Consider the following 576,716-nt stretch of genomic DNA (forward strand, 5'->3'; position numbering starts at 1 on the left):
TGAAAATCATTAAATACTGGGTGAAAACGATTAAATTCACAAGTGCCACACAGCATTCCGTTGAATGGGCATGGACAGCTCATTTATTATAAAATATTTCTATTTGTCAAGCCTGTCATGAGAGCATGAGCCCTCGGGGAACAACGGCTTTTCCCTTTGCTACATCATCTCAGACAGAATTTGTCACTTGATAGGCAGGTATTATTACCTTGGCCTTTTACACTGGCTAGGGACCTGTAGAGTGACACATCAGCCCGGCGAGGCTCCCATCTCATTGAAATGGACAGGAATTTCAACTTACAAAGAAAACTTTTCTAACGGTGACAGTCATCAAACCCCACCACAGGCTGCCCATAGAAGTTGTAGAGTCTCCATCATCTGAGACACTCAAAACCTGACTGGCTGTGGCTCTGAGTGCCCTGCTCTGGTTGACCCTGGTTCAAGCTGGGGTGTTGGATGAGGTGGTTTCCAGAGGTCTGTGCCACCCTCAGCCATTCTGCGAGTCTATGACCAGCTTCATGGCTGGCATGGTGCGGAGAAGGCCCTTTTCTCCCTGCCCCACACAAGTACTCAACAAAGTGCACAAGAGACCCTAAAAAGAACACTCAGCAGCACGCAATGCCTGTGGTACCTCCATAGCCAGACAGTACAGCAGCCCATCTACCAGCTGTGACTATTGACAGGAGGAAACCTCCCCCTCCAGGGTACCCCTCAGAATCTACAGGCTGAGCCTTAGGACCTTCTTTAACCTAAAACTCACAAGATTTTAACCCTTTTTCCTACAGGGCAATAAAACCAAAACCAAAATCAACCAAGCAAAACCAAACTATACACCAAAAACCAACCCAGCCTCCAAAACCACAGGAGAATCCAGGGAGATTTCTGCCTTGGCTTCCAGCTTTCCGACCTCATATTAACCAGCTATGCCTTACTGCCTTTGCACATTGCTGAGATGCTTTCTACCACATCTTTTGTTTTCTCCATGTTTCCCTTCCTGTAGATTTTCTCACCCTACATCTTTGTTGCCTTTTTCCATGTGAGGACACAGTCCCATTCCTCCCTAGGTCTTCTGCTTGGACTGCATTGTCTCACTGGAGCCGTTTGTGGTTTGTAGGCAACTGCAGCTTGGGAATGCAGATCATGCATATGAGTATCTGTAGTAAACGTATGTCCCATCATAATGGAGTTCTCTTCTGGAGCACTAGTTTGATCTTATTTAAATTAGCTTTTCAGGAATTAGCATCAAGTTGCTAATTTGACCATTTTTAATCTCTTGGGTTAGGTTCAAGCTTTTCAAGGTTCCAACCTCTGCTCTTAGAATCATAGAACCATAGAATCAAACCAGGTATTGGAAAGGACCTTTCACCTCACCCAGTCCAACCGTTGCCAGCACTGCCAAGGCCACCCCTAACCCATGGCACTGAGGCCTCGTCTCCACGCTGTGTGAGCACTTGCAGGGCCGGTGCCTGCAGCCCTGCCCTGGGCAGCCTGTTCCAATGCCTGAGCACCCTCTGGGGCAGGAATTGTTCCTCAGCTCCATCTAAACCTGCCCTGGGGCAGCTTGAGGCCGGTTCCTCTTGTCCTGTCCCTTGTTCCTTGGGAGCAGAGCCCAGCCCCTTCTGGCTCCATCCTCCTGTCAGGCAGCTGTAGGGAGCGATCAGGTCCCCCTGAGCCTTCTCTTCTCCAGACTGAACCCCCCAGGTCCCTCAGCCGTTCCCCATCACACTTGTGCTCCAGGCCCTGCACCAGCTCCGTTGCCCTTCTCTGGCCCCACTCCAGCCCCTCAATGTCTCTCTTGCAGTGAGGGGCCCAGAGCTGAACACAGGATTTTGCACACACTCTATTTGCATCAATGGGACTGCTCGTATCATCAACCTTGTGGGATCAGGCCCACTTCAGTCTCTGTCCAGAAAAGCGAACACGACTTAGGAATTCTAACCATTTCTACTATGGGTTGCTCATTAGCAGCCTCTTGACAGGAAACAGGCACTTTGAAACACTGCAAGTTTCCTAACTGCCACCAAAAGAACCAGCTCGAGAAAAGAAAAAGTATTTTCAGGTGGCAGATCCCGTGCGGGCCCTGCAGAGAGAAAAAGAGAACGCCTTTCTTTTTCATTTATACCCATTTCTTTGGAATCCAGACTGTTTAAATATAACACACACCCCCCAGCAGGCATTTGGCAGGTGCATCACTCTCCCTAGCTGCTGCTAAACCACTGCTGAACAGATTGCTCTGGCTTTAGGGAAAACTGCAAACGTGATTCTTATTTGGCTTACCCAGCAGAAATACCTACAGTGTTCCTGCCCTTATTTCTTCCTGCACCGTTTTGATTTTACTTTAGGATGAACAAACCAAGCAGTTAGGGACATATAATAAAAAAGAATGGGTTGGGAATATGATTTCAACAGAAGCAATTTCCTAACAAACTGCAATGAGATTTCTGCAAGGCCTTCGTATTTTTACTAAAACCCATTTATTTTGCTACTGATTTTGATTGTTCATTCTGATCTGTAAGCACCCTGAAAGCACGGCTGTGTACAGCTAGATATATCTCATCTACAGAGAACAACAGATGAGTAACTCCGTAGGCACTCCATAGTCAGTGGTAAGACAGTCCCCTCAGGAAGTGATCAAGCCCACCAGAAACCTGAATGACCAAGTGTAGGTGTTCATCTCCTGTGTTCTTCTAGGCAGGAGCTCATGTTCTTGACAAATACCTCACAGCATGGTAGGTAAAAGTGAGGGATGAAATGATCCCATTCTGCTTGCAGACTCCCTGCTGATTCCCTGCTGGCACTCTCTCCTCATTCCCTGCTCCAGGCTGCAGGGAGGTTTGGTCAGCTGGAGAAAGACAATGTGTTTTCCTCAGCACCTTAACAAACATCAATCTCCAGTGCACGTTTAGTGGCTTATAGCTCAGTCCAGCTCTCATTGACTCTGCTGAGAACTACATAAGGGCTCTTGTAGAAGAAAACACAACTTCCTCATGGATGTAGGTTCTAGTTCACACATTCCATGTAAAATAAGCCTCCAGACTGCAGAAAGTCTTGGCCTTGAGAAGGATCTTCTTGTAAGTTATGCAGACTTTAAAAGTAAAGAGCTGCGTAATGGCTGTGGAGTTGCTGTACGGACTCTGTTCGTTGTATGGCCTGCATTGTATGTTACCTCTTTCTCCACTGTCTGCACTACTTGCCCTTGACAAACTGGATTACAGCACAGACTGGCAGGACTTGCTGACAATATCCCCTGGTGCTTCTTTCAGAACTCTCTTGCTATTTTGACTTGACCTCCAGATTTCACACGTGGGTTTCGACTGAAAGGAAATGAAATGGAAAATGCATTTCACCATTTGCACCTTGCTCTCCTACATCACCTCCACTAACACCCCCTGCTGACACAAAGATAACCCTTAATTCCAGGAAATCTGGACGGCAGAAATAGAAGAGATCTTACTCAGGAGAACATAAGGAGTCAAAGGTGTTGTGTCTTTGGGGGAATTTCCCTTTGGGGCGAAATTTCATTCTAACATTTAACAATAACCCAATCAAAGCGGTAAAAATCACCCTGGTTTAAACTTTGAAGAAAGAAGTTCTTTGTCCTAGTCTGAACTCTTCTCTCCTCGAGGCTATTTTACGCCACAATTGCTGTGCTTCCATTTGGATTCCCACCAAAGACAATTGCTATAATTTACAGGTAAAGTAAGCCCACAGATGGTAGGGCCTGCTGAAAGAAACTGATGTACTGACTGTGTCCTCAGTTACCTTAGGCACATTGTGGGCAACACCATCAATAATTCAGTCCTTCCCTCCCTCATGAATTGAAGAAAAGGACACGGTGCCAACTCGTTCTCTTTTGGGAGCCTCCTGCAGCCTTCTACCTGTAAGCAAATACAGGTTCAATTCTTTAGTTGTAAACACTATCCAAACCAATGGATCAAAAGTTTAGGTCTTGACTTTCAATTACCTTTTAATTCATTTTAATAAGCTACTATGGTATTTATTCAAATTGTTTAACACATCCCTAGGGGTTTATACTACGTTGCATGGGTAAGCACATTGTCTCCCCATTTCCATTGCCTTGAACTGTTTGGTTTTATTCTCTCAAGTTCCCAGCTACAGAAAAACCCACAAGACAACCAACAGCAACAAATCTGAACCCTTGAAAACTGACTAATGTGCTGTCTGCAAGAAGAGGTACACTAGACTGAGCCACACACCTGGTGAGCTCTATATTCTTTCTCTGCCCGTGGCTGGTAGCAGCTGCTTAAGAGTAAGTACAAGCCCTTTGCCTGAAATACTCTCCCAGTTTCCAGCAATCAGAAGTTCAGGAACTTTCTGAGACAAATCTGCACTCTATATTCTTCAATAATCACCACAGTTTTGTGCTCCGTGAGGAACCTGTTTGTATTTACAGCTTGGAACGCCGAGTTGGACAGTGTAACTACTTGCTATATCAGAAACTTCTTCCCCTGAGTTGTTTTAAATTTGCTGCTTTTATAATTCCACTGGATGAGTCCTAGCCCTTCTGAAGGAATGGTTAAGAGCTCTAGCTCTTCTAAAGGAATGGTTAAGAGCTCTAGCTCTTCTGAAGGAATGGTGAAAAGCACTAATCTTCTTAAAAACTCCCTTTGGTGTTCAAAAAGCAAGTAGAATATGAGGAGTCATTAGAAAGGAAACAAGAAGAAAACAGAAAACAGCATTACAGATCATAGTGTAAAGTTGTGTTGTCCCCATATTTTAATGCAATATTTCATTTGATTACATAGAATCATAGAATCATAGAATAGTTAGGGTTGGAAAGGACCTCAAGATCATTCAGTTCCAACCCCCCTGCCATGGGCAGGGACACCTCACACTAAACCATCCCACCCAAGGCTTCATCCAACCTGGCCTTGAACACCGCCAGGGATGGAGCACTCACAACCTCCCTGGGCAACCCATTCCAGTGCCTCACCACCCTAACAGGAAAGAATTTCCTCCTTATCTCCAATCTAAACTTCCCCTGTTTAAGTTTGAACCCGTTACCCCTTGTCCTGTCACTACAGTCCCTGATGAAGAGTCCCTCCCCAGCATCCCTATAGGCCCCCTTCAGGTACTGGAAGGCTTCAGGTACTGGAATACGCCAAAAAAAACTCAGCAGAAAAATAGAGAATTACAGATATGGCAGACAAAGATGACCAAAGGTAAGCCATGAGAAGAACAACAAACTTCCAGGTTTCTGAAGTTACATAGGCAATGTCAAGAAACCAAAGCACTTCTACAAGGCGTTTAGAGGACCATGAGTTACAAAGATTAAAAAGAACTGCTACAGAATTTGTTAAGAAAATGTATTCCTTGGGGATAGATTGCTACTGTGTATGCTTTAGATTGCTCCAATGCTTTTCTCTACTGAAAAAACTACTTGTAGTAATTTTAGTAACTAACCTCTTTTACTGTTTTCCATTTGAAATATAATACTACTAGCCCATAGTAAGTACAAGTAAGGACTTCTGTCCTTACTCGTGCCTACACGTGCTTATTCATTGAGTACAAATGTATGACGTATGAGACAGGAGACCTTGGACCTTAGGCTTCAATTTTACATTAAGCTCTGTATAACAATGCCATCTGTGCACACTTGCACACACACAGACACACTCTAGCAAGGTCAGTGCCCCAATTTCTAGTAAGCCCTTGTCATTATGACAATACGTGTAAAGAGCTGTGCTGCAGCCAAGTCTTTTGCTTTATTTCTGGCTTATCTCTAAACAGCTTCATCTGAGATATACAAGACCAAACAGAAGACTAGAAAATCCATAGAAAATCATTTTACGTAGGTGGATTTGAAGATATGAAAGCTAATGCCAAAATGAAATTATTTAATATGTAGAACTTAGCATCTGAAAAGAAAAGACAATACAGGCCAGCATTTACTGCTTACTGGCTTGGATCAGTCTGGCTCAACACTCTTCAACTCCCCCAAATGACACTTTTTAAGGAGGTGTTTTAAGTTAAGTTTTCAGGTTGTGAAGGGTTCACTGACATCAAGAGCCGTTGCTTGTGTATCACTGTGTTCTTTGGAAACATGGGGGTTGGCTTTGTTTTTAAAGATGCCTTGCTGAGATGTTTGTAAACTCTATGCATGTCCTCGCCCTAATCTTCATTGCTATTTGACCATTTGCTTTGTGGCCCTGCACAAGATGCATGTTGACATTAGGCTGCCATAAACAGTTGATGATAGTTTGTGAAATTAATGGGCCAGGAGGAGAAGGGCATGTAGGAAACTCCTTCCTCATTCTGGATTACAGGTTGATCAATGGTACTGCATTGTAGCTGTCCTATTGATACGGGAAGTTGAGGATTAAATACTCTTTCCAATATTGTCACTGGTGCATTTTCTACAAATAAGATGGCACAGCTTTGTTTTCCCTGTAATTTCTGATCCATTACATCCACTGCAGGATTAAGACTTGCTTAGTGATTGAACTGAAATGTTTCTATCGAAAAGCATCTCTTTTTCAAAAGGGAAATAAAGTGATAATGCATCTTACAACAAACTGTGCTGCATGGAGTAATGCCTTATAATCTTCTCGCAGCTCTTTATAACATTAGAGAGAACTAAGGACCCTTTATAGATTCCATTTAGTTTGCCACTGGTAACAGAGCTCAGGGTATTAAAGTGACTCTGGCATCTGTTCCCCAAATCTAGAGGAGAGTCCTGCTTAGCTGCTACAGAATAAAGCCTCATTCTCCTTGAGGCAGAAGGAACAGAATGTGAGTGCCCACACTGAAGCAGGGTTCAGTCTCTCAAACAAGGGGCAATGATATCTGTACTAAACTGATCGCGAGCTATACTACATACTTCCGTTTTCTTTGAAGATACAAGAAGAGACGAGACTAAAAATCAGAGCTCCTAAGGCCTCCGCTCTGTCGTGCACCTCCAGTTGTTTCCCAAGAATATGCATATCAGGAAAGAGCTTTTAATTGCGTCCAATTCCCTGTCCATGGATGCACTTGTACGGGTGCAGGACAGACTTGAGGTGAAGCTCACTGGAGCACAGTAGGCAGAATCATCATTTCTAAGAGGTCTAGAAGCTTTTAGGTGCTTCTGGCAAAAGGCTGTCCAGTGACTCATGATGTCCTGTGTGCATTTGAGCAATCTTGATGGGAAAGAACTCTGCAGATTCCTCTGTTGTTCTGAAGCCCATATGTTTTCAGAAGCAATACATGATTTTCAAAGTGCTGGTCTGTTCTAAATAGTTTACTGTGCCCTGCCTTCTGGCAGCAGGATGTTACTTGAAATGCATCAATTCTTCAGGAATGTAGGCTCTACAGTGGCCCAGCCTGCAGCCTATTTTCACCTCAAGATCATCTTTCCCTACAGACCAGAAGAAAATGTTCTGCTTCTCACAAAGATTTATTCTCTCTCAAAGAAGGATCCTCTGGTGTGTTTTATGATCTGCTTCCCCATTAGTGTTTGTGGAAGGAATGATCCAGCAGTACTGACTTGCAAATATCAATTGTGTCCCATGGAAAAGTAATTAGTTCTGATTGTATCACATCAGGAGGAGAGTTTATTGCATGGAATAGGCAAACTGCTGTCATGAAAGCTGTATTGTTACATACATAAAATAGCTCTAATACATAGGGAAAAATGAGGTTTTACACCTGTGCATGCTGTCTTTAAAGCAACATAAAAACTTCAGGCTTTACAATGGCATTTATTTTTCTTGTTAATACCCTATACAGGTATTTGCTGCTTACTGCTTTTGCTGTTGTTGGACTGAAAAAGGCTAGGGAGGATTTGCTCTCAGCAGCTAGCTGCTGTGTACAGCACATGCTTTGTCAGGGCCTGGCTTTGAAATGGCTGCCCTGGTTTAGCACTGGCTTTAGTGAAAGCTCTGCCAGTTCACACTGATGCAAGTGAGAGCAGAGAGTATCTATATTGAGTATAGAGCTGGACAAGTCCTTGATCAAGGTGATGCCATCAGTGCCTTTAGCAGGTGCTCAGCCTCACTGAGCATTCCCAGCTGAGTGTTTTTGCTCCCATGGCTCAGCTGGTGGGATGGAACATGCAAAGCTTCCTTCCTCAGGTAGCAGGGAACCTGGGGGGAAAGCAATGACACATGCTAGCTACCTGGAAGGGCATAGAAACACACTGCACCTCACTTTGAGCCTGCAGGTATAAACCCTAAACATGAAAATCTCTACCTTAACTTCTTCGTATCTGTATGAGATTTAGACTGCAGCTATATTTTGGCCCAATGACAAATCAGCTTTGAAGTTCTAGCCTGAATTTGTGCTTTGGGTCCATTTTTGTAGTCAGGTGTGTGTCTCAGAGACTGGTAGTAACTCTCAAATGTATTCGTTTTCAAGCTTGGTCTAAACAAACAAGAGCAGATAAGACAGGAAAGAGGATACTTAAGTTCTCAGGTATCACCTACAGTTTTCCATCTCTGGGAATAAAGACACAGAAACACACGATCCATTGAAACAGTGAAGGAGCTGAGGGATCAATAAGGAGGAGGAGGAAAAGAGCAGATACTTGTGAAAGTTTGCATAGAAGATTCCTAAACAGGCAGCTGAGAATAGCATGTTCTCTCTGCCAAAATAATGAAAAACAGATTGCAAAGCAAATTAATGACAAAGGGCAGCATCTGGGCAAAAGTGGCTGCATACACTTCTGATTTATTCCAAGGGGAAATACGACAAGACCATAGAACAGAACCAGAATATATTATCATTTTAAGTTCCTCCTCTAATGCTAATCAGCCTGCTGAGCTTTAGTTTCCTTGGACGCTGCTCAACAATGGACAAGATAAACTGATGCGTGGATAAGATTAACCACACTTCGTTAACCCTGAACCAGTTTAATTAACTGAAAGGGAAGGAGTCATTCACAGATGCAGGTGCCATACCCATAGAAAAGAGCTTGGCGTGTGATCTGGGAAATCTGTCCGTCCAGGGGTCTGACTTCCACAGTAGGCGAGTTGATGGGGATGACAATAATGAATCAGTTCAGTGCACATAAGGGTGATACAGAGGGAAGTTCAGGTTAGATCTAAGGCAGAAGCTCTTCCCTGTGAGGGTGCTGAGGCACTGGCACAGGGTGCCCAGAGAAGCTGTGGCTGCCCCATCCCTGGCAGTGCTCAAGGCCAGGTTGGATGGGACTTGGAGCAAGCTGCTCTAGTGTGAGATGTCCCTGCCCATGGCAGCAGGTTGGAGCTGAATGAGCTTTAAGGTCCTTTCCAACCCAAACCAGCCTGATGTTCCATGATTCTATACAATGGGAAAAAGCAAAATCCTTCATGGCGTGTAGCTTTATATCAGAAATAACTGGAGTTCTATGAAGAAGTCAGCATGCGTCTAAATAAAGATCGTTTGGTTAGCATGCTTTATAAACACTTCTATAATGCCTTGAGAAGGTCCCTGCCTGAGTGCTCTTAAAGACACTATATTCTCATGGGATAAGCAAGATTAAGAGTTCATTAAATGAAAATCACAATCTTTGAGAAAGGATAGAAATACATGATATTTTAAAGATGGAGGAGATTGTCAATGGCACCCATGCCTGATCTGTGATATTTAACATAGTATTAAGCAGTCCTGGAGTAAATAGTGAGATAGGATCATTTAGAACTGAGACAAAATTATCCAGGATAGCGAAACCGGCTGCAGAAGAGTAGAGCAGGGTACTGAGTGACTCATGACCCCTCCACAAATCAAAACAATTGAAAATGAAAGCTCAGTGATATGTATACAATGATGGACTCCAAACTGGCTATATGGTGTCAGCAAATGGTCTTGAAGTCGGTGTGGATTAGTCCACAATTTAAAGGAATAATAATCACAATATAGAAGCTGTCCAGAAGCCTCCAGAGGCCACAGATCCCAAATAGTAGCCGTTCCTCTAGCAGTAGGTACTGAAAAATGGCATTAGCAGACTTCATGACTATACATAAGCTATTCAATTTACAGAAGAAAATAAATACAGTCAGGAGAGTTCAGAGTGAATTCAGACTCTCCAAAGCATGCCCCAGACTTACAGCTGATGAAAACCACCTTATACTGGTTAATAACATCCCTCACCTGCAGATAACAGGAAATTCCCCACCACAGATAATGTACTGATTTAGAAATCAGCCACTGCCGGTACTGAAGCCATTACACAACTCACAAAGCTAGCAATGCAATATCTGTAAGCAAATATTAGGTATCAGCTGAATATAGTAGAGAACATAACACTGATTTGGAGCAGATGGACATTACATGGAATGTTTAATACTGTCTGTATGTCATCCTCAAAAATAAGAGCTTTGTTTTGGAAGAAATATGTATTGGAGAAAGATGATTAACACACTCTCAACTTGACAGAATCCTTCCATTTACTTTTAAAGTAAAAGAATCGAAGTTCTCAGGTGGAAAAAATATCAAAACGAAACCTACTCAAAACCTGCTTCTGCCCAACTTCCTTCTTTTTTCCTCCTTTCCCTGCAGGGGATTGAGCTTTTCCATTTCCTTCTCAGGGAAGTTCCACAGAAAGCTTGCTGTACAAATAGCACAGCAAGACCATGCTTTGACAGGACAGCTTTGGGTTAGAGTTCTAATAGGGATCTGGATTAGATGAGATTGCATGGCTTAACATTGGAGAGAACAGAACTAAAATTCAGCAAGAATAAAGCAGCGCTGAACTCTGAGAGGCGGTGCCCATTTAAAGTGATTCAATCCATTCCCTGTCATCAGAACAAATGGATGCTAACTCATAACTAACATAACTAAATACAAACACATATGTCAAAAACTGGAAGTGAAATAAATAACCTTCCATATGTTACACAGCTATTACAGTGCTCACTCCCAAGAAGTTCTGCCAAAGATTAATTGCACAAAGAATAAACAGAACATTAGGGAGGCAGAGATTTAGAATCCTACTGGTAAGTAACTGGAGTTTTAAGGGAGTTAGACAGTTGTAGAAAACACCAGGCTTGATGGTTCTACTCAAAATATAACTTCAGTTCACAGCCATACAGACTGGCTTTTTGCAGCATGAGCACTATTCACATGTTATGTGGCTTTAAAGATGGAATGAGCCTCTATGAAGCTCTGCAGATGCATGTGAATTTTTTACTCAGACTATAATGTCTAGGTCTACTTTTGTGGAAAGGTCTGTGGTTTCCTTCAGCTGATATGATGGCAATCCTCATGTTTTCCAGGCTATTCTACAGAACAGCCTTCCACTAATACATTTAACTCAATAGCTTAACCTACCTTTGAACTCAAAGGATGCCATAACACATCTTATATTCATAACTGTTTCCAGCTGGAACACTAATTCGTTATGAATTCATTATGGCATACTTCACAATGCCCCAGGGTCATAAGAAGCTACCTTGACTCAAGTGCTGAGCAAAAATGTCTCTTAATCCTGCTGCCCTCATATAAAAGTCAATCCTGAGTGCCAAACTAAAGCACTCTTCCACTCAATTCCTCATGCACACAGAGACATATACCTGCCTTGACAGTCTTATAAATGATCCAGACTTCCTACTGGGCTCCTAGAGGCTCTTTTTGACCTGCCAATCTCTAGCTTCACATCTGTTCATAACTACTTTCTCCCTATTTACTATTCAAACAGGAGCAAGAGATGAAAAGGTTGTCTGCTTTCAGAGCTGTTTCTCCATGGAAGATCCAAAATAACTCTGTCAATGAACAGTAGAGTGCTGGTCCTTCTTGTTACACTGGCATGTGAATTCCCTGAGGAGGACTCAAGAAACAAGAGCTGCTCCCCTCGTAAGTGTTCCAGTGTTCCCATCCTCTCTAAAGAACACAGTGGAAAAATAAAAATAACTGGCTGTGTGTAACTAGTAAATAGGAAGAGAGGGTGTACTATACGGTAAATTAATCAAAAAGAAAATACTGGAAGTGGTTTAGGAATATTGATGAAATCGCATAGCCGGTTTTTGCTTCTTCTTTGAAGAAATATGGTAGTTTTTAGGGCTTAACCTGACACTGAGCTCCTCAGTTTCCTACTAAGTTTCTAATGGCACTGGAAAACCACTTACTTACCCTTTGGCAGATAAGGTGGGCAATAGAGGCAGTGTGCTTAAACACACTGAAAGTGTTTGGGAAAATTGTACAGTGGCTTGTTCTTGATTGCTTTCTCCTGAGTGGAACAGGTACAGGGATGTGGCCTTTAAGGTAGTGGACCAAATCCAAAATGCTAGCAGCATACACACATGATAACAGAGAGTGTTGGTCAGGTTTTGATGTCCCTCTAGCCTGGGTAGAAAGAGTGAACTGACGGGTACAGATCTCATTTTGCTGATGTCTTCTGCAGGTATTGGAAGAAGAAAAGATTTTTGTTGTGGGCTAGAGGGATAAATACCTCTGTTGTAATCCAAGGCTGAACCTGAGAGATTTTAAGACTTGGGTATGTCTTCTGGCAAGTACAAAAAGGGGACTTTCATATCTTCAGTGTTGATGTTGCAACCTGTAAACTGACTACTTGGCAAACAGGTTAGTCCTGAGGGAAAGCAAGTGTGATAGTAATCTTGTCTGCTACTTCCCCTGTCTCTGTAGAGCTGAAGACTTCTTATTAAGAGGTCTTGATATAAGGGGAGCTCTATGGTAAACCAAAATACGCCATCACTGCACAGAAAAGGTCCCCTGGAACACAGGATGTCCTTGGACCTGTGGGAACTGAGTCCTACCATGAGTCTGGAAAGAGAGGAAGAATACTAGTTACACAGCTATTGCCTCTTTTAAACTAAAACTGTGGTTTGCATGATAGAGGAGAAGGAAAATGGCTTCTCACTGTATAGGGAAAATGCTGTCCAAATAAAAGGGCTCTTAACTCAGGCTACTCTTTTAATGCAGAAAACCTGGTGATTGAAGTCACAAAGTTTATTTATATTGTTAAAGATGAAGATACTCAAGCGAGTTCTACAGGAGACCGGGTGATAAATGTTTTCTGACTTACGGGCTTGTTGAGAAACTCCATGCTATCTTTCATATTTCTACCAAACCCCACATGAATGTGGATTTCTGTACTCGGTCACCCTCTGCAGGAAGCTGAATTAAACCATAGAATCATAGAATCCCAGACTGGTTTGGGTTGGAAGGGACCTTAAAGCTCATCCAGTTCCAACTCCCTGACATAGGCAGGGACACCTTCCACTAGAGCAGGTTGCTCCAAGCCCTGTCCAGACTGGCCTTGAACGCTGCCAGGGATGGGGCAACTACAGCTTCCAATCATGCATTCCTTTTCCTCATGTGGCCTTGGAAACATCTCTCTGCTCCATTTTCCCTCTGATCCATTTTCCCATATTTAGTTCAGGAATACCAACACTAAGCCAGCTTACAGAGGAGGGAAAACCGTGTCCATGACGGGTCAGATACTATATTAAAGAGGTAAATGTATAATCAGTCTGGATTTTAGATGATTAAAGAGTACACTTCATCTTGGAAGCAACAGTGATGCTGAAATTTACAAGGGAGCCTCTGCAGTGAAATCACCGTTCCTCCTTTCTCTGCCTTGCCCTAGTTGATGTCAGCAGTGAGTTGTCATTGCTGTGATTTCATCTCACATTTTGCTCGGAGTATCATTAATAGTGCAATAGCAGCAGCGCAGAGCTCACAGACTCAGAAGTCACCAGAGAAGATGAGTAAGTACTCATGTGGTTAAGGCTGTGCAGAAGCTCAAGCTGTCACTACTCCACAGCTGCTTTTAAGCCATGCTGGATGTATGCACACTAGCTATGGCCTGTGACAGAAAACATTGGTAAAAGCCAAATTCCATATTGATTTACATCCTATGCACTGCCACCAAGAAGAAATTGCCTTGTATTGTTTAATGTAAGTCTCTGAAGCGAAATGGACACACTTGGGAATGTGTTTTGTTCCCCTACAACTCTTCTAACTGGCAATTTGTGATATAAGCCACAAGAATAACGATGGATGTGATTCCTTCCGCACACTCAATTTTCTGAGCCAACAACTAGGGAAATAATAAACCAAATTCTACTTCAAGTTACACTTGGTGCAATCTCATTAGGCTGAATTATATTAAAGAACGAGTTTCTGTAAAGCAGCCGCTCTGCAAAATGAGAATTAAGACCCAAGATTCTAAAGGCTCTACAGTGTTCATTTCACACACACACACAACCCCCAAGTGTGGTATGTTGGAAGTAATCACTGCAGCTCAGAGGTTTCTACAACAAACTAACTATTCAATTCTGGTATTATTTTTTCCCCTTTTTTACTATTTTCTTACATGTAACACAAAATCACCTTCTGTTTCCACTTGTTTTCTTTCTCCTCGTGCTCCCATTACGGCTTTTCATTTCTTTCCCCCAGTCTGCCTCTTCCTCATCATTCCTGCCTTCACTTTCTTTCTTCACATTCTGTTCCCCAACCTGCTGTGCGATTGTATCTTATGCGCTTTAGGATTCAGCTCCTCAAAGGTGAGAAGAGAGAAATTCCCAAGTGTGGGGTTCAGTTCACCCAGCTTCAGGGTTTTAAGAGCTGAGCTTGTAGCTGATGATATTTTTAGAAATCCATTTGTCATCCATAGAAGAGAATTGAGCACCTCTAATGAATGATTTCTCCTACCTTTAAAAAGACAGCTAATGAATTGCCTTCTGCACAATGCTACTACGACTTCCCAATCTGTGAGTAAATATAACTGAGATGAATTCTCAAGCCACCCAAGTCTGACATGGAGAAGCTCTTGTTGCTTTACAGAGCTCTCAGGATGAAGAAAGACTGAAGCGGTTCTCCTGCTGACAGCTGACTGACTGCTGAGCACACACAGTAATAGCACTGAAATGGAAGATGACGGATGGGTCAGTTTAAAATTCCCCAAGTTAAATACGAAGTGTAAACTGCATTTCATTCCTATCTGCAGTCAAGGAGAAAACACCTACAAGGAAGAAAATTGGAATTCAGCCACATTTCTAGCAACAGCTACATCTGGGAAATCCAATTAACTCACCAGAGAGCAATAACTAGGAAAGATATTAAAAAGGTTCTGAGTTTTAACCCTTCAGACAGAGCTGAAACTGGAGAAGAATTCGGAAGAAGAAGAGTCAAAACTCAGAGACTTCCTTAAAAGAGACTGGACTGTTCATTACTGCAACAGAGTGTTTTCTTGTTGACAACTGGGCCCTAAAAGAAGACCATTTGGCAAACCAGTTCAGACTGGTGAAACAAGGGCATCAATCCCATTACAGAATGACACTTTAGAAAGGTATATATATATTAAAAGCATAATAGAACATCCAAACTGCTAAAAGAGCTAGAAGACACAAAGTGCTTACCACCTGTCCCTGATACTATTGGGTAGCTGGTATCAGCTAGACAGTATATGGTTGGGTGAAGACTTTCTGAAGGGCATTTTAAAGTATTTACAAGGGCAAAACCTTCAGGAGGTTCTTTTTCTCCACCTTCCTTCTAAAGCTGAACAGATGGTGAATGTTTCTTAGCTAAATATTCTGCCAAACACTCTGGCAAAGTAGCCTGATCCATTACAACTGATCTTTCCTTTCTCCCTATGCAGTCTTCCACCAGATCCTGAAGAATGAAATGCCAAAAGCACCCTCTCTAGCTAACAGCTGGCTTGAGGATAGAGCTGCCTACACTACCCAAAGTTGGATGCATGTTTTTTCTACCACAAATAAACTCTGTCTTTGGGACAATGGAACAGATGCACATTAGAAGTTTAGACTGCAAAAACAGGACATAGAATCATAGAATAGTTTGGGTTGGAAAGGACCTTAAGATCATCCAGTTCCAGCCCCCTTGCCATGGCAGGGACACCTCACACTAAACCATCCCACCTAAAACAAGGATTATCAGTATGCTCTACATGTAAGATTTTTTTTGGTTTCAGAACTCTGTTGCCTTGGCTAAGATGGTGCACAAATTAGAATAAGCCAGGGCCCAAAGCTATAAACAGAACTCCATGTTGTTTACTGCTATGAGAAGTCCAAGTGATGTTAAAGTGGCTTTTGCACCATGAACCTGCTCTCACAGTGAGGCCTGACAACTATCTCTGCAGGCACTGGAGTCTGAGGCCCTGTTGATTTGTTTGGTTTTGGCTGTGCATTAGGTGTAGGTGGCCAAGTGATGGGGGTGGGATGTGGGGGGGTATAGGGTTAGCTTGTTTGAGAAAAGACATGGGGCTTCCCTATGCCAGCCACAGCCATTTCCAGCCAGCTCCAACAGACCCATCACAGGACACAGCTGAGCCCACCAGTGAAGCTGGTAGCTCCTCTGTGAAAACACGTTCAAGGACAGGAAGAGGAGGAGGGGGAAAAGAGTAAGAAACAGCAGAGGGAACACCAAGGTCTGAGGAGGAGAAGGTGCTTTGTGGAGGAGCCATGAAACCCATGGGGGACTGAGCACTGGAATAGCCTGTCCAGGGAAGTTGTGGAGTCTCCTCCCCTGGAGATGCTCAAAAGCCATCTGGACACAATCCTAAGTAGCGTGCTCTAGGTGCCCTTGCTTGAGCAGGGAGGTTGGACTAGACAATGTCTGGTGGTCCCCTCTAAACTCAACCACTCTATGGCCCTGTGACCTGTACCAGAGCAAGTGGATATTCCTGAAGGAACTGAAGAGCCCATGCTGGAGTAGAAGAAAAGTCTGAGAAGACAGAAACAGTAGAGAGAAACTGCTACCAACACCCCAGTTTTCATGACCCATGGCCTGGCTGAAGGAACTGAGCATAATCTGCAGCAGTAACAAGAAGGGAAGAGAGGAGCATGAGAAAGGGCAGAGGAAAAGCGCTTTCCCAGTTTCTTTTAATGTTTGTCTTTTTGTTTCCTGCTTCCTAAATTAGTAATTAAATATTTCTTTTAATCATCAGTAAATTAAGCTAAATTCCCCAAGCTGAGTCTGTTTTTCCTGCAACAGCAATGGGTAAGTGATCTCCCTTTCTTTGCCTTCAGTGCATCTTGGTACTTGAATGCTGGAAGGCATCTCCTATGACGAGTGTCTGTCAGAAGACTCAGGGTTTGTCTCGTTTGGAATAAAGGAGGCTGAGGTGACCACATTGCTCTCTACAGCTTCTTGAGGAGGCGAAGTGGAGAGGGAGGCACTGAGCTCTTCTTCCTGTTATCCAGTGACAGGACATGTGGAAGTGGTTCAAAGCTGCATCAGGGAAGGTTTAGACTAGACATCAGGAAGCATTCCTTTACAGAGGATGGTCAAACACTGCAACAGGCTTCCTAGAGAGGTGGTCATTGCCCCAGTCCTGTCAGTGTTTAAAAAGCATTTGGACAATACCCTTCTAATACGCTTCAACCTTTGGTCAGCCCTGAAAGGGTCAGACAGTGGGACTAGATGATCACTATGGGTCCCATCCAGCTGAACTCCTACTCTACTCTACTGTACACTCCACGGCACTCTATTCCATTCTAATTTTCTTCCCCTTGTCCTGCAGGCTGCTAGCCAGGACCAACCTACCACAGCCTTCAAGCCTCTGAGATTACAAGAGGTTTGTTGGTTTGGGGATGGTGACTTGGTTGGGCTTTTTTCACAGCTGCTTATTCAGAGCTTTTCCGGAGCTGTTCCTCTTTGTTTTCTCATCTTTACTATCTTGGAATCATCCAGTTCAGATGGTCAGAGCAAAGCAATGCCACTAGGAAGTACATTAAGGGCTGTCAGATGGTCCTTTTCTGTTGGCAATGTCGTAGGAAGGAGCTTCCACCAGGGGAGGATTGTCCTGTGATAAACCATCACAAAAATCCTCCTCAGATCAGCATTCATGGCCAAAATACTGGTAACACATGCTGTCCCTCACCTCCACAAGGGTAGCAACAGCAGGAATGTAAGAGGACTCTCAACTTCCCCCAATAACTGGGGCTGACATCTCCAGGCAGTTGAACAGTGCATTTATCGACCCTGAGCCTGTGTACTGTGTGTGGTGCCCCCTCCTGTACTGAGAATCACCCTGTAAGATCACACAAAAAAACACCATCTACCAGCAAAAATGTCAGCTCCAGGACAACAGAACAGTAAATAATGTGGGTGTGAGACACTATGCATTAAATGTGGCACTCAGTTTTGCCCTTCCTTTAACATGCATCATTGAAGAGAATATGTATTCACTGAACAGGAATACAATATTGCCTTTTCCAGAAAGTCATATCTGACACACAGCTATAGCCAGAGGACTTCTGATAAGCTGTAATAAAAGAGCACCCTTTAGACAGGTTGTCTGAACCTTGCTGTAAAAGAGCCACATCCAGCAGGACATTGCCTGTACGTCCCTCTGGATATTAGGCTGTTGGCAAGAGAGTCTCAGGTGGGTTCTACCTCTTTCCCTCCTACAAATCATTACTTATACTGTTTTCCTCTTGGTCACTGTGCCTCTTGATTTCTAAGACCAGATGATGGGTATTTCTGTGACGTTCTTGTCAAGAGAAGGAGCCTTCTCATTTCACTATGAGCAGACAGCTCCAAAAGCATTTCTTTTTAAACTAATTTTCTGTAGATCTTACACAGTGATAAATCAGACACATTACCTGGGTGCTTCTACTGATAACTGAAGCCTCTTGAGCCAGGTCTTCATGGTGGTACGAATACACAGCGCTGGCTGATCAGCCAGCCCCCCTCCCTGTCCGAGTGTAACACAGTTCTACATGGCTTACATCTATAAGCAGCTAATGCTCATCTTTGAACTGGTATTTTCTTGTTGTGATCAATTCCCTATTATGACACATTTTAGCCCTGACTTCATGGAAAAATCAATCCTCTCGAATTGTTAAGCTGAGATCTGACTCAAAGAGAGAAATTACATCCTTGAACTTAACTAGAGCTAAGATAAAACAGTCATGTGAATCACAGCCATACAGCTTATCTTCACTCAACCAATATTTTCTGACATGTCAGAGCACCATCTTTGCCTGTTGGGTTTTTTAGTGTATTCTGCACAACCCATCTGGGACCAGACTGGTGTTAAATGAGAGTGGTAAAACCCTGGCACAGGTTGCCCAGAGAGGTGGTGGATGCCCCATCCCTGGAGACACCCCAGGCCAGGCTGGATGTGGTTCTGAGCAACCTGATCTGGTTGAAGATGTCCCTGCTCATCGCAGGGGGTTGGACTGGATGAGCTTTGAGGGTCCCTTCCAACCCAAACCATTCTTAAACAGGGGAGAGAAAAGAAGCTCTTCCCTGTGAGGGTGCTGAGGCGCTGGCACAGGGTGCCCAGAGAAGCTGTGGCTGCCCCGTCCCTGGCAGTGCTCAAGGCCAGGTTGGACACAGGGGTTTGGAGCAACCTGCTCCAGTGGAAGGGGTCCCTGTCTGTGGTAGGGGCTGGAACTGGATGAGCTTTAAGGTCCTTTCCAACCCAAACTATTCTATGACTATGAATACAGCTTTGCAGAGGGCTGAGGTTTCACTAAACAAACAGGTCAAAATAGCAGACACCTAGGAGAAACTGACTGGACGGGTACATCAACACTACCAGTAGAATAAAACCTTAGATCAGATAGTTTGGATCACAGAAATACTATTTTCATGCATCTGTTCAACATATACAACACATCTATATAGGATGTGTTTAAGTGCTTCAATGATGCCGAATTTAATGGTAAATCAATAAAGGCTGGTTGTAGGGGGTTTTGGTTGGTTTTTAAATTGTATGTGGCTTTAAAATTACGTGACAGAACTGACTACAAAAGGCCATGGAGGCCAGATTTTGCCTGTTGTGGAGGGAGAATTTCCTTCCCCTTAAAGCACACATAGAGAGCCTTGAGAACTGCTGCTCTGCGGAGCTGAGGGTTTTCCAAATACAGTAAATGAAGTTGAAATCCCAATCCCATTTGATAACAAAATAGTCAAAGGTTACCTTTCAAAGAGACTTAAGCACAGGTAGGTGGCCAAGTTCACAACACAAGCACCACTGGCATTACAAGTCTAAGAAATGCTGTCATTCTGTAGCTAACAAATGACTCCAAATCCTCTAGCTGAAGTCCCCAAAACCCTGAGGCAAAGTGAACCTTCAGAGGCCTCAAATCAAGGCTCTGAACTAGTTGAAGGTGGCAGGAAACAATGGCCAACTTGCCAAGCGGACCCAATCCCACCAGCCAAAAAAGCGACTGCGCCAAAAGGGGGGGAGAGGTCTGACTGCTGGAAAACAGGGTTTTTCCACAGCTCACTAGTAAAAGCCTGATCATTGCATGAGCCAAGGGAGAAGTATCATCACTAAGCCCACAAAACACATTTAGAATGTCTGCCCCTCACCTTGCATTGTCAGCTCTAATCATGTCCTGACTCCAAGTTGCCCTTTCTCCACAGGTTACTTCCTAAGGGCACTGCGAAGAAAAGACCTGCCAGTTCCAGGTCTGAAAACCCCAGGAGCTAGCCGGCTGCTTTCCAAAGTCGGCGCCTGAGTTTCCAAAGCCCATGTAAAAACATCTGTAAAAGCATCTATTGCTTCCTACTGCTGAAAGGCAAAGGCGAATTCCTCAGGCAGAATCACAACTGAGGCACAGTTCAGAGGCAGGAGGAGGAGCAGCGCTCACTGGGGTGCTAAGAGGCTGTAGACCTGAGCCAGCAAGTCGTGGAGCCGTGGAGCAGCCAGCTAGATGAAAATGTTGTTAAAGGGTGACTCCAACTTGAGGAAAGAACATTTGTGCCTCGGGGTGAGAGAAGCCAGGCAAGCCTCAGTTCTGCAATGTCTGTAGTCACACTTTTCAGTGTACTTTCCTAAGAGGTGGTCTTAATTCAGTTCTGGTGAGCAGAGGGATAGACAAACTCCTGTGGTCACCCATCTGAAAAACAGTAAGCCCAGTTATTGTGCTGCAATTGAGCGGTGCAGGGAGAGTTAGCAAAGTGTCAGCTGGACACCACAGGCCTGAACTCTGCCAAGGTCTCATGTTGCCCTCATGGATGATGGATGGAGGACAGAAGCTTAGACCATTCTGCTGGTTTGAAAGCAGAGGGAGAAAAGCCTGTAAATTGTCAGACATTAGTGTCTGAGTCCAGAAGCCTTAAAGAATCACCACCTTTTTACCTCCAGATTATGTGCCTCATTTCTCTCTCATTACTATCTTTCCAACCTAACTTCCTCACTGTACAACCTCTTGGATTATTTCTAGATCTCTTAAAAAACTCTCCTACAAAAGTTTCTTCACAGTCACAGACCCCTATTTTATACTTTAAAAGAGACATAAAATAGATCTGCAAGATCCTTTCATCTTTTCTGTCTTTTGTAATTCATGGAACAATTTCTACTTAAAGCAGTTCAGTCTTCGTATGTTCATATCTCTTGATCATCATGTCTGTGCCTGATATTGTATAGCAGCTTACCATCTTCTGCTGCGATAGGCACAAATTCTACCTAAGTTGTGGGCATTTGCCTTCAGCCTCCTTTACGAATGCTTCGTGAGGTAAAAAACCTCATTTACATTTGGATTATTAATTGACATTTTGATCTGTCTCCCGTTGCAAACTTGTCATTTCCTGTGGAATGTCTCTCTGACATCTTACTCAATGAGCTTCAGCTCTTCTTCACCTTCTGTATCCAAGTTCTGATTCATAAACATCCAAACAGTAACATGACAGTTGATGGAATTGCTCTCTTCACCAGAGATGACATGTGCGTCAGCACTGTAGGACTGAGAGACTTAAAAGGCCAAAGGGAACTTTATAAGGAGCCTGGATGATTGACCACACAGAAAAATGATTGTCCAGAAGAAAAGAGTGGAAGAACGACCACTTCAGATATGTCCAAAGCCTAAATATACTGTTTCCAGCACTGACCAACTCTAGACATGCAGGGAGAAATACAAGAACCAGGCAAGTATACAAGATCATACACAGCAGTTTCTCCAGCAGTCTACCATTTCTTATCCCGACTTTAAAATCAGGTAACTTTGTGCTGTTCTTTCTTCTGAAGAGGTTTTGGCAGCCTTTGAATTCTCCGGTCTCTGAAACAATGCTGGCAACACTGAAATCAAACACTATGTGTAGTACATTGGATACCAATACTTCCTTTTAAAAAGCACAGGCTGCTTTTTAATAATATTCCCTTTGCACAAAGCAATGTAGAGAATGTGAAATAATACATTCCCACTACTAAACAACAGCCTTTTATCTCAAATGGCAGAAATAAGTGCTTTTCAGCTTCTGGTGTGCCTGATTCGACCCCAAGCCTGAGAACTAATTGGAGCCCATCGTGCTACACATCACTTTTCTTTTTTTAAGAGTTTCAGAACGGTCTGCAATCAATATACAGAGGCTTAAACATAGTTCTTGGCAGTTCTTTAGGCCATTAAAGTGTTTGCTTTGGAGAACACTTCCCTCTTTCCCACTAGGCTCATCCAAAGATTATGATCCAAAAGAGAAACATCACTGACTGTTGAATGATCAATTAAGCTGAGGGAGAACCCTACGAGAGACTATACAGTTAATAATCCCTTTAGTAATGGAGATGTAAAAAACTTCCTTTTACTACTGATGAATGTCCCTAAAGAACAAGCCAAAAAGTGCAGCACGACATCACAAATGAAACAATAAACTGAGGTAGAGCCGCTACTGCAGTTACACCACCTCACTCCTAAGAATGCTCTTATTCCAATAGTGGGGATAAAAAGCAATCATGCAGTGATACTTGAGTTGATGAGAGGGAAAGCTTTGGTGGTAATGGCACCCAACAATCAACCACAATCCTGATAGTTCCTTGGCATTCTGTGGGCTTCATAAATAGTGAGTTAATGCGAGAAGCAAAGTCCCAGCACCCGTGTGAGATGAGATTTGCTTTGTGCCAACCTAAACCTCTGTGCCAGGTGCCACATCAACCTGTAAGAGGCACCTAGGAGAGACACAGGCTCCCAGCTGGCAAGCTGTGTCTTGCCTCTCTGGTAAGCAACATCTTTTGATGATACTCTAATGGCATCCACACTTCTAATATGGGAAAGAAATACCTGAAATCATTGTCACTGCTGATGTGATCTATTCTGATGGTGGTGCAGCTCTATTGCTTGTAGCGTTTTCCTCTATGATGATTTCCTCATACTCTTGTGGCAGGCATTCCCTTCTTTTTATGGGCAAACAGTTCCACAACTTCAGAGATGCTACTATCACTGCTATTTCCCTTATTCTTTCCACCCTGGATTTCACCCTGAACCATTTGACCAATCTGCCAGAGACTGCAAGGACAAAGGAAAGGTTGGAGTGAGTTGGAACTACAAGGAGCAAAGAAAATGGCACAGAGGGAGTGGAACCAAAGTAAGAGAGAAGCAGCAGTTACCAATGGACAATACTGTTCTGGAAGGATGGAGGTATCAGTAATGCTTAGCCATGAACCACGAGCTTCTGACTGGGATTGGATTTGCACTGAGAACCCAAAAGCAAGGGGAATTTCCAGGCCTCTGCCTCTCTTCTTTCCCCTAACGTCTGTCACAACCTGCACATACTCCCAGTTTGTTCCCAGCAGCTACGGACTGTCCCAAGCCACTATGCCCTTGCTGTTCAGCTCTCCATCCCCCAAGCATTATAGCTGGAGTTCCTTCAAAACAACACAGGATCTACAAACACAAAGACTTTGACACAGCAGTCATCTCCCTTTTCCCCAGAAGAGCTGCAGAATGGATCTCCCACCTAAACCAACACACACTGCCATAACATCTGCCTGGCTTATCCTGAGCTCCAACAGTGATTCACCCTGTAAGAACCTCCAAATTCCAGAAGTAGAGACTTTTCTTGCAAAACAGCAAGAGTCTTCCTTTGCCTTCTTTATATTTGATCTCAATTTATACTAAGTGGGGGTATTCACCCTAAATCCAACAACTGATTTTAACACAGCTGTTCAACCGGGAAGCTGGTTTAGAGGCATGCTGCATCTAAAGAGTGTAGGGACTTTCTTTAGCAGTTTTTCTTTGTCTCTTCCCTGTTCAGATTGCCAGGTAAGGGAATTGTAACATTATCAAAACTTCTGACCTGCTTTAATCCTCAACAGAAGGGCTGGAAAGGGAGTGTGGCACTTTCTTCTCTCTTTGTACTAAACATACCATCAGGATGTTTTAACACTCAAATGTGTTTCTACCAAAGCCTTTTCCAGACCGAGATGAAAATTTATCAGTTCTCCTGTGTCATCAACAGGCAAATTAGGTCAAAATAGACAAATAAGTCAAAAGTACTCCCATTTTATGTCAAAGCAAAGGCTCGTCGTTTTTAAACTGCAAAGACAAATCCATATATGAGGATGTGCCAATTCTCCATAATGTGCCTGCTCCATCTGAGTATCTTCCAGTCAGTATTGATCAGCTGCCAAAGGTATTTACTGTTTTCTTCTTAGCTCATCACTACATCATTACAAACAGCCTTTAATCCTCTCATGACACAAAGCCCACTGACACTGTACCAGAAGCTGGGAGCATTCAGCTGTATTTCTTCACTGTTGTTTTGCTTTGACAACTCACTTGTACCAGAAGAACTGAGACAGATCTTTACTGATACAGCTGTGACAGGACTTTGCCTCTGTCTTTGTCTTCAAACTAACTGAGACAAAGCTGCCTTTGGCCAGGGAGCGAATTTGTGTTTATGTGTGAGTTTCAAAGTCATATTCCAAGCAAATGGAAAATGAACAATGTTACATTAATAACAAACCTGGCAATTAGAGTTGGTATTGTGCTTGGATAAATCCATCTTACAATCAGAGAGGACAAATGAGTCACAGTACCTCCGCCTCATACAGGTTTAAGAAACCCTCAATGTTTCTTTATTATATATGATGGGCTGTTACTAGAAAAGCATCATATCAGGCCAGGGAAAGCCCTGCAGGGTGGGACTTTCCAGAAGCAAATAGGTTCCATAGGGGATGAACCATTTGCTTGCTCAATTGGTATTCACACCAAGAATAGTATTCACAGGGGGGTTAGATTTTATAGCTGAAGAGAAATGGAAAGCAGACGAAATACAGCAGGGCATCCTGAAACATCTCTTGATCAGAGTTTGAAACTCAGGGAAAATCAGAACTGAAAGAACCCAGTGTGCTGCCTGTCCTCTGACTGTCCAAATTAACTGCTAGCTCCTGCTGATTTCAATAGGATCAGGTTGTCTGATGGCACCAGTAGAGCAAACCAGCGAAGATAATAGCCTGCCTTATAGATACAAATGACTAAAACTTTAGATTAGTATCTATTCTCAAATAGTTTATGTCAAATACGAAGTCCCACAGACCCTGTTAGTGCCAGGAACCCTTCACATCCATTACAGCTTGAATCATAATATTGCAGGTGCCCCTTTTGTCATTATGCCAGATTGGGATTTGTACTGCTCATTCATAGAACTGTTATTTTACATCAAGCTTAACAGTACACACAAAACCATGGTACGGCTTTAGCACAGTATTCTCTTTGAGGTAGCATATCATTCCTGAGGTGAGTATTTCTCAACAAAGAGTACAAACATGAGCAGCAGGAGAGTAGCCAGGACATTTCCTGGGGCTACAAGCTGGGCTGAATTAACATTACTGCCCACAGGATGTCTCATCTTGTGATGTCTGCTATTTCTATTACTACAAACAACTACTCTGTGATACAGTTGCCTATTGCTGTAGGCAATAATTCAAGAGGACTTTAGCAAGGATTCTCGTCGTGATGTGTAGTGCTAGGAGCCTGAAGTTTGTACAGATGCTCCCATGCACCTCCCAGAAAGATTCCGTTTTCTTTACAGCTGTCCTAGTCTGATTCTTATGGAATTTCATAGAAAGTTAATAAAGTCTTTCTGGTAATACATTGGGACAGCATAACACTATGTCATATTCCTTCAAGGTGTGAGGTGTCCCTGCCTACTGTGAGGTGTCCCTGCCCACTGTGAGGTGTCCCTGCCCATGGCAGGGGGCTTGGAACTAGATGATCTTGAGGTCCTTTCCAACCCTAACTATTCTATGATTCTGCATGTTATGCACTGAGGCAGGATTTAAGCAACTAAGCTGACTGTTTGATTCTAATGGGCAAGGCTCCAATTCTGAGAACAGCTAAGGTCACTGCAAGTTGCATTGACCTTAACAGACTATAAGCCTTGAGTCTGTAAATAGTAGTGTCTTCATACTTCATAATGCAAGCAGCTGGTTCTCTAAATGCTTCACTGGCATAAATGAAGCAATTACCTTTGACACAAATAACCTCAACCAACTGGATTAAAATAGACCCTTTCACATGCAGCACCATACAGGACTACGTCAAGTTATGAGCAGCACTTCTCGGTTTATTGTCACTCAGAACTGAGCATTTTTCTCTGTAATTGATTTCTCAAGCCCCACTGAGAATACATCACCTTTCTGCATGTCAAGCTCTTCTGAACTCCTGCACATATTATAGCTGAACATGCACAGAAATCCCTGTAGCCTCAAATTAGTGCCTTATCTATGACCTTAACCTCAGAGGTCTTAATTTCCTCCATTTCCTCTGTCTTCTAAATCCATCCCATATGCATTTCCCTGTCACCAGCTCATCAGATGTCTATGATAGTCACTTTTTTCACTGTGTAACCAAAACCAGTTTCTACTAATTTTCCTATTTCTACCTAGTGACTATATAGTCCTGGAGCACTTGCACTAAAACTGAACCAAATTCACACATTTCCTCAGCATTCCATAAGCATTATTTACAGCTTTCTTCCCAAAGTTGAAAGAGAGAAATTTGTCATTCCCCACATCTTAATTCTTTCCTTCCTGTCTGAGATTGCACCTTTGGACTGAGGTGATTCCATGAACTATGGTGCTTCTATTTCCAGAGCCACCTGAGCAGTAGGAGACAGAGAAGACAACATTTTTGCCAATAGCAAAAGAATTACTAAGAGAAACCAGGTGAGGGCTGATGATATCAAAAGGGGCTGCAGCAGCTCTGCTTCTGCTCAACATTTTGGTTTTGTTCTTCTTAAAGAGGCCCTTGGGCTAGCAAATGACATAAGGATTTCTCAACATCTATTCATGTAGTCCAAGAGGAGGCCAGGAGGATGATCGGGGCTGGAGCACCTCCCATGAAGACAGGTTGAGAACACTGGGGCTGTTCAGCCTGGAGAAGAGAAGCTGCGTGGAGACCTCAGAGCAGCTTCCAGTGTCTGAAGGGGGCTGCAAGGATGCTGGAGAGGGACTCTGCATCAGGGACTGTAGTGATAGGACAAGGGGTGATGGGTTCAGACTGAACCAGGGGAAGTTCAGGTTAGATCTAAGGCAGAAGCTCTTCCCTGTGAGGGTGCTGAGGCGCTGGCACAGGGTGCTCAGAGAAGCTGTGGCTGCCGCATCCCTGGCAGTGCTCAAGGCCAGGTTGGACACAGGGGCTTGAAGCAACCTGGTCTAGTGTGAGGTCTCCCATGGCAGAGGGTTGGAACTGGATGATCTTAAGGTCCTTTCCAACACAAACCATTCTCTCATTCTATGATTCTAGAGTGTCCCTGCCCTGGTTAAGACCTGTTGAAGCATTTCAACATATGAGATAGCTACTTTGAAGAAGGGCATTTTGACTTAAACATTTTGGTTTATAGTGCTTTATAGGTCTTTCACCATCCTGACTCAATAGGAATGCAAATGCTAATGAACCACACACCATGACACAGAAAAACCAAGTTGTACAAATGCTCTCCTTGAGCTTTCATTTTCAATTTTAGGGCAGGTTATGTATTTTAATCTAGAAGACAACCTGAACCATTTCTGAAACTAACTGTGATAAAGAATTTTTTAACGTTTCAATATCTATAGTATGTTACCAAGACAAAGTGCTGCCATTAACCTTGTGCCTTATTCCAGCAGGACTGTTGGTATGCAGACCGACGGCTACAGAGAGGTCTTTTTGCCTTTAAGGTCACCATTGAAAGAGAGGCCAAGACTAGGGCCACGTCTTTGATCGTTGAAAAAGTACATGCTCTAATCACAGGATACCCAATGAACATGCACATAGAAACCAAAAAGCCTAACTTTATCCACTCAATAAATCTCATGCCACTTCCTTCCATAGAATGGTTTTAGTGCTCGCCTTTCAAATAGGCTTTTTCTTCCTCGGTAGCTCATGTAATGAGTAAGAGACAGAAAAGGAATCTAATTTCTTTACTAATCAAAACTGGGCCCCAGGAATTATACCTGGCAGCCTCACATCAAAGTAATGGAAGAGAACAAGAGCAAAATTCAATTCAAATACAGATGGTCTTTTTCTTTTTTCAGATGCAGCTCCGATGAAAAGGAATCTGGGGATCCTAGTGGGTACCAGCTGGAGCACAAACCAACCATGTGCACTTGCTGCAAAGCTGGCAAATAGTATCCTGGGCTACATTAGTCCAAGTATTGCCCACAGGTCAAGGGAGGTTGATCCTTCCTCTCTACTCAGCACTGGTGAGGTCACAAGTGGAGTGCTGGGTCCAGTTCTGGGCTCTCCGGTGTAAGAGAGACACAGACATGCTGGAGAGAGTTCAGCAAAGGGTCCTTACTATTAAGGGAGATTAAGGATTAAGGAAGACCAGAGCATCCATCTTACGAAGAAAGCCTGAGAGAATTGGGACTCTTCAGCCTGGAAAGACTCAAGGGGATCTTAGTGTGTATAAATACATGAAGGGAAGGTACAAAAAAGACAGAGCCAGGCTCTGTCACTGGCGTGTTCCGTTGGGCACAGTGACAGGACAAGAGGCAATGGGCACAAACTTAAACAGAGGAGGTTTCCCCTGAACACCAGGAAATACTTTTCACTGTGAGGGTGACGGAGCACTGGCACAGGCTGCATAGAGAGATGGCGGAATCTCCCTCCTTAGAGACATTTATAACCCAGTCTGGACATGGCCCTTAGCAACCAGCTTTCAGTGTCCCTGCCTGAGAGGTGGGGTTGGGCCAGATGACCTCTAGGAATCCCTTTCATCCTCAACCATCCTGTGATTCAGTGATAGTCTGACATTTCTGCTAAGCATTTCCTAAACGGTATCAGTTCAGGATTTAGGTCAATTACAGGATAGTGAAGGTTATGCCACTTCTCAGTATCACACCTTCTACTCTTGGGTTTTACTGTCACCAGCAGTTTGATCATCATAAGAAATGGATTAACCACTCATAACTCATTTTACCATGTTTCCACTGACAACTCGAAACCACTCCTACACCACTACATCCAGACCATTAAAACCAGGTGATTTACAATGGTTGTCAAGGGAGTATGAAGCAGGCATGGTAAAGAAAATGAAAGCAGTTCAACCCAATTTGTTGTAACACTGAAAACACGGGTATTTCATGCACAAGATGACACATCACAAGTTGCAGATGAAATCTTACACAGACACAGCCAGACTGACCCATACTTAAAGAGCTGGCAGAACCATCATCTCTTGAAACCTGTGTCTAATGTGGTTCCACACAGTGGTTGTTATTCTACAGGCTTGTATTTTGCCTTTAGTAGTTTTGTCTGCCTTATACAAGCTCCTCCTTGGTGAAATAAAGTTGCATCCAGTAACACAAACAGTTGCATTACACTTTGCTTTTGAAGCTGGCAATGCCTATGACTAATGAGGACTATGTTACAGCTCTAGAAGAAATGAAGTACTTAACACAGGTGATGACCAGTCTCACCCTGGTTTCCTGCCCAGTTTACCTTATGTAAAGACACTTTAATGGTACATCTGCACTTAGCCAAATTTGCTTTCTGTAGCTGCACAGATCATCCTCTAAGGTTTCTCTTTTTAAACACAGGATCAGAAGTGATAGTGACTTCTTCACCATATGGGAGGCATGGGCATGTACAGCGTGATACTTCTCCTTTCCTTTTCTTATCATTCAGGACTACTAAGACACATAAGTGAGAAAAAATTAAGCTACAGCATAATTCTCCATCAAGTCAAAACCACTAAATGTCCCTGACACATTTGCCTTCCGAAACAGAAATGCTTCAAAGAGATGTGCTGGTGTCACTGACAGTGTTGTTAGGATGTTTCCTCTCGTCCACACTAGGATTTCTGTTCAACAGCCTTCCTCCCACAGTGCGGGACCTCTGGCCACTGTGCCCCATATGGCTTGCTCCAGGCTTCAGGAATGTGTCTGAGTGATGGCTAAGCAGCCTCAACTTTCCCTCCACCTTGCCAAGAAAGGAGGATAACATATGTAGCTATGTTTGCAGAACACTTACTGAACCTGGGAGGATGTGAATTGGCCACACAGACATATCTGCCCAAATCACTGAACTACTGCATGTGTGGAGGCTCAGAAAAACACAGAAGGAGAGAGAAATACTCGTTTAATTCCCATTTCATGCTATAATAGGATGAAACAAAGTATTTGGATTTCTCTGTTTCCATGGAACTGAACTTCTTTTTCTATCTATATATATTTTCCAAAGATTAGAAGTCATATGACTCTATGGAATGGGATTCATCCAAGGGTACTGAGGGAGCTCGCAGAAAGCAGCCACTTTCAGTCAGTTACCAGCAGTCCTGGCTAGCCAGGGAGGTCCCAGTTTGACAGTAGCAAATGGGACACCCTTATACAAGAAGGGCTGGAAGGAGGATCTGGGAAACTACAGGCCTGTCAGTCTGACCTGAACGCCAGGGAAGGTTATGGAGCAGATCAACTTGAATGCCATCATGCGGCTCACACAGGACAACCAGGAGATCAGGCCCAATCAGCATGGCTTTATGAAAGGCAGGTCCTGCTTGACCAGCCTTATCTGCTATTACAAGGTGATCTGCACAGTGAATGAGGGAAAGGCTGTGGACTTTACTAAAGCCTTTGGTATCACATCCCATAGCATTCTCCTGGAGTAACTGGCTGCTCATGGCTTGGATGAGCAAGCCATGTAAAAAAACAGCTGGGTAAAAAAAAGCCTGGATGGCCAGGCCCAAAGATTGGTGGTGAATGGCATCTCTTCTAGTTGGCGAACGATCACTAGCGGTGTCTCTCAGGGCTTGGTGTTAGGGCCAGCGTTGTTTAATATCTTCACTGATGATGATCTGAATGAGGGGACTGAAGGCACCCTCTATAAATTTGCAGATCACACCACGTTGGGTGGGACTGCTGCTCTGCTGGAGGCTCTGTAGAGGGGTCTGGACAGGCTGGATCCATGGGCTGTGCCAATGGGATGAGGTTCAACAAGGCAAAGCGCTGGGTCCTGCATTTGGGCCACAACCGCCCCATGCACTGCTCCAGGCTTGGGGAAGAGCAGCTGGAAACTGCTCATGGGAAAGGCCCTGGGGGTGCTGACTGATGGAGCTGAACACGAGCAGCTTGTGCCCAGGCAGCCAAGAAGCCCCCAGCATCCTGGCCTGGATCAGCACCAGTGCAGCAGCAGGGCCAGGGCAGTGACTGTCCACTCAAATCATGTGCCCCTCACTACAAGACAGCCTAAACACTTTTCTATAAGCTCTTAATTTAGAGAGGTTTTCATTCCAATGTACTAATAATCATCATCATCTTCATCATGTACAGAAACTTGCTTAGAGATAGGAAAAACTATTTTCAATGGCATGTAATTATTCTTTCCCACTTATAGTGCTTGCATCACCAAATGTTTCCAAACTTCCTCAAACAGCCTCTTTATATCATAAAGAGACTATGCAGAATAAAATTACTCCATTCCTCTTGTCAGTCTGTTTCCTACATGACATTTTGCTCTCACCCAAACTACACTGAACAAAGCAAACTTTCAGCATTCTGGAAGGGAATGCTATATGTAAGGAACAGAAGAAAGAGACTTCAAGCTGAAGATTCCTATAGGATACATACATCTTCAGGATGGTTTGAGGGCTAACTTTGTTATTTAAACCCAGAGTACCTTAGAGGAGTTTGTGACTGGCAAAACTCATCTTCTTAAGCAGCACTCAGTTTAGATGCAGCAGATATTTGATCAGCAAATGGCTGCAGCAACTGAAGCCACACAAGTATCACAACTTAAATCACCTCTCCCAACAGCCTAAATGAAGCTGGTGAAATTTGCACTGAATCACATAAGGAAGACTTCGAAATTCCTTTCTGCTGATAGGCCAAAAGAGGTGACAGATTCCAGCAAAGGGACAACTGCAAACAAATTCTGATGAGGATTACGCCTTTAGCCACCAGAAACATCTGCTGAATGAATGGATGTCTGCGCCTTGGTAAGTTGGTAAGTTGTTTCTCTGTTGGAATAGGGCATCGTAGTACTGGGATCATACTTTCAGTGGGTGCTTTTCCTTGCTTCTAGCACAGACTTTAATATTAAAGCTGTTCAGGGACCACAGGGAAAAAGGAATCTGATTAGAAGGCAGTGCAAATGGGAGCTTCTGTAGACAGGAGTGGGAATGGCAATGATAAATCCCAGGGAAAAATTGGCCCTCAACATTTTGAGCAAGATGCTGGCCTTCATCGATGAAAAGCAATGCCAATTGCAAGTCACATTATCGCAATGAGACAGTCTGTCAGACACTCACACTGTGCATTCCTCAAACACCTACACACAGTTCCAGATTTGCTCAGCTCTCTGGGTACTCAAAACAAAGACTCTTTCATGACACAATTCTATTCAGTGGAACTTTTGCTATATTCATCAGCACAGATGAAGGTAGAGAAAGATTTATCTGATGTCTCATGGTGGTTAGCTAATGAGGTTGTCCTGTTCTATCCTCTTTTGGAACAGGTATTCTTGCAACAAGCAACGTGACAAAAAGCATAGGGAGAATTAATCCTAGTTGAAAGATGGACTGGTGTGCTACACAGTCTTTCAAGGAGAAGCCAGTTCATCAGGTGTGTCCCATACCAAAACTTTGCCTTTGAAGCCAACAGACGCAGATATGAACTCCCAGCTCTTTGTGCATTTGAAATGAAATAGGCAGAAAGACAGTGAATACATGTGTATTTTTAGAACATTTCTTCAGAAAGTTAGAAAAGTATCTCTATGTCCTTTTTAGTTATAGAATTGCTAACAGGATCCTTCAGTTAAACTGGGACAAGAAGAGGCTCTGCCAGCCAGCCTATCCTTCTGCTCAAACTTTAATTAAAGGGGAAAGACACCTCCATTGCATACTGTAGCTTGAATGTAGAAGTCAGTTACGGTGCTAGTTATGAGACAGGTCCTTGCTCTTTTGAGAGCACCTACAATGTTGTCTTCATACTAGTTTAAAGACCTGCTTATTGCAGCCTAATAACAGTAAATCCCCTTTCATCCTGAAGAGTCTGTAGTACATTCAGCTATAGGATGTGTTTCACAATGCCTTTGAGTCCAGGCAGATACCAAGTTAAATGCAAGCTTGTTTAATTTCATTGTAACTATTTCATTTACTGGAGACCAAATGAAACTGAATGCAGTACTCCAAATGTGGTTTCAGCAGTGCTCATTAAAGGCGAATGATAACCTGCTGGCAACTCTCTTCCTAATGCAACCCAGGACACTGTTGGCTCTCTTTGCTGTGAGTGCACATTGCTGGCTTATCTCTAATTTGTGGTCCACTGAAACCTGTGGGTCCTTCTCTGTAAAGCTCATTTCCAGACAGCTGGTCCCCAGCCTCTAGTGGCACATGGAATTATTCCTCTCCAGCTGCAGAACTTTGCTTTTCCCTCTGTTGAACTTCATGAAGCTCGTGTCAACCAATTGCTCCAGCTTGTCAAGGTCCCTCTGAATGGCAGTGTGACCATTTGCTATATTGGCCACTACTCCCAGTTCTGTATCATCAGAAAACTGAGGGTTTACTCCATCTATGAAATGGCTTAACACTATTGGACCCAGTATTGACCCTTGGGATACTCCATTAGTTACCAGCCTTCAGCTAGACTTGGTGCCTCTGATCACAACTGTCTATGCCTGGCAGCTCACCCTTTTCCCAATCTACCTTGCTCTGTCCATATTTCATCAGCTTGTGCATGAGGATGTTACGGGTGACAGTGTTGAAAGCCTTACTAAAATTGATTTCATCTTTGTCATAAGGATGGCTGATTTTCGTTACCTGCAGCACATTTTAGTTCCTTAGGAAGACTCAAAAACAGAAATACATGTTCACAAGAACATTTTTTAAAGCCAGACCTCACAGAAGCGGTGAATGCTCCATCCCTGGAGGTGTTCAAGGCCATGCTGGACAGAGCCTTGGGTGACATGGTCAAATGTGAGGTGTCCCTGCCCATGGCAGGGAGGTTGGAACTGGATGATCCAGTCCTTTCAAATAGACTTTCAAACCAAAACCATTCTATGATTCTAGAAGCTCTCCCACTATGTTTAGGTTTGCACAGGAATGGTTTATGACATTGCCCATGCAGAGGTGCTCTATTAGAGGTAAGCTCTATTAAAGATAGAGTGAAAGCTTCATAAGCCAGAATGACACCAAGGCATTTCTAGTAAATATAAACGTATCCCCAGAATTTTCCTTCTATTCTAATAGGCAAATATACCTAATAAAATCAGAAAGAGGAAATACTTGATGATAAGTAGAGAAACTTTCTCTCCATTACAACAACTCCTGTAGAAAATTCCCCTACCAATAATTGCAGATCAAAAGAGAGAATTAGAAAGAGCTGCAACTGCTTGGGTATTTTATTGTAAGTTAGGACTCACTGACCTACACCTGAGTGCAAAAGGCAACCATAAACTCTGTGCAAATGCTGGATAGAAAAAGGTCTGAGTCTTTGGATTTCAGTTTTACTTCACTATTACTACGAGTCATCTCTCAACAAGTACTTCTGTGGATGACAGTCACAGCATTCGGCGCAGCTGAACAAGCTGTTTATACTGCAATGGCTACGGGCTAGTAACTGCTTGGCACTTTACAAATACACAGCTAACTTTAGAATTAGCTATCCCAGAAGTTAATGGACGTTCAGCCACAACAGAAGCAAGCTCTGCAAGACCAGCTTCTTGCATGGTTTCTGTCATGTGGCTATGCCTTTTACACAAGTCCTAAATGAAGCCAGGAAGGAGAACACCATAGAAACAAGTGTCAGAACAGCTCCGACAGTTCTGCTGCATATGTACTACGTTTCAGAGTGTTCTTGTTAACACAGTTGGGTTTAAATACAGCTTAGAGGGAGCCATGTGAGATGCATTCATTTCAGTGTTGCTAGGTGGCATGATCAGCTATCCAGGAAGCAGAAGAGTTCATCTAACTGGCACCCATCTACGTATGTCTGCAACTACATATATGCTTCTGTGAGAGGGATGAGGCTGAACAGGACCGTCCATAGTTGGCAGAGACAAGCAGGGCAGTACAGGAGAGCTGACATGGCTGTGTGTGGCTCTGCTGTGGATAACTGGAGTATGTTTTGCCTGAAATTGCATTCTGATTCACTTCCACCAGCACCCAAGAAAGATGTTAGCCCTCATATGATGGCAAAAAGCCCTGCTGAAAGGCGGCTCAAGGTGAAGGCCAGAACAATGGACTGCTGGAAAACTAAGACCAAAAATACCTATAGAGAAGGCAGGAACCCTATAACAAGCCAAAACAGACACAGATTTATGAGTAGAAAAACAAGCCCACACTAAAGTAAAATCACAGAACCACAGAATCAGCCAGGTTGGAAAAGCCCTTCAAGCTCACCCAGTCCAACCATTCCCCAGCACTGCCAAGGCCACCACTGCCCCATGGCACTGAGGCCTCGTCTCCACGCTGCGTGAACACTTGCAGGGCCGGTGCCTGCAGCCCTGCCCTGGGCAGCCTGTTCCAATGCCTGAGCACCCTCTGGGGCAGGAATTGTTCCTCAGCTCCATCCAAACCTGCCCTGGTGCAGCTTGAGGCCGGTTCCTCTTGTCCCGTCCCTTGTTCCTTGGGAGCAGAGACCGACCCCCCCTCACTACAACCTCCTGTCAGGCAGCTGTAGGGAGCGATCAGGTCCCCCTGAGCCTTTTCTTCTCCATCTGAACCCCCCAGGTCCCTCAGCCGTTCCCCATCACACTTGTGCTCCAGACTCAGAACACAACTTATGTGATAGAATGAATACATTTCTGCTGAGCGGCAATGGAGTATCACAGCCCTTTTTTCTTGAGTTGTCAGCTAGAAACTACTAAAGCCACCCCCAGAGCACCCAGATTATGGATCTCCTGACTTACAATGATGAGGTAGACATAAAAAAGTGAAAATCAAACACATTATAAGCAACAGCAATGTCATCTTGCATCTTTAAGAATGAACACAGAAGGCAAACCCAGCAAAAACTCTCCTACCATCAATTAGAACCAGGAAGAGCTTCTCCTTCCGTCTTATCCTCTATAGGTTTTTGGCATAAGCTCAGTGTTTTAAACGTGCTAGGGAAATCAGGTAAGCGCATGCTGAGCCTGTTTGCTCATTCACTCACTGTATGAAGCTGAAAGAATTACAGAATCATAGAACGGTTTGGGGAAGGGACCTTAAAGCTGATGTAGTTTCAACCCCCTGCCATGGGCAGGGACACCTTCCACTAGATTAGAAGGAGCTGAAGATGTGTTTGTAAACCATGAGTTCTGGGCTTAGGAATTTGCTGGGCTTCAGTATTATGCAAGTGGCATAGTCTGGTACATTTACATCTTTCAGCATTTCAAACCAAATAAGATCAGGCAGGGTTTCTAAGGGGATGACAGGCCCACTTGCTGAAGAAACGTTTGGGTCAGGGTTTCACTAGCTGGCAGTCTGCCCTTTGCAGTAGAGTTACAGAAAATGAATCAGCTCTACCAGTATTTAAACCTCAGCCATTTACTTAATTTTATAAGCATAGTTTGGTCTGTTTTTCTTAAGCTTCTGAAAAGCTCAAGAAAGCTACCAGGATGCCTGCATTGCAGCATGGCTTTGGGGTCTCATTCGTTTTCAACTCTTGGACCCTCTCTCTCTCGTTGTAAGGTCACCCTAGCCAGCAGCAGCTCATCTTCAGTATTTCCTAGCTTGATCGGTGGTGTTGTCCACCTGGAAGTTCCTAGAACACCTAAAATCAGTATAGTCAAAACTGAGTTTTCGTTCGTCTCCCTGCCAAACATCCACTGTATTTTTTCAGCCACAGGGAACTTGTGTATTCTCTGTTGCTCTACTGGGTAGGTTTAGCTCGACTGATTCATTTCTGAGCCGTCCTGGCCCAGCCAGATCTAATCCTTGCAATTTTGAGTGATGCAGTTATCTTGGGATTGGGCTTGTCTGCAGGGGAAATCTCTTGTTCAGGTTATTCTCATAGAATCCCACACTGGTTTGGGTTCGAAAAGACCTTAAAACTCATCTAGTTCCAACCCCCTGCCATGCTCAGGGATACATGCGTAGCTAAACAGACTTCATGCACACTATGAATGCCACTGTCACACATACAACAGTAGAATCAAAGAATGAACAAGTGTATCCCATATAAAACAGGAGTGGTTCATGTCAACGTAGATTAAAAAGGACTTAGAATCAAATGTGTGTGTTTCTCAGAAAGAGATAGAGAATGGTACATGAGGCATGTCAGGCAACAGAAACAGGAGAGGTTCCTTCCAAAATTCCAGCTTCACTAAAGAGCTGCAGTGCTTTGGTTTGTTTAGTTGAACATATAATATCCAATAGGTTTTGCCTCTGAAAGGCTGGATCCCCAACCAGTGACCTGCCTTCTCTCGTGGCATTATAACTGGTTTAGCTTTATGAGACAGATTCTCTTACAGCTAACTGAATTTACAAGAAACTAATACTTACACTGCTTATTTCTACGAAAACATACCTGTGCGTGTTCATTTCTCCCCTTGCCCCTGTAGACCAGCTCTGATCAAAACTGACAGGACAGTGCAAACCTCAGTGTTCATCACCTCCTGAGGAGGGGCAGCCAAAGAAAATAATCATTAGCATCCTCATTGTGAGAAAGGAGGTAAAGTAGGTTTCCCGGTTATTATGCAGCACAGAATCTAACCTCAGGTACATAGCCTGTAACCCCACATAGATAACACATCCACAAGAAAAAAGGCTTCCTTCATTCCTCTGCTCACAAAACCGCTTGTCTGATTTGGTGGTTAATTATAGCCAATATTGCTGCAACGGAGGTTCCAGTAAGAGGGCTCTTTTGTTAACATTTTCCAGGTGAAGTACAGAAGAACCTGGCGTTAATTGCCATTACTTACAGAGCATGGTCTCACCTCCTGAGTTTCCAACATCAAATGAATGCCCTTTCCAGACCTACAGGAAGAGCTCAGTGGGAACTAGTGCAAACTCCTGTGAACTCACATAGCAGTAAAAGGATCCACACAAATAGGTGAAGTCCTTTATAAATAGGCTTGATTGCTCACGATGCCTTTGTCACCTATATGTTGGTCTATTAAGTACAGCAGTATTGTTGCTGGGCCGCTACAAAGATATTAAAGAAACCTCCTTGGGGCCATAAGGTGGCCTGAACTGGATAAGCAGTAAAGCACTTACTAGGACAAATAACTCAGCACCTTCTAACTAACAATATGAAAAGTGCTTATTTCTATTCCCAACAGGGTAAATTTGAAGCAGCAGTGAAGACTTTCTTGCTGAATATCAATACTTGATGCAGTATGTCGCTAATATGCTTCAGAGCTACACACAGCAGGCCTGTCCTACCAGCAAAATAGCTTTGTTCTTAGTTCACAAAGTCATGTTAATAATGAATGTTTATTACAGCAGCAGCAAATGGCTTCCTGGAGGTTTATTGTTATCTTTTAACAGGAGAGATTTTAGTCTCTTTTTGTTCAAATTCCCACAGAAAAGCTAGGCGCATTAAACATGTTCAATAGTGCTCATTCATGTGAAGCTTTATAAAGAGATTCTGCAAAATCTCACACTGGGAAGTCGTCTCTTTTGACTAAGAAAAGGCTGTGCAGCATGTCCTGCATTTCCCTTTAGGTAATATCACTGTCAACCTAGTCTGGACACAGTCAGATCTAGAATAGAAGGTTGGCCCTAGTAACCTGGCAGAGCAAAGGTGCCTCCTAACCCCTGCTGCTCCTTCCAGTGCAATGAAAGATGTTTCAGACAACTTTCACATTCCTGGGGCCAGAAGGGAACATTTTATGATAGCCATAGCACAAAAACTCCTTAGTTGGATTCTTCTGACAAGCTCCATTTCATAGACAAGCTGGCTCATAGGACAGTCTACTCTACAAAAAGTCAGGGCATCAGGACTTTATCACTACAGAGACCAAGAGTTATAAAAACATCTCTTAGACATCTCTTTAATCTGTGGTCAAGAAGCCTGCCTGCTGTAGCTGCTTCTCCCACTCTGTTTATTAGGGAAGACAAGTCTTAGAAACATATAGCATCCTCTTTCCATTATCAAAGTGACTAAAAGGGACAGAAACTAGTGAAAACAGCAGGGAAGCATAGACTGTGGTATCTCCAGAATACCCACAGACAGCTGAGACAAAGAGGAAGAGATGATACAGCAAACAGTCATGTAATTGCACTGCACCACATTAATTGGTTTGGTGCTGACTGGCCGTTACTTGTGCTATTTTCTATCTAGAAAACTACCACAGTCTGATGAGACAGCCTATCTCTCCATTACAGAGAGCATGTGAATGTACAAAGCATCTGCCCTTCCATTCAATTAGCTAAGGTCTAAGGCTTTTGGTTGAACCCTCTTTCTGCTTTGGTAAAGCTATTCAAACAAGAATCCCTGCACTACAAAACATGGCAAGTCCTCTGCTTTTTAGGATTTCTCTTGTATTTGAACCCTTACTAGTAAGCAGCATTTATACTTGACATTTCTAATGAGGCGTTTGGGACTTTAATGATGAGAGGGGTTATTGTATTTTAATGATAGTGATTATGTTCATTTGACAGAAATGTACTGTAATGGGGATACACTGAAGCCTTGTCATCACCAAGTACTACTGCTGCTGCATATGTTTCCTCTTCCATCTATGCTGAGTCAGTATCTGCCTATGGATCAAGAACTTTCCTTCTGGGACAAACAGAGTCTCTCTAAATGAACCTGAAAAGTCGTTTAGAGCTCCAGGAAGATGTACACAGAACAATTTTCTTCTCAACTTCAGTGTGGGAAAGAGCTGGGCTTGACTGCCAGCACGGCTAGCATGGCAGAACCCAGTTTACTTCCACCTGTGCTTGCCAAAGGCTTATCTGTGCCTGACTCTAGGCTTAAACATCCCGCATATAAAGAAGCTTTAGATCAGCGCTTTGTATCAAGATCATATACTTGCTGTCACTTCAGAAAGTCCATTGTATCGGGTTCATTGAATGTATTTATTCATTAAATCAATATGCCTTCTGCCACAGCCACACAGTGCTGCAGTATACTAAAGAGGAAACTGGTTTCCTAATGTCCTGATTCTAAATACTCTGCAAGTATTAATAAATGTTTAATACACAATTTAATGATTAATCATTCTTAGATTTTTAAAGTTTAGAAAGTCTATAGCTTTGTTACAGATTTGTTCTGTGATGCCGACAACTGCTACCTGATGCAATGGACAGTGCTAAGGTTTTAACATCTATTATTTGTGTATTTGTCATTAGTAAACCATTTAGAAATGAAACATTGATATAATATTAAAACTGAAAACCTGTTCTCCTCTACAGAGGTTTGTTCACCACATCTTTATTATACTGTTACCAAAGTCCTACCATTCCATGCCTCATATTGCCTTCTCTCTCCCCTCATTCTCCTTAGGGAAGAGTGTTTGTCAGTGCAGCATTTTAGCTTTCAGTGAGAATTTATTCACTCTCTTTCCTGCAAATCTTAAAGACCATTAAGAGACAGACTTCTATTGCTTCCTGCTCAATCTGTCCCTTAGCACGTTTATGCATGTGGAAATCCATAACAAAGTAAAAGCCCTGTCCTTATAACACCATTATCTGCTGACATACAATGGTATTCTTAAACATGCGATGCGTTCTGACAGTGCATGTACGGACACAGCTCCCACTGGGAAACTAACACTCATGTACAAGTTAAAACAGTTGGCAATTCCGAATCTTTTACCAGAGCCATGATAAGTTTACTCCCATTAACTTCCTCATTACAGAAAGAATGTAACACTGACACTTCCACCCGGGATTTTGGTCAAGCTTCACCTCTACCTTTTACACAGTCATAAATCATAAGGCCAGGTTATAAATGTTGCTACACAGATAACGGCCATTGTGAAGCATTTGTAGTATTGTACGAGAGCACCATTTTTTTTTTTTTAGAAGGACTCTTCTTTTTTTGGACATAGAAGAGAATAAAATCATAGAATATTTCAGAAATTCATTCATAAGTTGATGGAAATACCTTGCAGTGAAAGACCAATAGTATACATCTTTACTATACTGTGGTTAGCTCTGATAGAAACTAATGACTCTGCAACAAAGCTTAGGGCCCAAATTCATATATGTAAAGAGTATTAACACCTGGAATAAATTAAAGAAGGAGTCATATTTCAGGAGTCACTCTGATAAAAACTAGATACTGTTTGAAGGGAGCAGTATCGCTAAGCTCTTCAACTCAGTTCAATTGCTGCTGATTTATGAACTAATATACCCGAGAGGTTGGAATAAATAACTTAAGGGTCCTGTCTCACCTTGAATTCTTCACAGCAAGAAGAATGGTTTCAAAGATTAAAATACCAGTGGGTAAGATTGTCACAGCCCCCATTTGCTTGTACAAGAATATATAGCCCCATCTCTAACTCCTCATAGCTGCAGCAAATCTTTATCTGGCAGAGGAATAAGCTGCCTGTCTTCTTGCTATGAGCAAGAGAACAGAAAAGAAGAAAAATATTCCAGCTTTCTGCACCTCTTGTGCAAGACTGGATGAGAAGAGTCACAGGAAGCTGTAAGCTCATTAATGGAAGAGGATATTTGGGCTTGAGGCAGGAAAAGACCCTTCTAAAAGGCAGTCACGCAAAAGGCTGCAGCAGACTGTGACTGCTGAATTTTCCCTTCTGAGATTTGCGCTTCTACAGTCTCCCACTTCAGGTGCTCTAGAGCTCCATGCTGTGAGGTGCTGAGTGTCCCTCGCATCTCTGAAAGATGCACAGTGAGGAGCACCGAAACCTAAGGACTCAGCTTAGGAGACTTTTCCTGACAGTCCTAATCACAGAAAACAAACGATCACTCCCTGTTGTCAATACACAAGGCAGGATATCAACGACATTTCTTTTTACCTGGCTAAGACAAGCACTTCTCCTCCTGAGCCACAGCTTCATTTGCAAAGATGTCAGGTTTCTCTCTTGGGATGATCATTAGGCTGCAACGACAAGCCAGAGGCACTGACAGTTCAGCAAGTGTGTAACTGCTTACTTACCTTCCTCATTGAGGTGTTTAGATCATTGATCTTATCCTTCACTTGCCATAAGTAAAACTGTTTACCTTATAAAAGCAATACTTACAGGTTAGTTTGAGGTTTCCTTTTCCATTGTCAGAATGCTACCTGCTAAGACACTCAGAAGCATTACATAGGAATACACAGAAGTAGAGCAAAGAAGGCATTGCTTCATAAGGCTATGATTGTATACACACACAAGGAAAACACACGCAGATCCCTGAAGGAGCAGAGAGCTGCCAAATACAGTCTGTATCTGTTTACCACATCTACCTCTTTGCAGGTGTTTCAAAACATCCATGACTAAATGCGTTCACACACCGTGTAGATGAGGCCCTCAGTGACACGGTTTAGTGGTGGCCTTGGCAGTCCTCAGGTAAAGGTTGGACTTGATGATCTTAAAGGTCTTTTCCAGCCTGGCTGCTTCTATGATTCTGTGACGAGGGCTACCAGATTTGCCATTTAACCATAGCATAGTGTAGCAAACAAGAATCTAGAACCTAGAAGCTGTTCTTGAAATACTATGGATAATCAAAGTTCTTTTTTTTTTCCCTTTTCTGCTTTTATTTCCCTCAATTCCTCACCTCCTATGTAAAAGAGTTCAGACAACAAAAGCACAACAATATTTCTTCTATTATTTTAATAATAATTAATAACAATTTCTATCTATCCTTTCCCTGCTGTAAAAAACCACCACCAACAAAACAAACAACAACAAAAAAATCAGATATTTCTATTGGAATTCAAATGAAACACGTATCTGTTCTTGTTTAGTTGCTTTAAATGTCTGGGGATTACTGTCTCTGATCATTCTCATGGAACTCTACAATTCGGGTTAAGCAACTACCGCTTTCCAGCCTTCACGGTAGTTCTTCAGCTCACGGCTTTGAGGGTTTCTTGATCTTTGAGAGAAACTGAGTAGTTGCAGGTTGGAAGGCAGGTGGATAACTCATGCTTATATTAATCTTTAGGTGGAACAAATGTAATTGGGACAATAAGTCAAGCACAGAAAACAGGTTAAGCCAATATAGTAATGGGGCCTAATTTACAAAATATTACTTCAATCTTCTTGCAGCACATTTTTGCATCTCTCATTCGCACAGCAGCAAAATCAGACTGACATTAAAGTAATATTAAAATGCTTAAAGACTGAGGAACTATAGGAGCTGATATATTCACTCTTACAAAACTTATAGCTTAATATTAGGCCACTGTGACTAAAGCTTGCATGACAGTAACGCTTTGAATCCCCTACAGAGACTGCCCTGCTTGTAACCTTGTTGTGAAAGCATCACATCTCAAGGTCAGGCGGATAGGCCTTTTCTCCTTCAAAGTCTCTTCAGTGAAATAGTCCTGGAGTGTTATGAAAGCAAATGGCCATTACTGAAGTGTCTTCATCCAGATGCTTGGAATGGCATCAATTCCCCTTGTTTCAGACCTCTGCACTATTTGCTCAGTGTTGTGCTCACCATCCCCACTGCCAAATCCGCCTGCCACATATGGTGGGGATCAGAGAATCCTGAAAATTCAGCAACTCTTCCATCACGCCACAAGCTGCTGCTGATACAGAGCCTTGCTGAAAAGCTGCACATCGGAAAAGAACAGAGTCATTGCTTCATAAATTAGCATATCAAAGGTAGGTGGGGTTTAATGGGAAAACACTGGAGCTTTAACAGAGACCCGTCTCCAGAAATACTGGCTGGACTTTGTATCTGCCATTCTTACCTTTGGGAACCTTATGGGAAAGTGTTCTATACCGGGTATGTTACTGGCAGTGGGGTTTTTTTTGAGCAAGGTAGGTGTAACATACACCTTTGCTATGGAGGGACTCTTGGATCTGTTGCCCGACATTTTACTCACAGTCATAAGAACCACTCCAGGAGAAAACCCAAACTAGTTCATCATGTTCGTAGCATCCTGACAGCAGACAAAACTTGATGCCTTAAGGACGTAAGAACAGGGCAAGTACGTTGCTATACTTCTCTTTAGAATAATTCTCCCAGCTCTCACAGTCTGTATCTTGAATACTTCCTAAGCCAGAGGTGTTCTTCAGCTGCTATCATGTTTATTCTGCTCAATGGACTTCTCCAGTCTCCTGCGTCCACAACATAAACGGTCACCTTCATGCAGAGGAAGTTCAGGTTGGATATAAAGCAGTTCTTGCCTATGAGGGTGCTGAGGGGCTGGCACAGTTTGCCCAGAGAAGCGTTAAATGCTCCATCCCTGGCAGCGTTCAAAGCCAGGCTGGACAGAACCTTGGGCAATACTGTCTAGGGTGAGGTGTCCCTGCCCATGGCAGGGGGTTGGAACTGGATGATCTTATGGTCCTTTCCAACCCAAACCATACTATGATTCTGTGATTCCAGATTGTTTCCTGTGCAACTTCTTGTTGTCAGTAGCAACAGTACAAAACTATTTAGGCAAGCACTTCTCTATTACATGCTTTTAGTTTCTAGCAATCTCTACTTCCGAGTTGGTGTGGTGGTAATTGTGATGGTATCAATACATTCCATTATTCTAGCTCCAGAAGCACTTCACACACTGTGGGTTGCCACAGTCAGTTTATGGCACAAAGAACAGGCATGTGTAGGTGGCAGATGTGAGCAGACCCAGTGCCGAATGCAGAGCTGTTTGCTTTTCCTCCACTGTGCAATTAGCTCTGCACAGCTTAATGGGGAAAAAGAAGAAACTACTTTGTGCTCATGAATCAAACTTTTTGCTTTTATAAAAGGCCAGTGAAACCTGAGGCACCTGGAAATGTGCAGAATTGGTTGCTTCAAACTCAGCATTAACCTACAGGATTGCAGGAACCAAGTATTTTTTAAGATGTCCAACTAGTTCATGCCACCACTTTGTGCACAGGCATAAAAGTACTGGGTTTGAATTCTCATCATCAGCTCCAAAAGAGGAGCAATCCACACAAACTGACAGTACGGCAGAAGGGTCTGCCAGCACATTCACACTGAATGAGATACTGGGAAGAAGCTTGGTACACAACTTTTCCAGGAGACCATACTTCCACAGGAATGCTATTTACAGTGAACCTCATTAAAAGTTGTTCACATTCAAAGGGTAAGTCTTACTTCTCAATTCTAAGCTGCCACATTTACCATCTGGGGTGCACAGCTCTCTGACAATCTATTGGCACTAAATATCACCAAGCAGTATTTTACAAGCATTTGCATTCTCAGCATAGCTGCACCCAGCGATGTGCTCCATACCTTCTCCTGCAGAAACGAGCTTCAGTGTTCCTCGCAGCTCTATTTAACCAAAATGTCACTTGAAACCAGAAGTCCTTTTTTGTTAGTGGACAGAAAAAAGACAATGCTGAGAAATTTGACTTCTTTTCTTTTTTTTCCAACTTTCTGCCAGGATTTTTCAAGAGTTTTAATAATCATTACAGAAAGCTTCAAATTACATCCAGGAAAGATGCCCCTCGGGTTAATCAAAACCAACTCCACTGAAATACCTGCCTGTCAAAGAACCTTAACATTGATATTTTCATACAAAGAAACAAACTTAAAGATCCTGCTGGAGGGGAATCTTCTTAATCTGGCCACTAATTTTGTGAAGAATTTTATCTGTCTTGCTAGTTAGTTCTTTTTCACTCCAACTGCCGTCCGTCTACTGCTCAGCAGGATTCGTTAGCCACAACAGACATACAGCTTTTGTAAATCAGAACTCCTTTTATTCATTCTCTGTGTGCTTCTAACTATAAAGTATTGAAGCAGGGCCTACAGAGAGGTGAACAGTTAAACTAGAACCTGCTCAAATCAATCACACAAACTTTAGGCCTCACAGTATCCTGGACTCATCTAAGATGTGTGTGAGTCCTCCCTTTTGCCAGTGATGCTCTCACTGAAAGACCTCTCCTATGGGCTAATTCACTGTGGCATCACTCTTAATGCCTGTATTTTCATCCGGTTCCATGACGGTCATAGATGTGGTGCAGATCAGCTCCTTAACAGCAAATGCTCATCTTTCTCCCCCCAAAAGACAATCCTCCTTGAGTCCAGCTTTGATTCCTTACTGAACATAAAATTCAACCGAACAAATCAACTGCCACCACTAGAAAACTGCCAGTGAGGGTGGAAAAGGTTGATCAAAACCAGCTGAATTCTGTAGCAACCTGCCCTCCACATAGGGACCCTTCTAAAGAAGGCAACAGAGATTGGCTCCATGTTAGATATCTTTCACACCCAGAATCAAGTGCTCCACCATGGCAGTGGTATGTCAAAGCAGCATAAAGAAGGGAAGTCTTTGGAGTTTGCTGTGTTACAGCAGGCTGAGGAAGGGCTTTAGGTGTCATGTGAAGCCAAATGACATGTAGAGCTTCAGAAGCTAGCTTCAGAATACCTCAAATATTCAGCATTTGGCAATAAGAACCTCTCTACAGAACACCTTCCCATTTAAGAAAGTGGGGTATCCTTTTTCTTTTGGGGGTGCGGGCAACAGCAGACACAGGACTGGGAGGGACAATTACCCAAGCAATACTGTTCGAAGCATAAGAGGAGGATCAAGAGGAACATCAGGTACAGAAAGTTTCTGTGACACCTGTGTTGACAGGGCTAAGTGGCACCTATACAGAGAAGGAGACTGCTCAAGGGGCTCGACCAGAAGAGACTAATCTATTAGTGAAAACAGAAGAGGCTTCCAGGAGAGGCTGCCAAGGTGGGGTACCAGAAGCAGAGTAACCTGCCCACAGTGCAAGGTACTAAGATACTGGAGAGTGTTCAGTGCCAGGGCTGCAATAATTGGGCTATATTTGAGTACCAAGAGCAGATTCAGACTTGCTGAGCTGATGCCTTTAAACCAACAGGAAAGGTGTCTGATTACTGGCAGTGGCATCCTGTTCCAGCTGAGATGCACGACCAGAGCAGTAAAAGGTGAACAAAATGAAAGTGCTAAAAGAGAACAGTCATCAGGAATTCTAAGAGAAATATGAAGCATAGTGTGAGTGTACTTTGCTGTGTATAGAATCATAGAATGGTTTGGGTTGGAAGGGACCTTCCAAGCTCATCCAGTCCAACCCCCTGCAATGAGCAGGGACATCTTCAACCAGATCAGGTTGCCCAGAACCACATCCAGCCCAGCCTGGAATGTCTCCAGGGATGGTTCATCCACCACCTCTCTGGGCAACCTGTGCCAGGGTTTTACCACCCTCACTATAAAGAATTTCTTCCTCACATCCAGCCTGAATCTGCCTCTTCTAAATTAAAGTACCCCTTATCCTGACACTATAAGCCCTACTAAGAAGTTTATCCCCATCTTTTTTATGAATCTTCTTCTTGTCCTTCTTAGCCTGAAAATTCAGGAACCTGGAAAGCTCTCCCCTTATATTAATTTAGGCACCTCTTCTTTTGAAAGGAAATTGAAATAAAAAATGTTTCTTGGTTTCTTGAAATCATTAAAAGCCAAGCTTGAATTTCTAAGTCAGAGGTTATATTTTGTGTGCAGTTATAGCTACTTCTCAACAAACAACTGAATATCTCTCCTCCTTTGGATGACTTCTGGATGATGGCATCAGTTTGTTCTGTGTATCCCTTAAACTCTATTATATTAGACTCTATAGCAGCGTTCCAGTATCTGAAGGGAACTACAAGGATGTTGGAGAGGGACTCTTCATCAGGGACCACAGAGCTAGGACAAGGGGTGATGGGTTCAAACTGAAACAGGGAAAGTTCAGGTTAGATCTAAGGCAGAAGCTCTGCCCTGTGAGGGTGCTGAGGCGCTGGCACAGGGTGCCCAGAGAAGCTGTGGCTGCCCCATCCCTGGCAGTGCTCAAGGCCAGGCTGGACACAGGGGCTTGGAGCAACCTGGTCTAGTGTGAGGTGTCCCTGCCCAAGGCAGGGGGTTGGAACTGGATAACCTTAAGGTCCTTTCCAACCAAAACCATTCTGTGATTCTATTAGTCAGAAAAACATGACTGAAATGCCTCCTCTGTTAAGCCCAAGGCACTTTGATGAACAAGTCAAAGACAGGAATGTGTCTACCAGGGCCCACATTCTGCAGACATTGACTTAAGCGTATCAGATTTGCCCATAAGCAATTTAGTGTGACTAACACTCACAAGGTCACCTAGGTGAATAAAGGATTCATAAGATCAGAGCAATATCCATTTCCTGAACCATTTCCCACTCCCTAGCAGGGCTGGATGTTATCACTTGTTTATCTGTAATTAAAGTATTATTTTATTAACGTAGGAAATAAAAGTATTAATTCAGCAGGAAAGCTCCCATTCATGCGGATAACCTCTGAGTTTGACTTCTTGTTCATTGTATTTTAACTAGGTACTTCCCAAAAGGCTTTAAAATATTCAGATGCAAAGAACAGATTTGGAGAGCAGACTTGCAGTCTGAGCATGGCTGAGGTTGGAAGATCACAAGAGCCAGCCACCCTACTCAAAGCAGGGTGGACTACAGCAGGTTGCTCAGGTTTTGAGGATCTCTAAGGGGATCCACAACCTCCAAGTAACCTGCTTCAGTGCTTGATCACAATTTAAAAGCAAAACAGACTGTTGTTATGTTTAAATGGAATATCCTGGATTTCAGTTTGCAGCCATTTCCTCTTGTTCTCTTGTCAAGGGCATCACTAGAAAGAGTCTGGCTCTATCTTTTCTTCTCTCATCAGATGTGTGTGCACCTTCTTAAGTCACTCTGGAGCCTTCTCTTCTCCAGGCCAAACATTCCCAGCTCTCAGCCTCACTTGTATGACAGACGCTACATGCCCCTATTCATCTTCGTGGTCCCTCACTGGTCTTGCTCCACTAACACCATTTGTCTCTTGGACATGGAACCCAGGACTGGGCCATAGCACTCCAGATGTGGCTTCACCATCACTGAGCAGAAGAGAAGGACCATGTCCCTCAGCCCAGCAACTGGTTCTACTGCATGTTGTTGGCATTCTAGCTGCAAGGGTGCATTTCTGCCTCGTTGCCCACCAGGACCCCTCAGGTCTTTTTTACCATCCAGTTTTCTTTCAATTTCATATTCTAAACTTCTGTCTTAAGATGTAAGCACCAATAAATGTCATCTGCTCATGACTGGCATAACCTGCAGCACTCCTTAGCTTCAGAGTAGCTAACTTTCAACATGAACTGACAGTCAAAGTGCTTTTTAAAAGGCCTACTATAGGTACAGTGATACAAGAGTTATTCTTATTGCACAGTTAATTTTGATTTGAAGTAGTCAGACCATCTCTATGGTTGCAAGTGTATTTGCATAGCAAATTGATGCACTAGGCTGAGCTGTTGGTGCTAATAAATCAGACACCTTCTTCTGTCAGCTAAAGATCCCCTGACATATGAAAATATTTCCCTGGACCAACAATTCCTAGGATTTCCCTCTCCACTTCCCTAACTTGGTTTCACAAATAACAGTCCTTAGTCAGAAAGCCAGAAGGACAGATGAATGCTCATCTTTATCTACTTCTGTTTTAAAGGAAACCGAGTTCCTAAATGCTTCAATGGAATTCGTGGATGATCCATTTCGGTGTACTTTAATACTCAAGTTGCCAAAGAATGTGAATGAACTGTCTTAGTACCATCAGCAGGACTCTTTGGTTATCCAGGCTTACTCTGAATTCATTGGGAACATCTGGAACTAGGAACCAGTGCAAACAGAAATAAGAAGGCATGAACTTTTCTCCAACAGATGTCTGTGTTTTTTAATTCCGTTCTCTGTTTAGACATCTAACAATGAGAATGTTTAATTTAGACAGCAAATATTGTGGCAGATTGCTTGTGTCCCTCTATTTTCAGCTGCTCCCTACACAAAGTTTAACATTGACGGATCCAGCCACGGCTCCCATTGCTGCATTTTGGAGCAAGTATAGCTATGAATCCAGAGCCCTAGAATTACTCAGTCCACATACTTTCCAGCCACAACCATTGCTAACTGCTCACCTTTTCCCATGACAGCCTGCTTAGCCCCCCAACTATCACAGTGATGCCAGAAAGCTGACTTCATAAAGCAGTTTCAGCGTTACTGAATATTTCAAAACCACAGTGCTTCGGTTCCTAAGTGCTCCTGAACATTCTGCTCACCCCGGTTTCTTTGCTCCCCTCACAGTGAAGAGATTTGTCTCTAATTGCCCTAAAATAACAGCTTCTTGTGTGTACAAACAACAGAGCTGAAATAAGAAATGGATTGCAAGGCTCGTAGATCTCCAACTGCCAGTTCGGCGTGTCTGAAACACAGGATTATAATTACATTATATACTACAACAGGAAACAGCGTGAAGACTGATGCTGATAGTTTGAAACAAATACTTTCTTCCCCAAGTCCTCTTTTTACTATTACTGTAAGCACACCACTGACAATCCTTTCTGCCTCAACAGATCTAGGAGCACATCATTTACAACTGATCTCCACAATTGCCAGGGACTTGTGGAAGTCACATTTGCTACACAGAGCAGAGGAGCAACTCTGCTATTGAAGCAGTATAGATGTCTGCAAGTCCAGAAAAAGTCCTGGAAAACCTCCCAGTCACACAGTGTTAATAGAAGTGATACAGCCCACCACAGGGAAAACATGCATACACCCCTGAACACAACTACCTAACAAGGGTTCACCCCCTGCCTTGTGCTGGTACATGCACGCAGGGGCTGTTTTCCTCTTTTTCCACACCTCCTCTACCACACCGTCCTGTTCACTATCCCATGTCTCAGACTCACTGCTGTGTTTGTCCCTACACCAGTGCTCTATCATTTTCATTTACCCAGACTCCAGGTTCAAAACCCACTTTCCCAAATCAGTGCCCCTGATCTCATGCACTTCACATCACTGTCATTTTTTGTCCCTCACCCTAGAAACAGGATTTGTTCACTAACCTTCCCAGAAAAGTCCTGTTTGTGCTCCAGTCCTCTCCTAGAACAAGCCTTTTTATACCTCTCCCCACAAAGGTTCCCTTACCTCCTTACTTTACTGCTTACCTACTTACTTTACTGCTCCATTACTGGAGCAATGCCAGTGTGGGGTCCTATCTGTTACATACCAGCCTCTCCCCTTCACCCAGTTATGCACCTAAGTCTCTTTCAACAGCCCTCTAGATCTCCCCCACAATTTTATAAGCTTCCCACATGAAAGCCACCCAGTATTCCTCAAATCCAGCTTTGTTCTACTCTTTATGTCCTCTCTGTAACTGCCCTTTCCCCTTGCACTGCATATGTCTCCTTCTGCCCATCAGGAGGCCCTATGAGGACTCCATAGCCAGCCTCACAAGGGACTTCCTGGTATATATTTTAAGCTATAGATCTGTTTTCTGCAACTTCCCAAGCTCTTGTTCTCTCTTTGGAGAGTTAAAATGCACAGAATACACCTCAGTCCTTTGCTGTTTCTTAAATGCCCCCCTTTTCCATAAAGCCAACCTGTTGGATACCAGTCACTCACTCCATGAGGATTTGCAGCAGCTAATATAGGCAATATAGCAGAAGCTACTGTAGACATTAGCCCGGCGACATGATGAGCTGCAGAACTGCCTCACACAATGTCAGGTTTACTGCCAAAAATCACAGTGACTGGGTTGGGAGCTTTTGCTATATTGATAGATAGTACAGTCATTGGCAGAAGCTCAGAGCCCAGTAAATGCCTCCTGCCAGTAGGAAATAGCAGCATTCCTGTACCATTACAAATTCTTATCTGCTATAAACAGGACACAGCCAAACTCTGCCTTGGCTTCAATGGAGGCCATTAGGCTAATGCCAATTATCTTTGCAAACCTCTCAGGGCAGTTTTTGGTTCAAAGCACCTGCCCTTCTGGGCATATTCTTGTAAAGTATGTGACCATTTTCCTCTTTCAGTTAATGGTGCTTGAGCTTCGTGTCGTGAAAACAGCAGTCAAGCATCTTTGCTGTATCCACACTTCTCTTCTAGCACTTAAAGACTTGAGATTACTTCAGAAATAAGCTTTTGCTACCACCATTATTCTGTCCATCACAGGTTATGGTCAAAAAGGCAAAAGCAAAAGCACAAACTGGGGCTGCTGCATGCAGCTGAGCAGCCTGTGGGATTGAAAGCCTGAGAAATAGGCAAGTTTTGCACTGTGAGAAACCACCTGAGAAAATCATAGCAAATCACTGGGACATGAAAAAGAAACCAAGCAAAAACTACGAGAGAAAGGTGCTGCAGTCAAGCCCTCCCTGTGATCATACACCACAGACTCATCCTCCTTACCTCGCAAGAATCACCAGCTTCAGCCTCTGCTTTTTCAGCTTCCTTCTATCCTAAATGTCTTTACCTTTCACAGAAGGAGGCCGAAGTACCTCATCACTTCTTTATTCTTGCAGGGCTCCTTTTTCCCTCTGGACTCCTCACCACAGCTACAGACCTTCTCAGAAGTGCTGCCTGTGGGACATGTTCACAGCTGAGGAGAGCAACAACAAAAAGCAGCATTTGAAAGGGGTCGTTGGCGCACACAGGGCTGTAAAAAACTTACTGCCAAAGAGTTTGCACAGGCACATAAAAGCTAGGTCGGATTCAGAGTGGCAAGTATCTAACAACTGGAGCAGCTTATTCCTCTCCTTTAATATCATCCTTTGTTCTGCATTTAGATTTGCTTTAGGTTCTCTTGTCTTTTTTGTATAAAAGAACGTACTAATTTGTTTGAACTTGTTACTCATGAATAGAGGAGAGAGTTAAGACTGGCAGCCCTCCAGTTTCATTTTACCTTTAGGAGAGCAGCAAGAGCACAGCAGCTCTGCCAGGAATATCAAGCCAGGAACCAAAGGTGACCACAGCACTGGAAGAGCCCTCCCTCACCAGAGCACACCCCCAGATGGTCTGAACATAGGCAGCATAGGGTCATTGGACAGTCCCAGACAAGGCAAGGTAATGAACCAGGTTCAGGGACCCATACAGGATACGAGACCAAATCAGGGCTGGAGATAATGCTGCAATATAGGTCCAATATCCACCCAAGAAAAAAGGACCAGGGACAGGTTACCTAAACTACTGGCCCAGGATCCCTCAAGGAAGCAAGGCCAGAGACAGGACTGGAAACAGCCCTATGTATTACATAGCTTAGGCCAGGACTGAAAGTCCAAGTCTCAGCTTAAATGGAGCTCCTGGGATTCAAGGGCTGCAGGTGGAGGCCTCAGGTGAAGCTGGTCAGGGACATTAAGGGCTGATAGCCCCCATGTCCCAGCCATAGTCAGTGGTTCAATATCAGGTGCTAATACTCAGTATGGGTCCCTGAGGGACACCACTCATCACTGATCTCCATCCAGACACTGAGCCATTGACCACTACCCTGTAGATGTGGTCATCCGGCCACTTCCTTATTCACCAAACAGTCCACCCATCAAATCCATCTCTCTCCAGTTTAGAGAGCAGGATGCTGTGGGGGACCATGCCAAAGGCCTTACAGAAGTCCAGATAGATGGCATCCATAGCTCTTCCCTTGTCCACTGATGGAGTCACTCCATGTGTGCAGGACAATGTGGAGCTTTCCCATGCTGCACAGGGTAGTACTAATTGGGAAAGAGAATACAGCTCTTGCTCTTCCGGAGTATTTGCCTCAGAGAGTAAGATGGGAGGCCAGTGGCTGCATGATACTCAGGATTTAATAAACTCAAACAGCTTCCACTATAAACACGAGCCTCATGTAATATAAAAGGTCACTGAGCACTGCCTTGTACAATGCCAACAAAGGGCACTACAGCTTATCTCTTTTCACTGATTCTCTTAGAAAAGTAATGTATTTGTGACTTTCTCTACTTGTTTTATTTGAAGCACCTCCAGCTTTGTTCTCAAAGATCAACCTTCGCAAAACTTCAATTTATTCTTGGGATTAAGCACAGTCTTTCAATTTAATTAGGTAGCATATAAATGCTGGTGGAATCTGAATGCCCTGAAGGACTTGAAAGGAATGTAAAATGGGTTTGGACAGGCTATTAAAATCAAGCCATTTGGGAAGGAACTGAAATTTAAGTGTCTCCACTATGATTTCTGGAGCATATTAGTGCTTTCATGCAAGAAGGCTCGCTTTACCTTCCCCTCATTCCTTCCCTTGCTGTCAAACTGTTCAGTTTCAAAAGATTGAAGCTGTTATCTCATGCAAACATCGCAAGTGGAAGTTATCTGATGATTTTAGAGGCTAGGATTTAAGGCCTCATTCTTGCTTGTAGTTGTGGAAGTTAAAACAGGCAGAACCCTGAAACAAACTGCTTCCCCCCTCGTATGCTCACACTCCATTCAGCAGCAGCTTTCTGGCCAGAGGCAGAGGTACTTGCTGGTAAACAAGGATGTACATGCCCAAAAGGAAAAGGAGCCTCTGTATTCAGCATGTGACAATAGGCAATGGTCAGCTAGGGTGAATCACAGCACAGCAAGGAGCGGTCCCATCTAAGGTACTTCATTCTACCCTGATAGTGTTCAAGTTTAAAGACCATGGACATACCATTAAGGAACAGGCTTCCATTGAGAGGGATAGGATCTAAGTGCCAGCTGCAGACCTCCTCTGCAGATTCATTTGAGCTCTTCCTATACAAATCATTGCTCTGCTCAGCCTTTACTGAGCACTTGAGAATTCCCACCAAAAGAGGGACAGATGCACCCAGGTTTCTTTGCCCCTTGCAGCTCAGCCTGCCCACTGGATGGAATCCCTTGCTCTAATTTGGGTGGCAGATGGAAAGACATTTAGCTTTTACAGACCATCAGTCTAGTTTGAGCTGAGGGGAAACGGAGAAAGGCAGTGGATATTCTCCATTCTGTTCCAAGACTTGGAAGGGAAGAAAGCAGACTTTGCAGATTTCATTAGTTACATACATCTGTCAAGCTTATTTTTCAGCAGGAAAAGCCTGTGATTCAGATGCTCAACATAAGCAATTTGTTTGCCTGGACAAACAAATGTCCTCTTCCCCCACCAACCAACACCAGCATATTTTTGTTTCAGACAGCATTTTGCACACCACCTTTGCTGCTCACTGGGAACAGGGAGCCTATCTAAGAGATGGTTTTCATCTCATCTAAGAAATTACACAGCTGCCTCAGCTAAAAGTAAACTGATGTTAATATTAGCAGTCAATGTGTCAGCAAGCATTGGAAAACTACTGCTCAGTGCCTTGCAAGAGAGTGTCAAAGAAAGTGAAAAGGACAACATTCACTGAGTGCCTGAGATGGAGGACTTAAGAGAAGCAGAAGAGAACAGGTAAAGATTTCAACCCCAATCATTAGTTCCAGTGTTGCAAAGGTGGACTCCTGGATGAAATAGATTATCAGTGCTCCAGAAATCAGGTATTACACAGCCAGCTTTTCTGCTTGTTGCTCAGAGGCAGGTAGAACAAGAAAACAGCTCAATATTAGGAGGGTATAACCAGATTTTACACAAGCTCAGATCCACTAGTTTCTGTTCATCTTTTCTGTGCAGAGTACAAACAAGGGAGTGAGAAAGCATTCATCTTCCCTCATCACATTTCTTGGTAATAGTCAATAAAGGAAATCCATAAATATGGTCTGCCTAAAGGACCACGAGGGATTAACTCAGGTCACAGCGGTGGGCTAACCCTGGTTGGCTGCCAGGTCCCACCATGCCACTCTTCTACTCCCCTCCTCAGCACGACAGAGGAAGAACGTAAGATGAAAGAGCCCACGGGTTGAGATAAGGATAGGGAGATCACTCACCAGTTACTGCCACAGGCAAAACAGACTTGGCTTGAGGAAGATTAATTCAATTCATTGCCAATGAAACCAAGAGCAGGATAGTGAGAACCATCCTCTCCAAAAACCCTGAAAGTCACCTTCTCCCCCTCCCCACCTTCCCAGGCCCAACTTCACTTCTGACTCTTCTACCTCCTCCCTCTCCCCTGAGTGGGGCTGGGAATGTGGGTTGTGGTCAGTTTGTAATGTTTTATCTTGGCCACCCTTTCCTCCCCACACTGTTCCCCTGCTCCAGTGTGGGATCCCTCCCGCAGGATGCAGTCCTTCACTAACTGCTCCAACGTGGGTCTGTCTCATGGGTTGCAGTTCTTCAGGAACAGACTGCTCCAGCATGGGTCCTTCCATAGGGTGCATCCTTCAGCAACAGACTGCTCCAGCGTGGGTGCATCCTTCAGCAACAGACTGCTCCAGCGTGGGTGCATCCTTCAGCAACAGACTGCTCCAGCATGGGTCCTTCCATAGGGTGCATCCTTCAGCAACAGACTGCTCCAGCGTGGGTCCTTCCATAGGGTGCATCCTTCAGCAACAGACTGCTCCAGCGTGGGTCCTTCCATAGGGTGCATCCTTCAGCAACAGACTGCTCCAGCGTGGGTCCTTCCATAGGGTGCATCCTTCAGCAACAGACTGCTCCAGCGTGGGTCCTTCCATAGGGTGCATCCTTCAGCAACAGACTGCTCCAGCGTGGGTCCTTCCATAGGGTGCATCCTTCAGCAACAGACTGCTCCAGCGTGGGTTCTTCCATAGGGTGCATCCTTCAGCAACAGGCTGCTCCAGTGTGGGTCCTTCCATAGGGTGCATCCTTCAGCAACAGACTGCTCCAGCGTGGGTCCTTCCATAGGGTGCATCCTTCAGCAACAGACTGCTCCAGCGTGGGTTCTTCCATAGGGTGCATCCTTCAGCAACAGACTGCTCCAGCGTGGGTCCTTCCATAGGGTGCATCCTTCAGCAATAGACTGCTCCAGCGTGGGGCCCCATGGCCACAGGTCCTACCAGAAAACCTCCTTCTGAATGGGCTCTTCATGGGCTGCAGCTTCCTCCAGGGCATACCCTCCTGCTCTGCAGGCTGCACGGGGACAACCTGCTTCACCATGGTCTTCTCCACAGGCTGCAGGGAAATTTCTCTCATTGCCTGTTGTCACCTCCTCCTTCCCCTCCTTCTCTGACCTTAGTGTTGCAGGGCTGTTTCTCTTCCATTTTTCTCACTCCTCTCACAGCTTCTGCACAATGGTTTTTACCCTTTCTCAAACATGTTACCACAAAGGTGCTACCAGTATTGCTGCTGATGGGCTCAGCTTTGGCCGCCAGTAGGTCCATTTTAGGGTCATCTAGAACTGGCTCTATTCAATATCAGGGCAGACCCTGGTTTCTTCCCACAGAAGTCACCCCTTTAGCCACTGTGCTACGAAACCTTGCTACATAGACCCAATACAGTAAGGTAGAATCATATAATCGCAGAATCAATTAGTCGGGAAAAGACCTTTAAGATCGCCGAGTAGATGACAATGCAGGTAAGAAGATATAGCTGAAATAGGGTACATAGATCACATATATATGGTTTATCTGCAGCAGCAAAATACATGCAAATTGATTAGTGTTTCTCTTTAAGAAGGGGAGAGCTGGCTGAGGGTCAGAGTGGTGCAGTCAAAAAGGAAAGGGTGGTCACTAACACAAGCCTTTGGAGCAGGTTGCAGAGCATGAAATATTCATATCAATTGACAGAGCCAAAGAAGAGAAAGTTTTTATCAGTCTATAGGTAGGGCAACAATTTTATATGACTGAGACAGCTATGAAAGAAAACCACATTAGCCCAGTGCTGGGACACTGTAAATCAACCATTGTAAGCGGAGACTGGAATCACTGTCTAGGCAAACCATTAGGAAAGCTTTTGGTTGCCCGGGAGAATGCCGCAGCAAAACACACATGAATTATTCAGTCAGGTCCTTATATCGTTACGGCTGTGAAAGTAAAACCATAATATTCCTGTTACTTACTTCAAGTCATTTGCAATGCACTAGCAATGCGAATTACCTCTCATTTGAAAACCAGGTGATGCAGGTACTCCAAGACTGTAGCACCAAGTTTACCCACTGCATTAGAGTGTATCCTTGGCTGGTCACATCACTACATTTCCAATTACCTTCAACCTTTGTCCAGCACATCTATGTACTGTAAGCCTTCAGAAAAGGTACCATTTCTATAAAATGTTACTTGGAAAGGAATACAACCCAAGGACCATGTACATGCCTCATTAGAGCTGCTTTTTCTGGGAAGGACACCATTCACAGACAGTTTTTCATAGCAACATACCTACTTGATAGAAACAAACCAGTCCAAATAACAGGAGTAACAGGCACCACAATCTGCTACGTGCCTAACAAAGGCCTGGTATAATTGCTACTGAGATCAGTGGAAAGACTCAAGGGAAATTACTGACAGTAGTGTCTGCATTCAGTACAAATTCTCATTCACATTCCCCCATATCTAAACACAGCAGGAACAGACACTTTGTCAGGTTTTAAGGAGGATAGTAAAAAAAGGCAGAAATTAGGGGTCGGATTTTAACTCCAAGGGAATGCGGTTACAATGCTCATGTGCTTTTGCAAACCCTGGAAACATGTATTTTTCCATTGTGCAAGTATTTATGCAATAAAATCAATATACATTATTTTCTCCAAAGACAAATAAACCCCAGACACTGAAATTTACTCTGCGGAAGCGGCATTTGCGACACTCTGACTACATCTCAGCATCTCTTGCGGCTGATTGTTCTTTGACCAAGCGAGCAGTGAACAAGAGAGGAAGAAGAGGATGCCACAAAACCAGACTGAAAAGCAAGCTCCAGTAGCAGCCTGGATCAGCACTGAGAAAAGAGCTTTTGGACAACGCAAGCTGAGTGAGGGGTTTGAACTGTAAGCAAGTACATAACCTCCTTGTTTTCTCCCTTCTTCAAAGCAACAGAACTTTGCACTCTCTTCAAAAATGAAGAAAAGGGTACAGAGCCCGCGTGGAAATGCTGCAGAAAGCGTACTCTCAATAAATACAGCTCTCATTTTCTCAGTGCCTTGTTGGTGCCTGGCAAAATACTTGCGCAGAAGCTCCTGTTCTATCTGCATGTAACACAGGGAAAAACAATCTATAGGTAAGGCAAAGAAGGAGGCAAAACCATCCAGCAGTGTGGGTGAGCTTTAACACACAGCAAACCAGCAGAAGGTAAGAGCTATAGCAATGCTCTTTCCCACACAGCCTGGCTACACAGGGAAAGGAAACAGAAATGAGAGGGGAAAACTAATGGAATATTACCCCAAACTTTTCAGGGAAGGGGCCATGTGCAAAGCATATGCAGTTTACCAGGAATCACTGCCAAAATGCATTGGCACTCAATCTAGTGGGTGAGTGGTGCCAAATAACCCTTCTGCCTACTGTCAGCAGAACAGAGGAAATGTTGAGAGGGCACTGCGGGACAGAAAGGAAGAAAAATGCTACAAGCTCCTTCTGCTTCGGCTAGAATGCTGCTGAAAGCTATAAATTGTGTAGTAGAACTACTGCAAAATACAAAGCTAGGGATGCAGCTCATTACACAGTGCTTAGAGCACGCATTAGCGGGAAAAAGAATGTAAAGAAAGAGTGTAAGGAGTATGTTTTCCTTTTTCCCTTTCTCTCCTGTTTTCTACAGTTATTCCACCACATTCTTCTATTCCCTTTCTCTGCTCTTCTAGCCCCAGGTTTCTTTCTAGCACTATTTGCTTTCTAGAATATTTCCTTCTTTTTATTCTCTCTTGGGCCCCTTCTGGGTTTGAGTTTATCTTGGTTTTAACATGGTTTCTTTTAATTCCCTTTCTCTTCCTGAATTTCTCCCCTCCCCTCTCTTTAGCAGGGAAGTTGTGCCAGCATTAACCTTCCCTTTCTCTTGTACTGGAGAGCCCAGAACTGGACCCACCAGCCCAGGAGTGGCCTCGTCAGTGCTGAGTAGAGGGGAAGGATCAAGCTCCCTCAACCTGCTGGCAATACTTGGTCTAATACAGCCCAGCACCTTCTTTGGGGCAAGGACACATTGCTGGCTTGTGTTCAACCTGGTGCCCATCAGGACCCCCAGGTCCTTTTCTGCCAAGCTGCTTTCCAGCTGGGAAGGCACCAAATGTACTGGTGCATGGATATATACAGCATGTAAAGGCCTTCACTCAATCTCCCCAGTGGGCACCAGGGACAAGGCTGGCTTTGTGACCTATCCAGTCCTCCAAAACTCTCACACTATTCACTCTCCTCAGCCTCTGTGCTGCCTTGAAGGGCACATTAAACACACTCTGTTTCATGCTTAGAAGCACCACTGTGAGGGCTGCAGCCCAGACCTCCCGTATCCACGCACTCTGAAGGAAACAAGGAACAGCACGGCCACAGAAGTGTCCCATCAGGCCCAGAGAGGAGTCAAGTGCTTTCAGACATGCTTACAGCCACAAATAACTGAGGGGTGAGTTTGAAGAAGCCAAAGGAAGGCAGGAGACCCCTCACCAGGTAGCAGCCCCTCTGCACTGATACGCAGTTCTGGGCTCGTTTATTTGGAGTCCTCAGGCTCTTTATTCCTCTGAATCTCAGAATGACACTGATGGCTTGAGGAACTGTATTTTTCCCTAAGCAGCTATCAAGCACCAGAAAGCAAACCTGATTTTTTCCAGAGCCCATAGACAAGTTATTTTGTATGTTTCCTTGCTGGGAATAGAGCCAAGACCCAGTAATAAAAGTTCAACTTCAAAATGCTCTCAACTGTTTGCTACTTTAAAAGCTGATTTAAGGCAGTTAGTATTAGAAGCTGTTGACTAATGGAAAACTGTAGCGCTATGTAATTCTGTCAAGGCAGACATTTCTTTCATTGTTCTTTTATGCTTTTATCATATGAGCCTTTACAAACTATTAGAGGTTATTTTGTCTTCCTGTTTATTCCTCACTGAGAATTATTCATGAAGAATTTTTCTCCTCCCAGCTCCTACACAGAAACAAAAGGGAAGCAGGGTGGTCATGGGAGAGATCATGTAGAACACCTTCGTTTGTGAAGTATCAGCAATGGCACCCCCAAAAAAGGAGCCTTCCACATCCTTGTTCTGGACTCAGACAAGGTACAAAAGAAAGGACCTGTGTCAAGGAGAGGCAAACCTCTGTAATGTTACCCCTAACCAAACTCTTCAACCAGCAAAGATCCTCAATGTCAAAGCTCAGGCAAATTCATGTGAGGAGAACTCTAGGAGCAGCTTTTCATCAGCATACAACCCCGGTGTCCTTAGAAATCACTTTGCAGTCAGCTGGGCAGGCAGAGTGTGCAGTGAGGACCCAAGGCAATGTGGTGACATTGGCTCCTGCAGCCACCCCAACCCACTACCTCCCTAACGGGGCACTCAGTCCTCACACCAACACAGTGCTGCCACCACTCAGCAGATACAGCTGCACTTCAGCTGCCCGCAGTGTCCCAGCCTTAGGATGTGACATTGTACTGATGTGCTAAGACTGGAAAACACTGAAGAACCTTTAACTTGGAAATTCCAGAACACCAAAGAGAAAAAGAACCATTCAGAATCAGCACAGAAGTCAGAATTTCCTGGGGAACAGAAGCAGCTAGGCCAAAACATGCTGTTAAGACCACAACTTTGAAAGCAGTTCATTCTGAGTGAGTGGAGTAAAGATAACTGATGACTACCTATCGGGAGAAAGAACTACTCCATGATCATGAAAAGCACTGCATTATCAGCAGTGCTGATATGGGAAGATTATGGGAAGGATGAAATCCCTCCACAGAGGTAGAAATACATAGGATTTTTGTCATTTTCATTTTAATAAATCATTGATTCCCTCCAGAAAGGTTAACTCTGTGTTCTCAAACAATAATCTCTTCATGATCAGACTGCATGAGTGTTTGGGCAAACTGCTGAAACCTGCGGATACTGCCAATGTATAAAACATGGCCATATATTTATATAAATGTAATTATGACATAATTGTAACTATTATATAAATAAGATTTTATATAAATTCACATGAATACATGTTATGTACATATATGCATAAAAAGCCAACGACTGGAAAACTCAAACTCCTACCCTTCCAATCTCATCTTTCAGTTGAGGTTAGAGGAGGTAGAAACCACTCCCAAGCCATCTTGAAAAGCTGCAGATTACTGAATTGCTCAAGCAATAACTTCCAGCTACTCCAGGGAATTCTGATGCCTGATGCAAAAGCTAAAAATAACGTATTGTTTTAAGTGTATAAATGCGCACATGAAAAAGCGGAAATCGTTTTAATCAGAATTAAACCTCTATCCATGTTTTTTCTTTATGTGTAAAGTCAGCCCTTCCTGGCTATCGCTTCAAATTCAGACTTGGAGAGAACCCTGTCTCTCCCCCCACAGAATGCACATGAATAATGAAGTACCAATTTCACATGAATTAATATAGAAAAAACACTGTAACATAGCCCCAGGTTTGTGTGTGACATTGGTTCCCTCTTCTGTATCCCCCATATTCCTGTATCCAACTTGACAAACGTCTTCTCGTATTAAGATGGTAGCTCTCCAACCTGAAAGACTGCTACACGTCCCTGTGACTCTGTTGAGATGAGGAGCATCATTGCACTGCAGCACAGAACACTCGTTCTGATTCTCAGCAGCAAAGACCAGATTTGCCTTAAAACTCTGCTTGCACAGACTCTGCTATAGACATCCATCTGAATGCAAATCACAGCACTCGGCTTTAGCTGAAATATCCAGCATGCTTAGGAATCAGAGGTCACAAACATACATTTATGCAAAAATGCATAAATGATAAAAGAATCAGGAATGGGACAAAGTAAGCTCACAGCTAGGTAATTCAGTGAGGAAGGATGGAAAGTAGGTTCCAGTCCCTGCTGTACTTGATTTGAAGCACAGGCTGAAGCACAGGTCTCTCAAATCTAGGTAGAATGATGGCATCATTTGCTATTCTTGTCATTTGGAATACTTGCTCTCCTAGGATAATCAGCTCCTCTCCACTCATATGTCTTGGCTTCATTTCATGCTAAACGTGTTTTTTTACATTCTCTATGAAACAGAATTACTGTGGGTTTCTGGTCTGTGTTGGATACATGCATTTTTTCACTTGGCTTCTAAATAGTTACTGACATGGGCCACTTGTGAAGAATTAGAGCCAATATTCAGCTGATGTAAATCAATGTTCCTGCAACAGTTTCACTGGAGGTCCATTGATTCATAGCTGTTGATCTTCTGACAAATGTATCTCAGTCAGAGAATAGACAAGACAATGTATAACCTTAACACAGCAAGAAGCAATGAAGTCACATCATGACAAAGCCTACTTAAAAAATGTATCTTGGGAAATGGCTGGGCAAACACCATAAACCTCCCCTGCTTATTAAATAGAATGAGACAGCTGTATCTAGGACGGGAAGGTCATGCAAGATTTATTCCTTCCTTTAGTAAACATTGATTATCCCTGCTTTAGTGTGGACTGATCATGGCCATAGATGCTTAGTGATATGGGTTAGTGGTGGCCTTGGCAGTGCTGGGCAACAGTTGGACTTGATGCTCTTAAAGGTCTTTTCCAAACCGGCTGATTCTATTCTATGATTATAAGCTTGGTGGCCTGTCCATATTGCACTATGAGACTTGTCACCAGCTGCATGATCTGCACTCCAGCTTCTGTATTCTTGTGTTCAAGCTCAACAAAGGACTTACAGTTTAGCCAAGTTAGTTTCTTTCTACACTTGTCTTTCCACTGTACCCTTAGCTCACAACTCTGATGAAATGATACCATCTTCATCTCTTTCTTAGTTCAGACGGGACTCTCACAAAACATATTAGGAACTATCAAAGGTCACTGAAATCTCTCTTCTCAAACACCACAGTTTTGACGTTCCTGTTTCTCCCTTGCCCCTTCCTACATGAGAAACACTGTTATGCCATGATCAAAGCCATGCACTTGATATATGTGTAAAATTCCAGTTACCCAAAAAGCAACTGCTGAAAAAAAAAAATCTCTACTCATTTTAGTTTTGAAACATACCGAGTACTAATGAGCTCCTTATCTCTCACCCTCTGGGCACACCTACACTGAGGAATACCCTGCATGTTGCTTGCCAGCTAGCATTCGAGTTTAGCCTCTGTGGCCTCTTTGAAACATACACTGACTGGCGCAGCCAGCCTCTGTATCGACACTTACAAGAGGAAAGCAGGCTTCTAAAGAGAAAGACAAGATCGATTTAATTTGCTTCCTTCAACTTCCACTGTTCCACTCTGCAGCAAAAGATTCACAGTCTGCTCCCTGGTTTTCCATGCACGTGTAGGCACGCTGAACTGTTGAAACACCAGATGATCTTAAGCACCCACGGACTTGTGTCATCACTATGAAAGGGATGGAGCAAAAGCAAACAATTAAACCATGTCAGATACTTCGGAGTATCCTCAGACACAGGATGAATTTACAGCTCGAAGAATATGAAATATTCATGTGGATACAATTACAAGAAATTCCATTATTTATCATGTCCAGTCATTCATATCCTATTACAGAAAAAAACCCCAAACATTATTTTTTCATCTAGTCCAGGCACCACCACAGATTCAACAAAGCAAAATGTCTGTGTGGATGAGAGAGCAACAAATCTTGTATTAGCTGAACCTCAGACTTGCCCAGGCACCTTTTCTGGCTCAAGGCTAGTACAGTGTGCTCGACCCAGTAACAACTGACTTGGGTAACTACAAATTATGCTTCAGAATATAGTTTGACTAAAGAGTTACCGGTCCCTGAAGCACAACCTCAAATGATCAGTGAGGCAACTATCTTCCACATAGAGCTTGCAAAGAAAGCGGTCTGAAGCAACCAGAAACTGGAGAAAGAAATCTGAAGTCAGCACTGTGTGGTTTTGCACATACAAGCAAAGCAATACAAAATGACAAGGATGCCTTTCACATTAGTCCCTTCACAGAGGCGCCGGGCAGATGTCTTCTGGAGCTTGGCATCTAGATTCCTTACCCCCTTCCTAGGTACGAAGCCATGAAGCAAAGTTCATGCCTTGAAGCGCAGTAAGAGGGGGAAATGTCAATGCAGAGACTGTACAAATTTCTATGCGCAGAGGTTGTGCGAAGTCTGGATGTGGCAGTAATACCCGTTCTCCTTCAACTCCTGCTAGCAAATAACTCCAGATGTATTAAGCTAAGGACAGAGAGCACAGCCAAGTGTTATGTTTTGTAGCCTGTACCAGGGACAAAGCAGGATACTACTCATTGACAGAAAATAATTATGCAAGATGAAAAGAAAATAATCTACTGCTTTTCTGGGAGAAAAAGATGAGCCTTCATCATCCTGGGAACTCGCAAGCAAAATCAAACCTACCTATGAAGGTACTCCTCTCATTTCTTTCCCACTTAGCACATTTCATTGTGCCAGGTGATGATGTCAAACTATTTGTCATTTCCCCCCTAATGAGCCTGTTTTAATAAAGCTAACTGCCAAGTCAAAGAACCAAGAAGAAGGTGAAGCAACCACGACATTCGACTTCAGGAAAGTCTGAGGGATAACACCAGGTCTGTTACAAAAGCAAGGGGAAGATGAAAGCTGTACAGCAAAGACCTATGTGAAAATGCACCAAAGCCATTGTTGGCATGCGTAATTTAGAGGCAGAGATTTTCTCCTGTGGCTCATGACCCCCCTATTCAGAAGTGCTCAAATCCTTCCAAGGATGCCTGCAACATCTACAGCTTTTAGTGACCTTATGGAGAACGCATACGAGTGGATATGCCTTCCAGCGTAAGGTCTTACAGATAACTAGTTGACTAGGATGTATGCTTAAGTTTGTTCCTATAATGGCATAATAAAAACGCACCATGGACTCCCTACCTTGTTATTGAGCAGTATATTAGACAAATGCATAATGCATGATACTATTTACACAGTATCTATCTTCCCAAGGAATTGTTAGTGTTAGGAGAATGTTTTTTTCAGTTTCTTGCATCTATAGAGCTGTCTTTTGAATAGCGAATGCTTGTTTTTCGTGTACAGCTTTGTACTTGGAAGAAAACATCCTAAATCCATCTTAACAGTAAGTGTCCTCAGGGGTATGGAAAACCAGATGCAGCTAAAAACCCAGCAAAACTTTTACAATAGCAAACAATGATGAACTCCAGTATTATCTCTAAGATCATATACAATGAGGTTATTAATGTCCTACACTTCTGATACTGTGGGTTTCTGGCTAAGGCATAAAGCAGAGCCAACGCTATTTTAAACATTAAAACTATTATTCCAATGTGTAAACCGCTTCAGAGACAATGCAGTCATGCTGCAAGAAATTTATGCCCGTTTGCAGTGTGTGTTATTTACGCTCCAGGTTTGTGCACAGCCACATGAAGTACATTGGAGCCTTGTCAGCATTTAAAACACTTTCAAAGTTAAGAATGCCTGCAGAGGTAGGAGGCTAGCTTAGATCTATCTGTAATTTTTAACAGTATGATAAACCAATCGGGCAAACATCCTCAACAATCTGAAGACTCAGAAGCCTCAGATCCATTTTCACTTAACCATCAGCATCAAATGAACATCCTATATCAATCCTACATCACTGAAGTAAATGGCTTGCAGGTCCCTAATTCTCTGGGGCATTCTTAAGAGTACCGTACTCTAGCCATGTAGTAGCAGGCCTCAACAGGGCAAAATATAAAGAGCAATAAAGATCTGTGGAGGATTTTTCCTTTTGTTTTGAACAAAATATTTAATACCAAACACTGCAAGGTCTGTAAAACAGCAACCTGCTTGCAAAGCTCTCATTTCTATAAACCTTTCTAGTGCATTTTAATGTGAAATATCTTGTACTCTCTGTATAAATGAAAATCCATTTTGGCATGGGAAAAAAATATGCACACAAGCCTTCTTCTTAAGATGAAAAAAAGAACAGGATGAGGAGAGAATCAACCCCATGAGTACTCTCATGGACTGGAAAGTAAACATGGTGCCAAGGAAACCTCAATTCCCACCTTCCTGCTCACCCACACGTATATGCACATCATTGCTTAGTCTTAATGAACATTTCTATCTGCCAGTATTCTACTGGAGAGGCATTTGGCCTTTAATCAAAGTATGGTCACATCTTACGTTGTGTGGTGCCAACCAGCACCTCTCCCTGATTGCTGGGAGCATCAACAGCCAGAGTACTCCTTTCCTCTTCATAAAGGTAATTTAGTAGGCCCTCTCAAACTTCGTGTTCATATACAGAAAACATGAAGCTGCCTAGATGTCCATCTCCTTGCCCACTGCTGATCCTCTCCAGTTTGGTGATGTCTGCTTTATATCACTTATGGTATCATCTAAATAATGTTGTCGAGCAGTGTAAGATTCCTGATTTCCTAACTAGGAAAACAGAATTAGTCTTTTTGGCATATATATTTTCTTCCTAAATGTGGTTTCAGGAATGGAATATGGCAACCTATTTAACAGCTTTCATCTTACGTGAAACAAGGCATTGATTGAAGGGGACCTACAAGGATGCTGGAGAGGGAGTCTAAATCAGGGACTGCAGCGACAGGACAAGGGGTGATGGGTTCAGACTGAACCAGGGGAAGTTCAGGTTAGATCTAAGGCAGAAGCTCTTCCCTGTGAGGGTGCTGAGGCGCTGGCACAGGGTGCCCAGAGAAGCTGTGGCTGCCCCATCCCTGGCAGTGCTCAAGGCCAGGTTGGACACAGGGGCTTGGAGCACCCTGCTCTAGTAGAAGGTGTCCCTGGCCATGGCAGGGGGTTGGAACTGGATAAGCTTTGAGGTCCTTTCCAACCCAAACCATTCTATGATTCTATGATTAAAACTACATTAGCAGTGCTCTCATTAAATCTGTAGTTCAGTTGTTTCATACCTACACATTCCCTGTGAGCTTCAGGAGTCCTCATCGAGGACAGAACACAGCTGGGATACATGTGATGAACCAGTTTTTCTTTCCAAGAAGAGAGGCTGTCAGAGGAGTTCAAACGATTGCGTATTCCATGGAAGAAAGCAGTAGTTGAACTCATCTAAACTAGAACATCACTGAAGTATCGTAATATGTTTGATCCATGCCTGGGGCTTGGGCTGAAACACTCTTCACTGTTGAATAACAGTAACAAATCAGGCATACCGTAATAGAGGAAAGCAACAGGAAAAATAATGAAAATCAAGGTAAAACGTAAATAATTAATTTGCATCAAAAAAATCTTATTTTTGTATTTCTAGCGAGTTAACACAGTTCTAACGAAACACGCTTGTTTGAATTTCTTTAGTCTTAAGGGTTCTTTTGGTTTGGTTGGTTATGAAAATATAAAGACCTGAATATTCATCAGGTCCATGAATATTCAAGAGCTGTTCTCTCTTACAAAAATTAAATCCATTAAGATCTACATTTCAATTTAATTGTAAACTTCTAGTAACTATCTTAGTTATTAAAAAATGATGGAATTGGCTAAATTTAAGATAGTGATTCAGTCTCATAAGAGGGAAGAGGTTTTTAGACACAGCCAACAAACTAACCTGAGCTCATTTCTCTGTCATGCCTGAAGTACTAGGTATTGATTACTCTGAAGGGTGGACCTTCTTTTCAGTACTGTCCTAGGATTTGTGGCTTATTCTACTTGAAAATGTTTGCTCAAACAGTTTATCATCATATTATACATGGCAGGAGACGATACTGTGCTTTCTGCTATATCTGTAACCAGCTCAAAATCTTTGCCCCTCACCAAGCCTGAAGAGATTTAACACAGTTTTAGTGGATACAAATAGGGATTTGAGAGTATGTTGTTCGTAACCTGAACTTTTCCATGAGAATGTCACAGAATGCCAACCCATCTGCTGCATTCACTGGTATGTCCAACAAGAGCATCATCAACTCCAGCACTACACAGACACCAATGAGTATTTCAGGTATGGATTCTCCTGATCAAGTGGCCAACAACCACTTGTCAGAGCTTATGTACATTTCAAACAGTGTATGCTCCATTGTATTGCCAGAACAAGAGGACAATGTGAAGAGCTCTTACAAAGTTGACAGCTATAATGTCTCTGTTTTGTTGTCCTCCCACTGGCATTATCTCCCAAAGAACGTGCTTGTCTGAGTGTCCACACACACAGGTTACACTGGGAACCACAGCATCCTTGTGAACAGCTATGCATGAGGCACATCACTGAATCCCGAAAAATGGAGCCTGGACGGCTTATTTCAGACTATGGCAAAGTAAAGGGAGCAGGGAAATCATAAGAAAACAAAAAGAAGCAACATGCATCTCCATAACACTTTGAGTAGAAATACACAGAGGAAAAGAAAACGCAGTCACTTTAGTTACACACTTACACGCTTCACAGCACCTTTTCGCTATTGCACTATGGCCACACTAGAGTGTAAATAAAGAAGCCACCCTGTCGTACCACCGCAGTCACCATAATCCTGCTCTTTCTTTCCCAGAGAAAATTTGAGCCAGAAAACTCAGAGCCATCCCATTCCAACAGTTTTATCCCTGTTTCCACGAGTAGATGCTGATTAGGCAGTCCTGCAAGGAGCAGGGAGTTAGACTTGATGAACCTTATGGGTCCCTTCCAACTTGAGATATTCTATGATTGCCGGGAACTACAGCCAGGTCCTCAAGCTAGCTCCTACCCTGATGAATCTTTTGATAGAGCTATTTATTTAGCCCAAGGGCATGCTAAATAAAGTGTAACGCTGGCAAGGTGCAAAATAAGTAGTAAATCTGTTATTAGCATATAGAGCAGCCCCACTAATTAGTCTTCATTAACTTGAGGAAGTGAACCTGAAAGCATACTTATCTAAACGCCTCACAAGGCTGTGTCTTTCATGCCACACAGCGCTGTGCAGAACAGCTGATTTTAAGTCATTCCAGGCCCTACTCTGAATAAATATTTCTATTTAGAAAAACGGAATTTAGAGACAGCCAGCCAGAAACAATAGAGAGTGAACAGCGGAGCAAGGTTTGTCTGCTTCCAAAGAGTTATTCCCCTTAGATTTAGTTATTCTTGCCTGGGCGATGATTCTTTTCTCTAATGTGTGTTCTTAGTTCCCAGTGGTTTCAAAAGACATTTATACCTCGTAATTCAGTCAAGTATCTTCATTTAGCAGTCTTCCTTCTGCTTTTTTAAGGGAAGGCTCACTCCCTAAGGGGCAGCTGAGAGGTATTTTGTGCAGAGCTCAGATTTAACTGTCTGTTTTGCCTCAGCCTTTCACTAAGTTGAACAGGTTGAATCAAGTTGACCTCCCGGAGGCTGTAATGGTTACGGTGGCCACAGCGGTAGGTGTTTCTGAGCATGGAAATACCAGGCCACAGAAAGTTCAGTGTTAGATTACAGAGCCTCGTAGCTAATGTTTTTTTCCTACTACGCGGCAGGTAACAATCCTCCGGCACATCCAAGAGACACTGGTGAGCAATCAGCAAAGGAGCAGCCTGTCAAAAGTGGGGAACGTTGACTCAATCCAGTGGGAAATCCTTAGGACCTCCAAGAAATCTTCTTTACAACATGCTCACAACAAAGACATTCCATCAGCCCGCTGCAATGCAGCCAGAGCTGCCCAAAGATCACCATTATTTTTTCAGTCCATGCCTGGAGAAGGTAATTCCTGAAACCGAGATGCAGCATCTGCCCCTTCTGTGAATGTTTCTGGCATTTCCATTTAGATAGGAATTGTCATAATAACAACTCATATTTTGCACTCAGGTTAATTCAATTTCCTTCCGTATTACGGAGTATCATTTAAAGTAGAAGTGAAGTAACAAGACTCCAGCTGCCCTATCCACTTATGTATCAAACAGAAAGCCCCTATCTCTTCTGAAGGACATTATAAAGCCTTTATTTGCTGCCCAGTCTATCCAGTGTCAAATTACTTTGCTATTCTTAAACTCTGATTCTAGTTTTAGCATAGATGACAACATGCAAAGGTTTGGAAGACGAGGCCAATACATCGCACTTGTCATTTATAGAACTTCCTTTTGGGGGTTTCAGGTTGCTTGACTCGCGTTGATTAGACAGACATTCCCCTTTCAGAGGAGAGGACCGTGGAGCAAACAGTACCTCCTACAGGGTTCTGTTATTGCCACACAGTGGAAAAGGCTTCTTTTGTCTGGGTCCAGGCCAGGGGAACAGCGCATCTGAATAGTACAAAGTATTTTGAAAGGTACAATGTGTTTTCTTTCTCTACTACGCTATTTTCATACAAGATGAACTAATATATACAGTGAAGTGTGCTGGACTGGTTTCCCCTACATAAAATGAAATCTTTATTATGGAATGCAATTATTTAAAACCATAAATAATCCCATCAATGTAAAACAGGTTCCAGCACTGCGAACATGTATTTCAGTTTCACATACACGAGTGCTATCATCACAGCTGCCTTCTCAATGAAGTATCTGATGAAGCAGGTACTTCAAGTCTGAACGACAGACACCAGTCTGCTCAGGTCTGTTAGAAACTTCGTTTGTTAAAATCTATGAACAGACATGTGCTGAAAAAACACCTTTAAAAAGCCTGCAGCCTCTAGACTATGGTGGCATCCAGCTTCTACCTTGGGGATGCATTGCTATCAGCACTCACTGCATTGCAGGGTTCACTCTAGGCTTAAATTTCTTTTGCATCTATTATTGGGTTCTTGCCATGTCACTCAAGCTCCAGTGCAGTGAAAGCACTTCCTTCCCTGGTGAACTAAGGCGCTGCATTAGAGCAGCACTCACCATGCTGGTACAAGCATGGTACAAGTACCATGCTCAGCCCACTCACCATGGTGGTACAAGGCCCTCCTGTGGTTGACACTACACATCCACGGTGCACGTCTAGGCCCAGCAACCCACGAAAACACTGCTCCTGGAACCTAACAGGTCACTGTGAAGCAAACCCTTATTCTTTCCTCTTTGTGCCACGTCAGTCACTAAAACACAGCCCCAGAGTCCTGCTATCTATTACAGCTACTCAAGCTGAACAGGCTTTCTGGTCTTTTATCTCTGCCCAAGACAATTCTAAAATGCCATTGATTAACATATGTTTTACCAAGGACTGGAACTTGCATGTTACTTCAAACTTCCACCAAAGAAAACATCAGTAAGCCAGAAAGTTATCTCCAAGGACTGAAAATACTGGTATTAAGGGATTTAATGAAGAAAATCCAATGTTCAGAAGTCTATAACCACAGTCACAGATGGTGCAGAGCTGCTGCCTTTAGTAACTTGACATCAGGCTATAGCCTCACTTAATTTTCTTCATACACTATGATGTCTAAATAGGAAACTCATCCAGGCATTTGCAGTCAGTGTAGAGACCATATAGGCAGAATGAAGCAGAAAAGCCCATGCTGTGCTTGGGCTGTTGAGTTCCTGACCCTCTTGCTGCAAACAGCAATTTGGTTAACCCAGAGGTACACTGGGAAAGCCAGTGTATGATCTTATAGAAGCACAGAGATCCCACAGAAACATACCCATGTAACTATCCAGCAAACATCCCAGTCTCCTCTATCGGATTTTGTACGCTGTTGCCTTCCTGTACGTTCACAAACACCAACAGTAAATTGGCTGCTACACACACGTGCACGAGCCCATGCACATACACACTTTCTCGCTCCATTCGTGCAGTCCTGGATGGAAGTGAACTGATATTCCACATCAGCTCGACAAAAATGAGCTCCCGTACTGTGCTTTTGTTCAACCAGGCACATAGGTAAGCCTTAAATGCCCGTGCTTATATTTATACTACTGTGATATGAATTATGAATTATGCATATGCACACATTAGTAAGCTCTTTGTCTTTTGCTTCTATTAAGCTTTCGGCAGGTCTCTTGGGAGCTCATTATCTACAGTGAGTTTCAGGAGGGCTTGGTGTGACTCCACCAGAATGGCTGTTGTATTGTACGTTCCCAGAAAGACTGCGGTGCTTTCCCCAGACACCTGCAGTTCAGACCAGTGCCGACTGTTCAATTGCCCAAGAGCAATGAGCATTCTCCCCACCAAGCCAAACTATCAGGAATATTGGACCTGTTGGAGAGAGGCCAGAGGAGGGCATGGAGATGCTGTGAGGGCTGGAGCAGCTCTGCTCTGGAGCCAGGCTGAGAGAGCTGGGCTGGGGCAGCCTGGACAAGAGAAGGCTCCTGAAGGGGAGACCTGAGAGCAGCTCCAGTGCCTGAAGGGGCTGCAGGGAACCTGGAGAGGGGCTTGGGACAAGGGCCTGTAGGGCCAGGCCAAGGGGAATGGCTTGAACCTGCCCGAGGGGAGACTGAGCTGAGCTCTTAGGCAGAAGCTCTTCCCTGTGAGGGTGCTGAGGCGCTGGCACAGGGTGCCCAGAGAAGCTGTGGCTGCCCCATCCCTGGCAGTGCTCAAGGCCAGGTTGGACACAGGAGCTTGGAGCAAGCTGCTCCAGTGGAAGGGGTCCCTGCCCACGGCAGGGGTTGGAGCTGGATGAGCTTTAAGGTCCCTTCCAACCCAAACCAGCCTGTGAGTCTATGGTTTGATTGCAGAGACACACAGAGCCATTAAACCAGCACTTGGCCGGGTGCTGCTGGAACAATCGCAGTGTTCGTTCCCCTGGCAATCCACTTACAACTTCCTCTTCTGTTTCCAAAGCAGGTTTTGATGTTGCTTTTGTGTAACTTTGCCGGGTGTCGGTGCAGATGCAGGAGGCGAAAAGCCCACGGGTCAGCAACCACCACCCTGCCCAGCGCCTGACAGACACCTGACAGACACCTGACAGGCACCCTGTCAGGCAGACAGACACTTGCCAGACACCCTGACAGACACCCTGACAGACACCCTGACAGACAGACACCTGGTCCAGGACGGCGCAGTCTATGCGCTGAGGCGGCTCATTGTCTCCCCCTGCCAGCCCTCGCAGGAACTGCAGCGGCACTTGCCGGCTGCGTGCCGGGGCAGGGGAAGGCGCAGCAGGCTGAGCAGCTCGCTGGCCGGGTGGTGAACTCAAACAAGAGCTAGGATGAAAACCCACCAGTGCGTTCGGGCAAAACCCGGGGGGTCGGTGAGGAAGAACCGGCTCAAAAGCATCCCCATCTCCATTTCCGGCTTCTTGGGCGGGGGGGGGGGATCGTCCTTTGCTTTAGTTTGTTTTTAATGAAGTGCTCACCCCACCTTCCCGAGCACGGGGTGGGTCGGAGAGGGCTCAGCTCGAGAGGAGCCCAGACCCCCAGCTCCCAACCCTTCCACTGCCGTCGGGGTGAGCCCGCCCCGCCTGCCGCAGCCTCCGGGGGAGCAGCTCGGGCCGGGCGCCCCGCCAGCAGCCTCTCGCCGTGGTGTCTGGGCGGGCGCTGTATTCCCCCCCCCCCCCCCCAGTCAGAGCCACGTTTTTAACGCCCAGCTTCAAGCGCTTCCCCCCCCGTAGGAGCCCAGAGTGCCCGTCGGGGGGCACAGACACACACACACGGACCGAGGCGGGGGGGCGGCGGCCCCGGCTGCGTCAGAGCTGTGCAAACACCGTCGCGGCTCCCGGCGCTATTTAAGGGGCCGGGGCTGAGCCACCCCCAACTTCCCCGCCTGGGCACAAACGGGTCTCGTTGTCTCCATCCCTCCCTGCTCAGGTCCGGCCTCGGGAGAGCGCAGCGGAAAGGTAGGGAGCACCGCGCGTCCCTGCTGGGCTGTGGGGGGGAGCGGTGAAACGGGGTGGGGGGGGTCCTGCGCTTACCGGCTCTGCTGGAGGAGCTGCGGCCGCTGCCCAGCGGCGAGGGTCCCGGCCGGTCGCTGGAGCGGGGCGAGGTCTGCGGGAGCGCCCGAGCCGTGCCCGGCGCAGGGGACGGCGGACGGGGGAGATGCTGTGTTTGGACTCCGTACGGTTTGTATGTGTGTGTGTGTATACACATATATATACACATATATACACTTCTATGTATGTAATATCTATGTAATATATAGAAATATTACATATATATAAAAATACAGGAATCGGGTCGGTTAAAAAGATATCCCTGTGAAAAAGATGCAACGCACCTTAGGTTTATAAGCGCCTATAAGGGTACATCACTGTTAACCCTGCTGGCGTGACCTGCTGACAGATTTCATTCATCTCCTGACAATACTAAACCCCCCAAAATGTTTTCAATCCAGTCTAAGTGGTGGGCAACTCAATTTAGTTTTCTCCTCTTTTAAACTTCAAAGGTTATGTTCAGTAGGCTGTTCAGAAACTTAAGCGATTCAGAGGTTCTAATGTAGCTAATTCCTGTGTATTTCTAAATGGGAATTACCCCTATAGCATTTAGTATGAGGTAGCTTGTTTCTCCTAATAAATGAGAGTGATTTCTCCGTTTCCTGGAAAATACTGTTTTCAGCTTATAGGATCAAATGATCCAGCAAAGCAACATCATTTTCTCTAGTACTTGTTCAGAAAGCAATAAGAAAATGGTTGCATATAAATTCTTTTTTTTTAGATGGAGATTCTTAAGAATCTTTCATACATTATTTCATACAGCTTTTATATATATATTATATGTATTTTATATATATATATTTATATATTTTCATTATTGCATACAGCTTTTAACTCAACAGTTTTTACCACCTCAGCTATTAGATCAAATACCTGGGGGAGCATTAGATTTTGGGGTTTCTTTCCTTGGGACAAGGTTTTGGTTTTCCTTTCTGTGTGTGATGGATGGGAAGAAACCTCTTGACCACTGAAGTTCAAACCAGTGAAGGTTGATAGAATAAAGGCTCTTCACAGCACTCATCAAAACTGAGCATTGTTACAACAGCGATTTTTAGTACAACAGCAAGATACTGAAATATCTGAATACTGAGATTTTCTTTATTTTCACAGAGCTGGGTTCATCTCCCTTAGTTTTTAAGGAAATACGGCCTCAAAAAAGAAGAGATAAGAATTGAGTAGATGAGGGAGCATAAGCTACAGTGGAGTATTTTTGTTCCTTCGATATATCAAGGGATATTTAACTATTATCTTGATATTGTCTTGATATTTAACTAGTATCTTGATATTATAAATATCAAGGGATATTTAACTATGTAACTATTCCCATGTTTTCCAGCTTAAGACAGATCCCACCGTTACCTGCATTCACAAAACCCCAATACAGCCCTAGTTTGCTCAGAAAGCACTACACCCAGTGGAACTTGGGGGTAAGGACAGCATACAACATAGCCTATCTGGTCGTTCTAAGAGCCTATCATTCCTTTTCCCTCCAGCAATGTACAGTGGTATATGCATCTGCGTGTTCCTTGCTGTGCTCTCCGCGAGCTCTTTTGGACAGCAGACTCTGGGCTCACACAATGGGAATCCCCTGGCTGCTGAGCTGGAGCAGAGCTTGACAGAACATCACCGGCACGTCCGCGCTCCTTCGTCTGCTGCTGGCCCACAGAAACCTGTGCCCAGGCTGGATGGGAGCATTGACCAAAGAGCCAACATCGGTGCTTTGTTGGCCAAGTATCTCCAGCAAGCCAGAAAAGGTACTGGTTATCTCCTCCTTACTGTGCTCCTTCTGTGTCAGTGGAACTCCCTGCAGGGATACCCACATGCTAGGATAACGCTGTCACCATCTAGCACTGATTCATAGAGAAGAGAGGATGTAGAGTTTTGCCCAGTTGTTCCTGATGTAAAGAACATTCTCTTATTTACTGCAAAGCTACTCCCAAAGAATGGTGTACGTGACAGGCACTGCCTTTAGAGCTGTGTACAGGTAACTGTAGTAATGTAACCTACCTGTCGGGTCAGCTTTTATTTTTACCTTACCATTTTCATAGCCTTAGAACTATGGTGGCATTTTGAGCATGTGGTATCTCAGATAAAACACAGTACTTGCCTTTTCTTTGAGCTTCTTCATTTGGTTAACCTCCCCCTTCCCTTTTTGTTTTAAGCCAGAAGAGCAGGAACACTTTTCTGAGGATAAATACGTACCAAATGGCCAACCTCACCTCAGTCAAAAATACCCGTTCCAGGGAAATCTGAGTAGCGGGGGTTTCCGTGTATTCGTTCCCAAAGGAAGTTACAAAAGTGTTAAAGCTTTTGAGAGATCAGAATTCACATTTATCGACACAGTAACTAAAAGCAGTGATAAGAAACACCACATTTGCTTCAAAACGTGTCAGTTCCTGCCAGGTTTTTGGTCTTGGGCAGCCTGGGAGCACAATCTTGACTCAAAAACCTCCATGGCGCTGTATTTGTAGGATTACCTCGGCATTGAGACACTGAGAAATGAATTCACTCTCAGCCCCAGACTGTGCTTAGGATGAAATTTGCTTTATAAAAGTAAGAGGTGTCTCCTCTCCTGTCTCAGCACACAACCTTAGGCACATCATTTCATCCTCCCCTCTTGATAGCCTCACTGCTGACCTCTGTTCCAGGCAAAATCCTGGTCTGATTTTTGGCGGAGGTCTGCAATTGAGAGGTGCAGTATGCATCTTTATCCATTACATATGCAGCCATACACGTTCATCTGTGTACACAGAATGGGGCCAAATCAGAAACCATAGAAAAAGAAGACCTTTAATACAGTCTGGGAGACTTTATCTCACAATGCCAATATTTGCACAATATCCATTAAGGAACTTCTTGTAGCAGTCCATAATCTAATGGAAAGAGAACTCAGATACAGAATTCCATGATTCAGTAACAACTGTTACTGAATAAGGATGCTATTGCAGGAGTCTGCAAAGCAGAATCCTCATTACCTTTCCCTGCTGTAATCATTGTCACCCACCTACACAGAAACAAAACGCCTTATTCTAATATATGTAGCCATTCTATCCTCTTGGATATCTGCCTGACATTTCCAAATAGCTTAACACGAAGTGAAAAAAACGCACTTTGCATTTAAGACTTCTTATTGTTAAGTATTAATACAAAGGAGAGCTCCTGCATAGATGTTAATTGACAAATCTAACTAACTCTACAAAGTGACTGTTAGCTGATAAGGGGATTCTTGTGCCGTGACTAGGCTAGTCGGACTCTGGGTTGTAGATGTAGCTGCTAGTTGCAGAAGAGAAGATTCGCAGGAATAAACCAGTATTTACTTAGTTTATAAATGAACAATACATAGAGTGTTCCCGTCAAACCCTTGTGTTCTCATGTAGCACAAAGGTTCTGGGAAGTACTTCTTCCTAGAAAATCTCTGTAGAACACTCCCACCTACTCTATTTGTCACTTTGAACCTGTCTAAACTGCAATACTCACTCGGAAATTTCACCTAGGAGGAAAGAGCCTGGGCATTTCCTAGCGTTAGCAGTCCCCACTGATGGCTTTTGCCCTTGTGATGACTAGAAAAGCTGATTTTGGACAATATTTCCAATTTAAACAGTGAGGGAGTTAAATGCTCTCAAGAGGTTCGGGCTAGATGGCAACCTCAGAACCAAACTGCTGCGGTTTGGACTGCATTTGCTGCGCATTGATTCTGCAGTATCCACAGGACAGCTCTGGTGGTTTGAGGAAAGGGAGTTAAGGTGCTGTTAATTGTACTGCTTGTGACCCCTAGCTTTCAATTCCTTTCATCTTCAGGCTTTCAGTGTGGGTCTGGCACAGAAAGTCTCCTGTCCCTCTGCAGCCGCTAACAAAACAATGCAGCTGGGTTTGGTTTGAATGGATCGTGTTCATTAGATATCATTACGCGAGGGAATCCTTCAAATATAGAAGCCCGGAGTCACCAAGGGCTCCTTCAAAGCACAAGAAACCATAAGCAAGGCAATCGTGTAGATTCGGATTTATGGGGGTTGGTTTGGGCTTCTTTTCCTTTTTGATCCGTTCAGGTATTCCTGAAGCCTCAGCCTGAACTTAGTACTAATACATTGGATCTGTTCCTTCCTCACTCAAGGCCTGACCTCGATCTATTTATTGGCATATGTCAATTTTGGCTGGTTTCAGGGAGTGCACAGAGAAGTAATGATGTGTCTTTCCCTGCATTTTCAGTTACAGACCGTGACGATGTCAAAACAGAGGATTATAGCCCTTGACAGATTATTCTGCAAACAGTTTGTGTCTCTTTGATGCCTTAAGCAAGGAAAAGGGTAAGGCAAGATCAGGGATCAGCATCCAGCCCTGGTGGAAGCTTTGGAGGAGCAGTAAGAATATCACTGACACAGCGACAAGCCCTGTATCATTCCAGAAGCAGATATCCCTAGCTATAGATTCCAGACACAGCTTTCTCCCTTTCAGGACTGTTCCTCCTTCTCCACAAACCCTGGGATTCATAACTCTACCCCACTTGCTACTGAATTTGCACTGAGAGCTCCTGTACTTACACTTGCGCCTCTTTAAGCAACAAGGGGCTGTGGTGGGATCCTGCCACAGGCCCGAGTCTGCCCTCAAGCGGAGTTGTTTTGCACGTAGAGCAGCTCTCCCAGTACCAGCAAGCGAGGGGCTTACAGGAAGAGTGAGGAATGGTTTGGACTTTATTGAAGTAGGAAGGGAAAAGGAGATCTTGTCCCCAAGAATCTCTCTTCTGTGACAGACAATACACTGACAGAATTCTCTGTGGTGTTCTATTAGATACTCTCTGTTTTCAATCTTAACTTGCAGAGGATCGAAGTGAAGCCAGAAAGAAAAGGATTAGGAGGGTGACTCTTTACGCATCCATTATAAAGACAATCTCTGCTACGACAGGAGTTTCTTACTCTGCCTCTAACTCACATCTCACATGTTTCGCTTGCACATACTCCCTCCGGGCAGCCAGGAGCAGAATGTTCCTGCAGCAGGAGGGAGAAAACGATCTCTTTGGTTTACAGTAAAGAGAACCTCAAGCCATTTTCAGGACATTTCCCATAATGTGGTGCTTTGCCCTATGACACAACCGCGGTGTTACATGGCCGGTGTTGAGTCGAACAGTTTCAACTACTGCAGACGTCAGCTCACGAGTACAAACCAGATCTGAACACGGATGAACGCATGAAACGTGTCCACTTACTCTCTGCTCTCCCAATGCTTTTCCTTTAGGTCCCACTGGAAGGCTCTCAGTTATGGGAAACAGGGTACAGACCATTGACCCGACACACAGGATAAATGACAGAGACTACATGGGCTGGATGGATTTTGGACGCCGCAGTGCTGAGGAATACGAGTACTCTTCCTAGAGACCAGCAAACTGTGGCAAGAGGAAGAGTTAAAATCACACCCCCATGTCCGTGCAGAAAGAGCAAAATTCATCTCCTGTCCTCTCCACAAGCCGTGTTTTAAACCGTGCCATGCGTTCGCTGTGAGCCTGTCGGTGCGACTCCACAGCGCAATACACACAGATGCAGAATTTTCCAGAAAATGGTTTCTTTCTTCTGTGGTTTCTCATACATTGATATTGTATTAAAATGATTTCAACTTACCCCCCCTTGTCCTGTCACTGCACGTTGCTGGGCGTCTTCCTATAAGGAAAGGCAGGAAAATGCCTTCATTCAGGCAAATGAGCCGCTTTCCGGAGAAGTCTTGTGTCAGCCCCAATAGCTGTGAACTGAGGGGAGCTTGTCCAAATAGAAACACGATGGTGCCAGATAGGGCCAGTGACCCCACTAGTAAAGGGCTGAGTCACACAGCAACCCCACGGCTTTGTAGTGAGTGGCCATCAGTGCCCATACGAAAAGGGGGGTTGGACAGAGCCTTGGGTGCCATGGTTTAGTGTGAGGTGTCCCTGCCCATGGCAGGGGGTTGGAACTGGATGAGCTTAAGGTCCTTTCCAGCCCAAACCAGTCTGGGATTCTATGAATGACACCAACAGCTTCCATCTTGCTGGCTTAGCTATTGCATGTTGGGAACTAAGGGTGGAAGTCCTGCGGACAGCGTGTATCATGGAATAGCGTGTCCCCAGCCTTCACTGGGGACAGGGTGAGGACAGGTCCCTGAACAGAGCAGAAGGTGATCCTGAGGGGGAGAAGGTATCAAAGCATCTAGTCACAGTGTCCGAGATGGAAACGGGTCGCTCCTGAGCACCACGGGGAAAGCCCGAGTTAGCTGTGGCCCACCGGTGGGGGAACAAGGAACCACAGAATCCACCAGGCTGGAAAAGCCCTTCAAGCTCACCCAGTCCAACCGTTCCCCAGCGCTGCCAAGGCCACCACTGCCCCATGGCACTGAGGCCTCGTCTCCACGGGGTGTGAGCACTTGCAGGGCCGGTGCCTGCAGCCCTGCCCTGGGCAGAGGGAGCAGCTTACTGCAAACCCCACTGAGCTAGCGGGGAAGAGCCCATGGGTGCCCTTGTGGGACCAGGATCCTCATGGGGGTGAGGGGACACCCCCAAGAGCGAGGGCCATCCATGCCCCAGGAATGGGCAGCATTCCCTGGTTGCTGGGGCAGCATGTAAAGGAAAACTCAGCTACAGCAGCGCACCTGGGCTCGGAACGGTCTCACCTGCCCTGGAATGCTCTGCTCCATCCACTTGATTGCATCATGAGCCCCTCCATCCTTGGCACGTGGGGCATCATCCTGACCGGGCCTGGGACACAGAACCACAGTCACAGAACCGTCCGGGCTGGAAGGGCCCTCTGTAGATGACCCAGTCCAACCCCTGCCAAGGCAGGGCCACCCAGAGCAGGTCACACAGGAACGTGCCCAGGCGGGTTTGAATGTCTCCAGAAAGGGAGACTCCATAACCCCCCTGTGCAGCCTGTTCAGTGCTCTGACACCCTCAGTGTAAAGAAGTTCTTCCTCATGCTGAGGTGAGACTTGGTGTGTGTTAGTTTATGGCCATTGCTCCTCATCCTGTCGCTGGGCACCACTGGAAAGAGCCTGGCACCATCCTCCTGGCACCCACCTTTGAGATACTGATCTGCATTGATGGGATCCCCTCTCAGTCTGCTCTTCTCTGGACTAAACCAGGCCCAGCTCCCGCAATCCCTCCTCGTAAGAGCCAGATGTTCCCAGCTGCATCCCACCCCGTGCGTTCCAGCAAGCCCCAGTGCAAACCAGGAGGTCCCTGTCCGCGGCCTGAGCGGAGGAATTTGCAGACAGAACGTGAGCGTTGCAATGTCTTGGAGCAGTGAGAGGCTTTCCAGTGCCTTTGATTTATATCCCCCGAGCTCACGGAAATTCTCTCAAAGAAAATAAAAGTGTCCGTGGGCTTGTTCAAGCTTTAATCATTGCTAAGTGCCTGTACCAATTGAACAGCAATGGGATCCAGCACAGCTTGAAGCCTGTTTCAGCAGGACAAGAACCTCTATAATCTTTTAGACACGAACTCAGCTTCTTGAGTTTATGCCATTCTCCCATGAAAGCCCACTGCCCACATTACAGCCGAGGGCATCACTGAACACCCGTAACTCCCCGGCCTTTAATGCTTTTGGTTGCTATTCTGTGGCCTCAACTGGCTTTTTAACTGAATGCAAGCAGTCTGCGCAGCACCCAGCGAGATGCCATTGCACAGCGGAACAATGCTGATTCTTCGACGCGGATACGAGCTGCAGGCAGCAGGTCCTGCCGGTACCGAAGGAAGGCAGGGCACGTCTCGCTGACTTTTCAATCTGATGTGGAGAGCGGCCAACAGATGTGCTCAGGAAGCTGGGAGCAACTGTTAAACCTCAGCGCGCTGGTGCAGGGCTTCGGGTGCAAAAGGAAGGGGGATGACTCTCAAAGGGTTGAAATACCAGTTTTGGCTCTCCAAAGAACATCCTGTGTGTCCACGAGCTTGGACACACAGTCCTCAGCAACTTACCCTTCCCTCCAACCCATCCTTCAGAGCGGATGACCGTGTTCCTCGCTGTAGGATGGTGAAGATGCATCCAGTGCGGTTTCTGAGATACTGGGACATTGCAAGGGTGGAGGAGCATTTCAGAGCAGAGGCACCAATTCACCAGCCATTTGGCCTTCCAAGGTTTGTATATGCAGTAGTTCTGGTCTGCTTTGAAGTCATCCAAGTGCATTAAACACATCAGCTCTTTCCAGACACTCACTCATGCAGTCTTGGTTACCCTGTGGCAGCATTTGCTGTCCTGAAAGAGGAAAAAGACACTCTCCAAATACCAGCATATGGGGTGTTTCCTATAAAATGCACTGAAGTCTCTAGGGAGAAGCATCCCATAGAGAACATCCTGCACCTCAGTAGACCTCCTACCTCTGCACGATCTCCAGTTGCTCCTTTCGTACCTTGAGGCATTCAGCCTCACTCAGCTTTGCTTTCCCTTGATCCCAGTGAGCTGTACTTACTCCCTCTTCGGTTTCCCCTTGTCTTTCTTTGTCAACATCAGTAATTTCATAGAATCATGGAATGGTTTGGGTTGGAAAGGACCTTAAGATCACCCAGTTCCAACCCCCTGCCATGGGCAGGGACACCTCACACTCGAGTGATCTTGAAGGTGTTTCTTTTCCAGCCTGGTCGATTCTATTGAAGGCATTTCTACACCAAGCACCCTCTAGAAGCTGCTGCAGGGGGTGGGTTTGTGCAGGGCTCCCCAGCACACGGCATCCAGGCTGGCACAAAGCCCCGCAGGGAGCCGCATTACACCGCTTGATTTCCATCGCTCCTACAACCGCCTTACAAACCTTCCCTGCTGGGAGCAAGTCATTTTACCTTCCCGTTTCCTGCTGCGCATTCATTCCTGTGGCCTTTCCTGGCTCACAGACCACTGTCACCTGTCCCCTGATTGTGCCATCTATAAGCTTCTGACCAAGGTGACAGCTGAAGGGACTCAGGAGCTGGACTTGGGGGCTGCGTTCTCACCCCCAAAGGCCCAGGAAGGGACTATATGAGGCCACAAGCAGCTTTGTGCGCTGTAATATCCAGGTGGAACACATAAGCCTGTTAAAAAAGGCCTTATCTGGTGTGAATTACTACTTTTTTATAATTTTTAGCCGTAACAGGAGAAAATATCTTCCTTAAAATGCTTCGGTCTTAATACTTCAGGGTATGAGGTTTTATTGCAATAGGATACACACAAGGTAGACCCCATGATGGCAAAACTCTCCAGTTTATGTAGGAATCCTCTAGGCTCCCCCTCTTCCTGGGAGTGGCAGCAGAGAGCTGGATGCACTGTACTGGTCTTAACCCGGACCCTGCCTGTTCAGCATCAACTTCCTGACCTCGAGCCTCCCCCAGGCTCGGAGGTCACTGGGTCTCTGTCCTCACTGGTATCAGCCTTCCTGTGCTTTGTTGTGGCTTGGCATTGCACTGCGCTAACGCAAACCCTCCAGAACTGTATTTGGCATCACTGCTCTCCAGTTGCCCCTCAGTAGCCAACATAGAAGTGGATGCTGGAGAGGGGCTCTTCAGCAGAGACTGTAGTGACAGGACAAGGGGTGATGGGTTCAAACTGAAACAGGGCAAGTTCAGGTTAGATCTAAGGCAGAAGCTCTGCCCTGTGAGGGTGCTGAGGCGCTGGCACAGGGTGCCCAGAGAAGCTGTGGCTGCCCCATCCCTGGCAGTGCTCAAGGCCAGGTTGGACACAGGGGCTTGGAGCAACCCGGTCTGGTGTGAGGTGTCCCTGCCCATGGCAGGGGGTTGGAACTGGGTGAGCTTTAAGGTCCTTTCCAACCTAAACCACTCTATGATTCTGTTATACTATTTCCCTCGCAAGCTCACACACATCCATCTCTAACCTATGAGGCTGTCTAATCTTCCCCTGAGTTACTGCCTGACTACCCCCTCCTTCAGGGAGCTCTTTTTCTCATTCCTTTGCTCTCACCATCTGCAGGGGTTTTGGAGTTTCTCATTACCTTTATTGCATCTCAGCAGTGGGCTTTTTCCTCCCTCAGGAAGATGCTGGCTCGCAGCACACCTCACATCTGGCTCTGCTGGAAAGATGTAACCAGATCCATCCCTGGCAGCGTTCAAGGCCAGGTTGGATGAAGCCTTGTGTGGGATGGTTTAGTGTGAGGTGTCCCTGCCCATGGCAGGGGGTTGGAACTGGATGATCTTGAGGTCCTTTCCAACCCTAACTGTTCTGTGATTCTAAACAGGATCTTTCCTCCTTACTCCATCCTTTCACATTCATTACACATTTTGCATTGTATTAGGCAGGAGAATTCAAACCCCTCTCCTGCTCCAAATACCCAAACCACCCAACATTCAAATCTGCTTTCTTAGAACTCCAATAAAAATTAGCACACTGAGGTCTGTATTTTTCATTTTGAGCAAAGTTTCACCAGTTCCAGCAACCTTAAAACCTCCAAACTTTCCAACCACTTCTGTGTCTAAGCATTTAAAACCCAAACCTGCCGATGGCCTCTTATCTTGCTTTGACACCGAGATGAAAACAAGGGATCAAGGTTGAAGATTTATCGCCGTAAAAGAACAGGACAAGAGATGAATAATACACAACGATGCAGCTTTTTCTGTTATTTTATTGATTATTAGTGAAGAAAACTTTAGATTTCATCTTTCGGATGTGTTACAATTGCTTTCTGTGGCGGGTGGACAGCCCCGACTCCTTATTTAAAGGCTAAATAATACTTCCCGATTGCATGATTAACTTCGACACGTTAAGTTCTCATATGGTATTGCTTTCTCCCTCTGGGTATAGAAAATGGTCCATGAAGTCCACGTTTTGTTTTTTTCCAGAATCAACTGTTATTCTATCTACTGGTTTAGGATACATTCAAATAAAAAAGATACTTCAATTCACTTGCAATAAGTGCACACATACAACAGCAGAGAGAGCTGATGACATTTTACTGAAACATTGTTAAGTTCATAGAATAAATAGAAGTCTTCAAACACATGCAGAAACTGCCCCATGTGTTTTTCCTTTCTCAAGCATACCCTTAGTGTCCATAGCACTACTGCAGTAACTACTTCATTCAGAGAAGAGACCAAACCCACCCACCTACCTCTCATCACAGAGACTAAAAGACAGCTTCATTTACACATGAAGTGATCAGTGCTAATGATTTAGTAACAGTCTGGTACAAACAGTAATTCACGGCAAGTACGTGTAGTGGGATAACAGGAACAAACAGGGAGCTTGGCTTAGATGCCACAAGAAATGCAGGAAAAGAAAGTGGATGTTAAACCCTCTCCCTTCACTTCTCCATCTCCCTTCTGAACAAATGCTCTAGAAACAAGCTCTTTCCAGTCCATTCAGTTTCAGGATATTCCAATTCTCTCTAGAAGCACCCAGCGGAACTTCAGGAGAAACAGGGAGGAAACAATAGAAACAAGGATTGCTTGGGCTGTAACTAAAGGCTGTTATGAGGCCTTTTGCTTCCCTTCTGATAAAGCAGGGGGTTATAGGTTTGGTATTGGGAGGTATTTTTTCAGTTTAAAAGACTGTAAATAAAGTGCTTCCCACCTTTACACCTCTGCTAAGGTCCACCTGGGCATGAAGGAGGTGAAAACAGGTAATAGGTGGGGAATATTCTCACCCTAGAGACCAGTGGGCAACTGCGAGCTGCTCTTTCCAGCCTGTACCATTCCCTAACTAAATGGGTTTTGTGGTTCTCTGCCAAGGTTTCAAGGACACACCTTGTTCTAACACTGGTTCTGCTACCTGTTCTTCTGCAACGTGCCTCTGTCAATCTGTTCCATAGCTTTGACTTGTAGGAAGTCATTGCCACATTTACCTCCCTAGTGGTGAAAGCTGTTCTCTTTGGGGGCACTGACAGAGCGTGTTTCAGAGGCAGCACCACACAGTAAAGCATTTTCCCCCCTCCACAATCCAGTGCAGCATTGAAAAACAGAACAAAAACCGAACAAGAAGTCACACAGAGTGTATGTGTGTGCCACAAGAAACAGGAATATGTTGATACTCCAGGTACCCAGCAGGCCTGTGGACCTCGACACAGGATTGCTTCAAGTTTCTCATCTTGGGGAGAAGACAGAACAGAAAAATGCAGTTCCATCCATTCAGGCATAATAGGCAGGCACTCCAGTAACTCATCTACAGAAGCAAAATTAAAACTACCACGTTAAACTGCGTGCTTTTCGCTTTAACGAAGCACAAATGCTCCCATGCTTCAAGTGATGTACCGCGAGGTCTCGCGTAACACATTCAACAGCTTCCCATGCACCTCTGATTCAAGTTAGGCTAGCTGCAGGATTCACGTTGTCCTAGTCAAGTTATTTAGTGTTGGTTTTATTCTTTTGTGGTTTCTTTCAGTGCATCTTAGAAAAAAAAAAACCTTTTCAAAAGGTTAGTGAGTTACCTTTAATAACAGCAATCATAACACAGAGCCTCCGCACTCAACTGAGCAGTAAAATAATCCCATTAGTTACAACCGGTCTGGTACATATTTACACGTTTTATACAAAGTTTACACATTTCTCCCATTAGGCACGAGGTTGATTTGTCAAACTCAAGAGGCAATGAAGGGGCGGCGGGGAGAGGAAAAGGAGATCGGAGACAGAATCGAGAGTACTTGTGTTTAAAAAGACAAGCTGTAAAAATGAAGTCCTTCACCGTAAGCTAGTTTGCTTCGGGAGCTTGGTTCCCATGAGGATCCCCGAAGTGAGAGATGTTGGGCCTTTCATCTGCATGCTGGAACCCACCATGGTGGGGAAGCTCCGATTCCTTCGGATGCCAGTGTTGAGCTGGATGCCCCCGATGGCACTGGTTACGGCAGGGCAGCCCAATGGGAGACTGTCTGGTGCCAGGCCCCCAGGAACAAAGGCCCTCACTGGTCCTTGTGCCCCACAGAGAAGAGGTCCCTGGTCATCAGTTAAAGGAGGAGCTGATGTTTGCCCTGAACTCACAACTTTGGCAATACCAAACCTCTTGACTTTGTCCACGAGATTAAGGTTGGAAACAGACACGTCAGTCTGACTCTCACTGTTCCTGATGTTCTTTTTATTCCTCACCTCCTTCAAGATTGAGCTAGCAGGCTTCGAAGCCAAGAAGTTGTCATAAGGTGGGCTGGTGCACTTGAACTCAAAAGATGGAGGGGAAGAAGAAGGTGTCTGCATAGGTGAGTTTGGAGGAGTGGAAGGAATGATGGCCATCTTAGGGATGTATGTGTTCAGGAGGGTGCCCTTGCTGGCTCTGTCCCAGCTCTGTGGATTGTACACTGCTGCCGAGATGCCCCTTTCCTTCAGGAGCCACACCAGCCCCAGGGACGTGCTCATCGTCGTCGTGGATTCCCGGAGGTTAGTGAAGGATTCGGCCAAGCTCAGGCGCCGCGGGGTGCAGGGGGTGGCCACCGGGGTGCCCTTCAAATTGCCAATGCTGCCACCAGCTGGAGTAGGTGCTGGGTTAAGGCTGAAAGCAAAGGAGCAGGCAAATTATTCTCTCCGCTATGGAATTAAAGCTTACTTTGCAAGCAAGACTGTTAACTCCCAGCAGGGTCTTTTATCCATTTTGAGGGTGCGCACAAAACTGCCAGTTCCCAGCTCCTCAGAAATGTGATGACAAGTGCAAAAGCATCCTCTCTCACAAAACACATCTCTGCACTTTGCGTGCTTCACCACCCTGTCTCATGAGAGCGATGCGTTCCCCAGCACCCACCATCACATTTCTTCCGATAAACAAAGTGACAGGTTCCTGATCAACACCTTCAGTTTTTCTTCCTGATCTATTGGCTGTCACAACTCCCAGTTGCTTCCCCGAGACAGGGATACAGGGGGAACTTGACTAATGGTACAAGCAAGACAGATTTACTTTCTGGTGTCACTTTGAGCACAGAGCTGCTAGTCTTTAGTGGTGCTGGGTCATAGCAGAGACAGCAGCAAGGGAGGATGGGAACATACTTGCTACAGAAGCATCCGTAGACAAAACTGTTGAAGTTGGCACTGTCACCAACACATGCTTCTGTGAAGTCAAACCCTTCTTATGTTGAATTCATTTTCACTTAAGGGTAAGGGGATGGAGGATCTGAGTTTGGATGGAGATGCACAATGGTGTGAATTACCTTCCAAGGTGATGAGAAAAACAGCTTCGAGCTCTTTGTCAGTTGGCCAGTGGGTAACTGACAGCAGCAAACCAAGCATGCAAAGAGCCACCCTCCTGTTCATCTGGTAAAACATTCATTTCTGTAGTTTGAAACATTGCTAACTTGTTCCCCAATTCCAGTTCTTTCTTCTAAAAATAAACTACATACAGGCAGTGGACAAGAAAGTATTGAATGGGCAACACTCCTCACATTCAGAACAAGTGACAGACATGAACTAGATGGTCTTAAGGTCCTTTCCAACCCTAACTATTCTATGATTCTATGACATACTGATGTTTAGTGCTCTCTTAGGGCATTTTGTTCTCTTAAGCACACTACTGATAGTTACGAAGGGCTGGAAATTCTTGTATAATATCAAATTGCATTCATTCTGGCGATCACCCTCTCCCCAGAAGCTGCCCATCTGACTGAACACAGACTCAATGCAATTCCAAAGACATCCCAAGTTCTTTGTGCCAAGTTTGAGATCTCATGGACACTGAGGGTTGAGTGTTTCTGACACTACAGTGTCATCCTTAAAAACCTTGTTCCTAATAGCTCAGGTTAGCCACAGCATGGTTACCTATGGATAATCCCCACTCAATTTATGGAAGCCCAAGGTACATCTTTCATTGAATAAGGTGCGGTGCACTTGGTTATTCCAGAAACAAGGCATATGGGACATCCCCAACACTCTAAATTCATGTCTCTTTGGGAGAATCCCAGGGGTTCCATTCACCTTTAACAAAACCTTTCCAACCGTGCTCAAATGATGGCTTTTGCCACATACACACACATGAAAAATGTAATTCCACAGTACTATTTCCTAGGCATGGATTCGTCCTCTTTAACGTCACTTAAAGGCTCTTGAACAATGCAATACTTGATGCTAACAGACAATTCACTGACCTGAGAGCTCACCACTGCTCAAAGAAGGAAATCTTCCCCTTCATCTCGCTAGCTTAGCAAGTAGAAGACACTCAGCAAAGAGGCAGACAAAAGCCAAAGCCAGTGCAAGGGAGCAGCAAAACCAAGCAGCCGCGAGGGGAAGGAAGAAGGGAAAGAATGGGATCTCCCCTTTTCAGCAGAGCCATGCTGTTGGATTGGCTCAGCCATAACATGCTACTTAAAGTTGGGTTTTCTGTACCGAGAAATGCATCAAATAGCTACACTGAGACAATCTGGCTGGATTTCCATGTATAAAGGAGATACAGGCCAATGAATGACTTGCCTCGTTTTTGTCTATATGGCCAAATGAGACTGGAATTTGCAGTCTCATTTCACCTTACATTAGTGAACTCTGTGAGGTTAGACACCCTGCTTTGAGCTGAGCTTTCTGATGAGCTTAGATCATCACCTAATGGTATATAAGGCACTCCTTAATTAAGGAAATATCAGGCTGATGCTATGAAGCCCCAAGTCAGGTCTCTCTCCATGGACCGAGATGTGACCAACACGATCTCAACAATGATCTGGAACTTCTACTAGAAGCAAGTGAAACTGCCAAAGGATTTCTACTCTGCAGCTGTGATTCAACAAGAGGCATCCCATCTATTCCTCCCTGTAAGCCGTAATGTAAAAAAGTCTGAGAAAACACAGAAGTCTTCAAAAGCATGAGGGAGGGAAAAGGAAGAGAATGAAAACTTTCTGCATGAACTGCCTTTCTACACAGTAGGACCAAATACATTTTGGAAACCCACATACAGGGTGTTCATTATCAGGCTTCTAAGATGTTCATTATCAGGCTTCAAAGATGTCCTAGCCGTAAGATTAAAACTACAGCTCTCCAATGGCTTATTACCTCCAACAACTTCATTCTCTTCAGCTCCAGACTTCAGTTGCACAGATATTCAGATTAGCAGTTCTACTGCTTTGTCAGCACAGAATACACTACAGAGCAATTAGAAACCCCAGACATCCCTGCTAGAAAGCAGTTGTTATGCAAGTGCTGCTTTTTTGTTTGTTTGATCATTCTGGCATTACTTTAACTGGGAAATATTCTCCCCATTAAACTGACCAACGCTGCAGAGCAGCCTGGACACAGACACAGAAAGACTCAAACTGGCCTTAACAACTCAGCCCAGTGACAGTTTCAGAGTTAGACTGGGAAGAGAAACGCATAAATGAGCACCTCATTTGCCATGAGGAAATTTAGTCAGGTTAGAGCATCGCCTGCGTTAGAGGCTAGGTTAAAATGCAACCAGGTAGGCAAATACCAAACCTCTTCGGGTTAGCTGGTGCCACACACACTGGCATTCCTTGGACACGACCCTACCAACACAGATGCTGCTGGCAGCGTTGCTCACCCCCTGCCACGCTGGATCATAGTGTGTGCCCTATCCCTCCTCTCAGCATAAGGAGACATAATGCAGTTTCCTCGTCCTCCTCACATGACCTGTGAAGAATCGTTTACAGTTGGTAAGGAGGAGCTCCTTAAACATGTCTGCTGAAAACATCACGCTGTTTATTTCCCTCTTCTTCCTCCTGAATGAATGAACTTTGGTTTAACTTAGGCAGCTGAAAATATACTGCATTTAGCTGTCACTATGGCTCCTCCGTTAGATTTAGTAACCAACATAATCAAGGAGTTTATTATGACCATAATCAACAGCAGTTCCACAGTAATAAAATTAGAACTACAGCCATTTAAAAGGATCTCTTGAGTAACAGTGTTGAGAAGACAGAAAAGAATAAATTCAAACCAGACAGGCCATGATTAATTATGTTCAAAAAAGGAAGCAGAGAAGTTACATGGACTCATTCAGTTCCTTTCCACCTCACAGGTTTTCATATTCAGTAATACCCTTACTTTTCATGCACTCCTTAGGCAGTCAGTGCCCATCTCATGTCTAAACAAGTCTACACACATCAGCTCTGAATGGGGACTCGCACAATGGTACGCTCCTACACAGGAGCTGCAAGGGGCAGAGAAAGCAATGAGGCATTGTCCTTCTGAAGAGATAAAACATCCTTTCAATACTGATTTGCTAAGAAAGGAAAGTTCCCTCTTTAGGTATGAAATTCACTCACCCCCTCTGGTTCTCAGACTTTCAACTATAAAGCTATCCAATTGCCTTCTCTGGACATGTCCTGCCTATACATGCCAACTGCTGTTATTAAGCCAGTTCATTAGTTCAGTCTGGCTACTATGAACTCATTTCCAACAATTAACACCAAGGAACAAAGCAGACAACTCCCTAGTTTTGACAGAGGCATGTTTCCTTTTCCTCTCCTCAGGTACTCCCTGCCTTTCTTTACCCGAGCACCCCTTTTTCTTCTGCACCAAAGATTCAGATTTGCCTCCTTGGAAAAAAAATCACTCCTATTTTTGGTGAGACACCCCGTTCTGAGCATTCACACATGACGACTACAACTAGTTTGGTATCAAGGGTCTGGTTTGGATATTGGAATCCAATTTAATTATTGATCCCGCAATATTTTAACTAGAGACAACAAAAGCTAAGCTATTTTTCTTGGCTTTCTCAACCATTACACATGCCTCTGAGTAAATCAGGTTTTGAGATAACACAAAATAGGAGAAATAAGCTGGGGAGCGTTGTAATTCACCTACTGCTTCTGCTTATCCTGTTGCTTTGCATTTGGTTAGAGGGAAAACTGATGGAGCTGAACGCTTTGCCATCATAGGAAACCCTTACCTTGGTGTGACTCGTGTGAGCTCATCGGAGGGGTGCAGAATGCGGCAGGTGGTGAAGGTGAAGGTGGAGTTGGTTTGTGACATGCACTTCCCAGGATGAGGTACTACATTAAAAAAAAGCAAATTCTTTGCATTTTACACAGAAAAGGGGAAAAACCAAAGTTCCATGTGCTGGTAAGCCAGATGCAAGAAGTGATGAGTTACCTCGGATGGATCAATGCAAGCAAAGGGAAATACACAAGTGCTACAGTATTCCAACAAACACTTGTGCTCCAGAACAAACACATCCAGGACTCCAAGGCCAGTGCTAAAAGGGTCTGCTGAAACTTGTCCATGACCACTAACACTGCAGGTAAGCCTTGCTCAAACCAGATTCAGGCAATGCTTGAAGTGCTAGGCCTCATCTAAACTAGCAACTTGCATCAGTGGGAAGTTATAAGCATCAGTTTCTAGTACCAACTCCGGAGCACTAAGATCTTCTGAATGCTTTTGCATTTCAGCTTTTAGATTGATCCACAACAAGGTATCCCCATTACTTCTCAGTAGTGGATCCAGCTCGCTAATGGGAATATAGATTGCTGGGGGTGGGGGGGGAGGATGGACACATATTACTGTTTCTGTCTCTGCCTTTTCACATCCACAGGAAGGAAAGTGGTCGTTTTTTGGATCCACTACTGCCCATCTGTGACATTTCTCTTGTGCATGTGTTTAGGTTCTTTTAGGCCTATCCTCAGCTGCATGACATAGCAGGGTTTGAACATTTATAAACAGTGTAGGAAATAATTTTCCCAACAAATGCGGCTGTAAAGATGCCACATACATCAGTAATTTGGGGAAGAAGCAATACAGCTCAATTTAAAAAATGAAGGACTTGGGCCAATTTCCTTCTCCTTAGTAGAGATCCTTCTGTGGATATACTAACCTGCTATAGAAGGCAGCTGTGGCTATTGCAAGAATAGCTACAAAATTTAAGAGCCATGCATCTGAAAAGCTGGTTGAAAACCACCCAGAGTTAAATATTCCATCAAAGACATCATGATTGCATAGGTTCTCTTACTTAGTAACCAAACTCTGTAGTGGTCAAAAGACATGCACAATTAAAACCCGTGTGCAGCTCCCTCCCCCTCCGTCCTACCCAACCCTCTGAGCCATTCCCTGATTAAGCCCCATTTTAATATCACAGTACACAACTATTCAACACATTGCAAAGGACAGACAGACCGACCAACTAGACCAGACACCACCCTGAACTTCCAGAGATGCTTAAGCAGAAGCAGAGCAAGTCTTAATTGTGGCTGTGTTCCCTTTTTCATATAGAAAGTATCACAGCTCCAAAACAGCGTGTACAACTAGGTACTCCTGTAAGACAACATCTAAGCAGTGTGTGAAGGGAGAGCATGGGGAGTGTGAACAGTGGAAGCAGAGGTGGCTAAGCATAAAATGTGAGGCTATTTAGCACTGGAGTGTACTGCTGTACATTAAAGAAGGGTATTTCTAAAAGCCTACTGGAGTGTTAGGTTAACACACTCAAATGTTAGCACAGCATGACATAATAACAAGCTCTACTTCACCTCCAGAGATGGTAATTGTGCTGCTTCAGGAATCCAGTTGCTTTAGAGGTTAGTGTGAGCACTATAAAAGCTATTACAAGGGAGCACAGCCTAGCAATCATGATTCTCTCCATATTGTAGAGAGTTAAAATCTAGAGAAAGAGCTCAAATAGCTGGACATGAAAAAATTGGTTAATTGGAGAAAACAAAGGACTTCAACATAAATCAGGTAGAAACAAAGCAATTATCCCTGGATGATGAATAGAGAACAGAATAAAGCAATGCTGGTTTAGGATTGCAAGCTCAACCCAAAGCACACAGCTGGAATACAGTAAGTGCATTTTCCCCACTTGTGATATCCATTGGGAATCCCCCCAGACTGGAAACAGGCACATTGAAAATACACAGCTGCGTTAGCAAAACCAAGACTCATTGCTCTTAATGAGTCAGCGATAGGAGAAGGCTGCTAAAAGTAAAGAAATCACTGATTGTAATAAGAGGAAATAAATCAAAGCTATTTAAAAAAATCATCCATTTCCAATGATGTATTCCACCCTCAAATACCACTAAAAAGTCCTGTACCAGCTTCATCCTCCATCAGTCAACAATGGGGTGTATCACATTGCTGTAGCTTTTTCCATCCTTTGGACACAATACAAAGAGAGTGAATGAGAATCTGTGGCTGTAAATGAACAAACTTTATAAAATAGAAACAAAATGATTCATTCCTAACCTAGTAATTCACATAAGCATGGCCATCTCCTGAGTTGGTATAAGGTTGTGAGGAAGTGATACATGAGGTTAGAGTAAGAGACTATCATCACATGTACATACAGCAAAGTATTATTTTAAACATAAACATCTGCTCCAAGTGACTGTCTGAAACCAAATGTTTGATATGTTTTATTCTTTTTCCAAGCAGTAGTAGATTAACAACAAGGCTTTGTATCTGTATGAAAAAATCTGTACATAATTCAGTGTTTAACAAACTTTACAGAAACATCGTTTAATTTCATCCATCAAGAAATCATAAATTAAACCACTGGTGCCTTTTTCTCCTAAATACAATTCAAGCTAAACCTTCGATTGCTGCTGGACCATGTTTTGTCTCTCAGTAATTAATGATTTTTTACCTTATTTTCTCAAACAATTTATAGGCATTTGGGGGAAAAAATGTAAAGCATTATAGCTGGAAGAGACTCTGCCCTGTAAGCACACACACTGTTGTAAGAACATGGTTTAGAATACTACAAAACCAAACAGGTACCAGCCAAACTGAAGGCAGAGAGCTCCATCTTCTGGGAAAACAGATCTTTCCCCGCTCAAACACAAAGCCACAGAGCTCCATAAAACTCAGATCCAGCTGCAGTACTCACGAGCTTATGGGCCATTCTGCTTGGTGCGAACAGCAGAACAGAGGTGGTTAGGACATGATCACAGGCTCAGGGAACCCTCAAAAGGTCATTTTATCTGGGTTTTCAACCAACTGGTGCAGAGGAAGGTATAAAGTTACAGGAAGCAAAATAGTGGCCACAAAAAGGCATCAAGACAGAGTTTGAGGAGGATTTGGAAGAGGTAGCTATGCCAAAACACTATTAACTTTCACACCATTGGGTCCAAACTCAAATTTGCTGTGATGCCAGATGGATAGTGAGGAAGCAGAGAGCACAAAGCGGTCAGTACATCTTTATGTTTTATATAAACACCTATTGTGGCAAATACAAATTCATTCAAAAATGAGCTTTAGAACAAAAAATCAGAAATATTCAGAGTCGGACTCGATCCAGACTGACACAAAGGTAACGTTTCAGTCCAGCTCTGAAACAAGCCACTCGGCGCATCATTTCTTTGGCATGTTTTAAGAAAAGGAGAAAACCTGGCTCCCAGTGGCATTTGGGCATCTCTTCAGCACTGGCTGGCAAGGCAGGGAGAGAATGACAATAAGGCTGGGAGAGTCCTTAGAGCAATAGATGGTATATAAAGCATTAGAAGTTTATTTTATTGCTGAACAGAAACAAGACCACCTCTGCCTGCTTTGGCAGAGGATAACCATTAAGAGGCACTTTCTTTCTCCACTGTGATCATCTGGAATGCAAGCTATGGAATCGCCTTTTGCCAGTCTATGTCACTAACTCCATTCTTGGGCAAGGTGAAGTTCCTGAAAACTAGGTTACGGAACCCCATTAGGTTCCACAGGACAAGACAGCTGGTTCAGGTACTCTACATTTAGCAGAGTTCATCCCCTCTGGGTGACCAGAGGTGAGAGTTCTGATACCCAGTGCTACAGAGAGCATACATGGAATGCTGAAGCAGGATTTTCTTAGCTTTACTCTGGCGATTGTCTCCCTCTCATATGTCTAAAACCATGGAGCACAGATGTAAAAAGACTTCAAAGTATTCAATGTGGCTTCAACATGAGCTGATGCAGCCCAGGGTCCCCCGATTAAAATTGCAGCATTCTAAAAGCCCATACAGAAACTGCTGACAGACTTTTCTTAAAGAATTAATGTGAAATAGTCATGCTATTTGAAAATAAAATATATTTAAATATGCATCAAAACCTTGGCTCTAAGAGTTACAAGAGTCATCGCTTTTCTGTACAATGGTAACCTCTTAAAAGCACGCATAGCAATCCTGCTAAAAGCAACTCGAACAGAAGACATTCATTACGTGGTTTTCTGAGCTTAGGCACCTATTTGCAAAGATCTCCATGTCATGGTTAAGGTCTAAACACGAAGTACAAGAGGGCTGACCTGGTAATGCTGTGCACATGTCTGTTCAAAGCAATCCATGAGTGGCACCAATAACCACAATTACTGACAGACCAGTTTCATGCACCCAAGGCCAGCATGCAATTAAGCACATGCTGAATCAAGTGTAGCCCTTCCAGCTTCAGAGTGAGCACATTCACAATGTTATTAAGTGCTCTGAACAGATCGGTTTTGGCTAGGTGCTTTCTTTTTGGTTAAGGGAAACCTAAAAGACAATGAATTAAAAAAAGAACAAGAAAAAACCCCCCAACCAAACACCCCCCAAACAACCCCTCCCCCAAACAGACTGTATTTTATAATATACTACAGTTTCTTTCAAATAATAATAATAAAAAATACTGAGGTTACAAAAACCTTGTTCTGCCAAAATGACTTGTCCTACATGGTATTAACATGACTGGCGTCCTACAACTTCTTTACCATTTCAGTTGTGTTGACAGTCTACACAAGTGATACACAAATTTCAAGCTAATTCCTGGGTATTAGGCTAAAACTGTGATTCCAGAATTTACATTCTTCCATAAAGTTACTCCAGCTCACACACAGTATGTAGCAGTGAGAGACTAAGTGCAGGTCATAAAGTACACGTGTTAAACTTCTGAAATGCTCAGTGCCATAATTGGGATATAATCTGCATCTATGGTGAGGAAGTTATTTTATATACCAGTGGATACTATAGGTTTCAACATAGAGACAAGAAAATTCAAGGATCATTTAGAATGGCTTCTGACTCCACCTATCACTCAACAAGAAGCAACTGATAATGTGTTCTGAATGCATTTATTTTGGCAACAAGACACTTTGGGCACTACCGGCAATCTTTGCGCTCCTGGATGTTCAGATGTTGACTTCCCTTGGCCTCATGTACTCTGCATGCCCACAAAATGACATTAAGAACATTAATGACATTAGTACTCTGCCAGAGAACATCTCATCTCAAGAGCAGAAATGGTAAGATACAAACCTCAAAGAATACATATGGAATGAAGCAGACACCTGCCCAAAAGACTAAGTTAACTTATGCCTCCTGGAAATGGTCCTCATAGGCACTGTATTTCCAAAGACATTTTGTTTTCAGGTTAGGAGACCTGCAGCTCCAGACTGGCATATTCTATGGTCTTCCAATAGCAACTGTAGGGAACTACTTGCTGGCTTTTACAAACTTCTTGAACTAGATTTTTCCACAATGGAGCCCTCCTGGATCACAAGCATAAGCACTAAAGATTGCTTCCAAGATATTTCTCTCCTTCCCTTTATTTACTTCCACATTCACAGAGCTTATTCTGTATGTTGCCAACTGGCTTTCCCTCTGGAATCAGGGAAGCAATCAGGTCATAACCTTGTGCTTGTGACAGTGCTCTAAGGAACCACAAGGCCACACACACCCCTACCTGCATGGCATTTCTTACAGAGAAATCAAGGAGAGGCAGACAGAATGCTTTTTCAACAGGAGCAATGGCTGCACAACAGTTAAACACAAAAGAAATTCATAAGCTAAACACACATCTCTGCTCCCGAAGGGTGTTCTTTAGTGGACCCTAAAAAGCTCTACCACATTAGTGCCTAGTTTGAAAACATCCTCAATTATCTTTTCTTTATATACCGCCTGACAAATGGCTTCAACAAGCAGATACAGCTGTGCCGTGGCTTCACTGGAGCAATGCAACCACCAGGGATGTGGTGGCTCATGGATAGTCTTAAATCCTAAGCAGCTGGGCAATTTGAAGGAAGGATGAAGAATGAGAAGTTTTCAGTGCATTTTGTTCATTCTACACAAAGTTGCTAATTTCAACCAGTTTATCTATTTCTGTAATATATTAAAATTCCTCAGCAAACAATAAGAAATTTCATAAGTTTACCTACAATGCCAATTTATTATGTAGGGAATATGTTGAAAACCTTGTCTGAGATAGCTAGAGTTATCCCAGGCAAAATCACCAGTAACCAGAGAACATCCTGTTAATAAATGACCTGTATTCAAACTGTAATGGGAGAAAGAAAATGGGGGGAAATACTAGTCTTTCTTGCCAGTCTAATACTAGTCCTTCTAATCACAGCACAGGACTACATTTCTTCTTCTACGCCAAAGAAAGAACTCTTCCAAATCATTACCCACAGATGTTTTGCTAATACATTCTTAAAAGACTCCAAAGAACCGAGCTGTATCTATAGCCTTGTCTATGTATAGTCCATGCCTATAAGTTTCCAAATTTTCTATATGTTCCTGTATTGAGTATTTGTACAATTAGAGAATTCTTCACCTGAATTGTAATCCAAACAGCTGCTTTTGCACAATTATTGTAACCTGAGTGCATGAAGAACTGCTTGTTCCCCTCCTCTCTGCAGCAACGCAGTTTAAAATGAACCACATCTTTTGTTGAACCTTTTATTCTGTAGTCTTTGATTATTTGTCCATGTTTCCTAAATCTTCAGCTTTCCTAGCTGTTGTTATTCAGACTCTTCAAGATCATAAAAACATGGATAATACCCAAAACTGTACACAGCTCCTGCAGAGGCATGATTTATTTCCATACTAATATATAAAAAATAATATAATCGTTATTCCTGGGCAACAGATCTCATAGAATAAATAAACCTTTTCCAATGTAAGGGTAAGTTGGAGTGTTTGAATGTTCAAGCATTGGAACAGGCTGCCCAGGGAAGCAGCTGAGTCATCATCCCTGGAGGTGTGATGCTTACAGACATGGTTTAGTGGTGGACTTGCAGTGTTAAATAAATATTGGACTCAGTGCTCTTAAGATTCTTTTAAGCTTAATGTTAACACAACTGACAGAAACAAGTAGTTTATACTCAGTAGTTGAAAGCACTGATCTGCCATTTCAGAGAGAGTTGAAGACATTTTACATTTCATGAAAGCGAGTTATTATTGTCTAGCCCTGAGACAATCTAATCTTCTAAAGACCAGCTAAATGCTAAGTTATCATTTATTCCAGAAAGGAGGGGGAAGGAAGTGTCTTCACTGAAAGCAGTTACACAGAAACAAGAAGTCTGAAGAAAAAGGAGTTCTGGTAGGTTTTTTATTCTGGACTAAATATAATCCTTTATAAGTAGCAAATCTTAATGAGGACTAACACCCCTATAGAGGTCATTAGAACAGAACAAAAAACCCCAAAACAGTGACAAAAAAAAGAAACCACAAACTCTAGCTACACCTATAGTCTGAGAACCTATAACCTTGTGCAATTGTAGACTGCAAATGTCAGTTCAGAGAATCAAATAACTCGTGTGTCACTTAAAAATGTTTAAGTTTTCATATGGTATAAATACAAAGAATTTAATAGTGTGGTGGAGAGGGAATGAAGGAAATGACATTTGTCAAATGTCTGCATAAAAATATCCTTCTAATTATTTATCTCAAAGCGAATTTGAGAACAGGTCACTGTTATCAGAGGTAATTGAATTGAACTTGCACTTGGGTTTAAACTTAAAGAGGGGACATTGAAATGAGCTCTTAGGCAGAAGTTCTTCCCTGTGAGGGTGCTGAGGCGCTGGCACAGGGTGCCCAGAGAAGCTGTGGCTGCCCCATCCCTGGCAGTGCTCAAGGCCAGGTTGGATGGGGCTTGCAGCAATCTGCTCTAGTGTGAGGTGTCCCTGCCCGTGGCAGGAGGTTTGAACTGGATGAGCTTTAAGGTCCTTGCCAATCCAAACCATTCCGCAATTCTTTCTTTGCTTGATTTTCAAGGCACTTCCATTTGTTTCAGCACAGGCAACATAGATGAACCTTTTGTCATCATTTAGTCTTTGGTTTTTCCCAAAGTACAAAAATCTAAAGCATAGCATCATGTCTTATGAACACTCAGAAGAATCTCTGCACTATTAGCCTACAAAATATATATCATCTATGCATTATATACACTGAAAAGAGTGCACTAAATACACATAAAAGTTACATAAGTGCCAAACAAAGCATTGTGAACAAACCACTTCCTTTTAGCAGCCTTCTCTTATCAAAATAGATTAAAACATCAACCACAGATGCTGTTAACTGAAAAAAAAAAAAAAAAACCCAACAAAACAAACCAAACCAAAACCTAAAAAGTCAAATTAAAAGATTATTAAAGAAAGGATTTTTGAGCCAATGTTAGAATGGTTATGTTCTGCACACATTAACGTGCAGATGCTACACACAAAGCAACACTATGGATGCTGTTCTGGACAGATGTGAGAATGGCCCAGAAATCCATATCCTGTAAAGATGTCAGTTTTACTGGACTTAATGAGTTTCCCTCACCAGACCCCTCATCATCGTCAGCCGTGGACTCCTGCATCTCCTCTGTGAAAGCCTGAGATTGGCGGGGGTTATTCTTGTTGTCTGAAACAGTCACTTGTGCTTGTGACCTCTCACCTGAGGTCTCTGTGTGCTGAACTGGCGTCGAGGTAGTTAGGCCCTTGTAAGAAATGTCACCTGTCTCATCTTCCTCATAGTCATTAAGGCAGTACACTTCATCCAGGTCCAGGTCCAAGGTCCTGAAGCCCTTAGTGACAACCCCAGGCCTCGGGTCCAGGATGCCGCCCAGATGAGGCTGAGCCAGCTGCTGCCAGTGGTGCAAAGTGGCAGAACCTTGAAATGGAACAAGACAGACAACCAAAATAAATTAGCCATCAATCCAGGACCTGCAAGGCAGAAGAGCCCAGTTTGTTCATCCAGAAGACCAAAGGATTGGGAGCTCCAAACCTTTAATGTTTCTGGCTTTAATACTTCTAGGAAGACATGCTGAAAGGCAAAACTGTTTCACTTGCTCTTCAGCACTTCCACATTAACAGCAAATAAACTGATTGCATCAGCACTTAGATAGGCAAAGACTAGTGGTAAAATGTGGCATACTTATGTACATCTTCTCCCCATCAATATTCTCATCTCCGTAAATTCATGGGAGTAAGCACGAGCAGAAAGACTTTAACAGTTGATCTGAACACCATCACAGAAAGGAACATATACCACATATTCCCACACTAAGCTCACACTAAGAAAGATGCTGAAAACACACCCAAATTTACTGCTGGTGTCTTAGAGGACAGCAGTTACATAGATCGCACAGCAATTTCAGCTTCCTATGTTAGAAAGACACAGAAACTTCAGGCACATGTAAGCAGATACATCTGACCTACACATCAAGCCTATCTCTAGCCAAGCCCCTGTGGTACAAGAACTCAACTACCATATAACTAAATACTACCATACCTGTAGCTTCATCCTTGGCAGAAAAATGTTTGGAGGAAAGAGGTGAATTTCACAGGGAAAAGCATTCAATATTCAGCATCCAATAGGAGACAATGAGTCAGAAACAGCAATATATCAGATTATATTTCCCTTATTAAAGATGGGCCCACTGAAATTAGGGGAGGGTTTATCTGATTCCTCAAGAATGACAGAACACTGCTCACAAGGGCCTACATTATCCTATGTGCCCAATCACTACTGTGTGACTTAAAACTACACATCTCTGGTCCTGTGACACAAAGAAAACACCTTTATTTCACTTCTACCAGTTCAAATCTGAGCAGTTCTTGTTATGTTGTTCTTGTCCCCTCTCCCCAAAGCAGAACACTGACTCACTCACCAAGGTGGCACACAAAGGTCTCACCAATATACAAAGACCAAGAAAGTCGAACTTGTTGCATGGTGTATGTAAAAATCTAAACCACTGTAATAACCAGGGAACCCCATGGAACGAGAAACATTGTCATTTCATAATAAATATATAGCAGATCAGGGAAAAAAAAGTCTTTTGAATGATTTGGATCAGTGAGTAGCATTTTAATTAATAGCACTTTTTAAAATCTGCAATTTTTAGCTCAGAATAAATGATCTGCTCTATCAGCTTGAACACTGACCCTATCTTACCCCTCTCCCTTTACATAAAGTAAGTTTTGAGAGACTAAAGAAGACTGGCACAATTGAGGCTCAGGAAGTCGAAACCATTACAACCCCAAAATAAATAACTGTAGGGAAGAGACATCCCCATAACTTGTATTTATTTCTGAACTGTCACAAAGGTCGAGGTTTTTGATTCTGTATTTGTAAAACATTCCAAAACGTGGAGGAGTGCCAGATATTGTCAAGCCTTAAGCAAGAAGTTGTGTTTTGCTGTATGACAATACTCTCAACAATTAAAGAACAACAGAGATCAAAATCTCTTTCTGTGATGCGTGCATGTATAAATCCTGTTGCTGATTAAGTTCTACGTGCAAGCTTCTGCAGATGTAATCTTTTTCACCTTAAAGCTCACCAAAACTTATACTCAGAAAAATCTCTGCAGAGTACAAGCATTTAATTGATAATATATTAAATCCTTCCCATGGAAAGATATTCACCAGAATACCTGCATTTACAATTCTACAGACATTACATGTTATTAGTTTCTTCTGGAAACTGCAAATCAAAATGGCCTGAGTGTCATCACAAAAAGGAGGGTACCCGAGTTTAATCTTGATCGCATAAAAATGAGTGGAAGGAAGATTTAAGTTTGCCATAAAGAAAATTAACATTGCGGAAAGCAATGCAACACCTGTCAGCTCCCTCAAAAAACCCAGACCCAAACAAAAATTCAAAGCAAGCAAAAGTCAAATGAAGAGGGGAATGCAACACCTTGGCCTATATTCTCTCCCAGGCTCCTACTAGACAGTTTTATACATTATGTTCTCCTGAGTGTGCAACAGTGGGCTTGCCAAGCCGAAGCAGGAAGAAATACAAAAGCAAAATAAGCATCTGAACAAAGTAAATGAAATTTGGGGTTCTACTCCTGACACCTGCATAATCACATGTACACTACAGGGGTCAGAGGAAGCCTAGAAATTTGTGATGTGTTGCTGCCACAACTGCAATGAAGTTGGTAAAGACAATCAGTTCAAGGTTCTAGCTCTACAGGACACAGGGAATGCTATTTTGTGCTTATGGCTGCAGCTGCACAGTTTAAAACCAAGCCAAATAAAAGAATCCAATAGACTGTAACTAAAATCACATCCAGCAGTCACTATTTGACTAAAAGAAAGTACGCTATCTGAGGTATTTTTAAAGGTGCAAAAGAAGATTCGTTTCTTATTGCTGCTGTCACCCTATTTATTTTACTGTGGGATTTCAAAGATTGCTTTAAAGGAGTAGAAGCCATTAACTGGAAATTTATTATAGAAGTGATTTTTATTTCTTCCACTTTACGGCATAAGCACCCTTAGGAAAACGGTAATAAAAAAGGCACAGGTACTGATTACAGTCTGCAGCGACAGCAGAGGATTTTGCCCCAGGAGGCTGAAAGTATTCATGAAGTTGAAAAAAACCTCATGAAAAATACTCAGGAATAAAACTAAGCTGAAATGAGGAACAGAATCGTAAACATGTATTTGATAAAGGGTAACAAACACTAAACTTACGAAACAGGCAGACACAAATACACTACAAATGAGATCTAAGGCTAACAAGAAGTACTTTAAAGGGTGTGATAATTTGAAGGACAAAAATGACCCAATGAGAATGAACAAAACCAGGAAAAAAAAATAGCCCCAGACAGAGAGAAGGATGATAATGACTTTAAGAGTTTATTGGAAGAAAAAAGCAGATATAATGGGATGGTGACAAATCTATTACAGTGGTAGCAACCAGTAACTGAAACAAAGCTGGGTTATTCCTCCTCTCAAGTGGTACAAGAACTTTTACGACCATTTAAAAAGCAGTCATGAAAACAAACTACTAAAATCTGCTAAACAGTATGGACTTGTGCACTGTTCCTAAGGTTTCATTTGAATATGGAGATACAGCACATCACTTGAGGACACAAGAAGGGTTATTTTTGCTTCTGAGTATGTGCCATGCTAAATGCTCCTTATAAATGAAATAAGTTTGTTCTCAAAAGATGAACAAAAGGAACTTTTGCAGTTAAAACAAGCAGACAGTCTCATGTAACACGAGAGTTCTGTTAAAGGAAAAGAGAGGGAGAAACCAAAGCTAAATCATGTAAATACCAAATCTGTAAAGTACTATAGGAAAAACAGCTGCATTTAGTTTAAAACCTGAAGGACTTCACTCAGCTAACATCCAGCAACAACCTGAAACGACTGAAGAAAGCCAGGCAGACTATATTAAATGTGCTGGGTCAATTTTGTAAGATGGACTACAGAAATGCACTTTGAAATAAAGCTCTCGCCCTACCATCTACCTAAATCTTGCCTTTTTCTGAGACAATATATGGGGGAAATTTGACTTTAAAAACCCCAAACTTATTTCATACATGAAACCCAAAGCCATAGAGACTCAGGTATGGCCACTCGAATTGCCAATTAAAGTCCAGAGGTAAATTAGTTTTATTGTACAAATTGGACTATTTGAAGTAGGTAAAGGTATTTCCAGACACTTATTTGCAGAACTGAGATTTGATGAGCAAATATTTCTACTGCTGATTTCAGATACTCAACAACTTCCTTTCCTAAGTATGAAACAGCAACATTAAGATTTAGGTCAGGTGTAAAAGCTGCATTGCGTGTGTGGCCTGCAACATTTATTCTACTGTCTTGGCTGGAATTGTTTCCTAATTTTAAGGCTTGTGGAAAAACACAGTAGTTAAAAGATTTCAAACCAACAGCGTGGAGTACTGTCTCTAAAGTAAAAAGAATACGTATTGCAAAGATGTCCTGCTTTCTGGTGATGGATAAGAGACCACAAAGAGTCACTAAGAACAACAGATAAAGGCCGAGGCCCTTTGTTATCACCTTCTAGTGGTTTCACAATCTGAAGCTTTTCTGGCAGGTAGGAGCGAGTGCTGATAGACATTCCTGAATATCCAGTGAATTCGGAAAACCTCGAGTGAGTTCCCAGCGACATGATGCTCTCTGTGGGGGTAATGGAACCACTATGGAGTTCACCCTTTTCTGCCAGTTCCCGCAGCTTCCTTTCCTGCTCTTCTTCAAAGAACTTCCTCTCCGAGAGGTAATTCTCCCTCCTGAGGGACAGCCTACGAAGGGCAGTCTCTAGGTCGCTGGAGCCTGGAGTCCCCGGAGTTCCAGGTTTCTTCATCCTGTCTTCATTTCTAAAAGGTAACAGGGGACACAAACACACACACACACACCCCAAAAAAAGAGGAGGGGAGGGAGATAAAGAAATACTTAGAGACACTTAGAACTTCCGTATGACAATTCTGAGACATTCATCAGTACCTTTAAATTACTATGCCTGGGAACTTGCTACTTGTCCGGAGAGCTGAAAGGCAAACACCAATAAATTCTCTCTTTCATATTAAACCCAGTTTGAATCCTAGCTCCTGCCTGGAAACTCCTGGCTGGAAAAGCTGCAGTTTCACCTCTGTTGAGGAAGCTCTGAAGTAGAGATGTCTGCTTGTTGTGTGTATTATGGTTACACAAACTCAAGTAAGCAGGCCATATCTTACAGGGCAAACACTGCAAGAATACCAGTACAAATCACATGAGTATATTATGCTGACATATATAAATGAACATATATGTTCATTATGTTCACATATATGAACAATATTCATTGTTTTGAGCTATTAGGTAGTTTTTACTGGAAAATACATGCAGCATTGTTTGGAGCTGTATGGAAAGAAGAAACAAGTAGCTAAAGTGCAAAGTTCTGATTGATTTCATTCACAAGTTGTCATATTTGGTAACCTACACATGCACACTATTTAATTAAATTTTAGGACCAAAGAGTTAGCAGCAGCTGCAACTTAGATCAGAACCCGCTGGTATTAATGTAAAATGGTGCAAATCTAATTTGGTTTAAGTGTTGACCCACAGTTCCGAACACAAAGGGTAGTTTTACATCATCTGGGGATGCTGCAGCTCAGAACAGGCATGAGCTGCAGACACTGATAGTACTGATACACAGTACTTTCAAAAAGCTTTCCTTTCTAAATAAACTCGAGTGCTCAAGAACTATAAGCACAAACTAAATAACTTCTGAAGATGTATGTCATGGTGTCAGCCGCACAATGTAAGACAAAAAGAGGAAAATAGAAACACTTTGCCTTTATGTTAGAAACAAAGCAAAAACAAAGTCCACTGCTACAGTACTGACCCGTTGTCAGAGGATTCTGTCTCTAAGATGATGCTATTGGTCTTGTTGTCTATTGTAATGTTAGAGATGTCTCCCCCATAGAAACTGGAACGTGGAGTGCTGACACAGCTAGACATGACTGAGTTCATAGCAGAGGATTGGTTAGAGCCTGGGATATTCATTGGTGATGGAGTCATGGATCTCTGCTTGACAACTTGGTTGACATTTCTCACCGTCTCGAAGACGCGCTTCTGATGACTGTAAGACACAGACACAGTTAATGTTCACACAGTGCCTTCTTACCTTAAGAAGGAACAGAGGAACAGGTAACAGCTTGTTAATGACCCTTCCGATTCACACCTCCAACCCTGTCTCTATAGCTTCTGTAAAGTAGCATGCACAAGGCCTCATACTCGCTACCGTCTGGTCATCACATTCAATCCATCAACAAAATACTTCCATTATTCTAGATTATTTTAGACAAAATATTTGAGAATTATGTGCATAATTCTCAATTATGCTCAAATATTAACAAAAATTAGTGAAAGAGCATTTCCGTACACCAGCTACAAACACCTTCAAGCCATTGCATGAAAGTAAGTTTTTAAACAACAAAATTGTTCTCCATTCAATTCTTAACTATGAACTGGCTAATCTATTTTAAAAGAGAACCTGAATTTACTCTACTGAGTACCTCTATGCTAGCAAGTCTTGCAGCCTTCCTTTTTGAAACCAGTTTCCAACCCCCTTATAATAGACCAGGAATCTTATAATAGACTGGAGGCTGCCAAGGCTGGAAAACTAATTTCTGACCTACTTCTGCTGTTCATTCTTTATAACCGTTGTCCTGATATCATGACAAAGTGCTCATCTGCTTCAAGATTAGGATCATATGACACTTCAGCAGAAATTGCTTGACAAAACAATCTTGCCCTACATCATGCTACAGAAGTGCCACTGCTGCTTTGTTTTACAATTCAATCACTGCTGAACACAAGAACAGCACACCCCTTCCAGCTTAAAGGTAATATGGCCAGGGTACCAACCAAGTACCAACCACTCTGAATCCCTTTGTGCACTGGTGTTCTATGTAGAAAAACTGGATTAGATCAATAATTACCTGGTAACGTCTATTATAAAACCTGAAGAGAGAACCTGAGGAATTGAACTCATCCCCTAATCATTAACTGAAGAAACTACACAAGAAAACAAACCTTTTCTCATTCTCAGCACTCAAAAATGAGGAGAAATGCATGATAAGACAAAGCAAACCCCTCTCTATATATAATATATAGGCATTTTCTTTTGGTAGCTTTAGCAGAAAATATAACCACCCCAATAACCAGACAATTTATTTTGCTTTCTATCAATCAATCAAGCTCTGCCAGAAGTATTTCATTCTAAATCCCTAGCTCAACTATTTCCTGTCTTTTCCTCTCTCATCAAATAATAATTATCTTCAGATATAATCAGTCAATAAGGAACCAATTCTTTCCAGTCGTACGCAAAGTCAGGAGAGTCGGGTTCATCTAAATGCAGTTCTTTCCTCATTGACCCTTCTATCTCCGCTGCCAAAGAATCCTGTTAAAATCAAGCACAAAAGAGAAACAAATATCATAGTATTCATAGGTTGTCATTGCAGAAAATAATAAATTACTTATAAAAATAATTAGCAGCTAATAAGGTAGCATTGCTGAAAAGAAGAAACATTTAAAAATGAAAAGTGACTGGAAACTATTGGGTGCATCTAAATCAGTGACAAATTGCAGCTTAGCTTCATACTCCTACAGCAGTTACTGTCCAAAACCATATAACGTTGTCAGAAACCCTAAAATCACATCACAGCAACAACAGAATTCAGGTGCCCCAACTTCCCAGACTGAATTCCCTACTCAGTAACATCCATCTTGCATGTATAGTTTTGCTTAATTACTTTTCATTTAATTTAAACAGAAAATAGTTTTCCCTTTCACAATGTTGTCCATCCAACTCACAAAAAAGACAATGTTCTTAGCATAAAGCACTCTATACTTCCCCCCAAAAGGGTTAGAGATGACAGGCTATTTTCCACTACTGGTCAGTATGTTTTACTGCCTAAATGTAGTCAAGTGCAAGATTTAAGTGTCAAACATTCACAAATTTAAACAGTCTTTGATCCCATGATTCAGTATTTGAAAAGTATTTTTATACAAAACACACAAACCTATCTCAGAACAAGCAAACCTTTTACCGCTTTCAACTGTATTTGTGCAAGTGCTACTTGCATTATTAAATGTCTGTACTTCCACCTGGCCTGTGCTCAGTCTCAGAAGGGAACACAAAAAGGCAAGCTAACCCTTCACTGACAATTCGGTTCTTGTGAGCACAAATCTAATCTGTGCTGTTCCTCAGCAGTAAGATGAGACATGGCTAAAGACCATGAGTGCCAGCTTCTACTGCTTGATTACATTAATGTAACTCAAAAGAAGCTTCACTGATGTCAGTACTCTCAGAAGTAAAGAAATTATTGTAGAGATACACAGGCAAGCAGAGCCAGGCACTGAGCTTACCTACACATTCTTATTCACTCTTTTTTGTTCCTTTGGTTGAGGGCACTGCATATTCCCCATGCCTTTAATGTCATGGGGATGTCATAATCAAATGAAATCAGGTGAACCAAGTTGGTAACACCAGTCACACTGCTGTACCTGATGTTGCTATAATACATATCAGCAACTAATAGTCTTTTAATGAACCACTGAATTTAGAGTGACCCTAAACCAAGAATATATGTGCAACCTATTCAAGTATTGAAGAACTAGAATGTATATTGTAAGTGACTAGAAGAATGCCAGGTTTTTTTTCTTAGGTCTGCTTACCATAGGGAAGAGACCGAGAGAGTGGTACCGACGTGATACAGCGTTTGGCATAGTCTTGTTCCTAAGGTTTTTCAGCTCTTCTTGAGCCTCGTGAAGCATTTCCATGCACTCTGCATACTTGTCTTCCAGCTCTCGCAACTGTAATGCATAGAAATCAGTCCAAGACCTTATGAGCTGCACTGTCATCAGAAAAAGCCTGCAAATTCTTTTGACACTGGTAAAAGATAATAATGGTGGAGGAAACAATATGCCACTTTAAAAGAAGAGAACTCCAACAAGTGAATACCACTGAAAATCATTAATAACATGGAACAGTAATGGGAAGGGTGGGGTAGGGAGGGATGCACACACACAGTGACACATGACCATGCTGCAGGAAGGAACTGTTTGCTCCATTTCCTACCCTAAGTATCTACATGAAGCCACTGCCAAGAAGGCACAGAGCTGAAAGTATCCTTAGTCTGATCAGGTATAGTGCCTAATTGCTGCCATGACCACCACAGTGGCAAACAGCACAGGAAAGGACAAGACATTACATATTGTTCCAAAGGACTTGGGAATTTTAAAACCAAGACAAACTTACATATATACATAGATATGTATGCATATAAAATTCCAACCTAAGACTATGCCTTAATTTTAGCTTAACTTTCTCAGGAAACACATCTTGAGTAATCACTCTGTCTTCAGATGTCTGTGTCCCCTAATAGGTTTTGAGTTCATCAGCCATTTCAACCAAGTCTGGCAAAGGGGCAGAAGTCTGAAATACCACATTTCCACGAGTTTCTTAAAAATAAGCTACTTGGCTTAGAAACAGAGATCCTGTTAATGTCCCTCCTAAGAAGGGGATGGAGAAGCATGAGCTCAGCCTTTGTAGAGCACCACAGATACAAAAGGCCCATCAGCAGGAAAAGCTTCTACAGGCATTTCCACCTTCAACACCAAGTAGTCCAAGTAGAAGACACTTCCTAAAGGGATCAAGCTTTATTCATTCTATTTTTGTCCATTTTGTTCATGTGAATGTAGCACCCAGAAAACAGCCAGCAATTCTGGACCACCTTTGGCTTATTAACTGAACAAATAAAGTATGAATGAGCTCTTTCATGTTATTGCACTTCAACATAGGCTTAAATTCCAGGCGTAGAGAAGTCAGCCTCTAAAAGGGCTCCTATATAGCCCATAAGCCCCAGTTTATCAAACATCAACTGAAGGAGAGAATAGGAAGGAAAAAGTTTTGAACTCTACCAGGAACATAAATGTTCCTTCATTCATATACATAGGCAAAATAATTTCATACTTCTGATCCAGCTTAGACTAAAACTCTTGTGGTAAAGTGAACAGCCATTGCCCTACTATTAAATCATTGTAATACTAAGTAATGTACTCACCTCTGCTGTGAGCTGTCTCTGGGCATCTTTAGCTGCTCCCAAATGCTGGACAAGTTCCTCATTTTCAACTGCACACTATGCCAAAAGATGTTAGAAACACTGTGATGTTTTGTCCTGTGATCATGTTTGTATTCTATACTACAGGTTAAGTAGGAAAAGTAAAGTAGCTTAGGTAGGAAAAATCTAACTTTTCTCAAGACCACCCCTGAAGCAATATTAGTCCACTCGTTAGTTTAAAAACATTTAAAATGTTAACAGGAGAACATGCAGCATCAGTCTGTGCCCTGCTAAATGAATCTCCAATGAACCCAAAACAAACAAGGATGTGCCCACTGAAATACTTGCACTAACATTCTTATCTTACCAAAGTCATTAAGTTCAGTGCAGAATTTCACATCTAACATTTAAAATACATTTAACAATTCATTTGATATATCGCATATGAATCTTTTAATGAACTGATGCTTTTCTAGTCAAGTATGCTAGATATTAAACACCAGACAAGGTCACCCAGTTAAGGAGGGTGGAAAATTTCCTTTAGGCTCTAGTATATAGAGGATAGCAAACTGTCTTTCAGCTACAATAGCAGCAAATCACAACAGTAGTCTTCAAACTGGATTCCTTACAGCTTTTGCCTTTTTCTGCAGATCGACTATCTGAGAGAGAAGGTGGGTGATTTCTTCCTGCTGCCGGGCAGCATCTTCAGTTTTCTTTGCTAACTCTTCAGAGATATTGGCAATCTGGATGTTTGCATCTCCTTTAAGACAAGTGATTACAGTTAACATCACAAAAGCAGAAAAGTAAGCAGAAAAGATGTTCTTTGGAATGTCCCATCATTCAGCAGAATCCTGCCCCAATACACAGCAAGGTATACTTGAAAGACAACAAGAAGGACATGAAAACATAAAGACACAAAGTGCTCATGCTGCAAAGGAGATCATAATGCCGCAAAGGAGATCATAATGCTGCAAAGGAGATCATACTTTCCCTTAACACTATCAGTGCAAAACTATTTTGCAACTGCAAAAGATAAAGCTTACAATCAGGATTTTCTGCTGTGAAATTTCAGCCAAAAACTTCCTCCTTGCCTTTTATATAAGGAAAATAAGTACCACAGCAAAACCATGACTGACCTGACTCGTTGGTTTGCTTTTTTGTTGTTGTCCCCCCCTCCTCCCTTTTTCCCCCTGAACTATCTCAAATGAGAAGTGAAAAGAAACAAGGACATACTTAGCTCTTTCACACAGTCATTGACAAGCTGTTGTTCCTTCTCTTCATAAGTGATTGTTTCAGTCTTCAGCTGACAAGCCTATTCAAGAAAGCCACATCAAATATGTGACATTAGCATGTTTGTTCTTTGCCAGTCTGCTGCTGCATTTCCATCTACTTCAGAAATACAAACTTGTCTGATCGCTCCTCCAGGAAGACAGCAAGAAACTGCAGGTTTTGCCTGACTGCCCTCCCTCATGTTCTGGAACAAGGGGCCAGGTGAACATTCAAGTAGAGACATTACTGTATGGAAAATCTTGCCTCATTACCATCATACCCCACTAGGTGTCACTTGTGTATTTTGTACTAAAAATGAAACACCTGAACATACCAAAAAGTTGCATGCAGGGCTTGATCTGGTCACCTGAACACAACCAGGTGGCATCACAAACTATTTAAATGCTTAGTTTAAATAAATTAAACACATAGCTATTTAAAAATAACTCTGATAGTATTTGAGAAGTTCTGGCACTGTGACCATCTATCCCACATAAAACCTTAGTGCTACCTCCTTCCCTGGGTTGTCTTTTCTGCTCCAGCTCTAGGAGTGCCAAAAGGAGCGTGGCTAAACCCAGCTGGTTCTGTCTGGCACCACCTCAGTAGGCCTATAATCTATTCCCATTGCTAAGGGCATGCACAGACACCCACAGGCTGCATCTCTGGAGGACTGTGTAGCTCAGAGGGTTCAGATTTGGCTTCATCCTGTGCTTTACTGGCATAGACTGCATCTCCCTGGAATAGAAGCGAGAGCTATGCGGGCTTCTCCTATCGGCTCCTGATGCAGTGGTTCTCTCAGTTCTAACTCTACCTTCATTATTCTTCTGATACCTTCATATTTCTTTTGCTACAGTCTCCTACATGTTTGCAAAATGGTAACGTGCTCCCAAAGCTTAAAAGTTGCATTGAAAATATAAGATTATTCGTAAAATGTTCAACTATGAAATGTTACTTCTGACAGACGGGACAGTAAATTAGCTTTTAAAAACTGTGTTGTCTGTGAAGCAGAGTATCATCAGAAATAAAAGCCAAGAAAACCACATTCAACTTCAAATATTAACAACAGCCTTGAAACACAAATTGAAGCTATTTAATGCAAATTTCAGCTAGCAGTTTTTACTTTGCCAAACACTGGATTTGTACCAGAGAGACCATGCCAGCCTGCCAACTTCAGATCCACAGCTAAAGTCACCCATATGTATCAGGTCAGCTCTTTAAGGCCTGTTTCAAAGTGCAGTGCTGGACTCCAGAACCTGACATGCTCCTGCACGTTCCTTTTGGCAAGGAAAGTGCTTTGCACGTAGCTTCATGTAGCTTCCATGCTTCAACCCTTCCTTCATTTAGACAGATAAAGGAAGGTGATTAAACAACTACAAAGAGATCTGTCACATGTGGAATTATACATTCTTAGACTCTCAACTTTTAATCCACACTTCTCAATACCTGTGTTCAGGCATTTAAACTAACAACTGTATTAAGCAAAACACAAAGGGAGCAATTTCACCTCAGATCTAAGCACAACATTCTCCTCTTCAAGGTCCTTGAGTTTCTTTTGAAGAGAATCCAAATGAAAGTAGTTCTGGACGGAGGAGGAAGATTCATTCCTCTTCAGCCTTGTAACAAGAAGAACAGTTTTAACTCCTTTTTACCTGCATTAAGGCCAATCCCACAGAAGAACACACTTAACTCAAAACCAGCCAGAGCCACGTGAAATACAGCTTATTCGTGCCAAGGATGTTTAGGCATCCATGTATTTGCAGTGATTTTCAAAAGGGAATGTTTTTAAGATTTATTTACTATTCCACATATTTCCTATGGAAAAGTTACTCAGCCAGGGCTACGGGAAAGGAAACCACCCTACCACAGGGAGCAACCCAATAGCTTCCTGATTAATGCTGCACATGCTTCACCGGATTGCAGCAATAACTCTGCAAGCGAGGGCAGAGAGTCTTTCAGAGCCTGTGATGCTATTCAGCCAGCTAATTGCCTGGAACCCAAGCTTTAAGCTATGCTTTATATTCCCTTCCCTCTGCTAGCAATATTTCCATAGTGCCTTCAGGCCCTTCAAGCACAAAGGTCACACACGTAGAACGTTCTAGCACAGTGTGCAAAGGTATGTGGCATAACAGGGTGCTGTAAGTGGGACTTGTCTGTCTCACCACCACAGTGACCTAGTTCCTGTGAAAGTTACAGTGCTGTGTCAGCAGCCTCCCTGTGTACTCTCCCCTTCCAACTTGTTGTTGGCACCTGGAGAGCCAGCTGGTCCCATGCAAATTCCTCCAGCTGGTGCCATACACCAAGTCCACAGTCCCATGTATCGTTCCAGCTGATACAGGGATCATTTTACTACTTTTCAAAGCTATTAAGTTATCCAAACGGCCCATGCTCAGTACCAGAGAAAGGTTCAACACTGTAGATTGGTTAACTTACGGGGTGGAACAGACGGACTCTGGCTCACTTTCTTCAGCAGCACTGGTGTAGAACTGGAGCAGTTCATCTTTCATGCAGAGCTCATGCCGCAACTGAGAAACCTGCAAAAAGAAAGAGCTTGCAGATCAGTAAGTTGATTTTCTAGGCACATTCTTAACTAAACCCACTACAAACTAGCTAGCTATTCGTCCTCCAAGCATCATAATCAAGAGGCCAAGCCTGGAACAGACTCCTTGATTTCTTCGAAAGAAGGAAAAATGCACCTTTGAAATTAGCCATTGAATGTCCTTTTTCGGAAGCTCAAAAAACTGTAATTATCCTTTGCAGTTAGGCATGTTTCTCTTTAACCTTCTTTACAATGAGCAAACCTGATTCACTACTGCATTAGTCTAGGTTCATATACACAGAAACAGATATATTGCAATGATGCTGCACGAAACTAATGTGGCACAATCAAGCTGGACATCACTATTACCCATTTTATGTGATGACTGCCACCTTCTGGCTTGGTTACAGACCTTGCAGACCTCAGATACAGACATTTCTTCCTCTCCAAGAGACTTCAGACAAAATTACTCAAATGCTTTTTTAGTAATGCTGCATTTGGTATTCAATTGCCTGCTGAGCTGCAGAACATCACTACACACTGGCAGGTTGGCATTCTGAGGTTGCTGCAAGGGTTGAGGCTGAAGTCAGTTTCCAGGTGTAGTTATGGCTGTAAACAACATGAGTCTAGCAAAGTAAAATCACAGAATGGTTTGTGTTGGAAGGGACCTTAAAGGTCATGCAGTTCCAGCCCCCTGCCACGGGCAGGGACACCTCACACCAGACCAGGTTGCTCCAAGCCCCTGTGTCCAACCTGGCCTTGAGCACTGCCAGGGATGGGGCAGCCACAGCTTCTCTGGGCACCCTGTGCCAGCGCCTCAGCACCCTCACAGGGAAGAGCTTCTGCCTAAGAGCTCATCTCAGGCTCCCCTCGGGCAGGTTAAAGCCATTCCCCTTGGCCTGTCCCTACAGGCTCTTGCCCAAAGCCCCTCTCCAAGTTTCTTGTAGCCTCTTTAGGCACTGGAAGCTGCTCTAAGGTCTACCAGGAGCCTTCTCCAGGCTGAACAAGCCCAGCTCCCTCAGCCTGTCTTCCAAGTAGCATGTGTGAGTCCCGTATTTACTACAGGCATGTATCAAAAAGGCACAAAACACCAAAACTGGGCAGTTAAGATACCCTGTAACTGCAAGCTCTACAAACATAAATCTTGGCTCATTTATATTGTGGTTCTCCAAGGGTTAACAGCCAAATTACACGGTAGCACTTACCACCACTTCACAACTGCAATTTAAGGCTTCAGTGGCAAGAGATTAATTTTTATTTGCCTTGCCTAGCTATAAATAGCAGAACTGATCAGATATATTCCCTTCCACTTGCACTGCGAGACTTGGCCCTCAGTTCAGAGCACATTTGGCTCTATTAGACTTCTGGGTTTTCTGCACTGGAGGCATATTTATACTTGTAGTTATTACTGGAAAAAAACCACAACCCAACAAACAAAATATCAATAAAATAGATTCAAGCTGCATTTCCATCAGACAAAAAGCAGGCTCAATGCAATAAAGCACTTCAACTGTGCAGAAATTTAAGCAAACAAGGTCATTTACTTTCCTAAGGGTATTCTGTGCAATCAGACGTGCTAAAGCACCAAGTCCCTCTGACACATGGGTTCTAAAATGTAAGGGGAAAAAAAAAATCCCAATCCACCACATTCTAGAAAACTATGAAACAAAATCCAGGCATTAATTCTGGGAAGTTCACTTTCCCCATTTCAGGAAGAGCTAAAATGCTGAGCTAAAAATAACAACTTACTTCTCTCCAGCACATTATGGCTCAGCCTATGTAAGTAGCAAGGATTCAGATACTGTCAGCGGGTGGGCACTAGATACCTCCAGCTTCTGCTACACTTTTTCTGTATGAATTAAAAAGACGGAGGATACTATTTTTACTGCCATTTCCAAGCATCCTGAAGGAGGATGAACAGCCAGAAAGGATAACCTTTTAATGCAAAAGGACCAAAAGCAATGGTGTCCTGGGTTCAGCAGTAGCAGTCATTTTTCTCCTTCCTAGCACCTGGTGCAGTGCTGTGTTTTCAACTTTAGTCTGAGAACAGTGCTAATAACACCTATGTTTTTAGCTGTTGCTCAGCAATGCTCACCCTGATCAAGGACTTCTCAGTCTCATGCTCTGCCAGTGAGGAATGGCACAAGAAGATGGGAGGGAGCAGAGACAGCACCCGAGACCCAAAGTAGCCAAAGGGGTACTCCATACCAGAGCATGTCATGCCCAGTGTAGCAACCAGGGGGGAGTTACCCAGAAGGCCCACATCACTGCTCCAGTTGGGCTGGGTATTGGCTGGTGGGTGGTGAGTGGTTGTATTCTCTCCCCTTGTTATTTCCCTTATCATTATTATCATTGGTGGCAGCAGCAGTGGTTTGCGTTATACCTTAGTTACTGGACTGCTCTTATCTCAACCTGTGGGAGTCACATTCTTTCCATTCTCCTCCCCATCCCTCTGGGAGCAGGGTGGGGAAAAGGTGGGGAGTGAGCAAGTGGCTGAGCAGTTCCAAGTTATCGGCTGGGCCTAAACCACAGCAAATGGGCACAAACTGAAACACAGGAGGTTCCTCCTGAGTATCAGGTAAACCTTTCTTATTTTGAGGGTGACCAAGCACTGGCACAGGTGTCACAGGTTGTGGAGTCTTCATCCCTGGAGATACTCAAACTCTGCCTTTATATGGTCCTGGGCAACCAGCCGTAGGTGGCCTGCTTGAGCAGGGGCATCAGACCAGATGACCTCCAGGAGTCACTTCCAACATCAACCATGCTGTGAAATTTCCCCAGCCAACAAAACCTTGCAGTAACCTCTAGCAACACATCCCTTTAACATAGCACTTTGTGGTGTTTGACCAGCAACTAAACACCCCACAGCTGAGCAGGTATTCTGCTCCACAATCCCCATAGGATGGAGGAGAGAATCAGAAGCACAAAAGCAAGAAAAAACCTCATGGGCTGAGATAAAGGCAGTTTAATATGCAAAGCAAAGTAAGGAATTGATTCACTGTTTTCTATCAGCAGGCAGATTTTCAGACACCTCCTGGAAAGCTGGGCCTTGGCACAATGCATTGTTACTTGTTAGTGCCATAATTGTGAATGTCCCAGCTTTTTCCTTCTTTGCCTGAGCTGTTCTACTTGAGCATAATAACACATGGTATAGAATATCCCTTTGCTCAGCTGTGATCAGCTGAGCTGTGCCCCCTGACAGCATCTTGCACAGAAATAGTTATACCTATCTTAGAGAGACTTTAAGGAAGAAAAGCATCCTCACACAGAGCACAGTAGTTTAGAGACACGGGATCTAGCTCACAAGAACAATCCTCACCAAATCACCAACAACCCATTTCAAGAGTCCAGGTGACTGTTTTCCTGACTGACAGCAGGTAAATGCTTGACAGGTTGAAAGTGTTCACGTAAAATGAAGACACCCAGTTACACAGTATGTAAATAACACACATACAAGTATCACGCCAAAGAGCATTTCTCTTTCCAACATTACCTTCTACTCTAATAGACCAAGCACAATGTTCTCTGTTTTAAGCCACCATTCCAGACTGTAACTCAGCTTTTCCTCATCTCCCACTTTATAGAGAACAAAACCAAACCTAGGCTTTAAAATCAGCTATCACCAAAACTATCACAAACTCTGATATGTGACTTAGAACTGGAATGACAGGCACAGAGGGCTGTATTACTCAGATGTTACCACAGGTTTGAGGTGGTATTATTTGGGGATTGATGCTGTGTTTGAAGTGCTGACTTTTTAGCTTCAGAAACACATGACAGTCTGGAGAAGAAAAAGAAGCATAACCTGGGAAATTTAGAAAGATGAGAAACTAAAACCTTACTGACCTACTTCATTCCAGACACAGTTCACACTCTGACAGTTTACACTGCTTTGATACTGAGCTCTAATCCCAAAGGAGACAACATTAAACTTTACGTAGCACCATCCCAGAAAAGAGGACCACAGCTTGAGACTGGAGCTGCAGCATTCTTACTGACCATTAGGGTAGCAAGTAGATACACTGTACCTGGCAACTACACTTGTGCTGCTGAAAAGGCAGACAATCATCTCTGTAACCAAAATTTACTATTAGGAAAGTTTTCTCAATACAGTGTTTATGCTTTTAATGTATAGTTCTGAAACAGTAAGCAGAGACTAAAGCATGCACAGAGTGCCTGTTCTCTAGCGCACTGCAGGAAAAGTCTCAGTTCCATCAGTTTTTACTGAAAACAATCACAGCTAGTTCCTAAACTTAAGCTGCACCCAAGAATAAAACTCAACAGATAAAGCCAAGAATCTAATGCATTTTGTCCAGGTTTACATTATTCTGACACAGCTATGGTTGGGTGGAGAAGTGATTCAGAGCAGTCCTGCGGAGAAGGACTTTGGGGTTTGGTTGATGAGAAACCAAACATAAGCCTTGAAGGGGAACAAGGACAAAACAAGTAGAAGAAAACAGTGGGTATAGCGACTCAAGAAAAAGAGCAGCTGGTTTCAGAGGAAAATGAAGTCTGAGGCAGACCAAAATTCAATGGCTTGAGTTTTGTTTGCTGTTTTTTTTCCCCTCAGATCACCTGACTTGAGCCAACAGGTCAAGTAACTTTTTTGATCGCATTTCTAGAAGCGTACACGCTGTAAAAGTGGCTGGCTAAACTGCTGTAACACAGCTTGACTTGCTATGGACAGGATGCTCATGAAAATTAAGTATGGATAAAGTGAAGCTAAAAGGAAAATTCCCTCTGAAGACAGAGCCCCCAGACATAAAAATCTTACCTCTTCCCTGATGTGTTCTACTTGCTCCTCCAGGAATTCATTTCTTTCTGTCAGTGATTTATTCTTCTTTAACAGTGACTGGCCAATCCGAGCAGCTAATTCTAAGTCCCGTTCTTTCTGTGAAGTATTAAGAAAAGAAAGGCCATTTCAATTTTTTATTCACCAAAGGATCATAGGGAGGGTAAAAACTGTCATAAAAGGCAAGGAACAAGTTCATGAACAATAAAAAGACTTCTTGCTTCTGTGAGGGTTTATTCGTTTGGTTTCCTGACAATTTTTTCCCCTATTTCTGCCTGTGCTACACCCACATTATCCAGAAAAGACTGACTGGTACAGAGTTACTGAACCATACGCAGCCCCAAGATGTACAGTGAAACAATGTCAGTGAAACTAGATCTGGTTCTCTATTACAGTTTTGTTTGAGAAACTACTGACGGAAACACTTCCATCACCTTGCTACACCATTTGCATAATGACTCAGAGCTTCACAGGTTACATTTTAAAGAATTCAGCAGCACAGTAAGAACACCAAAGAACTTAAGCATTTCAAAGCATTCCTCAGTTTCCACTTGCTCCACCTTAAAATAGAAGGCAGAAAGGTGTGCAGGAGCAGAAGCCAATTCCACCACAAGGAAGGTTCAGCTTCCAGCTTCCTTGCGTACATCCATCCATCAGTGCTTCCATATAAAATCAAATTCCTTTTGCAGATGCCCAAATGTACATGAGGTGTTCACTCTCATGCCATGCTTGGCTTCCTTCTTCCCCTTCCTCCATGAGCACAGAACTGGAACTAACCCATCAACACAGCTCACCACGTATACCAATGAAAACTAGAAACTTATCCTGTTGACACCATGTACCTACACGTGTCTCAGCTTCTGCAAAGCTGACACATAGACTTGTAATCTGGCTGGGAGAGGATGAGAAACTGCACAAAACTGTGCCATTTATTAAGCATTTCTATTTGTAATTGCCACATTCCACTACTAGATGCTTAAAATAGCACTATTTAAGGAAGTGATCTCCCTGTCATTGAAAATACTGTTTGGAGCTAATTTATTTCCCCAACATCCATAAAGATTGTATGACTAAAAGCTACCTTATACATTAATGACAAAGCCTACAAAGCCCACAGCTACAGATCACATGGATTTGAAGTCAATGAACTGGAATAGAGAGGCTTTCATAGTGGAAAAAAAAAAGGAAAATACATAATAATCAGTAAATAAAATGACAGGCTATCGATCACTGCTGTATCTATAAATAGCATTTTCCAAATGGTTTCTGAAGTCAGACTTACCTTTGCATTGAAAGCTACTGGTATTATCCAGCTGTAAAATCTCATATGCAATCTTTCAGAACAGTAGGTTCCACACAGATCAAAAAAAGAAAGCTTGGTTTACGTATCAGCCAACTTATTGTGCAATAATTTGGCTCTTTGTAAATATGAAGTGGAAAAAATACATTGTTGAGTCTACAGAGAAAGAGCTATCTAGCAGCAAGGTTTCCAAACTCAAATTTAAGAACATTAAGTGATTTCCAGGCTCTTTAATTAACCTCCCTAGACTTCCTACACAGTTTTCTTAGCAATTCAGCTCTAAATCTCAGTTCGGGGTGAGGCCTCTTACAGTGATAACAAACTGGTTTATTACAGCAATGTGTAAAAAGCAATAGTGAAGCCAGACACATTAACACTGTTATTAGGAAAGGATGAAATGGAGGTTCATGGAGGAATCTGCTGCTATTCTTACCACGTAAGCACCAGCTGTCCCCTCCCTGGCTTAGTTTCAGGGCAAGAGGCACAGATTTCCAAAGTATCTGCACACCTCTTGTTTTGAGATCTTCTCTTTCTCATCTTCCCCCCCAAAATGCTGCACCTTTCACCCTGCCAACGTTGTGATACAGTCATTTGAACTTGCCAACAAGGAAGACAGACAAGATGTAGCTTTGGGGTTTTTTTTCCTCACTTATGAAGGGAGCAGATGGAGGTACATCTTAAATTCTGCTAATGGATGTAATGTAATCTCTTGTGATAGCCAGCATTTGGAGAACAAAGAAAGCAGCTGTAAGCGCATGTCTGGCTAGGAACAGAGTGATTCAGTCAGAAATTAATAATAAAACAAAAAAGAAGTATTTGTTTTCTTAAAGGTTCACCTATTACATACTCGCCCTGTTTTCCTTTGCTATCATCCAGATAGGGAGGCACACCAGTTGTCAAACACTGGCCTAGAAAGTCCTTCTAGCATTGCTCCCACAAGTGTGACTGCTGGATCTATAGATATTTGGCTACACGGACTCAGTGGAGGAAGCAGTTTGGCAGAATGCTGCTTCATTACTAGAAGGAGCCATGGAAACAAATGCAAGTAAATCTCAGCCAAACACAAAGGGAACAGGACACAAACAGGTAACAGACTGCTACTGCAAGTTTATGGATTATTCCAGGATAAGCCTTTTGGGCAAAGCAATCAGTTTTAACTGATATTTCATAGAGCTGTTTAAACTAGTTTAGCTCAAAGCACAAAATGCAGGACTCTGTACTGCAATCAGATGTATGAAGCAGAGGTAGGAGACGTGAGCATTCCCATACTTGTTTCCTTGCAGAATTAAAGAACAGACCATCCAATGTATCTTGACAAGACAAACGCCCTTTTTGATAATGCTATTGCAGTGAGCAAGCAAATAAATATCATGGATTAAATTAAATTTAGCCATAAATTACATTTCATCCCTGGCAATGTTCAAGGCCAGGCCGGATGTGGCTTGGAGCAACCTGGCCTAGTGGAAGGTGTCCCTGCCTGTGGCAGGGGGTTGGAACGGGATGTGCTTTAAGGTCCCTTCCAACACAAACCAGTCTGGGATTCTATGAACCAATAAAACTGTAACAGTTTTCACTTACAAAAAATTCTTCGTAAGCATTATTTGGAAAAATTATTGCTCAGGTCTACTGCAGAAAAGCAGTTATCAGTCAAACAATTTATCGTTATATTTACAGCACATAAGCATCATAGCTTGACACTTGCTTTCTGACACTGCCTGAGTCCCAATGATTAAAGAATAACAATTTACCCAATAATGATATTAAAAAAACCCCATCCCAAATCTACCAAACACAAGGCAAAGAAGAAAAGGCTTCGAGAGCAATGGAGTATGAGGTATTTTCTGATTTTGTGTCTAGGCACTTCTCTGGAAAGACATTATCTAAGATAATAATTATAAACACAAGACTATCTGTGAAGCAATCACAGAATGAACCAGGCTACAAAAGACCTTTAAGATCATCAAGTCCAGTCATTCCCCAGCATTGCCAAGGTCACAGTTTGTGAACACTTCCGGGTATGGTGATTCCATCAGTGCCTGTAATACTATTAGCTTTATGTGCACCATACAAGTATGCGACGTGTTAAGATGATCCCCTCGCTCCTCTTCCTTTATGGCAAGCATTTGGCCAAGAGCAAGTTAAATGGCCTCAACAGGGAAAAAAAAGCACAAGTAACGAGTCCATATGACTGAGGTGAAAAATGACCTTAGAAAGAGCCTTTCCTTTACTGATGAGATCCTATACGTACACTCAGAGCACTTATTCCTCCTGACTGGAGGACAGTCTACCAACAGTGTTTAGTAGTGGTACCATGCCACTTCTGTCCTACTTTCTCATAATGTGAATGGGTCTTTCAAGAGATGCAATACTTACCTCTTCAAGAAGACGTGTGACAGCATCTATATCATTGTATGTTTTAGTCATCTGGCCCACTCTTTCAGCGCATAAAACTGTGAGGAGAGAAAACAAAACATTCATCATATTGACAACACTTTTAGGGGGAAAATATCCCTGTAACATCTCTTTGGGTTTGTGTAAGTTTTCATCTTAAAACTAGTCTTGTGTGGGATGGTTTAGTGTGAGGTGTCCCTGTCCATGACAGGGGGGTTGGAACTAGATGATCTTGAGGTCCTTTTCCAACCTTAACTATTCTATGATTCTATACTTAGGTCAACTTTTGGCTAAGTATATCAAAAGCTAAAGAAAAAAAACCCAACCTACCCTCAAAAAATAATCAAAGCCTCAAGTTAAACAGAGTTTAACTCTTCTCTTTTGCAATGAGCATTTGCTTTTGTCAGTGATGGAGCAAGCTTAAAATCATAAAACTTTCTTTTCTGAAGAGGAAAGCCTTGAGTTTATAACAAGTGAAACCAGGTATTAAGGCACAACTGGATTCTATCATGTCACCTACTCATTGTATTACGTGCAGCAGAATTACTTGATAAATAAGCAACTCCAATAAAGATACCGTGTTGTTAAGATAAGAAATGGGTTCTATGATATGAGATTGCAAAGTAAACACAAAATGCATGCAGAATAATAAATGGTTCTTATAATACCCAGACCACACCACAGTGACTGTAGTGCCCCTAATAAAAATATTTAGACTGGATGAGATGATTAATCACTAAGAGTGAGCCAGTTCTGTTAGACTGCAGAAAGTATGCAGAAGTTTAGTCTACCACCATCGGTGATCCCTTAAGAAGCTACACTGTCGTATCTAGAAGTCTGCAAGGTGTCTAAAAACCCACCAATAACCAGAGGAAACAACAGCACTTTCTGCTCTGCCCTCATATTCACTTTATTTTCAGCTATACCTGTTCCCCAAACCCTGTAATTCTGGGGAAATGGGATTGTTAATGAAGTTCACTTGATCATATGGACAAGGGGTAATCAGCCTGCTGTAGCACTAATTGCTCTTTAGGAGATTTACCTTGACGATGTCAGTTAAAGCTCACTTAGACAAATGAGCTAATGCTGCTCTAATGTGCATTAAGGCCGGGAGAGACAGATAAGGCCTAATAAGATTCAGCTGGGGGTTGAAGGGGGAATGTATTGAGTACAGTCACATTATGAGGAGACTGTCACACCAAGGAAACAACACTGCCCAATTTGTAAATATACAATTTATACCCAATATATAAATATACAATAAGTACTTATAAATAGTTGATCATAACCTAAAGCACATCAATAATCACTCAAACACAACAGTACTTAGCTGGTGAAATGTTGGAGGATTCTTTCCCATACATAAATATCAGAGAGTTGCTTAAACTACAGCAAGAAGTACAGTTTGCTTCTATTTCTTTTCCCCTTTCTGAAACTGCATTTTTGAGGATCAGACCCGAAGAACATTTACAGTATTTAGTGCCATAAATAGTGCCAGTGAACTCTAAAGCATGCCATTCAAATGTATGCAAGAGATAATTCCACTTATCCAAATAATAAAGTCAGAAAGTGGCAAGGGTAAAGGGTTTACACTTCAGAGCAGCAACCTGCGGTATATCAGGTTACACAGCCATATAAAGAACAACTATACCACTGCACAAACAAAACCACACTGCATCTGTACTACAAGCTGTATTAGTCTAAAGCAGATTAATCAGGATCCACAGAAAACTGAACTCGCAGAGAACACAAACTGTAATAAACAAAGGGGTTAAACAGAAGTTTTCCATAAGCACATCAAGATGGATGGTGTCACATCCAGCAGACTATTGACAATAAGAAAATGAACATCACCATAAACCCTTTTTTTGTTAAACATAGCAAGTTCATAAGTCATGCCATAAAATACTTATCAGAAGCCCTGACAACAAACAGCAGGTTATTTTCCAAAACAACTGTACACTAAATAGTTCCCTTAGTTACTACATTCCACCACTACTATAAAATAATGCTTGAGATTGTCATTAGCAATCTCATTTTAACTCTGTATCTAGCACTAACAGTCGCTACTAATTCTGACTGTGGCAATCTCACACCACCCCAATTCAGGTGAATGTATAACCTCCATAACATGCGAGCTGATAAAAGGACAGTGCTTCCACAGACAGAAGAAAGTCACTGGGAGAGTGATGATAAAGGTTGATTTGTATGGCCCCTTACTTGGCTATTCCTTCAGAACTTGCCCTTTCATCTTTAACTCTGCAGGGTAATACCACAGCTTTATCGCAGCAGATGTATTAGTATAGCAAGGCAATAGCAACCTGGTCACCAACAGCTTTTATATCTCAAAAGTTCCATCAAATTTCTGTTGATCATTGCGAAAATGGAGTTGTTTATGTACTACCCTGCCACGGTGTAAGGGTTTCAAAGCAGAAATCCCAGAATCATCCAGGTTGGAAGGGCCCTCTGTATATCATCCACTCCAACCGCCTGCCAAGGCAGGCCCACCCAGAGCAGGTCACACAGGAACGTGTCCAGGAGGGTTTGGGATGGCTCCAGAGTGGGAGACTCCATAACCCCCCTGTGCAGCCTGTTCAGCGCTCTGACACCCTCAGTGCGAAGAAGTTCTTCCTCATGCTGAGGTGAGACTTGGTGTGTGTCAGTTTATGGCCATTGCTCCTCATCCTGTCACTGGGCACCACTGGAAAGAGTCTGGTGCCATCCTCCTGGTACCTGCCTTTGAGATACTGATCTGCATTGATGGCATCCCCTCTCAGTCTGCTCTTCTCTGGACTAACCAAGCCCAGCTCCCACAATCTCTCCTCAAAAGAGAGATGCTCCAGACCCTTGATCATCCTTGTGGCCTCTGCTGGAGTCCCTCCAGTAGCTCCTTGTCTGTCTTGTGCTGAGAAGCCCAGAACTGCACACAGTGCTTTGATGGGGCCTCATCAGGGCAGGGTAGAGGGGGAGGATCACCTGCCTCGACCTGCTGCCACGCTCCTCCCGATGCACCCCACGGTACTCCTGTCCCTCCTGACTCAAGGGCACAAACTGCCAGCTCATGGTCAACTCATCATCCACCAACACTTCCAGGTCCTTCTCAGCTGAACTGCTCTCTAATGGGTCAGCCCTCAACCTGTGCTGGTACCTGGGGCTCTTCCTCCCCAGGGGCAGGACCCTACAATGGTATCTTACGCGTCTTCTTCAACATCCAAGTGGAAACAAACCTTCATTGACCACATCTAATAAAATACCTCCTCCAGTCAACTACCTGCTATCAATATACAATAGAGCAGAAGCACAGAGCTACTGAAAGGAAGGTTTTCCTCTTGGAAGTAGGACAAACTTGCAAAGAGGTGTTGCTCTCCATCTGTCAGAACCAAGGCTTGTGGGGAAGAGAAGGTGACAAGCGAGGGGAAAGAAAGCAATTGAAAAGCATTAAAAAACCTCAAATCTGCTAAGTATGTAGTCATTCAGCCTCCACAGATTACAAGGTAACATATGGCCGATTGCGAGTGCAGGGATTTTTATTTCCTTAGTGTTCAAAAAATACACAGGTGAAAAGAAGACAAACTACTTTAATAATTTTGAACTCTGATCAGTGCAGTGTGGAGGGGAAAAATCCCTACAAACTTCCCATCTCTAATGGATTCTGCATAGTAGGTTTCCAGCCTGCTGGAGTCTCTGATGAGTACAACTGACCCCATTGTAAAGACAAAACAAGAGCAAATGAAGGACAGTGCTCAGTGACACAAACCCTACAGTGCCAATTTACTGACCTCCTTTTCTCGCTTGCAAATCAGTACTATTTTTGCTTGAGGCTGATAGGAAGCATAGTGTCTAAAGGCATGGATGTGTGCAAACATCAAATATATTTCGCATCTCTCAGTTTATTGAGAAGGGTGTTAGACAAGAAAGAAAGAATACAGAAAAGTCTACATTGAGTGGAGGAACCAGGTAATTCCGGAAACAGACTTAGAAAACGTGTTTTGCTAACTGCTTTGAAACTGATGCTACAGAATCAAAACAGGAAACAAAGAACAGAGAAAGCTCCTGACACCTTATTTTCTTAGCATCATTAAATACATGCTACCAGTGACATATGTGCAGTTCCACGTATTTATGGGTTTTGTGTTGGTTTGGTTTTAACAGCCAAAGACAAAAATGACTAAATGCTACTCAGATCAAGTATTTCCTCTGTTTTAAAGTATCCAGCACCATCCTAAAACTCTCTAACAGCTTGCAAATGTACCCACATCCCTGTGTTTCCCAATGGAAGTACAGCTGAAAGGATGTACTCTGAGTTTATTTCTCATCATCTATTTATTGCAGCATCTGACTGGAAGCTTCTTTCAGGCTGAGAGCTCGGAACTGACTGATTCCTAAGCTGAAGATGCTCAAGGACCTTCCTGAATTGCTCCATGAAAGAGCCACCTAGCATGCTGCTTAGAGGAAAAGTATGTTTTCAGGAACAGGAAACACCAAGGGAAGGAAAGGGCAGCAAGAATCCCACTACTGGGAGCTGCTGCAATCAGCCACCACCCACCAAACAGTGGATTCGGGTAGAGGAGAAAAAGAAAGCAGGAAAAATAACTCACAGGGGGCAGCAGTCAAACCTCAGCCCCTGCTCCCTGCATCCCTCCTCTTCATTTTTGAGACCTACCAATGAGGGACCAACTAAAGAACTACAAGAGAGCAGCCATGGCTGAAGAGGAAGGCCCAGCTCCCACTGCTCCTCTTCCCATCTATTTCCAACTACTGGGAAACAGAAGAGGGAAACGATGTTATAGTAAAGTTCCACTTTTGGGGCAGATAATACTGATGTGTATGATAGTGTCCAATGGGAAGGCCCTAGTGCATGGTCCCTACTACCAAAATTTATTTCCTCAGAAAGTACATCAGGGTAAGGGAACACTGTTCACGGACCAGAGATCTCTGGCAACTCTAATACTGCTGCTTCTTATTGGCAAGGTGGCAGCAGGGGTCATTGCTTTGTTTCCTAACAGCTCCCAACCCCAAGCCTTTAACTATGGCAAGGCTATTATATTCTTGATCAGTCATGAAGCCCTTCCTCAGAAATAGCTTCTGTTTCCCTTCTGCTCTGCTTAGAGCTCTGCCCAAACACTGAAGATACAATGGCAAGTACATCACATCCTAAATGTTGTGCACTGGGATGCACGGAACACAGGAACACTGACTGACCAGCTGTGCTCCTTACTGCCAGCAAACCTTAGAGGCCCTGGCAGACTCAGACTCCTCAGCTTACATTGGTTTCATTTCTGACAGGCTATTCCTGCAGGCTGAGGATAAAGCACTTGCTAAAAATCACAGCTTCAGTTCTAGAGCCACTAATAGTTATTGCTCTGGCACTGGTTACGGTGAGCACTACACTGACTCGAACCAAGCACACAGGGGATTCTTGAACTGTGCCATATTACGTATATTCCCTTTCAAATTATACCAAAAATGTCTGCTGGCTCTGGTTCTGGCCCAGATTATAAAGATTTTACATGTTTAAAGACAACCATGGTACCACCTTCTCCTCTAAAGAGGAGGTTTTGACAGCCCTAGCTAAACTGGGGCAGAGTCTTCAGGTCTGCTGCTGCCTGTCACAGCCCTGCCTGAAACAGCCCTAAGAGAACCTGAAGAGCTTCAAAATGTTAAGAGATTCCTGTCACTGGAGCTTGAACAATGTGGTCCTGAGACGTGCTAGAAAGGCCAAATGTGAGCAGGACCAGCACTTCCTCCAGCCTCCCCCCTGCTCCCCAAGCACAGAAGCAGGCCAGTGCCTCCAGAAGGCAGCCCAGGAGCTCAGCGGGTGGCTTCTGACCCTGCTTAGAGGACAAAGAGCGGTCACAGCACGCCAACTGTTTCACAGCTGTCATGTCACACTGTGGGTGAGCTCCATGGAGGAGGCAGGAAGAACAGAATGTTGTGAGCAACACATAGTCAGCAAGCACTGAGTTCAGCCTGGAGAAGAGAAGCTGCGTGGAGACCTCGGAGCAGCTTCCAGCGTCTGAAGGGGGCTACAAGGATGCTGGGGAGGGACTCTTCATCAGGGACTGTAGCGGTAGGACAAGGGGTGATGGGTTCAGACTGAAACAGGGGAAGTTCAGGTTAGATCTAAGGCAGAAGCTCTTCCCTGTGAGGGTGCTGAGGCGCTGGCACAGGGTGCCCAGAGAAGCTGTGGCTGCCCCATCCCTGGCAGTGTTCAAGGCCAGGTTGGACACAGGGGCTTGGAGCAAGCTGCTCCAGTGGAAGGGGTCCCTGGCCATGGCAGGGGGTTGGAACTGCATGAGCTTTAAGCTCCATTCCAACCCAAACCATTCTGTGACTCCATGATTCTGCAGAAAAGAGCCACCAGAAGTTCACTGGCAGACAATGCCAATAAATTTTTTTTCCTCTTCTTAATGTTACAGCCAGGGCCACTGTGATTACAATGGCACAGTTTGCAAATTAACCTTCTAATATTAAAGCACAGTTACTGATTCTTCTAGAAGAAGATTTTATCTTGCCATTTAAGCCATGGCTTGAAGAGTATCGTTTTGCTGCCCTTTTTCTGATACAGTATTCAAAGAGCTTAGTAAATCCAAGACTAAGGCCTCACATACAAACTTACGTTATCTCCTAATCACAGGTTTGGGAAAAAAACTTGGCTTATTTCTTTTCTAAGGCTTATTCCTGAACACTCATCCATTTCAAAGTACTTTCTCTAAGCAGGCCATGAACTGCATTGGATTTTCTTGCGATGAATGAAGAATCAAGTTAAAGGAAACATCAACAAGAACAGAAACACAGATCAAACATGGTAACTTTGAAAATACAGTCACAAAGGGAAACTAAGGAGACAAGGAAAAGCGCCTGGAAAGAACTCGCCATCACCTTAATGCAAACACCATTTACTGATACAGCTCAGCATAGCTCTGCTGTTAGAAGTGCAGAAAAATCCTTTCTTTGATCACTAGCCATTGAATTACTGCCTTGACATTCTCCTCCATCCTTTTCTTGTCAACAAATAGCCGGACTGCATCCCTGCAACTGATGAATGGGTGTAAAGCTTAAAGCAGGATCTGGACTGTAAGTCTTTCCAAAAATCCTAAAATGAAGTTACGACTAACTGTCTCCCTCTCTTAAATACACCATCTTTCCCTACTGCAGCTCCTTGGGGGGGGGACTGGCTGTGCCAAAGCTTTCAAGAACTACCGGGCTCCATTTGCTCTGCTTTAGTAATTACAGATTCCAGAGACCTGTAAGGCCTCTACTCAATGTCTTAGTACGATAAACCAGGTATATTTCTCAGAGTCAGACCCCTGGAGTGTCTGAACTTGAGATTTTAAGAGGGATCACAAGAGGGTTGCTCTTAATTAAACTGAAGCTATATTCTTAGCTTGCATTCACCTGTTACTTTAGATAAGGAAGACTCAAGCTAATACATTAGTAAGTTGAAATAGTAATGCCTGGTTGCCACTGCAGGTCCTAGACAGGTAATAGTCTTTTCCTGTCCCTGCAAAAACAAGAATCAGAACACAGCCCAGTTTCAGAATTAGCTGACCCAACAAATCACTTACCGAAGAAAACTTCAGGCTGCCCTTTCCCAGCTCAGGTGTTTTATCAACAATGACCACGTACACACTATCCACAGATACCCCTGCGCAAAGTTTTATTGCAGTCAGCTCAAAGACCAGCTTATCAAGAGTGGACAAGCGGCTGTTAGGCACATTTACAACTCCAAAGCAATGCACTGACCCTAGGACTGTCCTGCCTAGATCCTTATGAAGGTGTTTCCCATTCTTATCAAGAGAACCCATTCTGTCACACTGCCAAGAGTAAAACTAGTTCTGTGATAGAGGCTCTAGAATCATAGACTCATAGAATGGTTTGGGTTGGAAGAGACCTTGAAAGCTCATCCAGTCCAACCTCCTGCACTGAGCAGGGACATCTTGAACTAGACCAAGCTGCCCAGAACCACATCCAGCCTGGCCTTGAATGTCTCCAGGGATGGTTCATCCACCACCTCTCTGGGCAGCCTGTGCCAGGGTTTTACCACCCTCATAGTACAGAATTTCTTCCTCACATCCAGCCTCAATCTCCCTCTTTTAATTTAAATCCATCACCCCTCATCCTGTTGCAACAGGGCTTACTAAAAAGTCTCTTCCTCTTTCTTATAGGCCCTTTTTAAGTATTGAAAAGCTGCAATAAGGTCTCCCTGGAGCCTTCTCCAGGCTGAAAAACCCCAACTCTCTCAGCCTTTCCTCACAGCAGAGGTGCTCCAGCCTCTGATCACTTCTGTCACTCCCCTTGACCCTCTCCAACAGGTCCATATCTTTCTGTACTGAGGACTCCAGAGCTGGACACAGGAGTGCAGGAAGGCCTCACCAGAGTGGAGTAGATGAAGACAATCACCTCCCTTGACCTGCTGACCACTGCTTTTGATGCGGCCATGGACATAGCTGGCGTTCTGCCCGTTCACATCTAGCCTTTCATCCACCAGTACCTTCAAGTCCTTCTCCTCAGGGCTGCTCTCAACCGCTCCATCCCCCAGCCTGTATTGATACCAGGGTTGCCCTGGCCCACATGCAGGACCCTGCACTTGGCCATGTTGACCCTCAAGAAGTTCACATGTGCCCACTTCTCAATCTTGTCCAGATCCCTCTGGGTGGCATCATGCCCCTTGGTGCGTCAACTGCACCACTCTGCTTGGTGTCACCTGCAAACCTGCCAAGGGTGCCCTTGATCGCACTAGGTCACTGCTGAAGATATTAATCAGTACTGGTTCCAGTATGGACCCCTGAGGGCCACCTCTCATCACTGATCTCCATCCAGACATTGAGCCATTGACCACTACTCTCTGGATGTAACCATCCAGCCACTTCCTTATTCACCAAACAGTCCACCCATCAAATCCATGTCACTCCAGTTTAGAGAGCAGGATGTTAGAATCACAGAACCATAGACTAGATTGGCTTGCAAAGGACCTTAAGATCACCCAGTCCCAACCCCCTGCCATGGACAGGGACACCTCTCACTAAACCACGTCACCCAAGGCTCTGCCCAGCCTGGCCTTGAACACCTCCAGGGATGGAGCATTTACCACTTCTTTGGGCAGCCTGCGCCAGAGCCTCACCACCCTCACAGTATGTTGTAGGGGACCGCATCAAAGGCTTTACAAAATTCCAGTCAGATAACATCCATAGCCCTTCCCTTGTCCACTGATGTAGTCACTCCATCACAGAAGGCCACTAGGTTGGTCAGGCAGGACTTGCCCTTGGTGAAGCCACAGTAGCTGTTCGACACCACCTCCCTGACCTCCATGTGCCTCGGCATGGCTCCTAGAAGGATCCGATCCATGATCTTCCCAGGCACAGAGGTGAGGCTGATGGGTCAGTACTTCCCAGGATGCTCCTTTCTATCCTTATAAAGAATGGGTGTGATACTGCACTTTAGTCCTGTTATAGAAACTAGTCTGAGCACAGTCACAGGACCTAAATGACCATGGAAATAACAGACTAGTAGTGAGTACATATTCCACATATGGAATGGGCTAACCAGTTGAAGAATTTTAATCACACAGTCTTTATTCCCTTATTTTCAATAACTACAGAAGGCTAAAAGGAAGCATATTCTCACAGACTTTCTATTTCTGATATCAGATTTACAGCCAGATATGGCTACAGTGTTCCTTTTGCTCAGCATGAAGAAGCTACATAATGGTGTTTCCAACTGCTTTACTTACAGAATGGACTGACTCATCCCCGAGAGGAATACTATCATTTATAAGTGCACCCACGTGCACAGATACAGAGAAATTCCACATATAATTTTAGTGCATGTGTCACTACTAGACTGTGTGTGTAGGTGACCTGAATGTATAAGTGGAGGAGAGAAGGCATCTTTAGAAGACATTTCAGATACATGCTGAGCTTCCGAGGGGAAGATACTGTAGAAAGACACGGCTAAATTTATCCCAGGTGGAACTAAGCAATTTTTTCCTCCCTCTAAATCAACAACAGCTTCAGACTGTACATAGATCTGGATGAAAGGTAAAGTCAGCAGGAGGAGTAAGAACCACATGATCTGTGTTTCAAAATCAATGTGGGTTCAACTATATTTCCTCCCTGCTCCAATCCCTAAAGCTTCCTTTCACCAGTATTTTCTCCAACACCTTTCTATTTTGCATAGACACACAAGTTATCCGAGTCCTCCAGAGACCCATAACAGAAGAGATGGATAGTTTACTATGACTGACATCCAGATGGAATACTTGATTCCATTTATAGGAAAACCCTATGCAACCGGATTCAAAGAGCATGTTTCATCCACTGAGGCTTCAGACCCAGCTTTCCCAGGAGGTGTAAATTCACAGCAGGTCACATTCCAGGCTTTATGAGAGTGTATTTGGATGCACCAGTTCTCTACCACAAAATTTTATATTTATATTTTATAGCTAAATGTACAGCCTATGAAAGAGCATCAATGGTGCAGTTAGCTTTCAGCACCTGAACCCCTGAAAAAGCTTGCTGGGAGCAGCCCCTGAATGGGTGCACTCTGTAGGCAGCAGTTGTGCAGCAGGATTGTCAATCCACGCACATTCACATCCGCACCCTAACGGGCCAGTTGTCTCCAGTACTGCAAATGTCCACTATTTCCACAAGTATGACAAGATTTGGGGGTTGTTTTGTTGAAAGGGTAAGTCGCAAGACCCCAGATTTAGGTTATTTCTATGTGACAAAATTGTTGCTCTGTTGTCCTATTCGTTTTTAGAAGTACCGGTTGAGAATGACAACCTAATACAGACAGTTTCACAACACACACACGAGATGTAGATATAAAAACTGCACTACAATGCCAAATGCAGTTTCATCATAAAACAAGGTATTGCATAGCTTACATTGGTTGATCACGTATTTCTCATTTAAAGTACGTAAAGATTCATCCTATTCATGTATTTTCTCAGTATTTCATCTGCACGTACTGGCTCCACATTAAAATAAATGGTAAAATTTAGCATATTTAAATCAGCAACATCACTCGAGTCAGTTGCCATGTGCTACTAACATAGAAGCATAAAACCCAAAGGTGAAAAGTACCTTCTTCCAAGATGTCAAGGCTCTGCCTGTTACACGTGCGTTCTCTCTCATTCTCCTTTTCATAGTCATATTCAAAGCTTTCTTCTTCGTTTACTGACATTGCTGAAATTATCCCCGACACGATGCCTCAGTCTCACAGGAGATGGGAAATCATTCCCTTGGAGGCTGTATTTCTGGGGAGAGCAAAGCCAGGTCTCCACAAAGCAGGATACCATCTTTCCTCACTCACATGCTCAGCCCGGGAGCTCCTGAGCGACTGAGCGTCCTTAGCACAACAGCTTTGTATCGTACAGATGGGGTGGAGGAGGGAAGAGACCATCTGCCTAATAATTACTGGAAGATGTATGCTGCTCCTCATACCAGCTCTGAGGGTAGCCGGTTTGTGCTCAACAGCTCCACTAGCCTATTTCAAACAAATAGGTGGGCTGAAAGCCCTGTCCTTGGAACTCCTCACATCACCAAGGTCCTCTCTCCTCTGCCCCTGCTCTTCCAAGCACGGTGGTAGCTTCCCATGAGTGCCTCAGCCACACGGAAGTTGGACCAGCCTCCAACTGTCACACCTACGAAGGGTGTGCACCTTCACGGAGCTAAATCAGCTCTCAGGCTGCCTAATGCTGCAAGAAACCAGATTTCACAGGAGCAGTGAACAGTCTGTACATGCCCATCCCGCCCAGCGCAGAGATCCTGAGAGCTGAGGCTGATCTGCAGCAGGGGCTGACTGCAGCATCCACCAACACACAGAAACCAGGGGTGAAGAATCAGCCTGGGGAAAGGGAGCTTTTTTTATTGCTCTGACGAAAGATTGTGCTTTACAAAGCATTTAAGTGATATATCAGCTGTCAAATACCATGTTTTCCACAGTCATCTTTGCTCTTCCGTTTGCTGGGGGAAACCAAGTACCTCAAGTTCCCATGTGCACACCAGTGCATTTTCAAGAGTGTATGTAACTCTTCTATGCTCAACAACAAACAAAACTCCTTGTGCTCTTGGTTTCCAACCAGTTGTGTTTGGTCAACTTGGTTACACACCCAGAGAAGGTTAACTTATTTAACCTTCTGCAGCTATAGAAATCTAATGCTTGCCAAGTTGCCTCCTTCACTTCCAATGGCAAAGAGATGCCCTTTGCTGCTTGCAGAAAGCATTCCTATCTGCGTCACAAGGCAAAGTGGAAGCACTGCAAGGCAAAGGGAGCTCATCGCCCTCTGAGGGGACAGAACTGCTAAGGAGGCAGGCAGACAAACATGATAAGCCAGTAGAACAGTTAGGTCATGTACAGTTTCTCTGCTACCAAGGAGCTGACAAAGTACCTGGAGAAGGGCTTTGGATGAGGGCCTGTAGGGATCAGGCAAAGAGGAATGGCTTCAACCTGCCAAAGGGGAGACTGAGCTGAGCTCTTAGGCAGAAGCTCTTCCCTGTGAGGGTGCTGAGGCGCTGGCACAGGGTGCCCAGAGAAGCTGTGGCTGCCCCATCCCTGGCAGTGCTCAAGGCCAGGTTGGACACAGGGGCTTGGAGCAAGCTGCTCCAGTGGAAGGTAGCAAGGCGTTGGATACTGGGTGAGCTTTAAGGTCCTTTTCAACCCAAACCAGGCTGTGATTCTACCACTCTCTAGTGGTGTGGAAGTATGAGGCAGTAAGAGAGAGGAAGGAACCAGTTTTATACAATCACAATGGTTTAAGTTTTAAACTCTTGATATTTATATGCAAAGAGTATAACATGTTTATATGTTTATAGCCAAAGAATATGAAATGCACTTAAGTGCTTGCTGAGGAAAGGAACACTCATTTCTGAATAAAGATCTTACTACTCAAACTTAACAACTAGACCTTTGACTGCCAAAATTTACTGCAATTTTCAGCAGCAGCAATAGCCTCAAGAACTCAGCGAGGGAAAAAATGGGTTTGTCCCTTTCTTCCCGTATCATGACAATAAAAGATGTCATTTTAGTCATAATGTAATGGGGATTACTTCCAGTTTCTGATAGCTCAGGGCTTTCCTGTGTCTTCATTTCTGCCATTTAGCAGTGAATCCAACTCCTAAAAAAATAACGCAAAAACCAGACAGTGAGAGTTTTAAGTACCTACTTGCCATCCAAGGTCAATTCACCACATTTCAGCAATAGCTAGAGAATGGAAATTCAGAGAGTAACTACAATAAGTCATTTTAAAAGAAGGCAAAAAGCACCTTGTAAAGATTAGGGACAGAAAAGTCAACACCTGCCAACCCTGTTGACATACTATGGTTTTAATAACATACACAACAATATAAGGAGAGTAGGTGCATCTTCTCACAAGCTGACTTCTGACCTGTGACTCATGTCAACTCATGCCACACAGAAGGACTCTGACATTCAAAAGCTGAAAGATAAGCATTATAATCTCTATTTTGATATCAGCACAAGATAAATGCTGATACAAATTCATAATGGGTGGAGAAGGAATGTTACACCACCCTCACGCTATCAACTCAGTTTCAGTGCCATTCTGCATTAAGTCCCTTTAGTGGTGCTGGAATATTTGCTTGCTAAAGATTAAGAGCCAGGTTTCAAACAGATACCAAACAATAAGCAGCTATGAAGGAGGGGGAGCTAAATGGTATATGGTTCTGAAAACATACATTCTCATCAGGAAAGATTCAAAAGAGATTTTTATTACTTGCGGTAAATACATACTCAGGGACTTGAAGAATATACCAGAATGAACATTCACTTCGATGGGTTGCCACTGCAAAGTGAATTTGGCACATTTGCTGCTATCACCACTCTGACTTAGTGGCTGAAGACATTGAACTCCTTTCAGGAATCTTGCTAAGTGAGTTGCAATGCTGAAAACACACATCCTCATACAATGCCAGTACTAAGGTACAGCCTGCCTTCAGTAGCTTGGCAATCAAACAGGAAACACATAAATTGGGAGCTAGTTTGAAGAAGGGTGAGGCTAGACACAATACAAACAAACCCTCAGATCCTGACTCAGTGTTTCCACGGAACTCCAAGGTATTCACATCATTTTGACCTTCCCTTATCAATAAAAACATCTAGACTTTTGCACAATTAGCCACATTCATTTGGACCATAACTGACCAGTAACACAATACTGCATTTAGAACAAAGAGATTCTCTGTAAGCAAACAAGTCCTAAAAACAGCGGCTGAAACAGCAGCGCTTGGATTCAAAATGTGCTGAAGGAGAAATGTGGGTGGTTTGGGTTGAGCTTTTCAGGGAGGGGTATAAACAGACCATTGAACACATGCTTCCTATTCTGATTTACAGTCAAGCAAAGTTGCATGTTCAAATCTGTACAGGTTCTGCACGTTTCCCACTCCTTCAAATAAGTCTTATCCAAATTATTCCCTTTGCCACTTACCCAAAAGGACAGCACATTACTGTTGCAGAAAGGCACCGAATGGGATGAAGTGGGAAAATGCTCATCTGGAAATTTAGCAGCTGAGCAGAATAAAGAGGAAAAATACCTCTATACTGAAATGTAAGCCATATAAAGCAGCATGCAAGTAGCTTAGGTTTGACTGCATAAAGAACAGAGTCAGCGGAGGGATAAAGAAGTGACATGGCAAAAAGCAGAAAACTAGGAAAATGGTATCAATGACTACATGAACATAAGCAAGGTGCAACCATATTTATTGAATATAAAGGCCATAGGAGCAAAACAAGAACAACCCGAATGAGAATTTCAGCTGCATACCTACAGAGCAAGGGCTGTTCCAGAGACTGCACCCTACAGGCATTTGTATGGTATCTACAGGTTTAGATGGCATACCCACAGTCATAACCCCAGAGTTACCCTGTCCACAGGGATGGAGACAAAAGGAGCTAATCAGCACAGCTCACGGAAAACAGTCCTCCATCAGCCAAGCTCTCCACACTGTGAAGGCTTGCAAGGTTACTTGTAAATAAGGTGCACAGAGAAGAAACATGGAGAACCAAGAACTCCTGAAGAGCTGCAGCAAGGACTATGAAATATTCTGCTGATGCTATCTTAATGGAAAGAGTCTCACATCTGTAAAGGCATGCTAATATGTGCAAGCATAAGGGATCATTCTTGAAGTGGAGGAGAGGTCAAGGAGAACAAGCATTAACATTGTTAATTATTGTTCAGCTAAAAGAAAGTCCAAGACCTTGCTGATAATCAGTATGGTGAGAAACAGAATAAAGGTGCAAACAGGAACTGCAAACAGAACACGATATGAAAACATTTCAGTGTGAGCAGGAAGAAAATACAGGGAGGGGTTAAAAGTGATAGAGAAGAGCAAAAGCAGGGTTAGGGGTGCCGGAAGGACCAAGAGTGAGACAAGGTGGTTCAGGCCAACATAAAAGGGGTTAAAAGCTTTGGCACGTGTGACAAATAGGGCACACAATGTGACTGGCAGGGGGGAAAAAAGGAAAAGACACTGTTTGCTCCATAAGAAATGGCTGAAACTCATGGCCAGCAAAAAGAGAAGAGAGCCAGTTGCAGACATGCAGGCACCTGAACTGCAGGCAATGAGCTCTCAGCCATTAGCGTGCTGTTGTTCAGCTAGAAATAAATGAATAACGGAAGAAACCGCAAGAAACGTAATTTGATCCAAAGTCAACCTGGATTTCTCTAGAAAGCACTGATCATTAAGAGAATGAAAAATACTGGCCAAAGAAAGAGGGACAACTGGAACCAGGCTATTCATAAAGATCTCTATGGGTTTCTACCTATCTGCTTAGTTGTTTGGTAGTTTGGGGGGGGGGGGTATGTCATGCAAGTTGCATTATGTGAGATTTCTTCTTTTAAGAATCTATTTGGTTTTGTCTATAAAAATCCCACCTACATGAACCTAGACTTTTATACTGTTATCTTTCAGGTAAGAGTCTACAAAAGCATCACCCTTTGCTCTTTTATCACTGGTTCTATCAGAGTCTGCTATGAAAGTAGCTACTTCCCTACTCAAGTACACAGCCAGCTCTTTCCCCCTCCCCATTCCACCTACACAATATATTTCATTAATGCCAAGTAAGGTGACAACTGTCACCCATATTATACAATGATAGTTGAAAATGGATCTAAAAAGAACAGCGTACTGCTATTTATAGACGCTTCAATTTGTTGTCATGTTAGTTAACAGCAGTGATTCAAATAGAGTGTGACATTTTGTTGTCTACTTCCATTTAATCTTACCAAAAATAAACTCTGTAGAGGACCTTACATAAAAGGGATTAATTCCTCATTCCAACTCCAGAAACTCTTGGTAAATAATTATAAATGGTAAATTTTGTGCATTTGTTCATTTGCTTCTGGAAGGTATTAAAAAAGAATTACTGCCACCGAATGCAAGTTGAAGACATCATGACTACATCAGCCCATACAGAATTTATTACAGCTGAGGTAACAGTGAGAGTCATTGAAACCTTCTATCTGGTGTAATCTTAGGGTGTTCTTTCTTTGTTTTCTTGCTTTGAAGAGCAAGAAACTATGCGCTACTGAAAGAATCATTAAATAAAGGATAACAAATGGAATCACATCTTTTAAATGGAAATCTGAGTGCCAGCGACTCTGACAAAAGAATATATAAGTAATCAGAAAAATAATTCAATGGGATAACATCTTGTGAGGTTTCCTATTGCTATCAAAGCACTGCCAACCCTCCTCCAGTGTTACAGTTACCAAAGAGGTTGAGCTGGGTGGGATTCACAGTTGAACACAGACATACAGGAGCTCCGGAAGGTCCATGGGCATAGCAGTGAAATAAGCTAATGAGGCATCATCTTGTCTTAAAATAGATATTCAAAACAGGTCAGCTGAGCTGCAAGCACCAATCACTCTCTACTGAGTATAAAAAGCATCACTGGCAAATGACACTGATATTGACAAATAATGGTAGAGAAACCAAACATCAAAAGACAAGCATCTCTTACAACATGCCATTTGCTCCAGGTTTTTGGAAAAGCTCTGTTTTCTGCTACTGCCTTTTGTCTCCTACTACAATTAGAATACGTTTCTCCATCAATAGTAAATACCAATACTGCTTTAAACCCAAATTAACAAGCCAGTACCAAAGTCCAAAGACTGCCTTCCACCATACCTCCTGTCTTCCTCACACACTTGGACTGGGAGAAGCCAAAGAAAGCTAAAGCACATAACGTTCCATGAAACTCTGTAAGAGTACCATTCACCCCAGGGCTGACAGCACTATCCTTCCATCATGTGAAAAACAGCATTTTAATTAAAACTTAAAAGTAATCTTAAAAGAAGCATTATGCCTTACCTACTGGAGCATATCAACATTAAACCCTGCTTTCTCTTAGGGGAGAACTTCCTAAGCAGCCAGCCAGAGCATGCCCTATGTGACTCTCAGTAGATCTCTGCTCAGGGAAGGAGTACCCTGGGCACTCCTCAGGAGTATGCATTTATAAAATATATAATTTCTATATATATTTATATAATTAAAGATAATCAGGGGCTCAGCGCAAAAAAACCTGGCAGCCCAGAATCACACCAGCCACCACAGTGCTCCTGAGGCCCTGATCCCACAAGGTGCTTGCCTAACACCTGCTGATTATTCCATTACTATGGAACTCCCATAGTTTCTCCAGTGCAGCATACACCTTAAAGGCAAAACTGAGAAGCAGTTCTCAGCTCATTCAGGCATATCATGCTTCTGCACAATGACACTTTGAGCACACAGAGGACCATGATAAGAACACTAAAAAGAAACCTATCTGTACTTAACCTAGGGAAAACACAGAAATCAGCTACTGCTCTTAATGACAGTACAACTGTCTGATCTGAAGCATCTAAAACCAGGCCAACTAAGCCTGTTACATCATACGGATTAATGGGTACACAGATTAAATCAGTATTTACTAGGGTTAAACCTAGAGGATAAAGGTTACGTAAGGGGTTCAATCCAACTTTAAGTGGTCAGATCTTTCCTCTTTGAACACGTGGACAGGAATACCTAAACAAATGCAAGAGAAATTCAAGTTTAACAGGCTTCTGAGATTGGATTCAGATCCTAAAAGATCATAAACCCCCAATTTTGTCACACATATTTACTCTGCACATCCTCTCTGATACTGTTATCAAAGCACTATGAAATATCTTTGTGTACAACATAATACATCCCGTGGGCCTACACTCCTTACTCCTTTCTGTTCTTTGCTTCACCGTGATCTCAGACCCGTCTTATTTAAGCCGCGCTCCTCTCCAACCAGGATAAAATCCGTATACAACCACTGCTTTCCCAAAGGCTGTATTTTAGTTTAGAGGTTACCACAGAGTGACATCAATAAGGAGTCTTGCTTTTTCCACTCTGCAGAGAGTACTTTTAGCATTCCTTACCCTTCCCCATGTGCCTTCTATCAGAAAATCTTCCATGCTGTCAAAGAAATAAATGCCCAAGCAAACACTAGAAAAATTGCAAGAGGCCCACAAGATAACACTCACCAGAGCCTGAAATGTTTCCAATTCAAAAGTTAACCTGCTCACTTTTAAGAAGATACAGTTTTAAATGTCTTTCACAAATAGACAGAGACAAAACATGTCCTGCTGCTTAACACATTAAATACATATGTATTACAGCGTATTGGGAATACATAAAAAAAAAATAGACATAAACCAACACAGAATCTTACAGTAAGAGTATTTAAATTCAGCTCAATTATTAGACATGCAGTTAACATTCCAAATATTACTGCCCCTGCCCTAAGATTGCTCATGTAGCACATATGCTCCTCTGCCACTCCCTCAGAAAGAGAGAAAGCTGTCCAGCCATCTCCTGTAGCATGGTCACAAGAGATGCTGAGGTGCAACAGAGATATGGGCATCTCCACTACACCATCTCCACCACACCGGGTTGCTGCCTTTTTCAAGGTATTCCATTTTTCAAACCTCTGAATAACAATGCTCCAGTCTTACAGCTCCAAATTCTGCAACAAGAGACTAGAAAGAAATATTTACCATCCGTGCATTCTTCATAATACCAGTCCAGTTCATAATAATCTGCTTCAATAAATTTCTGCATAGTCAGTATCCGTCAGCAACATAGACGAGATTTCACTCTGCTGCTAAGGTCAAGTGAAATGCAGCCATGCCTTCCTGCCTTTGCAACACACCACAGCGCAAGGAAGCTCCCAGCAAGATGAAAATGAGCCGCACATCCTCAGCGAGGCTGCAACTGAAATAGAAGGGGGGTGTGGAGGGTGTATTTGGCAAGAAAAATAAAAAAGGCTGCAGAAGGGAAAAGCAGATGCCCCGATGGCTCCTCTAATAAAGCCGCTCGGCACAGGAGCCGGGGATGGGTGTTAAAAAAACCATCCTATCAAAAGGCTGATGCGCTGACGTGTGGACACACACCACTGCCTGGCTGCTTCCAACTCCTTCCTTTCCTCCCTGCTCTCCACATCTTTTTCAGTCTAACGTGTTGCCATGGAAACGTGCTGGCTCCAAAAAGCGATGCAGAGATGAAGGAAACACATTTTGCTGTTCCTGGTTTTACAGAGCAGAAGTATTCCTCCATACTGGAAACTGAAATCCTTGCTTTGGAAGCTGATACAATGCTGCTGCCTCACGGAACAGCAGCATCGCGCCATTGCGGTTCACTGGGTACATGCAGTACATTAATGATGAAAAGCTAGTCCATTACTACTCTCCTCCACAGAGTCTGATAAAAGCTTGCCTTCCCCATGGAAAACTGAACTATGCTACTGCCTTGTTACACTGTTTGGGCTGATATAATAGAATCCTTTATGCAGCCTGTTATTGGCAAAGTGGCAAACAGAAACTGAAAGACTCAAAAATCAGGGCAGCAACACATTTCCCCCTGCAACAAAGCTCATCTGCTCCTGCTTTTTGCCCTCTCCATGAACCACTGACCCTTTTTTAAACAAGCATCTAAGCTTCACAGCCAAAACCAAGGGGCCAGGACTAACTTTCACTCATCTGCTCCTAAAAATGCTGAAGGCTGTCAACAGAACAGGTTAATGTTTGTGTCCAGTGTTTTGGAAAGGAAAGAAAAGACTTCTGCAGCACCCAGTAAAATGGTGTTTAAGCTGTTAGAAGACAATCTGGGGAACACATGGCATTAAATCATCACCAAACACTGCAATTCAGAAAGCATTTCTGAATCTGTGCAGGTTCAGGTACCAACGGCATTGATATCCATTTGATTCATAACCACCACATTCTTCACCACTTTCTCCCCCTTTCTTAGTAAACTGTATGCAACACATGTTAATAGCAGCTATAGGGGGGCTGACCAAGGAGGTGCCTGTCTAGCTGAAGACTCCATCTTTTAAGAGCAGCCGTGAGCAGGTAGGGCAGAACTAGCCAATACCTCCCTCAACTCCCCTCCCAACTTCCAATTATTTCCAGCTCCAGAGACAGCCTGGGAGAGATACAGCTTGTCCTGAAGTTCCTGAAGGACTTATCCTGTCTGTTCCTGAGCCCATGTACATTTTCAGCACCTCCAACATTCTCCTGCAAGGAGTTCCCTGCATCTGCTATTCATGATATAAGAAACCCTCACCTTTTGCTTTGCAACTCACTTTTACGAACCTGATCTGGGGCTTTCAGCTGTGGAAATCTGAATGCTCAATTCATCTCTCCTTTCCAATCACTCGTGATCTTGCAGATTTCTGTTAAGCTCATCCTCACTCATGTCTTTTCTAGGTTGTTACCACTTACTCCACTCCCTGACTGGTACCACTTTGCTTTACTGTAATAAAGCAAACACCTATTTTACTGTAAAACAGGTAAGGAATAGTCGAGCTATGCAGAGAAAAACACATTGGCTTTGTTACCACTTTAGTATTTCAGCTTTACTGGTATAAAGCCTTATCACTGCAATAACTTTGAGATTGGGAATTGCCACATCCCTTGCATATATTAATAGCTAAAGCCCACTTTAGCAGATCTGTTCACGCATTTGCCACACATCTGTCAGTGGCAAGTGCCTATGTTATTCACTCAGCTCCAATGTTCCAGACCAGGGCCAAATTCAAATATACCTTTGTTTGCAAGTACACGACCTCACTGGAAAATAAAATGTTTCCAATTCTGCAAATAAAATAATTAGATCAAAAAAACATCACTGGGTTCATCCTAGAATATAGTAACAAATACACACAAGATTCCCCTCTACTTGGCACTGGTGAGGCCACATCTGTAGTGCTGGGTCCAGTTCTGGGCTCCCTACTGTAAGAGACATGGACATACTGGAGAGAGGCCAGCAAGGATGTAATACGGAAACAGGTAGGTTAACCTGCTGTAGGCTGCAAATGCTGCCATTCTTGGGAGGCAAACTCAAAGCAAAGAAGCACAGCCTTAATCAAGGCACCACCACATTCAACCTGCACTTCCCCCCTGTTTATAGGATACCAAAATGCAAAGTCAACAAGAATTGAGCAGCCTGCACCTGAGCTTTGGCTGCCACAACGAAGGCTGCTGTCTTCAGCTTCTGCCCCTCCATACCCACCAGAGACCAGGAAATCTCCATGCCCTGTCAGCTTCTAGCCTTACACATGAAAAGCACAAGCCATTCTTATTTCCAGGAGGACAGAGGCTACCCTATGCCACCGTCTTCACATCAAGCTAACCTTAGCCCTCTTGAAATCAAGAGATATAATGAGATAAACAAAGGTCTGAAAAACAAAACCTCCTCTCATTTTGACAGAGATAGTGTTATTTTTGGCTTCATTTTGCTGACTAGATTCTTGTTGCGCCCAATACTGATGTGAAAGCAATACAGTGAGCGTATATGAACCTCAGGTTAGTAAATCACACAGGATTAAAAGCCACTAAAAGCCTATGGACATGCAAAGTTCATACAACTACCTTTAAACACCCCCTGTATGTTGAAGAGAGCAAGCATTTTTGCCAAACGTGAGCATTCTGCGCTCACACTGTGCCATCTTGGAACAGAGGAATGTGTCAAGACACTCCCTCCTGCCCTAGCTCAGTCTGCATACTCACAAAGCAAGAGCTGTTCATGCCATTAAATGCAATTAAGGCTACACTGTTAAAGTACTGGCAGAGAAAAAAAAAGGTTCCTATAGCAACATTAACTCAATTGCTGTGCATATAAGCTATTTGTTCCACTTGTATTATTTTTGTCCCAAAGGTAATTTTGGTCTGGTGATGTTATGAAACAAGCATTTAAAATATAAAGAATGAACTCTGGCTACCAGTTTGAATTGCTGCAGGGACTCTCTCCTTTTTACCTCCTGACATTTTAAACAAAGGAGTTCTCCAACATGCTAGAAGTTTCTTCCTCACCCCCATTTCAATGAGACAGGGTAAAAACGGAGGTGGGGGGTTAGGGCTTTTTGGTTTCTTGCTGTTTCCCTACAGATCTGATTGGGAACATACTGCTATAAACCAGAAAGACATCATTTTCCTGTGGAGAAAATCACTTGTGCGGTCAAATGATTTCAGTACTCCCCAAGAGACCTGGAAATACGGGATGAAGGTATGATCTTCCCAGCATGAATACAGAAACCCCAGACAGACAGAATACTGTACATTCAGGTACCCAGAAGCAAGCATCCCTTCAGTTGTATGAGAAATAGTAGCTCCATAAAGCAGGAGCTGGAAGGATTTTCAAGTTGAATACAGGAGCCTGACCAGGCTACCAAAGCAGCTGGGTGCTTCCAGAACCTGCTTTCAACCTCTGCAGCCCTACTTTTCCTTCCTACAGCTGTATATTGCATTCATCTTAAGTAAAATGTACCAGGATGGCGTAATTTTTCTGGTGGACAGCTTCTACAAACCTCTATGGATTCAAAACTCCACACGACAACATTACCCTCACAGAGGAAAACATACAGACTGATAAAGAACTCTGGCATCCAACTGTGACTATCTAGACTGAAGACTCCTTAAGCTTACATTTATACAAAGAGGTTTTATTACACAGAAAAGTTGGCTTGAAAAGCTCATCGGTCCTTTCCTCCTTCCTTTTTGGATGGAACAAATTCATGCCACAGGTCAATGCTAAATCTGCCTAAATTAGCCAGGTTACTAAAATAAACCAAAGCAAAGCAAAGCAAACCCTAACCACAAACCCCTTTCCTTGTTTAAAGAGAGAAATTGACAGAAAAAATCTACCCCATTCATTTCACCCCTCTGCTCTGCTCTTGCGAGACCCCATTTGCAGCACTGCATGCAGCTCTGGTGTCCTCAAGATAAGAGGGACATGGAGCCGTTGGAGCAAGACCAGGCAGGGGTTGGAACTGGATGATCTTAAGGTCCTTTCCAACACAAACCTTTCTGTGATTCTATGATTTAGAAACATGGCTTCCCAAGGAAGTTGTAGCACCATATTCAAGGATGCATTGAACCACATTGGTAGGGCACAAAGGAGCAGCAAGTCATCCCTGCTGGCCAATAAAGTATTCAAAGAATGCCATTACACACTATGGCACTATAAATCATGCGTTCCCATGCTTAGTCATTCTCAGCATTCTTCTCCAAACCTTTTCCAATTCTGGGAAGATCCTTTGAAACAAGCAGCAGTGATGGATGGAGTATTTCCATGGCAGCTGCAACAGTGTATTATTTCCCAACCCATTTACTATGGGTCACATTCCTCCTCTTGGCTACAGCAGCACATCAGGATGTTCAGATAACTAAACACCATATCCTTCCATTATTTCCTACAGAAGCTACTACTCAGGATAAAGTTGCCCACTCCATTAACATTGTCAAGAGTCCTTTCCATCAGAGCAGCTGTACAATCTGCCTATACACTGCATATTAAATCAGGCATTGCCACAATTACTTTGCAATTTCCCTTGTTTAAATAACTCTGAAGAAACAAAGTCGGTTAAAGAGCATGAAAAAGCAAACAGGCCTATTTAAAAGCCCGACTCATTTTCATGTGCAGGCTGGCAGACTGGTATTTGGAAATTGGGATTTCATTTACTGAAGTGAAGAGGTTTTGGCGTTTCACAGTCCAAAAAGAACATGGAACAGGAGTCATCCTGTGACCTCACATTTAGTAAGAGCAAAATGCTCTGCAACTTAGGTCAGAGACCTCTTCCAGTGTAGTATTTTGCTTAGCAAAACAGGTTGTCAAAACAGGTACAGGTACTTCCTACAGATGGGACAGAGCTGGTCCCTTCTGCACACTGTCAGGGCACACTGACCTCACCTGGTATATACAAAGATCCTTCTGATGCAGAGAACAGTCAAACTGTTCTCCCACTGCAACGAAATCATTTCACCAGAGACAGGGGTAGACAGATGAAATTACTGCAGGAAAAAAACCTCTTTTCCACATGAAAGGATTATTTCTCCCTTCCCCCACATGATTACTGGAGTGTGCTACATTTGCATTTGTATAAGAGCCAAACTGATGTGGTCTTCAGCACCACAGCTGCAGTGTTTAATTAAGCTATCACTGGGCATACATACACTGTAAATGAGACTATGACAGCAAGAATTGAAGAGTAAAGAGAATACACCCCATCCAGCACAAGGGAATGAAGAAGTAAAGCTTTAAACAGATTCTGTAAACTCTTCACCACCTGAAAATAATTTAAACTATAATACCTGTATTTTTGTTTTGTGGTTGTATTTCTCCTGAGACAGCAAAACCAGCTGTAATATGAAGTTGAGCTTCACATCATGCTTGATTAGACAGACAAAACCATTACAGTAGCATGCTTATGACCTAATTTTCTAACACGGAAAAACCCACTGACAGTCATCTCTGCAGCTTCCCAAGAAAGAAATGCAGGTTGCACTACACAGAATGGAATACAGAATCAGGGAGACCAGAACTGGACCCAGCACTCCAGGTGTGGCCCAACTGGTGTCGAGTACAGAGGAAAGATCAACCTCCCTCGACCTGCTGGCAATGCTCCTCCTAACCCAGCCCAGGATACCATTAGCCTTTTTTGCAGCAGGGGCACATTTCTGGTTCATGTTCAGCTTGCTTTCGCCCAGGAACCCCCCCCAGGTCCTTTTTTGCAAGGCTGCCTTCCAGCTGGTCAGACCCCAGCATATACTGGTACATGGGCTTGTTCCTCCCCAGATGCAGGACTTTGCACTTCCCCCTGTTGAACTGCACAAGGCTCTTCTTTCTCATGTCTCCAGCCTGTCAAGGTCCCACTGAATGGGAGCACAATCCTCTGATGTTCCAGCCACTCCTCCCGGATCCTGCCTGTGCATCTCATACTCCCTGATGCTGTGCAGCCTGCTGACTTCCTCTTTTCACTTCTGCACTCGGTGACAGCTCTTCAACAGCAGCACAGCTCCAGCACAAAGGCTCAGTGAGAGGCCCTAGGCACTCCCCAGCAGCCTGGCACTTACCACAGAATCCCAGACTGCTTTGGGTTGAAACGGACCTTGAAGCTCCGGCACTTCCAAGCCCCTGCCATGGGCAAGAACACCTTCCACTAGAAGGTGCATCCACCATCTGAAGCTCTGCCTGGGTTAAGGTGTCTGCCCTGTCAGGGACAGGTGACCCAAAACCTGGGGATTGGACCCTGTAGCACATCACCACCATATCTGGAGATCTAGGCTGTTCTGAACTCAGATGAGGACCCCTTCTTTGCACCTTCCACACAAACTGCTGCATCTGTTGATTGTCTCTGGGAGCTGTGCTCCACACCTGGCTGTTACATAGAGCTCTCCCAACACCAGCTACAAAGGTGTTTGACCATCCCTAACCAGCAGCAGCTACATCAAAGACTCTAAGCACCCTTGGATGAGGAGCAGCTCACAGCTCCTCAGAAGCCACTAGAGCTTCTTCTAGCCCCCATCCCAGTTGCTGCTTACCTACTTTTTTAATAGAATGAAAATGCATCTGTACCCTTCTACAGCTTCAAAACACACCACTCCAAACACCTACCAGCTCTTCAGAAAACTCATTTTAGTGCTGCCGCTTTCGAGGACAGCAATACACCTGCCAGTTGCTTAGATGTTGGCTCACTCCTGGAAGTAACATTTCTCATGGATTCTCTCCTGGGAGCAAATGCAAATGCAAATGCAGATGAACTCAAAGTACAGAACACTGTCACTACAAGTGATGTGGATTCTTTCACAGATAACTGTCTTTGGAGACACCTGGATCTACCCAAACAAACACAGGAACTCTCATTAAATATAATGATATAATTGCAGGTTGAAGGAGGTGATCCTGCCCCTCTACTCTGCTCTTGTGAGATCTCACTTGGATTATTGTGTGCAGTTCTGGTGTCCTCAACATAAAAAGGACATGGAACTGCTGGAACAAGTCCAGAGGAGGCCACGAGGATGATCAGGGACTGGAGCACCTCCCGTATGAAGACAGGCTGAGGAAGTTGGGGCTGTTCAGCCTGGAGAAGAGAAGCTGCGTGGAGACCTCAGAGCAGCCTTCCAGTACCTGAAGGGGGCCTATAGGGATGCTGGGGAGGGACTCTTCATCAGGGACTGTAGCGACAGGACAAGGGGTAATGGGTTAAAACTTAAACAGGGGAAGTTCAGGTTAGATATAAGGAAGAAGCTTTTTACTGTAAGGGTGGTGAGGCACTGGAATGGGTTGCCCAGAGAAGCTGTGAATGCCCCATCCCTGGCAGTGTCCAAGGCCAGGTTGGACAGAGCCTTGGGTGACACAGTTTAGTGTGAGGTGTCCCTGCCCATGGCAGGGGGTTGGAACTGGATGATCTTGAGGTCCTTTCCAACCCTAACTGTTCTATGATAAATGTATTATTCAGAGACTAAAAAGCACAAATAGGTATGCCCAAGTTCCCTATTGACAAGCCAGTCTGATAGACTTAACTATTCATGTTACATCCTGGCTTCAAAGCTGATGGAGACTAGAACACCAGGTACCATTCACAACCAGACTTCATTCTACACCTAAAAATATCCTGCACTACCTCAAGTTCAAGTACCAATTCCAATTATCTTTGAGTATCTCTAAAAGCTTGAAGAAGATACAACAACAATGTGTATGTGTAGTGCACTTTAATTCTGACAAAAGGATTCCTTTTGTATTGCAGCAAAATTGATGAATTCTTCCTTTGGCTAAAGAAAATTTTGATTCTGAAATTTCACTGTTATTACTTATAAAGCTTCACTACATCCACAGAATTCTTAAACCACAGATACTGACTTGAACATAGCATAAATGTGTGAATCCTAGAGCTTTCCAAGAGACAAGTTACAGTATTTGCTTACCCTGGTGTCAAGGCACAAACTAAACAGGTACAGGAGTAGCTTAACTGCAGCACCCAACATGAATCATTGTGCAAGCAGCCACACCATGAAAATCACTTTGCCAAGTGGCAATGGCACAAGTCACAAGTCTGACAACTTACTTAAAATAGTACTCTTACTTTGATAATTCATTTTTCTATAAACCAAAGTTTACAATCAATGCCATCATTTCCAACCGTGACAAAGTTTTATGACCTTACACCTCACAGAATTGTAGGGTGATTTGGTTGGAAGGAACCTTTCAAAGCTCATTCAGTCCAACCCCCTGCAATGAGCAGGGACATTTTCAACTAGGTCAGGTTGCCCAGAATCACATCCAGCCTGGCCTGGAATGTCTAGATTGCATGTATATATGCATTATATGACTTGTTCACAGTAACTGAACAAGGGTAAAGTCAGAGATCTCAGTTTCCCATATATCAGTCTAAGGCTCAATCCAAATTTGCTTAAACTTCTAAAACTATCTATACACAAGTGTCTGCATGTATGTAGTAAGGAATTAACTTTTCCTTATAGAAGCTCTCCTCAGTTCCTCTTCTTCAAGCAGTTATTTCCCAATAAAAGCAGAAAACATATGCTGTGGCAGAAATTACACACAAAATTTTTCCATTCAAGCCAGCTGACTAGATGAAACCTTCAATCAAGCAATATGGCAAGGTTGCAGTCACTATGTCTGTAAGGTAAAAGCTGGATAAAATCGTTAAAGTACTCATAGTTCCAGGCAGCTACTGCTATCTCACTCTGTTGTACGTAACTTCATTCTGTATCCATCCCAACAGGCATGCACCATTGCATGTGACATGCCTCACCAGCATCTCGTGGGAGAGTCAGGATGCTCCCACATGGATTTTGAACCCCTTGTTCCACTAGCATAACATGTTCCTGTTGTTATTGAAACAGTTCACCTGCATAGACAATCTTATTTACAAGACAGGACTAATCCTGTTACTAATGACTTTGGAAACCTGACATTTGGAAGCATTTCTTTAAGCCAACTTCTGCCACCATTGTAACAGCACTAATGGACTGACACAAGGAGTTGTAGTACAACTGATTCCATAAATCAACTTGCCTCTCTCCCCCACACACACTAGTTTAGTTTATATATGCACTCTGCACTATCTACTAAAATACTTCAGGCCTTCTGTTGAAACACTAAAGTCAGAAACTCAGTTCTTCATATTCTTAACGCTTTTCTTTACTAGCCTTGCTCCTTACAAAATGAATTGTTCAGGTGCTCCAAAATACAATGAAGCAATCTTTGCAAAGATTTGTGATGAGTCTTGAAACTCATCCCTTTGGAGCTCCACAGTGCCTCAACTAAGTCTACTTAAATCTATCTACTACTATAATCTATGTATAGTCTGCCTACTGTAGCTTTAGCATATAACCTACTGGTTTGATGCTCTGCAGACTATTTTAACATGCAATGCATCCAGAGGAGCAACAAAACTGCACCTTCACATGAAACCATTTGGGGTGGTTGGGGGGAGAGGGGACAAAGACTAATTTAATCACAAACTACTTGCTAAATCAGCAACCAGATGATCAATCATCTCTAATTGCACAGCTAAGTCAATATCCACAGTGGAAGAATCCAAAGAGAGATGTGAATCCGTTCACTATTCACCTACAAGCTCAAACAAAAGAATGAAAAACCAAGGTGGTCACAACTCTACAAACTTTCCCTCCAGGCACAAAAAGGTACTTTTTTTGTCCAATAGTGTGAATATGAACAAAAGAAAGGGACAAACCAAATCAACCCAAATGTTCAGTTTGTTTCTTCACAAGTCTTCTCTAGAAGCCTAAGCTGCAGAAAATTGTTTGATGTCATGCTGTGATGCTGGCACACGGCGCCATCAGACAACAGTGCAATGTGGCAGAGAACATGTTCAAAGAAAGCAAACATGGAAACAGGTCTAAGCTTTCTGTGTTGAATAGATACAGAAATCTCTCTTTCTTGCCAGAGAGATCACAAGCAAAATGTATTTCAGTTTCACCAGTATTTGATAACATGAAGTGCATGCACAAATTACAAGTGCAACTGCTGCCCTTCATTAAATGTTTCCTTTGTTTTCTATCTACCACAAAGACCACCAAATTGCTTGAAGACCAAAGCAGCAAATCACAAACAGATCTCTTGCTTCCCACAGTTGTCACAGAATCGCACAAAGGCTTCAGAGAAGCTGACAGAAATAGCACTTTTATTCAGTACCATTTGCGAATTTTTGACTTACGGAAGTATTTCAAGGTCTCTTCTATTTGCTCAGTTGTTAAGTCAATATTCACATCAGGGGAAATGAGAGGTGTATGAAGCCAGTCGTCGTGGTCATAACCATAGATTGTATCTGCTCTTAGCTTGTAATGAGGCAGCTGCTCTTCCAGTAGACTGATGATCTCAACTTCAGGAAGATTGGTACTATTGCACACATCTGGTAAGAAAAAGAGGACAGTCTCTGTTAGTTGCTTTCAAGTGAGTACTATACAAGCTAGCAAAGATGCCAGTTTGATTGATATCATTTTTTTCCGCATGTAAAGAACAGCTAGACCTTAATCACTTTAGAAGATACGACTAGCAGAATTTATCCCCAAATAGCGTATTTACTAGCAGAAAACACAAGGGCATGCTCTTAGGGGCAAAAAAAAGAGTAAAATACAACCTCTGGAAGCAAGGACTCATTTATTGAAGAACGAAGTGGGAGTTGGGTGAAACAGAGAACAAGTGAACATCGACCAAGACAAGGGCATGGAAAAAGTACTAGAGCATATACGAGTTTATCTTTTTGATGTTCTACTTGACAGATTCTTTTCAGCTTCCAAGCATTACGTATTTCCTTAACGTGGCCTTTGACCACAGCTGAGCTTTTGCTTTGCTGCTGGCACAGTTTTCTCAAGAAATCCAGGACTGCAAGCGGAACAGCATCACAGTTCACACCTGAAATGCACTGGCAAAGCTGGCTGCAAGAATTTTAAGGCACCTTTTGATGCTATCTCAACCTGCGCACTGTGCTGTCAGTCCTTCAGGGTCACATGTGTACTGAGTTTACACCCAGTTTTAAAAATGGATTCTGACAGTCATCATGGCACAATTAAAATGGAAGATTTAAATGTAGGATAAGAAGCAGCTGCCAAATTTTAACTGAAAATTCCAATGCAGAAAAAACCCAAATCCACCCCTTTTCTTTACCGTGAAGATGGTTAAACATGGTAACAAGTGCACAGAGAGAGCAGGAAATCTGCCATCTCTAGAAGGATTGACAACTCCACTAAACAAGGCCATGAGCACTCACTTTAAGAAGATCTGCTCTGAGCAGAAATCCAAACAGATGAGCTCCAGAGGTACCTTCCAACCTATATTATTTTACAATTAAGATTTTTGTGTGTGAATACCCAAACCAGGCATGAGAATTTAAATACATACATTTAATTATAATAAAAAATTAACTACAATGTCTTGCTAAATCATTATTAAGAGACAGCAACCCATGGTATGTTTTCCATAAATACTTAGTGCATCGGTCTGCTCATTTCCATGGTAGCACAATAAGAAAAGAACACCAAAAGTGCCCCCCCATACCACCTATCCACAAACAGGAAATAGCTGTCTAAGCTTCCTTTGCAACAGCAAGCACTAAGGAAGGCTGCTCACATGCTGTGAAATGCAACTCCATCTTCAACCAGTTCCGTAACTGGACCCCAGCCAGCACCCAGCAGGGCCACTTCAACCCAAACCCCCTGGTCCCGCCCTGTGCAGTGATGTAGGATAGGTCTGTCCACTGATGATAATGACTCATTGTCTGGGCTTCCTGGATTGACTGCAAACCCATTCAGTTCCTGGAATCCGCCTCATGACCACTGGAGAGTATTTTTTACCCCTACCCTTGCCTTGTTCAGGAATAAAGCGCCTGGGCTCTGGCAACAAGGATCCTGCCCTTCCCATCCTGTGGTCACACTCGGCTGTTGGCAGGGTGTAATGCAGCCCTGCTCTTGTGCTCCCTGACAAAAGACACTTACTTTCGTAAGAAAGAAACTCATTATTGCAGGACTGATGCAGACCTGCAATTCCACTGCAAGCTGGTAGAACTTACCTCTGTCAGGGGACAGAAAGGAGGGAAATGGGGAAGTAACACATTTCTATAGACCATCCATTACCTGATGTTTTTATCTTTCTAATCCAGAAACTGCACTGTCACGAAAACCATCCTGAGCACTAGACATCCAGAATGTTACTATTCTATCAGACAATAGGGCAGAGGGTACAAAGATGAACTCATACTGTTAATCTCCTGCCTATATCCTTTGAAGATGCTCTTGATGAAAACCAAAATCCACTTAGGGAAGTTGCATTATACTTTATGGTTCAAGGAGTCTGCCATTAGCTATCAGCAGGTATTCTCTGCTTTCACCCAGGCTGCTCTGCTAACTGTTGTACATAGTCTGGAGAAGAGCAGACTGAGAGGGGATCTCATCAATGCAGATCAGTATCTCAAAGGCAGGTACACCAGGAGGATGGTGCCAGACCCTTTCCAGTGGTGCCCAGAGACAGGATGAGGAGCAATGGCCATAAACTGACACACACCAAGTCTCACCTCAGCATGAGGAAGAACTTCTTTACACTGAGGGTGTCAGAGCACTGAACAGGCTGCACAGGGGTGTGTGGAGTCTCCCTCTCTGGAAACCCGCCTGGACACATTCCTGTGTGACCTGCTCTGGGTGGTCCTGCCTTGGCAGGAGGGTTGGACCTGATGATCTCCAGAGGGCCCTTTCAAGCCCAACCGTTCTGTGATATGAAAACGTTCCCTGAACCTCACTGCAGAAGTGGATGTGCAAAAGTTGGTAGGATTAGGTACCCAGATGTGCAGCAAGGCTATTTTTATGGAGCTTCATGCACTGTGAAAGTCAGCCTGCACGCATCACTTGAAGAAGTCCTTGCAGCCCTCTCAGAGGACTACTGACTTACACAGAGAATCAGGACCCGTCTCCTACATTCCGAAAGCTGACAGCTAACCTGTAAAGACAACCGTTTCCTCCTCCCTGGCTACCTCTTTAACTGCTTGCAACATCCACCCTAGTTCAGGAAAGCCAGCTCATCATGTAACAGCCAGTGTGACATCAACTAAACACACAAAGACATTTGTGTGTACAAGCATAGACATAAAGGGGGTTTATCTATCTTTGGAATACCCAACTGCTTTCACTGTCAAGAATATTGGGTGGGAGATTTTGTTGGGGTTGGTTTGTGGTTGGGGATTCTCTGGCTGAAATGTTAGTTCCCCTCTTGTGAAAAGTCTACACAGTCTGGCTGAGGTGGTCTTCTTGGGAACAAGGAATAAAAATGGCTGGAAAATTCAAAACTTTAGTGTCTTTCTGCTTTTAATTAGTATTTTAAACGAAATGGACTGACTTTATAGATGAAAAGAGAACATTTCAGGCAAATAATTCTATAAAGAGAAGTAATCTGGTTTGCTGGATCATAAAAAGTAGCAAAAAAATGGAATGCAAAAGAAGTTACCAACAAAATTTGAGGAGGACAAAAACCCCACACATGCACACACACAAAAGAAAGCCCTACAGTTTATTGTGGAAAAGAAATCCACTCAAACATGAAGGACAGCCAGTAAAGAAATAAGATTTATTGTGGAATACAAGTCAACTTAGCCAATTCTTCTACTCTACCATATAACAAATCCTGAGTTTCTAAGCAATTCAGAAGGTCTAAACAACTGGAAAAGATATTAATGAGTAGCTGGAAAGGCAACTTCTCATGATGCTATTGTCATTAACTACTATTGCAATTTAAGCCCCTGTATACAGCAGGAAATGGGAGCAGGCTCTGATGTAATTGCCTACTGAGAAAAACAGGCCTCTGTAATTACACTTCTGTATGACTAAACGTTGGTTCACCCTTTAAATCACAGCAATGTTCTCAGTGCTACAATTACATTGCCTTCCCCTTCACTTTTCTGATGCAGGCACTTGTTATGAAAAGGTACTCAGACTAAAGCCATCCCACATCCTGAAACACCAGTTATACTGTAGAGAAGACCCTGACTGTGCTTCCCAACACTTTTTATTTCTAATAAAAATAAATAATAGCTATAATAAATAATAAATAGGTAATTCTGTACATTCCAAACACTATTTCTGATTAAAATTGTAAAGATACTCAAGTCGATTAAATTCTCTACTAAGAATTCCTAGGACATCATCTGTGTTTTATGATTAAGTTAACTGATGTCCAACAGACGAAACTATTGCACTTACTTTTGTCCTTCATGAGGCGATACCTCCATCTTATTAACCTTAAAAGCTTAAGACAATCACTCATCATTAATAAAAATAACACAACGGCATACTGTTGAACCATGTCCTTGTAAGGTGCTCCATTACAGATTTTGAGGTTTGTAGTCTAAACCATTTTAAACTTGCAGTTTTCTGGGCATCCTCGGACACAGAAACTTCTACAAGCAAACGGCAACCAAATTAAACAGCGAAAGGAATGACGAACTCATGATTCTTCCTAAAATGTTGGTCATTCCAGGTCCTGCTTTTGAAAGGAAGGAGAAGAAAGATTTGCTAAAGCTCTTGCAAATTGCAGAGCTCTGCACTCTGCAGCTTTCAGCACTACACAGAAATGATTACATATAAACTAAGAAAATCTGTTCATTCTTTTCTGCCTTATTTTTTGCAAGTAACACGTGCCACTGCTTTGCTCTCCTCTTAGCTTAAATGCGGCACATGCATGAACATCCCATCTCACCTATTTTGGGGCAAAATAGGTCTCCATGCCCTGTTCCTCAGGAAATAAGGCAGTTGCTCTGCAGGAGTGTTTGACGTTAGTCCTCCTCAGCCTCTCTCTCTGTTTTGTAAATGAGATTAAACCAAGTTCTTTGAAAGACATCTGTGCTGATGATTTTGTTGCTTCAGTTTCTAATCCCTTCTTTAACACAGAAGATGCAAACCTGGGCAGAACACTCCAGCTGAGCTGTCTTTGCATTTTTGATTCTCCTGGATCACTTATTAGCTTGTCCGTGTCTTTTGATACATTGGCATTTGACTGCTGTATTTGCCTTTCTCTGAGCACCTTAAACCACTCTACCACCTCTCTCCCAACTTAAGACAGCCACTAAAGTCGCACTGGTTGTTTGAGCTTGCTTGCATTTCCTAGGAGGAATTTTTATTCTTGCTGCTCTGGATACCCTTGAGTATTTCATCAGTTCCCCTGTCCTCTAGCCAACATCTCTGTTCATACAAAATGCCCTAAATACGGTAAGATGACAGGGGAAGGTTAGATTGGATATAAGGCGGAAATTCTTTCTTGTTAGGGTGGTGAGGCACTGGAATGGGTTGCCCAGGGAGGCTGTGAGTGCTCCATCCCTGGCAGTGTTCAAGGCCAGGTTGGATGAAGCCTTGTGTGGGATGGTTTAGTGTGAGGTGTCCCTGCCCATGGCAGGGGAGTTGGAACTGGATGATCTTGAGGTCCTTTCCAACCCTAACTGTTCTATGATTCTATGACTTCTCAGTGTAGTGACTGAAGTGAGGGTGGGTATTTTACTCTACTTTTATTTTTTGGGCAGGGAGGAAGAGGCATAATTTTAGGACAACCACATGAGGCCAAGGGAACATTTGGGTATTTCCACATGCACGCTTACAGCCCTTCTCTGCTGACAAGTGAGCAAGGAGCTGATCAAACAAAGTGTAGTGAGAAGTCTAAAACAATAGGAGCTGACTCTGTGGAAGGTTTACAGCACTTCAAGGACTGCTACTGCCCCTGTGTGTACATAACATCACACATCGTAAGGTGCTGAGCAGGGTGTTATCACCCACTGCCATTCTCATCCTGCACTCACACAGCCACGCAATACATTAGGTCACTTCTCATACAGTGTTAGATATATATTTAGGTGTCAATGTTGTCTGGATGGGTGGAATTATGCCAGCACGTCATGACAAAGCAGTTCAACCTCAGCTGAATGAACTTCAGCTCAAGCTTAGTTCAACATGAACCACAGGCAAACAGATCTGAAGATCTCATTCCAAACAACAGGGTCACCCAGAGCAGCTTACCTGTCAAACTCCATTCCCTACCAGGCTTTGGGGTTTCATCTTTTTAGGGCTATGACTAAATCTTACTGTAGAAATGAAACCTAGCTTGACAGATGGAGAAGCAGCACTTCCTCAATTACCGCATCAACTTCACATAAAACACAGTGATAAATTCAAAGAGAAGAGCCTAAAACAAAGAGAAGGAACAAGGGGGAGCATGGGACACATTACACACATGGACAGACACAGACATGACAACATGACAAACCAAGGAAACCAAACCATACACAAAACACAGACAAAGCAAACGTTACGAATCTCCAAGCCTGCTATCTGCAGGAGTTCTTAGAAACACAGTACAACAGAGCTTATCAGTACAGACATTGCACAGAACATAAAACAGTTTTGTCCTGTCTGAATTCTAGTCCAAACCATGCTCAATCTTTATGGGTTTACTGGTTTGTTTTTAAGCAGAGCTCCCTTTTCAAGGTGAAAAGGACTTCAGGTCCCTATGGGACCTGTGGGCAGTAGACACTGCCACCTCGTGTAAGAAGTGCCTTATTACCCCAACCCCTAAGCCATAAATGACATAAATTCTCTGCAGCTCACTGCTGTAAAAGGAGCAAACCAGTTTCCCATGAACCCAACCCTGCCCTGAACCATGTGGAAACAGAGCATCCAGCAGCACAATGACAGTCTAGGTGTGACCACGGGGAAGTGCTGGGCTGCTTGGCAATGTTCAAACACAAGCTTTGGGCATCAGGTTGTATCATGCCCCCTCCCTGACCGTCTTCCAGGAGACTCCACTGCTGATGCTCACAAAGGGCAGTCCAAACGTCCCCTCCTTCCTGAGCAACAAACCGAACCAACAAAGCCTCAGTAGTCACTCTCGGGCAGATCCTTTCATTTCCCACAGCAGAATTAAAACATCTTAATTTACCACAACCCTTTGAGGAAAAGGAAGTGGGGAAGAGCACAGTGACTAAAACAGATGAGAGAAACAAGGAAACTCTCTGGAGAAAGCAGGAAGAATGAAGCAGCCTACTACTTTGCTTCATGGAGCCACCTATTCCTCTCCCTGGTTTTCAAGTCTTGTCCCATTTCCCACACACATATTGAACTTCCCCTTGACACTTTGCTGTCTAAGGTTTAAACCAGAGAAACCTAAAAAATAAAACAAAAAGAAAATGTTTGAAAATGGCCAAAAATAAATGGTAAATGACTTTAAGAAAAGCTCACAGTACCTGAAAACGGTCAATTCCAGTGCTGGCTCCCTAATAAGTTACATAAAGCAAGGTTCTCTGCACAACGCAGTTACAGCTGGAGACTAAAGTCCAGCCACATGTAACGCAAGAAATTAAAGTTCATCAACTCAAGGCTATTCCACGTTAAATATCAGTGAATCTGGAGCGCTGATTTTGCTTCGTGTGATGCATATATGCACAGGGAACACTGTCTGAAAGTCTGCATCCCTTCTCAGAAAGCAGTATCAGGTAAGTATGTGTCAAGTTCTGTATCCCTGTATGTACAAAGGCATAAAATTCTATAGTACATGTACTGCCACACGAAAGAGCATTCATTCCATTTTCTACTATTTGAGTAGGAAGCGTCCTGTTTAAAATTCTCAGTGCATTCAGGATCTCCTCCATTTTTTAAAATTATAAGAAATAGGCAATTCCATAATGTGAGAAATCATCCCATTCCATCGGGCTGAGAAAATTCTGGAAACTCCTCCCAAGAAAAGTCACCTAATCGAGTTCAACAACCAGCCAAGAGGCAGTGACTCCATTAGGATTCTCCTTTCTCAGCAGACCACAATCATATTCCAGGAATGGAAGCAAGAGAAATGGTCTTCCCCTAAATGCGTTTACAGTAGATCATGGAATCACAGAATCAACTGGGTTGGAAAAGCCCTTTAAGCTCATCCAGTCCAACCGTTCCCCAGCACTGCCAAGTCCACCACTAACCATGGCACTGAGGACCTCATCTATGTTTGACCTCTGTAGGCCCGCACAGAACAGGCATTAAGTACTAACTGGAGCCCAGAACTACAAGAATTTCTTGAACATTATTGAACAATAACTCAGCACACATAGCTGTAACAGGCAAAACCCCACAACTCAACACATTCCTATTTGATTTCAGATCTAGGGTGCCCAGAATGTGGCTAATTACACTGAAGTATTACAAATACTACTGCTACTTAGCACTGCACACGCACAGAACATGTGTTCTTAATGTGTAATGTGTGATTAGCTTCTAGGGCAAAGAAAATCACTTCTAAGAAAGAAAATTCAGTCCTCCCAACTCACTGACTTGCCCAAAGGGAAAGATGTGCATTAGCACCCTACACACCGGAAGTCTCGCTGCTGGCTGTAAAGCTGAACTGCTGGAAGGAAAGCTCTTCAACAAGAAAGCTGTATCATACCTTTAAAACTGAGATTCCTCAAACAGCCACGGCAGCTTCTGCAACTGGATTGGCACACTGTGATTTTGGAATTGCAAGTCCTGACACACCTTTAACCAAAGTAGGTTCGGCAGTGGTTCTTCTGCCTTCAAACATGGGAAATACTGCATAAATATCCAGTCTTCCATGGAAAAATGAAAGACCCCATGCTAACCTTGGGTATGTCCATTTTGGGCTGCCTTCAGCTGACCTGTAATTCAATCTTGCCACCGCACTTTCCCACTTACACACATAAATCTCAACTGGATTTCCCACCTTCTGTAGGTGGGATACCATGGAAAGGCAGGTTGTATTTATGGTGGCCAAGTGGGCACACTGAATCATGGAAAAGGAATTCTGGATGAGAAGTCCATCCCATGGAGAAGAAAAAAAAGCACCTGAACAGGGATTTTCACTGTATTCTCTATGCAATACCAGGTGTCATGTCAGTTGTCTGCCTCTTGATATATTGACTGATTCAAACATGCACTTTTAAGAGCAGGAATAGGAATAGGAAGGAAGAAGATTAAGAGTTTGCTTTTCTTCTCACTCCCATTTCCTTTCCCCTGAACAAATTCAGCTTCATTGCTGGGAAAGAAAAAGTCTCTTCTCCCCCGAAGTTTCAAAGGATTTGGGCAAGGGTGGGGAAGCTGCACAGAACATAATCACAGTTCTTCCTTTGTTACAAAGGAGAACCGGTGTGAAGGATCAGATCATTCAATACTACCCAAAAGAACCCTGTTATGCAGGAAAAATCATTACATCGACCAGACTGAAGTGGAAACAAAACTGTTGTTCCTTCAGTTCTGCCACCATGGAGTTGGCTTCCCAGATAGATTACATCATGAGGCTCAGCCTCCACCTGCACTTTTGGGTGCACAGAGCACCAGTATCTTCAGCATGTTACCCTCCCTGGTAGGAAATTCTACTTAAATCTGGCAATTGAAAAATACACGGGATAAGTAAGCTGGGAGAAACTTGACTTACCCATAAAGAGCAAGTAAAGACTGGGATAAAGTTGGGAATGTCAAAGCTAACAAAGATAAAACTGCTGGAAAGTGCAGTTCCATTGGAATGTCATTGTTTATTAGGCTAAGGTCTCCTGCTTTGATTTCAGCCTACACACACCTTCCTGTGGGATATAAAAGGTAACACAGATAAGAGGCACTCAATTACCTACTGTACACAATGCTATAAATTTAAGTAAGCTTAGCTTCAATATGGAAATATGTCTCCCTATATGTAAATGCAGCAATACTCGTGCTTTTATTTTTACATGTAACAGAAACTAAAAGGAAACTCCACCACTATGACTATTGTTTTAAAGCAAGAACAAAAGCTATTCATTTCTCAGAGGCATGCTGGCAACACACTGCTCAGCAGCAGTAAGAATAAACACATCCATTAACCATTAGGATCTTCCAGCTGCCAAGACAGACTGAGAATGTCTCAAAACCCCAGTGATAAAACACTGAGCACGGCAAACCCTGAAAAGCAATTGTCCTGCTTCTGCTTGTTGTTCAGCCCAGCTACAGAGTGTGCCAGCCCCTAAACAATGGCTGTCAATGCAGCTTTAGAATCAAAGCAAACCATATTCATTCTTGTGGAGCTTGTCCTTTACAGATGTTGACTTGAAATGCAAAATGTGTTGCTCCATGATGGGCAAATACATGGACCTTGAGGAAGAAAAGTAAAGCTGCACTCAGCATGTTATGAAGACAAATTATGGAATAAAAGTGTTTTCACACATTTAAATACAGCAATAATCAAACGAATGCCACAAAACAAAAAACAACAAAACCCTCAAAAATTCCACCAACCACTTGCCTTGAGGAGTTTTTCCTCCAAAGGACAAACTCAGAAATGATGAACACTTAGTGCCCATCATACATAGCATACCAGAAGAGGAGTATAAGTAAGAGGGCTGAATAAGGAGCACATCAGTAGCAGCAGGATTCTGCTTGAGAGGGAAAGAAACAAACCAACCAACCCCACCAAAACACAAAAAAAGAACCCTTGAAAGAAAAAAAAACTGTGCCTGGGATACAGACTAAGAGAGAGCACAACAACCTGTCATGGGAGAGCAATAAGGAAAACCACTATGTTATTGGCAAAGGTTAAGAGCTGGAAAACAACTGATGGGAAGCTGGGGCCGGGGCGGGGAGGTTGGGGAAGCTGTGTGAAGTTGACTGAGAATTCACCAAAGGCCAGCCAGAGAATCCAAACAGAGGCAATGATGCAGCAGGCATAGAGAATAAGATGACTCTGTTAGAGTATGCTAGACAGAACTGAAGTCCATAGAATAGCTGCAGTCATGCTGAGGGAGCCATCTATCACATGTTAACAGGACAAGCATTTTTTTGCATGCTTTAGAGAAAGAAAGAGTGCTCAGAATTGAGCAATAGGCACTTCTAGAAGTGGCAGGAAAGAGGAAGGAGAAGAGACCAAAACTAGAGCAAGCTTGCAGGATGAAACTGGTGACAGCAATATCCAAGTAAATGGACTGAAGTAAGAGCCCACATTCTCAAGGTTTTATTTAAAGGACAGACTAAAAAAGGTGGAAGAAGAGCAGGCTGGGGTATGAAAACTATGGAGGTTCTTCAGAGTCAGGAAGAAGAAATCAAAAGGGAATGAAGAACCGTTATCCACCAAGACAAACACTACCAGAAACCAGTGGAAGATTGGACTAAGTACCACTGCACACAACCAGTCAAAGCCATGAATTTCCATGGTAACACACTCAGCAGATTTAGAAAGGTGACAAAGTCACAGACAGGGTGCAGAGCTAAACAGATACTAAAAGATATCCCTAGTACAACAGTCCTGCTTGATGGGGGTACTTATGTAGAGAAAAGACTATTGAGAGTGGCTGAGCAGGTGCTCAGGTGCATGCCTTTTAAAACAAAGTGACTACAAAAAAGATGTTCAGAATTACACTGTTTATCCACAGGATCAGTCAGTCATCCACACCGGCTGACTGTGCCATGAAGAATGGAAATACCTGGTGGAAGAGAACAGAAGCTCTGTTTCATATTTTTCTGTTTCTCTTTTTAAGGGCCTGTAGTAACAGGACAATGAAGAACAGCTTTAAACTGTAGAGGGGAGACTGAGATGAGCTCTTAGGCAGAAGCTCTTCCCTGTGAGGGTGCTGAGGCGCTGGCACAGGGTGCCCAGAGAAGCTGTGGCTGCCCCATCCCTGGCAGTGCTCAAGGCCAGGTTGGACACAGGGGCTTGGAGTAACCTGCTCCAGTGGAAGGGGTCCCTGCCCGTGGCAGGGGTTGAAACTGGATGAGCTTTAAGGTCCTTTCCAACACAAACCAGATTCAATCCCAGATTCTGGGATTCTATGATTCTATTTGAGAACATAATTAATGCCTGAATAAGGACAGAGGCAGGATGAAAATCCAGAGGAAACTTTCTGCTCCCACATGGCTTTGTTGCCAGGAGATTGTGTGAGACTTGAGATGTTATGACTATCCATCATTGCAGTCAGTGCAGTAAGGTAGAAGTTACACTACTTACGAGTTCAAACAATACCAACTCTTCTCAGAGATGCCTCCCAGATGAGAGCAAAATAGAACAATAGAATCAACTTGATTGGAAAAGCCCTTCAAGCTCACCCAGTCCAACCATTCCCCAGCACTGCCAAGGCCACCACTGCCCCATGGCACTGAGGCCTCGTCTCCACGCTGTGTGAACACTTGCAGGGCCGGTGCCTGCAGCCCTGCCCTGGGCAGCCTGTTCCAATGCCTGAGCACCCTCTGGGGCAGGAATTGTTCCTCAGCTCCATCTAAACCTGCCCTGGTGCAGCTTGAGGCCGGTTCTTCTTGTCCTGTCCCTTGTTCCTTGGGAGCAGAGACCGACCCCCCTCACTACAACCTCCTTTTTAGCCTTCTCCAGACTAAAAAAATTGACTGGTGCTATTAACACCAGGACCCAGAACAGGTTATCACCACAAAGAATTTCCCAAGAACCCTCAGGAAATTGCCCAGAACAGCCAGAGAGCACACCCCTACAGCCAGAGAGCACACCCCTACAGCCAGAGAGCACACCCCTACAGCCAGAGAGCACACCCCTACATGCATTCCAAAAGAGTAATTAGGATAAGGAACAAACAAATCACACAAACCAATGAAGAGGCTGGGCAATTTAAATCACAGCCCATTCATCTCCTGCTTTTTCAGAGAAGGATGAAGGAAGCCTGCATGGCATACTAAGCAGTTAGCTCTTGAACTACAAAGTATATCATGCCAAAATCACTGCAAATAGCCAGTCTTCTGACATGAGAAAGAAGACTGGAAGTTAATGAAGATGGCTAATGATACTGTTATGCATATTAAAGAGGAACAAAAAAGGAAAAGAGAAAAACCCCAAGCACAAAACCACTCTGGCAGCCAGACATCTATCACAAGAGTAAAACTATACTCCAGTGGTATTTCAGACTTCCATCCCACTGTACACTCAATTCCTAGGAGGACAGGATTTGTCTGACTGCAGCTGATGGACAAGAAAGGCAATCGGACTAAGAGGCTTTTGTAACTCACTAAACTAGGACTTGAGCAACTTAGTGATACTCTGCTTTTTCATGTCAAGACTGCAGCCCTTCCTGCTTTACCAAAAGTGGGGTGGGGGTGTTAGACAAGGAAGCCCCCAACTTCAGTTGCCACTTCCATCAACACCTGACTGGAATCATCCAGGTCTGCACTGTAACCACAGGACAGACACACACTCCTTGATTCTCTTCCTAGCAAAAGGAACACTAGATGGTGCCACATCCGTATCCGTGCCTTTATGCTCCAGGGAATGGTAGCAGCAAGAAAAAGGAAAGCTCATAGGAAAAAACAACGAGGAGAAGATAGATGCTGCACACATGTAGTAGAAGAGTGTCACTTCCATGGCATACAGTGCTGCCCCACTGCCTATCAGCCTTGGGCCTCGAGTGTCCTTCTGCCCACTTCCCTGTAGGAGCGCCACAAGTGATAGCTCCTGAGAGCAGAAACTCTTAAGTCAGACTACACTGAACTTTTCTCTTAAATCTTCCTAACAAAAACCAAAATGAAGAAATAACAACAACAAAAAAACCTACTACAGCAGCTACTGAATCCTTTTTCAGGTGTAGTTCTACTCCTACTGTTCAGAAAATACATGATCCACTGGTAGCACTTATTTTCCATATAATAACTCTCAAAATGTTCACAACTTTTAAAATGGATCAGTTGCGCTATTCGTTTGCCCTTGTATGCTCAGTTTAGCAGAGATTCAGAGCTTGTCCTCATGGAACACTTCAGTTTAGCAACTATGTGTTTCAAACCACTTTACCATCAGACTGACTGGGAAAGAAGTTGTCTTTTAGGTTGCTGTATCAGCACTCAGAGATAACACTGGCTTAAGGAAACTCTCCACTGTTTTTTGTCACATAGGTGCACCCCTGCGGTGCTCATTCCCTGGGTTATGCCAATGTAACTGCTTTTAGACCACACAGTACAAGAGATCTGAGGTGTGACCTAGCTTAGAAAGTTACCCTCATCTCCCCTTTGCCACCAAAACGGAACAGGGATTCTATCCAGACCAGTTGCCTAAAATACCTCCAAGTTGCACTCCCACAGAAATCTGCACAAGCACATTCTGAGGTGGTTTGGGGACAGGAAATGTTTAAGCCAACCCTGTATCCACGAAAACATGCTTAGCACAATCAGAATGCACAATGCACCTTCAGCTACGTTACTGCTGCTCTTAGATTCCAGACAGAAAAGATCGTGGTGCTGACAGTGCCAAAGTGCCTCTCTACTGCCAGCAATGGCAGCGGGCCAGGGATGGAGGGGAGGGAGGGGGGAAACAAGCATCAAGAACTGAAAATTCCTTGAGCATTGGTGGCCTTCTTGGAAAGTTCAATAGCGAAATGTGCCACATGGAATCCCAGACTGGTTTGGGTTGGAAGAGACCTTAAAGCTCATCCAGTTCTAACCCCCTGCCACGGGCAGGGGCACCTTCCACTGGAGCAGGTTGCTCCAAGCCCCTGTGTCCAACCCTGGCCTTGAGCACTGCCAGGGATGGGGCAGCCCCAGCTTCTCTGGGCACCCTCACAGGGAAGAACTTCTTTCTTTATATATACAACTTCCTGTTTCAGTTTAAACCCATCACCCCCTTGTGGTACCACTGCAGTCCCTGATGAAGAGTCCCTTCATAAATCCTAGTTTGTTCTTAGGCTTCAGTCAACTCCCATTACCACCAGCTCGTTGTGTGTCAGAAAGCATCCCCACAAAACAGCACCGTTGGCTCAGTTTCCTAGGTTTTTCTTCACCGCGTTTAAGCCTTTATTTGCAGGAGTTTTTGCAGATGACCTGTACAAGAGGCTTTAGTTGTTAGCCTTCAAAGAAACTAGATTATCCCTATTGCTGAATTCGAACATGCCTGCTCTAGGATGAGTCAAGTCTTGGCATCAGAAGAATTCCAGTACATGCAGACCTGGTATGAGCATTTATTTCCCTCTAAACAGTTTAAAAGTGTAAATACTACTAACCTGTAGGTCAGACCTACAGAAAATCTTCGTGTTAAAGCCTCTAAAAATCCTTATCCCTCCAGAAGTATTTCTTTCTGCTTGTTTCATGGGTATAGGCTGCATACTAGCATGTACTACTGACAAAGCAGAGATTATACAGATTACGTACAAGACCAAATCCTAACTCCCATTCTATGCCCTTTGACACCTTTAGAAAGCACAGCAAAAGATCTGAAACTCATAAAAATCAATTCATAACATAAAAAAAAACCCCAAAATCCCAGAACTAACCAACCAAAACACCCACCGCTATTTCTAGTGCAAGTCTTATCCAGTCTCCAGGTCACGAACAGTAGAAATCTGCTACTGCAGAACAGCTGATCCATCAAAATGCATTACAGGCTCAATCAGTAAACCACACTTGGCTGACAACCAAAAAGAAGAACATGCAGAAGCTACATCAGGCTTGAAAAAGTGTGAGGTAGGAAGACATGCACTGACCTCCATTTAACAGAAGCTACTTTTAAAAATTCAGAAAGGAAGAGCTTATCTTGCCTTTCAAGGAACCGGCATCAAGAAAGCATCTTGATTCCTGAAAGAAGCTGGATGTCTGGCCTTCTATTTAGAAACAGGAAAACATGAAGTTAATGTTTTCCTATTAACAGAGGAGGGGAGACAGGGCAGAACCCATAGAACAACTTGCAAGAAAGGTCCTTCTCCAAGGGGCCTGGAAAACAGACTTATGCTGCCAGGAATGCATCTATGTAATATGTAGAGTTTCTAGTCTCCCCACCAAGCAAATACCTACATGACAATCAAGAGAGTGACCTGTTTACAAACTAACCAGTTAAAGAGCTCTAAACCCCTGAATACAAGGGAGAAGGAGTAAGTTTCTGGTCATAAAACAATTATTTTATGTAGAAGCACACCTAACTGAAAGGGACTTCAGTGTTAATCCTGCTGCTTGTTGCCTCAAGGGAATCACAATGGACTTGCAGAGCATCTCTCCCCTTCTTTCTGTTTGTTTTTCAGGATCTCAACCCTCAGCAACTACGCAGCAGCTGGGCTGAGCTAAGTTAAGGCGTACTGCAAAAATATCTGTTGACTGTCACCATGAACTGGTTCTCTGACCTACAGACAATTCTGGAAATGACTGCAAGTAACTCAGGGTAAGTGGATCTGGCAGCCAGTTAGAACAGCCCCAGTCTTACCTCTGTTTTTCTCAGCTCTCTCATTTCTCCCCTCCTGAAAACTCAGTTGACTCCTCAAACATTCCCAAAAGACGTCAGACTGACCAGGTCACTTTGAGCTAAAAGAAACCTTACAGCTCAGCCAACAAACCATGCATTTGGGAAGGAAACTGCCTGTCATTTCATGGACATACCCATGACCAAACTGAGTTACAGTCATTATTCAAACACAAAAAAACTGGGTCAGCTGACCACACCACTAAGAACCTAATTCTATTTAAAATGCCATTTAAAATATCATAAACCACATTCTATTTATGTGCATGAATCCATGATAAAAGGGCATTTGACTTTTCATCATTTAACCTTTCATACAAACATGCAGAAGAAGCTGTTCCTCATACATTAACTTTTATCGTTCCAAAATTCATGCGAAAATATGGAATGGTTATGTACAGTCAAAATATGATGTTAGACATTATTTCTCCCATCTCCTTCTCCCACAGAGCAATTCTCTCATCAAGGTAAAAATCTAAATTATGTTGAATATTAGGACGATCATTCCATAATTTTAAGCTGTGGTATTCCCTTCCCATCATCCCTGACTTTCAGTTGGTTTATTTTCCAAATAAACTTCAAATGGTTCAGCTTCCTAAGCACATCAGTCTAGCATCCTCATTTCACAGTTGTCATTGGTCTAGCCTATTTACAAGAGCCTTAACCCTCACAAAGTGCTTCCACTGAAAACCCAGGTGCTTGTGAAATCACTTCTTAAAGAAGAAGAACACATGCAGACCAGAAGCAGCATGTCCATGAACCAGACATCTCACCAACAGCTTAAGAACAGGTAAGACTCAAGATAAAAGGCTTGACTGCTTACCAGTAATGGTGCAGGCATCTCTGTACTCTCTGCAGTCTGGCAGATCATCTTCCACTGCTTCACTTACATAGTGCTCTTCGTGAATGCCTGTGTCACAGGCTGGGACCGCATCACTTGACAGCTCCGAAGGAGGCACAGTGGCGGCCAAAGTGCAGTCGTGCAAAGCTGTGGCGTCCAGCTTGGCAGGTTTCACAGGCTTGGACAAAGTGCCATCAGGGGGACCAGCACTGGAGACTGGGTCTGGCTGGCAGGAACACAGCTCTTGCTCTTCACTACAGCTGGCTTCGAGAAGTCTGTGAAACACAAAAGAAACAAATGGTCAGTTCAAGTCATTTCAAAGAGCATAAATCAGAATACCTCATTTTCTCCTCCTTAAACATTAGTTTAACCTAACAAATTCAGCAAATGCTAAATCCCAAACCCTCTTCACAGAGTAGCTGCCTATCTTTGCACTTGCACAGTCATATCAAGTCGGAACTATTCCTTGTACCATATCATATACCAGTGGCTGATTAAACATTCATATTGTTGCCCGACCCAACTTACCAACCCCTCAAGTCCATCCACTTTGGCTCATTCACCAACTAACTTTCATGTCAGCCAAGCAAAAGGCTTTATGCATGTAGTAGTTACAAGGCATAAGCAGCAGCTGAAGAACAGACCACACAAGAACACCCAGATTGCATGGGAAAAGCAGAAAGCAAGCAGTAAGAAGACACAAACGCACTGGTCTGCAAGCAGAAGGTGTGGATGCAATTCAATATGCATGTGCAGCAACAGAACATATACCATGTTCAGTGCTTCACCGAGAACCAGAAAGGCAAGTTTTCTGGAAAATCCTATTTAAAAGGTCCTCTTTAGTCTCTAGAAACATGTCCAGATAATCTTATTGTGCTGCTAAAGTTACACTCAGAATTTTGCCATCTTATTTTCTGCCATTTCTAGTAAATAACATTATTGTTTCACCAAAGCACAACAGTATTTCTAGAAACTCGTGGCAGGACTCAAGCACCTGTCTCTAAACTGTCAAAACACAGATTATGCATTCGAGACCTTCTGGGAATAAGCTTAAGAGAAACATTGCAACAAAGCTGTAACACCAACCCTTTGCTTAACCTGGATTTCCCTTTCACCACAGGCATAAGAACAAAAAAGCAACATTCCCTCCGCCTCCCAAAGGGTCTCAACAAGGATGTGTTCACACTGAAAGCACACCACCACGACTGGAAGACAAATGGGCGATATTAACACCTTCATACACAAAACGACACTTAATGAAGTTTTTCTCAATTATATCCATCTGTATTCGGGCATGGTATCACTTAACCTGGTCAGAGGCTCAAAATCTGTATTTAGTAATGCTCATAACAGCTACAGGAACAGATTAAATCAGATGATAAATTTATGACACCATGCTCTCATACAAATGGTCCCCTCCCGTGGCAGCTGCAGGAAGAGGTTTCATTTCAGTGCTTTAACAGGAAATCTTCCGGTTCCCCTGCAGAGCATCCATTATTCCTGCGCTGTCACAGCACATTCTGTAAAGAACAATGGGGTCACTCGGACTGATTATTTTTTAAAAGGGCCCCTTTCAAGTGGCTCTTTAGGAATAACAAGAGGGAGATTACTGATGTGAGAAATTAGTTGCTCCAATGAAGCTGAAATCAAAACTCAAACCTTTGCTTTCCCCTCTGCATTGAGGAGAGAAACAGCTTAAGCTATAAAAAAGAAAACATACTGGAAATGCACAGACTGACTGATTCAAAGAGTTCTATTTTGTCCTAGTTCCTACCACACATCTGTGAATCACATTTGTTTTGGGAAATCGTTAGTTAAGTCCGTTGTTATGAATGAGAGCATATCTGGGAGTCAGTGGCTGGAAGCATTAAGGGAACTCTTCAGCTTTTCTTGCCCCTCCTCTCTTCTCTTCCCCATGCCCTGCCTTAGCAACTACAGGGAGCCAGCAACATAACATTACCAAATGAAGTAACACTGATAACCACAGCGTGAGCTGCCTGTAAAAGTATTCAAGCGAGTTTAGGGAATCTGAGATCTTGTAGCTTTTCTGGACACGCTGACATTCACCATCTGATGTACCTGATCACCTTTACTCATTCATGACTTGATCTCCCACACAGTTCTCACCAAAAATAGTTTTGGCCAGAATAAAGCATTCCAAGTTGTGTTAGAAGTTTGTGATGAATGAGTTTCACCTCTCTGCCTTCACCCAGTTTAATATTCACCTCACACACATCCAGAAGCAAAGTTATCAGTACTCTTCCTTCACACAAGCGAGTTCATCGTTGGCATTTGTTCTGGAAACAGAGCAAACACGGACTGAAAATACAAACAGGCTCCAATCCCCTTCCTCCCAGTCTGCCTGCTCTGCTGCAGAATCGCATGTAACATCTCCATGAGAAAGACAAGTTCTGGATTAAGGAAGAGAATGTGCTTTTATCTTCAAACCTTCTATCATGCAGGGAAGAAAGCAGGCATGAACGTGTATGCCTGCTTCCTTTCAGACTTACTTAACATCTTCAATTTCCAGGCACACAGTGTGAAAATGTTGTTCAGCCTTCACCAAATCTGTAGCAGCACTGTCTGCACGGCCTCTTGCAAAGCAAATATCTGCACATAATCCAGGGATGCACACTTTGCCTTTAAAATTTCAGCTGAATTTCTGCTGCCAACAAGCAAAACAAACTAAAGCTGAGCATTATTTACCAGACTCTCAAAACAGCCTCACCTACATATATAGTATTAATAAGGAGATGATACCAATTGTTATTACAGTGTTTTGTATTTACCCCTTCTGACATCCAAACACACACACACAACTGAAGCCAGACTGCCTTTTCAAGATGAAAATTTAACATATTTCATTCTTTCTACTGTATATGTCAAGAGCAGCCCACATACAGGACTTAAATAACTCAACTCTTGTACCTAATATGACACAATTCAGCTTCTGCCTTGGTGACTGTATTGCACCATTTCTATCGGTTTAAATACAATGACAGTTTGGGGCCAATAAAGAGACCCGAGTTTAAAGAAACATTTAATTTGGAATGTTTGAATGTAAATCTTTTGGTTGTAGCAAGAGAACAATTCCCTTAAGTTTAACCTGTAAATATTCTTAACCAGCTCATTTTACTCCGGAAAAACCCTTATTTGCCGGCTATTTTGTTAAAGGCACTCCTTCAATCCTTGCACTTTATAAAAGTGACGACATAAGCACAAAGACTTGCTCCTGCACACCTCCTCTGTAAAATACCTAGATTTTGGTCTAACCCAATACAACGCTTAAAATAGTGTTTGCGTGGTTACTATATGAAGATCTAGTTCTATACAAACCAAAGACCATTGTCATCTAATAGTACATCTACACAACAGTCGGAACTATGCAGTGTAACTAAGACTTAATGAAGAAATACACTGGGTACCGACTGCAGTGTACCTGTGGCTGCCTGGATTACGAAAGTCAAGCAAAATATTAGTTGTAGTTAGACAGCACTACATTCCACTTAAAGTTATCCAGCTCTAAGTACCTTGGCAAAGCAGTTCAAAGCTGACAGGCACATTTGCATCAGACAAGATTCAAGGTTCTGAGGTAAAGCAAAGAAATCTCCATGTCAGTCAGTCATTTCTGGGTTCTCTGAACCTAAATACACAAATGAGTTAAAGCAAAGCAATAAATGACACAGAGCTGTTCAGCAATGTACCTACCAAGAGCTCAGCAATGTCAACATATACATTACTTGTAACCTTGAAATGTAATTCTCATCGCCACCTCGGATTGCAGCAACAGCAACTTACTGTAGTCACTAAACATGTGGAACTCCTAAAAATGATGTGCCACCCACTGCATCCTATGGTGTTAATATTATTAAGCTTTGAACAATTTTTAGTTATCTGGCTCAGATTTTGTGCTTCAAATAATACTTTAATTCATTAGTCTAAAATGGCAGCTTCACCACTGCAAACATCAGGGAATTCAAAGCTCTATTTCCTTAAAAGAGAGCAGAAATATCTTTCCAGGGCTTCAGACTCAGATCTTCCCCTTCCAGTCATCCTCTTGCTATGCATACTCTCATTATTTAACTATGCTCTTTGGTTTAGAGCAGTAGCACATTTTTGAAGCAAAACCAGTTACTGTGAGCTAGCTGGGTTTTCAGAACAACTTTGAAACGACCTGAAAACACTGCTCCAAGATGCACTTCAAACGCAACCTGCTGCCAGTCAGCCACATGAGGCTTCAAATAACCCAGTGGGCAGCATCACAGCAGGGTTATCTGGCATGTATTATTACATTTTCCTCCTTCAGGAAGCTTCAAACTGCAAGTGAAGACATTCACCCCAATGTGTCAAGCTAAATGTAATCTAAAGTAACCCACACAAATCACTAACGAAGTTTTATGAAGTTTCAGTGCTAGCAACTTGGATCTGTTCATCCATCCCTATTGACCAAAGAACCTCAGGGTATCAAGGGATTGAGAGAACTTCTTACTTTTCCCATCTGCCTGCAGCTACAGAGCTCTGACCCTGTATCCTCATTTGCTAACTACTAAATGATGGTTAAACACTTCAGAGGGGTTTAGGGTTTGCAAATTCCTCCCTTTTATGTACTTGCAAGTGTCCCACCAGAAGTGTTCCCCGGTTCCTATATTACTTTTGTAAATCCACTAAACACCCCTGTTTTACCAAGTCTGTTAAGTTTCACTAAGTTCTTTAAAAAAAAAAACCCTCAAGCATCTTATTTATACACACATACAAAGGAAAAAAAAGCAACCCATCCCTCTTTTTTCAGATGCAAAATGCCCCACGGAGACACTGGAGCAAATCAAAGCCAGTTTATATGTCTGTGTAATCTGAAATAGCTTGACTTGCAGGCCTGGCCTCAGTAATTCAGAGTACAGTCTATGTTCAGAAAATACTCACTGAATTGACCAAAGCAGTAAGACTTGCTTCAAGCATTCAACTTAGTTCTTTACAATTTCTCCTATTCCATCTATAAAAGTTTGCTGCTTTTTCTTTTATTTTTAATTTAAAACTAATTTCTTCACTGAGTGGTGGGCTCAAAGCCAGACAAAATGCTTACTTCCATTTAAACAAACCTGTTCAGACCAGAAAGAAACAACCATGTGCAACATGTCTGGGTTTTATACACACACACATATGTAAAAACACTAGAAGGATAAAATGCAGTACTAAAAGTACTGCATTTCTTATGTTAGAAGAGATCCAAACTAAAGAGACAAACACCTTGGCCAACTCTAGGCCACATCCTCATCCAAAGTTTTAAAGCCATTCAAGAACCTTTTCATCTTTCCTAGATTATCCTGGAAGAAATACTGCTGTGCTTTCTGAACAGTGGTTTTGTGCCCAGTGACCCAGGCAGTAACACCAAAGCCGTCTGCTACCCCAGCACTGCACAGACCCTTTTACTCAAGCCTTATACCACATTTAAACTATATTCCATGCTTCCCCTTCCCCCAACTCCTTGCCCTAGCCAAGTGCAATGTTTTTGAAGTATCAACACTCAGTGGTCATTAGATGCTATGAAGAATCTTTCAGGTATATGCTTCCCAAAAGAGCTTCCCAAAAGAGGAGCTCTTCTGCCTATGAAACCATGAAAGAGTGCTTTCAAGCTGAACATTTGAAGGGCTTCTAAAAATCACTTTTTATAACACCTCATAACCAATAAGTAGTAAGCAGATGAAGACATCCAATAACCAGACATTCAAGAAAGCAGAACAATACCTGGTTAACTGCCAGTGGCATGGCAATGTCATTAGTACAATAAAAAGTCACCACTAGAGAACAAAAGCCAGAATAGCAGCAGCAACAACCCCAAAGATACTTAAATGATAGTATAAACATGAAAAGCATGAAGTCTTACTCTCAAGCTCTCCAAAGGTGTTGCTGTGACCTTGTTTGGCCTTTTCTGACTATGAAATCTTCAATCAAGACAAACGCGTTTTCTCAAAAAGTCAAAACATCGCTAATAAACACCCCCCTAAGGGAAAAAGATTAATGAAAGAGGAAAGAAAACCACCCCACTGTTCTCCACAAACCACAGCTTCTCACCACTAGGATTTGGTCTTCCAAATGAGCCCATCAGTCTCTTGTCCGCTCCAGTCACGGGAGAGAGACAATGTTCAAGACCAGGTTAGATAGAACCTTGGGTGACACGGGTTAGAACTGGGTGATCTCAAGGTCCTTTCCAACCCGAACCATTCTATGATTTTATGCTGTAAGACAAGCCCCAGGTTCGACCTTGGCTGCTGCAAGCACCAGCATGCTCTCACCGGCTGGATGTAATACTGCCCTCTCTGCGGTCAGGTTCCTTCAGGCAAATACTGCAGGGCTCTATAAATAGTTCTTCCTTGTGTAAGGCTCACATTACACTAAGAGCTTTTTACAGATCCTTATCCTTTTATTTAATGTAGGCCAAATGACCTGCTTCCCCCAACTCCATGAACAAATAAAACTGAAAACGGGTACTGTTTTACTCCCAGCTACCGGCTGGGAGACCTTAGCTAAACATGCCACTTTATCGTATGGGAAAGGGAAAGCTGTTCCACCGCCTCCAGGACAGAATGTGAGAACTCCATGTGCAGCCAAAGGAGGAATTCACCAGGTACCAAAACAAAGGTCAGAGGTACAGCAATGCAAACTACGGACACCTCAAACATGTACCTTCTACTCACACCCATGTGCGTGCAAGGTGCTCATTGAGGTAGATCAATAGAGGATGGGTCCAAGAACCATGGTCCGACAGTTGCTGAACAGAAGGAAAGTATCTGATGACTTAAAAAACAAGCCACCAGACGATTTGGGATTAGGCTGCTGTTGTGTTCAGCATGTATGGACTCCTGCCTCGTACACAGCCAATACACAGGCTACACTACATGAATGTCACCCTCACTACACTTCTGACAACATACATACCACAAAAAACGGGCAAACAGTTCAGCGATGGGGGAAACTACCTCACCACCAGCAAACCAGGCCCTCAAGTAGCATGGATGGGATACATCACACGAACATGGAACATCCCATTACGTTACTCCTCCATAAGCCTCAAAGACTTCCAAAAGACAGCTAAGCATGAGTACTGCTTTTTGCCTAGTTGGGAAGAGCTATGGAATGACTCAATTTCTCTCAATTGCAGCACAGGCGATAACACCACTGTGTCTGTTCTTGAATCCTGAGCTCACTTCCTATCCACGGGAAGAACCAGCAAGACCACTTGACCAGAAGCAGAACAGGGATGAGACGCACTAGAACCCATGAACTAGCAACAAGCGAAGGGGAAAACAAAACTAACCCCCGCCAGCAACCCTACAGAACAGTGCCAGGGCCTAAAGATAGCGTTCATTTGGTAAAAGACATTCAAATTAAGATGTTACTATTCCAAGTTAAACCCCTCACTAGCCAGCCAAGCCATACCTTCTTCCCCAGGACAACACTAAAGACCAAGGGCAAGCAGTGAAAACAGCTTTAAACCCATGCTAGAATGGTGGTTCCCCAAACTGCTACTACTTTTTAAACAAAGCTACAATTAACATAACTGCCCACAAATCAGGGCCAAGAGCTTTAGTCAAGCAACCCTAAACAAAGAACGGACTGACTCAAACCAGTAGTTACCAGGACTTAAAACATGGCGGGGGGGGGAGAGAGATGGAGGAATTTTGATCTTGGTTTGCATTCGTATTGTTTTTCTCCCATTATATGAGGGGTTTCTACATTTCTCACCCTCCACAATGACTCTTAAGAGTCTACACAGAGTTGGTATAATTCAAATTTCAAACAGTGCTGGTTTATGGGATTGGAGAAGTGTCATTAGTTCAAATTTTAATACCAGCTGTCCTTCTGAAAACATTTACACAAACTATCACAGAGCAAAGACTGCTGCTTTTCTTTACTAGTTCAAAGAACCACAAACTGGTTTGGGTTGGAAAGGACCTTAAGATCATCACCTAATTCCAACCCCTTTCCACAGGCAAGGACTCCATGGGCATGGACTTCTTACTGCATAGAGACAGTGAGAACAGGGCTGAGAGGAACCAGCTGGTAAAGGAACAAAATTCCTTGCGAACTGCCCTAAAATTCAAGCCAGAGGGGAAAAATCACGCCACAAACAACAAAAACCCCAGACACCATAACTGCTGTGTCCTGACCCCTTTACTTTCAGACTGAGTTTACTGCTTTGGATGAAGTTAAATAATCTTATAAAAAGAGAATAAAGAAAAAAGGAAGCCTAACTGATCAAACCCCAACCCATTCAGTAAGAACATCCTTTTCTTTCTATTTTTTTTCTCCAGAAAGTAAGAACTTAAAGTTTCCTTTGCTGCTAGAAGCAATTTTAAAGATGACTATGAGAGGAAGCTTACCTCCAAGGACAGTCAGACCACCAACTCCTTCTCTGAGTAAGATGCTAAGAGGATCTGCTTTGGCTCAGGAGCATCCCTGGCAGCAAGCCTCCCCATGTGCTCCAGCAACTGGCACGATCCAGTGAGAACCTCCCTTACTCTTCAAGGTTGTCTTACAACCTAAACACGCACAGAGTTGCTCAGAACCTAGCCTGGGATTTCTTAACTGGCTCTTAATATCCCTGGGCCTCACATCCATCTTCTTTTGCTGTCCTTAAGTACCTATGTACGGCAGCACACTTCCAACCATGTACAGCTATGTTTGGGAGGACATGAGTGAACTGAACCCAGCTCTATCACAACCTCTATAATTATAACCCCTCTCTAAATCTTCAGTCTGAGTGATCACAGATCACAGCCCTTTTCAGTGAGGACAAACCCAGACCTCCAACACTATTATACCTGGGCCTACAAGTCACTTCAGGTACCAGTGTGTCCTGGGTTCAGCAGTAGCAGTGATTTTTCTCCTTCTTAGTAGCCGGGGCAGCGCTGTGTTTTGACTTTCAGCCTGGGAACAGAGCTGACAACACCAATGTTTACTCTGACCAAGGACTTTGTAAGTCTCATGCTCTGCCAGAGAGGAGGGGAGGCTGGGAGGAAGGAGAGACAGGACACCTGACCCAAACTGACCAAAGAGGTATTCCATACCACAGCACGTCATGCCTGGGGAGGTAACTGGGAGTTATCCAGAAGGGCACTCTCTTCTCGATCGGGCTTGTTTCAGCGGGTGGCATCATATTCTCTTCCCTTGTTATTTCCCTTAATATTATCATCATTGGTGGCGGCAGCAGTGATTTGTGTTATACCTTAGTTACTGGGCTGCTCTTATCTCAACCTGTGGGAGTCACATTCTTTCAATTCTCCTCCCCATCCCTCCGGGAGCTGGGGGTGGAAGGGAAGGAAAGAAAGATGAGGGGGGAGTAGAAACTGTGTGGCTGACTGGGTTTAAACCACGACACAGTGCTCACAAATGCCATGACAAGACTACAGATTGCTGAACAACCAGCAATCCTGGGCCTTATACCAAAGCTTCGGTCACACGGACCTCCCAGCAACTGAGATATGAGCTGCTGACCAATGAGGGTGCATCTCAACACACACTATTCCAATGCAGGACTAATTCTTTTCTGCTTCTATAGAAGCTAATGACTAAAAGAGAGAAATATCAAAGCCCTTCTCAAAATGCTCTAATGTGGTCCAAAACCTGGCCCAATTATTGTGTAAAACCACTTTTCTGCTTCTGGAGTTTGTATGTATACATGAAGAATAAAACAGGCAACGAAGCATTTGGTGTTTCAAGGTTGCTCCGTACACCCAGTGTATTACCATATACACGCGTCTGTGTTCTTGGGAACCTAGAAATGTTTATCTTAACAACAAGCTGTGGAATTTTAGGAAACTGAGCCAATTATCCAGGGCTTGGTGCCATTAAAGTCAAAGTCATCCTAGCAAAGATTTTGGAATAGAGGTTTTTTCCTTTAGAAAAATCCAGGGGCATTAAAATGAACATGGCAAGAACATCACTGTTCATTAAACAAGGGAGAACTACACAAGAGCACAAGCTCAGGGGTAGAAATGCAAATGAAAGGTATACGGGCTCTGGTTTTGCTTCTTTTGCAGACTAAGCTATCTTAATTACACAGCAAAGTTGCAATCCAGCATTGTGGCTTTCCCCAAAGGACCACGAAAACAAAACCCACTCAATAGAGATGCATCAAATAGTTCCAAACAATTTGGAAACTGATGAAAAATAATGACAATAACCCTTAAACATGACACTTCTTGAAATCGTCCTCGGACAAATTCCTGTATGCATGCATGTATTCTCCACAATGCACAACAGATAGTACTGGACATTGAACTTCACCCACACACCAGTCATGGAATCACAGAATCATGGAATGGTTTGGGTTGGAAAGGACCTTACGCTCATCCAGTTCCAAACCCCTGCCATGGGCAGAGACACCTCACACCAGACCAGCTTGCTCCAAGTCCTGTCCAACCTGGCCTTGAGCACTGCCAGGGATGGGGCAGCCACAGCTTCTCTGGGCACCCTGTGCCAGCGCCTCAGCACCCTCACAGGGCAGAGCTTCTGCCTTAGATCTAACCTGAACTTCCCCCGTTTCAGTTTGAACCCATCACCCCTTGTCCTATCGCTACAGTCCCTGATGAAGAGTCACGGCAGAGCAAGTAAGCTCATGACCAAACTGCCCCCGACAGCTCCTGCTCTATTGTAAATCTCTGCTGATGGAGACCTAAAGCTACTCTAAGTGGACCAGGCAAGCTGACCTGCCTACCACTTAGCCAGTTCAGTTTCCCACTTCTCAGCATGCCTTATGACTTATTCCTATCTTTGCACCCAGTCAGAAAGCATTCTGAGTATACCAACAGCCTCAGGCAAGCAACCTTGGCAGCTTTCAGGAAGAGGAAACAGTTCTGTGATGAACCCTATTGCTCTCTGGCAAGGACTCTTTTTGTGTGTACTCTAATGAAATTTCAATGGAAACTTTCTCTGAAAGCGATTTTTTTACTACAGTATCAAGCACAAGCCTTCATCAGGTAATAAGGGGAACTGGACAAATTCCATAGACTATGACAGGCGCATGGTAAAGTTGGATGTTGGAAAAGAGCATTTGAAGCACTTCATTCAACTGAAAAATAAATAGATATCACTAGAGTTCCCCATCACCAGTATAAAAGAAAGCCTTTCAGTACAAGCATAGAGATTCCTTCCTTCAAAAATGTGTTTTCATGATCTATATTTAGCAAAGGTCCTGTCAGCCTCAGAACAACAACTGGGATTGACTTTCCTCGACTCATGTACTTAGTCTATCACAAGCAAAGTTCTCATTCCCAATACCCAGTGTCCTCAAGATAACAACAATATTTATTCAGATTTACGATCAGAACATCTTCTGGGCTTTCAGTACCTACAGTTACATTTGAAGAGGATGATAAACTTTGACGCCATGATAAAGTACCACTAAAGCCAAAGTAATTGGCCCACTGTTTTAAAGAGTTTCACCCTTTTTGCTTGTGCACAAAGCAACGAACTTCTGTCAAGGGGGTTGTGGGAGACTCAGACTTCTAGATCAACAAGCAAAATGGAAAGCAAGGCCTGCAAGTCCAACCCTGGATATAAACACAGGATTTCCTGAAAGGAACAGACCTCCCTACCTGCTCTGTGAAATTCCCTATGTAGATTGCTCATTCCACATACAAACTCTTATTTGAGCTAAAAAAGGTAAAAAGAAGCCCAGATTTGACAGCTTAAGCCAGCAACATTACAAAGTGCTTTGAGACTGCACACCCTGAATTTCATTATGTAGACTTCATTAATTTTAGGTTACCTGTCCAGTATGTTCTAGCATGAAACTTTAAAGCTTTATCGCATCTCTCTTACTGTCAAAAGAGAATATGAAACTCTCCTTACTACCAAAGGTTTGGAGAGCGCTTCCTTGCAGCTTAGTGTGCGCACAGGTTAAAATGAACTTCCCAAACAAGAGAGGGCAGCACATCATGTCATTTAAAAAGAGAATTTTCTGAAAAGGCCTTCTAAATTCTACAGAGACACTGACTTCCCTTAAACAAAGTCAGCCTGTGTAACTCCTCCTACGGTTCACGGAGAAAAGCTTTTGCTTTGAATTTAGCCATGCTTTATAAATATAAGCAAGGTGATGTATTCCAGTTTCTGTCTGAGGGTTTGGGGTCCAACAGAATTAACAACAAGAAATGCTGAAATAACCTTAAAAAGCATACCCAATAACAACAGAGATCTCCAGGCCACCATTTGCCCCATACAAATAACAGTTTCGGCTTTGTTTAACAAGTTCTTGGTCATCATTTTGGTCAGAAGGACATAGCAGTTGAAACAAGTCATGTAGCAGTTGAAGCAAAAGACAAGACCGTATCCCAAAGACAGTATTTTCTCTACCAGGATGCAGGGCATTAAACATTGTAGTTAATCCCACTGCAGAGTACAGATGCGGGTACACTAGACCACCCTTGCTTCCATTGCTGTTCTGGATCCAATCTCAGTTTTCAGAAACATGCTGTTATTCACCTGCACCAACTACAGGGTTCAACAAAGACATGACCACCAGTTTCTACTGAGAACCATTTTCTGTTCTCCCCAGTAAAACATTCTGCCACCGCTCTGAAACTGCCACTTTATAATATCCCATTCTTGTACTGTGTGCTCTTCTGCTGCTGTAAGGCCCTATGGCTCACAGCATTGAAGTTCAGTTTTCCTGCTTGTCCCTCACCATGGAAACAGGAAAGAAAGAAAAAAAGTGTGCATATACCTCACTTATATCAAGTAAAAATGGATTATCAAAACAGCTTGATTATCACTATTAGGCTGGAATCTCCATGGCCAAAACAGGAAGCACAGGAAATTTCCTGTGACTCAGGCCTAGCAATTATTCCCTGGTAAACCTCCATCATCATCATCACCACCAGCAACTGACATGTCAAGGCAAAATAAGCGACTGTCTTATAGTTTAAAAAGGCAGCCAGGTTTTAAGCAGCAGTAAATCTAGCACAGCCAGCATGTTGGGGTGAATGTCTTGGAAATGACAACCTGCACCTGAACCTTCCTAGAGCTCTCTATCAGACACAGGTTTTCTATACACTTTAGGGCTGCAGTTCCACTGCTCATGCCCTTGCTCCAAAGCTGCTGTTCAGTTCAGATTCCAGAGCCACCAGAATCCACAGCCCCTGATCTCTGTGCAATTCCAGCAAGGCATGCTGCCACCTTCTCAGCAGGATGAGCCAGGACTGAAATGCTTTCTGCTTCAGTCTCACTCTACCTACACTGACAGCAGTCGAAACATGAAGGTTTATTAATAAGCAGGAAGGAAAGGTCAGCAACTTGACATGGATCCATGACTTTCTAGGTTAAGATCAGTTGGACAGTATGCCAAAGGGCCAGATAGGAGACCAGTTTTCCCAGAACATACCATGAAAATGTGTGGAAACAACACAGCATACATCTGTACTGTCTCACATGGAATCCTTGCTGCCAAACGAGAGCTCACAGAGCTACACTGATGTGGAAAAGAAGGGTGTTTTCCAACTCACACTGATTTCAGGTAGCAGAATCAGAGGATCATAGCATGGTTTGGGTTGGAAATGACCTTAAGATCATAGAATCATAGACTAGTTAGGGTTGAAAAGGACCTTAAAGCTCATCCAGATACAACCCACCTGCCACAGGCAGGGACACCTTACACTAGAGCAGGTTGCTCCAAGCCCCATCCAACCTGGCCTTGAACACTGCGAGGGATGGGGCAGCCACAGCTTCTCTGGGTAACCTGTTAAATCCACAGTGAGGTAGAAAAATAGCAATGTAAAGCAAATCCAACAACAGACAACTATCATTTAAAAACTGGCACTACATTTTGGGGGGATTTTTGCAAGTTTGTTCATTTGAACTTTGTGTAACAGCATTGTTTCACAGATTTCCATTTTTGCTCAATCTTTAGGTTGTGTTCAGACCTGACAATACAAAATCCAAACACAGAGCCAGAACAAAGAATACTACTAGAGAGCATATATGATTTACTGGTGTGGTGTTTAGCTGCAGGTTTCTGAAGTCAGACAGTTTTTTCCTCTTTGCACAAGTATATCCCTATTAGATAAGAAGTTTGTTTTTGCAGTCAGGCATCACAACTGCATCCCCAAAGATATATGAACCTGTTACACTTCTGGTTAAAATAATGCAGATGCACATTAGTGTACAGTGGCAGAGTATACTTCCACAGACAAATGCAGGAAGAGGACTTGAGCATGCTCCATCCTTGCTCCAAACATACCTGCAGGCAGTACAACCGCACAGTGCTGCCAGGTCATTCACACTGCAAAGTAAAAGGTAACTGGAGAGGACACTGGCTCTGTCATTCTCATGTTCCTCAGCACAGTTACCAAGCTTAGCAACAGAGATATATATGCCATTAAGTCTTTAAAACCAAATGTTTAATGGTTAACTAGTTAGTCCAGTTTGCACTCATTGTCAGTCCCCTTTCCTGCAAGACAAGGGGCAGCATGAGAGCCACCAGGTTCTAACCATTATGGTCTGTGTTCTTCAGGCAAACTACAAAAAGCTGTAAAAATAAAACTGAACTTCAGCTTTATAAGTTTGCAACTTACCCAGAGTACATCACATATGCTACATGACAGTGGGCAGAAAGTACCTGCCCCAACAAAGCTGAAGTGCCATATGCAGAGGTTTCCTACAAACACCCTACCCAGGAAAATCTCCACCATCGTGTTAAACCCAAAAGTATCTGCAAGACCACACACGGACTCATAGAATGGTTTGGGTTGGAAGGGACCTAAAAGCTCATTTAGTCCAACCCCCTACAATGAGCAGGGACATCTTCAACCAGATCAGGTTGCCCAGAGCCATGTCCAGCCTGGCCTTGAAAGTCACTGGGGATGTAGCACAAAAATCATCCACCAGGTCTCAGCAGGACCAACCTTCACAAGTCCAAATGAAGAAAGACAACACTAGGCATGAACCATCCTGAATGGCCAAAGGAAAACAGACAACATTTTGAAAGCTAATTTCAACTAACAGAAAAGGAAAAATGAAAGCATTTCCCTTTCAAGTAGATGACTCTACCCCAGTATGGAGAGACAGGAGGGTGGGACATACAGAACCTAACAATAAATAGTAAGAAGAGATATGGTTGATCTCTCACTTCAGCATGCCTGCAAACCTCCTATTGCATGGAATATTACTCTATGGAACACCACAGCAACTGACCCAGCCTACCTGACTTTATCTTTGGTGTCCCCACAGCAAAGGAATACACAACACTGAAATGTTTCTGCTATGTGGCAGCGTTCCCAGGTATGTGATTTACAGAAGCCTCCAACAGCTCCGAGTTCCATTTTAAATTCTCTACCTTTTATTTGCAAAGATAAACATGAAAGTGAAGAAAACCACATTCACTCAGGAGACTGAAACACTGGGGGTGACCTTTGACTTTAGCACTGAAACAAAACACACATTATAGACAGAGTTGGAAGAGAGAAAGGTGAAAAGCACAGCCATGTATTTAAGCGAATCTCACTAACTATTCTGCCACCAGGAAAAGCAGCACCTCTCCTGCCCCGAGCCCATAATGCAGCACATAAGCACTTTGAACTGGCCCTCCTGTGCTATTTTGCTGCCTCCGCCGTCTTTTTGTGTAATAGCTTTGTGAATAAAATAGATCAAATTGAATCTCACAAGAGGTTCTTTTAAATATTGAATTTTAAATATTAAAAAGCTGCCTGTAGCTGAGTATCGTGGTCAAATTAAAGGCTTCCCCATGCATAACAATTTCCTGTTTCAGCAGCTTTGTGGTCTGCATCACCCTTCCCTGGTTACTGTGCAATCAGGACAAAGTCTAGCATGTAAGCAAAGGCAGTGTTAACGTAACTCCCACCTCACCCCGACTATCTGAGGTCAGTGTTTCTACTTCACTCCAGGTAAAAGGTGTCAGTTTGGAGAGCCAGGCAGCCTCTGAACATCATCACAGTGAAAAAGGAAGTTTCCACTAGTGCAATTCTATTGGTTTTCCCTCAGTTACACAGAGGTTATTCTCAGCTAAATGCAAGCTAACAATCCCGAGAAATGTGCCTTTTCCTTGCAAGCTACCAGGAAATAACAGTATAGTCAAGAGCAGACAAATCAGTTGCGAATGAAAGGTACCTTTTTCCAGCCCTCTTCCCATTCCATACTATTTGCAACCTCCCTTTTCCAGCTCTCTGCCAGGACCGTGTCCCTCAGTGACTCTGAGTCTAACCAGAACACTAAAAATAGCTCCTCAACCACAAGACATGTACATTACCAGTGGAAAACATTTCTGCAGACCTAGGACCAGCCCCACAGCTCAGCCTGACAACATGAGAGGCCGCGGAGGCAGACCGAAGTACAGTCTGTTGAGTTAGGGAAGCCTTCACTGCGTGCCCATCCCAGAACGTGGATTTTTCAGCCTAGGTGATAGATACTTCATGGGCAATCCCAAAAAACTTGTACTGAAAAGTGTCATTTTTTGCATTATACTCAATATTGAACGTAGGATCTGAGTATTGTACACATTGGTAATCTGAAGTACACTTATAGTTGGCAATTCAGCAGTCTTCCACAACTGTTTCTCTGGAGATGTGATGTAACAATGCATGCAACATTTTGTAGGCAAATACAACACTTGCAACACTCACAGTTATTTTTCCCCGCTATAAACCAGTAATAGAAAGATTTAAAGGCTTGCTCAGGTAACTTATGAATAACTGTCTTGTGAGTTCTGTTGCTCCACTGCATGCTATGCTCACTAGAGGAGTAGTACACATGAGATTCTCCATTACCCAAAGTTCAGAGCTACAGAATTAAAGGCCAGCTAGTATGAAAAAGGTATGTGAGGCATGTTTCCACCGAGCCTTGATAAGGAGAATAATTCTGATAGCACTTCATGAAGTGCAGAGTGCTTTAACACCAAGCACCCAATTGTTTGTTCTCCTTTCTGCCTCTAGAACAAGTCCTCTAGTTTAACAGCAAGAACTTAATGGAGTAATGGATTGCTCTGGTGTTCAAACAAGTTGTACATAAAAACATTTGGTTTGCATTTTGGGAGGTACCTGTGACAAAACCTCTTTCTAATACATATAACCATAGAGACTGAGGCTGTCCTTCACACGGATGTTCACTCAAAAACTTGAGATGGTCGCTTCCTGTCAGAGACAAAGCAATACAATATTGTTCAGTAAAGACAAAATAGAAATATTTCTCATACCCCCTTCAAAAAGTTAGTTTTATGTTAATTGATAGATTCTAATTACTTTTATATTAGGGTAAAGGCAAATGTAACAGAGATCTGACAAGAAGTAGGTCGTCTTCCGACAGTGCAGAAAATGGCATTCTTCAGGGTATCACCACTTGATTGGAATAACCATTATGTAACAACAACTAAAAACATCGGTGTGTTACCAGCACTGTTCTCAGGCTAAAGGAGAAAACACAGCACTGCACCAGCTACTAAGAAAGAGAAAAATACCTGCTACAGCTGAACCCAGGATAGCTTTGTTCATAGAGAATTTAAGCAATGAAACATTCACCATCAACTTAGAAGTTTTTAAACATGGAATCCCAGATTGGTTTGAGTTGGAAAGGACCTTAAGATTAGCCAGTTCCAACCCCATGCCACGGGCAGGGACACCTCACACTAGACCATGTCATCCAAGGCTCTGTCCAACCTGGCCTTGAATGCGACCAGCGCCAGCGCCTCAGCACCCTCACAGGGCAGAGCTTCTGCCTTAGATCTAACCCGAACTTCCCCTGTTTCAGTCTGAACCCATCACCCCTTGTCCTGTAACTACAGTCCCTGATTCAAAGTCCCATGAAAGTGTCCCATTTACTCCATCTCTGGTTTCGTAACGATGTTGAGGTATTTTAAATCTTCACATGGAAGTCAACAGTAGCTGCCATAAAGATACCTCTCAAACTGAATCTCCAATCATGGGTCCAGAAGTACAGTTACAGGTCATAAACTGTGACTGCATTAAGGGCTGTCATTTTAAGACGTCTGGGAGTGGTATCAACACCATGTGCTCCAAATGTTGAACACATGCTTCAGAGGCACTTTTGCTTGTACAGTTAATATCCCCAGCTTCTTCCAGACCAACAGTATGATTTCACCCCAAATAAAGTCCTGTGCAGAGTTGAAATGACACTTGAAAACACCGAATTTTTCAAGTGAAGATTTAGAGTTTGGGTGGGAGTTTTTCCTAAGCCTAATGTAAGTTTAGCAAAGCAGAACTTTCCATGGACACTGCAAACACACAGGGAATACATTTGTTTTTCCCATGACACTTTCATCAGAGGGCAAGTCACATCGGTTATGCTATGACCTTCCTCCTGATGTGATGTTAATGGCTATGCCAGAAACAAGTAGATTTGTGAATCGAGTTAAAAATTACTGTGCTGTTGATGTAATAGTTGCAATTTGGAGTTACAGTATTGGAAAACATACAAGTAAACTGGTGCTCAGGCACAACTTAGGAAAATGGAAAAAGAATAGCAATGCCAGTGCACTTGCATCTTTCCTTAAGAGGCAGAGAAGAGCGAAGATTTAAAGCCTCAATTGAAGAGTCTGCCATTTCAAGATAAACACTGTTTTCTCACTGATGCAGTTATATGTAGTTGCTCAGTAACAGTTGCTCATGTCCTACATTTCCTGAGAATTAAGAGTGGGCTTAAAGGAGGGAAGCAAAAACAATCTGGCCAGGAACAAACAAAAATAAGCTCAAGGTCTCTTATATCAATACATGTCTAAATTAGAGTTTCCACATGATACCCGAGCTATCTATATCAGGCCAGACTTCCACTAAATTAAGCTCTTGAGTGGCTTAAAGTTCACATGAGTTTTAGAGCCTAACTAGCCAGCTATTCTTTCTGCATCTCCTGTATTAAAACTTGCTTTGTCAGCTACATTTTTCAACCTCAGTTCCAGCTCTCTGATGCAACATTATATGTGTGAAGTCAACTGATACCAGGAAGCACATTTCATCTCTTTTAGAGAAAAAGGATTTCAGAATAAGGTGGGATCAAAGAGAACAGTATCATCCTTAAAGAGGAAATAGTTTCAGTATTTAAAAATCTAACAGCCTGGAAACAACAAGGTGAAATCCACTCCCATCACTTTTAACCCTTTTTGCTGTAATTCCTGTGGAGCCCATGAAGACTTGAAGGCAGGCTGTACAGCTCTAACAGGCCACATATCTACCTCAGTCTTTCATACTTGAAACGAGTTGTCTGAGAATAATTCCAGCTAAAATCCTAATCAGGAAAACAAGTAAATGTATTACAAATCACAACTTTCACTTTTATTTAAAGACTGAATCAAGTCATCCTATTTTCTTGCTAGTCTGCAAAGACTGCAGGTTTTAGTACACACCTACCCTTTGCTTTTATCCATTCCTTCACACATTTCCAACCACACTGCTCACTGAATGAGACCTCCCAAAGACAGGAGAGCACATTCCACATAAGCTTCCTCTGCCTCCAACTTTCTTTCTTAGCATCTGTGTGAATGCTGTGGTTTGGGACACAGGTCACCAGAAAGAAACAGAACTGATTTCCACTGCAGTCCAGGTCATAGCAGTTGAGATGAAACAGAAGGGGGCTGAAAACATTTCCAATTTTAACATGTTTCTTCAAAAATGCTTTCTTCACAAGAACAGAATATTACTCAACACCTGCATGAGACTTCTCTGGTATAGAGAGAGACAAAAACAAAAGGGGGGCCAAATTCTGAGCCACTCTGATGAATATAAGCATCTCACTGGAATTAGACTTAACAGAAAGAAAAGCTGAGCTTTTCAAGGCCAGGTTGGATGGGGCCTGGAGTGACACAGTCTAGTATGAAGTGTCCCTGCCTATGGCAGGGGTTGGAACTAGATGATCTTAAGGTCCTTTCCAACCCAAACCGGTCTGGGATTCCATGATTCTATGAAAGAAACAAGAAGTTTGGGTAAGCTAAGTGAACAAGGATAATGCACTCTTTGTATTCACTGTGTCTTTATGTTTTTAATGGGGTAAACTAGGAATTCACAAGAGGAAAAAGTGAGCCATATGAAGATGAACAAGAAAAATCCATTAGCTCTGTTTCACCCAAGAATACTTTTTTAGTCTAATCCCTAAGGACTAGGACTTCTACTATAATTTAAATGCCCTGTGGTGGCAACATAATCCCTGGGTGGATTACAGTGGGACAAGAGCAGTAGAGTAAAAAGAGCTAAGAAGAGTATTCTTTCTACCTGATATGAACTCCATCTCTGTTCAAGTAATTACACTCCCATAATTTGCACGCTACAGTTATTTACAGATGCTAACAGCTCTGCAAAAACATCTCATTTCCTTCCCTTTGCTTTCCTAAAATAGTCCAAAACCAACTGCAGCCTCTGTATATGTGCTTTAAGGATTTTAGGTATTGCAGGTTATGCCAGTTCAAAGCATTTTTTATAAAGTATTAAAATGTAAAGCTTTTTATTATGAAACATCAGCTTCCTCCAAGTCAGTCAATCACAGAGCAAGGAATGGCTATAATAGGCATTGGTCCAAAGCTAAAAAGCTCCAATGACGGAAAGGCACTTGAAACTGTTTTGGCTCTGGGATGAAATGGGTTTTGTGACAAAGAGCATGTAAAAAATAAAGTTAAACTTGATTTCTTGTTGCAACTTGAGCAGAAACAGTTGCAAATTTTTTTAAAGATTCACTAAATGTGCTCATTCTTTTACAGTGTTCAGATGCACCCAAGTTGTGGAGGAGCGCAAAGAATTAGTAAAATATAAAGAGATGCTCCTTGTTTAATTATAGCAATGAGGATTATTCCATTAGAATGCATTGGTAAGAAAGCAAATCCACTGTAACAATATTGAAGGGGATTTAAACAGCTTTCCTGCCTTTCAGCCACCAGACCAAAAGAATGTACATCTCCCACAGCAATCTAATATTTCAAAGCCATTAAGGTTTAAAAGATTACTCTGAAAAACCGAAGTTCTATGCAGAAAATAGTCCATACCATCCCAAATTCATGCATTATTTTTTAATCATTTGGCTTTTTTCTGTTTTAAAGTTCTGGGTTTAGATTTAAATACAGGTAAGAAAAGCAAACTTAAGCCACATCCAGCAAATGAGCTTAATAAAATGACGACACCCCCAGCACAACTTATCTTGTGTTTCAAACGAAACACTCATGCCTAAGCTCTTCCACTGTAGGAATGAATTCCCATTTTAACAAGAGAATGAAGTCCAGGATACCAGTTAGGCATCACTAATAGCATACTTCAGTAAACAGGGTTAAAATTACCAAAGTATCTGCCAGCATATACAACGACTGATACACACAGCACATAAATATTGACACATATCCTGCCTCTGATACTCCAGGATCGGCAATAGAAATGAGTGACAAATGAACTGTCCTATAGGACAAGTATCCCAATAACTGCGACTTCTTTGCAGTCAAAAGGCCGCAAAACTGTGCAAGTAATTCTTCTGCACTGGTTTACCTGCTCCTACACCACTTGTTTAACAATAACATCATGACTTAAGATGCCCAAAGCCGTTTCACCTGTAACCTTAAAAATATTAGCTCAGGTTCCTTACGGTTTATTCTGAAACAAATCTTATGGTGGCAGCGTTTTAACTAACACAACAGTTTACTGGGACTAACTTTAGATCTGGAGGCAAGGCAGGAGAAAACAGCCACAGTGAAGCCACTCAAGCACAGTATGCTGTCGGTGCCCTGCTATGCAGATCCAAGTTCTTCCTCCTGATGCACCAGAACAAAACCTGCCTCAGACAACACTACAGCAGCTCAGCATTATGTGAGAAAGAGGCCAGGCAGCGTTCTGCAGTGCAAGAGCTGAAAACCAGCATTCAACTGAACTGCAAAGTAAGGGAAACCAAAAAAAGTACTAAAGCAGCATTTGCCATGTTCCCTTCCTTTGTCTGAGCTAATTTACAACACGGCTAGCAATGCCTCTGCACACACTCTACATATATACTACATCCAAAGCTAAGCTGTATGAGGGACAAACAGTATCTGGGATTACAGCTCTGTAACAGCCACGGCTGTACCTGGCGTTTAATTCTTTTTGCTCTTTATCATCTGCATAGAAGTCTTTCTTTCCCGAGTCTCCTACTCCCCTCCACAATATCACCATTTGGCTTGCAGGCTCGCTGTAAGTGTCGCTTCTATTTGTGTTTCCCCCACATGACCAGTTCTCGATGCCGAGAATCAACTGCATTTGAATGCAATTCTAACTTTGGCTCATGCACAAGTTTCCTCGCTCTCTCCTGGCAAAGAAGTTACACAAACTACCAAACTGAATCAAAAAGGGTTAGACTACTTCGTTCCTCAGTCTGCCGCATTAAAACCCTGGTCTTCTGAGCGCATTTTACATCCACATTCTTAATCACGTCCAAAATTTTAGTTGGGAGCACAGAGCAGAATAGACAACTAGTCACAAACACCCTCTGAACAGAAGAGATGCTTACAATTAAAAGATGCGCTAACATGACATAGAAAGCATAAGCATAGAAGTGTAAACCATCATGAAAACACCACAGAATGTTTCCAGAGTCTTCGCAAAAGCAGTAAGATTTTTCCACGGAGCAAACTAAAGCAGTATTTTAAAGCTGCACACAGTCCAACAGACTACGGCTTTCTGCTGCAAGTCTTGAAACACTGATGAGGGAACAGAGCTGTGAGCTCAGCTGGCAACCGCATGTGTACTCCCCCAAACTGAACTCCATTCTGGGGAAATTAGCTTCCAAAGGAAAGCCGGTGAGAACCTTTGCCCTCCTCAAAATGTCATTTTTACATAGTGCATGGCTGTAACCTCAAACAAACTTGAAAATTGTAAGAATTTGGAAATAGTTTATCATTCCTCAAGAAACTATTAAGCAATCAGTTTCTTGATTTCTCCTCCAAGACAGACCACAACAGTTCATTGATAGGACAAGGAGTGATGGTTTTAAACTAGAAGAGGAAGAATTCAGGCTGGATGTGAAGAAGAAATTCTGTACAGTGAGGGTGGCAAAATACTGTCACAGGTTACCCAGAGAGGTGGTGGATGCCCCATCCCTGGAGACACTCAAGGCCAGGTTGGACACGGTCCTGGGCAGCCTGGTCTAGCTGAAGATGTCCCTGCTCATTGCAGGGGGTTGGACTGGATGAGCTTTGACGGTCCCTTCCAACCCAAACCATTCTATGGTTCTGTGAGTCTCAAACAGCCTCCTGTTGCCTCCATCCAGGGCAAGTTTGCAACTGCAGCCACCTCTTCTCTCAGCACCAGTTCTCTTTGCAGACTGACCCAACTCTTAGTGCCAAAGCAAAGGATGTATAAACATTGTCTTCCAAGGATAAGTCTGCACCAATGACCAACTTTTGAATCTTTGTAGATGTGAAATACAACTCTTTCCCTGCAAAACCTCTTCAGAAAACGGATGCTCCTTCAGACAAAATAAAGAATGCTTATTTAAGCACTTCTCACCTGATCTTGCTTATTGGAAGTTTCCATGTCTAACTACCTAGATTTTTTTTAAGCTCAGTTGTAATTATTCAAAAGGCTCACATTTACACCAGCAGTTATTCACAGTGCTTTCTACCACATCAAGCTTCTGGATGCTGACAACCCAACCCTAATCAAAAGAAGATTCCTCATTTTGGACTGTCTTCTTACTTATATGAATCCTCTGCACATGACTGATTTGCATTCAATCAAATACTCTTCACTTCCAGACTGGACACAACTGTAAGCCTGGATAACATCCAGCCTTTAAGATACATAAACCACCATTTACTTTATCAGTGCAGCTGCAGATACTCCCAGTGCCTTTTCACACCACTGTTTTCCTGTTTCACAACAGTCCTGACTCACGCAGGTTTAACATATTAAAGTGCAAGAGCTGTTGTGAGTATCAGGCTGTGACTACAGGAGACTGTAATTCACCATATGGTGAACGGTGGATTTGAGGAGGTAATTTGCATTTGCAAGTGTAATTCTATTCCCATGGGCACTTCCGTACTTCATTTTAAGATTGAACACAAACACCTGCAACAGCAGAAATTAAATCTGAGCCTGACAGTGAAGTAACAAGATTTAAAGTAATAATGAATGAAAATATTTCACTTAGATCTTTTCACTAAAGAAGGTTTCACACCTGCCCTATTTCAAAGAAGGCCTTCTCCTACCCTCAAGTTATTTATACCTCTTAGTTCCACTATTAGGGAGATATTTTATTTCCAGTCCCATGGAACTTTCGAAGGCAGATACTCAATAATAATTAAAAAACCCAAAGAAACCCCTCATTTCACCTTTCTTCCCCAGAGTGAATAAAAGAAAAAGATAGAGCAAGAAACACGGCAGTGAGCTTTGGCTTCAGCAATGAGAAACAATCCAGGACTAACACTCACAGCAATATACAAACATAGCACTTTAGTGGTCAGACAAGGGAACTGAATATTCTTTTAAAGGCTGAAATCGCAGAGAAAAATGGCTCTTTTCACCGACATGCAGAACTAAGAGAAAGATTTCCTGTTCATACTCTTTGAGTACAGGTTGGGATTTCTGCAGATGTTTCCCTGAAACCACAGCAGATACCTTGTCACAATCTGGCATTTGTTCTCATTCATTTTTCTGTTACAGGATTTACTTTTCTGAGAACTAAGAATTATTTCAACCAACATTTTTCTTCTTGGTTTCCCAAGGAGCCCATGTAATTGCCATCTTCCATCTGTCTTGCCCACACATCTTCAGCAGCAGGAGGATTTGCTGACACCATAACCAAGAATAACTGACAGCTAGATCATTTATTCTTTGCCATACTGTGCCAGTGTTAAATATCCAGTGAGATAAATTCAGATTTAACTCTATAGCTGATTGGCTACTAAACCATGTACGGATTTGCTTGGGTTTATTATTTGGCAAAGTCTATTCTGACACTTGAGCCATTGCTTTGCATGCAACTATGGATGTGAATTGCCAGACAAGAACACCTCAGACTTTCAAGGCATTCAACTCCATTCCAATTTCAATAATGGATTTGTTGTTAAATAAAGGAAACATCAACTCTTCATCCGAGTTTAACAGGGAAAAGGTAGCTTCCATCAAGACCCTCTGTGGAGCAGTACCTGGGTAAATCATTCCTGAATGATCACACACACACGTTTCTAAAACCAGAAGGCACACAGAAATCCCTAATTTTACTCAAGATACTTGTAGTACATGCAAGGAGACTAAATGCTTGCAGAAGTGTGATGAACTGCTGGAGGATGGGAAGACAAAAAAGAAGAACAACAACTGACAGGTCTAGATATCCAGGTGTAAAATAGATCTTGTAAAATAGATGCAGGACCTTATAAGCAACAAGCAAACAATTAGTTGGTGCTATTTGCACACAGGTCATAGAATAGTTTGGGTTGGAAGGGACCTTCAAAGCTCATCTAGTCCAACCCCTCCGAGCAAGGAGCAGGGACATCTGCAGCTAGATCAGGTTGCTTAGATATTCACGAAAAGTCACCTTACTGATACTGTACAATCTCCAAAACTTCAAGGGATTAGCTAGATGTCTCCTACCTACCTACCAACAATACATCACGGTACTACAGAAGGATCAGTCCAGTGCTGTATGAGCTACACCATCCACTCTCCATTGTCTGCTTCATGGTAGTACCGCAGAGGTATTTGAAGTAACTGAAGTCTGCTCTCTGGCACTTCTATTCTTTGACAGTCCATTTGCTATGGGAAAAAACTAACACCAAACCCAACCAACCCCCCCAAAAACCTGACCCTCACAATAAGCCTACATGCAAAGCACAAAATATCTTGATTTCCTTGACCTGCAATGCATTTCAACGCAATGTTTCTAAACCATTTTATCTGACGAGTTTGTAACCTAACTTTCACTACCATCTTAGCTTGGTAGTGAGGAAGGAAAAGGTCACCGTCTTTAAAAATAAGATAAAGAGAGACTGAAGGAAGGGAGTAGCTTGTCTGTGCTAGTAACTAATGTTGCTTTACTAATACAAGGTAACTTTATCCTTTGTAGTAACTGCTATTAGGCACAGTGGGTGTAAAGACCCAAACTGATGGCCCAAGAAAGTTTACAGAGAAACTGTGGAGCATTTTTCCAGGGAAGAATATCCCCTACACCCGCCTTTCACACCCGCGCAAGCAAATATGTGTTCAATCCAAAATCCTTCCCCTGCAGCTTCTCTGAAAACACTGCACGTAGGCAGGAGAAATTATTCTTCAGAGCTAGAGCATTTGAAATGTGTCTCAGCTTTGCAGATACTCAGGCAGAGTTACTAAACTGCAGAACATCTGCTGAGCAAATAGGCAGAGTAGTTGACTGCCTTAATATTAGAAGTATAAAATAAGTTATTTGGCTACTATAAGAAAGCTATAAGCCACAATACAAATTTCAGAATTCATTTAGAAATATTTAAAATCTTGCAAAACCAGGATTGAGCGTTGTACACAGGAACTGTGCCCACTTCCCTCCTTATCTATCTAATGCACATTTGTGGTCTTGTATTAAAAAAAGTTAAAAGCAATTCAATCTCAGAAATAAAACAAAAGCAGCTTATTCCCCAAACAGTCCCCACACTACCCAAGACACTAGTAACTGTGAGTGTGTCTCCACAAGTCCCCAAGTAAACAAGTGGTTTCCAGTTTGAATCAACAACTGTGGGTCAATCTTCTTATTCAGTGCTGGAAAGAACAAGTTTTTCCTTACTCTGGAGTGTGCAAGGGGTTTTTTTGCTTTGAACTACAGGAAACAATTCATGCTTAGGTTTTACAAGATACACCAGCACGAACAAATCAGTAAGCTTACACTTAAAAGGAACCTTACCATCCAGTATTAATGTGAAAGGACAGAAGTAGAAGACAAGCAATGATGCTCACTCAGTGTATCTGACTGAAAATGGTGGTGAAGGAAAAGAGGAAAGAAGGAAATTTTAATGATTATTTATTAGAGAATTCAGCACACATTTGATAGCCTAACCCAGGGGCTGGGACCAGAGGCAGGCACAGGCAGCAAACTGCAGCAGACACACGGTACATGTGCCTCTCTCCATGTGGGAGCCGGCTGTTCCAGATGGCTAACAGGTACAAGGACTGTATGGCTTTTATCTGAAATCACTTTAAAGACAGACAGACAGCACAAACTGAATAGACTGTCAGCTGGTTTTAAACACTTGGTGTCATCCTGATTATGCTAAAAGCCCCCCAGAACAGTGTCAGGAGGTTGGCAGAAGAAAAGCAGGAAGCATACACGTGCTATCCCTCCCTCAGGCCCGAATTCCCTCTGCCTCTAAATCTCGTTATCAAATAATGCTTGCAACTATTAAATCCAAGACATTTCAGAACAGACATCAGGTTAAAAGCAAATAGAGTATTCAATATTTATGCTTTCACCCATGACTCCACAAAAAAAATGAAGCATCCTTTTGGGGTAGATAACTTACATGAACACTCAGTTGGCCACTTGTATTTTAACACCAAAGACAATTCCAACAAGCTCCTGTATGCCTCTAGGCAGCACAGCCCTTTCTTCAGCTTGCATCTGCCAGTCCAACACACTAAGCTGATCCCTTCATTTCTAAAAATGGCACCACCAAACCATCAGGACTGTGAGCTGAATTTATGTAGCAGTCAAGACAACCAAGGGGCCAACTCTGCCCTCAGTTACAGTCTAGGAGTTGCAGTTAGTACAGCTGTGCTACTTTGGATTTATACAACAGTAACAGTAGAATGCAGTAGTATATGACACTGAAAGCTGCAAACTCTAAATTAACATTTTGGCTAACTGCTTCAGTTTAAACTTTTTGGTTGGTTTGGACTCAAAGATGTAAGCCCCCACCCAGACAAGTACCCCTATCAGTGAGCCAAGCTAAGCTAAATGCCTCATACTCCAACAATCCTAACCACACAAAGCATCAAACCTCTCCATCTGACAGCCCGGTGCTGTATTCAGCTATGGCATCATTTAATTATGAACTTGCTTGCAAGAAGAGAATAGGACAGTTAACTTACTGCTGTTTAATGAGCATGCTCTTGTTAGTTGTGAATACATTCACTGTACTCGTTTAATCAGGAGGCACTGGAGTTCTGAATACATCATTAAAAGGATCCAGGAATGCTGCTGCTTTGTTCAGCATGACTACATGCTCTGATGGGCAGTTGGAAAACGAGCATGAAATGTAAGTCCCTTCCTGTCGGGCTAGCAGATCTAATTTTAAATTAGGAGGAGGAAGAGAGAGTAGATCTGCTTCTCCAGAGCTTCACTTAGTTAGAACACAAGTAAGTTTCTCTTTTTGCTACTGACCCAAAGTAGTAACACGCTCAGTTCTGTAAGATGGCAACTAAATGAAATGCCAAACCTGTGGGGGGGGATAATAAAAATAATATTAATAATTTAAACAAAATCTCAGCCCATGTTTGATGCACCCAAGGAATAGGAGTGTGCATTAACCTGTCAACCTAGCAATTAGCAAAAAGAACCCTCACAAACAAATACACACATACCCCTAACATGGTATTTCCCACACTGTGTACAATATATTGATTAAGGGAGTGAAATTGGCTCATGTACATTCTCACAGGAGAGATTTAGAATGTATGTTCAGTGCAAGGAGGAGATTTTCATCAGTCAAGGGCTGATCCATCTACCCATAAAGATATGCACCCATGTGAGAAACAATATGTCTAAAGCATTCTAGAGTTACAGAGAAATTAAAAAGGAACCAGCAACTGCTTAGCTTGAACCCACTGCATGAAAGCGTTTTCTGCCAAAAGAAGTATGTGAACCAGCATCACCGATGGCATTACTGCAGCTGCAGAGAATGCTGAAGTTCAGATTTAACAAGTACAACTGCTTCCTCTAACACATCCTCAGGAGAGGAAAATGCATCTCTGAAACATGTTGATAACCAATCTTCTCTTCTTCTCCCACCTCAGGCATACAAAATTGGACATGTGCTGCTTAACTTCATAGGGGGCTGACCAGGGCTTAAGACTGAGCCACTTTAATCCAAGCAATTATTTTCCAGTTAGAAAGCTGCTGGTATTTTAAGAAGCTATATAAATACTGCATTCTAGTCAAACAACGACTGCCACCTATGAAGCCAAGCATAATAACACAAACACATTTACCGCAGCCTCCTGCAATCACACAGACAGCACAGTTCATACCTTGCCTGGGAAAACCATGTTCTGATCAATTATGTTAATGCATTAGAACTTTACATGCTCCAGGCCTTCACAGCAATCTCTTGAAGATCACCAAGATCCTGATTTTCTCAGATTTGCCAACAAAATAAGCTTCAGGAAAAAAATCCTTTTGATTAAGCAGTCAGGCTTAATGCAAACACGCTATGACTAATCCTCTTATATTTACAGTCCTGCACTGTAACCTCAGTAACACAGGAAACAATGTTCTTTTCATAGGAGCTATGTGACTGTGTGGAGTGTCACAATCTTACTCAAACAGCAATTGACTTCTCACTGCTATCAACCTGAGTAACCAGCACCCAGGTTTCAGTGCACATGCCAGCTTACTCTCAGCGCAGCATACAGCAGTACTCTCAGGTGTAAGTTGTAGAACAGCACTCATCTTCATGAGCCACCAAAGACTTCTGGGGTCGCATCCAACAGCCCTCTGCACTGCAGTAAATGGAGGTACTTAGTCATTCTACACCATATTGTGGGAACAGCCGGAGGAACTATCTGGGTCTCCAGTGGTTTAAAACAACACTGTTACTATAAAGCTGAAAGGTTAACAGTCTGGGGACAGGTATATCAAAAGAGAATCACATTCATACTAGATTTAGAGATGCAGCTCTTGTCAGAAATACTCACCAACAAGAGGGTCCTAGCACCCAAATAGAATGCCAGTTCACTGACTTAAACAGAAGAAAAATACTCCTTGAGGTCACCAATATTGCTTTTTCAATCTCAGAAACAATGCAGAGAATGAGCATTCAGATTTTCTGATCAATTGTATGGTCTGTACCTGTAACATCCAGGAAAGAACATACACAGAGAAAATGGACGGGAAAAGCATGACAGCGCCAACAAGAACTCTATGTTAGACTATTTATCTTGGGTACTGTTCTCTTTAACCACTAGAAAGCTCTGTATGAGAGATCTGTCCAATGAGAGCTGGGAGGTTGAGAGATGGACATACAAAAATAAAACCTTATCAAGTGTTGCCTTTTCTTCGCTTTGTGCTTAACACAGGGCAACTCATGCAGCATCTCAGCTGGTTTAGCTCAGAAAAAACACCACACATTTTAATGACAGAAAGGAAAAGACGATGTATAGGGAACTGCTGAACTTTTGCTGTTCTGCTTCGTCACAACAGGCTTACATGGTAAAAAAAACCCGTAACACAAGAAATACATAGACGTATGTTACCTATTATAAATAGTTCCCATTCTTCAGCTCCTCGTGTACCTTTGATTTGCCATTTAGTCAGTCCTACATCCTCCCAGTAGATAACTCCCTTCTGCATTTTGTACAACACAAGGTACATCAGAAGTCCATAGAATACCAAGCAGCTTGTGATTTGTATTTTGAGGATATTTAAACTGGCTAACTGACTTCCAGAGGGGATACAAAAGACATTCAAAACAAGACACACATTATTCCTGTTGTAGTAGGAAAAGAGTAAGAAAAAGCCATGCTTTTCTCTGTGCTACACACTATACTACCATAATTAGAATCTGTGAACAGAAGTACTTTTTATCACTGTTATTAATACCTCTTCGCTCTGTGTGCATCACATCTCGTGTAATACATTCAAAATCTTTGCAGGAGCAGCTTTACATTATATACATACACAAAAAGTAATACAAGGGCCCTGTCTAAATAACAGTGTCAAAGAAAACAGAAAACAAATACAGGAATGGCAGAACATATGCACCTATGCACTTGAGTCCTGGCTAGAGCCCCAGGTCCTACTTTCCAAGCACAGTGCTTGTATTTATTATCGTACGATCACTTTTCTCATTCTTCTGTTTCAAATAGTTCCAATTGGTTTTTGATAAATCCAGGTTAACAAAAGCTATCTTGTCCAGTTGCATGGGAGAAAAGAAACCCAATAAAAAAGCAAAATCTGTTTGATGCATGGAAAAACAATTAGTCAGACGTTTCTTTTTCCATGTACTCTACTGCACCATATGTGGGGGCTGGAAGAGAGCCTAAGAACATCTGCCACAGACTTTAAAACCCCTAATAATAGCACAGCTGGTGTCCCCAGTCTAATGATCTCAGCACAGGCTCATGTGACCGCTCCTGACTCTGTCCCCCAACCCAGGCAATGTGCAGGAACACTCCAAGCTTGTACACCCTCCATTCATTCTCAACTCGATTTGCATTTCACTAAGGAACCAATGCAGAAGGCAAGCTGAAATGCTTACATTTCAACAGTCGCTGGTTCCATAGGATTTCCCAGTGCTCCTTTCATCAAATTCCAGATTAGCAAAGCACTGCCTAGTCCATAAAATGAAGCTACTCAAAAAAATAACTGCAAGTCTCAGTGATCCAGGGTTAGAAACAGAAAACACTTTAACTGCACTTAACTGTACTACAGAGGCGTTGGTTTGGTTTCCTCCCCCCACTAAATTCATGGACTATCTTCCATTCCTAACCATTTAGTTTACATATGGACATTTTTACCTGCTTGCTTTTAAAGATGCTCAAAAGCTGGTTTATAAAGGAGAAAACCTTTACTTCAAAGAGAGGGGGGGAAAAAAAGGCAGATAAGCAAGGAACTCTGGAAATGGAACCATGTTTTAGCTCACACAGAGTCAGCGCTGGGCATTAACATGAATTTATCACACATGTTTTAGAGAAACACCTGTTATCTTCCATGCTCCAAGGACGTGGCTAGCAAAACAGTATGATGGACTCTGTGAAGGTGGGAACAAAGAAAGCAATGTTTGGGGGGAGGGAGGGGAAAGAGGAGGGGGAGGTGGGGTGCCCAAGACTTTCAATCCACCCTCTGTTCTCTTTTTCATCTACACAAAACCACAGGTAGCTTCCAGCAGCCCACAGGCATGAGCTCAGTTTAATATTTAACATAACACACACAGGTGCACCCTGGAAGTGCCAGACCTGATGCAGGAACTGACCCTCTCTAGCACACAGGAAAGGCAAGCATTCCAACAGCCCAGTTCAAGCACAGAAGGGTGGCTACTTCAGCAACTTGCAGTAGCTACAGTAACAAGAGACTGAATACTGAGCTTCAAATTCCAAGAACAGCCCATTTAGTCTGTCCTCTAAAACGCCAATATGTGACACTAGCATCCTCATCAAAGACTGTTTTCATCCTTGTTTCCCATGAGGGAGAGAAGGGACAAACCCCCAAAAGCAGTTGAAGGAAACACTCTGTGAATTCCCACACTGTCCAACAATGTTGGCTCACTTTAAAATAGAGCCATTTGGAGGATAATCTTTCTTAATTTGCACCACATCACTGAACAACAAAGGGAAGAAAGAAGAGAAAATACAGAGCAAGTTACTTTTTAGTTTTATATAAAGGCACTGAAGTCTGAGAAGGGCCAATACACGAGATCAACCCAGTTACAGTAATCTGGCTGTGACAGAGTTAGGCATCAGAGTTATCATATCTGACATGTGACAGTTATGCATCTGCTAATCCTCTATCTGACCTGTAACTTCTCCTCAGAGCTATAGTATCATCATACATCACAATTAGGCTATTGAACTACACCCATGCTCTTATTTCTGCCTTCACTCTGAAAAAGGTGTATTTTAAGAAATGAAGCAAACTGTCCCACCTTTTCAACCAAAATCTAAACATCAGCAAAAACTTGGTCAAAGGAGAAACAAAAACCTGCAGCAAAACAGCATCTATAGAAAGAACAGATACAGCCTCAAACAACATCAGTTTGATCATTACTTCTTAATACCAGAAACTGTACAACACAGTTGCCTGCAGAAGGCTATTGATTTCTGACTGTAAGTAAGGCAAACCCACTTCTTTCCGGCTTTAAACTGCAACTGGGGAGCTCATGTGCATTGGCAGCAACAGCTGTGTCACAAGTGTGGACTATGGCAAAGATCTGGGCTGGCATCAACCATGAATTACACCACTTCTTAAAAATAAATTTGACATCAGACACATTAAAGAAGTCTTCTGTTGCTGTGCTGCTGCTGCTTGTGTAACACAGACAGTAACTACAAATCTGATGCCCTTCAACTCTCACTGTGCACAGAACAAGGATAATCTTAGAGGCAAAACAATCTGCAGAACTAACAAATTTCTCCTCCGTAACTCAGCTCACAACTGCTGGCTCAGAGTGGGCACATAACTACTGCTGTCTACAGATTTTGTACCCTCACTTGCTACAGGCCCGAATTCCTTTGCCCCTTTCCTTCTGGTGCCATGTGCTGTATGTTGCTCCAAGTGCCACGGTACAGAAAACACAGAGACAAGGGGTGCTTCTAGGTGGGTTAGTACTTCCACACTTCAGAGAGACAGACCCTAGCCATCTGCACTGCAGCTGCACTATTCCATTCAGTACAACAGTACTTGCATACATTTTACAAGTGTCAGCATTATTTTACTTACAAGATCAAGCTATCAATGGGAAAAGGCCAGGAATCTTACCCTGCATGCTTTCTAGACCATCTGCATAACCATGTCCTTCCTCTCAGCGCTTTATAATTTATCCAGAAAAGAGTTTTCACTTCCTGACTGTTTCAACATATGCCTTATTAAGCAGCTGTCCTGACAGAACTTGTACTTTGCTATTCAGGAAACTACAGGCTGGGGTGCAAGACAAATGAGTACATCAGACAACAAAGACAGACACAATGCAAACATTGTATAACAGTCATTGATAGACGCAGTTACCATAACCTGCAATAATTCCTGCTTGGCCTGATTCCCATCTTTCTGGAAATATGCCTCTGACAGTACTGCTGCAACACAGTCTGCAGAAGACTGGGGAAGCTGTTTTAACACTCTAAACTGATCACAAAGCTCATAAACAACATCAGATCATGGACATATGCAGTTATAGAGTAGCCTAGAGGCCTTCCAAACCACAATTAAGCTTGGGTAATGAGACAGTTTCTTACCTTAGTATTCAGAGTTACAGTTTGATTCACACCAGCTGAGCACTTTATATAAAGAGGTGACAGGCTCCAGTGAAAGTCACTTGGCTAAACTTAGCTCAAAGGGTAGCAAACCCTAGAAGCACATACCATGGAACAATCAGCTATTTCGCTATGTCTGAATCTTTTGCCAGTTGCTATCCCCATCTTGAATAACTACCAAAGCAAGAGTTAACAGAAGTTGACAGTGCATCTGTATTATTGCAAGCTCGTACTGATTTTTGAGTTGGGCACGTTCTATAGTCAAGAGGCAAAACTGGGACAAAACACCCAAGAGAGCACGGCTATGCTCAGCTGCATTTGCCAGCACTGAGCTGAAGCAGGTTAACAGACTAACTTTGCTCTCCTGTTTACACCATCTCCTAAGCAAACTCCCCTATTTGCAAACCCACCCTTCTACATGTAGATGGGAACTGGGCCAAAGACAGTGTCAGTGTGGCCAGGATATACATTTGCTTCCTTCATGCCTTCTTATTTAAGCTGCACACACACTTTATCACAGAGTATGATACCCCAGGGCACAATGAGAAAGTGGAAAGTGCCCAAGTATTAAAAGAGCCCTTTGCAAGCGCAGAAGACCGAGTTGTTTCATGCTTTAATTTGCTTTGTGGTCATTTATAAGTACGCAACTTAAAAGAGCTTCCTAAATAGTAAAACAAACATACATTGGGCAAAGATCAGGTCAGCAGAGACCTCTTAACCTTAAGGTCATATTGTCAGCACTGCAAATGTGGAAGCAGCTGCTGACATTTTGACAGGGTCCATATATTGCAGCACACTCTGTAATTCAGAGGCGCATTTGAGGTGTCAGGGATTCCACACTCTTCTATCTCCACAGCTGAGGTACTGTATATACTAACTATATTCTGTATATAACCATATACTGTATATACTAACTATATTCAGTCAGATGCACCACTGTACCCAACAGAACTAATCTGGGCCCAGAAGTCAATATAGGCTCCCAAGACAAAATACTAGCCTTTCTGGACCAAACATGTCTTGGAATGGATGGATCCTTCCAAATTCTACTCCCGCTGCCCCAAAACACACCCACCCAATCTATCACTATATTAATTTCTCCTTCTCCATCTTCAGTTCAGGCATGCTAACTAAAGGTGACCTTCACACAAAAGGATCAAGTTAACAGCCTGCTCAACCACTGTGATTCAAGCCTGGTTTTGCTGCTCTAGAGTGTAAAAGGTAAACTGTGCTGAATCTAGACTCATTTTGCTGGCTTCTGCAATTATTTCCCAAAAGACCAAAGATAACCCTCCAGATAAAAAAGCAACTAACCCTTTAAAATCAGCAAGCCGCAACCTCGCGATCTGCACTTGACTCAAGGAACCATTCCTAAGTTACAGGGCCACATTCTGCTTCTCATAACTGACATACATTTATATCTAGAACTATCAGGTTCCAACTCCTATTAAAATCCAGTCTCCAAGAGGTTGGCGAGTTCACTTGTTCAGAAATACCTTTTCTTTTTTTTTGCACTTCACATCAGTTTTAACAGGCACTTTATGAAGTTTTTGTTAGACATGGAATACAGAACTTCTTTTGGGCACCATAGCCATCTCTGGAGTTTATGTTATATGTATTTGGCATATATTTATATATATATATACTTATATATATATGGCATATTTTTTATATACATATATATATACACGCACACTATAAAAGCCATCAGCCATTACCACAGCCATCTCTGAGGTTTATTATATAAATATATTAAAAATACATATTTATTTTTTATATATAAAAATAAACCCTATATATATAAATATTTATATATGTATGTATGTTTGTGGCATATATATGGAGTATACTATATATACCATAAAAGCCATCAGCCATCACCACAGCCATCTCTGAGGTTTCTTTTATATATATATATATATGGCATATATATGTGATATATTTCATATATATATACATATATATATATATGCACCTATGTATCTGGCATACTGCATAATTTTTTTCTAGACAGCAACTTCTTGGTATTTTTTCTGAAAAGATATTTAGAAAAAAATATGAAATAATGATTTCATTTTTTTTATAAGCTGAATCTTAAATAAGACCTTCATTTACTGAGCAGATAAAGGAACATCTGGACCACTTGAAACACAAACCAAACGCAGAGAAGCAAGGAGAAAAAAGTAGAGAAGATTGGCCAAAATGTCACAATGCATGAATGCTTGCAAATGCCTTCAGTGGCCTTTAAGAACATCCAATGCCTTAATATTCTGAGATCCCAAGAGTTCAAAATCGTTCTACTTCTCCAGGGCTATAACTGACAATACCATTCAGCAATGCAGTGTCCAAAACAGTCCCTCCCAAAGCCTATTCTTTAGCTTCACATACACTCAGTTCCAAGTTGCCACACAGCTGTGTTTTAAGTTTTGTATCACAAAACAAACAACAGTTTCCAGTTGGAAATCAGGGCACTCAGGAACCACCAATTTCCATTCAGAAGACAAATTAATTACCAGTTGTATGATTCACATCAGAGCCAGAGCAGGCTGAAGCGCTGGAATTGTATGCCTTCCCAACTTCTGGAGTTTGAAGTAAGTATTCTATAGCTCGTCTGAGTTCACTAAATAAATAATTGAATAGATCTTTAATGCCTACACTGTAACAACTGCTTATCTAATCTTTTCCAGAGTAAGGTCTGAGGAACAAAGAAAAGAGAACACGGTGCTACGTCTGCTCTAACAAGTCATGTTATAACCTGATTATTTTCCTGACTATGCAGCCCCTCCTATTTCCTCTTAGTCATTTCTCCTACCTCAGTATTATATTATTATATCATGTCTTTATCATCAAGTTATCCCCACTGGTCACAGGATCAAAACAATAGGCTTGCTGCTAGGTGCATTTAGGGATTTCCTCTCAGCTTTCTTGACAAGGTAATCAGTGCTAATTTACCGTTATCTTGGATAACAGGACAGGGTATTCCATCTTCCCCATACAATTCTGTTAACCAAGGTTACTAAAATTATGTTTGCTGCTTTACTAACACACAAATAAACAAACCACCACGTAACTAGCAAATGGCAAGTCTGATAGCTCTCATTTTTAAAGCGAGCTGTATCACTTAATGCACACATGTTAAATACAGGAAGCAGTGTTACACACCTAAAGCAAACTAAACACTAACTGACCTTGCAGGCACACTCCTGCCTTTGTGCCGTCCCCAGCAGTCAGCTAACTCCTGGAGAAACACAAACCGGCAAAAAATCCAAACCCAATGAAATAAATCTAACTTTCCAAAACACGTTTTTCCAATTTGCCTCCCTGGCTTATTTCCACATTGGGCAAGAGTCAGCATGAGAGATCTGTAGACAAAGCAGTACAACACAGAGCTGGTGACAAGGTAGGACCCTTCCCACCAGAGATTTCAAACTGTGAGACCAGGCTAATGTGGCTGCACAAGCACAGCTTTCAGGCACATTCTTTCCCAGACAGCTATAGATAATACTAACTACTGTAGGCTGTCCTGAAAGCACACCCTCATCCCACATCACACTTACCCTGAAGCAATATATTCCCATCACTCTTTTTTCCTCACGGAGACACTGGTGCTTGTACCACTCCATGTCAGTGTGATGAGGAATACAACCTGGTTGAAATGCTAAGCCAAGAGGATGGGGGAAGCAGGACAACAGAGAACAGAGAGGTGGCGTTAAGTACTTTTCAGGTAGATCAGCTCTTGGAGCTGGGCCACTGCATCCCATATCAGAAGCAGCGCATGAGCACTCGAACTAAATCTCTTTCTTTTCTTTTTTCCCCATGAACAGAACAAAAAAAGATTCCTATCCAGACACTTAGAGCGAAAATTTATTTCCCCCTCTCTTACCCCCTACACAGCTTAACAGTAGAAGGGGACATGAATAACGAATCCTTCCATCTTCTTCCTTTATACCAACATACAGCAGGTATCCCCTCAGAGCTGATAAATACTACAAAATTGGTGCAGTGCTTACTCTTCGAGCAGGGAGGTCAGTAAGTCAGGCTCAAGAAGCTCTGAGACTCTGACTTATCTAGAACAGTCATTCAGTGAGTAAAGTGAGATGGTGCTGTGTCTTGGATGTGCTTGGAAAAGGCTGCAGTGGTGGAGCCACCATTCCTGGAAGTGTTCACACACTGTGTAGAAGAGGCCCTCAGTGCCATGGGTTAGTGGTGGTCTTGGCAGTGATGGGGAACAGTTGGACTTGAGGATCTTAAAGGTCTTTTCAAACCTGGCTGATTCTGTGATTCTATGAAATGTACCTTGACTGGTTTGTAGATTTTTCAATGCAAAAAGGCAAAGTATTTAAGGCAGTTGCATGTGCCTGAGGTACAACAGTTCCTAAATTACATCTTATGTAGTAAATAAAAGCAGTGCAAGTGAATGTCATGGAAAAAAAAAATCAGTGCTTTCCTCAGAAAAAATAATATCATAACATACTTCCAACAACATGACAGCTGAGAGCACTTTGGGCTTTGGGACCAGACTGTATTCTGCCAGGTAAATGCAGTATCTAACCTTTCTCAGTCTTTTCATTCTAAGGCATTGGATGCCTTGCAAACAAGATTTTTTGAGAAAGCCATTATGGAGTAAAATTCTAGGGAACAAATACAAGTATAATCCAAAGTTCTAAGCATTTCAGACCATCAGAAGCAGCACTTTCAGTTCAAGATTGCTTTGTATTGGAAATTTGTGGTGCTCAGGTCACGCACAAACCAGTGTGTTAAACCACAACATGCTTATCTACCCTGGACAAGATGACATAACCCTGAGAAAACACAGCCATAAAGCACTGATCTTGCAATGACCTTCACATCCACAGGTCTGCAGAATTCCAAAGCCTCTAAGAAGGTGATGTTTTTGGTAAACACCGATATTCCCTTTTCCCCCCCATAAATTCCCAGAAGTGATCATCACAGTAGTATTACCACAACAAAAGAGAAGCCTACCGTTCCTTTCTGAAGGCGCTGCAATTTGCAACTGCAGGTGAAAGTTTATAAGAAGAAACCATATTGCCAGAAAGATTGATTTCCTCCTCATCACTTTACATCAACAGCACATACCTCCTCAGAAATACAGTGAGGATGATCAGTCACAGCTGCAGAGAAAGAAATTCCACCCAAGACAGGTTGAAAGGACAGTCTAAGGGCTTTGACACTGCTCCAGGGTCAAAGTTCTGCTCGTTTTACAGGTACAATAGACTTCCACGGATCTGAACTGCCAGGTTTCTGCTTACTGCAGAGGAGTGGACGGAGCCTCTTGCAAAGCATGCAAGTGTGCACTGGTGAAACCAGGCTTTAGGGACAGGCAATGCTCTTAGCTACACAAGCTTCGCTTATGCACATTTTAAAGAGGACAGTAAGTGTAACAGTCTCCATTTCCCACAAGCAGCAGACATCGATGTTGTTTAAGTACCCCTCTCCTTAAACAAAACGACACTCCGGTATCCTCTAGGACACCAAATTTTGGATGCTCTCAGACTGTAATTCATGCAGAGTCCTGACTTGCATGAAATTGAAGTCTAACATGACATTACCAGCATATGCCTTTAAAAAGGAGAATTCATGTGAACATACAATACAGAAGTGCACTGACTGGTTCCAGTTTTCAGCGACCAACTAACCTCCTCAAAGAGGTGCACATAACTCTTTCAATATATCCACAGTTTTCATTCTTCCCCTCTAGGCTATAAATGTTTCCATAGTATGAACATTTTCCTAACCTCTGGTTTCTATTAAAAGACAGGACAAGCCAACTCAGTATTATTTTAAACTTCACTGAAAACTAATGACAAGCAGTTTTCCCATGTTTTGTTTCAAGTATTGGAATTACTACATAGCAGAGTAGGGGGGGGAGTTCTTAGGTTTTTCCTTTGACAGCTGTAAGACAGGTGGTACACTATATGAGAGGTGATCCTTCCCCTTTGCTCAGCACTGGTGAGGCCACATGTGGGGTACCAGGTCCATTTATGGGCCCTCCAGTATAAGAGAGACATGGACATACTGGAGAGAGCACAGCAATGGACCACTAACACAGTGAAGTGAGACCAGAGCATTTCTCCTATGAGGAGAGCCTGAGAGAGCTGGGACTGTTCAGCTAGGAGAAAAAATGGCTCAGAGGATCTCATCAGTGTGCACAGGCACCTGAAGGAACGCTGCGCAGAGGATGGAGCCAGACTCTTCCCAGCGGTGCCAAGATCAGAGGTGATGGGCACCAACTGAAACACAGGAGGCTCCTTCTGAACATCAGAAAACTTTTCCACTGCGAGGGTGACCAAGCACTGGCACAGGTTGCCCATGGAGGTGGTGGAGTCTCCATCCTTGGAGATACTCAAAAACCATCTGGACATGGAACTGGGCAACCAGTTCTGTGTGGCCCTCTCTGAGCAAGGGGGCTGGACCAGATAACAACCAGAAATTCCTTCCAACCTCAATCATGCTGCGTTCCACTAAACATAACATGACACATTTTCCGCAGATATCCTATCTACACAGGACCATGAAGTCAACTTTGTTCTTTTACAACACACTGCTTTCAAAATCCCAGAAATACAAACTCTTATTCACTTTGTATTTCTCTTCCTTGCTCTTCCCCTCTACGCCAGTCATTTTCATCCTCGTGTTCACCAATTTCCTTTCAGGGTCTGCAAAAACAAGCTGAGGAAATAACTCTTACATGCTTTACTACACATTAAGACTTAAAAAGTATTCGCAGACCTCCTGCAAAGTTACAAGAGATTCATGAATTAAAACCAGTAGGGGGAAAAAAAAGAAGTGACTGTCTTAATAAAACCTCTCACTTCTACTTTCCAAACCCTTCAGAACACATCATCTAAGGAAATCAACATTTAATGAAAAATACCTGGATCATTTTTGTCCAAACTGATTAAAAACACATACAGAAGTCTAAACTCAGATCAAAGCACTCCTTGACAGAGCCATAAGCTCACCACATAACTAGATCACCTAGTTGTTCTTTCTGGTCTTACAGTCTGTGAAGAAAAACATCTACCTGCTGATGTTACAAAACCTAAGGGAAAGAAAGCCCTGCTGATTTTGTAAGAGTTTTAAAAAGGAAAACTTTTCCAAAGGAGTCTTCTACAAAAAACAACCAAATGAAGAAAGCAGAAGGAAAACAAATTGAGTTTGGGGTTTTAACCTCCCCTAAGGTTAATTCGTATTACATTATAGATCTAAAATCATACTGGTTTACACACTGAGGACTGCCTTATTCACAAATTATAATTTGTGGGTATCTATCTTGCTCAGGAAAGAACACTCGGAAATGCAGACTGAACCAATGGTTAGCGAAAATATTGTAATTTATTCTTAAGTATATTCCCATTCTGTATCATAAAGGATAACATCTGTGCATGGCCTAAGAACATCAACTACTCGGGATTTCTCTCTTCTGTTCATACAGGTGCTGGGAGTCAAGAATATTCCATAAGCATTCAAATATGTAGCAGGTTACTGTCAGCCTCGGCATTAGCATCTCACCTACAAACACACAACTGGTGTTGGTTATGTCAGAGCTTAAGAGGGCAGCAGTTTCAAAATCAGCTTATGCTCAGTGAAGACTTTCCCTCTTGACACAAAGCCTCAGCCACTTTTGCTTCCTTTGCCTCACTGCTCAGCTGCCCAGAGGACAGACAATCTGATTGAAAATTCACCTTAAAACCAGTTCTCAGCTAAGTCATGGAGTTGTTTCCCAGCATCGTAATACGGAAGGGGATAGAAGAGAGAATCCACAGTCAGGGGAAAATTTGCTTTGCTGGGCAACATCCTGGTCTGATGTCAAAACAAGTCAACAATGAAGCTCTGCAAGACCTTTTAAACCAAGCTCGTATTTCCTTCCTTTTTTTCTGTTACTCTGACTGCTACACTGTTCTGAACTTCTGCTATAGACACAGCAAAACCAACAGGGCTGTAATATGTATCAATCCATCAGCACACTAAAAAAAGACAGCCAAAACATGCACAGAAGGAAATAGGACAGTTAAAAAGCAGCATCACCATTTGGGTTTACAGCATCTAATGGACTGCAAGGTGAGAATCCTGTGCAGAGAAGCTGTAACGTAACACAAAGAATTGACACCAGTGCAGTCACTAACCAATTTAACTAAACAAATCTGCCAACATAATTGAATCTAAGAATTATCTCGGAGCTAATCTGTGTGTGCCATCAATAAGCCCCTTAGCTGGACAACCATAAGCAGGATGACTTTACAGCGTAACTTTTTGCACTGTAATCAATAGGCTCCAATAAAAAGAGAAATATTGATGGATCAAAGTTCAAATAAAGGACAGTTTTAAACAAAGAGTATTACAAGTGAACTCCTGAAATTTATTTAGGACACATCACATTATTCACTACAAAGTAAAATAAGAGCGCTTATAAATTCACACAGCTATCTCAGTCAAACCACAGACCAAGCAGGAAGGCTTTGAATCAGACCCCAACTGGTATCATGGAAAGCTCATGTTAACAGGAAGTTAATTCTCCAGAATCTTCTCTCTTCCATAGCACTGATACCACAAGCAAATCCACAGAATTGAACCCCCCATACAAGTGCAGCATTCCAACCAGGCAATGGCATTGCCCACAAAGTTTTAATGACTCAAACATACCTTCACGGAAAAGGCATTGTAAATCACAAACCAATTGTACAGTGCGAGCATTACAAAGCTTTGTACATTAAGTGAGCTACCTACAACTGGCATGCAATAGCTGTCATTTAGTGAGCAGAAAGCGTTTCTCTTACTTACTATGTTTTTCTGATGACCCCAAAAGCTACTTTGTGTGCATCCACTACTGGAATCTATTCCTTTTAACAGCCTTTATGCAACACATGAGTGGCAATCTCATTCACAGCAGAAACAAGGAACAATGTGACCATCACACAGAAAGATGCCAGTATGCCTTTGGTCATTTTACACACAATTTAAGTGCATTTTTTCTTTAATCTTGATCTTGGTGGCATCACTAAGCTTCCTACAGAGACAGGACTGCCATGCAGATCTGGAAAAAAGGATTAGCTCAAAAAGAAAACAAAACCCTTTCTAATAGGCTACCTATCAACAATAGTTCTTTGACCAATAGGCTAAACCACAGTTCCTAATTCCGTATTCCACAGCTGTCAGGATTTCCCATATCATACTGGTCTGTCTGCTCTTGCATTAATATGGAAGTATTGGCAATAAGCAGTATGTTAAATCAAGTGAGTTTTGTGAGAGTTAAAATAGTGTTATTCAAAAAGTTACACTGATAAAGTACCCAGCCTAATACTGGAGGCTACCGGAGGAGGCACCCGTTTCTCCAAACAGCAGTCATTACTGGGCAGAGGGAAAGGGATCTGTTTCAGAGTTTCAAACAGAAACCACATCACTTTCTGCAAACTCCACCAACCTTGACCTTGAGCACCACTCACAACATACAACATCAGGACAACACAAAGCAAACTATGTCCCACAAATGCTACTACTTGCAGGAGCACTAAACCACCCCAATTCTAGAAATCACAGAAAATTATCTGAAAAACTTTGGAAAGAAGCAGATTTCAAACAAATGGAACCCATACACTGCCTTCTCCCTTACTATCTCCCCCCTCCCAAGGACATTTTTAAGTAGCATAGGAAATCGTTAAGAAGAGAAACACATACAGCTTTCAGAAAGGGTGAAAGGTTTGGTGTTAACTTCTTGCCTTTCGATATTGTAGATGCTGCCTCAATAGCACCGACTGTGAGGATTCCTTCTACTGAGCTATTAGGGAAAGTAGTATCCTGCATTCAGCTTACTGTCTGTCATAGCAGACACAGTGGGAAGTTTCAGCATCTTTCCTTTTTGGTATTACACAGTGTCAACAGTAACAAAGCAGTGATCAAGGGCACATTTAAAACAAAAATATTTAACCTGCACTGATGTCTATAATATTAATCTTGTTCTTTTATCCTGAAATACACTGACTAGAATATTTCAAAACTCCAAAGAAAATCCTCAGAGGACATGGAAAGATTAAATTAATTCTACAAAAGCAGCTCGTAATGTTACAGGAGACAGAACACATGAAGCATGCTGCAAGTTGCTCAGGTGTGAGCTGCAGCAGAGAGGAACAACAGAAGATCCAAACAGTTCCAGGCATATCTTTTCAATCTGATCTTGCTCTCTGCTACATGCAAGTCGACTTATTCCTGCAAACTTCCAACTGCATTCCAGACTGACAAGAGTGCGAAGTTAACATCCATTAATATACATGGCAAAACTTGCAGGTCACATGCTGGTACTGCTCCATTAGTCAGGACTCTGGATTAAACCAGTCAGACGCTCAGAGGTTGCAGCAATAACTTCGTATTTCACCAAGATTTTACACACACACGTATCAAACATGGAACACCATGTATGTAAACTTATGTGCCTGATGACATTGATGCTTCCTCAGCATCTGGTGTGGAGGGAGTACACAGTGTTCTCTACAACAGGCACTAAGTTCAGTTATGAACTAAATATGTTTGTTTGGTTAGAGGGTTTTTCTGCACTACATGCAGAGATGGTAGTTATTTCTACCACTATCATCCACCATGCAGTTAAATGCACTAGCAAGTGGGAGCTCATTCATGAAACTGACAGAAACTTTTGTTTAACTTCAATAGACATTTAAATTCTCTGCACACATACAACCAGCTGATCTGCACTTCACTCACCAGCTCATATTAAACGCTGAAGACTTCTGCCTTCCATTCAGATTTTTACCCTTCTGGTTTTCCTCCCTTCTAATGATGCTCAATGAAAAACAGGCAAGTAACAGCTAGCATCATGTCTTAATACAATTTTCTTACGTGTTTCTAAAATGATTTCCTTATCTGTTTTCATCACAGCTTGTTCTGGCTCAATTCAAGCCTCAGAGAAGGCACAGCTCTGCGAATATGGTTCCTGGGCTGGAACAGTAACAGTGCAGGAGCAGTTTTACAGCAGTAAAACATACACAAATAGCAAACTGGCCATTGTAAGGGTTGTTTGCTTTGGTTTTGGTTTTGCTCATTTTTTAGTTGTTGCTATTCTGATTGCAAAAACCATTCCACCCACAATTTAATCTCCGTGGACTAAAAGGTTCAAATAAGGTTAGAGACTGCAAGAGAGAGAGAGGCATCCACACAGGAGATGCTCTCCCTTGCTCAGGCTGGGGAAGACAAGAAGCTTGGGCTCCCAGCCTTTAAGAGATGTCCCACTTTTTGGACATTTCCTCCTCCTCCCTAATTTTACCTGAAAATAAGCTCATCTAAACATGAAGTCCAAAACTGGCAGCTGCAAACCAAAGCAGATGCCAAGATCTCAAACTTGCTAAAAAGCATAATGAAGTATTTTAGTCATTTTAGAGGTATACGACCAAAAGCTATCCACAATCCCTGACACTGAAGCCCCTTCTCAATGGCTATATAAACTACCTCTAACTGAAAACAGCAGCAATTTACCTGTAAATAATTCACAGGCCAGATTTTATACGCGGTTCTTGACCTTCGGCGAACAGTTACACCGAACCGCTTCTCTCCTTAAAGGGGGCGGAAGGGACAAAGGACCGCGGACAGCAGAGACGCGGGGCGGGCCGCGGCTGTGAAGGTCGCTCCGCTGCCATAGGACCGCGGGGGCCCGAGAAGGAGTCGCTGCACCTTGCTCAGCGCTCCGTTTCGCAGGCCCCGCCACCGCAACGCCGCGGCTCCCAGCGGCCAGACCCCCGTCGTTCTCGCCCTCTCCCTCACCTGAGGGAAAGTGGCCAGAGGGAGCGGACGCAGACCCGCCGGGGCCCGGTGCCGGCGCCCGTCTCCCGTTCTCCACTCTCCCCCCTCCCGGGCCGCTGCCGAACCCGGAGCCCGCCACCCGGGCATACTCACCCCGCTCCGGGCTCCCCAGTGACGCCCGCCGCCAACGGGGCACGGGCGGTGGCGGCGCCCCGGCGGGCCGGGGGAGCTTCGCTGCCGGCGGCGGCCACCTCCGGGCTGGTGGCTCCCTCACGGCTGTCCCTCGGCCCGCGCCGAGCGCGCAGAGGGCAGGGGCTGCTGTGGCCGGCTGGCTGCTGCTTGCCTCTCCTCCTGCCAGCGCCTCATGTGCCCTCCTCCACGGCCTCCCCGCCGCTCCAGCTCCCCGCTCCCAAACGGCGCCCGGGGCACGCTGCCAACCCCTCCTGCCGGGCGGCAAAACACGTGGGACGGCCGGCGGCTGCTCTCCTCGGCCGGGCCGGGCCGGTCCGCGGGGCCTGCTCCGGAGGCGGGGCGGGGCGGCAGGACACACAGGGGGCCGCGACACGGCCCGCCGCCGGCGGGGCAGCAGGAAGGGGAGCGCCACTGGCGAGCACCCCGGCGTTCGCAGCGCTCCCCCCGCCCCCGGCGGCCATTACCTCATGGCCCAGCCCTGCTGCGGGGAGGGGCCGCGCGTCGCCCAGCAACCGGCCCCCTGCCGCGGCCGAGGGGCTCCGGCTCCGGCTCTGGCTCTGGCTCTGGCAAGCGTTCGGGGTGCTTGTGACCACCTCGGCTCGGTAGCGAGTGCCGGGCTGGTACGGACGGCACACTGCCACGGCGACCTACCCGTGGAGTTACCGTGCTGCAGGCGAGAGCGCTGCCTGCCCGAGCGGGGCAATAGGGCTGGAACAAAACCCCCGCCGAGCACCCAGGCAGGCTGCAGGGACGCTGGCGGACAGAACTGCCGACACGAGAATAGGGGAGAGGGTCCCGGTGCGATATAGACATTCAAAATACGTGTTTCTTCGAGTCTGGTAGAAGAACGAAGGAGAGGAATCTTGCCTGTGCCCTTCTGAAGAGGAAAGTTGCAGTATGAGTGCGAGATACATTAGACATAAAATCCGCTGAGGAAATTTATGTACCACTCACGGAGAAAAGCTTCAGTCTAGATTCTTAATAATCATAAACCAACCACCCAAAAACAAAGAAACAAAGGACCCACAGAGGAAACCATGACTTCTTGTTTCTTGTGGCTCACAGAACTATTTAGTGGAGGAGGGTTTCATTGTTGTTTACCGGGAAGGGAAGAAGAATTGTGTCCAAGGTTACAGCTGGTAAGACAAAAAAGTGGCGGCCACGGTGGTGAGAAGCCTGGGATGTATGCTGACCTTGAGCAGGTGTAAATGGATTCGGGGTTTGACCCTCAATAACCCATACAAAGAAATGCTCCAGTCCTTCACAGATGCAAACAAAGAGAATCCCGCTTGGGTGACGGAGAAGAGAGGAGAAATGTTGCAAGGAGAACAGAGGCTTGACAGGTGCTACCAACAGGCGTGTCTTGAGGGCAGATCCCCTGGAAGTGACTTAGGGTGCAGTTGGATGGGGCATGGGAGTCAGCCTAAATCTTTGCTGCAGCCAAAGGAGCAGGCTGCTCCCCCACTCCTGGCCTTCCCAGGGGATGGCTCTGCTGCTTAGGATTCCTCAGCGGGTGACTCAGTAATACTGAGTGCTAACAGAACTAATTATATTCTTTCCCTTGTCAGTTTTCTGCCAGATTAGTAAACTGAACAGATTCACACTAAGATCATAAAAGTATCAGGCGTGAGCACAAAGGAAATGTTTTTGTCTGGGAGGAACAAGACCATCCCTTTGGTAACCCTGCACTCTTAAATCATCTTGGTAGCCTCATCTAACTCCTCCCTGAAGTAGAAGCTTCATGTTTCTTTAGGCAGTCTAACACCTAGGTATGATTAAAAAGGTTGGTCCCTTACACTTCCCACCCTCAGCTAGGTCCTCCCATTGCTTCCTGCTTTATGCTGGGTCTTGTCTACACATGACCCAGTGCGCAAGCCAGCTCTGGAGGTTTAAAAAAGGGCTGTTTTCTGATTAATTCCTGAAACAGCTAACAGTGGAGTCAGAGGAGTGACAGAGGTTGCTCAAGAGGGGGAACAAGACTCTGTGGTTGCAAATGAGGGATAGAGCCTTTCAGCAACAGGCAGGCACTTGTTATCATGCGTAACGTAAGCCCAAGACAGCAGTGAGGAGGAATGGTCTGCACAGGGAAGGGAAAGTTTTGAGGAAGAGTTTGCTCTGTGCTGTATGAAATGTCACTGAGAAGCAAGGGAAAAAGCAGACAGGCTGCTAAGTGGATAATACTAATAGAAAAGCAAAAGCTTTCAGTTGCACAAAAGCAAGAGAAAGACACACAACAGAGTCATCTTGGAACCAGAGCCCAGGAAGGAAATCAGTGCTGAAAAAAAAAAACAACCCAGAAGGCAGAAACAATCTGCAGACAAAAGGAAACCCTAGAAGTAGAAAAGTGAAGATCCACACCAACAACAGAGAGAAGCAAGTCTGCCTGACTAGAGACTTGTTGAGAAGAACCAACTGACCTGTCATGTCTGTAAGGAACAAGGATTTGAGATACACTGCTGAGGCCAAAAAGAGTCTTGTTAGAGCAAGAAGAAGCGGAGAAGCCCTTCATGGTGGGACAAATGGCAATGACATGCCCCATTTATTCCCAAACACAATGTGTGAGAGTGCATCAGGGAGAGAACTGGGGACTATGGGATTGCCAGCCTGTTCCCTGCATGGTGTGTCTTTATGTTGTTCATGGGATAGGTAGCTGTTGTTTGGTGGTTGCTGCACCAAATCCTCCTTATGATTTGTCGCTGCATCGTGCTTAGTGCACATAAGCATGCTCCGTTGCATTATGATTCATCCACCTAGCAATTCCGAAGTTGGCAACTGACACAAGTACCCAGATAAGCTTCCTAGATTTCTCTGATCTCTTTCTGTTTTCATTATTCTCTCGATTTCCGCTCTCTTCTTGATTATAACATATTTATCACATTCACTCCCAATTTTGCTTCTTTGATTACACCTCTAGAAGACTTCTTATTTCCACCTTACTAAAATAGAAGACTTCTCAAATACACTTTTCAGTGAGGATGGTGTTGCTTCTTCTTGCGTGTTATTCACTCTAGAACTTCTTTGATTTCTTTACAGGGACTATAATACAATATTGCTTTAAAAGCATTTGAAACCAGTTTCAGAAAACTGTGGTTAGTTTGCCAGCTGAAATCCCAATTGCAGCTACAGTTGTGGATGATTTTAATCTCAGAGCATAAGTTAATTCCAGTGGGCACAAACAAGTGATCTGAAAAAATAAAACTTACCTTTAAACGGTACCCACAAATGTATTTCTGAATAGCTGTGTCATGGAGTTAAGAAGAAAGAAATTGCAGTGCTTCCTCTTCTTGTTCTTCCTGCTGGTACCTGCTGTGACTGGCCCCATTTCTCACACTTTTGTATCTGCATGGGGTAAGTAATGCTTTAAGCCGTTTAAAAGGAGCTATGAAGTATCTGCATAATGCTGCCTGCACGGCATCTTCTCTTGTTTAAATGGTGGCTCTTGTAAAGCTCGTGTTGCTTTAACTTGAATATCAATAAACGTAAATTCTTGCAAGTTATCTGACTGAGCATCTGAAACTTAAAAATGTGACATCTCTTGAAGGATTTTTTTCTGGTTTTGTGTTTTATTTGGGGTTTTTTTGTTTGTTTGTTTGTTTACAGCAAGGTATGCAATGCTACCTTTGCTGGAAGAATCAAATCAGCAGAAAAGCTTTTCTTGCTCAGTGCTCTATGCTTCCTTCAGCTAGCATCAGCCAGCATCAATGCTTTCTGCTTCTTCAAGTGCTACTCTTTCAGAAATTTCTTTCCTGTAAACAGGGTGCATCTGTCAGGAGCAATACCAGCTTAGAGCATTGGTTGGAAGTGTCATTGCAACTGTGACCCAAGGACAACAGGCACATGTAATTTGAAAAGAACAGAAGGAATGAGAAGCTAAACCAATCAAGTGAAGGTATATCAATAAACTAAAGCATAAACACAAGCAGGGGAGACAAATAAAATGAAGATAAAAAGGTCTTGAGGAAAAGTATCATTAAAAATGACCTGCATAGAGGATCATATATATTAATTAAGGCAAAATAAAGCATTATTCCACAGCTTAGAGTCTGGAAAAAAAAAATGAAGAAAGGAAACAATGACTGAGGATGGGGGTTTGTGCATATTTGACATTAATGAAATGCAAGTTGGAATAGTTTGTAAAGCTCAGATTAGCATTAGAAGTGAAGACAAGTACACAGACAAACAGGAAATTAAATGCAAGATAGTGGGTTAATGATAAATGTGCCAGGCATGCATTTTGCAAGAAAAGGGGAATAAGAAGTGCAATCAAGCAAAGCCAAATGAAAATTACACTGTGGAATGATGATAACCTTCAAGACATTGTGAGTTTTAATTAGGATGCAAAGGATATCTTAAATATACAAGCTGAATCTTCAGAATATACAACATTAAAGTTATTGCTTTCTGGAGAAACAGTGAAGCTGTATATGTAATAATAGAGCATTTGACTCTTGTGTGAGGCCAAACTGCTGAATGTATTTGAGCAAAATCAGATGTTTTTCCAACATATTATACCTAGAGAGTACAGCATCTGCTTTACACACTATCTATTGCATCAGAGTAAGGAATAGGTTGAACATTGAAATACACAGAAAAATACAGCATTGCTAGTATTTCTACATCATCTCAAAATTGCATAAGCAGCATGGTAGTCACTGCAAGAGCAAGATTTTGGCAAAGCCTACTCAGCCTTCCTGCATCAGCAAGGCTGTCATCTCATCATACCTCAGAAGCCAGCAGGCAAGCTTAGGTGTTGAGAATGCTGTTAGTGGTGAACCTTGCAGCAGCAGAATATCAGCTTTGCCAGCTGGGCAATCAGCATCAGAGCTGATGAAACACAGGAATGTGGTATGAGGAATGCCTGGCAGAAACTGTGGTAGTCCATAACAATTAACCTCATCTCTTTAGCAGATAAAACTCAGCACAAGCAATAACAACAAAGAGGAAGTTGGTTTGACTTTGGTATCATATAAAGAGCAGTGGCTGACTTCCCAAGAAAACCCAATGACTTTGGGAAGGTAAAAGTAGCATGTAATATACAAACCTTTAAAAGTATTAACTCAAGAGAGTACTAAAATCTGCAGTGTCTCACCACATCTCTTTCAAACCTTAGACATATGCAAAGCATTGAGACCTTAATGGAGGAAGAGGCAACCCGGCATGCTGTACATGAAGTACTGGTGACCTTACAAGTTGATCCAGTGAGGCGAGATTTGGAGCCCTGTTCTTGTAAGAGAAACCACAAGTAGTTTTTGCCTCGCCAGTGAAATAAACACATTAGAAGGGACTGTTTTGCCTTTTTAGCTGTTTCTGCAGCTAAAAGGTTAGCTCTATGATTGATAAAACAAATTCCCAAAGAGAAGAATCCCAGGAGCTACCAAAGAATCTGAAAAATCATTGCTACTCCCAAATATCAGCAGCACATGATACTTAAGCTGTAACACTTACATTTATTTAACAACTTCAAGAGGGATCAGTAACTACAGCAGCCTTGTACCAAAAAAACCTGGTGACTAACTTACGAGAACCTTAATGTTACCACAGAAATGCAGAAATGAAGAAAAACAAAAATTTCACTCAAACAATGAAAGTATGTGCTAGTTTTAAGAGGATGTTGGAAAAGAATCTGGGGTTAAAAAACACAAGATAAAGATGTGCTTATGTTCATTGTTCTGCTGAAAGATCAGAGAAGTGGCCCTGTGTGCTGCCCAGGAATGACAGAACTATCAAGGTGGATGGAACATCCAAATATGATAGATGAGCAAGTGAATCATCATACCCAGAACACTGAGAATAGAAACTCTCCTGAGAATGGGGTCAGTCTGGAATAGAAAGAAACACCATGTACTAGCAAGATGGGGTATAGCATGAGTAATCATGATAGCTGGGAGAAAAATTAGTGCATCTGGCAAAACAAAACACAAGTGTATAGCATCTTCTACAGACATTAGAGCAAGCTACAAGATCTTAGTAAAGGAAAACAAAACGTGGAAACATACCTTAAAACTACAGGTATCTAATCAGGCTTTTGGGAATCAGGCAAAATGTCAGAGGCTTTTGTAGTACCCATTGAGGGTAGAGCCCCGAAGTGTTTAGACATTCCTGAACTATGTGGTTACAATCACAAGATCTCAGTTTACCTTAAATTAGATCATATACTTATTTGAGAACAAGAATTTGGTTGCATCTGACTGTCTCATATAGTAGCCAGGCAAATAGCAAGGCTGAGTTTGCTGCACAGATTGCTGAGAGGATTGAAATGGTGCAAACAGCACAGAGAATATTTTGCATTCCGTTCTTGAATGTTGAAAATATTCCCACAGAAAAGTTCACTGCAGTTGAGTACAATGCTTGAAGTCATGCTCAGTAACAGACTAAAGGAGTAACAGGGTAAACAAGGAAAAAAAACAACAAACCACTAAAGATAAGAGTCCTGTAATTGCACCCCTGATCTGCATTTGTGTTTAGATTATTTCTTCATGGTAACTCTTGCATTGGAAGCAAGTAAAATGTTTGAAGAGAGAATTCCTGATTCTTACACCAAATCAAAGGGAAAGTTCCCTATCTGGAGTACACTGAAATTGTCTGTATCTTTCTTATCATCTGGATGTACATGTAATGAAGTGTGTATCAACAACAACAACAAAGCGACACAGCTCCTAACTAAGAGATATTGGAAAAAAAGAGGGGTGTAAGTCAATGTGTCCCCTGTATCTGCCTTTAATTACACCAAAAATTCTTCATCATGGAGACATTTAATTTAAAAAGCTATGAAACTCTGGTTTGTTTGTTATTAAAGCATTGTTTTGTGATTCTCTCTCTGTACTTTGCAATGCTATTGCCACTTTTATATGAAGATTTCAACAGATTTTGTTAAAGTTCATACCATCTCACTCCCCCAGAATGGGATACTTACCCCCCGGCATAAAATCAATCTTTAACCTAGACTAATATAACAGAAATCTGTACATAGGACAAAACACTAGAAATCTGGAAGCAAAGGCAATAACTTGATAGTTACTATGGCTTAGTTTGGACAAGGACAATGAAATTAAGTGACTTTTTTAAGATCTGCCATCAAACTGCTGTCAGGACTGGCCTACAATTTAGCTAATATTCTACTTTTTCTTCTTTATATCAGTCACCCTCATCAGAGCCAAAGATAAAACACTGTTTTCTAAAATCTAAATAAAGCCCTCTTCAAAGCATACTTCTCTTGTGCTTACTAAGAGAAACTAGGTGATCTCTACTTGGTTTATTTATATCCAGTCAACTACTCATTTACATTAAAAAAAGAAATGGAAAATATATTGTGCTTGTTTAGCTTCAAAGCTGCAGCTTCATTGGGAATTACAGATCAACTGCAATGGCTGAGAAATTATGCTGCAGAATGGGATTGGATCTGAAATTGTTATGAAGTGAGTATTTTGCCATGTATATGTATGGCACTATAGGTTTTGATGTTAGGACTCCAGTCAATTATATGTGGATATTCAATAAACCAGCTGCAGCACTGACCTCTTATCAGTTTTGTAGACTCTCTACCAAACCCCTCAACAGCTGAACTGTGACAGAACTCTTGGCAAGCTGTGTAATTCATGAAGCTTCATTTCCTCCAGATCTGTGCTTTGTGTCTACAGCCTCCGCTGTCTGAGACAGTATTAAACAAAGCTGAAGCACTTTTTGCAGATGACACCTTTCTAACATCCCTCTCCCAAACAGGGCGGGTTGGGTTGGTTTGGGGGTTTGTTTTTGGTTTTGGGGTTTTTGGTGGGTTTTTTTACAGAATTAGGGAGGTTTCAGTTCATACTGAAATCTTCCCTACAGTGGGGGTAAAAAATCTGACCATCTGTTATCATACAGCCTATAGAAACATTGAATCCTTCTTGTTAAGTATACTACTAATTTTATAAAATCTGGTTGAAATGGATCAATGATTTCAAAACTGTTTAGGAAATCAAGTTGAAAACGGGATAATGGACAAAACAGAATCCAGACTGGTTTGCATTGGAAGGGATCTTAAAGCTCATCCACTTCCAACCCTCTGCCATAGGCAGGGACACCTTCCCCTAGAGCAGGTTGCTCCAAGCCCCTGTGTCCAACCTGGCCTTGAACACTGCCAGAGATGGGGCAGCCACAGCTTCTCTGGGCACCCTGTGCCTGGAGCGTTATTCAACTTGCTCTGGAAGGGCAGACCAAATGTGAAATGTTTTGTCATGCAATGAAGAAAAGATGCTGACTTGAATTTTCCAAGGGCCTTGCAAAACCAAAAGCAGACAAACACAAACCCCAAACCCAAACCCTCCCTAGGATGCCGAATGAAGTGAAAACACCACTTTACAGTTAAAAATGCAAAGCACTCGTTCCAAGGGCTCAATGTTGTTACAACGAAGTATCCCTCAATTAGGCTTTTACAAACCGCCGTAACAGCACTGACAACGCTACCTGTTGTGTTGTCCGATGCTCGGCCCATGCCGGTTTAATAGCAAAGCCCCACAACCAAGAGCGCAGGGTCTGGGATTCCCGCTCCTCCTGAGGGGCTTTCCCCCACCAGGGGCTGAGGTCCGGCCCAGCCTGCCCGCTCCTCAGCCCCGCACCGGCGGTTGCCCGGCAACCGGACGGATGCGCCCCCTCCCGTCTCGACCGCAACCCACAACATCCGGGAACTCCTGCCTGGCCGCGGCCGCGCGCTGACATCAGCGCCTTCCGGTCCAATGGCGTCTCCGCTCTGTTTCCGGCGTCTCGCCTCGTCTCCTGGATACAGGGGCGAGGTGGCGACCATTCGAGCGGTGCGCGGGGGGGGGGGGGAGGCAGGACAGGCCCATGTGCGCCTGGCTCTGTGTTCTCGCTAGAATAAAAGCAAAACCCACAACAGCCCCTGGGCTCGCTCTGAGCGTTGTACCGCTGCTCCTCCGGCTCGCTGTATTTTGTGGCGTGTGGGGACCAGCTTCCCAGCGGAACGCCTCCTCCCTGCCCTTGTGTCATGGAATGCTCCAGTCGTGAGGCGATTTGGGTTGATGGCGGCGGCAGCGGTGGTAGTGCTGTTGCCTGCTCCATCCGCTGCCCCACAGGTAACGGTTGTCGCTTCCTCTCCGCTCCACCCCCGTCACCTCCCGTTCTGCGGGCGGGTAACGGCCCTCAGGGAGCGCGAGCCTAACGGCCGGCCGCGCGACCCCGCGCCCCTCCCTTCGTGCTCCCCCCCTAGTCCCGCGCCCGCGGCCATGTCATGAAGTCATGGGATGGTTTGGGTTGGAAGGGACTTTGGGTTGGAAAGTCCAGTTCCGACTCCCTAGCTCCAGTCCCGGGGGCTGCAGTGCAGCTTTGACTGCAGGAGGTCTCAGGTCCTCCATGTGCTGCTCAGTGTTTTTGGCCATCCTCTCACGAGGAGAGGGAGCAATGTGTTGACGCCCAGAGCGAATGCCGTTCCCTCAGCAGCTGCAGTCTGTTGCTTTGGGTGCTCCTGTGAAGTTTCGGAGCTGGTTCCTTAGAGGCGGTGGTGTGGCCGGCTTCCACAGCAGCTAGCTCCTCTCGGGGTGGTTCTTTGCAGGTTTTGTGTCACTTTGTTTGATCTCTTCATACTTTGTGTCAAAACTAATGAATTCTAGCTGTCGAAAGTCTGCCTTGCATGTCATGCTTCATTAGTCTGTGTACTAAAATGGCGACATAGCCATATGAGATCTAGAGGTGTAAGACAAGGTGCTTTTCTTTTCCCCGTGGCCCCTTGCAGACTTGCTAACCTGCGTCTGAAAGCGCTCCCAGTCATGAGGTAGCGATGAAGGTTTCCCTTTCCCATGACTGCTCTATCCCAGTGTGGGTTTGTGTATTGTTGGTCTTGCTTTTGTCAGATAACCAGGTATTTCTGTACTTGCTACCGAGCCTGGCATACGTTTTTAGGATTTGGTTCATGAGGGGATAATTATGTTTTTCAGATGTCCAATATGAGGCATCTTTTATACATCAAATATATAGATATGCTTCAGTCTTGGGACAGGGTGTGCATATCAGGTTTGAAGTATTCTTGGGAAAGAAGAGGTGCAAGGCAGGGGATGTGGACTTTTGGGGGGTAGGCTGTAGTTTTGCTGTTTCCTTTGCTGGATGCATTTCTATGGCATTGGTGTTCTGGAAGCTTTGTATGTTAGGGGAAGACATTGGGAGGATTTTTTTATTTGGTTGGTTGTGGGTTTTTTTTTAAGGTGCCCAGAAAAAGAACGTAAGGAATGGCGTGAATCAGAAAAGAGAAGTAGAGAAATGGACATCCCCATCTGTTCTGAAGCTTTAGCTTTGTGGTTTATTTTGGGGTGTCTGGCACACTGATTGTTGTATAATCAGCCTGTTCTCATAGATAACTTTAGGAAAAAAAGCCTATCCTATCTTATACTGTCTATACCCAGCTGTTTGCTTAGTGCTAGATAAACTAATTTACAGTATTAATCCGAAAGCTTTTGAATTGCAGTGGTGGGATTCTTTCTTCTTTTGAGAAGAAAACTTCTGTCTTGGGTAACTCTCTTTGATAAATCAAATCTTAGAGTCATGAGGCTGCTGTGTCTGTTGTGAATTCTGGATCACCTGGGCAGTACTGGGCACCTCATGATGTTCCGGCAAGAAACATTATTTTGGTGAAAAGCATTTCGTTGTCTGGTGCTGCGTAATGCTGTGTTGTCTTTTGAAGTCTTGACTCAAAACTTGGGGGTTCCCTGGTCTTCATTTTGTCACACTGGGAGCTCTGTGTTTCATGAAAGAGTTAAAGTGCATTTGAGTTTGTGATTTGTGATTAGGCATCTGCAGCTGTTCTACTTAAGCCTTTCCTTTCCATCTTTCCTCGTAATTCCTGTTGTTGTAGTTCTTTTTCCAATATGCTGCTTTTCTGTGGTTTTAGGATAACTGCATTGAGAACTGGTCTTGTTGAAGAAAAAGCAGTTTTAGAAACAAAATGGAGTAAGTCATGCAGAGATGAGAAAGAACAACTCCTTGGCTTGGAGCTAATTAAGTTGGTAGTTGGAAGAACTAGGCAAGAATGTGAAGCTGTCTTGGAGCTGGAAGAACTTACTACAAGGTGGTAACTGAGGAGCATGTGTCACTGTATCCTGTTTCTGAATGTGCTGGTATTGGGATTTTCTGTGTCTCTGCTTTTAACCCAGTGGAATAGCTGTGGAGCAGGGTGGAAAACAGAACTCTTACTTCATGTGTTATAGATGCTTCACTGTTTTGCTACCAGCTCTCCGCTTGCTCCAAGATTCTTAGAGAAAATAGTTATGTGTTGTGGTTCAAACCCAGCCACACAGATCATCCACTCACTCCACCCCTTCTTTCCCTCCCTCTGCTCCCGGAGGGACGGAGAGGAGAATCGAAAAGAATGCCACTCCCACGGGTTGAGACAAGAACAGTTTAGTAACTAAGGTATAACACAAATCACTGCTGCTACCATCAATAATAATAATGATAAAGGAAATAACAAGAGGAAAGAATACAACACCTCAACACCAGCCGATTGATAATTCTCCCAACCCCACTCATCTGAGCACTGACCCATACCTCGTCCAGCCCTGCAGTCCCCCGCCCTTCTGGGTAACTCTCTGTTACATCCTGGGCGTGATGTGCTGTGGTATGGAATACCTCTTTGGTCAGTTTGGGTCAGGTGTCCTGTCTCTGCTTCCTCCCAGCTTCCCCTCCTCCCTGGCAGCGCATGAGGCTCAGAAAGTCCTTGGCCAGACCAAACATTTGAGCAGTAACTAAAACCATCGGTGTTACCAGTGCTGTTCCCAGGCCAAAAGTCAAAACACAGCACTGCACCAGCTACCAAGGAGAAAAATGACTGCTACTGCTGAACCCAGGACAGTATCGAACAAAAGAATTATCTAGGCTCTTACAAGAAGCATCTAACTATTTAAATATAGAAGTGTCACCTGCTAGGTTTGCAACAAATGACAAATATTTCATTTGTTTAAGTATGTAAATTAAAAGTATTCTTAAGACAAAAATGATAGTTAGGAACATTAATATTCACAAAGTCCTGTGGTTTTCAGTTGCATTAATTAAACTGATATTTTGCAGATTTAAATTACATTGTGAAAAGTTGCAGGGTCACATTGCCATTTCTGACCAATGGTACTTCAGGCAAATCTTATTTTGCAATTGAGAACTGGGAGGGTAAATACTATACACCAGTGACTATTAAGTTAGAATGATTTCCCCTTCTCCTTCTTTGTTTAAAAGTTTATTTGTGAGACTAATACTATGTTTCCAATCCATTGCCTGTATAGCATCCTTAAGTATGGAGAACTTCATTCTGTATGAGGAGATCGGAAGAGGAAATAAGACAGTTGTCTATAAAGGAAGAAGAAAGGGAACAATTAATTTTGTTGCCATTCTTTGCACTGATAAATGCAAAAGAGCTGAAATAACAAACTGGGTGAGTAGTGTTTGCTTTTTTGGAGTTTTGTGGGTTTTTTTTTTCCCTGCTAAATCTGGGAAAAGAAACAGCTTACAGAACCCTGTAGAACAGGTAATATAAGAGAAAAATATCATGCGCTTCTTTACATGAAGTTTGTCACCATTTAGGTCAGCTTCTTAAGATTTTAAATTCTTGTACTTTAGATAGAGTTTTATTTTTATGTATTTATTTCTTCATCTGTTTTTGCTGTTGCTTAAATCAAATGCTTAAACCTATGTTTGCAGGCAGAGAACTTTCAAAAACAGTTACTTGCATGTAGTAGTTTGCTTTATTTTGCTATTAGTTGTGCAAATTCAGTGGTAGTAATTCCAGTAAATAATCAATCTCTTAATTACCAAGAAGAAATTATTTTTGATGAAACAATAGTGTTTAAGGTAAATTACTTCTGTTTTGTTGAGACCTTGGCAACATTTTAGACGTACAAGTTCTGGGAAAGAAACTGTAACTGATACAGTTAGACATTTAAATATTCCGTTTTTCCAGTAGATAAACTTTGTTTCTGCATTGGGTTGACCATTCATCCAAATACTGTGATGGGCAAAACAGACTCAGCTTGAGGAAATTAGATTATTGCCTATCAAATGAGAGTAGGATAATGAGAAATACAACTAAATCTTAACCCACCTTCTCCTCACTTCTCTCTTTTTCTCAGACTTCACTCCTGACTTCTCTGCCTCCTCCCACTGAGTGGCACAGAGGGACAGGGAATGGGGGTTGCAGTCAGTTTGTCATACATTGTCTCTGCTTCTCCTTCTTCCTCACATTTTCCCCTACTCTTGTGTGGGGTCCTCTTAGAAAGCTCTCTGGGGTACCTCACAACTCTGATAAGTTACACAGGCCTCTGTAGAGATTAGGCCATGTAGTTTTAATAGAAATACGGATTTCTAGGAACCTTTGAATGATTGCTCTTGCCTAATAAGATTAAGAAAGATGAAAAAAATATCTTTTTAATTCCTCATACTGTACTCACCATGCTGTCTCACGCTTGTGTTCTCACTGAAAAAGAAACTAGGAATGCAAACTTAACTCCAAATTCTGATTTTCAGTTTGTTATTGTTTTACTGATGCAGGAAGGTTAAACACTGCTTATAATTTTGGGTTGGGGAACTTTTTTTTTCTCGTTCTCCAGTTATGTATGTTAAAAACTTTGTTCTAGGTTCGTCTGACTCATAAAATCAGACACAGGAATATAGTGACATTTCATGAATGGTATGAAACAAGCAACCATCTCTGGCTGGTAGTGGAATTGTGCACAGGTAAGATAAGCTCAGAACATAGAAATTTATAGAGTAAGTATTTGTAAGAGACTTCTCATAACAGTTTCTTCACAACAAATACTTAGATCCTTGAAAAAAATTATCTGATTATAAACTTGAGAATCCTATTTATGGACAAAAGTCTTTTTGCTTTTGGAAATATTTTTAGAAATCAATTTAAATAATGTTTCTCCTCTGCTTCACTGTATATGTGTGTTAACTGTTAACTGATGTGACATCATGTTGGTTGGGCAACTTCTTTTTTTTTTCTTCTGTATTTTTAGAAATATGTGAGTTGGGCAGGGTCTCTGAGGAAAGTTATCTTTTTTCAACATACATTTAAATCTAAACTATTAAAGAACAAAGATAAGAATTTATCTGTTGGTTGTTTTTGACCTCTGGCTCTCAGAATGTAACTCAGCTTTGCTACTTCGGTTGTCTGTGAATTCCGTGGACAATTGCCTGTCATTAGCTTTAGCACTTGTTCACAGAAATTGATAGTTGCTCTTGGTATTATTCTTTTAACTCGGGGAGCAGGGATCTGGTGAAGGAATTTGAGTAAACCCATTCTGTGCTGTTACATTGTGACCTGAGACAGTTCCTTGGTTTCTTCTTTTCCTAATGTCTCCTTTATAAAATAAATAAACATGAAAGTAATTTTGAAGTCATGCACTCAATTTATTGTAGCCAAAATTGATTTTTTTTTTTTGTCACAATATTGGAAATGGGTTTTTTTCTGTAGATCTTAGATTTTATAACTATTGGATAGTCTCAAATATTTTTAGTATTTGCAGATACTAATTTTTACCTGACTTCATTTGAAGAAGCTTGCATAATGTCCTTTGGAATGATTTGTGTGGCATCTTGTTTATATGCTTTTGCTGAATATGTATAAATGTATTTCAGGTGGTTCTCTAGAATCTGTTATTGCTCAAGATGAACATCTACCTGAAGATGTAGTGAGAGAATTTGGTGTTGATTTGATTACTGGTTTATACCATATTCATAAGCTTGGAATTATCTTTTGTGAACTGACACCAGGAAAGGTAAGTAGAAGCATTATTTATAGGGGAAACTGCATGTTACTTTGTATGCCATGAGCTTTTAATCCATTATTTCTGGTTTACTGTTTGGAAGAAGCTTTCCTCAGGTTGGAGGGCAGTTGAGCTTCATAATTTATGTGAAGACAGTGAGAGACGAGTCTATAGCTTGGATATTTTATGATCTAATTGATTTCTGTTGTGTATTTGATACAATGTGATAGGTTCTTTCTTACTTGCTGTACTGGTTTGAATAACGAAAGATTTTAGTTCTCTGTCCTGGGACATATAACTTTGTAATTATACCTATTCTGTCATGCTGCAGAACATTTTGAAGTCGCAGAAAATGATAGTGAGGAAGTAAGGTTAACTAAACTTTCTTTGTTAATAAGCTTTTCTGTTGTTTCCAAATGCCATGTAAGTTGTCTTACTCTTGCATAAAAATACAGATCTCCATGTAGCTTCTGATTTTGTGTGTAATTGATGTGTAGTTTGGTCAAAGTCCGTATTTGTTTTTAATTTATGTAGTCACCAGAATATAACTATAACCACAAATTATTGCTTAACAGTAACTGGTTTTGATCTTGTTCTGTAAGTGATCAAGTTGCCCTTCTCTGAATTTTCTGTAATACCTTGCACAATTATACTCAGTTTCTGACCTTTCTGGATCCAAAGCAGTAAAAGATGTATGAAGAAAGCATAATGGAAGGGAGTCTGTGTTCTTCCAAAGAATAATGTTGCTGTGAAGTACTTTTTTAAGCACTAAATACCGAGTGCTTCCCCTCCCTGATTGAATGGGCTATTTCTTCAAACAACATTTTTGAGGTTATGAAGTGTTTAATGATGAGAATAAGCAGTGACTGCGTAGAGAGAACTCTTGTCATCTTTGGACAAAATCTTTGGAATATTCTGCTGGATAAAAGATTCACTTAATTTTTTTCTCCTCAAATGAAGCGGTGTTTCTTTTTGCTACACTTTTGTGTTCCTATACACTGTTTTCCTATATGCTTTACTTTTACTTTCTTTTCTACAGTAAGTACCATCATTTTTCATTGAGATTTAATAATGAGTAAACAGAAGTGTGTATTAAGCTTCTTAAGGGTCCTATTGTAAGAGTCTAATTTTTTGATTATAAGAAAGATAGTATTGGTGTTGACTTAAAACTTTTCAGTGTTTTCAGTTATAATGATCATCTCTGTGAACCTAAATAGTTAGAGGTTGTGATTTATTTATTATTTTTAAATAAATTATTTTATACTTTGTTGGAAATTTCAGCAGTCATCAGTTTTAATATATGATACTTGTATGTTGGATCTTATTCTTCTAGATTCTGCTAGAAGGGCCTGGCACTTTGAAATTCAGTAACTTTTGCTTGGCTAAAGTGGATGGTGAAAACTTAGAAGAATATTTTGCTTCAGTTGCATCTGAAGAGGGTGAAGGAGATGTCAGTGAAAGCACGCCACAAAAATACGTAAAAAATAGATTTCGAGGTGCGATATTTTTACTAGCCAAAATTAACAAAAATTAACCAAAGGGACAGAATGAAAGTTGGAAAAAGCTTTTTGTTTGAAGTAATTTGGAGAGAAGACCTTGAAATAAAGTAGTTGTTTGTTGTTCTTTTGGGGCTTACTAAATTTCTAGAGAAACCGAAGAATTGATTTTTGTCTCATCACTTGTAAAGATTAATGTGTTTACCTGTGTCTTTGCAATGGAAGCATGGTCTGTGTATTTTCTGTAAGCAGGTTTAACATATCCTGGATGGTTTTTTTTTTTAGTTTTTTAAGTAAGCTCAAACCCAAAATTTAGCTCTTAAGGAAGATTGTTTAGAGAGATCATAACTTACAAAGGGAACAACACCTGCAAGTGGGTAGTAAGAAAAGAACCTGTATTTACCAGCATATGTTAATAATTTGAAGTTTCACAAAGTTGGTTTAATTTGACATGGAAAAAATATACTTCTGTCTGTCATAGAAATTAACATATTAACAATTCCTGACTTGTCCTGATTTTTGTAAATAGACTTAAGGTTATTTTTTGCGTTGAAGCTCATACGTAGGTGATCGTAGACTGTAGTACACCTGTATGACAAACTTTCACATAACAGGATTTCTTTTTTTCTTTAGTTTTCTTTTTGCAATTTGACATCAAATCCCTACAGCTTTCAGTAGGCTGCAAATACAATGTTATTTTTGTCAGAGAACAAGAAAAATTCAGAAACTTGGTTGTAACCTTCTCATCTTTATTAGTTGTCATCTCAGAGCATCTCACAGACCTGTTTCCAACATAATGGTGTGTCATAGCAGTTACTGTTATTAAGAAGAATGGAATTCATGGCAATATTTTATGGTAACAAGAATCATAGAATAGTTAGGGTTTGGAAAGGACCTTAAGATCATCTAGTTCCAACCCCCCCACAATGGGCAGGGACACCCCACACTAAACCGTGCCACCCAAGGCTTTGTCCAGCCTGGCCTTGAACACTGCCAGGGATGGAGCATTCACAACTTCCCTGGGCAACCCATTCCAGTGCCTCACCACCCTAACAGGAAAGAATTTCTTCCTTATATCCAATCTAAACTTCCCCTATTTTAAGTTTGAACCCGTTACCCCTTGTCCTGTCACTGCAGTCCCTAATGAATAGTCCCTCCCCAGCATCCGTATAGGTCCCCTTCAGATACTGGAAGGCTGCTATGAGGTCTCCAAGCAGCCTTCTCCACAATGAACAGCCCCAACAAGGAGAGCTTTCTTAATACGTTGCTGTCTCCTGCTGAAAGTCCACAGTAGAAATAGTGAGACCAAGACCAGACCTTTATTCAGGAAGAAATACAAATCTAATCTCTTTCCTGTTGCCTTTCAGAAGAGCTGTTTTGATCTGTGTGGTTAATGACCTGTTGTTACTTAAAACCCAAGAGTGAAAGAATCCAAAATAAACTTTTTAAAGGACTGTGGATTTGGCACTTTTGCTGAGTTTGTGTAATTTGCAAAGAGATTTTTGAGAACTGAATCGGTGTTTAGATGGGAACTACTGCCAAAATAGAAACTGTGTATTTCTTTTTCTTTAGCAAGATAAAAAAGGTTTTGTGAATAAGCTGTTATAATTTCATCTGTTATGTTTTCTTAGAGTTTTAGTGTGAATATAGCTATGACTAGCTTTGATCAGTGATCTTCTGGTCTAGTGACCTTGGTTTTGTACCAGTTTTATAACTTCATGAAGGTTTCTGTCTTGGGCTAGCTTTTGAAAACAAACAAGAAACCTCTGCCAAACCTGATGTAACATTAATTATTTCTATTACATGAGAATGATGTTGGTTTACCGTTCTGCTCAATTTACTTGGCTCTAGAAGCTGTCAAATCGTATCAAAACATTCTTTACATTAATCACTGTGTTACGAAAGTGTAACACAAGTCACCTTGGTTAATAGAAGTGAAATAATCAACAAAATAGTGTATATAATCCTACATAATTCAGTAAAAGGAGAGAAGTTCATTTGAAACTACTTACGGTAAAACTTAGTTTTCTTACACTAAGTGAAGATCATCTCTAACTGAAGTGTGAGACAAAGGTTGAAGTGTTGAACAGGACAAATGCTGAATGAATAATCGAAGTACATTACACATGCTGTATTTTGTAGGCTCTCCATTATATGCAGCTCCAGAAGCAATAAAGGGAGAAGACTTCTCCAAAGCCAGTGATCTATGGTCCTTGGGATGTATACTTTATGAAATGTTCGCAGGTTGTAAGTTTGTGTATCTATTTGATATCTGTGATAATGGAAACATAGGTCATGGCCCCAGAGTAAATTCTTATTGACTTTATAGGGAAGTTAAATATAGAAAACCTTAAGGCAGGTTTTAAAGATTTCCTGAAGACTGAACTAAATGTACTTTAATAGAATGGTCCTTACCAAATAATCAAGTGAAGTAATACTGTTAAGTTGACCATTTGACTGTGATCTGAATCTTATAATACTAACCAACATGTTTTGTTTAAAGACTATGATTTAAAATTATAGCAGACCTTGAATTCTGACAGTGTCGTGTTTTTAATCTCCTCAGTATTATATCCTGGGTGCATTATTTTGACTTTTATACTAGTGAAAGAGTTTTCTCTTTCAAAACTAGAATCATTTGGTTTCCTGCAGATAAAGTACACATTAGCATTGGCTGCAGCTGGAAGGAAAATTTCATCACGAAAAAGAATTACAGTGCAACCTTCTGAAGTCTTAAATAATACACTGATCTGTTGGAGCAGAATAGCTACACAGATACTGAGATTTCTGCCTAGACCTTCTGCTGTTGTTGTCTCATTGCTGACGCATACAGGGGCTGTCATGCTGACCTCCATCTTTGGTGCCTTTTTCTGTCTACGGTCTGTTTTCCTGTTTATGGTAGGAGAATATAATTCAAGGGTTTGTATTTAAATTGACAAAAGAACTTGATAAATAAAATTCGGGCTGAGGGTGTTTATTTCTTTGGATGTTTCCTTAGGAAAATGAGCTCATCATATCATTGCACCTAACAGCCATTTTGAAGTCTGCCTAATCTGTGAATCACACTTCTGTTTGTTTGCAGGAAGACCACCATTCTTCTCAGACAGCTTTTCTGAATTAATTGAAAAGATTTTACATGAAGATCCATTGCCACCTACACCAAAGGGTTATTGTTATTCTGTTATTATTAAATGAATCAAATCAGAATAATACTTAGAAAGTTAAAGTTCTGTTTTGCACTATTTCTTCTGAGGCTGATGGCAGGAATCTGTTAGCTGTCCAAATGTTAGCACTGCCTTCCTCTAATAAGAGCTTTCGTCCTGTTAATGATGAGTGCCTATTTCCCTTTTGACAGACAGGCGTATCTTTTAGTGTTAAGAATGAAAAGTAAATCTACTTTCTGGGATGCAATTTTTATCTCTGTCATACTGGGCATCGGTGGTATGCGTGGAGGCCCTTAAATAGCAGTGCCTCTTTTCAGTTCATAGTAATGTAGTGAAAACAATGACCAGTAGAATTAAAACTGCTGTTGCTTGTTTCAATTACAAGAGTGATTTTGCTTTCTAAGTGAATAAAGTGCATTTCATAGTTCTGAGCTCTTAGAAGTGGAGTCTCAGTTAAAGAAAAAATTTGGAAGCCTGTTTTGTATAATGGGGTGCAACAGTGGTTCTCTTAAAATTATCATTGTTGGGGGAAGTTTAATTGCGATTTAAACAGATTTCAACTCCACTTTATTTTATTTTTTGGTAATAGCTATATGATACTTGGAGAGTGCTTTTTTCATGTATTAACAATTTTAATTTGGTGACTTAAGTATTGGTGGGATTTTTGTTTTTGAGGGGTTTGGATTTTTTTAGGATCTTTTGAAATTCAGAGGGTGTACATGTAAGATTCTCAATACATTCAGATTTTTTTTGGATGAAATCACTGTTAAAAAGACTGTTTAGCATGATCTATAAATAATGATTTGATCTACATTTTGTGATGGTTGGTTTTGCTGCCATATGCTTATCTCCTGTAGTGCTTCTATTTACAGGTTCTGCTTTTCACAAGCCTTCCGCTGAATTCATTAGTTTACTTGATGGGTTACTTCAAAAGGATCCTCAGAAAAGGTAAACCATCTAATCCATGACAATTGTTTGCATTGTTAGGTTTTTTTTTTTCCACCTCTGAAGAAATTGCTATAGTGCTGCATGTGTAGTATTTTGTAGATGACAATGCAAATATTACTTCATCTCATATAAAAGAGCGAATTATGCTTTTTCTTATATGAAAATACAGAATCAGTATTTTGAATAAGTATATCTTTATGTTTTTGTAGCAATTTCCTTCATTATTAGTCTCATACATCTGTGTTGCCTGAATGAGCCATTCTGATTTAAGGCAAAATGTTTATCCCATAAAAAATTTACTTGTTGATCAGATAAAAGCAAACAACAGGTTTAATTGCTCTGTAGTGTCACTGGGTTCAAAACCTAGTCTGGTATATGTCTGGAGCTGTACTTTGTTTTTTGAGTTTATTTGTTGCTTTTCAAAGGCTGAATTGGACAGACCTATTGCAGCATCCGTTCTGGAAAGGATCCCTTAGCCATTGTGGTGGTGATTCTAGAGACATATGCTCAAGGTACTGGATTTTCAAGGAAGACTTCTTTTATACAAGTGAAAAACAGTGAACAGTTTAGGGTGTTTAGGAATTGTATCATCCTATTAGTGTATTACACTGCTTTGAAACTGTTCATTTCCTCCTGGCTATAGAATGTGTTAAAATTTACTGCAGAAATAACTGCTCTCATTTTCATTTATTTGTTTATTTAACAATGATGCACAGTAACTTGATTTAAATTTTTTTTTTAGGTTTTTTGTGGAGTCATATAAATATGGGTCATTTTTATCTTTAGTGAGATTTTTTTTTTTGTTTATGCATTAGGTTTAGAGCATCACAAAGCATCTTACATTTATGATTCAGCTTTACATCCTTCAAATGCAGCTGACACATACTCTGGGCTTGTGACACAAAGCATTAATATGGGGTATTTTTTTCAAGCTTTGTAATACTCTACACTATTATATATGCAGAAAAACCCAAACCCTTTAAGAGCATATGTTCTGTGTATTGAAAAGTTAGGCTTCTTCAAGACCCCTGTTACCTTGCTGGGGTTTTGTTTGTTTGTTTTATATTTTGAATTAGGATATCTAGTGTTGATTTTTTGCTCTTTTGTTCTAAATATTTGAAAGATACTTTAGGTTCCAACCTAAGGTACTAAAGTGAAAATAGCGTTCTTTCAGAATGCTGCATGTTTTTGTGGTCTATTTTAACATTCTCTTGTGTTGTTAAATACCTGTTTCTGATACCAGTGTGGCAGTATTTTTGTCGTTAATGTTTATTCTAGGCTCTTTGCCTGTTAATTTATTACTGCTTTTGCCACCAAGGGAGGTAAGAAGTCAAGGTTTGTAGATTATACTCCAAAGTAAGAATTTCTTCAAGGTTTTAGCAGGCTTGTGTTAACCTCCACCACAGTCACCATCTTTGAATTCCTCAAACATAAGTCTGTCAGAGAATCAGAAGAATCTTAATCTCCTACAAAATATTGGCCTTACTATTTGACCTTACGCCTGAGGTTTTTGTAATGCCTCTGAAATACCTGCTGAGGTTTGCACTCACCATATTGCCATATTGACAAATATGGCAAACATAGGACATAGGCTTGACATCCAAAAGAAGCTCAGTACTTTCTTAAATACAGGTGCATGTATTTTCTTCACAATGTGGGTTTGATATCCTGGCTGACCTTCAGGAAAGTTACATGACCCAGTTCCATGTGAATAATAGAGGGGTATATTAAAAACCCCAAACAACCAGAATCGATAAACTTGCAGTCAAGTGTGACATGTAAATCATGAAGCAAAGTAGAGGTAGTTCTTATTGGTCTTAATCTAGGCTAGATTTCATTATTAGAAATAGGTTTCTTGTGTCTTTCATCTGTGAAGACTGAATGGTCTCTAAATGTTTTAATATTTCTTTATAGCTCTGGTATTATGGGGTAATAATTTAACTTTTCTAATATCTTTCCTGCAAGATCTGCTGAGGGACCTAAAGAATTTTTGCTGTTTTCCAAGTAATTTCCTATAAATTTATTTTTCATCATTGCCATTATTAATGTAAAAAGTATGTGTATACTATTTCAATAGTATTGTGTTCTAGAGGATGACAGGTAAACTGCATTTTAATAATTGCAACAAATAACGGATATGATCCTTTTGTGGTTATTTTAATTTGTGTAATTAATATCTTCTATTAAACAGCAGTGAAGACGCAGCGTCATCAGTGTCTTGGAGTGCCAAAGAGCCAGTGGATACTGCTAAAAATCCAGATAATCTGTCATCCTCAAGAGCAGATAACCTACCAAGCAATTCTTTTAAAACAGGTAATACTGTTCATGATGTTATTTTGAATTATTTTGTCTTGCGAATTTTGTCAGTCTTGCTTTATTCTTACTTGTTTTTTAACTTCTGAATGCAAGTTCATATTCTCTTTTCAACAGAAACTCGGTCTGAATTGCGCCCCAAAAATCTGGTTGATGGTGAATCAAAAGAATCCATATTTCTTCTCAGGTATGATAACCTAAGAACAATTAGAAACCCCTTAAAACCTTGTGTGGTTGGGTTGTTTGTTTTTTCTCCTGTCTCTTCAGACATTTTATTACTCTGTTTGTAACGTTTTGTTAGTGTGTCCTCTTTTGAGTTTTTATCACCAGTTTAATATTAAGACATCTTTGAGAAGCTGTGAAAACAGTGTTTGTAGTTAAAGCAATATTTATGGCTTTATCACACTGGATTTTGGAAGCCCTTTGATTTCTTAGCTCTAAACAGAAAAATGTATTAAGAACTTGCTTGCCTTCTTACCTCATATATATGAGAATATGCCTTGAATATGCTTGCTTTAACTACACAAGAATAAGTATTCAGCATAAGATCAACTAGAAAATTCTTCCTTCAGCTTTTCATCACTGTTTCATCACTATTGCTATTGGTAGCAATCTACTAAGTACTACAAGGTATTAAATAAAAGCTAGAGATTTGTTTAAAAGTGATTTGTTTTAGCTGAAGCCTGATCCTGTAGTATTGTTCAAGCCAAGAAGATTATCTAGTAAAATAGATGTTGTTCCTATTGTCATCAAGCTGAAATATTCCTGTTTCATACTCTTTCAAGCTTCTTGCATAACCTGAAATAGGGCTTTTGAACCTGATAGTGTGTCTACTTTTCCAGTTATTTCAGTTGCTTTTAATAAAGGATTACTTCTCATCTCATTTATAACTTCTGTCATCACAGCTAAAGCCATACTATTAGTAATTTAAATAGCATTTTCTATTTGCTTTAGCAATTTGCTGAAAGGAGAGGCTACAGTGGCATTACAAACACTTCATATAACAACATGTAATCCAAATCGTGTCATGAGTGCGAGTATTAAAACAAGTATATTTAACAACATAAGTACATCTGTTTGATACAAAATTTGAAATGTAACACATATTCTTTATAACTACTTTCTTAAGTTCTCTTTTCTTCAATGATTTAAGTTCTCAAAGCTGCATGTGTTACTTACTGAAGTTTTAAAACATTTAAGTGAAAGGAAGCTGCTGACCTGGCACTAAGATTTACTTAAGCTGCAGGAGTGGTTAATCAGCTTTTAACAGCTGTAGCTTCTATATGTGTGAATGGAATAGATCTTACTCATTTCAGCTGGTTCAATTCACTAATCACTTGTTTTAAACTGAGAAACCAGCTCAGAAGTGGAAAAGTAGGAAAGATGTTCTCTATCTCAAACACATCTGAAAGCAAATCAGGTTTAGGAAAAAAAAATAAATTAACAAATCTGCATGTTTTGAAGCATGTGGGAACATAGAAAAATTTGTTCAGTCTCCTAACTAGAAATCCTACTTTCTTTGTTTAGGAAATAAGGCTGCTTAAACTTTCAAGCAGGTCCTGAAATATTTTTTACCGTGAAAATTATGATATTTTGTGTAGTTTTATCTAGCTGGTAGATAATATGTTGAGACTCATTCACTATGCTCTTGAAATGTAACTTCCTGTTGAAAATAGGTAAAAGATGCCTTTTGAAAAGAATAATACCTATGTTAGTCATTTGATCACTGATTTTCCATGAGTGTTTTTAATTTTGTGTGGTGTTTGTATTTTTTAGTTGCTTTTTCTAATAAATAAAAGTGATTTGCAACTAAATGTGTACATTACTTTCTGCTGATCAAAAAAAACCCACGTTCATTTCAAGTTGTTGATTAAATGGGTATCCTGGCCTGCCAATTTTAATAATTCTGAAGTTGATTTGAAGCGATTTAAATTGATGTATACTCCAAAAAGCAAGTTCACTGGCAGCTTTATGAAAATTGCAAATATGCAAGATTCTGGTCTCTCTTCCTTTTCTGATTGGCAGACAGGATTTTTATAAAGGAAAACTGAAAAGTAAATCCAGTTCTCATTCATAAATGAGATTCAGGCAGTTTTTAATTCTCATTAGCTAGCCAGGAGTTGTGAGTCAGAAGATAATAGCATAAAGTAAATGACAATTATTTTGTCAGGTTAATTTTCTTTGTATGTTGTTTTTTGTTAAGAATTAAGATAATGATATTTTAGCATCCATTTTGGAGAGCGACTGTGGGTGAGAAAACAATCAAATTACATTCATTTAACAACAACAAAAAGAAATCACCCAGTCCCTTCTCATTTCTAACTGACAAACAAATCCTAAACTTGTCAGGGCATATATAAAAGCAGGATGTTCATGTCCACTTCATGGATAAGGCAAAGCATCATTTATGTTTGTCAGCTTTGGAAGTTTACTGTATGACATGAGAGTTTCCAAAAAGCAACAAAAACATAGTTTGCAGTGGAACTTAATCTGTTGGTTTGTTAATCTATTTATTGTTCTTTCTTTTAAGTTCTCGTCCCACACCTAGAACTAGCATGGCAGTAGAAGTAAGTGATGCTACTACTGTTCCAATCCAGAATTCTCCACAAAGAGATTCATGCTTGAAAAAGGTGAGTAGAAAAAGAATATCAAAGGATGGTGATATCTTTAGAGTTAGAATTTTAGCCTGGAATCTGTGGTAAAGTAACTTTTTTCTATATCCTTCCATAATTATAAAAGGAAAACAGTTCCTACGGTGTGCAAGTCATTTGGAGAAAAAGAAAAACAAAAATTTGCATAACTTTGGGTGTAAGATTTAAAGGTGCTGCTTAGTCTCCTTTTTTCCCCCACTGTATAAAAGGGATAATGCTATCTTCTTATTTTCCTTAGTCTTTCTTTTTGGACCTGGTGCTTTTTCTTCCAGCTTGTTTCTGCATCATAATACTTAGCTGGCCTTATCTGCTACTACATAAACAACAAGTAATTTAGAGTATGTTGTTTGCATGGCCAAACTGTATGATATAATGTTGATATGAAATACTTTAGGAATAAACATAAACTTTCTATTTTTATATTTTTTTTTTTTTTTTGTTACAACAACTTTCTTCTTCTTTTAGGCTAAAAATACATGCTCAAGTCAGCAGGATATGGAGTCAATACTGAAAGAGCTCATTTACACTGAATCTGATCTTATCATAACACCAATCATTGACAATCCAAAGGTATAGCAAAATAAAATATAAGATTCAGGAACTTGTGGGTGAGGCTGTTTTTGCAGATAAATCTTTAAGCAGGCTGAAACTCCTTTCCTGTATTTCATAATTCTCATTTTAAAGCAGTTCCACCCAGTCATCTGACAAGATCTCATGCAGTTTTTTTTGGCAATCTTTTATAATCCTCTTGGGTTGTTAATTTGGAGAACTGAGTTATTTTGGGATTGAATGCCAACATTATTTAATGTCTTACAAGAAATAGAAGTTACTAAATGCAGTGTTCAGTGCTTTTGTAGATTTCTGATAACTTGCTTTGATATCTATTACTTAAATGAACAGAAACAGAACTGTGTCTTGGTATACCCAAAACAAAGTCGTCTATGAAGCCTTCTAGGTTAAGAGTTAGACCTTTATAGAATAACTTTTGTTACTCTTTGAACTTCAGATATGGTAATGTTTCTCCTAAATAAGAACTTTTTTTCTCTGGAAATGTGACCTGAAGTTACAAGAGATGTCCGTGCAATTTCGGTCATAACAGTTTGTGATGATTCTCTTGAGCAGAGACTGACCTTTGCTTGGCAGCATAGGGAAGACTAAAAAAGAATCAGAGCTTTGCACTGCAATGACAATTTAATGTGCGTGTATGGGCACAGGTGTGATATTGGCAGAAGCGATGATAGGAAAAAAACCCTGAAGTCACTTTAGCAACTGTGTCAGATGCAGGAAATGCAACATTTTTCATTGGAAGGAAGCGTCTAGTTCATTAAGAATCACTTTACAGCTTTTAGTTGCTATATTGCTTTACTATAACAATTCGTTTGTTTGTTTTCATGAAATTCCTAACACTCTCAAAACCTAAGAAGCTTGTGCAGTTAGGTAAAGAAACTTCCCAACAATACTGTTTTAATATGTTTGTAGCGCATTGTTGCCAGTGGGGAATTTCAAAGGTAATCATGCATTTGAATGATGCCACCTCTGTAAATTCTCAGTTCAGTCTCAGGACTCCTCCACAAAGCCCTTTACTGCTTCTCTTGTTACTAGAAGAGATGAGATTAGGGGTAAGTGTACATGCTAATGTACACATGGAGACTAATCTTCTTGCCATGCAAGGCCAGACTCGGAATTAATGCAAAATAGCCCACTAAATTCCAAGTCTCTGCATACTTGGCAATCTGCAGACAAAAGGATGATACTGACACCTGGTAAAGCTGAAAAGCTTGCAGTTTAATTTCCTGGAAAGGGATTTACTAGATGCTGGCAGAATTTTAAAAGCTGAAATGTCAGCTTATGTTGTAAAATTTCCCTTTGTTCTGCAGATCTGTGGAGTTAAAGACCTTTTCAGCAAACAGCTCTCTAGTTACAGCTAGGCTTCATCTGTCAAAGGCTAAATTCCAGTATACAGTTACCTTTTTTGTATGCCTTAGTTACAGAAAATCACACTTAAATACTCTGTCACTGAGCAGCCATCCATCAGAAAATGGTGTGGGGATTAAAAAACCCAATTCCTTACAAATGATTTGTTGGTGCTAATATCACTTTTAATACTCTAGAATGATCTAGTGTTATGTATATGTATTTACTGTATGGCAATGCATTGCTAAAACATTTCCGGAGCTCTCAGCTGCATTGTTGCTTTCTGTAGCTTTTACAACCCAAATGAAAGTATTTTTCCCACATACAAGCAAGATAAAAATATAAACTGAACAAATCCTATCATTTTGCATTAAAAAAGATCACTTAAATGGAAATACCAATAACTTAATTATATTAAAAATGTAGTTAAATATCAAATAACTGCTTGGAAGAAATACCAGAAACCAATGGAAAAGAGCTTAGTAACAAGCAGTGGTTTGTACACCCATCCTGTACAATTTTTACATCTGTGTTTCCATGTTCAGCTACTTAGAGATTTCCAGAAATGTATTACAACTAGTTGTAATGTGTCTGCTTATTTTTCCAGATAATGAAGCAAGTACCAGTTAGATTTGACGTGAAAACTTCACATATACCAACATATTCAGGTATGGATCTGCTGAAGTTGTTGAAACTTCATTTCCTTCATATGATGTTATAACTTGCTATCACAGAACCTATAGCCTCCCTCTGTAGATGATGAGCTGTCATAGTTGAACTCATAACTTTCCTGAAACTGCCGCTGCATATGTAATGTTTTGGCTAGACCAATTTTGAGTAGGCTTTTCAAGTACAGATAGTCCTATGCCCGTCTTTTCTGCCTTCTTCAGTAATAAGCCCATGCTCAAAAGCTTTTAAAATGAGAGAGTCAACACTGTTTAAGTGTGGGGAAAAACACTGTGGTTTTTCCCAAGTTATTTTTTGTAAGCAACTGAGATATTCCAACTGCAGTATTTAACCAAATAGATTAAAATTTGTCAAAGACAGAGAAGCAAATGAAAACAGGATCTTAAAATATGCAATGTTGATCAGCTGTAATCTAGGCAGCCTTGTCAGTGCCACCTTTAATCATGAAATGTTATGGGAATCATGTTCCAAAAGATAGTGTGGAGTTTGGAGTTTTTGTTGTTGTTAGTTTCTAATGTCTAGAAAGGCTGCTGAAAACAAAAGGTTTCTCATTGTCAGGAGTCTAATGTTTCTTCCCCTGGGAAAAACTCTTCTGGTCTATTCAAGGAAGTAGTATTATACACTTTACTGTGCTTAGAGCCAGATATGTAATCTTAGAATTCATATAGCACCTCTTCCTAGATAAAGAAAGTTCCCTTTTTCTTTCTGTAAAGTACGTGTTTTGGAGAGTTAATTTGTTGAAGAAATTTTAGAGTTGGAAAAGAGCACAGTGTATCCCAGTCTTCCAGTCGAGACTGTAGTAACAGAAGGTATTTTTCATTTGGTTAGAGTTCTAGGCAAAAATGATCAAATTCAAGTGACCAGGGTGTGTGTGTTATTTTATTTCATATTGCATTGAAGTAGCTAAATTATCACACTGATGTTCTGATATGTTAAAACTATTGTCCGTAGATGGGCCAGTGTTTTTTGTGCTTCTGACACTTTGAAGGTTGTAGCTTTTTTCCTGGACAACTTTCTGGTTGATGAGCAGCATCAAATTCAGTTTCTTCTGAAACAACAAACATTAAAGACAGCATGGAAAAATTAAGATAAATGCCTGAAATCCAAACTACTTTTCACTTTTATGAATGTAAATTATAGTTGCTTTCATCAGGAGGTGTTGTTACTGTAGTGTAAAATTGGAGTAAAAGACGAAAGACATGTTTGTAAATACTCTGTACTGGAGTATATCACGATGGCAGATAAGATATTAGTCATAGACTTATAGAATGGTTTAGGTTGGAAAGGACCTTAAGATCATCCAGTTCCAATCCCCTGCCATAGGCAGGGATGCCTTACACTAGACCATGTCACCCAAGGCTCTGTCCAACCTGGCCTTGAACACTGCCAGGGATGGGGCAGCCACAGTTTCTCTGGGCACCCTGTGCCAGTGCCTCAGCACTCTCACAGGGAAGAACTTCTGCCTTAGATCTAACCTGAACTTCCCCTGTTTCAGTTCAAACCCATCGCTGCTTGTCCTATCGCTACAGTCCCTGATGAAGAGTCATTATATATTAAAAAACAACTAACCAAAACTGAGGGAATGTGTGGCTTCCAGAGGAAAATTATCCATTGAGACTGATAAGGAATTCTTTGGAAAAATCTCTGTTCATGTACAGTGGGTCAGTGAATGGAACCACAGGATTTAAGTTAACGATCCTAGTGACTCTATGTTCCTTCTGAAGTCCTCTGCATTCTGATACTAAGTCTTACCTGGGTGGAAGCCTACTTATATGAGTAACTATACACATTTTCAGTATATTGATTCTGAGGAAATTTTTCCTGACTTTCATTAGATTTAGCTTCAAATTTTCTCCAATGAAACTGCAGTTTCTCATGAAGACTTAGTAATGATTACAGACAGCTACTACCTTTCCTAAATATAATGCCAGTGAATGTTTACTTAAATGAAGTCCAAGAACTTAGTGGGGTTGTGCTTTAAGAAATATTTTGAGACTCTCTGCTACATTTTTATGCTTTGTTTTTCTTCTTACTTCTTCTTTGATTTCTATAATCTATAGACATGAATACTAACATTTTTGTTTTAATATTTTAAGTATTAAATTGTAAATAGATAAACTTTGGAACTTGTTTATCCATGGTGATGTTATTTTCTAGTTGTTAAAGCATCATTGAAGAGCCATTATCTTTAACTACTTGTTTGCTTCTTATGGTTAGCTGAGAAGTTATCATCTATGAAGGATGTGGACTGGCATGACTTCTTGCAACGAGTGTGTTTAATGCTTGGCTCTCCCGAGAAGAATACAGGAGCAGCACGCTCTAAATTGAACTTCCTGTGCTATCTGTGTACTGTGGCTGTCCACAAGGAGATTGCAAACAGGCTTATGAACTCTCAGCTGGTAAATAATAAAGTTTTAAAGGAATCAACATGGTTTAGATACTTGCCATTGTAACAAAAATTGTCTGCTTTTAGTTGTGAGGTGTCCCTGCCCATGGCAGGGAGGATGGAACTAGATGATCTTGAGGTCCTTTCCAACCCTAACTATTCTATGAGTCTATGATTTCAAGAAATCATTGGTGTACTGACAAAAATAATATGGCAAATTAAGTACAGAATGATGTAAAAGAAAACCAACACCTAAATTCCATGTAAGCTTTTTTAAAAGAGCTGAGGGAAACTAATTTTTTCTCCTTAGATTTCAGATATATTTTTATATAGATTTGTTACATTAGTAAAAAGGTTGGGTTAAAAATTAACCTTGATAGAGACTGAAGTGGCATATGATGAAATGTTGGTCTTTATGAATCATTAAAGGACAGAGAACACTGAAAAAAGTTAAGGATTGAATTGCTCAATTACTTTTGCTTGGCCATATGTCCATAAAGAATGGCAAGAAAAACTTTCCAAAGAGCATTCAGTAAAGCTTTCATTAAGCTACTTCAAAAAATGAGCATGTTCTCTGGAGAGTGTGGTTTAGCATATACCTGAATGGTGGTTTCACCTTTTAGGAATGATTTTCTACCAGGCAAACAATTGTACTAGTCTCCTCTATAGTGGATTAACATATTTCTCAGGTTATTGCATGGTGCAGAAGCAAAATAGACTTACTCTTCTCATATACTCCATCCCTGGCAGTGTTCAAGGCTAGACTGTATGGGGCCTTGGGTGACACGTTCTAGTGTGATGCATCCCTGCCCATGGCAGGAAGTTGGAACTGGATGATTTTAGTGTGCTTTCCAACCCAAACGATTCTATGATTCTATGGTTATGTAAAAGCATCACAGAGGCTATCTTGAGATGTGTAATTTTCAGTTTATTTAATAAAAAGTAAACCACCTAACTTGTTTTCTGCAAGTAAGTCATATTCTGAGGAGACATGTCCTTGTTGGATATAGAGCTATTAAAGACAAAATTGCACTGCCAGAAAAATTGAGTGAAGAACATTCAGGTTGGAAGCAGTGTAGGTCTTATGATACATAGCTCATGTGAAAACAGGAAGCTGAATTGCTGGAACTTACTGCTCCTTTATCATTGGAGAAAAAATTTGGGGACAGGAATCCCGACAGCTGAAATTGCCAATTAACAAACATTTTAGAAATGAATAGCTATGCAGTTTGGTTCTTACGTGTCTGAATATGTGTCAGCAGTCCAGTCATTCTAGTATTTTTTCACCTGTTTTTGTCCATTCTCAGAAAATAAATTTCTTAAAAGCTTGTTGGGTAATACTATGTAATGATCTTTGTTCTCCATTATGGGGGGGGGGAAGTGTGGTTTTTAACACACTGATACATGCTTAGCAGTTTAGTTTAAGTCAAGAATATAGAATCATGGAATAGTTTGGGTTGGAAGGGACCTTAAGATCACTCAGCTCTAACCCTCTGCCATGGACAGGACAACTTCCTCTAGAGCAGGTTGCTGCAAGCCCGTGTATCCAACCTGCCCTTGAACACTGCCAGGGATGGGGCAGCCACAGCTTCTCTGGGCACCCTGTGCCAGTGCCTCAGCACCCTCACAGGGCAGAACTTCTGCCTTAGATCTAACCTGAACTTCCCCTGTTTCAGTCTGACCCCATCACCGCTTGTCCTATCGCTACAGTCCCTGATGAAGAGTCCCTCTCCAGCATCCTTGCAGCCCCCTTCAGACACTGGAAGCTGCTCTGAGGTCTCCACGCAGCTTCTCTTCTCTAGGCTGAACAGCCACAGTGTTCTCTGCCTGCCTTTGTACGGGGAAGTGCTCTAGCCCCTGATCATCTTCATGGCCTCATTTGAACTTGCTCCAACACCTCCATGTCCTTCTTATGTTGAGGACCCCAGAACTGCACACAGTACTGTATTTTTACTCTCAGATTTTGCTTATCCTTTTTTATCAATGTTTGGACAATACCTACAATATTTGCCTATGATATTACTGATATTTTGATTTATTTTGTATATCACTGGGACATGTCAGATCATTAAAATCCACTAATGCCTCTTTATCTTCTTTAAATTATAGTTTCCTATATTGGTGCAGCAGCTGCGTGCAGCCGCCAACTGGGATATGTAAGTAATGTTATTTTAAATGAATTTGCTTAAATAAGGAATTATGACTGAGTTTTATTAAAGATATTCTTTAACAGGGTATTTAAGTGTTTGAGCCTGTCACACTTTTGTGCTAGCTGACTGGTAGTGTAGAGATAAATAATAGAACACTGAATATTTTAAGCATTGAATTCATGTATTCCAAAGATTATAGAAAATCTCTCAAAATTTTTCTAGAAGTTATATTATTTAGTGTATGAAGTAGTGTTACTCAAAATCGCTGACTAAACTAACCTATACCATTACAGTGGTAAAATACAGCTTATTTTAAATGCCTGTTAGAAATCTTGCAATATGATAGTGCCCTCTGCTGTTCAATTCATAAATGTTGATTTTAATTCCAATTTTTCCTTTAATAAAGCATTTAAAACTGATTTGCTGAAACAGTTCTAATTTCAGTTTTGTCAGCTATACTGAAAAGTTTCAAATCATCTATAGGGTTTTTCTGTGTTGTAAGAGAACTGAACATGAGCATGACTGATTTGTGAGACCATAACAACCTAAAGAATCTTCATTCTTCAGTGCTTATGGAAAGAAATTTCTATGCATGAATTTATTGTGGAATTGAACTGATATACTGAAGTAACACTGACATAGGTTGCCCAGGGCAGCTCTGGCTGCCCCGTCCCTGGCAGTGTTCAAGTCCATGTTGGACACAGGGGCTTGGAGCAACCTGGTCTAGTGGAAGGTGTCCCTGTGCATGGCAGGGGTTTAGGACTAGTTATGGTCCCTTTAAACCCAAAGAGTTCTGTGACTCTGATTCTGTAAGAGGAAGATATGAGCTGTAAATGGCAATTCAAGTATTCTGTGCCCTTAGCAATCTGGGTAAAATATAAACAGGACAGTTGTTTTTATGGTATTTTTGAAATAGTTTTTATGTACCTACTTTATTTGATGCATACCTTTTTTATTTGATATTCAGACGTGTAAAAGTTGCTCGACTGATTGGTTTACTGGCATTACACACATCTGAACTTGGTGAAAATGTACCTGTTTCTGAGGTAACTTTCCCTCTTTTTCTTTGGGGGAGGAGTAGAGGGGGGAATTTTGTTAATGCTTTTGTTCTTTATGTCAGAAACTTTCACAGGTTTTTTTACCGGATCCCTGCTTTATTTTTTTCTGATGTAAATGGGAATGTAATTAATTCAATTAATGAAATGTATAAATTTCTGAGTTTATTCTGTGTAGTTGCAATTCTGATCTTTGCAGAGCTACCCACAAATGAAACTAACCTTTTTCTGTCCCTTTCAGAAAATGAAGTAGTCACTACCATACTTCTCGTGCTTGTGTGTGTTACAGAAGTGTTGACATATTTGGTTATCTGGAAATGTAATTATTATAATTAGTATTAAATAGTGTAATTGATTCCTAGATATCCTTTTTTCCAAAAAGTAATTGAGTAATTGGAGAATGAAAATATTTGTAATCCCTTTCTTCATTTTGCATGCTCAGTAGTTGACTGAAACAGAAGACTGATCAGACAAAATGATCTTACTGTCCTTGTTTGCATGTGACACATGCACGCAAGTTGTATAAACTTGACAGAATCTACTATTTAGTGACTGTTTAAAGAGTGAATATGACATTATTTCTGCTTTATGAGGTGAAGTCAGTATTTGAATACAATGGGTGTTTGAATGTGAGAAATTAGTGCTGAACGTACATAGCAACTATGCCTCCATACAGTGCAGATCTGGTCATCTGGTATGTCAGAACATGTAGTTATTGGCTAATAGCTGATTTTTTTTTTTTGGCAATGCAGCTAAGGAAGTACGTGTTGTTCTAGGTCCCTTTGGTTTCTTCTTAATCATAATAATCCTTAATATTATTATATTGCTATGTTGCTTAACATTTCAGTTCTGTAGTGAAATCTGAATTGAAAACATTATTGTTATTACCTTGGGTTCTTTGTTGTCTAAAATTATGAAGTGGGGAAGGAGTCCTTGTGGTTACAGTCATTGAAGTTTGGTCAAAGACTTTCAGTATTGACAGTTGAGTGTCAGTTAAATTCCAGGTCACAATTCAGGTGCACTCTTGCATGTGGCAGGTTTTTTCTGCTACTTAACTTTTAAAAGTTTCAGTGAAATACTCAAAAGTAATTTTGAGATACCCATGTAACTTTTAATAACTTAGCATGATATCAACACATGAAGCAGATTCGTAGTTCACTTGTTCAAACTTGGTTTGATAAATTAAGAACATGAACTTCATTTTATGTCATTCCCAGAAGCTTGTTTCCATTTCATATCTTCACAAAGCAAGATATCCTGAGCATCCTTAGGAATTCACAGCAACAAAAGGTCATCAGATTTAGGTTTTCATGGGTGTGTTGTTACTGATACTGGATTCACGTTTTACCGATCAACAGTATAGCTACCTGTAAGAAGGCCTGAGCTTGGTGAAAACCAACTTTGTCATATATATTCTGGCATGCTATGTGCACAAAGCTTTTTTTCCTTTTTTTATCGCTCAGTCACAAGCCTTTTGCAGGCTTTTGTTACCTCATTATGGACTCATCCAATTATTTCTGTTTTCTTTTGTATTTTTAAAGTACCACATGTCCTGTACAAGTCTATTAGGTCCTATGTTGAAAGCTGTCTCTTCATTTCTACCCCTACTCGCTTTTACTCAGTTACACATTTATTTAAGAATAGTTTCTGTACCTTTGAGGTTGAATCTGCTCCCTTAACCTTGCTTAAGTGATTGTTAAATAGTAGTAATATTAAGAACTAAAGAAGCAGAAAAGCTTTAGGAAAGAAGCCTCATCCTCATTTTACAGACAAAAGTAAGCTTTCACGTACTGTATGCCAAAAGCCTTTATTTTATATATATATAAAAAATAAAATAGTGAATTAGTATTTTTATTAAAGTTTTAATATTTAAATTCAAATTCAATTATTAAGAGAATTAATATTTTACCTATTTTTTTAATATATTTTTTAATGTTCTTATTCAGGGAATTGGTGAATAGCAGTTTGTTTTGAATGTAACCACTGGAGGTCACTAGACCATGAAACTAAAATGCAAGTAAACTACTATTCCACAAACTAGCCAAACATGGAACTGTGGAACTGTGCACTATCTTTATTCTGCTGAGCTATTCTAATATGTAGGTCATAGTAGAAAAAAAAAATAAATGTGTATATCTGTGAATTCACTTGCAGTTCATCTATTTCTAGTTAAGTATTTCTTAGGAGAATATTGCATGGGTTAGAAAAAATGAGACTGATCTTAGAATATAATAGGAAGATTGATCTGTAATTGAAGATAAAGACACTTTATATGTGATTTCTTCTATCTGGCAGTTGCAATAAGTATTGATAGGTCATGTTTGTTTCTGACTTGGTAATGTGGATTTTTTTTTCATTGAATTGCCCTTTACAAATGTGAATCATTGTTTCATTTCATTTATTCTTAGTAATCTGAGGAAAACATCTAAACTTAAAGATATTATCTTTGTATTTAGATTTTGAAACTGGTTGTTAAGGAACTAGATTATATTAGAAAAATAGTTCTTTCTTTCTTTCCAGGATGCTTGGAAAGAAAAATCTGCTTGTTCTTCTTAGACAGAGAAAAACTCTTCCCAGGTTAGGGAGGCTTGCTTCCATATATATCTAGTTTGGCTTATTTGTTAAAAGAAGCTCTTGTTCTTTCCTCTGTGTGAATAGATTGGACAATCTGCCAGGTAGGAAATATGAAATTTCACATTCAGTCTTTTATCTTAGTGAGAGATGATAGAGTTACTTCACAACGCCTCTGTGTTGGGGAGCAGTATACTCCTGAGTCTGGTAGGAGACAAGCCATCTCCAACTATCAAGTCATTCTCTGCCTGTTATTTTGGAGGCAAAAGTCTGGTCCTTTTCTTACTCCTTCAAAATTTGCTAATTGGGAATATTAATTTCACCCTATGACCTAGGTAGCTCTGCCTGGTTTTTTACAGGCCTGGGTCCTCCACTGCTCTACTGAATGTTTAAAGGGCTCAGAGAACCTGTTACAGACTTCATGCTCCTTTGCAAAGCCTTTGATTTATGGAATGCCATGGCCTAAATAATAAACTAAATATCCCATAGAGAATGACAGCATATTAGAATGTTTGTAATATTGAGCTTAGAATGTGATTCCTTTGCCAAAGCGGTAGAATATCTTGATTTCTGATTTCATCCAAATTGGAGCTCCATATAATTGGATCCTGTATATTTATGATTTTTTGAAGTACAATTTGGTGGTTGTTTTCTGCAGCTTTAAAGCACCTGCATCATTGCAGGTGTAGTTTAATGACCTGTGAAATCATGTGTAGGCTCTAGCTAGTCTTTTGTCTAGGCCTGCAGTTTGTTGTCATTCAAATTCATGCATAATACAAATTTGAAATCATGTTCTCAGCTTACCTCTGGTAAGTTCTGTTTCCAGGTCTATCCGCATCTGCCCATATTGTAAGGAGATTCAAATAAAAATGGTTTCATTTGGCCATTTATTCCCAACCTTTTAGTTTTAATGTTTTTTATTTTTGATAAGAAAATATATTTGTAAGTCTGCTCACAGATGATGATAATTTTTGTGTTTTCTTTAAGGGTACTTTCCTTGTTTTGCCCTAATGCCTCTATGTGTAAAAACCAACCAAACAAAACCCACCTCAGTGAAAATCTGTAGGCAAGAGATGGAAGCTGCAGCACAATGTGTGCATGAATATTTATACATGTGCACACATGCAGATACCCACTGTTTTGTAAAGTGATTAATCCGGAAGAATAATCTTAAGGTTTTAATCAGGATTGACACAATACTTCTGTAACAGTGAGAGGAAATTCCATTTAAGTTTTTTGAGTGACTTTTAGTTAACTTTCAACCTCTGTGGTGAGTTTGTTCAATTTATTTTTCAGCAATATGGTCCATTCATTGTAACCTGTATACTTGCCTGGGGCATGTGGCAGGAATGCAAACAGATCAATGATCAATATTTCTTAGGTAATTGAGCCTCTGCTGGCAGAAAGTCATGGTGTGTTTGAGAAAAGTTCTTCTGAGTTAAGAAACAGAAAATGTAGATGTAATTAATGACAATGAATCTATCAAGCATGGCAATTCTGGATTGTTGGAGAAATAGTAAGACCTTTTATCATACTTGAAGAAAGATACTTGATTCCCCCCCCCCCCCCAAAAAAAAAGTTAGTCAATCCAGTTAATTTGGTTTGCTTTATGTTTAAAGTCTAAACCAAGTTGGTAATAGAAAACAAAGAGATTTTCAGCAAGGGAACTGAAAACTTACATTACTGGTTGCAGGATTAAATCAGTTTTTGCATTTTTCTTAGGTAAATTGCCTGACCAAAGCAAAAGCTGTACCCTTTTAAAAGACATTTAATTGCTTGACACTGTTTATTCTATTTTCCTTGAGAGATGAAATAATACATTTTTACATTAAAACTATATCATTTGTGCTGCTAGTATATCTCTTTGCAATAGTTTTCCATTTAGTTAGTTCTTATGATAGTAAAAGTGCTGGGTTTGGTTTGGTTTAGCTTTTTTCCTGCAAGTCTGTTATGTTTGGGATAATGAAGAGCAATGCCCTAGGATCCCTTTCTTCAGGGAATAACTATCTACATCTCTGGAAAGTGAGAAGCTATAAAGCTATCTGGCAGACTTTTGTCTGTATTTTCAATATTTCATTCAGGATTCTGAGCATTATTTGTATCCTCCTTAATCAGTGTTATGAAACATGCAGGGGGTTGCAACTGGATGATCTTAAGGGCCTTTCCAACCCTAACCATTCTATGTCAGTGCTCTCCTTCGACTACTTGTATCATAAATGCAATAGTGACCTGGACTACTAAGCTCCAGAGAGAAGCTTGTTAAGGCAGAATGAAGGGTAACATGGTAGGGGAAAAGACAGGCCCTTAATTCCAATCCACATACAGAGTTTAGGAAATCAGCGGGCACACAGATGCTCTCTTGGAGTTAAGAGAAAAAATGGCTTCTCATCAAATGTTATGATTTTAATTCCCACCCCACACTACTTCTGGGAACTTTCTGGCAAAGACAGAAGTGAACACATTGACTTGGGTCTAGTTCTTTTTTGTGCTTATTAAGTGTATTGTTTGTAGTTGGGGGGAATGAATTTAGTGTTACCATTTATACTATTATAACTTATCATAACTATTATGTTTATACTATTATAACTTTTTATATTCATTATTTCAGAAGTAAACTTACTTGTATGAGGAAAGTAGAACACTAAAATTGACTTCCATTTTGGAGTGAAATATTGGGTGGGAAGTTACCTTCATTGTTCTGTATGGGTGCTTGAAACTGAAGTGCAACTTGGGTGTAAGATTGCGTATCTAAGTCAATTATGTATAGAATAACACATCCTACATCAGAGAACATTTTAAAGGGATTCTTCATAATTGGTTATATTGATTAGAAGTGCTTCATGTCTCACCAGACAGCTTGTTGGACTATTTTCAGTTTACATGCTTTCCTTTAATCACGGATTTTTGTTGATTGTAACCGTTTGATATCTTTGCCCATCTCTATTGTAGTATTTGTGCAACACAAGCCGTGAGATTTCTGTTTGAAGTGTAACATGACGTTGTTTTCTGGACCTGTGGCCCTTCCCACTGCATTTCTTTTTAAAGTGGGAAATATTTCCTGTTTCAATTGCTCTTCTTTAGGCTTTTCATTTTTATAGCATTGCATAGTCATTTGCTCTTTCACAGGTATCTACTGCTAAAGAAGCATAATTATCTCACAAAAATGCTGTTAAATAGTGGCTTCTTTAACACTAGTATTTGAAGCTTAAGATCTCAATATTTTACCTGTTAGAAAAAAAACAATTCATATAGAATTTACAATGCAGCTGTTTAAACTTTATTGTATGACATTCTGTAATTCCTCTCTTGTTTTAATTCCATTCTGTGCATTCTAATGTAAATGTACAGCGAGGAATACAGTTTAAGTCCTTAGTTGAAATTTGTAGCTGAAAGAAATATCTTTTCCACTATAAAATAATCACTTTCTAAATTACTTTCCATTATACTTTTAATACTTAAATTCTGTGGTAGTCAAATAAGTTGCCATGTTTTAAGCTGCATATTCCGATGTCCTTGATGATTCCCAGGTAGTTTTTACAGATGAGTAACTCCCACTGAAGGGAGTTTTACATGCATTACAATTGTAGGATCAATAATTTCTTTTAAGGGGATAATGTTAATGGGAATTATGTCTAGCGAGGACTAAACTTGCTGCAAAAATCTGAGCTATATCATCTCTTATGTTCCATTTCAGAACTGGACATATGCAAACAAATTTCTACTGTGAAATTTCTACCTACTAAGAAACAGAGCCTGACCTAATAGTGCTTACTGTTAAAGCATAAATGTCAGGCTGATAAGTAATGCTTATAGTGTCAACATGTCAGCTGCATAGAAAACTCATGTAAACAATGATACATCTTTTATCTTTTCTGTCCCTAAGTCTATCAGTTTTGTGTTTGCCTGAGAGCAGAGGTTGTTATTAAGCAGATGTATAAGAGGAGAAACTAATACTTCATGCATTTATTTGTGCAAACCATTCTTTCCGAGGGCTGCAAAGAATTAAGCCTGCAAGCTGCTTTGATTTGGTAGGCAGCTGGAGGATTTGTGAATAGGATGTGCCTTTTTGGTTTGATCCTAGGGTGATAAGCAGTTTCAGGTTAACTTGCTTCCAGAACAATATGGTGATCATGTGAAGTGTACCACATATCTGACAGCTGCCTTTATTATGTATGTACCGTGCAGTGGGAAGCTTTGTTTTTCTGACTGTTGTACTGTGTGTTTTTTTGCTGAACTAATTTCAGTTTGTCCCTCCTCTGGAATCGCTTTCCTGAGGCTTTAGAATCATAGAATAGTTAGGGTTGGAAAGGACGAATATACTTGTGTCCTGTTCTGTACGTGCATAGAATAATTTTGCCTTTATTGGTTGTAATTGAGAATCTAGACTGAAAATATTCTACAATTTCGAAGAGCATTTTGGCTTTATTCATACACAGAGCAAGACAAATTGAATATTAATATTTTTTTCCTTAAAGCAAAAAAAAAAAAAGGCAAGACAAAATCAAATCCAGTGCAGGAACATGAAGGTACATTGCTACTATTTTCACAAAACTAAAGGTGGCTATATTGCAGCATTAAAAATGGAAAGAGTCAGCCTGACAGTGGTATTAAATGAATGTGGTGTTAACAAGTAAACTGTCAGCCAGTTACCTTTGGGAATATACCCTTCGCTTTCTTGGTAAAGCCTGTACTCTCGAGAGCACTGAGAACTGTTTCACACAGAGGGAAAAATACCCAAATATTCTAAAGCCAAGGAGCACTTACTGCCTGCAGTTTCCTCTCTCTATTTAAAATTACATAGCTAAATCCATATGCAGAAAATGCAGTTGGGTTGCTTGAGCAGTCCGTGCTTTTACAACTAACAAGCAGATCTGTCAGTTAACTCCAGAATTGGCTTGCAGCTGGCTGTCTTAAACTTCATTTCATAAAGGCTGCCTTTTAGCATATTCACCTCTTCTTTGTTTCTATCGCAGAGTTTAAACACAAATCCTCAGTGTAGGAGGGAGTCTTCTGATACCTATTAATGTCTGAGCTTTTTCTGTGTGTAGTACGTTCAAAATGTTTTCATATATGTATTCTGCCTAAAAAGAAATGTGTTTGTACCTCAGCCTTTCAGACAGTTTTAGGTTGCTTCTAGAGGTCTCAAAACAAAAGCCACCAATAAATAATTTTATTATTATTATTTTTTATTCTTGCTTAGTTTGGTAGAAATTTGATAGGTTTCAAATGATTGCAGGGAAGGGGACAATGCTAAAATAATAGTCTTGAATGCTTCTTTTTTCTTGTGTTATGCTACCCCAGTTTTCATAAAGCCAAGAATTTGGTTTTAATGTATTTTTGACACTTCTGATTTCTTTTGAGCCAACCAACTTTGCATCTGTGTAAGTTGTACAGTTTGGTCAGTGAAGTGTTTAGCTCTTGCAACTAAGAATGAGCCTAAAATAGAGCCATTTTCCTATCTTGTTCGCTCTTGCAAATTAGTCAAGTTCTAGACTAGTGACAGGAATAAAAAATCCAGCCTTTTCCTCTAAAGCACATTCTCACTTGACTGACACAATTAAGCTACAACATGTTTTTGTGATAGAAATTGCACACTGGTGTTCACTCAAAAGCCTCGTTTCCTGGTGCCTTCTGACAGTGTCTTCTAAAAGACACTCAAACCAGGCTTAGTGTTAGGCAAGAGCAGTTGTATGTTGGTTGTAGCCCTATCTTTTCCTCTGAATACCAGCCCTTTCAGCTACCATCTGGGGAAAAAGAAAAAGGATTTTAGTCTGAAACACATTTTAAAAAGAATTCCGTAGAGAAGAAGGGAATTTCGAGCCAATGTGTTTGTGGTTTGCATCTTCACTGAGAGGGATGAAGGAATTTGCAATAATCAGTTAAAGGGAACTAATTTTAAAGAATACTTATGGAAATTCCTCAAAGCCTATAGAACTTCTTAAAATATGAGAAATTCTATGTAGAATTACTCAATCTAAAATACCCTACGTGGATATTTTCTTCATGGACATAGGTCTTCAAGAGTCTCATCAGCATGGCTTCTAAATTGAGTGGATACCAGGCCCCTGCTTTGAAGCAGAAGATGATGACTTAGAGTAACTTCATATAGAGTTATAAAAAGAATAAAATTCCAGAGACGTGATATTCAGAAAAGGCATGGATGGATGGCAGAAACCTGCATGTACTGGTGATAGTTACGTGAAGGGAAACAAAAGGGAAGAGAATAAAAACAAAAAGGAAAAAGCCCTCTACTTTGGTTGCTCCTGCAAAATACTGTTCTGTGAAGACTGGTGTCCTGGTTCAGCTGAAAGTGAAGACTGGTGTCCTGGTTCAGCTGAAACCAGTGCAGCTGGTTTCTAGTTCCAGTTTACATCTTTTGGCATAAAGTAGCTCCAGCTGATTGCCACTGACCTCAGTTTTGAAGGCAAAAATCTTTATAATTCAGGGACTCTTCGTTTCCTGTATCCTTGAGCAATCTTTTTCTTTCTTACCGTTGGCAGAAACAAAACCAGGGTATCTCTCCTGTTTGAAGCAAATGTTTTTACCTGGTCCTGCCTGCCATTAAAAAGCTTCAAACTTAAGGGCTTGGGTGAAAAGGGATATATTCATGAGCATCTGCAGCTAAGGTCATGTAATAATCTGTCAGGACAGACTAGGAGAAGAAAAAACTTTTTTATTATACAACAACCCCCAATCCAACAAACAAACAAACCCCAAAGCTTGTAGGCTGTTCTTTTAGTTGCATTTTGATTTGTTAGCAAATAGATCCGTAACTTACTTGCTACTATTCGTGTCTGATTGTAAACCCTTTGAGATCTTGAGTTGATTCCAAAGCAGATTGTTGGAGCCTCCCTTGGAGTTCATGACATCTTGTTGGCTACTTGTCTGCTAAGACCTCTTCCTACAGCAGTTCCATAAAAGTTGAAAGCATAAAGAGTTTTCCTGCTGAACCAGTTTTGTGTTGTATTCCCCCTGGAAAAGTGTCACATATCCATCTCCTCTAGAATTCCTCTAGGGAGCAATATAAATTATGTATCTACATAAATTGTGCAATACATACTGCATTTTCTTATCTTTTTTCTGCATTCTGGGCCACACTAGTACCATGTCCATAGTCTGTTGGTCAGACTTCCCTTCAGGCCTCCTCATTCCGTGACCCAGTTTATTGTACTGAACGCAACATCTGCAACACTTGAATACTTCACTGATTCAGACCACTTCTTTTTGTATCTGTACGCCATAGAACAGTTTGGCAAAAGTATCTGTTTCCACCTTGCTGGCCAGCTCTTCAGTCTCAAGCCACTTGTTTATTGCAGATATTTCACCAGCTTTCACTGGGGTACAGTGAATCACAGGTACATGTAGATCCAACTCCTGATTCAAGTGCAGTTACCCCTTGTAGTGTTTTAACTATTCTTATCCTACTGAGAAGGGAGGTAGGCAACATGCTGAAGATGATCAGAGAAGGTTGCTCACCTTGATGAGCACTTGCTACAAATATTAGTATAGTTTCTTTTCTGGTTAGTGGCAATGTAAGCACAGTGTACTTTCTTAGCCTAGTGGGTGCTTTCCTCGAAGGAAAGTGAGATTGCTTTGGCATTTACTTGCCTGTGGTATGTGACGTGTGTGTACTCCCAAGAAAATGAACTGAAAAGTAATTTCCATTATGCTTGAGGCATAGACAGTTTTTATCACTGTAAAGGTTTGCAGAATTACAAATAGATTTTAATTTCCACTGATGCTTGCTGACAGTCGTACTAATAGATCAAAGATGGAATAATGCTGTAAATCTGTACTTTGCCACTTTACATCTTAAGGTATAAAATACTTTCTCTTTTCAAATATGCTGTAATTTTCACTTACGGACTCCTAAAACTGCAGAGAAACTTCTAGATACAGCTTGAAATGGGTTAAGAATCTGCTACAGATAATGCATCAACTCTGCACACCATTGTTGTAAATGAAGATAATGAATATTCAGATGTGAATCTTTCTTCTTTCTTTTCCTGATAGAACTATAGTATATCCATCCAGTTTGACAGCTAGTGCAAAATGTGTAGGCAATTTATTAAATTTCAGCTGCTTTTACCAGACACTATAAGACTTTCTGTTCATTGCTATTTACTTTTCTGACAGGAAAAATGTAAGGAAGTTGAAGAGAAAAAGCAAGTACATAGTTAAGAAGGAGACTTTATTCCTCAAACTATGTAGCTAAAATGAATTAGATTTTTTCTGTTGTGTGTTTTTGCAGGTGATGTACTTTCTTTATCTAAAATTTATACCGCCCTTTAATGTCGAATCAAAATCTTTGGGCAGATTCTTTCTTTATGTCTTAAACTTTTCCTTATGGAAGGATGAAAGAATATTTAAATCTCATGAAGATTAGAAGCAATTTGTGCACATGATGGAGAAGGGAACAGCTTGCCTTCCTCCTTTCGGGATATTTAAAAGTGTTCTTAAAATCCTATATTCACAAATATTTTATAGTATATAACATTAAGTGTGTTTTATAAAACTATTTGTGTGTATGTATAATTATGCTTATAGATGATCACAATCTACTGTAATATAGAATTACAACTTCCTATTTCATAGCTTTTGTTGCAGAGGACACGTGAAGGTCTTCTAAAGTTTGGTTAATGGCGCATTCTGCCTGTTCAGTATGTGTTGTATTCCATGAACTCCCGTGTCGTGCGCTAGGATAATACATTGTTACTTCAGTGTGTTCAGTGAACAGAGGGAAATCGTAGGGCAGATCTCTATGCTCTGTAGAGAAGAAGAAGCCATTATATGATTATGGAAGATACAGACTTGTACTTGAGCGACCATAAGCATTTAAAAATAGTGAGTATCTTCTATAAATGAATGACTCCAGCATTAAAGATTAGGATGAAATCTGTTCCATATGTGTATGGGAAAGTGATTCCTTACTAGGCCACCTGCATAAGATGAGTGAGAATTTTCAATTTCTCTCCACTCCCTTGGTATAAATACTATAAACACATATATAAAAATATCTCTGCTTTTCAAAAAGAAACTCCTGAAGTACAGAAAACTAGTATGATCAGTGCAGTGAGTTGCAGTAAACTTGGAGATCAAGAGACAAAACTTGAAGAGTTCCTATCTTGTGATTAAGACAACATTGGGGTGTTTTTATTGTTGTTTCTTTTTGTAACCTGATGGTTTAGATCTTACAGAAACATAGAACAGTAAGTAGACTGGCAGATCTACTTCTGTTGTCCGGAGGGAAAGGGAAGAACAGATAGCTGACAATCTGTCACCTAGGCTATTTCTTTATTGCATTTTTCTCCAGGTTGCATGTATAATCTGCTTTGTAATTACTATGCTTTGTTGTCCTTCCATGCTTACTAAATCCTTTGCAAATGGCTCTTTATCGTAAGTGTAGACTAAATCAGTAAGATGGCATTTCAGATAAAGCTTGTTACCTTTAACAGTACATTTTGCTTGAGAAAAGATGTGTTGCTCTATGATTTATTTTTTTAATTGATTTTAGGCAATTACACTTTTAACTGAACTCATCAGAGAGAACTTCAGAAATAGCAAATTGAAACAGTGCCTTCTACCAACACTTGGGGAGCTTCTTTACCTCATAGCCAGTGAGGTAAGACTGTCAAATGCTCCTTAGGAATTTAACAAGTGTGAACAAACATTTCGCATGCAAAAGTAGACAAAAAGAGCAAATTACTTTGCCATTTCTGTCCTCAACAGTTTATTGTCCTTGTATGTTCTGTGATGCTTTGCCTGTTTTAAGATACATATTAGTGCAACTGAGGGCTTCATCTGGGATTAATTAAATTGCATTCTTCAAATATAGAGTTTTAACTTCATAAACCAATTTAATACATAACCATAATGACTGCTGGCCTCCAAGGGGCAGATCTAAGGGTTAGAACATCTTAGCTAGAGGCTTCAATTAAATAGGGTTTATCAGCACAGCCTATGATACCCATCTATTGATATAATGAGTCCATATTAGATCTTAATCTAGCATGTTGGCATTCACAACATTGTGGAAAAGGAAATGGAGCAATCCTGACTAATTTTGAATGGAATTACAGTAATTCCTGACTAGAACTGATTTAAACCTTCAGTCTGGAAATAGTACATTCACATTAAATATAAACAGAGGTTATTTGTATTAAAAAATACTGTCAGTAGTAGGAATTGACGACGAGCTCCTCTAAACCCTCACCTTTATTTTACCCATTAGAAGAGTAGAATACTTGCTTTTACTTTTTAGGAACAAAAGTGACTCCAAAGAGAAAAAGCCTAACCTTAGCTTTTCTGAAGCCTTTGTAGTAACAGCATCATCTAATTGCTCTGAATGCTGTCCTGTGAGGTCACTTGATAAGGGAATGAAAGTACCAAATGGATTTGTATTTTGCCTTACTGTAGTTACAGGTTTGTGGTGATCTTCCATGTTTTATTGTCCTCGTGCTCTCCCTCCTTTGCATGTTCCACAAAAAGTAGTGGTTGCTTTGTTTTTTGTAGGTTAGCAAGCATTGGCCTTGTTTTACTGTTCATGTTATTAGGGTGCAGGCCCTAAAGTTTAATCAAAATCGATATGGTCTATGAGGAAAAAGTAGCAAAATTGCCCAGGGTTGGTGATATATGTAAATTTATAAAATGTGTAGGTAATTAAGAATGGTGCTAAGTTCCATACACCTTACAGAAAGCCATGAATCAGTCTGAAGAACGGAAGAGCTATTAATGTTTCAGTACTGCACCATTTCTTAAGACTTTTTATTTAATAGTATATTTTAGATGTATGGTTGCAGAAAATCTTGACAGAATTTCTGATTAAATTAGATGAATCAGATGAGAAACAAACCCATGCCACTTCCAGCATCGGCTGTCATTTTAGTTCTGTCTTGACTCCTAGCCATTTTCTGTCTTGACTCCTAGCCATGTCCTGCCTTTTCCAGGTGAAGGTTCCACTTTTGACTGTTAGAAAGTAACCTACTATCCTTCTTTGAAACTTGATCTATGTTTCCTTAAACTCATACACTAAGCCTTGGAAGGCAAGCTGTGATTAAATGTCAACATGGTGTTACTCAGATAAGATGGAGGTGAAATGTAGTAGACCTGATGTCTCTGTCAGATGTCAAATCACTCATTGTCTGTAAATTACTTCCAAAGAAAATTGTTCCATGCCTTCTAATACCAAGTTAGCACAGATAATTAAAAAATAGGAGATGTAACAAACTCATTTTCTGTATTGATATATGTTGAAATAAAGTTTTGATATATTTTCAATGAAGAAGGGAAATTAATTTTTCCAAGCAATTCAGTAATAATCTTCCCTGTTAGTGTGCCCTGCTTTAATGAAATGCCTGACATTATCACTTCTATATATTGTATTACAGTAGGCCACTCGGAACTCAGGAAATTTAGAAAGTGTAACTGGGTTTTGCATCGTTAACCCCCACCTTGCCCATTCTTTGCTTTTCAATATCAACAGTTACATAGAATGCTAAGAACAATTTGCTAATATAACCAGTAGAGTTCAAGAAATGTTGAATTTCTGAAGAAGTTGTTGCTTGTCATTCTTTGTCTATTTGTTAAGACAAGCTGCACATGGCCTATCATCTTTCCACCATCCATTGCCTATTATTCTTCACTTTCCCAAAAGAGGCTGTTTTTTTCCAGTTACTAATATCTGTGTTACTAGCCTAGATATGGAGGTTTTAGTTAAATCTTAATGATATCCAAATGTCCTTTTTTAAACTTGTAGTTTTACAGGGGACTATTTGGGGGTGGGAAGTGGAGTTCAGTAGCTCCAAATGGAAGAATTAAACCCTTGATTCAACTAGCAGTGATTTAGCCTCTCTAACAGGGGTATTTCAAGGAAAATACATAAAAGTTTTAGAACAATGTTAATATGTACTGATGGGTATAGCACAGAGTAAGATTAAATAAATGCTTTATATCTCCTTGTATGAGTTGGAAACTTTTTTTTCCCCAAAGTAAATTTACAAATTAATTTCATCTGGTATAATTAAATCGCATTTAAAGAGAAGCTCATTTAAAGCACATTTAAAGAGAAACTCTGAATAATTAGCTGTCTCTTTCTGAATTAATCAAAGTGAGAATGCAAGAATATTTGGGGGGGGGGGGGGAGTGAATTAGTGAGAATCAATGAAACCCAGAAATATTAGGACAAATTCTATTACGGATTTTGGAGACTACTTAAGTCATCTAACAAAATACCAATTTCTGTGCTGCACGTGAAATAACATCAAATAGTAGTACTGCCCTGTAATTGCATACATTGTGTAGCTTATATTAATTTGAAATGTTTCTAATATGAACCTTATTAAGAAGCTGTTACCTATTTTTTATGTGACACAGATTACTGTGATTTTTTTGATTTAATTATTTGTGCCTTTGGCTTCATTTCAGGAGGAAAAGAGAGAGCACCCCAGAGAATGTTGGGTTGTTCCCTCAGCTGCTTATACTGTGCTAATGAGGTGTCTTCGGGAAGGGGTAAGGCGCTTTCATTGTCCTCCATCGGATTTCTCCACTGTAATAACCCTTTAGGCATTGTGTGAGAATTGTAGCCTGCAGCACTGCAGTGCCTTGTCAATCAAGGATTGCTCTTGAATTTAATAATCATGAGAAGACCATGACCTAAGCAGGAGATTAATGCCAGAGTGCAGCGTTGTTCTCTGTACATTCAACATTTATGTATTGCTGCTTGGTTTGTTTTGGAAATGGGACAGTAAATATAACTTACTGTTAATAAATGTGGAATTTATTAATGCTGTGGCTTTCTTTTGAGATACTGCTGATGGATTGTGCTGCCCTCTTGCAATTTGTTTTTTATACTTCTTCCTTAAATCTTTGAGCAAGATTTACTTTCTATTTTGAAGTGGCTGATATACAGTTTCTCAAAACTGCATCGTTACCCTGCTGGGTTGTTAGCATTCTTTTGAGGACAAAAAAGTAGTAATTAGTTTTATTCTCATACATGTGCTCTATTCTTCATTCTTCATAAGACATGGTGATGTCTTAGCTGTGTTAGAAGAAGGGAAGAAAAACATGCATGTAGTTCCAATTTGTAAAATGAAAAAGAATTGAGTAGAGGGTTTACGTTTACTGTTTGTATGAGACCACTTGACTTTATTTTTGCCCAAGGCAAAGCTCAAGGCAGAAAACATGTTGGAGGTTGCTGGAGGGGGGAAAGCAAGAGAAATACTTTTTTTTCTTCTTGTTTTGAGATCTTTATTGCCTACAGAATGTGATTAATAGAGGAAGAGTCTAGATGCTTATTTAACATCGAACCTTCAGGTGATAAAGTGCACATAACTATGTTTGTATTGAGGACTATTTCCAGCTCGTAATGGGAGTAAGATGTCATTCTAAGGCACATTAATGAGAAGCTATTTAATTATAAATTTAGTAATGGAAGACTTGCTATTTCAGAATATTCAGTGTAGAGAAACTAAATTGACACATCCATAAGACACTAATTTATTCTTATAGAATGAAATCACTTCTTTGTCCTGGACCATGTCAAATTTCTCTTAGTAGTAGTTTATCTTAATATATTTCTCTGGAAAATTAAGACAGAATCAAGATATGTTTGACATGAAATAGTTTGAATTAAATTTAGTTAAGCCCAAGTTTAAGGTTGTGTCCAGGCTAACCAAGCACAGCTGTGCATTTCTACAGTTCCTGTTTGTGAATATGCTTGAGGTTTGTAGTAGAGTTTTAAGTATTTGAGCATGTTTGTGCTAGTACAGTGCAAACGTACTAATACAAATACGTCTGTCTCCGCTGTAGCAGCCTCAACTTGCTGGAACACCACCATTTGAAGAATCAAAAATATCCATAAACATAAAGTTACATTTCAGAATACAAGTGGAAAAATACCTTCATATATATTCTCACTTTTATTTCTTCTTCATGTAGCAGTTTTCTAGTTTACTGACAGAATTGCCTCTACTATAAAAGTAATAGTCCGAATCATACTCATCACCACTTCAGTTTCTCCTTTGGACATCTGGTTTTTTAACTTACTGACAGAATTGCATATAATATAAAAGTAATGGTCTGAATCATATATGTTATCACTTTAATTTCTTCCTTAGATATCAATTCTCCAGTTTACTGACAATCTTTTTTTTGTTTTTCTGCAAAAGGTGTTTAAAGTTTAATTTTCTTTTCTGAGAAAGCTTTATATTGCAAATTCTTGCCAAATTAAGACTTTCTTCTTATAATCATGAATGCTCAGGATAATACAGCTTTACTTCATTGTTATGTTTGTAGTTTATTCTGTCTTTTAAGATTAAAGGAAGAAGCGTATGGAAGTTGATTTAGAGTAATGATGGAATACAGTGTTACTTCCTGAATCTTTCAGCTTTTCCAATGTTTCTTTATCAGTATTATGCTTTTATTCAAATGTATGTATCTGTACACAATATAATATAAAAAGATCATAGAATATTTTCTCTTAACCTTTAAGTTAAATTATGCTATTTTTAGGTAGTATGTTGGCTGCATAGTGACTGTATCTTCAGTGCCTCCAAAACTTCTAGTGCACTGTTAAGTTTTTAACAATCAGTAGAAATAGCCATTAGATTCAGTTATTTCAAATTAATGTAGATTCATTGATGACTTTGATTTGCTCCCCTTCCTTGAGTTTTTAGAGCACTCTGATGATACGTAGAATCATAGAATGGTTTGGGTTGGAAAGGACCTTGAGATCATCCTGTTCCAACCCCCTGCCATGGGGAGGGGCACCTTCCACCAGCCCAGGTTGCTCCAAGCCCCATGCAGCCTGGCCTTGAACACTGCCAGGGATGGGGCAGCCACAGCTTCTCTGGGCACCCTGTGCCAGCGCCTCAGCACCCTCACGGGGAGAACTTTTTCCTCATATCTAACCTGAACTTCCCCTGTTTCAGTTTGAACCCGTCACCCCTTGTCCTATCGCTCCAGTCCCTGATGAAGAGACCCTCTCCAGCATCCTTGCTAGGCCCCCTTAACATGCTGAAAGGCTGCTATGACTTTTTTCTAGCTAAACTAGCAGGAATTTCTGGCACAAAGCATAATCATCTCATTGGTGGCTATCAGGAAATAAAGCACACCTTCAGGACCAAATCTTGTGAAGAAAAACTGTTATCGTATCTTTAAATTTGTTGACATTCATAATAACTGTTATCCACTGCATAGGTTATGGTTTTTAAATGGGATTATAGTGCATTTATTGTTTCTGCCTCCCTGAAGTAGTAGTAGAGTCCCAATTGGCATTCCTAGTAATCACTTCACATATAAGAGAGATTTAACTTGACTATTAATGTTTTAATTATGGATTTGATTTTAAAATGCGTGTAGTCAGTTTGATAAATGTGTATGTTTAACTCAACTTAAAAAAAAAAAAAAAAAAAGACTAAAATCCAGAAATCTGGATAATTCACAGAAAAGATTTAAAATTAACATTATTTATAAAAAGTTTGGAGAAGCTGAATTTTGGCACACATGTGTGTGTATTTGCGTAATTAGGTCTTTAATAGATTGAAATGATACAATATATTGCAGTAATTAAAACTGTAAACCCTATATCCCCTCTTTGGTATCATGGCCGTAAATCAGAAGGGAGCGTACAGAAATCAGCAGAGTTTAATAAGAGGGTGTAACTGGTTTAGATGACAACTGGCTTTGGTATTTCTTTGAAGTATTTTGAGGAGCTGCAGTTCTTTGGGAGAACAGGAGGGGTTTGCATGAAAAGTATGAGTACAGCTTGGGTTTTTTTAACAGCGTTATACTAGAGTTTCCAAATGTTTCTACATCAGTATCTATATTTAGAAGGCCTAAGTCAGTAGAAGGAAGAGTGGATATTGAATATATTTTTAATGAAGTCTAAATTCTCTCCTTCTGGAAGGCTTTTTTGTGCTGCTTTCTGAAAGGTTTCATAGTCATTGCCCACAGTTGTTGGTGGTTCCAATTGTGAAGATAAATGTCAGAAATCCAAAGGTTAGTAAGATAATGTGGAGATTAGTTTAAGAAAGCAATCAATTAGGTATTATGATGAATTATTTGTGAAGCCAGGCTATGAAGTAGACTTGATAAATTAAATTGGTCGTCCTTCTTTTATTAAAATTGCTGAACTCAAGAATGCCATTTAAGACACTCTTGAAAGACTTCACTTATTCATAGTTAAAGATTGAGATAAGGTGAGGCAATGCACAACCAAAGAACCACTAGCAATGAATCTGCCAGTTCTGTTCAGATAAAGACTCTGCTTTCAAGTGAAAGCAGAGAGAGGAGGTGAGGGGGTGAAGTCAAAGTAGAGACTCTGCTTTTAAGTGATCTCTGTTGAGCTTCCATTGGAGTCAGTATCAGTTTTCTTGAGAAAGAGCTGCTGCCATGAGATGTTCATGATGTGCTGATGGCTCATCATCTGACATGATGTTTTTTATTCCATGGGGACATTGTAGTATGAGTAGTATTATGTAGATGCTAAAGCTACATGTACAGTGGCTTTCCACAAATAATTTTGCGATAAAAATATTTGATTAGTATTATCACTAATACTAATTGATAATACTAGATATTGTCATATGAAGGATTCAGAATCCCTTATGGAAATTTAGGAATTGATGTAGTGATCTGACCCATTGGTTTATGTTATACATTGGTTAGGATTGTCTGTTTCAGAAAAGTATGAGAAGTGAAAGGAGTTGCATAATAACTTGGCTTGCAGGAAGGTTTCTTCTTTATCCCAGGGGGTTGTTGGTTATTCTGAATAAAAAGGGCTTAATGTAATTGGTTTTTTTCCTAATGTAATTGTTTTTTTCCTAATGTAACTGCATGTCTCATAATTGTGCTATTCAGAGCCTGTTGTAATGATGAGTTTTGATACACAGGCATTCATTCACAAAGCACTGATCATTCAATACCTCTATCATAAGAAAACCTTTGTGGGATCTGTAAACATAACATTCGGAAAGCGAAGTTTCCTATGAAATGACTTTGGCAAGTATCAAAGAAACCACACTAAGACAATAAACACAGAATAAAACATGGACATAGGCAGTAATTTAAACTGAAATCAGAAACCTTAGAAACATTTTCATATGAGTTTTCCTTTCCTCTCCTTCCTATAGGAAGATCGGGTAGTGAACCATTTGGCAGCAAAGATAATCGAAAATGTTTGCACCACTCTCTCTTGCCATGCACAGGGATTTATTACAGGAGAAGTTGGACCTATCTTGTGGTACCTTTTCACACATTCTACAGTAGATTCTTTGAAGATAACTGCTGTTTCGGTGAGGAATTCGCTTTTTTGTGGGCTTTATTTTCAGAAGCGTTCTGTATTGAAACTGAGATGGTTTTGAGCATGTTTACTGTATGTATGTGTGGTTTTATTTCAGATTACATTAAAACATATTTGCAAAGTTTCTGAAATTGAAATCCACACAGTGCTTATGAAAAGTCCTTGTGAGTCATCATTTTTTGGAACATACATTTTCTTATGATGGTGATCATGAGTTATGTTTGAAACATTCAGTCTTTCAAATAATCGATTGAATTCTTGCAAAATTCTTGTGGGTGGTTTTGTTGGTTTTTTTTTTTTGCTGTTTTTTTTTTTTGTTGTTTTTTGTTGTTTTTTTGTTGGTTTTTTTTTTTGGTGTTTTACATGAAAAATGGTCATTGTTTTTATCTCGGACTTTTGCTCAGAAAGCGTATTTGGAATCAGTGTTACTTCCTATAAAATCATCAGGGTTATTCTTTGCGCTGAATTTGTAAGTTAATACAGGGTAAGAAGACAGACAGAGCTATGACATGCAAGCAGGTTTGGAACAAAAAGATTTGTGAGGTAGAAAATACCTATCAGGGCTGTGAATTTAACCATACCCACCAATACAGGTAATATCTGAGGACCGAACAGTAAGTTGATTTATTTTAAATTAAGTGTGGTAACTGGATGCTCATTTCCTGAGGAGAGCTCAGGCTCACTAATGAGTTTACTGTTGGCTTCCCAGATGGAAAATGGTAATATTGCTGCAGCAGCAGTATGGACTTAGACACATCTAGCATTGAGGTAATAAAGGAGAGAGAATTAAAAATATAGCTGAAGGGGTAGATGGTAGAATCAACTCATAATTTTCAAAAATACAAGTATGTATTAAATATTTACCTCAGTGTGTATTTGTGACAGAGACTTTCCTGGGAAATAAACTGCTCAGATACTGGGAGAATGTATTGGCCTTTCTGAACAGTAAACTTATTTAGTAAAATATACGTTACAAAAGCCTTTGTTCTGTGGCACCTGAAATTCTTTGTAAAAACTTAGTCTTGGAGCTTGTATGGGTAAAAATGTGAAATATATGTTTAACCTTTATACAGAGCATTTATGGCTTAAGCTTGCTTTTAAGTCTGGCTGGTTGGCTGCTTTTTTCAGAAAGGTTCTTTTTGAGACTTTTACCTATTTGATCTGTGATTTTCTTATGTTTACATCATGACTGTATATATGGTATAAGACTGGAGATGAAAGTGATGATTTCCCTTGTATATTGAGTATTTAAGTAGGTCTGCACAATTTTCTTTCCTCCCACTACTTTTACCAGAAGGGATGTTTTGTATCTTGTGCTTTCAGTTCTTGTCAGTCGTTAGACTGGGCAGTTGTTAACTTGTTTGCTCTTAGATTTTAGCTCTTTATATTTTTATGTCTTTCAACTTGTGCTGAAGTTTTCCTCCTGTTTCCATGCTATCCACTCGGAGACCTTTGCTTTGGCATTTACCATTCCCTTGACTCCTACACCAGCCTCCCAGAGCTGCTCAGTTTTTAGGGGGGTATTGGACAGTTGCGCCTATTTTGTATGCCACAGTGAGCAGCATATCTCAGAGGAACAGCCTGAACTACATCCAAACACTGAGCAGAGAAAGATCACCAGAGGACATGACAGTGGGTTATGTTTACCCTCTTGAAAAGTCAGTTTCTTCTTGGACAATATAGTGTGCTTCAGGTAGGCAAGAGCTTTTTTTCTGCTCAGTAAGATGTGCAAGTTATACTTGTGATTCTCAAGAATGCACTTGTCATCAGTGCAGAGTCGCTACAGCTTTTCGTAGTGGTGGGGTCATGGGTTAGTATCATGAGTGCCATATGGTTTGCACACTTTACCTTTAGGTGAGGTTTCTAGTGACAGTGAGAAGAGAGGGTTGTTGTTTGTCCCTCTCTATCCTCAGACTCTTTTGAGATCCCAGATCATCTGACCCTCCCAGTGCTCTAAGGTTGAGATGAACCACTGAAAAATCCTTTCTTTGCCACAATATTTATGCTATGGGTAGCTAGCCTCTCTTAAGCACGGCTGAAGTTGCCTTTTTTCCATAGCATCCAATGAGAAGAAAATCTTCATGCATCATAACAAGTGAGGAGATAGAAAATATCATAGATTTTGAGTTCCTCAATTCCTTCACCCCTTGTCACTGTGGTAGAGAAACCTGATCTCTATGGGCTTCTTGCTCAACCAAGGGTGTTAAATGCAGTGACATGTATAGTAAGTTACCATATTTATAGTGTAGTTCAAATTGAACTGCGGACTTGGTCATCTTAAAAGTCTTTTCCACCTAGTTGATTGCATGATTCTGTGAAACATCTGGCACTCCTGGGTTGGCACTCTTCAGACTTGCAATGATGCTGCTTTTGCGAAGCTCTTATATCCTGATTTTTTTTCCTTCCCTTTATAAGGCAAGTTGAAGGACATTTCTCAAAGACTATCAGTCCTGAAGAACACCTCCAGAAGCCCACTTAGAGATGACAGGTTAGGACAAAGCAGTGTGTTTTAGGAGGTGGTGATAGCTGCAATTATCAGGATTCCCTAGAATCAGCTGATAAGTGGGACGTAATATCAATGGCGCTTGTCAATCTAAGTAAGAAAGATGTCTTTCTCTCTCTCAACTTTTCTCTCCCAGAGTTCCTTAGCAGTGCATGCTTTAGTGTAAGGCCAGCATTTTGAAAAGATGACCATGTTGTGTGTGCGCACTGAGTTTGGCTGAGGCAGAATTTTCTTCAACATCTTGTGCAAATCTGAATTAAAAGTGTACGTGTGGACAATATAAGCAAAAAAAAAAAAACCCAACTCTTCCAAATAAACATGTTTTTCCTGTGAAGGCAGTCGGCTTCCTGGAAATCATACCTTTTCCTTGCATGGTTACTCCATGGTTACATGGGTAGAGCCTGCTCCAGACTAACATGTTGGAGAGCTTTGAGTGAAAGCAGCAGTGAGGGGTACTGCAAGAGTTAAGAGACATTGACTTTTCAACGTCCCTGGACCAAGAGCTTTGTGTCTTGTTTTTCTGGTCTCATAGAAATTATTGCTATCCATGTAGCCAATTCTGTCTCCTTCTTCCACTCAGATCATTTCACACAAGTAGGCTTGGGTCTGAATATGTTCCTGGATTTCCCACCCTCCCATCCCTCCCAGTGTTTTGCGGTTTGTGTCCTCTATCAAAACTCTGAAGTTTCATTATTTTATACTGCATATGAAGTGAATTAGCCAAGGAAGCTTATGAAGTAGGATACACTAAGGTAGTACTCTAATTCTTCTGCTGCTTTGTAGTGAAAACACTGCAGTAATAAGAAGGTGAACTTATTTATTGGATTTATTACTCTATGCTTGATATAAGTCATGGTTATGTATTAATACTGCTGCAATATTTGGGTTTATAATCTTAACTTTAGAAAAAACTTCCCAACAATTAATACTGAAATCTAACACATGCTGATCTTTTAACAACTGAAATCTATAGAGATTTCAGTGACATACTGATTTTGCAAGTAAAGTACTAATGTATTCTCCAGCTGTATTGGACAATTTCTGCATTCATTAAATTGTTCCTATAGATAGAATAATAGAATAATTAGGGTTGGAAAGGACCTTAAGATCATCCAGTTCCAGCCCCACTGCCATGGGCAGGGACACCTCACACTAAAAAAAGTAGCCTTTTCCCATAATACTTGTTTTATAAATGAAACTGTATGAATTCTCTATATTCCTAAACTGTTGGAAAGTCTTCATCTGTTCTTCTTCTCCCTATTTTTGTTGAGATCATAATCCCACAGGATAACTATTTTTTTCCACTTTTGTAGGCTTTATGCAGAATTACTCGTCACTCACCTAATGCTTTCCAAAGTGTCATTGAAAAGGTGGGATTACCAGCTGTACTAAATTCCTTGGCAAATGGAATATCCAAAATTCAGCAGTACATGCTCACCATGTTTTTGGCAATGTTGTCATGTGGGATTCACCTACAGAGGCTGATTCAAGAAAAGGTTTGATTTCAGATTAATATTATTCACCAGCATGGGATTTCACTAATGGAAAGTTAAAATTGACTCTGGTAGTGGTTTTGTGCTTTTGAAATGCTTAACTTGGTGACATTTATGTATCTGAATAGCAGGAAATGAGGAATGTGTTTATTATGTATTTTTTGCTTAAAATCTAAATAATGAGGCGTATAGTTATTCTTTCTCACAGATCTTCAAGAGATGGTACTAATGGGTATATAAATTGCTATTGCAGCTGGAATTCAGTCAAATCGGAAAACTCTAGCCTGACCATAACTGATAACAGTCCTAAGGAAAAACAATAAGAAAAGCATGGGGACAGCTATTTGACATAGCTCTCCCAGACATTTAAAAGAGAAAATAATGAATGTCTTGGCTGAATCTAAAGCCGTCCTTTATGCTCTCCTTAAAGAACCTCAGGCCAATTTGTAGATGAAATATCTTGCAGAAATTAGCATTTTAATAACTTAGGGTTTTCTTTGTAGTGTCACTGAATAAAACTACTGTTTCTGATTTATGTCTAGTGTAATTTTTGGAATAAAGTATTAAAATCTTTTTATTTTTATCACCAAATTATTCCATGTTTAGAAAAATAGTGTTGGTTTGGGAGTTTTTTTGATAGTAAATCTGCAAAATTCAAAAAGAAAAGTAATCCCCACTGCTTTGAAAGGGTATAAATCACAAGGGAAATAGGAACTCTAGCTTGTGTTTTCATGAGATACTCTGCTGTAATGTATGCTGTAACCTGACAGTCATAGAATCATGGAACCAACCAGCTTGGGAAAGCTCTTCAAGCTCATCCAGTCCAACCGTTGCCAGCACTGCCAAGGCCACCACTGCCCCATGGCACTGAGGCCTCGTCTCCACGCTGTGTGAACACTTGCAGGGCCGGTGCCTGCAGCCCTGCCCTGGGCAGCCTGTTCCAATGCCTGAGCACCCTCTGGGGCAGGAATTGTTCCTCAGCTCCATCTAAACCTGCCCTGGTGCAGCTTGAGGCCGGTTCCTCTTGTCCTGTCCCTTGTTCCTTGGGAGCAGAGACCGACCCCCCTCACTACAACCTCCTGTCAGGCAGCTGTAGGGAGCAATAAGGTGCCCCTTATCCCCCCCTTATGACCCTTCTCTCCAGACTAAATGTTTACTGAGGCTGCACTCAGTCTCCTCATCCAAGTTCATCAATGAAGGTATTAAACTGGTTCTAATACCAAGCCCTGAGCGGAGCCACTTGTGACCGGTCGCCAACTAGATCTTATCTGTAACAAACTTTTAGGATTCAGTTGAGAGAGATAGTTTTAGTTGAGAGAGATATCTATTTTGCTTAAATTATAGCTTAGGATTTTGGAAGCAGAAAATAAATTCCTAGTTTTCTTGAATAGGATCCGAAAGTATAATCCTGCTCCTGAATAGAGCTGCCAGGTCCTACCACATTTTATGGAATAATGTTTTCTTGCTGAAACCTGAATTTAGTAATCCATGCGACTTTCAGTATTCCATGAGCATGACTCACAAGTCTACCTTAATGAGAGAAGGGAAAAGCAAAAACAAGTGGCTAGTGTTTGCCTACACATCATTTTGCTTCCTGTAGCATTTTTGTATACTATAAGAGGCAGAAGGACCTCAGCGTTATGCAGGAGGTAGTGACAAGGTTGTGATTAGCTTTTTTGTACAGCTGCAAACCAATATATTAAAAGATGCTTAAGGATATAAATTCAGGATGGAGATCATTTAACTTTCTATATGGTATCTGGAAACTCCCTTAGCTTACAAGACTTCAGGCTGCCCTAGTTTTTCTACTCCCTTCAAGAACAGTGATGAAACCAGGTGCAAAATAATAGCCAAAAGCAAAAGAGAAATGCAGTTCTGTGGTCATCTGTGCTAGTATAAATATTCAGAGAACTACAGTAGCTAAAAAAGGGGCTGGTTTTTGTACCTCTCTGATACCAAGCCTTTCTGTTTTAGGTTCTTCTCTTGAAAACAAATAAAACTGAAATGTTTTTAAAATAAACATGTGGAAAAAGAACTCACAATCCTAAATCTTTGCCACACTACAGCAGTAGATAAAAAACCCCAAAAAACAGCAAACCCATGCTAATTACTTTCGTTTGGCTGCTAAGAATTCACCTTTGAGTGAACACCACTCATTCCACTTTTCAAACGCAGTTCGGCTCTATCAGAGGTCAGATACTAGGGTGGGATGGGCTTTATTTCTTTGGGTTTTTTTTCAAACACTAATAAGTAAAATTATTCAGATAGTTCCAGCAATACATCGTCACAACTGGGTTGTTTCTTCACTTCCCTGCCAATAGTCTCTTTTTATCTTGGTCATATCCAATTATGGCATTAAATAGAAGAATGTTCTTGCTTTCCAGAGCATGAGGACTGAATATAGATGTGCTTTGGTTTGAAGTTAGAGTTGTAGAATCACAGAATGATTTAGATTGAAAAGGACCCTAAGCTCATCCAGTTCCAACCCCTTGCCATGGGCAAGAACATCTCACACTAGACCATGTCACCGCAGGCTCTGTCCAACCTGGCCTTGAACACTGCCAGGGATGGAGCAGCCACAGCTTCTCTGGGCACCCTGTGCCAGCGCCTCAGCACCCTCATAGGGAAGAGCTTCTGCCTTAGATCTAACCTGAACTTGCCCTGTTTCAGTTTGAACCCATCACCCCTTGTCCTATCGCTACAGTCCCTGATGAAGAGTCCCTCTCCAGCATCCCTGTAGCCCTCTTCAGACACTGGAAGCTGCTCTGAGGTCTCCACGCAGCTTCTCTTCTGCAGGCTGAACAGCCCCAATGTTCTCAGCCTGTCTCCCTACAGGAGGTGCTCCAGCCCCTTATCATCCTTGTGGCCTCCTCTGTGTCTTTGTCATGGTGTCCCTGTACTTAGTCTGTCAAGTCTATTTATGTTAATAGGCAGTGTTGGGTTATATATACTTTTTCACTAAGTCTTTATGGGATTTTTTTTTTTTTAACATAAAAATTTCTTTGGGTTGAGTAGTTTCATTAGAAAAACACAGCAAACAAGCAAAAAACCCAAACAGAAACCAAAACAAGCAAACCAAACCACAAATGAAGAATCCCTCCTTCCTCCCTCCTTAAACCCACTTTATTAAGATTCCTGCCTTTTGCTTTTTAGTAGGTATTAGAGAACTTCAGCACTGCGGGTTCATACTGGAGGAGCTACAAGCCCTGCTTCATGAGCTGTTGAAGTGTTTAAAGCAGTCTATTTCCACAAATTATGCTTATTAACCACAAGATTGAGGAACTCTTCTGTTTATGAAATAAATTACACAGATACAAGACAGTTCTACAGTAATTAACAGCAATTTGTTTTTCAGGGGTTCATGTAGTGGCTGTCTATGCTGATGGCTTTTGAAGGCAGTGTTAAGTAGGTATCAGAGTAAGAGCTGATGGTTTGTTGGCCAACTCTTACACTCCTGTTCTTTTTCCAGTCTCTGTAAGAGGTACAGTTAATTGTTGCAAAGGCTGTTTCTAATAAATTATATTAAGTATTCTGTTTTGTTTTTTACGAAACCACCCAATTGTTCTACATAGAAGAGTAGTACAGATGAGTAGCAGATATTTTTATTCCTCAGAGGCATAAACCCCATCCCCATATGGTTTATTTATTTGTGGGTTTGTTCCCTTTCCCCTGTTTTAATCCTTTCCTGTTTTTGGCTCCCACTTTCCCTCTCTTTTTCCCCTTTTTTTAGCTTTCCCCATTTTTCCCTTTTTCATTTACCTTTCACGTTTACAGGAGTTACAACTCCTGAAGGTATGTCAACATATCATTGGACAGATCATAAATGAATATAATCTTGTGCTTTCTATAACTCATAATACTTCTGTTATTGATAATATAAGAGCTCTTTTTTCCTTCCCCTGATTCTCAGCTTTATTCCCTTGGACGCTGAGGCAGTACACATAAATCTCGCATCTTTCCATGTGTCAGGCCCCATTCCAGAAACTAGAGAAGAAAGTCAATTTACAATTGAAATTGTAAATTTCAATTTACAGTTCAAAATAGAGATAGAGAATAAAAGATGCAAGCTGTGATTTCAGAATCCAGTCAGGTATCCATTGTGAAGCTTTTGAAGGGAAATATTTCATGGTTGTTCTTCATTTATCACTATCTTAGTTTAACTTTTATTCTTTCATTTGGATTTACAGGAGGAAGGAGTTAGCAAGGATCTTAGCTTCTTATGAATTGATTTTATCCTAGGAATGGAGTGTAGTCAGTGGATTAGGAAAGTCATGGCCTTACTGCTTGCAGTTTATCCCTTTTCTTTCTTTCCAAGCCCTAATTCCAGTGGTTCCTTGCAAAGATGTTCTTCACTTTAGGAATGCAAAATTTATTAAGATAGGAACAATCAGAGAAGGTTGAAACTGTTTTTCCACCTATTTGGAGCATCTATTGCACTATTTAGGGTGTGATGTAGACACAGTTGTATCCAAGAAAGTTACTGGTTTTAGTCTTCCTACATGTATAGAAGTTAGCAGGTAAATATTAAATCATATATGTGCTGAAACATTTATGTATGTTGAAAATCCTTCAGTTTTCTCTTAAAAATATATTAAAATAGCCTACATTTATCCTTAAGGTAAGACATTTTAAACTCTATCATATTTTGTAGTTTATTTTGTGCCATTTTAGACAAAGTGCATTACACAGTGTTTGCTTGTTGCAGCTTCAGAGAGGTGTGCAAAGCACCTTTGCACTGGGCCCATCTGTCTTGAGCAGAACATATTTAGTATTGGCTTATGGATTTATTTTTTCCTATGAGTGACATGAAAATTAAATTACTAATACAAAACACATGAAAGTGAGCAAACTTTACATGTATATAGTATTAAAATACAGTGCAATTAACTTTTTACCATGAAATGATGTTAACGTCCTTGTGTTCATTTCCACCAAGGATTTTGTGACTACAATTACTCGTTTACTTGAAAGTCCTTCAACTTTTATTCGAGCAAAAGCCTTTCTGGTCCTGCTACAAGTTCTAATTAATAACAGAGAGACATTGCTACTCACTTGTCAAGCAAGGTAAGGTAGTAATGGAAGTTTATTAGAGATGTAACGTGTATTTTCATGCTCATACCTGAAATACTTTAAAATGGGTGGTATTTTTGAGCCACCGTTTTAGGAGTGAACTCTTTTCTGTGTAATATGAAGCCTTTTATTCATGAGACTATGAAGAAAAGAGTGTTCTCTTTTGTCTGGGGTCATCAGGTGATGATTATTCACAAGGGGAAACCACTGTCTTACTGGGAGAGTCTTTTGAAGTAACTTGTGGTCCCAGTGAGTGTTAGAAGGAGCAGATTTTGCTTTGGGTAGGGCAAAAAGAAGGAATTCATGAGGTTACATAAACTTTGTATCTTTGTCAGAATAAATGAACTTACTTTGTATGCTTCTCAAATGGGATTAACTAAAACATGCTTTGAAAAAATGACCCCCCTCTCAGCAACAGAACCATTCATGTTGAACTCTATCCGGCCTATTTAAGTAAAACATAAACAGAGCTAAACATATTTCCATACAGAGTTGGATGATTACTAAATGATGGAAACGTTTTCTGGAAGAAAAAGCCCCAAACAGAAAAACTCTGATCTTTTGTCAAGTTTTTTTTCAAAGTTAAAGAGTTTCTGAGTAAGAACTACATGGTTGTCTGGAAAGGCTAGAGGGATTTAGACCACTTAGATTTAAAACATCCAACTTTTTTATATTAAAGACACTTAAACTTTTTTAAGAAAAATGCTGTTTGAAGTGTGATGTCAGATTTTTAAGTAGTTCTCTTCTACCACACAAACCAAAATTCCTTGTAATTTAGTGCGATTTCCAGAGACTGCAAGAAAAAGATGTCTCCGTAGTCTCTGGGAGATGCAGCAGGAGGTGTTGCATCAGGGCTATTGCAGAAGTGAAAGGGAGTCTTTTGATTTATCTCTATCTTTGCAGCATAGTTCTGGAAGGATAAGGTGAGTTGTAGTATTCCATAACAGTCATGCATTGTTTAGAGACCTAATCCTGCACAAATGCTCTTGGGTAGTTTTTATTTCATGAGGTAAACTGTCTTTTTGATGGAAATACGGCTTTCCTGGGGTAACATTTTGTGTTTGTGAGTCCTGCAATTTTGTTATGTACACTTGAGTCAGCTTAAATAAGTTGTTTTCATACCTCTGTAAAACAGCATTTATTATAAGAAGGGTATTAAAAAAAAAGATAATACTGAAGTACATTCTTAAAATCCAGAGGATGGATTTCACTCACCAGCAACTGATTCTTTGCATAGGCCCTCCAGGGAGTTCAAATGTGAAACAAAGATGTCAATATTATTCCCCTAAAGGGAAGTGTGGCCCTTCTGTCTATCCAAATGAGTGTTTTAAAATATTGCCTGGAGCATTCTGTTACAGGTGTATTATTAAAGCAAGCTCTTGTAAGTTAGCCAATGGCTAATAAATCAGTTACCATAGTTCTGCGGGATGGCACAGCTGCCTAGCAGTTAGAATATAAGCAATGAATTTGTCTTTAGAAATGCCAGATTTCTAGATAAAGGATATAAAGTTAATTTGGACTTCTGCCTCTTTCCATATGGCCATTCCAACTAGTGATAACAATTTGATAGCCTGGAGTATTATTTACTTATGTATGACTTTATTGCACATCTTGGTCTAGTCTCTAAGTCTGCAGAGAGATTTGCTCGTTGCGTTAGCATCATATATTCATCTAAACTAATAGAAATGCACCTATAGTCGCTTAAGGGTTTCTTTCCTCTTGTTCCTTGACTTAATCATTTGTTGTTATTTTTAAAATTAGTTTATTTGAAAACAAGTCCAAAATTACAACAAAATTACAGAGCCAAACCAAATGCACTGTCCTGTTGTAACCGCAGATACTGTAAATGTCTGGGTCAGTAGTATTTTGGAAATAAAATGCCATATTTTTTATAATAAGAGATAATGTTTTGTGCTTGCTTAAATATAGACTTGTGATGTATATTGAAAGAGACAGCAGAAAGACCACACCAAAAGAGCAGCAAGGCAGCAGTGAATACATGTCAAAATGCCTGGATCTTCTCATATGTCACATTGTGCAGGAGCTGCCAGGAATTCTAGGTAAATTCACTTGGTTAACTAAGCAAATCTTGCCTTTGATTACTCCGTCGACAAACAAATACCTCTTACCATATACAGGTGGAAAGACTGTATTAATCTGATTATGTGAAGTTTGCATGTTACCAGCTTCATAAATTTTTTAGTTATGTCATGATCAGATAATTTGTATTGGAATGCATGATTTGCTATATTAATCATAGAATCCCAGAATGGTTTGGGTTGGAAAAGACCTTAAGATCATGCAGTTCCAACCCCCTGCCATGGGCAGGGGCATCTCACACTAGACCATGTCACCGAAGGCTGTGTCCAGCCTGGCCTTGAACGCTGCCAGGGATAGGGCAGCCACACCTTCTCTGGGCAACGTGTGCAAGTATCTCACCACCCTCACAGTAAAGAACTTCTTACATCCAACCTGCACTTCCCGTTAATGTTTTGCATTTGGTGAATGAGACACATCAGCTCAGTCAGGAATCATAGAATAGTTAGGGTTGGAAAGCACCTTAAGATCATCCAGTTCCAACCCCCTGCCATGGGCAGGGACGCCTCACACTAAACCATCCCACCCAAGGCTTCATCCAACCTGGCCTTGAACACCGCCAGGGATGGGGCATTCACCACTTCCCTGGGCAACCCATTCCAGTGCCTCACCACCCTTACAGTAAAGAATTTCCTCCTTACATCCAATCTAAACTTCCCCTGTTCAAGTTTGAACCCGTTACCCCTTGTCCTGTATTTTCTAACAGAAATTTGATTGGGTGTAGCAGCAGAAGTCCTGTCATCACTGAATAGTTACTGAATGTGAAAGCATTAAAACTTCTGGTGGGGAGGTGTCCCATAAAATAGAGTAAGAAGGCTAAATAGGAGACAAGGAAGGAAATGCTGGGAGTATTCAAGAAAAGAAACGGAGCAAGCCCATCTCTGATTGTATGTGCTTTGTCATTGAATGATAAAACATTTTCTTCATGAAATTATTTTCTGATGAGATGATACCCGTTTTATTTTTCATCTTCTCTACATCATCACTAGAATATTGAAAAGGAGATGGTAGCACTGCAAAGGTCAGTAGACCTAAATGTCATGCTGCTATTTTAAAAGCAACTTTACTTCCTATATCAATGCAAATTTTTCCCTTGCTGCAAACACCTGATCCCTTTTTTTGCATATTGGTGATATTTCGTGATTTGCAAGTCTCACACTATAAACGTTTGAGGCAGAAATTCACCTCCTGCTCTCTGTATGTACTATATGCAGTTGATAGAGTAGGTCTTGATATTTCCTCAGAACCTGGAAGTACTGACCATCAAATATCTATTATTATACTATCATTATAATACCTAATACATCAATTGCTTTAATTTGTATTCTGCTGGGATTTTTACTCCTGATGCAGAGTTTCAATGCACTGTTGACAACTGCTGTACCAAGCATAATCTTTACACTTTGTTTTCGTTTCCAAGATAGATTTGTGAGTTTATTGCTTTTATTAAGATTAAGTTATCTGTCCATGTTTGTGCACATTTGTCAGAAGGCAGTTTATTGTTCTGAGTATGATAAAGGAACATGTTCTGCTTGAGGGGGTAAAAGCTCTAGGCTCCTAAGAAAAAAACCAGATCTGCAAACTGGAACACTTAAAGCAGTTTAATTCTTGGTTTAGAATTAATCCTCGCTGGCTTTTTTTGATATGCAATTATATAAGCGCCTTACTGATCCCATCTTCTTCCACCAGATGTAGCTATAACCCAAATACATTCACAAATTGTAGAAATGAGCCCTAAAGATACATTGAAACACATGAAATAAATTATTAATCTTGTGGATAATTTTTAAAGTGTTCACTTGTAGGTAAGAAAATAATTGTGTTTCTGCTTTTATATTATTTAATCTCTTCTAGGAAGTAGGTATAATTTGCTTAAATCATACTGAAAATTAAAGTAACCATATCTATCAACTGCAAAATTGGCAAATGTGAGGATTATATAGGACTTGAAACACAGGGAGATTGTTCAGCAAATTCTTTGTAGCTAGTCACAGTGAGGTCTTACTGAATTACAGTCTTATGAGTAATTCAAACACAAATGTGTTGATGAAAAAGCCATCTTTCGGCTTATGTATTTGGAAAGTTTTAGGCAAAATGCTTTCTTTTTTTCTTGAGCAGTATATTATAGAACAAATCAAATTTTCCAGGCTAGATATTTTTACAATCTATTTTAGTGCCAGGATCTGCCATTCCTGCTTATGCTGAAAACTGAACTCCATGGGAGCAGAAAAAAAGCATTGGTATTATTCAACATGAATAAAGTGTGACTCTACTCTGAAAGAAAGGGCCTTTTCTGGCATAAAAATAATGTAAAATACTGAATCATGTTCTTTATTTGTATAATGTCTCTGTGACTTCCTTTTTACACTTTTGTGCAGCTCTCATTAGGGTAAAAATACAGTAAGTGTCCTCAAGACAGGATTTGGCTTTTTATATTTTCAGGCTATAGGTCCAGAATTTCCTTCTTTGCATATGAGCTGTGAGTTTTCTCCTGCTGCTTCTATTCTTTATCCCATGCATAGCCTTGCTTTTCTGGGACAATGTAACACAAACTTAGCATGGTCTTGCTTTTCTGGGACAGTGTAACACAAACTCAGCGTAACGTTCCTTGATTTTTTTGTATGTTTCTTCTGAAGTTTGAAGTATAATTTTCACTACTGCAATTAAAATTTTATTCCCTCATTATTTTGTTTGAGGTTTGCTATGGGGGCAAATAAGTTCTTTTATTGACCTTCTGCTATCTCCTTTATGAGAAGATGAGAATTCAGGTTGCTTTAGGTCACTTGCATTATTGTTAATCTTGCGTATGAGAATGCCTAAGGAAGTTGCGAATGCTCCATCCCTGGGAGTGTTCTAGGCCAGGGTGGATGGGGCTTGGAGCAACCTGGTCTAGTGTGAGGTATTCCTGCCCATGGCAGGGGGCTAGAACTGGGTGATCTTAGGGTCCTTTCTGACCCAAACCATTTTATGATTCTATGACAATGTATGTGTGCGTGGCTAGTGGAGGGATCTTTTATGGGGGGAGGATGCTTGTGTCTTTCTTCCAGTGGTACTATGCTGCAGGAAAAAACATACTGCTTGAGCATGATGTCACCCACTAATCATGATGAATTCAGCTCTTGCTCAGCTAGAATGTCATGAGAAATTTGCTTCTTATTTCACTGGAAATAGAATTGCATTCATAGAATTTCAAGAACATAATTCCATGTATATGTAGCCACCTAAAGCCAGTGTATGTTCACCCTGCCAAGAGGGGTTTTCATCTTTGCTTTTGTACCTGCCTGACGTTTCTATCCTCACCTTTACGATCACATTTATGCGCCTGCCTCTGTAGTCAGAACCTGGCTGAGAACAGAGCTGGGAAAAAGTGCTGGATCAGCCTGATTTATCATGCAGTCACAGGAGCATTACCTTCAGCAGGAGGGGGGAGACCGGATTGAACAGAGGATACTGGAACAAAGCTGGTTTATATGTCGTTTGCTGCTGTTTAGTAAAGCAATTGCATCAGAACAGTCTCAAATGTTATTTTCTGTAGGTGACATTCTCACTGCCTTAACTAATGTCTCTGGACGGAAACACCCATCAACAGTTCAGGCCAAACAGCTGAAGATGTGCCTTCCTATGATGCCTGTAGTGCTGCATCTTGTGACATCCCAGGTAGATTTTTCTTCCAAAAATTGTTAAACACAGGACAAATTCTTGCAGTTTCCCAAAATCTAATTTCTGCTGGTCACGATCAGAATGGATAAAATAGAGCTTTTATTAATTTCTGGATATTTCGAGTATTCCAGCTATACCACAGCATTAAAGATGTAAGCCTTGTTTTAGCGCATTACCAGACAGCTCCAATGATAGAAGCAAATACGTATTTTGTCCTCTTTTTTTAACATGACTCTGAAACAGAGGTTTTACTTATTCTGGTCATAAGATACACATTTAATGCATTTTTTTTTCAACTTTTGCTAAATCCAAACAGGTATTTCGTCCCCAGATAGTCACAGAGGAGTTTCTTTTCAACTGTGGGACCTTACTTGTGAGTATAGCTGTCCTAGTTAAATCTCATTTACAAAATACACATACACATAACATTGGGGGAATTATTTTAATGTAACAAAATTACATTAAAACTTAATGTAATAAAGTTCCATTAAATTTATAAATTGTAGAGATAACTTGATTCTGAATATTAAATTTAAGTTTTGATTATATTAAAAACTGTTTATTAGAAAAGATTTTCACTAGTGATCCATTGGGTCAAAGGGAAAATGCTCTATCTGGTATTCAAGTATAGAGAAACTCTGCACGTGTCTAACAAACTGAGAATTTCCTGTGTGCATTATATTAAGAGTAGAAAAGTTTAGTTCTGAATTACACAGAATATTTTTTGTAGAATTTTATGCTGGTATTTTACGAGTAGGAATGGAAGATGAATTATAATCTAATCTCTGTTTTTAGAAATTCTTTCCTTTTGTCACTTTTTTCCTCTTCAGTACTTTTACACTGTATTTAATTGATGAAAAGCTGAGTACTATACGCTACAGAGCTGTTTGTCTCATGCTATCATCTACAACCTATTTATGACATTAGCAATAGGAGATTAACTGTGCCATGGGATAGCAAAAATGCAGTATTACTGTTGTAATGCAGTTTCCTCCTAGGAAAACAGTTGTTTCTGCTAAATGAGAAAAAAAAGCAAGTTCTAAAATTCTGTATCAGAGTTAAGCTAATACTTTTAAGTATATGGATTCCTAAATGCCAACGGGGTATTTACTTCCACAACAGCGCGAAGAAATGCTTCACCACAAGCAGCTAGATTAAAGTTTACTGTTCACATTCACTTTTCTTTCTCCTTTGCCTCTTGATTCCAAGAAAATATGGGTTTAATTTGGCTCTACTAAAATATTTGTATAAAAATTAGCATTAGGATGACTGAAAACATTTTTCAGCTGCCAATGTTGAATTGCAAAGCCCTTCCTCTCCTTGAAGCATATGTAACTATGTTGTAGATTTATGAATGGTTTCCCATCAACTTTCTAGAAAGTGAAATTCTTTGTCACCAATATAGGTACAGCAGACCAGGTACCATGTAAGTTTTATTTTCATGTTTGTTACTCCAGTTTGCTTGAACTACTAACTGAGGAAGTCAGGCTATTTTTACTAGAACAGCTTTTGTTTCAGATCAGGGAGGAGAAGATTGCTTTAATGAATATTTCCTCCGTCTTAGAATCATAGAACCACAGACAACCAGGTTGGAAAAGCCCTTTCAGCTTACCCAGTCCAACCATTCCCCAGCACTGCCAAGGCCACCACTGCCCCATGGCACTGAGGCCTCGTCTCCACGCTGTGTGAACACTTTCAGGGCCGGTGCCTGCAGCCCTGCCCTGGGCAGCCTGTTCCAATGCCTGAGCACCCTCTGGGGCAGGAATTGTTCCCCAGCTCCATCTAAACCTGCCCTGGTGCAGCTTGAGGCCGTTTCCTCTTGTCCCATCCCTTGTTCCTTGGGAGCAGAGCCCAGCCCCTCCTGGCTCCATCCTCCTGTGAGGCAGTTGTAGGGAGCGATCAGGTCCCCCTGAGCCTTCTCTTCTCCAGACTGAACCCCCCCAGGTCCCTCAGCCGTTCCCCATCACACTTGTGCTCCAGGCCCTGCACTGGCTCCGTTGCCCTTCTCCGGCCCTGCTCCAGCACCTCAATGTCTCTCTTGCAGTGAGGGGCCCAGAACTGAACACAGGATTCGAGGCACATCCTCACCAGTGCCCAGCACAGGGGCACAATCCCTGCTCTGGCCCTGCTGCCGTGCTGGTGCTGATCCAGGCCAGGATGCTGGTGGCTTCCTGGCTGCCTTGGCACAAGCTGCTCGTGTTCAACTCCCCCAGGGCCTTTTCCAGGAGCAGCTTTCCAGCCACTCTTCCCCAAGCCTGGAGCATTGCATGGGGTGGTTGTGGCCCAAGCGCAGGACCCAGCACTTTGCCTTGTTGAACGTCATCCTTTTGGCCACAGCCTATCAATCCAGCCTTCTGTCTCCATCAAACAAGACAATTCAGGACCTTACATATCCTATTTCAATTTATGCATGAAAAAGGGAGTATATTTGCATGAAAAGTAATATATCTGAAAAATTATTATCAAATTTGAATCCATTTTATATAACTGTGTTATGACATGACTAATAGAATTAATTCTGGAAGACTAACTATCCATTCTATCAGGCAAAAGTCTACTCTGGAATTTCGTATTTAACAGCATTCCCTCTGATACCTAGAAAGGGACATTTTGATCATTAGTCTGTACTTTTTCAGGGTAGTGTGCTACAACTGAGACCTCTAAGGCTTTAGCAAGTCAGTCTTCCTTTCTTTCTTCCTTTTCTGATTTATTCAGAAATCTTACTCTTGACAATAAGAAATGATTAGGGGCAGAAAGAGTTGCTTGGGATCTGGAAGGAAAAGAGAAATTTTCCTGTAGCTGTTGTTCATTGAGATTGTTGGAGTTTTTTTTCCTTGCTGCTTTGAAGTTATTTCCATCATCTGTAATTTTCAGTAGTGTTGTGCAAAGAAATTGAGAGGGAGTCAGGATAGTCCTTTCATGTTTTCAGCTTGCAATAGAACTACACAGAGGTATAATTAGGTGCCCCAAAGGCACAGCTAATAGTAGGCTCCTAGTGGAGTGCGTAGGGCACAGGCTCACCTGTAGCAGAATACACATACCATTCCGCTCTGTTGCTTAAAAACACCCAGATAGCTGTTGTTTTGTATAAATACATCTTCTTGTGTCTCTAATACAAAATTAAGGAAATAGGCATTAGTAGCCAGAACAATTTTCGCACCAACGATATTGATCTTTCCAAATTGGTCTCGAGACTATGGTTAAGTGTGAAACTGTCTTAAATGAGCAAACAAAATAATTTACTCTTTTCCAGAACAAGTTACTTAGGTAATAACAAGTGTTTTCCTTCAACTGGTTAGGAAGATAACATGACATTTATTTTTATAGAAGCAGTTGGCTTTTATGACTGCCTCTGAGATGTATTTAAATTATGAAAAATAGAATTAGTTTCTAACTGTATTTTTAATTAGAGAAGAAACTTTCAGGTGTTTCTTACGTACTGAGAAAAAGATAACCCACCTAGACACATCTGCAAACTTACTATATAATAACAAAAGTTTAGTTGATAGGGAAATATAAAACAAGCATAATTTTCTTAATGCTTTACATCATACAAATAAATAGATATATGGTGCAAATTGAAAATGAGAAAGATGTTTGTCCATGGTAAATTCGCTGTGCATTAAATACTGCATTAGTAAAAAAGATTATACTGTAAACTCTGCTGAGATTTTTTTCCTTCTTTAGCAAATGTTAATGTCTTTTGCATCCCTGTGACATAAACAGCTGTGCATAGAAATGAAAGGAAAAGAGTGAAATCAAGATTAAAAGGCAAAAGAGTACAGGGTCTATTTATTTAACCCAGATTATGAATATTTATTCCTGTTCCTCAAAATGCAGTTTTGTGTCTTCTCCGGCGTGTAATTGTAGCCATAGTGTGTGTAGTATGCACAGAGATCAAAAAGATGGTATAAATAACAGAAAATTGCATTTTCTGAAGGGTCTTTGGTCTTTGTGAGCTATTTTAACATAGCCATGTCCAAGGTAGTTCATAGTCTTCAAAGAAATTACAGTTTTCTGTTAACAACAAAGACATTTAATTGCTGTTTAGCTGGAAATGTTACTGTTCCTGACATTAGTCAGAGTAATAGTTCTTACTGTACTCTACATTTAAGTGTCCAGCAGCATTACAGACATGCAAAATCACATTATAGAGGCTAGATCATTGATTCTCTTAGTCTTTCATATCTTAATTATTATGATAGTGTTTCCTAATGTAGGTGTTTTAACATTTTGTATTTACACAGTTCCTTAAAGAACTAAATGTTGTAATTATTCAGTGATTTCTTTATTTTGGTTTCTAAAGTGTTTTAACATAAATGCTGCTTCTTCTGTAGAATTTTACCAGATCGATAGATTCAGGAGAAACAAACTTGGATGGAGCAATAGGTAAGGCAACCGATGATACTGCAGTGCTTTTACATGCAGACGTTCTGTTGCATTTTATAAAGAAATACAATGATTTTTTTTTACCAATAGGACAAGCTGCATCAGAAGAATTTATTAAAACTACTTTATCCACCTTGGAAGCAATAACACAGCATCCTGTCTTGTTGACAGCCCATCGCTTGACTGTAAGTCTGGCAACAAATTAAAGATTTGCAGGCTAATAGGCCTAATTCCTTGGATAAACAGAATGTATCGAAAATATAGACACTGTGAAATATGACTTAAAATGTAGTGTGGGTCTGTTTGACAGTAAAATCTGCTATTCTTTACAGAGAGATTTAATTTTCAAAGCAGCAGGAAGGCATTCTGACTCAATTTACTGTATTTAATTGATAAGTTGGAGGGAGAATAAAAAGGGCTTGAAGTTTAGAAATAGCAGGTCTTGAAATGATTTCCATGCAAATTTACAGCACGTGGTTCTAGAAGTTTTTCTTCAGCCTCATAGCTTGGAAAGATCACCTCTGAGGGTTGATCATCCTTTTTCATCAATACCTCTCCTGATGAGATCATCAATAACACTTAATGGTGTTTTGTTGTTTGTGTAACAGATTGCTTGCTAAAGCTTGCATTATTAGGGCCACAACCACATACTGTAAGCTTCTTAGATCACTAACATTCATTTTCTTTGAAGTTTTTGGTTAAATGATTTTTACCGTGAGCTAAATTTTACTGTGACCTGGAGGCAGAATAACTATGTTGTGAAACGGTTGTCAGCGAATCAGGAGGTCTTAATGTCTGCATCAGTGTTTCACAACTTGTAACCTGTACTAATGTGTTTTTTCCGACAGAATTCCCACCAGGAGTTTAACCCCCCCATAGTTACTGGGGTGAACATTTAATTAAAACTGAAATTTATGTGTTCGTATTGGAATTAGGTTAAGGGAATACTCAAATCTCTTACATCAAGAAAGGCATTAGCGAACTGTAATACATAGGAAAGTGTGATCTTAGGGATTGTGCTAGATAGGAATGGGTGATCTTAGAAATAAAGGCTGTTTAGGAGTTGGATCCTATTTGGTGTGTATGTTAGTTGAGTATTTAAACTCTTAATAAGTGAAAATATAAATTGGAACTTAAATAAACTTAATGTTTCTTTTCATTTATGCTCACACAAGAGTGTGGTGTACAAGAGAATGGTCTTCATGCACAAAAATGTAACCAGTTAATAGTCAGAGGGGAAATAGTACAGAACTGACCTGACAGTTCAATTCACTTCAAAGTTATATGGCAAATGATGTTCTAGAAAAGAAATGCAAATGTAGGTGAGGTATGAATGCCTGTTGATACCCCCTACAATGCCTGTCAGCCCGCAAAATACTGTATTATGATTGTACATTTCTAAAAGTAATTGTTTTACTTCTGTGGGTTATCAGTGTGTCTTATACTGACAGAAATTGTACCATGTTTTATGGAGGCCCATCAGCATTTACTGAGATTGCAATACCTTGTGTCAGCACATTAAATAAAACTCCCCTAGCTATTTAATGGTCTGATGGATTTTCCCAGGAAAAATAACTCCAAGGATATATCTCCCTTTTACAACTGTTCTTTCCCTGCTCCCATCCCCACATTTAGCAGACCATTATATTGAAGCCAGGGAATGATTGTCCCACTGTCTTTTAAGTAGCAGTATGTGACTTCTATTTAAGTACCTACATTTCTGAGGAACAGTTTTCTTCATCACATACATTGAAAAGTTTAGATGTTTGTTTAAAATCCATCCGAGCATATCAGTTAACCGTAGCTAGCCAGAGATGAAACTTCCTACCTGTCCAGTGCTCATAAATATACCACTTTTGTAGAATAGTTTCCCTGATTCAGAATGGGAATATAGAGAAATTTATTAAATAGAAGTAATTATTAATTACTTTGTCAATGAACAAGTTACATTTTTTGACAAAAGAAAATCTATTACTTGACTCATTTTCATGAATAACAGTTCTTCCTAATTTAAAAGAGCCCTCCTGACACTCAGCACAAGTCACTCAGACACAAAGTGGAGAAATTCTCTTGTATTTGGTATGTAAAATTCAGGAAATTGTCCACTGTAATTAATAATCTCTAAGCACATCTGCCACTAGCGGTGCAAACAGTAATTAGTTTAATACTATTTATGAAGTCTAGTGTGCTAATTATACTCAAATGCACAGCATACATTACTTAAGAGGAAAGTGGTACTTCATCTTCTATGATGCATGCAGACCATTTTTAGAATTGCTGTTACTCAAGGGAGATCTTCTAATTGCTGCTTGCTGGGCATGACTGGAATCTATGAATAGAAATGTCAGCGCCTGGAGAATCTTGGTGCTTTCTTAGAAAGTGGAAGCAAGACATGTTTGAGCTTCCAGATTGATATTTAACAGTGGTTAATAGGAAAATCTCTTATTGGAGGGAAGTGTGTATCCTGGGCTGATCTCTAAAGCCTGGATTGCTCATTTAGACAAAGTTGGTTACAAACAGCATTTTATGGAGAGGGTGAGGGGAAGGCCCAAACCATCCTCTTGAGAGGATGCACTTCTTTTTTTCACTACAACTGTGACATTGCTTTAAAGTCTCCAATCAGAAATTAAATGCGTTTCTAATAAAGTGTAATGAACTTAATAAAAAAGTTACTCTTTGTCAGGGACTGCAGTGATAGGACAAGGAGTGATGGGTTCAGACTGAAACAGGGCAAGTTCAGGTTAGATCTAAGGCAGAAGCTCTTCCCTGTGAGGGTGCTGAGGCGCTGGCACAGGGTGCCCAGAGAAGCTGTGGCTGCCCCATCCCTGGCAGTGTTCAAGGTTGGACACAGGGGCTTGGAGCAACCTGGTCTAGTGGTGGTGTCCCTGTCCATGGCAGGGGGTCTGAACTGGATGATTGTAACAATCTTACAACCCAAACCAGTCTGAGATTCTATGATACTGTGAGGTTATTTTAAGCAAGCAGACCTGGTGAGGTTTTCAGTTTGGTTCTGGTTTTAGTTTTAGCTGCAGTGGAAATTGTGTAAGTTAATAAGAATTCAAGAGCAATGCTTCAGGTTAGCTTCTTCTTTGAGAAGAAAAGAATTTCTTGTTCTGGTTTTTAGTTCATGTTTGAGTTGCCTTTGTGTCCTGAACAAAATTGAATAAATGGATGTTTTGTGATCAAATTTCTGATTACCATCAACTTGAAGTCAGTTATTGAGGAGATTCATTTCTGTGGGGACTGGCTGTATTGTGTATTGCTGACTGTGATAACATCAAGGGAAATTAATTGAAAGTGCTCAAATGAAAGACAGTAGTGAGGAGTAATTTCATTTGCATGCAGTTGTGTGCATTTTTACGAGATACAGAGGGAAGATGAATGATAAGTGTGACTTGGCAAATTTTGGCAAAACTGTGGATTTTTCAGGTATGCAAATCTGATGATGAGGGCCACCAGACTGGAGTGGAATATAACTCCTGGTTTCTTAAACTGACGCAAGGCCAACTGCCTATTTCCTTCATGTACTTAAAATGCAAAAATACTTATTAAATTCAGATAATAAGTGTTATAATAATATTTATTTTCAGATTTTGGTAAAGATTTAGATATAATTAACTAGAAGAATTCTGTGCTGACTGTATTTTTTTCTTTATTAAGTCTATGTATTTGCCTGAAAAAGGACGTCTGCTGATTCAAAGCACTTTGAACAGTGATGAAGTTCATGATGGCAGGCAGTTCCTGTGGGAGTCCTTTCTATACTCTTAACTAGCTCTCAAAAATGATCTGTATACTTTTTTACTCAAAGCATGAAAGTTCTCTAGTTGAGCCAGAAGCTGTCAGGAATGATTGTCCTCTGCAAGGTTTTAAAACTTACTTTTAAAAACAGCTAAAATAAAAGCATGCTGAACATGATGGGTTGCTTGATGGGAAGTCAAGGAAAAAGCGGTATGACATGGAAATCTACTGGTTGACAATATAAGAGCTATTTTCACCAAAGATGGCAACAGAAGAATAGAAACTTCCATAAGTGCTTTTTTTCCTGCTCATCTTCGTCTCTTCTTGGTTGAGCATCAGTGGTGTTCTTCATCCACAGGCTCTTCTGATCTAACCACTGACACCTTAATTTTGTCAGTGTAGGATATGACTGTATTAACATCTTGTAGAGCATTTCTTCAGTTGCTTCCCCTTTTGAAGTTGATTGAAATTCTACACCCTGTGTGGCTCTCTGTCCATTAGGCTAATCCACATGACGGGAGACTTTTTTTGTGAAAGCAGTTCTGCACTAATTGACATGCAGAGTCAGTTGATCAGTGCTGTCTCTTCCCAGAAGGGAAAAAACCAGCATCTCAGTGAAGATGCTGAGGTTCTGAAGACTTTCCCCCCAAAATTACAGAAATGTCATCCTTCTCCCAAATTCATTCTAACATGTATTAGATTATTTCTTTTTCTATGACATTCTGAGAGATTACTGGCACTATTAAAACATTGAGGAGCATGCTGTGCCTCCAGCAGATTCTTTAAGGAATATGAAGGCAGCATGATCTTAATTCCATGGTCACTTCCAACAATGACTTTGTGGAATTTTAATGAGAATAAATGTCAAGGTGATGTTGGATGTTTTGGGTCTTACATGTGACTGGAAAAAGGGTTTGGGAGCTGCTGGTCTTTGCTTTGTTGTGTTCTGCTTTGAATAGTGGATAAGGAGAACATATGTGTCATTGAAAAGAGCCAGACATCTCTAGAAAAATCTCTGAAATAAGTTAATGGGCTTTGGATATGATAGCTGCATGGAATGCATGGCATAGTTTTTTTATGTAAGTTTAATTCTGGGGTCTGATGTTCACATGAGAACAGGGTTGTTCACAAACAGTATTGGAGCAGACTTTAAGCCTCCTTAGTTCTGTCTGCCCAGTGTGATACCAGATGTCAAGACTTTGGCCTTAACCATCGATTGGAAGAGCTCTGAAACTCAGTTGTAATCAAGGGAGAGATTTTTTTAAGATGGGAATGTTAGCTGTATAAAGGTAAGTTATGCGGCCTTGAGAAGGCTGTTAAGGTATCCATATAGACATAGCATAAATTGTAGGGGATAACAAGTAGGTTTACTTTGCTTATATGCTAGTTCATTAATACATGATAGTTGCAGGTGTATGTTGAATAGCTGAATACATCCTTGCCAACTAGCACAAGTGAATGGAAGTTTAGTTCTCCATCACCATTTTGGGGGTACCTTGGCTCGATAGGGATTTAGTGTATTGGATCCTTCAACTGAGCCCTTGCAGGCTTGGTGAGGTAAAGTAAAGCTAAGGCAATGCTTACTTCTTTCTATCAAAGCAGGCACATATTTAGGATGCAGGCTTTGTGTCTGACATCTCCTAAACAGTGGAGACAAGCAGAGAAGGACTGAAGGTATAGTTGTCTTTCAAACCCCTTCTGATAGCTGGTGAATATTCTGAAACCATGGCTTGTCTCTCTTTCTTTTTTGTGGGTTAAAGTAACATACAGGCTTTGCATAAGAATTTCTGTAAGAATTATGCCTTGTTTTCAAAAGATATGATTTTTGTAAGTTACATAATACTGCAGACAAGTGAGTACAGGTTTTGCTGGGCACTGTCCCTCGCTAGTACTCAGTGGATGTTATGGAGACAGATGTTCTGCTTTTGGACAGTATACTTGAATTTCCGAAGTGTTTTTGACAAAGTCATGCAGCAAAGAGTCTTCAAATCCATCAGTGGCCCTTCCTCTTACCCCCTGACAGATCAACTTCTTCTAACTGGGTAGAATTTACGAAGTACAGAATAGAGATCAGTATAAAAAGTATAGGTATATTAAGAATTGCGCCTCACAAAGATCTGTGTTGCAACATGTACTATTTATAACTAATCCAGAAAAGGGAATGAATATGTAGGTGACAGAACTGACTGATGGCACGAAATTATTCACGGTAGTGAAAATTAAAACTGACAGAAGAGTTGCAGAAGGTTTCAAGGTATTGAGTGAAAGGACAATATAATGACATATAATTCAATACTGATAAATGTCAAGTGACACACATGGGGAAAATCATTCCAACTGTGCATATGCAGTGTCAAGCTGTAAACTATTTTAACTGTTCTGGGGATCTGTGAGCATAATTTTTCTATGAAGATGATAGCTTTATACTCAGCAGTAATCACAAAGATGAGGTTATTAGAAAAGACTGGTAAAAGATCAGGCAGAAAAGCAGAGAACATCACTACACCCTGGTAAGTCCATGGTGCCCTCAAGCCTTGAATATTGAATACAGTTGTGGTCATTCACTCTCAAAGGAAATGAAGCTTTACAAGAAAAACTGCAGCTCAGTGAAGTGAGGAGGGACTGAAGGATAAAAACTGCAGCTTAGAAGCTAAAGACTTGAGAGTATAGAATTATGAATGGCATGGGAAAGACTAATTGGCAATAATTGTTTGTGGTTTACATAAAACAAGATTAAGTGGATATCAAGTTAGCTGCTTTAAACTAAACAAGGAAGTGCCTTTTCATACAGCATAATTGAATTGTAAAATTCATTGCTGTAGGTATTGCACATGCTAAAAGTACTAGTACATTTAAGATAGGATTGGACAAATATATAGGAGAAAAGGCTAGCAAGCACTATGAAATGCAAAAATACAGATTCAGCATCAGATTAGGAAACTTCTTAACACAAGAATTACTTTACTAGAAACTAGATTTGTGCTTTATGCTTGGTCTGTTTTTCCTACTCTTTTTCTACTCATTTCCAGTTGTCAGGAACAAGATACATAGTATTATCTATGTAGGTTTAAAAGCTATTTGTACCTGCAGTAGTTTTACTTCTATACCTCAAGCAGTCCTCTACTTTTTTTATTGAAAGTATGTAACAAAGACAATTTCTGGTAGGTTTTTCAGAAGAGAGAAAAGACTAAATGAATCCTTTAATGTCAGAGATTGATTTAACAGAGAGAGACCACCAGCAAGCAATGAAATAATTGCTAACTTCATTCAGTGACCCCTTTTCATACATACTTTCAGCTTCTATAGATGTTTTGTAATAGTAGCTGCAGAAATCTAGGAATTCCACCTTCGAGCATTAATCACTGAAAGAAAACACATGGAGGATTGTTATAACACAGTCTTGTTAAACCAAATCCTGTCCATGGTGTAGTGAGAACCTGCACAGTAATTTTACTTGTATAAGTAAATCCAAGAGCAAGCTGTGTATCCATGATGCTTACTTAAGAGTTGTAGGGCTGTCTGTCCATCCTCTCCCTAAAACCAAAGGATGTCCTGTCTAAATAAATTATATTTTACCAATGACTTAAGATTTAGCAATTAATTCTCTTATAGAGACTACTAATAATAAATTATTTTTATAATATTAGATATATAAAACTGACTTATAGCAAGGTTTGCCATAAGTTGATTTCAGATGGAACTAAGCTGACTAGTTCTGTGACAGATGGTTGGGTTAGGGCAGCAATACACTCATGGACAATAAATAGTTGACTGTTTTTTGGTTGTTTTTTTTTTCTTTTCATATATAAGTTTTAAGTCTGTATATTTAAATTTTAATGGAAGACTGTGTATTATCAGAGTGGAAGAAATTAATATTTTATGAAGTCTCTGTTAAAGCTTAAGGATATTTCATTAGAGGTAGTACATCCTTCCTGATGCATTTTAGTTCTGTGCAGGTTTGTTTTAGGACATGTCTTCTGAACTCTATTGAATAGTTAGTTCGTGGATTAAAGCATCAGGATTAGTAGATATTATAATACTCTTTTCTCTTAATATCTTATATCTGCACCAAGTTCTGTATTTTAAATTAAAATTCACTCTCAATGAATTATACCAAAGTAATTGTTGTTTTCTAGATAAAAATACATTACTATCTGTAACTTCATGGCAGTTTACCAGAGAAAAGTGAACTTCGTGGCTTTGTAAGTGTAATTATAGATGCATTTCTGTGATTATTCATCTCTTTGATTAAGGGCTGTAGCAGTAGAATAAATGTAGATAATATAATGTATCTCTGTTGTTTTTTTCCCTTGAATACTCTAAGCCAGCTCTTTCTAATTCTCTGGTTTAGGTTGAAGACTGTATCCTTCCACCACTAGTTTCTCTGGTCCACAGTCAGAATGGTAAGTAGATAGGTACATCAGTTACAGTTTCCATGAATTCCACATTTTGTTTTCATTAGACTTCAGAGTGGTCACATTCTTGGCACCTTTATTTTCAAGTGGAATGGAGACTCTTCAGCTTGCGGTTGCTCGCAGAAACCACATCACTGCTTTTAAATCACGAGGTCATGGCTGAGGAGAAAGGGGAGAGCCTCGACTCAAACAGCAAGCTTCTGTCTCTCATTAGAGATTCATTGCTGCCTCAGTAAGTATAATATTGCTTCTGTAATGGCGAATAACTTGATAATCCATTTTGACAACATATTTGTTTTAAGTATTCTCTTTATGTTTAAATAACAAAATGAAAAGAGGAATAGCAATTAATTGCTGCCAGAGTTCTCTGCCTGATGTTTCTCTCCTAGATTTATTTGGTACTTTGTACACACAACACAAACACAACTTTGTGCAGCACTCACTTCTAATACTGTGCCTCTGGCTGCTCTTGGAGTGAAACAAGTGTCGTCTAGCTTTGGGCTGTGATTTAAATACTTCTCTTTCTTCTGCTAATAAAGTGACAACATTGTAACAGCAACATTATTTCGTCTATTTGGGATATTGTGTCCTCATGGAAAATGTTCTGAAATCATAGGGAATGGCATGTAACTTTTGATAAAGGATAATAAATAGGATGGGTTAGTCCTCCATGATCCACCCATGGGTTATTGCCTCTGGATTGCTGTCCTTTACTGCTGCCCTAAGCAACAGGAAAACCTTCCAGAAGAGTAGATGAAAACTACAGCCTGTGGGCCAGGTGTGGCCTGGAACTTCATTTATGTGGTTTGTCATCAAATGAGGCCTGTCATTTCAAACTCACTGCAGGTGAGCATGAAGACAAGCTTTCTGTGTTATACACATACATACTGTGAGCTAATAGCATCTGTGAGTAGAGGGAAGGAAAGCATGAACACAAGATCAGTACAGGAATGATAAGTCATCATTTGGGCAGTTGGAACTAGATGTTTTTAAGGTCCTTTTCAACCCAAACCATTCTGTGATTTATCTTGCACATTATTGTAATAATGCTACACAATGTGTATTTTCATGTGTGCTCCACGAAAGTTAATAATTCTAAATAGTTAGCTACTCTGAGTGACAACAGTTGTTCCCCCCCCGCCAACGTTAGGTGACTGAAGGGTGGATGGATGGATGCTGGATGATGATCAGAAACACAGTGCCTTCCCCAGAAATGGCACTGTCTCTTGCTAATTGTCTAGTATTCTTAAAGTTTGAGGATCAAAGTTCTGTCCATGCAGGATATGTGATCCTTGCTGTGTGAGAGAAAATGGGTAGGAAATATTAGAGCTCTATAGAGAAGCATATTTTCACATCTTTCTTCACATAATTTTTTTCCCCTCTGGGTAATAGGGGGTTTATCAATATGAATTAAAATGGAAAGTGGGAATATTATTTTAAAAAATAGAGTATATTAAAAGCTGTCAGATAATTTTTCTTCAGATAAGGAGAGAGACCTGGAGTCAAGCAAGACCAAATTCTGTCTTTGCTCTGAAACTTGCCCTTTGTAGTCATGCCCATCTAGTAAGGTGTTTCTCATTGAACTGGTGGGTGTGGGGGTCATGGTGATTACAAACTAGAAGGAGAAAAGGCAGTACACTCCCGTCTCCAGTATAATTAGCTCAATTGAGTGGGAGGGCTTTTCGATCTGAAACTAAATATGATCCTTTTTAGGGACTTCACCTGTGCTATCTTTGCATGCATTGCATTACGGATGTATGAAAAAGGGTCTTGAAGCAGCTCAGAATCTTGATTCCAGGTTTTAAATATTTTCAGATTCAGTTTCTTTATCTCATCAGTAGAGATGGTGATGCTTGTATTTGGAAAACCATTTAAAATTATCTCAAGAAAATACTAAAGTTTATGATATTTGCAATATATTGGAACTTAGTATAAACATTTTTACTCTATCTTAGGAGGAGAGTAAACCAGTATGTAAATCTTCTAGTGGTTCAGAAAGTGTTAAGTAGTGTCTGCATGTTTAATACATTAATTGAACCTGTGGGTCGAGCTAGCCCCTACTAAATACATTCACCTGTGGAGAGTAGATAATTAATGCAAGAAGGCACAGAGGGAACAAAAAGCCAGAGGAGGGTTTTCTGGGGAAAAAAACCCTTAAAATTCAGTTTTGATTTGAAAACATCAAAATTAAGTTTGAAGAAGGCTTTAAAAGAAACTAAGGAAAGACCAAGCAGATGCTTTGGTCTATAAAAAGAACAGAAAGGTAAGTTTTGTTTGTCAATGTTGTAGGTATGGGCAAGAAAATATTGATGGGAGGTAGGAATGAATCCACATACGCTCTCTATTGTTCTCAAAAGAAGAATGCAAAGAGATTTGGCCTAAATCTAAAGAGAAGGGAGGTATTAGATTCAGTGTAACCTGCTTATAAAGATAATGTAAAGCTCTATTCCATGAAGTAAGAATTACTTGAAAACTCTGAGATAGAAAGTGAAGAGGCAACTAGCTTGTGTTTAGAGGTTGAAGAGGTGTTTGCTGATGTTTAGTTTTTCTGTTGCTGGACAAAGGATGGGACAGAGTGTGACTTGGCTGGAGGACAGTCAAAAGGTGAGAGGCAATGGCTGCTTGTTTATGGGCAGTCTGTGTGGAGAAGTAGGTGTTTCAACCCCTTTTGATTCTGTTACTGAAAGCTATTGAGTATGGAAGAGAGGGACATCTGGGTTTAGCATGTAATGTTCTAACAAAGGTTATAGTGATTATGATTTGTCTCTGTAATTCATTCCTATAAATATCTCCCACAAGTTAATTTGTTCAAATGTAAAACTTAGCCAGGAAATAGAGTTTTGGTCACTATGTGTGAAATATAGTCTTAATTTTGAGATAAATGCAGGAATGCAGTGGTTACTTTTTTTTTCCTCATCTTTAGCATCATTAATAAAATGGTGCTTCCATGAAATATTTGTGCGTTTGTAAATCAGAAAGTTAACTTCTTCAGAGAATTTTGATGAAATGGAGGTGTTATTATCATGTGGTGGTGTTAAATTTCGGTTTTCTGAGCATTTCACAACTAAAATGAAACTTTCAGCTATAAAAAGAGTAGAAGGCAAATGCTTTGTTACATATCCTGATTTTTTATCAGACATTGAACTATCAGCTCTTTTTAATTTGTAATATCCTAAATTATATATAAATTGATATTTGAGTCAGAAACTGCAAAAGGAAAGGATTGTGTAAATGAAGTTATATTTCATTTGAAAGGTTGTGTAGCTTGCTCATAGTAGACTGCCAAGCCAGTTCTGCAAGTAGGAAGTCCAGGATACTTGATACAGTTTGTAGATAAAATGTTCAGTCTCTTTTAAGAGCTTAAGAGAAACCATATCCCGAGGTCTGTAGTTCTTGTCACGGTTGCTTATAGAGAAGATTAGCAAAATAACTCCTTGCAGTGTAGTACTGAGAGTTTATAGAACCCTTATAAGATGCTCTCTGAAACTACTGTTGCTAAATTGGTTTGTGTTTTGAAGTGGCAGGGAAATCATTGAAGGAACTCATTAATTTAACAAGGTATCTCAAGCACAGAGTATTTTCGCTTCAGAAGAGATTCATATATTCATAGCTCCTTATGGCCTTTATTCAGGCAATGTGTTGATATTTATCGCCAAGACATTGACTTTAGTAATCTGTGTTTGCACAGGTGGGATTTGGTTTGATGAATCAGTGCACTTTCCCTTACAAATATGCTTTACTGGTATTATCTTTGGGGGAGAGGAGAAAAGAGTTTCAAGTAAAAGGAAATAAAGTGAGACTGGTTCTTACTAAACCTTAAGGAATTAGGATGCTAAGTCTGCACAATAAGAAGTCTCTTTAAAATGCAGTACATAGAAGGCTTAAAATTGTTTAAAGTGGACCCTGTTTAGGGAAGGTATTGATGTGTTTATAGTAAAACAAGCATAGTTTCACATTGTTCATAAACAAGCAAGTATCACATTTTTGAGCTGGAATGGCTGATTCATTTATTATTACTATTGGGGATTACAATTTTGGAGACCTAAATCCATATTTTATGCGTGAGCAGATGACTTTTGGCGCTCGAGTCACCTGATAGCATCTTTGGTTGCCTCAAAAGATTTAGTCATAGATTATGGAAAAAAAAAGGCCAATAGCCTCATGATGTTTGGTAGAAATATGTACTGCTCTCATGTAGGGCTTCCAGGATCAGAGCCTACTAACGCATTGCAGTGTTTTCTTCTTTTATGAAGAAAGAGACCTTTTAATTGCCAGTGAGAAATAGTTTTCTTTCAGGAGCTGAAATCTGTTATTTGTAAAAGAGATTTAATCACTGAAGACATAAAACACTTCTAATTCTTTAATTGTGTCTTTTCTCCAATGTGGTTTTCAAGTCTGTGGCAGCATATTCAAGCTAATGTGTAGTTGCCATGACACACTGCCCATAGGCTGTGTGCTTGTGTAAGAATGTCAGCCTCTGTGAAGGAGCTCCCACAGGCTACATCACACTTCTTGTCTTAGGCTGGTCTAGATCATATGTGTGGCCAGAAAACATCACATTTCCTTCTAGATTCCCTTCCTATGTAAGTCAGAGTGCTGAGGTTTGGTGTTGGGGGAGAGGGGATCTTCATTGCAGTGAAGACTTATCTCACAACAGGGTACATGCAAGGTGCACCCGGGTGGTATGAAGGGATCCAGCAGCACTAGGGGTTCACAAGGTGGGAAGAAAATTATTCACTTGATTCCATCCTCTCCCCCATTAGAACACAAAAAAGAAAACGTAGCAGAAGCACAAAACGTGATAACCTACCACATTTCCCACAAACCATCCTTCACTTGTACTTGGTTAATTCTTCATGGTTTTCCTTTCACAAGTGAAGAGAATCATGCTCCCAGTTCTGTTACTTCCATGTGTTTTGAGTAGCACTGTTTTAATCAAAGACTGTGTTTTGGCATGGCAGAGTTTGTGAGGGTTTTTTATGCTTACATCTTTCTCACTTCCATCATTGTATCCTGTTGCCAGCCAGACACAATTTGAATTAAACACAATAAAACTAGCCCTGTTTGCTGGGTGGGCATTCCTGGAATGTTAGCAGCCACAGCAAGGTCTGGTTATGTCTTAGCAGCCTGTTTTCCCTTACCAAGATTTCCATGAGGTGACGTTTGGAAATGTTTCATAGATGTTTTACTTGTAGTTTTATCATCACTGCCGTAGCTCTCAATAAACACTGTTTTGAAGTATTTTCTGTTCCATACTACTTGGAGAATGGAAGTATGCTGTAGTTAAAGCAGTGTTTTTTGAAATCTGAAACAAAACATAAAGCTCAGTGCAAGTGATGTACAAGTAAAATATTTCCTTTTGACAAAAACCACTATGTAAACAAAATATAAAGCTTAATCATAGTTGATTGATGGTCTTCCTGAGCACTCAATAGATCTTCTGCCTAATATTTAGAGGCTCGGTTTCTACTTACCTCTCTAAGATTAGATTTTTTAAATGCATAAAAATTATGTAATTTAGACAAATCATGTGCATATGGACAAAATGTGTGTTTTGTAAATGTTTCAATATAAATTGTATTGATAAAAACACATGTTTTATAAATAGATAATTATACTAACATTATCAATATTAATTATAGTAATTAAGTGTTAATGTATTAATAGTAAGTTATTAATTATAATGATGTATTATTACATTTTATAATCGTAGATACCTCTAAAAAAATGAGTTCTTTTGTTAATGCTGCTTTTAAGGAGAATCTGATGCTGGTTTTCAAATACCGTACCTTTATTGCTTTGTACAGTTCCAAAGAGTGTTGTAATTCCACTGTGGTGGTTATAAAGTTTAGAAATGGGAAATTATGTTTTTTTAATATCAGCTTTTTAACATGCATCTCTTGACTTTTATTCACTGTCGCTACCTCTTTTCCCCTGTCCCTTTCAGGTATGAGCACATTCTGATGGCTCCGGACCCAGTACCAATGTATGCTCTGAAACTCTTGGTGACCCTGACTGAACACAGACCTGCTTCTGTGAGGTGATACAACTACACATTCTCTGTTGTTCTGGCTTCTTTTTGTTTCAGTTAGTTTATTTCCCATTAGGAATTAACAATCATTGACTCATAGAACAGCTTGGGTTGGAAGGGACCTACAAAGCTCATCCAGTCCAACCCCCTGCAGTGAGCAGGGACATCTTCAACCAGATCAGGTTGCCCAGAGCCACATCCAGCCTGGCCTGGGGTGTCTCCAGGGATGGTTCATCCACCGCCTCTCTGGGCAGCCTGTGCCAGGGTTTTACCACCTTCATTATACAGAATTTCTTCCTCACATCCAGCCTGAATCTCCCTTTTCTAGTTTCAAGCCACCACCCTTTGTCCTGTCACAATAGGCCCTGCTAACAAGTCTTTCCCCATCTTTTTTATGGGCCCCTTTTAAGGAACAGTAACTTAGATCTCACTGTCATATTTCTTTGACTAGCACTTAGGACATTTATAAAATCCTTGCAGAGTATTTGTTATAGGACACATATACTTCTGACTTCTGTCACTGAGTCTCTGTACCTCCGCCAAGCTTGCATTTCATCCGCGATGCCTGGATGGATGCTTTCTCCTGGGACTTACTTTAATCAAATAAAAATAGTGGTAGCAAAAAGGCTGTAAAATACTCAAATGTTAAATTAGTATTTACCTTATTGTTTCCACATCTTTCAAAAATAGCTGTTATTAAAATGATTAAGGTGGAATTTTGGGGAGGAGGAGGGCTCCTGTGTTTTGTTTAGTTTGTTCCATGTGATAGCTTGTTCCTCAGACATGTTAACCTAAGGCGTTCTCCTCTTCCTTGCTTTCTCGTTTCTTTAATCCCACCATTTTTCTTGTATCTCCCACTTATCTTTCTTCTTCCCATCCCCTCAGCCTTTTCCTGTGTGTTTCCCAATAGAGGCATCAACATTTGAGCAGTTCTTATTTTAGCACTAGAAAGGACACAGATGCACTCCGATCTTTTGTTTCATTTCTTCATAGCTGATACTGTCAGTCAGCTAACTTGTGATATCAGTGGGAAAGCATTCGATCTTCTTTTTACCTTTTTTTCCCCTGACACTTCTGTTTTCTATGTCAGGTAGTTTTTTTCTATGTAGTGGAGGCACAGATACTCAAATATGGTATTTCTAATGTCCTACAAGGTTATCATAAAATACTGCAAATGTGCAACAGGCATTTTGAATCCCTTAATATTTTTCAAGAACACAAAGAAATAGCTTGTAATTTTTGCCACTGCTGCACGGATGGGATTGGTTTTAACATTCTGTATTATGGGAACTCTTCCACTCTATTACTTTTCAATTTAGCAGTGGAATAGTCTAGTGATATCCCCTTAATGTGCTGCAAATTACATCACTCACAAACGTAAGCTCCAGCATGTGTAAAATGGTAGCTGTAAAAAGAACTTTAATGTGTTTCGTGTTTCTGTGAGAACATGAAATATTTGGACATCTGATCATATGAGCATCCAGGGGAAGAAAATCCAGCTTTAGAGAAGGATGAGTGTTTTCTTGTTTTCACCTTAATGGTTTAGAATATGTATGAGTCAGTTGTTTCCCTTATATACCTGTTTTTATACCATCCAAATATTGCTGATAAAACTTCATTTAGAGTTTGTTTACTAAGAAAATAGCAGATATTGGAAGGATGAGCTTTGAACAGAGTTTTGTCCATCATAGAATCATGGAACAGTCTGGGTTGGAAAGGACCTTAAGATCATCCAGTTCCAACCCCCTGTGCCATGGGCAGGGACACCTCACAATGAATCAATCAGTTGCCTATTTTATACTTGGCTCCAAGCTCTAATGGTCTAACTTCAAGAGTGTTAATAATACTCTGTTGTGACTCTCCTAAATACATACTGCCTTGTTTTCTTCAATAATTTTAAATGATCCATAACAAGAAAAATTGTGAACATTAGGACCAGTGTGTGAATTAATAGCGGAGTTCATCCTTAGCTAGTTTGAGACTGAAGATTTTTAAGGGAAATCACTGATATTAAGGAAACGTGTAGCTTCATTAATGACTGTCTCTGGACTGCTGGAAATTTGCATTAATCTTTTTCCCCTATTTTAATTCCTCTTGTTGGATTGTGCTTGTGTAAAAATGGGGAGGAACTGAACTTCTCACAATGGGAGCAAATATCTGCAGCAGGGTGAGATCTGATGTGACTACATAAAGTCTGTATTCTAAATGAGCAGTATCATAAGATACCTTGTTGTTTGTGAGTTTATCAAATTAATGTATAGTTTATATGCCTGGAGAGAAAGACATAATTTGTAAAGGTTTGGTTTTCCGTTTGCTTTGAGTTTTCTACACTGTGTTCTTGTGGTCTGTAATGATCACATTGCTGGATTTTTCTAGTAGTAAGGAGGAGTTGATGTGAATTTCTCAGTTTCCATTAACATGGTAAATTGATTAGCTCTTCTCAAATGTTTTGATTATTATAAGGTATTTTATGCTCTGCTACTGTAGGAAACTTATGATTCTTACCTTGGCTATTGGTCTTATAGATAAGGTTATGAAATGTAGCTATATATTTAGCTGTATGCTCTTTAATGCAGCTACTTGCCTTTAGTCAGAAACTTATAACATTTGATGGCATTAATATATCTGAAAGCTAAGCACTCAAAACTGTGGAGTCTGTTTTTTACGGGTTGCTAAACCAGGCATTTTTGGTTGCATGAAAGGGAGGAAGTAAAGAAAATAGAGTGGAGGTGAGGGGAGTGTCAGATACTGCATCAAAATCATCACGAGAATGGGACATATTCCAGCGTTCTGTTATTAAAGTAATTTCCTGAGGGAGATAAAAAAGTAATCTAGAAATGAATAGTGTGACCCTCTTTGGATTATGGTGGCTTGAAGGACAGGGGAGCAAATTAAGGAACCTTCCCCCCTCCTGTCCTTACTGTGTATTTCCTAGACAGACGTTAGGCACTGCCCTAGGGAAGGGGAAAAGGTGGCAGAAAACAGAACAGGAAGGTGCTGAAGAGCAACAAAACAATCTGCTGCTTCTAATGCCATAGATACATGTGAAGATGATGGATGGATTAACCTTGTACACTGCAGCAGATTGTCTTGACTAATTAAAATAACTTTTTATCACAATGTCTTTGAAAATCACCCAAGAATAGTCCAATTTCCAGACTTAATTTACACCACTGTTCGCACCCATGAGTTATCTATTCAAGATCATTAAAGGCGCATTTTAGAGTTGACGTTAGTAATGAATTGATCCTCTTTTCATACATCATGATGTTCTACATTAGCATTTTCAGTATGCTCTGAAATAGTCTATCTAATATCCATGCCCTTAATGTCAAAAACTAATCAGTATAACAAACAACCTGTTTGGAGTTCAGTGTGGTGCTTTTAATTGGTTTGTGTTGGTAGAGCTGTGATTCGGTTCACACCACTGGTTAGCATTTGCATGGATCATCTTTGAACCCGCTGTAGTTTCTTTACCTTTATACTAAAGGGCTAGCACTTCAGTGCTATTTTTTCCCTGCTGAATTCATTAATGTGGGCTTATATTAATTACTTTAAAAACACTTTGTTCTTCCTATTAGTTTTAACTTCCTAGTTTTAGGTTGAAGTGCTCACTTTAAAAATTAGATCTATTTCTTCTAAATTACTTCCTGGTTTTATGTGTTTTCTTGTTTTCCGCAATGAATATGAATAAAATGCTATGGAGTACTTCTGGTAAGAGGTAAGCTGAACTGAACGGTAGAATTACATGTTAGCTGTGTACAGCATAGGGAGAAAATCACAGCATAAATAGAGATTGTTAGGGGATGATAGGGTTTTATTAGAACTGTGGGGAATATTTATGTAGATTTTGAACCTGATTCTGATTACACTAGTTTCACATCTATGAAAATAGAGTTAAAAAAATCCTGATTTTCTTGTTTAGAGAGGTTAAATACCAAATATAACCCACCAAATAATTCATATGATCTTTGCTATTCCTCTTACTTGGTATAATATTTACATGTATGCTGCTTCATTGAATAACATTGGGCAGGAAGACTTCCCCAGGAGCAGACTCTTGAAATGTTGTGTGTCAGCTAATAACACTGTTGTCAAGTTGCACATCATTGTAATTCATATCAAAGGCAGTGGCCAGGGTTCATTATTGTAAGAGAGCTCTCATAGTCTAGTCATGCACTGCCTGTAATACTAATCATTGTTTTTAATATAAAACACAACTCCTCAGTCTTAGATTTGCTAAAGTTCCCTTTAGTAAAGAAATTGGCTATTAACCTTAAACCTGTAATTTTATTCCCTCTTTCATGTTGCTCATCAATTGCTGAATGTCTAAGTTTTAAAAATGTGAGGCTACTATTTGATGTTACTGTTAAGTCAGCTATTGAAAATGTCACATTTTAAGGGTCACATTTACTCCTGTAATGTAAAGCATTAAACAGAAGAAGATACTATTCATTTGTGGTTATTTCTATTTTCAGTAGTGAGTTTTTGCCATTAAGAATATAAATAGCAAATAAAACCCAAGGAGATGATGAGGAAGGGTCCGCTGGATAGGGTGCTATAATTGGAGTTCAAACTTGAGTGAGTTCAGTTCTGCCACGAATCCTCTGTTCACCGTGAAGCAGATCTAAACCAACATCCAGTCCATTGTCTTGTGTTCAGCAGTAGATGCCCAGAGACTGTAGCAAGACTACAGGAAGAAGGCAAGTGAGTGGCAATACTTTTTTCTCAGCCCCCTGTGACTTGGCTTTTCAAAGCCATATAAGATGACGTGGTGTTTCCTAGCTATTGATGAGTAATGTCCATTTAAGTGGGTTCAGAAAGATATTTTACACATAACTTTCAGCATTAATAGTTATTCCATAGCATAGTCAGGAGACTGAGGCTTTGTCTTAATACATTGCTTGATATGGCTTTATGCTTTAGCTAAGTTACAAGTATAATTTTCTTTCAAGGCTCCAGCTATTTCTTGTTTCAATCATAAAGGTTTGCAGGTGACCTTTAAGAACAGCCGTGTTGGCTCTCCTTTATAGTCTTTGCCTATCACAGCAGAAAGTACGGCTGACTTTGTAACTGTTAACAGTTTTTGAAACCTGTTGTTTCATAATTTACTCTTTACCACAAAAAGCATTTTTCTAGGTCTTTCCTAGGATTGCTTAGCTATTCTCGCTATTTGATTGTATTTACTGCCAATGTGTTCTCAGCTTAAATGCTGCTTACCTAGCAAAGTAAGCAGCTTTTGCTGGGGTAAGTAATTCCAATATGCCCTAAGCACACGAGGTTTCTGCTGGCAAAACGTCATTTTGTCAATATGATTGCTGTTACAGCAGTTGCTCTTTTGGGGAGTCTGGTGTTTAAATGGCCTTTTTTTACATTCAGTATTGCTATACCCCATCAGCAAAATTCTGTTTTACAAGCATGCTCTAAGCTTTTAACTATTAGATTTGGCCCTGGAAAATGAACCTCAGATATAGTAACTTCCTATCTGCAATCCTGGGGACTCTTCTTAATGATCTGGCTGTGTCCCAGGTGCCATAACTGTATGTTTAGGGGTTGTTAGACAGAACAGAGGGGAACAGCTTTCGGGTTCTCCTGGCCTATATAAGGAACTTGTTCGGATTTCCATTGCATATGGGTATTTTTTCTATCAACTTGATAAGAACAGAAGTTGTCCTTAAATTCAAGCTTCCTCACTTAGAAATAATGAGTTCCTTTCCTTACATAAACTCTTTGTTCTTCATGAAAACTTTATACCAGTATCTTATAGACGTACCACAAGGTTAAACCTGCCTGTTGTTTATGAAGCACTTCATTAATGTTAGAAAGACACAACAAAGTTTTCAAAACACACAATTTGGTGTTTCGTGGTGTTTGATGAATGGGCAAAGGGACAATCATTCTTTAAATTAGCATAGCACAGGAAAGAACATCATAGAATCATAGAATAGTTAGGGTTGGAAAGGACCTCAAGATCATCCAGTTCCAACCCCCCTGCCATGGGCAGGGACACCTCACACTAAACCATCCCACCCAAGGCTTCATCCAGCCTGGCCTTGAGCACTGCCAGGGATGGAGCACTCAAAACCTCCCTGGGCAACCCATTCCAGTGCCTCACCACCCTAACAGGAAAGAATTTCCTCCTTATATCTAATCTAACCTTCCCCTGTTTCAGTTTTAACCTGTTACCCCTTGTCCTGTCACTACAGTCCCTGACGAAGAGTCCCTCCCCAGCATCCCTATAGGCCCCCTTCAGGTACTGGAAGGCTGCTCTGAGGTCTCCACGCAGCTTCTCTTCTCCAGGCTGAACAGCCCCAACTTCCTCAGCCTAGAGAATAGAATTGTATAAGTCACAGTTTTTGTAAGACACCTGATTTACTAATAAATACAAAGTGTTTTGGATGCTAAAAATAGAAAAGACTGAATGTAAAGTATTATTGGTTTTTGAGAATGTTCTTTCTTATAAGTATATATATATATATATGCTGGTTTATGTCTGATTTTGAAATTCAAGAGAATATAGCTAAATTCTTTTATATAGCTAAATTCTTTTGGGTATCAACTCCTCAGTATTGTTGAGAGTTGCCTGACAAATGTATCATATATTAATATGGTAAACCCATGATGTTAATGTAGCATGCTTTAAAAAACACAACATATTTATAATTTCATGATGTGCACTGAGTCTATTAATTCAAATTCTTAATGATGCAGTTTCATGGTGTGTATACTGTTATAGTTCTGAATTTTTATTCATTTCTGCCATTTAAAAACATTTAATTAATGTTCCACTCACTTGAATCGCATCACTGAAGCAGACCTAGAAGTAATTTCCAAAGCAGTAGAACATTGCTGTTTCTATTTTATAGCTGAAGTGGAGCTCATTTTTGTTGAGAGCTAGTCAGAGCCTGAGGTTCTGGGTCATGGATTTTGGCAGCAGCTATTCTACTACTCTGCTGCTTTTGTGAGTTTAGTGTGTTAAATAAGATTTCACTTCCTCTGCTTTTAAATAAATCTTAAATATGTTTTTTTTTCAGACTTGTGGAAGAAGTCCAACTTTTTCCAGTTCTTTTCCAAGTCATATTGGTAAGAATAATTTTTATACATATATATTAGAATAGATATGTGTGACACTTCCCGAATCATGTCAAACTAGTTTTGTTAGGTGTGCTGATAAAGTAATAGGATGTTGATAAAGTGAAAACGAACAGTGCATCCATACAAAAGAATCTGGAGTAAGCAGCCATTTATGCTGTTCTCACCAGCGAATCTACCTGTATAAAAGGTTTCTTTATAAGATACATGCTTTTTGCTTTTCTGAATCAGATAAAATCCTGAAAAAGAAAAAAAATAATTAATGACCTTTGTGGCTTCTACAAGAGGGCATTAGTTAGGGGGTGCTGGTCGATGAGAAAATGAACATGAGCCGGCAGTGTGCGCTCGCAGCCCAGAAAGCCAACCGTATCCTGGGCTGCATCAAAAGGAGCGTGACCAGCAGGTCGAAGGAGGTGATCCTGCCCCTCTGCTCTGCTCTTGTGAGACCTCACCTGGAGCATTGTGTGCAGTTCTGGTGTCCTCAACATAAAAAGGACATGGAACTGCTGGAACAAGTCCAGAGGAGGCCACGAGGGTGATCAGGGGACTGGAGCACCTCCCGTATGAAGACAGGCTGAGGAAGTTGGGGCTCCGTGGAAGGCTGTGTGGGGACCTCATAGCAGCCTTCCAGTACCTGAAGGGGGCCTATAGGGATGCTGGGGAGGGACTCTTCGTCAGGGACTGTAGTGACAGGACAAGGGGTAATGGGTTAAGACTGAAACAGGGGAAGTTTAGATTGGATCTAAGGAGGAAATTCTTTCCTGTTAGGGTGGTGAGGCACTGGAATGGGTTGCCCAGGGAGGTTGTGAGTGCTCCATCCCTGGCAGTGTTCCAGGCTAGGTTGGATGAAGCCTTGTGTGGGGTGGTTTAGTGTGAGGTGTCCCTGTCCATGGCAGGGGGGGTGGAACTAGATGATCTTGAGGTCCTTTCCAACCCTAACTATTCTATGATTCTATGATTTATCCATAACGAATATCTCTGGGTTTTTTTTCTATTTGTGAAGTATGCATTTTTCCTAAAATCTGCTAGTTTAATAACCAGAGTTATGCTGTGGCAGTGCATGTAAAATTGCTGTGAGAGATTAGGAATGTAATCTTTGAGATGTCTGAAAGTGAAAATGCCCAAATCCTATTTTAACGAGTGGTTTATAAAGCAAAATAATTGCTTGTTTTGAAAGAGATTTAAAACCCAAAGATGGGTTAAGAGAGAAACTAGTGTAAAAGTGTTTGATGTCCTTATATTGAGACACCCAAAACCGCACACAAGTACTCAAGGTGGGGCAGTGTAGAGACGGACAGTCACCTCTCTCGACCAGCTAGCTGTGCTGTTCTGGATGCACCCCAGGACACAGCTAGTCCTTTTTGCTGCCAGGGCATGCTGTTGGTTCACATTCAATTTGCCATGAACCCAAATTCCAGATCCCTTTCCGAGGGGCTGATTTCCAGCCTCTTGTCCCCAGTGAAAAGGTCAACAAACGTTTCCTTTATATAGACATTTTGCTACAAACAACAGGGGAAAGAGCTGACTTTTTCAATGCCATTCTCACTTACACTACACTTTCAGCATGTTTGCTATAATCACAAAGCTTAAAGCTTGTCTGTGCTGCAGTTTTGGCAGCGGTTCAGGAAGATGTCTCCACCTAGTGAGCTAGTGGCTTAGCTCATGTCAGTAATGTGGATGCAGAAACAGAGGGCTTAGTCCAAAGTCTTCTAGGAAGCTTATATACTTGGGCAGTTAGGTGCTGCAGCCATCCTGTTTTGGGTCCCCTAGCAAGTTCAAAGCAGAGCATATCTTCACGGTTAATGTATGGATGTCCTCCCATACTTGCAAAATACACAGGTATTTTGAAGAAATCTCATGGAAAGGTCTGAAACTGGAGTGTTGGAGTGTTGGGGACATATACTGGCAATTTAGGGGCCATGTGGCAAGCACAGGCTGCTCATTTGGAGGGATGACATATGCTTGTAAGGTGAAGCGTGCCACTTCTTTTGTATTTTCTTTATGAATATCATGAGCTTGGGATAATGAAGGAAATATTGTATAACTAAAACTTTGCATGTACAAGTTTGAAACTTTTTAGGAAGTTGCATTTAACTGCTGCTAGCTTTAAACAGAGCTGGAATGATTTACTTTCCCTCCAGAACCCTGAGATAATTGTTGTTGTTGGGGTTTTATGTTGTTTAAATCGTATGAGTAGTCGATTTTCAGTTGTTCTTGTAGAGGTTTGAGTCAAATAGTTTTGACCGGTTTTAATACAACTTTCTAATATTGAGAGGTCATAATGGTGGTAGTTAAGTGTGGTTTTCTTACAAATGACAGAATTTGAGCACAAGTTTTCAGGTTTTTTTCATTTATCAGAAGTACATGATTCATGGAATTAAAAAATGGGCTTGTTGGCAGAGTACTGAGAGAATGAAGAGCCTCTTCCAGATCCTGCTGGTGACCCATATGTCTTTTTTGACCCTGGGCAACTTGTTTCAGATGTTTCGCTTGTTTCAAAGCCTTCTCTTTCAGATGTGCTTAGTGTCCTTTGGGTGTCCAGTGAACACCTTTATTCTTACAAAACTATCAGAAACTGGTGTTCATCATTGTGAAACTAGAACATTTTAAGGTCCCAGCTGGACCTTACTCATACATAATTTTTAATAAATGCTCCTTAAGATAATGTCTAAGCTATAATGTACATCATTGTATACATGTATGCATATATATATATATATGTATATATATAAATGTACATCATTGGATGGAGCCTTGGGTGACGTGGTCTAGTGTGAGGTGTCCCTGCCCATGGCAGGGGCTTGGGACTGAATGATCTTAAGGTCCTTTCCAACCCAAACTGTTCTATGATTCTGTGATCACAGGAATATAGGGATGATAAATTCATTAGGATTTAGAAGGTATTCAGATTTTATGAGAAGCACTATACAAATTCTAAGTAGATGTGAACAGCCTATTTTATGACTGTATGTCTGTGTGGATCTATCACCAGTAGAACTGCTGATGAGAAAAGAAAAATATGTAAAGGGAAGCAGAGCCACCCTTTAAATCATTTTAATATTATAACTAGATATTCTGCATGATAAAATGCCTTTTAAAAGGGAGAAAATATTACTAAAGCATGTCTTTCTGTCACTGATTTTCCTGTCTGGAAAATGATTTTGAACCAATGCTCCTGTTAGGGGAGGGAATAAAATTGTTTACAAAATCACCTGAAGCTCCACTTCGGAGAGAAAAATTGAGCCCACAACATTTGTGACAGCATTATGTTCTTTATGGGAAGGAAATTCAGCTATTTGCATCTTAAAGGAATTGCTTCTTACTGCTTTTAGAGTGTGTGCTACATAACTTTTCTTAAAGTTTTATATTCAGTGCTAAGGAATATAAGAGAACTCATGTATGAACAAACATTCTTATGTGTTTCGTGGTAGTTGCTTGGGGTTTTTTATCCTGTCCCAGAAGCTGAAAATGTTACAGGTAATAAACATGAGTCTAAAAGACTTTAATAAGGTTTTAAAGCTAGGTATAGCAAACTGGAAAAGAAAAGCACAAGCAATGGTGAAGTGCCTAGATCTGTGCATTGCAGAAATAGTGACCATGATGGCTGCTGGTACTAGAACATGTCTTTGAGTTTTCTGATGTTGTGACATTTTCCATCTCTTTGATCTCACTGTTCATGTTTCATTGTAAATTCATACTGTTTTTTTTTGTTGGTTGGTTGGTTTGGGGTTTTTTAGAACATATTTTTAAACTAGTCCAAAGTGGATGGTGGTTGTGTGTACCATGTATAATGTCTTACAAGCTGTCTTTTGGAAGAAAATGGTTTTGCTGTGCACTTCAAAGAAAAAGTTATTGCAAAGTAGCAGTCACTGTTGTGCCTTGCATGGGCAGATCTCTGATTTATCACTTCATTGCTTTGACTGTCCCAAGAGCATTTCACAGTGTTTCTTCAAAGTGACTTAGAGCTCAACTGATGCCTCCGGTCTTTTTGCTTCTTCTGTAGATTGAGACAAACAGCTCAGTGTTTCAGAGGTGCGTGGTGATGATGCAGTTCGAACTCTTTTCAAAACAGTTAACAAATAACATAAGCATCTGATGATTACTGTGTGCTGGCCCTTGGCTATTGCTCAAAATCTCCTAGGTTTTCTACTGTTGTCCTTTGGACGTTGCTGGACCCTGGCAGTTGGTGCTTCCATTAATCCCCTCCAATTACAAGGCTGTAATAGAGCTTAGTCTGGATGACTTTTAACAGTTTCCCTTGGAAGGCTAAGCTGTTTAGGAATCCATTGTTTGTTCATATACTGTGTTCAGAGAAGAATTTGAAATGCACTGTAAAAGATGGTAATAGTTCTTATCCTGACCCTTTGGTGTCTTGGAGAAGCCCACTGAATACACTGGGTCATGACTGGGGGACCTGGAGCACACGGCAGGCACAGAAAGGTCAAGATAACAGGTTTCATATGGCCTTTGCAAAGAATTCTTGAGGGAATCTTATTCCTGTCTGTAGCTGCCTCATGAGACAGTAAAGAGATAATGAAGCTTGTCTTGTCCCAGCAATGCACAATAGAAGAACATCTTCCAACTTGACATAGGAATAAACTTTGTGCTGTGGGGAGTGTGATGAAACACTGGAACAAGGGCCCAGAGAGGTTGTAGCAGCTCCATCCTTGGAAAATCTTAAAACTGCTGGATGCAGCCCCAAGTCAGGCTGCTTTGACAGGACTGCTTTGAGCAGGGGGGTTAGACTTCAGAGCCCCAAAGGTGCCTTCAACCATATGTCATCCTGGGATTTGATTGGCCCAATCCAGCCCATCTACCTAAAAACCAGTAACTAAGCACAACCTACTCTACAGATTCTCTCCTAGCATGGTAGGCACCATTCATTGTGTCCTACCTGTAGCTAGATAAGAGTTAGTTAACTCTTCTAGATTAGGATCCAAGTCAGTAGTCTCCCATGTATGTTTGGGTTTCTGAGCTCTTCATCTGTTTCCTGCTTCCTAATTCCTTGTATGCTTTGATATTTAAGTAATCAAGGTGGATGGACTGGAGTGGCAATGCTTATTCATCTGGCTTGGCTCCACTCCCATTTCTCCCTTATCTGAGCTATTTTACACTGCGTAGGGGGTGTTCTTTTATAAACCAAGTCCCAGGAGGACTGTAGGTCAGGGTTGGATGGAAATGTATATGAAGTCAGAGGGTTTCTGCCAACTTGTTTCATATGGCAAGACTCTGGGACATTATGCAGCATACATTCAATATGAGTCTTGTGGGTTTTGAACAAATGTTTTAATACAAGTAGTATATATGGGACTTTTGGGATTGGGTAATTTTAATATTGCTGTGGAGAATTTAGGGCAAAAGAGGTAATACTTTCCTAATGATTGTATTTTTACTTAGAAACACTGCAGCTCTGACATACAAGGGAGCACGCTAACTTCAGCTTTGCACCTGACAGATAAAGTTGATGCTTAGGTGTTAAAGTGTACTTAGACATTAACTAAGACCTTTCTTTTTAACTCTATGATCTTTGAACAGTTAAGATTTGTAGAATATTTGAAAGATGTACTTAGAATGAAGATTTTTTTCAATATAGTGTTTAGGAGAAGAATTATATGTAAAAGTCAAATTTAAGGGCTGACTAATAAGTACTCTGTTGTAAGTTAAGCTTGGCGTTGTTTTCAGTGTTTTCCCCTAAAGTTAGGACATCCCATATAAACTTGTTTTCTTACACTAAGTAAGGATGCCTCGAATCTATGCATAGTTTAAAAGACTATGAATTTTTTCAGTGAAAGGGAAATCATATCTCTTTTGACATTTTATATTGATACATAACTTTAAACAATAGTCTCCAGTACTTGGTTTTAGTGTGTTCTTCTGTTCAGCCTGTTTCAGGAGTCGGGAATAATTCTGTGAGTGCTCTCCCAGAGCAGTCAGAATGAGAGGAGTTCATCACCTTTTTCTGTGGTCACTGAACATTGAATCAGGGGTTTCATTTCAGCCATCAGATCAGTCTGTCAGTCTTGGGAACTTAAGGCAGAAGGGTATTGAGCTTATGTTCCTTGAAGATGGATGTCATCAGCAGGAGCGAGAGAGCAGGGCTTACCACCACCATGGACTGCCCCAAGACTTGCATAGGCACACAACTGATGCTCATGTTCTCTCCCCTCTCAGTTTTTTTTGCAAATGCAGTGTTTTAAAATCTTACAAAGTTCACAGTGCAGAGTTTGTGGATCAAGTGTTTTTTCCCCTCTTCAGCAGTTTTGGATTGGTTTTTTTCTTCGTAGTCATAAAACTGCTTAGCATTGGCATTATTTCACCATGTTTGAATTGAACCTTTTTTGGTAGCAGTTTTGTACATAACCTTCAAGTTCTTGTGAGTATTCGTGTAATTAAAATCTCCTCAAGCTTTTTTGACACCTACTACTATTCACTTTCAGTTTAATTTGCACTTCTTTTCAAAGCAACCCTGAAACCTGTACATGCTCTGAAGTATTGCACGATGTGTCTGCAGTCCCAGCTCCTCATACCCAGCAATGCAAGGTGTGCTGTCATTATCACTCAGGAATGAGATACCGTGGTTAGACAAGAACATAGTCTAATAAAAACATCTGCTTAATCCTTAGTCCTGGTCAGAAAAGCAAATTGAATTCTATAGGTTGCAGGAGGGAGTATTACTGTGGTAAGTAGAAAAAATATTGTGCCATATGTGGATTTCAGGTGTCCTATTTCAATAGCAGAACTGCAAGGAATATAAAGGAGACAAACATGATCAAAGGTCTGTAATAGCTTCTGTGGAAGGGATTATTCTATGTACACTTTTATCTGGAAGGTGATGATTGAGGGGAAGTATGATATATACATAGCATACAGTCATGAGTGGCTCATTCAAGGTGAATAGGAAACAGTAGTGCTGTTTGCTGTATCTTCTAATGTAAGATCTGTATTAAAAGACCTGAAGAAAGCTTTCACCTGGCATCTTTAAAGCTGACAAAAGGTGATACTGTAGGGTTAACTTAAGCTGTGAACTCTGTGTCAGAAGGTCCTTGCTTTATTTGAATTAGAAAAGGGACTGGACAAATTAATGGAGAAAAAATCCATTGAGAGCTATTATGTTCAAAAGATCCACTTCTGGCTCAAAGTTCTTGGGCTGTGAATTTCTAGATGCTGGCAAAAGTGTGCTGTATACCTGACTCGTAGGGCTGCTTCTGTTACAGTGTGGTTTAGATAGGTTGTTGGGGTAGGTAGACTTCTAGTTGGAGCTAAGTCTGGTTCTGGTTTATGTACTGAAAATGCATGCATGGGAAGCTTTCTGTATTGTAAGATTTTAGTCATCAGCTGTAGAAATTTGTCTTGCCACCCCTACTTTTCATATGCGAAACTAGATTATTCTTTATGACTTAAACGGATTGGCTTGTTTTCTGAAGCAGCAGTTATTTCTTTGAGAAATTAGAAAGTTAAAAGTTCACTGTATTAGCTTTGAGTTATGAGGTTGCTTTTCAGTCTCTGCTGTTTATTTGGTTGGATTCAAATATGTTGGTAATAGTACATAGGTTAAAAATAAACAGTAATTTTGAGAATTCAGAAAGAAATTTGGGCATAAAGTTCTTATTGAAGCTCTTGGTTTTATTGTTTGATTTACAAAAGAGATGGTATTTAATACCAAGCTCTGTTTCAGTCCTGTAACTCCTGCAGGGTTTACTTGTGTGTATGTAGGAGTCTAATTGTACCTGACTTAAGAAATGTCCTCAGTTAAGGAAGATACTGGGTTTGCATGGCAACGTTTTGGTAGCAGGGAGGCTGCTGGGATTGCTTCTCTGAGAAGCTTCTGTTGAGCTGAGGAGGGGGAGCAATAGCCTTGACATTCTTCGCTGTGAGGGTGCTGAGGCGCTGGCACAGGGTGCCCAGAGAAGCTGTGGCTGCCCCATCCCTGGCAGTGCTCAAGGCCAGGTTGGACACAGGGGCTTGGAGCAACCTGGTCTAGTGTGAGGTATCCCTGCCTGTGGCAAGGGGTTGGAACTGGATGAGCTTTAAGGTCCTTGCCAACCCAAACCATTCCTTGATTCTGTGTGGTAAGGAATATCCCTTTGGTCACTTTGGGTCAGCTGTCCTGGCTGTGTCCCCCACCACAACCTTGCTCACCCCCAGCCTAGGTGAGCTGTGAGATACCCAAAAAGATTTTAGCTGTCAACCAGGTGACTAGTTTCTCCAGTGCTGGAATATTCGCTCTACACTCCTCATCATTCCTGCTGCTTTATATTTCCCATTTCCATAGATAGTTTTTGAGATTTAGGACCAGAGTGGAGTGTTCATAGGATGGATGAGCTGTGGGTTTATTCATTAGCATAGTGATGTTATCATTTTTATTTTATTCTTCCTTCTTTTCCTTGCATTTCACTTTTTTTGATTTCTATCATTGAGCTGTCATTTGTGTGAAGTTCTTTTCTAACCTGGGATGATTAGTTCATATCTGAGGTTAGTACTTTTTCCCCACCATGTACATTGCTTTAAATTTCAGATACAATCTTTCTCCCTCCATTTAAGCAGATTCCCAACCTATGAACAGGTTTCAGAGCTCTCAATATTTAGCACCGATCCACAGGATTTATATTATATTAAAGCTCCTTTCACTCAGTCATTATAATTGGATGATTTTCACACTTAATAGAGAAAAGATATTTGGGAGGTGGCTGGGGTTGGGTAAAGGGATGATTGCACTCCTTTTTAATTAGAGTTTTAACTGGTATCGTCAGCTTCAGAAATCACATTACTCCTCTTACACCCCTTTCCTTCCAATGTTCCTTAGCATTTGCTGCCTTTCTCCTACATTTTAAGTAATGCAGCAAAAGTAGTTTATCTTGTGGACTGGTAGCTGGCTCTGGTGTGAATAAAATGAAACAAATTGAATTCTTGATCTTTCATCATCCATCCTCCGCTATTCTTATCAGTAACTGGTAAATCTCACCTCCCACCCTGCAGGCTCTTTTTTCCCATCCTCACACCTTCAGCACATTTCACTTCACTTAGTTCTCCTATAGTCAGATTATAATTTTTAAATATACATACATATATAAAATATACAATAAATAAAATAAAAATAAATACATATGTGACATTATTTATATTAGAAATCTCTGTGTCTTTGTGATCTCGTAAGTGTTCTTCATACTGGATGGTGTGACATAAAGGAGAAATGTGTGTGGTGCCAGGAATCATAGAATCAGCTGGGTTGGAAACGGTATTTAAGATTATCCATTCCAACCCTTACCCCAGCACTGCCAAGGCCACCGCTAACCCATGGCACTGAGGGCCTCGTCTGCATGGTTTGTGAACACTTCCAGGGATGGTGATTCCACCAGGAGTTATGTGTCAGTTGGTTATGAGCAGGGAAAGAGGGGAGAACAGCAGCTTTGGAAAGCCTGCAGGGCTGCTCTTGTTTGTCACTGATGCATACCCCAGAGCTGCCTGGGGTGCAGCTCTGCAGCTTTCCCTCGCTCCCACCCTAACTTGGCCAGTCATGGAATCACAGCCCGAGCCAAGGAAGCGGCACACGGGGCCCTTGTGAAGAGAAGGGCACGTCGCACCATGCTGCGAATGTGTGAAATGCAGGTGTTGCAGAAAGAGTGGTGATTCCTCCTAACATGAGACTTCACAAGCCCAGAATCAAATTATATCCTTTATTAACCGGGATTTCTAGGAAGAAATTTTTGAGGAATTTTCAATGGGTCACATGGAAACAAATCACCATCAATGAAAACGTTCACCCAAGGTGATTAATTCCTACATTTCAATATTTATTTTGTTCATATAGAAGCAACATTAACTAAACATTTTATTTCTTCCAAACTTTGGGTTTGTCAGGCTGATTGAGATGAATCTGTCAATTTACTGTTCCTGCTAGTGCAATTTCAATGCAAAGAGAAAGCATTTCAGGACAAATGCATACTGCAGTAAAGCAGAGATGCGTGCTTTTAGAACAACGTTACTGATCTCGTGACCCATTTTACTGTGACATTATTACTGTTCTGTCAAACAACTGAGGTATATCCCCCAAACCCAGCTAAATAAATATGGTGTAGGAATGTGGCTGTTGCTGACTGTACATTGATTGACCAGCTACATTCTGATGACTAAGGTACCAAGCTATTGTGTGCTTCACAGCAGAGCTTGTAAGAGTATTAAACAGCCATGAAAATGCTTTCTCAGTGGCAGAGGTTTCCACATTATGCTTCTGAACTCTGATCATTTATCTAGAAATTTGCCTGGTTTGGCTTTAGTCATCTATAATACATTCCTTATTGTAACGGCTTCCTGAAGAGTTTGTATTTCATGACGATAATTAGATTTTAGAATGTTAGTCTTCTACAGAGCAAAACAATTTAAATTGTAATATTCTGCTTTGGACTTTCTGGTTTAAACTATAGTCATTGACACATTGGTTTATATGCTTAGTTTCTGAATGTATTTTGTTCTATAAAATGGCAAGCTTAAAAATCTAGCTTTGCTAAAGTAGATTTGTAGTCAAATATATGCCAAAAGATACATGATCCAATCTTAGTTTACCCACTGGAGCGTTCTGATTACAATTATTACAGTAGGATCATCTCAAAGATTCAGCTGAAATTTCACAAGTTCCTTTTTTTTCTTCTTAGGTTTGTCTTTCAAATCCCCTGTTTGTATTATCACATTCAGTTCCTGTCTCTTGCTTGTTTTGAGCAAGTAGTTCTTTACTGCCCATATAGGTACAGGAAGCAAAACTGTGCCCTAGAACTGTTGTCTTTTTCTTTCATATGGTTCCTGTCGAACTCCGGCCTACCAAATAAAACAACCTGTTGAAACATCATGATATTAAATACAGTGTCTGACAGTTTTCACTCTGCAGTTTAACCGATGGCCAGAAATTGATCCCTGTGGCAGATCCTTAAGCACTGTTTGGTGGGTGACATTGCTTTTAATTTTTTATTCCTGTCCCGTGATTTGATATGGAGCGTGGCAATACGTTTTATTTCTTGCAGTTACTTGAGTAAAGTATCCTTTCTGCTTGGTGCATCCTTTCTGCTTGGTGCATCCTTTCTGCTTGGTGCGTGCTTTTTTCATTTCACTAAAGCAGAAAGGACACGTGCAAGGGTCAATGGCTCCTTTTGCTACTGCAGAGAGAGAGACAAAATTATTCTGTAAACAGTCCAATTCATTTCTTCCTGTATTTTGTGAAGTTCCCCATTTTCTTGCCCTGTAACAAGTTGTGGAGCAGGATTTGTATTCACTGCACGTAGCTATCTTTAGGGCTCACATCTGGATGGCACTGCAGGAGCATATTGCTGAAAGCAAACAGACTGGTTTTGATGGTAACAATGGAGACTGAGAAAATGCTGGATGCCTGAATAAGATTCCATTAAAAGGGGGGGAGTGAGAGGGATGTCTAATGCAGTCCATTTAATGCATAACTCTCTGGAGAGTGAAGTGGGGATTATGCCTGCTGCCCTTATTAAAGACTGGTATAGAAGATGCTTGGTGGGCGAATGGTATCTCCATAACAGACGCTGTATTAGTCATGAATCCGTTTCTAATTATATCTTAATGATCTCAGCCGCAAATAGGAAAACAAAAATCTTTGTCTCCCTGAGTGGTTACCTTCGTGGCTGCAGGATTGGCAAGGTTTAGATTTTCCATCTCCTCTCACTAAACCCAGGGGACTTCATTGTGAGCAATGAGACTTGTTTATGATGGTGAATTAAATTGCTGTAAAAGGTTATTTCAACAGACAGTTGGGAAATCATAATAAAATAATTTAGTAAAAATGGGAGCTAGAGTATGCTTAATGAAACATGATTAGATTTAATTTTCTTGCTATTTCAATCATTAAAGGTACATTATCCTTTCTCAGACCTCATTTGGGCTCTTTGCCATGGACCCACTCTTAGTAACAGCCTGGAACTTGCATGTTCCATTAGGATATGAAAATAGCTAATAATACCGTACTCTCCTCTCCCTGCCTTTTGTAACATTTTTGTTACCAGCTTTTCAGCTATGTTTTAGCTGTTTCCTCCTTTCATCCTTTTATTCCCTCTCACATCCATTATACACATTTTTCAGTATGAATAACTGTTCAGGGAGGATAGATTGAATGAAGAAAAATACTTAATAACTGTAAAATGGCTTATTATGAGTAATTAAAAAAATAAGTCCTTCATTAATAGGACCTTGTGTTCTAACAAAGTATTTTAATCAGTTCGTATAAAACATGTTTCTATGCTGTCTTAATCCAGTGGTCCAATTATTTGGGGGTTTTAGGTTTAGTGTTTTGGTTCTTTTTTCCTTTTACAGTGCAATGACACATTGTGTGACATTGTATACGGGCTAAAATGTCTGTCTAGCCTCCAGTGACAATAAATGCAGTTCTCGATGACATTTTATGCCTCTCAGCATCGAAATGCTACTTTGATCTAACAGTATCCATCTCCTTTTCAGGCTCTGAGTACATAGGAGTCTGAAACTCTGTTGATCGACAGCTTGGGTAGAGCAGCAGAACCTTGCTGATAGCAAATGGTCATGGCTCCATGAGTTTCTGGACTTGAGTGTGTTGTTTCAGGGATGAGGCATTTGGGTTATTTCAGTGTTTCATGGTGTTATTCCTTTTTCTATGTAGGTTCCACTGAGAGGCTTTCTGTGTTCACAGTGAAATTTCTGTAGGAAGTGGCATTGGATGCAGTGGAGAAAGGTAGACCCCAGTTTAGTCGGTAGCCTGTTAGTCAGGAGTGCTTTAGAGGAAGTGGCCAAGTGCAGATTCCACATTCAGAATCACCCAGAAGGAAAGGCTGATGGTGGGTTTCTGAAGCTCAAAATCAGTATTTTGACTGGTAAGCAAAATGTTTTATTGCCATCTCTCATTGTCTCCTCCTGGAGTTGCTTCCTTTTGTATATATTAAATTTTCCTTGTAGCGGAGGCTTCTGATGATCTGGACTTCCATTTAACATGAGGAGAAATAAAAGAACTTCAGTCCTCTGCACTCGGTGTGAGATAGAATAGAATCATAGAATAGTTAGGGTTGGAAAGGACCTCGAATCATCTAGTTCCAACCATTGTGGACTACAGGTAGTGTGAGAATGTAGGGAGTGTGCCCAGCACACACTGGGAACACTCTTTTGAAGTCTTCAGCGTTTGAGAAAATGGAAAACCTAGCTCTCTCTTGAAACAACATGAAGTTTCAAGTCAGTCATTATTCACTGTTGCTAGCATAGACTCATTTGAATTTTGTATGTTATAGTTAAAATAATTTGCAAGTAAATGTGTGTGTATATTCGTGTCTGTACATACACATATTTAGTGTATCCTGTCCTTTTGAAGCGATAAATTCTCATATAACCATTTAGTATCTGTTTAGTACTGAAATGAGCTACATGGCAGGGGATGAGAAGGTCAGTCTTTTGGGGGTTGTAAGGCACAGTGTTCCCAGTGCCTTTATAGAGTATCACCTTATGTTTCCAGGCAATAACTTCCGTAATAGTGATGAAAAGCATGAAGATTTTAATTGAACCTGTGCTCAGAAGAAAACACGTATTGGTGACTGGAATATAGCTCTGTCATTAACCAGGATTTATTTTTATAACCTATACCAATTTTCAAACCTGTATTCCTAAAGTTCATTCCTTGAATGAATACGTAGGCACCAAAATAGAGATGATTTGGGGGGAGAGGTGGGGTGAGGCTATGAAAAAACCTGTAATAAATCATTTGGAGATTACCCTGAAAGATGTGCCAATTAAAGATGGTGTTCAACCTCTTGTTAATAATAGTGATAATAAAATGCAGACTGATTTCCCCTGTCTTTAAGAAGTAGGACTTCTTTTAGAAGAGTTTCCTATTTTGCCAATGTTAGTCACTCTAATAGTGTCTTTGATCCATCTGTTAATCTCCTATAAAAAATGACTGAATTATGGGTGATATCATATGTAGCAGCAGGAGGTATCCTTTCTTTAAAGTCATAGCATCTGATATTGTTTTGCAAATGCTTATGAGAAACAGAACTGGTGTCCTTGTATTCTTGTAGATCTGAGTTAAGCTTTTAAACACTAAGTTGTGCCTTTGCTCCTCTTTGACGTGTAGGAGTCGAAGTCAGAACAACTGAGAGTTTTCAGGAGCAGTGCTTGACTTGTGCTGGACAAGTGCACAAAGAGCATCTCAGGGAATACCAGCAGGGTACCAGCTGCCCCTGTAGTGCTCAGTATAGCTGTACCATCAGTTTTTCACACTGTCTACTGCCTGGCACTATTGAGATTGACACCATTTAAAAATTCACTCCGTTATACTTATTTTATTTATTTATTTTTTATATACCTAGTGAAGAAATTTCTGGTTTCTGTCTTTTCTTCCTAGTTAAATATTCTGGGTGATGAAAACGGTTCATGCTGTGTGTCTGTGTCTTTTCTTTAATAGTACCTGTGAAAACATTTATGCTTTCACTCGAGTGACTAAATCATAGAAACACAGATTGGTTTGGGTTGGAGGGGACCTTAAAGCTCATCCAGTTCCAACCTCCTGCCATTGGCAGGGACACCATGTCATCCAAGGCTCTGTCCAGCCTGGCCTTGAACACTGCCGTGGATGGGACAGCCACAGCTTCTCTGGGCACCCTGTGCCAACGCCTCAGCACCCTCACAGGGGTGAACTGCCTTATATCTAATCTATATATACCATCTTTTCATTTAAGCACCATCTTGAATTCACAAGGATAGTAATCTCTTAGCACATACACGTGCAAGTGTATTTTTAATAATAATTATTGTTGTTATTATTGCCATTCTTGTTGGGTGTCATTTCTCCATTTTACTTCCTTCTCATCGCTTCTGGTTCAGATGCCGCTTCGTAGTCCAGCATCACTGTTAGATCACTGCCAGCTAAGGAAACAGTTGTCTTCCAATGTCAGTGAATTCCCATGGCTGGAGGATAGAATTCCTGTTGTTGATGTTGCATTCATGCTGTCAGGAATTTGGAGAGCTAAAATGGGGCTGTCACTTCATAAGTATTTTGCTGAAAGACATACCTGAAATATTATCTACTAAAGTGAACTTCATCATGTTCACTTTTTCTAGGCTCACAGGTAGAGACAGAGTAAGTATTAAATGCAAAACAAATGGAAGTAGAAAGATCATGATGAAAGGAAAAAGTGTTATTTCTGTCTCAGGCCACAGGCAGAACTAATTTAAAAGCAAACTCTGTGGAGTCTGGAAACTGTAGCAACATCCTATAATGATATAAGCAAGGAGAAGGTGCTGTTATTTAGCCTTGAAGTTGCATCTTTCTAGTCTTTAGATTTTTTCAGTCTTTCGTCCTAACTATATGCTGTTCCTCTGGTCAACTATAATAAAACAAAATCGTGTAACCTCACACAGAATTTGGCTGAAGAATGGGATTGGTGGCTTATATGTTGAATGCCAAGTTAGGCTGATGAGTGGCTCCTATCTTTGTAGGAGATTTGTGGATAACAGTAAGCTTTCTTCCTGTTGTGTCTATAAGAGAAAGTGTGATTTTGGTATTTACATAGAATAAGAAACTGTACTTCCTTTTATTTTCACTTTATTTGTTCCAGTTCAGAAGTCCTCTGGCTATGAATCCAAACTGTTCCTTCCAGATATTCCCAAATGTTGCTCTTTGTGTTGGACTTGTTTCTCTGAGAGCAATGAGATTTTTGGTGGATATGAACACTGCATTTTTTCAGGCCTGGATTTCACAAATACTTATTTTTGTAAACTGACATCAATAGAGGTAGCAAATACTCTAAGTCTTATTTAGCTTAAATATGCATCCACTTATGCTACGAGTTTTAATCGCTGTGGCACATACAGGTAGGTCTTCTGTGAATTCTAATCTTGCCTTCAAATTTTGAATCTTTGCCCTAGTATCATAGTTCAGTTCTGTTCAAATCATTGCTTTTCACTTTCACCCCCGCTCCTTTTAATCTTGGACTTCATATACGTACCTTGGCGTAAGAACAAAACACATTCATCCTTGAGTTCTTGAATAAGTGACAAGATAAGTGTGTTTATCAGGGACTATTAACTTGAGATGGAGTTGAGAGTAGAGATGATATACCACTGATTTATAGAACAAACTTCACAGATGTAGTGTACTTATAAAGCCTATTACTATATTTCACAAAGATATTGTAATATACCACTTCTCATTTCCTGCATTTTTAGTATTTAATAATGTGATTGTTGTAAAGCTTTGCTACTGTTCACAGTCCTTAACTGATTGGAAAAAACCCAACCTAACAAACAACAAACCCAACACATATGTGAGAGTCTGCCATCCGTTATACTTCTTTTCAGTGTTCAGCAGTCCAAAACCAGTAATGTTAAAATGGAGGAGATGCACAATTCTGTAACCTTCTGCAATGTCAGAAAGAAGGGAGGAGGCTTTCGTTGCCTAGAAGGAGCTGTGGTTGCCCCATCCCTGGCAGTGTCCAAGGCCAGGTTGGACGGGGCTTGGAGCAACCTGCTCTAGTGGAAGGTGTCCCTGCCCATGGCAGGGCATTGGAACTGGATGAGCTTTAAGTTCCCTTCCAAACCAAACCACTCTGAGATTCGAAAGGGAGTTGTTGTAATTTTAAGTGTTGGGCCAATTGTGTTTTGTCTTGGCTTGACCATGAATATTAAGCAAAGATCATGTAAACTAAAATCTCCCTATAATATTTCTCTAATATTATAGCAACCAACTTTACTCTTGATAGTTAAGGTTTATTAAGTATAACCCAAAAAAACCACTGTGTTGATAAGTAACTTAACAAATTGTAATTTTCACTGAATAAACACAGTGTTTTATTAGGTAAAGTTTTCACTTATAGCAATCAGTTCATAGTTTCTTTTGCCTTGCTTGCCTAGTGTCATAGTAGGAATATAGGTTCTATTCTGAACCTTTCAAACCTTTTCCAGTCAAAAATGTTAATGTGATCCTTTGGGTAAGTCTAATGAATCTATGTTTTTCAATTAAAAATGTCACCAGAAAATTCCCCAAACTCATCTAAACCTTTTTCCTTGAGGTGACAAAGTGCCATTTACATCAAAGCAAAATCCATGTGGAAAAAAAGATGTCAGTTCATTGGTGCCTGTCATTCTGAAGCCGTTCAAGAACTAGGTTTTAATTAATGCTGAAAACCAGTCTGAGAAGTGAATATTTTGGCATGGAAATTTCTTGGTGTAATGGTTTATTGCAGCTCCCAAGTGACTTTGCAGTTCAAATGCTTCGCTGATACTTGAGACTCTCCAAAGAGTCTCCAGATTTCTGTAGTTACTGCCGTGGTGGTATCAATTACTTCTAAAGCTTCATTGCTTCAGAACATACCAACATGAATGCTTCCAGGGTGCCTGGATTTTCTTTGATATGAGGAAGTTCGATTCTCCAGAGTAAGAAATCTATACCTTGAAGATTGTCTGCCTCTAACTCTGAACAGATTTAAGTGGCCTATAAGGATGCTGGAGAGGGCCTCTTCATTAGGGACTGTAGCGATACGACAAGGGGTGATGGGTTCAGACTGAAACAGGGGAAGTTCAGGTTAGATATAAAGAAGAAGTTCTGCCCTATAAGGGTGGTGCGGCACTGGAATGGGTTGCCCAAGGAAGCTGTGAATGCTCCATCCCTGGCGGTGTTCAAGGCCAGGTTGGACAGACCCTTGGGTGGGATGGTTTAGTGTGAGGTGTCCCTGCCCATGGCAGGGGGTTGGAACTGGATGATCTTAAGGTCCTTTCCAACCCTAACTATTCTATGATTCTTCTCTTCAAGCATGAGATCTATAAACTGTATGCTGATGTAGGACAGTTTTGTAATCCTTAACTCACTACTTAAATTTTCCTGCTTGGATTAGCATGGTTTATTTGACTTCCAGAATTTGAGACATGAAGTGGACCTCTTAAAGGAGGAGAACTGGTTTCGCTATTAATAGGTGGTGTTAACAATACTGTTTTTCTCCACATGTCCATTCACTGAAATTGTATTCTCACGGGATTTAGGAATAAAATGAGACAAGAAAGAACACTGGCCTTATTTATATTTTCAGTTCTTAATGTTTGCTGTGCAAGAGATGTGCTCTCATGATCTTGACAGAAGCTTTACTTCTAAAACTGAAAAATTTACTTTTCATTCTTTAGAATGAAAAGAGGCAACATTCTTTAGAGCTCTGTTTGTTTTAAATGTCACCTTTTCTCCTTATGCCGTGTGAGATTCTGACCATCAACACAGATAAAACGACATGGTTATCTCCAAGATAACAAGGAGTTTGGGGAAATGCAAAGGATGTAACAAATGACTTCCGGAAGAAAAAGATTAGATTGTTAGGCCTCTGAAAATCTGAAGTTTGGCATGGTAAGAGAGTGCATTTGTATACTGATACTGGGGTATATTGAGATATATATGTATATATATACACACACTTAAATTTAATTAAAGGGTATCTGTAAATGTAGCATTTAGTATGATTTCTTCTGGATTCTTAGATACAGGAGTAGGAGGCTTGATTGTGAAGTCTCCCAAATTGGTAGCCTCTTACCACAATTGCTATCTCTTTTGTTATCTAAAATATAATTAAAATACTGTAGTTTGCCTACGCTGTTCTAATTTCTAATCCACTTAAAGGAAGAGAAATGGCAGCTTTAGCCATAGTATCTTGCCAAGATTCGTACTCCTACTTTTCTAATTCACACCCTTTTACCTAACTGGCTTTTTAGAATACTTCAACTGAGTTCTTTTGTTAATGCTACAACCCTTCAAAATTAGAATGAAAAGTTTAATGGCCTAAATACGATGTAGTCCTATTTGAAAAGCCTGATTTATCTTCCATACTTCCTTTTTTTTATCCTAGGATTTCCTTGTTATGCCCTTGGTATTTCTTAGCTGTCCTTTTTAAGCACTGAAGCAATTAGTTTTGAGAAGGCTGATTCTTCAGGGTCCAATGCTTTGCTGCCTTTCATTCACCAAAGCTCTACATTTTAATGAAGTTGTTTCATCTGTGTTGCCAAACACTAGAATTTTGCTGCTTCAATTCTAATTATCTCTGCTGGCAAAGGCTATGTTTTATTAAAGCTGTCAAGTGCACTGTTCATTAAATGTCCGCAGTCTGTGGTGCTGTGCACACAAATCAGATCCGCTTTGCTCCTTGATAGGTTATGAAGAAGTTAAATACTTTTTATATAAACCTCTGAAATCGAGCCTAACAGCAATCAGTGATGGCTTATCTAAATAGAACTTACCTGTAGCTTCTTGGAACCTAATAAGTATCTTATCAAACCCCATCTGCAATACATGTGTTAAAACGAGTTGTACAGCTGAGTATGCCATTTGTACGATTATTTTACTCACTAAGAGAACATTTTCCTTCCCCAAAGTATTGACATTCCCATCTTGAATTCGAGTCTATGTGTGTATAGGGGAAGGTAAGTTTTGTTACATATGCTTTGATATAAATAAAAGCATCAGTGCTAGTCTTCCAGTAGACAGTCGTATAAATTATGTCTATTAAAAGCAAAGGTGGCTTCATTTTAATGTTATTAACCTGCTGAATGCAAAAGATCACTATTGTAAACAGCTACCAGCTTCTCTTGTGATTGTGTATCTCCAAAGGGAATTTTACTAGAAAATATTTACTTGAAATATATGGGGCAGTAATGGAAATACTGTACTTGCAAAGACAGTACGTGAGTCAGCTCTCATTTTAGCGCTTGTGAAACTTCTTTGCTTTTATGAATTTTATATTCTCAGTGGATGTATCATTATCTTCAGTAACACAATCATTCCTACTATTTCTCTGTTGTTTTCTGAATGTTCTTTAGGAGAGTGAATAAGATGATCGACTACCAGATAAACATGTTGAGCTCTTGAAAAAACTGTGATTCTTACCCTTCAGCTATCTGTAGGAAATAACTTCAAATTCATTTTTAGTACCATGGCTTTATGGTATCTCTTTTCTGTATTGGTTACCTTATCTTTTGAAGAATGTGGTGTCTATACTTTCCAACATTGCTTTTCCATTTATCAGGCTGTGTATTAAACCTTCAGAGGAACAGATATTTGTTGTGCTCTTTATAGATATCGTAAATGACATTGCAAAAGTCTATGTAAAGTAAATAGAACTTTGGGCCTCTTGGAGATATATATGTATATATGGGTATATGTATATGGATTGGAATATATATGTGTATATATATATAGGGGTTTGGTAGGAAACTAATGGTCCTCCAAAAGGCTGTGAACCACTGTTCTTTGTCTCTTCTCCTTATGATCCAGTTTAAAGTGCTCCAGTACAAAGAAAATTAATACAGGGTGAAGCTGAATAGAGGCTTCTAAGAGATTTGGGTGGGTTTCTAGCACTTTAAATGTTGACCTTTAAGGAATTGAAAAAGTATTGTTATCTATCACTGTTTTTGGAAGTGACTAGTCTTCTGTTAACCTTGCAAAAGGAAAACTGGATTATCTTTATTCTGATTTTTGTTGTATTTTATACAGGAACACCAAGACAATATCTTTGGGAATACAGTGCAAACTGTAATTGCCTTATTGAATAACATGGTTGCTAACAAAAACACAAACATGATGTTACTCTTTGAAGAAGGTATGTTGTCTTTAGTTATTCTCTTTACTATAGATGTTTCCCAGTCTTTTGTAATGTCTGGCACTGCGTGGAAGTGTAGACTTGAATCTATTTATATTCTGTAGTGGTTGTTAGGTAATTGCATTGTAACGGACTGGTACTCCTCATCACTTCATCTACCTCCCTTGCTGATTTGATTATAAACTTAACTTTTAGAAACCTTTTCCTCCAAGGAAATGTGGTTACAAAAGAGTCAATGGCTGAAAGTTACATTATGCCCATGAAGGATGGCTTTGAAAAGGAGTGGGCTAGAGCTCTGACCATAGCAGGGAGAGAGCCTCTGCACCTTCTTCCTTTTCTCACTGCTCGCATCTGTGAAAGAATAAATTGTACAATATTTCTGCACTTCTAGAAAACCTTGTTCCTCTTCCAGTCCAGTGATGCAGACTGGTGGGGTGGAGCCCAAGCTGACTGTGAAGTCTTAGTCTTCAAACTATTCCATGTCTTCATTTCACTGTGTCTTATTATTGAAGATCCGTTTATTTAGAAACTGGTTCTGTTTTGCAAAATAAAAAGAAAGGTTCTGCAGTTGGAAATCTATGTAAATTCAACAGCTTCTTTAGAAATATGCACATAGAATTCCTTTTGTTTATTGTTAATGGCTGGCATCCAGCAGTACAGATCTACACTACTGTTCATATCATTTGTCATAAATCAAAGACCTAGGGTACTGACATAACAATATATAGCATACTGCAGAAGGAAAAGGAAGGCTTATGCATAGGGGGACAGTGAAGAGACTGCAAAGTCTCTTGTGAATCCAAGAGATGAAAGAAAACCTTTTGAAAGCCTCTAGGAAAAGATTGGGTGGGGTGCAAGAGGGAAATTTCATGGGAGTGTAGCTTTTCTGTAGTCATCACATCAGAGAAGTGGCCAGATGAGACATAGCATGACTAGTGGTGTAAGTATAAGCACTGATGGTGATAAGGAAATTGAAGACTCTGTTTTAGATGTGAGATACATATACCAGCATAAAACTCCATCAAGATTGGTAGTAATGGTTGTGCCCTTTTTTTTGTAATTACCTTAGCAGTTAAAGCACTCACCCAGAAATTGGGAAAGTTGAATTCCTCATGCTTTTCACTCTGAAGGGATTGAATGGACAGTGCTATCATGCAGGAGATGAGCTGGAACACAGTGTAGCTAATAACATGTTGCTCTCCTTTGTTTCAAACAGATCCATTCTGAAGCTAGTGGTGTGAGAATAAGGCCAAAAGAAAAGAGAGGGAAATACGTCTGAATTGGAGAGGGATGGTTCACAGGATTCTGATTCTTTGGTTATTTATCAGCAAACTGCCTGTTACACTTAGAACTCCTTGGGGTTTCTTGGGGTTTTCATGTTTGTGCTGCTTGCGTCATGCTAGTTTCCAAATGAAGAAAGTGAGATAGAAACATCATTAGTCTCCTACCTTGTGCTATTTTATGAATTACTCCAGTAATACTGTCAGACTATCAGCTATTAGGTAACACTCTTGGGCTCACAGAACTTCAGCATCCTGACTAGGAAAAACAGCGCAGCAGCCAAAAATAAATTTCAAGTAAGGCTTTCATCCCTTTTCCCCATTGGCTAATCTTCAGAGTCCCGGAAACCTGGATTTTGGCCAGTGCTTTATTGATTAAGGGCCCAAGTGTCAAGAACTTCTGAAATTTGGTTTGCAAGGATTGTTGTGAAGGTATTGATCTTGTAATTGTAGACTTCAAGCTTTCCTTTGGATGAAAAAGGGAGAAAAGTTATTCCATACAAACTAGAGGACATTTTATCCCTTCCATTGCCAATATAAATCTATGGTGCTCACTACAGGAAAATAGCTTAAACTTCTTCTGCCCCTGTCTTTGATATTCAACTTGTCCTTTTTTGAATAATTTTTGTGTGATAGAGAAGAACATGATCTGGTAAAGTGGAAACCAAGCTCCATCTTGCAGAAAAGAATCCTGAAGTCCGAATAGAAAAGTTGAACGTGAGGCAACAGTGTGCCCCTGTAGGAATAAAGGCAGAGGGCTGTGATAAGAAAGAGTAACTGGAACATGGAGAAAAGTAATTATTCTTTTGTATTTGCCACTTGTGAGATTTCATCTAGAATAGCAACTAGTTCTGAGCTCCAAACTATAACAAGACATTGACAGACAGGAGCAAGTCCAGAGGAGGGCAGCCAAGATGTTTAGGAGAGTGAAGCACATGGTGTACGTATTTTCAGCCTCTGCCTGTACTATTACATTAATTTATCCCTTCCCAGGTGCACAGCTTTGTATTTGCCTTTGTCAGACTCAAAGAGGTTTGTGGCAGCCCATTGTTTTAGCTCTCCTGCTTCTTGAGTTCTTCCTGAATCTTAGTTCAGCCCTTCATCACATCGACTGCTTGCCTCATTTCAATGTCACCTGGAAACTTGCTGAAGGTGCATTTTACTCCATCCTGTTAACAGTCTGTGTCCATGCTGTTAATGAAGGCATTCAACATTCATGAGCTATTCTGCTGTCTTCAAAAAGAAAAGGCTGAAGGCAGAGCATTTTGTGTCATCAATTTCCCTTATTTCCCCAGTACAGTGTGATAATTCATGTATATATGGAGCTTAAAAAATTGAAAACCTGAAGTTTACATTTTCAGCTTTTTTGGAATCTCATTATACTCCATAAATTATTTATTTTTTTGTTTTTCATGATGTTCTTCTAAGGAGATGATTTATATATAAAGTTCAATACAGTCATGTAGAATTGAATGACCTTTTTCAGGCTCTACTGCTGTGATCCTGGTTTTGGCTACTGTCCTGAAGTAACCACCACGAGCAGTGTGAGAAAAGATGCTTGTTTGAATGCTCAAAACCAGTTTCTATTAATATGGTACAGCAGATCTTAAACTTTATGTGTTAATGCTGTTGAAATCTCAGGAACTAAAGTAGAAGTGAAATTGTGGGGTTTAGAACAATAAAAATAGTCTTTGAATGGTGTCAAAATGCAACAGCTATTACTAGTACATGGGACTTCAAGTAGTATTTGTAAAAACTGAGGTTCCTGAGGAAGGACCATTGATGGAAATGTTGAATGTCAGCTACAGCAGGTGTTACATTCAGCATTGTATTAAGAAAGAATATTAGGTGCTTAACGCAGGGGCAGTTATTAAAAAGGAAGAGATCTGCAATAAACTTTGTAGTCAGATGATGATAACTCATTTGCACCTCATGAAAGAAAGATCAGCCTTCATGGCTGAGGTATCCTTATTCATCTTGTGGTTCACTGCTTTGACTTTTAGTCAAATGTCAAGAGATTAATTAGATTTCAAATGTCTTTGTGTGTCGTATTGTTAAACTGTTAAATATTGCATATCCACAAAAGTGGCACTCGTGAGACCAACATCCAACTTTAACCTTTCTCATGGAAAAAAAAAAGGCAAAAAACCTGTGTCAGTCTGTAACATACACATATCTTTAATGTAATGATTGATAAATGACAACGAATTCTGAACTCCCTAGTTAGATCCCAAAGGTTTCTATCTTCTACCTTTCACTTCCTCACAGATAATTGGATTTCAGCTTCAGTCTCCAAAAGGCATTTGATTGTGCTGCCCACAGCACAGTGTTTAAGGACAGCTTCTGGTTTCCTAGCCATCTCTCTCTCCTGCTAAATCATCAGTGTTCGTGAAAGTAGGCAGCACTAACTTGGCAACTCAAGTCTTCCTCATGCTGCACCAACCTATGCAGTAGTCTGAGCTCCCATACCACGTGGAGAAGGTGTCAGTGTGACGCTGCATGAGACTTGGGTTTTAAGAATACAAGTGAGTTGTTGGTGTAGCTGGCTTCAAAGTTGCAGGGTTTTCCTCCAAGATGTGAGAAACTAACTCACTCTGACAGTGATCAAGAGGACCATGGATTAGTCATACAGAAGTCTACTTGCAAGGGAAAGGCAGTAGTTATAAAATCCTATAAAATTAATGAACTAATGCGCACTTAAAACCAAAACCACAGGCTTAGTCTGTGAAGAAATCAGACACACATTCAGACTGGTTCTGAAGCCGTTTGCTTATTTTTTAGTAGTCCCTCTTTATTCCTAGGAGGAATTCTCTGCAAAACTCACGTAGGATACAGTATAGGAATATTTATTTGTTCAGTGACTGAAGGTAGAAAATGTATTGTTTCAGGGCAATACTTTAGACCTGCTTATTGTACATCACTCCAAGAACATGTAAAGCTTAGGTCATATGCAGCATATTGTGATTCTGAATGGAAAGTTTGGCAGAGAGGATAAGTTAGGGAAATCAATATGAGTCAGGACCTAAAACCAATTTTTCTGCATTTAATCAACATTTAGAAACAAAAATATTTCACAGTAAAATAAATGTAAAGTGAGAAATTATTTTGAAATACAAAAAATGAATGCAGATAGGCTTGTACCATCCTCTCTGAGCAGTTGCATTTCTTGCTCCTGTATCATTTCGATGTGACAGGGAAAGTCCCTTGCTTAGGAAGCGTGCACCTTACAGCCTCTGCCAAGAGGGATGGAAGCCTTTTGTAGCTCTGTGCCATAACTGTGTAGTAGTTAGCTCAGCTCTTGAGCACAGAGGTGTGTGTATGAACATCTAAAGATAGTATAGTACTTGTGTGTCAGTGTTCGTTTGAGTTATGGCTTATATGAGAAGTGGTGGTTGAGCCTGAGGAAGTCTCTTCTATGATGTTATGAACTTCAGAATGTTTTTTAACAGTATTAAGACATGTTTTTCTGACCCAAAATGCCAGTTGTTCAGGTGGAAGTGTATAACATCACATGCATAAACTTAAAAGCCTGGTATCATAAAAGATAAGTGGGAATAATGTCAAAATACATAGCAGTAGTGAAGTCTTTGAGGAAAAAATAACCTGGTGTGTCATCCTGTGATGTTCATCAATACAGCCACCTGAAAAGGGTGAAAATAGAAACAGTAATTGCTGTGAGAAACAGTTAAGCCATTGAAGTAGAACCAAGCCTGTTGTTGAGAGCCCTATCTGTAAGGCACAAAATGTCACAGCATGCTTGCTAAGTCTTCAAAGGATAAAATAAGTTAATAAAGGCTCAACAGGTTGTTATGTCTTGTCTCACCAGTGCTGCACTGTAACACAGGACAGGTCTTTTCTGTGCCTGGAGTGTAAGCTTCCTACTAGAATCATCTGGCAGCATAGCTGCCTGTTTAAACCAGCGAAGATACCTCATTTTAACACCTGATGGATGGAAGAGAAAGAAGTGATAGCAAGAATTGTTCAAAATCTTTTCATTCCATGATATTCGAGTCTCAGGGGCCCTATGCAGAAATCTGATGACATAACTGATCAGTTTAGTTTAACAGTGGGAGGCTAGTTCAATAAATACAGCAATCTCAAAACTCAGACTATATTTCTAATATGCCAACCATAATGGATGGTTTTTATGCTTATCCAGTTCCTAGACAAAACTAAGACTTGAGGTTTTGGCTGAATGATTACTTCAATAATGTTTAGAAGCAGAAAACTCATTTGAAAAATGAAATTTGTATGTTAAAATGGAAAGCATTGATTTTTCTATCTGAGGATGTGGATATCTGAAAGTTTCCTAATGACAGGATTGTGAAAAAGGGGAAAGTCTTCAAAGCCTTATGCTTCTTCTCACCCACTTAGCCAAAACCTGATTTTATTTTCCTCCCCTCTAGAAATGGTCATCTTTGCATTCATGTAGGTGCTGCTTTTTCTGCAGTCTAATAAGGCATTATCATTAGACATCATGCTAGTACTCCCATCAAGCTTAACTCAAATCGCATATATTAGCACTGGTTCATCTGATCAGCTGGAGAGAAAATATGTACGGAGGTAAAAGCGTAGCTATCGTATTAGCTACAGGTTAACTAGTGATGACACAAACTAAGCTATTACAGATGATAAATGAAAATCTAATTATGATGTCCATGTGTAGCTTGTCAGCTATAATTAGTAAGCTAGAAGATGATATTAAGTGATGAAATTTCAGCTGTAACTGTATATTTGAAAGGAGACTCAGTTTGAGTGCAGTTACTACACCATAGGTTGTAGAGCTGTCATATACTTTCTATTCTAGCTGTTAGAACAGTCTCAGTATGAGCACAGTGTATCACTGCCAATTTCAGGTAAGTGTAAAGTTGCAAAGATACAAAGTACTATACACAAAATCAAACCACATCAATCATTACTCTTGTCATAGGGATAATAGTCTTCTTCAGGTATACTTACATGATCCTACTGAAAGAAATCCATTTTCTCAATTGCTAAAAACAAGCACCAGTTTTGGCAGGACCAGATCTATATAGTGGACAGATAGATGAAATCTGAGGTTTTTCACTGGTTTAAAGAACGGTTTGATGGTTTTGTTTTGTTTCAGATGTTTTCAATAGTTGTCACAGCTCTCAGACAGCCAGATAGTCTCCTAAGTTATTTTCAGGAAAATTCTGGACTGAACGAATGTGTTCATCTCAAAATAATCTATTTAAATCATTTGTGCACTCGTCTGTGTTATTTAAGACTGTTTCCAGTGATGTTCTTGTTTTTCTACCTCAATACTTTTTCAAATTTTGCTTGAAATACAACATTTATATGTAGTCTTTTTAGTTTGATGCTTTCTTTTGCTATTTATGATCTAATTTTATAGTATTGTTTAGCACTGTTGTATTTTTATGTGCATTTTGTACTTACACCATAAATTATCATAGAATACGCTCATAGAATGGCTGGGGTTGGAAGGGACCTTCAAAGCTCATCCAGTCCAACCCCCTGCAAGGAGCAGGGACGTCTTCAACCAGATCAGGTTACTCAGAACCACATCCAGCCTGGCCTGGAATGTCTCCAGGGATGGTTCATCCACCACCTCTCTGGGCAGCCTGTGCCAGGGTTTTACCACCCTCGTTGTAAAGAATGGCGTCTCGATCACCTGAAAGCGCTGTCCGGAGAGGCAGTATATGTGGAGTTTTAGGTGGCAAGGCAAGTGTGGGTATCTATGCTGGTGGTAGTATTCTGAAGCTCACCATGTGTAGCTGATGTCCAGCAAAAGCTTTCTGTCGTGGCACCTTAGGTTTAGGAGCAGGGGCTGGGCATTTGCATTTTGGAATGTGGATTCTTGGATGCCTGAGAGTGCTGCCCTGAGCGCAGTACGCAGGTGGAGTTTTAAGTGGCTAAGCAAGGGTGGATTGACATGATGGTGACATTGTTCCAGAGCTCACCATAGGTGATGTAGGTGATGCCCAGCACCAGCTTTCTGTCCTGGGAGCTTAGGTGTGGGAGCAGGGATGGGGCAGCCACAGCTTCTCTGGGCAACCTATGCCAGGGCCTCACTGTCCTCACAGTAAAGAACTGCCTTAGATCTAACCTGAACTTGCCCTGTTTCAGTTTGAACCCATCACCCTTTGCTTGTCCTGTCACTACAGTCGCTGATGAAGAGTCTCTCTCCAGCATCCAAAGGTGAAGAAGATCCAGACTTAGCTTTTTGTAGCCTACTTGCAAAGACCATCTCGCTTAAAGCATAACCCTCATTAAGCCTGGTCAGTTGTCTTTCTAGAAGTTTTGATGAGCACAGGCAAAGGACAAGCCTGGTTCAGAGCAGAGCCAAAATTTTGAGCAGCTCTCAGCTATCTACAGATAGAAACTGCATGTTAGTTCTGTCTGGAAAAGTGCACTCCTTTATTGAAACTCACAGGGCATCCCTAAGGCTGTTTGACATACTAGCTTTCTCTCTGAACTAGAAAGTGTTTCTTCACATAAACAGAGGAAAGCCCTATCAAATATACACTGATGCCACCCCTGTGTGGATTGAACAGAGACTTGGGCATCATGGTCTAGTGTAAGGCGTCCCTGTGCACAGCAGGGGGTTGGAACTGGATGATCTTAAGGTCCTTTCTAACCCAAACCACTCTGGGATTTTATGATTGTCTCCTCAGTTGAGATAACATGGGGGAGGAACAAAGGAATGCGATCCTTTCATTGCAAGCTCTGACTTCCTCCCACCTGCATTGTTTATCTTGTCGAACAAAAAGATTGAACTTAATTTCATTGCTTTAACTTGCTTTCTGGAATCAGTGATCTGGGCACAAACAGGCTGGAAGTGCTCAAGGCACATAAGAAGTGTCACATGAAGCACACCCTGGCCCAGGGTAATGGAGGCTCCCTATGCTGGAGCAAGTTGGAGAAGTTACTGGGACCTAATAGTATGTAAGTGCCTGATAAGCACCTCTGCCCAACACAGCAGGCACAGTAGAGTAGAAAGAAAATGTACTGTCATGGTTTAACCCTGGCTGGCAACTGCGCACAGCACAGCCGCTTGCTTAATGCCCCCGACCCTGGTGGGGTGGGGGGAGAATTGGAAGCGTAAAAGTGAGGGTGGTGTGAGGAGCAGAAAAGGTCTTGATGCTGTGTAAGCACTACTCAGCAGTAACTAAAACATCAGTTTGCTGTCAAAAGTATTTGCAACACAAACCTAAAACATAGTCACATACAAGCTACTATGAAGAAATACAAGCCCGCACCAGTGCAGGTACTAAACCAGTGCTTGCATATTGGGTTTCCTTTGCTGTTCCTTTGCAAACATTCACAGTACACCCATTCAACAAAAAAATCCTGTCTCTCTAAATACCTCTTGGACCATCTCTTTCACAGTAATTTATCAGTCATCTTAACCTCTTTTTCACCTCCGAACAAATCAGTTGCCCTTGAGCAAAGTGGAATCCAGATTCTCAGTTAAACATCAGATCTGCAGCAGGATGCAGTTCAGCTGGTTATTTTGAAGGATGGTATAATTCACTGTTTTTGTTTCAGAACTACGTGGCTTGGGCCAAGATAGCCTTGTAGACCAAACCACTTGATGTGATCTCCTTCCAAAGTTTATGCAGAAACTTCCCCAAGAGTCTGAGGCAGTCTGTTACTGTATACACAGGCTCCACTACTCCTAGCAGCTGCCACCTGCGCAGAAAAGGTACAGGCTGTCCACAGCCCAGTGTCAGTAGACCCATGCTCCTATTGTGTAGGTCCTATTGAGATAGGGAAGACAAGGTATGGAATACAGTATTCAAACACATGTAGGCTTACAGTTCTTTCAGAGCCAAGGAGTGCCTTTTGATTAAATAAACTGAGCTGTACCAGCTGACTTAGCTCAATGTAGTCTTTTCAAGATAAGATAGTTGGGATCAGGTAGATGTGCTGACAGCAAATGAAGGCTCTGTTGGTATAGGCTGTACTAATGGTGAGCATTAGTAAGGCACTTTATCTATAGTCTGAGGTAACAGCATGATCACAGTGTGATGGGTTCCAGCTCAAAGATCCCGGTGGCAAGGTTGAAAATCATGCGTAGGTCAAAGTAGAACAAACATTCATGCAAACAAAATAAGACATATGCCTGAACCACTTAGTCAGAAGGATAATAACATCTGAGGTGAAAAGTCTGTGGTTAGATTTAGAGATTTAATCAAATATGTCATTGTTGGTATGGCCAGATGATAGCAAATTAGTGAGTCTGATGGTCAAAGTTATCCTAACAGTTTGGGAAACACTTGACCTCACAAAGTAGATTTAAGGCTACGGAATTTAACCTGGTCATAGCTGCAAAACCAGATTTACTGTCATATAACATCCCGACCTCTGTTTAAGGTCTTTGATCATGTAAGTGTAAATACACCAAGACCACCTTAGACAGTTGCAATTACTAGTTGTCAGCTTTCATTTCTCTTGTAAACTTAACTGATGAATAACACAGGATGTTACAGGAAACTGTGGCATGGGTTCAGTTTTGCTGTAATAACCACAAGCACATTTCTCTTAGTTGATACTCCGGCATTTGCTTTTGATCTTTGGACTAGTTGTAAATAGACTGAGAGGAATAGGAATAAAGGTATTTAATATCTTTTCTTACAGAGCATGAACTTTCAGTAGGGAAATGTATAGATTTCTTACTGTTATTCTTTGCTGAATGTATATGGGAAACAGTTGACAACTGTGTTTTATTTCTGCAATTTAAAACTGAAAACTTCAGGGAGGTTCATGGGTCCTTATCACTCTCAGTGCAGGGTCTCTTGAAGGCCTGGCTAGAGTAATTAAAAACTCAAAGCTATTGAATGCTGTCAATTTGTGACAATGGTTTAGGGCTGTATCTGCATTCTGAGGCTGCTCGTATCTGCTCTGTACAGGTTTTGTCAAAAAGGCAGTTCTCAGAGTTTGTGCTCTCTCAAGGATTTTTGTAGAAGGGAAAGTTGATGCCAAAGCAGAAGCACGTTAAGATATTTGAAGTAGATAAACAGGGTTTAATCTTGTGTGACAGGAAGTCTATTATTAAAATAGCTATCTCTTTAGAAGAATTTCTAGTTCTAAGTTAAGCTCAGGATATAAATTTCCCCTGTATTTTATCACATGGTAATTGTTGCTGGCTTGATCTTTCTGAGCAGTAAGTCAAAAGTCTTTATTGAATCTTTACAAGACTCTGCAATGCAAAGAAGTCCTAACCTAACAAAATAACCCCAGATTTTAATCTAGTGAAGAACTTTTCATTTAGTTTTTGCCATTGATCTGAAGAATTCATGCAGCCTTTGTTTTTCTAAAAAGCATACACTATCAATTCACAACATGCAAGCAGAAGTTCTTGCATGTAGTTGTGAAGCAACAACTGCTAGTATCTCAGGCTAGTTTTAAAGGAGGTTTTAAAGACTGTTGCGTGGCAAAGAGTAAGGTGCCCTGTTAAATATTGTTGTTCCTCATGCAGATCAGTTACACCTGCTGTTTGGAAAATCTCCATAGCATCATCTAACTTCTGTCTGACAAAACCAAGACATTTTATTTTAGTTGACACCTTGTAAAGGTTGAAATAGGGTGTATCAGGATCTGACTGGAAGTATAGCATGCCATAGGATTACTATGCTTTGCAGAATGGAATACAAGCTCTAATGTGTCTTACACATATGGAGAAAAATACCTAACTGAATAGCTGCTGAAGAATTTGCCTTATAACTCCTTATAATATAATAGTCCAGACAATGTGATTTTATCTTACTATAGTTTTGGTTTATTTAATGAACTTTTTTGTGGCGGAAGGTTGTGCGGGCAAGTACAACACAACTGACATATTGCAGGACTGTATCAACAAAAATGCTTAAATCCGTATGAAAAGAATGCAAATTAGGTATTTAATATATGCACAACTGGGGACAGAAATCCTTAAAATGTAAACTCCATGCAGTCACTGTATTACCCCTATCTCCATCCCTTCCCAGGTCTTCCAGCTAGAAGGGTCATTGAGTACATAGATCTGCTTCAAGAGCACCATATTGTCAGTTAGCTCTTGGGATGATAGCACTTGATTTTACGTGCATCCAAAGGCCTTGTGCTACCCAATTAACAAAAAAAGCAGCCTATTTGTGATGTACATAATACTTGCATTAGGGACAGAAGTGGCAGCAAATCTGATGACTCTGTTGGGCATTAAAATTCATCTCTGAAGAGCAAAAGTTTTATTTGAATAAATAAAAATCTTTGTTTCATGTCCAGTCTCACAAGCCACCTGATAGGGGCATTTAAACTTTGTGTGCACATCTTCAGTGGATCCTACCTGTGTGTATGGTTTTCACTCATCCTCTTTAGTAAATGTCTAATTGTTCTCAGCTGCTTACAAAACATAAGGAACAGATAGTATTTTGGGAGACTGTGGTGCCAACAGCATGATATCCAGACAAATCAAACCTGACTGCTGACATGAGATGCTGTTAATGTCTTAACAACACTGTGAATAGATCCGCTGAACATTAGAGTCCATAGTTATGCCGTATTTGCTCATATAAATCAGTGGTGATTTAATTTCCTATCCTAGTATATTCTTCCCTCAATAATAATATAGTGCTAGCACAAATAGTTCCTAAAACAGAAACAGTAACAAATAATGAACAAAAATAACAAAAGCAGCAAGCCTCTTTTAAAAATGTCATTACCCTAAAGATACCATTTGCTTTATGTTGCCTATTTTCAGTCATTCAAAACAGGAACCCTTGAGTGGTAGGGCTGTGATGCAAGGAATGCAAATTAAATCCCAGGTTTAAATAGGTAAATAAGGTTTTATGAAGAATCTTTATGACATGATGGATTATCTTAAGTGCTCAGGAACTTGGGAGCTAATTCCTGTGTGAGAGAATCTATCAGAGTACAGCCCTGCATTTCTTCTTCAGCATTATTTTTGAGTTTTATCATTAACATCTAAAAAGATTATGAAATATGTTTTCTGGTTAGTCTGTTGGTGTCGTTTCTAGTTCCCAATATGTTGTTACTTTGAGTAGTTTTGTTTAAAAACAGGCAAAAAGCCCAACCACGTCCACCCTGTAAGTAAAAGAAGGAAGAAAAGTCTAGAGAATGCATATATGGTAACATCCCTGGGGAGTCAGTTGTGTAGGTGTGATGCAAATAGGGAAAAATCTCTCCAGACAGCACCAGACAGAAGGGAACAAAGAAAAACCTTTGTGCCAGGCCGAGGGATTTGCTGCTGGTGGCATTGTTTGAGGAAGTACACCTGCTCTAACATTTTCTTCAGCTGGAAGCAGAAAGCTTTGTTGAGTGCTCTAATTGCTGGTAGGTATGAAAGGATTGCCTAAAAGATTGCTTCCTAGGCACTCCTTTGATGTTTCATATGATTTGGATGTGAAGATGTCTTTTCCTTTATCCATCTTGCTAATAGGTGAGAATAAAATATTTCCCCTCAGCTTTTATTCCGGAAGGTATCATGGAGCATTCTGTCCGATTAGATGTAGCACGGGCCAAAAGACTCCTTTTATCTTTTGAAAAGATTTGTAAAACACAAACATAGTCATCACAGTCCACATTCATAGAGTGCTATTGGCAGCATGTTCAGTTCATTCTAGAGGTCTCGGCAGGAGAAACACTTCCCTGTGAACACCAGGGTTATCAGATGCTATAAAACTGGGGGTAGGAATTTTGGATGCAATCTTCTTACATATTATGAATCTTGGACTGCAATTAGAAAAGGTCTTTGTTCGATTCCAGTTATGTTAATTTATAAACATAATTCTAATGCAAAATCCAAGTTTTGGCTTATTTTTCTGCAAAATTTGAATAGCACTGCACTTGCTATTTTGAAGATCCTCCTTTTACAAGCAAATATAAGTCATTAGTGCACGAAGAAGTACTGCAATAAATTTAAACTACATCTATGAACAAGAGGATGTGATACATCTTCTTTGGTAAAATCTGCAAATTAATAGAGTAACAAAAAAAACCCCTGTAAGTTAAATAATAAGTTTTTCCTTTATTCTCTAAGTAAAAAATGCCTGTCTGAAAGAAGTCATGATGGATTGCTTTAGTCCGTGTAAACTGTTGCGAACACTTTTCTCTTGAGAAAGTAGACTATTTCCAACGTCCTTGGAAGTACCAGAGTACTTCCAAATGTGTAACTTTTCTCAGGGTACAGTCTGCCTTCATTTAATTTTAGCTCTTCTCTATGATACAGGATTCGGATTCAGGTCCACCACTTCCAAAGGTCAGGAGAGCATGGGGTGTGCCTTTTGAATCTGAGCTTATTTTACTTTCAAATGAAGAATTGCTATGATTTTTTACTTATTTTTACTTATTTACTTGTTTTTATTTTACTTTCTAGTGAGAATTACTACATAAGAATGTTACATCTGTTAAATTTTTGTGAACGCTCCATCCCTGGTGGTGTTTAAGGCCAGGCTTGACAAAGCCTTGTGTGGGATGGTTTAGTGTGAGGTGTCCCTGCCCATGGCAGGGGGGTTGGAACTGGATGATCTTAAGGTCCTTTCCAACCCTAACTGTTCTATGATTCTATTCTATGATTCTGTGATTCTAAACATGACTCAGAAATATATTGTCTGAGGTTTTTGAAGCTAAATATTGTTTTAGGCACTATTGGAAATTAAGAAGAATGTGGTTCTTGAATCGGTTGTGAAATTTGGGAGAAAACTTCTAGTATATCTTCTGAAACTCAGAGATCCATAGGCAATTTTTACGTTATGATTTCCGGAGTTATGAATACAGTTTCCTTTTGTTCAGGATTGCATCGTCTTTTTTCAGGCTATCTATTTTGGGCTTCAGTCTTTAGAATGCTGAGGCATGTCAGTCTTGACCTTTATAGCTCTTAGTTTTTATAGCTTTTAGGTTTTATAGTCTTTATAGTTTTGAGTAAACTGGTTTCAGTGCCAGTGGCCACGGCCGTTAAACTCCCGTTGAATTTTGTCATGGTCACTGTAAATTATACCAGCTTCCCAACTTTCTCTTCTGAGGACAAAGAACATGTATTTTGTCTTGTGGTGTAAGCAAGGAGTGTATTTACATGTCTACAATTGTGGCCTCCAATTTTCCTTGTGTTGTGACACAATGCAGTCACTTAAAGAGCATGTCTAGAACTTTATTTATTTGGCCACGAGGTCAGTCTGTTTTATCTGTGGAACCAAGTGTTTATCAGGTTTCTGTGTGAATCATGCAGCGTGTCAGGGAACATTTTGCACCAGTGTTTTATTTTAGATGTCATTATTACAAAGTTTTGATGTGTTGTTTTCCAAGGGTCTTGGAAGTTCAGGAAAAGTTTTGGTTTTCCCCAAACTTTCCAAATTTAACATGCATAGCTTTGTACATATAACCCTGTCTGAGCATGTATGTACCTAAAATCTAATTCTGATGGTTTAGTTAACACAGTAAATCTGAATATTCTGCTGTGTTTCAGGTGTTCGGAGGCAGGGTTTGCTAATACACATAGCCTAAGGATGTAAAGACTTGAAGAGAATAAAATCTAGGTGATTATATTACTCCTATCTCAATGCGTGGGGCGAAGATTGAGTGTTCTGTTCACCAAACAGCAGAAACAAGGCACTTGTGAGGCTCAGGCTGGTACACTCAAAGCAATAAACAAGTAATTCTCTTCAGAGTTAAAAGGGGGGATTGCAGATCAGAGGCATGGATCCTGTTGTTCTGTTCACGTCTATCATTCCCTACTTAGTGCTGTAAATACAGAGAGGACTGCTGATTAGAAATTCTTGATGATGACCCATACAATGCCTTTATTTGAAAGTGGCCTTCTCAGCGTTCATCTCCAAGTCACCGTCTTGAGGGTTGTGTGTAAGCCATCTAGAAATAACAGGGTGACTCATTCAGTCTGATGTGGCTGTGGGTTTTGTGGTCATCTAGAGGGAGAAACACAGTGTACTTGGACATATCCCTGCAGGCAGTTTAGCAGACGTTGCTTTGATAGGGAACAGCTCTTACTGGATTGTTTTCTTAGGTTTATTCTAATTTAGTCTGGTGAAAAAAGGTGTAGAATAAGCATAAGTTCTGTATCAGGTAGACACAGAATTATGGCTGGGCTCTTTCTTCTTGGTGGGTATTGGCAACATCACTTCAATGTGTCTCTGCATGCCAGCTCATTTTTGCATGGAGTGCTCAGAACTGCAGCCGAAATTGTGCTTTAGAAAAGAAGGAAATGAAATGTGTGAGATTAGACTGATGTAATTTGGTGAGTTTAGTTTATGCAAACAAAGCTCCAGGAAATTCAAAGCTTAGCCTGTGCTGTAGTCTTATCAATCAAACCGCGGTGAAAGAATAATGCTAGTAATCATAAAAACACGAAAGATGTGAGATACAAGAAGAGTGCAAGTCTTTATGATCCTGACCCATAACTGTATTCTAAATTAATGTTTTTGTTTCATTTCCTGGGGAAAGTATTAAGCTGGATGAATAGGGAAGGAAAATATTTCATGGAATTTCAGTTAACTGATGGGGCATCTGTCAAAGCCAAAATAGTTTAACATCGCACAGGTTTGACTCCTCAGTAAAGCTGAATGGTATGATTGCAGATTGTCTCATTTTAATTGTACTGATGTTTGTAAAAATATATGCAATTACTTTTTAAAGGAGAACTGGTAAAAGCACTCTTTTTACTTCAGTGAAATCAGTGAAATACTTCAGTCATTTTAGAGTCACGGAGGACTAGAAGCTAATATACTAATATACCACAATGTTACTGCCTGTGTGCACCCAAATCACATTATGGCTAATTACCAGCTTAAAATAAGATAATTTACAAGCATAGTTTTGTTCTTGGTGAGGAACAAAATATCTTTTATTCATTATGAATCTCTGAAAGAAAAAGATTTAAGATCAAACATAATGAACTCAGTCATTTTGTATTTGAGAGTAAGAAACATTCTGAATTTAATCTGTATTGCCTTGAAATGGATTATGTTTTTTCTGATATGTCAGTTGATTTGTGGGTTAAGCAAGCTACAGGAGTTGACGGCATTAAATTCCAAAGGATCTTTAGAAAAAGCTTTAAAACAAGAAGGTATTTTCAGGAAACTTTTGATTACCATCAGTCAAACAAATCTTAATAACATTTTAGGTGTAGTATTCAGTGTTCCTTACGTAATGTTCTGCTGAATATATTTTATGTTAGGCATAAGATTGTAAGGCATATGGTAGAGGTTGTAATTGGCACACCAGTTAAGACACAAAATCTTGGGCTTGGAGCTTGATGTGTCATTTTATACAGCCTGGAGAAATTGCTTCATTCTTGTGACCAGGAGTGTTGTGAAGGAGACTTGTGTACCAGCGTGCTATGGAAAAGTTTAAGACTCAAAGAACGTCTTTTATTTAATGAATATTATGTAATTTTCCATGCAGTTAGGAAATTTGATTGTATCCGTTTATGAGCTGCTCCAAACAGAATAGGAGAGAAGGTAATAAGAATAATGGCTAAAAAGAGAAAGTTTAATAAATATTTGTAATGTATGTGCCTTCTTCTTCATTCTAATCTATGATTTTTAACTAAGCTACCTTCCACATTGTTCTTTTCCTGAGAGCCTATTTCTCTTTTTTTGTCTCACTTTCTATGTAGGACTGGTTCATCATATCTGTAGTCTCCTAACAGAAACTGTGGCTCTGTACTTGGAGGCAGATGATAAAAGCAGCACCAAGACAGTGAATGCACCACTTCTGTCCTTGCTTGACATTTTGCACTGCATGCTGATGTATACAGCCAACATTGTGCGCCAGACTTTACAGGTATGGAATTCATTTCCTGGGGTCATCACCACCTTAAACAACTTCTATAGAATCACAGAATGGTTTGGATTGGAAAGGACCTTAAGATCATCCAGTTCCAACCCCCTCCCATGGGCAGGGACACCTCACATTAAACCATGTCACCTAAGGCTCTGTCCAACCTGGCCTTTTTAGATAACTTCCTGTTATCCTAATAATGAAATTCCCACTATTCTGATTTCATTGACTTTTTAGTGTGGTGGAAAGAGAAAAGCATGTATTTTTCAACTTCATGTCACTGTTTCATGTAGTTACCTGGCTACAGTATCTGTATTAGCCTGACTGTGTGCTGGAAACACAGACCCTAGCTGACTGGTTTGTTTCTGTAATACATTTGCTTGATGATAGTTCAAAGCATTTTTCTTCCATTCATTTTAAAAGATTACTCCATAAAAAAAATCTTATTATTCTAAATCGCATGTGATGCTGTACTTGAAGAGCGTATGAAACCCTTGCCTGTGCACTGACGAAAGTATTTCCTCTCATGCTGCTCAATTTGTCTTCCAAATTTTTGTTTGAACCGCTGCAAATTATGGCATTGATAGGACTTCCTCTTCCAATGAAGACCTCCTCCTCCTTAGAAATGAAGCACAAAAAGATACTATTCAAAGAAATTGCACATAACTCTCTCAAGAACAAAACAAGAAAAAGCTTTCATCTTTTTTTAGACATGATGTTAAGCTAGCAATATTTGCTTTGGTTTTAAAATACCTGCCAAATCTTGAAGTTAGTCAAGTGGAAGCAATTTCTCTATTTAGGCTGCAAACAACACCACATACTCTTCGTGTCAGTTTTTTGATGTTCTTGGGATTATCCACTGAAGAATAGAGAAGCCTTTTAGGTCCAATATATCTGAAGGGCAGAGATTCAAAAGATTGTAGCCAAGTTGTACATTCAGGACATGGCTTCTTCAATCTGACAGAGTCCTTCTCCAAGGGTTGGTTATTTTTTGTGGGGGTTTTATAAGAAGATTTAATGTATGAAGTGGGTGTAGAAAATTGAGCCCCTGCTTTATTTCCTACACAGATTTACATAATCAGTGATGTTATAATCCTGAGAGATGGGGTTTCCTTAATTTTTTTTGGAAGAAATTTAGCTTAGATCTGATGGTATGATACCATGTCTCTTCTGAGTCCTCTGTTAGCAGGTTCTGTGATGGGTTTCTTATCTAAGAATCACTTTTTAAATCAAATTCTGTAGGCTAATTGCTGGTTGTCGTGTTGTTGGCATCACTCCATGTAATCACAGAGGGCTAAATTCTGTACTTAGTTTCCATGCAGCGGTGGTGAAGACACATATGAGGAAAGAGGATCTTGCCCATGGATTAGTAATAGTAGTGAATCTGATTATTTTTATTTAGCTACAAATCTAAATCTGTACATTCAAAGCCAAATTCTGTTCTGGCTTTACGTGAATACATCAGTTGATTGATGTGCTAGACTCCAGCTCCATTTTTGTCCAGCTCTGGTCAAAGTGATCTGCTTTGCTCTGGAAAGCCAATGGGAACAAGAGGCAGCTGGAAAACTGAGTTTTAAAGCACAGCTCTCTCCTATACCCCTATAAAACTAGTTTTGCAGTGAATTTACTTGCCTTGGCATACTTGTCTTGACAATACCTGTCAAAGGGCCCCTGTGGGTTCTACAGCTGCATCATTACAAATGCCTTACTGAATGATGGCCATTAGTTGGTGACTACAGTGCATCTGCATAATATTCCACTGTCCATGGGTCACTAAATGCATCACTGTAGTGGTAACAAATATTCTTGGACTGTTTTTATAGGGATCTTCTGAATAAGATACCTAAAACTGAACTTGAAAAAGAGAATCAAATTTTCTCCTATTATCCATTTTTGAGGCTTAAGTTGACTTTTACAGATGGTACTATCTCCGCTTGAATCCTTTTTATTGAAGTTTTTTATATGTAAAGTGATAAACTTATCCAGCTGCATAGGCAAAACATGGCACCACTTTTCCTTTGCATTTCAGTACTTTATGGTGAATGGTGCTGGTAGCTGTATCCAGCTTTATTCAAGAGTTAGCTTTCTGTGGTCACTAAATATATAGAAGTTAAAGAAAGTAGTCAAACATAGAATAATAGAATCAACTGGGCTGGAAAAGACCATTAAGATCATAAAGTTCAAGAGTTACCTGTTTTCTCATCCAAGCACTAACCAGAAAAGCTATTGTAAATTTTGCTGAAGTGAAGGTGACTTATTTCCCTTTCTTGATTAATATAGACACTTCATTTTGTTTTACCCTCTCTACACTATGCCCTTCTGCCTTTCTTATACTTAAGCATTCTGGGTCATTTGTATATCCCTCATTGAGACTCACCGCAATGTGTCATATTACCCAGAGAAACACCTTTCCAGATCTGTTTTGTTCCTAAATTCTCTCCAGAAGAAAGGCATTATCCTTTCAACTCACCCGTATCAACAGTGGAGCCTCAGCAGTAGTGTCTCCTGTCTCAGGGGACTTGCTGCTGTGTTTGCTTAATAAATGGAAGTCCTCAAGTATTATACTTGGATGATGGTTTTAGAATTGAGCTTCAAATGAAACACAATATGAAATGATTTTTAAATGTGTTCTTTAGATAAAATGTGTACATTTTCCTCTAGCAGCTCAACTGTACAGGGTCATGGTCCAAAGCTGGTGCAGAATAATCAAGTTAAAGGCAAAATCTTTCAAGCAGGTCTTTCTGGTGTCCTGGAGCAGGGGTGGGTTATAAATAGCGCTGCCTAGGATGGCAGTGTGTTTTGATGAGGGGAGATGACAGTGGCCGGAATTACAAGTAATAACAGATCTTATCACAGGCTTTGGTCACTTGAAGGTTTTCTGCTTCCTATTTCAAAAAGTAATTTTAGTTGTTGTATGATGAACATTTCAAGAGACACAGAGTGAGTCAGAAGGGCAAAATTGGACATCGTTGCTGAGAATCCTAACTTTTCAGTCGCCTTGATTTTCTTGACTTTAGTTGCACTTAAAATTCCTCTTGATAAAGGAAAAAAAACCCATCGAACTTCAGTTTTAAAATAGGCATGGTCTGTTGAAGGGAGTACAAATGCAGAAAACATTTATGGCTTTAGAGATATCCTTTGCATAGACAGTTTATAGCATCTTGCTGAAGAAATGTCATATAGGTCAGTATATTCAGCCTATGCAGGATGGGCATGACAGCATGAGTCGCTTTTGCTTTGGGCTTGTTGTTATAGGCACAGGGAGCATTAACTGCTCCTTGGGAGCCCAGGAATACTTAACTAGGAAAGAGTTTATAAGTCTCCTTCAAACTTGTGTTCAGAGTTTGGCCACCTAATGGACCTAATTTGTTTGTTGTAACACAACAGTCACCAAGGTTGCTTTTTATTCTTTTCTCACCTTATTAAGGCACAGAAATCTGGCACAGGAGGGGACACACAGGCTGCTGAAGAGCTTCTGCTTATCAATAAACCCCTGACGGACCTAATTAGCCTGCTCATTCAACTGGTGAGGATTTGCTTGTTTGTGAGCCTTTTGGAATGTTGGTGAAGTTGGAATTACTGAACCGAATTCAACATCCTTGAACTCTGTTTGCTAAGTTTTCATTGCTTGTAAGCTCCCACCTAGACTCTAACAATTCTTAGAAATCAGAGGTCACAGTGACTTGCAGGTTACCAGTGACACCAGAGTAAGTCTGTCCCAAGCATAAAAGTGGAATAAGGTGCAGGATGCAGATTTTCGGTTTGGATACATATGTATAGTCAAATTTTAGTCCTTTAGAATGGACTAGTGATCGCTGCATAGGGAAAGTAAATGAAACAAGTACTTCTACCATTAGAAAAGTCAGGAAACTTTAACTGCAGTGAGTAATGCCTCTTAATATTATTTTGGTTTTGAGCCTTTGGAGTTTTTCTCAAGGGTTTAGTTTTATTTTAACATGGTCGTGGGGGATTTCCACGTAGGAATAGCCCCTGATGATCTGTAAACATCTGTGAAGTCTGTTTAAAGTCAGACTTTTCCAGGGTTTGCTAGATGCCACAGAGCTGCCTTGAAATCTCCACAGAGTGCTGTATTGTGGCCCTGATGCATCCCATCAGCTCAACCTCCATCATACTGTGCCAGAGATTTGTATTAGCTCCGTGTGTAATAGCTTGTAGTAGAGGAATTCTTGAGTTGGACAGGGGTTTTAGAGGCTGTCTCAGCCTTTTATGCAACATAAAGCCATTAAAATGGTATGTGAGAACTTCCCTGTGGAATATTACACTATCCTTTCCAGGTTATGTTGCTTAGAGGCATTTCAGATTCGCTGTGTTCTCTTCCAGACTCAATTTTTTTGTTGTTGTTTTTCATTTAAATATAGGTTTTCAGACGTATTATGATATAAATACTGTGCCCTTTTTACTATCTTTAGCTCTGTCATGTTCTATTTTGGGGAAGAATGGGATTCTTTTTTTATTAATTTTTGGCATTACACATGTTGCTAAGTTCTCCTTTGATGGATTTATTTTAACCGGCTATTGACAAAGGCTTTTTGGAAATGTTCACTGCATGACCTAAAACAAAGTGACTGAATTTTCACTATATAATATATCATCTTTATAAATTCTTTTAATTTATTTCCTGTTAATTTTTTAATCATTATATGTGATATATAGCAAGACATGAAGTGATGCAAATGTTCTTTTAAAGTGAAACTAGCCATAAATTTAAACTCCATTAATTCTCAACAGAAAATTAGAGGCCAAGCTTTACTCAGCATAAACCACCTGGAAGTCTTTTATAAGTTTTTAATTAAAGGATAGGATAATTGTATAGTTAGCATGAACTGATTAGATCCTAACTTGCCCTTGTATTTGAGAAGCATGACTGCAAATTGCCACTAGGTTTTGCTTTGTTCTGTGTTTCTGCAGATTCTGGTGTGTTTAAAATGCTTATTTAATATCTGCTGGGTTTAAGAGGAAAAACCATTGATGGTGCTGCTTTTGGGGGGATGGGTTTGAATGTTTTTTGATGCTATTTTGCTAAGGATTTTGTAAAATTAAGGGATTTCCTCTTGTAATACATGTTCTTTACATGTGCTTGATTAGACAAATGAAAGTTATTTCAGCTAGGTTTGTTAAATTTTATATCCTTTACCCATTGCTATATTAAACATTTCCTGTTAAGGCTGGAAGAGTTTGACCAATTGAATAATAATTTTAACATTTAGGATCCACTTGTTTAAAATGTTTTGTGCTCTAATCTCTTCAAATAGGACTAGATTCTTTGTGAAGTCTAGTGGGTCTCTCCAGATGTATATGCTTTCTACTCCTCAAAAAGACTCAGGTCTACCCAAGCTTATGTTCTGTGTAGCTGCCAACAGTAGTTGGCTGTATTCATTGAGCCGTGTGGTTATGTAGCACTTTATTAATGTTTTGATGCATTTAGTTCTTTGTGAATTTATTTTCTGGAGGTAATAGAAGTCTTAAATTCTGAACCAACCATCACTTTAAGATACTGAGTTGAAATCATTTTCTGTGGTTTGCTATTTCTACCTATCTTACCATATTTATAGTTTCTTATGTCAGAATAACTGCTTTCCCTCATCAATTTGTATATCCATCAAGTAGGTGAGTGTTCCATGCCCCATTACTTGTCCATTAGTTTCCTCGAGTTCTGTATGTCTCTCTTTTAAAAATCCCTCAAAAATCAGTATGCATAAAACTTGAAAATGTCAAAACCCTAGAATCAGTTTTTCCCCTCTATAACCGTGATTTAGTCTGTCATTAAGACCTAGCAAAGTAAGCATAGGAAACCTAGATTGCATGTAAATGAAACTTCAGAGTTTATCAGAATGCAAAAGAAGACATAATTAAAAGTTCTGTCATGCAGAAAACACTGCAAATACAGAGAATTCAATATGTAACCCCATGATCAGTCTCCCTGAAATGATCAATAAGAGGAAAATAAATCGAGCATTTAGGGTTTTGCTTGGCAGCTTTGTGTTTTAAAGTTAATTACACTTAGCTTTTTGTGTGTAACTTTGCTCAGCTTGAAAACAAATCTGAATTGGTTATTATACTGAAACTTGCAGCAATTACGGAAGATAACAAATACCTTCTTTTTGATGTACTGTTACCCTGAAAGAAAAATATTGTAATATTTGCTTAGTTCTTAAATCACTTCAATGTGGATTTTCAGAAACATTTCTGAAACTTTGCAGTTACCATTAAAAAGGAGTTTAACTCCTCTATGGACCCTAGATTTAGATCCTAGGCGTAGATCTTCCAGGCTTTTCTGAGCCTACAGGACTGCTGGGAGAGAACTTTACCTGTCTTCTGGTGGTAGGCTTCTTCATTGTAGTAGTACTAGTAATAGCTGCAGTTCCATACTATGCTCTGTATATTACTGTTGCAAGACCAGTTGATCATGTGCAGACATGAAGAGGGCAAATACGGAGCCTCACTGCACATGGATGAATGAGATAATCTCTTCTAGGTCCTTTCTGTCTCTGTGTTGCACTGGTTCTGAGGCTGTGCCCTGACTCTGGTTTCAGAGCGTGTGAAGGCATTTGCCAGTGACTAATGAAAATGACTGCAGAAGAGTGATAACACTGTAGACTTCTATTTCACATTTCTTAGGAATGCAAACAGTTCTGTGGCCAGAGTGGAAAGGCATCTATTTATTTCCTGTATTGCATTATGTATTGCTGTTCTTGTATTTGAAATGTTATGTGTGAATTATATGTGAAGAATTCTGCAGAGCTACCTTAAAAAACAAAAATCAAGCAAACCACCAAAAAACCCAAACCCCAACCAACCAACCAAAACCACCCCAAAAGACACCAGAGGAAATAACAGTATATTGTCACAGCATTTCAGAATGGGGACTTAGTTTCTCAGCAATTAAACTTGATTATCATGAACTGGAAATACATTGGTTTTTTAAAATATATTCCCTAATTTCCCAATTTTGCCCTAATCTGTAATAATGTTTTAGTTTTTCATTTTAAACTATGCATGCTTACTACTAATGATAGCATAGTAAAGTGAGCAGATTTAGTAATGATGTTTTGCTTTTACATTTTGTTTAATGTTCGAAAAATCATCTTCCTTATAGTTCCCAACGGTGCCTCCTTTACAGCACATTCTGTAATCACACTACTGATCTAATGAACATCTACCTCTCACCGTAATAAACTCTCTTTGTGGATAACCTCATTAATGCACTGAATAGTGTCCCCTCCGGGTAATCCAGACAGTTTCATTGTGGCTTTAAAATTAGATGCTGTAACAACTCCAGCGCTGTGAAAACTGCCCCTTCAGCTCAAATGATCACACATTTCTTGCAGTGGTTTGCAATTCATGAACACACTGCAACTCTGGTCAAAATGAAGGCATTTTTGACAGCAGGTTACAGAAATACCAATGCCTAATAACAAGAAACTCCCTGCTTTTCAGCACGTTAAAATATACAGAGCAGGTTCCATCTAGAAAAGAAGAGAGAATTTTGTTTTGACCCTGTTGACAGGGAGTTAAAACATGGCTGTAGAAGTTAAGGAATCCAGAGTCTCCGTTGCACAAAAGTTTTGTCATGAGGCATTAGTTTAAACTGTTGAAATGTAAAATAAATCTACAGTTCTGAGGTAGAGAATGGCAAAACTGATGCCTTTAGCTGTTCAGTAATTTATTTTGAGGAGCTGGATTTTCTACATGCTATACACTAGCTCAGAATATTAACAGCTGCAAGGAGAAAGAGTGCTAATGTTTCTACTTTGCTGAAGGGCTGAATCCATAATCCCCTGTAAGACTGATAAAGCAAAAAGAAATCAAAGGCCACAAGACTTCTTTTTTCATGCAATTATGAAATATTAAGGGTCAGATATTTTCCTAAACACTTAGAGCTCTAGTTTTTCATGGGTTTCTCTTCCTCTGAAAGAACAAAAACTTAAGTAGCTGCTGTTATAAATGCATTTCTAAGACTTAAAATATACTTCTTTATATCAAATGGAGTTGTTATGTTTAGAAAATGATCAGAACACTGTTCCAGCTGATTAAGAGGTGAACTATCTGTCTGTATTCATTGCCTAGCTACATGATTCTAGCTTCACTGTTCTTATTAGACAGGAGATACTATTTCTTGAAAGCTGAGTTTTTATTCCTCGGGCTTCTGTATTTACAGGTATTCTGTTTTCAGTCATTGCTTTTTTGCATGCCAATAATTTTCTTCAGATCTCCTGCTCTTTATAACCACTACCAACATTGACTGCCAGTCGGTGGTAAAATTCAGGCTACCAACTTACAACTTTTGACATCTAAATCACTACTTGTCAGTAGTGAAACAGCAAAATGGGGAGAGTTATAGAGAAAAGTGCTGATGTGGACATATTTAAATAGGGACATTGCTCTTCCACCTTAATTATTGATGAGTTAGGCCGTAGACCAATGATTCTCATCCTGTCCAGACTAAATATGGTCTTTCCTATTCCCAACATGTTTCCCTCTTCATCCAGGACCTATGCTGTTATTGTTTTACCCTGCAGTTTTCCAGGATGGCAGCAACTTGTTCCCCGAACTCTAGATAGTACTGAAGCTCAAAGGGACTCTGGTGAAGCAGAGGAACAGAAGAACCTGAAGTACAACAGGGGATGAAGGCCCTTGAATTGAACAGGATGATGTCCTGTCTAGCAAGTTCTGTGAACCCTGGAATGGTAACTGTGGCTAGGTTTGGAGAATGGTCACGGAAAGCTTGACATCCTGTGGGGACTGAAACTATCTGATGCCATGACATATTGGATGGAGAATTCCAGGGTCTTCCTTCCTTTTGCTGGGGGACAAAGAACAGCAGCAACAGTGCTTATAGGTCAGGCTTGCCAGGAGGAGATAAGCAGAGCCTAAGACCAGCCCCTCATCATCTAGGGCAAAATGTTCAGCTGTCAGGCTAACTGGGGATTCCTGCTGAAGACAGCCTACCTTGGGCATAATGCTGACAGGCTGGAACTGCTCATTTGCCTCCTTGAAAATCATGTACCCTCCTGGTGTTAGGAAGAACTGCCAAAGACATGGTACGTTATGTATTTCTTCACAGAAGGTTGTTTCCCCTCTTCGGATACTTAATGAATATCTAGGAAAAAAGACCTTGGGAACAGTCTCACTCCTAAGTATGGCTGTTGTGATTACTGATTACACATAGGATTTTGTGCTTATGGAGCCAAGGGAACCAGCCTCCACTGCCATGCCAGGGCAAGGACAGATCTATCCAAATGTTCACTGATTTTTATGTTCTGTTTTTGATTAGCCACAAACAACATCTGAAAAGTCCTTCTTGGACTGTGATTTTTCTTCAGAGAGAGGTTGACGTACCTGTCTATGCTGAGCTAGTAGCAGACTGTAAGCTGGAGTGCTGCTGTTACAAGGGATGAGAGATACGTTCAAGTAGTTTAATTTCTCTTTCCTTTATCTAATAGCAATTTCTGAGTGAAGGAAATACAAGTCAGCTTAAAGCCACCAGTGGATTTTTTTTTTACTTGCTAAGGATTGGAGATATAAATGGATCTGTAAAGCTTGTTACTATTCGTAGCTTTTCCTCCTTTTAAGCCTTTCTATTTATGTTGATGATGTCGTTAGATAATTCTGATGTTGGAAAGGAAACTATCAAATAGGTGGCATTTAGATTGGAATGAAGAAAAACCATACAGCAAAACTGTGGAAGAAATAGCTTCTGTGGTCCTGTCACTTGCATAGCATTAGGTCAAATAGGATGTGATATGTCTTGGGGCTATGTATGCAGAGCTTACATCTCAGTTCGGGCTGGTTTAAACAGCCAGCTCTGGGAAGCTAATGGAAAACAGGATTCTATTTGCATGCAGATCTCTGAGGAATTGCTGGTTGAATATTTGAGGGCTGTGTGTCTGATATATGCATAGAGAGCTTTAAAGTAACTGTACAGGTTTTCCTTAAAATGAAGAAAACTTGGGACGTTCATACTGCAGATTAAATGAGTAACATTATTGCAGTGGTTGTGCATATTTTATAACTGGTTGGACAGACTACAGAAATGGTTTCCTTTTATTGTCAGTAGGGATAGCGAGTTAACTGCAATCTAGCTGCTTTGTTTATAAACACCACTTCTGGAATGCAAAACCCGAATAGGAGCAATGAGGAATTTTTACACTTCTGTGCCTTATTGGTTACGATGACCACCGCTGTATTTTGTTCAGTTCATATATTGTAAGGTGGGAAAAAGTAGTTGTAATCAGTCTAGGATCATATATAACACAAGACACAGGGGTTTCCGAAATCAAATCCACGTTTTAGTAAGAGGGTTTGTTAATTTTTTAGGAAAAAAAAAAGTTTGTGGTATGTGAATTACCTGTGATGGAGAATCTGTCTCCATTCTAAGGAAGATGTGTCAGCAGTTAAGCACTCTGATTAAAGAAAGAATAAAAGAAATCAAAGTATTATCTTCCTTCTAATCTTTATCTAAAGCAATTGAGCTATCATCTCATACCAGTCCTTTTTCAGTAAAGGAATGAACCTATCCTCAGCCTGCTTTTTCTTACATATAACTGAGAGAATATGATCAAATGCCCTTTAACCCTCCCTTTGATAAGCTGTAGACACTGAATTCTTCAGTTCTTTGCTCTTGTTTTCCAATCTGTCATCCTCTTGCCTGTTCCCAAGAAACCTCTGTGATTTATTTCACTAGCTTTCATGAACTGTGCTAAAACTAGGTGCTGCATTCTTGTTGTCATTCCACAGTGCCAAATACAGGCATAATATAGTATCTATACTTGTTATTTCCAGATAGTACTTTCAAGAAGGATATAAAGCATTTTGATAGCAGTGTCATACTATCAGAAGCTCATTTAAGACGATTATTAGCCGTGCCCTCAAATCTTCTCCACAACTTTGCTTCCTAGGAAAGAGTTTTTCCATCCCTTTGCAAGGGCCTGCTCCTGTGCAGGCCTGCATTCTTCAAAGGCATGCAGAAAAGCTGGAATTCAAGAAAATATTTAAAACCTCCAAAGTATACCTCCTAATGTGACTATTTAAAATCCATTAAATAGCCAGAGAGCCTGTATTCTACCTCAACCAGAAGCCATAGGCTTGAATTAAAAATAAATGAAGTTTTATGGTGTGCATTATGTAGAAGATGAGACATCACGGCTGTAATACCTTCTGCTATCATCACTTCTGTTTAAGGCAAAAACTAAGAGTTGGGAGCAATGTTTTCAGTGCTTTTATGTCGCTTGAGTTAGATTTGATAGAATCATAGTGGAGACATTGTTATACTGCTGCTTAAGAACAGATATATTACAATCCCCTCACTTTATTAAGCTTAGTTTAATGGAATTTTGAGTCTCAACTAGAAATGATTCTTTCCTGGCACAATGCAAATGTCAATACTCTCCCAAACCCCCGCTGATGCGCAGTTTTTCTGGAATTGGAATTTGATTTTTGTTTGTTCATTTTTAGCTTCCCAGTGAAGATACTGAAATATTTGCGAGCGCCTCACAGTGCTTATCATTGCTGGTGCAGCTCTATGGAGGGAACAGTCAGGAGAGTATGTCTCCAGAAAACATGGACAGCTTTGCTGAAGTACTGAAGTCCAGAAAAGATACACAACAACTGAAGCTTTTGTTGAGAATTGTGAAGAGACTGGTGAGTCGGCTTCTCAAGACTTTAAAATTCCACCTGTTTCTTTTGTAGAATTGGATCATTTTGGGTGCTGCTTTGTGCTTTCAAATTATAAAAAAAGAGTATAAATCAGTTCTGAAAAGAAAAAAATATATGAAGACAGGCTGAGGAAGTTGGGGCTGTTCAGCCTGGAGAAGAGAAAGCTGCGTGGAGACCTCATAGCAGCCTTCCAGTACCTGAAGGGGGCCTATAGGGATGCTGGGGAGGGACTCTTCGTCAGGGACTGTAGTGACAGGACAAGGGGTAACGGGTTCAAACTGAAACAGGGGAAGTTTAGATTGGATGTAAGGAAGAAATTCTTTACTGTAAGGGTGGTGAGGCACTGGAATGGGTTGCCCAGGGAGGTTGTGAGTGCTCCATCCCTGGCAGTGTTCAAGGCCAGGTTGGACAGAGCCTTGGTTGACACGATTTAGTGTGAGGTGTCCATACCCATGGCAGGGGGGTTGGAACTGGATGATCTTAAGATCATTTCCAACCCTAATGATTCTATGATTCTATGATAATTTACATGAATTTAAATTTTATGTGTTTAAATTTCATTTAAATTCTCTGGCAAAAGATGGCCTTCTGCACTTGAAACCTTTTCCAAAATGACTGTAGGATTTCTCCTCTTTCAGTTAACTTTTCAGCTATTTAAATAACTTGCCATTTATAGACATGTTTAGTACTTCAGCTTGGTGAAATATTGGAACAATTCTCTGAATGCTTTCTCAAAAAACTGATCTGGAAGCATTAAATAGCTGTTCAGAAACACTGTGCTTGGTTTCATGGTAAATAAAATCCCATTTTGTACTTGAAATAGGTTTGTGGGTTGACTGTTGACTCCTCATTGTCACCAAGCAATTGGGACCACTTCTGGAGTGGTCGTGATACAGAATGCCAATGAGCAGAGTCATGCAAGGCCTTACTGTGGTGCTGTTCTTCATGAGTAGGGGTTTCAGTTCTGTTATGCTCTGACATGGGGACATGACAGTAGCATTGTGTCTTTCAAGTAGATTAGGTGAAAAACATACTGTATCTGTAACATTCTCTTAGATAATACTATGGGTTTTATCTTGAAGCCTTGTGATAAGAAGCTTTGCCTGCATTGTCACCTTGTGTTGCTTAATTACTTTACCCTTTCTCTCCAAGAGCAGGAGTTTTCAATTAAAAGAGGGCAACTTCCCCAGTGTAAGATGCAGAAGGCACTTGAATTCTGAAAGTGCAGTGCTACATACTAGGGTGAAGCCATAATCAGTGGCAGCAGGAGTTGAGAGCTAAACAGTTGCTTCCTCTTAAGTTTCACTCCTTTATTTTCTCATTTTCTTCCTGAAAAGAGAATTCTGGCAAAGATTTTTTTTAAAGACACTTCGTACATTTTAAAGAGAAGCTTGTAACTGTGCTTCTCGTTCTGTGTAATTGTTTGCTGTGTAGAACTGGCTTTTGCTTTGCCCCAAGAGCAATAAGAGCAAAGAGGCAACAAAGTGTGAAGAAAGAAAAGAGAAATGAGGCTGCAGTGTACATTTCTAGATCATTTAGTTTCAGTATAGCTACAGACATCTTTCCTTCCATTTTGAAGGCTATAGTTCAGTAGTTGACTTAGAGAGCAGGATATTTAATACAGAAACTTCAGTTGGCTACCTTAGAAGAACAAATTTATGCGATCACCTTTTGAATCTGGCAATTCCTCTACTTTTAGATCTCTCCTTTATATACCAGTGATACTGGTACTTCTTATTAATAAGATCAGGCATAGATTTTCTGTAATTATTTTAATGAGATCATAGGATTTCTTTTGAAAGCAGGGTTCATAGATAATTCGACAGATTATTTAATAAATTTTACATTATTTCTCTAAAATATAAAAAGTCCTGTTCGTAGAAGATGATTATCTTGTCAAAATTGTCATAATCACAAAAGACATTGAAACAGAATCATATCTATTTAAGAAGGATTCAGCCCACGTCAGCTGTTCATGCTGAATTTTATTGCCTAGAGCAGTGTTGTTCTTTTTTAACATCTGAGCAATATTTTAATAGAGGGATCATTAAGTGCACCAATTTCCATTCTTGCCAATCAGTGCTCATACAGAGTATCTTTCCAGTCTGTGGTTACAGCAACTTTAGTGATACAAGCACAGGTATTATGTGAAGCAGGAATGTACAGAAAGAATTCAATATGTTTATGCTATAAATGCGCCAATAGCATGTATTTCCGGAAGTAAGGAAAAGGCATAGCAATATGACTAGTTAATTTGTCCCCATTTGTGTTTCATATGACTCTAGTGAGCCAATGCAGACAGATGCCTCAATTTCAGAGTCTTCACGGCAAGTGTAAGGTCATAGAATTTGTTGATGTACAAGATGACTTTAAATTGATGAAGTGGGAAGTTGTATCTATGTGTTGGTTTAATAGTGTCATTAAGTTTTGCGTCTTGTGTGTGTGGGAGGGAGAGGTTCGGACAAAATTGGATGGTTTTTTGAGTTTGTGAGGGTTTTTTAATAGTCATTGCCAACTTTGACCAGCAAATTGACTGCAGGGCAATGTAAACTTCTTGCAACCCTTTCTTTGCCCGTTTTTTGTCCTACAATTGTTGTATTCATTTATTAAATGGAAATAAAGGTATAGGCCAGGGAGGGAGGAAAATATCTTTGTGCAGACTTAGTCACCATGGACAGCCCTTTGTACAAGCTTTGTTTTGCTGTAAAAGGCCAGGTCGGACAGAGCCTTGGGCGACATAGTCTAATGCTTGGGTGACATGGTCTAGTGTGAAGCATCCCTGCGCATGGCAGTGGGTTGGAACTGAATGATCTTAAGGTCCTCTACAACCCAAACCATTCTGGGATTCTATGAAAATAAATCATTAGAAGTGAAAACCAGAAAAAAAATGCTTTGAGCTTTTATAACTGTTTAAGTAAAAATCATTTAAAACTTTTAAGAAAGGCCACATTGACTTTTTTTTTCTTTTTTCCATTTATAGTCACCTCAGCCTTCAAAGCTTTTTGCTCTGTCAAGCCCACATTAAGCAGTCTTTTTCAAGAATGTCCTCTCACTGGCATTAATATAATGGGCAGAAATGGAATAAAACTGTTGAATCAAAGAAACAGGGTTTTGGGGGTTTAGGGTTTTGTTGTTGCCTTTCCCTTTAGCCCTTTTACTAACCCGTTCTGGTGCTTCATCTTAGATTAGACAATACTGTTATTGAGATATTCTTCATCTTTTTTTAGTGTTTGTGTAATCGATCAGTGATATCAGGAAAGTGATCCTGTCTCATTATTTGGTTCTGGAAGCCTCTCCTGCCACACTTTGTAGAAATCAATTCTTTTCACTTCTACTCTTCTGGTGAACATACAGAGCACCTTCTTGCAGTCCAGAAAAATCATCTACAGTAATGTATTTCTTTGTGAAGTAGAAGAAATTTTCATTTGGGAAGCAAATAGTTCAATTTTTGCTTGCTTTACTGAGAAGTTTTTGATTTCTCTTTTTCCCCACAGGGAAAAGATCTACCTGACATCTCTATTTATTATCTAGTGTGAAATGTAAAAGCAAGTGATTATCACCATAATTTTTACAGAACTAGCCAACATCTGTCCACTGGACACGTAATCACTGTGGAATTACAGCTGCAGACTCACAAAATGTCTCAGCTTTCAAAACGGGAGAAGACTCTTTTTATGCCATCTTATTAGAACTCTGACAAACATGAGGAAGCATCAGGCTTTAACAGGCAGTTCTGCACTCACTGAGGAGAATGAACTTCCGTTCTCTGACTTTTACCCGAAGTATTTGTCAGAAAGGATATTTGAATTTTACCTAAATCACTCTTTTTTAGAATTCTGATTGTGTTTCTAGAACCTCATTTTCACTGTTTTGCATATCATAACTGTCAAAACATTGTTCATCCTTTGTTTGTGAGCAGCTAAGACATTTAGAATGCCATCTGAGTATCATATACCCCGTGGGGCTACATATATAAGATTTCTCAAATCGCATTAGGCTGCATAGTAAAGGTGTTAAGCCTAGGATGACAATACTTGAGCTGTGGCAGAAGTCCATAACTTTCATTTATTTCACTGTAGGACTATTGAACATTAATTTACTTTCCCTGCTAGTTTGGACCACAGCAATGGCATCATTGTGTACCTGCAGGTGGATTTACTACCGTATTTCCAGTCGATTAAAGCCTGGGTTACTATGTCTAAAGTCTTGCGTCCTTAAGTATTTTTGTTATGTAGATTATTAATGATACCATCCTGAGTTTTATACAGAGGTATGCTGAGTTCACATCTCTTGAATTGACAGCTGTGTGTTTGTATATTAAAATATATGTAGATATTTTTACTGTGATAATTCCCACATTAGGTCCTCGTTATATTATTCACTGATCATGCATTATAAGGAAAGATTGCATTTAGAGCTTGAGGAGATATTTAGAGCTTGAAGAGCGATACAGCCCAAGTAGCACAAACATTTGCTTTAGGGTTGCAGTTCTGCAGTCCCTCTCTAAGTCCAGCTTCTTGCTGGAGATTTGCTTCTCAAGAGATTCCCGTAAGTACGTCTACAGGGAGCTTCCCTCAAGGTGAAGCAAAATGCCAAGGGATTTTCAGATAGCATCCCTTTAATGGCTTCAACTCTGAGGATTCAGTGCCACAAGGAGGTGCTTGTGTGGCAGTTCCCTGTGGAGTCTGCCTTCCCAGTCTTACAAAGCTGCAGGAACCCATTGCCATATCTCCTGTGGAGAGATCAGAGCACTCAAATAAACTCAGCTGGAGAAAAACTTCTTTCTCTAACCTCAGTCTTTCAGTGTGCTTTTTAATTAATTTCCTTGCTTATGAAGGTAATCCATAATATTCTATTGCTCTAAGGAGTAATTTTACGACAGAGATACTTGTGAATACAGTATTGTCTCATGGATTGCTGACATTATAGGTATGCTCACTATAAATGACCAGGTTGTTATATGTATTTTTCCTAAATTATCCTTTTTTTAAAAAATCCAGATGACTCTTATATGGATAATTTCTGTCCCTCATTAGTGTTAATCTCTTATTTTCAAGTTCTAACCAAACCTACATCTTTTCCTTATAGGCCATCTTCTGTTGGCTGCAGTCTAATAGAATAATGTCCTTGAGTAGGATGGGGTTTTTCATTAGACACAAACAACTTTAAGATCCCCTCCAAGAAGAAAAAGCTAATCAGCATGAAGATATATTATGTAGATCATGAACAGGATATTTTTGAGTCAGAATTGCTATGGCAGGCCATTGCTACTGGTAAAGCAGCCATATATTGACTTTACAGTGAAGAGTTAAGAAAAACTAGTTCAAATTACTCAGATGAATGCAGCCTCATCACAACGACTCTAACCATTTAAACAGTGATTTAAATAGAGTGATAGTTAGATAGAGTAGGTACATAGTGTAATGTAAGGTAATTCAGCATTTAGTAGGCATAGTTCTGCAGCACAGCCCCTTTGCTGTCTGTTGTAGTGTACCTATACTGAACAAAGAATTGAGCTAATATTAACTTACCTGAGTAATTTCTGTTTTGGTTTTTCATCTCATTCCAGCTGTATTTTGAACTTTGGGTTCACTTTGTGATGTTATACAGGCTCTACCAAATTCTTATAGAAATGAGATATTGTTCTTTCACCATTAAACCCTGATGGAGATCTTTTTTTAAGCTCAGTAAAGCATTTTCATTAGCGGTAAGAAGAAAAACGTTTAAGCAATGAAAGTGTGATTTTTATTTAATAGTCAAAACTGACTGATATTCCAATTTGTTGTCAGACATTCTAGGAGCAACACCAAGTCTTAAAATAACAATTATTTAGTTTATAATTATTTGCTATTAAGGATAAGAGAGCTTTTCCAAGAAGCACTTTCTTTGGAATAACAGGAAAATGTTATTCATATGTTTACTAAGGATATCCAGGTATGAGCAGGATACTGTAGTTGGTTATCATTTGAGATCCCATGGCATTCTTTGTAGTACTATACATGGTTAATTTTAACCTTGCTAATTACATTCTGTGTATTGAAATCCAGGACCCAAATTTGCAGTGTTTAGGTCTGAGAAGAATCTTAGTTCATAATCTAGAATGGTCAGCTGAGGTTTCACCTTAGAGACACGTGCATGTTTATGACTTGTGTGCCTGGCTTACGCAGCTTGTGAAGGGCTAAATTCAAGCTCATTTATGCTGTGTGTAATGCATAGAGTTTTCTGGACACGGAGTAGCAGCGCAATAAGTCAGCCCTGTCCTTGGCTTTCTCTTTTTTTGACATTTGCATCCTATGGTTTCTACTGGAGGAGGGAGAGGGGTGCCTTGGTATTTAGCCTTGTACACTTGGTGTGAGCACTGAAAGAATCTTAATAGGCCTTTTCTGTTTCAGATTAGCTTTGCTTTTAATTTACCTCTTTGAATTTTACAATATCTTTCTTTCAGTTGACCAAACTTCTTAAGCAAAGGCTTCTAAGTCATATATTGATGGGGTTTTTTTTCCAGTATTTATGAAACAGAACAAGTTTCTGTGGGCAAGTCTCAGCCACTGATGCAGTCTCTGGAACTATCTTTCCCTATCTTGTCACTTTTGATCCTGTGCAGAAGTTCCTGTGGCTGATACCAAATTGCAGAAAACTTGGCTATTTTTCAGCCCAAAGCACTGGATGGTACGGGAATGCTCTGGTTGTTTCTTCTCATAGAAAAGGCAAATGCTTAAATCTCCATAAGATTGTCCAGGCTTATAGGATCACTTATTTCTGGCTGTGTCAGAATCCTCTTCTGCTGTGTGAATTTTGTACTTCCTTGACTGTGCTTGCTCTAATTCACTTTATGTGGTATAATTTGCGTCCCTGTGTATGCATAACCGTAACCACAATGTATTTTCTTTATGATTTGGGGCATTCTTAACTCAGTGTCAAGAAATTCTTAGTAACTGGGAGAATTAAAATTTTATTTGAATTGGATCTAAGCTGAGATTGGTTTTTTCAGCTGATCGCTGGAGTCCCCAAGCCTGTTCTATTGAAAATACTAGGCTTTGTATAACCTGTGATAAATCAGAGCATGAAGTTGCTATGTATTAAGTCAGATGTTGAGGAGGTTTTCTGCAAGTAACTTACCGTTTGGGGGATGTATAGGAGTTTGTCTAGCTTAGAAGCTTTTGGTTAAGGAAATATTTACTGAGACTTCTAACTTTTGATGTGATTTAGGTCCTACCTTCTTGCAGCTGGTGATATGTGTGGAATACCCATGGTTATCTTAACCCAGAGGTGCTGGTTTGGTTTATGTGTTTACACCCCTGCAATGACTAATTTGCTGACAGGGTTTTTACTGTAACTGTGAAGTAGTTTCTCCTGTTGAAGAGAGCACACTATCCTTCATCTTGTATTTCCACCACACAAACATCTGCTTTGCTAGCAAATCATATATAGTCTTCTCCCACTCCCAACCCTAAAGTTCACGCAGAGGCCAAGTTTAATGGCTTTCCCTCATTTTTCTTCAGGCTTGGTTTGATGCCGTCAACTTTCTAATATATATATAGCTGGATGCCTCCTACTTTTGCTTTCTGCCTCATCCTAGCAGCTTTATGTTCCATGTTACTCACCTGCCCTCATAAATGCCTGTGATGTTTAATATTTGCAAACTTATTTCATGGTCCTCTGACAAGGAGTAGTAAATATCAAGAACATTTTGCTTAAGAGGACCCATCAACACCTCTTAAATAAGATTTAAACTCTTACAAAGATTTTCTCATTCTCATGTTCTGCAATTGTTAATACCAGGTTACATGCATTTCCAGGTTCTGAAGCATTGAGTAGAAGCGTATGAGCAGTTGTTGCTACTTTCATTACTATAACTGAATTGTATTAGTGCTTGTAGACTGGGACCTCATTGTGGTAAGCTCAATATATGCACAGTAAAAAGTAATTTCTTGCTCCAGAGAGCAATCCAGCTTGTTTCCTGTATTGAAAATAAGATCAAGGAATTGCCTGAAATTGACTCTCCCTAATAAGCAATAATTTGACACAAAGACAACCGTCCTGGATAAAACAGATCCTTGGGCAATGTTCAGTTCTGTGCCAACAGGAATGGGAGTTTTAACTAGTTGCTCCTGATTATTAATACAAAAGTATCTTTGTTTTATTCCAGATATAAATGCTTATGTTCACAGAGGCATTTGAAAGTCTTTGGTCTTCATATAGTTTTCATTTGAGGGTGTTACCAGAAACTAAAAGAGCTTGGAAAGGTTTTGGTCGCCCATGTTGAGATGCAGTTATGCACAGACACCAGGTTTACTGGGTTTTATATAATAATATTCTAGCAAATTCATATTGCAAACCCTTCAACAAATCCTCCCTTTTTTATTACATCTGTCCTCTTAAACTCAGTCTCCTTGCTTACAAGTTTACTGAGGGTGAAATAGTCTGTTACATTTCAGCATGGAAGTAAAATGTTAACTACCATGTACCAGGAGGAATTCTAATGTAGATTCCCTGCTGTAAAAGAGTGGTCCTTCCTTTGACTTCTACATCACTTAGTACTGGACCATTAGAAAAAGAGGTCTTAACATACCCTCTTTGTTAATCCCCAGTGCTCCCTTACTTTCCTTGCCAATGTTTCTATTTATGGATTTTTAAAATATATTTTAAGTTCTGCACTTAAACGTGGCATCTGAAAACCAGTGACTGGGTTTCACTTTGTCTGGATCCTTGCCCTCTTCACCTTCTAAAGCTGGAACACTGCTGAGAAGCTGGTGATTTCAACAACCTTGCCATGAGTAGATCTGCAGGTCACACCACAGCTTTATTCGATAGTCTGTGTGTCGATGCCGATATATAGGTGGACTGCTTGAGAGGGGTATATTGTAGGGGGAGAGTATGTTTACCAGGGAAGTAGTGGAATCGCCATTCCTGGAAATGTTCACAAACCATCTAGATGAGGTCCTTAGTGACATGGGTTAGTGGTGGCCTTGGCAATGCTGGGATAAAGGCTGGACTTGATGAGCTCATGCATTTGATGGTAGGTTGACATATTTGTTAACAATAGGGGCGTACTTTTAAAGTTCTCCAACAGAGGACCTGTGCTCACATGCTGCTTCTCACTGACAATGAGAACCATATCTGGACTTTAGGAACGTGGTGCTGTATAATTTCAGATGACTCCATCCTTTGTGTAAGTGTTCTGAAACAAGGTTGTGTTTAAAAACAGCATTTGTGTGCATTAAGGGTTAGGCTTTCATGAGATTTCTACAGTAACTGACCCCTCTCCCCAGGTTCAAACAGCTGATTCAGTCCAGCATCTTCAGTGATGAAACCTCCACATTTTAAATTATGAAGACTCTATTAGTTAAACGTTTCTAAAGTGCCCAGTGCTGTCACTTCTTTAAACTATTAAAATACAATGTTTTTGTATGAACATCAGTATAAATTTATAACAAAGGGAATTTGTGGTGATGCCGTGTTCTGTGGGCTCTGAATTACTGTCCTAAATTGCACACAGCAGACACTTTCTCTGGGATGAAATACCTAGTTGATGAGTTCATATGATGTGGTATAGGAATATCTTATAATTTGTATACCAGCTCTAGTCTGCTTAAACATCTTGCTGGTTTAGACTGTTCAGGAGGCATTTTTAAGAGCACACCATCCTTAGCCTTGTCAAAAAGCAGATGGTTACCTAAATCCTCTAATTCAGTAAGAGTACTTCTTCCAGAAATACGTAGTGTTCATTTAGAAATGGATCAACAGAAGCATGTAATTTTATAGTATCAGATAGCTCCAATGATTTAAAATTCATTTTTAAAGGAAATTTTCTGGGGTACTTAATTGCAAGAGTGCTGCTGTAGAGCATAACCCCAGTATACGTTGAAAAGTCAAAATGGGATGTTCCGTAGTGCGTAATATTGTACCTTGTGGATGGAAATCTGATCTTTATGCCGTAAATACTGGGTAATTGTAATGAACAGACTTACTGCATGTTACGGTTGCATCAGGAAAAGATTATTTATATTAAAACCTGCCCCTACCTGTGGTAATTAAAATCTGTGTATGAAAACATGCCCCCTACAGCAACGTGACAGGAGGATGGAGCCAGGAGGTGGCAGGTCTCTTTTCCCAAGGAACAAGGGACAGGACAAGAGGAACCGGCCTCAAGCTGCACCAGGGCAGGTTTAGATGGAGCTGAGGAACAATTCCTGCCCCAGAGGGTGCTCAGGCATTGGAACAGGCTGCCCAGGGCAGGGCTGCAGGCACCGTGCCTGCAAGTGCTCACACAGCGTGGAGACGAGGCCTCAGTGCCATGGGGCAGTGGTGGCCTTGGCAGTGCTGGGGAATGGTTGGACTGGGTGAGCTTGAAGGGCTTTTCCAACCTGGTTGATTCTGTGATTCTATGTGAGGTATATATATATGTCATGTGGGGTATGTATACCAAGCAGTGGAGTCCAGCAGACTAACCATTTAAACAAATTACATTATTTGTAACTGCAGTTTGCTATTGTCCCATTTCATCACTGAAAAAATGAAAGAATTGGGGTGGAATACCTTGTTCTCGGTCTGACTGAATGCTTCCTTTGTGGCTTTTCATGCAAGAGGCCAGCATTTCCAGGGAAGGGTGGAACAAGGCTCTCTGCAGCAGTTTCCTCTGCAGTGGCCTTGCAGAGATGCAGAGGCAGGGTTTCCCATGGGAGTCTAGGCTCAGTGCTGCTCCTGAGTGCTGAAGCAAAGAGAGCTTACTGGTAACGCAGCATTTAGTCAGCCCTAACATTTTAACCAAGATCCCTTAGTGAGTTCCTGAGTGTTGCTTGTTTTCATTAGAGCAACAGTCCACACAAGGCAGATTAGAGTTAAGACCAATATCTTTTGCAATTGAGTCATTCCCATGGAAATGAGTGTATTTACATATCCTCATAGTGCTACTTTTCTTCAGAGTACTGCAAGCGTTTAAATGCTATAATACATGATTTTTAGCAGATGTAATAAAATAGCACGTTTACATCAAGCATAAAAGGAATCGCTGTTTATTAAGCTCAGGGCCCTCTTCTGTCATTTTAAACCATTAGTACAGCTTATGTGTTTACAATATAAATGAGGGTGTATTCCCAAAATGGCACACAATATTTCTTTGCAGAGTCCAGAGCTGTAAGATGGCTAAGAGTAATTCATGCCCTATACATCAGTGAATTATATGTGGCCCTGACTCTGCTAATAGAAATAGAGCAATATTTCTTTTAGTTTGGTGAGGAAAAATCTGATTGCTGCAAAGCAAATTACAGCCATCATTGGAAGACTTAAATAATAGGCCCTCAGGATTGCATGAGTGGACTGTCGCTCCACTAAGGAGCTCTGATGACACCAGAGAGATGCTCATGCAATTTATTCATGTGTTGTAGCTCCAAAATGGAACACATATTGCATTTTGAAGGTGATGTTATTTAATAATGAATGATTATTTTTTTTAGGCTCTCCTAGTCTCTGTATCCCTTTCACCGTTATATTTGTTCGGCTCCTTTTCTTGCATGTCTTTCACTATACAATTCCACCTCTAGTTGTATGGTTTGAATTCTTTGCTCGGTTCCTGAACCAGAAGCTCCTGATTTTTTTCTTGACATTTATTTATTGTTTTCTTTTAAATGAAACTGAAAGCTTTGTGGGAATTGATGTTGAAAACCAGAGGAGCAGGAATGTCAGAATGCCTACTCTCATCTTACATTTTGACCACTACAGGTTTTGACAAGATCCTTTTCCCCTTCTTGCAGCTTCATACTTCGATTTTGCATAACTGTTTATGATCTCAGGAATGCATAATTACATTAGCATACTGTTATGTGCTTGTGTGTATACATCTATTAGGCTGTTCTGTAATCCTTTAACATTTTCTCATTAAACTATAGCTTATGTTTTAGCATTTCCATCTACATAATGGTTAGAGGATTTTTAAATGACTAGGAATTAAAATACCTTAATTGTCCAAATTCAGTTGCAGAGATTCCAAAGGAAATCTCATTTCCTGAAAGTACTTATTAGTCCTGAATATCAGGCATACAAAAAGCTCTGGTTTGGCATCCCAAATCACTAGGTACTGTAAGTCCTAGCAAAAAAAGATACTTATTTCTCTTACAAAAGGGTTGAAAGAAGAGATAAAAGAACTAACTGGGGGACAGAAATTCTATAGTATTCAATAGAATTCTAAGGTATTTTGGTTTAGAAGTTTTCATTCCAATTGAGTTTAAGTTGTACATTTCAAATACAATGAAATGAGTGAAATAGGATGCTGTGATATGAGACTGCTCTATGTGGGAAGCCTAATAGTCTTCCTAAACACAAAACTAGCACCAGAAGTTTTTTGGCTTTTAAATCTTGCATCCATGTCTTTTTCCTCATTCCCCTTTTAACAATCTATTTTAAATGGGAGATAAACCTGGTAATGATCTGATCAAGCTTTTGACCCACAAAGTTCAAATGGCTTTGAACCAAAATTTGCCTATCTCTACTAGAAAACAGTAGCAGCCAGGTATCAATCTGCCGAGATATTTTTATTCAACTCTTGCCTTCTACCTTGTAGAACACTTCAGGAACATAATAAATGAATATAGTTCTGGTTGGACTTGGATTAGAAAATAGAATGCAAATGTAATCATGATGACAGTGATTTAGTGACCCTGGGACATCTGGGGGTAAGGCAAGGTGTAGAGGACAGTGGCAGGATGCGGACTGGAACGTGAAAGGAGCAGCATTGACTGCTGATGAATGTGTGTGTGTGAGAAAAAAAAATAGCAATGTGTTGAAATGATTAGAGATGAGAAATATAAAGCAGTGATGAACACTAGCTCAATGTCACAGCAGTTCTGAATGTAATTCCCAAACAGTATGAAGCGCATTAGATTTTGAGGCTACTGAATGTAGGGATTTTAGTCTGATAGGAATCCTGTGTCCTGCTCTGCACAGCCTGTGGCCTCTGTAAGCGCTGCTTTGATCCAGCTCCCCACCTATTTAGAGGAGTTCAGCTTGCACCCTCTCTATTCCAGCAGAGAGGAAGGAAAGAAGAGGTTGCACTTCTCAGGTACCTTTCTGTTCTTCTCCCCTCTGATGGGCAGTGATGCATCTCCCACTCTTCTGCAAAGAAAATGAATCAGACCTGGACTTCTGTATTATAATGTCCATAGTGGGGAATGTCCTCCTGCAAAGTTGTGTGCATTCAGGAAGACTGCAGGGAGAGGTAGGGTGCACCAAAGCCACCATGTATTATAGTATTAGATGAAGTCTTTTAGGGACGTTTTCTAGCCACAATCACATTATTACTGAGAATAGAAAAGTTTTGGCAACCTTATTTAAACCCTCATCCGGAAGATGAGGAAGTGATTGTCCCCACTGGTGGGGCCGCACCTCAAAGTGGGGAGTAGTCTCCACACCCTCCAGGCTTCCATCAACCCGGTTGCTCTGCAAGGCAGCTGCTGCAAACACACTAGCCCAGTGTGCTTAAGCACGCAGGTTCCTCCATGCAGGTGGGGCTGTGCTACAGCTGGACCTGATGCCACGCTTGCAGCACAGAAAGTATCATAGAATCATAGAATAGTTTGGGTTGGAAGAGCCTTTCTAAGGTTGTGTGTCTAGGGGCCACCACATAATGCAGTCACCACCTTTGTGTCTCAACCCATATGTTTGTATAGCACTCGGTGCGGTATTTATTTTGACTGAAAAGTGAAGACATGTAACTAAGAAGGATTAATCAGACAAAAAGAGTGAAAAGGAAAAGAAGTGCATAGCACTTAAGTGGTTCAAAAGGCCCTTTCTTGTTAGTCATTCCCTGGGCAATATTCTTTTAGATAGAATCATAGAATCAGGTTGGAATACACCTTTAAGCTCATCAAGTCCAACCTTTATCTCAGGACTGCCAAGTCCACCATTAAGGGCCTCATGCTGTGTCTTGCCATTAGTCAGAGCTAAAATAACTTTGTCAGACTAGTACAAATGACCAAACAAACTTTTCCCAATGCTAGCTGTAGAACGAAGGACAGAAGAGAAAGGAAACTTGTAGCCCATATTTAACTATATATTTCCAGGTGTAACAAATATTCAATGACGGTGCTGGAGTTGCACATTTTGGCTTTCAGTTCACTGGTACAACCATGCTGAAGTAAAATTTAGGGAAATGGGTTATTTATTTCTTACCTAATTAATATAGTAATAGATCTAATGCTTGGAGTATTGAGATGTCTTATGGGAGAGCAGTCCCAGCTTTCATATAAAGCTAGAAAAATCAAATAAAGAAAACTGTAATGTTTTCTGCCACCGAAATGGCTCGCAAAGCTCATTATTTTTGTGTTATTTTCCTGACATTAATCTTGTCACTAAAACCGTGTGGGTGAAAATAGAGAGGTAATTAGCATTAGCCCATTTCTGAGAAACTCCTAGTGACAGAAGCTTATTTATCGTTGTGTACAATTAAAATACGATGTGAACACATGAGAATTTACAGTAAAACAAGACTGCAGCTTGTCAGCAGTTTCCTTTGTTCGGCTTTGTGTTTATTAGGCTGCAACTGCTCACCTACTTTTATATGGCTTTATAATAATAGTAGCAACGTCTTCGTTCTTGGAGATGTCTAAGCCAGTTTGCACAATATACAAAGAAAAAATATATCTGATAGAATGTTTGTTAAAGAGCTAAATCTGGAAGTAAGATTATATGCCAACAAACAAACAAAAAAAGACCTTCTTGTCTTTTTATTGTTGGGGTTTGGTTGGGTTTTGGGGTTTTCTTTGCTGTTTTATTTGGTTTGGGGTTTTTATTCCTTGCAGGAGGTGGTGTTTAGCACCTAAGGTGATTTATGTACATCATTTTGCTGTTTTATTTGGACAACTTCAGTGCATCTACAAAGAAACAACTTGAGACGTGTCAGAAAGAAAAGCACATGCATTTTGTTTTTCCTAATTCTGTCATTCTACAAAGTGACTTCTGTGGTATAAGAGTTGGTCTTACTTTGTGTATTTAAGGATCTCTGGGACTCGTAGTCCTGTTATTAAGAAGGTCAGCTTTATGTTCCTTGGCGTAGATAAATCGAGGCGGGGGGAGGTCACAGTGAAATACCCACACCCTTTCCCACCTCCTGTAGGTGGATGGGTAGTATTTCAGAGCCTACAAGGAGGAAAGCAAACATTTCAGCTGTCATTAGTCTCCTTCTGACATGCAACACATCCTAAAGGAAAACAAGGCAAGCTTCAGTGTCCTTGTTTCTCTCTGGCCTAGAGATGGGATCAAGCACAGAGGAGCCGTCAGCAAGTCCTAATAAGAAGAAGTGAAAAAGAGTTCTGTGAACCTTCCTGCTTTCTAAACTGAAGTTTTGAGCTTTCGGGAGTAAAATAGGGCCATCGTGTCTTCAGTGTGCTTAGGAAGCATAGCAGCACTATTAGCTTCTGCTAAGATGGTTCACATTGTTCTCCAAAACAGAGAAAATACCAGCCCTACTAATGTCATATGTATTTTTTGCAGTTCCTGTGTGCAAGTCTAGCTATCATATGACCTTTCTGAGAAGACAGCTATTGACTTGCGCAGCGTTCATGCTGACTGCATGTCCCTTCTGGTAGTGGTGTTATTTTTGTCTAGAGGGTTTTATTTCTCATGCTGAGCACTATGCACACACATAGAGTTATAGCCCATGACTACAGAATCTTAGGTTCTGGAGCAGAAGCAGGATGGATGGATGAACAAACAAGCGAGTGAACAAGGACTTTGGTCACTACCAAAATTAAACCCTTAAACATATGCTTCAGGTTTCTTAACATGAACAGAAAGACCTGTGCTTAAGTGGTTTCTTGTGGCTTTCCTGATGGGAGGCAACATTTTCTTTCTTCAGTTTGCTAAAAAAGGCCCTTTACATCCCACCACCCTGTTTGTTACTTTAGCTACAGATGGAAAAGCAGCAAATTCTTACCTGTTTGGGAAGTGTTCAGTGGACTTATGATGATCGTCAGCCCAGAATGTGCAGCAGTTGAATGCTTCCTGCCACTTTCTATGTGCACTGTTTAAACCATAGAATCATAGAATAGTTAGGGTTGGAAAAGGACCTCAAGATCATCCAGTTCCAACCCCCCTGCCATGGGCAGGGACACCTCACACTAAACCATCCCACCCAAGGCTTCATCCAGCCTGGCCTTGAACACCGCCAGGGATGGAGCACTCACAACCTCCCTGGGCAACCCATTCCAGTGCCTCACCACCCTAACAGGAAAGAGCTTCCTCCTTATATCCAATCTAAACTTCCCCTGTTTAAGTTTTAACCCATTACCCCTTATCCTGTCATTACAGTAAAATCACTAGTAATTTTTTCTGTCTGGGAGTTGATGAGGGATATCTCCTTGCTGTCTGTTACTTCTGCTGTGATTTCCTTTGGAGAAACGTTTCCAAAGTACCATAAAGTCTCGCTGTCCTGTATGAATATGTAAATTCAGTTTGTATGCCAAGGGGCACTTAGAACTGTGGTCTAGAGTGATTTTAATGACACATTTCTGCTATTTCTTTTCACCTAAATGTGATATCAGTGACATTGATTTAAATGGGTTATACTCTCATAAATTATGACTTCATTTACATTAAATAATTTATGTAAGAATATCTTTAACACAAAATACATGTTGTTTCTAGTAAAGTAATTGCAGGTGTTGATAACTTTGTAGAGTCATACCACGTAATACATAATCAGTTCCTTCTAGTAGTTTCCTAATTCATCTTTAGTCTCAAAACCATCAGGGTGAATATGTGGGTGGAAACTTCTGTGTGACAATGTTAATGGTTTGCCCTCTGATGGCGTTTTTACCTTTGCAGCTTTTGCTCAAATCTGGTTATTAACTTTAAAACACGGAACCACCTCATAATGATCATTATACACTCCTGTGAAGTCACAGAGGAAAAAAAGGCACAAATGTTTTGATGTTCTCACATTTGAAAACCGAGGTTTGAAAAAGATGTAGTTTTAACATTGTAGAAATTGCTCGCTAATGACAGTTTAATCAGAGGGTTAAAACTGACTGTGATCTAAAGCAAAGAAGGAAGAAAGAGGAGAGACAAGAACAGGTAGAAATATCACTATGAGCATCTGAGCTTAACCTTGGGTAGCAGCATTACTTGGGAGGGATTGTTGCTATCCCTTCAGCATACAGAAATGAGATGGGTATGATACTCAAAAGGTGCAGTTGCACCCTGCAGTCTTCAAAAGAAGAAAACCAATGAGGTAGTGTCATTGAAACCCAGGGAGAGTTAGACATAGTTCTTGAAAGTTGAATTTAAGTAGTGTTAATTAAAATGGGGTCTACTGTCTTTTACTTCTCAGTGAGATTAATATTTTTTATAATCTTTTATATTTTTATTTTTATTTTTTTAAATCTTCAAAACGTCCCATGTAGCTGATGTTGATTGATGTGCTGGGTGTACTACAGGTACTACCTGTGTAAACACAGGTGAGGGAGGGAGCAAAGTGATAAGCTGTTATAAAAAGTTTCATGCACATCTCCCAGGAAACTCACTCAGCCTTCACTTATGTGCATGATTAGAATGGCACTGAGGAGGGACTCTGTGCAAACATTTTTGTTTGCATATTTATTCTGGTTCACATTAATCTACTCAATTTCTTGCTTCTTGGTGTGGATGAACAATCACAGAATCCCAGACTGGTTTGGGTTGGAAGGAAACTTAAAGCTCCTCCAGTTCCAACCCCCTGCCACGGGCAGGGACACCTTCCACTAGAGCAGATTGCCCCATGCAGCCTGGCAATGAACACTGCCAGGGATGGGGTATTCACCACTTCTTTAGGTGAGTCATATCAAAGCAAAAGTCAGATACTGTCCTAAAATGCTTTGGCTCATTGAAGATGCAGTTAAGGAGACTTTGGTTCAAACTTGGGAACTGGTAATGAAACTCCAAGCCAATATTTATTTTCTTACAGCTCTTGTGGAACCAACAATGAATATTGATAGAATGTAATGTAAGTCAAATAAATCTTTTGCAGTGGCCATTTATAAAACAAGTAGTGTTTCTCCTTACTGAAGCTGATGTCTGTTAGGCAAACTGTTTTCATGCAAGTATGAAAAGTTTCAAGAAAGGAAATGATTGGTTTTATGACAGCTTGGTTTTTTTAGCAGTTCACTTCCTTTTTAATTTTGAATGGCAGAACAGTAATTGTAGTGTTGTGATCCATCCTTTAAAAATATTGAAGATAAGAAATGTTCCTGTTATGTATCTTACTGCTGAAGCTTTCTGCCTTGACTTAGCTGTAAAGCTGAACACAACTTTATGGAAAGAAAATATTTGGGGTACGTGTTTGAATTTGGCAAGTCTGCCTTCCTAATTTGATGACCCCTGCTTTTTGTGTTTGTTTAACTAGCATTGGTTCATTGATGAGAGAAAAAGACTGGGAAGAGAAAAGAGAGAGGGCCAAACAAAATGTAATTGGAGGGAAAGAGTTTTAGCAGAAAAGAGAGAGTTTTAATCCTCAATTAAAATTTTATATGTATTTTAAACATTTATCCATGCAAAATTCAATCAGATTTTAAGTAGACATGTTTTTAGAAATGGTGTGCTAACGTGCCTCGTACAAAAGGTTAAGACTTTCAAAGCTTGGTTCTTGATTGGTTTTGTTCATTAGTGTTATTGCAGTTCTTATATCAAGGAGAGCACACTTCAGCAATTAATCCCTGTTAATAATTAGGTGGATCTTCTGTATCTTTTAAACTCCCTTTTTTATTTCTGTTGTTAGTACAAAAAAGGTCACTTGTTTCTAAATTAACTTTTGAGGGCTTTAACTAGCAGACTCTTAAGCAAAATGAGTTATTATGTATGTGCTGATGCTACTGCAGGTACAAACTGTAGAGGTTGTTGGGTTGCGGATAGGATAAAACTCTGTGGTGTCATTTGTCTGGTTATCAGAGAAACATGTCTGTGTAATATCACTAACTGAGGCAGTTATTTGAAACCACCTGTATGTTCCATTCAAGGGCAAAGGCAGACTTGTTTATTCAGCTCTTTCACCCTTTTGTTAACCGGTAAATAAGGTTTCTTTTTGCCTTTAAACGTAAAGTGTCAAAGTATTTATCGTAAACTCCTAGCTCTGACACAAGTGCTGACTAATCCTAGCAGTGGATGGCAGTCCACAGTGCAGTGTACGAGGAAGGGTGCTCAGCGTTCCTCTAGGACCACCAACTTGCACATACTTCTTGGGGTAGCCATGTGTTAGAGCTGTCTGTGGGCCACAACTGGCCTGTTGTTGCTGCAGAGATTTTTCAGATGGCTACAGCTTGTTGTGTTTTCCAGATTTAATTAGAGAGGAATTGCCCAGAGTGCTACAGGCACTACACGTTATGACAACATATTGCAGCTTTGAGAAGTAGCAAAGGATGTTTTCTAGGCTTGGTCAAGACAACTGTTATGGGAGTATGTAACCAGACTCTGCCTGCAGACATAGAAAGCTGTGAAAACAGCCCATCCTTGGGAAGAGTGGGATTGAATTGTGTGTATCAGCGTCCCGCTGCTGTGCACCACGTATACATGAAAAAGCACGTCTTCAGTTGTGCAGCCTTTCCTTAGGCTTCCTGGATAGAGTCAGACAGTACAATTCCAATCTGAGCACAGTCCTCAGAAAAAGACTCAGTTCAGCTGCTTAGCTTTCTAATGCCTTAGTGGTGGGCTGTCACCAGAGCAGAATGAGGCAGCATGATTAATGTGTGAAGACAGAAGAAGATGACTGCTTCCTGATTCACCCTTTATTGCTTTTGGGTGACAAACAGTGTCTTATTCAAGAGTTCAGGTTTTTATTTCTAAGACTTCAAATTGAGTCAGTCCCAAGCCATCAGTGGCTTCTGACCCATCCAAGTTTCATTATTCTTCATTACAAGTAGCCAGGCTTATCTATTCAAAACATGCTAATATGAAAGGTTATTTTTGGCCTTGATAGCTTTAACCTGCTCCATTTTCTGCTTAGAGAAGTGCATCTGATTTGGTTCCTGTTAATCTCACTTCAAGCATTTTTTTAGCTTCATTACCTTTCATTTTTCAGAAGAAACTATGAATTTCAACCACAAAATAATTTTAAAGTGATATTACATACTGAGGCTTCTGCCAGTTGGTCTGATAATGACAGAATATTTTACTCAGTAATTTTTGGTTGCTTTAGCCATGATGGCTAGCGATAGAATTGGAAATAAAATGCCTGATTCATAATCCTATAATGAGATTATAGAACAGAACTGGAGAACATAACCTACATTAAAAGGAAATTTAGAGCAATTTAGATTAAGGGGGGTGAAAAGGCATACAAAAAGGTATCAAACTGGTGTTTATAGACTACTAATCTTTATAGAATAGATGCTGTTGGACATCAAGTGTTCTCAATTTACTCATTGGAAAACTATTGGCATGCAAGGAGAAGAAACTTAGCACTAGACGAAGAAAGGCTGAACTCATATAAATTACCTAAGTATTAGTGACACAGCAGAGCTGCACCAGTTTGGACAAGCTAGAAAATGTTCTGCTGTATTAGTCCAAAAATGCCAGAACTTCTGCATTGTATTGAAGGTACGATTGAAGGTAGACCTCAGCTTACTCAGTGCTTTGCCTCACTGGGCCCACAAGCTCAGCATTCCTAATTTTCAGATATACAGACAAACTAATACTTCGTAATGCTGAGAGAAAGCCAAGACAGGTTCTAGTAGGGTTTGCTGTGTTTAGAAGTGTATTGTGAATTTCCACCTACCTGCTGGTATTCTGTATCACAGGTTTGTAAACCGAAAACATACAGTAGGTCTGGAATGGTGTTTTAAATGTAAAAGGCTGTTGTGTTTAATGTTTTTAACATTAAACATTTAATAATAAGCTGTTTAAATGTAAAACAGCTGTTGTGCTACTTCGGTTGATGAAGCAAAATGGGAATTACTGAAGCCAAGCATTCCGATCAGTGTATCCGTGTTGCACTTTAATAATGGAAATCATGTAGGAATTAATAGCTGGGGTGTGTTCAGAAGATCAATCTGTCCATACTGAGTTGAGGAACCCTGGTATCCTGACGGAGAGAATATAACCTCTTAGAGAGATGAGAAGGTTGAGACTGAGGCCAGTGAGACCAGCATGCTGGTCTATGCATGGGCTGAATCAAGGATTTTGTGTGCTTAATGAGTAATGCTGCTTCATTTGCACACTGATGTGTTTACAAACTGTGGTTGGTTCCATTTTTACTGGAAGTGTGCTACATTCTTATTCTTAACCATGCCTTTAGAAAAAGCTTTTTGTTTTTACAAGAATGAATTCCTCCTTGTGCCAATCCCTTCCACCCACAAAGCCTGCAGATGCACACAGTAATTTCGCATGACATTCAGAATGAAAAAACCCCACCACTTACAATCAAAACATCAACTTCTGTTTTAAAATTAAGATTATAGAAGTGCAGTGCCTGAATTTGCATAGAAAATGTCTGGTTTGCATAATAACTCGAAATGTATTTTACTTCTGTAATATCTGGTTTAAAACTCAATCATATTTCTCGCTGGAAGCCACTGAAGCATTAATACCTAATTCTGCTCAAAATATTTGGGTTGGTTCTATTCCATCCTCGTGGATTGCAGGCCTCAGGGATCCAGGGGATTTTCCCCTGTTCTCGCTTTGCTTTACTCATTAGTTAAGCCTTTCTGGTGGAGCTGTTAATGTTTGAATCTCAGCTAGGATTGCACCGGATACTTTCTGTAGACCAAGAACTTTCAGATTTCTTTTCTTTTAGAGGACTTCTTTGGTAAGGATTTTTCCAGTCATAATAGCATAAAAAATGTCCTCCTGTGCAGTCAGCAAGGACTTTGTGTGTATGACACACTGCAGCCAAACTCTGCTCTTCTCAGAAACATATGAATTAAGATGTCAGGAAATTGTAAGTTAGTGTTTGCAAAAAATCAGGCACATTAAAGCACTCTGACAAGCCCCACTGATACTTAGGATTTTCTCTCTTCCATGGATAATGCATAGCTATGTAATTACCTTCTTTGGAGAAATAATTTATTTTCATCTCTTTCCCGTCAGTAATTTTTCTTAACTTCGTGTTTCAGTGAAGAATAATTTCCTAGAAAAGATCAACAATTCTGGAAGCTCAGAAGTGAAATACTTGCATGTCTGTGAACAATCGACTCCAAATACAATACCGCAGGCTTTCCTGTGCCAATACAGATGTCAGAATGTGAGTTAGGGGAGGTGGCGCATGCATCCTGCTTTTCTTATTACAGAAAAGTATTACCAAACCTGACTGATTCAAAGACTTGAGGATTTCGGTCATTTAAAAGGATTAGATCTGCAGGAAGCGTATTCCTTAGGAAAGAGCAGACTAGGAGACCAATTTATTTTGAATCCTGAGAAGATGGGAAAGGATTGAGTTATCAGGTTACTTATAGAAAGTAAGGTCAGTACAGGGAGATACGTTAATTTCTCTGAGAGGAGATGGGGATTAAAGAATTGCATCTACATTTCATTCTACTTAGAAAATAACTGAAACATTTACTAATTTGTCAGGTGTAGCAGTCCATAAAGTTAGTTGCTTTTAGCAGTTAAAAGTAAGGATGAGGTAATGGTCCTGATTTATTAAAGCCGAAGCTGATACTAAGTTTGGAGTGGAGTTCAGATGTGAATGTTCAGAATTTCAACAGCTTTTCTTAAGAGAAGTCATCTGCCAGAGCCAGAAACAGGTCACAAGACTGTGTTTGGAATAGGTCAGATTTCATCAGCTCCATTGTTTATTTATGACAGTACATATTTCTGCAAATTGGATCTGAAGTTTCTGTAGAATAGGGTTTTTAATAAGCTTTTATCAGAACACAGCAGAAAACAGATACGGGTAGCCAAAATCCAAAGGCATAAGTATGTTTGAATAGAAGTAATGGAAAAATAGCCTTCTGCCCCATGAGCAAATTCATGTCAGAGCAGGGTTTAAAGATCACTCCTCTGAGGTCTTGTCTTGCCACACTTACAAATGTGCCACTGTTACTGGCTTGGCACAGTCATGGTGCAAACCTCCCTAGTACTGATGTAGCATATGCTGAGAGAAGAAGCTTTTTTTGTTGGCAAAGGTACCAGCTGCCACAAATCTCTGAGTGACATAAACCCCCTGACAAATGTGCTCTCGTCTTGGTCTAGCTGTAACATAAAGCACAAGGATCCAAATAACAGGCTGCATTGATAAACAAGCAAACAAACCCCAAAACTCCCACCGAGGGGACACAAATGTTTTAAAACCAGCAGCTGAAAGTTGTAAACAACCAGCATTTAGAAAGGTGCTGGCTTGAAAACAGGAACCACCTGGCAGAGTGTTGGTGCGATCATAGACTCATAGAACAGTTTGGGTTGGAAGGGACCTTCCAAGCTCATCCAGTCCAACCCCCTGCATTGAGCAGGGACATCTTCAACCAGTTCAGGTTGCCCAGAACCACATCCAGCCCGGCCTGGGATGTCTCCAGGGATGGTTCATCCACCACCTCTCTGGGCAACCTGTGCCAGGGTTTTACCACCCTCATTGTACAGAATTTCTTCCTCACATCCAGCCTCAATCTCCCTCTTTCAGTTTAAAACCATCACCCCTCGTCCTGTCACAAAAGGCCCTGATAAAAAGTCTCTTCCCTTTTTTCTTATAGGCCCTTTTTAAGTATAGAAAGGCCGCAATAAGGTCTCTCTGGAATCTTCTCCAGGCTGAACAACCCCAACTCTCTCAGCCTTTCCTCACAAAAGAGGTGCTCCATCCCTTTGATCATTTATGTGTCCCTTCTCTGGAGCCTCTTCAACAGCTCCATGTCTTTTCTGTACTGAGGACTCCAGAGCTAGACACACTACTCTATGGGAGTGCCCTTGAGCGACCCTGTCCACCCAGTTCCAGCTGCAGCATTGAAAGTAAAGTTTCCTATCTTTCTGACATCTCCAAAAAGAACTTTCACATTACAACCAGAATCTCCTCCTTTGCTTAATATAGATTGCTGCCAGGATAATTCGAGCTAGCTGTACTGATTTTGCACTGCAGTGAATGAAGAACGGTCATGATTAAACTCATCGAGCTGGGAGAGCAGAAACACAGAGTCTGGTGTACAGCAGTATCTGAAATCACGGCATCTATTTTTGCAGACTGTTAGACTGGGTTATTACATGAAATGAAAACGTTGATTAAAAAAAGAGAAACACTGCTTTTGCTTCTACACAAGTCACCCGGTTTATATAAAGACTCTGGGGGAGCAGTAGCTTCACAGTTAGCTGTTAACAGGAGTGGAGAAATAAGGTTGGCGGGGAGGTTCTGCAGAGAGTTTTCATAAACCAGGGTGTGATTTCAGAAGGCTTCAGCTCTCACCACAGCTGAAGGGGAGTGGGCTCGCTCTTCTCCCTGGCTCTTCTCTTCCTTCCCACTCCTGCCACACAATTGGCTTTGCCTCACATCAGCCTCCAGGTTCCTTGGACCAGAATGTGTTTAAGAGCCACTTGCTGACATAGAGAGCAGTTGCTACCCTGGGTAGTTCTCTGCCACTTTAGGGAGCTGAAATACTTAACGTAGATTGGATGACAACTTGGACCTGTGTCTGTAATAGCAACCTCTTAATTTATCAGGCAATTTAGTAAAGCTGTGCCCTTCAGGGGAGGTTTCACAAGATGCTCGAGCCATTTTAGCAGTTTGCTGCTGTGAAAAGGAAGAATCCCCCAGTGTTTCCCACTGCTTTCAGCTGGTTCAGCTCACTCCACCGGCAGAAAATGAACCCAGCAAAAAGTCAACAGCTTCATGTCAGTTTAGTGAGTTAGCTGCACTCATGGAGGTATCAGACAAGTGCCAGACCCAAAGCAACTGTGGACTGGCACTGGGAAGACTCAGCAGGGAAGAAGAGAGGGGGAAGCCTCTTCCGAGGTTAGCTCAGCTGGCTTGTGAAACCACACATTACTGCAAACGTTAACACTTTTCTCATCATTAAGATGCTCTCTAGTATGGGATTAATTTTAAAGATTGAAAATATACGCATTCTGGCACTCAGAGATACCAAGGAAAGATGTACCTTCTTTTCCTCCACAATGAAATGGTTCCAAATCCAAGGTGAAAGAGAATAAACAAATTTTAGTTTGGAGCTGTTGGGAGCCAGACTGTCTGTGCTGTGTGCCGAGTGAAGGCATTTCTGTTTGTTAAAATTTTATGCAGTCTAACATTTCTGCAAGGAATCACAGAATCAGAGAATGGTTTGGGTTGGAAAGGACCTGAACTTCGCCTGTTTCAGTCTGAACCCATCACCCCTTGTCCTATCGCTACAGTCCCTGATGCAGAGTCCCTCTCCAGCATCCTTGTAGCCCCCTTCAGACACTGGAAGCTGCTCTGAGGTCTCCACGCAGCTTCTCTTCTCCAGGCTAAACAGCCCCAGTGTTCTCAGCCTGTCTTCATATGGGAGGTGCTCCAGCCCCCTTATCATAGCACTGCTGAGTTTTCAGCAGTTTCTTCCTTGAAATGGAAAGAAGAAAAAAAGGTGTTTCTATAGCCATTAACACCTTAATTAACACCTTACTTCTTTCAAATGGGCCTGATAGGAGAGCTGATGGAGCTGTGGCAGCTGGAGGTAAAACTTTCCCTGTGAGTAAGCTTGGAGCATTAAAGGGGAAAAAATCATAAAGAAAGAGTAAGCTTGATAATGCCCAGAGGAGAAAGTATAAGTCTTCTTCATCAGGGGAAGTTCAGGTTAGATCTAAGGCAGAAGCTCTTCCCTGTGAGGGTGCTGAGGCGCTGGCACAGGGTGCCCAGGGAAGCTGTGGCTGCCCCATCCCTGGCAGTGCTCAAGGCCACGTTGGATACAGGGGCTTGGAGCAACCTGGTCTGGTGTGAGGTGTCCCTGCCCATGGCAGGGGGTTGGAACTGGATGATGTTAAGGTCCTTTCCAACCCAAACCAGTCTGGGATTCTATAAGATACTGAAAATAAGGCAAGGAATAAAAATCAGTATTAAACCACCAGTGGCTGCGTCACTGCTGGTATCACTTAGCATTGCTTTGTTGAAGTCAGTGCTGCTGCACTGCAGACTTGAAGGAGGTTTGCCAACAGAGCTATTTGGGGAAACCTCCCCCTCAGCTCCGCAGCAGAAAGCCACCTTAACTCACTATTCAAAAGGAGAAAGGCACTGGGGCAAGGCAACTTCTTGTGGGGATAACTGTGTCTGTGGGAAGGTTTTCGCCAACACTGTTAATGATACAGTTTCGTGATTGCTTTAAACCAGCCTGTGTGTGGGCTGGCGTCAAAAAGGGAGGTCCCAGCCGTGTGTAGCTGCCGCCTCTCTGGTGCCAGTATGAGCCTGAGTGGTAAACTGTAAAACCAACCAGGGGAGGAAGCATGGGAGGGGTTGGCCAGATCCCATCCCTGATTTCTCACCATCTGATTGCACCAATGCCAGCGCCGGTGCAGAGGAGGGCTGGGGAGGTTGGCATGGGGGCAGACAGGAACAGCCCCTTCAGCAGCAGCTCCCGCTCAGGCCGGTTTATAGGGATGGAGAACCTGCAAGCAGGGCTGGGTGAATGGGGATTTTCACAGAATCCCAGAATCATCCGGGTTGGAAGTGACCTCTGTTGGACCCAGTCCAACGCCTGCCAAGGCAGGGCCACCCAGAGCAGGTCACACAGGAACGTGTCCAGGAGGGTTTGAGGTGTCCCCAGAGAGGGAGACTCCACAACCCCCCTGTGCAGCCTGTTCAGTGCTCTGACACCCTCAGTGTAAAGAAGTTCTTCCTCATGCTGAGGTGAGACTTGGTGTGTGCTAGTTTATGGCCATTGCTCCTCGTCCTGTGTTTGGGCACCACTGGAAAGAGTCTGGTGCCATCCTCCTTGCGCCCGCCTTCGAGATATTTATGTGCATTGATGGGATCCCCTCTCAGCCTGCTCTTGTCTGGACTAACCGGGCTCAGCTCCTCCTCATATCATCCTAACACATTTCTGGCTAGAGACTGTGTCCAAAAGGCATTTAGACTTAGGAGGTTGGCCTGGATCTTGCTTCATGTAGGTCGGTGAAGAGTGAGACCTCTGGTTCCCAGCATCTCACTACAGCTACTGCCAGCAAGAACACAGGGTTTCTTAATTAATTTTGCCCTGTGTAATACAGCACACACCTAAGCCTCTGATGGAGCACAGCCATAGTTTCCAGCTTAACAATGCATCAAGGTGTGTCATTAATATACAGTTACATATGTTAGGTCCTGTCTTATGTAAGCAATAACACAACGGAAGGTGTGTTTTTGTCAGCCACTATGCATACATCTTGGCTGTACTGGGGCAGCAGTGTTGCTGAGGGCTAGAACACACCCAGGGTGTGGGTGTATTAGCTGACTAATACACATTCTGCAGGGTTATTGTGCTCATTAAATATATTGAAGGGAAAAGCCTGAAAGTAAATTAAAATCTAAATTGCGAAGAATCAACCCACTGCGTAACTGGAAGCGGTGGGCTGAGTCTTCACACAGTGTGAGCAAACACATCTCAAAGAAGGAACCAGAACTGCAGTGGTTATTTGGCTGTGGAAAGAGTTGGTCCGTGTCTGCTGAGCCATTAGTCCCTCACACATTGCTGTGCATCACTGCCCGACACTGCAGAGCACAGGTATAGGTATAGCTATAGCAAGTCAGGAGCAAGCTCTGTCACTAATAGACTTAAATTGGGCCCTCCACTTTTGCTTGGCAATTGGTAGGGTGTCATGTCAGAAATGGTAAAATAACTCCACTTATTCCCCATCGCTTCTGCCTCCTGCTCAGAGCCTGGTGTCCCTGATCCTTTTCCTCTTTTTGCATGTTTATGGAAGAGGGAACAACCTGAGGACTTCAGTACTGCGTTTGCGCTTTTGCCCTGACTGCTGGGAAGCAGCATGTTTTCTACAGTGTAGGGCAACTTCCTGGAATATCTATCTCCCCAACCAAACGTCTGCCACCGCCTTAAAAACAGACAAAAGAAGTGTCAGTTTATGGTGATGGGCCTTTTCTCCATCTTGTGTCCACTGCAAGGCCGAAGTTCATCTTTATGTCACCGAGTACAGCTCAAAGTTACTTGAAATAACTTTCCCTAATGGCTCACCAGCCTGCTTTGTCTAACAACAGTGAAGCTGTCCTGGTGTGAGTCCCAGCTCTTAAAATGACTACTCAGATATATGGGAAAAAGGTTGATGCTGAAGCCTAATTTTCTGTATATGTTTATTTGAAATCCATTTTCTGAGTTTATTCATGTGTCTTAGGAAAGAAAGATTTCTACCTTCATATTTGGACCGTTGAAACTTCAGAATGAACAGTTAATTTGAAATGAAATTAGTAGTTACTTTCATCTTGTTTATGGGCTTGTAATTTTGCCACGAGGTAGAATGGGTTTTACTGGTGAGTCATTTTCAATTCATTGATGGAGAGGTATAAGCTGTGAGAGTTAGAGCTGTACAAGAGTGAGATACGATTCTGCTGGGTTTAGTGCTCTTTGCTTGTTTGGAGTCTGCACTTCTATCTTAGGTATTTCTGCTCTATTTTGTAGTATGCCTCTACCTAGCATCCAATTTCCAGCTCTACAGTGCTTCTTTCTTGCTCAGAGAAGGAATCCATTATTGGCTATTTTTAAAAGTATTATCACAGATGGCTTTTCAGTCCTTTTGCAATTTGAAGCTTTTAATATATAAAGCTAATGTTGGTGGTCATACAGATAGCTGCTTTCCTTCAACTCTGAAACACTTTTGGCTCAGAGAACATGCATTAAATGATCGGTTGCCCATGGAGGTTGTGAGTGCTCCATCCCTGGCGGTGTTCAAGGCCAGGTTGGATGAAGCCTTGTGTGGGATGGTTTAGTGTGAGGTGTCCCTGCCCATGGCAGGGGGGTTGGAACTGGATGATCTTGAGGTCCTTTCCAACCCTAACTATTCTATGGTTCTATGATTCTATCACTTTTGATGCTAAAATGATCAAGAACTGGGTGGCTAACAGCAGTGTATCAAGGGTGCCTATTCATATTCATTCCACCATCAATATTGTCCTAGGGATTAAACAACCTATAGTATAACCTTCCATTCCCCCAAAGTCATCTGATCTTTCAACACTTTATTTACCTGTTTATTAAAACAAGTTACTGATGAAATGAGAAACTATAAAATGTATACTATAAATATGAGAAATGAGAAACTATAAATATATAGTCATTGCCCTTCCTTTGATTAGAGCAAACTAAGGATCACGCTGGTGATGTCAAAGCTGATGTAAAGGACAGTCAGGAATATGCTCTTTCCAGTAAAAGTGCCAAGGTGCAATTATGTATTGTTATATCTTGGGTGGTAGCGATATGCCCGTGCACAAAAACAATAGAAGTTTTACCGCTTTGCGGAGCACGACGTTTAATAGCCCTGGCTTAGTTTACCTGAGTAATTAACAATTTGAATATGTTCTTAGTCTACAATTACGAATGTTATTTTGGTAGAGTTAAGCCTGCATTTTGCTTCTCCTCTCTGTAACTGGTTGGCTACGTGGTGGTTTTTTTCCCCTCCGTACTTTATACCTGGTCTAAGGTCTACAGAAAAACTCACCATATCTGTACTTCGCCTTGCATGCTGTGGCGCTGTTCTTCTAAACCAAACCTTTGACCACCATCAAGAGTAAAATAAACAGTATTAATGACTGTTATGCATATGAATAATATACTTATTTAGCTTGGAAAATACCCTTAAGATCCTCAAGTCCAACCATAAACCTAACACTACCAAATCCACCACTAAGCCTTGTGGTGGGTGGGCGTCACATCTGCTCAGTTTCTGCTTTTACTAATGCAGTGTTTAGATGGCTTAGTTGCACAATAAAACATGTTTTTTCTTTCCCATTTATGCTAAGTATGAGAATAGGTAAAGTGGTTTCTTACTGTGAATATGATGCTTTGGAACATATGAAGAAAACTCCAAACTTTAAAGCTTTATTGGTTATATACCAGAAGCTTTTAATACATGAAGGTCTTTGGTGTCTTAGAAGTCTCCCTGAAAAGCACAGGTAAAGAAGATTATACCTTTTGGAATGTTCTCTTTTATGATTTGTTTTTATTAGTTAACTGAGCCCTTAACAGGGCAAAAGTAAAAACTTAACTTACAATGGATATATAAAGAATTTACTCGAAGCCATTTGACTGTAGTGTTAGAAACAATCCGTTGTGCTAAAGTGACAAAACCTGTGTATCCCAGTGGCAGAAGGTGGAAAATTGTTTTAATTATTCCTCTTCAGTCTCAGTGAAATATTGTAAGCAGATGGAGAAGGGGACTCTAGTTAGCATCTCCTCAGCTTTAGGATCAGTAAGTAAATCACAGCCTGTAGGAACTGGAACTCATTTTGACATGGTGCAGAATGCCAGTATCCATGTTGTATGGCACTCTGGTTCCAAATCAAAATTTACTAAAAGGCATTATTAAATTTTCCCTTAAGAATTGTAGCTCAGCTCCTTCATTTATCTTGATAAATTGGAAAGTTGTTGTTTAGGAGAATGAACGGAGGACTGAAGAAAATTGCTTGCTATCATTACAGTAATTTACATACTATAGAACAAGCCACTGACATGGGTAGATTTTTCGTACCCAGTATAGTCATAAATCCTTGACTAAAGTAATTGTTCAACTCAGTTCTCCCATATGTGAGAGTAGTATTAATGGATATGATTTCAGAGGGAAGGAAAAAAAAAGGTTTATTGACTTGATAAGATCCCTGCGGATTTAATTTTATCTCTAAAAATAAGTGTATCTCATGCAGAAAGCCACAAAGTTTCTGTATTAATTCCAACTTATTCTATGATCTTAAACCCCATCTGTCCAGTATCCCAGTAACTATAGCATTATTTTTTTTGTTTAAAATTACTTTGACAAACCCAGTATTACCAAATATACAAATTCATTTTGTTTGAGATACTTGTGAAGACCAACCCTCGTAGGTCTGAGTTTTGCTTGGACAGATTGATGAGGGATAGCCTCTGTGGTGTGCATCAGTAACAGGCATTTCTTCCACTTAGTTCCAGCTAAGCTGAAGCTACAAGGGAGAAACTCCTAACTCAGTAGCATGGTATGAGCAAGTTGTGCCCCATGATGCTTTCAGAGCTTAGACTCTTGGAGTAGCCTCATGGAAGAGTTCAGATGTAGCTTTAGGCTAGAGGCAACCAGGCTTTCTTCTGACTTTCCATCAGGAGAGGGACCTCTCCTTATCTCTTTCAAAGGAGAGATTTTTACCCCTGCCCTTTGCTACTTAACTCAGCTATGACTTCTGTTAGGGGGAGCAAGGTAAGGATGTAGTTTGTGTTCACCTGAGTTATCATCGGTTCGATGTACGTTGTTTTCCTCAGTATCCTACTTCTAATAGCCAGGTGTTAACCACAGTGCATAAAGCCCACAAGAGTCTGGATCCATGCCTATTCTTGATGGAAAAAGAGAAGTATTACGGGCTTCACCTCTTCTGTATTCTTCTGTACTTATAGGTCATGGCCTTACATACTCTCAAGAAGTCCCTATTTATCAGGAGTCCCATTGTCCTTCACCATACATCACAGAAAGGTCACCTACTGTATTCCTGGTGTCTGGTTTTGCCATCAGTTTATGAGGCATGGCAAGGCCAGTTGAAATGAGGAGGAATGAGTGAATTTAAAACTTTATCTGTAGAATATTTTTTGCACTTGAGATGTTTGATCATATATAATTGGTGCCTTATTATGGGAAAACTTAAAAAGTGTGGTTCTTATTATGTTCTGTTTATAGCACTACAAATACTCTGTAACTGATTTGATATTGCTTGAGAATATGAAATACTCTTTAGTACCTGGGCAATATTCCCATCACAAGCTTGGTTATTATGTTAGGTTTTATTTAGCTGAATTTCCTACAGGGCAGATTAAGTTAGAAGTCCAGGAGAACTGTTGTTCAACCAGGATATCAAAAGGGGTACATTTCTGCGTGCCCCATTGGGTCTGCTGAGTAGACTGAATGGTAGAGAGCAGGAGGTAGTCACTACAGCCTTTGTGCACTGCTGTTGAAACTGTGGTAACAACAGACGTATTTAATCATGTCACCAGTGTTATTCTAGTATGATTTCTAAGATAATATGGACGGGGAAGAGAAACAAAGCTGTACTGGGAAGTCATTTACTACAGCACAATAGTTAGCAGGAACACTGTGGTGATACTAGTGAGGAAGAGCATGCTAAAAGCACTTTAGCCAAAAAAAGAAGGCTAAATACTTACTTTGTCATTTCCTCTGTGGTGTAGACAGGGCTGAATATGACATGTGTGGTTGATATTATTGGGGTTTTCCAGCTTGTCCCATTGTATAACAGTTGCCTGTAACTTTGGAGTGTTTTGGCTTTAATTTGTCATAGTAGGTGTCGACCTCGGGTTGAAATTTTCCTAAGCTATTCTTGATGAAACTTCCACAGTTTCCTGTAATATTACTAAGAGATATTACATTATTGTTGTTATTGTTGCTGTTGTCGTTGTTATTATGTCATAGGTCTAAAAACACCGATGACTTTATTTTAACTGTGCTTCTCTGAAAAGTTACTGCCTGTGGCGAGAATTTGCCTTCTTTTTACACAACGCGGCTTTTGCCATCCCCTGAAATCTTCTCTGATTTGAAAAGTTCTTTAAAGGCTTGAAACCCTTTAAAAAGTGGCAGCTTTTTATATGCTCGGTAAAGATTTCTTCCATAATATAACCAGAAATACCTGAACATTCTGAGTGTGCTAAAGCTTCGTGCAGCTGATCGTATGGTCCCCTAACAGCTGCCATTTCCATTTAAACAGTGTGTGCATCATCCCAATCTGAGACTGAGCATGAACTTTATTATCCCCACTCGTATGTGTAATAAGATTGCAAATATGCCATGCCTAATATATATTATTGAATATATATTATTATATATGAAGTATATTCCAGTGGAGGGCAAGAGAGCGAAGTGAGACTGCCCTTCATGACTGTGCTTTGGGCTAAAGTGTATCGGCTACAGAACTGACAGCAGAACTTCAAATTTCCCAGTATATTCTGGGTCACAAGAGCCAACGATCTGGAAAATGTAAATTTAATGCCTGAGCTAATGTTTTCATATCTGTTGATTTATTGTGATCCAATGTTTGAATTCCCACTGGTTGGTCTTCTTCGTGGTCCCATGGAATCAAACTGGGGCAAAATCAAAGTACTGTCTTTTAGACAGCTCTTTAAAATATGTGCTTCCTTTCCTGCCTGTGTACTTTCTGTGCTCCTCTTTAAAAGCCTGCAGCTAAAACTCTTAGCTAAATGCTTTCAGCAGGCTTAAAAACTCAGAAGTTTCTTAAAGAATGCTTCTTCCTATAAGGCATATTCAGAAAAATGTATGCAAAAGAGGGGTGTTATAATCAAATTATAATCAAATAAGATCTGCAACTTAAGCTACAGAACTATTAATTCTGTAACGCTACTACTAGTGTTGTGCTAGCTAGTGATTTGGGCTTTGTTTATATGGTTGCATCTGTGCAAGTGTAGAGGTTATATCTAAAAGTCAGTGTTTGTGTCAAGTTCAATGGTAGAATATTATTGCCAAGGACAGTAACTCCTCAAGCTGATCTTTCCCCTCTGCCTGTCAATTTAGAGGCCATGCAGTGCCTCAGACTTTTTAGCAGGGCCTTTTGTGACAGGACGAGGGGTGGTGAGTTTAAACTAAAAGAGGGAGATTGAGGCTGGATGTGAGGAAGAAATTCTGTACAATGAGGGTGGTAAAACCCTGGCACAGGTTGCCCAGAGAGCTGGTGGATGAACCATCCCTGGAGACATCCCAGGCCAGGCTGGATGTGGTTCTGGGCAACCTGATCTGGTTGAAGATGTCCCTGCTCATTGCAGGGGGTTGGACTGGATGAGCTTGGAGGGTCCCTTCCAACCCAAACCGCTCTATGATTCTGTGATTCAGAGACTGCTGGTTTCATTGCTTGATGATTTCTGCTGTGGAATGAGAACAACTGGTTTTACTGGCCAGCTGCCTGTGTTACAGCTGCTGGACTGGAATGATTTCTTACCAAAAGGCTGTACAAAACGGTATCTGACTGATGCTTCATTTATTCTGGATGGGGTGCTGTAGTTGTACGCATTACTGTGAAGCATAGGCCGTGTTTGTTTAGCCCCTCTGAGTCTGAAGGATGTTCAATAGCTGAGGGATGTGCCCTTGGGCAATTGAAGTTTTGAGTTTTGGTGAATGGATGGGAAACTGAGCAGTATGACAGGGCTGAAACCGTTTTCTTAGCTGAAGAGAAACAGGGCATTTCAAATTTGGAGCTTGAGAGTCTTGATTAACCGTAAGTGCTTCTGAATATCCATGTGACAGTCTTCTCCCTCCCTCCCTCCCCCATCTATGTAACTCATGAAAATAATTCTAAGCCATTTCAGATGCATCATGACAGAATCCACCCCTCTGTCACGTTGAGCTCAGAATACTTTGATGTGCTTAGAGGCTTTTAACTGATGGAGAAAACTAGCTGTTTGTTATATATTGTGTCTTAGAAATGGTGAATTTGGGATGTAATTTACATTTATGCATAGCTTTCTGTTTTAGGAAAAGCATTTATTGGTTTGAACATACCTTAGGTACATCAGGTACTCCCTAGGTCCTTGTGCAATACTGAAGCACTGGTTAAATATGAACCTAGTTTTTAATTAGGTTTCCCCAGTGCTGAACTTGCTGCAGTCTGGTCTGTTCTCCATTAGTTTGCTGGTCAGAAGCTGTTGACCTTTAGATTATGCTGCAAAATCCATCTGTTGCTGCAGGCTTTCGTGAAGAGAGATGTAAAGGAATATTATCTCCTGTCAGTTACCCCAGTAAACAAACTTGAATGGAGGCAGCAGCTCAGTTTCCAAGATCTGAGTTCATTGAAAAGAGGGGAGGAGAGGAGAAGCTGTGAACCAGTGCTCCCTAGCCACTGGAGAATCCTTTCTCAGCTGTTGTGCCCTAATAAAATGCCATTGTCCTATTTTAAAATCCCCCCTGCTCTCCATGGGAGAAGCTCCGGGGATGACCCTCGCCACTAATCAAATCCTCGCCTGTGATCTAGGAAGATAACCCCCCTTCGCTTATCTCTCCGTGCTCTCTCTGTTGCCAGCTTCCAGCTCATTCTTAGAGCAGTCTCACCGTGAGACTCCCTTGCTAACAATCTGGTATTTGCACTTTTTGTTATGTACCCATCAGCTGCCTATGTCCATACCCCATCGAGTCCTTGACATTTCCCCTAATTTAGCACTTTGTGTCCCACAGCCTTCAAGAGCCTCCCCTCTTTTTAGCCCCCTGATCTTGATTGGCACCATACTCGAAGGTCTTCGGTCTATTGATAAACTAAAAGTCAGCTGCCCTAATGTGATTTAAATATGGTCATTCTGGTAATTTTTACTCATACAAATGCCACTGAAGTTTCTGAGTCCGACTGAAAACGAGACTGACAAATAGTTCTAATTACAGCGCAATGATGTTCTTACTCCTTCACCTGCGTTACAGAAATTATCAATGCCTTTTAATTATGCAGATTTTCCTCCACTAGCACGGTAAGCACACCGTTCTCAAGACTATTTTGGTCATGTTCACAGATACGTTTGCAACATTTTCTTATTTTTGCTTCCTGTGTTTTATTGGTCTCTACACTCTAAACCTGTGATTTTTGCTTATCACTGAAATGTTACCATATCCTGGCTTACTGCACTTGCATGGCCTTTGGCAATAACATTATTCCATTTCTTTGGTGTCTTTATTAGAAGGCTTTGTTTCATTTAGAAGAGGAAAGGTTGAGCTTTTCTTGGCTCTGAGCATCTATTCAAAAAAACTCCCACAGTCCACACCCATCACAAAATTATCCTCACAGTTTTGCGAATCTTAGTCCTTTGCACAGCCTTGTTATCCCTTTGAAATGTACTTCCCAGTGGCGCTCACGTTAAGCAAGAACTAATGCACCTACAATTTGTTCTCAGAGTCAAAAGCTAGATTATGTTGCTGTATTATATTTGTATGCTTGTCATGTATACGCTACAAATACGTGGGAACATGCTCTTCAGAAAACTTCCTCGTTTCAGTTTTGATGAGCAAATTCAGAAACTGCCCCATACAAGAACTGTCACTCCCAGTGTCAGTTTTGGATGGAAATGTGATAAGGGACAGACACAAGCAGTAAGAAGTCTCTTATCTCCAGGAGCTTTATCCAGGAAATGTTTCAAGGGAAATCACAGGAAATCGTTTCAAGGTGATAAGATAGCCTACCTTCAGGTGGGGTGTCCCATCAGAGGACTTCCAAATGTCTGCTGTTTTCTGCCTTGACATGTTTGTGTCCGTAAACATTGAGGTGCTAAGACTTAAAAGGTTGTCGGAAATGTGTAGTGGTATTTTAGATTACTGGTGGTGCAGTTTATCGAGTTGATTAGTATGTGTTACTTAGCAAGGATATTTGTTACTTAGCGAGGCCAGGGATCCAGGTTATACTCTGAGGTGTATATTTTTCAACAAATTGTCTCGCAATAGAGACAAAGATGCCTCTCTTCATGGTCATAGCTATCATATCAGTTCATCAAATGAAAAAACACATCATCTGCAATGGAGGTAGTCGTTCATCACTACTTAGAAAGGTTTTGAGAAACTGCTGTATCTTTGCGTCAGACTTCATTTTGCAGACGGACACATGAAGACAAGAAGAGGGGAAGTCAAAGAATCATACAATCATAGAATGGTTTGGGTTAGAAAGGACCTTAAGATCATCCAGTTCCAAGCCCCTGCCATGGGCAGGGATGCCTCTCACTAGGCCATGTCACCCAAGGCTCTGTCCTACCTGGGGATATCCATCCCTACTGCCAGGGATGGAGCGTTTACCATTTCTTTGGGCAACCTGTTCCAGCACCTCACCACCCTCACAGGGAAGAGCTTCTTCCTTATATCCAGCGGGAACTTCCCCTGTTTCAGTTTGAACCCATCACCCCTTGTCCTATCACTACAGTCCCTGATGAAGAGTCCCTGTACTTGTACCACAAAGATCACTTTTCAGACTTTTGATTCTTGCTGCTGAAAGTTACACAGTTTGGTCATCTCAGTTTGGTTTTTGTGCGTGTAGAATTGTATAAAAATTATTAAGGTGTTACAGAAAGAGATTTTGGAACATTTTGATCAAGTGAGTAGTAGCAGGTCAGCTGGTCCCAATGGCAGTTGTGTAAGAAATTGCTGAATTGCTTCAATTGCGGTATGCAACCTATCGAGTAAACTTAAAAGGGCTCCAGGGATCATTCTAAGAGCTGCAGACAGCTAACTCTGACTTCTGTAAGGCTGAACTGTTAGGTATGATAATAATGAAAGGGAGGTAAACAGAAAGATAAATATAGCGCATTAGGTCAGAGTCAGTATGAGGTATGTACGGGGAAGTCATATTTCTCCAGTTCTTTCAAGTGAGTCAATAATGTGTGAGGAATTGCAATCCACTTGATATACTGGACATGGATTTTGAAAAGGCATTTGTTAAGGTTTCTCAATAGAACTTCTAAAGCAACTAACCTGCCATGAGAGAGAGGAAAGTTCTCACAGATTAATAACAGCTTAAATTGATAGGAAATAATAAATAGCTAATGCTACACCATGAATGTAGATTACTGTCATAAGCCTACCAGGATCTTTGCTCTGCAATGCATTCATAACTTGCTTGGAAAAAGAGATGAAGAGTGCTATCTCAAAGATGTTTGATGATACAGAATTACTCAAAACTAAGGCTGGTGGTGAAGAGTTGCAGGCAGTTGTTTCTGGATGACAACTGTTTGCCTGGATCCAGATTGACTGGATGGCAGAATTGTAGATAGCATTCAGTAATGATAAATGCTAATATATAGAGAAGAAAAACCATCCTAACTATATAGGCCTTGGGGTTTGCAGAACATTGGTCCAAGAAAAATGTCCATGAGGCCAGTAATGAGTAAGGAGGTCCCTGTGGCTGGCCAGCCCTTTTCATGGACTACTACCTGGTGTCTGAATGGTCATGAGCTCATCATTTTGGACAAGGTCAGCCTATGGTCATAATATCCTGTCAGAGGACATACGTTTTGTAGAGACCTTTTTGAGGTCTGGCCTTGCTTGATAGGAAGGAAATTGTGTCTTTTCTTCATCTTAAAGGTGCTTGGGTGTAGAGAAGGTGTGTGCCAGTCCTTGTGCTGCATCAACATGAAAAGGGCTAGTTGGTGGAGGGCTGTGGCATGTTTGTGTCTAGTGCAAGATATTTTAGACCCTAAAGACACTTGCCTTTACCCACCCTAGTGTATTGAATGGTAGGAGAAAGAGTGTGAAGTCTGGGTCCAGAAAGACCACTGGGCCTGAGGCACATTTCTCTAATCACACATCCAGCTCCTTTGGGAGGGGAATTAGAGCATGTGGATGCATCTGCTCTCTGGAAGGTAAAAGGGTACCAGGAAGCATGTTAGCAGCCTCCCGGCAGAAGATGACACCCCACTTTTACAGATCCATACCTAAAAGGAGTTTAGTCAGGGAAGCTAAAATCATTCACCTAGATGAAGACCTAATGGGAAGGCAGGGCATCATTCCTTCCTTTGGTGACAGCAATCAGACCCAAGACCTTGATTTTCTATAAAGGTGGTAGCTAAGTACTTAGGTCTTCAGAATGGATTTCTGCCTGGTATCCACTAAGGATCCCTTGAAAGACACAACAGAGAACTGCTCTAGCCTCCTGCATTCCATGCAGGGCCAGTGGCATGGAACCTGCTACCTTGCCCTGGTACCTCTGGTGGGTTACCTTCCTGTGTGTGGGTTGTAATTGCCATGGGGCTGTGAGGGATGTTCCTGCAGTGTAAGGGACTTGGGTTATGGGGTGGAAGAGTGCTTTTTGAGCAGGAAAGAGGGAGGAAGGCTGAGTAAGGGGAACAAGGCTCTGCCTCTGCTGTGCAATTAGTTTGTGCCCAACCCACTGATTCATATGTAGTTAAGGTCAGTGCATTTCCCTATACTGGCTATGGGCTTGTTTTTCATGGTAGGCATTTGAGACAGATAGATAGCCATGTCATGTACCAAGAGCAAAGAGCTTTAGGCCTAGGAGGTGGACTCTCAGTTTGACCCAGTAGTCAGCAAAGAGAAACAGTAATACGTCATACAGTTGATCTGTCACAAATCCCATTAGTAAATGACGAGTCACAGTAGTAAGAGTTGCAAATAGTTCATAGACTGAAGTATATTCAAAACATCTGTAGAACAGCTCTGACTAGAAAGTTAATTAAAATGATACATTTGCTGTAATTTATGAGTGAAACTAGGGTCTAAATTCATTGAGTCCATAAATGATTGGAAATCATTAATTTGCTTTTATTAAACAAGAGGGAGGACAAGAGAGTGCTATGTTCTCAGCAACTGACATGATAATGGCTACTCCTGCAGAAAAGCGTAATAAAAACTTGTCTGAGTCACTCATTAGCATCTACCACTGCCCCTTCTGTAAATTATAAGTCATTAAAACCCACTGTAGCTGCTCTGGAAATGAAATAGTAATTTTTTAAGTTACTAAAATGTTTCATTTGAGTTTACTGTAGTAGTCTTAGAGGCTGAAACTATTTTGAGCAGGTTGGAGATTATAATTACTATCTAAACCTGATCCAGAAAGCCAAATCCTTGTTTTATATTACCCTATTGAGAGGTAAAAGTTAATTCAAATTGTTTCATTGTCAATTCATTACTTGGTTTCACTGCAGAGTGCCAATTCTGCTGGCAGTTCAGTGGTCTTAAAACATGTATCTTAGAACTGTAGAATCCCAGACTGGTTTGGGTTGGAAAGGACCTTAAGATCATCCAGTTCCAACCCCCCTGCCATGAGCAGGGACACCTCACACTAAACCATGTCACCCAAGCCCCTGTGTCCAACCTGGCCCTGAACACTGCCAGGGGTGGAACATTCGCAACTTCCCTGGGCAACCCATTCCAGTGCCTCAGCACCCTCACAGTATATCCAATCTAAACTTCCCCTGTTTCAGTCTGAACCCATCACCCCTTGTCCTGTCACTACAGTCCCTAATGAAGAGTCCCTCCCCAGCATCCTTATAGACTCCCTTCAGACACTGGACACTGTTCTGAGGTCTCCACGCAGCCTTCTCTTCTCCAGGCTGAACAGCCCCAACTTCCTCAGCCTGTCTCCATGTGGGAGGTGCTCCAGTCCCCTGATCATCCTCGTGGCCTCCTCTGGACTTGTTCCAGCAGTTCCATGTCCTTTTTATGTTGAGGACACCAGAACTGCACACAATGCTCCAGGTGAGGTCTCACAAGAGCAGAGTAGAGGGGCAGGATCACCTCTTTCGACCTGCTGGTCACGCCCAGGATACGGTTGGCTTTCTGGGCTGCAAGTGCACACTGCAGCCGGCTCATGTTCATTTTCTCATCGACCAGCACCCCCAAGTCCTTCTCCACAGGGCCGCCCTGAATCTCTTCTCTGCCCAGCCTGTAGCTGTGCCTGGGATTGCTCTGACCCAGGTGTAGGACCTTGCACTTGTAGGACATCTAAAACTAGAGTGAGAACATCTCCTCATTCCTTACAGATTTTCAGGTGTCCACCAGTTGGGTGATCTTTGTCTTAGATTGAATTTAAATCAGCAGTTTAGATGTGAAAGACTCAATATCTCATTAGCAATCCCTTGATCCACCCAGTTCCCCTGGGTGCTGTTTTAGAATGATAATCCCAATCGTTCTTCAAATCTTTATGAGCAATCAAGTGCAACTCTTAGAAGATAAGGCTTTTCCTGCTACTTAGTTCTAAAAAACACACCAAAACCCCAAAACCAACACAGGTGAGGTAGAGGCTTTGATCAGACAAGTATTCTTTTTAAGTCAGATTTAGTCATTTTAGATTTTGTTTCTGCATGTCTGATACTATACTAGAAAATAATCCAAATACAATATTTGAAAAATAAGGATTTGAAAAAGAAGGATGAAGAGCTTGAAGATGAACCTCCCAGCCAATTTAGATGGTGTTAAGTGCTTGAAATAGTGCAATAAATCTCTTCTTTAATGTATAAAATTCTTTTTAACCTGACATAAAGGTAACTTCCAGGTATCTTAACCTATTATAGATAGGTATCGATAGATAACTTCAGATCTCCTCCAAAATTCAGAAATCATCTGGCAAAGCATTGGGTCTTTCTTTGAAAGACTTTAATGTCACTATCTTGTTAATGATAATAGTTTTCCTTAACAGGGTGCCACACTGTTACTTGTTCTCTTTGTTATGTGGTTAAGGCCTTTGTAGGTCTTCGCTGAAAGCTAGATTTGCTGGTGTAAAGAGGAATTCAGTTTATTCCTTCTCCTGGAACAGTAATGAGATCATCACATCAGCTTTGTGTTGTGACGTGATAAGGGTTGCATTGTGACTCAATTACCTGGTCCTGGAAGCCAGAGGTGAAGATTGACAGCCGCAGGGGGTATAGGAGCAGAAGGCAGTATCTTGTGGCAAACATCCAGATGCATCTGAAAACATGAAGTTTCATTTAAAAGAATACAATGTTAGAGTATATAATGACTTCTTGTTTAACGAGACTCTGCTTTCATTTCCCTAACTGTGTTAATGTTTCAATTATTGACCTAATCAGGTTAAGTGTATGGGCTGCAACATCTAATTTTAAGGCACACCTTGTTCATGGTCGTTGTGCAATAGCAAATGCAAAACAATGATGTAATTAGCTGCGCATCAGCAAAAATGTCTGAGGAGTTTTAACTTGAAACCTTGAGAGAAAACAAACTGCTTTATGAAGTTAACAAAGCTTTATTTTTAGCCTATGCATATTTATCATCAATATTAAAGGGCAGTAATAGTACTTCATAATTTTTTCCCATAGTCAAAAAGAAAATGAGAGGCAAAAATATCCAGTTCACGTCCTGATTAGATGATAGCTGAAAGCTGGGTTGTCGGTAGCTGCTTTGTACACAGTTTGATCACAATTGTCTATTCAGCTGAAGCCAAGACTGCAGAACTGGCAGTGCTGTAAGCTAGGTGTAAGCTAGGTGTAAGGTTCACTGCCCCATCCGCGTGGGTGAAGTTTGTCAGATCCCTTGCATTCATTAGGGTTGCCTTTGCTCAGTGGTATCCACTCCTTGAACACTAAATTCACCCATGAGATAAAAGCAACATATAAAATAAGAAGATGTTTGTTCTTCTACGTATAATGTATTTGGAGATAACAAAAGCTACAAAGGATCACTTACTCCCTGGAAGACTTAATCGTATAATTCAAGATTGAAGTTTAACTTGTCTCAGCAAGCATTTAATGGCCCAATAAGCACTGCATCACAAAGGTGGTTCACATCCAGCCGCAGCAGCTGCATGAGTGTTTGTTAACATTTTCCCTAGGATTTGCTCTGCACTTACAAAGAAAAGTCACTTCCTGGATTTTTTTCTCAGTAGACATTGACTTCTATGCTGTTTGTTCAAGATAAGCATCAAAATGAGGATGCAAAGGTCAATCTCTACTGTATTAGAGAGTTACAAAGAGAAACAGCCCGTTTGTCTTCCAGAGAATGCTCTCCTGCTCTCCTATCCAAATTAAACTGTTTACTTCCTATAGGAAAAAAGATTTCTTCTTTGGGAATTCAGCAGATTTGTGTTTACAAGACAGACCCTGCCTTTCTTGTGGACTTCCTCCCTGAAAGTTTCATCTTTTCAGCTTTGCACCTCTTTATCTCCACCTTTTAATGACAAGAGTCTGTGAGCTCATGCTTAAGGCTCTGAAATACAAAACCCCCTGGACAACATAACTAACTGATGCCATAACTAATCTCAATTTGAATATGTTTTATAAAAATATGGGTGCATTAAAATTGCAGGCCTATTTCCTCTGTTGATAGCAATTTCTGGCTTGGAATTTTATCATTTACCCAGCTTTTAAAATAAGGACATCCATCACGGTGCCATCAAGAGCAAGGAGCTGACGGAGTTATCTGCTCGGTTGGAAATCGGTACTACCTTGCCTGAGATAACTCAGCTGACTGTATGGGCACCCAGTCTTTTGCAGCATGGAGTAAAATAACTGAAGAGTAAATCACCAGCAGTGGTGGTTCAAGCCAGCCCTCTTAACATCGCCATTTAGTGGGTGCATATATACATAGATCTCACAATCTAGCTAAGTGGTTGGTAATTTCTTAAACTGCTTTAACTCAAGTACTCGTGATTGATTGTTTCCTTAATGGCGTGATTTTAATTTAGCTGAAATGTGTTTAACTATGCAATGGAGAAGATAAGCTGTACTATCTGGGTTAACACTGCCAAACACAGCCTTCTACGTGGAGAGAAGGGACAATGTAAGCAGATATTCTGCAGCTGCTACATCCATTTCTTGACACTGATATATTCCTCCTTGTCTTGTCCCACTTTGGTGATCACAATAGGTAGTTGCATCAGCCAAAATTGTCCTTCCCATGCCCGTCACCTGTACAGACAGCGAGTCTGCTTCCCCTCACTCCATCTGCCATGAAGTAGTATGCAGAGTTGTCATGCATTGCCCTTCTTTTTATGCTGTCAGGGATGTGTTATCAGCTACTTGAGTTCATCCTTAAAGAAAATGAGCCTTCCCTGACTTCTTTTATTAGCAATAGAGCAGTACATTGCCATTCATGTCACTGGTTAGTGATATCATATTGGACTCTGGGTCTTTGTATCTTTTATTGGTGATAGAAGACTGCCAGGTTGAAGAGCTTGATCCTTTTTGCTCCCTAGCATAATAAGAGCACTTCTTGTATGTGTTGGAAATGGCGACTGATAAGAAAAGATGAAAACAACTGTACAGCACTGTACTGAGAGAAAAAGGTGATTTACCTTCTCTCTTGCAAGTTTCTGTTGCAAATCATTTAGCCTTGTCCTTAGAGCCCCTTTGTTTTTGCAGTTGCAGCAAAGAAACTCTGCAGGTTTTATTAAATTCATCTGTATTTTGAATCTTATTGTAACGAACGGTAAAATGGTATGATGTCAGGGACGGCTGCAAGGATTTCTCTTACACACAGGCTGCCAGGAGCTGAAACTCAATGAATTGATAAAAGCATAGGAAAACTACCCAGGAACCTGCTCCTGCCAGTCACTGATGGGACTGTGATAGTCAGCCACGTGTGGGTGTATGTGAGTGGAGGTAGGGAGAGGAAAATTGCTATGAAATCATCAAATCACTGGTTTAGTGTCACTAAACCAGCAGGGCTCTAAAGAGTAAAGCAGGTGGAGTCCAAACACAGCTTAATGAAATGTGGCAAGTGTTGACAAAAACCAAAACGGGAATGTACTCACAACCTGTGGTTATCTACAGTGTGAGACACGCTGAGGGGGAATGACCTCTGAAGTAACTGTGAACACTTATTCACCACACGGCCAATTGAACTCTTCATTCTATGTCAAATCTTACTATCTTTATTTGGGGTAAATAGTGTAAATGTGGAAGTATATGTGCAGTATATGTGTTAAGTGCAGATTTGGGCTGACATTTTGGTTGATGGTTGTTTTCACAACTGACATTATTCAGTCAATCCGCAATAACTGCTCTGTAATGACACTGGCGAGGGGTCTCACCAAGTATGGGACCTGCTTTTGATGTCAGAGAGCAGCAAGAATGAAGAGGTTTCGTTCCAGTGACTGGCACTCTACAGGTTCACATTGCAGGGGGCCATTACTTATCCTGTTGTTTGGAACGTGTTTACTTTCCACATCCCTCTACAACAATTATCACTGTGCTGGTATTTGGGTACTGGGAGCCCAGTATGATTATGAATAGATACAGGAGCTGTCTGGAAAGCAATCCTGCCATGGTATAAACAATGAGAAACAGGCTCTCTTTCACATGGACAGATTTTGTTTCGGGTTGTACAGTGAAACAAGCAGTTCTGAAACCTGCAACCTGTTTATTCAATTCATAATTCAGGGCCAGTGTAATTCCCAGTGACTATCACTGGTGTTTTTGTTATGGAGTCCTAATTCATTGTTTTTGTGGGCACGAAAGGATTGCCATACTCATTTGGTGTTTCAGTGCACTGTAATTTTACATCGTGCAATACTGTTGAGATTGCCTAGCTGTGTCATCTGTTGGGCTCATCACTATTACTTCCTTTTGACCTCCTCTCTCTAATTGCACATGGATGACTTAGTAGCTGTCGTAAAGATACTTAAATGCAACTGGGCTTGTTAAGAAAAGAATGAATAGTCCAAAATGATTCTGTCTGAGGTCAGAGAGGACCAACTCAGTAGCTGTTTGCTCTCTTCCAGGCAGGCAAAGCCATCTGTCACATGACAACAAGCAAGAATCGATTCCAGGAGTCCATTTGCTTTTATGACAGTTTTTACAATTGTATGGAAATTGAACCATTTCATAAAGCACAATTTTCCTCAGAAATTGGTGTTTTATAGACTTATATCCCTGTTCAGTCATTTACATTCCTAGTTGCTTTCTGCATAAAGCATAAATACAATGATGCCTTTTTTACCTCTAATAAAAGACCTTCAAGCTTTTTAATCTTCCTTTCAGTATATGAAGTATATTTTATATAGTCTTTAGTCTGTACATGTTTGGTACTTAAAACCTCAAGGGTTCTATGTCCAAGCTTTATGTGCCTACCACTCCCTGTCAGTGTTCGAGGCCAGGCTGGACACAGGGGCTTGGAGCAACCTGCTCTAGTGTGAGGTGTCCCTGCCTGTGGCAGGGGGCTGGAACTGGATGATCTTAAGGTGCTTTCCAACCCAAACCATTCTAGGATTCTAAGATTTTATGGATGCCAAGTCTATAGGAGTTACAAAGAGATTAACATTTAATCCATTAATGTATAGCTGAAAATAATAGTTTATCATGATTTTCTAACATGATTTTGCTGCTATTTTTATTCTAAGTCTGTATTTTTCATCATCTGTGTTAGTTCTTAACTCCTCATATTCCTGCTTTTCTTGGGGTAGTAAATGGAACACATTAAGTCAAGCTGTACAGAGTTCTAGTTGTTGGAGTCTCGTGTTCAAACCCACCTTATGACCAGTGTAAGCATGAGTTTTCCAAGTTTGTTTCATTCCCTGGGAAAGTTAAGGTTCTGCTCAGGGGAAACCAGGGGTTTTGCATACTAGATCTGACTTGAATCGCAGCAGATCTGTATGAGGATAATTTTGACAGCATCTGTTCACATCAGCCTAGGTAGATTGTTCACATCACTACCTTTGAAAGGCACAGTAGCCTTTTGTCTTTGTGAGGAGCATTTTAAAGCAGGAAAAGGGACATTGTCAAGTCGAGGCAATCAGTTTTTAGAGGCTGTAAGCATTAAAACTCAAGTTTTTCAGTAGACTGCAACTTCTTGGCACTTGCTAGGGGTTTGGCCACTTCATCTGAGCATCGGAGGCATGGCTGTTCAAGGCTTTGTGCCCTTACATTTAAAATCATGTGTGAAAATGGTAATTGCTTGGTTGCTTGCATACTTCTCCTGTATGGTAATTGCCATTTAAAGGTCAGCACTTTCCAACATGTTCTGGGTGTCGCTGTTTTTCCGAATAGCGAGAAGATGAGTTCTCTGCAGTCATGATTCTTACTCTTGCAAGTGTATAAGTATTTGAGTTTATTTGAACTGTCATAGCACGAAATCTGTCAGTGAAATATCTAAGTTGAGCTGTACGAGATGAACACAAAAAGGAAATGTACATGAATAGAAGGCAGTCCCTAACCCATGGAGCATATTGATGGAAGTTGCATGTAACTCCAGAAGTCTTTGTGGTCAGCCTATTTTGTGAGGTTTACAGGGGATGACAGCTGCTGAAATTCAGGGATCTTATTCACAAATTGAATTATTAGGCCAGAAAAGACACACTGGAAAAGGAGGGATAGGAATCAACATTTAAGAGGGATTAGGAGTTACTTGTCAGAAGCTATTTTAGGAGAAAAGCTGATAAAGAGAGAGACTCTGAAGGACATTTGAATATAAGAGCTCCCTGGAATGATGAACTCGAGGGGAGATCTAGATATGCAGAGGATCTGTGTTTTGTTTTAATGTGTGTTCATAGTTGCCTTTTTTGCTCTAAGACAACTAGAAATCTCTATCGTATCTCCTAAAGGAGCATGAACGTAGGATCAGAGCCTAAACTGGACCTGCTGTGGTGGTAAAAATCACTCCAGTGTATTTCCCTGTTCCTTTGGTAAGGGGGAAAGCTGTACGAGACCATCAGGGTGAGGTGTATCTGGGAGGTGGTGGTCTCCTCAGATCCAGCAAGGTGAGGACAGGCAGCTGCCTGCGAGCTGCAGGAAGAGGGATCTGAGGGGCTTGCAGGGTTTGCGTAAGCTCAGTACATGGCCTTATTTTGCTAAAGATGATGTTTGAGGCCAGCTGGAATCATTGTTTGGACACAGCAAAACCAGTCTGAAGTGGTACCTCAGGGAGTCGTTGGCATGCAGATGACAGATGAACCTGTGTTTCCAGATGAGATCACCAGCAACAGGGTGACAAGTGTTTGTTTTTAATGTCATATTGATGCCGGGCTTGCTTATGGGCATGTATAACTTGTCAGCACTGCAGCATTATGTGGAAGTCTCCTTTTGAGACACCTTTTGCCAGACAGCGCTGCTGCTTACTTTTGCTAATGAAGTTGTTGCGGGCAGCTGGGTCTGACGGATGTGTAGAAGTTGCCCCATTCAGTTCTGTTAAGTCAAATATTTTAACCTCACTAGTTACAGAGGATGCAAACTGCACTAACAGGTATTTTGTGGGTTATAAAGACATCTTGTATCTCTGAAAGTGAGCTGAGAACACTGCTTGTAATAGGAACCAAAGCAAAAGAAATCAAACAAGACAGAGAGCAGTGTTCAATAATTACCCCAGGGTTTTATGAATCTCCTCTTGTGCTTAGCCAATGCTCCCGCGAGTTGGTGATGTTACAACTTTACAAGCATGGAGCATGCCTTTGTGCGCATTATGTATAAGCTGAAGGGCAGAGAATGGCCTCAAAGTGGAAGGTGTCAAGAAACATCCAAAATCAATTAACCATCATATAGCGTGTGGGAGACATTCCTTGTGTCTCTGTGAATAGTCCTTGAGGCAGCGTGGCTTTCAGGCTGCCAGGAAACTGGTACGATTCCAAGTTACCGGTGGAGATGGCTTTGAACTTGGAATAAACCTGCACACACATACAAATGAGAAGACAAAACATGTCGAGTGAAAGCTTGGCCTTATCAAAGTCAAAAGGAGTTTGGTGCTGACTTCAGTGCAACAAGAATCCTATCCATAAAGGAGGGGATAAAAAAAGAAAGAGTTTTGAACTCCAAAATCAGAGCGAAGCTGTCTGATGTAGGGGGGTTTCTGTCACAGATACCTGCTTGTTTCCACATGTATTTGCAGGATCTGGAGGCCACAAAGTCTCTGTAATTGTGCGTCTGCAATCCCTGGCTGCAATGTGCTTGCCAAAGCACACCTGGAACACTCATGCTTTTGTAACTTTCCTTTCTTGTTTTTATGGTCCAGCAGCATTGCTCGGGCCTGTTCGAGTGAGTTGGCAATTAGTAACGTAAATATAACTTGTCTGACTTGATTTGTTCTTCCCACACGGTCTGTGTCTGGCTCGCTCCAGCTGAACCACTTGTAAAGAGGAGCAGGGAAGCACGCCGTGATGGAGGGGGGAAATGCCAGCAAGGTTTTTACCCTTTTAGAGTCATAGAATCATAGAATAGTTAGGGTTGGAAAGGACCTCAAGATCATCCAGTTCCAACCCCCCTGCCATGGGCAGGGACACCTCACACTAAACCATCCCACACAAGGCTTCATCCAACCTGGCCTTGAATACCGCCAGGGATGGAGCACTCACAACCTCCCTGGGCAACCCATTCCAGTGCCTCAGCACCCTAACAGGAAAGAATTTCCTCCTTAGATCCAATCTAAACTTCCCCTGTTTCAGTTTTAACCCATTACCCCTTGTCCTGAGCTCTTCTACATTCTGGAGAGCAAAAATAACTTGTGGCCATGGTAGGGAGTGCGTTAAGGTTAAGGTGTTCCTGTGCTAGACTTGCATTGCCTGGCAAGAGTTACCATTCGTTTTCACTAAACAACGTGTAAATCGGTTGCACCTTGGTGCTGTGAAGGGTCCAGTCGCATGTACCTGCTCTGAGGATGTGCAGCAAATGCTAGTTTAAACACCTCACAAAAGATCACCGTGTATATCTGGGGTATTTATTGTTGGGTTTAGTCGGTTTGCTTGTATTTGTCAGCAAATTCCTGCCATGGGTATAAAACCAGCCAGACCCTGCCGAGTCCCTGTACCATGTTGGTATTCACTCCCTACATGGGAACCATCCAAACCTCCCAGCCTTTCCCCTTCCAGTAGGAACTGTGCCATAGCAGCAAACTGGGACCTTCACTCACCTAGAAAAGGGCAGAAGGCTACAGGAGAGCACGGGGGGACTGAGAAAAGGTTGGGGTTGTGGTCTCTGCACCAGTTTTCATTTGCTGTGTTAGCAGGCTGAGCTCCAGAGGGCGAAGGGAATTTGGGGAACTTCATGCTCAGCATGCAGGTTTCCATGCCCTTTGGTAGCTGCACACTCCCCATGCACTGTGCAGGTATCTCGGTCTCTTCTTAGGATTCCTCTTTGGGGGTTGACACCTTAAACATAATCATTACAGCTCTAATGCTCTACTCTGCAGCTGCTTTAGAGGCTCCAAATGCTTTATGGGGTCTGGCCCTTCATTACACAAAAGTAAAGCTACTTGACTCTGTAAGAGTAAGTAAGTGTGCAGGCCTGCAGGAGTGATGGATCCATTTGATCCATCATGGGAAGTGGTGCATCCATTTGTTATACCCAGGCACTGCCAGCTTAATGTATGTGCTTGGAGAGGGATTTCTAATGAAGGAAATCTTATGTTTAGTAAGTTCAAACACGATCAATGGATCTGTTAGGGTTTTTATTCACAGAAATGCTCACTCGAATGGGTGAGCATATTTCTTGAAGGGCAGCGTATTTCTGGCCATGTTGTCATGAGTTGTGAATGACAAACCAAGGGATGTGTTTGATTTGATTGCTGCAGTGATTGTGAACAGCTCAGCGCTGACAGCCTGAGAGGAAAAGTACCATTAAATGCCCTGGGATAGGCATAAGATGGGCCACAACCCCAGAAGGTTTTCTCCTCCAGCCTGTCATCCTTCATTTCTGAGTTACCATCCCATTGACTTCTTTGCTGTGCTGTCACATCAGCTATAGCTGATGTTTTTGACACCACCACCTTCTGTGACATTTGTTCCTTAAAAGCTGGGAGCAAGGTCACACGGAGCAGCTGTGAATAGCCACCAACTTGCAGTCACCACCACCTCAGACAGCATTGGAAAGAGCAGCTTTGAGTGGGAATGGAAGGTGCTGTGTCCTACTGGCAGTGCCTTTGGCGAGGCAAAGACGGAAACAGGAATGAGAAACCCGAGATACACATTTAAAACTGTGGGGACAGCACTTACAATGAAGACATTATTTGAAATAGTGTCTAGACGGCAATGCTTTTAATTCTGTGGGGTTTTATCATCCTGAACACTCACGTCCTACACAGTTAGTGCACAGGAAAAAGTGTCTCTCTGATTGGTGTTACTGCAGTATTAGCTGAAGATGCAATTCCCATTCACAGAGAAGCCTCTAACTGGGGATAAGTGGTACTTTATTCACAGCCTGTTTCGATACTTAAGTGATGCTAAGGTCAGGCCTACAAGTATCTGGTGGTTCTGATAAAGCAGCCCACGGCAGGTCCCGTGTCACCCATATGGGTGCTGTCAGCCAGTTGGTAAAGTTGGGTGAGAACGTGAGCTAACTAATCCTACAAAGGCAATTAGCTTAATTGTATTCCATATTGAGGAAAAAGTGAACAAGTATCACTTTATGAGGTAAAAATGTGTGTGTTTGGGAAAGAGAAAAAGCCATTATGTGAGAAAGCATTTATGAAAGGCCTTGATTCTGTACAGAGGCACGGTGATCATAGATTCATACAACCAACCAGGTTGGAAAAGCCCTTTAAGCTCACCCAGTCCAACCGTTCCCAGCGCTGCCAAGGCCACCACTGCCCCATGGCACTGAGGCCTCGTCTCCACGCTGTGTGAACACTTGCAGGGCCGGTGCCTGCAGCCCTGCCCTGGGCAGCCTGTTCCAGTGCCAGCATGGCTTGAGAAAAGCATCTGTTGAGCGTGGCTATGGCAAACACCTCCAGCAGTTCTTTATTTGGGAAGATAGCACTTGAAGACGAAGCTAAACTTGCTTTGGGGCCTCTCTTCACTCAGAAGAGTTTCAAGTACAGAGCTGCCTGTTTTTACTCAGTCGTTATTTTGCCTTACTTCCCAGTTTGTTTCACAGACATCAAGCTTACAGTTTACCTGAAACCTCAGCAAAGCAGGGGAGTCTCATCCTCTTCAACATGGTGAGAGAGTAGTTTACTGCTTAGGTCATTTAACTCAGTTGTGAGTTATGACTAACCAGAGAAAGCAGTTGAGTGTTATGAAACCAGCCTTAAGAAAAGTAATTTGCCCTCAAGTTTCCATGCTTTCTTGAACCTTGAATTGCAAAAATCACCTCTTTGACCAAGGATCCAAAACTCCTGAGTTTATTAGTGAAGGTGATCTTCCAGAGAATGTTTTACATTGTGTGTTTTCTTGCACTCACCTTTAGCAACACCATAATACCTGAACTATCCTAGATTTCAGGGAATACTGATCTTTACCTATCAGTTGTGGAGCTCCTTACGGCTCATCCTTGTTTACTAGAACTGAAGAGAGGAAAGCTGCTGAATGGCTGTTGGCTTAATAAAGAAATGTTGAAATTCTTGTTACATTGCAGTGAGTGTACAACTAAACTGAGATTTAATTACATTTTTAATTAAAGGAATAGCTATTGATTATGTCATTGAGTATGTGTTGTAGCCAGCCCTAACATACAGCAGTGTTATAGGAGATCATTAAACTGGTTGTTGAAATTCCAAGTGAACGAGAACTAGAACTGGTGTGGATGGAAGGGTAGAAGGAGATAACAAAGTAAGTGAACCGTGATTTAGGCAGTATTTCTCCACCAACGTCCCTCGGCTCATGGGAAGCTGTAAATTGATGCTTTCAAGAAAATGCATCCTAAATTTGACTTAAACAGCCTGCTCATGGTGTTAAAGGCCCCATCCTTCCCCTCCTTGGGGTACCACTTTTACTTCTGCAGGGATCTTATTGGAGCATTTTATTAGCTAGTGGCGTCACCCCTATTGGACAGGTATCGCAGAAGCCCATTGCTTGTGACTGAAAGCTGCTCTGAACAGTGAAATACAACAGGGAGATGGGGTAGATGATCTCATGCGTCTTTCTGCTTCTGTCCGTTACCATTTCTGTGCATATAAAGCCATTTAATCCACTCAAATGCTTTGTACTCACAGAAATACGTTCGTAATAATGGCACGAGGCATGCTACAGCTCGGCTGCAGCCAGACCCTGTGACTCAGTTGGACTGAGTTACTGTTCGAAATAGAGCATTGTAGAATTAAAACCTTTTTCTTGCTACCAAGTTTTACAGTTGGGCCTGTTTTGAATGTTCCATCACTGTATGATACACAGAGGCTGAGTTGTTAAAGGACTGTGAGGGTGGTACAGGTGTCAGCACCCAAGAGTTAGGATGTACTAGAGTTAAAGGGTGCTGAGGCACTGGAATGGGTTGCCCAGGGAGGTTGTGAGTGCTCCATCCCTGGCAGTGTTCAAGGCCAGGTTGGATGAAGCCTTGGGTGGGATGGTTTAGTGTGAGGTGTCCCTGCCCAAGGCAGGGGGGTTGGAACTGGATGATCTTGAGGTCCTTTCCAACCCTAACTGTTCTATGATTCTATGAAAGGTGGCTGTAACCTATATCTGACCTTGCACTTTCATGGGGCATGATCCAGCCCTAGCGACCTTCCTCCCCTGTCACCTCTGGCTGTTTTAAACGTGGAGGATAAACAAGGGACACGAATGTGGCGAGTGCAGAGCATGCAGCCACCGGTGAGCTGCAGAAGGTATGGGGAAGCATCTGGTAGAGGCATGAGCACTCCTTAGGAACAGAATACAATGTCTTGTGGTGCAAGCACTTTCCCCCCTGTATTGCAGCTGTGTTGCTGCTGTTACCTGTGGTGGTGTTCTCACCTTCAGAACCCAGATTACAAAACATCCTCTGTGCCTTCACAAATACAGAGAGCGGATTCCGGAAATATGAACTGCAAGAGCCAGATGTGAACCTCGAAAGAGTAAAATGGTTTCACGATCAGTGATTGTAAACGAGGATTTAGCAATGGTTTGTACTTAGGTGACGGCATCGCTGTGTTTTACCAGCACACAGGGTGCGTTGCAGTTTACTTCAGACAGGTCCCAGTTCCCTGTTACTGCTTAACTACAGGATGTTGTGATTATAGATGTAGTGACAGCACTGCAGAATCGCTGCTGATAAATCACGGGGGGATGGCAGCTGTAAATGCAGCTTCTCTTGTGATTTAAGAGGGAGATGTGAAGGCGTATCGCCCAGATGCTTGATCAATGGTAAACAGGGCCAGCCTCAGCATGCTGAAGCTTAAAAGTCCTTGCCAGATTTTGGGATTAGAAGGTGTCGTTTCAAGCATTAACTCCTCCAGTATCAGAGCAATCACCTGCTCTGGTCCTCCTCTTTTCCTTCCTCTGCAGCCAAGATTTCTTTACATTTGCAAGCAGGACCTGACACGCAAACCCTTTCCCCAAGGAAAGGAGGTTTTGGAGGTACAAGAGCTTCTTCAGCAAACTGCCAGGTATTCAGTGTGCATTTGTGCCACAGTGCCCCGCATCTTCATGTCGTGTGCCCCATAACCTTCCCATTCACCTGCTTAGTAACTGCTGGGGAAATGCACTTGGAGCTGTGTAGTTACACTGCTTAAGGCTGGAGAAACAAGCAGTCCTTGCAGATGATTGTGATGGACCACGCCAGCAGCAAAATCAGCTATAGTCAGGCTTCACTCGACACCAGAGGGGATGTAGCTTTGGTCAGTTGGTCCCCTGCTCTGTAGGTGACAGTCCTGTGCAGGTAACAGTCCTACTGACTGACGAGGGGCAGGGGTTGTAACCTGGCTTCTTTCAGAGACGCCGCACACGGCTGGATCTGAACGCTGTACAAGGTTGGTGAGGTTTCCCCCAAAATGAGAAATGAAAACGACTGTGTTGTCCCCCGTCCCCCCCCGGGTCTCCCTGCAATTCAGGCTAAATGGGGCTTGTGTTTGTGCTGGTGCGAGAGATGAAACCGGGACTGGCAGACTGTGCTGTGTGAATTTGCACGCAGACAGCGACTCCGAACAAGAGTGAATCTTGTTAATGAAGCCAAGGTATTTTTGATGGTCTGTGCCTACAGGTCAGTAAAAGGGACTTTCTCTTGGGTCTCTTTAATGTCACATTCCATTTGCAACTGTAATAAATGCTACAGCTTGCTTCCCTCTCCCCTATCCCACAGAAGAAATGACAGTGAGGAATTTCTTACTGAGCCTTTGATAACGCTTCTTTCTTTTCGTTCCAGATAACTTCAAACGAGAAGCGCTCGGGGAGCCTGAAGAACGATGGTGATGCTCTTCTGCAGGCCCTGGAGAGCCTGGCCCACACTGCCAGGTGAGTTCCCTCAGGCTTCTAGGAATTTCCAGGGCTCAGAGTGCTCGCCTCCTGCTTTGTCTGCAATGGTCTTCTCCTGTAATGGCCTTCTGAGCTGCTCAGGTTCCTGTCTCTGGCCATGGTTAACCTTATTTCTTGAATATATAATCTTATTCCGAACACTTGGTCTCTGTGACCGGCCACTGGGCAGTGGTGGAGTGGGCTACAAGCACAATGTGACGTTTGTGCCCTGGTTTAAAATGATTGCGTTTGGTGCTGATTGCTTTCAAATGTGCAGCGCAAGAACAGAACTGCTTGTGTTCGAGAATGCCTGTGGCTTCCCCAAGAAGGCACGAGACCAAGGGGAGTGCAAGAGCAGAGGTGCTAGTCCCAGCAAGCTGGCCGAACCTCAGCTCATCTCATCTCCCATAGACTTTCCCTCATCCCGTCCCCCTTGGACACGCGGATGAATGGGTTTTGCTGTTCTCTGCCCCTCAAAACAAGCAGTAGACTCCTGCTGTGGGCTGTTAGGTTGCGTGCCCTCAGTGCCATGGGTTCGTGGTGGCCTTGGCAGTGCTGGGGCAATGGTTGGGCTTGATGAGCTTAAAGGTCTTTTCCAACCTGGTTGATTCCATGATTCTGTTTCACTCCTGGTTGAGCTAAAATTCGCCAAGAAATTGTAGTTTATGGAGCAGGTTTGCAAACACTGAGATCATCTTTTCAGTGCTCTTCATGCTCCCAAGGGCAGGCTTTATATGGGTCAGTTGTGTGGGAGAACTGGCTCCTTCACATTATGTCAGGGTGTACCCTGTATGGGAAGGGAGCAGGGATGCGGGCAGATGTGGAAAGGAAATGTTGGGATGCCGGGAGTGTAAGAAGATGCACACCAAGGACTGACCGAACCTGTTGGGAACAGTCTGCATCCCTCTCGCACGCTCAGCTGCTGACTCATGGGGGTTTGTGTGACACATGAAATTATCTGACTGAAATAAAACGTCAGCTCTCCCCAAGGGAGACGCAGGCATCACCGGTGAGGGTGGCAGTGAGGAAGCACAGGGCGTTCTCCTTCAGGGTTTCGCTGGTTTTTAGCATTTCTCTGGCTCTGCTTTCCTGGCTTCTTCTCCTTGTCTGTTGTTTATACAGAAACAGGAAACCGCATATGGCAGAACCCCAAATAAACAGCACTCACTCTTACTCGACACAGGATGCCCAGTAGACTGAATTCTAGCTGATGCCAGTGGCAATTGTTTGATACCCTTCATCAGGGACTGTAGCGACAGGACAAGGGGTGATGGGTTCAGACTGAAACAGGGCAAGTTCAGGTTAGATCTAAGGCAGAAGCTCTGCCCTGTGAGGGTGCTGAGGCGCTGGCACAGGGTGCCCAGAGAAGCTGTGGCTGCCCCATCCCTGGCAGTGCTCAAGGCCAGGTTGGACACAGGGGCTTGGAGCAAGCTGCTCCAGTGGAAGGGGTCCCTGCCCATGGCAGGGGTTGGAGCTGGATGAGCTTTAAGGTCCTTTCCAGCCCAAACCAGTCTGGGATTCCGTGATCCCGTGGTACATGAGGGTAAGCCAAGTTCTTCGGCTGTGCCCAGCTCCCGCGCTGCAGCAGCAGCAGAGCCCCCAGGAGCTCACAGATCTATTTTCCCCTCCTCCCCTTCTTTAGGGAACACATGTCCCTGCCCATTTGCCTCCAGAGGAAACTGAGGGGGATTCAGCCTGGATCTTGGGGCTGTAATGGACTCAGATGTGGACAAGTTGGCAACAGGCAGATGGGAGAAGGCTGGGATTAGCAAACTTCAGCAGGTGTAGCTGTTGTTTATGGAGGCTATGGATATTCTGCCATCTTCCTTGGAGTATTCCTTGTGCCCTAATAAACTTGGTCTCCTCACTTGTGCTTTGAACTCGGTCAAGAAGCCTCTCTATCCCATGCAGAAGTGGTTTAGAGATCCTGGATCTGAGCCGTGCTCGGAGCAGCCTGAGCTCCCAAGGCTCAGACATCCCATCACCATCCTATCCCTCCCACATCCTGTCACTGGGATGAAGTGGTTGAGGAGCCTCCCTGCTCATTCCATCAGGCAGGTTCCTGACCTCCCGCTCTGCCTGCGTGGCAGGAGGAGGACAGCAGCCGAGCAGTCAGGAGCCAGGAGAGGGGAGCTGTGCGAGCTGCTGGGGGTCTCTGTCGTGAGAACACCCTCGTCTCGTCAGAGCAGGCAGTTCTAGGAGTGACACACAGCCAACCTGTTCTGCTTTAGTGGAATCGAGCCCGCACTGAAACGTGGGCTCGTAGCCATTTGTTGCTCAGTGAAGGCAGTTGCCAGGATGAATTTGTTTCAGATAACCACGTTTCCTGGTTTAAATTGCTGCTGGTTAAGAGCAGCTTACATAGCGTGGAGTGAGCATTTGCATTTCCTGGCTGGCTCTGCATTCCCCAAAGCATGGGGTGGCGGTAGGTATTGGTCATTAGCAGCAACCAAGGAAGCTGCAGATGGATCTGACAGCGGCCTTTCTAAGCTAAAGGTGAGGGCTGGTAGCCTAGAAACCAAAAACACTTGTTCCTGTGGACTGGCAGTAATGGGTGAGAGCCTCTGTTCCAATGCCAGAAAAAACATGTGTTTCCAGACGGGAAAATGAGGTGAAATACGTATAATAATGAAAACTTTGGTGAGGAAGCAGAGGGCCCCACCAGTCAATCTCAGACCTGCAGAGCTGGGTGTGTGTGTGGAAACACATCTTTCTGTCCAGCTGGAAGCGTCTGCGTGCACATTCATGGGGTCATGATAGACGATGTACAGAGCAGGTCGGGTGAGGTAGCAGTCACTGCGCGTTTGAGCTGAAATTCGTCTTTACCCCGCGTTTGCCACGGGGCAGAATCCATGGTTGCGAGTTAGTGCTTAACAGACAGGCAGGGTATAGAGAGCAGTTGATGGTCAACAAAGGCAAATGTGGGGTTTGCACAATAAGGCCTCCCCCCAAGGATGTCTAATTGGTGTTACTGGTTTTAATTCCCAGCTCTCACGCTGATGTTGCTGTGGCTGCCTTGGCGTTTGAAATTCTGAGGATGGTGGGACATGAGAGTATCAAGACTACCAAGTGACCCGGTTGTGCCTGAAATGCGCAAGCTGTGTGTGATGCCGAGCACCTCGGTCCTGCAGGAACACCCCCAGACGGGCAGAGCAGCCCAAGCTTACCGCAGCAAGCTCAGGTGTGGCTGTGGGCAGGCACGTGTGTGTGTTTGGGAGGTTTTGGGAAGGGAGGGAAACTGGTTTCAGGGGGGTTGGTTGGTTCTTTAAACCCCCGTAATAGATGAATTCTTGGTCGCTGCTTTCCTTTGTTGGCGTTATGTGATGTAGCGCAAGCATCTGACAGCCAGTTTCAAGTGTTAATTAAAATCGTAGTTTCACAATACAGACATGAAGCGTGTCGCTGTTTTAAGCTGCTGTTGGAAACGTTCCTTTTCTCTTGTGGACAAGGTGACTGCCTCGGCTGTCCTGTCAAGGGGTCACTGCATGCCTGCGACTGGCACTAGGCAATACCTTTGTATCCGGAAAGATGCACTATTCATCTCCTCACAGAACCAGCCCCTGCATCACACAGAGGATGCGTGCATGCATGACGTATGCGGTGTGATTTTGATCAGGTTTTCACTCACTAGCATGGGGTTTTACTGGGAGGCTTGTGTCCCCTCTGCTGCCTGGCACTGCAGGGTTTAGGTGCACTGTTGGAACGTTATCCTCAGCTGCCAATGCTCCTGATTGGAGCTCTGGCTTGGAAATAGGTGAGGATGAGCCCGACAGCAAAAGCTGGCACTCAGAAAGGTCCTTGAGCGCGAGCAATGCCGGAGTGCTAAGAACGTGCCCTGAGCAAGCAGAGCATGGCTAAAACTGGTACTACCACCCCCTTCTTCCTTAACATTCCACTTCCCAAGCAGTACCTCCATGTTCCTGCCACACCTCCCCAACACAGATGCCTTAAGGAGCATTGCTTCTACAGTCCTGCTCTTGGACAGCCAGGTCTCTGGAGTCTGTGGAGGTGAGCAGCCCTAGGTAAGCAACTGATTTCACCGTGTCTGGTTGACAGGAATTGTTTTCTTGCACTACTTTAAGTAGCTGAACACCTGGGGTTATAGCTGGAGTTACCAGAAATTGGGGAAAAAGCAAAGTGGGGTCCTTACTTGGTGAAATGTTTTACAGTAATGGTTTTCTAGTGAGTGCGGCCAAGAGAAACCAAGCAAACTGGGTGATACTTGTCCCTCTGCAGCTGCAGGAGGGGACAGTCCATTGTGTGTAGCTTTGTCCAGCTCTCAGCAGCCTGGGATCCTACATCCAGCCAAGAGCCCCTCTGACCTTCCACCAGCAAACTGCTGCACTGCAGAACAGCTTGGGAGCTCTTGCTCACAGCAGAGGAGGATGCCAGCTGCATTGAGCAGATGTGCAGCAGTGAATTAGCGGTTTAAGAACCACATTCCCTGCTGCCACAAGAGAAATCCGTTACACACAGGCACAGACCCCTGAAAATGGGTTTAAGTTCCTGACCCAGCTTACGGCAAGTGAAGGCTCTTAATTTGATCCTAGTGGCAGCGCACCTCTGAAGAGAGCCAAGTGAACACTATGTTCTCACCTGCTGAAGGCCAGGCAGGAAGTGAGCTGCCGCCCATCTGGCTGAGGGAACCTGCCAGATGTGGGGTAGTCACGGGTCAAGTGGGAGCAGGGCCCAGGGACGAACACGCTCTTCACCAGGACACAGGGCTCTAAAGTCACTACTCCTTAGTGGGATAAAACGGTTCTGGCATCCTCCTCTGAAGTACTGAAGGTGGTGTGCAGTTCCAGGATGGATGTCAGGAAACTTGTGACCACACAAGTACACTCTATGATCTGAAATAATCTGACACAGAGTGAATTAAAAGTTGACTTTAATTTTGAACCATTTTATAACTGCGTTTTTCTCATGAAGCATCTGTATCACAGCAGGCTACAATAACTTTGGGATAAAAGGCAACTGGTAAACTGTCCAATACAAGGTTCCAAATAAACAGTTCTTACTGGCCCCTACCCAGACATATCCCAGATAAAGTTTTTGATCAAAAACATGAAATAGATCCACCTGCTTATTTTAAGCATATTAAAAAGGAAACTAATTGGACCATTTCTATTTGTCTAGTTTGTTTTTATACAAAAAGGCTACACAATGTTACACTTTATTCAGAATACAGTTAGAGCGATTATGAATTAGTGTTCTACACCTTTACTCAATCCTTAAAAATTAGAAACTGCTGTAGCATATTCACTATAACTTAATACTACGAGAGACTTTAAAAAAACCTAACAACAATTACTGCAAAAAGAAAGGCTACTTCCAAAGCAAGCAAGGTCAGTACCATTACAGAGATTTAAAAAAAATAATAGATTTTTAACAAGCAAGGCTAAGGTTTGATAAATTCCATCTTGCAATTCATTCTTGTGCATTCTTCGGTTCTTGAATCACTCCCAAAATCCATTTGTATTATTACTCCTCGACCAAAAAGGACCAGAACAAAAAGTTTACTTCAACTGTTCCCATAGGAAACTCAGCTTGGTTAGTGTGTCAGGCACTTTCTGAGATACTAGCCCACCCCTCGAGCCCTCTCAGCAACTCTACAGGCCAATCAATGCAAGTTCATTCAGATGATACAGCTGCAAAGAGAAAAAACACAGGGGTCAGTGTTCCTGAGCAAAGAACTGCTTTAACACAGTAAGACTGCATGAAGCCAGTGCACAAGACATTAACAGTTAATTACTTCCACACTTGACAGCAGAAGTCAGTCTGGAGTGTTCTTGTTGCGTGTTTCCAGAGCGTTTATTCACTACTGTGGCACAGTGGGACCCAATTGAGCCAATCCCTCCCTGCCAACCAAGTCCTCAGTCCGGTCATGGGTTTGTCTCTTTCTGTTTTGTTTTTGAAATTCAAGGTTGGAGCTTCTTACCTAAAGGATGATTTACAGGTCAGTATCGAACCAGGCCAACTGATTACTGTCACCTGGAGGCAGCCCATCCATAAGGTCCTGGGCATGGCCAAGATCTGGCAGACCATCAACTGGGTAGTCAGCACCAGGGTGGTGGCCACCCATTTCATGTTCCATCATAGGGTCCATACCCAAGGCATCCTGACCGTATCCGCCCGAGTGGAAAGAACGGTAGCTAGGATCTAAGAAAGTTAAAGGTGGCAGAGGGAAAAAAAGCATAATGTTAACAGATGTTAGATGCATCGGAAGCTGCAAGTATCAGTGTGTGAGAAGATTTTTGTAGCCATCTAATTCTTTTCTAGTTCAGCCAAGTTCAACACAGTCTGTTGCCTGCCCTTAATGGCTATTCCATTGTTCGAAACAGCCTTCCAGTAAGATCCTGCAGACAAAGCACACTGCAGTCAGAAGCACGAGCAGGTTTCCAGCCAAGCCATTAGTCTGCACAATCAACAATACTACAATTCAACAATACTGCAGCAAAACCAGGCTCCAAGACTGTAGACTTGCTTCTGAAAGGCTAGTCAAAAATAGCTTAGAATCCTTAGGGATAGGCTTGCGTTCAAGTCTATAGACACTCAGACTAATACATTCAATACCAGCTTTTTTGTTTTAAAGAAAAACTGCACTATTGGTATTGTCAAGTCCATTTGTAAGGAATGTAAAAGATTCCTGGAAACAACACAGCTCAGCGGGAGATGCTCCCACAGGACTCAGGCAAGAGACACTAGTTTTGCACATTCACATGGCTCCCATTTCAGTGCTGCCAGTGGTGCTGCAGGAACTGGTTATTTGAACTGGCAGTTCCCCATCAGCCTGTCAGTTTGCAATACCTTACTGAAGAGTAATTCACTCTTCACTCATTTGCAGTTCTCCTTTAAAACTTATGAGTTGACTTGATCCAACTTAAGTTCAGTCACGAGGAACAGAAGAGACATACCATCTGGGCGGTATCCAAGAGGCTCTCCCTGGGCACCAATATCCAGTCCAAGATCTGCCGTCTAGATGCACACAAAAAGTTACAAAAGAGTTTTAATGCGTGGTCTTTGGGCCAGAACTAGTGATTCTGAGTTTAAGAAGTTCTGAAGCTTGACCCAGATCCCTCCTTAGCAACTCTTCTGCAGCGAGCACTGCAGCAGGGTACTTTTGTGTACATGATATGCCTTTTTATCTAAGCATCTGCATCTAAGTTTAACAGCCAGATTTAGATATAGAAATCCCTTGATCACGGGAAGGAGGATTCTGTTTGGGAATAAAGATGGGGCAGGTCTAGGAATACATCTCCTCAGGTACATCTGTAAGCTTCTGCAACTCAGCTGTTCAGAGATTCCCCAGCCAGCAAGAGACCTTTTAAGAGTGCTGAAGGAACCTCTCCCAGTTTGCCCCATTACAGAAGTGCCTGTCTGCGGCACAGATGTGTAACTCCAAGAGATAATCCATTTTAGCTTTTTTTCCTTTTTCACATTGCCGTGGTAAATACAGATTTTAGGAAAACAGAAAAATAAGCACTGAAATAGTACAAATGAAGGGCTACTGTCCTTAGTTTGGTAAATACAAGCTAAGACATGCTAGGCTTCTGAATCTTAACAATCTGGGGATGAGACAGACTTAGCAAAACCTTCCCTCTACCTCATCCACAGTTTGCTATCAGTCTCAATTCACTGTGCAGTCCTTAAAGCTAAAGAAAAGCAATGTGTGATAAATCAGCCTGCAAACGTATTCCATTCTGAAAGCTCAATTCTAAGAAAAGACACAAATTGCATCCCCACACCAAGATGACTACTCCAACACTGTTTGCTTGACAAAGCTTTCACAGGATATGTTTTACCTTTATGCTTCCCTCATATTACTCATGCCTCCATCTTTGCATTCAGAGTTCACTTGGTTCTGGGTAAACAGCACAGAAATGTACAAAGTTCTCGTGTACAGCCTGGCACACTAACAAACATGAGTATTATAAACTTAAGCAGCAGTGAAGAATGGACTCCTCCTGTCTGCAAGGGAAGAAGCAGCTCTAAGGCTGCTTGCCATAGGTTCACTAAATCTAAACACAGAAGTAACGAACATACAGCCAAATGCAAAGCTGGGTCTGTATCACTGATGGCATCCACACATCACTACTGGAAGGAGGGAGGACTTGGAAGCAAAGTCTCCCTAAGGAACCGTTAATACAGAAAACACAGCTCACCTCATTCCAAGCCATTGGCTCAGTCCTGAACAGAGAGCTTGTCAATTCAACTGAAAGTCTCTTCTTATAGTCTTGAGGTTTGTCCTCGGACATTCTGAACAGCACTGCAGCTGCGTACGTTGCTACCGAAAGGAAGAGCGATTTTAGTAGAGGTCAACTCTTCCAGCAACTTTTCTAACACAGGTTTGAAATCTGCCTTTTAAGTTCACTTACCAACACCCTCATTCCTAGAATGAAGCAGTTCTGTTAAAGGGGCAGTTGCACCTTCAGCTTCGATTGCTTCAGCTGCTTCCTTGTCTTGAGCCAGTTCACAAAGTACACCGGCAGCTACTCTCTGGATATTCTCAATGGGAGAGTACAACAACTGCAACCGAAACACGAGGGTTTCTTTAGCAACTCTACTTGAAATGAGCACTTCAGCACAATTGGATTTAGCAGTTCTACCAAGGAAGCACAAGAGCTATATTACTCATTCTCCTAGTATATATACAATAGCATTATCTTGAGCTTGCTCTTACCTGCACGAATAGTGGAATGGTATTTAGACCCCTGATTACGATTCGATTATGAACATCACGTGCAAGAATATGCAGGGCTCCAGTGCAGCCCTCAACAATTTCTTCCATACGCACACCCTCCTAATCAGGGAAAGAAAAGGCATTATTTGAAGTTGAGATATTGCATGCGATCTTCTAAAATGACTGTCAAAAAGCTGATCAGCCTGCCAACAAATGAACCAAACCTGTCCCCTGCACATACCCCGTTTCTCCAACAGGGCTTATGTCCACTGCCTACTGCTGGCCTTCAAACCTAACACCCCTGCTAGGAACTGGCCCAGTTTACCCAACTGAATTCAGTAAGCGAAGCATCTCAGTGGAACAACTCCTGGTGTTCTCAATTTTACTTAAGTTCACTATGACCTTAATTTCTGACAACACTGGCTCTTTTTCCCCAAGATGGATTAGCTGGGCAGTTTTGAAGTAGTGGTTAACAAAGAGGCCCCCCTTCCTGCCTCTGCAAAAGTATTAACTACACTCCTGCTTCCATTTGCCCATGCTAAGCCAATTTCCCCTTTATTAATATGTTTAATGGGGGGGGAAAAATAAAATATCAAGACCGATCTTGCTGCACTGACCTGGTACCTAAACAGGTAAGAAGTATGGAGCCTGTACAACTTGTCAGTACTTTTACAGCTGTAAGCACCCTTGAAAATACACAATAAGCTGCGATAATGTTCTTAAACCCATACTTCTGAGAATGTATGATGAGGCAGTTCTGGTTTCCTAGTAGAGAACTATTTGCCTCGCCAGAGTAGGCAAACCCAGTGTTTCTGTGATCTACAGCATTCAGAATTAAATGCTCAAGGGGTTCTTAATGAAATAAGAACCAAGGTTTTGGAGTTCTTGTTTATTTAACAAAAACTGCAAGTCTGTTAAGACAGAATTATCAGCACACCAAGAGATAACATGAAACGGAGCAAATTACAACAGCTGTTTAGACTAAACAATACATGGCTGAGGCACGCTGACAAATGAGGAGTTTTAAAGGCAACGCTACATATAACTTCAGCTAGTGGTGGGCACTTACCACAAACTGCTGTTGTGTTCCACCCATTGAAGTACGTCGCTGGGTATCTTGATGTGCTCTAACCAGCAGCTGAACTAGCCTTGGAATAGCACCCTGTTCACGCAGCGGGGCATGGTTTGCAGGACACAGTGCCAGATTGCGGATCAAACCAACAGTAGCCTGCAGATAAGAAAGGGGATGGGGAATGAAAGAGTGTGGTGAGCGTGCTTGCCATTAGCAATTTCTTTTATTCATCTCTTGACCCCAAACACTGAAATCTCCAGGATGCAATGCAAAGTCACTCAACTGAAGCAACTTTCTTGTCAGACAAATTACATTCACCAACACCTTGGAAACAAAGTACTTCACACAGTTAAAACTGCATTTTAAAAAGCATCAGTTTTCAGTGCTGGAAGCTGTTAACCATCATTTACCTTGATCAAAGGCCAGTGTGACGGCGGGTGCAACAGTTTAACCACCACTGGGAGCCCGTAATGGAGACGCACTGCGTTTTGCGCCATCTCAGCTTCTTGATGTCTGCTGGTGAGGTGACGGAGCGCACAAATAGCAGGTTCTGTGATGTCCTCCCTGTCTCCAGCCCGAAGAACTGTGCGGACAAGAGCCTCAATACCACCAACCTGGCAAACCATCATCTTGTTCTTGTAATTGTTGCAGGTAAGGTTAGAAAGGATGCCAGCAGCACAAGTCACAACATTGATATCATCTGATCCTAAAAGCTGAACAAGAGTTCCTAGAAGGCCTTCCATGCCCTCCTGCAAAACAAAAGGAAGCAAAATTTAGTCTCTCTCCTCTTCTGCTATGTTGGCTTTTGATCCTGATCCCTTAGAAGAGGGCCATGTACCTGCTTTGTTGCAGCATCTGACAGATTTCTCAGAGTCCAGAGACAGTTTTGGACAAGGCGCTGGCTTGGATCTGTGAGATGGAGTCCCAAAGCTTGCATCCCACCTAGAAGATGGTACAGATTTGACAGCATTACTCAGGTCTGACACCATATTCAGATCCTCATCTTGTGAGCACTCAGGTCCTTCTCTCTGTTGAGGTTTAAGTGCATATCTCACAAGCTTCTGGATCTTTCTCAGCATTAGTATCATAATATGGCTATGCCCTAACACTTGATCCCATAGAAAAAAAAAACAAGATTCATGTCAAGAGTGTGACGCTGGGCCTTTTAAACATACACATATTCTAAGGAGACCACTCTGAAAATGCTCAGCACTCAGCTAAAAACATAGCAGACTTACTTTTAAAGCAGACTGCTTTTTACACTTCTGGACACTAAAGGCCTCCAAAACTAATTACGGACTAAAGGAACCATACAAGTTCAGTTTTTGATGTAGCAGTTTCCGTCCTTGTATGAAATGTACTGCTCTTGAAGTACTGTACAGCTCTTGAAGTTACTGTGGTTACAAGGTACTTACCAGCCTCAACAATAGCAGGTTTGTTGCTGGAGCAAACTGACAACACTTTCAGCACCCTACTAGTGGTCCACAATAGCTTCTCATAAGTATAGGTCCTCATTATGTTTACTAGAGCCTGCGGTCCACCACTTGCCAGAATAATCAGCTGAAAGACAGCAAAAATTACATTTATCTGTCACTTCCTGTGCACATCAGCAGGTAGTAACTGTCGCTGGCGTACAGCCACTGGAGGTTACAGATGGGTACTAAAAACTTCCCATCTGTTTGTGTGGTCCGTAAGTTTTGCAGTCTCACTATAAGCATGACTGCATTTCTGCAAAGCAATTCCTGCATCCTTCACCTCTTGCAAGTTCAGGACTGAGTGGCAAAAGCAGCCCAGTACGGCTGAATGTTCAGAATAAGGAGGTCAGTACACAGGAATTGTTGGGCCATTCACAGCAAGCTTGCTCATTAGAAGTGCTTCAGTAGCAGAGGCACTCACCTTACTTTCTTGATTGCCGTATGCCAAGATCTGAAGGCAGTCTGTTGTGATGGCCAAAAACTTGACATTTGTCTTGTTAAGCAAGGCAACCATTTTCTGCAGCCCACCAGCCAGACGAACAGCCATTTTGGCTCCTTCCTGATGCAACAGGAGATTGTGAAGGGTTGTAATGGCATAAAACAGCACCGAGTCTACTGGGGACCTAGAGAAGGGAAAAAACCCCTTGTGAATACCTGCACCTACCAGTACCAACTGAAAAACACATGTATCATAGTATTAGCAGTCCACATACCCAAGCATTTTAACCAAAGCAGGGATGCCTCCCGATTTGAAGATTGCCAACAAGCCTTCACGATGATGTGAGAGGTTGTGTAGTGTACCTGCAGTACAACGAGCTGTTTCCACATCGTTTGTGTTTTGCATGGTACGTACGATAGCAGATACCATTTGAGGAGATCTCATAATAGCATGGCGAGATGCCTCCTTTTTGGATAACTGATGAACCATAACTGCAGCTTTGTTCACCACCACCTGCAGAAATATTTGAAGAAGACTTCATTTTAAAAGTCACTGAAGAAACCCCACAAGCAAGCTACACTGAGGCGAAGAAAATGCTTACCTGGTCCTCATCATTCAACAGTTTGGTCAGTTCTGGGATCGCACGAGTTGCAAGTTCAGCATCATCTTGGTAGTTTATCAAATTAACAACAGCATGTTTTAACATCTGGGATGGCTCAGCCAGGCGTTGCACATTAGTTGGATGAGCAGCATCAAACTGCGTGGATGGGATTTGCATTCCTTCATCCAGTGTTTCAGGGAACATAGCTGCACGAACTCTCTGAGCTCTAGTCATTGCGTACTGGCCATCAATATCTGAAAACCAAGGTAAGTCATTACCTCAGACTCAGAATAAAGAGCATCTTCTAGACTGGTAGTAATTCAGTATTTAGGTTTCTGTATTTTTAAGCTGTGTGTCTAAGCAAGCCAGTGTAAGAGAAAAGGCCTTACCAGCAACTTGCTCCTGGGTAAAGGACTGAGAGAATCCTTGCTCCCACTCATACAGCACTTGTGTTGTGTCCACATCTTCCTCTTCAGGATTTCCCTTGCCACTCAAGGAGGGAGCAGTTGTTGTGGCACCGGAATGGATACCAGAGTCCAGATATGACTGTTGCTGCCAATGACTGACTGCTGCTTTTCTGTCTGGCTCCATTGCCATATCCAACTCCATCAAGTCAGCTATAAGAAATCATTGTTGAACAATTAAGCTTAGTTTAATTACTCCAGCAATCTTTCAAGAGATAACACAGACTTTAAATTAAAATAAACTCCCATAAACCGAGTAGTAAAACTACTTCAACCAAGCAAGTTCAACTCTGCAAGCTGAGACAGCAGTTTTTAACTGACATTCTGCATCAAACAAGTACAGATGCCTATAAACCCAACTAACAGGCAGAAAGCAATCACTGCTACTGCGACAGTCTTAGTCTACTGCTTAAAGGTCCCCTTTTCCACATACTACGATTATGTACTTGACTGTAACTTGAGGGACCCAAAAACATTACAGCAACAAACTTACTTGCAGGTTTGATTTCCTGTGTAAGGTATTAATTACTGCAGTAGAACAGACATTATTCAATCCAAGTGGCTTAAAAAAAAAAGTTTAAAAAGGGGAGTAAGGAGACCGTTTAACTGCTCTTTATTAGAGCTGCTAGATTCTAACAGAAATTGTAATGCATTATATACCTTGGGTTGCCATGTTCCTTGTTGTGCTCCCAGAACTCTTTCCTGCTACCTTTCAGAGACCCTGAAAAAGAGCAAGGTTAGAACTTATTAAACACTAATCAGAGCTAGTAAGACAGAATTTCCTATTAGAACACCAGAATTGCAAACTCTTCACCTGTAAGACTTCACCTATCTTGCCATTTCATTACTACAGTGCTAATTAGCAAACCCCCATGGACAGGGACACAAAAGAACGAAATGTTTCACACGGACTTTTTCTGGCAGACTACATGTAAGAAAAATTCTTAAAAGAACTGAAGACTGATCATGATAGAGCCATTTTTTACTCCTCTGTCCTTGCATGAAGTCCAGACATTAAATTCCATAGCTTGGACATGCTGCAAAGACAAAGGCTAAATGTCATTTCCCTCAAAGACAACTACTCTTAAGATACTAGAAAAACTGTTTGATACAGAGCTACAATATGGATTTTCATGCGGAAAGCTGAAGTGACCATTTAAGACAAGCTGGTATTATTTCAGAGGTACAAAGACTACCTTAAGAGTTACAATTGTACCTCCTCCTTTACTTCTTTGCTGTACCACAAGAAGTTTCTTTCTATAGAAAATAGTCTTCCTTGAAGTTCAACTGAAAATTGAACCAGTCTTGTATACAAATGCTCTCCTTTAGGTGCACACATGAAGTCACCACACTCAGTTGTTTGGTGGGGTTTTTTTTTCCACAGAAAGCCAAGATAATTGGGGGCAGGAGGCTGAAATAGGATCAAAATCTTCAGTATGCAACTCCATTTGATATCATCAAACAGTAAGGAAGTATTTGTACTATGAATCTGTAGCTGTCTCTTCACTAACCCAGAAAGAGAAATTCGAGGCTACAGCTTCGCAACAGGTCACACAAAGCTGTCACTTTTATTTCATTTGCTCCCCTTACCCCAGTCCAACATTGTTTTCAACACAGACACAGAGCTGGTGACAGCCTATTCTGGGAGCTAGCCAAGCAGAAACATTTGTAGTGGTAACTAGTGCAGTGAGCAAAACCATCTCGTCCAGCAATCAGCTTTCAATGTGCCCTTAGGTGTTAGAGCTATGCTGATCAAAACATTCCTAGACAATGAAGTAAAGGCAAGCCACTGAACTCTTTAAAGGACAGGTTTGCAGTACTGTGTTTCAGGAGAACAAAGTCCATTTGACACTATTTGTGTGGAGACAGATTTCCCGGTTTCCTTCAGGAGTACCTTTTAGAAAATCAGAATTAAACAGAAGACAGGCCTGTAGTTTTAAGTCTCACTGAACAGGTTAGGAAACTCTGAGACAAGCTTTTATTTCACTGTCCCTGAGCCAGCTACAGGGTACTCCAGCAGCTCCTGAGCAGTCTCATTACTCTGCTGCACAAATGCGAGTGCTGTTTGTCCCAACTCTGCACTCCCACAACTTTTGGCAGCAACCTTTCCCTGGCTCTTTCTAAATGGACAACAGATCTGCATCTGCAGCAGGTAAGCAGCACTGAGCTGATTTAAGACATAACAACCATACAGGAAGTACCCTTCTATGCATTTGGTAATGCTCAAGTCCCGAAATCAGTCCTACTCCGCAGCTTGGAAGAGACTAGCCAACTCATAATTTGCACGGAGGATGCACTGACAATACAACCGTTTTTTTTTTTCCAGTCCCTTGAACACTGATTCTTCCAACATTTTGGAGTAGCAGTGGTAAGGGGAAGGAGAAACTAAGTCATGCTGTCAGTTCACCATTAATACAAAAATTCTTCTGAGCACCTAAGGTGGAAGAAATGCCGATACAAAAGCTTGATAGCTCCCTGCAGGTCTTATGCATTACTTTGTCAGCCCCACTAACACCTTCCAAACAGAAAGCAGTGGAATAGCACTAGAATTTTTATCTTCGCTTCCTGTAGTCCTCACAGTTAAGTCACATGCAACATATCCCCTACAAAACTGGGCGAGATCCTGATGCTATATGCAATTTGCAACATGCTTACCACAAAAGATCTATTTTTACTGTAACCTTTCCTGTCTCCTCCTATCACGAGGCTGTTAATAAAAAATTATCACCATACTAGTTCTGAAGTTAACATACTGGCAGATGAACCAGTCAGGAGCATTGACCAGGCTTTGAGATATTTACTACCACCTCAGATTCAAATATGCAATACAGGGCTTGAGAACAACATTCAGAATTTCCTTCCACTGCTGAATTCTGCACAAACAAATGCAGCTGGCTTACAGCAACTGCACTCTTGAAATGGTTGTTTCAATTTCAACAGCCTGAAGAGATCAGAAGAATAGCTGTACCATTAGATACAATCCAGAAGAGCAGACTAGCCACTGAACTGCAGCACTATTCCAAACCAAAGCTGAGGAACACCCACAAAATGGCAATGACGAATACTGATTCAGCATTCAGAACTGCATTATCAGTCAGATGCTCAGTCTTGGAAATGCTGACATTAGATAAGCCTGCTGGCTGCACCAGAAAGTTTCTAACATCCTCATCTGCATTTCATATACTGGTAACTACCCTCAACAATTCCAGGTAGCATCCTTTTATTTAGATGGGAAAAAATAGTTTTAATCCTAGGAGTTCAAAATAACTGCAGACCAAAGGTACCCAGTGAAAAGGGTTATGATCTGTTTGGTTTTAGGGTTTCTGTAGCTGAACATTCTTCCATATTTTCTTTCTCATTTTACAAAGGGGTGAACTGTGTCCAGGAAAGCTGACTTTATTTTCCTGTGTGTCACTGACAAAGTTAACACTTACAAAGAAAGCAACAACCCCAGACTAGGTACAAATGCTTGTGCTGTTCATTTGCCCAACAGAAACTGGATCAGTACATGCAGGATGGGTGTGAGGTGGTGGGGCAGTGGAAGCAACACAAAAAGCCTTGCTAGGATAATTAAGTTTGTGTCTTCAACCATGAGCATATACCAGCTCATTTAAATCAAGCCCATGTTCAAATTTATTGGAGTACACATGACTGGTGACATTCCATCGTCAAGGTCAGTGATACAGCTCATAAGCATCAGGAAGAGATAAAAGGACTTGGTATACTTTAGCATGACAGCAAGCTTCTGTAAGCCCCATTATTTTTAAAGACTATCTGGTACTCTGAAGTCTGAATTTTAATAAATGTCATGTTATACAGAAGTTCATACCGATGTACTGCCAGGAGTTACGGAACTATTAACTTCTTAAAACATCCTCCATGACACTACCCACTAGCATGCATGATCAGCTCTGTGTTTAAATGGGGGCTGTGGGGTTTTAAATATATATATAAATATATACTAAATATATATAATATATATAATGCATATAATATATATATATATATATACACTAAATTCCTCCTATGAAGTGAAATGCAAGACACTGCACTATAGAGTGCATTGCGTACCATCAGTCCCAACCTTGCATGTGAATTCCAGGAAAATGAGAAAAATAGTTCTGCAACCTTAGCAGGCTTATAAGCAAAGTTTCAAGTTACTACAGAAGACAACGCAAATGTCTTGGTTTTCAACATACTGACAAAATATTTTGATAGTGAATGAAACCTGGGTATCAACTTCTGAGTCTGGAGAAGAGTTAGGCACATGCCAAGGAAGTCAATAAGCCTGTAACACTTCTCAAATCTGAAGAATTATCTTAAGATTGACCTAGATTACCTGACTGATTTGATAAGCAGATCCCTTCCTCTTCATAAAGCAAGTCAAACTTGAAGTTTGAAAGTCTTCCAGAAATATTTTGCCTGAGCACAGCATGTTATTAAACCTTGGATGGGAAATCAAGGCTGATACATCCAATCACTGTTTCTATTTGAAGTGAATATGTCTACTGACCATGTTTTGATACATCTCACCTAGGACAGGCCAAGCAACTGCATCTGTAAATTAACCTTTTTTTTTTTTAAACAGAAAAAACAGATCTTCATCTCCCTGTGACAGTTACAGCAGCTAAAAACATGTACCAGCTATATACAAGTGAAGTACATGTACTGGAAAGCAGTTTTTCTCCAAGTATTCCAAAGCTACTTCAACTATTACCAAGGTGTTACTGAAAGCATTCTTCAGGCCTAATTTTGTAACTGGTCTTGTTTCAGGCAGCTGCCTGCCAATGATGCTGCCCAACTATCTGCCTTACAGGAAACACCAGTTCCAAAATGAGTAACACCAGATAACTACAGCACTCACTCCCATGACCCAAGAACAGGTATGTAAGAACTTAATGTAGCAGAAATTTCCTCATTAACCTTAGTTTTCAAGTGAAGGATGTGGGAAATAATACATTTGATTGAGGATTTTAAAAAATCCTTTGATCTTATCCTGGAAGTTATTCATCTGTTTTCTAGAAAAGGAAGCGGGGGGTGGGGGGAGGTGGGGGGGGAAGTAATCATCTAAGTAAGACAACACTGATAATGGCAACATCAAAGATGCTTTCACAGTATATAAGCTCTTTCAGGCATGAGTGACTGTCCTGTCTCCTTCAAGCATTTTTTGGTCTAATCTACCTAAGATGTATCATGCTATAAGCATTCCTGCAACAAACTTTCTGTTTTGTCTTATGAAGACATGACCCAAATGAAATAATCACTTCAATATTCATTAGAAATAGCACTAAACTGATTAGCAGAAAGTGAAATGTCAGGCTAGCTGAAGAACACACAGCAGCTAAGATGTGAGAGGGAGTGAAGGAGGGAGAAGTTACAGGTGACATATAAGAACTGATGTATAGATTGTCTATTCACAGATGAAAACAAGGATGGCACTTGTGGGAAGTAATGATCCATGGTACTTGCAGTCAGTTTCTAACTTGGACATTTCTAATTTTGGATTAAGAAAAGAAAGATAACCTCAGAAGTTAAAAAGGACTGTCTTTTGCATTGTAGGTCTCAATTTAGGAAACTTTTAAACACCAGAAATCTACTGTAAACTTATTATTCCTTATCCAAATGAGGATAAAGTCCTCTTCTCCCACATCCTCCCAGACAGCCCAAACAAAACTTAACTTTGAGGATTTTTATCTGGCTTCTGTTGAGAAGGGGTTTAGGCACTTTTAGAGGCTGTTAATATATCAGATGCTTCTGCAGGATTGGCAAAAAATTCTGAAAGTACAGTTTTGGTGTTGTGTGTTTTAAAGAAGGAAGCTTGCTGTAGGAATGACAGTTAGGGTTGATGATTTTTCTGTGGAGGTTCCCTGCACAGATACTTTATTTCAGAAGATATTTTATTGCAAAGTAGAAATAAATAACATGCTTGAGCTTCAATTTGAAAATCTGCATTTAGAAAATATTTCCTCTTGTACACAGGTTTAAATACAAGAGTTTTCCTTTAATACATTCCATATCCCAAATACTGATCACCATTCCCACATTCTGTCTAAAGTAGCAGCATTTGCAGTCCTCAGTCATCTTGTCCACTCTGAAAGGAATAGCTGTACGCAGTGAGTTGAGGTTATTTTGAAGTTACAGTTATATGCAACATTAGAGGGCCTTGATTATGGTGAAATTAGTCACTCACCAGTAGTGACTTCTGGATTAAGAAATTCAGTTTTTCAGATACCTCCTCACACCAACAGTTTAAGAACCTGGATGGACAAAAATTACTATGAAACTCATTGAGAACTGGCTTTCAGCTGTAAATAACCACATTTTAGCAGAAAGTTTAATGTTTACCTTATCTACACCAGGAATCAGAATATAAAACTTTACATTTCTCATTAAAGTCAGGCTTCCTTCTGCTTTCAGCAAGTTGATACTTAATACTGGGTAAAGATACCTTATCACAGGCCATCTAAAGACATCCTAAGTAAATGGAAGTAACTTACACAGTGTTAACATGAAAAGGAAGCGAGTCAAACAATACAGCCAACTCTAAAAGATAAAAACATCATGTGTTCTCATAGCTCCAAAACATTTCTATCTTTTTTTCTGGGTTACATGATAGAATACCTACAGCCTTCACTACCACCTTAGAAGAAACACCACTGCAAGAGACAGCAGGCATTACTATATTTAAGTGTTGTGCCAAGATGTACCAACCTCAACTATTCCAGTAGTTCTATTGAAAACTAAGAGCTACCAATAACCTGAACCTATCATGCCACAGCACATGTGTACTGAAAACCAGCTTACTGATCCTAGACTGCAACAGAACAAGCTCATTCCTAAACTTCAACCCCTGACAAAACTGCTCTGGTTACTTCCTCAGGCAACATTTGTTTCACATTATTCCCTCCAACCACCAAGCAGGAATACTTCACTGCAGTGATAAACTCAGTATCATATGTAATCCACCCAGCTCAAATTTACCCAAGGCAATGCATTCTACTGATGCCTGCAGAAAGTTAGAGGATGCCTTGCAAACAGCAATCCTTTTAGGTTCAGCTAATCACATCACGGTAAACTTGACTGTGAGCCCAGAGTAAGTCTTAAATTGTTCTTTAAAATATCTTAATAATAAGACCTGAAAGTCTAACATCTGTCTCTCCTATAAAACATTAGGAAGTCAAGAAACCCAAATAGTATCTGCTTTACTGACCTTAACAGGCTGCAACTTCCAAGCTTTAAATATCTTTAATATGTGCTGAAAGAGGCAACAAACTAGCTCAAATAATCCACAGAATTAAAGTGGAAGAGGAGCATTTGACAGCACACACAGAGATCCGTCAATGCTCGTGACAAGTTTACCTCTGCTTTCAGCCACCGATTTTTTGCTGCTTCAGTTCCACTTCATTTCTTTTTTCCTTCACACATCCCAGTTTACCGTTTCATCAACAGTCCTGCCTTTTCTGCCTTTGGCTTCTGCCCTGAAGTTATCTAAAAATTCCTTTCCACGACATAAAGGCAGTAGAGCTTCCCTACACTAGCTTTTATTAGTTTTTTTAAGAGCTGATTTGATGCCCCATCACAAGATATAAAACCTTATGCTTGTCTATTTTCCGTCATCTTGGCAATCTAAGACCAATTAAGAGCATAGAGTAGAGTTTCTATTCACATGCTCATTACCCAAAGCAAACAGCACGCAGATACTTCTGTTCTTGCTAGACTACTCTAAGTTGATTATAACTTAATGGAACTGAACTGCAGACATCTGGTAGTCTTGACTAGACTTAAACACTGGGTAAGCTGTACTAAAAGAGGATTTATGCCTCAAAAAACATCTAGTGAAGACTGTGGTTACAAGTCAGAAAACTACACACATGGCAGAGGGGAAGGAACAGGGCCACAAGGACTTTAGAACTCAGCTGCAAGCCTACATTTTACCACACTTCACTTCCTTTAGGACTGGAGCACAGAGTGCTCCGGTACTACAAGACACTCACGGTTTTATCCTCCCCTCCCTCCCAAAAGGGGCAGCAGGCTAGTAAAGAATCACACTTCCTAGCCAGCTTGCCACATAACTGATAACACCAAGTTTCAAGTGTGGCTGAAACTATACTGTAAGTGCAGCAAGTTCCACATTTTGTTTTGCTCACCCCAAGTACAAAACACCACCCAGAACATCAGTAGTTTTAATCACTGAACAGCAACAGTCACTGGTCAAAAGTTCAGATGACAAAATGTATTGGAAATGGACTTGGTGAGTTTTCAAACTGCTGGCATCGAGTGTCACTGAAACCCAGCCCTTTGAGCAAGGAACACCACATTTCAGCCCTAACAGCTCCTACAATTTGTCAGGGTCTTGACAGGTACTAACCTTTAAGTACCCTTTTATAAACAACCCATTAGAAGTTTCAATAAAGCAACAGTTAACATTGGTCTGAGAGCCAGGGCCAGCCTACAGATACTTGAAATAACTAATACAGAAAACTATGAAAACCTGGAGGAGAATTTCAGAAGCAGCACACAAGTTACTGAAAGTAACAAAGTTCACCTGGGCATGTATGATCACTCTAAGACATGAGCTTTCAAACTTTAGAACCTGCCAGGAAGCCTCCTCAAAAATTAAGCTGGCAATATCATGTAAAGATGCTCTAATACCTTTGATGCACAGTACCTGACTCTCTTTAGAGGAAGTCACATACTGACAGGACAAAGATGTCAGAAAGCACTCAGCAGCAGTTACCTACCACTGTGATTTCTTACAACTATCAGCAGTGCCCTAGGGAATTTTGTTTGATGCTGGCCAGAGCCTAAGGCTGCCATGTGGCTGGGCATACTCTGCAATGTAAAGACCACACCTTTCCACACAGTCTCATACTCTCTGCTTCTTAACAGAATACCTACACTGTAGTAGCTGAAATATCACAGCACTGGATTTTGTCACTTCAGAGAAGTTAGTGTTTAGATCCACAGCCCAATTACTCTGCTCGGGTACCTAGAGAAACATTCAGGAGTTGCAAGGAGTGGGTCAGCACAATTCTTTATATTCAAAATCATGGGCAAACAGGTTCTAACAATATCTGCAAACAAAGCAAAGTGATCTTTTCAAAGACAGCTGCACTTTCTGCACTGAGTATCTGTCCTCTGTAGAAGTCTCTGGTTGTTTTTAAGAGCTATAAGCAGCTGTACTCAAGCTGACAGAGAAATTACCAGGTTATGTTTGAAAGGAATGGTTTAAGATAGCTTTTCACTAGTAAGCATAGTGCAACACTAGGAAATCTATCACTTTATTAGTAGGCAAGACTGGCTTCAACTACCTACATATCCTTCTTTGCCGAGATAGTGATAACATTTAAGGTGATGTAAAGAACTGCCTCAACTGCTAATCAGGGGTTACACATCCAGCTTGAGAACAAAAGTAATAATCTTCTCCACATAATGCACATATCAATCATTTGACAGCAGCTTGCAGGTCAGTATTAAAGGACTGGTATGACAATTTCAAGTTTATGAACTCATGTTAAATTCACGACAAGATTATCAGCCCAATTACTCATGGGTTTTTTGACTACCTAAGCACCACCACTAATGCAAGTAACCTCAAAACAGTTACCAAGTCACTTCTGTTCAGCAGTGGATTTACTTTGAGATCTGGTCACAAGCAAGCATTTCCAATCAGGGTTTCATGCAGCATTCATTATGTCTGAGTATTCCATGGCTGGGCAAAACCTTAAGAGCAGTTTTCTAATCACAGCTTAAGAACTTACCACATCTTATCTGCAGGACAGTTAGGTATCTACACTATGCATATTCCTTTCTCAGTTTGGTATGAGCTATTGTTTCTGTTTAAGGTTTAGTTTGCCAGAAATGCTCACCTAAAACTGGCACCAATTTGGAGCTTTTCATCCATTTACCCCTACTTTCACCAAGTAAGATGTCTGTAGTTAAGATGGCAGTAGCCAGGATCAAGCATCATTCTTTCATCTTACCTAACCACATACCAAAAAAAAAAAAAAGCTGCCATCATGACTACTTATAGATAGCCTATGAGAACTTAAACATTATACCATATTTCATTTAACACTAATGAAGTTCAGCAACAAACCACTGCCATCCCTCAAGCTTCCTGCCTACTTAGTTTTGAGTGTCAAAAACATAACGGTTCTGCAGTCATTTATCATGATCATCACTAACAAGGTTGACAGCCACTGTATTACAGAAGCATCTTTCCCTCCTGTCTATGTGGAAGTTAAAATATTCATTTCCACTCTAGCATAGTAACAATTTAGCAAACAACCTCCTTTTTCAAACCAGGAAGTATCATACCATAATCTAGTTTATTCTTAGGCTGCAACCACATTGCCAGCCCTGTACATGAGATTTAAGCATTAATCTCCATGGTCTAAGAAACCAGAGTGATTAGTCATAATTGCACTGACACTAATGAAATACTTATGAATCTGAAAGTGACCGTCTTTGCTTGTCTGTCAGAATAACTATGTATTTGCAATAAGACATGCCAACATTCAAAACAGTACTGTGTAAGCAACAAACATGCTAATCAAGTCTGATACTATGTTTTTTCAAGTTTCAATCAAGGCAAGCTTACAAAACAACAAAATGCATCAGCACCTTTTGGATGTTCAGATTTCTGGCCACTGGAGGGCACCTGAATTGTTGCCAGGACAATACAGAACTACTTGCTACAGTTGCTGCAGAGTTGGCAAACTTCTGATTTATACAAGTCCATTTAGCACAGTAAGTCAGCCTAGAAATGCTAGTTCCAGCAAATATACTTACAGTGCACACTGTGCACGCCAGTAATTTGCCAACTCCAGTAAGATCCACCTAGCTCATATTTGTTAAAAGCAACAACCTCGAATACTGTGTTAACTCTTTCAAACTTTAAAGGAATTAATTTATTCCTTAAGCAAGGCTCCAAAGTTTACTTAGTATTAAGTAACACAGCAAGTAACTTCTGCAATACTAATCCAGCCAGTGTACATTGTTTCCTAAAGCAATTTGGAATGTTAACAAAAAATTTTTCTGCAATTCAAGCTGTAAAGCAACATCTGCACCCATACTTCCCAAGGCATGGGTCACACTTGTTTTCACATTAAACTAGAGTTAGCAGATTCATAAGGGCAGACTGAGGTACAGGTTTCATCTGCTCACCTTATCGATTTGGTGTTCCACGCAGACAGATATGCCAGACTCGCATTAGTTCTCTCCTTTACATTACCTGCCAGAGCAAAAAAAATAATTCTGGCTCCTTTATTCTTAGGAGAGGCAAAACAGGCCATGCAACACTGGCATGTAAGGACAGTACCCTCTTGGACTAAAGCCTTATCACTGACCTAGAGCAAATTTTACTTTGGGGTCAAGTGGCAGAAAGGGTATTAAAAGTTACTTGCTGTCAAACTACCTCATGCTGTCAAGTTTAACCAATTTATTTGGTGCAGAACACCAAAAACCTCCAAAACAAATCTTCCTATGCTTAACTAGAAAGTCAGCAATACTGAGTTCACAGAATTTTGCAAAGTTAATGTGGTGGTGTGAGGACTCAAAAGCAAGTCCCAGCTGCCTACAGATTTTCTCACGAAGTCTTATCAGGCTTCATCAAGTATGATGTTCCAGGTAAGTAAGGTCCATCCCAATTTTCCTGCCACAGTATGCAGTCTACCAAAGTCACAGAACAAGTTTTGCTGCAAGCAACTGCATGATCACCGCAACCCCTGCCTTACCAGCTTTAACTATGAATTAACATGAGTGATTTAGATTACTGCTGTATTTGCACACTAGTCTGCCTACTAGACAATATTCTGCAGAAACATCCTTAGCCAAGAGTTTCAGACCACACATTCAAACTTCATAAACTGAAGTCCACAATAGTCATGTCTCCTGCTCCATTCTTGCTACTTCCTTTTCTACCCCTCAAAATACTGCAAGAGTAGTTTAGAAGACCTTTAGAAGATAGCTTGTTGTCTGAATTAAATTTCTGAAGGACTGCGTTCTGAAGAGTTAATCTCAAGTTTTCAGGGATGTTTAAGTCTAGGAAGACCAAAACCAGCTTCACGAAGAATCCGTATGTCTGAAGGGCAACCAGGTTTCATGGCCAAGATTTGATAAGCCAGTTACTGACACACCATGTAGTTATAAACACTAGCATTCATAGTAAGCCATATATCAAGGAAGTAACCCAGCCTATTTATTGCTGTGGCAAGAAAAAAAGAAGCTGGGTTTACTAAGGCTGTACCAGAACATTTGAATAGCTGCCTTTTTCAATCAAGCTTTTACTTTGTATTAATTCCTTGCTTTCAGAAGCTATTGTGTATTGCATTTTCTTCCCATCAACATGTTTTTACTTATTTCTTTCCTAGACTCTTTGAAACGCTCAGCCATACAGACCAACATGAACATTCCCACACGTATCATCTTATAACTAACAGAAAATATCTGAACCATTAGCCAAGCAAATATGACATTACTTTAGAACAAGCACAGAATGGCAAGACACTTGATATGATTTCATCCTGAATGGCTGAATTTAGAGAGCCTTAAAGCCTCATGTAAAGACTTAAGTAGCCTCATTTTCAACAGTACCAGCTATTAGGCAATCAACACAGTAGCCACATACCTGCAGCTGTCAGCACCTTTTAATAAATGGTGCAAGGTTCCTGGTTCCTGGACTGTCAGCTGCTGAAATTCACATTATAACTTGGCCCAATAAACACCTGCAAGTTTTACCCTTTATGCTGCTTTAAAGCCTTGCAGTAGCACATTTTGTCATTCAGAAGCAAAATTGTAATTAAGTTGCTCACTGGTGTGTCTGAAATTAATATTAAGAAAACCCTGACACTCTTTCAGGTAGTTTTCTCGTCTTTGCCTTTACTACAGTCTCTGCACATAAAGATCCCATTTTACTAAAACCCCTCCTTGATTTCCATCCACCGACCTCAGCATACCAGCCCAGCCTCTTTCCATTCACCACTTGCATACTTTGGGGGATGGGATGACCACAGATGTCTGGAATACACAGAGTGTCAGAACAATGGCTACTCCGTGAGAAAGAGATCAAGAAGTAGCTGATTACAACGATCAACAGTGCTATTCCTAAAGTCCTACAGGTTGCCCATAGTACCTTCCCGGCCTGTCCCTTCTTCCCAAAATGGGTTATTAAATGTTTTTTGGGAAGATATTTAAAAAGCAGCCTGATGTCCTACACCAAGTTGCACCTACAGAAGAATTTAAGGGTTTGCTAGACTTAAACCTCGCTGTTCCAGGAGCAGTTAGTCATACACAAGAGAAATCAACTAAGCTTTCCGTGGGGGAGGAACCCACCAGAACTAAACAACTGGAACTCCCTGTTCCACGGGCGCTCAGTACAAGTGCCCATATCCTACTGGAAGTCACAGCAACTTGCTTCTTACACCTCAGAAGCGTGCTTTGGGAGGTTGGAGCCGCCGTCCTCCCTCCAGCCAGCTAGGGAAAGCGGCAGGCGCTTCCCCTTGCAGCATTCGAGTCCCCACACTGCCCAAGCCCCAAGTCATTCGATACAAGACTCTGGTAACGCGGGTGTTAAAACTTAATTTGATTGCTCCCAGCTCCGGCGAGCTCCATTTCTACGACACTCAGAAGCAGCACCACCTTTCCAGCAAATAGGCATGCAACTAAGACCGAAAACCCACAAGGCTCCAGATTAGTTATCACCCGCTGACTGCAGTGACCGTGATTAATTGCATTCGGTACAAACAAACCCATCCCTCGCGCTTTCCCCTCTCCTAGCACCAACGGCAATCTGCAGCCCTCCGGCGGGTCAATACCTGCCCCCAGCCTTTAAAAAAACAGGATAAAGGAAGAGGGGAACGACAACGGAAGTCCCGCGGCCTCGGCTGCGACGACCCGGGGGGGGGGGGGGGGCAGCGACTCGCCTTCTCCTGCGGACCCCCAGCAACCACCCCCTCGCCCCAGGACGAGCCTCCCAAGAGACACCTCGGGAGCTGCAGCTGCCGCCTCCTTCAGCCGCGCAGCTGTCCGGACCTCCCCAAACAAGAGCTCTCTTCTCCTTCCCTTTCCTTCCCCCCTCTCTCGCCTTCCTCCCACCCAGGCAGCGCCCCCCGCCTGCCCGGCCCTTCCCGCCTCAGCGCCGGGCACACCCTGCACCCCACAGCGGCCGCGGGACGTAGCGCCCGCTCCCGGGCACCGGCGGCCGCTGAGGGAGGGGGAGCCCGGCTGGGGCTCGCCTCAAGTTCCCGCTGGATGAAAGTGGTACTAACGTTGCAGGGAGGCGAGGGCGCAGGGTCTCCCCGGGCTCCGGCTTCTGTTGCCGCCCGGGCGATCCCGGTCCGGTCCGTCTTTCCTTCCTTGTGCCGCCGCCTTCTTCTCTTCCTCCTCCTCGCTCGGCTCTTCGCTTGCGGCAGTGCTCCCGTCGCTGCCTCCCAGCTGGCGACCGTGTTAGTTTCCCCCTACCCGAGCGCAGCTGCTGCTCCCACCGCCAAACCGAGTGAGAGGCTTAAAATGGCGTCGCTCACAAGGAGGTTCTTATAGTGATCGCCGGACTCGCTGTATCCTGCCGCCGCGGCCGGGCCCAGCGCGCAGCATTCCACAGGCACCCAGCGCACAGGGCAGGGGGAGGAGAAATAGTGCCCGGCTCCCAGGGCGGAGGGAGACAGAGAGCAGCAGCGGCGGCGGCGGGAAAGCGGCCGTGAGGCGGGAGGGGGCAAGGCTGTGGTGGCGGTGCGAGGGGCGGGCGGGGGAAGGATGGTGGAAGCACCGTGCTCCGGATGTGGGGAGGAGGGAGCCGAGTTCCCGGCCGGGAGCGGAGTTGTCTGAGGGTGGAGTAGAGGTAGCGGGGGAAAGGGGTGCAGTCGAGGGGGTTAACCCCGGGGTCCCGTTGTAGGGTGGTGGGGGAAAAGGCAACCCTGAAACCGACCTGCCCCCCAGCCCTTTAACTTGGCGTTTCGTTGTTGCGGATTCTATGTTTTTTGTTTTAATACTTTTTTTTTTTTTTTTTCCCCTAAACGCACGCCACCAACTGCAAAGAAACTCCGTGTTCTCAAACGCTCGTCGCTAAGTCCGGGAGTGCAACCCGCGGAAGGCGGCTGTGGGGCCCGCTCACGTCGGCGGAAACGCGTTCCGCTGTGGTAAATATTTGTCAGGAAGCAGTTGCCAAAGAAAGTACCTCGTTATGCAATTTATGTATTTTCTTTTTATATGGAAGAAGCGGGTTTCCTCCCCCCCCCCCCCAACACCACCTCCTCCTCGCCCGCCCCTCGCCTGTTCAGAGAGTCGTAAAAGCAGGAAAATACTGTGAATTGCACAAGGGTTTTTCGCGGCGAAGGCACATCTGTGGCAGCCTTTACTCGGCGTGCACGGGCTTGTACAGTTAAATGTTGCACGGACTTTTTGCGTGTATAGCCTTGCAAAGTGTGTTTAACATACAGAGTGTTTAACACACACCCCCCAAGCCCCATGAAACAAGGAGGGTATATACTTGGGTGTTTACGTAAACCATCCGTTGCTATTGAAAGGTAGAGTTTTCTTCTCTCGTGTTTTTTTCTCCTAGTTTCAGTTTGCTTTGGCACTAGCGGATGTTGGGGGCTGAATTCTTGTTCCTTCGTGCAGCCTCTCCTTCCCCACCAACCTCACGACGGGGGCATATGCAGTTCACAAAGGGGCCACCTTTATACCTGTTTTTTTCCATTGGTAGTCCTGTTTTAAACGGGCCCTGAGTTTCTACTTAGGAAGTTACACTTAAGAATTTATTTTTGTCCTATTGATTTATTCAGTAGTAAGTGGTGTTACACTAAAGGAGCCTCTTCCACAGTGCTTCTTGATTTTTCACATCAGCTGCTTTTATTTGAATCAGTGCTTTTAGAACAGGGTGTTTCTCCCTTTGGGGGAAGATAAAAAAATGTAGGGCTTGCTGCACACAAAATGCACCCCAACCCTTGGAGGTGGACCTGGCATGAGTGGGGAAGGGTCACAACCCAGTGGGGCAAGTGCAGGGTAGGGGTCCTAAGTCTGCAGGTTAGATGTCATGACTAATACGGCTTTTGGTAGGCAGTGGTGATAAAAAAAAACCCTTGTTTCCTCCTGTTCCCCTTGTTGTTCCATCCACCCATCCTTCCTGAGCAGTGGTCCCCACTGGTAAGGAATGAAATGCCACCTGGCCAACCCTGAAGTCAGAGGTTCACAAAATACAGCTTTCCTTGTCATTCCCTTTTCTCTTAGACAGTTGCCCATTCAGACAATGCTGGCCAGAATGAGGACAACCAGCAGGAGCTGGCAAAACATCCTGCCAGATCAGCATGCTCATCTCCTTCCAGGGGAATAACTTAGTGCAGCTATGAGCAGAAGGACCTTGCCATTCTTGTCACCAGAAGTTTGATTCCAGTTTGAGATAAGAGTCAGAGAAAATATTCGTGGAGTTTGGTTTGGGCACTAAAAAGCAAAAAGGTATGAGGGGAAGAGTTAATTTCTTTGTCCATCGCCCTTTCTCAGCTGCCTTCCTCTACAACCTTGGGAAGATCTGCTCTGCCTTGGTTTCACCCTCTGTAAAGTGGGAATAATAATACTGACAGAGTCCTCCTTTTAGATCTCTGGATCAAAGGTACTATATAAGTTCAAAGTGCTGTTTCTATAGGGCATTATTGCCAAATTCACTATAAGCAATTCCATTGGGTACTTGATAACAACAGTAGAATCAGTCAAACGCCCTTGATGCTTTGCATGGTCCCAGATACCTTTCAGAGGCTCTTTGTGTGCCATCCCACCCCCTGAGGTCTGCAGGGATGGGGCTTTTGGAGCCTGGATTTTGCAGAAGCCGGAGGGGTACGGTCCGTGTCTTTGCTTCTGGCCCCTGAACTGCGGACCGCTTTTCTTTTTGACCTGACGAGGACAACTGGAGCTAGCCCTCTTAAAAGCAGGTTTAAAACATACAACTTTTATTTATATATATACATTTCATAAGGCCTTTAGTACATAATGCTATACTCTTGTTGATTTTTTGGTTGGTTTATTCTTGCATGGCTTGTTGTCGTTTTAATCTGCATATATTTCACTGCAAAGTTGTTAGGATACTTTCAGATCTAGACAAACTGCTAATAGAAATTTGGTTAATATTAGCTTGGCGATTTTTAGCTACTAGGTACCTAAACATTTTCTACAATTTCACTTTTAAAAAACAAAACCCTACCCCAGGAAAACCAATATATTAATAGCTGCAAGTGTTGCAATTATGATTAACCCTAATTCTTAACAGTATCCTTTCAATTATAAAAATGTTTCTAAAGTACATTTTGTGTTTATGATTTTTCTAAAATAGTGTGTCATGGTCCACAAACAAAACAAGAAGAGTAAATGTTAGATATTACAGTGCGGGGTTTCACGAGTGAATTCATAGCCCGGTTATTCTGCCTCTTATACCTTCTTTTCTTTCTCCCCCAAGAAGCACTGAGTGTGTATCTGCAGCTTCAGTAGTTTCCTTCAAGCCCTTTTATACTTGAATAGGTTTGTTTTGGTGGCCGATTGCTAGACGAGTATGCTGCAGACATATTTTTTTCGAAAGGTCAAGCAGTCTCCTAATATGTCCATTGTGTATCATTGCAGTAAGAAATCCTCAGTGCAAACCAGAGCTTCATGGATAATTATTTAAATCTTTTTGTTAACATCTTCATTTTTTTTTTACGTCCTTAGCACTGCTTTGGTGAGTCAACTTTTAACAGGGTAGAAAGCAGGAAGCCCATTAAATAAAAATAACAATCAGCTAAAGGTAAACTTAGTTGGTCACCTTTCCATTTGAAATCCTGCATTTAGCTATGTTTGTAAGGAACATAGTAACAAATGAGTAGCCATGGCACTCGTATAAGGACAAAGCTAAATTACCAATTTTGGAAACATCTAGGGCTCTGGGCCTGAATATTTGATTTCCCATATGAATCTTAAAAGTGTATGCAAAATTGGCTTTTAACCATGCGTACTCTAGGAACATATTCAAGCATCAACTACAGATACTTTTTCAGGCACTGACTAAATATATATTCACTTGTCAGTAAAAAAAATACGTCATTCTGATCATCTTAAAGGGGGGGGGGAGGAAGGGATCTTCTTCCAGCAAAGTGAAGTTATAGTGTATTAAAACAGTCACGTATTTTCACTTTCATACAGGAGTGACGAGGGAAAGAGAGGAGATCTTGCAATACTTACACACTCATGGAGATACAGAACTAATCAATGTAACTTCTGCCTTATACACAAGTTGTACAGTTTATTAATAAATATCAGAATGTTTGCTGTGCTAACACAAATAGCTGTGCCATTCAGGCTGAGTTTCAGCAATAAATAAAATTGTTTTTTATGAACAAAGAGTGAAAATTTAGCAAACTCAGAATACTGGTGAGATTCCACTTTTCTCAGGAATTGCACAAAAAACTGGGAGTGTGTAACTGGGTCATTTTGAAGGAAGGAGAGACCCTACAAATCACTAATAAATTAATATAGAAGATGCTGATCAAAACAGCTTACTAACTGCTTCAAATGCCAGAAACTGGAGTAGTCTATAAATGTTGCTTCAAGCATCAGAAATAGAATTGTTGTTGGCTAGCAATTTGTTTATTATTAATTTTTTTTAAAGTTATTCTTTCCCTTGGTATTTGCTATTTTGGGTATATACAATATGCCTTAATATTTCCCTCTTTAATTAAGTACATGTGAAAGCCTACAAGAGTTTAACTTTATTTATCATGGATGTTTCAGAAACTGAAAGAAGTCTCCAGCTGATTTAGCAGCTGAGGCATTACTCATCAGAATATCTGATTACTAGCATATTAAGCAGTGGAGCAGAATAAACACGAAGCATTGCATCTCCCAGTACATGTAGTTTAATTGCTGCTAGCCAAATAGATATCAAGGTGGCTTTATATTAAAAATTTGTTGTGCAATCATGTAAACAGAAACCCACAGTATTGATCCCTTCCGAAATGTTGTCATTATTAAGTACACCACTGCCTTTAAAATTTCTCTGTATGCCTGTCTCTCAGTGGTTATGGGTCTCATACTCCACATTTAAAACAATTGCAGTGTTTGTGTTCAGGCACCCTGGCAGAAAAGCCAGAAACACCGGCAAAAACAAAAACAGTAGCAGAGGCTTGACACCTACCTCCTACTTCCCTAATCAAAGTCCATCCACCTGAAACCCTGGTTTCCCAGGGTTGTAACCCTTAAACTGTCTGATCTAAATATATACAGATGTACTAATATAAAAAACTGTCTTTAAAAAGGTGTTTGGTACGTGTAAATTTTTCCTTTTTCTTTCGGTAGCTTTAGGCCAGATTTCCTTATTCCAAGTAATTGATTCTAATATGTAATCTTAAAGCAAGATAGTAAATTGTTAAGACCTCATTTTTTGTTTAGACCACTCTTTCTTAATTACTGTGCCATCTGAAAAAATGAGTATTAGGGTAGGAGCTTCATTTGAGCAAATCTCCAGACAGGCAGTGCATGGATAAAAGCTTCAGATTTTCCTTATGCCGCAGAATAATTTCCTCTTCCTTGTCTAGCTGAAACCCCAGAGCAGCTGTGAACACCTCTTGCTATCTAGAGGCTTGGCTTCCCTTATGCAGTCCAGTCATCTTAAGAATCCACTGATCAAATGAGTTTCAATGACCGGTAATCAAGATTTTCCTTAAAGCCTGCAGCATGGAGGTGATAGTTGTAGCATTCCTGCTGTTATGGCAAGGAAACGCTCATATTTCCTACGGTCTTGGTTCTCATGAAATATGGGTAACACCATACTCGAGGCATATTTACAGACGCCATTGAAGAAAGGTAGACAACGGCTAGAAACTCCAACACCACAACACGATTACAGTATGCTTTACTTTCCTTATTCTTTCAGTTCGCAGTAGATTTCATCCCAGTTCATAGAAATCATCATTCTTTTCCCCTCTTTATTTCAAAATGGTTGCGTATTTTTCATTCACGAAAAGGTTAAAGGCGTTTCCCCATCGCAGGAGGGATTATCTTACCAGAGGATTCTGGGACTGCAGATGTATACTGCGGCAAAATCCTAAATTCATCGGCAAAAAAAAAATCATTTCCAGACCCCAGCTGCTAAAAATCATAGAATTAGAGGAAAACATTGATAAGGTTAAAACATAAAGCCAGTTTTACATTCCAAACCGCTCTAAAACACGAATCTTTTCTCTTAATTCGTTTCTTAAATAATGCAAATTTTAAAGTAGCTTTTCTATCCCAAGCACGCAGCGCCATGAAATCGATAATTTTTGATCTTTTGGTTAGTAGGCAACATGGTGAGCTATTGCAGTGACTGCAGGCAGCAGACATGTTCTTGTCAGCTCCAAATTTTCATCTTGTTTGGGAGTCCATGGAGATTTGCGGATGGGATACAGCCAGTTTCAAGCTCCAGCTTGCACTTTGCTGGGGGGACATAAACCAGCACCTTTTTAGATGCGTGTATAGATACAGATACATGTTTTAAAAAGAAGAAGCATTACTGGATTTTAAACAAAAAATTATGTAAAAAGAATGGCTGGTGTGATTATAATCGCATCATGCAGGGTCCACGGTTTCCATTTAGTGAAATTTCGCAGAGGGCAACTTCTTAAGAACATCCCTGCTGTGCAGAGTGAAAAGCATGAACAAACCAAAGACAGAATTCATCTGTGTTTATATTTTACAGACAATGAAAAACCTACTCTTTGTATGCCTTTTTTTTCCACCTTATTATTTCACGAAAACTGCAGCATTTTCCCCACCCCCACCCGAACACTCACCACCCCAGCACTGCGGTGTTCGGGCTTTCTTGCTTTCTTTCTGTCTCTTTTTTTTTTTGCCACCTCTTCTTCTTCTTTTTCGCTTTCACAAATTCTGCACGCGCCATCTTTATCTATTGTTACTCTTTTCTAATTTCTCTTGCCTATTCTCTTTCAAATCAGCTAATAAACACAAGGCTCAATGCCTGATCAATGCCTATGTGTTACATTCTCCCCATCTTTTTTCTTTCTAAGAAATAAAAATTAATTAAAAAAAAATCAACAAAACCAACACCCCACACCCCAAAATTTCTTTATTACCATAACCTGTTGTATACAGTGGTGATAAAAAACATTATTAACATAATAGCAACAGCTGCAGCCTAAATAGAAGCTATGAGATAATAAATGTGCTACAACAAATTAATTTGCTGCAGGTGCTTGTGCTCTGAACTGCATAACCCAAGCCATTTCAAGTCTGAATACAATTATTATTCCCCCCACATGCTAAAACAAAAGTGCAGAGTGAAATGTCCTGTTATTATAAATATCTTGTCCTGTCCCCCGAACGTTTTCTCCCATCAGCAAAGAGTGCAAGAAAGGATTTTAAAACCTTAGGAGAAAGCTGTGGCATTTAAAAATATTTAACAAGGCTTCAAGTCATGTCCAGGCTTGAAGAGATAATGTCTGTTTGTACATTAATTTGCACCTATTGTCTCTTAACCAGAGCTCTATAGGTAACGATGCACTGAGGTATTCCATATGTGCAATTGGCAAGGCAGGGGCTGTAAACATCTCATTAGTAACAGATGCATATTTGTATGTGTTGGTGCTTCTATTTACTTCATTGCAGGGGAAAAAAAAAAAAACTCTTTGCAATTTGGCATGTATAATGTGCAGTGAATTGAGCAGGGATTTTTACTGGTTTGGGGTAGGGTTTTTTTCTGGTAAATATAGTTTTTATGGAAGCCAGTTACTAGTTACCTTACGGGCATGCACCAGGAGCATGTTGCAACATTCTTCAGACTACGAAGATAGGAAGTTAAATGAAGCCAAGTGGTCTTTTTTCATTTGGGCACCATAATGTAAAAATTAACCATGTGCTTTTTCCTATCCCTGGGTTTTTTTCCCCTAGTTTTACTGCTCACAGACCTAATGGTCTGAAACCTGGTGAAAAGGCAAAATTACGGGCTCAGTTTTGCTGACTTTACTACCGCATTCATTGCCACAGCAAACACAGATTTTTTTTCTTTTCTCCTTTGCAAATGTAATTAGTCAACTTGTGTGTTTTAAAAGATTGATTATTCTCACGGAGTATCCTTGAAATGTTCTTTCTGTGATCTTAAAGAAAAGTATTGTGTATCCTAAGAGAACTAATCAAACTAATTCCTCGCACAGGACACATTTCCTCTTTGTTTTGGCTTAGCTTTGTAGCTATCAGGGAAGCTCAGCAAATGCTTGTGCTGCAGCAGGGTGGACATGGTTCTGCATGGAGGGTGGTGCAGTTAGAGAGGTGCACTGAAACCCCACTGATTGTGCAACCTCAGTGGTGGTGGTGATGAGCACTTGCTCACGGGAGTCAGCCTGGGGAGGTCAGTTGGATTACTCATGAGCCCAACTTGTCTCTAAGCTAGAATTTGCATGTCTCAAATCCCTTTTACCCAAAGAAGAAAACGTATAATCAATTAAATAAAGATGTATATACTGTGCTAGTGAAAATGGGTTTGTTTTAATGCTGCTTTTGTATCAAACTTTTGTTTTGTTCTCTGTGTCTTCTTCACATCTACTCCAAAGATCTGTTTTTTAAGTTGTTTATTAGGTTCAGCTTCCATCTATGTCCTTAGGTATTTTCTCACAGTAACAACTGGGACATGAATTCCTAAAATTAAGGCATTCATCTCCATAATAGTTCATTGTAATGTGTCTCCCAGTCATCATCCAGATGAGTAAATAGCATAGCATTTCTGCGCATGAAGCACAGGGTGAAAATGTGCTTTCGCAAACTTCTGGGCTGGTATTTCTGCAGCTCGGTGTCTCCTTTCTCCTGAAGTAAAGCTGATGCTACAAATGATTGGTGCTTTTGGTTCTCTCCCTCAGACCATCACTATCATGCTCTTAAGAGGTAGGGTGCTATTCATGTTCTCAAAGGGTAGCCATATGTTGCTGGAAGGTTATTTCAGTAGGGGAATTGGAGCAACATTTCATAACTTGTTCATCCATCTAACAGGTTCCTGCTACTGCAGTACCCAAGCACCTGGCTGGCTTTGGTGTGATTTCCTGCCACACAGGGTAGGAAAATACAAATGAAAACTGGAGAGCTGAAGCAGGACTGAGGGGCAGGTTTTCAGGTTATTAGGCAGCTAGTGGAGTACTCCATACCATCTCTTGTTTCTGCTAGCAGGTGCTTTTGAAAATGTGCTGTCTGGAAGCAAAACCCCTTGCTTGGCATTCGGCAGGAAAACTGGGAGAGAAACCATGGCTGACCTAGGCCTACACAAGGAGAAATGCATGTGTTGGAGAGCAGGGACTTTACATAACAAAGCTTTACATGGTGGGAGTCATGAGTGGCTTCAGGAACAAAATGTATGCAAATACTTTTGGAGGTGTTACACCACCTGATTCATTTAAGGGGGCTGGGGGAGGTGGGGGGAAGATACAGTGAGCTGTTAATTTTCCCATTATAAAGCACCCTTCCCTCACCAAAGAACAAAAAGAGGAGATCTGATAGCTGGCTCTGGAGACAAGAAGATAGTTAAGTGTAAGACAACCCGTACAATGCAGATAGTGTGACAGGCCAGTTTTTATTGCTGTATGACTGTAACAAAGCAGAGGCTAATTTATTTTTTTATTCAGGGGCTAATGTGACTCAAGATTAAGCTTTATTGTGAGTGTTGAATGTGAGCCTAATGCATTTAGGTGCTGAGCACCCAATCAAGAAAGCATTTAAGTTAAGGAAGGCCAGCAGGGCTACTCACATTAAAAACAAACATACAAACTAAAACCAAACAACAAAAAGCCCCAAATTGAGTGATTGTGTTAGCACTTTATTATTTCTGGCTATATCTGTCCTTATGCATAATTATAAATAGTTGTGTTTTTTTTTTTAATTTGCCTCAGTTTTTGCAACCTGGCCTTTCCAGGTTCTGTTTGTGCAAGTGTATTTCTTAGCACTGGAAATGTGAACAGGAATGCATGAGTCTGTATCACTTTCCTGGGCTGTGCTCATCCACAGAGTCACCTGCTCATTTGTGTAGGCTTTACAATAATGTTGTGTTATTGTTTTGTGTCAATATTTGCTACTGTGCTGGCGCTGCCTTTTTCCTTCCACCCACCTTTCTCCTCGTGTGCGTGCTGCCAGAGCAGTGTGGTTTGACTGAAACCATTCCAAGAGATATTGCCATTTACAGCAGCGTCACTGGGTATAATTTGTCAGGCAACATGCATGGGGCTAGAGGGGAGGCAGCACAGGGAGACACTGCATTTACTCAGGGCGTTGCTGGAGTCCAGTGTCAGGGCTGGAGGTTTTTGGGTTAGGGCGTGGGTTCAAAGTTTCTGAGCTCTTCTTTTGCCCCTCTGCAGGGCTGGACAAGTCAGGCTCTCTCCCCTTGCACCAGATTACATCCAAGGATAAAGGGATGGCTTGCAAAGTGTGTCGGGGCAAAGGACTCTGAGCACCCAAGTTTTTAGAAGAAAAAGAGGGGAAACGGCTTTGCCAGCAGATTTACATATACCTGTGCATGTGAAATACTATGGGGCAGAGATAAAGCTGCTACGGTTTCTAGGGAAGCCCTAGGTGAGGGGGCTGGGTTAGCATGTGTTTTCTTCACATAGCTTCTTCCTTTGCCCTCCCGGTGTTGCTGTGTTTGCCATTGTCTTTCTCAACCATCAGGTTCCTGCTCCTATTTAGAAGCCACAAAACTCAAATTATTATTTTTTGGAAGGTTAATGCCACTGCACAGTGAAGCTGCTCTCCCACATAAACAATGTGGTGAGGCCTCCTGATGTGGTTATGACGGGACTCAAATATGGCTGAGCTTGCGCTGCGGAAGGAAGGAGCTGATCAGGAGGTCTGTTGGAGGAGGGATCTGCAGTGTGAATGGGAAAAACCCAACAGGAGAAGGGGGGACGTCAGCTGCCAGCACTGTCTCCTTTGAAGATCTCCGCAACCGGACAGAGGATCAGGTTGCCAGCAAACTCTCTCTTCCTAAAACAGCCTGCCCTTAAAAAAAGGATAGTGGAACACAGATTGCTAAGGGCCTTTTCTAGTCGCCCCCTCACCCTGCAAGTCTCCCTTTCCTGCCATATAGCAGGGCAATAGTCCCTTCAATGGCTTTGCTGTAGGCAGGCTGTGGGGCAAGGACACATACCCTGTCTGTGTAACTCACTAACCTGCTGCGTTTAGGATGCAAAGCATTTCTTTGTGGTACTGGAAATAGCCAGCACTCAGGATTTCACTCGCTTTCAAACCCATTTGTTTCTAACATACTGGGTAACTAGCAGGTTTCACCCGTGTATGTTGTTCTGTAAATTCTTAGGCTGTATTTTTCACTGAGAGAGTGTACAAATTGCAGGGTCAAAGGTGGGAGAGGGAGTGTTTATCTAAAGAGGTGAAAATGGGTGAGAGTCAAAATAATTTCTTGGGATGAATTTTCAATTTAATGAAGGTTTGAGCAAGAGAAAAAAAAACCAAAAGGTTTTGTCATAGACACAGTTAAATATAGTTTCACATTTTTTAAAATGATCCCAATCTATTCAGTATTTGAAATTCATATCTGGTCCTGTGCAAGAAGTCTAAAAACGGATGCTGACTTTTAGGAATGTCCCTCAAGACCTTTATACACCTATATTCTGTTGCCTTTCCTTTCATTCTCTTGTCAGTCAATACTTAACCCTTTTGGTTTCTGACCTTTTGATAGTCCGAAGGCTCAGTATAGAGCTGATCAGATAGTTAAAAGGATATTCTTGCATATTTTCACAAATCAAACCACTATGCTTGGTTTACTGTGATTTGTGGGTTATATTATTACAAGCACACAGGTGCTTGTTCACTGAGGCACTAAGTCTCAAAATATTCCCTAATCTGTTTCACAAAGCTTTATTTGTTTGAAAATTCATCCCGTACATTTATTATTTTTATTCTTTCTTGCATATTAAATCAGATGCTTAAAAAGCTGATCAAATCAGCAAGTGTAAAAGTTTCCATATGATTTGTTTCTGTATTTGAGCCCCCTAAATAGCCAAAGCGAACACTACGAAAAAGAGTATATGAGGCTGGTTAGTACGGACTGATAAAATTATACCAAATCCTCTAACCCAAATGGGAGTAAATCTGTAAAATAATGACTAAACAAAAATATTCAAACACCTCTACACATCTAAAACATTTTTTAGTATGTAGCAGTCTCAGGCTTATACTAATATCTGTTGTCTAGTTTCAGGAGTAAATGGAAATTGTCACAGAAAAGGTGACAGTATTACTTCTTGTTGGAACTGAGAATCAAAATGAAGCAGCTTTACATCAGAAGGAAAACCTGAACCAAAAGAGTGATAATGAGTGTGGCAAGTATATTTTTTCTTGCTTATGGGTGGAAAAGCCAGCGCAGTCTCCATTTGAAGACAAAGCATGTAGTAGTGTGATCATCAAAATCTCCTAATGGGGACTATGTGATGTGTGGTATATGTATTCCTTTCAGTACATCACCACTCAGTCTTTCAAGGTTGCCTCAAGCTATACTGGAGATGTGATAGCATTGGCGTAGTGAGATGTGGGCAGAGCTGAACCTCCTGTTCCATTATTATTGCTATTATTTGTGCTGTTATTATTTAAGATGTATATTGCAGCAGCTCCTCGGAAGCTCAGATAAAAAACACCACCCGTTTTTTTGTAAGGCAGTGTGCAGACATTGCCAAGGCACTGTCTGTGCTCGGAAAAGCCTGCAATTGATGGAAACGAGGGACATTCAGAGGGTGGGGAGACCAGGACTGTAATTATAGGTGGGGCTGGTAGTATTACCTGTTATTAAGGGCTTGCCTGACACTTCCCATTTTAAGACCTGTTTTTGGTGGTTTGTAACTACTTAGTAAACTTTAACCATTTGTCTTTCGCTGGACTTCCGTCCTTGGCTGCCTATGCTGCTCAGTCATTATTAACAGACTGATTTATTTCATTTAGGCTTGGGGGGGTATGGGGTGTGTGGCAGGGTTGGGGCTGACAGAGGGAGCAGCAGCTTTAAAAACATACAAGGAAATTTTATCATTGGGCCTTTCACTGTTTATCTGAAATAGGGGCTGAAATATTATAATGTCACCTTGTTTGCTTGTATTCCCCCAGCTGTCTGTCTGCATCCATTTGTGAGCTCTTGTCTTAGATTTGTCTTTCTGTTCTGCGTTTGTACAGTACCTTACACAGCCCTGTGCTTGTCTATGACTGGTACACCTATAAGCTACAGCAGTGCCAAGAAATATTCTGATTTTGCATAGGACAAATGCTTTTGGGAGGCAAAGAATTATTCCCTGATCAGAAATCCTTCACAGTCTCTTCCTTATTGATTGTGACTCCAGAATTGCTTACCTTTCCCACCACACTTAAAGTGCTGGAAATATTTCGTATTCAAATCTGAGTGGCTTTTCCTGTCAACAAGAGCTCCTTTTAGTAAATGCTGTTGCTAAAAATAAAACGGCTGTTTTTCAGGCTCTGTTTAAACAGAGACACGGTGCTGTCCAGGGATCGAGCTGAGCAAAAGCTTATTCCCTCTACCTGGGTGTTTGGAGGCAGCACAGAGAGGGAGGGAATGAGCCACTGAGTTCATGTTTCTACTGGAAACGCAAAACAGAGGGCCAAGATTCATTAAGATTGTTATACTAAGTCAATATGACCTTTCCCTTTGTCCTTTGCTTCTTTCGATTGACTTGAAATTGGACTAAGCAGCAATCAGTGTGTCCAAGACTTCTGAATTTCTTCAGCAAAGGTTGATGTTTTCTGTTGTAAGGGAATCATTGTTTCAATAGTGATTTTTCTGTTACCCATAAAGCCTCACATGCCATTTCATTCACCTCCTTTACAGTCAGTATTGTCCACCCAGAGTTGACAAAATCTCACGTAATTTGGCCTTTTAGAATAAATGCAAAACATATTACAACACCAGGTTGTTAACATTCTGCTTTCCATACTTGAACCCCAATCCTGCAAAGTGTTTCAGGTTGTTTTGCCCAAGCAAAGTGAATATCCCTAACATTTGCAGGACCTGTCCCTACATTTAACCAAGTCACTAATGAAAAAGGCTGAATGTTTAGAAGCTGTTCATATTGGGGCTAAAGATGGTTTCCTAAACACAGACCTGTGTTCTCTCCTTGTAACCTGGTTATGGACCATGTAATCTATGGCACACTTTTAGAGTATAATCATATGGAAAAGTCCTTGGTCAAAAAAAGCAAGCAGACAGCACTAGATCTCAGCAAACCACAAATGTGCTTTGAGATGTGAGTGTGGGCAGACCCAGGAGCTGAAGACTATGCCGTACATCATGCAGAGGGTAATTTTATGCTGACTTAAAAGAAAAACAAACCAAAACTAAACAAACCCAAGAAAAATGACAAAACCAAACCCTCTAACAAATCTGATTCGACCTGAGATCTTCATGTAGCTATGATTTGTAATTAATTTAGTCTTTCCTTCCCGGATGGCCTCTACTGGCTTTCAGTTATGTAGCAAAACACATCTTCCTATGCTTCTACCCCTGAATTAAAAGCAGCCTGCAGTCCTTGCTCACAGGTCTGCCAGCTGAAAATTCAAAACTGCTTTATTTTTCCCTTTTTGGGCCATACTCTTTGCACACATGCACATGCACAGAGCTCCTGAAGGGGTCAATGGGAGTATATTATTCAGGGATAAAGAAGAGAATACAAGCCTGTCTTGCTTGTGTTTTTCCTAGGATCAGGTGGAAAGATGGTATTTGCAGGATACAGTTTGCTGGAACAATGCCAGGCTCATGCCAGCTGCTGCAAATTCATGGAATCATAGAATTATTTAGGTTGGAAAAGATGGTAATAAGCCTATTTCTATGCGAAAGAGCTTATTGCTAATAATTTCTGTCAGCTTCTAACCAATTAGTGGATTTGTTTTGTTCTTAAATCAGATGTTTCCAAAAAGTATTTTATTTTCTGGTTTTACTGCAGTGTTTTAATGCAGTGCTAATGGTTATCAGCTCCATCTGACTCATCCAGCCCAGAAACCAACTTAGGTTGGTTTCTAAAGATAAAAGCTAAAGTAAAAGATAAAATACAAAATATTTCCCCCAAAAAATTGATTTTTCCTCTTGCCTGGAATTAATATGAACAAATTTCACAGTAAGAAGTCAAATCTTTTGCCCTTCTACTCTGCTCTCGTGAGACCCCACTTGGAGCACTGTGTGCAGTGCTGGTATCCCCAACATAAGAAGAACATGGAGCTGTTGGAGCAAGTCCAGAGGAGGCCACAAGGATGATGAGGGACTGAAGCACCTCCCATATGAAAACAGGCTGAGAACACTGGGGCTGTTCAGCCTGGAGAAGAGAAGGCTGTGTGGAGACCTCAGGGCAGCTTCCAGTGTCTGAAGGGGGCTACAAGGATGCTGGAGAGGGACTCTGCATTGGGGACTATCGGGACAGGACAAGGGATGATGGGTTCAAACTGAAGCAGGGGAAGTTCATGTTAGATCTAAGGCAGAAGTTTTTCCCTGTGAGGGTGCTGAGGCACTGGCACAGGTTGCCAAAAGAAGTGGTGAATGTTCCATCCCTGTCAGTGTTCAAGACCAGGTTGGACAAGGCTTGGATCAACCTGGTCTAGTGTGAGGTGTCCCTGCCCATGGCAAGGGTTTGGAATGGGATGAGTTTTAAGGTCCTTTCCAGCACCAACCATTATGGGATTCTGTGATTCTATGAATCTGCAAACAGCCAGGCTGTAACCATTTGGGCTCTAGGTGAGTGCTGCTGGGAGAGGACACCAAATAGTGGGTGAGCCTGGCAGGAGTCAAGAAGACACAAGTCAAGTTCTTTAGAAACTGTTTGCCCTAAAGTGATGATCTCACCATCTGATGCACAGAGGCACTGTTGAAGGGCCATGTTTTGCCGAAGTACCCATTTTGAGCTGTTCTAGTAAGATACAGTAACTTCAAAGCATGGTGGGAGATCCTGTATATGTTATTGTGAGCAGTAGACAATCTCTGCTCTTGTGCTACAGCTTTTCTTTTTCCATAAACATTAAGGAGGAAAATAAGGAAATAAAGATAAGTGGCCAGTACTATTCAGGTTTCCAGGTAACATCAGTCTGTATCACGAAGCAGGCATCAGAGCTGGCATAGGCCATCGGAGGGCCTGGGGGCTAAATTGTTCATAAAGACCAAAACTTCCCAGGAGCTGGTCTTTCTTCCATGGCAAGGCTGAGTGAGATGGAAGAACCTGAATTTCTTGCTGATCGTATGTGTGGCTAGACAGGCCTTCACCACCAATCTCATGTCTTTCATGAGTTTGAAATCCACATTACCATTTTAAAATAAAAAGCAATAACTGTGTGAGCTCCCAAGCTTTCCAAATGCCTATTTATAGCTTCATATACCGACAACCAAATTCCTACACATACTGCCATCCCCAGCTGATTTTAGTAAGTGAGCCTCTGTTGGATCCCCAGCCCCAAATGATACTTCCCATTCTAGAGGGGCTCTCAGGTAGTTGCATCTTTGCTTTCTAGCTGTCCTGCAAAGAAGAATTGCTAGAGAAGAATCTTTGCTCAAGTTGGAAGTGCCAGATTTATTCGTGGTCTGTTTAGTGGAAGAGAAGAGCTTGTTTTTTCCATCCAGGCCTGCCTTAAGTCCTTATCATGCCCAGCAAATATAGATCATACAGGAGGTGAATTCCTTTGGCATCTCACCTGGCATAGCCCAAGAGCGTCTTCTGAAACACCCAGTTTGTAAGGAAAGTCAACAAAAGCATCTCTGATGCTCCTGTGGAAGTGCCCCAACTTGATCACATTTTCTGGGATGTGGGAAGGAAAAAGAAAGCTCAGGACTTCATGGAGTTACAGAGTAGGAGGTCAGAGGTATTGTGCTTAATTCATCTGATCCTCTTTTTGCAATGTATATTCAATTCTTCTAGAAGGAGCCTGATCTTGATTTTAAATTTGCCACAGCCAGGGAACCCAGCAAAACCTTTGGGAGGTTCTACTAGTAGTCAAACATCAGCACTTTGACTAGTCTGAACTTGTCCGAGTTTCAACTTGCAGCTTCTGGGTGGTGTTACACCTCCGTCTTCTGTACCACACAGCCCAGTAGAAAGCTCTGTTCTTACAGACTGATCAAATCCAGTCCTTCACTTTTTCTGTGATAAAGTGTCAACCTTTTACTATACAAGGCAAACTTTCCACACTCACTCTGCTTTACAGCTTATTAACACCCTCCTAGACTACAGACATTGGGATGGAACAAAGTGGCTGCATCTAGACTGTCCCTGAGATATATACAGGGGAAGTGGTGGGCTAAAGCTGTTGAGCTTGTTGACTGGCTCCACACATCCACATGGCAGCCTCTGGGACACTATGGCATGGGAGGCTGGTGTTCCTTGCTGGGAGCCAACATTCTGGCAGCCCCTATTTTCCTTTGGAGATCCCAGGACCAAGACCAAGGCACACAGCAAAGACCGTGTCCTGGTCATGGCTGAATGTGGCACATCTGTATGGCTCACCTACACAGATACAAGTTGGATCCCTACCAAGATTTCTGCTCCCCAGCAGTTCCTCACGAGTGGAGTCACATCCAATGGACAGTGGTTTCACAAGGGGAGGCTGCAAGGTTGTTAATATTCACAGGTGGGCTTAGGCCAAAACACAAAATGCGGCCTCTGTATCCCAAGAATCTCCTACCCTTGTCTTAGAGACATGGTCTTTTGACCAGTGTGTCTGCTCAGGGATTGGTACTCATGTGGCTATTCACCATGACCAGCCTGCCATTGCTTTGCAGGACAGAGTCCCTGATTCTGTAATGACCTCCTACAGTCATTGCTTCGTTTACCTTTGTATTGGGGTGTATTGCAAAATATGCTGTTTGCTTATTAATAGCTCGCCCTCCATCAGTGACCTCACTTCTTTGTTCACCCCCAGTCTGTCATCTGCCACCTTTATCAGCAAGGACTTAGTATTTTCTTCCAGGTCACTGATAAAGATGCAAAGTAACTCAACTGTTCATGTTAGCAGAAAGGGACAGTGGGACAGTCCCTTGCAGCTTGTGGGTTCTTAAAAATTGGGGTTTCTTATTATACTGACCACAAACTTCCCCCAAAGATAAGCTGCCTAGGAAATGACTCCTGTCACTATCCCACTGGTATTCCAGAGCACAGCTCTACTGCACATGGGGAAGAGATTTACACATACTGAATTCACTGTTACTACTTTGACAAATAGCATGATGCCTCAGAGCTAGTTCCTGCATAATCACTTCTGTATGTTTTTACTGACCTTAGGAACAGAAGTAGAGATAAGAACAGTCGAGGAGATGGAAGACATTTTACCAGATGCTCCTTTGCTCCGGGCTGAGACAGGCTGCCTGGAAACTGTTAAAAGACGTGCTCCAACTTCCAGTGTTTTCCTCAGTTTTGCAGTGACACAAACACCCTTTTAAAGGTTTGGGTTAAAAGACGGATGTGTTTCAAAGGAATGCAAAGGAAGAAAATGAATTTTTGTTTTGTGTAGCAGTCCAAACAGATATCTGTGTGCGTGTTTTAATCATGGTATGGACAGATCTGCCTCTGTGGTCATTCATGCATTGGATCCTATTCAGAGGAAGTCAGGCGGGGCTACAACCCCAAACAGATGGACTAGTTTAATGATTAACTGGAATGGGAGGCAGCCTTATCTGGTTTGAGACATTTTAATGCCTAATTTTTAAAAGCTTAAATTAAAATTGTGATGATTCCATGTTGCTTGCCCCTTCTGATCATGCATTTTGTAGAACCATGTTCACATTGTGATTACGTACCTGGGATTATCTATGACTTTCACCCCCAAGCATGTTCTCAAGAAGAATGTGTCTTCTTGACATATCCAAATGCATATCCACCATGGCAAATTCCATTCTTGCTGTACGTCACTATCAAACCAAAGTTTGTAGAACTAACTAGTCTTTATTTTTTGAGTTCTTCTACATGTTTCAAACATGAGAATTTTACTTGTCTGTGTTTCTGAATTCTCAGAAGCAGCAAAGTCAAATAGATGAGATCTATGTTTTCCTCTAAAGGTGAGGATTTCCTGCCGTATCACATATGGCTAACATCAGTGAAGTTTTAGCTAATGAAGCAATGATAGTGTCAAATGCATTTCACGTCATTCTTTGAGAGGAATATAATGGAGCTGATTGAGGGCTCTGCAGACATTAAAGGCCATTCATGTGTTAGCAGTATGGTTTCTCTGTGGTGCTGTGTCTTCAGGCTTACAGTTATGAAAGTGTTTGTAACATTTTCAAGGGTTACAGCATGAAAGAAACTGAGCAATTGCATTTCCCAGAGTCTGTCAACTACTTATCTGAAAACCAAAAACTGGGTTCTCACATCAGGTTGATTTATGTATTACCATAGCATATTACATGCCCATATAATGTACAGGGCACACAATCAATTGTTTTTCTGCTAAAAATGAGATTCAGTAACAACATATACTTTATTTGTCACACTCCAGCAAGTGTGCACCAGCATGCCATTTTACGACTTTGAAAGAGAAATTAAAGCTGGATAACATGTTTAACTTTATTTCAGTTTTCTAAATGTCCAGATGTGCTTCTCCACAGTAGATCCTGTCTGTTCCAATACCTAACTGCTAACAGACATGGCAAAGCAAGGAGAAACCATTGAGATGTCTTGTGTTCCCTGTAAAAAAGTGTATTAAATAACATACTCCTAATTCACACACTTTAGAGACCACCCAGGTATTTCCAGAGCTGTCATATACCTACAAGTGTTATTTTTGCAATGTATATTCAAATGCATTAAGACTGAGTAAAACTAGACTGTAATTGTTGAAGGCCACACACCAGATTACATTTAATTCTTCTGTTTAGTAATTTAAAGAGATTCCAGCCTGACTAAACGTAATTTTTGTCAGTGTTTTGCCCATGATTAGTGCCTCAGTGAGGTTCTACTATGATTTAATTTATTGTAAGCAGTGTCATTTTATCAGTAGCATGCCACATGTATTGCCTGCGCATTTCCTTAAAGCCTAATTAACCTTCAATATTGCATGGGTTAGTTAGTGTTGAAGGCTCGAGTGCTGGGGTTGGTTTAGCTTGTGTTTCCTTTTAACACCGACCTTTTCAAATTCCCTCCTAGATAATAGGATACGACTTTTAAATGGAAGATATAGCTTTCAAAATGATTTAAGATAATAAGAGATAAAACAACAGAGGAGCTGAAAAAGCAGATAGTGCCTCTGAGTTAAAAGGAAAACAACTATCAGTGCCCCTAGCGATTGTCTAATTTGGAGACATTTGAAAAAGCAGGTCTTTAGAGGAGGAAAAAATGACTTAAACTGAACACCACTGCTTTGGAGTTGTGAATTTCAGCTGACATGAAGCATGAAGGGTGCAGATAAACTGCATCTGATGTAAAGCTTCACTGCATAGAGTTAAACCAGCAGAAAATTTGAGCAGGAGGAATGAGCTCAGGCTGGACCGAAACTCCAGTTTGTGTGGCCATGGCAGCTTTGGTCCCATGTTACCAACCTATATAGGAGGAATAGGCTTATACTGGGGGAAGAACAGTTCTGATTGCAAAGGAAAGGTGGGGTGTGCACTGCTCTAATTTGTTGTGCTCTGGCCACATCAGCTGCTGGATTCAAACAGCTCAGAAAGACCCACAAGTCCCACAGTGTTGTCTGAGCTCTGCCCTGAGCTGCTGCTACTCCTTCAAAAATGTCTGGAGGACCCAATCCAGGGTGATGATGGATGTTTACCAGCTGTGGGAGTCATCACTGGGACCTGCTGCTGCTCTGAAGGTAAGATCTGCTTTTTGGGTAGAGGATCATTTTCTAAAGAGAGCATGTGCCAGAAGTATGCTATCTGCATTTTTTATTGCAACTCTCAAGGTCTAATTTACAGTATTTAGTGTCATTTGTTTAGTACCCTCCCTTCCCTTTTTTAAAGGAAAGATGACTGGGTCTTTTGGTGGTGGAAACACCTGGAAATCATTACCTTAGCATACTCCAAAGGCTCAGATAATAGGAGGCGAATAGAAGTAAAATAAGTGTATTTATTTGGGTGTTTGAATCTTATGCATTTAAAGCAAATCCGCTGATCATTTGAAACCTCAGTCCTGATCTATGAAGGCTCAGGGTTGCCAATACTATTACTGTATGTGCTGAAGAGTTTCAGCTGATAAAATTGTGAGTGGTGTGCTCTCTGGTGTGCTCTCTCAAGGGAAAGTCAGGCTCAGGAGATGAGGTTTGACTTCATTTGCTCCATGTGACCTTAGTCTGTGGCTTGAAACAGTCTGCTCCTTGTTTCTCCCACTGTCAAATGAAGATAATGATTCATAGCCATTCTTAGGACAGTGCTTTGAAATTTATAAATTAAAATATTATTTATATTCAAGAGGTTCCCAGACAAGGAAAATGAATGATTTCCATAAATGCAATATATTTTTTCCTTGCATCATTCCAGTCTGGAATGTCATGTCTAGTTTCTGGCACTCACACACACTGAGGATGTGTGTGAGAGACAAGTACTTATAATCATTTCATGTATATACAGTCCCTCTCTATAGCAGGCCTCTGTGTGTAGTTTTCTGTATATACCTGTGTATGTGATAGATACACAAGATTCCACTTGAAGTGAACATGAACCTTTCCCATCTCACATTTGTGTGCTGACTGCCTTTGTAGAGCCCTCAGATAGCAAAGCTGTGGGTTTGAAAGGTCAAAAACTCAATCAGCCTGTTGCCTAGTGAAATATATACATTAACAACTTTACTAGCTAAAAGGATGATGTAATGTTTGTCACAGAATGATGCCAGCGTGCTTACCTTAATACAATATTGAACTAAGGTCCAGCCTGCATAATTTTGGTTTCTGTCCAAATGGTAATGAAAATTGTCAGTGGATGACCAGGGAGCTCCAGGGAAAAGCTTTCTGTTTTGCAAGAGCAGTTGCACAGGGCAACTGTGTGTCTATGAAAGAGTCTAATATCCAAGATAATGAGATGACTATTGCTGTCTGCAAACTGGGAACCCTCCTTCCTCAGTCAATGGACCAGCTCGGAAGCTCACCTCTGCCTTCTTCTGTGGGTCTTCAAGCTCTCGAGATCATTCATCAAAATGTCTTTCTTCCTGGTTCTCTGTGTTTCTGTATCTATAGAGGTCTTCCTGCTACAGAAATTCCTGGCTGTCTTTGGTTTGACTGTAGTTGCTTTGAAAGGAAAAACTACCTTTTTGAATGGAATCAGTGCGCTGTTTATCTTCCCAGAGCCCTTACTTTGTTAAATAGCTTGAAAGAAAGTTCATGGGTTTTTTTCTGTGTCTCTTGCTCACTCTTTTTCTTCATGCTTACCCTGTTCTCTTTCTGTACTGTTTGCTACCATCATGTAAACTGTGTTTGGTAAGTGAAGGTAAAAATATGAGAGCGTGTTAAAGTGAATATAGCAGAAATATACATTGTTGAGAAAAATGGTTTTGTTTTGTAAATCAGTTTGTTTGTTCTTTTTAAAAATAGCAAGAAGATTTTATATTGGAAAGATGGTGAAAGGGAGACAAAATATGATAGTTAAGGGTGAATACTGGGAAAGTTGTAACTACAGCTTCTACTAAGTATGTGTTTGGTAACAAGAAACACAAATATTTGCAGATGTCCTGGAGGAGAAATAGATCATGGAAACCCTTCTTCCTTTCTGATTGCTGCAGGTTGGTTGAGCCACGCTTGATCCAAACTTATGTAGATCTCAGTTCATACCCCTCCATAAAGTTGATCTTTGCAATAAGCCCTGGAGGATACTGGCTGCTGGATTTGACTCTGTCCAGAGCAGGTGGATATTTGCTACAGAAAGGGCTGTGGAAAACAAAAAAGAAGCTCACTGCACTATTTCCATTTCACAGAAAGAACCTTCTTTAGGGTAGCAAAGTTTCCCAGTACAGGTAATTTCACAGCTGAGAGACACAATCATGTTGCCTTAAAGCAGTTAAGAAATAAGCAAGAGTTTAAAAATCTATTGCCTTTTATTCTGAGCCTATTTTTAGAAGGTGAAAATTTAATATGGATGTTTTTTCAGGGCAGGGGGAGAGAGAAGAGTAAATTTGCATTGAGAGGAGGGAGAACGAATAAATCTGAAACGGCTTCTCCTGATGAGCCCAGGATAAGGAAATCACCTATGCTCAGCTCTGCAGAAAATCAGGGCTTCTGCTGTCATTGTGTGGAGACTGTAACAAGAGGAACAGGAAAAATATACACTCAAAATTGGCTGCTTGATGCACTGGATGGGGATCCAAAACAGCTCACATCCCCTATCAGTAATTTATACCGAAGTCTGCCTAGTGTGAAAAACCAATTGCTTGAGATCAATAGAGATTTAATGACCTCTGAAGGGAATATAAACCATTCTGCCAAAATGCAGAAGTTGCTAGCAAAGCCTACTTGAGCCCTGCAGAAGAGAGGGCATCCTGGGGAGATGATGAGCACCCAGTGATGGGGTGCAGTTGGAATGCAGGGGGTCAGTGCAGGAGTCCTACTTGGCCAGTATTGAATGTATTAACTGCTGGATGTCTGCAGTATCAAAGGCTGTCAGATCCCTCCATCAGGATCTGAACTTCTTTTCCCTGACAGAAGTGGTGATGATCTACCTCCTGATGGAAGCCCTGGGACTGAGTAAGGAGGAAGGGGAAAATCCTAGTGGAAGAGGGCATGTCAGAGAAACTGTATGGCTCTGTGAGTTTGAGATATAAATGTCTCAAAGGTGGGCACCAGGAGGATGGTGCCAGACTCTTTCCAGTGGTGCCCAAACACAGGATGAGGAGCAATGGCCATAAACTAGCACACAACAAGTCTCACCTCAGCATGAGGAAGAACTTCTTTACACTGAGGGTGTCAGAGCACTGAACAGGCTGCACAGGGGGGTTGTGGAGTCTCCCTCTCTGGAGACATTCAAACCCGCCTGGGCACGTTCCTGTGTGACCTGCTCTGGATGGCCCTGCCTTGGCAGGGGGTTGGACTGGGTGATCTACAGAGGTCATTTCCAACCATAATGGTTCTGTGATTCTGATTCCTAGAAAATAAACAGTCCTGGGAAGGTTTTAGTTGACTTAAACCCAGAATAAAGCTTATCTAAACAGTATTTCTAGCAGATCCAAAGAATCTCCCTAACACTACCATTAGAGACTCAGGATTACTGATTGATTTCTTGTTTACACTGTGTGATGTTTCACAGCCATGCAGAGGTGGGACTGTAAGGTATTTAGCACTGGAGTCATGATGAGGCTTTGAGGTGTACTTCAGGAATTATGTGGGCTCTGGCCAAATAATACATTAGACAGCGGTGCATGTTTATTACCAGATTGTCTTGTAACTTCGTATCTCTCATTAAAGTTTCTGAGTCAATGCAAGTGGAAATAAGAGAGACCCGTTAAGCCATCTAGTCCATCTTCTGTCTAGTGCAGGATTCCTCTCTTGAGTTCAGTTGCTTGTGCTTTGCAAGTATAGTTTAAAATGTATCAAGAAATGTATCACTTCATTTATGAGAGTAATCAATACCCTAACAGACCTGTCAATAAGTTTTCATTTTCTTTTACATTTTTTCCTTTAAAAATATCATCCTCTTGCAAGTTATGCCCACTGGTGTTAACAGCCCTTCTGACATACATAGATGTCTTTTGGAACTTCCTCTCTTCATTGCTTAGCCAATACATACATCTTGAGGTCCAGACTTTAGCACACTTGCCCATGATATATTGCTTTGTAAGTAGGCCTATTAAAATGTAGGGGAAAGGATGGAATAAGAATTGAAGTGCTACTCCACAGGAATAAAAGGTGCCCCAATACACCCCTAAACTATTTTAATCTTTCCTTAAAAGTCAGCCTAGACAACCCCTTAGACACTATTGTTGCTCTTCACTGAACCTGCCCTTTTAGATGCTAATAAGGTACCCAGGAGTGAATTTAGTATTCCTAGTGTGGTCACACCAAAGCCATATGGAGTGGAATCTTTTCTTCCCTTTTCCAGGAGGTGATGTCTTTGAATCTGAAGCCAAAAAATTTCCCTTTCTCCTCTTTTGCTCAGTCGCATTTAATGCGTTCTCTACTATCACCCTCAGGCTTCTTTCAGCATTAGTTTCCTCGTTTTCCTTTCTGTGGAATAACTGAGTTTTGGATTATTTTCCCTAGATGTCTAGGCTTGAATTTCAAGTTGAGAGTCCTTCTGTTATTTGCTCCCCATAGGTCATATATCATGTCATCAGCTATTAAGCACAATTCTAAATGTGGATTACAAGTTATGGATTTAATTTCCATTGATTTTTCAAGGGGGAGGAAAGAACTGACAATTACCAACATATCTGAATTTAAATTCCATCCCCCTGCCATCAGCAGCAGAAATAATGGCAATATTATTCTTTCCAGCTTAGCAAATATCTTCAGAAATATTTACAGCTTAGAAATTGTAAATCTTCTCCTTAATAATCCTGAAAAGAGATCCTTTAAACCTTTATTTATAGCCAAATGAGAAGTAGAAAATGGCATATTTAGGGTATACAATCATTAAGTCTCAAGGAAAACAAGTATGGGAGCACTCTTCAGGATGGGTGTAGGATTGACTGCGAAAAAACCGTAGTCTAGTAATTATAATTCATTCTTAATTCAGGATGCTATGTTTGGCTATGGTACCTGTAAAGTATTTTAAACTAAATTTACCACTGATGTAAAGAAAAATGAATCCAATTGAACCACACATTCTCTAATGGGTGAAGCAGTTTTGTCCAGTTCTTGCAAAAGTTGAAATAAGGTACACAGATGTTGTTGGTTTCAAAAGTACTGCAGAAAAAGAAAGTGTCTGACATGCAGGAAAGAGTTCTCCACTCTTTTGTACATAGAGGGAAAATTCATTAAAGTTGCCCTTGTGAAGTTGAACAGAGTTTGGTGCTTTGCCTGGATATTCTGAAACACAAATAATCCACATTTCAGCTCCATTTTTGAAGGTAGATATGTTCCTGGCACCAAAATATCTTCTACTTCAGATTAATTCTTGGGATCGATGGAGGGACGTGCACGTGGCTGTTGTCTACAGCACCTTCAACACTGTCACTTAGCTTTCTTCCCAGGGGAGTTAAATGAGACTGTGCTAAAAGATTTGACCATCAACAGGTATTTTACTCCAAGATTCCCAAAAAACGGCTTCCCCCTTCCCCAGTTCCTTCTGTAGAGGAGGCCTCACACAGATGTCTGGGTGAGGACTTAAACTAGACCCAGTTTCAAAAATGAATTTACTTTTCTTTTTCCCTAAGTACAGCCAGAGTCTGAGATGATGCAATACTGTGGGAATGCTATTGTGGGAATAATCTGTTGTATCACTCCAAAAATTGCAGTTCCTGACTTAATTAGCTCACAGAGCTTGAGATATGTAACACTGACCATTACAGAAAGCCTGATAATAAAGGGTAACGATGCGACACAAACACTTTAAATTAACACAGGCTGTGCAGAAACAGACTCCCCAGGATGTGCGTCTCAGTTTTAAGGAAATTCTCCCAGAGATGGGAGGTACTAGAGTCTGTCCTTTAATTTGCCCTACTTGGACTGATTATTCCTCCTTCGTATGCTAACTTCCATTCCTCTCCAGGAATAGAGACAATTTTGCATATTCAAAACTTTTGGAAATGTTTTGAATATCCAAATCTTTTGATATTTATCCACACTAAATCTAACACAGAAGTTTCCAAGCAGTGATGAACCTAATAACAAATACAGCCAAGTAATAATTAGCCACGATAATATATTGCAATAATCAAACTGTAGTAATACCAGCTTGATCTGGGGAAATGGAAAGAACATTTAAAACCCAAATGTGAGTTCCATAATAAATGTACTCCCTGCCACTCTGTAGGAATGGCTACAAAAGGTATGGCATCATCCAAACCATGAAGCACTTTGCCAGTTTGCATTTTTTAAAGCAGTTGGCAAAAGTCTCCTCAAAGAGCAAGCCTGGTGCTTGGAAACACATGGGAATGCTACTGTGGACATCGTGGATGGGAGCACACGGGAGGAAGGTCTGATAGAGGATGGGAACCAACACGTGAACTGGAATAATGTGGGGTAAAAACATGGTGCAGGGTTGAAGAGCAGGGACAGCAGCCTCTGGATGCAATCTCCATTACAGGAATAATGGTGGGGAGCATGTACCTACCCCTCAGGCACTCCAGCTTGTAATTCACTGTGTATTAAGCTCAAGCCACCGAGAAGGGAGGGTTCATGCTAAGGTGCTAGACTGTGCAGTGTCTGAATTCTAATGGCTGTGGCTCAGACACTGGTTCCCTCCTGTCGACTGTCTTGTCAGGAGATTGTAGCCCAGCAGACGGGTGGTAACAAACAGCTGGAAGGCAAGAGCAACATTTACTCAATGAATGTGAATGAGAGCCCTGCTTTAAATAAAGTTGCTGTCTGCTGACATCAGTACAATGCCATAAGGCAGTGACTGCTGCACTGGTTTCAGATCTGAGCTGAGGAAGGAGAGCTTGCACAGGTCCGTCTTTCAGTCCATGCTGAGATATCATTGGGGTTTAACATCTTGCTTGCAGGGGGCACTGTATAGGCCCAGGGCCCTGAATCTTGTCAACTGTATTGTTTTTTCTCATCAGATTTTAGAACCTATCAATTCAAAGTGGAAGATTTAATTACGAAAAGGTGTGGAAGCTAGCAGCAACAGAAAATAGCTACACATATACATATGTATATATACCATGGACATGAGACACATAATTTACAGCCCTGATGTTTGGAAAGATTGGGGTGTTCAGCTCAGAGACTTTGGACTGACTCCCTGGGATGTCAGTAGAGTCTGTTCCTTGATGTGTCAGTCTTGTATGGCCATCTTTTGAGTTTGGGCTCAGTGATTACCTAGGGATAGACCATAATCTTACAGGGACAGGATAAGGCTTTCTTCACATGGAGAAAAGGCCAAGCTGTTTTACATCTGCAGTCATAGCTCACGTGAAACCTTGGGTTTCCCTTTAGGATGAATGAGAGAAAGAAAGAATTCAGCTAGGATCTTTGAGATCCTTAGAGAGGCCTTCTTTTATAACTACACCAACCGTTGCCTCCTTCAGCACCAGTACTGTAGTACTGTAAGCAGAAGAACAGTTATTGAGTAAGTTTAGTGCTGTCTGTACCTTCCCAGCAAGCTGAATGGTTTTGCTGGCTTTGTGGTAAATAAAGATTATAAGTATGCCAGGCTAATAAAAGCATCTGTATCTCCAGAAAGTCTATTTGCAAGTTGTAATAGATCTTTGTTTTGACTATTTTCTATAAATATAAGCTCATAAGAATTGAAGTACTGAAATACTAAAGTTTCCCCCAAACAGTCAGTTAAAATGAGCCAATGAGTTGGTCTTCCTTTAGCTAACTGCAGACTTCAAGAAAACAACTGGAATTCTTCTGAATGCAAAATCACAACATGCAATGCAGTGGCTAAATACTGATACATGTTATTAGTTTCAGAACCTATTTCTTACATATATTTTACTATCTCTCCAGGTACCCAAAGTCTTTCTTGACATTCTCCATTTTGTGCAACCACCTGGATCAGGTGGAAGTGAAGTTGCCCTGTGCATATTTCTGTTACATTGGCAGAAGCACCCCAGGTAAACACACTTTTTTCTGACTTGTGTTTCATTACTTTCCTGAGCTGCCTTTCTGGAGATATCTGTTCAAGTGAGCTTGAGCCAATGGACCACCAGGCACCAGCCTGAAGATCTTGGCTTAGTAGAGTCATCATGCCAGGTACATGGGAAGCCTGGTGACAATGTGCTGAGCAGTGATTTGGAGCGTGAGCTATTCCACCAGCTCCAGGCGTGTCAGGCCCAGATGAACTCACTGAACTTGAGGTATGGAGACACCCTGTATGTAAGCAACAGGATGCAGGGGTTTTGCTGTGCAAGGGGTGTCCAACCATCTGCCACGTGCCCAATAGATCTGCTTCAGGCAAAAGCTGTGTGACTGCTCAAACACAACTGTTGTGTGCCTGTGTAGCAGTAAATTTCCCAGAAGTAGTGCCTCCTGCCTGAAACCGTGTGCATGTGTGGGGCAAGGGTGGCAGATTCCCATTAAATGGAGTGCGTGTCACCCAAAGACAGATGCTTGGAAGATCTCCAGATGCAAAGCCTCAGAAGTTCCAAACCATAGCCCTGGGGGAAGTCTTTTTGAGAAAACAGTGAACAGTCAGACCCAAATCCCAAGAAGACTGTTATCCCCTCTGGAGGCAAGCCAAAGAAAATGTTCACACCAGCTCTTGTGCATAAACCCAGGGATTTGGTGGTGTTCCGCTGGCAGTGTAGTCGGTTGCCTGGCTGGAAGAGCAGATGAAGAAGAAGCTCTGCATCTTTGTCTTCTCATGCAACTTTTGTTTCCAGAATTGTGGTGATAGGAGGAACATCTTCAAAATCTCTGCCGAAACCAATGACTGTATAGGCAGAAATTAAGCACAGCTGTGCCTAGTAAACATTATCTAATAACAGCTCTATAAGACTCCATGAACTGGGATCTTTTTACAAGTGATGCTGCAGCTGCATATGGGACTAATTTGGACAATGAGATGCAGGACACGTGTGGCTGCCCAACACTCATGATAGACATGGTAGATTTTGTGATCTCCTGTATGTTCCTAATATTTCTTTTTCTTTCCTTAGGCTTCTTACATTACACACATCCCCTCCCTAGATTGAACTGCTGTGTCTGCTGGTTAGTAGCAGTTTTGCCAATGACTTTTGGGGGACTGAGATATACTACCTGGTGTATGAAATTCATTCATACCTGTTGTATAAAATAATTTCATCCTCTGTAGACTCTCTCACTTTGATGTATTGGAAAATGAGTGACATTTACTGTCTGTGAGAACTGCCTGCCACGTTCTCTAGGTATGGTCTACAGTTGGCGTGCAGGCTATAATTAAAAAAACCCATTATGCGCTGATCACCAAAGAAGCATTTGTTTATTTTGCCTGCAGCTCAAGTTGGCCATTTCAATATTGGTGTAGCTATAATTACAATAATATAAATGAAGCTGGAGTGTCTGTGCTTTACCCAACTGAGGGCTGCACTTGAGTTTTGGCAGAGCCAGAGGGATGAATCTGATTTGTTGAACAGATTGGGCAGATCACAGCTGGCCTCGTAATACGAAGGTGATAACCAGAGATGCCAAAAAGAGCTAGATGCCTACAGACTTAGATCAAATAGAGCCTTCTACATGGGGCCCTGTGGTGCACCAATGGCACCCACGCTTCAAAGGCAACCCACAGGAGAAAAGTGAGCCTGTGACCTTTGGTTTTCCATAAGGAAGCACGAGAGATGGCTGTTGGGTTTTCCTAACTTGATTTGATATAATATTAGGAATATACAAGCCATTAGACCCTGAGATGGTTGGGTTTGCCTTTTCTCTGTTTTGTCTAGAAGCTTTCCTAGAGGAATTCTTCCAGATTTAGAGCTTTCTCACGTTTTCTGAAGAGCCAGATGTACATGGGGAAGGCTGTGCTGGCAGGGAACAGGCTTCCAGCAGCAGACCCATGTGCGAGTGGAACAAGTTGAGCTGGTAAAACACAGTCCTGACAGTGTGTCTGGCCCCAACACACCATACATGGATGGAGGCTGGCTCCACAACCAGTTTCATGTCCCTGACAGACATTGCTGAGTCAACAGTGCTCTGCCGGGTGGACACGGCCAAAGTTGTTTTGCTGTTCTCCTGTAAGGCATTTGAGCTACCCAGGTAATGTCAACACCAAAAGCATCAGCAAACTATAAATGCTCTGACTAAGAAATCCCTGTTCCTATTTTACTTGCACTTCCCTAGATGTGCCCCTGTGACATTATAATCCTGCCGGTTCTCTAGTGCCTGGCTTGGAGTATTTTGGGGAACAGAAGTGATAAGATTCAAGCTTCTAATGAAAATAAAAGAAAAAGGAAACCTACAAATGTGTCTAAACTTGGCAATTATAAACTCTAAATGGGAAAATAGGCAGAAGCCTATTGCATCTTTTCTCCTTTGGAATCTTTAACAATACCAGGGGAGAGCAGCTTTAATGTATGCTGGGACTATCCACACTGTGGACACAAATCCGGACCCTGACTGCACATTAATTTTGTTCTGACCTAAGTAGGGTCTCCATTCTGCTTGTCTGCAGGACAGGCTGCATTTCTTGCTGCTACCACCACCTGTGATGCTACTGGCTCTTGCAGCACCATCGTCTTTTGTTCACCCACTGCTCATGCTCCTGATCTTCCACACTTACAGAATTACAGAATGGTTTGTGTTAGAAAGGACCTTAAGATCATCCAGTTCTAACCCCCTGCCATGGGCAGGGACACCTTCCACTAGAGCAGGTTGCTCCAAGTCCCATCCAGCCTGGCCTTGAACACTGCCAGGGATGGGGCAGCCACAGCTTCTCTGGGCACCCTGTGCCAGCGCCTCAGCACCCTCACAGGGAAGAGCTTCTGCCTTAGATCTAACCTGAACTTGCCCTGTTTCAGTTTGAACCCATCACCCCTTGTCCTGTCACTACAGTCCCTGATGAAGAGTCCCTCTCCAGCATCCTTGTAGCCCCCTTCAGACACTGGAAGCTGCTCTGTGGTCTCCATGCAGCTTCTCTTCTCCAGGCTGAACAGCCCCAACGCTCTCAGCCTGTCTTCATATAGGAGGTGCTCCAGCCCTGATCATCCTTGTGGCCTCCTCTGAACTTGCTCCAACAGCTCCATGTCCTTCTTATGTCAAGGACATCAGAACTGCATGCAGTGCTCCTTCAGCTTTGCAGCTATTGCAGTACCCCAAAGCTGAGCAGGAGCTGGCACTTGAGAACTTGCCCCACTAGCAGTAAGACAGCAAGGAAAAAACAGAAAGAAAAAGGATACTGGCAATCTGTGTCGGCTCATCCCTCTTGCGTACTGCCTATCTGCAGAAGCCGCCACTGAAGGATGATACAAAAGGGTGGGATCAATTGCCCAGCAAGGACAGGGGGTAGGAATGTGCAGGATATAACCGAGGAAAGGAATCCAGAGGAGTCTGCAGCCTCAGATCTCTCTGAAAGGAGCATGTGAGGGCATGCTTTTTGCCAACCCCAAGCACTGCTCCTTTCCACATAAGCAGCCAGTTTTGGGGGCAGTCTTCTCATAGTTTTCCCTACGGCAATGCAGTGAACACATCCCAAGTGCCAAGGAGCTGCAGCGTTAGTTGCTGTATCTTCCTTGATGAAAATACTGATGTGCTACAGAGGAACTGACAATTTTAGATCACTGCTGGGGGAAAACATGTCAAAGATTAACTTGTCGCACCGTAGTGCTGGTGTCTCCTGCAGCAGCGAAGGAAGAAAAGGCTCCACACTGCACTGAATCCACTTTAGTCTTTGCAGGGTACTGGCTGCTTCTGTTTGAAAGGCTTGCATTGTATCACTGTTCTTTTTTATCAGGTTTCCCATGGTGGTCAGTGTTACATATCTTACATTGTTTGAGCTAATTAAGCCAGGGAATCAGGGAAAGCACATTTCCGGTGGGGATTTATTGCCAAAAGATATTTCAGCTGAAGGGGGAAAAAAGGAAATCTTTTTTTTTTTGTCCAGCATTTCTGAGCTGTTTCATAATATTCAGCGTCCAGCTTCATGGAAGTAAACTGACAATGGTGTCAGGAAGTTTGAACTTGAGCAGTTTTCCCTTGTTTTGTTGAATTTAAAAACACTGCAAAGAAATCAAAGGATTTGTATAGCCACAGAAATAATAATGTTTGAATCATCTTGGAAACAGGGTTAGACACGTTTGTTAATGATTTACACACAAATGCTTGTTTGCTCTCAAGGTGCTTTGTGCTTCTATTATTTGCACCTACTTCTGTTTTTCTTTACAAGTGGCAGTGATTTACATCTTGATCGGTATGTATTTAGGATGCTGGTAGGGTGGCATGGGTCACTACTATCTGCACCAAGCCTGGTTGTTCTCAGCAGCATAAAGTGGTACTTAAGGTGGCTGATGGCAGTGCTGGAGCCTACCTTCAGCTGCCTGGCGAGTGCTGCCCATGAGGCAGAGCCTTGACTGCAACAGGCTTGTCAGCCCAGCCGAAAAGGGAAGCTCTGCTCTTACGTATGGGATGTTGCACATAGGTTCATTGTTAGGAAATCCTGTGTGTGAACAAAGCCCTGCTTTTCTTCCAGATAATATTAATAATCCCTGTCGATAGGACTGGTGATGATGACAGTTTATTCATTTTCACCAGTAGGTCTAAAAGGCTTTGCTGAAAGAAGTGAGGATGATTATCCGCTGCCTGCCAGGGGAAACGTGAGCAACTGGGGAGTGCTGTTGATTATTAAAGGCATCCAGTGTTTGGGATAAGGAGGTCCTGTTTCCAGCTTTGTGTGATTTCTGTCAAGCTTTGGCTGTTCGGCATGAAATTGTCTTCAGATGTCTTCTAAAGTGTGGCTTGTTACTTTTTGCTTTGTTTTCTTTGGGTTTTTTTGATTGGTAGTTTCAGCTGAAACATTTCAGCTCTCCCAAATATAATGAAGAAAAGGGTTTTCACCCACAGAAAAAGAAAAGGCTGGCAACTTTGTCCTTAGAAAACACTGGCAGCACCCCTCATAGGAAACAGGGACTGAAGGTCTGATATCACTGTCCTGTCAAAGAAAATTTACTTAACTTCTAGGCCTCTGACAAGCTGCTGTTTGCACATGCAAAAGGTTGGACTTGATCTTACAGGTCTTTTGCAACCTAGTTGATTCTATGCTGGCCACAGAGGAGAGGGCTTTATCCAAGCTCCCCTCATTTTTGGCTTGCAGCAAGCAGGCTAGAGAGCAATGTATCATCACTATCAGTTAATCCTTTAGGCCGAGTGAGAAGAGTCTCAGACAGAAGAGATTCCAGCTTTGCTGATGGCACATACAGGTGTCAGTGTGAAGCTGAACGATAGCACCTCAGTCTTTCCTAATTATTTTTCTTAAAAACAGGAAATTACATGACAAAGCTGTTAAAAAGATTGTGTTGAGATGGAAGAATCAGACACTCAGAATCAAATAGGAAGAATTCCACAGTTAAGGTTCTCTTTGCAATCTCATGCCAGTCCCTTTGTGCAGATTCTATTATTGTGATCCATCTTTAATTAAATGACAATGCTAATTTTTTCCCTAAGTCCCCATCCTCATGTAGTGCACAGGATGTCTCTGCTGTTAAAATTAATGAAGGCTGTATTATGAAGCAAGCTCTTGGCTGTAGAGTCCTCACCCAAGTGTTCCTGTAGCTGGAAGAAACATAGCCCATGAGGCAGCAGGTTACAAGAAAGAAGATTACATGGTGCCTTAGGAATTCAGCTGTGGGATGGCATACCTGCTCCTGCCACTGCATCTATACATGATGTTGTCCAAATCACTTAAAGCAGGTTTGTCATTGGTGGATGCTAAATGCAAATCTGTCACTTCCAGTGCCCTTGGCTTATCACCCAGAGGCTCCCAACCCTGCAGCTGCTTTTGCCATGCTCAGTTTCCCTATGTTTTTTCCTGAAAGTAAACCATCTAGACTAAGTGCAAGGCAGATGGATTCATATGAGTCTGACATGAATGTTTGTGGATAGAAACCTGCCCTGGTGCATGCAATAAACCTTGAGGGTGACAGAGATGGGGAGAAAGGTGGTGCAGAGCTTGCTGCAATGCTTCCTACTACGGTTTGACTGAAAAACTTCCAGCTCTTATAGCTGTGTTCTGATTACATCTCATGTCTTTAAATCACGTGGATAGGCTCTTTGGGCGCTGAGCTGATAGAAAACAGGAAAGCCACCTGAAAGTGCCCCTGGAGGTCAGAAGAAAGATGAGCGGTGCATAAGGAACAGTTTGTGAAACCAAACCATTGGAAGAATGCCTCTGAGTTGGTTGTCTTCTATTACCTCCCTTCCACTATGAGGAAAGGCAAGGCAAGAGGAAGGATGGAAAGAGCACTGAATATTTCTTTTATTACACAGAAGTTTAGGTGCTGAACTTGTTACGAATTTTATGATGTGTAAAAGGAGCTCCTAATGTTATTACGCCATTTCCACTTTCTCTCCACTCTTATTATATTGAAGTACATTAGGAGCCTGGTGACGAGTGCTGGATGCTTGGAGAACAAGAAGCAGGAGCTTGTCTCAGCAGCATGTGGGCAAGTAGGAAAATAGCATCCATATTGTCTCCCCTGCAATAATAAGGCAGAATCTGAGTGCAGACAGCAGAGCTTCTGGGCTGCGAGCAAGTGAGGAGCAGCAGCAGCAGTGTGGCATTTTCCTGAGGCCATGGTCTGAGACTGTTGCTGAAGCCTTCACAGAATCGCAGGATCACAGAGTCATCCGAGTTGGAAGGGTCTGGAAATCACCCATTCCAACCCCCTGCCAAGGCAGGCCCACCCAGAGCAGGTCACACAGGAACATGTCCAGGAGGGTCTGAGATGGCTCCAGAGACAGAGACTCCACGATCCCCCTGTGCAGCCTGTTCAGTGCTCTGACACCCTCAGTGTAAAGAAGTTCTTCCTCATGCTGAGGTGAGACTTGGTGTGTGTTAGTTTATGGCCTCTGCACCTCATCCTGTCTCTGGGCACCACTGGGAAGTGTCTGGCACCATCCTCCTGGTGTACCCGCCTTTGAGATACTGATCTGCATTGATGGCATCCCCTCTCAGTCTGCTCTTCCCTGGACTAACCAGGCCCAGCTCCTGCAATCTCTCCTCGTAAGAGAGATGCTCCAGACCCTTGATCATCCTTGTGGCCTCTGCTGGAGTCCCTCCAGTAGCTCCTTGTCTGTCTTGTGCTGAGAAGCCCAGAACTGCACACAGTGCTTTGATGGGGCCTCATCAGGGCAGGGTAGAGGGGGAGGATCACCTGCCTCGACCTGCTGCCACACTCCTCCCGATGCACCCCACGGTACTCCTGTCCCTCCTGACTCAAGGGCACAAACTGCCAGCTCATGGTCAACTCATCATCCACCAACACTTCCAGGTCCTTCTCAGCTGAACTGCTCTCTAGTGGGTCAGCCCTCAACCTGTGCTGGTACCTGGGGCTCTTCCTCCCCAGGGGCAGGACCCTACACTTACCAGAGGCTGCACCAGCCATGGCAAACGTGACCCCGCTCCATTATGGAACTGCGCATGCTGTTTTGCTTTTGTGTTTAATATTGGTAATTATGCAATTTCTAGACAACTTCCCTGTCATAACTAGGCCAGCAATGCTGACAAAACAGGCTTTAAATAAGCACTTGTCAAAGTAACAGCTATTTTTGTTTGCCCTATTTAGCGCCGTGTTTAAGGTCTACATTGGAAATCTCAGACGATTTTAAATACATGGTGCAGTTACTTTATCACTGCATCACTATATTCAAAGTCCCCGGAGCTTGGAAAATAAAAGTGCTTTAACAGAACCTTTTGGTAGTTTCTGGCTGCACATAAAGGTCATCGCTTTCGCAAAACCTGCTTGAGTGCCAGGAAGCACAGACAAGCTTAGGGCTGATGAGCCCTTCTTCAGGCTGTAAGGACTGCTGGGCAGAAAAGATTCAATACCCTGGTTTTCCCCATCTCTGAGTCTTCCAGAGGGCTCTCCAGTGGAAAAGAAAGAACAAACCCACCAACGCAAGGCTTAGCAGTCCTGCTGTTCCTCAGGTAAGAAACAGAGAGCAATCTCAATGCTTCTTTGTTCATAATTAAAAAAGACAAGAAATCCCTTTCCCTTCCTTCATGAGCCCTATCCAAGGCAATGGTTTCCATGCTTCTCAGGCACTGGGCTGCCTGGTTTGCCCAATGCTGGGGGCAGAGAGCATGGATACAACTTCAGCACATAGTGAGAGGTTTCTTACCCAAGGTGCTGTGAAGTGGCAACTTCAAGGCCTCTCCTGGCCGTATGGCAAAGCAGGGATGAGCACAACCCAAAATCCACGGAGACTCACTCTTCAGGAAGGAAAACGGAGACTAGATGCCCAGTGATATGAGTGTGACAGTAATTGAGGAGTGCTTCCTTCAGGAAATAAAACCACCAGCCAAGCACAAAAGGATTGCACAGTAACACGTGAGAGCGATTCCATACTGGTTTATTTAGGCTATTCCTTTTTCCTTTCCCCTCTGTCTCCAGACTATGGACTTCCTATAGCCTGTCTGTTCCCAGGAGGTTTGTGGTGTGTTTGTAGAGAGCGTCTGAAGCTCTGCTAGGACAGCCTCACACAGTTACCGTCATAAAGCTCTGGGCGGGGGGAAGAAGAAGGTTCAGGAGGATCCTTGCTACCTTTATGCTGATGACAACAGGAGTAACAGCGTTTAGGAGCCCTGTGTTTTGAGCAACACCCTTGCCTTCCCTCCCTCTCATTGCTACCAGCGGATGCCAGAGAGACAGCCAAAGCAAACATAACACTTGGGAAACGGTCTGTATATCCAAAACAAAAGAGGTTTTCTTTCATCAGCTGTTTCCTGTTGTCAAAGAATAAGTTATTGCTTTAACCTTGAACATTTTAGTGTACTGTGCATAGAAACATGGTAAATTTTTAAACTTTTTGACCAGAAATGAGTTTTAATATATGTATTAAAATAATCCTGGCATTAAAATCGTATCATCTATGTGTATTTGTCCCCGTTGCATTCCCTCTCTCTTCTGGTGCAGGGGGTAAAAAAAGAGTAAGTCAGTAGCTTAGCAGGTTGGGCAAAAATGCTTTGAATAATTGCAATTTAATGGGACCTGCCTTACCCCACCAACCCTGTGCTGCTGCGCTGCTGGAAGTGTAATGGAGGCTGGTGTGGATGCAGGGTGACCCTGCGTTCCTGGAAATCCCTGGCTGCTTTGCTGTGGCTCCCTATCTCCTGACTCCTGAGTGAGCTCCTGCAGCAGTGGTCACCCACTGCTCCATAGAGTGAGCTAAGAAGCCAGAAATAGCCTCTTTTCTGATAATACAGGGCTCTGCCTATAAAGGCAGCATTCTGGGATTCCAGATAAGAGGTACACAGCCTCCTCTGGTTGCATTCTCAGCCTCCTGAGGGTTTCTGTGCCGGGCAGAAGGGCTCATGTAATGCTTTTTATTATACGCAGGTGCTGCTGAAGACACCTTTCCATGAGTTGCTCTTGGTGCGGTCTGATGGGTCTGATGAAATCATGGCTACAGTGGATGGGGAATAGATCTACCAAGCTAAAGAGCTGCATGGTTGCCAGGGTAAAGGGAATGGAGATTCAGGCCCTGCTGTCCTTTGTTTCCAGCTTGGAAGCACTCTTGTCTTCACCAGGGGACTGCTCAGCCAGGTCCTGCTGTGGGTACAGGGCGATGGGATGCACCTTCTGCTGTCTACCTGTATGCGCAGGAGAAAGGGGGTGAGCTACGAGGAAAGGGAATAGTCCCCTAAAAGTGTGGGAACCATGGGCTTGCTGGGATGATCATCCCTGACCTAGGGAGGCAGACGTGATCTCTGAGATGTGACAATCATGCTGACAAGCATTAAGATATACTCGGCTTGGCTGAATTGCTGGCTGTAAATCCATCATGAACAGGCCCTGGCTTTTGGAGCGCTTGCAGGGGTTTGTTTTGTGCTCCCCTTTGACACCTGTGTTTGCATTTATATGAAATTATGGTTCTTGTGCATGGATACCCCATGTAACATCACCAGCTGGACAGGGGTGCTTCTTTTGAGTCCTGGCTGGCTCATTTCTCTGTGGGAACAAGTACAGAGCCTACTTCTGTGAGCATATAATAGGTATATTCCAGAGCAGGGAAAACAGTGACCAGGGTTAGACAAAGCCTTCCTTCAGTAGCCAGGTCAGTCTGCACCTTGGGATTATGGACTCTGCCTCCAGAGATGGTGCTAATTAGGAAACACTTGGGAAAGTGGAATTTCCTGCTACTCTGGCACCTCCTCCTCTAGCTACGAGAGCTTCTGTGCTTCTCCTGGCACTCTGAAAGTGGACACTAAAACAACCTGTCCCTTCCATTGTAGCTTTATGGGGGAAAAACCCTAGAGGATGTGCCATAGAGCTCTCTGGGGATACCGGCCACAGCTGTGTGAAGCACATCTCACTGGTGCTGCTTTGTCACTCATCTCTGCTAGGACAGAAACTGCCATGGGATCACCAGACAGTCAAAGCACCGCAGAATATTCTGGACCAGGTGAAGGTGTTTTAATGTGTGCTGATGCTTGGTTTGTAACCATGGGATTTAGCACATGTTTGAATACCTATTATTAAATTCAAGTGTAAATAAGGCGTAGATATGAGCTGATAAGCACATTCTAGGAGGAAATATTACTAGAAACACTGGTTGCTTTAAGATTTGATAATCGTGTAGTCTAGCAAGTGTGAATTAGGACATAGTCAACCTGTCTAAAGTCTTAGCAGCAGACGTATCTTGAACAGACCTTTACTTTTGGAGTATTTACAAGGTGGAAAGCTGTTTTTGTGGAGTAGCATACTCTTGGTCATGAAAACAATGAGCCCCAATCTGATTCTTTAGCATGTGTTATACTCTGATTTCCATCAGAGTAGCCCAAGAAGACCCATGGTAAGCAGCAAGCTTGTCTGAAATTCAGCTGTTCCATTTTAACTCACAAGTACGTTATTGCAGGTCTCACTCGTTAGAGGTGAGGAGCTTACCACATAGCTGAGCCATCTGCCAGGGCTCCCGTTAGCTCTGTGAGATGCTTGCTTTCCTCAATGGTGGCCCATCCAAGGGTTTTTGTTTGCAGTTTCAGCAGGGGTGGATTTCTCAAGCCCACCAGCAGCTGTGCTTGAGGTGGAAGAGCCTGTTTATTGCTGCTTTGCTGGTTACTGGAGTGCTGATTCTCACAGTACAATGACACTGGTTCATGAGGTAGTCACTTACCAGGGTGATGGGCACCAATGCCGTGTTTATGGGGGTTGTAATAATGCTGTGTGTGGCTCTGGTGTCATTAAATAAGCAGGCCTAGAGACATTACGCGGCATTTTGCTTCTTCTGAGTTTGTTCCACACATTTTTGGCTCAGAAAGGCTCCTATTTCTTTCTATTTGTATCAACCTGTGAGCACTAATAGGAGATAAAAGTCTAAATGGTCTGTTGGGTCTGCAGTACTTGTCAGATGTGTATCTTGGATACTTTTGCTTTTCATTGATTTGAATTTCTTTTCCATAGGATTTCTTTGGAAAAGTGGATCCTCTGAAATCCCATGTGCGCTGTGCTCAGGAGGGAAGGGGTTTGCAGATGGTGCCTCCAATGGGAGCAGGCAGGAAGGACTTGGCAATTCCTCACTACCTCCTTGCAATGGCATTGATCTGACCAGGAAAATGAACAGGAGTCCCCATGTCTTCACCACCATGTTTTTAACCAAAAGGTGAGTCTGGTGATTCCTCTGACAGATACAGGCCTCTCCAGCCTGCAAGCTTGTAATCCCAGTTCTTCTTGCAATAGATGCAGCCAGATGTATATGCAGGAAAGCTCTTTGTGCATGAATGACCAAGGAGAAAAGGTGTTTTTACTGAATCAACCAAAGAAGAAAAGTTTTTCTTCTCCTTCCCTAACACAGCTATGGCACTCTTCTCTTGTGCCTGAAATCCCCATGTCTTATCACAAGTGAAAAGGGAGCCCCTTGTAAAACATGTATGAACTTTGCAAATGTTATCTTAAGCATTTTATTCCAGCATGCATGTCATCAAATGCATGGACCCTTATAAAACACCCGAGGGAGCAGAAGGCCAAAGGTGGACCTGAGTCTTGGCTTGGGATACTAGACACTTATTGGTTGTATTTCTCACTTCACAGCACAGAGATGAAATGCTAAGCACAAAAAAATCTTATTTTTTTAATAAGGGAATGTCTATACTCCATTCTTTCTGGTCCTGAATCTGATAATATAATATCAGCAGCTTGTTCTTGGCATTTAAGTCCTCTGCTGAAATAATGCATTTATAGCTCTGTACCCAGTTAAAAACCAGTGGGCCAAACAAGTTATTGAATAAGCCCAAGTGCTGTGGTTTTACCTGAGGATCCTTTCAGTTAAATGAGAATGCACCAGCATTTGTGGTTCCCCCAGGGAGCAAGACACAAGGGAAATGCCTGTGCAGATGGGGAGGGAGAGCTGGGAGTCTTACGAAGACGGAAAACACAAGCTAGAATCATTCTCCTTCCCTCTTGAGCCACATTTTCATTTCAAACGCAGCACTGTCCTTTCTCAACTGGGTGTTTAGAGTCTGGTTTGAAACAATTAGAATCATTCACATGAAGCATTTCATACTTAAGACTGTGTGGCAATAGTGATTGAGAATTTGTGTCTTCCAGGCATGGGGTAAATGAGAGTAAATAAACCATAGCTCCACTGCTGTTCAAAGATGTGGCCTTTTATGTACTGTCACAAGGGCAGAGTGCCACATTATTTTTTAGTGTCTTCATCTTGTGAGGTTACCACATGTAAAATTCAGGAAAGCTTTTGTTGCAGGGCCAGGATCAGCCCTAACACTGGTGGGTAAGCTGCCAGAAGTACTTCTGCTTAGCCCAAGTGTATGCGCTACTGGTGACATGGAAAGCACTGGTCTCTAGACCCCATTCTGAGCAAGGTCAGCCTGGCAAATAGACAGATTCTCCTTGCGTGTTAAATACTCATAAAAAAGAAGGGGAAATAAATATTTCAGCCCATCTCAGGTGCAGTATGCAAAAATTCATAGACTAGGCCAAACCCTGAGATGTCAGTTCCTGTGACAGCCAGGAGGAAGTAAGGCAGGGACTGTGGCTCTCCCAGAATATGTTTCCCTTATGTTTCCTTCCCTTTTGCAGGTGGGATCCTTTCAGCCTAATCCACCTCTGAAAAAGGTGACTGTTGAAAGCATAGGGGAAAAGAAAAAGAGGATGTGTTATTTCTGGGGCCAAAAATGGGGATTTTATAACAGCTCCCCAGAATTCTCCAAGGGCCAAATAAATATTCCACTGACAAACCTTCTCTTTCCCTCCACTGTGTGTACTGACCAGCCAAAATCTGATGGCTGTTAAACACAGGCATTCACAAAATGGAGAGATCAGCTCACCTAGTGCTTTCAATGAGCCACCTTGATTTCTTGATGATGCTGTTAGATATTGCTTCTTTCAGCATGAAGAAGACAGGGCTGGAGGGGTGAGGTGATGGGTGATTTTTGCCAGAGGATGGATTGCTTGTCGCTCAGTCCCATGCTGAGGGTTTTTATTTTTAGTCTGGATGTTGGCTATTGGCAATCATGACTGTAGTCTCTCAGAGCACTGCTCCGGGTGACATTCATCTGGAGAATGTTGAAACATAGGGGAAATAATTATAAGCAGCAGCTGCAAGACATTTTTCACCCCAAAGGACACAGAAAAAAAGCCAGCACAACTTTGAACCATGAGAGTTCAGCTGAGGATAGGAGCCAACCCTTTCATCAAGCTAGCACAAATCCCACAAGCTGACAGATCTGTGCAGAGCAGTGATTTTTGAGCAGAGTTAGTCCTGATCTGCTATCTCAACAGTGGATTTGGGCTGGGATCATGTCCCTGCTCTTGACAACAGGCTAAAGTGTGCCTCCTCCCCTGCTGAACTGGAGCAGCACCATGGCCTCTCAAAGCCATGGAGGCTCTCCTAGTCTCATAGCCTGGACTCAGCACAGGTCAGAGCTGCTGCATCCTCCCAGGGAACAGGAGCAGAGAAGCTGCAGTTGTGGCTGGAATTTTCTGTACTCTGTTTCCACCCATGTGGGTGCTGATGGTAGGGAAGGATTCTTGCTCGAGCTCCTCAGGAGTCTTCTCACATCAGGAGCATTCCTTCTTTACAAATGGAATGTTATTGCTCTGCTGGTGCAGTCATGGGTATCCCACTGTGATCCCAAATGAGCAGGGCAAGCTCTGTGCTGGGACTGAGAGGTGCCACCCAAATGTCCACTTAAACCAGGTCTGGAAATTCGCACTTGAGAATAATTTAGGTCAGAACGGACCTTCTTATCCAGTCCCCTGCTCAAAGCAGGGCTAACTTCAAAGTGAGAGCAGGTCTGAATGGTTGGTGTCAGGACACAAGGGATGTTGCGTGCCTGTCTGCAACCCATGGGGGACAAGGGCATCCAAAGGCAGGCTTCTGAATGACAGGAATAGGATGTGTTTGGACTCAACCTGGAAAAATACTTGTTAATTTTGATACCACAGAGACTAGAAGAAGAATTTGCTGTGGTCTTTCCTGCTCTTGCGTTATCACGGTCTTCTTTGCCTGGCTAGTGTTCAAATCATACCACTAAGGCTTTCCTGTTGCTACTCAGATTAAAGCTGAATAACAAAGGACCAAGCTACCTGATGGACCCACTGTGCCTCCCTGTTCTGCTGGGGCTGTTGAGACCTGCAGAGCAGGATCCAGGACCATGCACTCAGTGAAAAGGAAACTTGATGGAGTCTGAGATGGCTGCAGCTCTCTCAGCATATATAGAGTTTACAAGTGAAGTCAGTGTTAAAAGATGCATTAGCTTAGAGGCTTTTCTAGGTTCTTCCAGTTTAAGGATATGTATAGCTAGCTAGTTAGTCAGCTATCCAGCCAGCCATCATAGGCTGTTATTTTTCAAAGACCCAGACACATGTATTTATATACATACATACATACATGTCAGCATTTTTGTAACCTAGCACTTATAGGATGCAAGACACCTCCCAGAGCTAAATCTGACATAGTAAACCATTCAGACATTCAGAAACATTCATTAGGTTAGAATATGCATGAAGGCTTTTGCTATTTCTGCTGTTGAAAGTGAAGTTCAGTCCATATTAGTCTGGCTGTGCTATTTTGCACTCACCTGTAGGCATCTGTGCTGCACATACTTTGCTCTGAACCACTGTAGGATTATTTCCCACTTGTAATCAACTGCAGGGGAACTTGGAGTGCTGGGGTTGAGTGGAGGGAATGGCAGGCGAAGGCACTGAAGCTTTACTGGCACTTAGGCAATCTCATCCCAGCTTGAGCTAAAGCAGAACCGTACAAGCAAGCACAGGTTCAAAGTGCAAATAAATACGTGCTTGAGGGCTCCCTGTGGGGATGGAAGGTGAGCAAAAACAAAGGTAGAGACATGGTAAACATACCCAGCCTGTCTGGAAGGAAGAACAGGTTTGCATAGGATGGGATGCTGGGAGAACGTATCACCATTCTGCTTTCTGAACTGTGGCAAGTCATCTGAGTTTCCATCCTTCTCTAAGACAAAGAGCATGTATCTGATTGAGAAGGGATAGAGGTTTATATAGGTAATATCTGTTAAGTGTGTTGACTTATACATAGCCTAATTCAGTAATCTCTGAGGCTGTCACCAAGTTGCAGGGCAAAGACTGTTAATGTCAGTGAATAAGAAACTACCACAGCAAATCTAGAGTCTTCCTCTGAATCTTATGTGTTGTCTGTATGTGTATATACACACATGCTGTAATGCATATATATCTTGTCTCCTAACAGCAGACACATGGCATCAAAAGGACAGTGAACAAACTGGGAATGGGAATGCTGTGCTGTGGGTAAACTAAGGCTTCCATGGCGTGAAGATGGGTATTTTCAGATTTCCCAGGTGTAGGTCCATTCAAAAAAGCACTTATTTGAGATTAACCAGTTTTTCTATAGAGACAGATGGGTCTTGTTGTATGATTCCTTTTCAAATGGAGGCTCCAGCGTGAGGGCATTTTGGGACCCCAGGTCCTTTGAGGGGGAGAGAGACAGTTCCCGATCAGACCAGCAAGGGCTCCCTGTTGCATTCAAATGTTGACTGTGAAAAGCAAAGTGAGTGAAATTTTGCTTTGCTTGACTGAGCTTTACCGTAGCAGTTATTGTTTTGAAAAGGGAAGCAATACCTACTACATCTCCTGGGAAAGTGAGGAGCAGCTCGCTTCGGAAGAATCAGCTATTATAGTGAAGTTCTCAGCGTAGTTTTCTATTTTCGGCTTTATGTATTCACATCTGCTTGAATTTCCCCTGCAATAACAGCTTTGTGATTAAATGACAAGAAGAAGTGGTTCCAGAGCGTCTGGGGATAGGCAGAAATGTAATTATTCATTTATTGATACGTAGTGAGGTAGGTATTGATTTATATAGGATATTAAATGCTCTGGAGCAGGGGAATGAAATATGATTAGTATTTTAAAAGAAGAAATATTACCACCTTGTTTTAAGCACCTGAGGGAAGAATACTACTTCACTAATGTTAGACCATTTGAACACTTTGAATTATTTAGGGATCTTCAGTGATACGAGTGTAAAAGCTTGCCTATGACAAGTCAAATGTGTTAAACGCACTCCATGTTCTTCCTTACAGTCCTTTATTGTTAGTCACCTATGGTACTTTCTTAAAGGAAATACAGCCAAGCAGAGTTCAATTAAGAAATCTATCTGTCTACCTACCTATATATCTGTTTGTCTCTCTCTCTCCCCTACTCCATGGGTGATATTACAATTGCTAGATATTACATTTTTATAATCTTTATCTCAAGCTAGGCTCTCATAATCATCCTATTTCAGGCGGAATATGTCATTATGCCTGTTACAGTGGAGCACTAGCTTTATGAAAGGAAGGACAAGAAAATTCAGTTAATCCATGAGCGAGTTCCTGTGGAGCAGAAGCAATGGAGCCCAGGGAGGGACTCATCCGTGTAGGTTTCTGATGCCTAATAACAGCCGAGCTCTTGTAGTCAGTCGTTTGGTGGAGAAGCGAGGAGGGTCTCTCTTCTCTATTTAGTCCTTTATTTTCCACAAAACCCATAGGGATGAGGTATTTCTGAAACTTCACCCCTCTGTCAATGTGCCTGAAAACAAAAGGCTTCAACAGTTACCAGGGGAGACTAACGGACAGGCGCTCAGGCAGGCTGCATGAGCCTAATTCAGATAGGAAAAAAAGCCTAAAAAGGAATCAGCTATCCTGGAACCGTGTTTTCAAGAGCAGTCAGAGCATACCCTAGAGAGGAGGAAGAGGAGTGCTGCCATGGCATGCACTTACACCATCCCATCCCCAAAACACACCAGCGCACTTCCTAGAGTGCAGGAAAGTGCACATGGCCTCTGGCCACCACAAGGACACCCTGTGACCCACAGGAGAGGCAGGAGGCAGAGCCATAGATCTCCAGCATGTTATTCATTGCACCATCTTTCCTGCTCCCTGGCCTCAGCAACCCCTTCCTCATCCTCTTCCAGCTGTTTCCTTCCAGATCATTTGCTTCCCAAATTACTGGTAATTCCTTCTGGAAGGGTTTTTCCCCCTTTCCTTTCTCTTTCTATGGTTTCCCTATCTGTTCCGGATCTTCCAGAGAGCGGCTGTGGTTCACCACAGAGCTTGCTTTGTTGGCAACCTTTTGCATTGTTTCGTCTGTTTTGTTACGGCAAAACAAAATGCTTCTCATATTTGTGTCCTCTGATGATGGGTATGTTTTAAATACATCACTGACATGTTCGGGGGTGTAAGGGGAACTATTTCCCTCCACATGGCATATTAGCGTTGACAGATAGGGGCTGTAACTGTCTTCCAACACAAGTGTGCCAGAGCTTCCCTGCTGCACAGCATTAATGTTCAGTAAGGCCTTTCTTCATCCCTTTTAGGTTTCCCAGGTAGGAAAAAGAATATCTGCACAGCTTAAATAATTATTTTAAGGCTAGATCTGTGCCTCGATTCCCACTGGTTTTGTCAGATTAATGCTAACATATCTGAGGATAAACACTGCTGCTCAGGTTGAAGACTGCTCTCCTTTCATTCAGGGTAAGGTACTGCCCAACCTACCCAACCATCAGACTTACAGCCCAAGTTATCTTGTGCCAGCCCTGTTGTGGTAACCAGCTTGGACTGTTGTAAATGCCAGACAAAAACCATCTGCTTAAAGCTCTTCCATTAACACGCTTTATTTTGAAAGCAGCAGCCATGCCTATGTGCCCTCAAAGAACTGAAGTAGGAAAGTCCCAACCATCCTAAACTAATCAGCATGAGAGAAATAGGAAGCCTACACCCTTTTGCACCATTTTAAATAAATCTGCTTAAAACCACACCCTTGGGACTATCTATGTGAGAAATCTACTTTGCAGCCCATGTGTGAAATGGTGGGGTAGTTTTGGCTGAGATAAATAGGGTCCAGAAGAAAAGCCCCACAGCACTTTAGGCCACCTCCCATAGGTTTAAGGTGGGACAAAGTGTCTACTGGAGGTACCTCTCCCTGTCGAAGGAGCTTAGGTGATTTCTTCAAGTCTCTATTTCTTTGTCTAAAGATTGTACCACACAACCAGGAAGCCATACCCAGTGCTGCACAGGGAGAACAGGCACTAAATAGTGAATGATCAAATGCTTAAGGTAACATGATTGTGAGCGACTCATGAAGAAAACATGAACTGACAGATGGTCCTGAAAACTGGGAAGCTGGCAATTAGAAACCAAGAAATGCAAGGCTATCATGTGTTGATCATAGATCAGTTGTAACAACTACAGGGCTACAAGAAGGCAGAAATCTGCTTGCTCGTTCAGACTCCTAAGTGCAAGCTTAATGTTGGTTTTTCACCACTGATTCAGAAATAGCAGTAAGCGCCATCAGTTTCTTGAATGTGTTAGCTGCATACCTCAGGATGTACTGACCTAGATGACATGACTCCTGGAAATACTCAGAACAAGATTTGTCTCCATTTTATCTCCAGACTTAATGCAGACAGACTGAAAATTTAGGCAAAAACTGAAAAGAAATTGGAGTGACATACTCTTTCTAGGAATAAAGAGTGAAAGGATTTTGGCATTCCATTCAAGCTGCTCTTGGTGCTGGACACATCCAGAAGTAAGATTTCCATAAACATTTCCATGGAAGTTAATTTATTTCAAAACTCATAGTAGTATGTAATTCACCTCACAATTTAATGTAGGTGAATATGAAACTATTTTAAGCCACTGTGTAATATTTGATATATAGTCTCTGTCTATCTGCCTGGTAAGCACATTCTCTGGAAACATAACTTCTCTATCTATATCTTTTATATATGATATATAGTTTATATATAAGGAAGAAATTCTTTCCTGTTAGGGTGGTGAAGCACTGGAATGGGTTGCCCAGAGAATTTGTGAATGCTCCATCCCTGGCAGTGTTCAAGGCCAGGTTGGACAGAGCCTTGGGTGACATGGTCTAGTGTGAGGTGTCCCTGCCCATGGCAGGGGGGTTGGAACTGGATGATTTTAAGGTCCTTTCCAACCCTAACTATTCTATGATTCTGTTTACACCACACGCTATGTCTCTGTGAATGTTTCAGTACTAACTTTTCCATCTTAATCTTCCTTCTTGTTTGTAAGTCAGTGATACCAATGTTTCCCATTTTCTATCTTTTCCCTTGTTTTCAAGATACGTCAACAGAGAAAAAATAGTCAGCTCCCTTAACGTGTAGTGCAGCCCTATCTGTGATCCAAGTTCATTAATAAAAAATAAAGATTTGTGATTATTTCAGATGACTGCCTAACAATAACTTCTATGTGCTATTTTTGCACATAATTAAGAATACATTTTCTGACATCTTGTTTCTTAAAGATGCAAATCAAGTTCGCTTCTTCTCCTCCCCAAAATGTTTTAGAATATACTTTCTCTACATAGGCTTTTTCCACTCTCTTACATTCCTATGACCTAAATACTCTCCAGAAAGGCACTATGTCTAAGGTCAATGAAACAGGAAAATGAAACCCTGAGAGCAGCCACAGAAACTGCCTTTACACTCACCACTTCTTCAAGCAGCAATGGTTAAGTTTAACAGCAATCTATTATTAACCAGACTGAGACTCTTCAGCCTAGAGACAACTGGGGCCAAGGTGGACTACAGCAGTGTGCTATAAAGCCGCAAATGGCTGGAGAAGGATTATCCACTATTCTTGACAATGAAAATGGGATACCCAGTGAATTAATCAAGGAATGGATTTAAAGTAGATCTAAAGAAGTCACCAACAGAGTCTTATGCTGGGAAGTTATTGCCATGGGATGTTTAGATGGCAAAGGTATAAATAGGTTCAAAAGCTTATTGCGTAAATTTGGGGGTTAAGCTTCATTATATATGCTAAACATGAATACAGCCATGAATGTCAGGGAAAAAATGAACTGAGAATGGGTATTTAGCATTTCTCAGCATTTTGCTTGATGTCCAGAGGTTCAGGTTTGGGTTTTGTTTTGGTTGACCAGGCAGTAAATTTCAGACACATGTAATTAAGCTGGATCTGATTACTAGAATATGCCAGGAAGGCCAAAAGTGAAATGTGATCAAAAAGTGCTTGGGCAGATTGAGATCAGAAAAAATCTCTTGAGGGATGTTAGATACAACAATATGAAGACATCCTTTAGCTCAGCTTTTCAGAAGCTGGGAGCCTACACCAGCGGAAGGATGAATCTGAATTTGCCCTTTTCTTACACATTTCCTGAAGCATCTGCTCTTGCTGGCTGCCAGAGACGGCTTTCTGGGTGATTTGGTCTGACCCCACTGGATGTTTTGTAGGTTTGTAGCCGAATGATCAGTAGTAAAGTGGCATTTGGATCATCCTCAGAACAGAAGTGATGCTGAAAGGCAGGGAAACAGCAGAGAGAGTTTGCAATCCTTCTGCAGCCATGGCTTGGTTTTGGGTTCAAAGGGATCAGCACTTTGCTCTGTGTGTGTGTGTTATAAGCCTAATGGTCACTAAACTCCACAACAATCTCAGTTTACCTGTTTTTCTTGTTTTTAACCAAAAGTTTTAGCTGCAAGAGTTACGCAAAGATGATGAGTTATTGTTATGGCTGGGTTAAACCCTTGTGAAAAAGATAGTTGAGGAGCATCCTTCATTTAACACAGTTGTAAGAGGCAATAAGCATGTGTCATTGTCCCCCTTCCCTGCAAAAGGCCAACTGGGTATTCTTTAGGGATGAATGCTGTTTCAGGGGTGTGGAGAGTGTCTTTGTTGCTGTAGGAAAGAAAGACAAAGCTAAGGTGTAGAAGGAATAACAGACCTCGCGGAAACAGGAGAGAGTTTGAACAGAGTCTCATGGTAAGTTTTGGGTCAGGGTGTTGACCAAAGGAGGTTTGGAGTGAAGGGTAGGGAAATAGCCCTTTCTTGTTGTTGTTCCTGTGATTAAAGAAGCAGGGTTTTCTACAGCTTTCCAAATAAACAAAATTGTGGCAGAGATACCTAATTGCATCACCTATGTCTCCTCCTAACTGGAATAAGCCAGAAGAGTCTGAATTGTCATTAAGCACTCAGCCTCAAGGGATAAGAAGGCGTTTTACAGAAACCAGAGAGACAAGCAGGATGGCCCTATTCTGTTAGCAGTGTGATGCACACTGTTCCACTGTGTGCAAGATTTTACTTCTTTTTTGGTGCCCGAGTTTCCAGTGGTAAAAGAGACACTTGGGATGGCACCAAGCTGCACTGACAAATACACCCCAGCTTGCAAATGAGCTCTGTGGAATGGTATTTTTCAATGACCCTCACAACAGCAAACCAGCCACACGTTGATTTTAAAGTGTGGCAGGGAAAGCCTTAATGTGTGTTATTTTAGGTACTGTTTGTCCCTCATCACCCAAATTCTGTGCTCCTGAGTCTGTCTGCAGAACAGCCATGCATGCTCTGGCTGGAGACAGGGGGAGAAGAGGCGTGATGGGGCTGGTTACCCAGCAGAGCAAAGCAAATCTCCATACATCCAAAGACCATCTCAGACATCAGAGCAGGGGTGCTTCAGAAAGGTAACCCCTGGAAAAGCAGCAGTTCAGGAGCTCTGCCATGTAAGTCATTTTATTCCTGCAAACAGAAAGGGGAAAAAAGCCCTACCTGGCTTTGTAGCTGAGACAGACTCTGTCTCTCCCTGCTTCTTGGCTTCTCTGTTTTATTCCTTCTAGTCTATAATGGGAAAGCATGTTAGGCCCAGAGCTCAGGCGTGGGAGTCTGCAAGAGAATGGCAGCTCCAAGACAGTAAGAGGAGGTGACAAGTTCCTGGCAATATTAAACATTAACACTGAATATTTTGTTGGTATTTAACTCCAGGATGTTTCATGTTATGAAGCAGAAACAGAACATCCCCCCTTCACCCCCACTGTTTTGTTCTTTCCTCCTCTGCTCTGTACATTCAGAAGGCAGGGATGCGAGATGCTCCTTCGGGGTTGAAGTGGCTTTATATAAATGAACAGAGAGGGTGAGCTTGTGAAGTGGAGACAGGATCTAATTCTGTACTCCACTGAGACTGTGACTTGAAGATGGGGAATACTTTGTGTACGAGGTGGGCATGCTTATGTGTGTGTATATATATATGTATGAAGCTGAAGACTGGAGAAATCCCTCTCATTTAGAAATGGGACGGTGGCAAACAGCTGAGGGGAAGAGCTGGAATTTTAAAGCAATCTTTTAAAATGTTTATGTGTATTTTGTTGCTGCTGGAAATGCCTGTTTGCACCTCAGGGAGGTTCCTGAACTTCCCACGTTGTGGAGCAGCTGGCCCGGAGGGGCAAATTCATTTCCGCTGCAAGAGAGAGGGGTTCTATCAGAGAAGCACTGCCCTGAAGCATCCATCACTCTCCATCTCTGAAACCGGAGTGAATGCAAGGTCAAGAACCACTCCTCACATCCTTGTATTCACCAGCTGTGGTCCTGATGCCCAGCGATTATCAAATCTGCCATGGCTTTCAGCACCCGCTTAATGTGCAATTCTGGTTGATGCATTTTGGGAGTACCCATTACAGTGGTGTAATTGCCACCCTGACCGGGAGCCAGGTTAGACCACAGAGAGAAGCAGTTTCCATCAGCTGTGCAGGTGGAAGCAGTTGTGGAAGCAGTTTCCATCAGCCACTGTGGTAGGAGCATTGGGAATGAGGTACGGGAGCACATCCTGCTTCCTCTCCCACGTGCCCTCTTCTGCTGCAAGCATCCCCTGCTGCATAGGGCAACAAGGAGGAGGAGAGGAAACATTCCCCTTATGCAGCAGGAAAGGTAAACAAGGGTATATTTACCACTAGCACTGTCTCCAACCACCCAGGCTGTGCTACTCCTTCGAGAGAGGCATCCCGGAGGACCAGCTCTGCTGCCAGTGGGAGCTGCTGTGCTTCTGCTGAGCTCAGTCGCTGTTGCCTGATAGCATCTGAGGAGCTGGTTCTCACATGTTGAAAGAGATAAGCAGATGCAAATGCATACGCCCCTGCAGATCTGCACTGATGGGCCTCAACAGCAAGTGGGAAATCAGGATGGCCTGGGGAGAATGGCACTGCTTACTCACCCAGGTGCCCCTGAGGACCCCTCCCTATTCCTTCAGGAAGCTATTGTCTCTTCTGTCCACTAATGTTTTTCCTCCAGGACCTGCTTCTTATGCCCCTGAGACACATGGTGGGGTGAGGGAAAGGGAAGGGAACCTGCTGGCACTTTGTGCAGTGCAAGATGTTCACATTCATTGGAAACAAAGGACAGCAGGGCCTGAATTTCTATTTCCTCTACCCTAGCAACTGTGCAGCTCTTTAGCTTGGTGGAGCTATCCCCCATCTAGGGGTGTGTTACTGCAATCAGGATCCAGCCTGCTGCAAATCAAATCCTCTCCAACTTGTATTCTGCACTCTAACTCACCTTTCCATTTCCACTGCTGTAAATCATGATTAACCCCATTAAGTCTGTGGGCACCAACTAGCATAAAAGCAGTGTAAGTAGGAGGCGAATCAGATCCAGCAGCTTTACGAGAATGTTACCTGATTATTTACTATTCTGTTAAGTAACAAGTGCCGTCCATAGCAAACTCAATAGTAAGCAGTAATGCAGTGCTGGTGAGATACACAGTGATTTTCTACTATTATTTGCCCATTTTACCACATTTTAGGAGAACAATTTGGTTGTTTTTTTCACAGTAAGCATGTTTGTTCTCTCTCTTGTATACAAAAAGTCATTGTCACCCTGTTTTGTATCTATCTCACAGATTTTGTTTGTTTCCTCGTTCTTTTGGGGGGGATGAGAGCTCTCTTCTGATGTTGAGTGAGCTTTTTGAGAAGCAGCAGCACAAAAACATTCGTGTGTCGCAAGAGTGCAAAGAGTGGTGATGCCAGGTGATGCCTGTGGCACACTGGGGACAGCAGATTCCTTTCCTGGCATATTTGTGTTGCAGAGCATCATTCTGGTTCTGTGCTGGCCGTAGCCTGAGTGAAAAGTGGTGGCCTTTGGAATACTTGGCACAGACATAAGGACACAATAAATGGAGATGTAAAGCTAAGGCTTCCTTCTTCCTCACACTTACCATGGCCTGTAGCTCTGTCTTGTGGCAGCACATTGGTTCACTGATGGCTAGGGGACAAGAGGCCCCAGTCTATGAGAAGCAAGAGCCAGTGCATCCCAAAATGCACTGGTGGGGCAATAGGACAGCCCTGAATGGGTTAAGCCACCATCCTCATTGCCTGCAGGGTGAAAGCATTGGCAGGGACCAAGGAGCTGGCCCGAGGGATGGGGGGTCAGAGCAGCTCTGAGCTGAGACTCAGGGCTTGTCCACATAGGGCATGGCCATGAATAAATGGTGTTAGTTAACCCAGCAGTGGTTAGCATGCCCATTAATGCATGCTAAAAGCGCATGGAGTCACCAGTGAAGGGTTGAATCACTCAAATGATTTAAAATTAAATGCTCTCTAAAAACATATCCTTTCTTTCCTGTTTCACCTGGCAGTTTAGAGAACAGCCTCTGGAACATCAGTACTGGCCCACTGAGACCTTAACCTCAGAGCCACCATCATTCCCCTCCTGGGTGCCCCTGCTGCTGCCCAACTACGTGCTTAGCTGGACAGAGAAACTGGTTTGGGTTAAAAATTAACCCTGATAACTGCAATGATTAGCCAGGGAAGAACTGATACCGGCTCCCTCAGAGACGGGGGCAGAGCTGTGGAGCTCCTCACCCCTTCTGTTGCTCCCTAGGTGCCTGTACCTTTGCAAGTGAAATGCCTTCATCTGGATGCAGTGGACCTCCACATCTCCCTGAGAGTGACTCATCTCAGAAAGCACGAGTTCAAATTCAAGCAGTTTTCCTGTTTCTTCGCTGCCTTCCTGCATGTTTGTCTCTAGAGGGGCTCATTTGCCAGGCCAGCTTAGCATTTGCCCTCTGAAAGCAAAAGGGAAGAAGTGATGGCATAGGCCGCTTAGTTGCCACTCACGCTCTGCCTCCTCAGACTCATTGCATGAAGCTAACTGGGTCATTTGCTTTCAGTAGCAAGGTTGTTTTTCTTCCCCCTCAAGTAAAACTGGCTTTTATGTAAATAATTTTTGGACCAGCTGCACTGAACTAATTATCTGGGTCATTCAAATTTCTGCTTCTGGAAGTAATTATGGCCTTTGGGAGTATACTGTATAATGCCGGTTTATGATTGGAGACGGAGTCTTCCTTATCTGCATGAATAGTATAAAGCAAAGTTAGCAAATCTTCCTTACATCCTCAGGGCCACAGAGCGCTCCTTTCCCGCGCACACAACTCCCATTTGGTCTAATAAGCATATCCCTTCTCCCCTTCCTCCATATGCACATCCTGAGGACTCTCGTTCTGGATATACATCGGCAGGCTCTGGTCTGCCACGTGGGACCGTGCTCCAGCATCCTTATCTACTTCTTTTTCCTGCCTGAAGCTTTGTACCCCATTAGCTCTTAACTGGGGCATCAGTGAAAAACAAGGAGGAAAGTCTGTAGAGAGGGCAGGCATGTGTGAGGCGATGAGCAATTGCGAAGTGCAGGTCCACTGACATCTGTTGAGGAAGGAATGAGTTTACACAAAGACATAGGTGTCCTAGATTTTGTCTGCAAGAGGCTTTGAGACTGCAAGTCTGTAAGCTGCCCTACCTGTGTAGAAGGGCTCTCCTGCACAGAAAGGGGTCTTTGGCAGGAAGAGGAGGGTGAGAGGTGGTAGCAGTTCGTGCCTTATCTCACCTTAAAGGGGCTCAGGGCCATTATCTAGCACAAAGTGGGTAGAGTAGCCTTGGGGGTGCTCTCAGGTTGGCAGTGCTGCATAACAAGGATCATGGAGGGGGTGTCCAGCCATGGCTGATTTCTGGATCCCACAGCCAACTCCCATGCTGAGGAAACATCATGTAGCTGTGAGCATTAGTCTTTCACTAAGAGCAAGGACCAGAGGCTCTGAGCTAAAACAAAGCTGTGTAACACCAGGGTGGGAGAGGACATTAACCTAGAGACACAGTCACAATCAGAATGGGCAGAAAGTGAATAAATGTTATCATCAGACTTATTTTTTTTAATGATATGGTTCATATTAGATATAAAATCAGTACTAATATAGCATATTTGTATGCCACTAGACCTAAAAAACCCCATGAACACAGACTCAGAGTACTTCAAGCCTTTTGAGCTCACCTGCAATTCATACCTGCACCTCTCATCAACCTCTCCCTTGACACAGACTCTTCAAGTGTCCCTTATTGCTTTTTTTCCCAGCTGCTTTGTCCCTCTCTAACTAAACCCAATGCAAATAAACCCTAAGGCAGTAAAATGGAGGAGGGCACCAAATATGAGCTCTGTTTCTATCCCAGTGCTTCATTTGTTGTGCATTGCACAAAGGTATCCAGCTTCAGTCTTTCAGAAGAAGGACCTGCCTGCTCTCCTGGGCTCCTTCTGAGCCCAGAGCCACACGGTCCCGGCCACAGTGAAGTACTCTCAGTCACTGCTATTGTAAATGCCATTAATTATAACAGCAAGCAATAGTGCTTCCTAACTCACAAAAATCACTGCAATTGCCTGCCCCATTTACATGCCATGAATATTAAAAATTAAATGAAAAGAAAAAGAAATCCAAACCTGATGTAAGATGATCAGAAATGGGCAACATTTTTTGCCTAACATTTTATTTTCCTAGTGGGCCATGGTTAAATGAGGGGGTGAAAAAACTAGATTTGGTAGTTACGCTTTGTACTCACTGACTTGAGCGTTCCTAAACTGTTTGGTCTTGAAACAACCCTGAAAAAGCCACCATCCCACTTAAGCAAGTTTTAAAACATTTGATGGTGACAGCTTTGAAACAAAACTGAAACTGTCATGTCGAACAAGGAAAAACCCCATCTGATCCAATCTGAATGGATGTGATTCTATGGTTCAGCAGAAAGTGTTGATTGCTTTTCTTTTTCAGCATGATTGAAACCAACTCCTCTTTCGCTTTCTCCTGATTTTGGGGACTGGCAGTAAACCAAAGCTTCATTTGCCAAGCATCATTAGTCATCAACAGGGGTGGATGGGGAATAGCTGGAAAGTTAGGTGCTCCAGAGATCAGTGTTAGGCCTGATCTTATTTAATATACTCACTAACGATCTGAGACTGTATGTGTACTCTATATTAATTGTATTCATTGATGCCACTCGGATTCAGAGGGTTGTGAAACCCAGTGGGGAGAACGGGAGATTGGATAAATGGACAGAAAATTAACATCCTTTCCAATTGATCCAATTAAGGATATTAGTTTCGAAAAATGGTACTTAATAGAGCTGGGGAAAATAGCCCAAAATGCAGATACCAGCTCAAGAGAAGTACTTGGCAAAAATGCTGGATGCTGGGTGGCCATGAACTGGAAAGAAGCCTGGAGTATAACATACAGGCAAAATGCACCTCACCTGTTTGGGCTGAGCACTTACTACAAATGACTCCAAATCTAAGACAAACACATGGGAAGAAGGTCCATCAAAGGCTTTCACACTCAAAGCTCCTCAGGTGTCTAGAGACTGCTGCATGTCTCCAGAGAAGGCTTTTGTTTCTTTATTTACCCTTTTTATGAGCTTCTTCAGTTCATCTGCTGCTGGCTGTTGTTAGGGACACCCTCATAAGACCCTTTTGGTTTAGTCCAATATGATTGCTCATATTTCCCTGTGAACATCCCTGTTTCGACAGTGCTCAGCTGGGCAACCCAACACTAGAGATGAGCAGCACTGGAGGTGAGTGGAAGCATGTAGATGAAATAATCTATGGCCAACAGCAGGACAAATTACAGAAGAAAATTCCTGATGCTGGGAGCTTCCAGGGCTGCAGGAAGAAACTCTGTCCCTACATGTCCAGACCATTTCTGGAATCATATAAAAGTGGAAGTAATCTTTTGTTGTCTGTTGTACAGGAAAAGCATCCTCCACTATAGCAGGTAACTGGCAAATGGGTCTAGTAGGTCTTCTCCCTATTTAAGCTCGCCACCAATGGTCTTCTACCTTTGATCTTGCTAGAAATCAATAGCTCACCTAATCAATGAAGAACAGTGCATATAGATTGAAGGCAGCATCTTTGAAGCTCCCAAATGTCAACTAAAACGTCGTAAAAACTTTTCCAAGAATATTTATTGGCTCATCATTTATAGTGTGAGTAGTACAGAGAGTCAAGGACACAGATCATTATGTCTGCAAACAGACATGTCTGGAGCACTTATGTAAGTCCTGTGGTAGGGCAGGAGTCAGTATTATGGATACATAACTGATAGCTGAGAACAAGGATCAATTTTGCAGTCAGCATGGGAGGAGTGCTCACTCACCTTTCCTTAGTTTTCATGCCTCCAGGACTGCTTAAGCTTAATCATCAGATCATAGAATAATAGAATCATAGAATGGTTTGGGTTGGAAAGGACCTTAAAGCTCATCCAGTTCCAGCCCCCTGCCATGGGCAGGGACACCTTCCGCTAGAGGAGGCTGCTCCAAGCCCCATCCAACCTGGCCTTGAACACTGCCAGGGATGGGGCAGCCACAGCTTCTCTGGGCACCCTGTGCCAGCGCCTCAGCACCCTCACAGGGCAGAGCTTCTGCCTTAGATCTAACCTGAACTCCCCCTGTTTCAGTTTGAACCCATCACCCCTTGTCCTGTCACGACAGTCCCTGATGAAGAGTCCCTCCCCAGCATCCTTGTAGCCCCTTTCAGGCACTGGAAGCTGCTCTGAGGTCTCCACGCAGCTTCTCTTCTCCAGGCTGAACAGCCCCAATGTTCTCAGCCTGTCTTCATACAGGAGGTGCTCCAGCCCCAATCATCCTTGTGGCCTCCTCTGGACTTGCTCCAACAGCTCCATATCCTTCTTATGCTGGGAACACCAGAACTGCACAGAGTACTCCAGGAAGAGTGCATGAGGGTTTGGACTTGCATTCACTGATCAGAGTTTGGATAACAATGTCTGCAGCCCTGCAGCTTGGCCCTGCCCTTCTGCCAGCATTGCTGCCCTGAGACCATCAGCACCAGTCCCACCAGTGCTCTCAGTCTCAGCTTGGTGTCTTAATGCAGTCTCACCCTCCTCAGGAGCCTGTACGTACATGCTATAGCTGAATCTGCGTGGCTGCAATGCAGGCCTGGGAGCTGATGTGCAGATGCTGTTGCAGGGTTGGTATCTCCTTGCAGAGCGGTGGGGACAGCCTTGGGGACAGCATGATTTGCTAAAAACCCATTCCACCAGAGCCCTGCAGTGCTCTTTTCCCTGTGACTCCTCCTATTTCCACTGCAGGCTCTGCACTGCGTGTGCTAAACTTTGACTCCTATAGATATACATATGCTTCCCAGCATGGGAAGTGTGCCAGAGGTCTGCGAGGATGGAGAGGAGAGAGGAGCTTTGCCTGAAGGGCTACATCCTCTGTGCGCCCTACATCCACTGCTCTGACCCCTTCTATTCTTCTGCAGCAATCACCAGGGACAGTTTCTAAGTTGCAAGAGATCCCCAGGTTGCTTAGAACCACTAGTAGGCTTTTATCGTCATTAATCTTCCCTAAATCTTAAATCTAAAATAAACGGTGTGACATCTCTGAATATTAGGAATTATGGGCTGTGGCAGTTTTGTTCACAGATGTTGTATATGTGCATTTAGGAATGTGGTTGGCAAACCTCCCCTCTTATTTCTTCTGGCTGCACATTGTTGATACTTTTCTTCCTGTTTTCGAAAGCAGAAATCATTGTCTCAGTGGCTAGATAAAATATTTCTCTTACAAAAGAAAGCGCTGGTTGAAGAGAAGTTCTTTTGCAAAGGGGAAGAGAGATTGCTGGGACCTCTCACATAAATATTTTATGAACTACCTGAGAAGAGATTTAAAGAACAAATGGCTAAAAATGGGAGATAATGTGGTGTGGGGGATAATGCACCCTGGGAGTGAGTTAGTTCACACTGTCTTCTTCCAGCCATCTATTATAAACCAGGTAGGGCCAGCTCTCAATAGCCAGAGTCTCTGCAGCCAGTACTTGGTGTTATTGAAGCTGACCACAAAACAAAGCAATTGTCTCTGTCATTGTCCCTCTGGAATTGCAGTTAATTCAGTGATGAGGCTAAATCCTTACATAGTGAGCTGCAGTTACTCATGGGAGCAAGCACAACAAGGCTGCCTGGACTCCTGGCATGATGAGGGCTGACAACACAAGCAGGGACGTGCCTGTTGGGGACCCTCAGTGCAGCACAGGCACCCTCTTTTCTCCAGAAGGGCTTGGCAGAACTATAAGGGCAAATGAAAACGCCACATGCATGCAACCTGAATTGCCAGTGCAGTGAGGGCAGGGAGTGACGTGAGTTACCAAAGTAATAAATGCCTCATCCCCAGCAGTGTTCAAGGCCAGCCTGGACAGAGCCTTGGGCAACCTGGTCTAGTGTGAGGTGTCCCTGTCCATGGCAGGGGGTTGGAACTGGATGGATGAGCTTAAGGTTCTTTCCAACACAAACCAGTCTGGGATTCTATGATAATCCATTGCTAAATTGAGAATATAGCAGAGTTAAAAATCATAGAGGAAATACAGAGTGACAATATAGAGGACTATGAAGATTGCTCTGCTTTTTTTTTATTGTAAGAGCCCTGTGTCACCAAAGGGTCCTGTTTTATACCCAAGGGAGGAGCTGGGTGAAGTCTCCCACCACGTTTATTTTTTCTTTACTGAAATATTTCACTCATTTACTCTGACCTTAGTTTATGCATTTAACTAATGACTTACCTAGGTTACATCCCTTAAACCCAAACTATTCTTAAGGACACAGCTTATCGCTGTCATTATTGTCCATCGCTTTGATACTGCCAGTAGCCAGTATGGCTGCTATTGTCACTTATCATGATGTGGTCATACATCACCTATCATGATATACCAACCATTTTCTCAGGGAAGCTGACATGCCCATGGCACTGCCTTCTCACTGAGATCTGTGCACAGCAGTTGGCATTAGAATGGCAGCTGTATGCCACAAACACTGACAAGGGTCTTGTGTTGTTGCTGTTGTCAATTGAAAGACCAAAAGCATTTAAAGGCAATTTGAAAGCAAAGAGTGCAGGCTGAGGCATCAAATCACAAGCTTAAACTCATCAGAGTAATAAGGCAAGAAACATTTGTAGAGCAAAGTTTTACTGCACATAATCCCTCCCTGATTTCCTGATGTTGGAGGTGAAGTGCACGGACATCCCCGTCTTTAGCTTGTGCCCAGATAGCAGCTCATCCACAACAGCCGTTAAAAGAGGCTCTTTCACCCCTTGTGTCAGGGGATCAGCTCTGGCTATAAGACGAGCCAAGCTCAATCAGTGTTCTCTGCTTATGTGAACTCTTGCCACTTCGCTGAAGCCAAAGGACGAGGCAGCTTTGCTTTAAGGTGAGAATCCACCTCCCTCCAACTTCAATTTTATCACAATGATTTTGGATAACAGCAAAGGGAAATTCCTGTAGTCAGAGGGGAAATGCTCACTTCTGTTCTTCCAGTGCCCAGTGGGCACTGTCAGCTCTCTGTCAGGCCAGACAAAAAGGTAGTCATTTAAACAAAAAGCATCTATGATAATTGATGTGCTTTTTCAGTTTGCAGACTTTGCAGTGCTGACAGAAGGACTGTGCATTTCATTGTCAAACACTGGGCAAAACCCAGGACCTCCTGCACTGAGTTTTGCTGGTGATTTCCTGGTGCTCCCCACAGACAAGCAGCTCTGGGAGGTGATTGAGCTTGCAGTGGCACTGAACCCCCAGATGCGGGATGCTCCTGCACTTCACATGGCTCTTCTTTCTTCTCCTGGTGCTCCAGCTGCACAGAAATGGTGGGTAAGGAGAACCAAAAAGTCCCTAAAAAGGGTGGTGCAGCTCCATACACCAAGAGAGGGAAAACATTTGACATCTCTTCCCTCTTTGGGGGCTGGAGATGGAAGGCAGGAACCACTGTAGATATCAGGTGAATTATGATTTCCAAAGGAAGTGGATGGGGAGGTCACAGAGCAAAATCAGATATTATTTCAATGACAGGGAGAGATGACGAGGAGTCAACATTTCCTTCCTCAGGTTATTCCTTCTTCACAAATATAAGAGCTCTTTTGTCTTCTTTTTTTTTCTGGTTGCTGTTACAGTAAATTCCTAGGACTGAAACTTTGGAAAATAAACACTGTCTCTTGGGAATTTTCCATGACAATCATGCCTTCGGTTTCCCTGGGCTGTTGGCCGTGGTTTGAGGTGACATCCATCCAGGTGGCAGTGATTTGGCCCTCCCCTTCTCCAGCTCAGTTCTGATTGCAACGCCACATCAAACAAACCCAAAGACCAGCAGCTTCTGTGAAAATACTCGAACTGACTTCAAAGGACTTTGGATCCAGCCTCTCACAGTGCTCAAACACCAGGCATACCAGAGCAACCAAAGCAACTGCTGCTCACAGCTGAAGCTGTGGGCACATAAGAAGACAGCAGAGGCACATGCCTATGCATTTAGGCTCAGATTGCCCCAAACGGCAGTGGTTTTTAGTGAATGCGAAGGGTTTAGTCCTTCACAGCATCCCCTTATTTGAACTTATTCTAATGGGGCTTTTTTACCAAAAAAAGTTTATAGAATCCCAGACTGGTTTGGGTTGGAAGGGACCTTAAAGCTCATTCGGTTCCAATCCCTTGCCACAGGCAGGGACACCTTCCACTGGACCAGGTTGCTCCAAGCCCCGTCCAACCTGGCGTTGAACACTGCCAGGGATGGGGCAGCCACAGCTTGTGCCAGTGTCCCACCACCCTCATGGTATTCCAGGCTCAAACCAGCAAGAGCCTCCTTGCCTCCAGAGGCAATTGAAGCTGTCTGCTCACTTGTGCTGCTGTGCACCCATCAGAGGAGGAGAGATCCAAACAACAAAACAGTTATCAGTGGGTTTCTGTTATACTGATGAGAATGTGCATCAACAAAGAGGAGTTACCTGTGTGGGTGTGTGTGCTGTACAGTCAGATACACATCTGCATAGAAATAAATGTATACATACATGGATATACATCTTGAGGCATTTCAAATAATCTACTATGTAAATCCTATGGTTCATATCTCATTAACAAAATAGAAGCCTAAAGCACTTACTGTGTCTTGCAAGGGATCTTTGTAACATTTTTACACTGGGATCCTCAAGAGAAACCGGTGGAATGACAATCTGATGCAGACATCATTTGGCTTAGCATCCTGGTGGAGCCAAAATGCAATAGATTCCTTTTTAATTTATTTATCTGTTTGTTTTCAGGATAGAAAGCTCTCTTTGAGCTTTGAGGGACCTTTTGGAGGGCATTTTGGTCACTGATAAGTAGAAAAAGTAATGTTAAAAACCTGTCACTTACCCTGGTGCAAACCCGTGGTATATCAAAACACTTCTCTGGTATATAGCTGTGCACCAGGGAACTTTATGGTGAGTTGTTCTCCTTGGGGGAAAATGTGAAGTTGGAGTTTAGGTCTGCGTTACATGCAATCTTAGGGAATGAGACGTGCATTGCACCATCATACCTTCTGGAATTTATGAACAAAGGGAAAAAGAAGACAGTAAATACGATGAGTGAACACTAGTGTATGTTAGATGTTTCAATGAATTTGTTTTTCATTGTGGTCTGCTGTCTAAGAACAGTTTCTAATGTGCAGGTGCTACCAGATATTACCAATAAAGTCGCAAAGCAGTCTCTCTTTTCCTGTTTTGCTGTCAAAGGGAACAGTTTAGTCCATTTCTGTCCCATTAAGCTGAAATTTTACATCCTGTGTCTCCCAAGTTTTGCCATTTTCGTTTCTAAGCATCAGGAAAACCACTTCAGCTTTCAAATCTGACACAGGAGGACCAAACGGAGCATTTTTCTTACTGTCGGGTAACAGGTTCTTATGAGAGTACCCTGTGTCTTAGGAAATAGGGCTTGCTGGCAGACTACTACTACTGTGTTCAACCTTCAGTACAGAAAGGTTGGTTCCTCTCAAACGCATCAGGAGGTAGGGGGTCTTAGAGAATTAGCTTGGGGGAAAGGGAGGTTTTCTATGATTTAAATGCAGTTTGCTTTCCTTGTCTATTCTCCTCAGGTGAGGTGATGAATGCGAATGAAGCCCAGGCCAGTCTGGGAGGCTCTTGCTCGGTTCCCAGCTGCCACAACCTCCTGTGTGAACCTGGCAAAGTCAATTAACCTCCCTATTAGTTTTTTGTCTGTAAAAATGCAGGTGCTTCTAAGAATGAGCGGCTGAGCCGAACTCCAGGCATGTTCATGGGAAGACAACTGTTGACTTCAGGATCAGGTCATCACATGTGTGGTGAGATGAGATTGGATGACGTCTGTAAAGATCTCTAAGGTTCTCAAACAGAGGTAAAGATCTGAGCAGGTAAAGAATTTCATTGTCAGCTCTTAATGAACACACACCTATTAATCCTTCCCCCCTCCCCTTTTCATTCCAAAGGAGCAATAGGAACGAGATTTAAAGTATTTATTGAGTGGTTGAGAAAGACAACCTTTGTGCCTTAGAGCAGTGCCTGGGGCAGGCAGTAATTGTGCAGAAAGGCACTGATAGTGTGTCTCCTTATTGCTTAAGGAAGGTGCTTTTCCAATTTGCTTTGTTCACTGCGTTGCTGTACCAGACTTGAGATTCACGGCTATAAATACAGGGAGCTATATATAAATACACATACACACATACACGCACAGGGACTGTGACTCAGACACATTAGCAGCACACTACAGCCCAAGTCAGAATAATAAAAAAAGAATGGGAAAAAGAGAATTCATTATTTGTAATAAACAGAGCCTGATCCCAAAATCACTTTAACGGAACTATTCAGACCTACTGAGAACAGAGCGGCCCATAAGCACAGAAATTTGCACTAGACCTGTAAAACTCATTGTGTAGTCAGCAGGGTTTGGAGCTGCAGATCATATTGATTTTTCACGATAAGAAAAGGGACTGAGATTGTAGAAATTGTCTTCAGATTTTCAGACCTGAAAAGTTCTGTTATTTATTGACTGGGGGAGGATTTCCCAGTGTGCAGAGTGGTTGCATTTGGACTATACACCCATTCAGTGTGCCTACAGAGGGTGAGGAACGTGGGGAGATTTCCTGCGCCTTGAAGAATTTCAGGGAACTTGGGAATACTCACTGAACTGCCCAAAGGAAATTGGATCTCTGTCTCATCCACCATGCCATGGGGTGGGGGGTCAATGAACTTCACGATTCTTTGATTCTACACATGAGGTCAGATATAATGCTTCCATTTCCTGACTTCCTTTAGATTGATTTTTATAGATGGGGGCTTGGTGTACATATATGTGATTATGCACTTTATATTTATATATATATATATATATATATAAACTCCCAGTATATAATTAAACCCAGTATTTCTTACCAGTGTGTCTGACAAATAAAACTCTATGTGAGAATAGCAACGGGAAATAGATATTGAGCTAAAAATACATTCAAAATAAACCAATTCAGCAATATGAATGCATTATGAAGCTATAGTCTAGATCTTGCAGTCGCACTTCTACACAAAACACAGTGGGCCACGTCTGCCATTTGACAGTATTTCTGAAATACAGGGTTTTACAATTTTCCATACAACCTTAATGTGATTTTTCTTTTAGAATGAGCAAACAAAAAAGCTGGTTTTGACCCTCAAAAGGCTGTTTAGGAGAAGCAGAACTCATCATACTTTATGAACAAAGGGGGAAAGTCTATCAATAACGCTTTTTTCTCCCCAGTTTGAGAGCCCTCAGATACGTGTTGTCAATTGAAGCTACAAATAGATGTTTCTGAGGAAGAAGTCTGGCTTTAAAGTGCAGCAAAAGCCCAAATTCTATTCTCCGTTATACCGTAATGAACCAGGGATGACTTCATTGACTATACATAGCAGCACGACATTAAGGTCAATAGATTTTTTCCTAGTTTTCCTTAGTGTAGTGGACTGCAAATTTTGGCTTTACCTCTCTGTGTTCCAGGTTATATCTGAATCTTTCTGCAACAACAAAAAAAATATGTTGTTATTGCTGGTACAGCTCAGGGAGAGCAAAAGAACTATTACCTAGGGTGACAAATACCCGATTCTCCACTCCAAGGAGAGATGGGCACATACCCTGCAGTGTGATGGGGAGCCAACCACACAGCAAAGAATCATTCTGTTAAACAGAAAAAGAAGACAATTTGGTGGCCACTGTCTGGGTGGGTGTGTTAGATGTTAAAATGGAATATATGGTTTGTAAAATAAGCTTGGTGACCACATGCAGGATCCCGACAGACATTTTAAGCAGCATTGCTATAAAGCCATAGTTTATCTATGTTGAATATATAGGCTACAGTGCATACCACAGTAATCACCACAGTATTGCCATACCCTTTCTGATTGTTCATGTTATTGCAGTGGCCCACAAGCCGTAAGTGCATTCTCTGTAAAGCCCAAATGATAGCAAGCTATGCTGGCTGCCTGCAATGACTTCTCTTTTCTAAAGACCTCAGAGAGCTCCAGACGGAGGGCAGCTAAGTCCTCAACCCTTTGCTCCTCATGAGAACAGCTGAAGAATTTGGCACGATAGGTCACTGCCCATTTATGATTTATGAACAGATTTATGGGCCATTGGCTAAGGGTGGACTCATGGGTGAAAATCATCAACCAAGGGTACCTTATCAATGAGAACAAAACCAAGACCTTTCAATGGTTTGGATCTTAGACTCTAGAACCAGCTACAGCACTGAGGAAGTAAATAATGTATCAGTAGTATAACTTCAGGTGGGACTGAAATAAATGATACTGTGTGGCTTGATAGATATATTTAGGGACATAAATTTGATGGATGGACCACTCAGTGGATGAAGAATTGTGCTGGGTGGCCACACTCTAAGAGTTGCAGTCAATGGCTCAATGTCCAGCTGGAGACCGGTAACAAGTGGTATCCCTCGGGCTGGTGTTGGGACTGATCCTGTTCAACATCTTTGTCAGTGACATGGACAGTGGGATTGAGTGTGCCCTCAGCAAGTTTGCTGATGACACCAAGCTCTGTGGTTCTGTTGATATGCTGGAGGGAAGGAATGGGATCCAGAGGGACTTTGACATGCTTGAGAGGTGGCCAGATGCCAACCTTATAAAATTCAGCCAAGCCAAGTTCAAGGTCCTAAACCTGGGTTGGAGCCATCCCAGGCACAGCTACAGGTTGGGCAGGGAAGAGATTCAGAGCAGCCCTGTGGAGAAGGACTTGGGGGTGTTGGTCAATGAGAAAATGAACATAAGCGGCTTCAGTGTGTGCTTGAGCCCAGAAACTCCCCTTGTGCCGGGCTGCATAAAAAGGAGCATGACCAGCAGGTCAAGGGAGGTGATTAACATCAGGAAGAACTTCTTTACTGTAAGAGTGACAGAGCACTGGAACAGGTTGCCCAGGGGGGTTGTGGAGTCTCCTACACTGGAGATATTCAAGGCCCGCCTGGACAAGTTCCTGTGTGATGTACTGTAGGTTACCCTGCTCTTGCAGGGGGGTTGGACTAGATGATCTTTTTAGGTCCCTTCCAACCCTTGGGATTCTGTGATTCTGTGTGATTCTGTGATCCTGCCCCTCTGCTCTGCTCTCGTGAGATCCCACTTGCAGCACTGTGTGCAGCTCTGGTGTCCTCAGCATAAGAAGGACATGGAGCTGTTGGAGCAAATCCAGAGGAGGCCACAAGGATGCTCAGGGGCTGGAGCATCTCCCATACAAAGACAGGCTGAGAACATTGGGGCTGCTCAGCCTGGAGAAGAGAAGCTGCCTGGAGACCTCAGAGCAGCTTCCAGTGTCTGAAGGGGGCTACAAGGATGCTGGAGAGGGACTCTTCATCAGGGACTGTAGTGACAGGACAAGGGGTGATGGGTTCAAACTGAAACAGGGCAAGTTCAGCTTAGATCTAAGGCAGAAGCTCTTCCCTGTGAGGGTGCTGAGGCACTGGCACAGGATGCCCAGAGAAGCTGTGGCTGCCCCAGCCCCAGCAGTGTTCAAGGCCAGGTTGGATGGGGCTTGGAGCAGTGTCCTCTAGTGAAAGGTGTCCCTGTCCATGGCAGAGGGCTGGAACTGGATGATCTTAAGGTCCTTTCCAACCCAAGCCAGTCTGAGAGTCTATATTAGAAAAGGTGAATCTTTTTCTATTTCTTCCTACTTTTTTTCTGTCTCAGCAAATGCATAGCAAGAGAGAATCCATGTTGCTTAGCAACTCCTTAGGATGCAGGAAGAAATCAGTCAATACAATTCTGAATTAAAGCTGCAATGACCCCACAGAAATTTTTCTAGAGAAAACCAAGAATAGCTGTATATTCTCTGTGTTTTTCCTGAAATCACATCAGCTTATGAGTCAAACTCTTTAAAATGAAGAATATGGAAATAGATAGGTCTTTCCAAGGTAGGAAAAGGAGGCTAATTTATTGCAGGAGTCTGAAAAGAAGGAACTCATTTTGAACTTTAGCAATGCTGATTATTTTTGTTAAGGTTGAGTGTGAATTTAGCTGGTTTGGCACTTGAATAATTTGTGAGCCAGGCATGATTTCAGTCATGAGACACGCTGGATTAATTCCTCCACTTGTTTGAATGGTCATTGATTACACTGGTATTGCATCAGTAAGAGCTGAAGCAACTGACATGGCACCAATAACAACTGAAGACGTAGCAGATGCAGTTGAGCTCTCAGCAGAGCATGTGCATCAAACCCTCAAAACCCGTGCTTAAGGATTGTGCTCTTAGCCTGTGAGTGAGCACACAAGTCAAGGTCCTGTGTTTGGCAGTGGATGGTTGCCTGGGACTGAGCATTTTATGAATGTGTTTATTCACCAAACACAACAGGCATTTCTATAAAAATGAACAAGATGATCAGGATTTGTGAACATTCCCATCAACCCATGTTTCTGAGTATTCAAAACCAGTGATAAACATGAGTTCCTAGAAGTCCAAGAGAGATAAATTTAGTTTCTTTACTCGCAGTAGTATTTATATACCCATGTATTTGTTTTTACTATTTGACCAGAACTCATCTGAATTTTCAGTAGCACAGTATTTGGTCAAAGTGGTAAAATAGCAGAGGAAAATGAGTACATGAAGAAACCAGTGTTTTGTTACAACAAATTGCAAAGCACACCTCGGACTTTGCAGTTGCTCTTTGGAAATAGCAGCATTGAAAGGATAAGGCAAACCAGTCTCATCATCACTTTTCAGACCAGCAAGTGCTTCTTGTTCAGAGACAGAAGCAGGCAGGAGAAATCTTTCTCTTCTCCTTTTCCTTTTTCTTTTTATTAATAATAATTAATAATTATAAAGATCCTTGCTGCTACAGTAGCTGCTACAGTAGCTACTACAGTAATGCTTGCAGCGCTCCTTGCTTTACAATATATGGCAGTGTTCAAGGCCAGGTTGGACGGGGCTTGGAGCAACCTGGTCTAGTGGAAGGCACCCCTGCCCATGGCAGGGAGTTGGAACTGGATGATCTTAAGGTACCTTCCAACCCAAACTATTCTGCGACTCTATTATTCTATATTAATAATTCTTCTAGTTTTTTGAGCATTCCTTAGACATCCACAGTCTTAGTGCTGCTCTATGTGTGTAAGCCCATTGGCTTTGAAGAATGGCAAGGCCGTCTTGGCATGATCAGCAGAGAGCCAGCACCTGAGTATGGTTCCAGTGCTGCAGGAGTTGACCCTGTGTGCTTTGTAAGGTCCTTTTGAGATCCATAAAAGAATCTGCAAAGGCCTATGTCCATGTAGGCCAGATTCTGCCTCCCCAAACCACTGTTCAATCCTGCCTTGCTTTGGTGGCAGAAGGAGCATGCTGTATATCTAATAATCTTGAATATCTTCTGCCCATACTACTGAATGTTTGTCCTCTATTCATGATTTTCTTTCCTACAACTTCTACTTGTGTGACCTGTGAAAGATTACATCTTGCTACATCTGACAATAAAACGTAAGCTATATATGGTGTTAAACTGCTACACAGTGTACCTCAGAATAATGTGCAGAATATTTTGTACTGTTTTATAGTATATCTGTCATGTTTATATCACACGTAGGGTTATGATATATAGAGAGTTTACTTCTGCTATATATGCATGCTATGTATGCATCTGTAGATAATGCAGAAATATATTATGCCATTAAGAGAAATATGATGTGATCTAAACTTAAATAATTTCTCCTTGGTATCTACTAATATTAAAACAGTTCTGTAAATGTAGGAGAAGAAGAATGAGATATTTCACTCCATTTCTGCATTTGCAGACATTTGCAGGCCTGTCTCTACAAAAAGGCTCTTCTCCCAAGAATTCTTGAGACAGATCTGTGTAGAGTTCATCCCAGACGTGCCTGTCACCGACCATCCCCTCCTCCTTTGGAGACCAAGGCTGCCTTTGCTGTGACAGAGGAAACATAAGAGAATTGCAAAGCACAACAGTCATTGAGTAACCCTTGGGAAGTCACAGTCGCATGAGATCCACATGCTAACCTACACACAACCCCACACACATACTGCTCCACTGGAATGTTCACACTGCTTTGGGTTCCTACCCAAGTAGTTGTTCTGCAACCCTTCTCAGGATGGGCTAGCATGGGCAGACCCTGGGATTTTCCAAGGTGTGCACGGGGAGAGATTTCCTTCCTTGAAACTATTTGACATCTTCTCCAAGGCTGTATGGAGTCAAGCTGAGGGAGGCACTGGCATCTGGGGGAACATCATCCCAGCTCCCCTCTCTGTGTTTCTTCACCTTTCTCGTCATAATTAGGGGAAGACACATAAGGAAAAGAGGATCAGAGGCTGCAAATCAGCCGCTGAGCTATGTTGGCATTCTTTTCTTGGTGCTGAAATGCATGATGGTTAAGTCTTTCAGTTAATTTGAAGGGGCCACATCTGGAAGCACTTTACACAGCCTCAGCCACTGTGGCAATATGCCTGAGTAAGCACCTCAAGATTTAGCCAACAGAGAATGTGCACTGCACAGCTCATTAAGAGCCTAATCACTGTCCTCTGGGTTGAATTCAAGTGGCTATTAAAACCAATGTACTTATTTGCCAGGAAGAGTGCTAAAGAGGTCATAAGATGTATATGAAATGCGTCCTGGAAAAAAGACATTGTGGTAGCAGCACAAGAAAGAGCCCAGGCTTGCTTAGACATGTCCTAACCCCTTGCTGCTATTAGATGTGAGGGGTTCTGTACCAGGGAAGAAGGAACACGAAGGATGTCAGCTGGAGGAATGATGAAAATATCTCACAGTCAAGTGACAAGAAGCACATCAAATAGCAGAGGAGGACTATGCAGATAACAGCTGGCTGGCAGGGGAGCCGTCTCCTCTGATTGGAGGCTGTCTCCAAGGAACGTGGACTGACTCTTTGCTCACTGACCTTGAAAACGGAATAATTTCAGAGGCAGCCTTCTCCCATTTGCGGAAGTTTAAGCGCATTTGTTTCTATCTAATGAATTTGAATGCAAGCTGCCGTGACATCACGGGGAAAGCATCGTTCCTCATTTATCAGCGCATCTGTTTTGGTATAAATGACAGAGCTGCTTATAAGCAGAAAATGTTTTTAATGTGTGACTTTGCCTTGTGTAAAATATGATGAAAGGCGCTGAAGACAGAGCAGAGATTGCAAGGAACCAGGGGAGGAGGCATCCTCTGAGCAAACGTCATCCAATGCCCGATGGCTGGAGATGTGCTGGGAGGGAAGGATGCATTTCACAAGGGAAGGATTCAGATGCAGAAGAATAAGAGGACAGCCTTGCCTGGCCCTCTGCCTATGCGCGTAAACCGATGTGGTGCAAACGCAAGTATCTGTCTTCCTACACGACCATCTTCAACCTCCCTTCCCCCTTCCTAATGAATGTTATAAAAGCAAACTCTTCCCAGAACGAATCACTGTTTTCCTGAACAGTGAACTTTTCTGTTGCAAAGTCAACAAAGTCCTGCAGGAATTCTTGGAAAATCTCCAAAGATATGCAAAAAAGCCAGTAATTTGTTGTCTCTCATGGCATGCTTTCAGGCCCTGCAGAGGCTACTGGGGGCTGAGAGCGAGCTGGTTGTCAGCAAGTCAGAGCTCCTCTGCAGATTTCCTCAACATCCCATAGCTGGGTCATTTTAATTTATGGGTTTATTCTTTATACCCTCATTTTAGTGCCACCTATCATTGCAAGAAGGCGGCAAGGTGATTGAAACAGTCGGTTTGGTTTATTAAACTGAACTGCTTTCCTTCACTGATGGGGAGGTCACCTTGCAGGGACCAGAGGGTAGGAACAGGCACATAGTGCTGACTAGCTGCCGGCTCTGCAGGTTTACACTCTGATTTTCCCCGTGGTTGCTATATCAAGCAGGATTTACAGATCCACCAGCTAAGTCCTGATACTGGACCAGCTGCAATGCAGAGGTTGAACCAACTTCAGCCATGTTGGTTCTGAAGTCTTAGAGAAGCTGAGCACAGGGCACACAGCTGACATGGTGACCAGGCTCCATTTCTTGATGAATGTCTTCATTGCAGTTGTTGGTCACAAAAAACCTCTAAGCCTGGCTTATGTTAACGTAAGGAAAGTAGATTATAGTGGTATAGATAAATTAGGTTTCACTTCCACTTGGCCAGTTTATTTTGCAGGGAAACATGCAAAAACGAGCTGGCCATGCCTATAGATTTGCTTTTATTCTGCTCCTCTTCCACAGTCTACTTTTAGCTGCGTTTCTAGGTCTGACTCCCTCTTTTTCTTGCATGGGCTTACCTGCTCGGTTTTTGCTGCATAGCATTGAAAGCAGCATGACACCCCCAAAGCATCATAGAATCATAGAATAGTTAGGGTTGGAAAGGACCTCAAGATCATCCAGTTCCAAGCCCCCTGCCTTGGGCAGGGACACCTCACACTAGACCATCCCACACAAGGCTTCATCCAACCTGGCCTTGAACACTGCCAGGGATGGAGCACTCACAACCTCCCTGGGCAACCCATTCCAGTGCCTCACCACCCTAACAGGAAAGAATTTCCTCCTTATCTCCAATCTAAACTTCCCCTGTTTCAGTTTGAACCCGTTACCCCTTGTCCTGTCACTACAGTCCCTGATGAAGAGTCCCTCCCCAGCATCCCTATAGGCCTCCTTCAGGTACTGGAAGGCTGCTCTGAGGTCTCCATGCAGCCTTCTCTTCTCCAGGCTGAACAGCCCCAACTTCCTCAGCCTGTCTTCATACGGGAGGTGCTGCAGTCCTCTGATCATCCTCGTGGCCTCCTCTGGACTTGTTCCAGCAGTTCCATGTCCTTTTTATGTTGAGGACACCAGAACTGCACACAATGCTCCAGGTGAGGTCTCACCTGGGGAGGTGTACCTTGGCTATAAGCCAGCCGAGGGTGGAAGGTGCCATGGTCCGGGGAGGAGCTCCAGCACCAGGGAGCTAAGGGAAGAGGAGTTCTGGGAGACCTGCTGCAAGCAGGGAGCACCCACAGGACAGGTCCCCTTCCCTCCGCCCAGAGCAGTTGAGAGAGGAGAAGGAAGACGCAGCTTAGCCATATCAGCCTCATCTGTGCACCAAGCAAAGCTGGAGCAGGAAAGGTGAAATCAGTGCTGGGGGATGATGGATTGGCTGTGTAGTGTGATGGCAGCAGAAAGCAGCCAGCCACTGCGTGCACCAGGTGGCATTGGGGTCTCTTCTCCACCATGCCCAGGCAGGCTGCCAGCAGACAAGGCTGGGCAAGATGTGGGGAGAAGGTGACACCACTGTGGGGAAGGAGACATATAAATAGTGCCTGTTTGGAAGGCCAGGTGTGTCCGTCCAACTCAAGCCAAGCATAACAGGAGGGAGCAAGGAGTGCGCCTTCCTCTCCAGACCCAGCTCCTCAGATGCATTTCCTCCTGTGTGTTTCTGTTATTACGGGTGGGTGGATGGAAGGGCAGGAAGGAAGAAAAGAAAGCAAAAATCTTTGGTTTTTTCCTGGGTCTCACCCCCCTGAGTCTTTATTTGTTCACTTCGTACCTGCTCACTTGTGCTTTGTTTGTCCTGTGCATGTGTTATGACCGAGCCACTCTAACCCCTTACTTCTGCTGGAGGGAGAGTTTTGCTCCACTGTCTCCCACTCCTCTTCCTCACTCTATCTATCCCTGCTGCCAGGTGCACAAGCTCCTCCAACACTGGACCTTTCACCAAACCGAATCACCCCATTTACTTGTTAGAAACCTTCTTTTGCTGGGTTAGTGAACTGAGCTGGTGCACAGCAAGTTCAGACAGGCAAGGCAGAGAGAGGGAGAGAGCAGATGCTTGCAGCAAGAAAGTGAAAAAGCATTTGAGGACAAAGAGTTTTCTTGTTTGACTTTGCTGACCCGTTATATAGGTTCCTGCTTCCGTGTGTAACTTAATCACCAGCTGATATCTTGGCACAGTGTTGTTTTCCATGCTCTCAGGAGGCACCTCCATTTCAAACATCACCCTTTCAGCCTGGAATAAAGCTTCAGCTCCCATGTACTTCCAGTTTTCCCCTGCAAAGCTGGCCTCAAACTGAACTCCCTGACAGAGCGTATCTGGCCAGCACTGTGGTCACATTTACGGTCATTCCTTCTGCCAACGTTTTTACAGCATGTTATGATGAACCCCTTGGAAAACAAGGATGTGGCAACAGAAGGTTTCCCTTGTCTTCCTGGAGGCAGACCCACTCATGATGGGTGCCCTATCTGGCTGCCTGGTCCTTCAGCATAAAGCCAGTGCTGGTGTCTGCTGACTCCTGGAAAACACGGATGGCATCAGAGAGTCTGGCACCTAAATGGCCTGGTAGGGAGTACGGTTGGGTTGCAGTGACCAGGAGCAGGCAAGCCATCCTGCTCCTGCCATTCCTTGCCCATGGATACAGGGCATGTGTGCCTGTGAGCACTGTGGGCAGGGGGGTGGGATGGAGGGGTGTGTTGCCAGCAGGGATGAGGGGGCAAATCTGTATCCTGGTCACTGTGGTTTTGAGGCCCACGTGCGCATCACAGGCACAACCACGTTCCCAGCTGTGGGGTGCCCTGGTGCCTGGCTTACCATAGAGACACCCACATCACCCCTCTGCTTGTGGGGCACAAAGCCCAGAGCCACGTTCCCCCAGCTGCATGGCCAGGGCCAGCCCCAGCTACTCACCAAGGGCTGTGACTGGGCACAGTCTCCTCCACCCCATGTGCCTCTGCCTTTGGGTAATAGAATCATAGAATCCCAGACTGGTTTGGGTTGGAAAGGACCTTAAAGCTTATCTAGTTTCAGCCCTCTGCCATGGACAGGGACACCTTCCAATAGACCAGCTTGCTCCAAGCCCCTGTGTCCAACCTGGCCTTGAACACTGCCAGGGATGGGGCAGCCACAGCTTCTCTGGGCACCCTGTGCCAGCACCTCAGCACCCTCACAGGGCAGAGCTTCTGCCTTAGATCTAACCTGAACTTGCCCTGTTTCAGTCTGACCCCATCACCCCTTGTCCTGTCGCTACAGTCCCTGATGCAGAGTCCCTCTCCAGCATCCTTGCAGCCCCCTTCAGACACTGGAAGCTGCTCTGAGGTCTCCCCGCAGCTTCTCTTCTCCAGGCTGAGCAGCCCCAGTGTTCTCAGCCTGTCTCCATACAGGAGGTGCTCCAGCCCCTGAGCATCCTCGTGGCCTCCTCTGGACTTGCTCCAACAGTTCCAGGCTGGTCGAGCCCCTGCCTCCCCGTACACAAGGGCAGGTTTGCAGCCACTTGATTTGTTCTCCTTTCCCTGTTCTCTCGTTCCTCCAACTTTCTGAAACGGGAACATCATTTGCAAGGCAGGCGACGCAGAAGGAGGCCTCGCAGCCCCGCGAACGCAGCGTCAGGCAGAACAAAATAAACGCCTAAGGAGGTGCTTCCAAGCGCCTTTGAAGGAAACTGGAGCACAGATCCCTCTTCTCCCTCTGTTTTTGTCACGTCTCTGTAACGCGGTGGACGTTTTCCCGGCTGCTCGGCGGGGCTGACAGCGTGTTGTCAGGACAGGGCTGTGTCCTAAATAGAAACTCTGCAGGGTCGGAAAGTTCCCTTCCTCTAATTGGAACTAACTGACGGAGGTGAAGAAAAGCCGCAAAATTGTTTTAAGCTATGAGCAATTATAACAACCCTCACAGTGTCAGTGACACGGAGAGGATTTGTACTGGATTATACCTAACGCGAACATGAGCTAATGCTCCATGAATATCGCAGGCCCCGCTCTCAGAGTCGGGTTCCTTGTTCTTCAAAGGCATCTGGGGCTTGGGGAAGATGGGGAGTGAAGCCACGCCGAGAGAGTTTTGGTGCAGTGTCATGTCTCGTTTTAATGGTGCGAATAGGCGGTGTTAAAGTAACAGTGGAAGGCAAAATGGATTCTAACAGGAGCCAGCCTCCTGCTATTTGGCACTCACCTCACTGTGAAGGGAAAAACTGCAGAGGGCTTGTGGTGAGGGGACATGATGGTGCCACACAGTCCGTGGTGCCAGAACACCAGGTAACCTATTGTGAATCCTTCTCCTGTCTCCAGGCTGCATCGGGTTGTCTGAGGCAGCTTTAAGAAGTGCTTTAAAATAATCCTTTTTATAACAGTATGGAGGAACTTCTGCAAGCAGAGGGAAAAGGGAATGACTTGGGGTATGCTTCCTCAGGGCACGGAGCTGGTGCAGGGCCTGGAGCACAAGTGTGATGGGGAACGGCTGAGGGACCTGGGGGGTTCAGTCTGGAGAAGAGAAGGCTCAGGGGGACCTGATCGCTCCCTACAGCTGCCTGACAGGAGGTTGTGGTGAGGGGGGGTCGGTCTCTGCTCCCAAGGAACAAGGGACAGGACAAGAGGAACCGGCCTCAAGCTGCACCAGGGCAGGTTTAGATGGAGCTGAGGAACAATTCCTGCCCCAGAGGGTGCTCAGGCATTGGAACAGGCTGCCCAGGGCAGGGCTGCAGGCACCGGCCCTGCAAGTGTTCACACAGCGTGGAGACGAGGCCTCAGTGCCATGGGGCAGGGGTGGCCTTGGCGGTGCTGGGAACGGTTGGACTGGGTGAGCTTGAAGGGCTTTTCCAGCCTGGTGATGCTATGGTTCTATATGCAGAGATTCCAGCAATGCAAAGCTCTGGTGGAGCTGGCTGCTAGGGCTCTATGGAGGTAGTGACCATGAGAAACATGGTCTATAGGAAAGGAGGGGAGAAGGGGGCTGTGTAAGAGCTGAGTCTGCAGGCTGGCCCTTGGGGAATACCTGCTCTGCTCCTGACTTATTATAGGGCTTGCGGGGAGCTGTTTAATCCCTCTGTAGATCAGCTCCTCAACAAGCAGAATTAAAGCAATGGCATTTCATTCTGTGGGAAGGGATGAAGAGAAACCTGCATTGGTGTGAGGCACTCAAACCCTAGAGTGACTGGGGAGGGCAAAGATGGAAGGCAGGAAAGGAAGTCACTGAGTGAAAAGAGACACGTATTGTCCTTGAAGGTTTTCCTTCTCGCCTTGGATTTTGCTAGTGAAATCAGCAGAGCCAACCAAAGTTCTCTGGGGACTTAAACTTCAGCCATACCTGAAGGTCACAGAGTACAGGTTGTGCTTGGGAACTACCCAAGGTTTGCCTTGGACAAGAAAGGGAGTAACTGATCAAATGGATGCAAATTTTTTCTCTCAACCTAGCCTTAGTGCCTGGTGCAGGGAATTAACGGGGGTGAAAATGGCTTTATATCCGTAATGGGAAGCTCCTCCTTGCTAGTGCTGGTGAGCTCTGCAGTGCTGAGCTCTGCAGCAGAGGTGAGGAATGAGGCCAAGAGGTCTAAATTACATTTGTTGTATATACTGCCTTTGAATTTGGTCCTGACAGTAGGCTGGGTCAGCCATACTTCTTACTAGCAGCATAATTTGACTGATGAATGGAAGAATTTCGTATCGAGCCCTTAGGAGATTTTATATTACTAATATAATTATATTGCAGAGACTTCAAATAGAAGTATACCTATGCAATGTTGAACTGTAATCCATCCCAATGAAGTCCACCAGGGAGTCAGTTCAGACCCCCAAATAGGACATGACAAATACCAGACAACTAACATAAGGGTGTGTGTCTCCCGGTGTTGCTTCCCAGCTCTCCTACAGCCCATCTCACTACCAGCCCCGTGCACTGATCAATCCCAAGTAAGCACTCCTCTGGAAGTTTAGCCGCAATGTTGTTATGCCAAATTGACAAAAAGCTATGAGCTAAAATAAGCACCTGCAGGAAGATGAACTTAGCTTAAAGAGGAATGTATTGCAAAGAACCAGAAGGAGCATGAATCAGAAGGAAGGTTGGACATTTGGGCCTTTGAGCCCTCCAGCTTTATCAGTGGGGATTGAGATCTCTCATGGTCGTGTGTTTCTAGGAGAACGCCAGCAAATATTGGGGGGGAGGACAGTTTAACCTCATGAGACGGCAATATTTGAAGGTTATATTGCATAGAAAAGACTAACGAAGAATTGTAGGCAATTCTACACTTCTCACAGGTTTACAAAAACAAAACCAAGCCAGTCTGAAATAGTTTGGCCAAAAGAGACGAACAGTTTATACCTATCCACAAAAGTCTTGTGGGAGTTGCAGGCTGCATGCTTTTTGCTTTTGTTCTGCTCCCCATGAGCCTCCCAGCTTGGATTTTACCTTCTGCAGCCCCTCAAGAAGCAGGAAAAGGTCCATTATGGTGAGGAGACAAAGAAAGGAGGGGAGCTGTGGGGCTGAGGAGACCCCTGAGAGATGAAATCTGTTGGAAGATGTGCCACCAGCTCCTCAGCACAGGGATGAGCTTGACCCACTGTGAAGTTTCTCAGAACTAGTGCTAATATCCTGGGCTTGTAGTACTTAGGCAGCAATTATCACCTATAAAATAGGTGCTAATGTAGATTTTCACATTCAGAGGGCCAGCTGCTAAGCTGGTACAAATGGGTGTACCTCTGTGGGCTCCACTAGCGCTGGGCTGGTTGATGCCAGGCGAAAATGCTCCCCAGAATTTTGAAGACACCAATTAGTTTTAAAATCAAAATAAAGGGAGAAGAAAGGGTTCACGTTGATCCCTTCGTTTTAACAGGAAATTTAAATCAGGAGGTGTCTGAAGTTCCACCTGATGAATGATTGAACTGCGAGAGGCCGGTAGCACGCAGCGTCACACACTGGTCATTTTATAATAGTCACAAGGGAAGTATTTCTGGAAAGGAACTAATAGAAAATTCCAGTGACCTGGCAGAATCTAGGAGCTAGTTTGCAGCCTGTGCCTTTCCATCTTGGCAGGATACTATTTTCCTTCATTCTGTAAAACGCATAGATTGGGATAATACAGCTTTTCCAGTGGGGTCCTAAAGAGACGATCTACTAAGGTATAAGGGGGGCAAAAATAGACCAATTTGGGATTTTAAAGTGTCAGGGACTTTCTTGTATGGGTACGCAGAGCTGCCAGGTCAAAGTGCTGCTTTCCAGTAACTATAGCACAGCACACATTTCCCCAGTAACACACCAGCTGTCGGTTGAACCTCATAGCGAAGAATCAATAAAGTCAAGGCAATTTCCTTAACCTGCCATCTGTAAGAGATTATGGAAGGGAGGTGGGAGAAGGCTTTTCCTTAGTGGCTAATGCTTTACTAAAGTTCAAATGAGGCAATATATAGTAAAATAAATTCAATCTCTATTTTCCTCTTCTTTCAATTTTAGCGGGCACCAAATGAAACGGAACTGTGTTGATTCTACCCGGTTCAATATATCTTCACTTTCTAATAATCAAGGTCATTTTTACCTTCATGGAAAAAGAAGCCTAATATAAAGTCCTCACCCAAACTGAACAAACACATATTCACACTTTTTCAAAAGCCAGGTAGATGAGTGATATATGATGCAATTCATTTCATGGCACACTGCTGACTGGTTTTTTATAGATAGCGTTTAACCTTGCCAATTTTGCTCGGAGATAATCACTCCTTTGAGGATAAAATCTCACATTTAACATGAGAAGAAAAAAAGAAGCCCCACGTGCCAAAATCTGCGGTGTACAACAAATAACGGGGAAGTTACTTAGCCAGAAAGATAACGATTAGAGCCCTTTTCACTGCTGGCTCTGTGATTAGCCAGTGGTTGTTATAATATTAATCGGAAATACAGTGATAACTGCTTAGACGACGTTTTGAAACAGCCAGTGAGCAATGACAAAACGCTTAGACATCTTACAATAATGTATTTCTGCCCTGACTAATGGAAGTGGCAAATAGATTCATAAAAATCCCCTATATTTAGCACTGGAGCTATTCTCAGAGTGCGGGAGCTTTGCATGTGGTTCTCTGGAGTTTATGATCAGGAATATTAATAGTGCTGGTGCCTCATGGGATGGATGCAAGCCCTGGAAGACACCTCTGAAACACCCAACGGAAGGACATCAATGATGGAAGTCTGCAGGGTCAACACAGTGCCCATTTGCTCTGTGAGCCCTGATGTTCCCCTGGAGACTGCTTTTGAGAGAGGAACAGTGCAGAAGGTCAATGCAAAGTGAAATTTTACCTGGAGGGAGGAAAAAATATGTATAAGGATTCATCCTACCGCACTGTAGGCACGTAGCTGAGGTGGCTAAGTTTGGAGTGTTGTCAGCCCTTGGTTCCCATTATAGGCAAGGCAGGGAGAGGCAGGCACCTCCTGAGGGCGACTCAGCCCACCTATGATATGAATCATCCTCAGGAGATCCTGTGTTTCACCCCTGTTGTTGCAAACCAAGCGCCTGACGTGAGATGAATCCTGGCCTTGACGTGCGAGGATGAGACAAACTGGCTCTGATTGACTGAGAGCCTCCAGCCAGGAGAGAAGCAAGCGTAAATCAAACACGTATCTCAATTACGGAAATGAAAGATTTCATTACCTTTTAAACACACTTCACTCTTGCCTCCACCCTTCCCTTTCGGGCACACACTTGGGACCATTAACGGGACGCAGTGTTTATTAGGTAAGCCCCCATCTTCATGCCATTTCCAGTTCCTGGAGGAGCTTGGCTCTTCCATAGGTTTTCTCCTCAGATTTTGCAGGCTACCAGAGATCCTGGAAAACATCCAGCCAGGACCAGACTTAGGGATCTTGAGCTAAACAGCGAAAGAGGCATTTTAACCTACTTGTCCAGCTAAGATTTTTCACTACCAGGGTTGACAGCTTGGCCAGAGGTGACAATGGGGGAGCATAAAAGCATCCTATGCCTTAAAGCCCACTTTAAATAACCTCTATTTTAGGGACATAATATGCAGTATAAGGCTTTGGAGAGGCTTTATTCATGGGGACAAGTTGTCCTTAGATGGCAGAAGTAATATTCAGAAATTAATGGGGGGCTATGCATTTTGGGTTTTATTCATTTTATGCTTCCTCCTTATTGAAACTCCCCCTGAAATCCATCCAGAAACAGCAAATAACATTCAAAAATACTTTGCAAATAAAAGCCCCCCCCAAACCAAGCCTTGTCACTTTAAAACACCCATAGGATCTCTGGCAAAATTCCTTTGTCTACAAAAGATTTCATTTTCTTTATATATTTATTTAGGAACTCTACCTTTGTTTTGTTACTCTGATCTGCTTGACAGAGGTTTCATTGCACAAAAAGAGTTTGAGAGTACTTACCCCTACAAAGCACGCTTCATTTCGCCACTGCGTAAACCAGAAGCGTGGGCTATTTTTCTTGTTTCCTAAGCCAGACAGCAAAGACCCGAGTTCCTCTGGAACTGCTCATGTAAAGTAAATAGTTAGACCTAGAGCTGATGAAGGCACTTAACAGCAGGCTTATTTTTAACTCCCTGAGTGCAGCCACTGAATTCAAAGGGATTGTTTGGATGTTTCAGTTGAGTGCATATTGAAGTGCGCTGCTGATCCGGAGTGTCCTAACCCTTAAACTGAGCCATTGCTTTCAGTGGGGCCACCAGTATAGGGTGAGGGCAGCAGGACAGCAACCATGGCTTGATGAAATCATGCGAAGCTGTTTTTTACCTCTCAAACACCACGACCCTCCCCAAAGCCCCAGAGGTTTGGTTTGGTTTTGGTGGGTTTGGATTCTTGCTGGAGTTTCTTCCTTTCTAATTTAGGTTAAGCCATGTCTTCCCCATTCCAGGGGAATACTATCTCAGCCATGTGAAATGGAGCATACTCATCCTACCCCCATAAAACACGTGGAAAATATGACCAGGGAATGATCAACAGCAAATAAACTGCCAAGCCCTGCAATTCTTCACTCTTGTGCCTAATCTCGAAAGGAGCCTAGTTAAGACCAGCAGCACACTCCTTACTGAGCAAAGATCACCGATCAGATTAATCTGATCCTGTAACAGACAGCTGACACATGGTTTCTTCCTCTTCCCCCTGCCCCTTCCGCACTCGAGTTTAAATGAGGCTGAAGTGGTGCATGGGACTTCTGCTGTTCCTTGCTGCTGGGCTGGGTTTCGTCTCATATGGGAAAGAATTAGTGCTATTGGGCTCGAGGACCTTATCTTACCAACAGGGACTTGCTTTTCCTCAGGGCAGACCCGTATGCCTTTTTCTTCCTAAGAGATGTACTACCAGAAAAGCAGATTGGTGCAATGGAGCTTGCTACTTAAAGGTGAACTGAAACACTTACGTGCTGTTTATAAAAGCCAAAGTCTGCTTCTTTGACCCGCACACTTCGCAAGGTGCCTATTCGATGCAGCCGTGCCACAATCATCTTTGGAAATGCTACGAGCTGCATGAGAAAGAAATGTACAGGCACAATTTTCCAGAGCTATGATAGCTTAGAATTACTGAGTTTCCCCATTCAGGCCGCCCTAAGTCTGATGCAATTTAAACCACTCCATAGATCATGCTGGACATCCTCTAATATGTATCGTTACAGCATCACTGAACCTGATAGATGTTAGCCAGGGAGGAGGACAAGGTGTACTCTATTACCTGTGCTATAAGCCTATCCTCCTTCACTGCACCATGTTCTCAGCTGATGCTGATCAGCAGAGCTCTGATGCAGTCAGTGGGGTTTGTGCCAGTTTTCACCATTTGAGGCCTGGACAATCCCGTTTATTGTGTCAGGTCGGAAGGTTTCCTCTTTCTGTTTTTAACAATGCCTATGGAGTTTAATTCTCTGCTCTGCCTGTGTGACTGCAAGCAAGTCCTCTGTGACTCTGGCTCCCCATCATGTGGAGTGGGATCAGGTCTACATCCCCCATTCCATCCATCCCTCCCTGTCCAGCATGAAGAGCTGGGAAACCCTCAGTAATTTGGTGCCAAATCCTAAAGATCAGGCTGCAGGAGAGACTGTGATACAGCTACACCACTCAGTAACGGGCACAGTGTGAGACAAATGGGTGGATATCAATCCCGTGTCAGACAGAGACAAGGTTTTCCCTATGTTTCCTAACACACTTCGGAGCTAACACAGGCGATCCAGGTGAAACACAGATACCAAGACCAAACCCAACATGGACCCGGAATAGTGCGCACGCTGTTGCTCCTGCCATAGTACTTCCCTTCTGCTCTTTCTCTTTCTGAGGTCTTAGGCTGAAGTGTGATGAAAGCTTTGTAAGAACTTTGGAGTTCTCATTATAAACCCATTTTTCAGTCTTTAGCTTACATGAGATGCATTTACGTGATCAGCTTCAGGTACCCCTGGGCAAGTCAGACTTTCATGTATAAATACATAATTTTTTGTAGTACATCTATGATTGATCGTCATCTCCATTTGTGTATTTATGCCTGTGACAGTTAGAGAGCTTGCACAAGACACATGTTTTAATGGTGCTTACATTCATTTCAGCAGTCATAGCTATATATAGCTACGTATTTGAAAGTCTTAATAAAGAGGTTGCAGCTCACATAAGAAGTAAAATGAAAATATAAACTAGAATTAAATCATCTGAAGTCTTAGCCCTTAAATATCTGGCATGTTTTGTACAACTGATAGGCTTATGTATTTGAGTATAGGTATGTAAAATAAGATCAGTATTTGTATCTAGTGGATACAAAAACATATAATGTGACACGCAACAATACACACGCGTCTATGCACACATGTGCGAGCAGGTACTCATGCGTGCATCTCCACACATCTGGGATACTCGGTACGTATGATTCACATCCTTTTGAATCCTTGCATCTGGAAGGTGTGTTTTACAATAACACTTGAGAGCTTAAAATAACATAGCTGCCATGCGAATGCATGCTGGAGGAGCTGCTAGCACTGCAGGTCTGCTCAGAAAAGGCAGCTGGGAGAGCAGCAGAGAAACGGGCTAGTAAAAGTCCTTTGGTGTACGTTGCCATTCACCACATGATGCACTGGAGCCCATCGCTTTAGCTGGGGTGCGAACACTAGACACAGTGAAAATGGCCACAGTTTGACGGTATGGCCCCTGCACATGCTTGAAACACATACCCCAGGTGGGACACAGAGCCTGCATGCTGCTTGTTGTACCTCAAGGATCCCAAGGGAGCAAAGGGATGGAGGTCTTCAGGGAGCTGGGCAAGCTTTCCCACAGCCATCTGGCTCTTGTGAAGGTTTCCAGGCAGTGTAAGCAAGCAGCCTTGTGGAGAAAGAGGGTGTCTGGGGAGATACCACAGACTTTGTGGTTGTGGATCAGCACCTGCAGACGTGCTAGTGCGGGGCTCTAAGGCAAACAGTTTCCATCACTGCCTGCACGAGGTCTCTGGCAGTGAGGGGTAACATCACAACCCCCTTCAGATTATCGGAGGTCAGGAACACAGCATCCCTGGGAATACGTGTAGCAAGTCCAGCTAAGAACAGCAGCAAAAAGAGTTTTCCTTTTGACTCAGGAAGGGAGGTGCTGGCTGCAAGTGCTGGCAAACAGGGGCTCACTCTGGTGAAGCTGCAAGCACGGCTTAGAAGGTGAAGCAGGGAGAAGGGAGATGGCTGGCATGGCATCACACCACGTTCTCCGTTTCGTTTCTAAACCATGAGGCAGGTGTTAACTAAAGCCAGGACTCAGGTGCTGACTCTGGGCGTGGGAGCCATCCATCACTGGGTCTGCACTTGGTAGCCCAGACCATGTGCAGAAATCACTCAATTCACTCACAGAGGTGCTTCTTCATCTCTCAGTCACCTTGAGGGAAGCACGAGCTCAACTGCAGCCGATGGATTCCACTGTGGTCCCTGTTGAGGAAAGGCAGCCCTCATGTCTCCTCCCTGCTGGACACCTACACCTACCAGCAAGCAGGATCTTCATGCACCCCTCTGCCTTGCTTCTGCCTAGCTCCTGCTCTGATGACTGCTAGCACAGCACAGCATGGTGCCGAGCAATGGACAGTGCTCCTTGCAGAGCTTCCTTCCCCACTCCCTTCCCTCTTCCCCTGCCAGCACTTGCAGCCAGCACCTCCCTTCCTGAGTCAAAAGGAAAACTCTTTTTGCTGCTGTTCTTAGCTGGACTTGCTACACGTATTCCCAGGGATGCTGTGTTCCTGACCTCCGATAATCTTAAGGGGGGTTGCAGATGTTACCCCTCACTGCCAGAGACCTCGTGCAGGCAGTGATGGAAACTGCCTTAGAGCCCCGCACTAGCACGTCTGCAGGTGCTGATCCACAACCACAAAGAGTCCGTGGCATCTCCCCAGACACCCTCTTTCTCCACAAGGCTGGTTGCTTACACTGCCTGGAAACCAAAACCTCAGGCCCATGGCCTTAACTCTTATCCCCACGATAGTGGCGTGGATCATTGCAGTATAAATGACTCAGGTGAGAGTCCAGGAGCTGCTGGATCCCAAAAGCCAGATTTACAGCACCTTCTATGGAGGTTCTTTTGTCAGCACTCAGCACCACCACCTGTAGCCTGGGTAGTATCCAAGCCTGGTGGGAAAACAGCCGCTAATGTTGATGCTGATGCTGGTGCTGATGCGGATGCGGATGCAGGAGCGGGAGCCAACTCCTGCTGAAAAGCCAGGCCCAGCTGAGAGCCGTCGAATGCCATGAAAACGTAACTCAAGGCTCACAAGTGGGATTGCACGTTCTAGACCCAATTCCTTTCACCTTATTCAAGCAAGAGGACCCATTAAAATTGAGAGAACTGCCTGTGCACGCACACGCGTTTTCCTTTTTTGATCAACCACCTCTTTGCTGCTACGCCTTGTAGAGTGCTTGAAAACCCCCTAAAGGCTAGGTGTCCATGATAAAAGACAGTGCCCTTATTTGCCCTGTGGCCCTTTTGCCTGTTTATTTGCTTATTTGTTTCAGTTAAGCCCAAACACACCAGTTGATGCACAACACCCGTGTGCCGCAATACGGCTCCAGGTTGCCTTGGAAACGGGTGGAAAGGGTTTTGAAGAGCCAGAGAGGCCCATGCTAATGAAAACAAGCATTCAGGGGGCCTCTTCTCCAGGTGGGCGAGAAGAGGCTCCCTGCTGGGCTCCCTCACCCAGCCCGCTTTCAAATAGGCTGGTGCTTTAAGCAAACACTACCAGAAACAACAACAAAGAAGCCCATCACCCAGCCCCCTCTGCTTCTTTTGCTTTCCAGGCTAAAGCACAACTACTGATTAAAAGTTCTGAGACGGTTCTTTGAAGCCTTTCATTAATAGGTTTCCTTTATGAATCCAAATGAGACGGTCAACGTGTTTTCCTTCAAAGAAGAGAAAAAGAGAAAGAAAAGAGAACTATTATGGAAATGGTGGTGGTTGTTGTTGTTGCGGCTCCTGGCTTTTATACGTGTAATCTCTCACATGTGCATCTGTGCCAGATGGCAGTGCCCATAGAACAGGAGATAATCTTTGCACACCATCTTCACCAAGTTGACGCTGGTTCCTGGGCTGCTGCAGGGTATGGCTCGTGTTCAGATGTGGTGGGAGCCATGGGGTTTGTGATGGGCTCTGTGGGATAGTGCTGACCCTGTCTGGGCCCAGCACACACAGTTCTCACTGCGAGTCTCAGGTGAAGGTGGGGAGAGGGTGTTGTGTTGTGCTGTGGCCCTATTATTAGGACCATGAAGATGCTGCGAGGGCTGGAGCAGCTCTGCTCTGGAGCCAGGCTGAGAGAGCTGGGCTGGGGCAGCCTGGACAAGAGAAGGCTCCTGAAGGGGAGACCTGAGAGCAGCTCCAGTGCCTGAAGGGGCTGCAGGGAACCTGGAGAGGGGCTTGGGACAAGGGCCTGTAGGGACAGGCCAAGGGGAATGGCTTGAACCTGCCCGAGGGGAGACTGAGCTGAGCTCTTAGGCAGAAGCTCTTCCCTGTGAGGGTGCTGAGGCGCTGGCACAGGGTGCCCAGAGAAGCTGTGGCTGCCCCATCCCTGGCAGTGCTCAAGGCCAGGTTGGACACAGGGGCTTGGAGCAACCTGCTCTAGTGGAAGGGGTCCCTACACATGGGAGGGGGTTGGAACCGGATGAGCTTTAAGGTCCCTTCCCACCCAAACCAGTCTTTGAGTCTATGATTCACAGAGGTCTTGCAGTAATGAGGCTGTGATGCTGAATGCATGGGGGGAGATCTCCCCACTCAGGGAAGTGGGTCTTCTGGAAAGACATCCGGGCACCCATGCTCAGAAAATGGAACAATTGTTAGGGAATATCTGACCCGATTCAGTATTCTCTCTTCTTAACATAAGGAAAATGGTAGTGAATGATACTAAGAATGAGCAGGAGTATATCCACCAGCTCCAGTGAGATCCACTTGTGTTCCTCTTGTCTTAAAGCTTTCCAGCAACTGCTGGGTATTCCCAAGGGCCAAACTGCTGACTGGGTCAATGATGTGATGCCCACGGGATGCGCAAAGAGATAAGTATGTAAATATGAGGATGACACAAAAGGGGAAACATCCAATGAAGTCCTGAGCATAGGCTGAAGATTGCTGTAGGCTGATGATGTTAGATAAGGGAGTGAAGAGCTTCTCGCATCAAGGCCAGCAGGAGGGCTTTGTGTGATAATCTGGGGATATAGTCTTCTGTTCTGATTTCCGTGTCCATGTGAGCTCCTCTTGTGCAGGGCAGAACACATTCTGTGGACAATGTTCACCAAAACCTTTTAATGCACAGTCCAAGGCCTGAATTTGTGGCACAGATTCATAGGAAAGAGGGAAGTGGCAGCTGGGAGTGAAGCAGACCTTTGTAATGATGATACTGGAGCAAAGGACGTGGTGTCCAGCAAGGAGGTACCCACAGTAAGCCATGGAGGGAGATGCTGAACTTCCCTACCACAGGCAGCATTGCTTGCACACAGCTTGCAGTGGAGCGGCAGGCAGAAGGTCTTTTCCACCTCCCCAGTGGGAGGTGATTGCCTATTTAACTGGTGAAATGATACAAGCTTGAAATAAAAGAAACTGGGATAACTGTCCCTTTCAAAAGAGCTGAAACCAACCCAGATCATGTGAGCTGGGGACGAATCCCAAGGGTCACTGCACAGCTCCCAGCGTTAAGCACAATATAAGTGTGTTTTTTGGTAGGAGTCTTCACCGCTTGTAGATGACTCAGTGCCAAAAACTGACTCATGTTGAAAGAGCATTACAGCGAGACAAAGGAACTGTGTAATACACCACCAGGCTTTTGGTCTGATAATACTCTCATGGAAGGAGTGGTTTACTCTGCCCTGAACTGCAACGAAGCTTATCACCAAGAGCAGTGACGTACCGGTCAGTTCGTTAATCTAAGCAAAGGGGAGTGAAGCTGGAAATGTTTAGAAGTGATTTCCCTCTGCTGAGGAAGGAGATAAGAATAACTATGACAACGCTCCTAAAGCATTTGTTGAATGTTTCATGCTGAAATGAAGCATACCGAAAGAGAAGGCAATGCCTGCAAGCGGGGTGGGGAGGTCCAGAGAAAACCCTGTGCCTTGTAGATGCCTCCCCAGGAAAAGCAACTTGGCAGCTAAAATGCCCACACGTAGTTTTAGGGTGCCTGAAGTCTTTGGATCAGCAAGCTGCAGCAGGGCTCCTTTCTGGAAGGAGAATGCTCAAAACTCTGGAAAACAGAGTTCTTGGGAACACAAGGATGTGAGTATCCTCAAAACATGAATTCACATTTGAGGTTACAGGCAGCTGTGATTTCAGCGGCAGGAAGCTAGAGCCCATGTGAAAACTGCGTGATTTGGGACATTTCTGGGAATATCTGTAGTCACCGTCTGAGCTGGCTCTCAAATAACCCAAAAACCAACTCCATCAGACCATGTGGGGTGCCTACAAGAAAGCCGGGAAGGCTGACTGAAGTAACAGCAGGGGCATCTGCACTGCGTTATACCGTTCATTTTACAGACACCACTGTTACACCCCTGCAAACTTCTTGTGTCCTGAGTGCGATCCCAGGAGCTGTGGTCCCTTGCGCGGCACCAGCATGAGGGTGTGCACTGCCCCAGCAAGCACAAAGCCCTCCGTCGGGCTGGGAAATGAGGCCACCAGCCGCTGCTGCTCTTGCTGTTGGGAGGGTGTGGAGCAGGGCTGACCCATCGACTGCCCTGCCAAATCTGTGCGAGACCCTGAATTGGTTCCTGGCTTGGCTTATGCTCCAGGGCTGCCCCACATGAATAACCCCATGCTGTGCAGGCTTGCTCATGGGCTTAGGTGAACAGCCAAGATCTCTGTTTACTTTGTTGGGGTATGGCAAGGCATCTGATTGCACCCACAGTGTATTTCAGTGCAGAACTGTTTAACGCTTATGTTACAGAATATAAAGCATGATTTGCTTCTTGTGGCTCCTAAAAGCTGCAATATAGCCCTGCCAATGAAAACATAGAGACTTGGCTAAGCAAGGAAACAGCTAGCTCAGCAGAAACGGTGGCCTGTTGTTGTATTTGTGATGAAGAAGCAGAAAAACATCCACTACCCACAGAAATGCTGCTCCATTTTGTTCTTGAAAGTGACAATTTAGAGTTAAAGGCAGCTGAATTACATGGGCAACATGGGAAGAATCTGTTTTATGTGGGAGCTGCTCTACATACATAACTTCACCATAAGGTTTCTATATCGATCACAGGAACCTGCCTGGGTCACCTTGCTCTAACCAGTTATGGGGGTAATCTGAGAGTCTAGTAGCATACGCATTTTATCTGCAGTGCTCTGCACAAATACTCATAAACCATCCATTACCATAAAGCAGCTGTTCTAATGCCCTTAGTCATTGCTGTAGACTGTGTCCCTAGATTGTACTGGCATGTAAAACAGAGCGAAAAAGGACATGAAGACCTGGATATGTCTCATTTGTACTCACCGTGGAAATGATTTGGAACTCTTGTCTTCACTATTTGGTTTTAGGTATTTGTTTTTTCATGGAAAGCACCACAGGTTTAATGGCATGCAGCTTTGCTGACGGGGAAATCCTAGGTGTCTACTTCACTGTATGTAAATGGCAAGGTATTTGATTTGTGTCACCTGTAATGTGTTTCATCTAGGTAGCTTAACACTGATGTTATTGTATATGCAATAAGGTTGGACAGGAGTCCCATCTGATATTAATGTAGGGAAGTTTGCTGGAAACATGCTGGATCAGACACATCCCTGCACAAGCATGCATAAATTGGAAGTAACAGTCCTTGAACTGGAGGAAAAATTCTTTTTCTAATGTCAGGATGTTTAGGAAGGGTATAATATTTAGCTGTGTGAGTGTGCATGTAAAAGCCTACCACAGAACCGGAGTTGCCTTTTGCACCTTCTCACTGAGGACTCACTTTAGCAGTACCCTCCACTTAGAGGTGGTCTTGGCTGAACGGGAGGTCCATGGGTTCATATACTCCCCTTTACTGTGGTTTGTATGTACCTACGTATCACCAGGGGAGAGCTACGGCCACTCTAGCTACATGGTGAATCTCTTTTAGAGCACAGGTAGTGGCACAAACACTGCTTATCTAGACCTCATAGCACCGATTTGCATTGGGTGAATTCATGCAAACTATGGCTTGCTTCTTACTCCCTTTCACACAGTTGGCTGCCCCTGCAGAAAGAAGCAGGTTTTGTGCTCAGTGAGTTTGGGGTGAAAGATGGTCATTGCAAAAGTTGAATAATAATAGGTGGATATGGTTTTGTTCTTCCCAGATCTTGCCTTTTCTCAGAGCAGCCGGACACCTGAGTGTACTCTTTTGGCAGTGATATCAGCGTTACCCAGACCAAGGTTTAAATGAATGAGATATTTCCACAAATCAAAGCATGGGCAGTAATTTAGACTAAATGAAATAAATGGAACATTCATTTCCCCTCATTGCTAAAGGAATGCCATGCCCAGGTTTAAGCGCTGAGCTTCAAGAAGCATGTGAAAAAAGCCCAGAGAGGACAGTCTTAATAACCAAAGCTGTTGAAAATGTGACCTGTGAGGAAAAGCTGGCAAAACCACTGTATTCTACTGCTGTGGCAGGTAGAACAAGAAGCAATGGGTTTAAATTGCAGCAAGGACAGCTGATGCTAGATACTAGAAAGCATTTTGTAATAGCAGGGCTGCTGTAAGTGCTGGAGTAGATTGCTAGGGCAGGTGGTGCAGTCCTCAGTGTGGAAGCTGCTTATGAACAGCTTGGACAAACATGCATTGGAAATGACACCGACATAGCTAACCCAGCCTTGAAGAAGCCAGAATGACTGCGAATGAAGTTGAATATCCAACTAGGAAGCAGCTGAGCAACTTGTCATACAAAGGCTGTGATTTCAGTATTTCAACAAGAAGCGAGCTTTTGAGGGGCAAGCCTGGGTTCCATATACCCATTCCATACATCCCCACTGGTCTGGGCTCAGCGTGTCCCCAGGTCCTGCAGATGACTTCTGTGTCAGCAGAAAGCCAGCCCTCTTCCTATTGAGGAAGGGCATGGACGATGGTGTTTTCCTGCCTGACATTTCCTTTGGCACGTCATGGTTTTTTTTCTCTGCCAGCTCAGTGCATGCAATAACTTGTGCTACAGTATGCAGGGCTCACTGACCATGGAAAGTATCTTCATTTAAACTAATAACATGGAGCCTCGGTGTGAGCTGACACTTTTAATTACTCTTAGCCAATTCCCCCCCCCACCATGCTGAAGCAAGTCTAACCTGCTCTGCAGCACAGGAGTCAGCAAGAGGGTAAGAGAACTCCTTGGGATGCCATTTGATGAATTGGCTGAGGGACTGCCCTTCTGGGAATAACGCCTGGTGGCCTGAGATGGGATGGAGAGCCTTTCTTCTTCCTGCCTGTCCTCTCATCCCTAAGGTGCGGGCAGGAAGACCGACCCGGACAAAATCAAACCTACAAATGGCAACCAATTCTGCGCTCTCCCTTGACCCTCACCTCCTCTGGAGCTGCTTTCCCATGTGAGCTCTGGGGTCACCGTGGAATATGGGGCCTAACCGGGGCTAGGACAGGTATGAAAAACCCACGGGGATAAACTCTGCTAAATTCAGCCTGCTTGTTTCCTGTGTGAAGTCCCCCTCAGGCACCGGGCGAACGCTGAGCGAGGTGATGGATGAGAGGAGCGGAGTGACCCGTGGTGTCCTGCACCCGCTTCTGAGTCTGCTCACGCAGCCTGTGTTTGAATTTCCTCCTCACCACCCCACAGAGAGCTAAACTTAGCTCTTGGCTACAGCAGAGCTCAGGTAGGCCACAGCAGCCCTCAGTTCAAAAGAGTGACTGTTTCCTGCACAGGCTGGCGCTCAAGATATTGTCATTAATTCCTGGTCACCATATTATAAGGAAATCACTATGGCACAAAAAAGATTCAGAAACGAATTGGGAAGATTAATTTGAAAATTAAGACATGAAGCTCGTGAGGGGAAAAAGAGCTGGTTATAAACGGAGCAGAATTAAAACCCTCAAATTCAAAACGAAAAAGGGAGAAATGGCTTCTCTTAAAAAACACTAATTGGGGAATGTAAATATCCTAAGGGCTGATTTCAGCTGCTGTTCGTGCTTTCATTCCATCGCAGATAAGCACAAATGGAACTAAAGTACAAAGAAATTGAGGGCAGTGTCAAGAAGCACTTCCTTACACAAGCAGTAATTGGAAGCTGAGGTGACCTGTGAGGCAATGTCATGAGACAAAGACATTAGTGTGATTAAAAAATCACTTAGATGCAATACGTGGAGAAAAGATGAATGAACTTGGGTACAAAATGCATTTCCCATCCCCTCACCCATCAGAACGTGTGCTTGAACTCCTACAGTCACACTGGTTTGAACCACTCTGAGTCCTACCACCAAATCCAGGAAAGTGGAACTGTGGAACTGACTTCACAGCTGCAGCTTTCAATTGTACTGGAAATGTCAACACCGATGTGGTGGGACTGAGGTCAGTCATTTCTATTCATGGATGAGGTGAGATGGATGCTGGGGAGGGACTCTTCATCAGGGACTGTAGTGACAGGACAAGGGGTAACGGGTTCAAACTGAAACAGGGGATGTTTAGATTGGAGATAAGGAGGAAATTCTTTCCTGTTAGGGTGGTGAGGCACTGGAATGGGTTGCCCAGGGAGGTTGTGAGTGCTCCACCCCTGGCAGTGTTCAAGGCCAGGTTGGATGAAGCCTTGGGTGGGATGGTTTAGTGTGAGGTGTCCCTGCCCATGGCAGGGGGTTGGAACTGGATGATCTTGAGGTCCTTTCCAACCCTAACTGTTCTATGGTTCTAAGGGGTGATCGGTTCAAACTGAAACAGGGCAAGTTCAGGTTAGATCTAAGGCAGAAGCTCTTCCCTGTGAGGGTGCTGAGGCGCTGGCACAGGGTGCCCAGAGAAGCTGTGGCTGCCCCATCCCTGGCAGTGTTCAAGGCCAGGTTGGACACAGGGGCTTGGAGCAACCTGGTCTACCGTGAGGTGTCCCTGCCTGTGGCAGGGGTTGGAACAGGGTGATCTTAAGGCCCTTTCCAATCCAAACCTGTCTGGGATTCTATAAGAAGTGGCTGTTTTTCTGAAACTCAAACCCATGCAGTGTGTGGGTAGAGCCCCATGGTCTCAGCCCATCTTGCTGGACAGAGGTCAATGTCAGCCCCATCTTTGACCCTGGAGTGGAACGGGGCGAAGGGCTGAAGCCACAGCACTCCTCGCTGCTGACTCACTGGTGATGGGAAAGCCATTGGTTTCAGGTGCAGACTAATAGCATGTTTGTGCTCCTTCTGATTCATGGAAGCACCAAATTAAACTCTTCCCCCAGGCAAAGGGGACCTGTCCTGCAGGAGGGCACTGCACACCCTGCCTGGGGGTGTGGGGGGAATGGGAAATGTCCCTCCTGCCCTACGCATTCCCATGTGCCCACACATGGTGCATAAAGGGCTTTTGGAAAGCAGCCCAGCTCCCAGCTGGTTTCTGTGCGTGTTACCCTGAATCCTGCTCCCCGCCTGATTTTGCCACCTTTGCTCCCACTGAAGCTATTACAACGTGTTGTGCTTTTACCGTACACAGCTGCCTTCCCGCAAGCCCTTCAGATTGAGAGGATGAAATAGCACCAATATGGAAACCAAGGGGACTTTTCTCACTGACGAAAGGCAGCGAGGACTTTTCTAAATCACAGATTTTCTTACAGTAGAACTTTTGTTACTGGAGCGGATCTATAATAATATCACCACTGTTTCAGTATTTTTGTAACAGCGCTGCTGGGAAGAGCAGCTCTTTTAATACAAACGCTGTCATTTCGAAGTGCTGCTATGGTAGAAATCTTAAATTAAGCACTGCCCTTTACACAAAATGCAGCACCACCTGCTTGAACACAGAACTGATAAAACACTATGGTTTTTTCCCCCCATACATCACGTTAAATTACCCAGCAATACAAAAGAAGTGGGAGTACACAAAAATCAGGGCTTTTCTCTGAAATGGCTTCAGCCGTATCCTCTCCTTCCAAACACAATGTGCTGGGTGGGGGGCAGAGGCTGAACAGACGCTGCAGACAGAATTCCTTCAAAATGACCAATTTTTATGGCAAGACTACATGCAGAACCACGGTTCTGCTGGCCTTTCAATTCAGATCCATAACACATCTCCAGCTGCACAAAACGCCTGTGTACCCCAGGGCTGGGAAAAGGACTTCTAGTATAGCTGTGCAAGGAAAGTTTACCAAAGGCACAAGTTCATTTGCAATACGACTTATGGCAGTTTCTCTAGTGAATAAATGACTGGCTGATATCTCAATTGATAGTTAATCAATCTGTTGGGGTGGTTAATGTGTTTTGTTCCATTTTTCTTTGCGGTAGAGAAGTGCCATTAGACAGGGAATTGGGGAATATCTCATCAGCTTGCCAGGCTTGCCAGAGGTCTCGCTCCTTGGAAAGCCAGCACATCTGCCCAGCCCAAACCTGTCATCCTTTTCCACTGAAACCAGGCTACATGGTGGCTAAGGCAAGCCCAAAACCCAGTCTGATATGCAGCACGGATACAGCTTAGTTCTTCACCCAGATGCCAGAGCAGAGCCCCAGGTATGCCGATGGAGGCTGAAGCACAAGCCAGAGGCAATATCTAACCCCCTCATGTCTGCCATGTGTAAACCTCACAGCCAGGCACTTCACACACTGCACTCCAGCTTGTGAGAGTCCAGGCCGGGCAAAACACAAACCACAATACCAAGCCTTGTGCCTGGGTGCCTTTGAACCATTTTTGAGGTCCTCTTGCCACCTACAGATTATTCCAGCAAAGGAAACACGCTTGTGACACATTCCCAAACATTACTCCATTACCTGGTATTCATTCTGCACGCAGATAATTGGCACGGAGTACTGAAGGCAGTCGTTCCTTCCATGGGGCAGTGTGTGCTGAAACTCCTGTGATGGGGTATATTAAGCCTGACTTAGATCCAGGGAATTTTGGAGGAGGTGCTGACAATACACTTGTTAATTTACAATCACGTTCCTTCAGAGAGCCTCCTGGCACTTTCCACATGCTCTTTGAGCGCATACCTCTTCTATGTGACATGTGTTACGACTATGAAAGTCAAAAAACAAGGACAGAGAGGTTTAAGTGACTTGTCCGAAGCCCTACAGGAAGGCACAGTCAGAGGTTACCATAGAAATAAGCCTTGTGCTATGACCATCTGTTCACAATGGCTTGAATTTTCAGAACAATTCTCGGGATTTATTTATATTTGACAGAAGTGGATTATTTTTTGCTACGCCAGGTACCTGCTGCTTGGGAGGAAGCAAGGATTTGGTAGTAACTAATGATTCCTTAGTTACCGTGGAATGTGAGAGGTTGACATTACGAGGTGACAAAATGGAGTTGCCTTTACAAATCAAGCCCTGATCCAACAAAGGCTGTCAAAATGATAGGTTTTGCCTCGCTGGTGTCACTGAAGTTTCCAGAAGACATGAAGTATGTGCATACGTCCCTTCAGGGTCCCATCAGTCTCTGTTTGAGGGTGTGCTTTGTGACACCCCAACTACTGGAAGTGCAAGAACCACGATGACCATCCAGTCGGTTCTCCCAGATGTGGCCCTAGGAATATACTCATTACAGTAGCAGTGCCTAGAGATCTGGTACCCGTCAGGGATCTAGTCCTCCTCATGTTAGGCATTGTAATTTGCCAGTTTGAATCCTGCCCCATCTACCCTCACCAGTCTTCTAGCCTGTTTTCGATTACAGTTCTGCTATTTCAGCTGGCAGATGACCCCTTCCTCCATGGCTTTGGGAGAAAAGGGATAACTCCCATTTATTTGTTGCATTGTCCTCCAGTACAGAAAGAGACTGACCAAAATCAACAACTTCATATATTCAATGCTGTCTAAGAATGTGCTGGTTTATAGAAAGAAAGGTTGGCCTTTAACAGATCTCAGCCATTATATCCCTGAAGCTCACGGTGCTTTTTGAGGGATAAACATGAAGAGGTTTTTAAAGCTAAATCACACTGCTAGAAGCTTGTCTACATGTCCTGGCACGTGATATTGAGCAGGTATTGGTAAAACGATTAGAATTGTCTTGGTGAGGTCTTTGAGGCAAGCTGCACCCATTGTGGCTTGGAAAGAAATAGCTGGCATTGTTTTTAATGTTTTATATATGCATATGTAACGTTACAGATATATATGTACACCTGTGTAACAAGATTAAACAATATTTAACTCGTGTCACTGATACCTTGAGGTGGGTTTGCACCAGCATCTTCCACATTTTCAGATGAAATAAGCTCTGTTAAAAGTACTTGGCTGGTAACATCAGGAGTGTGGTAGCAAAGATCTAATTTGTCAGTGTATTCATAGGCGCTTGGTCCACACTCCCATGAGTAATCTGTTAAATGAGTAGCTGTGTCGGGTCATCAAGACTGGTATCCTCAGTAGGAATAAAGAGTTCAAGCAAGACTAAGCTGTGTAAAACGAATTATATCTTGATTGCCAAAAGGCCAAAAAACCTTTCCATAACTGTAAATTTTCTGTAAGTTTTGCTTTTCTTTAAAGAGTCTACACATCAACTATTAGAGTTTAAAAATCTCACTTGCTTGGACCGTAAATTAAAGCATTTTCTCATGAGAAACAATTGCTTGTTAATAGTTCTTTTTTTATAGCCTTATCTCATGGAATAAGTTGTCATTATACGAGATCAAAAAGCCCATTTTTCTCAGAGAAGCCTAAATTCCAGGACATATTGAAAACCTGATTGTAAACTGGATATTCGGCAACAGTAAGAAAGCAGAGCCTCTTTTGTTTTAAAGACAATCAAGCAGTAACATGACTCGAATACCTCAGATAAAACCATTGTCTGCTTTACAGGTAGCTGGCAGATGAGAGGTCAGCTCCGGCCGATTCAAGCCATAGAGGTATTTCTCTTCTGTTTTTAGTAATGCCCCCCCATAAACAGAACTTCATCAGACTAAACCAGCTCTCTATTTTGTGTGGCTGCTCTGTTTTCCCCTAAGCAAATTCTTCACATGCCCAGAAGGAATCTTGTTTCCAACATCTGGGAGTGCTTTAGAGGCTTTCATTATTTATATGCCAAGATAATATCTCTTGCCTATGAATGTGCTACTGTTCCCATTGATTAGATGTTTGCTGATTAGTGCCAACTGCAGTGGTGGCTGTAGCACGAAAGCTATTCTCGGGCCCTCGATTTCCATCACAAACTATGGGTCTCCAAAGGCTCATCTGACCTTCAGGAATTCATTAGATTTTGACTGCTACTGACTTGGGAAGACTATAAAGTGAGGAGTTAAGGGAAAAAGAAACCAAACCCTGGTATTTAAAATTAAGATTAAAACACGCCAAAAGGAAACGGTAGAAAAATGCAATGGTGTTGGTGCTGTTCAGCATCTTTATTGGAGACATGGGCGGTGGGATCGAGCACCCCCCAGCAAGTTTGCCAATGACACCAAGCTGTGTGGTGCGGTTGACGCGCTGGAGGGAAGGGATGGGATCCAGAGGGACCTGGAAAGGCTGGAGCGGGCCAGTGCAAACCTCATGAAGTCCAACAAGGCCAAGTACAGTACTCAAGGTCCTGCCCCTGGCAGGTTGGAAGCGGCTTGGAGCAAGCTGCTCTAGTGTGAGGTGTCCCTGCCTGTGGCAGGGGTTGGAATTGGATGAGCTTTAAGCTCCCTTCCAACCCAAACCAGCCTGGGATTCTATGAAAGAAGTAATTTAAATGGAGACGACTAAGAATAAAAACCAACCAAACAAAACAAGCTGGAGGGAGGCTGCCCAACAAGAAAAGACAATTTCTTCAGCATTTAATAGCTAGAAGCTGTCTAGCTTGTTCTATCTTGTGAGGGATACATGACCCCATCTTCTAAGCGTCCCCAGGGCTCCTACCAACCTCTTCCCCAACCTCACAGCCTCTGGACAAACACAGCCCTTGGCTTCAAAGTGCTCCTCTCAGCAGAGACAGAGGTAAACAGACAGAGAAAAATGCTGATAGGGCCAAAACCTGCTACTCAGAGAGCAGCTTTGAAACCATAGCAGGAAGCTTTGCAATAAAAATGAATGCATGTAATGAAAACAAGGCAGAAAGCACAGCTTCGCTATCATTTCCTCATGGCTTTGTTAGGAAACGTTTCTCAAGCACTGTGCTGCAGAGAACTGCCTGCTATTATTTTAAGGAAATGAATTAAAATATCACATAATGCTAAGGCATTTCTGAACATGTGGGAATTAGCGGGTCTTTGACGAACTTACTGACTTCCTGAGAGGACTAGTTTGCATTTCATCATGGACCACTGGCTGTGCTGGCACCATACTGCTGCATAATCTGTGAGGGTAGCAGCCACAATAGCCCTGCTACCATGAGGAGGTCTGTGGAAATAGACCTGAATCTTCACAGCCCAACTCAAGTGACTGGAAAATTGTTACCTGTGTGTCTAGAATGACTGGATAATATGCTTATTTGAAGTATTAAAAGCCTATTTGATGTTCCTCTTGCAGGCAGCAGTGATACACAGTGCACATTGCATTTGCAGAGGGGTTGACCAGGTTTACTCAGATTAGTTTCCTATTTGTTTTTTTCCAGGTGACTTGTGATGCTTGACTCCACCTTTGGTGCCATCCTGCATCTTCAGAAGTAATATTGGCAATTCATAAGTATTTCCAAGGTTGATGCCTCAGCATAGGTACTGTATTCTTCCTTCTGAATCTAGTTCTAGGAGTACTCAAGGTTTTTGTTTGCTTAACAAAACCTGATCCCAAAGCAATCAATGTCTTTTACTCTCTCCATGTAATTGTCACTATGGTCTAACCAATGACTTGATTAATTCGATTATTAAGTATCTAGACATTCAGAGACTGTAGTGTTTTAGGTATTTTTCATCATATACAGATGCCCAGCAATGGAAAAAAGATGTCAGCTCCTCAGCTGGTATACAGTGGGATAACTCTATTATGGTCACTGGAGCCATGCTAATTTACAGCAGTTGTGGATCTAGCTTGTTTCCAGAGCACGCATTGATTTTACCATAATTCTTTATTTCCTGGGCTTGAGCCATTTAAATGGAAGTGCATTTGACATCTGGGGAGGGTACAAGGCATTGCTCTGTCAGCCTTGATGCTGTGTTAATGATGCTCTTGGGCAATGAGTAATAAACATGGGGTAGCTTGGAAATGAAACTCCTGGTTTTAGTCTTGTAGTCTACTGGATTAGCAATAAAATTTCAGGTCATTTAAATACCTAAAGGGTCTGGGAGTGTAGAGGGCTCTGACTTAAAGCATTAGTAAACAGTGTCGAGGGAAATAGCTCTGGTCAGCAGTGGGGTAACTGCTGGAGAAATGGGGCTTTGGTGAGGGAGAAAGTCTAAGGAGCTCCCTGTTCATCTCATCTCTTTTGCCATTGGGGCTGCTGAGGTTTTTTGTGTTAAGTTTAAGTAATCTCTTTTTTCCCCCAGAAGGTATATTCTAACCTGAACTATATCACACAGCCTGTGCTTCTCACTGATGTCCTCACTTCTTCCCTTGCTCCTGCAGCAAGGCTGGGGGTGGGCAGAGCATCTCCAGGGGACATTACTGTTCTTGGGTGACCATTCACTTGCCTTCCAGCGCCATGACAATGACTGATGGCACGTGCTGTCACCTCTGCTTTTGGAATAAAATTGCCACTCAAAATCCTTGTAACAAAATGGTGAAGGTTCCACATAAGAGAAATTCCCAGCACTGACTATAAAACACCGTTTAGGCAGATTTAGAGCTCTATATGAAAGAGGAGCTGGTGTTGTTTCATGGGCTTTGAACACGGGCCAGTTTGCAGCATGCCAGGGACTGGTCTGCTCTCAGCAGCTCTGTTAAGGGCTGTCCCCGGCTCCCCTGCCATGGCCCTGCAAAGCCTGGGTGGCAGGGAAGCCTCTTGCTGCTGCAAGGGGTGTAAATGGAGTCTTACTTCTCTTCAGTGAGTGTGTGAGGAGTGTCTTATGGGTGGGTGAACTCAAGGGTCTATTTGATGCCAATGCACCCACTAAGCTTTGTCCATGATTGCCAAGAATTGAGGGTTAACTTCAAGTCCACCTTCACTAAAGGTGATTGCAGATACCATCTAAAGAGTTCCAGAGATAAAAGCTGCTAAGGCCATGAGAGATATTGTCCTTAAAGGGATGTTTTGACACATAACTAAAGAAGAATATATCCCTCATCAAGCAACAGTTCTGAACACTGTGCACAAGAACTGATGTATAACCATTTATTTCAGAGCTTCCTTCTTAACATTACTAATTGACCCACTGATGGATGCTTACTCTCCTTATTTTATCACTGTAATGTTGTTCTAGCTAATTCCCTGCTGAAGCAGCAGAGCTACCCATTAAGCAAGCGCTATGAGCTGATAAGGAACAGCAATACAGTTTATGCATGGCATCAGGGAACAGGGACAAGTATTGGCATCAAGGTGACTTATTTGCCTGTGAAGCCCGTAGCAAAAAGGTCCTCAGCAGGGAGCACCACACATCAGTTCAGTCTTTTGCCATAAGCTGGGAACTAAACATTTATTATGTGCTCTAAGCAATATTGTGTTCAGTGTGAAGGATGCAAGCAAGGATGCAAAAAGGGCAGCCAGCACTGCTGTGCATCAGCAATTCGAAATGGGAGATACAGGGCAAAGAGCAAAACCACTTATCAAGACCTGTATGTGAGTTCTGATCTTTAGGTGCTGACAGAGGAAGCCTTGGGCATCGCAGCTGAGGGCTAGATGGGAGCACAGCCAGAGGAAAGGTGCTGCTGTGTCTGCAGCAGGGGAAGTCATGGTCAGTGGGTCCCTGGGGGTGCTGAGGCACTGGCACAGGGTGCCCAGAGAAGCTGTGGCTGCCCCATCCCTGGCAGTGCTCAAGGCCAGGTTGGACACAGGGGCTTGTGAGCAACCTGGTCTGGTGTGAGGTGTCCCTGCCCATGGCAGAGGGTTGGAACTGGATGATCTTCAGTTCCTTTCCAGGCCAAACCAGTCTGGGATTCTATGATTTTATGTGGGCACTGACAACTTTGTTTCCTCCACTCCACACATTATGACAGTCAGCTTCTTGGAGTCACAGCTCCATTTTCACCAGTGTTCCACCCAGATCCTCATGGGAACATAAGAACAGCAATTCAGGACTAGATCTGGGGTGAGTCTGCCCCAGCATCCTGTCTCTGATAGCAACCACTAGCAAGCACCTAAAGAATATAATAAATGAATGGGTATCGTTAGGGATTTTCTTCCACTAGCAAGCTCCAGCTTCTGGAACTCTGTCACTTAGGGAGTCCCTGAGCTACAGACCATATCCACATCATTGTGTTTAACAGTCCTTAGTGGCCCTTTTCTTTTGGCCTCCACAGCATCCTGAGTTACATAATGCAATAGTGTGCTTTGTGAAAGAGCACATCCTGATTAGTTTCAGAGAATAGATGAGATCAGGTACAGCAGGGATACGGTAGCTGGAGCATTACAGACATCCAGGATTACAGGGCTCCACACTACTAGACAGAAACCCAGATGACAGATCCCTGTAACCATCTTCATATGTTCTTATTTGTATGGTTCTGAGATATATAGAGATTCTAATGCAGCTTTAAAGAGAGGTAAGCAACTAGCATGCTGTTAACCACCTCTTATAACATCATCTCATAGGTGAATATGGAAGGTGGGAGCAAGACAAAGCATCTTAATCCTGCCTCCACATCCAAAAGTAGCTCAACTGGCTTAAAGCAAAGTTTAGTAGATCCTAGAGAAGCCAATGTTTCCTCAGTAGCAATCAGGTACCCATTCTGTTCCTGTGTTTTTGAAAACCCTATCCAGCATCTATCACTGTCTTTGAGGGGTAGACTACCTGAAAGCCAAGCCCTTATTCTGAATTGCTTTTATGTGGTTTGTAATGCTTAACTTTTGTGTAGGATCCATTTGAAGTGGGGCAGGACTTGTCCACGGGGTGCAGGAAAGGAGATAGCTCCTGGGTGCAGACACAGCAACACAGGATTCTTGGAGGCCAGCTTTGAATGGGAGAAAGGCAGAAAGAAGGATCATATTGGGAAGGCATCACAGCAGGGAGCAAAGCTTTCAAACAGTGGATGTCAAGCTAGGCAACAGGCTGTGATTTTCAACGCTGGCTGCACCATGATGGACCAACCCTCTCCAGCACTGCCCTGGTGCCACAGATGCTCACAGCTGAATCAGTGCTGTGCAAACCCTTTCAAGAGGCTGAAAGCTTTCCTTGAGCTCTTTGGGTGCCAGCATTATCACCTGTAAGAGAGCCAGCCCAGCTCACCATTTCATGGTGAAACACAGACGTTAATGCTTGGAAAGTTTCAGGAGCTGTTGGAAGCACCATATAAATGTTCACTATTATTATTGAATTACAGTGTGATTGAAACAAATTGATTTGTTAGGAAAGTTTCAATGAATCATATTCATAGCAAATTCTATTTAATTTACTACAGTGAGTCATTAACTGGCTCTTCTGCTGATTTATTTATACATCCTGCATTTTGAGAATCAGATCTTAAGATAACTGGTCTTCAGAACTGCGGGATCAAGCATTTTGTAAGTGTGGTAGTATCAATCCATATGAGCCTATTCCCTTTTCCATCCTATTTAATCGTGATGAAGGTTATGCAAGGCATCTGCAATAAAATGTGCCCTTCTTTGTGCGCTCTGAGCTTGCCAGAAAATACAGTGCTTCTCCTAAACCCCAGTGCTTCATTAAACCTGGTCCAAAATGAAATGTGACATTTTCTGATTCTCCGCAGGCTTCACTATGCAGGATGATTAGAAGCTATGAAATACCGAGTGCTCGAAACCCAAATTGCTCCTGGATTGAAAACACACTTCAGGGGAACAATTCAACCAGCAGGATGGAATAGCTCAGGATGGAGACATGTCTTTGGTCCTGATGTGCCTCAGTTTCCCTCTCTGCAAGAGAGAGGCAGGGCTACCTCTCTGTCAGCACAAAAGCCATCATTTGAATGTTTGGATGATAGCATCCAGTGTCTCAGCGAGCTATGTTGGCTTGCATCACTCATTATTAACACATTAATGACCCACTCCTTGCCAAGGCACAAGGGACCAACACTTAACCACTGCAGGAAGCTGCAGAGAAATCACTTCTTTTGGTGGTGACAGGAGGATGACGCTGGGAATTTTCTACGCATGCTGCCGTGAGAGTGGGGAGCAAAAAGAAGATGAACCCTGGTTAGATGGAGGGATGCGAGAGGGAAGTGCATGCACAAGGTGGCTGGGTCAAAGGAGAGAGGGGACAGGACAGATGGGACAAAGATGAAGCTGTGATGCAAAGAGCTCAGTAGAGCACAGTTCCATGTCTTAGCTGGGTTCAGGGAGGAAGCATCTCATATCTTCACAGAGGATTTGCCTATTTGTGATTAGAAGCAGTAAATCAGATCTCAGCAAATGGAAAAAAAGGGTGAAATGAGCTGGGGAGCAAAAATTTCTACAAAGGGCTTTCAAAAGGCAATTCAAGAAAAGAGGAAATTTTCAGGTTAAAGTAGGTGCAGCAGGATGACATTCTTCTCTTAACACTGAAGATAAAGGATCTCCTGCTCGAGGGTTGTCATAGAATCAGCCGGATTGGACAGGACCCTTAAGCTCATCAATTCCAGCCGTTCCTCAGGACTGCCAAGGCCACCACTAACCGATGGCACTGGCCTCTCCCCCTGGCCTGCAGAGCCCCTGAGGGTGCCTCCACCCCAGCCCCTAGGGATGGGGTAGCTGGTTGGGTGCCAGTGAGATGGGATAGAGTCACTGTGGGACGGCACCATGCAGGGTGGCTGGGGGTAGATGCGAGATTAGGAGCACAGACATTAATAGAGAGTATTAGGATCTTAATAGTTTTGCTACAGTTGGTGTTGCTTTCCCTTAGATGATGTCACTATGTGGCAGGGGTATATTGCCCACCATTAACACAAAGGTTTCTAAAATGAAAGTAAGAGGAAGACAAGTACTGGCAATTTACAAGATTCTTTTTCCAAGCCTGAAAGAAACCCAGTGATACTTCTGAAATAACAGGAATGAGACAGTTAAAGTGTTGTACAAAGGCTACCTTTAAAACTTCCTTTTCATTTTCTGCTCATCGGTTTTGATCTTCTTCAATCAAATGGAGCATCACTTAGGAGCTGATGAAAAGAAAACCTTCATCTGGTTATTAACTCCTTGATGAAAGACCTGTAAGAAGCACATTGTTCATTTACAGGAGTTTGGGAAACATTGAAAATTAGCTGAATTCTTTATGAGATACGTGGCTTCTTGCAAGTTCTAATTGGGCACACACATTGGAAAAGCAGAGCTGTTATGACTGCAAAGACGGGAAGTGTCAAGCTGTTGCCATTAAAATAAATGAGTTACTACGTTTCTGACTCCCTTCTTCAGTGCATGGATAAGCTCTCCTTCTAAATGGCAGTGATCTGAGAGATGCTTTATAGCATAGCCATGGAGTAACTCAGTGCTTATGGCCAGGCCTCTCCTACCTATATTGTACTTTGCTCTTTGATCCCTGTTTGGAGCAGGTCTGGGACCTCCATGGAGGAGGACACAGATGCAGGTGGAGCAGAGCCTTGGTCATTGCCGCAGAAAGTCCTGGACAGATAATACACCAGGAGATGACCAGTGCAGGAAAAAGGGAGGATGTGTCCCAACTCTTCGCTGAAGTCTCAAAGTTGGAGCTGGGCAAGTGTTTCTCTTCACTTTATTCTAGGATAACAAAAAAAAACCAAGATTGGACAAAACCACCTGTGCAACTGCCCATGTTGGAGTGGTTTAGTTCCTCCCTCTCCAAAGAGGGGGGAACACCAGAAAAACTCCAAACTTTCCTCCCTGTTGGCAAAAGTCGATGTTTAATTTTCCTTTGTTTCACGCTCGTGCTGAAGTTAGAAGGCTACTTCAATCAGAACAAACGTAGCCTGCTGCTGCTACCGTGAAGATGTTTTGCTTCTACTTGAGCTAAACGGTTGACCCAAATTTTGACCCAAATTGAGTTTTTCCTTTTTTTTTCCCCCACATGAGAAAACAAACAGAACTAAAAATTCATTTCAGGTGTTTCAGAAACAAACCCTTTCCTTTTCACCCCTTTGTTGGACCAGTGTGCTATGAAACAAACCAAAAGAGCAACCTCACGGTCACCAATGGAAGCCCTGACATAGGAGTACCAGGACGTCCTTTAGGGTGGTTTTGACTTTTATTTCAGGGATGGTTGGGTTTTCAATGGAATTTTGGAGGTTTAACTCTTTCCAGCTGTGTTGGAAATGAGAGTGCGACATTTGTGTAGCTGCATTTGTGACGGATTGCACTTTTGTACCCAAGCGTTTGAATTGTTCTTGCTGTACCTAGGTTGCAAACATCTGTATTCGGATCAAATCCCTCCTGGCCTGGCCATGCATTCAGCAAGTCTGAACAGTGTCTTTAAGGAGACCACAGAGTTAAAAATAAGATCCTCGAAGAATGAAAAGCTCACAAAAGCTCTAAATGCTTTTTTAATAAAAGGAAATTGCTGCAGGAAGCGATTCCTTATATCCCAGGCTCTGCCAATTGTTTCCAATCAGAGCAGCTTGGTGTAGCTATTATCTCACTGAGCTGTATTAATGTGTTTGTTGTTTCTGCTTTTCCTTTTAAGCTAATCTACAGGTTAACTTGGGTTCTGCTGTTTAACTTGCGATTTGTCTGTGGCAAAAGCTCTTTCTTGGGGCTCCTTTCACAACTCTGATCCCTCACAGTAGCACATAATCGCCTCTTCACTTCCTACTCCCCCCTAGACTGTAAGCACATTAGCAAGATGTGGTGCTCTTAAACGCTTCTCCCCTCCCATTTGCCCAATCTCTTTTCTGTCCCTGAACCCAAACACCCTGAGGACAGAAGTACCTTCACCCTGAGGATCTCAGCCCTTCCGTGCAGAGCCACCTCTGCACAGACCCATGTGCCAAGACCTATGGGAGCAGCTCACCGCATGGCCAACAGCAAAAGAAATGGGACATGCCTGAGCAGGATCCTGCAGTTTTGGGGCTATGTGAGATCAAGGTTTAATTTGAATTGGGTCATGGCCCCGTGGACTGTCGTAAACGGTGGAACCATTTGGGAATTAATGTTTTATGGGCTCTGCTGGCATTCTGCAGTCTCACAAAACCCTCAACCCAAGCAGACAAATGGCTTACAGTAACTTTTTAACTGGAAAAAGCAATGTTAGGAGATGGTGACTAGATGGAAATGAGGGAAGCTCTTCCAGAAAGTTTGTAAGGGCAATAATTTGATTCAGAGCACCCAGAAAATCAAAGCACGTCACTGCCAGTGTTGATGACATACAAACTCCTTTCCTCCTGCTAGAGGTTGGTGCTAGAGGTTGTGTCGCAGCCCAGACTAGTCCCTTCACTTCTACTGAAGCTGATCCTGAGAACCAGGATGGATAACCCCCAGTCCTCAGTCAGTGACAAGTTGGCACCCTTTCCAACTCTTCCAAACATCAGGCATTTTTAATAACCTCTACTACAAAAAATTGTTTCCTGCTTGTTTTGAAAAAGATTTCTGTCCCGTGGTAACTGAAGCAAAGGGACCATTCACACAAGTGAAGATTGCTGACTGTCCCCTTGGTTTATAGCTAGATACTGCCTGTCAGGTATTCCCAATGCACAACAATGAGTGCGCAACCCCCCTGCATGGGAGACCCACAGAGACAACAGGGTACATATGTTCAGTACTGAAAACCAGGATCACCTCTACAGCCTTACGAAGAAGGAAATACAGAACAGCGTATCAAAGATGGGATATGGACCCCAAGCACCCTATTCCATCACTGAATGCCAAAGGTTGATTTGCATGCAGCATTTTAAATAATTAAACAGCAAAATGGTGTTGCCATCTGCCAATGTCCATCTGGTGGAGGGAGCACAAAGCTCCGAGTGAGAAACCAGCACTGAGCAAGATCCACTCACTGACAGGGGGGATCCCAGGAAGCAGCTCACTGGTGCTTTGCGGTGCTGTCATCTCTTCTGCTTGGAAATAGCTGTCAGTCACAGTTAAACAGCCCCTGTTTAGACGAGGTTGCTGGTAGAGAATGAAGATTTCCCAGTACAGGCAGAAAAGTGTCTTTGCAGCACGTCCGTGTAGTAAAGGTTGCAATAAATGTTTTGTAATCAGAAGCACTGTAATGGCATTTGTAGATGCAGGGACATGCCTCGCTTCAATACCCTTGTTCAGGTCTGGCTACACTCATTCCTGCATTGTAAAAAAATGAATAGCAGCCAGAGAGAGGTCTAGAAGGTGATGATGATGTTCAGAGACACAGAAAGGTCCCTGGGAAGAAGGATTCAGGAGGTTCAGATTGTATTTTACACAAGAGAAAAATCAGAGGTGACATGACAGAGGGACTAAAACAATGAGAAGTGCAGAGAAGGCAACGTAGCCATTCCCAGTTACCCTTTCAAATACCCTTTCAAATGAGCCTGAGCAGCAGCCTAGTGAAATTAAAAATACATTTCATACACATCAAAGGAGATGCTGGGGCTGGTTATGATTGTGGCACGAAGCAGATTCATTGAACTAGAACATTGCAGTACAAGAGGTTTTTTCCCTTGATTTTTCTTTAACTTTTGGAGCCCATTGATTTAGTAATTTTATAGGGTTCTGAGACATTTATACATATATTCAAAGTATGCACAGTTATAGAAGCTCAGGTACCAAACTGTAGAGAATGTTGACTTTCCTGCTGTACTCTGCTATAGAGTAAGCAATGATCACTACAGACTGACGCAGGCGTCCATATTAGTTGTAGATAGGATGGGGAAGAACTAGGTTTTCCACTTGATGGCAAACCCCGTCATGGACTGGGGTCATAACTGTGGCAGTGACCCTCTGGCAAGCAATATCATAGCCATATACCGAAGAAGGTCAACATAATCAGAGAACCCTCATCCTTCCTTAGTATCGCTCCCACAGAGCTTCACTGTTGTAGAGCATTGCACAATGCCAGCTGACACCAGAAGTCAATGGGAACTGAGGGCACTTGCCCAAAAACAGTCTCATCTCTTTCAAAAGCCACGATAATGCAGTGCTATTACAATAATACAGTGCTATTACCGGCTGTGATAAGGAGCAAGTTTATTCTAGGGAAGAAGACATTTTCGCTGTGTGCTGCCCCCACTATTATTTGTGTTGCAATAATGCCACTGTGTAGAAGACATCTCTGGACCAGATAGCACCACTTCTTACTGAAACCTGCCAGCTTTTCACACATCACAGTGACACTGGCTTCACCCAGTTTCAGATTCCCATCTTATAAACCCAGCAGCCTGGCACTGGGAGGTGCTAACAACAGCAAACCGATGTTTTCAGTGGATGTGGCCAAGAATTCTTCGAGGTTATCTGTGGGGAACAAAGATGGCTTTCCTACTACATATGCCCAAAGAACGTATTTAATCTTGTCATCTGTCTCTATTGCAACTCACGTTTTTGTTCATAACAAGAAGATTTCCTATATATTTGGCCTCATTCTTCACTGCTGCTAACAATAACTTGCATAAGGATGCTGAAGATGTCAAGTCTCAATTGATTTCCCTCAGGGTCAAACCATTTGAAAGTGTGAAGTATTAATTCTAGTTTGGTCTCTCAATGGAGAGGTAGCATCTCAGTGTCTTCCTGGCTCACCACTGGTGTCCATGGCTGAGATGGACAGAATGGTACTTTGGGGGGATTCAGTGTTCTTATATGCTCTATAGGCATAGCCAAAAGAAACGGTCAGGTGGAAGAAAGTCAAAGTTGCAGAAGTCCCTGAGAGTCTTCTTTGCACCAGGAATACCATGTTCTCCCCCTGGAATTTCATTTTTTGTTGGAAAATGTAGAAAATCTTCCTAAAGAGACAAGAAGAGTTTTCATTGGCAACCGGGCAAGCACTTAGCTGGGGATATTTGAGAGAAGCCATATGCTGGTCTCTGCTCCTGTGCAGGCAGCAGGGCTTGTAAAGAGTGACATTAGTGAAGCACAGCTGGAGCTGACTGCGGGGCTTCAGGGACCACAGCACCTTCAACACTGTGTCCCGCTATTGAACATACATATCTACACAACGAAACCATAGTTTTCTGCTGGAGTGTTGCTGTTTGGACAACACCTGAATGAGCAGAACTGGAGGGGTGACGTTTTTGCTCAAAGTTTGCTGGTTTTGCTGTTCAAGCCGGAGTTTTCTCAGCAAGAAAAGTTAGCTTTGCTGCAGCCTTCTTTCACTATATCTAGAGTGCCAGGACTTTCAAGGGCAGAGGGAACTTCTTGATAAAAAAGAGGAATGTAACGCTCGCTTCCGTAGAATTTGTGTGATTTCGTGCAAAAATACAACTTCGTATTTCCAGAAAACAACATCAAATCTGCTGTCATTTTAAGATAGTTAAATTCCAATTAAATGTTGTGAATTGAGGCTCAGCTGGAGCTGATCTCACACCAAGGAAGTCCTCTCTGAGCTTTGTGGTATCTTGATCTGCACTCGCCACTGCTGGAGACAAGCAGATCTCCTCCTCTGTGGAACAAACATGGCTCCTGGTGCTGTAGGAGATGCAGATATTTCCCTTACACTAACTGAAGCGAGTCTTCTCTGATGTATTTTAAATCATTATAACAGTATTTGGCACTTTCCATTTAAAAGGCAAGTGCTAAAATAAATGAAGGCATCTTCTTATCTAGATACTAGGAAGTTGCAGGGTAAGGCAGGAAAAAAGCAAAACAAAACTAAACAACCCAAATGAGCCAGAATCCGAATCTGTGTTTAAAATTTCCCCTATCTATTTAAGTTACTGTACCAGCTCAGCTCAATATCTAAAACAAAGAAAATGAATTATGGAACAGCACAAGGAGAGCTTGTTAATTTTCCCACTGATGTGCTGTGAAATGAAAGCTTTATTCTAAGAATATCATATCCTCGGGGCTCTGTCTGAGGAGACGCTGACAAATACAAATGTCCTTACAGTTTTTCTTTTATTCCTGCTTTATGGTGTCTTCCAGACAGATTTCCAAAATTATATATAATAATATATAATCTGTACCTGTGGTTTGGTGGAGTTCAAGGCTGTGATTTTCCAGGACAGAACTATGCCCTCTTTGAAAATGGAAGATCAAGTGCACATAATGAAAGGCAGATCAGATTCTAGAAGAATTTGCTTATTTCTTGATCAATATTAATATATGTGACTGTAATTTCAGCATCTTTTCTCCTGTTGTGTACCAAGGGAACATTACCAACAACAGCAGCTTTACATTTTTATAGCGCCTTTCATCAAGCAGGATTCAAAAGTGCTTTACAAACCTTGGACAAAATTCTTCTTTGATCAGCACTGAGAATCTCTTAATCCATGGTGCAAATCTCCGTTGCACTTTCTGTGCCTTTTGCTGCACGTAGGACTTCCCTTGATTTCTTCAGGGATCGTGGCTGTGAAACAAGTGCAGAACGGGTAATGGATGTGTAAGGAATCTGCACTGCGATGAAAAGGAAAAACTAAATGAAGATCCAGTCTCAGTTCTCTAAGAACACGCTCCATGGTGCTGCAGAAGAGGGTCTTCCTTAAAGAAGGAAAAGTGCAAATACGTGCTCCTGTACACAAATCGACTTCTTTGTTACAAGGAGCCTGCCTTGCCAGGCCCTTTAAATCTCCTCCTAAAAGCAGAGGGTCAGATCTGGCCACCAATTCCTGGTGAGCAGGCGCTCTGGGAAGAGTGCTGCAGGTACAAGCAGCTTTTACACCTCAGGCCCCTTCTACTGCAAGTGCTCTTGGACCCTGCCTATCGCAGAGGACAGGAGAAAGTGCCTGGCATTTCTGGAGCTTCTGCACTCGGTGTGTGTGCAAACCTTGCCGAGGTAAGCGCTGGCTTGGAAACCTTCCAGAGACTCTCAGGAGATTACTGAGAAAATGCCAGATTTAGGGATGCCCTCTGTGCCTCAGTTTTCTGGTCTGCAGCTGAATCAGGAGGTGCAGGGAGGACGCAGCAAAGCGAGCTTCCCAAACTAATTCCAAGTTCTATTTGGGCAACCCCCTGAGTTACCTCTGTCTGATGACACTTTTTCATCTTTAGAGCTAATGCTGGTTTCTGATTAGAGTTTACAAATGCTAAGGAACACTTTCCTTTTTCATCATCAGAAAACGATGAGCAGCATCCCACTGAGATGAATGGAGAACTCAAAGTTACCATCAATTCTGCAGACACTTCTGTCAGCAATCAAGATTTCAATCCTTGTGTTGAACCCATAGATCTCTGGCCCTATCATGTCCTATTTTACTAGGACATTCTGTTTCGCATGAGTAGAACCATACTTTTTAATGAGGAAATCAGTCAGAATTAAATGTCCCCTCGGGATGCTATTTGAAGAAGTAAAATGCCTCACTTGCAAAGACAGGTATAATAATGTGATGAGGGATCTTTTAACTACTTAATCTGAAAAAAGAAGACAGTATTGGCTATATCAGTGTGAACAACATTGGTCCATTTCAAAATAAAGTCTGCAGGCTATGGCATCACATTGATTTATTGTACCTGATGAGCTGCCCAATGAATTTAGTCTTTTCTGTTTACAGCTTTTCTCTTCCGAAGAGCAGAGTTTGCTGTGTAAGTGATTGCTTTCCTTATATTTCCTCCTGTTGGTACATCTACATCTGAGCTTGCATTCATGTTTTTAACATCTGTTAGCTAGCAGGATTGCTGGCCAGCATGCACACCATTAGCAGCAAAAGTTCATGCTCGTCACCAGTGCTAATGGCATGTGTTGGAAACATGACCGTGCAGCGTAAACGCGACCCTATCCAAAATCGTTTCCCTTTTAATTGGCAACGTAAAAGAGCCCTAATTACAGACTAAATTTAAAAGAGGGGTTGGAATTCATCAGAAACTCAATAGGAACCCTTTAAGAAGGACATGGAGCTGTTGGAGCAAGTCCAGAGGAGGCCATGAGGATGATCAGGGACTGGAGCACTTTCCATACAAAGACAGGCTGAGAACATTGGGGCTGTTCAGCCTGGAGAAGAGAAGCTGCATGGAGACCTCAGAGCAGCTTCCAGTGTCTGAAGGGGGCTGCAAGGATGCTGGAGAGGGACTCTGCATCAGGGACTGCAGCGATAGGACAAGGGGTGATGGGTTCAGACTGAAATAGGGGAAGTTCAGGTTAGATCTAAGGCAGAAGCTCTTCCCTGTGAGGGTGGTGAGGTGCTGCACAGGTGACTCTGAAAACCACAGGTCTGGTAAAGGCAAAGTCAAGGTGTATACATTGAACCACCCTCCAGCTTCAGACCAGGACTCCTCAGTGCACTGTGGCTATGCTCCCATCCCAGAGTCCTTAGCCAGCTCCTGACACTCTGACTTGAACTCTTCAGCTGGCTCATCATATAGCAGGAAGCATTTGGTGGTGTTTGAAGGCAGCTAGTGAAAGTCTTAAGTAACATGATGCAAATAATTAAACTTAGCGATAAATTGGTGCTTTTCATCTTCAAAGTGCTTCGCAAACATTAATTAGTTGGGCCTAGCAAAGCCCCATAGAATGGAGGCACTCAATTTGTATCTCCTGTGAAGTGACTTTCTTGGCTGTCCCTACACACACACTATTTTTAGCACATGCAAGAGCCCGCCTCACGTTTCTTTACTTCCTCTTCAAATGGCACATAGGTTTTCCATGATGAAAGCCATGCCTTAGTAATGGGGAGGGGGGGGGGGAAGGTTTTAAAATTAAATAGTCTTTTAAAACAGCAATTAGCTTGGGTTTTCCTGGAAGAACTGAGGCATATGAAGATCAGAGGCAGGCACCTTCGTACCCTGCGCCAGTCTCCAAACCTTCAAACCACCCGTCCCCTTTGAACATGAAAAGCTCTGTTTCAGGCACACCAAGAGGTGGATCCACTGGCTGATGGTCAGCGTGAGCATGTGTCCCACTGTGAACAAAGTCACAGTGAATTTCAGCGCGCGCCTGGCTGACAGGTCGCCTTGCCCAGTAATGCATCTAAAAATACAGCCACTGGAAAGGAGAGTATTATCTTCATGGTGCTGCCATCACTTTGTCACAGGGCCCTCTTTCTTCCTCAGGTTCAGAAACACATCTGTCCGTCTGGAGTCTGGTGTCCATGAGAAGACAGACACCTAGAATCGTAGAATCCCAGACTGGTTTGGGTTGGAAAGGACCTCAAGATCATCCAGTTCCAACCCCTGCCATGGGCAGGGACACCTCACACGAGGCCATGTCACCCAAGGCTCTGTCCAACCTGGCCAGGGATGGAGCATTCACAACTTCCCTGGGCACCCTGTGCCAGCACCTCAGCACCCTCACAGGGAAGAGCTTCTGCCTTAGATCTAACCTGAACTTCCCCTGTTTCAGTTTGAACCCATCACCCCTTGTCCTATTGCTACAGTCCCTGATGAAGAGTCCCTCTCCAGCATCCTTGCAGCCCCCTTCAGACACTGGAAGCTGCTCTGAGGTCTCCCCGCAGCTTCTCTTCTCCAGGCTGAACAGCCCCAGTGTTCTCAGCCTGTCTCCATACAGGAGGTGCTGCAGCCCCTGAGCATCCTCGTGGCCTCCTCTGGACTTGCTCCAACAGCTCCATGTCCTTATGTTGAGGACACCAGAGCTGTACACAGGGCTGCAAGTGGGGTTTTACGAGAGCAGAGCAGAGGGGCAGGATCACCTCCCTCGACCTGCTCCTCACGCTGCTTTTCATCCAGCCCAGCACATGGTTGCAATTGTAGACTCAACTTTTTTTGCAAATCTGCCTATTTTGTGTTACAAGTGAACTATTTTTGGTTTAGCCATTTCATTGTGGCTGCTTCCCATGCATGGGTGTTCGCTTAGCCCTGGCTTAGCTCGGCTCTTACTCCAGGAAAGCTGTTGTGGTCTTCCCTGCAGAAGCAGCCCCATTCTCCCATGGCCTCCCTCTTCTCCTTTGGTAACTATTGTTTAAGACTTCTCCAGGTTACTTTGTACCATGCACCAAGTCCAGCTGTGTGCTTCCTTGTGTAGTTGGGCTCCTGATGACCCTCTTCAAAGGTTGCTCTATTACAGTCACAGTGTGTTAATGTTATCAAACATTTGTTAAGGCACCAACCCTTCAAATTGCTTGCCTACCTGCCTTTCCTGAACTAGATGTTTGCTTCTCCAAAGCAATGGCTCAGCCGCCTTCTTACAAGTAGGAACATGTAAGTGAAGACAAAGACCTGGTAGCGCTCAGTGCAGGAAGCACCTTCTGTTTGTAAGTAGGACAAATAAGCAGACAGTCCAAAATAATCTTCTTTTATTCATTCAGGCAGCCTCTAAATCTTGCTTAAAAACACAGGTCTCCTGGTTGCATGCCAGCCCCATCACAAGGAAACCCACGGGACAACGGTATTCCTGGTTTTCCACATGACTTTCACAAAGTCATTTTGCTTCTTGGCGTCTCAGGCCCCCACATGACAGGGTGTTGTAGGGATAGATAAGGAAGGGGGAAGTGGAGGGGAGGTGAGTGGCCAAGTTCATCCAGAAGGCACTGGGGTTGTCTTGCAAACACTCACAGACTTCCCTGCCGTTGTACTACCTGTTGGGTTTCACCACTTCCCATTGACAATAGCCTGACATCACTTCCTGGACCAAAATGAATGTATTAAACTGAGCATTTCCTCTATAACTTGCAGTTACTCAGCTATTTATTTTTGGCTGGCAATGCTAACTTGAGCTCTTGGTTTGACTCTGTTTCCTGACAAACCCCAATGTATTGTCTGCCTTCTAGTCCAATCTTAAAATAGTCTATTGCAGCCTCTGGGAAAGCAGGCACAGATGGGTTTACACACTTACCTTGAAAATGTTCAGGTCTTTGGAACTGTTGCAGAAAGTACTTGCAATGGAAGTTGTGTGATGCTTCAATTCTAAAACCAGAAAAAGTTCATCAAAAGATTTGTGGTTTGTGATCCTTCAGACATTAGTTTTATCTCTACATAGTTACCCGAAAACTCCAGAAGAAAGAGCCATACCTCCCCATAATAATGCTCCATAATAAAGCTCCTTCCTGTGTGCCTATAACAGTCTCATGCATATCACCCCGTGTGATAGGAGTGATGAACTGCCTGGAATAAACAGCTTCAGCATCAACAGTGGAAATGTGGCTACTGAGTAGATCCCCAGCAAGTCCTTTCATAGCAGTATGCGCTTTAGTGACAATAAAATGGTTTGAAAATGGCCGTGGATTATTTGTACTACTACAAACAAAATCCAGTAAAACCAACCTGAACCTTACATTTTGGTATTGAAAAAACCACAAATCAGTGCTACTTCTGTCCCACTAACGTCTGACACTTCTGATAGCTCTTTTTATTTATTTTTCAATTGAAAACTTGTAGATGCTGAAGCCAGAGAAAAATTACTTAATGTGAGGCTAAAGAAAACGCTACGGTTAAGGGGATGGAATGAATTCATTGCAAATGAATTTCTCTTTTGATTTTTCAGCACATCCGGGAAAAATAAAAATCTCAGTTATTCACACTCTTATTGCTTCTTGTCATTGTTCTTTACCTGGTGGCTTCATATAGCAGAGCAAGCAAATGTGAGTAGACAATGGGGACTTAAGCCCATTGTAACTCTAGTAGGATTATATGGTCTTATTAAGTAGTTGTTTGCCTCACTGGGCCTTCCCTTACAGCTAAGGGGCCCTTATTTCTTAATAAATCAATCACTTGTGAGCACTTGTCCATACCTTTTCCTTTTTACAACTCCATGTAAAGGATGTCAGCGTAAATGAGAAGAATGCCCCATTAAGTTCATAATACACAAGACCTTCCAACTTCACCTCATCATTAAAATCGTTACAGACCTCTAGAGCTGTCTTTGAACTCACCTTGCTTCACTAGATAAAGGCCAGCAGGTGAAGAATCACAACAGCAACAAACACAAATGAAGGGGATTTGAGAGAGCATCTATTTCTATTGTTCACCTAATGCCATTTTGTGGCATGGCATTTCCTAGATGGCCAGGAAAGCAAGCATCAAATACAAAGAATACTTTTTAAGATGCTTAAGTGGAATTCTGGGTTGGTTTTGACTGCTTGTTTGTTGGGACGGGGCTGTGAAGAGCTCCTCCAGCTGCTTGCCAGGGAGCCAACACCAGCTCTGAAATGCTTCATGAAGACAAAGGTTTCAAAACCAAGGTTCAAACCAGCAGTGTTTCCATCTGTGTTGCATCTGAAAGCACAGGCACCGGGTGCCCTGCATGCATGCTTAGACATGGGCACATGCAATTACAGTGCTAACAGGTGAAGGAGTCACTGTGCCAACAGGAGATAGCAATGAGCTACTGTCTTCTGGAGGACTCCTTTGAATGAATGGAGGGAACTTTAATCCATAGACCAGGCAAAACTTTTTGGCTGGTTCTAGTTTTGCTGGCCTGAATTGGTTTATCCTTAGGATTTTGCCTGAGTATTCAGCTTACCACTTGTTTTGCAATTGGGAGATGGAGGGCAGGGTTAGGAAACATCTTCCACTCGAGAAAATTCAGAATACAAATACTAAGAATAACACTTTCAGGCATGAGATGCAGCATTAAAATGTAGACCACACTAATAAGGTGTAAAAGCCAGGTAGACGAGGCCTCAGTGCCATGGGTTAGTGGTGGCTTTGGCAGTGCTGGGAACGGTGGGACTGGATGAGCTTAAAGGGCTTTTCCAATCTGGCTGATTCTATGGTTCTAAGGCTAAGAGTGTTGTTTTAATAACATACCAAATCAGTCATCTCTCTAAACACTGTACCATGTATTTGCACACTTTCAAGTGCAGGTGTCATTGGAGATGAGGGTTTGGGGAGGTTTTCATCTTACCTGCTTTCCATAGCAGTAACCCCTTTGCTCATCCAATGAGCAAAGCATGCTGCAGAGTTGCCCTTTCTCTCAAAAATCTTTGTGTTGCTGTCAAAAACTACAGCAAAATGAAACATCCACTTCTTGTGCAGAACCCTCTGAGGGCAGAAAGAGCCTTCTGCAAGAGCATGAGGGGAGTAGCATTTTCCCTTGCAGCAGGTATTCAGTCCCTCCCCTGATGCAGCAGGGCATCAAAGGGACTTGTGCCCCAGCCAAGGTGAGGGTCCTTGGAGAAGACAGACTGTGGTTGGGAACAGAAGGGAAGAGGGCAAGAGAGCTGGGAGTGCCAGGGGGATTTTCATGTGAGCATTTCTTGGCTTTTCACTATTTCCGTTTCTTGAGCAAGTACCCTTCCAAAACAGCAGGGTTTTCACCCACCACATTCATGTTGAATCTGCCTCCTCCCAGGCTTCAGGATGCTTGGGATAAAGCCTGCTAATATTACTGCCTGTGCTGGCTTTCCAGGGGAGTAAAGCAAAGCATGACCTCTCCTATGGGAACGGCAGGGGAGAGCTGCTGGGGATATATGTAATCCCCCAGCATGGAGCTGGGGCAGGCCAGTGGGGTTAACACCTCTGCATCAGGGACTGCAGCGACAGGACAAGGGGTGATGGGTTCAGACTGAACCAGGGCAAGTTCAGGTTAGATCTAAGGCAGAAGCTCTGCCCTGTGAGGGTGCTGAGGCGCTGGCACAGGGTGCCCAGAGAAGCTGTGGCTGCCCCATCCTTGGCGGTGTTCAAGGCCAGGTTGGATGGGGCTTGGAGCAACCTGGTCTGGTGTGAGGTGTCCTGGCCCACAGCAGGGGTTGGAACTGGATGAGCTTTAAGGTCCTTTCCAGCCCAAACCATTCTGTGAGTCTATGAACTGGAAAGAAATGTTGTTAATAACTTCATCCACTGCAGCCTCTGGGTCTGACCCACCTGAGAGGCAGTGCCTTTAGCTGCCAGAGCAGTCACAGCAGATGCACAGAAGCTTCTTAACAGAGCACACCTTTTATACCAACTCCAAGGGAGTAATGTCACCTACCCAGCCACCAGCCTCACTTTCCACAGTGCTTGAGTTTTGCCTTAGAAGTTTCCTATTCAAGCGCTTAGCCTGACCAGGGCTGACCTTGCTTAGCTTATGAGATGTAACAAGATCACTGCCTGAGGTATGAAATGACACTGGAATGGAGGTCATGATCTTACAGAAAGCATCTTCTGCTGCTGCTGCTGCAGTGTCTCCTCCTGGTTCCCCTGCCTCAGCATCCGACTAATCAGGCAGAAACAAATGCACCGTGCTTCTAGCACACCACTGGCAGAATACAGAAATCTGTGCGTTCAGCCATCAGCCACCTCGGTGGTACAGATACTTTTATGTATATGATTCCAAAGATCAAGCAGTTCCTTTATTATGGTTTTTAGTTTGGTCACTACTTGGACAGAAACAAAAAGTGGTTTCTATAGCTCTAGCTTCGCAAGATGCCCGAACAGATTAACAGACAGACGGTAGCTTTTAAGCCATGAGGACAGAACACCAAATCAATCCTTCTGAATGAATAATACATTTAAAGCAATAGGAGCAGCAGAAAATTTATCTGCAGGTACAGTGAAACCACTGGACCCGTTTCAAGGTGCAATATTCTGCAGAAAGCACAGAAGGCACTTTGATTTCGGTATTTCAAGTAAAAATGAATTTGTGTGTATGTCAATCTGTCAATACTAGACAGGGCTGGTTCTGTGAACGGCTGTTACTATGTAAAGCTTCAGGTCGTGCTGTGGAGAATATATAGGTTATTATTTACAGGGTATTAGAATAACAGTGTATACAAACAACATTCATAAATGACTTCTCATAAGAACTGCTTTTAAAAGGTTTGCATGAGAAGATAGAAACTGCTATCCTTTTTTTGTAGGGAACCATGGGTTGCAATATGTTTTTATTATGATGCAGTAAAGAATAAGCTCTAGAAGCAAACTTAGAAGGGTAAACTTAGAGATAAATCAAGCCCAAATAAAAATAAGCATTGACATTTGAGTGCAGGTTTCAGTGGCAAGCCTAATTGACAAAAGAAACAGGGTGAAGTGCCCCTCTACCGAGTTAAACCAGGCTTGGATCCATTGGGACATTGCAATTGCCTTGTTTATTTTTATCACTGAAACTAAGCTGCCTTTCTGAAGGGGAAGGAAAAACGAAAAGCCCCAAAGGCTGTTAACCTTTTTTGGGAGCAGAAGGCAAGGGCATCAAGAGTTTTGTGACTCTTCTGGGGAACCCAAGCAAGGGTGGATGGTGGAGGCTGGTCCATGCTGAACAAAGTGTGTGAAAGCTCCTGCTGTGTCCAGCGGGCTCTTGATAGAGGTGGAGAGGGCCCTTGAGATGCAGGGGCAGGCATGGGGGGTATAGGGAGGAAGCATTTTCTCCTTACTGTGGAGGAGTGGTTAATTAAATTAAGGCTGATCTGGGTGATGTTGGTGCATCTGCCTATAAAACTCCTCTTTAAGGAGCTCGGTTAAGGGCAGCAAAGCCAGCATGCAGGCAAGTGGCTTCTACAGGAGGGAGCTGGTGTTTCCTCTGCTGTGGGTGGTAAATCCCTCTCTGCAATTTGCAGGAAACCCTGGAGAAGTACCTCAGTGTTTTCCCTCATCTGCTGTGTCACAGTAACCTGTGTTAAAGGAGGACAGAAGGCTGCTGAGCTGGGCAGAGATTTGTTTGCACGTCTGTCTAACCGTGATTAACTTAGGAAGGCTGTCACAGAGTAAACGGGAAGGAAAGAGCCACCATTCATCAGCTAGTGAGCTCCTGGTACAAATCCTGCCTTCGGAGCTCCTACAGCAGAAGGTTAAAAGTGATGCAGTGCATGGACTGCGGCAGTCATTTTATGTTTGCCTGTAAGTTCGGACAGTGGTGGGGTAGGTAACTGGGATATTCTCCCGAGCCTTTCACTGGAACTGATCTAAGAGGTTTTGAGGGGGTTAGACTGGAAAAGAGAACCCTTTGCAAGATTAAGGTGAAGGCTGATTTCCTCTCCCTAGGGGGAATCCCAGAAAGCGTAACAGATACCAAGGAAGGGATGTGGCCAGAGACACTGATTATATATGGGACCAGAAACAGTGGACAAGGAGTAATCTCTCTAGAAGTGGATTATCAATGCCAGAAATAATGCTCTATCTCTCTGATTCCTCTTTGCCCATCAGATGGAGAGCTGAGAGTCTGAGCTGGTCTACTTGTGAAAATGCAGCCCCGAAAGAGGAGAAACTGAGCCTCTGCCAAGTGGCACAGGTTCATCCCTTTACGTTTTTATTTCAATCACTAACATCATGCAGGTTACTTGAGGATAATTTTGTTCACCTTTGCAAATGGCTTTGAGCATAAATGCTCAAAGAGTCTTGAAAGAAAGGAAAAAGTTAGTTTATGAAGAACCAGCAGGACTTCAGCTTTCCAACTCCTGCATCCTTCTAAAAGCATACTATGAGAGAGTGTGCAACCACAAGAGTATAAACCATATAGTTCATACATTCTCAGGCAAAAGTCATTTCTCAGCTTATTACTGAGGTCTGCAGCATCCCCAGACTCTGGGGTGAGCTAAAGGGAGACCAGGGCATTTCTTTAAAAGCTCAGTCAGAGGGAGCTCTATCCTCAAGAGATCAAATGGGCACTAATCAGGAAGGATGTTTGGTTATTAAATGCATCATTGAGTCCTTTAAGTATCACTCATTGGGTCATAAACTCCTGTTAAATGTAGATAATCCATTACTGTTTCACGCAGATAGAAAATAAACATACCAAGAGGTTTGCAGTCCCTGTCCCCAAGTCCCTCCTTCCTCACACTCTAAAACAAGGGATACCGCTGTAATTTTTGACTCTCAGCTTATTCACTGTGACACTGCTCGCAGTGCGCTTTCTTTGGGGTTCACACCCTGCTCACTTGCTTCTTTTTAGGGTCATCTTTGTTAAGGTGAGACCTGTATGCAGAGCAGGAGAGAGGAAGGGTGACAGGAGGGTTATGCTCATTGCAGAGTGCTTTCCCAAGCTGGGTGTCCCTGGCCACAGCCTACCCATGACCACCTTTGCAAACTCCTCTATAACGGTTTGCAAAACAGTTCTACTGTTTTTACTGGGTCTTTTAATGGTTTGGTGATTTTCCTCTGCCTAGGAACAACAAGCTTCTCCGGGAAGGGGATTCCCAAATGTATTAAACGCAGCCAGCCTTCCTTCCCATTGTTTCACCTGATCATGCTGGTGCACATGCCCACCATATGGCTTGACATCTCTGGCCTTATGGCTGGTAAGAAAACATAGTAAAATCATCTGCAAGGGGAACCTCCAGCCTTGTTTAAAGTATAACCGTACTCGTGCTTGTGAAGAGCTTGCTGCAGAGCAGCTGTGAAAGCTAGCTGGTTTCCTGGTGTGTGTGGGTAGCCACGAGTAGGTGGTAACTAAAATCTGTAACAGAGTTTGGAGGCTTTTAAAATCATTATTACTATTATTTTGGACGCTACAGAAAAAGTACAACTCTCAACAGTTGCTTTGCTGCACGCCATTTACCTACAGGTACGTGCTGTTACAGACGCCGCTCACAAACGCCGCATCGAGCATAGCAAATTATTGATCATTCTGTTCAGGCTAAAGTGGTTTTCTTTTCAGGCTCCAACTGGCAAGATGACTTTAAAAATAGCCACAGTTTGGAACCCAGATTGCATTCCCTGCCAGATTATAATGATCACTTCAACCAGGGCTGGGTGAGCTGCAGAATGCTCGGAGACTCAGCTCAAGACAGTGCCCTCCAGTCTGTGATATTTTTAGTGATGGGCAAACCCAAAAATCTGGGTGGTTATCCAGAGTTCATCTGGGCTGCCCAAATGCCTACAGTCTGCAGAAGTGGCCTGGCAAGTTTTCAAGGAAGATGGGGTTTGCACTATTTCCAGCACTGCCTATTTCTGCTCAGGTCAGGAATCCTAGGAGAAAACCCTCTTTCTTCACACTGTTTTGCTGCACTTCTGTTGCCAGTCACAGCCTAAAGGTGCAGAGTCTGGCCAACGAACTTGGAAAAGTAGCTGGGGAAACAAACGAACCCTTCTGAAAAGCAAAATGATGGCTCGGGTTTGGAGGGCGGCTCGGATATATTCCTATCCTGGGATTCAATCATGCTTCTACCCAGAGCAGAGGGAACTTGCGGGATTGATCACAATGGAAGATCTTCTTCGCTCCTTCCTATTAAAATATCCTCACGTAACCCTCTGCCACTGGGTTAGCTCTAATTTAGATAGGAGAAAATTCCCTGAGGATTACAGCTTCCTGGCAATTTTAGGTAGTTTGCTTTTCTTTCCTTCCATGCCAGATGCTGGTCCTGCTGTATGGCTGGTTTGCAACAAATAAGCGATTATTTAATATCTTTCAGGCAAAGAACTGCAAGCTACCCAAACCAATTAATGCTTCCGAGCCAAATTCATCCCTAGTTTAAGCTTAAACAATTTCAGTGCGAGTTCCACCAGTGGGCAATGAGATTCAATCCACATTTAATCTTTTGATTTCACATGAGAGTCCCGGTTATGTGTTAGGTCTTAACAACTAATCAGCTCAGTTGGCTTTTGGGGTGAGACGGTGGATGGAGAGGGAAGATGGCAACGGCGGGGTGCTGAACACTAAACAGGCACTCCGGAAGAGTTTCTAAATAAATAACATTATTTTAGGCCTCGACAAAGGAGAGCCTGAAATGCTTCTGCCATGGGAAAAGGCCAGCACGCCATACTCCAGATTTGTAATAATACAAACTCAGCAGTCTAAGACATAACTTACTCCTGGTCTTTGGGACATAACCCCCTGAATCTCGAGAAAACAGGCCTGGGTTCTTGTTTTCTGCCAAATTGTATATGCTCTTTAAACTTTGCCTAAACACTGAAGCATCATACTTGGCTTCCTGAGCAGCACTTTCCTTCCTGGTGCCTATCCCAGCCTTTGTCAGCGCAGCTTTTGCCTGCCTCTGTATCACAGCGCCATTGAGAGAAGTAGGAAATTTCCTTGAGACAGCGTTTTGTGGAGGGGTTAAGGATCCACTTCTCAATTAGCCCTCTAATTGGCAGCAGCAGGGGCTGAATTTCCCTTGCAGCAGTAACAAGCCACTCAGTTCAACTCCTGCCTTTGCCTGCTATTTGCTCCTGCAGGAGTTCACCAGTAAAGATATATGCAGACCTCAGACCTCTGCACAGCAGGAATCTTTAGAGCAGCGCGTATTTCTGAAGGCATAAGCTTAGATTATTTTGTGCCATGCTACTTCTTGCGTTAATGCTGATTTTGGAGTGCACAAACCCACCTGGAATAAACCCGGAAGTACGGCTGAATAACCCCCCTCAAACAGAAACCAAACCGAACCTTTCTTGATCCAGTGAAAAAGTGAGCACTGGAGTTTGGGGCTTTTCCCCCTTCCTGCTTGGAACTCATTTGTTCTTCCAAATTTGGGCAAGCATCAAAAGCTAAAATATTCAAAAGCTCCAGATACTATTATTTTAGTGCATGTCATGGGACCTTTAAAGGGAATGAGATCCTGTTGGTTTTAGTGAGGGGAGAGTCTCCAACTCAATTGACCTTATGCAAAATCTAGTATTGATCTAGTTTTAGATGTGTCCTGGAGAGTGGAGACCTTTTCCTTCAGTGATGCATCTGTCTTTTAGGCTTTTGACTTCCATGGCTCATGTCCTTCAAGTTTGGGAACATGAGACTGAGCATATATGACCCCAGCTCTGAGAGCTCTCCCCTTCCCCAGCTCCGAGTGCAGTACATTTCTGTGCTGTTTGCTCATTTGAAATGTAGTTTCTGCCTGGAGCCAAAGCTTTCAGAGCTGATCTTTTGCCCAACTACATACAAATATAAGCAGCCAGATTTGGAAGCCAAAATGTAGCCACTTCAGCTGGAAAATCTGGGTTCCAAATGAACGACTTCCCCTTAAGCTGAAGATCAGTGACAAAGGAAAGGCACACACCACCTATTTGTTCAGGCATGCAGTGCTGCTGGGATGGAGACAACCATTTGGCCAGGGCAGAGCTACTAACCTGAGTTTGGAGGGTTGAGGAGCCCAAGCTTGGAGGTTTGCCCTTCGCATGGTACTGTCTCAGGCTGCAGCTCAGTTGAGCACATGCTGAACTTTAAGCTGATGCTGAAGCCCTTTTCTGAATTCGGGTCTCAGCAAAGCTGAGCTCGTTAATGCTGGGATCACCGGAGCGCTGCTTTGTTGGAATTCTTCACACTTAATTTACCCTGACAAGGGAGATAAGGTGTAGACCAGGAAGTCTCATTAATGGCACATGAAGTAACATTGATATCTAAGTGTGGAGAGAAGTGAAGCAGTTGGAGCATATGCTGCTGCTTCTCTCTCTCTCTTCCCCTTTTCAGAGCACAGCTGTCATGAAGGTCCTGATTCCACGCTCCTTTAGAGATCTTGGGCTACTTTTTGTCTGCAGACCTGAACTAGAAGCAGCATACGTTCCATGTTTCCCATCTGCAGCAACATTCCACCTCCAAGCCACAGCCCCGCTTTCTGCAGCAGGCAATTAGGCAGAGAAAAAGGATTTAACCTCCTTATGGTCTGAGGCATCAACAGATGGTGATGTCCATGCTCCTCTCCCTCCAGTCTGGAATAGCTCCTACAGAACTTCCTAGGGGAAAGACAGTCTGGCAGGTCTCTGGTCTCCCTTAGCCTCCTGCATTTACTCCTTCTTCCTGCCCCAAGCCTGTTGGATGACTTCTTTTTGAGATGAAACTGCTGCCTGAGGTTTCCTCATCAGGTTCTGAACATCCACACAAGGTCAAGCAGCAACAAACACACAGAATACATCAGACCCCGGCAGAAGGACGCTTCAGCACACACATTAAATAATTAACCCTCACAAAAGCCTGGTGGGGCAGGATTCCCAACTTCACAACAGGGAAAGGCAGCAGCAGAAATGTTAAGCAATTTGCTCAAGGTCACAGGAGAAGTAATTGTCAGTGCTGGGATTAAGATACAGGAATTTATAGCTCCTGGTCGTGTGTGCGGGCCACTAGATCACGTCCCTGGCACTCCAGAGAGCCGGGCTGCTTATTCTTCCAGTTAAATCTAAACCAAATGTTCTGATCTTCGCTGGTGTTATCAGATGAAGTGCTTTCTTAGCTCCAGGTTACAGAGGGCAATGCGGGCTGAGGGCGAGAGACAGCCAGAAGCTGGTGTGAGCAAGGCTTGTGCAAGGGGAGTTTCCTCCCCTCCTTTGAGGAGTGCTTGCCGTGTGGCTGACTGCAGCACAGTGCAGTGACCTGGCAGGGCTTTGGGGAGTATTTGCTCCATTTCCATTTGCAGACACTGACAAACTGTTTCAGTGATTGCACTGGGGGGTATGGGCAGGTTTATATTGTTCACAGGAAGTCAAGTGCTGCCCGTGAACTTGAGTAGTTACAGAATGTATAAGTAAGCTGTAATTCAGTGAAATATATGTACGGAAATCTTTGGGGAAAGCTGACATGCAAAATACAGTATTTCCAACCCACTGGTATTATTATTATTATTAGCCTGTGAATCTGTGGAGCTTTGCCTTCAAGGAAACATGCCCACCTACATCCCTTCTTGGAGTCTGCTGCTGTTCAATCACTTCATCCCACTCCCGTATCAGCCATTAGAAGGCAACACCTTCAAGACGTGACAGTCTGCAGGGCTGCAAGCAGGGTGTCCAGCTCTGCAGGTACAACAGGCAGTAAATGTGTGACTGGCCAGGAGAGGAGAGCTCGGTGGATGAAGAGCAGTTAACGCTTAGGACCCACGCGAACTCCTGCTTAGACGGCCTCCTGAAACAGGAAACAGGCTCATACTCATCAGAGCAGGGTTATGCTGCAAGAAGATGCTGCCCCTGTTTTTTGTGGTGTTTATGGTCAGTAATTCAGCAGGAACCCACGCTACTGTACCGTACTTGCAATTGCCTCCTGTATGACCTCCACCTGCCTTCGCCTGATAGCTCTAGACCTCACACTGCTGCTCTTCACCCCTGTTCATCCATGTTTCACACAAGCACTGCAATACTTGGGAGACAGGGGCCCTGTTTTTCATGAACAGAGAAATATGCCTCTCTGCACATTTAGGTAAGACAGGTTGTACTATCAGTGTGTTGTCTAAGATGTTCTGATTTGCAAAGGGAAGCAGAAACAGGTTTTCCACTCTTTGACCAGCAATGCATGGCTGTGGTTACTTGTTTGTAAGACAGTTAGCCAAGTGACTGCAACCTGAAGAAAACACAACTCTGCATAGCCAGTGCTGAGCAGGGCTTGAGTGGACATGGTCTCCCATTCTGTCCAAACATGTTTCCAGAGCTGCTGAGCAAGTCTGGGAAGAGCCATGGAGGGTCTCAGATTGGAGCCACCTCTATGCAGTTCTGGTTTTACCTGCAAACCTTGACAGATTGCAGCGGTCTTCTTCTCTGCAGAACCAGGAGGAAGGGCTAGCCTGGGAGCATTGGATGTCCTTTCAGCAATCAATCTCGTGCTGTCTCTGATAATTAACAAGAAATGTAATGCAAAACATGAGCTGAATAAATCTGTAGAGCAGTGGGTATAAAGGGTCTCCTTCCAAAAGTGGAAGCAATGGCATCGGTTCCCTTTCCAAAGCTTTACCAGACTGCTCTTGAACTCTGCAGTTTGAATGTTATGAGAAGGGAAGGAGCACATGAGATACTTTAAATGGAAGCAATCCCTGACTTTGTGAAACGCAGTAATTTCCCCAGGATAGCTTCCCAAGAGGTAAAATGTGTGTGTATCTAGGTATTTATATGTCCTGATTCTGTTTATGTGTGTGCATACATATATAACTCACCTTGGGAAGTTCAGGCTTAACACACGATTGGTTTCCTCCAATCTTACAGCTCATCCGGGTGAGGAAGTCACTTGACAACCTTGTGCCTCAAAGTCAGGCACTTCATTCAGACTCCGTCACAGCTCAACACTTCTCTCTTTTCACTCGCCTGCCCTAAATACAAGCCCATGTGATTTGCTAATTTACATAATATCTTCTGACAGCCTGGCTCTGAAGCCTTCTTGGGTGATTTGCTACTCCCTGCAAAACAAAATGGGAGACAGTAACATCCTAAGAACGAGTGCATCTGCTCCCCTTGGGTTCGGCAACTCTTGGAGCTCTGGTTCCTCTCGAGGTAGCGGGATCAGAAATGATACAGCTGCCATGGAGATGGAGGCAGAAAGCCTCTAAAGGGATCTGGAACTATGTCAAGTGGGTCATGTCTCTGGCTTCCTGTTACGCAAACCAGAAGGTGCTCTGAGATGCTCCAGACAGTGACAAAACAGCTCTAGTGTCACCCATGTGTGAAAGCCAGGAGGGTGATGTGAGCCAGGAGTTTAAATATGTGATTTCTCTCTCTGAGATACCATGCAGTGGTGCTCTGCCTCTTGATCAATCTTAGCATTAAAGGAAAAGAAGTTTCCTATGGATTATCTTTGCACAGCACCCTAAGCCTTTGAAAATCTGGTCCCCACGTATCTTGCCTACGAAGTCAATTAGCTCCTAAAATGACAACGCATTAGAAAGAGCCCAGAAGCTGATATAGAAATACCTTGTTTTATTAAGCCTGGCCAATTTTCTGTCAACAAAAATTATGCTTCTGAAGTGATGTGGAACAAGAATCAAACATGAAAGCATACAAGTATCCACTTTCGAGCCCTTGAACAGTTACAAGAAGCCACTTCTTGGTATTTCTGCTACACAGAATGAATTTTCATTACCTGAAGTATCTATTATCTAATGAATAACCCCCCCTGCCTTATGCATTAAAGTGTAGCATGAACAAAAACTCCTGGAAAACATGCATTACTTCATGGTGAATCCTTGCGGCAGGAATGGTATTTTTAGTGACTTCTGTGGCACGGGGGATGTGTCACCACCCATACTCCTGAGAGGGCAACCAAACGTCATCTTGACTTCCAAACAACAGAAGCAATGGATTTCATGAATAAGCATGTGCTGGTCAAAGAACATCATTTTTCATCAGGATATCATGCTCCAGATCCTTGGTTGTGGTTGAGGATTGCAGCTCCCAGATCCTGCGTGGTTTGTGTGCGGTTCAAAACCTATGGCAAATTGGAGTTATAGCAATCAAAAATGGCATAAACAGCCCAAAACCACCCAGGCCAGGTCGGCAGATGTCAGGCCACACCTGCTCTGGGAGGAAAAAGTTGTGCATTAATCCAGCCGTAGGCATGAAAACCACAAGGGTTATAGTCCAGAGAACCTCCAAATGCTGGGACCTGCCTTGATGGCTTTGGTCTTCCCTCTATAGCACTTTAAAGAAGCTTTATGGAAGCTCCAAGGAAAGACGTGGACTTGTTGGTGAGGGTCCAGAGAAAGGCCACAGAAACGATCAGAGGGCTGGAACAGCTCTGCTCTGGAGACGGGCTGAGAGAGCTGGGGCTGTTCAACCTGGAGAAGGCTCTGGGTAGACCTTGTTGTGGCCTTTCGGTTCTTAAAAGGGGCCTATCAAAAAGATGGGGAGAGACTTTTTACCAGGACCTGTTGTGACAGGACGAGGGGTGATGGGTTTAAGCTAAAAGAGGGAGGTTGAGGCTGGATGCGAGGAAGAAATTCTGTACAATGAGGGTGGTAAAACCCTGGCACAGGTTGCCCAGAGAGGTGGTGGATGAACCATCCCTGGAGACATCCCAGGCCAGGCTGGATGTGGTTCTGGGCAACCTGATCTGGTTGAAGATGTCCCTGCTCACTGCAGGGGGTTGGACTGGATGAGCTTTGAGGGTCCCTTCCGACCCAAACCGTTCTATGGTTCTATGAGTCTATGACAACACCAAGAACAAGCACAAAGGCTGAGAAGGGTGCAGCTCCAACAGGAAGAGGAGTGCCTGGGTTGTGGCTGGGTCAAGCGGTTAAAAGCCCTCAGGTAGCAGATGTGCAGGGAGCGTTAGCACTGTGCTCTGAGGAGGCAGGAGGAACCATAAAGAGGAGCAAAACATTGTTTACAGAAGCCGAACAGCCGAGGCTGAATCTGCTGTGTTAACAAATCCATAAGGCTATGCTGGAGCACTACTCGGGAGCAGCAGTTTGGCAGAGGGCCTGTGGCCGTGGAAATAATTGATATTTTCAGTTAGGTGGCCAGAACCATAAAAAAAGCAGAAAAAAAAAAAAATCAGTCTGAGTTGTCCAAAACCATTTTTTTCTCTCTCTTTTTTTTCCAGCAAGGAAAAAAATAAACTTTCTTGAACCAAAGAAACATTTTCTTCAACCCAAAACATTTTGTTTCCCCACATCTTTCATCAGAGGAAAAGAAAAGGGCAATGCAGGGCTCGTTTCCCTTCTGGGCTCAGGGGTTACTCTCGATACAGAAGAGGATGCAGATGGTCAAAGGACTGTTCCTCTCCTCCAAAGCCCTGCAGTATGGGTGGAGGGTCCTGAGCCACCCCTACAGTGAGAGAAATGAACTGGAGAAGCATGAAAAGCCCCATCCATGCTGCCTACAAGATGCCATAAGCTCGGCAAGGAGATGCACAAGGGAACAAGGTCAGCACCACTACAGAGAGGTGATTTAGGGCACGGGCATCCTTGGGTGCCTGATTTTGGACCCAGGACAGGGTTGAGGAAGAGGTTCAGGCATGGGTTATTTCTTGTGCAAGAAGAATGGAACAAGGTCATGCTCCAGAGATGTAGGTGGGAAACATGGGGTTATGCTATGGGATGGAGCGGACCCAAGATGAACTAAACCACACTAAACAGATGGACTGGGCAGAGATGCCTGGCTTTCTGTTGATCTTTTTGCAGGGGGCTATGAATTAGTTTTGGGTGACAGTGAAAGGGGAAGCCCCAGAGAAGAAAAAGGAGTGAGACTGAAAGGGGTAAATATTCATCAGCTCAGACAAGGCGAGAACAATTGGGTGCTTATGCAGCAAGGGGCAGCTTTGGGTTCAAATAGTTGCTATTTTTTGCTCTGCGTATTCCAGTGTTTTTAACCTGAGTGAAAGAATTTTGACAGAAAAGAGAGCTGATATCCCAAAATATCCTAAAGCTCAACAGCGAAGGGCCCTTCCAAAACAAAAGGTCAGATGGAGAAGGCACTGGAGCTCAGTACTGCCTAGCCCAAGTGTGTGTCCTCACGCTTGCGTAGTGAGTATGTATACAAGGATGCAATGAGGGGAGGGGCAAGGAGATAAAAGGGGTTTTCTTTATCAGTAACTACTCCAGTTTCCAAAGAGTCTCTTAAATCACAGAAACTGCAAAGGTAAAATCTCTGGGTTGAAGCAGCTCTGCTTCAGCAGCTCTGCTGCTCAGTCCATTGAACGCATCCTCCTTGAGACTAGTAGCAAAGCAGACTTCAGCTGAACATCTCAGGCAAGTAGAATACAGACTCTATCCCCCTACACCAAAGCGTAATACCCAGCTTTAAACCATGAATTTAAACCATGTGAAGGAAAAAGGACAACCCAAGTCTTGATTTAAATGCCATAACTAGTTACCTGCCCCTCTAGTCAAGGCCATGTCCTATTGCACTCCCTCTCCTATGCCTGGTAGCACACAGCAGCCAAGCAGAATGTGAGTGACACTCACATAGTCTGGAATGAAACAAAGCCCAGCTCCTCCTCCTCACACCAAATCCAGGCAATTCAGATGACCATAAATGACACTTTCATAGGGAATGCTGAAAACCCTCTCCAGCAAGTATGGTTCTGGACATTATGATAGGGTTTAAACAGCTTAAAATGTTTTTTAGGGTAAAAGCAAACACAAATATGCTCTTGGCCTCCTCTACATCCTCCTCAAATCCAAGCCCACACAACACATAATTAAGAGCAATATATATAACACTTCTGTGATTTTGCCCACAGTGTTGGGAAGAACACAGTTAGGGTCCTCATCCCAGCCTGAATGAGGTACGGTGACACGATCTCATTTCCCAAGCCAGCCTAAGCTAATGCTAGATTTGCTGTCATAGATAGGCAGCAAAATATATCTTGAATATATATCTTAAATACATATCAAGTTAGGGTCCCCCTCTAATTGAACCCAGACACAAGAAACAGGAATTGGGTCCCATGAGTTCTGTGATGATCTGGTAGCACAAGCTGGGGCACCACTTAGACCACTCCAGAAGCTGCTTCCATCTTACCCCACCTGCAGTGTCATGGAAGTCCTCCAGACTCCCAGTACTCCTCTTCTGCTTCCATGGTCCGCTCCGAAGAGCAAAAGCACGCACAGACGGCCCCCTGTTTGCACGCCATGATCCTGCTTTTCCCAGTGTGACAATTAAAATGGCAAGTCCTGGTTTTCAAGGAAACACCAACTTGAGAAGTAGCCAATTAAAAATAAATAGAGCTGGTTATTTCCTGTCTCCTGCTCAGATCAGTCTGCAAACGAAACACTATGCAAGCACAAGAAGTTGTGATGTGACTCACAGCCTCCAGCTATTCTGACTTCACTGGATGCCTTACAAGCATCTATTGTTCCTGGAGATAGCCTGAGACGTGCTTCCCAGAGAGATTATTATATATTCTTGCTATGAGATGGAAAAAGAGAAAGCTCTGATACTGTGTCATGTCATCTCTTTAGTGGAATCTCGTATGCAATATGCTGTAGAAGTGTGAGAGAAGAGAAACAAACCTGTTATGTGACTAGTGGTGAGGAACCACTTACACTGTGGGCCCAGGAGTCTGTATTTTACTCATGGCTGACTCTGATCCCACCTTTGTGCTCCTTGACATCTCTGAGTACCTTTAACCTCTGCCCTTCAAAGCAGTAAAGTTTTCTGTTTGGTTGCAAAAGCTTTTTGGCAATGATTAGAAGAGAAATCCTCCCTGCAAGCTGCTCTTGCATGCATGCATGGGGCTGACTCCAACTCCATCGATAGAGCTGCTCCTGCGAAGGGTTGGTGCCTTGCTGTCACTGCATGCTTTGGCAAACCCCTGCAGGGCTGGCAGAAGCTCCCCTGCAGATCACACAAAGCCCTGGAATCACACAGGAACATGAAATGGGAGAAGCAGTCATGTGAATAGCTCAGGCGACAGGATCCTCGTGGCTGTTCCAAACCTGGAGCAGCGGTGGGAGCTGCCGCGGGTGACAGGGGCCAGGTCTTGAACCACATCCATAGGGCAGCTGTGGGACACAGGCTCTCAGAAAGCTGCTTCTGGAAATTCCTTGCGCATGAACAAACACGTGAGAGACAAACAATGTCCGGGGCATCCTGCACAGGGGCTGCTCATCCTCACCATCCCAAGCCATATTGCTCCAAAAGAGCTTCCAAAACCCAGGGCACAAGAACTGCCTCAAAGATGAACCAATTGCTCTTGCATGAACCACCTGAGTTCTGAGGTTGAGGGCAGGGTGTTCCCCACTGGTTCAAAGCACTTCATCCAGAATACCTTGAAAATCCCTTATGGTCACTCCAGACAGATCTGTATTGCTAAGGAGACATTATGAGCTTTCATAGGTTCTTTTCTAAGACAAAAAGCCTTTGTCTTACAGCATCCTTCTGAGACCAGCAGAGATTATAATCTTTATTTTATTGAAATCGGAATAGGCAGGGAGAGGACATGGGCCACTTCAGAATTCACATCCACGTGATAATTAGGGTGCCACAAACATAGATAGGAGAGACACAAATAAGCTTCTCCTACTCACCATCAGAATTTAGGACCATGCATGGACTAAGCCCCTTTCTGATGCTTGTCGTGGTTTAAACAAAGTCAGCCATAAATCACACAGCTCGTTCACTCACTCCTCCCCTTCTTGCCCTTCCTCTACTCCCGGAGGGATGGAGAGGAGAATGGAAAAGAATGCAACTCCCACGGGTTGAGACAAGAACAGTTTAGTAACTAAGGTATAACACAAACCACTGCTGCTGCCACCAATAATAATAATGGTAAAGGAAATAACAAGAGGAAAGAATACAACACCTCAACACCAGCCGACCGATAACTCGCCCCACGCCACCCAACTGAGCACCGACCCATACCTCGTCCAACCCTGCAGTCCTAGCCCTCCCGGGTCACTCTCCCTTACATCCTGGGCATGACATGCTGTGGTATGGAATAGCTCTTTGGTCAGTTTGGGTCAGGTGTCCTGTCTCTGCTTCCTCCTGGTCTCCCCTCCTCCCTGGCAGAGCATGAGGCTCAGAAAGTCCTTGGCCAGACCAAACATTTGAGCAGCAACTGAAAACCTCGGTGTTATCAGCACCGTTCCCAGGCCGAAAATCAAAACCACAGCGTTGCCCCAGCCACTAAGAAGGAGAAGAATTACTGCTACTGCTGAACCCGGGACACGCTCTGTCATAATGCAACAGGAATTTTTGCATGAGATCCAGTGACAGGAAGGTGGAAGGAGAATGACCTGGATTTCTTGTCAACTAAAGCCCCCTTGTGCTTTGAGGTCACTCTGGAGATGAAGAAAGCCATGAATATTCATAAACACTTTAAACTGAGATTCTCCTGATTCTATAAGCCATGTAGAGGAGTTTCTAGCCTGCCATGCTGGAACTGAAGGTTATCAGCTCACGAGTAGTCAAGGTCCCTCAGAGCCACAGGAATAAGAGCTAGAGCTGAGCAAATCATTTGCAACTAATATTTTTTGCATGAATTTCACCTTTGTCTGAGAATTCTCTACGAGCAGATTACAATTTACTCTAATTTATTCATTATTTATGTTCAATAGCCTTGTCAGCAAATAGCTTCCTATCTGTAGAGTAGCCCATTATAATAATGCAATAGGCGCCATAGCCATCTATTTCCCTTTCTATTTCCCTGGTAAAGGGACTTAGGTACCAAAGCAGCATGGTACAGATTTCACAAGAATAGAAACTGTTCGGAGTTCAGTGATGGTCAGCACATGAGCATCTCTGTTTAAAATTCACTCAGCTGCCCTCATGCTTGTGGAGCTTGAATATACAAATAAATGCAGAAGTCAAACACAGAAGCTGAACCCGATCGAACCAAGATTCACTTTCAAACTGAAATGATTACATACAACTTCCTACTCACTCTGCTGGGGAGCGAGGAAGTACTACATACAGCAGCTTCAGGTCCAGAAGGGTTGAGTTTCATAGGGAAAACGTTGCTCAGCCAGCCCCATGCCTGGCTAGGCATTATGAAAGCTTAATCCCTTGCCAAATTCCCAGGAATGATCAGTCTCTAGGTCCTTTTACACTTGAGTTGCAGACCATGCCCCAAGCACACCCGCGTTGCTGGGCTTTCCATGCCACTCACAAAGGACATGAGTCTCTCCAGGCACATCACCAAGCCATGGCTTGTCCACCTGAAAGTCAGTCCCTGGTTTACCTACTGAAACCACACTGTCTATTGTACAGATGGATGTGACCGGCATCATGGTATGCCCAAGTGTGGGCCTATATACTGAAAGAGCACTTGGGAAATCTGTGGCATTCCAAATAGACATAGTATAGACACCACAGTCTTTGGTAGTAGCAGACCACGTGTGTCCCAGTATCTTCCTTTCTATTCCCTGTAACTGTTCTACAGGGAATATACTGTACACTGTACTACACTGCACTTCTATGTAGTGTGGACAAACAATCCCCATCTGAATGATGCTGGCTACCCAGTCTCAAGGTAATTAGACAGTGTGTGTACCCTTATAGCACCAGGGCCACACTAAGGCTTGCTGCAGCTACAGGGCAGGGCCTTCACTGCACAGACCTAGAAAAGCTGAATCTTACTCTAAAATGCAAATTTTAATGCAATATATTGCAAATTTGCCCCAAAGAACTCTTGTAGGAGAAGCGTTTACTGCTCCTGGTTATCTGTAACTTGTTCAAACCTTGCTCTGCTTTGAGACCTTAAGGCAGAAGGTAGCAAACAAAACCACACAGTGATCTCCAGCATGGCGCAACGCCTGCAGAATCATGACCAAAGGACATTGCTGTGGAATAACCTAATTTCATAGATGGATTCATCTCCTTTGTGCTTGAGTGTGGAACATAATGACTGCTGGACAGGGGACAGATCTTGCGTACCTTAAACAGATGAGTCATCCGCATTGATTTCAACCTGTCAATGTACGCTCTTCCACCTCCTCCTATAGTTTGCATCAGCACATGTGCTCCAAGCATGTTTGCTGGGGGAGGCTGAAGATCAGAAGCAGGAGCCACGACAGAGCTGTCTGCACACACAACTCTGGGGAGGAACTGATGGATTGGAGATGTCAAAAAGTGATGAGCCTTAAAAACAGCTTTATCTCACGCTCCACTACGAGCTTGGCCTCCTGCACCCAAACACCGGCACAATGGAGATGCTTTCATCATGTTCTACATGACAAAAGTCTTTGTTGCCATGTGCACTATCAAAGCTCCCTCTGTGCTTAAAAAAGAGGCATTACAAAACTTCTAGTGTTGAGTTGTTTGGGTTCATTCACTCACTCCCCTGCGCTTGTGGCCCTTTGAATTCCCTTTCCACCAGGACATTCGGGCTTAATATTCCCAAAATAGCTGTCGGCAGGAAACGTTGAGAGTTCTCAGCCTGAGAAATAACAGGGCTGTCTGTTGATGTGACTCACTGAGGGGGGGGGCTTCAATCCGTGTGTTGCTGAAGAGGAGGAGGGAGGGATGGGAGGAGAGCAAGCGCCTCTCGCAGCAGCATCCCGTGGGGTTTGCAGCAGCGCTCGTGAGGGTGGAGGTGGCTGCAAACCCTCACAAGTCACTCAGAAGCATGGTGAGAGATGTGCCGGCTGCGAGCTGGCTATCAGCAGAAAGCCCTCAGCACCTCCTGAGCAGAAAGAGCCAACTAAAGAGAGAAATGGAGCAGTAGCTGGGGTCAGCTTGTGCTTGGCTGTGCTGGGGACCTGCTCCAATACCCACTGAGACTGTCCGGGGCTTTACGATGCTTTGGAGCAAGCCTCGGTTGTTGATTTATCCCTTTTGCTTTGGAAAATAACTAATGGCACCTGATCTTTACCCATCAGCAAACCTGCTTTGCCCGTTTGCTCTTGGGATTCAACACTCATCTGTCCTACAAAGTTTCTGCCCAAGCATCTCTTTCCTTGACTTGGTTTCACCTCTGCCCACCTGCGCCATCCCATTGAAGTGTCCGTTCTTGTTTCGGATGGCTTCCAAGGCTGTGCGACCTGGAAGTTGTGCTGTGGTTGTACCACACAGGGAGATGAAATGACAAGTCCTCTAAGCTTTTACGTTGCAGGATGCAATTACATCTTGCCAGAAAAAAACCCTCTCCTTCCTCAGTCATTATTTACAAGGTGCTGTGACACTCCAACACGGCATACCTGGAAAAGACTAACCTTACCGTGTGCTGTAACTCATCACAAGCCATTCCCAGCTATTGTCTTGGCCTGGTTTCACTCCTTGCAAATGCTTCCCGCATTTCTGAGCACAGCAGTCACCTTCTCATGCACCCTGTTGCCATATTAAAACCAGACACGGGTCAGATATGACAAGGGATAACACGATGCATTCCCTTTCCTAGGCTTAGCAAGAAGAGCTCAGTTGCTTGTCAGAGCTGAATTAATAGGAGGGGAGACAGTCAGATAGCAGTCAGATCAGCAGAGGAAGAAACAAACTCTGCCTGAGCTGTTGGGTGTCTGCTAATGGAAATTCCCAGCTTCATGAGGTATGTTGAAGCTGAGGGACATCACACTAAGCCCCAGAGGAAAGAGCATGAGAGGTACATAGACACCTCAGCAAAAAGCACAGAGTGCGCTCATGCTCATCACTGACTTGGTAAATGTGTATCTTGGTTTAAAGCGTGAGCCCCGAGACCATGCCTGGCTGTATCTCCCTCGCTGGATGGTGGGAACACATTTAGAGCACAGCACTGGACTCCCGGGTGCTTTCCTCTGCCCTGCTTTCTCTCCCTAGGGTATTAGGTCTCCCCAGATGAGTGAGCAGCAAGGATCCTGCTAACTCTATGTACATCTTAATGATCACTCAGAACGGTAATTAGGTGCCCATACATTGCAGGAAATGATCTTTGTTAATTAGAGAAGGATGTTAGACGGGAGCGGTGCTGTTTTCCATGGAAACCTTCCCATTTATATACAACAGAAGTTTAGTTATGAAAGGTACATCAGACTCAAGAAGGAGCATGTGCTTGCACAATACCATAGAACCACAGAATCCACCAGGCTGGAAAAGCCCTTCAAGCTCACCCAGTCCAACCGTTCCCCAGCACTGCCAAGGCCACCACTGCCCCATGGCACTGAGGCCTCGTCTCCACGCTGTGTGAGCACTTGCAGGGCC

The 576,716-nt window shown here is 42.1% G+C and overlaps 4 protein-coding genes and 5 long non-coding RNA genes across 23 annotated transcripts in view; 4 read left to right on the forward strand and 5 right to left on the reverse strand.

Annotated features, from left to right (window-relative positions):
- Positions 1 to 43,562: 43,562 nt before the first annotated feature.
- LOC136009091 (uncharacterized) lies at positions 43,563 to 53,121 on the reverse strand. The gene is made up of 3 exons (XR_010610323.1): positions 53,057 to 53,121; positions 52,352 to 52,477; positions 43,563 to 43,699 (listed from the first exon to the last, which is right to left on the reverse strand). It is a non-coding gene; the product is annotated as an uncharacterized LOC136009091 (long non-coding RNA).
- A 20,600-nt stretch (positions 53,122 to 73,721) lies between these two features.
- Positions 73,722 to 80,066, forward strand: CCK (cholecystokinin). Its single transcript, XM_065669172.1, has 4 exons — positions 73,722 to 73,752; positions 74,337 to 74,365; positions 75,952 to 76,212; positions 79,688 to 80,066. Exons 1-4 carry the CDS (start codon positions 73,739 to 73,741, stop codon positions 79,822 to 79,824), a joined length of 441 nt encoding a protein of 146 aa, XP_065525244.1. The 5' UTR covers positions 73,722 to 73,738; the 3' UTR covers positions 79,825 to 80,066.
- Positions 80,067 to 84,991: 4,925 nt separating this feature from the next.
- Positions 84,992 to 223,974, reverse strand: TRAK1 (trafficking kinesin protein 1). Of its 5 annotated transcripts, none has more exons than XM_065665491.1 (17): positions 223,916 to 223,974; positions 169,392 to 169,684; positions 152,568 to 152,762; positions 123,042 to 123,118; positions 119,351 to 119,467; positions 114,471 to 114,571; positions 113,545 to 113,653; positions 112,005 to 112,083; positions 111,401 to 111,531; positions 110,775 to 110,849; positions 109,387 to 109,524; positions 108,033 to 108,109; positions 106,550 to 106,786; positions 105,226 to 105,542; positions 100,757 to 101,086; positions 92,185 to 92,287; positions 84,992 to 87,858 (listed from the first exon to the last, which is right to left on the reverse strand). In XM_065665491.1, the coding sequence occupies exons 4-17, from the start codon at positions 123,090 to 123,092 to the stop codon at positions 87,060 to 87,062; spliced, it is 2,664 nt and encodes an 887-aa protein (XP_065521563.1). In that variant the 5' UTR covers positions 123,093 to 123,118; positions 152,568 to 152,762; positions 169,392 to 169,684; positions 223,916 to 223,974; the 3' UTR covers positions 84,992 to 87,059. The 5 variants fall into 5 exon arrangements, with proteins under 5 accessions (XP_065521563.1, XP_065521562.1, XP_065521560.1 ...); XM_065665490.1 differs by lacking the exon at positions 223,916 to 223,974 and adding an exon at positions 215,435 to 215,638; XM_065665488.1 differs by lacking the exon at positions 223,916 to 223,974 and adding an exon at positions 186,455 to 186,473 and having other exon boundaries at positions 100,871 to 101,086.
- A 472-nt stretch (positions 223,975 to 224,446) lies between these two features.
- On the forward strand, positions 224,447 to 416,420 carry ULK4 (unc-51 like kinase 4). 4 transcript variants are annotated; one of them, XM_065665495.1, is made up of 39 exons: positions 224,447 to 224,541; positions 226,347 to 226,549; positions 226,686 to 226,867; positions 227,731 to 227,879; positions 229,078 to 229,177; positions 230,084 to 230,223; positions 231,545 to 231,707; positions 233,850 to 233,951; positions 234,790 to 234,873; positions 235,744 to 235,819; positions 236,245 to 236,331; positions 238,011 to 238,132; positions 238,250 to 238,319; positions 240,663 to 240,762; positions 241,249 to 241,353; positions 243,305 to 243,365; positions 245,602 to 245,783; positions 247,880 to 247,926; positions 248,888 to 248,966; positions 261,061 to 261,168; positions 263,970 to 264,053; positions 268,676 to 268,837; positions 272,662 to 272,844; positions 277,778 to 277,905; positions 279,841 to 279,971; positions 283,544 to 283,665; positions 283,985 to 284,041; positions 288,006 to 288,057; positions 288,148 to 288,242; positions 296,147 to 296,198; positions 296,298 to 296,442; positions 302,158 to 302,250; positions 309,276 to 309,324; positions 329,825 to 329,930; positions 346,818 to 346,984; positions 350,409 to 350,507; positions 358,457 to 358,642; positions 413,146 to 413,234; positions 416,223 to 416,420. In XM_065665495.1, exons 4-39 carry the CDS (start codon positions 227,742 to 227,744, stop codon positions 416,305 to 416,307), a joined length of 3,849 nt encoding a protein of 1,282 aa, XP_065521567.1. In that variant the 5' UTR covers positions 224,447 to 224,541; positions 226,347 to 226,549; positions 226,686 to 226,867; positions 227,731 to 227,741; the 3' UTR covers positions 416,308 to 416,420. The 4 variants fall into 4 exon arrangements, with proteins under 4 accessions (XP_065521567.1, XP_065521566.1, XP_065521568.1 ...); XM_065665494.1 differs by lacking the exon at positions 226,686 to 226,867 and having other exon boundaries at positions 226,347 to 226,523; XM_065665496.1 differs by lacking the exon at positions 226,686 to 226,867 and having other exon boundaries at positions 226,347 to 226,405.
- A 1,685-nt stretch (positions 416,421 to 418,105) lies between these two features.
- On the reverse strand, positions 418,106 to 440,604 carry CTNNB1 (catenin beta 1). 3 transcript variants are annotated; one of them, XM_065665499.1, is made up of 17 exons: positions 440,236 to 440,597; positions 432,156 to 432,222; positions 426,626 to 426,686; positions 425,891 to 426,118; positions 425,502 to 425,755; positions 425,175 to 425,413; positions 424,883 to 425,084; positions 424,402 to 424,546; positions 423,825 to 423,928; positions 423,397 to 423,735; positions 422,984 to 423,142; positions 421,915 to 422,034; positions 421,610 to 421,760; positions 421,397 to 421,518; positions 420,149 to 420,209; positions 419,173 to 419,393; positions 418,106 to 418,882 (listed from the first exon to the last, which is right to left on the reverse strand). In XM_065665499.1, exons 3-16 carry the CDS (start codon positions 426,636 to 426,638, stop codon positions 419,185 to 419,187), a joined length of 2,346 nt encoding a protein of 781 aa, XP_065521571.1. In that variant the 5' UTR covers positions 426,639 to 426,686; positions 432,156 to 432,222; positions 440,236 to 440,597; the 3' UTR covers positions 418,106 to 418,882; positions 419,173 to 419,184. The 3 variants fall into 3 exon arrangements, with proteins under 3 accessions (XP_065521571.1, XP_065521570.1, XP_065521572.1); XM_065665498.1 differs by lacking the exon at positions 432,156 to 432,222 and having other exon boundaries at positions 440,236 to 440,596; XM_065665500.1 differs by lacking the exons at positions 419,173 to 419,393; positions 432,156 to 432,222 and having other exon boundaries at positions 440,236 to 440,604.
- Positions 440,605 to 441,040: 436 nt separating this feature from the next.
- LOC136007578 (uncharacterized) lies at positions 441,041 to 446,747 on the forward strand. Its single transcript, XR_010609761.1, has 2 exons — positions 441,041 to 441,102; positions 442,193 to 446,747. It is a non-coding gene; the product is annotated as an uncharacterized LOC136007578 (long non-coding RNA).
- An 11,225-nt stretch (positions 446,748 to 457,972) lies between these two features.
- Positions 457,973 to 470,898, forward strand: LOC136007579 (uncharacterized). Its single transcript, XR_010609762.1, has 3 exons — positions 457,973 to 458,380; positions 460,573 to 460,741; positions 468,470 to 470,898. It is a non-coding gene; the product is annotated as an uncharacterized LOC136007579 (long non-coding RNA).
- Positions 470,899 to 485,505: 14,607 nt separating this feature from the next.
- LOC136007577 (uncharacterized) lies at positions 485,506 to 521,654 on the reverse strand. 5 transcript variants are annotated; one of them, XR_010609760.1, is made up of 4 exons: positions 521,568 to 521,654; positions 520,580 to 520,680; positions 519,837 to 520,012; positions 485,506 to 485,670 (listed from the first exon to the last, which is right to left on the reverse strand). It is a non-coding gene; the product is annotated as an uncharacterized LOC136007577 (long non-coding RNA). The 5 variants fall into 5 exon arrangements; XR_010609756.1 differs by lacking the exon at positions 485,506 to 485,670 and adding an exon at positions 502,593 to 503,371; XR_010609757.1 differs by lacking the exon at positions 485,506 to 485,670 and adding an exon at positions 502,593 to 503,342 and having other exon boundaries at positions 521,568 to 521,653.
- A 45,406-nt stretch (positions 521,655 to 567,060) lies between these two features.
- LOC136009093 (uncharacterized) overlaps positions 567,061 to 576,716 on the reverse strand; it is a 20,665-nt gene continuing 11,009 nt past the window's right edge. The window contains exons 1-2 of one of the 2 annotated variants that reach the window (XR_010610324.1): positions 570,632 to 570,943; positions 567,061 to 567,588 (exon numbers count right to left, since the gene is read on the reverse strand). This is a non-coding gene — a long non-coding RNA (uncharacterized LOC136009093). Of the gene's footprint in view, positions 567,589 to 570,631; positions 570,944 to 576,716 lie in introns of those variants that run through there. The other variant, XR_010610325.1, reaches the window with a different exon arrangement.

Source organism: Lathamus discolor, chromosome 2, assembly GCF_037157495.1.
Source record: "Lathamus discolor isolate bLatDis1 chromosome 2, bLatDis1.hap1, whole genome shotgun sequence".
NCBI classification, from domain to species: domain Eukaryota; kingdom Metazoa; phylum Chordata; class Aves; order Psittaciformes; family Psittacidae; genus Lathamus; species Lathamus discolor.

What these genes read in the sequence shown, in the direction of transcription:
- CTNNB1 (XM_065665499.1), bottom strand. An exon ending in TGTTGAATGATGAGGACCAG is followed by an intron (nt 425,414 to 425,501) that starts GTAAGCATTTTC and finishes ATATTTCTGCAG; the next exon opens with GTGGTGGTGAACAAAGCTGC. An exon ending in AGCCAATGGCTTGGAATGAG is followed by an intron (nt 420,210 to 421,396) that starts GTGAGCTGTGTT and finishes GTGTGCATCTAG; the next exon opens with ACGGCAGATCTTGGACTGGA.
- ULK4 (XM_065665495.1), top strand. Translation starts at nt 227,742, where the DNA reads ATGGAGAACTTCATTCTGTATGAGGAGATCGGAAGAGGAAATAAGACA. An exon ending in GTGAACTGACACCAGGAAAG is followed by an intron (nt 230,224 to 231,544) that starts GTAAGTAGAAGC and finishes TTATTCTTCTAG; the next exon opens with ATTCTGCTAGAAGGGCCTGG. An exon ending in GAGATTCATGCTTGAAAAAG is followed by an intron (nt 240,763 to 241,248) that starts GTGAGTAGAAAA and finishes TTCTTCTTTTAG; the next exon opens with GCTAAAAATACATGCTCAAG.
- CCK (XM_065669172.1), top strand. An exon ending in CGGGAGAGCGCAGCGGAAAG is followed by an intron (nt 74,366 to 75,951) that starts GTAGGGAGCACC and finishes TTTTCCCTCCAG; the next exon opens with CAATGTACAGTGGTATATGC. An exon ending in TCTCCAGCAAGCCAGAAAAG is followed by an intron (nt 76,213 to 79,687) that starts GTACTGGTTATC and finishes CTTTTCCTTTAG; the next exon opens with GTCCCACTGGAAGGCTCTCA.
- TRAK1 (XM_065665491.1), bottom strand. Translation starts at nt 123,092, where the DNA reads ATGACTAAAACATACAATGATATAGATGCTGTCACACGTCTTCTTGAA. An exon ending in ATGTTGTGCTTAGATCTGAG is followed by an intron (nt 112,084 to 113,544) that starts GTGAAATTGCTC and finishes TTTCTTGAATAG; the next exon opens with GCTTGTCAGCTGAAGACTGA. An exon ending in CTCACACGAGTCACACCAAG is followed by an intron (nt 87,859 to 92,184) that starts GTAAGGGTTTCC and finishes CTTTGCTTTCAG; the next exon opens with CCTTAACCCAGCACCTACTC.